This window comes from Oncorhynchus mykiss, chromosome 3, assembly GCF_013265735.2.
Source record: "Oncorhynchus mykiss isolate Arlee chromosome 3, USDA_OmykA_1.1, whole genome shotgun sequence".
Classification (NCBI taxonomy): Eukaryota; Metazoa; Chordata; class Actinopteri; order Salmoniformes; family Salmonidae; genus Oncorhynchus; species Oncorhynchus mykiss.
The window spans coordinates 58,009,050-58,585,765 of NC_048567.1; the positions used below are offsets into that span (position 1 = coordinate 58,009,050).

Here is a 576,716-nt window from a genome sequence, read left to right on the forward strand (position 1 = left end):
CTGGCCTCCTTCTGTGCATCTGATTGGCTCCCTTCCCTGGAGGAAGGGCCCGTGTCACATCCTCTTGTGAACTGTGAAGGAAGTAAACAAGTACCCTCCTGTGAAGTGTGCATGGAGGAGACAAGATCCGTGAGCTAAAGAGAGAGGGGACATTCTGCTTAGTCCTGAAGATCTCTTGAGATAAGTCTGCGGTCCTACATGAAGGCAGAGACAAGTCAATTCCCTTAACAGTATGTAGAATGAACAAAAATATAAACGCAACATGCAACAATTTCTAAGATTTTAATGAATTACAGTTCATATGAGGAAATCAGTCAATTTAAATAAATTCATTAGGCCCTAATCCATGGATTTCACATGACTGGGAATACTGATATGCATCTGTTGGTCACAGATACCTTAAAACAAAATGTCAATGTAATTCTGTGCATTCAAATTGCCATTGATAAAATGCATTTGTGTCCGTTGTAAATAGCTTATGTCTGCCCATACCATAATCCCACCGCCACCATGGGGCACTCAGTTCACAATGTTTACATCAGCAAACCACTCGCCCACATGACACTATAAACGGGGTCTGCAATTGTTAGGCCAGTTGGACTTGCTGCCAAATTCTCTAAAACGATAATAAAGGCGGCTTATGGTTGAGAAATGAACATTAAATTACATGACAACAGGTGTACATTCCTGCAGTCAGCATGCCAATTGCACGCTCCCTCAAAACTTGAGACATCTGTTGCAAAACTGCACATTTTAGAGTGGCTTTTTATTGTCCCCAGCACAAGGTGCACCTGTGTAATTATCATACCGTTTGATCAGCTTCTTGATATTCCACTCCTGCCAGGTGGATGGATTATCTTGTCAAAGGAGAAATACTCACTAACAGGGATGTAAACAAATGTGTGAACACAATTTGAGAGAAATAAGCTTTTTGTGTGTATGGAAAATTTCTGCGATCTTTAATTTCAGCTCAAGAAACATGGGACCAAAAGTTTACATGTTGCATTCTATTTTTGTTCAGTATACTTTATGTGTTACTTTTTTGTACTTTCAGATGTATTGGTGCGGAATTTTGTTTGTGTTTTGTTTTCTAATTTATGCGCATTGAGCATGGGAAATGCGATTTACAGGATGTCTGATTATTGGGGGAGTTTGTCCTTAGAAGATACATATTTATAGAACTTGTATTAAAGTTGTTTTCTTTTTCCTCCTTTCAGTGATTTGTAATGAATACATGTAGAACCATCTGTTGAATATTTGCAATTCAAATGAAGTCAGCCTCTTCTTTAGAGTAGACTAAAGTTCAGCATAACCATTGTCAATGCAGAAAGGTAGTGCATGGGGGTTTCTGGGGCCTGGAAATGGAGGTAAAGTATATGGCTCAGTTGCACTAAGTAAACCTGTCACATGTTGTAATTTCTAAACCTTGCTTGTTAGTAAAATGTTCAGAAAAGTTCTAAAAATGTGCAAGACCTTGGATTTAATAACATAGAATTCTCCCCAAAATCCGAAAACAGTTATGTGATTTCAGGATGTTTTTAATCAATAAGAGACAACACAACTTGACTTACAGGCCAACTTGTAAATTAGCACAGACGCTAAACCTGTGTTTTCAGCCAGGTATTATATCCAATCCATGCAAATGCAGACATCCGCCCGCTAGTCCCAACCCATGGACATTTTTGTCCAAATGCCATTGTTTGGGAGATAATTGTGTCTGGAAAACAAAGAGCTTAGAACACAATGATGAATGTGGAGACTGTTTTCATTGAGCAACATGGTAACAAGGGAAGTGGGGGATGACCCACTTCAGACACATCTCAAGGTGATGTATGGATAATGTTGGAGAGCCAAAGCAGAACTGGGTTCAAATACTGTTTAAAATCATTTAAAATACTTTACCTGGGCTTGAATGAGCTTGTCTGGCTCAATGGAACCAATTGAATAGTCACAAAACTGCAAAAGTTGTCCATCTGGCACTCCAGGCAGACTTCAGCAAACACTAAATGCACTTTAAAGATTTCAAATTGTATTTGAACCCAGGTCTGAGCCAAAGAGCGAAAAACTGGGAGAGACGGAGAGCGCAAGAAATTAAGCTTCTGGGGATTTTTATTCATTTAATTGCTACAGTTTATTGTCAAAGGATAATTAACATGTAGAGCACATCATTCTCTCTTTCTCATTCCTTTTCTCAGTTTCTAAGCTACCAGTTTATAGTTTCAGTAGGAGCCATGCCAGGCTGGCGTTGTTAGCTTTGTTTGCCGACTGTGACTGCCACAATCCTAACTTCTGTTAACAGCCAACCAGACATCTTACTCTAAACTATATCTCAGCTCTCCGTTGACCTTACAGAATGACCAAATAATGGATCAAAATACATTTTACATGTAGAGAATAATTATAATGAAGGACATGGTTTAGGTGAGGCATGATGCCCAGATATCTAAAGAGATTCCTAATTGGCCATTTGAAAAAAAATAGGACATATGAGGTAAAATTCCCCATGTTGTTTCTCTAGTCCCAGTTTGGCACTGCTTGCAGTTCGTTAGGTTCTCAGATGGGCTTCTTGAAGTCAATGATGCATGATACCTATATGTAACCATCGTAATTGATGAGTTACTTTGTGAACATGACAAATTGCTTCCACCGTGTTGAGACCCCTTAAGTGCTTTATGGGTAGCTATAGGGGTCACTCTGTGGTTAGAAGTGATTTAACCTCTCTGCGAGTAAGGTTAGTTTCCTGAATTTCCGCCTGTCTGACATGCTCAAATTAAACTGCCTGTTACTCAGGCCCAGAAGATAGGATATGCATATAATTGGTAGAATTGGATAGGAAACACTCTGTTTCTAAAACTGTTAAAATAATGTCTGTGAGTATAACCGAACTGATATAGCAGGTGAAAACCCGAAGAAAATTGATTCGGAAAAGTTTTTTTTGTAGCTCTGAATGACTTCCAATGAATGCAATGCTATTGGAAATGTGCAGTTCCTATGGCTTCCAGTAGATGTCAACAGTCTTTATACAAGGTTTAAGAATTGTTTTTTTGAAAAATTAAGAAGTATTTGTAGTCTTTCCAAGTTTAGCACCAGGGCAAAAGTAATCTTTTTTCGCACGTGAACGTGGGCGTGCTCTTCTTTCTTTTCCTTTGCTATTGTACATAGTAATCTCGTCTGATTGATTTAGATATTAGACAACCTGAGGATTGATAAAAACATTGTTTGACTCATTTGGACGAACTTTGCTGGTAACTTTAATTGGTGGAAATAGGTGCCTGATGTTTTCAACTATAGCAAGGCAGTGCTTCCAGTTGACAACATCCCACACAACTGCTTTATAACACCCTTGATGCATTTCTGTAATTGAAAGGTAGCCTCAGGTACAGGGACAGGCAGAGTTCAGTAATCCAGAGGTGGAGCAAAGGTACAGGACGGCATGCAGGCTCAGGGTCAGGGACAGGTAAAGTGGTCAGGTGGGCAGGTACAGGGTCAGGACAGGCAAGGGTCAAAAACCGAGAAAAAGAGAGCCAATGAAAGACAGGAGCTGACAGGACGAATGTTGGTAAGCCTGACAAACAAGATGAACTGGCACAGACAGAAAACACAGGTATAAATACACAGGGGATAATGGGAAGATGGGCGACACCTGGAGGGGGTGGAGACAAGCAGAAGGACAGGTGAAACAGATCAGGGAGTGACAGGGTGAAACAGGATGAAACAGATCAGGGTGTGACCCCCCCCCTCTAGGGACATCCTACCTGGGCGCATACCTGGTTGAGCAGGATGCCGGCTTTGGAACTCAGATGAGGCCTCGGTCCAGGATGTCCCTAAAAGAGACCCAGCACCTCTCCTCCTGGCCATAACCCTCCCAGTCAACAAGGTACTGGAACCCCCTGCCCCGGGGTCAAACCTTCAGGAGGCGTCCACCATGAACGCCGGTTGGCTGTCGATGAGACGAGGGAGAGGGGTGGGCCTGGAAACAGGAGACAAAGGGCAGTCAGACATGGGTTTAACTCTAGACACAGAAAATGTAGGAAAAATACGAAGGGTACAGGGCAACCGAGGACAAACAGCAGAGGGGCTAATGATCTTGGAGCGGAGGGGAAAGGTCTTGGCTTCTTGGGTACTAGCCACGGTACTATAATGGTGTGCCAGTGCCTCAGGCTTGACCTTCTTGAATACTGGTTGGTGCTGCGGAAGCGAAGTGTCCCGGGCCTTACTGAACCCCTCCCAGAGGTCCTGGTATTCTGGGGAGCAGGCGGAGAGGTCAGGGGCAATTTCCAAGACCCTAGAAAGACGTCCCGGGGCAGGCAGAGCTGACTTCAGGCAATGAGTGTGGCAGGACAGGCTCCATCCCACGATGGCACCGGTAGCCCAGTCAATGGAGGGATTCTGTTGCTGGAGCCAAGAGAATCCCAATAACACGGGAACCTGCGGAGACTCAACCAGCAGGAATTGGATCGTCTCGCTGGGATTCTCTGACACCTGTAGATTGACTGGGGTGGTCTGGTGGGTGACCCGGCCTATAGAGCGCCCGTCCAGTGCTCTAACACCCATGGGAATGGAGAGGGGTTGAGTGGGGATTCCCAGCTCGGACGCATAGCACGGACGCCAGGGTAACGTTGATGAGTACATGGAGAGACTTGGACTGGTCACCCCACAGCAGGGAAAGGGGCGAGTAAGGGGAGAAGAACAATTATCTTTAACTTCTTATGGGAGCATGAAATTCAAACTACAGTATTATAAATATTTAACTTTCATATATTCACAAGTGTAAAACATCAAAATAAAGCTTAACTTCTTGTTAACTTCTTGACGGACCCATCCCTTTAGCGGGATCATTTTCATCAACACCCGCTGAATTGCAGTGCGCCAAATTCAAATTAAATTACTAAAAATATTTAATTTTCATGGAATCACAAGCGCAATATAGCAAAACACAGCATAGCTTGTTCTTAACCTGTTGCATCTCTAGGGGCGCTATTTCATTTTTGGATAAAAAACGTTCCCGTTTTAAGCGCGATATTTTGTCACAAAAAGATGCTCGACTATGCATATTCTTGACAGGTTGGAAGGAAAACACTCTGAAGTTTCAGAATCTGCAAAGATTTTGTCTGTAAGTGCCCCAGAACTCATTCTACAGGCGAAACCAAGATGAAACGTCAAACAGGAAATGAGCAGAATTTCTGAAGCTCTGTTTTCTAATGTCTCCTTATATGGCTATGAATGCGACAGGAATAAGCTTAGACCTTCTGTCGTTTCCCCAAGATGTCGGCAGCATTGTGACGTATTTGTAGGCATATCATTGGAAGATTGACCATAAGAGACTACATTTTCCAAGTGTCCGCCTGGTGTCCTGCGTCGAAACTGGTGCGCAAAGCCAGATGCAAGTATTTTTCCATTTGATTGAGAAGAGAAACCATGCTTCCACGAACGATATATCATCGAAGAGATATGTGAAAAACACCTTGAGGATTGATTCTAAACAACGTTTGCCATGTTTTCAGTCGATATTATGGAGTTAATTTGGAAAAAAGTTCGCGTTTTGAGGACTGAATTTTCGGGTTTTTTTGGTAGCCAAATGTGATGTACAAAACGGAGCTATTTCTAATACACAAATAATATTTTTGGAAAAACTGAGCATCTGCTATCTAACTGTGAGTCTCCTCATTGAAAACATCCGAAGTTCTTCAAAGGTAAATTATTTTATTTGAAGGCTTTTATGTTTTTGTTGAAATGTTGCGTGCTGGATGCTAACGCTAATGCTAACGCTAAATGCTACGCTAGCTAGCTACTTTTACACAAATGATTGTTTTCCTATGGTTGAGAAGCATTTTTTGAAAATCTGAGATGACAGTGTTGTTTACAAAAGGCTAAGCTTGAGAGATGGCATATTTATTTCGTTTAATTTGCGGTTTTCATGAATAGTTAACGTTGCGTTATGGTAATGAGCTTGAGTCTGTATTCACGATCCCGGATCCGGGATGGGGAGATCAGAAAGGTTAATCCACCTGGCGTGTCAGATTTCAATACAGCTTTTCGGTGAAAGCATAACAAGCGTTTATGTAAGAACATCTCTCTCAGTAGACAAAATATTACCAACACTAGCAGCCAAGTAGATTGGATTATTTTTATATTCAAAATACCTCCATTTGTTTGGCGCATTATGTTCAGAAATCCACAGGCTCGAGCAGTCACGACATTGCAGACGAAAATTCCAAATAGTATCCGTAATGTCCACAGAAACATGTCAAATGTTTTTATAATCAATCCTCAGGTTGTTTTTAAAATATATAATCGATAATATATCAACCAGGATTGTCACTTTTTCAATAGGAGAGGGAGAGACAATGGCTGCCCCACTTTGTTGCGCAAGCAAAATTCTGCGAACACCCAGCTATCCACTGACGAGATGTTATCTTTCTCGCTAATTTTTCTAAATAAAAGCCTGAAACTATGTCTAAAGACTGTTGACACCTTGAGGAAGCCATAGGAAAAGGAATCTGGTTGATATCCCTTAAAATGGAGGCAAGGCATCCAACGAAACAGAGAGCTTTCAGGAAAAACAGCACTACCTGGTTTGATTTTCCTCAGGTTTTCGCCTGCAATATCAGTGCTGTTATACTCACAGACAATATTTTGACAGTTTTGGAAACTAGAGAGTGTTTTATATACTAAGCTGTCAATTATATGCATATTCTCGTTTCTGGGCCTGAGAAATAGGCAGTTTCAAATGGGTATGTTTTTAGTTAATCCAGCAGCCATGTCAGATTTCAAAAAGACTTTACGGCGAAAGCATATCATGCGATTATCTGAGGACAGCACCCCGTATACAAACACATGAAAAACATATTTCAACCAGGCAGGTGCGACATGAAAGTCAGAAATAGCGATATAAAAAATGCCTTACCTTTGATGATCTTCTTCTGTTGGCACTCCAAAATGTCCCAGGTACATCACAAATGGTCCTTTTGTTCGAAAATGTCCTTCTTTATATCCATAAAAACTCAGTTTAGCTGGCTCGCTTCAGTCAATAATCCACTCAGTTTCCCTCCATCAAAAAGCATACAAAATGAATCCCAAACGATACTAATAAACTTTCCAAACAAGTCAAACAATGTTTATAATCAAACCTTAGGTACCCTAATACGCAAATAAACGATACAATTTAAGACAGATAATCGTTATTGTCTTCACAGGAGAAAAATACCAAAGAACGCGTTCTCTCCTACGCGCTTGGAAACACTACAGCCAAAATTGGAGCCACCTAGAAAAACTACAATTTCTGGCTAATTTTTTCCAAAAACCAGCCTGAAACAATTTCTAAAGACTGTTGACATCTAGTGACATTTGGCTGAATTGTTTTTTTTGGGGGGGGATGGTTTGTCATCTGGGTTTCGCCTGCCATATCAGTTCTGGTATACTCACAGACATCATTTTAACAGTTTTAGAAACTTTAGAGTGTTTTCTTTCCAAATCTACCAATTATATGCATATCCATATCCATATCCTTCTGGGCCTGAGTAACAGGCAGTTTACTTTGGGCACACTTTTCATCCGGACGTCAAAATACTGTCCCCTACCCAAGAGAGGTTAAGACCCAGCAGTGTACTCACTCCAACGAATGAGCTAGGTCTTTTGAAGTTACAGGTAGACATAAAATGACCAGCAGTACAGCAATACAGAATACTCTGGGTCTCATGTCTGCGTACGTGTTCGGCTGGAGACAGCCTAGCCCTGCCGAGCTGCATCGGCTTTGGAAGAGCCGTAGGCTCTTAGAAGGACTCGGGTATACTCGGATCCTCTCGGGGACGTAGATTCCGGGGACTTCCGGAGTTCATCACCTGCAAGGTGGGATCCCTAAGTGAGCGATTGGGACTGCAATCGGACCTCTTCTCCTGACCATCGATCCGGATGGTTAACTTCTTAAGGTATAGGTGGCAGCATTTTCACTTTTGGATAAATAGCGTGCCCGATTTCAACTTCCTGCTACTCATGCCAGAAATATAAGATATGCATATTATTAGTAGATTTGGATAGAAAACACACTGAAACTTCTAAAAATGTTTGAATCATGTCTGTGAGTATAACATAACTTATGTAGCAGGCAAAACCCGATGACTAACCGTTCAGAATATTTAAAAAAATTGGTCTCTGTCTGTTAACCGTTCAGAATTATTTTTTTTATGTCTCTGTCTGTTCACTATGTTCTCATTGGCAAATTATATTTCTTAGGAACCGGTTTTCAGTTCCTACCGCCTCCATTGGATGTCACCAGTCTTTGGAATTTGGTTGAGGTTATTCATTTGTGCAATGAAGAAGTAGGCCATTGAGGAACTGGGTAACACTGTTGAGAGTGCTCAAGACGTGAAAAGTAGTGTTGGTTTGTTGTCTTCCTGTATTGAACACAGATAGACCCGTCTACAATTTGATTGATTATTAACGTTTAAAAATACCTAAAGTTGTATTACAAAAGTAGTTAGAAATATTTTGGCAAAGTTTATAGGCAACTTTTGAAATATTTTGTAGTGACGTTGCGTTTTTTGGAAGCTGTTTTTTTCTGGATCAAACGTGTCAAATAAATTGACATTTGGATATATATGGACGGAATTAATCGAAAAAAAGGACCAATTGTGATGTTTATGGGACATATTGGAGTGCCAACAAAAGAAGCTCGTCAAAGGTAATGCATGTTTTAAATTTTATTTCTGCGTTTTGTGTAGCGGTGGTTAAGGGCGCTGTACTGCAGTGCCAGCTGTGCCACCAGAGACTCTGGGTTTGCACCCAGGCTCTGTCGTAACCGGCCGTGACCGGGAGGTCCGTGGGGCGACGCACAATTGGCCTAGCGTCGTCCGGGTTAGGGAGGGGTTGGCCGGTAGGATTATCCTTGTCTTATCGCGCACCAGCGACTCCTGTGGCGGGCCGCGCGCAGTGCCCGCTAACCAAGGTTGCCAGGTGCACGGTGTTTCCTCCGACACATTGGTGCGGCTGGCTTCCGGGTTGGATGCGCGCTGTGTTAAGAAGCAGTGCGGCTTGGTTGGATTGTGTATCGGAGGACGCATGACTTTCAACCTTCGTCTCTCCCGAGCCCTTACGGGAGTTGTAGCGATGAGGCAAGATAGTAGCTACTAAACAATTGGATACCACGAAATTGGGGAGAAAACAGGGTAAAAATTCAACAAAAAAATAAATATGTTACCCTCTTTGTTTACTAATGTGCTATCATCAGATAATAGCGTCTTATGATTTCGCCGAATAGCCTTTTACAAATCTGACATGTTGGCTGGATTCACAACGAGTGTAGCTTTATTTGAGTATCTTACATGTGTGATTTAATGAAAGTTAGATTTTTATATCATTTTTTAAATTTGCAGCGCTGCATTTTCCCTGTTTTTTGCCCAAGTGGGACGCAACCGTCCCCATTACCATAGGAAGTTAAACCGATGAGTGAGTCGAGATCCGTCGGTAGTTCTCGGGCTGCCAGCTCATCCTTTACCTCCTCCAATAATCCATGCAGGAACATGACGAACAGCGCTTCCGGGATCCAGGTACCCTCCTCTGCTAGCGTGTGGAACTCTACAGCATAGTCTGCCACACTGAGGGTGTCTGTCACGTTCTGACCTTAGTTCTTTTATTATGTCTTTGTGTTAGTTTGGTCAGGGCGTGAGTTGGGGTGGGTAGTCCATGTTCTTTTTTCTTTGTTGTATTTCTGTGTTTGGCCTGGTATGGTTCTCAATCAGAGGCAGCTGTCGATCGTTGTCTCTGATTGAGAATCATACTTGGTAGCCTGTTTCCCCCATTTTGGTTGTGGGTGATTATTTTCTGTTTAGTGTTTTTCGTCACCTGTTCGTTTGTCGTTTTTGTTGTTTTATTCAGTGTTCAGTTGTTTTATTAAAATAATGAACACTTACAACGCTGCACCTTGGTCCTCCTCTCGTTCTCCAGACAACAACCGTTACAGTGTCCTGCCGAAGCTGGAGTAACTTCCAGGCAGCCTCTCTCCCAGACACAGGAGTCTCGAAAACTGGTTCTGGAATCTCCATCGTAGCGCTCCGGGGGAGGTAAACGGGGTTCCCGGGAAACCGGGGTGACGCCGCTGCTTCCAGCTGGGTTACAGTGGGGCTGGGAGGTTACCTTCGTAGTAGGCTGCCTAGTAGGCAACCCATGGAATTGCTCCCGCAATGCGTCCAAGGCTTGGTTGTGACGTTCGGCCACGGCCTGGAACCCTTCCACTATACAGCGAAGCAACTCCTTGTGTCTACCAGTGGTGGCTCCTTGGGAGGAGATGGCATTGCAGAGCTGGTCCAAGTCTGCTGGGTCAGTCATGGCCAGTTCGTACTATCAGGTATCAAGGTAAGACCCAAGTGCTGACTGTATGAAGTAAAAATGTTTATTATAACAACAGGGGCAGGCAAACAACAGGTCAAGGCAGGCAGGGGTTGATAATCCAGAGTAGGAGCTAAGATACAGGACGGTAGGCAGGCTCAGGGACAGGCAGAGTGGTCAGGTACAGGGTCAGGACAGGCAAGGGTCAAAACAAGAAGGACGAGAAAAACAGAGGCAGAAACAAAAATTAGGTTTTTGGTATTAATTTAAGGGGAGGTTTAGGCATTAGGGTTAGCAATGTTAGCAACGGTTACGGTTAGGGTTAGTGTCTAAAATCAGATTGAATGATTTTGTGGCTGTGCCAGCTAGTGACCACTCTGCAGAGCTACCTCCAGGGCAAGATTCACGATAAATGCCAACCTGCTACCCATTTGCATTAGCTGAGAATCAGGGTAAAAATCAGGACAATGTCTAATGTTAGCACAGTATATTTTGAAGTCTCAGCCAACAGTGTCCAAGGATAGCAATCCTGATAATGACTAAAGCTGCTATGCATTGGCTTTCTAATCTCTTCAGATTCATAATTCAGCAGCCATCAGAAATCAGTAAATATGTTAAATATGGTTGATTTATTTACCGAGTTAGAGGAAAGGAAATTACAGAACACGCTGGGATATTAAAGTCATCAAATTGCCTTTAGATCTCTTTTTTTTTCAGATTTGTTGTTATGCTGTATTTTCATGGAACTGGGTAGTGCTAGTGCATGTTTTTTTGTGTATGTAATGTAGAGCAAGTGCATCCAGTTTGTGCATGGATGATAACTTCACTAAGTCCCTTGATCTTAGGTTGGCTTGGCTCCTGGACTGAACCCTAGCTGCTGTGGTAATGGCTTTGCCTCTATTTTAAACAAAACCATGGGGGATGCATCTATTTTGCATTAAACCATTTCGTTCTGACAACTCTCCCTGGGCTATACTGGCAGATCCACATTTTTACAGGCCTGGAGGAAAGCCCAAGAACAACCCCAGATGAAAAAGATGAGGAAAGGTTTGTAATATTTGCACAAAATGCTGTTTTTGCCAACGGAAACAGTTTTTTTGAACAGCGTGAACATACCTAATGCATTCTAAATTATGTCCAGTGGTTCTCAGGTTTGCCTGGGACATTCAAGGACAACCGCCTGGAAATACACCATGAACACCTCTTTTCCCCCAAAAGAAAATCCAACTGATTTTTGAGTAAATTTCAAATCACATCTAACTTTTCCTCCCATTCTTTCATAACATGTTTGTTATAGCTCACACTCCTACCTACCGGAATCTTCACATACATACAGTAGAGGCAGGCAAACATATGGTTTAGGAGGCCATAGGAAATCCTGTGGGTGCGACTCTGAAGAGAAGCAATTACTGTGAGAAACCTGTGATGTTGTTGGGTTGGAAAGAAAGGTGCTAATTACGTTGGTGGATTCAGAGGAAGCCTCTGGTTCTCTTTCTTTTTTCAAACCTTTTATTAGCTAATTAATTATGAAACAATGCACAGGTGGTTCACCGGAGAGCTCGGAAATGTTTGAACCTCTTGAATTTTTTCATATTCCGCTGCAAACCACACAGTATGTCTCACTCTATATCATACATCATAGGGGTGGGAAGCTGAATATATTGCCAAGAGGGAAACAGAAGGGGTGTTTAAATCATAGGGGGGTGAACTTCGATTACAGCAGTGTCCTTTGAGATGTAGACAGTAGAGGACCTGTCTTTGGGAACAAATATGATACAGTCTCATGAATCCTAAGTGTATGTGCACAACAGAATACAGGGCTATGAAGCAGAATCGGCCTCTCAGTACCTCAGCAGCCCCCCCCCCCCCTACTCTACTCCACAGTTAGACATGATAAATAAGCCCAGACCCACACTGATCTCTCTCTCTCTTTCTCTCTGTCTCTCCCTCTCTCTCTTTCTGCTGAGGAAAGGATTGTAATATTGGCAGCAGCAGCATTACAAACTATCAAGAAAGAGCCTCCTGGGGAAAGATGCGGCTCTTAATCATCAGGGACCCCCTTCTCTGGCATTTCGCTCATTGTGGGGACACTCTATGCATGTGTACCTCTGACTCCCAACACCTGAATTGCAGATCCCTCTGAACATTAAGAAAAGATCCCATCCCTCTTTCATGATGGACTGTGTGTCCAGAAGTATGACAACAATAGGTGCCATTTTACAGTGATAATAATAGTACGACATAGGATAAAACAACACCTAAGGAGTGATTCACAGTGAGCCTTTGGATAGATGGTTATAGCTCACTGGCATCTTGGACAACAGCAGCATACGTGCTAAGTTATCAGACTTACATTTACAATGAAACCTGCCTTTTCTACTGAAATCTGGAAGCGGGAACAATATGACTGAGTGGAAAATGACAGAGGATATCTATCTTAAAGTTGCCTCCCTTCACTATTAAAGAACAGTCATCTATTTGAATAGTAGCCATTCTGCCACTGAGTGTCTGCAGGCTTTTTCAGCTGTGTGGCTGCTGCAGTGAGCTGAGCTGCCTGGAGGAGGATCATTTGTTACCAGTCAGTCAGTGTCTCTAGATCACACAAAGACAGAAAGAAGAGGTGGGGAAATTAAACTCAGGGTCAGTGTGTGTGTGTGTGTGTGTGTGTGTGTGTGTGTGTGTGTGTGTGTGTGTGTGTGTGTGTGTGTGTGTGTGTGTGTGTGTGTGTGTACTGTGGGTGCGTGCGTACGTGTGTGTGTTTACCTACCTGGAGAGTCTGATGGAGGGAGAGTATCACGTTTATGGACTCTGGATTTACTAGCTGATAAGAGAAACAGATAAGGGAGCAATATCTTTGTGTAAAAGTTATCTTATTATCTTATTCTTACCTACAGTTATGCTATATGAGGGATTCTGGAGTGTGTTTGAATAACACATACTGTAACACACCAACCCACTCCTCCTGCAACATTGATGTCTGATTGGGCTGTGAAATTGCACATATACCGGGATACATTATTCATCAAATACTGTTGTGGATACAACAACATTGCAAACTGTAGTTAGGAGAGTAATTGCTGCTTACAGTGAGACTGGGATAGAGGAGAAGAAAAACAGTCCACTCTGTAATTTCACTCGATCCGTCATAACAGGTCATCGAGATGAGAGGGTTGGCATGCCATGACCACAAAGTTTCCGGTTCCATTAACATCTGTCCTATTCATGTTTAGAACATAAACTTAATAGTGTGTATTCATGGATGCCAAGGGAAGGAAGCCATGCTTCCCGAACAAATTGACAAAGACATTAATAAATATATATATATTTTCATCTCTGTGTTTCATACATTTCCTTCAATTTGCATGAGGTTGAATGTATCTCACCGGAGAAAGCATCTGAGCGAACGAAACAGCGCCTCTCTGTCTCAGTAAGTGTAGCGTATCTATCTGATGCTGTCTGGTCAGAAAGAGTATGACATATTTGACACCCATAGCATTGAATGCATGGGAAGCCAGTGAGCATTTGGTCTCCCTTGATAATTTAAAAAATAAATAATAGCCAATCAGCATTGAGCTAAACTGAGTAAGCTCAGCTGTGGAGGGTCCTGGCGCACCAAAAAAAGTGTAAAGGGAAGCCAGTTCAGAAGACAAATGTTGTTATTGACGGAATTGTTGTGTTGTTGTCCTCCGGTTGCTAGCTAGCTAGCTAAAATCGTCCATTTCCTAAATTAGCCATGGATGGAGATAGGGATTTGGACTTGTGGTTTTACTTAATTCTTTATACTGGCCAATGATAATAACGGCAATTCTGATCCAACTATAAATTCATATATTGTACCCCTGGCCTGAAAGGTTTGAAGTTCAACATGTAGCTAGATGTAGTATGCTAACGTTAACCAGCTGGCCTGGTGTATAGTTGCTCATGAAAGCCATTTAGGCTAGCGAGCAGGTATTTTAGCCAGGTAGCCTAGGACAACGAAAACTAAAATCGTGTACTGTATGACGTTTCTCTACAAGTAGGGTGAGTCAACATCTTTTTTCTACTTGCACGCACACACAGAAATCAGTACCATGGACAGCCACATCATAGTTTATGTTGATTGGACTAAATCATTTTCGCTATCTTTTAGTTGTCACTGTATTAGACTAAGCATAGCTGATTAGATGATGTTGAAATGCTAAAGTTGAAATGGTGGAATATTGGAGGCACCTCCGGGTTTCTTTGCAACTTGCAGTAACTCTCTGTGATTCTAAGTCAATAGTTGTTTAGTAGTCTGAAAATGTAAGAAACATTACCTTACTTGACCATGCTGTAGGTCACGTAACTGTTTGTTACATGCAATATGTTTTGTGGAATTCACCGGACAGATGTTGCTCTCTGGTTTTGTGATGTAACAAATGTGTGGTTGAATTTATTCTGCCACTGTCTCTTCTTATTGTCTCTGCCTTTAGGCTTATATATCACTGTGTCAAGGCATATGAACTAACTGGTTATATAGCAAACAATGCAATTATCTCAACACATAGGTTGTAATATGGCTTTTCGTTCTGGACTGGTTTTCCCTGTGATTTTACCCTCTCACCGCTACTGCATAAACTGTGGATAGAAGGGAAAGGGAGATGAACACTGAGCAGGCTGGGAAGGCTGGACCAGTGTTAAAGTACAGTAGTTGATGGACAAGCTCAATTTGAGAAGCAGAATCATTGGCCATGCCCTATACTAACATTGACTCTCCCTTACTCACACTACATGCTGTGGTACTTGACTCTTCATGCTAGTATTGTGGTATCTCCAGTGTGGGGTAATGCTTTTTTTGGTATTTTCTCAGCCTATCATACTCAAAACTGTGTTCTGTGAATTCAAAAGATATATTTTCACAGACCAAGTGAAAGCACCTGGATGAAGTGGAGCTATTAGTCTCTAAGAGGACCTGCAATGAGGAAAAGAAGAAATGCCCTTTATTAATTTATTCCTTACCCTTCTTTTCACCTTGTTTTCACCTTGTTATCCAGCTATCATTGGTTTGATCACACACATGCATGCAGTGCGCATTAATGCTCAAGTACGTAAGCACACACTCCCACACAAAAAAAACTAACTGTATGTTTGCACACACTGCCACCTCCAATATCCTACAATTGAGTTTAGGTAGAGTTGATTGCAGAATTGATCGCTAGCTACAGGCAGTCTTCAATGTAAACCCTCATTGCATATTAATACAGAGACATCCGGACCAAAACAGTTTAACATCCACTGCTTGTGCAAAACAAAATGTATATCATTTGATACTGTGTGGTTCTTCTGTTTGAATATCTGTAACTTATGCTTTGGGGAAGTAGAAATGGCCAGAACTGTATCTAACGTTTGCATTTGATTTCCCTCAGTGATTACGGAAAACAATTTCTGACCTTTCACACCATGCATGATAAAACCAGCCGTGTGATGAATTATCTCCACTGAAATGATGTGACTCTTTTCCTAACCCTGTCTTATCTCTCAATATCTCTCTTTTTCTCTCTCTCTATCTCTCACACTCTCTCTTCCTGCATCTCATTCTCTCTCTCTTCCTTCCTCTCTCTTTCTCCCTCTCTTTTTCTCTCTCCCTCTCTCTCTCTCTAGCTTGCTCTCTTTCTCTCTCTCATATTGGCAAAATTCCAAGTGCTTCAAACACAATCTCTTTCCAAAGAGACACAGACGGTGAATGTGCATTTTCATTCAGGCATTAGTGACCATGTTCTCTACGACAACTGCAGGAAGTATCTATCCAATATTAACCTTGCTAGAAAGAATTGCGGCTTGTTGAATGTAAAATGAGGACAAATGTTACACTCTCAAAACGTCTGTTAACGTGGTAAGGCAATTAATATTCCTGTGCCGAGAGGAGAGTTTAGTTTAAGGCTGGTCACGTGGGCATCCCTGACTGTCTCCGGCTCACACAAGTCAGATAATTACCTATTTAGTTCTCAACCAGACAGCTAGCCTCAAGAAGAGCCTGGTGAAGAGCCCTATGTGTGTGTACAGTATGTATGTATGTATGTATGTATGTATGTATGTATGTATTTATGTATGTATGTATGTACACTACCGTTCAACATTTTGGGGTCACTTAGAAATGTCTTTGTTTTTGAAAGAAAAGTGTGTTTTGTCCATTAAAATAACATCAAATTGATCAGAAATACAGTATACATATTGTAAATGTTGTAAATGACTATTGTAGCTGGAAATGGCTGATTTTTTATGGAATATCTAGTATAGGCATACAGAGGCCCATTATCAGCAACCATCACTCCTGTGTTCCAATGGCACGTTGTGTTAGCTAATCCAAGTTTATCATTTTAATAGGCTAATTTATCAATTGAAAACCATTTTGCAATTATGTTTGCACAGCTGAAAACTTGTTCTGTTTAAAGAAGCAATAAAACGGGCCTTCTTTAGACTAGTTGAGTATCTAGAGAATCAGCATTTGTGGGTTCGATTACAGGCTCAAATTGGCAGAAACAAAGACTTTCTTCTGAAATCCGTCAGTCTATTCTTGTGCTGAGAAATGCAGGCTATTCCATGTTTATCTAGTTTGAGAAACAGACGCCTCACAAGTCCTCAACTGGCAGCTTCATTAAATAGTACCCGCAAAACACCAGTCTCAATGTCAACAGTGAAGAGGCGACTCCGGGATGCTGGCCTTCTAGGCAGAGTTGCAAAGAAAAGCCAAATCTCAGACTGGCCAATAAAAAGAAAAGATTAAGATGGGCAAAAGAACACAGACACTGGACAGAGGAACACTGCCTAGAAGGCCAGCATCCCAGAGTCGCCTCTTCAGTGTTGACACCAATGAGCTGGTAAAAGCTATTTTAATTGATTAATCAATATTATTGATAAATCATACCTGTCTAGGCTATTTGAGAATTAAACTTTAATGAACCTGAAAGTGTTGCTTTAAGTTAATGTGGAAAGGTTTAACAATGTCTCATTTGTTGGAACACATCAGTTTGTGTATCCCAATAAAGACCTGAAAAGGTGGTATGTGTAAGGGCGTTCGTCTGTAGGAGGAAGAGAAGCGGACCAAAGCGCAGCGTGGTGGTTATTCATGTTTTAATAAATCACTACACATGAACAAACTAACAAAAACAAGAAATGTGAAAACGCAAAACAGTCCTATCCTGTGACACCAAACACAGTGACAGGAACAATCACCCACAAACACACAGTGAAACCCAGGCTACCTAAGTATGGTTCTCAATCAGAGACAACTAATGACACCTGCCTCTGATTGAGAACCATACTAGGCCGAAAACATAGAAATGCCCCAAAACACAGAAAAACAAACATAGACTGCCCACCCAACTCACGCCCTGACCATACTAAATAAATACAAAACAACAGAAATAGAGGTCAGAACGTGACAGTACCCCCCCCCCAAAGGTGCGGACTCCGGCCGCAAAACCTTGACCTATAGGGGAGGGTCTGGGTGGGCGTCTGTCCGCGGTGGCGGCTCTGGCGCGGGACGCGGACCCCACTTCACCATTGTCTTAGTCCGCCTTATTGTCCGCCTCCCTGGCTTACTCACCATGACCACCCCTCTCAATGACCCCACTGGACAGAGGGGCTGCTCGGGACAGAGGGGCAGCTCGGGACAGAGGTGAAGCAGCTGCTCGGGACAGAGGGACAGCTGCTCGGGACAGAGGGGCGATAGCAGCTCGGGACAGAGGGGCGATAGCAGTTCGGGACAGAGGGGCGATAGCAGTTCGGGACAGAGGGGCGATAGCAGCTCGGGACAGAGGGGCGGCAGCTGCTCGGGACAGAGGGGCGGCAGCTGCTCGGGACAGAGGGACAGCTGCTCGGGACAGAGGGGCAGCTGCTCGGGACAGAGGGGCAGCTGCTCGGGACAGAGGGGCAGCTGCTCGGGACAGAGGGACAGCTGCTCGGGACAGAGGGGCGGCAGCAGCTTGGGACAGAGGGGCGACAGCTGCTCTGGACAGAGGGGCAGCTGCTCGGGCGGCCCCTGGCTGACTGACGGCACTGGCGGCCCCTGGCTTACTGGCGGCACTGGCGGCCCCTGGCTTACTGGCGGCCCCTGGCTGACTGGCGGCCCCTGGCTTACTGGCGGCACTGGCGGCCCCTGGCTGACTGGCGGCACTGGCGGCCCCTGGCTGACTGGCGGCACTGGCGGCCCCTGGCTGACTGGCGGCACTGGCGGCCCCTGGCTGACTGGCGGCACTGGCGGCCCCTGGCTGACTGGCGGCACTGGCGGCCCCTGGCTGACTGGCGGCACTGGCGGCCCCTGGCTGACTGGCGGCACTGGCGGCCCCTGGCTGACTGGCGGCACTGGCGGCCCCTGGCTGACTGGCGGCACTGGCGGCCCCTGGCTGACGGGCGGCACTGGCGGCCCCTGGCAGACGGGCGGCACTGGCGGCCCCTGGCAGACGGGCGGCACTGGCGGCTCCTGGCAGACGGGCGGCACTGGCGGCTCCTGGCAGACGGGCGGCACTGGCGGCGCTGGGCAGACGGGCGGCACTGACGGCGCTGGGCAGACGGGCGGCGTTGGCGGCGCTGGGCAGACGGGCGGCGTTGGCGGCGCTGGGCAGACGGGCGGCTCAGCTGGTGCTGGGCAGACGGGAAGCTCAGCTGGCGCTGGGCAGACGGGAAGCTCAGCTGGCGCTGGGCAGACGGGAAGCTCCGGCAACGCTGGAGAAAAGGAAGGCCCTGGTAGCGCCGGAGAGGCGGGAGACTCCGGCAGCGGCGCCGGACAGGCGGGAGGCTCCGGCAGCGGCGCCGGACAGGCGGGAGGCTCCGGCAGCGGCGCCGGACAGGCGGGAGGCTCCGGCAGCGGCGCCGGACAGGCGGGAGGCTCCGGCAGAGGCGCCGGACAGGCGGGAGGCTCCGGCAGAGGCGCCGGACAGGCGGGAGGCTCCGGCAGAGGCGCCGGACAGGCGGGAGGCTCCGGCAGAGGCGCCGGACAGGCGGGAGGCTCCGGCAGAGGCGCCGGACAGGCGGGAGGCTCCGGCAGCGGCGCCGGACAGGCGAGAGGCTCCGGCAGAGGCGCCGGACAGGTGGGAGGCTCCGGCAGCGCTGGAGAGGAGGAAGGCTCTGGTAGCGCCGGAGAGGCGGGAGACTCCGGCAGCGCTGGAGAGGAGAGAGCCCCTGCAAGGATGGGCCGGAGAGACAGCCTGGTACGGGGAGCTGCCACCGGAGGGCTGGTGCGTGGAGGTGGTGACGGATAGACCGGGCCGTGCAGGCGCACTGGAGCTCTTGAGCACCGAGCCTGCCCAACCTTACCCGGTTGGATGGTCCCGGTCGCCCTGCCAGTGCGGCGAGGTGGAATAGCCCGCACTGGGCTATGCAGGCGAACCGGGGACACCGTGCGCAAGGCTGGTGCCATGTAAGCCGGCCCAAGGAGACGCACTGGAGACCAGATGCGTAGAGCCGGCTTCATGGCACTTGGCTCGATGCCCACTCTAGCCCGGCCGATACGCGGAGCTGGAATGTACCGCACCGGGCTGTGCACCCGCACTGGGGACACCGTGCGCTCCACAGCATAACACGGTGCCTGCCCGGTCTCTCTAGCCCCCCGGTAACCACAGGAAGTTGGCTCAGGTCTCCTACCTGGCGTAGCCATACTCCCTGTTAGCCCCCCCCCAAGAAATTTTTGGGGCTGACTCCCGGGCTTCCTTGCCAACCGTGTTCCCTCATATCGCCGGCTCCTCTCTCCGGCTGCCTCTGCTCTCCTCGCTGCCTCCACCTGTTCCCATGGAAGGCGATCCTTTCCCGCCAGGATCTCCTCCCATGTGTAGCAACCCTTGCCGTCCAACACATCATCCCAAGTCCATTCCTCCTTGTGCCGCTGTTGCCCGTTACCACGCCGCTTGGTCCTGTTGCGGTGGGTGATTCTGTAAGGGCGTTCGTCTGTAGGAGGAAGAGAAGCGGACCAAAGCGCAGCGTGGTGGTTATTCATGTTTTAATAAATCACTACACATGAACAAACTAACAAAAACAAGAAATGTGAAAACGCAAAACAGTCCTATCCTGTGACACCAAACACAGTGACAGGAACAATCACCCACAAACACACAGTGAAACCCAGGCTACCTAAGTATGGTTCTCAATCAGAGACAACTAATGACACCTGCCTCTGATTGAGAACCATACTAGGCCGAAAACATAGAAATGCCCCAAAACACAGAAAAACAAACATAGACTGCCCACCCAACTCACGCCCTGACCATACTAAATAAATACAAAACAACAGAAATAGAGGTCAGAACGTGACAGTATGGCAATTTAACTTATGTATTTAATTGAACGAGACAATGGTATCCAATCAGTTGAGATTTGTTGGACACCATACAGTGTAACCTGAATTATTTTAAAACAATTACTGCCAATTCTCCACCAGAAGTGATAGCACAAGCTGAAATCACACGGGATTTCCACCCGGCGCGAGATGTCACTTTGACCAAAGGCGAAAACAAAAATGGATGCTCCCCTTTGTTAGCTTAGCATCCCTTTGTTAGCTTAGCATCTGGTGTAATGCTTAGCTTCACTTGTGTGGGATTTCCACTTTCAAGCACAAGGAAAGTTCCCTCCAATAAAGGAACAGGTTTACTAAGTGACGTCTTACATTCAACCCTTACGCTCTTCACGTTATCAAAACGCGAGAGATACACAAGAGAGATAATGACTTCGCTTCAGTCAAACGAATATATCTCTCCAAAAATGTACGTAATGGCCGGCTCATATGTCCTCTGCTCTAGAAAAACCTTATAACCGAGTCTAATCGCTCCTGAAAGCAATAGACAGAAATAACACTACGTTGGGCCCAACTAGTATTATTCTCAGAATGCCTGCATCTGCTGGTACATATGCTATAGCTCGTAGCATTCAGTAAATCCCCACACATTGATTTTGTCAGATGTACATCACAGGGGTGGTTCTCTTCCTACCAGTATCTGGGTGAAAAGAAAACCACACACATGCCCCTCTCAACAATAATCCTGCCTATAGCTATTATTGGTAAATATGTATCTTGCTACACAATTGGTATGGAAATAAACCAAAAGTGCGGCCTAGTTTTATCTTAGATGCCTCACACAGGGCGACATATATGTCGGAACGTTGGATTGATTAATGTGACGACGGCTGTTCATCGAATGATTAACTGTTTATAATTACGTGACAAAATGAATCAGGTAATTATTAACTCAGTAACCTGGAGCACCATGGGAAAGTTTGGCTTTATTGAGTTTCTATTTCCCAAATTCGATATCAGAATATTGATTTCACAACCGTCTCTAATTAATTAATTTCCTCTACAGTCTCATTCTGAATGTTGCATAATCCGTGAATTTGCACAAATCCGAGTCCCACTAAATAAGTCCATACCACACCAATTGAGTTGATTATTTATTTACTAACAAACGGACATCCCTCATCACCGTGAAACGCTCCCTAAAACACTTCTGCAAGCAGGCCTTTCTAATCGACCTGGCCTGGGAATCCTGGAAGAACATTGACCTCATCCCGTCAGTCAAGGATGCCTGGTAGTTCTTTAAAAGTAATTTCCTCACCATCTTAAATAAGCAAGCCCCTTTCAAAAAATGTAGAACTAAGAACAGATATAGCCCTTGGTTCACTCCAGACCTGACTGCCCTTGACCAGCACAAAAACATCCTGTGGCGGACTGCAATTGCATCGAATAGTCCCCGCGATATGCAACTGTTCAGGGAAGTCAGGAACCAATACGAGCAGTCAGTCAGGAAAGTAAAGGCTAGCTTTTCAAACAGAAATTTGCATCCTGTAGCTCTAACTTCAAAAAGTTTTGGGACACTGTAAAGTCCATGGAGAACAAGAGCACCTCCTCCCAGCTGCCCAGTCACCACTGTCACTAACACAGTCACCACTGATAAATCTATGATAATCGGAAATGTTAATAAGCATTTCTCTACGGCTGGCCATGCTTTCCTCCTGGCTACCCCGACCCCGGACAACAGCTCCGCACCCCCCGCCCGAGCCTCTCCAGCTTCTCCTTTACCCAAATCCAGATAGCAGATGTTCTGAAAGAGCTGAAAAACCTGGACCCGTACAAATCAGCTGGGCTAGACAATCTGGACCCTCTCTTTCTAAAACTATCCACCGCCAATGTTGCAACCCCTATTACCAGTCTGTTCAATCTCTCATTCGTATCATCCGAGATCCCTAAAGATTGGAATGCTGCTGCGGTCATCCCCCTCTTCAAAGGGGGTGACACTCTAGACCCAAACTGTTATAGACCTATATCCATCCTGCCCTGCCTTTCTAAAGTCTTCGAAAGCAAAGTTAATAAACAGATCACTGACCATTTCAAATCCCACCGTACCTTCTCCGCTGTGCAATCCGGTTTCCGAGCTGGTCATGGGTGCACCTCAGCCAAGCTCAAGGTACTAAACGATATCATAACCCCCATCGATAAAAGACAGTACTGTGCAGCCGTCTTTATCGACCTGGCCAAGGATTTCGACTCTGTCAATCACCGTATTCTTATCGGCAGACTCAACAGCCTTGGTTTCTCAAATGACTGCCTCGCCTGGTTCAACAACTACTTCGCAGACAGAGTTCTGTGTGTCAAATCGGAGGGCCTGTTGTCCGGACCTCTGGCAGTCTCTATGGGGGTATCACAGGGTTCAATTCTCGGGACGAATATTTTCTCTGTATATACCAACGATGTCGCTCTTGCTGCAGGGTATTCCCTGATCCACCTCTACGCAGATGACACCATTCTGTATACATCTGGCCCTTCTGTGTTAACTAACCTCCAAACGAGCTTCAATGCCACACAACACTCCTTCCGTGGCCTCCAACTGCTCTAAAACCTCTTTGGGCTGAGATCCCGCTGACGGGATTGATATGACAGCCAGTGAAAGTGCAGGGCGCCAAATTCAAACAAAAGAAATCTCATAATTAAAATTCCTCAAACATACAAGTATTTCACACCATTTTAAAGAAACACTTCTTGTTAACCTTTTTGGGATAGGGGGCAGCATTTTCACTTTTGGATGAATAGTGTGCCCAGGGTGTACTGCCTCCTACTCTGTCCCAGATGCTAATATATGCATATTATTATTAGTATTGGATAGAAAAAACTCTGAAGTTTCTAAAACTGTTTGAATGATGTCTGTGAGTATAACAGAACTCATATGGCAGGCGAAAACCTGAGAAAAATCCAACCAGGAAGTGGGACATCTGAGGTTTGTAGTTTTTCAAAGTTTGGCTTTCCGAATACACATTGAGATATAGATGAGGTTGCACTTCCTAGGGCTTCCACTAGATGTCAACCGTCTTTAGAAACTAGTTTGAGGATTCTACTATAAAGGAGGGGCTCATGAGACCTCTTTCAGTCAGTGATCTGGCAGAGAGCCTTGGTCTCATGACGCGTGCTTCCTACAGCGTTACTTTTCATTGCAGTGCTACAGACAAAGGAATTCTCCGGTTGGAACATTATTGATGTTTTATGTTAAAAACATCCTAACGATTGATTCCCTACACTGTTTGACATGTTTCTAAAGGACTGTAACGGAACTTTTCGAGTTTTTGTCTGGATGGTGTGCCTGCGCCTCATGAAGATGGATTACTGGGCTGAACACGCTAACAACAAGTGGCTATTTGGACATAAATGATGGAACTTTATGGAACAAATCAGTCATTTATTGTCAAACTGGGATTCCTGAGAGTGCCTTCTGATGAAGATCATCAAAGGTACGTGAATATTTATGGTGTTGTTTCTAACTTTGTTGATTCCAAAATGGCGGATATTCCTCTGGCTGTTTTTTAAAAATCTGACACCACGGTTGCATTAAGGAGAAGTCTATCTTTAATTCTGTGAATAACACTAGTATCTTTTATCAATGTTTATTATGAGAATTTCTGAAAAATCACCGGATGTTTTGGAATCAAAACATTACTGCACGTAAGGTGCCAATATAAACTGAGATTTTTGGATATAAATATGCACATTATCGAACAAAACATACATGTATTGTGTAACATGATGTCCTATGAGTGTCATCTGATGAAAATAATCAAAGGTTAGTGATTAATTGTATCTATATTTCTGCTTTTTGTGACTCCTATCTATGGCTGGAAAAATGGCTGTGTGTTTTTTTGACTTGGCGGTGATCTAACATAATCATATGTTGTGCTTTAGCTGTAAAGCATTTTTGAAAACGGACACGATGGGTAATTAACAAGATGTTTATCTTTCATTTGCTGTATTGGACTTATTTTTGAATTTCGCACGCTGCCTTTTCAGCGGAATGATGTCGAGGGGTTCCGCTAGGTTAATCCCACCACTGTGTCCAATTTCAAATAGACTTTACGGCGAAAGCACCACAAACGATTATGTTAGGTCCATGTTAGAACCAAGTCACAGAAAAACACAGCCATTTTACAGCCAAAGAGAGGAGTCACAAAAATCTGAAATAGAGATAGAATGAATCACTAACCTTTGATGATCTTCATCAAATGACACTCATAGAACTTCATGTTACACAATACATGTATGTTTTGTTCGATAAAGTTCATATTTATATAAAAAAATCTCAGTATACATTAGCGCGTTATGTTCAGTAGTTCCAAAAACATCCAGTGATTTTGCAGAGAGCCACATCAATTTACAGAAATACTCATCATAAACGTTGATGAAAATACAAGTGTTATACATGGAACTTTAGATACACTTCTCTTTAATTCAACCGCTGTGTCAGATTTGAAAAAAACTTTACGGAAAAAGCACACCATGCTATAATCTGAGTATGTCGCTCAGAGACCAAAACAACCCAAACAGATATCCGCCATGTTGGAGTCAACAGAAGTCAGAAATAGCATTATAAATATTCCCTTACCTTTAATGATATTCATCAGAATGCACTGCCAGGAATCCCAGTTCCACAATAAATGTTTGATTTGTTCGATAAAGTTAATCTTTATGTCCAAATGCCTCTTTTTGTTAGCGCGTTCAGTTCACAAATCCAAATTCATGATGCACGAGCAGACAAAAAGTCAAAAAGTTCCGTTACAGTCCTTAAGAACATGTCAAACGAAGTATAGAATCAATCTTTAGGATGTTTTAAACATAAATCTTCAATAATGTTCCAACCGGAGAATTCCTTTGTCTGTAGAAATGCAATGGAACAGAGCTCGCTCTCACGTGAACGAGCGTCACGAGCTCATGGCACTCTGCCAGAGCCCTGACTCATTCCCCTCTCATTCGCCCCAACTTCACAGTAGAAGCATCAAACAAGGATCTAAAGACTGTTGACATCTTGTGGAAACCTTAGGAAGTGCAACATGACCAATATCCCACTGTATCTTCAATAGGGAATGAGTTGAAAAATGACAAACCTCAGCTTTCCCACTTCCTGGTTGGATTTTTTCTCAGGTTTTTGCCTGCCATATGACTTCTGTTATGCTCATAGACATCATCCAAACAGTTTTAGAAACATCAGAGTGTTTTCTATCCAAATATAGAAAATAATAATATATATAATAAGATGCATATCTTAGCTTCTGGGACTGAGTAGGAGGCAGTTTACTCTGGGCACCTCTGGGCACCTTATTCATCCAAGATACTCAATACTGCCCCCAGCCATGTATGTATGTTTGTGTATGTATGTATGTGTGTGTATATATGTGTGTGTATGTATGTGTGTGTTTATGTATGCATGTGTGTATGTATGTGTGTGTTATGTAGGCCTGGGCCGTCTGCCACAGACTCTGAAAGGGAGCTCCATGAAGGAGGTCTGTCAGTATGAGTTAGAGACGGTGTGTGTGTGTGTTAGAGACAGGGGATGCCTCCTAACTGTAGAAAATAAACAAAGGACACGTTAAATGAATAATGTCAGGGCACAACAACACAATACAAACATTGAGTAGATACTATACATTGATGGACACATGTTTACTTCCTTCTGAACAAACATGCACTAATACTTAATTTTTCTTAAAGAAACAAACAATTAGTTCAGAGATTATTGTGCAATTATCTTTTTACCATTTACTTCCTGAGTAAATACCTGGTATTTTACGCATTGTAAATTAACATGATACTGATTATTTTCATGTTTTAACCTGCCTTAGTTCATATCCTATTAATTAAGGGAGTCATATTATGTGTATTGTGTTAGAGGGGTTGTACAGGGTTGTGGACTGAGGTGGACTGAGGTGAGTTGGTTGGTTGGCTGACTAACTGACAATGCTGATGCTGACCCCTCCAGCTAAAACATCTAATAGCTCTTAATCTCAATCAGTGGAGACACATTAGTCAGGAATCCAGCAGCTACAGTATAGTTTCTGCTTCTCTTCTGTCTGCTCCCCTGGTCCCCACCCAGTAGACAGATGCACACACGCACAGACACACACACATGCAGGCACGCATGTATACACACACACACACACACACACACACACACACACACACACACACACACACACACACACACACACACGCGCGCGCGCCACACACCATGGCCTCCTGAGGTTACAGAGCAACCTGCCTACCAGGATATCACTCCAGCAACCTGCTTCTCTCAGCCACCGGCACAGCTTCTTTTCCCTTCTCTTAAGTCAACCAGCAGGATCTCTGAAGCCCAGGTTTTGACAGCTGAAGTGTGTGTGCGTCCATGTGTGCATGTGTGTGCCTCTGTGTGTGTGCATGTGTGTGCATGTGTGTGTGCGTACGTCCATCCCTATATGTGTGTTTCTGGGCAAACCATCCACTCCCTCACTTCCACTCCCCCCTACACCCCCCCTCTCTTCCACCCCCCGCAGGCTAAGATGGTGTTCATTATTTGGTCAGAGTGGGTCCCGATAGTGAGCTGAGTAATTGAGGCTCCATCTGTGAGCTCTGCTCATCTGGTTCTCTGCTCCTCTGGGACCCAGGCGGTTTATTGGAGAGGGACCTAAAACTGAGCCAGGCAGACAGGCAGAGAGACAGTGATTTGTTTTGTTGTCATGACATGTGGATATACTGTAGGTAGTAAGTATGTGTCGTTGTCTTTTCATGGTCAACCAAACTTCATACAGTATATCACAGAATAATACAATTCCTGAATCTATTTTTGGAAATATGTTTTCACAATATCATAAATACGAAATTATAATCATTTGGGGGGAGGGTTACTGTGACCACAATAATTTATTCTCCAAACTAATTGTAAGGAGCTGCAAATAAGCAAGAGTCTCTTGTTCTCTAGATGGCAGTAGTAAGTTAAACATATCACAGAGCATTTTCAACCATGCAAGAAGCGTGCTTGTGTGTGCATGGTGTGTGTGTGTGTGTGTGTGTGTGTGTGTGTGTGTGTGTGTGTGTGTGTGTGTGTGTTTGTGCATGCGTTTGGTGTGCATCTTCTATCGAGTGCATGTTCCATGGCATTACTGTATTGATTGGAAATTCAAAGGTGTAGGCTTAACTCAGAATAGAGAGACAGTGTTTGGTTGTACTGTGGCGCTCCAGTAGTTTGATGTCACTATGCTCTGCCTGCCAAAAACATATTATTGTTTATTCCTTGAATAAATTGAGAGGTTGTCACATCTTGTTTCCGTTATAACCAAAGTAATTACCTTGAGATTGCTCTGTGTATTAAAACAACTGCACCAGGCTCAGAGATATCACAGTTTTACTAAATTGTGCAAATTATATTTTTGTAATCATATGCAATTATATGTTATTCCTTGGTGACAATATTTATGAAAATGTCAAATAAATTAATTGGCACAATAAGTCGATGTCTGTGTGTTGTTTGTTGAATATGTTGATTGAATAAAAATGGAGGTGCTGTGGATGGTTTTCCAAACTGTAAATTCAAAGACACCTTAGCAGTGTTTCTACAGTGGAGAGAACATGAAAACAAGTCAGAGTTTTATTTATGACAGACTGACTCTGGGTGTAGACCCTTAAATCATTTTGATAGTGGTTTATCCCCATCGTTTGCAGACACACACACAAACACACACAAGCATTTCATAACATGACTGAAGAAGCAATGGAGACGTTCATTTTGTTCTCAACATTTTGCTATGCCCCCCAAGGCCCTGCTGTGTTGCTGTGTATTGTCCACATCTAGTGAAAAGCCCAATTCATTTCAATCTGACACATGAGTGAGGTGATTCATCCACCAAATTGCTGTCATCTAAGTGGTTGATGTCATGTAAGTGCTGTCTTTCCCTCTCTCTCCTTTCACTTTTTCTCTCTCTCTCGCTCTCTCTCTCTCTCGCTCTCTCTCTCTCTCTCTCTCTCTCTGTCTGTCTGTGTGATGCTTCATTGGCATTTTGCCATTTTCAGCAGGACTGCTGTGCACAACACAACAACACTGGCCTCGGTGTACCCCTAATAGCCCATCCACTTACACTAAAGCTCTGCTCTTCCATCAAATGTGTGTCAATATAAACAGTTGGCAATTTAAAGTTTTCTGTTCATTTTTGTTCTGCAAACTCAAATGCTCTTTTCTTATCCACAGTTCTTCTGAAAGACACTATGTTCAGCCATTGAGCAGCATTTTACATGAAGCGGCTGGACATACATATTAGAGCAGTATTGAGCTGAAGAGGAGTCTGACAATAACAGGAGATAGCCAGGAACGGATGGGCCAAAGGTAACTTGCTAATCATTTTGAAGTTACCTTATGATCTTAAATATTTACTATACTGAGTAAGTGTAAGATGTCAGAGGTTATGCACAATACACCTGAGAAGGTAGCTAGTCATGGAATGGCAATAATGTATACTGCAGACTGCATCCCTCAAGTCACTTACAGAAGGTGGCTCAAAGGGCATGGTACTGGAAACCACACATTACTCATCTCCATACGAACCCCATGACTCCATCATGTATGACCTTGGGTCATGTTGTTTGCATGTTTGAGTGCATGGCAGACAGGAGAGCAGCTCCCTGTTTGTGTCGGTGGAGGACACGTGAGTGACGTGATGCAAGAGAGGAAGATAAGTGTGCCCTTCTAGAAGCCTAGTTCGAAAAGCCATGATGCTCACGACACACCACGGTGCCATTGGGTGTTGAGATGCTCTCTGACAGATGTGCTCTGTAGCTAGGCAGCCAGGTCCAGAGTGAGCATTACACTTATTGACAGGTGCAAGCCCTCCCAGTACATGGCTGTCATCATTATTAGTGTAAGTGCTTTATGTCGAAGCTGACATGATTCTATAGGTGTTAGTGTTGCTAATTAGTAGGTGAGGCTGACATGACAGGCAGACAGTTGGTTGCAGATATGTTTTTTTCTAGCAGGGAATAGATTAATACACATGAGGTGTTTTCTGAAATAATGAGGGTCTCTCAATAGTGGTCACCAGTGTCAATGCAGGAAAAAAGTAATTGAATTATAATATGTCTTTAGAACATGTATATGTAGGGAAACTAATGAAATGCACAAAAATGTAATTATATGTGATGTATGATACATGCTGAATGATGCATATTCAATCAGCAATTTGTGAAATGAATTGTCAATAATGTTTGAATTATAAATAATAACTGTGATATTAAATGTGTTATAACGTTACTAAAAATGTCAAGCATCTATTCAAACAGTCAATTGGTTTACAGACACTATTGTTGAATTTACATTTAGGAAACATGCTTTCAAGTTATTTGGTTTACTGATGTAAGACATGAGGTCCGGCTTCACTTCATAATATCCAACCTATAAAAAACACTGTATTGTTGTGGTTGAAAGAGCAGTAGAGCTCTCTGCTCTCAGCTCTCTTTCCCCTAGTGAATACTGAATGTGAAGGATCATGGTTTAAGCTTCAAAGCTGCAAGTCAGTGCTTTGGAAGGGATGTAGCAGAACAGAGAAACATGTCCATTGGGCTAGCCTTGGGCTGTTTAGTGCAGTGTGCGGGCCGACTTCAATAGATAATGAGCACCTCCAGTTAACAGTGGCTACCTCCTTGTGTTACAGATTTGTCTCAGACACCTGTCTGTCTTCTAGAAAACTCAGAAAACATGTCAGATGAGGTCTAAACCATTCTACAGTTGAAAATGATGTATGTTTGCTTCATATTCTGTTAGTAAAGACTGGTATAGGGCCTACACTGCACCATTAGAGTTAACACTATACCCACTAGTAATTTTTACAATTGTATTACATTTAAGTATATTCATCATATGAGCGCATGAATATGTGGATCTACTGTTTGGGTGGTGGAGATGACCATTCTACAGCATCAGAGGGGTACTGTATCAGAGGGGTACTGTATACGGAGAAGAGTCCAACCCCACAACAGGTTGAGTGGTAGGGCCAACAACGCACTGTTGGAGTTATCTCTAGTAACCCACTAGTCATTTCCAAAATTTTATTACATTTAACAATGTCATTTAAGTGTAAAATACTACATATGTATTATTTACCCATTCTGGAAAATTATGGTAGAACCACCCAAGCATATGGTTTGAGACCATGAAACCCTGAGCCCATGGATATGTGGGCCTACTGGTGGTGGGCAAGATGACCTTTTACGGAATCCCTGAGAGGTATGGAGGAGAGGAGACCAACCCCACAGGAGAGATGGGGAAGATCCAAAAGGTAATCCAGGTGAAATCTAAAGCCCTGGAATGTTTTATCAATGTCAAACCCAGGAGATATGTAGGCTACTTTATTCCCATGACTCCATCTCTGCCTAATGCTACCTTAATTCTACAAGTCAAACATGTATCCACGTGTAATATGCAACTATAAGTAATCATTTAGTCATGTTTGCATGTATCAAATGTCCTCTTCAATTTATGGGAAAATAACATTTTGCTCATTGAAAACCATGTAGACCATAAGGCTTGGGTGGATCGCATCTACCCGAAACTTCCTTAAACTGATAATGATGGTACCCGGGCTAATGATCAAATACAATTTATAAAATAGCCAATCAATAATATTGTTTTATGGGGAATGGGTGATCAAAACGCATCCAAAACTATAGACACATGGTGGTGCAAACACTAACACTAACCATGAGCCATTGACGGATTTCCATCTTGTGACACAATGGTTCGATGCTAAGTAATATTAGACACACTTCTATGCGTTTTAAAAAGCCAAGACGCGCAAATTCTGTATCCTCCCACCCCGCCTTCCATTCTTTTCCTCCCCTCTCTCGTCGCTCTCTCCATCTCTTACTGTCTGTCGTACGTCCGTTTAGCTGAACACCTAGCAGAGACCTACTGATCAATGTGAATGTACGGAGTGAGGGAGTGCTGCTGGTCCGTTCCGCAAACAGATTCCTCTTGGCATCCCTGAAGAACGGCGCTCGATTAGGGGGGCTCTCCTGGACTCGCGTGAGAGAAGTGCTGTGGCTCTTCAGCCCTCACTCCGCAACGATGTCCACATTTCTAATCGCCTTTTTCACCATATCGGGATTATTTTCGTGCGTGAAGACCCTGACAGACGTGGATGCAGAACAAGGTAAGAGAAGCAGGGTAGCAGCTGGTGGGTATGGGAGATGCACAGTCCGATCAAACTTCGCTGGTTCACTCTTTACCATACCGGTGCATGGCCGGGATAACGGAATAATTCAGTTTACTAACATTATGTTGCAACATAATGTTAGTTTTACTAGTCAGCATCGTAGATGAAATATTCTCGAAATTGCCCACCATGATTCTGGCGAAGGTGGTGCAAATGCGAATGCCATTCATCCCCATGCCATCGGAATAATTTAGTCAAAATGATGGGTTGACATTTGTGTATGGTCTATTTCTATTCAGAATGATGATGTAATAGGCTATAACTAAATGCGGAAGTTGAGCATCATAAGTAGCCTACCCTAAATCATAGTTCGTGGAATATTGTCCATGGAGACCTATGCTGTACGGTAGCCTGTAGCCTAGGTTGTTGTAGAATGCAGCCCGCGACATGCCATGCAGTGACACCAACACGGTGCAAAATAATTATGTGTTACCTTTCCAAAATTCTCGTCCAAAAACTGGTGATTTTGGCAGGAGCCTTGACTTGTAGTAAAGTTTATTGACATAAAGTAGCCTATACATGGATGTTGCGTTTAGATGGGTTGTTCAAATGTGTTGTGCGCAACAATGACATAAACTGGGAAATGAATGAAGAAAGTGAGTGAATTGAAGAATGAAATTGGGATATGCCCATCCATCTGTCAACTGATCAATTAGGTGTTTGTAATGCTCTCTAAGATAAATGTTCTACTTTTCAGCTCATCTTTTGTTTTACTTTGTTGCTATAGATAGTCTAGTTGATCTGTTGAGGGGCAGGCAATATAAATATAGAAAACGTCATCAATACCCCCAACAGAGCGTGGAAACGATGGAAGTAGAATAAAGCCTATGGCAGGTAATCACAGCAGGTGAACGAAACAATGTTTACTTTAGTCTTTGAAATGAAAATAATTTAAAGTGCCAACTCCCCTTGGACGCCCTACTGCTCAGATAAAAAAATATATAATGCAGAGTTTGAGGTTGTCAGCATTGCGCCGCTGCTACGACTAAGACATCTCAACGTGAAGGAATCGGTGTTATAGGCTTTGCAAAGTGTTTCAAGTGCGACTAAACTTCAGCATGGATTTCTTTCCAATTCAATAAAAAAAACGGCATACACGCAGACTCTCTCTCACACATACACACACACACACACACACACACACACACACACACACACACACACACACACACACATACACACATACACACACACACGTACACACACACACACACACGCACCATCTAAAATGTTGTTGCTGAGATTGAATCTATTTCACCATACTATTGCGTGCTTTCATGTAGTTCAGGTCTGCACATCAAATAGTCTTATACCTGCCTCACTGAGGATATCAGACATATATGGCTATTAGAATAGCTTGAGTGAAATCCAGTTAGTTTCATAAAAAAAACTGTGAACTGGTCTGGTATCCCCTGGGAATACTTCTGTAGAATTAATTATTCATGGGAGAGATGGAGGAACTTATCCATAAAAAAGTAAAGATAAAATGCCATTTTGGATTTAATAGACCGTAAGCATGCCTGTGCACAATACCAGATAGGTAAAGTAATTTGGGGTTTACGTTTTGATTTGAAATTACTGTAGGCTAATAGTTTTACTCAGAAGAATACCAAGTATTTTCTTGTTGGTATTCGTCTTGGGAAAGAAAGGTATGATACTTTTTTTTAAACCTATTTTTTTATGCCATTAGGTACTTTTTCCTAAATCAGTCCCTGCCATTTAACATTGAGCAGAGGCCAGGGACTAGCAGTACAATGCTGAGCAGACACAATGACATGATGAGAGTTGAGGAGAGGAGGTAGCTATAGTCCATACTAACCTGCCTTTATTTTATCACAGTACCCTTGATCTCCTGTGGTGTCTGCCACAGTAGATAACCATCACCACATACAAACAGCTCAAGGTTGTTTGAAATGTATGACCCCTTTTACCATGGCTATGGTTGTATGGTTAAATACACAGGTTGGATGCAATGCTTCCCTAATGTAATCTAATGACATTAGTAAGGTTTCCTTCAGGGGCTAATTAGATGAGATGTTATCTATCTGAGCATCATGCTTCTATGCTGGACTATCATCCAGTAGGATGGGAGGTACTCCTGTTGATGAATATAAATCAGTAAATCAGAAGTCTACATCCAGATATATATAGCATTAAATACACTGAGTGTACAAAACATAAGGAACACCTTCCTAATATTGAGTTGCACCCCCCTTTTGCCCTCAGAACAGCCTCAATTCGTTGGGCCATGGCTCTACAAGCTGTCGAAAGCGTTCCAAAGGAATGCTGGCTCATGTTGACTCCAATGCTTCCCACAATTGTGTCAAGTTGGCTGAATGTCCTTTGGGTTGTGGACCATTCTTGATACACACTGGAAACTTTTCAGCATGAAAAACTCAGTAGCTTTGCCGTTCTTGACACACTTATACTGGTGCTACCATACCCCATTCAAAGGCACTTAAATATTGTGTCTTGACCAATCACCCTCTGAATGGCACACATACACAATCCATGTCTCAATTATCTCAAGGCATAAAAATCCTTCTTTAACCTGTCTCCTACCCTTCATCTACACTGATTGAAGTGGATTTAACAGATGACATCAATAAGGGATCATAGTTTCACCTGGATTCATTATGGAAAGAGCAAGTGTTTCTAATGTTTTGTACGCTCAGTGTATATTGTAATGTAAAATATTGAATATAGTGAGATAAGTCATAACAGCAAATATCTATGACTACACTGATACAATTATGTTTTGTACAATCAGTGTATAGCCATATATCTCTCTCTAAACATTTACAGTATGTTTCTGAAATATATTTATACTTGTTGTTTTCTTTTTTGTTTTCTGTGGTGACAGTAGCCCATAAAAATCTGTTTTGTTTATGACCGAAAGGGTCTCCTAGAGATTATCAGTGTCACCTTACTGTATGGTTGCGTTACATGATCTGCAAGGAGACTTTCCAAGGAAACGGATGTGTTTTACTCTTGACCCTCTGAGGCTCTTAGGCTGGACCCACTTCTGTTTTCATAGCTGGTTTACATATTTGTCCGGATGGATGGAAAACATTTCTGTAAAATGTGCTGGCTGTTATGGCTTTCTAGGAGAACCACCCAACCCTATCCTGTTTCAAAATGACATAGCAAGTCAAGGCCTCTGCATCAGGTGATCTCAGTTTAATTGGTTTACTCAGTAAACATTCTCATCAAATCAAATCAAACTTTATTTGTCACATGCGCCAAATACAAAAAGTGTAGAGCTTACCGTGAAATGCTTACTTACAAGCCCTTAACCAACATTGCAGTTCAAGAAGAGTTATAAAAATATTTACCAAATAAACTAAAGTAAAAAAATATATAAAAAGTAACACAATAAAATAACAATAACGAGGCTGTATACAGGAGGTACCGGTACCGAGTCAGTGTGCTAGGGGTACACGTTAGTTGAGGTAATTTGTGTGTAGGTAGTGGTGAAGTGACTATGCATAGATAATAAACATCGGGTAGCAGCAGTGTACAAAACAAATGGAGGGAGGGTCAATGTCTTATGTCTTGGGGGTAGAAGCTGTTAAGGAGCCTTTTGGTCCTAGACTTGGAGCTCCGGTATCGCTTGCCGTACGGTTGCAGAGAAAACAGTCTATGACTTGGGTGACTGGAGTCTCTGACAATTTTATGGGCTTTCCTCTGACACCGCCTATTATATAGGTCCTGGATGGCAGGACGCTTGGCCCCAGTGAGATACTGGGCTGTACACACTACCCTCTGTAGCGCATTACGGTCATGGCTGTCTCGGTGTGTCTGGACCATGATAGTTCGTTGGTGATGTGGACACCAAGGAACTTGAAACTCTCGACCTGCTCCACTACAGCCCGGTCAATGTTCTTTTCCTATAGTCCATGATCAGCTCCTTTGTCTTGCTCACATTGAGAGAGAGGTTGTTGTCTTGGCACCACACTGCCAGTTCTCTGACCTCCTCCCTATAGTCTGTCTCATCGTTGTCGGTGATCAGGCCAACACTGTTGTGTCATCAGCAAACGTAATGATGGTGTTGGAGTCGTGTTTGGCCACGCACTCGTGGTTGAACAGGGAGTACACTACTGGTCAAAAGTTTTAGAACACCTAGTCATTCAGGGTTTTTCATTATTTGACTGTTTTCTACATTGTATAATAAAAGTGAAGACATCAAAACTATGAAATAACACATATGGAATAATGTAGTAACCAAAAAAGTGTTAAACAAATCAAAATATATTTTATATTTGAGATTCTTCAAAATTAAGAAAAACCCTTGAATGAGTAGGTGTTCTAAAACTTTTGACCGGTAGTGTACATGTCAATGGAACAAATTCGATTTTATAGGCAAAGCCCACTGCAGTACAAATATGGTATAAAGATAACTTAAATGACCAAGACAAGACATTCTATCCAATTCTATCAGTTAAGTGCAATTGTTAGTGGACTCCTCAGTTCTACACAGGATTAGGCTAGAGATAGAATACCCCATGGCCCCAGGGTATGTGAGCAGGCATTGACAGTCAGGTGCTCCCAGATGGCTTGTTATGGTCTGGATGTGGTTACTGGATGCTGAAAGAATTGGATAGAATGTCTTGTCTTGGTCATTTAAGTTCTCTTTATAACAGATTTGCACTGCAGTGGGCTTTGCCTATAAAATCGAATTTGTAGCATTGACATGTATATGATGAGAATGTTTACTGAGTAAACAAATCAAACAGATTTTCTTATTACTGCTGACACAATGTGATGTTTACATAAAATGGCTTTCCGCAGTGTCAGCTTAACTGAATAAATTCCAAAGACTATATTTAATCTACCACTATATACAGTGGCAAGAAAAAGTATGTGAACCCTTTGGAATGATCTGGATTTCTGCATAAATTGGTCATATCTGATCTTCATCTAAGTGACAACAACAGACAAACCCATTCTGCTTAAACTATTAACACATAAATTCATGTATTTTTCTTGTCTATATTGAATACATAATTTAAACATTCATAGTGTAGATTGGAAAAAGTATGTGAACCCCTAGGCTAATGACTTCTCCAAAAGCTAATTGGAGTCAGGAGTCAGCTAACCTGGAGTACAATCATTGAGACGAGATTGGAGATGTTGGTTAGAGCTGCCCTGCCCTATAACAAAACACTCACAAAATTTGAGTTTGCTATTCACAAGAAGCATTGCCTGATGTGAACCATGCCTCTAACAAAAGAGATCTCAGAAGACTTAAGATTAAGAATTGTTGACTTGCATAAAGCTGGAAAGGGTTAGAAAAATGTATCTCTAAAAGCCTTGATATTCATCAGTCCACGGTAAGACAAATTGTCTATAACTGGAGAAATTTCAGCACTGTTGCTACTCTCCTTAGGAGTGGCCGTCCTGCAAAGATGACTGCAAGAGCACAGCGCAGAATGCTCAATGAGGCTAAGAAGAATCTTAGAGTGTCAGCTAAATAATTAAAGAAATCTCTGGAAAATCCTAACATCTCAGTTGACGAGTCAACTATATGTAAAATACTAAACAAGAATGGTGTTCATGGGAGGACACCTCGGAAGAAGCCACTGCTGTCCAACAAAAACATTGCTGCATGTCTGAGGTTCGTAAACGAGCATCTGGATGTTCCACTGCGCTACTGGCAAAATATTGTGTGGACAGATGAAACTAAAGTTGAGTTGTTTGGAAGTAACACACAACACTATATGTGTGGAGAAAAAAAGGCACAGCACACCAACACCAAAACCTCATCCCAACAATAAAGAATGGTGAAGGGAGCATCATGCTTTGGAGCTGCTTTGCTGCCTCAGGGCCTGGACAGATTGCTATCATCGACAGAAAAATTAATTTCCAAGTTTATCAAGACATTTTGCAGGAGAATGTAAGGCTTTCTGTCGGCCAATTGAAGCACAACAGAAGTTGGGTGATGCAACAGGATAACGACAAAAAACACAGAAGTAAATCAACAACAGAATGGCTTCAACAGAAGATAATACGCCTTCTGGAGTGGCCCAGTCAGAGTCCTGACCTCAACCCGATTGAGATGCTGTGGCATGACCTCAAGAGAGCGATTCATACCACTGAAACAGTTTTGTAAAGAGGAATGGTCCAAAATTCCTGCTGACCGTTGTGCAGGTCTGATCCGCAACTACAGAAAATGTTTGGTTGAGGTTATTGCTGCCAAAGTATGGTCAACTAGTTATTAAAACCAAGGGTTCACATACTTTTCCCACCCTGCACTGTGAATGTTTACACCGTGTGTTCAATAAAGACATGAAAATGTATAATTGTTTATGTGTTATTAGGTTAAGCAGACTGTGTTTGTTTATTGTTGTGACTTAGATGAAGATCAGATCACATTTTATGACCAATTTATGCAGAAGTCCAGGTAATTCCATAGGGTTCACATACTTTTTCTTGCCACTGTATCTTGTGTGGTTCAACAAAGTCTCAACATCTGCGAAACAAAGCCATTATCTCACCTCTGCACCTTTTCCTAACAGTCAAGCTGTTAGTATGCTTCTCCCTAGTTTTCTAGCCAACTTAAAGCTTGAGGGGCAAAGTTCAATAAACATGAGACATGGGGATGAATGATGCCAACTAAAATACACAGAGTTGACCATACAGGATTTGTATGAATCACTTCTCAGGCAGTAGTACTAGACCAACCACTACCTCATCTCTTCCTCTATAAATCAGACTATCTTTCAGCACTCACTGCTCTGAGACAACAAGCTCTATTTCATCCTGTTTCAAGAGGGTTCAAGTATAAGGGGAATCAGCTGACCAATATCTACAGTGGTTTCTCCCATCACTCTTCACACTATAGTTCCGACTGCCGACCCGAACAGTGTTTTTCTGGTTTGGATATTGAATTTTCACATTGTTCTTTTCAGCAGTTACAGCAAATAAGGCCAGCAGTGTACTGCTCAGCTTGGCTTGGTTCAGTTCGGCTCAGAAGTGTGAAAAATCATGTTCGATAACAGTGTCCTATTGCGGTTCTGTAGCCATTGGATTTTGATTGTGATAACTCAGTATCACCCTGCATGGCCTTAACACATGACAATTCAATTAGCTGTAGATTGGCTGACGTGGTGGAAGATCTCCAGCCATCCACTGGATAATTGACTTGACTGGATTGATTTGAGTCTGCCGGAGGAGGAGCCTTTGTGTTTGACCCGTATGATCTGTTTGTGTTGATTCTACTCATTTGACTCAATTATTCATCGGTGAGGGGTTTAATATCCGATATTTCTGAAATGTTACAGAATTGGTTATGTGATTAATGAATCAATGAGTGTTTCCTACTGAAAAGGGGCCTGCCTCTAAGGACATGTATCAAATTGCCGGCTAAGCCAGATAGTGCTACTGAGATGGCTGCTGACTTGGAAAATAGGCACAATTAAATTATTGATGTGATAAAGTAATAACTGTTTTATTGCCAAATATGCTGATGAAAGGGGAGGGCAGGAAAGGGGGAGCGGGGGGCAGGAAAAGAGCCGTGACGGAATAACCCTAATATGACCAGAATCAGTTCATTTGAAGATAAGGTCATGGAATGGTAGATGAGATAGAATAGTATATTTACTGCACTGTATATGTTAACAGAACAAATTGCATAACACATTGTACATTGACTGTTGCCTTCCACAAAAACAACACACATATACAAATACATACAAAGCAAACCGAATGACAGCAGCCAGTAGAGACTAGAGACAGAATATGGAAGACATACAGAATCATGTACTGATCATGTAATAATCATCTGTTGTACAACAACAAGACAATCAGGACTAAAATGGTTTAAAAGTGGTGGCTGTCTGAATGTGATGTGTTGCTTCAGTAGTCTCAGCTAGCTTCTGGCCTGAGAGGGAGAGTTCTTCTTGGCTGCGGCTGGGGAAAGTGTCTCATTCAGGGGGCTAAAGTCTGTACTCTCCCTCTGTCCATCAGTTTGACAGGGTAAAACGGCGATCACAGAGAGGAAGCACCCCAAGGAGCAGGCCTGCTAGTGACTGTGTGCTCATCATACCTTATAGGAGCCAGCCAGGTCTCACTGAGGCTGAGTGAAATGCTGCTCTCTCATCTTGTTTCCCACACATTTCAGTCTGAACATGAAGCTTTACCCTTTAGGAAATACCACTGCAGGTTGCCCTTTTCTCTAACCTTAAACTAGTTTGTGTAGTTGACCATAGGCCTTCTCCTTTAACTGCCTCGTACGGTCACCGCGGTAGCAGAGGGGTTAGAGTTGTTGTTGCCCTGGAGGATGTTACCATGGGGATAACCTCCTGATGCACCATACTGGAGATAGACACCTGGAGAGAGAGAGAGAGAGAGAAAGAGAAAGAGAAAGAGAAAGAGAGAGAGAGAGAGAGAGAGAGTGAGAGAGAGAGACACACACACACACACACACACACACAGACACACACACAGATCCAGGCCTGTAGGTCAGTCATGCTCATGTCATGCCCCTGTGCCATAGCATTGTTGTATCTGTGGCCCAGGGACCAGGCTGTAATGTGGAGCAGGGACCAGGGCTGCTAAGCCTGGCTGGAGAGACTCTATCCCTCCCAGCTGCCACCTGGCACAGGACACAGGCAGAGCAGAGGGCTCAGGGGTCGATGCTTGCAGCAGTTGCCCAGAAATGAGAACAGGCGGGGGATTCATCCAACACCCAACAATCCTCATTCAGCAACAGCAGAGAGAGAGTCACCCAGGGCCATTTGGTGATGCCACCATATAAATATAATTAGTAATAATAATTCCATGCTACCCTGCCCTTCATTTAATCAGGGTGATAAGAAAAATACAAAAATGGCGTTGTAAATAATCTACATAATTTAATTGTCTGTAATCTTCCTTATGGACTTGATCATATGAATGCTTTAGCAACAATGGTAAACTGGGCAATCACTGTATATATATTTTGAATAATTTGTTTTTACTCATAGTCATAAGACGTAACCTTTTAAGAGGTTCTGAGTTAAAATATTAGTCTTCTATGGTCACTGCTAGGAGAGAGATCCATTGGAGTAAAATATTTTGATAGGTGCAAGGCATTTCAATAAGATACAGTATGTATAGGGAATGCATAGGCACTACTGTCTATGGGCATTAAACACACAAATGCACCCATGCTTGGTTGGTTATTATTGCATCAGAATGGCTGGGATGGGTGTGGGTTGCAAGCCAAGTGTTGCAAGTGGACGTACTGTCTCATGGTTTCGAGATAGTCCCAGACCCCTAATGGACCTTACAGATAATTGTGTATGTGAGGTACAGAGATGAGGTAGTCATTCAAAGATCATGTGAAACACAATTATTGCACACAGAGTGAGTCCATGCAACTTATTATGCGACTACTGAACTTATTTAGACAAAGGGGTTGGATAATTTGTAAAAAATTACGTAATTCCACTTTGACATTATATGGTATTGTGTGTAGGCCAGTGACACAGAATCTCAATTTGATACATTTTTTATTCAGACTGTGACACAACAAAATGTGGGAAAAGTAATGGGGTGTGAATACTTTTTGAATTCACTGTAGATACCGAATTTAGCTGCTATTTATATGTTTTACTAAAATGACTCAACAAATAGCCTAACAATGAGGAAAAAAGTAGTTGGCTTGGGTATACATTCAGCCACTATTTATTGTTGAACTCAGCTGGTTTTGTCTGGCTAATAGCCTACACAAATGGGCAGCAATAGTCAAGGTACATTCAATTTAATCAAATTAAATCCAACTTGAGAGACTCCCCTGATCTCCTGAAGTCCTCCTTTTTCGTGTGCAATTTTTTTCGCCACGGCATGTAGGTCCAGGTTGCTGGCCGACTTTTTTCTATGAGTATTTTCAACCAAGACAGTCTTTCCTGAGACATTGTGCATATTATGTCCATTGCACTGCACACAATCTAAACTTACTCTTGAATGATATATGCCAAGATATACCAGAGATAAGGGACTGTTGATATTACAACCACACTCAAACTCCTGTTCACCTGTATGAACTACAAAACACTTTAGTTCATACAGAACTGTTGTTCGCTAAAGATGATACTCTGTTTGCATCTGCCAATTTATTGGCTGTCCACAATCCAGACGACCTGTCCCCAGAGCTTCCTTTACAGTTAATCTCTTTCCATAACGTGTTGAGGCCGGCAATTAAGGAGAATGAGACACGCAATTAAATAGGTTACAGAACTGCTGTATTTGAAGCAACACTCCCTTCTGCACAGTTTCCCTGATGTTGCTACGGCAGTGAAACTGTTTTTACCATCCCTGTAACTGTCGCTTCTGTGGAGAGATCGTTTTCTAAACTAAACATAAAGAACTACTGTACGTAAGTGGGTCAGAAGTTTACATACACTAATTTGACTGGGCCTTTAAACGCTAGGAACATTCCAGAAAATGATGTCATGGCTGTAGAAGCTTCTGATAGACTAATTGACATAATCTGAGTCAATTGGAGGTGTAGCTGTGTATGTATTTCAAGGCCTACCTTCAATCTCAGTGCCTCTTTGCTTGACATCATGGGAAAATAAAAAGAAATCTGCCAAGACCTGTGTAGACTTCAGTGGCGTGCCGTGGGCCTGGGGGCCTGGGCCTTCAGTGAGGTCCTACACAGTCCCACTCAAATTAATCCACCTCTTATTACCATCATTATGATGCCATGGCTCTAGACACTATACATTTAGACACATACACTATACCTTTTCATTGTGCAGCTCTGTTGCCCTGCGCGCTTGTTCGTTGAGCTGTAGATCCACTCGGGTGTCCCCAAAAGTTTTCAAAAGCACCATTGCTTGTAAGTGCCCAGCCGGACTTTGGCGTCTCGTTGCTGTCTTGGTTAGACAACTCAAGTTTGCAAAGCCAGTGTGGCTCCAAACACCAAATCGATCACTTGCAAATAATAGGCATTCCCAGCAGTACAGTTTGCAGTGCTTCTCGGAGCCTGTGAGCCATTTATAGCGCTCGTAGTTGGAACTTTGAAAGTGGCGAACGAACCCCTTTCCCGCCTGTGACAGGCTTTGTAGCGTCGGCGTCGGGCGACCTCTCCTGACAATGTCTAACTTTTCTTGAAAAGTTTGTCTTGAGAATGGCGTTATAATTATATCCTCGGCCAAATCGATATCTTCTCCTCCTTCCTCCATTGTGGTTTGAAAAAACAGCTTAGTAGTACGCAAATTAATTTGTTTATCAAATTCAGTTTCCTAGTTCTGAGGTTCTGCATAGACCTGCCCATATAGGACCTGCCTCTCAATATTGGTAATCCAATCAAAAGACGTGCACGCACTACGCCTGCTAGCTGGCTCCTGTGTAACACTGGAGCCAGCCAGCAGGCATACAATAGCCAACTCTAAAGCTGATTGGTTGACACTAAATTTAGTTGATTCTGAAGGCCCGAGGGCAGATTTTAGACCCCTGGCAACACATGATGGCTGAATATGATTGGATAAAAGATCTAACATAAAGACCAGCCCTCCAAATCTCAACCTGGGGCTGGAAGCAGTGCAACCAAGAGGAAAGCTATGAAATGAAGAGTATAACTCTTACTCTGGGGAATAATTTAATACAGTACATATTTGTGGGAAAATATATTTAAAAAAAATTATATTCTGATGATGTTTAGGCCAGCAGAGAAGGCCTTGCTAGCCCTGATTCCCCCCCCGGTGGTAGACTTCCACAAGTCTGATTCATCCTTGGGAGCAATTTCCAAACACCTGAAGGTACCACTTTCATCTGTACACATAATAGTACGCAAGTATAAACACCATGGGACCACGCAGCCGTCATACCGCTCAGGAAGGAGACGCGCTCTGTCTCCTAGAAATGAACATACTTTGGTGCGAAAAGTGCAAATCAATCTCAAAACAACACCAAATGACCTTGTGAAGATGCTGGGGGAAACAGGTACAAAAGTATCAATATCCACAGTAAATGAGTCCTATATCGACATAACCTGAACGGCCACTCAGCAAGGAAAAAAACACTGCTCCAAAACCGCCATAAAAAAAGCCACTTTTGGGAGAAATGTCCTCTGGTCTGATGAAACAAAAGTAGAGCTGTTTGGCCATAATGACCATTGTTATGTTTGGAGGAAAAAGGGGGAGGCATGCAAGCCGTGGAACACCATCCCAACTGTGAATGCCAGAGGTGGCAGCATCATGTTGTGGGGGTGCTTTGCTGCAGGAGGGACTGGTGCATTTCACAAAATAGATGGCTTCATGAGGGAGGAAAATAATGTGGATTTCTTGAAGATACATCTCAAGACATCAGTCAGGAAGTTAAAGCTTGGTCGCAAATGGGTCTTCCAAATGGACAATGACCCCAAGCATACTTCCAAAGTTGTGGCAAAATGGCTTAAGGACAACAAAGTCAAGGTATTGGAGTGGCCATCGCAAAGCCCTGACCTCAATCCTATAGAAAATTTGTGGGCAGAACTGAAAAAGTGTGTGCGAGCAAAGAGGTCTACAAACCTGACTCAGTTACACCAGCTCTGTCAGGAGGATTCGGCCAAAATTCACCCAACTTATTGTGGGAAGCTTGTGGAAGGCTACCCGAAACGTTGGACCCAAGTTAAACAATTTAAAGGCAATGCTACCAAATACTAATTGAGTGTATGTAAACTTCTGACCCACTGGGAATGTGATGAAATAAATAAAAGCTGATATAAATCATTCTCTCTAGTATTATACTGACATTTCACATTCTTAAAATAAAGTGGTGATCCTAACTGACCTAAAACAGGGAATGTTTACTCAGATTAAATGTCAGGAATTGTGAAAAACAGAGTTTAAATGTATTTGGCTAAGGTGTATGTAAACGTCCGACTTCAACTGTATATGTTTCTCTGTCTCTGTCTCTCTCTAATCACACACCTTATTTTCTCTGCTGTCACTTTCAAAGATAATTATTGTCTTTCTGGGGAGAAAATCAAAGGCATGATGCAAATAAACAATAAAAAGTGAACAGTAATTATTACACTCACAGTTCAAAAAGAATAAAGACACTTCAAATGCCATATTATGTCTATATACAGTGTTGCAACGATGTGCAAATAGTTAAGAAAAAAAAAGGGAAAATAAATAAACATACATATGGGTTGTATTTACAGTGGTGTTTGTTCTTCACTGGTTGCCCTTTTCTTTTGGCAACAGGTCACAAATCTTGCTGTTATGATTGCAAACTGTGGTATTTCACCCAATAGATATTGGAGTTTATTAAAATTGGATTTGTTTTCGAATCTGAGGGAAATATGTGTCTCTAATATGATCATACATTAGGCAGGAGGTTAGAAAGTGCAGCTCAGTTTCCACCTCATTTTGTGGGCAGTGTGCACATACTTCTCTTGAGAGCCAGGTCTGCCTTCGGCAGCATTTCTCAATCGCAAGGCTATGCTCACTGAGTCTGTACATTGTCAAAGATTTCCTTAATTTTGGGTCAGTCACAGTGCTCAGGTATTCTGCCACTGTGTACTCTCTGTTTAGGGCCAAATAGCAGTCTAGTTTGCTCTGTTTTATTGTAAATCATTTTAGTTTTCTCATGATTTGGTTGGTTCTAATTGTGTTGCTGTCCTGGGGTTCTGTGGAGTCTGTTTATGTTTGTGAATAGAGCCCCAAGACCAGCTTGCTTAGGGTACTCTTCTCCAGGTTAATCTTTCTGTAGGTGATGGCTTTGTAATGGAAGGTTTGGGAATCGCTTCCTTTTAGGTGGTTGTAGAATTTAACGTCTCTTTTCTGGATTTTGGTAATTAGCGGGTATCGGCCTAATTCTGCTCTGCGTGCATTATTGGGTGTTTTTGCAGAATTCTACATGCAAGTTTCAATTTGGTGTTTGTCCCATTTTGTGAATTCTTGGTTGGTGAGCGGATCCCAGACCTCACAACCATAAAGGGCAATGGGTTCTATAACTGATTCAAGTATTTCTTGCCAGATCCTAATTGGTATGTAAAATGTTATATTCCTTTTGCCTTGTCTCTCAGATCGTTCACAGCTCTATGGAAGTTACCTGTGGTGCTGATGTTTAGGCTGAGGTATGTGTAGTTTTTTGAGTGCTCTAGAGCAACAGTGTCTAGGTGGAATTTGTATTTGTGGTCCTGTCAACTGGACCTTTTTTGGAACACCATTATTTTTGTCTTACTGTGATTTACTGTCAGGACCCAGGTCTGACAAAGTCTGTACAGAAGACATAGGTGCTGCTGTAGGCCCTCCTTGGTTGGGGACAAAAGCACCAGATCATCAGCAAACAGTAGACATTTAACTTCAGATTCTAGTAGGGTGAGGCGGGCCGTAGACTGTTCTAGTGCCCTCGCAATTAGTTGATATATATGTTGTTGTTTCTCTCTCTCTCTCTCTCTCTGGTCACACACTTTTTTTCTCTTCTGTCCCTTTCAAAGATAATAATTATCTTTCTGGGGACAAAATCAAAGGCATGATGCAAGTAATCCAATCACAGGTGAGGGGGTGGAGCAAACTGAGAGGGGAAAAACGACACCTCCTCCACCACTGATTGTATAGCAGCTCTGAACAAGCTCTCAGTATGGAGGAGATTAAATAATCTGTTTATTAGTTTATTTTGTCAGGAGATGAGAACGACGAGCGCCTCTTCTGCTGATTAATAATTATTGTCAAGTTGACGGAAACCCTCACAATCAATGACTCTGCTCAGAGCTGATGTTATACCTTAATTGGCAATTACATTGTTCACAGCAACAGATCGCTCCGTAAATTATATTTTTGGTGTGGTGACTCAGTCACTGTCCTGCGGCTATGAAAATGGGCCTTTCTCATGTTTTGATCTGTTACGTGTAAAGGCTTTCCAATGTTAATGTGCATTGTGCAACCCTCAACCACCATTAGTTTTTGATGTTTGACAAATTATTATCTGTCCTGATTGTTCTGATATCACCTGAAGCAAACTGACAGTTTTCTTGTAATCAACCGATGGCTTATCACTTCATTGACGTGGTGCCTGTTGTGTTCACATCACTGAAGAATCACCAAGCTCTCATTAGTATTTAGAGAAAGAAAGAGAGAGAGAGAGAGACTGTCACGCCCTGACCGTAGATTGCTTTGTATGTTTCTATTTTTAGTTTGGTCAGGGTGTGATGTGGGTGGGTATTCTATGTTGTAGGTCTAGGTTTTCTTTTTCTATGTGTTTGGCCTGGTATGGTTCTCAATCAGAGGCAGCTGTCTATCGTTGTCTCTGATTGAGAGCCATACTTAGGTAGCCTGTTTTCCCATTTTGAGTTGTGGGTGATTATTTTCCGTTTCGATGTTGATGTTTCGAGAGATTCCCTTCTGTGTAATCCAAAAACATACAATTCACTACAAGCAATTAATGCTTATTGCTTCTTGGTACGGTGTTGTACATTCATGACTTGTCGGTGTTATGAATATGAATGCTTGATTCAGTGATACTTCAACTTCTGCCATAGTATATTGATGGGAGCAGTTGAGAAATATTTTCAGAACTTCAGAGCCCTCTAAACATCTCTTTAAAGATTGCCATCTGATCCTAGACCATTAACTTAATGTGGTCAAACCCTACCCACTCATACTGATTATGCATCTAAAATCAGTCCTTTAGAACAATGCCACCAAGTACACTACACTACAGACATTTCACACTGTGAAAATGGCGAACTTGATTTTGAACATAAGATTGACCAACTCACTGAAGACATTACACTCTGACTCATATTTCAAGTAAGATAGACAAGGCAGTGCAATATCACCCCGATGAGATTAGTGACGCAGTGGCTGCCTACAGTACGTCTGGTAGGTATCAGATGCTGACTCCAGTGTACTGACGTTTTAGATAGCTCAGCCGTCATGCAAGCCAGCCCCTCTGACAGTCAGTCATTTGAGGTCAGATCAGGGCACAGCCCGTCTGTCCAGACCAGTATAGTATGTGACATGATTCTGGAAGCAGCACTGACTGCATTTCATTGACCACATCATACAGTAGCTGAAATAAGAAGTAGCCTATAAAGTATAAGCCAAAAATAAAATAATACCATTTACTATATTTCACAGGTCATCTGTATAGGGAATGAGTAATGTAGTTTGAATATTTTTGACCATCAAAGTGTCAACCTAGAACCAGCCTCCATGGCCGAACAATTCTAAGGGACATGTCCAAGTGAAGACCAATTTGAGAATTCCAATATGCTCCTCCTCTTAAGTCAATGAAGCAGCTAGCCTCACAGCATAAATCTCCAGAAAGAGCTTGAATTTGGGGCTTCATTCAAAGCTTAGGAGCCTCTCTAAGGGGATTTGTCTCACCCTACTACAGTATGTTGATGTGCCCAATTCATCCCACTGTAATGTTTCCGAACAAGAAATGAAAAACTGGGTGATGGAGAGAGGGCGCCATCATTTCACTGTTGTGGTCTTCAAAGTGATTTTTTGGCCTATTTAGATTATGTACTGTTCTATTGCTGTTCTAACTAGGCTAGTCCATAATTTGATGCGACTGGTACATTGAGCTTCTGGAAAAAGTTGGTAATTCCTTCATGGCTATCAATGAATTTGATAAACATACAGGAGTGCTTTGCCTTTAGAATGCCTTGTGTCGCTACGCCATCATTATAACAATGACTGACGGCTATTCCCCTGTGCAGGAGTGACATATATGTCACTTGCTACTGTAGTTAGGCTACTCAATCTCTGTTCCTTTGGAATAGCCACTTTACGACTTTTCTCGCAGATGACAATCTGATATGAATCTGACCACACAGTTAGTTTGTGATACTTGAACAAATCCTTTGCAGTTAAATCAACAATATTTTCTTGAGTGAATGAAATTGCATTCAATTTATATTCTGTGAATTTGTCTGTCTGCGTGCTGCTCTCAGGGTCTGTAGTAATGAGTTTCTCAGGGATGGTCGGTCAATCTGACAGATGTATCAAGCACATCAAGTCTGCATTGTTCAGGATTTTCAGACAGAGAAGCTTTGGGAAAGTATGATTTATTTTGGAGTGACAGTCTGTCACAGATTAAAATGACTGTCAACAGATTCCAACACCTTGGATGGTCTCTCGGTATGGCAGCCAGCCAGCAACCCCCCCCCCCCCCCCCCCCCCCCCCCCCCCCGGTGGACCTTTCTGCAGATAACCTCCTTAATTTTTATATATGCCTCAATGCAATCGCGTTGTCTCCTCCCGGTAGCTAGTGTTTCCCAGAGGACACATGAGGTGCTTCATTATAGTGAGGCCCCTTACCGACCATCCTCCGCTCTACTGTCACCTAATGGCTTTCTCAGCACAGCCACGGATTAGAGCTCCAAAACTCATCCTCCTTATTTTCCTTTTCCTCTTTCCTTTCTTTCTCAGGAGAGGAGATGCAGTCAAAGCCGTAGTAGCTTGCAGCCTTGCTTTTATATATTGGTAGGAAGAGAACATGAAAATGGCATTGCCCTTTGCAGCATTGAATTGATGTGCTTTTACACAACACAGGCATGGAAGTAATGCTCTCCATTGTAGGACTTAAAGCTTATGTTATGTAGATAGGTCAGCTAATCCACATGTAATTTACAGCTAGACAGTAAGTGGCTTTTTAGTGAGTATACAGTATCAGCATTATGATGGGGGAGGTGGTGGTGCTAAGGGATTCATTTAATGAAGCAAACAGAAGACCCTGTTTCCGTTCTAAAGCAGACCTGGTAGTTTAACTAAATGTTAATGGGGACAGCAAAAACAACATATGTAAGATATATAATATATAGACTAATCACCTTATCTTATGAGAAGAATACGCTATTGTCTATTTCCTTTTCAGATCACATACGTTTTTCTTTAACTTTCAATCCAACCCTGCGAGACACACACATAACCCGCAGGGTTGGAGACCGGGTCAGCCACAGCGCAGCGCTCCTTGAGCAGATTTAATGATCAACATACAGTGTCTTAATAGATACTATTCTTGTAATACATTCAATTACGATTACTTTTGTATAGAGTAGCAAAATTCCGCTAACTTTCCCAAAATTACTTGGTTTTCCCAAAATCCTGGTTTGAGGATTCCGAATTTCTTGCCTATTCCTTCCTGATTCTGAGAATCCTTCAACCAGGTTTTCTGGAAAAGTATGTCATATTGGGAAAGTTACCAGAATTTTGCAAGCTACTTGTTTACCTACATACTGTATCTAATTGGCTAAATCATTATGTACTTAAAACAAGTAGCCATTATAATCATATTATATAGGAGGAACGTTGATTTTACATACATTTCTACAAATACAGGAAGGGTGGATAGATTTTTCACCATGTTCATGATTACAGTAGTTTAAGGGTGATTGAAGGTCATTCACGGGTGGCGCTTGGCCCTCAGACCACCTGTTGAGTAGCCTTTCTATGAGTAGACGGTCTATAGAGGTTTAAGTGTGTGAAAATGGTAAGGGTTATGAGTATGGGCACTGAGTCCACAGATCCAACTAGAGTTTATTAAAAACAAGACAAGAATGGATCCTAAGAATGATGGATCTTTCATAACCAATATGTTTGATATGATTTCCAATACCTTATTTGAGTCGATTGTATATCGTTCATGAAAGGGAACAATGGGACTCTGCTATTTGTTAAAGTCGTGTTGAGTAGGGGTGTGTGAACAGTCTCATGAATAAGTCTCTATCATTCTAGCAGCAAACGATTTGCAACTGTCAAGCTAAAGAGTACAATGATTCTTCCTCCATCTTATTATTATTCACACTTCAGTAGATAGTGGTAAGAATTGTACAGATCAAGAGGAATGGTATCCGCAAGTAATATTCCTTGTAGTCTAAGACTATTAGTGCATGGTTCAGTGTGTATTTTGAATTGTAAAGCTACTGTTAAACCATGCATTTTAATTAGCTCACAGGACATGCCCTGCATGCTAACTATTACAGGAACCAAAATGTGTTATTGATGGCAGACGAACTAAAACAGGCAGAGAGTATGAGATTATTTTAGAAGCTTATTGAATGTTGAAATAGAAAATACAAATGCAAATAATTTTGTCAGAGTTGTGTGATGCCTAGCTCGGCTGTTGAAGGCAACACTTCATGTCACCATTTTGAGTATTTTGAGTATTTATTTGAATGACTTGTGGTAGCTGTAGTGATTAAAAAGGGAAGCATCCAGAATTATTTATTTTATTTTATTTAACCTTTATTTAACCAGGTAGGCTAGTTGAGAACAAGTTCTCATTTGCAACTTGGCCAGGTCGGCCATGATAAAGCGTAGCAATTCGACACATACAACAACACAGAGTTACACATGGAATAAACAAAACATACAGTCCATAATACAGTAGAATAAAAGAAAACAAAAAGTCTATATACAGTCAGTGCAAATGAGGTAAGTTAATAAATAGACACCAGTATGGGGATAAGGTAGGTAGATAGATGGGCTGTTTACAGATGGGCTATGCACAGGTGCAGTGATCTGTAAGCTGCTCTGACAGCTGGTGCTTAAAGCTAGTGAGGGAGATGTGAGTCTCCAGCTTCAGAGATTTTTGCAATTCGTTCCAGTCACGGGCAGCAGAGAACTGGAAGGAAAGACGACCAAAGGAGGAATTGGCTGACCAGTGAGATATACCTGCTGGAGTGCGTGCTACGAGTGGGTGCTGCTATGGTGATCAGTGAGCTGAGATAAGGCGGGGCTTTACCTAGCAGAGACTTGTAGATAACCTGTAGCCAGTAGGTTTGGTGACGAGTATGAAGCGAGGGCCAACCAACGAGAGCGTACAGGTCGCAATGGTGGGTAGTGAATGGGGCTTTGGTGACAAAACGGACGGCACTGTGATAGACTGCATCCAGTTGCAAAATATTTGAAAGGATATGCGACGAAAAATATGTAAAACGATATATACAAGGGATACGACAGGACAAAGACGTCTGACTGCTACGCCATCTTGGATCAATGCATATTGATTGGATGCGTGTTGCTCATAAACCTGTGTCAGCCCATACTCAGCCAGCCCATACTCAGCCAGCCATGGTTAAACTCAGCTGCCACACTGCCCACATCAAATACAATAACTGCTAAGCAACATTTTTTTATTATTTTTTTGTCCCCCTTATCATGTCATTCTGAAATTGTTTTGGGGAATTTTCAAGTTGTGTCCGGTGAGGATGTGAGGAGGTCAAGGCACTAAGTGGGTAAATTGTTCTACTTTCAGGTGCATGTTCTGTGTGTTCTATTTCCACATTCATTTAAGTATCATAAGTTAACCCACACTCTAAAAATGAAAGGTTCCTGGAGTACCCTATAAGTTCTTCGAAGAACACTTTTAAAGGGTTCTTCAAATAATCCTTTTAAGAACCCCTTTTAAATTGTTCCTCAACCTTTTGGGGTACATTTTTACCCCCACCCCACACATCATTAATATACATAAAAATAACAGAATATTTTAGTTGTCAGTGTTTATTAGGATTTTAGTGGCACAGCAGAATAAAACAATCTAAATATGAGGTAAACTCCAAGCAGAGCCCCAAGTATAATGGGTATACCATCTGGGGTGTTGATGTTCTCCGTGTACATAGCCAGAATGATTTTGCAGTGCGTTGTGATTGAACAGCTTTTCTGTTAAATGCAGAGGTGTAGGGAGGGTGAAGTCTGTGAATTCAATATTTGTTTATTATACTTTTGAATAACAAAACATGCGCACAACCATCTTCATAATTTGTTTTTTTGTGGGAAAAAAAACGGTTTTAATAATGGTTTTCATAAACATACAGTACCTCGTCCATAATGTAGAGGCCTATGGTATATTCATTGAAGAGGTAAGGGAGGAGGATGGTAAATGTGTTGTGCATTACACACCAATAGACATACCTTTGCATGCCTCCTCGTCTGTATACCTGCAGACATACACAAAAAAGTGAGCACTTCAGTCACCTGCACCCAATACAACTAGCCTTCAACATATTCTTAACTCTTGATATCCATTGAAGTGTCCATTTTCTGTTTTAGAAAGATTTGCACAAATATCAGAAGGTAGATGGATCATCATAAAACAATATCAAATCAAATTTTATTTGACACATACACATGGTTAGCTGATGTTAATGCGAGTGTAGCGAAATATAGATCATACAAGGGACAAACCTTACCTTAAATTGAGGAGATCTTTACATTTTTCAGTTAAGTGCCTGCACCTGCTGTTCTTTCAAATTCAAATCCAAACGTTGGGCAGTTAGGTTGGGCAGTTAGGTTCCTGCAAGAACCCCCACCAACTAAGGAGGTTCCTCGATGAACCCCCACCTCCTATGGAGTTCTTGGAAGAACCTTTTGGGGCAATTTTCAGTGCCAAGAACCCCAAGGTTCTCTGAAGAACTTCAAAGCTCTTAGAAGAACCCTTGTTGAACCCTTAATTTTTAGAGTGCAAGAGAGTCCACTCAAATGCTTCTCTGACTGATTGGATGCAGCTGTAGAGACTTCATGTACACATAAGGACTCTTATCATACTTGTGCATGATCTCCCTGCACCTCAGCACTCAATTTAAATAAGCTATAGCCTAGGCCTGGCCTCTAAATGTATGGGGGATGCTGGATCTACACCATGCTTCAGACATTCACTTACAGTAAGTGCAATAGCCTCTATAGCAGCAAGGTAACTGCTTTTATACTTACTGTTGGGAAGAGTGTGGTGTGCCCGACTACACAAGCGGTAATGAGTAAACACACTACAAAAGAGTTTCAGATGCTTTTAGTGTCTCTGGCTCTCTAGTCCACAAGCTTGTCAGGCAAGAGAGTGGTTAAAGATGGTGGCCTCCTGCAATGTCTTGCATCGGCATGGTCTCACTGGCAGAGTCCGTAATGCTCCTTCTGAGGAGTCTGTGGAAGTAGAGAGAAACAGTTGAAGTGGGAGGGTAGGCACACTGTATCTTCGTCACTGCTCCACTTGAGTGAGGTCCAGCCTGCACTCTTGTGCCAGTCAGTTGATTAGGGAATTCCTTGAAGGTGTGCTGAGTAGTAATCCTGCACAGGTGTGTTGGGTGAGCAAAGCTGTTGCGCTGTCTTCGGCTGGCCTGGTGCTGAAGGTAGTGCAGCCTTCCACAGTACTGAACTGAGTGCCGCTGTCCATGGCATTGAAATGAGCGCACCTGTGCTGAGTTGGGTGGCTCTGTCTATGCTGCTGCACTGGGAGTCCTTCAGCCACACCCATGTCCATACCTCTCACTGTGCCACACTTACTATATGTTTTCATTGAGATAACATTTTTTGTGAGAATATACGGGAAATATCCTCTCTGAATATTTTAGATGTAAATGTAAAGCATAGGCCTACTGTAGATTTAGCTAGTATCCAAGTCTGCAACAACCATTTCAATGTTCATCCTGCATGTCCTTGGCATGTGCCTCCAGGACAGGCACTTAAACATCATGTAAGTGCTCCATCAGACATCTTCTGCTGTCTGCTAGATGTTCTCCTCTTCTTGTGGCCATAGACCTGAGAGCAGTTGCTGCTGGTAGTCATCAAATTAGACTAGACTACATCTCAGTGTGCTGACAACGTGTTAAAGGAAAGATTTCTATTGGGCTGAAGAGATTCTTGTCAGGAAGGAAAGAACCTACTGGCTGCCAATCATTGTCTTCCTGCTCTTTTAATTAAGTAGAAAATATGGGATATAATGGGGCTGTGTCCTATGGGGAGATAAAGGATTTCATATTCCATTTTTATTGCTGGTTGTATTTCTGCTCAGAGAACCTTCACCTGCCTGGCACCTCTTCTGCTGCCTGATCATAGACACCCGTCATTTCCCTTTGCTGAGAAAATTGAATATTCGCCCTTTTATATTATACTGGGTTTTATCTGGCTAGATTAGAATGCATGAGGAAGACTCTCTGTCTCTCTATCTGGATTCGTTTGAGCTGTTTGCTTTTTCCCCCCCTTTTTTTTACAGCACACAGTAATTTTCTACATCCGTTTAGTGGTATAGCCTAATTAAAGCTGCAATATGCTATTTTTTGGGCGACCCGACCAAATTCACATGATATGTGAGTTATACACTACCTGAACAAAAGTATGTAGACACCTGCTTGTCGAACATTTCATTCGAAATCATTGGCATGAATATGGAGGTGGTCCCCCCCTTCGCTGCCAGTACAGCCTCCACTCTTCTGGGAAGGCTTTCCACTACATGTTGGAACATTGCTGCGGGGACTTGCTTCCATTCAGCCAGAAGAGCATTAGTGAAGTTGGCCACTAATGTTGGGCGATTAGGCCTGGCTCGCAGTCAGCGTTCCAAGTCATCCCAAAGGTGTTCGATGGAGTTGAGGTCAGGGCTCTGTGCAGGAAAATCAAGTTCTTCCACACTGATATTGATCATGTGGGTGTGTTTACATGTGTGGGTGTGTTTACGTATATTTGTTTTTAACCCAGAATGTCTGTCCACCCAGCAGCACCGTTTAGGACACCTGTAACAGACAGAATCCACTTTCAGTTGTGATCTTGGCGCACAAAGAAATAAACACCACTAATTTAGAGGGAAATATAGTAGAATAGCTGGAATCAAGCTGTAAAATTGGTAACTAGAGGGTTGAAATCTCCTTGAGGAGAGCATCTCTGAGAAAGTAATGTGCAGCATTTCAGTCAGTCCAGAACTGCAGGAGACTGCAGTATCTTCCATGAACAAAATCGTTAGTTCTGCACAATATGGCAGAGAGATAGGCAGCAGTATCTTCTGAACTAACTTTATACAATAATTGTAGAGCTGGGAGATGGAATATGAAATAGGAACATTACAAGTGAATCAACAATAAGGATAAGGTAGCCATGTATAGGGTACAGTAGTAACTATACTGAATGAAAATATAAACGCAAAATGCAAAAAGTTAAACGATTTTACTGAGTTACAGTTCATATAAGGAAGTCAGTCAATTAAAATAAAGCCAGATGTGGAGGTCCTGGGCTGGAGTATTTACATGTGGTCTGTGGTTGTGAGGCTGGTTGGATGTACTGCCAAATTCTCCAAATGATGTTGGAGGCGGCTTATGGTAGAGAAATGGAAATTACGTTCTTCGGCAACAGCTCTGGCGCACATTCCTGCAGTCAGCATGCCAATTGCACGCTCCCTCTAAACTTGAGACATCTGTAGTGTTGTGTTGTGTGACATAACTGCACATTTTAGAGTGGGCTTTTATTGTCCCCAGCACAAGGGGCACCTGTGTAATGAGCCATCTGTTTAATCAGCTTCTTGATATGCCACAAACGGTCAGGTGGATGGATTATCTTGGTCAAGGAGAAATGTTCACTAACAGGGATGTAAACAAATTTGTGTACAACATTTGAGAGAAATAAGCTTTTTGTGTGTATGGAAAAATGTGGGGATATTTCACCTCATGAAACATGGGACCAACACTTTACATGTTGAACTGTTAGAGAGAGACTTGCCTGAGAGTCACGTCTTGCAATTACTGTGTATCTTTCTATGGTTATTATCAATAACATACTGTAGCTTACTGTGCTAAGAACTGTGCATGTAATATGTTCAGCTATAGCCCACTGACAATAGCAGACACTTGTGTATTGTATTGCAGTAAAGTGACGACTAGTAGGGCCTCCCGAGGGGCGCAGCGTTCTAAGAAACTGTATTGCAGTGCTGCTGTAGAGGCATTACTACATACCCGGGTTCATTCCCGGGCTGTGCCACAACCGGCCATGGCCGGGAGTCCCATAGGACGGCACACAATTGGCCCAGCGTTGTCCAGGTTAGAGGAGGGTTTGGTCGGGGGGGGGGGCTTTACTTGGCTCATCGCGCCCTAGCAACTCCTTGTGGTGTTTCCTCTGACACATTGGTCCAGCTGGCTTCAGGGTTAAGCTGACGGGTGTTAAAGAGCGTGATTAGGCAGGTCATGATTTGGAGGACGAATGACTCTGTCTTCGCCTTTCCAGAGCCCGTTGGGGAGTTGCAGCAATGAGACAAAATCAAAATTGGGAGAAAAAGGGGGCAAAATACAAAAATAAATAAATAACAAAGTGATGACTGGCATAGTCTACTAAGAACTGTCCATATAATACAATCAGGTCCAGAATTATTGGCACCCAGCCTTGATAAAGACTAGCAAAAAATACTGTATAAAATGAATAATACAAATACTGACATATATTCTATGCTACATTATTATTATTTTTTTCTACTAGTAAAATTGTTTAGAGAAAAATATTTTGTTTGACAAGTAATACAAATAAATTCTCAAAAAAATGATTGGCATCCCTGTTTTCAATACTCACCCCTGTTTTTGGCACCCTCCCCTTACAAGGATAATGTAACTGAGCCTTTATCTAAAATGTTTTATGAGATTGGAGAACACATTAGGAGAGCTCTTACACCATTCCTCCATACAGAATCTTTTCCAGATCCTTGATAAATAATTTGGTCTGCGCTTATTGAATGGCCTCTTTACTTCAATCCACAGGTTTTCAATTGGGTTTAAGTCCGGAGAAAGATGGCCATTGCAAATGTTGTTTTTGTGGTCAATTAACCAATTATTTGTGGATTTTTATGTGTGCCTGGTTATTGTCTTGCTGGAAAATCTTCCACTTGTCGCCAAGATTCAGCTTCATGGCAGAGGCTGCCCGGTTGTTGGCTAAAATGTCCTGGTACTGGATAAAATTCATGATGCCGTTGACCTTAAAAAGGGCCCCCATGACCAGTGGAAACTGAAAGACCATCACCACATTTTACATATACAGATTATTTTCAGCATATTTTTTACATTTGTTTTTTGGAATAGCGGCAGAAGGACTGTTTTACGGGCTCCTAACCCATTGTGCTATTTTGTGTATTTTTTAGGGCTTATCTTAACTTTTTTTGTACATAATGTTACTGCCATCGTTTCATATGACCGACAAGAGCTTCTGAACAGCTATCACTAACCTCGAATTTGGACGAGGACTTCTACTTCAGTGAGTCAGAGGCTAAAGCCATATTGATTATCCTGGACCAGGCCGTAATCCCTGACACTCAAAGGAGAAGAAGACAGCGCTATAGAGGCTTATGCATGGACACCCTTGTGAGACTATGGCGGCCAATGAATATATAGCCTCGACCCTCTGCTCTGTTGGCAAATGTGTAATTGCTGGAGAATAAACTGTACAAGCTCAGCTGGTTTTTCTATGCATCGGCAGGACAGAACGGCAGAGTACGGTAAGATCAGGGGGAGGTGTATGTCTTTATTAACAACATCTTTTGTGCAATCTCTAATATTATGGAAGTTTCAACATTCTGCTCGCCTAAGTTAGAGTATCTCATGATAAGCTGTAGACCATACTATTTACCAACACAGTTTTCATCAATATTTTTTGTAGCTGTCTATTTATCACCACAAACCGATGCTGGCACTAAGACCGCACTCAATGAACTGTACAAGGCCATAAGCAAACAAGAAAATACTGATCCAGAGGTGGCGCTCCTAGTGGCCGGTGATTTTAATGCAGGAAAACTGAAATCAGTTTTTACCTCATTTCTACCAGCATGTCACCTGTACAACTAAAGGGATAAAAACTCTAGATCACCTTTACTCCACACACAGGGATAAATACGAAGCTCTTCCCCGTACTCCATTTCTAAATTGGAACATAACTCTATCCTCCTGATTCCTGCTTACAAGCAAAAACGGAAACAGGTACCAGTGATGCACACACAGGGATAAATACGAAGCTCTAAGCTGCAGGACTTTTCGCTAGCACAGACTGGAATATGTTATGGGATTCATCTGATGGCATTGAGGAGTTTCCCACGTCAGTCACCGACATCAATAATAAGTGCATCGACAACATTGTCCCCGCAGTGACCATACCTGCATATGCCAGCCAGAAGCCATGGATTACGATCGGCACCGAGCTAAAAGCTATAGCTGCTGCTTTCAAGGAGCAGGATACTAATCTGGATGCTTATATGAAATCCCTCTACGCCTTCCGACAAACCATCAAACAGGCAGAGGGTCAAAACAGAATCAATATTGAATCTTACTACACCGGCTCTGACACTCGCCAGATGTGGCAGGGCTTGTAAACTATCACGAATTACAAAGGCAAACCCAGCCGAGAGCTGCCCAGTGACGCGAGCCTACCAGTTGAGCTAAAGCAAGCAACAGTGAACCATGCGTGAGCGCACCAGCTGTTCCAGACAACTGTATAATCACGCTCTCTGTAGCCAATGTGAGTAAGACCTTTAAACAGGTTAACATTCACAAGGCTGCAGGACCAGACGGACTACCAGGACGCGTACTCAGAAGAGTACACTGGACAGCTGGCATGTGTCATCACTGACATTTTCAACCTCTCACTGACCCATCTGTAATACCTACATGTTTCAAATGAACCATCATAGTCCCTGTGCCTAACAATGCCAATGTAACCTATGTAAATTACTCCCAACCCGTAGCACTCAAATCAAATCAAATTTTATTTGTCACATACACATGGTTAGCAGTTGTTAATGCGAGTGTAGCGAAATGCTTGTGCTTCTAGTTCCGACAATGCAGTAATATCCAACGAGTAATCTAACCTAACAATTTCACAACAATTACCTTATACACACAAGTGTAAAGGAATGAATAAGACTATGTACACAAAAATACATGAATGAGTGATGGTATAGAACGGCATAGGCAAGATGCAGTGGATGGTATAGAGTACAGTATATACATATGAGATGAGTAATGTAGGGTATGCAAACATTATATGAAGTGGCATTGTTTAAAGTGGCTAGTGATACATTTATTACATCAATTGTTCCATTACTAAAGTGGCTGGAGTTGAGTCAGTATGTTGGCAGCAGCCACTCAATGTTAGTGATGGCTGTTTAACAGTCTGATGGCCTTGAGATAGAAGCTGTTTTTCAGTCTCTTTGTCCCTGCTTTGATGCACCTGTACTGACCTCACCTTCTGGATGATAGAGGGATGAACAGGCAGTGGCTCGGGTGGTTGTTGTCCTTGATGATCTTCCTGTGACATCGGGTGATGTAGGTGTCCTGGAGCGCTGGTAGTTTTCCCCCGGTGATGCGTTATGCAGACCTCACTACCCTCTGGAGAGCCTTACGGTTGTGGGCGGAGCAGTTGCCATACCAGGCGGTGATACAGCCCGACAGGATGCTCTCGATTGTGCATCTGTAAAAGTTTGTGAGGTTAAAGAGGCGCTGTCACCACGCTGATCGTGTGTTTGGAGCATTTCAGTTTGTCCGTGATGTGTACGCAGAGGAACTTAAAACTTTCTACCCTCTCCACTATTGTCCCGTCGATGTGGATAGGGGGGTGCTCCCTCTGCTGTTTACTGAAGTTCACGATCATCTCCTTTGTTTTGTTGATGTTGAGTGTAAGGTTATTTTCCTGACGCGCACCCACCTGGTGAGGGGAGCTGTGAAATGCTTTGAAAGGCTAGTCATGGCTCACATCAATACCATCATCTCAGAAACCCTGGACCCACTCCAATTCGCATACCCCAACAGATCAACAGATGACACAATCTCTATTGCACTCCACACTTTACTCTCCCAAATGGACAAAAGGAAAAAGGAACACCTACATGAGAATGCTGTTAAATGACTACAGCTCAGCGTTCCACACCATAGTGTCCTCTAAGCTAAGGACCCTGGGACTAAACACCCCCCCCTGCAACTGGATCCTGGACTTCCTGACTGGCCACCCCCAGGTGGAGGGTAGGTAACAACACATCCACCACGCTGACCCTCAACACGGGGGCCTCTCAGAGATGCGTGCTTAGTCCCCTCCTGTACTCCCTTTTCATCCACGGCTGAGAAGCCGCCGCCGCCGCCGACTCCAACACCATCATTAAGTTGGCTGATGACACGAAAGTGGTATGCCTGATCACCGATGACAATGACACAGCCCATAGGAAGGAGGTCAGAGACCTGGCAGTGTGGTGACAGTACAACAACCTCTCCCTCAACGTGGGCAAGACAAAGGAGTTTATCGTGGTCTACAGGAAACAGAGGGCCGAACATGCCCCCATTTACATCAACAGGGCTGTAGTGGAGCGGGTCGAGGGCTTCAAGTTCCTTGGTGTTCACATTACGAAGGACCTGTCATGTTCCAAACAGACCGACACAGTCAAGAAGAGGGCACGACAACACCTATTTCCCCTCAGGAGGCAGAAAAGATTTGCCATGGGCCCTCAGATACTCAAAACGTTATACAGCTGCACCATTAAGAGCATCTTGACTGGCTGCACCACCGCTTGGTATAGTAATTGCTCGTAATCTAAATGCAAGGTGCTACAGAGGGTAGTGTGTAGGACCTCTATACTAGGCGGTGTCAGAAGATGGCACTAAAAAGGCCCTAAAAATTGTTGAAGTATCCAGGCACCCAAGTCATAGACTGTTCTCTCTGCTACTGCATGGCAAGCGGTACCAAAGCGACAAGTCTGGGACCAAATGTCTTCTGAAAAGCTTCTACCCCAAAGCCATAAGACTGTTGAACAGTTAATGAAGTGTCTACCCAGACAATTTACATTGACCCTCTTTATTACTTTTTTCTTTATCTTAATTGTTTTGCACTGACTCCCTTGCACTGGCTCTATGCACACTCATTAGACTCTACCCACACACTCACATATACTACACTGACAATCCAACACACACTCCAACACACACACACACACACACACACACACACACACACACACACACACGCTTTGGAGGATATTTTGACAAGGGTATTGTTAATCTTGACAATATGTCCTCCAAACACCGACTTCGAGGGCATTGTCACTTTTGAACAACGGGTTATCAACATATATAAATAATGATTAATGTATTTTCATTAAAAAATATATTTATTTATTCATACTATTTCATCCTTTCACAAGATATAGTCCCAGTTGCTAGAGATGCGACCCAGTCATTAGGTATTTTTGTTCTGTATCTACAGTATGTACGTAACCCGGTCGTTCGTTCTAAGTGTTCTATTGCCATACTGGCTGGCAATGTTCTTATCCCTTGTTTGCTTGCTAGCCAACTTACAGTCACATCGAACAGTGCTGCCAGAATAACAACAAAGTTGCTGCATTTGTTTAAGCTGTTTTCTAGTGACATTTATTTGGATACATCCATAACAATAAGCTAATGATGCACAATTTCGCCTGGCATAGATAATGTGGACTGTGGACATCAGGACTGTTGTTGAGAGGAGCTAGCCAAGAACACACCTAACACAATCACTTCAAACTGAATGTGGAAAGACTGTTAACTAGCTGCAGTTCATTTCGTTTACCTGTTTTCTATTGACATTTCTATTTAAATATGCTTAAAAAATATGCTGATTCATGATTTCGACTGGCTGAGAAAAGCTGCCAGTCAATCTCATCCCGAATCCCGACCCCTACGCGTTCATTACTATGGGACACTGGAGATTGAATTTCAACACTGAAACAACATTGCAAATGTCAGACAGGAAGGTTCATACAAATCTCAGCTATTGCTATTCTAAAAGAAAAGGGAGATAACGTCTCAATGCTTTTTACAGTGGAGATCAAGTTTATAAATTGTCTGGCTGGGCTGATGAGACAGTGGCTAGTGGATTGTGCAGTGAGATGGGACAGAGTAAATAGGCATTTCAACGTCATAGTTTTAGCGGGTGTTTACTTGTGGAATAGACACTGGCTGGAATGCGGTTTTAACCAATCAGCTTCCAGAATTAGGCTCACCCGTTGTATGAACACACAAAACACTCACACAAAACACGCACAAATGCATATTGACGTCATACATACACACTCACACATAGACACACATTCACACTTCACATACGCTGCTGAACTCTGTTTATTATACAGTTGAAGTCCGAAGTTTATATACACCTTAACCAAATACATTTAAACTCAGTTTTGCACAATTCCTGACATTTAACCCTAGTAAAAATTCCCTGTCTTAGGTCAGTTAGGATCACAACTTTATTTTAAGAATAATAGTAGAGAGAATGATTTATTTCAGATTTTATTTCTTTCATCACATTCCCAGTGGGTCAGAAGTTTGCATACACTCAATTAGTATTTGGTAGCATTGCCTTTAAATTCTTTACCTTGGGTCAAACATTTAGGGTAGCATTCCACAAGCTTCCCACAATAATGTGGGTGAATTTTGGCCCATTCCTCCTGACAGAGCTGGTGTAACTGGGTCAGGTTTGTAGGCCTTCTTACTCGCACACGCTTTTTCAGTTCTTCCCACAAATGTTCTGCAGGATTGAAATCAGGACTTTGTGATGGCCACTCCAATTCCTTGACTTTTTTGTCTTTAAGCCATTTTGCCACTATTTTGTGAAGTGCACCAGTCCCTCCTGCAGCAAAGCACCCCCACAATATGATGCTGCCACCCCCATTCTTCACGGTTAGGATGGTGTTCTTCGGCTTGCAAGCCTCCCCCTTTTTCCTCCAAACATAACAATGGTCATTATGGTCAAACAGTTCTATTTTTGTTTCATCAGACCAGAGGACATTTCTCCAAAAAGCACAATCTTTGTCCCCATGTGCATTTGCAAACCGTAGTCTGGCTTTTTCATAGCGGTTTTGGAGCAGTGGCTTCTTCCTTGCTGAGGGGCCTCTCAGGTTATGTCGATATAGGACTGGTTTGCTGTGGATATAGATACTTTTGTACTTGTTTCCTCCAGCATCTTCACAAGGTCCTTTGCTGTTGTTCTGGGATTGATGCACACTTTTCACACCAAAGTACGTTCATCTCTAAGAGACAGAACACGTCTCCTTTCTGAGCGGTATGATGGCTGCGTGGTCCCATGGTGTTTATACTTGTGTACCATTGTTTGTACAGATGAACGTGGTACCTTCAGGCGTTTGGAAATTGCTCCCAAGGATGAACCAGACTTGTGGGGGTCTACAATTTTTTTCTGAGGTCTTGGCTGATTTCTTTTGATTTTCCCACAATGTCAAGCAAAGAGACACTGAGTTTGAAGGTAGGCCTTGAAATACATCCACAGGTACACCTCCAATTGACTCAAATTATGTTAATTGGCCCATCAGAAGCTTCTAAAGCCATGCCACAATTTTCTGGAATTTTCCAAACTGTTTAAAGGCAGTCAAATCAGTGTATGTAAACTTCTGACCCACTGGAATTGTGATACAGTGAATTATAAGTGAAATAATATGTCTGTAAACAATTGTTGGAAAAATGACTTGTGTCATGCACAAAGTAGATGTCCTAAACGACTTGCCAAAACTCTAGTTTGTTAACAACAAATGTGTGGATTGGTTGAAAAATGAGTTTTAATGTCTCCAACCTAAGTGTATGTAAACTTCCGACTTCAACTGTATGTCCAGATTGCCTAGTTACTTTTACCCCTACCCACATGTACTGTACATACTGTATTATCTCAACTACCTCGTACCCCTGCACATTGACTCGGTACTCCTTTAATATGTTTTACTATTTCCTTTTTTATTTAGCATATGTTTCTCTTACTTTTTAACTCTGCGTTGTTGGGAATGGGATTGTAAGTAAGCATTTCACTGTAAACCTGTTGTATTCGGTGCATGTGACCAATAACATTTGATTTGATATGCATCTATCTTTTGATGCCAAACCCACCACTGGTGTGCGTGGCAAAATAGTTCTTGTTTCATGTCATCTGACCATAGCTCCGGTTCCAATCTGAAACTCCAGGCGTTTACATTTGTTGTTTGCTCTCAATAAAGGCTTTTTTTCTGGCAACCCTTCCAAAGAGCTTATTGGCATGGAGGAGGCATCTAATTGTAGATTTGGATACTTGGTGACCTAAAGATGCGACCAAGGTCTCTAATTCTCCAACTTTGGCCCTTGCCTCCCGAACCACCTCCCTCACTGTGCATACAAGATACACTTGCATTCAATACCAGACAAGTTTACCAGTGTTCCAGTGGTTTAAAGATCTTAATTTTTGTGGTATATTTCATTTTGTACCCATTGCCTGATTTATGAAGGTCGTAAACCATTTGTCTCTTTTCTTTTGTGAGCCTATTGCCTTTCCCCATTGTGATGGATGACAAAGGGATATTACATGCATGTTACCTAACTTTTATACCCTAGTGAAACAAAAGCCACGGAAGGCCACATTACAGTTCCTTAAGATGAGAAAATAAAAAATTAAGTTGATTGTTAATGCAGATTAAATAAAAACAAAATAAATGAAATATATTTATCTTATCAATGGCAGTAGTAAAAAAGTATATATACTGTTTTGCACACAATATAGCTCAGTATTTGAACTATTTATTTTATACAGTCTTTTTAGCTCAACTTTATCAAGGGTGTCAATAATTTTGTACTTGACTGTATGTAGCGCTAGCCCTCTGACAATAGCATTACACTGGTGTATTATATTGTAGTGAAGTGACGGCTATCTCTAACAGCGACTCCTTGGATAGTCAGATTTGTAGGTAAGACTTGACAGCGGCGCCTTTGTTTAAAAAACATCCGCCCGGGTTCTATTGCATTATCACTGTCGGTTTGATTGACTGGAAGACACATTGCCTCCAATCCTGGCTCTCCTTAGTGAGTCTGTCAAATCATATTTTTGGCACAGGGACATGCTGTTGGAGAGCCCTGGCTGGGTCACTGTAGCAGTCGGAGTTGGCTGCAGGAACCTCCACTGTGATCAGATTTACTGATAATCTGGTAATGTGGTCCAATAGCTCCCCTGATGAAACAGGAAAACCAGTCCTCGACCAGACAATGCTGTGAGCAGATACACTGAGCCAACACATTCAGTGTGAAAGTGTGTGTTTACATTCTGACTGTGCCAATTTACTGCTTAAGAGCAACAGTTATCAATGCTATTGAGGCCAAGATAAATGACAGAGAATTGAATTTTCCTCCGTCCAAACATGATTATGCTATGGTTTAGTCGATGTCTGCTATTGCTGATTTGTTGCAGGTTGTTGAGGTGGGAATTCAACCTAACCATCACTATGTTACGATAAATACTGTACTGCTCCTGTGTAAGGGAAATGTTTCGATGACAATCAATATGTTTTTCTTTTTTTTTTCAATTTCAACGAGTTCAAATCAATCAAATGTTAATTTAATTGTGTAATTTCATGTAATTCTATGAATAAGTTATTTTTCTCCAGTGCCTGTTTCCCCACAGTGCAAGTTTGGTTGAATATTGTTGCAGCTGTTTTAAAGGATGTTAGTTATGTTTATGGATGTTAGTCATCAGTCTATCGGCCTGAGTATGATATTGAAAATCAATGAAGGAGCAGACATCTCAACATCAACTGTTCAGAGGGGACTGCATGAATCAGGCCATCATGGTCGAATTGCTGCAAAGTAATTCATTTGTTAGGTCTTTTTCTTATTTTTTTTAGGTATTTTTCTTAAAACTGCATTGTCGGATAAGGGCATGTATGTAAGCATTTCAGTGTAAGGTGTTACTGTTGTATTACCTGATGTATTTGGTGCATGTGGCAAATACAATTTGATTTGTTTTGAAACCACTACTAAAGGACACTAATAAGAATAAGATACTTGCTTGGGCCAAGAAATACGAGCAATGGACATTAGACCGGTAGAAATCTGTTCTTTGGTCTGATGAGTCCGAATTTTAGATTTTTGGTTACATCCGCTGTGTCTTTGTGAGACACAGAGTAGGTGAATGGATGATCTGCGCATGTGTGGTTCCCACCATGAAGCATGGAGGAGGAGGTGGGATGAAGTGGGGGTGCTTTGCTGGTGACACTGTCAGTGATATATTTAGAATTCAAGGCACACTTAACCAGCATGGTTACCACAGCATTCTGCAGCAATACGCCATCCCATCTGGTTCGTGCTTAGTGGGACTATCATTTATTTTTCAACAGGACAATGATCCATAACACACCTCCAGGCTGTGTTAAGGGCTATTTGACCAAGGAGTGATGGAGTGCTGCATCAGATGACCTGGCCTCCACAATCACCCGACCACAACCAAATTGAGAAGGTTTGGGATGAGTTGAACCACAGAGGGAAAAGCAGCCAACAAGTGCTCAGCATATGTGGGAACTCCTTCAAGACTGTTTGAAAAGCATTCCTGAAGCTGGTTGAGAGAATGTCAAGAGTGTGCGAAGCTGTCATCAAAGCAAAGGGTGGCTACTTTGAAGAATCTAAAACCTAAAATATATTTTGGATTTGTTTAATACTTTTTTGGTTATTACATGATTCCATATGTGTTATTTCTTCATTTTGATATCTTCACTATTCTTTTACAATTTAGAAATAGTAAAAAAACTTGAATGAGTAGGTGTGTCCAAACGTTTGACTGGTACTGTATATAGTTTTTTTTTAAGCCGCTCAACAACTACATCACACCAGTCATCCAACAGACTCCCATTCAGAGCATCACACAGAAGCATCCAGGATCAACGCCCTGCTCAAGGGCACGTTGACAGATCTCCCACCAGGCCAAAAAACGTGAACCCGAACTCTCCAAGTTCCTCCCACAGTTCCCCAATAGCTGTCCCTCAACCATTCGAGACCCCTCCCACAGTCCCCCCCCAAGAAAAAAAAATACAATTAATTCCATTCCCCACCCCCAAGAACCCCCAATGTACCAACAACCAAGAGAATGAACTAAAGAGAAAAAAGAAAAGGACAGAAGAAAACAGCAAAACATCAATGCAAAATATATTTTTTAGACAAATATAACAAATATATTGTTTAAATAAAGGACATCAAGGACAACTAAAATCAGAACAGCAATGCCAACTGTATATGTTTGTGTGCATTTCTGGCACTATTACATGTATGTGTGTGTTCTTGTATGTGTTTATTTGAATGAGAGTGTGTGCATATGCATGTGTACAAGCACCTGCACGGCATCAGCCTCAGGCAAACCAGCATTTGTTGTAAAAACACCGCCCCTCAGTGTCAAACATACTTTTTATTTAGTTTTATTTAGACTTAAAAAAAAAAAAATCTTTGACCATCATTCTATCTCCCGCACAGCAACTCCACTCCCACTTGTCTCCAATTCCACATCCCAGCCCTCAGCCCATCCCATCTATCTTTGCTGGCCACCCACTTCGGGTTTCTACTTAACACATATCTTTCAACTATGCTGTGATGTTCAATGTACAATTTCAATCTATCTAATCGAATATAATCCACAGATTGCAAGTTGAAGATAAATACTTTTACTAAGAGTATTTGTAATTGACTGACCCGGTCTCTCCAGATCTTCTAACAATACTATTTCTAGGGTCAATTTTAGATCAATGCTATGCATTTTCAGCAATACCAAAATAAATGGTCTATTGATTCTGTATCCTCACAACAAAATCTGCAAAGCTTCGATGATTTTATGCCCCAAATATTAAACAATGTTGGTGTCAAAAATTCTTTATAATAATTTTAGCTGAAAAGCACAAAGTCTTGCATCTTGCGTTGTTTTATATATCAACTCATACACCCTGTACCATGGAATCTGTACATTAAAAATCTCTTCCCAACTCTTTTGCAATCTGTATGGCACAGTTGTCAACATTAGAGAAACGTTGTATTTCTCTATTTGGTTAGGTCAGGTTGTGATTTGGGGTGGGCATTCTATGTTGTCTATGTCTTTGTTTTGGCCCAATCAGAGCCTTTTTCCCACCTGTATTCGTGGGTAGTTATTTTCTGTTTAGTCTCTGTTACCTGACAGAACTGTTCGCTTTCGTTTTGTTACTTTGTTCGAGTGTTTTTGATAATAAAATAATCATGAACACATTTCATGCTGCACTTTGGTCCACTCCTTCCGACGACAGGCGTTACAATATCATTTAAGAACAAAATACAATTTTCAAACATCTTTCCCATAAATACAGGTATTTTATCAACCAGCTCATTTGAGTTCAGCCATAATATTTGTTGTAATATTTGTTCTATCTTTTCAGGGGGATGACATTGAAATTGTAGCCTGCTCTGCAATGCTTGTTTGAAAAAGAGAGATTCTTTTTTTTTTTCAGTTATTCGAAAATGAGACATGGCAATCTGCACTGAGGCAAAAATACAATTTTTAAACAATGGATAAGCTTTTCTTAGTAATCTATTTGAGAACCGTTTAGGGTTCAAGTAAAACTTTTGAATAAGTGAAGCTTTGAGGTTTTTAGTGCTTTTATATTTAAGAATCTCAACCCACACAAAACATATTCATTATATAGATAGGCACGCTTTATTTGGTCTGGTTTAGCTTCCCAGATAAAGCTAAATATTTTTTGCTCAAATAATTTGAAAAACAAATCATCAGGAGTAGGCAGCGCCGTAAGTAAGTGAGTAAACTGAGACATGACTAAGGAGTTAATCAGGGCAATTTTTCAATAAATAGACAGAGGTATTTACGTCTCCATGGTTGCTGGATCTTGTCTATTTTTACAAGTTTTCTATTAAAATTCATTATGGAGAGCTTATTTATATATTTTGTGATATGAATACCAGGTATCTCTACTTCACCATCAGCCCATTTTATAGGTAATTTTTTTTAAAGATCCAATACGTAATGTTGTACTCTTATCATAATTAATGTTTTAGTCCAGAGAGTACAGAAAAGTTATCAGATTTTCAATGAGACATTGCAGAGATCTAGCTTGCGGACGTATTATAAAACTTGAGTCATCGGCATACATGGACACCTTTGTTTTTAAGCATTGGATTTCTAATCCTCTAATGTTGTTATTCGATCTGATTTTAATATCTAGCATTTCGATGGCCATAACAAATAGATATGGTGACAGCAGACACCCTTGTTTAACTCCGCTTGACAATTCAAAACTCTCTGGGAAGTAGCCGTTATTTACTATTTTACACCTGGGGTTGCTATACATTGCTTTTTTACCCATTTTCTAAAATAATTACCGAAATTGAAAAATTCCAGGCATTTATAAATAAAATCCAGTCTTACTTTATCAAATGCCTTTTCAAAATCCACTACAAATACCAGGCCTGGCTTTTTAGATGTTTCATGATATTTTATTATTTCTAGTAGTTGTCGTATATTCTCTCCAATGTATCGTTCATGTAAAACACCTGTCTGATCAGGATGAACAATACCTGGTAAAATCCTTTTAATTCTGAGTACTATGCATTTCGCTAGTATTTTTTGCATCACAACGTTGGAGTGTAAGGTGCGTCCAGTTTTTTAGAAAGTCTGGGTCTTTATATTTTCCATCTGGGTCTTGTTTTAATAATAGTAAAAATAGACGTACCTGCTGAGTACCTGACAGACTACCATTTCTATAGGAGTAGTTAAAACAATCTAACAATGGCGCTTTTTGTATAGAAAGGCTTGATATACCTCTACTGGTATGCCATCAAGCCCTGGGGTTTTTCCAGACTAAAATGATTTAATAGCCTCAAAAAGTTATTCCTCTGTTATTTGACCTTCGCACTGATCTTTCTTTACATTTGATAATTTTCCATTTTTTTATATTATTTGGAAATAATTCCTTAATCTTCATTCAGGGGGAGAGGATGAGGCGCAAAAGAGAACATCTGACTGAAATAATTAGCTTACTCTTTTAAAATATAATTTGGAGAATCATAGGTGACTCTGTCTTCAATAACGAGATTCTGCAAATTATTTTTGTTAGCATTCCTGTATTGGAGATTCAGGAAGAACTTTGTGCATTTTTCTCCATATTCCATCCAGTTTGCTTTAGTTTTGTAATATATTACATTAGATTGTTCTTGAATAAGTTCCGCAAGTTCTTTTTGTTTTTCCTCTAACTTATTTTGTATCTCTGCAGTACCGTTTTATTGCTATCTACCTGTACAATTAGTTCATGGATTTCCCTTGTTAGTCTCTCTATAAGAGTTACGTGAATGCCAATTAGATGGTGATCCAATCGCATTCTGTCTCCCATTAAAACTTTTTTAACCTTTGATGCAAGAGAGAAAGAGACAAGAAAGTAGTCAAGACGACTAGCTTGATTTAGTATGTATATCCATGTATATCTCACTAGGTCTGGGTTTTTTAGTCTCCAAATATCCACTATTTCTAATGTGTCCATAATATTTGTGATTTCCTTAAGGGCACAGTGATGATAGTTTGTAGAGTGATTACCTTTACGGTTCATTTAAGTACGTAACACTGTGTCTCCTACCATAATGATTAGATCATTTGTTGCCTGGAAGTTCAATAAATTGGTATACATTTTTCGAAGAAGTATGGATCATCCTGATTTGGACCATATAGATTAATGAGACAAATCCCTTTTTCGTCCACTTTCATGTTCAAAAGGATCCACCTTCATGTGAATCATTCCTGACTATTTGCACATTCAGATCAACATTTTTGTTAACCTTTCTGATCTCCCCATCCCGGATCCGGGTTCGTGAATACAGACTCAAGCTCATTACCATAACGCAACGTTAACTATTCATGAAAATCGCAAATCAAATGAAATAAATATGCTAGCTCTCAAGCTTAGCCTTTTGTTAACAACACTGTCATCTCAGATTTTCAAAATATGCTTCTCAACCATTGCAAAACAATCATTTGTGTAACAGTATTGATGGCTAACGTAGCATTTAGCATTAGCATTCAGCTGGCAACATTTACACAAAAAAACAGAAAAGCATTCAAAAAAATCATTTACCTTTGAAGAACTTCAGATGTTTTCATTGAGGAGACTCTCAGATAGCAAATGTTCAGTTTTTCCTGAAAGATTATTTGTTTAGGACAAATCGCTCCGTTTTCTGCGTCACGTTTAGCTATGAAAAAACCCCTGTATCCAGGATTGTGTAAATCTATCAGCAAGCTCATTAGCATAACACAACGTTAACTATTTATGAAAATCGCAAATGAAATGAAATAAATATGCCATCTCTCAAGCTTAGCCTTTTGTAAACAACACTGTCATCTCAGATTTTCAAAATATGCTTCTCAACCATAGGAAAACAATCATTTGTGTAAAAGTAGCTAGCTAGAGTTAGCATTTCGCGTTAGCATTTAGCGTTAGCATTAGCGTTAGCATCCAGCACGCAACATTAACAAAAACATAAAAGCCTTCAAATAAAATCATTTACCTTTGAAGAACTTCTGATGTTTTCAATGAGGATACTCTCAGTTAGATAGCAGATGCTCAGTTTTTCCAAAAAGATTCCTTGTGTATTAGAAATAGCTCCGTTTTATACATCACATTTGGCTACCAAAAAAAATCCATAAATTCAGTCCTCAAAACGCAAACTTTTTTCCAAATTAACTCCATAATATCGACTGAAAACATGGCAGACGTTGTTTAGAATCAATCCTCAAGGTGTTTTTCACATATCTCTTCATTGATACATCGTTCTTGGAAACATGGTTTCTCTCCTGAATCCCAGGAGAAAATGCCTGCACCTGAAGATTACGCACAAATTTAGACAAAGGACACCGGGCGGACCTCTGGAAAATGTAGTCTCTTATGGCCAATCTTCCAATGATATGCCTACAAATACGTCACAATGCTGCTAAGACCTTGGGCGAACGACAGAAAGTGTAGGCTCATTCGTTGCGCAATCACAGCCATATAAGGAGAGAATGGAAAACAGAGCTTCAGAAATTCTGCTAATTCCTGGGTGATGCATCATCTTGGTTTCGCCTGTAGAATGAGTTCTGGGGCACTTACAGACAAAATCTTTGCAGATTCTGAAACTTCAGAGTGTTTTCTTTCCAAAACTGTCAAGAATATGCATAGTCGAGCATCTTTTCGTGACAAAATATCGCGCTTAAAACGGGAACGTTTTTTATCCAAAAATGAAATAGCGCCCCTAGAGCTCTAACTGGTTAATTAATATCATCACACCTTTTGAGTTCCTTTGTCCATGACAGAAAATTATTTCACCACCCCATTCCTTTTCCCACGCAACTTCATCTAAGGATGTAGAGTGAGTTTCCTGTAAACAGTATATGTTATATTCCTTTTCTTTTAGTCATGTAAAGACTGATCTTCTTTTATAATCTGCTAAACCATTACAATTATAACTGGCTATACTTATTTCATCCATTACCATAACTAGATACTATTCTCAGTCTAAATTGACCATAATTAGTGCTTGTAAAGTTACTGCCATCAGAGGTATTATGACGGTCAAAATTAGAGCTTTCAAATGTTTGATATTTAGAATTCAAGAAATAGGTTCTAGAAATATTTGTTTTATTCCCTTGCCGGTTTGCCTGTGAGCCAATGCCACAGATTTTAGAAAAATGAGACAAGATATTATGTGTGTAGTAAATCTGAGTTGGTTGATCTGTATGATGTTGGATGTAATTTAGTGAGAGTGTGTGCGATGTCTGTATAAGAGTAAGACTATAATGTATGACGTCCAAATAAATAATAACTCTGCCAATTTGCATGGTTGAGTGTCTATGTGTGTAACATGTACTGCATATAGCCTTAATATTCATGATGATAGTTGTAATCCATATCGTATTACCGTCATAGTTGCATCATAATTATTATTATATATCATAATTACCTTTAACATAATTTAAAAACACATCCCAGCATTTCCATAGCAATTGACGTTTCAAACGATCATGAAAGAGACCTTGCATTACTCAAGAGACGGCTTCACTACAGTACAAATGTATTCCGTACAATATGTTATTATTCCCCAATGCACCTATTCTGATATAGTCCCCTTGCTTGTTGTAAACATGTATTAACTTGTAGACAAATACATAAAAAAGATAGACAAGCAATCTCGACAATAGAGAGGGAGAGAAGAGAAGAGAGAAAGAGGGAGTGAGAGAAGAGAGTATGTGCGTATGTATAAGTCTGTATGTGTAAGCGAGCATGTAATTGAGTACGTGTGTTCATATCCACTTCATAGTGTTCAGATATTTTTACAATTCCCATACTTTCTTTTTTTTGTAACATGAAGTTACTGTAGAATTTTACTGTAGAATTTAGTACAGCCATGGTGTTATGGAGCTGTCTCGGAATAGCTGTCAATCTATAAAGAGTTTGTCCACAATGAGAAAGGCACGCTTACCCTTCTCCCTTTGTTGCCTTTGTACCGGATACCGTCTCTCACGACATTCATTTATCTCCCTTGGAAATTGGTCATTGAGACCGAATTTGGTCCCTTTAAGCTCCCTTCCCCTGCTTTTGATCAGCTCCTTTTGTTGGTAGTGTCAAATTTTGCGATGATCGGTCGGGGACCCTTGGTCTTGTCGCTCTGAGATCAAAGTCTGTGTACTCGGCGGAAAGCCACGTTGTTCACAGTCGCTATAGGAAGTTTCAAGGCGGATTGCATGAATTCTCTTATCGCGCCCTTTGGATTGTTGGATGCATCCTCAGGAATCCCAGAAAAATTTGATTTTCACGCATGCTACGACTTTGTATGTCTAGTAGTGATTCCTTCATCACCCTGTTTTCCCTGAGCAGACAGTCCATGTTGGAATCGTGGATTTTTACCTTGGCTGTGAGTGCCTTGTTTTCTCCTTGAATTTCACTCTGGCTAAACTCCAAACTCCCCCCCCAGCCCTGCTACCTCCTCACACAACTTTTCAGTGTTGCATGGATTCCAGCTAGAGCACTAGCCTCTACTTCAACGCTAATTTATTTATTTTTTATTTCACCTTTATTTAACCAGGTAGGCTAGTTGAGAACAAGTTCTCATTTACAACTGCGACCTGGCCAAGATAAAGCATAGCAGTGTGAACAGACAACACAGAGTTACACATGGAGTAAACAATTAACAAGTCAATAACAGTCTATATACATTGTGTGCAAAAGGCATGAGGAGGTAGGCGAATAATTACAATTTTGCAGATTAACACTGGAGTGATAAATGATCAGATGGTCATGTACAGGTAGAGAGAGATATTGGTGTGCAAAAGAGCAGAAAAGTAAATAAATAAAAACAGTATGGGGATGAGGTAGGTAAAAATGGGTGGGCTACCGATAGACTATGTACAGCTGCAGCGATCGGTTAGCTGCTCAGATAGCAGATGTTTGAAGTTGGTGAGGGAGATAAAAGTCTCCAACTTCAGCGATTTTTGCAATTCGTTCCAGTCACAGGCAGCAGAGAACTGGAATGAAAGGCGGCCAAATGAGGTGTTGGCTTTAGGGATGATCAGTGAGATACACCTGCTGGAGCGCGTGTTACGGGTGGGTGTTGCCATCGTGACCAGTGAACTAAGCTTTACCTAGCATGGACTTGTAGATGACCTGGAGCCAGTGGGTCTGGCGACGAATATGTAGCGAGGGCCAGTCGACTAGAGCATACAGGTCGCAGTGGTGGGTGGTATAAGGTGCTTTAGTGACAAGTAAATAGTTTGTGTAGATTAATCTGTTTTTCTTTTTTTGTCGGGTTAAAATTATTTTGCGAGGTAGTCGGATCTTTCCATGATGGAGAATGTTGTTCTTCCATAGCGTAAAGCTGTTGGTACGTGTCGATTTCCCTCAGGATCTCCTTAGTATCCAGGCTGGCTCTTTACTGCAACCAGTTGTTTAACGAAAATATAACAATGAGGCTTTCCCACGACGACAACAGGTGCCTGTAGTACAGCCAGCTAGCACTTGCAGAATCCACGCAAAAAAATGGAACACAAACTTGCAGTCCCAGCCATGAAAGCTAACCGCATCGTGGAATCCTTAGCTGTGTATACTTAGAAGAACACTGAAATCTTTCTCAATAAAATGTTCATACTGTGTTTGTTTCCCTGTGCTGAATGCAAGGCATGGCTACAAAGCAACATGTCTGCTCTGCATAGTGGAGAAGCAGCTTCCATATACCTTGTCTCTCCCCTATGTTTTATGGGTCATTCCACCTCAAAAATCCCTATAAAGGGGATTTCAACACCCACCATCTTAGATTGTTCTGGAATTCTTTCTGTAGTTAGTAAACGACAGAGTTAGCATTCATAAAACATGATTTTGTTGAAGTATAATTTGATCTTAAGATAGTTGATTGCACCGAAATTGGCGATTTTAATATATAGAATTTGGATAATATTAAATAAATATAGTACCCAACATCCAATTTAGACCAAACTTCTTCCTACCAATGGGTAAGACATGAGGAATCTCCCAAATAATTGTCAACCCCACCATGTTTGACATGGTGTTTGACAAGTAGTATAAAGCTGTGGCTTGGAGTATTACTTCCCCATACTATGTAATGTATTCCCTGTTAATCTGGTGATGTTTTTTTTCCCCTGTTCAGAAATATTGTAATTCAATAGTTTGCATTATTTACCATAGTGTGGTGTGAAAGTACCAGGTTTTGACCACAAGATGCTGCTATTCTTGCTATTTTGCCACACTCCTTTATCCATTTTGCTGGTCTCATGTTTAATAAATAGATTACTATATTTAATTTGCAACTAGGTAGAAACCAATAGATTTGGATGATGATTAAAATAAATTGTGTGGTCATCCTCACAATTCAAGCCAGTCCTCCATGAAAGCAAATCCGTTTCCCTTCTTTTACTAAATATTATCTGAATCCTATAAATTAAAATTGCCTATTTGGATGCAGTCAATTACCTTAATTTATCTGAGATAAAATGTAATATTTCAGGACTGCCAATCTTATCGGTTTTCTAACTACAGAAACAATTTCAGAGCAATCTGAGGCGGTGGGTGACATGGCTTGCTGAAATGACATGGAACGAATCTTATGTGCAGTAATAGTGGTCTACTCGTGTTGTTTCATTGCAGAGGCAGCATCTCTCTGAATGGACACTAATCATGTCTAATGTTCCATGTTAGAGTGTAAAGGCAATAGGTTGCCATTTGGGATGCAGAAGAAGACCATTTGATTCCTCAGTGGACCATGCTGCTGCTCACACCGACTGGAGCTCTCAGCCACAGCCTCAGACATCTCAGTCTCTTCTTAGCCCAGGTCTCTTGGTGTGTGACCTTATTCACGGTGACATTTTCAGCCATTAATCTCTAGACACACGTAAAGTGATGGAGTACCTTTCCCAGGTTACATTGTGCTCGTGTCACACCACTTTCAGGTCATTTAACCCTGCAGTTGTCAGCAGCTTCAATGCGGGAGGTTCAGCTGTAATTTAATCAGCTCAGGAAAGACCTCAGGACATCACTATTTTGGTTGGTTGTTTGGTTGTCATTTTTGCTATGTACTGTAGTCGATATATGGTAGCATCACTGTTTGGGCGCCATTTGCACAACAAAAAAGAGAGTCTCTAGTGACAAAATACAATATATTCTTTAGTAATACTGTGTATGCTTTCAGCAGCATTTACTTCCAAACTGCTTTTTTGTGTCCACGATGATTAATGTGCTTCTGGAATTAAACAGTGCAGACACATAAAGCATGCTACACTGACTATTCCCGGTGATCTGACAAGAAGCAGTGTTTATTTTTTGTGCTCTCAGAATGTCATCCCCTGTCTTTATGTACCATGAGAAGAAATGTTTACATTTCTCTACCCGGCAACACAATGGAACATGACTCTCTCAACAGTTTTGGAAACAATAGAACCGCAATGTTTGCTTAGCTATTGCGTTTAGGGATTATTCCTACATATTAATAATGCGGGACTGTTTCTCTAATCTAACCAATTCACATATGCAATACAGTATTCAAGATAGCTCATGTTGTCTTTCTCCCATGATTTCCCTCTGGGCTTCTGTAATGGGAGACTATCATTGATTTATAATCTCCTTCAGGAACAATGAACTGCTGTAACCTACCTGGAACCCCAGGTTTAGTCTGTCAGGTCTGTTTGCTGGTGCAGTATATTGGGAGTAAAAGGTTACCCACTAAACCAGGGCCTTGAACATAGCGACAGGATATTTACAGTGATGACCCTGTCCCTTTGTGTTAACAGTGTTATTTTATCATAATGTAATAACACTTTATGGATCTGTTGACAAACAGATCCAAGACAATCGTTATACGCTGCTTCGCCTCTCTCCTTTCTTATCACAATGGGGGCGAAATTGCGTTAATGTTTGTTTTCTGTTCACTGCGAATTATGGCCAAAGACCTCTGTGAGCCACTCGCTCTGCGATTCCTGGTGATATATTTTCCTGATGAATTGTGAAATCAATGCGGGCCACTGGAACACTGCAATCCCCAATGTCAAAGCTGTGCCTTTGCATGGGACATTTATTTTTGTGGAGGCAGCTGTTGCTGTTGCCACGGTTGGTATTTTACAATACAGTGGTACCAACTACCCTGGCAACCTTTTAAACAGACCCTAGAAAAAACACACAGCAACCTCGATATGAGGACAGTTTTGAATTGTGCATAGTTGTGTTGTATTGCTCTCTCTGTCTCTGCTCGTTCTCTCTCTCTGTCTCTCTCTCTGCTCGTTCACTCTCTCTGCTTGTTCACTCTCTCTCTGCTCGTTCACTCTCTCTCTGCTCGTTCACTCCCTCTGTTTCTCTCTTTCTCCTAATTCTGTCTCTGTCTCTCTGCTCGTTCTCTCTCTGTCTCTGCAAATTCTCTCTCTCTCTGCTCGTTCACTCCCTCTGTTTCTCTCTCTCCTCCCTCTGTCTCGGCGCCTTTTCTCTCTGTCTGTCTCTCTCTTTGTATCTCTCACTGCTCGTTCCTTCTCTCTCTCTGTCTCACTCTCTCTGTCTCTCTCTATCTCTGCTCGTTCGCTCTCTCTCTCTACTTTATTATGTTTTACTATCTGATGTAGTGTGGTGTAGTGTAGTGTGATTCATTTCAAAACTGTAAGAAATTATTTCACTGACGGACAAACACTCAAAAAATGGCGCAGTGGTCACTGCATCGCAGGGCTAGCTGTGCCACTAGAGATTCTGGGTTCGAGTCCAGGCACTGTCGCAGCCGGCCGTGACCGGGAGACCCATGGGGCGGCACACAATTGGCCCAGCGTCGTCTGGGTTAGGGGAGGGTTTGACCGGCAGGGATGTCCTTGTCCCATTGCGCACTAGCGACTGTTGCTGGCCGGGCGCAGTGCACACTGACACAGTCGCCAGGTGCACAGTGTTTCCTCCAACACATTTGTGTGGCTGGCCCCCGGGTTAAGTGGGCATTGTGTCAAGAAGCAGTGCGGCTTGTTTGGTTGTATTTCGGAGGATGCACAGCTCTCGACCTTCGCCTCTCCCGAGTCCGTGCGGGAGTTGCAGCGTTGAGACAAGACTGTAACTACCAATTGGATACCACGAAATTGGGGAGAAAACGCATTGGATGGCAACTTTCCAACAAGTTAGTTCGTAAAATATTTGACCTGGTAGAGCTGCCCCGGTCAACTGTAAGTGCTGTTATTATGAAGTGGAAACGTCCAAGAGCAACAACGGCTCAGCCGCAAAGTGGTAGGCCTCACAAGCTCACAGAACGGGACCGACGAGTACTGAAGCCTGTAGCACTCACAACTGATTTCCAAACAGCAACGTCAGCGCAAGAACTGTTAGTCGGGAGCTTCATGAAATGGGTTTTCATGGTCGAGCAGCCGCACACAAGCCTAAGATTACCATGCGCAATGCCAAGCGTCAGATGCCAGGAGAACCTGCCTGCCCCAATGCATAGTGCCAAATGTAAAGTTTGGTGGAGGAGGAAAAATATTCTGGGGCTGTTTTTCATGGTTCGAGCTATGCCCCTTAGTTCCAGTGAAGGGAAATCTGAACAGCATACAATAACATTCTAAACGATTATGTGCTTCCAACTTTGTGGCAACAGTTTAAGGAAGGCCCTTTACTGTTTCAGCATGACTATGTCAAGAACGGTGTGGAAGACCCTAAAATGGCCTACCCAGAGCCCTGACCTCGTCCCCATCGAACACCTTTGGGATGAATTGGAACGTTGACTGCGAGTCAGGCCTAATCACCCAAGATCAGTGCCTGACCTCACTAATGCTCTTGTGGCTGAATGGAGGCAAGTCCCCGCAGCAATGTTCCAACATCTAGTGGAAAGCCTTTCCAGAAGAGTGGAGGCTGTTATAGCAGCAAAGAGGGGACCAACTCCATATTGCTGCCTATGGTTTTGGAATGAGATGTTCGACAAGCAGGTGTCCACATACTTTTGGTCATGTAGTGTATATGAAGCCTTCCAATGTGCAAGATTAAGTGTTATGAGATGGAACCTCATAATGGTTGAACATTTTTTCTTTCATTACTCCTAAAATGGAAACTCACCTGATCAAAACACAATAGCCCTTAGAAAATTGGCTTGCAATTTCTTTTATTGTCTAAAGTTATTGTTTCATATTGTTTCAGGGTGGTTTTTCTGGCTAGCTACAGCATGGGGTTCTCATACTGCTGTCAAAGAACGATCTGTTGAACTGATCGGATAATTAGAATGCTTAGTCTTTGTTGTCTTGGGAGACATTTTTGATTGACAGTGGTAGTTAAAACTTCATGCATAATTGAGAGCTTATGTAGCTGTCCATTGAGATGCCTGATGTCCACAGGTGCAAGAGGAGCCAATTTATTTAATACATTCTAGTCTCAGACTGTTCTCGACCCCGTTTGAAATGCTAATACCTATGGGAATTTGAGTGAAATTGCTTAAAAAGTATCAACTTTTAAAAACTATTTTGGTGATATTTTGTCCATGGAGACACTTTGAGTATGTGGATCCCAGGGGCCTTTAGTGCTCTGACCCTGTATGAGTGTGACTGTGACCTCTATCTTTTTTACTGTGGATATTGACGGGCAAGACCAGACAGTCCGAAAGCAAAGCCAGGATTATTACTCCTCCAGCTTCCACCATTTCTCATATCTGCTTCTGAAATGATACTGCAGCTCCTGTGAGCTTGAAATTGAATTCATAATGAACAGAGTCAATAGGCAGCCAGTGTCCCATTCTCTCAGAAATCACCTTGAAGTGACTTTCCTCAGGTATTGACGTATTGAATTCCAGAAGGTAATACACGTCTGCTGTTAGTGATGTGGTCAGCTTTCCTAAACTCAGAACAAAGCGGTATTGTTTTTTAGATACAGTAAAAAATGTATGCCAGCGCTGTTGAAGGTTGCTATGGGAATGCTTGTCTGGGAAAATTCTGAAATACTAAACCTTACACAAACGGGAAGACTACAGACAGCCAAACCCAAAGATGGGCCTGATATTGTTTTTGTTGTTTTGTCTTCTCTATCCTATATATACTGTATTTCTAGACTCTAGATTACAGACCCCGGCCTGCTAACTTTAAACGCTGTGTCTCCTGCGTGCTAGCATAGTAACGACTACCCCGCAGCTTCTCTGTTCCATCTATGTAACGGTCTTCTTATGGTGAAGTAGAGGCGGACCAAAAAGCAGCGTGATTATATTGATTCATGTTTGATAACAAAAAGGATAAACACGAACACTACAAAACAACAAACGTGGAAAACCAAAAAAACAGCCCTGTCTGGTGCAAAACACAGAGACAGGAACAATCACCCACAAACACACAGTGAAACCCAGGCTACCTAAGTATGATTCTCAATCAGAGACAACTAATGACACCTGCCTCTGATTGAGAACCATACTAGGCCGAAACATAGAAATAACACAAAAACAAACATAGACTGCCCACCCAACTCACGCCCTGACCATACTAAATAAATACAAAACAAAGGAAATACAGGTCAGAACGTGACAATCTATTGCTGTTCATTGGACCCTATGATCACTTGGCTACATAGCTGATGCCTGCTGGACTGTTCATTAATCAAGGTACTCGATTTTGTAAATTTTTTTGTTTATCTGTCGGCCCCTCATCCTTGAACTCAGGCCCTGTGTGTAGTTAATCGACCCTCTCTGCCCATTCATTGCCATTTTACCTGTTGTTGTTGTCTAAGCTGATTAACTGCTGTTGTCTTACCCATTGTTGTTTTAGCTAGCTCTCCCAATCAACACCTGTGATTGCTTTATGCCTCGCTTAATGTCTCTCTCAAATGTCAATATGCCTTGTATACTGTTGTTTATGATAGTTATCATTGTTTTAGTTTACTGCGGAGACCCTAGACCCCACCTCCCACGCATGCGGTGACCTCATCCAGCATAACTAGCACGTCCAGAGATGCAACCTCCCTTATCATCACTCAGTGCCTGGGTTTACCTCCACTGTACCCGTACCCCACCATACCCCTGTCTGTACATTATGCCCTGAATCTATTCTACCATGCCCAGAAATCTGCTCGTTTTATTCTCTGTCCCCAACGCACTAGACGACCAGTTTTGATAGCCTTTAGCCGTATCCTCATCCTCCTCTGTTCCTCAGGTGATGTGGAGGTTAACCCAGGCCCTGCGTGTCCCCAGGCATTCTCATATGTTGACTTCTGTAACCGAAAAAGCCTTGGTTTCATGCATGTTAACATCAGAAGCCTCCTCCCTAACTTTGTTTTACTCACTGCTTTAGCACACTACGCCAACACTGATGTCCTTGCCATATCTGAATCCTGGCTTAGGAAGGCCACCAAAAATTCTGAGATTTCCACACCCAACTACAACATTTTCCGTCAAGATAGAACTGCCAAAGGGGGAGGAGTTGCAATCTACTCCAGAGATTCTGTTCTGTCATACTTTCCAGGTCTATGCCCAAACAGTTCAAGCTTCTAATTAAAAAGATTAATCTCTCCAGAAATAAGTCCCTCACTGTTGCTGCCTGTAATAGACCCCTTCAGCTCCCAGCTGTGCCATGGACACCATATGTGAATTGATTGCCCCCATCTATCTTCAGAGTTCGTTCTGTTAGGTGACCTAAACTGGGAAATGCTTAACACCCCGGCAGTCCTACAATCTAAGCTAGATGCTCTCAATTTCACACAAATTATCAAGGAACCCACCATGTACAACCCAAAATCCATAAACACGGGCACCCTCGTAGATATTATCCTGACCAACATGCCCTCCATATACACCTCTGCTGTTTTCAATCAGGATCTCAGCCTCATTGCCTGCATCTGCTATGGGTCTGCAGTCAAACTACCACCCCTCATCACTGTCAAATGCTCCCTAAAACACATCTGCGAGCAGGCCTTTCTAATCGACCTGGCCCGGGTATCCTGGAAGGATATTGACCTCATCCCGTCAGTCAAGGATGCCTGGTCGATAGATATAGCCCTTGATTCACTCCAGACCCGACTGTCCTCGACCAGCACAAAAACATCATGTGGCAGACTGCACTAGCTTCGAATAGTCCCCGCGATATGAAACTTTTCAGGGAAGTCAGGAACCAATACACGCAGTCAGTCAGGAAAGCAAAGACTAGCTTTTTCAAACAGAAATTTGATTCCTGTAGCTCTAACTTCAAAAAGTTTCGGGACACTGTAAATTCCATGGAGAATAAGAGCACCTCCTCCCAGCTGCCCACTGCACTGAGACTAGGTAACACTGTCACCACTGATAAATCCACGATAATCGAGAATGTCAACAAGCATTTCTCCATGGCTGGCCATGCTTTCCTCCTGGCTACCCAACCCCGGCCAACAGCTCCGCACCCCCTGCAGCTACTTGACCAAGCCTCCCCAGCTTCTCTTTCACCCAAATCCAGATAGCAGATGTCCTGAAAGAGCTGCAAAACCTGGACCCGTACAAATCAGCTGGGCCAGACAATCTGGACCCTCTCTTTCTAAAATGATTCGCCACCATTGTTGCAACCCCTATTACCAGTCTGTTCAACCTCTCTTTCGTATCGTCCGAGATCCCTAAAGATGGAACGCTGCTGCGGTCATCCCCCTCTTCAAAGGGGGTGACACTCTAGACCCAAACTGTTATAGACCTATCCTGCCCTGCCTTTCTAAAGTCTTCAAAAGCCAAGTTAATAAACAGATCACAGACCATTTTGAATCAAACCGTACCTTCTCCGCTGTGCAATCCGGTTTATGAGCTGGTCGCGGGTGCACCTCAGCCACACTCAAGGTACTAAACGATATCGAACCGCCATCGATAAAATACAGTACTGTGCAGCTGTCTTTATCGACCTGGCCCAGGCTTTTGACTCTGTCAATCACTGTATTCTTATCGGCAGACTCAACAGCCTTGGTTTCTCAAATGACTGCCTCTCCTGGTTAACCAACTACTTCTCAGACAGATTTCAGTGTGTCAAATCGGAGGGCCTGTTGTCTTGACCTCTGGCAGTTTCTATGGGGGTATCACAGGGTTAAATTCTCGGGCCGACTCTTTTCTCTGTATATATCAACGATGTCGCTCTTGCTGCTGGGGATTCCCTGATCAACCTCTACACAGACGACAACGTTCTGTATACAGCTGGCCCCTCTTTGGACACTGTATTAACTAACCTCCAAACGAGCTTCAATGCCATACAACACTCCTTCCATGGCCTCCAACTGCTCTTAAACGCTAGTAAAACCAAATGCATGCTTTTCAACAGTTCGCTGCCCACACCCGCCCGCCCGACTAGCATCACTACTCTGGACGGTTTTGACTTATGTGGACAACTACAAATACCTAGTTGTCTGGCTAGACTGTAAACTCTCCTTCCAGACTCATATCAAACATCTCCAATCCAAAATAACATTTAGAATCGGCTTCCTATTTTGCAACAAAGACTCCTTCACTCACGCCTCCAAACATACCCTCGTAAAACTGACTATCCTACCGATCCTCGACTTCGGCGATGTAATTTACAAAATAGCTTCCAATATTCTACTCAGCAAACTGGATGCAGTCTATCACAGTGCCATCCGTTTTGTCACCAAAGCCCCTTATACCACCCACCACTGCGACCTGTATGCTCTAGTTGGCTGGCCCTCGCTACATACAGTATTCGTCTCCAGATCCACTGGCTCCTGGTCATCTATAAGTCTATGCTAGGTAAAGCTCTGCCTTCTCTCAGCTCACTGTTCACGATAACAACACCCACCTGTAGCACGCGCTCCAGCAGGTATATCTCACTGGTCATCCCCAAAGCCAACACCTCTTTGGCCGCCTTTCCTTCCAGTTCTCTGCTGCCAATGACTGGAACGATTTGCAAAAATCGCTGAAGCTGGAGACATATTTCCCTCACTAACTTTAAACATCAGCTATCTGAGCAGCTAACCGATCGCTGCAGCAGTATATAGCACATCTGTAAATAGCCCACCAAATCTACCTACCTCATCCCCATTGTTTTTATTTACTTTTCTGCTCTTTTGCACACCAGTATTTCTACTTGCTCATCTATCACTCCAATGTTATTTTTCTAAATTGTAATTACTCTGCTACTATCGCCTATTTATTGCCTACCTCCTCACGCCATTTGCACACACTGTATAGACTTTATTTTTTTTCTATTGTGTTGTTGACTGTACGCTTGTTTATTCCATGTGTAACTCTGTTGTTTTTCTCGCACTGCTTTACTTTATCTTGGCCAGGTAGCAGTTGTAAATGAGAACTTGTTCTCAACTAGCCTACCTGGTTAAATAGAGCTGAAATAAAAAAAATACATAACATTTCTCCAATCATTGTCATAATCAGGACATAAGCTTGAAAAGATTGACCTGATATTTTTTATTTTTATTCTGTCTAGCTGGACTGGAGATCACTCATCTAACATTGAGTCCCAGTATGTGCTGGGTAATTAAAACTGCGTCTAAACAGCAGTGTCTTCTTTGTCTTTTTCTCTAAAGCCATGAAATATCCTCTTACACACACTCTCACGTCTGCATGAATACACACACACACACACACACACACACACACACACACACACACACACTAGAGAGTTTTTCTCCCCAATCTTTTTGCAAAACTTGTGTAATTTCTTCCCGAGAGACGTTTCAATTCCGGCGGGAGGGTAAGCGCTCAGAAATTAGATTGTTTTGCATCTGTTTTGTTTTGTGAAAACTATATAATAACATATGCATTGGTTAGCCACAATGCTATTTAGAGCTGTTGATCAATATCTTGGTCTGTATTTATGAGAAGTCTCTCAGGAGAAGCCTTGTCATTCTGTCAGACATCATTAGCTTGGCACAAAGTGAGATAGATAGTGACTTTGAGGAAAGAGGGAGGCAGGTACAACTGACAAATAAACATACATTCCCATTGTTACAATTCCATCTGCTCTCCTACCATTCCATTCCACGCTGCTTAGGAACAAATCTCATTCGTCTGCCAGATGGGCATTAGACATGTTTATATGTTTTGTGGGAGAAGATACTGTGGGGAAGACTCAACTCATGACCATTCGTCTTTGCCAACATCAGCCTGGCTCCCTACATTCCCACTATAATGAATACCCTCTTGATTCTGATATTTAGTTTGGATATGTACTGTATTGCCATAGAAGTTCTATCTCTATGTATATTGCAAATAACCTATTGAAATCCATTGACTGTGACTTTCTGACATTGTGATATTTTGACATTTAGACAAGGTATTGTACTGTAGACTTGTGAACTGAACAATAATGAAAATAAAATGACAGTCAGAGTACACTAGACATTTTAAAGGCTCAGAACTATACTCCATTATACTACATTAGCTCTCTCTCTCTCTCTCTCTGTGTGTCCCTATGAGTCCATAACTGCATTGGTCTAAAGTTATATCTTCTTTGTTCTGGGACCATTTGTTCTCTATTCTTCCCTTATGGGACTCCTTTAATTTTTTCCGTCACAAATTCAACTGAAAGCTGACAGTGATGAAGAGTGGTAAAAGGCCTAGCAGGTGTCATTGTTTTTTTTTCTTCTTCTTCAAATAACCATTCTGTTCGTTCAGTCTCTCAAAGCAAGCTTTTGTCTCGGTAAGAGAGCCGTACTTTACCCGACTCCATGTTGGAATAAAGTGGGAAGAGAGTCAACATTTACCAAAAGAGAGATTTTATAGTCGGCTGTTCTTGAACGTTGTGTTGCATGGGCAACACTGCTCATTAGAGAATAGATCTGTTGTATTCCATAGCATAGGCCCTAATTACAGTTGAAGTCGGAAGATTACATACACTTAGGTTTGAGTCATTAAAACTTGTTTTTCAACCACTCCACAAATTTCTTGTTAACAAACTATAGTTTTGGCAAGTCGGTTGGGACATTACTTTGTGCATGACAAAGGTAATTTTTCCAACAATTGTTTACAGACAGATTATTTCACTTATAATTCACTGTATCACAATTCCAGTGGGTCAGAAGTTTACATACATTAAGTTGACTGTGCCTTTAAACAGCTTGGAAAATTCCAGAAAATTATGTCATGGCTTTAGAAGCTTCTGATAGGCTAATTGACAACATTTGAGTCAATTGGAGGTGTACCTGTGGATGTATTTCAAGACCTACCTTCAAACTCAGTGCCTCCTTGCTTGACATCATGGGAAAATCTAAAGAAATCAGCCAAGACCTCCACAAGTCTGGTTCATCCTTGGGAGTAATTTCCAAACACCTGAAGGTACCACGTTCATCTTTACAAACAATAGTACGCAAGTATAAACACCATGGGACCACGCAGCCGTCATACCGCTCAGGAAGGAGACGTGTTCTGTCTCCTAGAGATGAACGTACTTTGGTGTGAAAAGTGCAAATCAATCCCAGAACAACAGCAAAGGACCTTGTGAAGATGCTGGAGGAAACAAGTACAAAAGTATCTATATCCACAGTAAAAATGAGTCCTTTATCAATCAATCAATCAAATTTATTTTATATAGCCCTTCGTACATCAGCTGATATCTCAAAGTGCTGTACAGAAACCCAGCCTAAAACCCCAAACAGCAAGCAATGCAGGTGAAGAAGCACGGTGGCTAGGAAAAACTCCCTAGAAAGGCCAAAACCTAGGAAGAAACCTAGAGAGGAACCAGGCTATGTGGGGTGGCCAGTCCTCTTCTGGCTGTGCCGGGTGGAGATTATAACAAAACATGGTCAAGATGTTCAAATGTTCATAAATGACCAGCATGGTCGAATAATAATAAGGCAGAATAGTTGAAACTGGAGCAGCAGCACAGTCAGGTGGACTGGGGACAGCAAGGAGTCATCATGTCAGGTATTCCTGGGGCATGGTCCTAGGGCTCAGGTCCTCCGAGAGAGAGAAAGAAAGAGAGAATTAGAGAGAGCATATGTGGGATGGCCAGTCCTCTTCTGGCTGTGCCGGGTGGAGATTATAACAGAACATGGCCAAGATGTTCAAATGTTCATAAATGATCAGCATGGTCGAATAATAATAAGGCAGAACAGTTGAAACTGGAGCAGCAGCACAGCCAGGTGGACTGGGGACAGCAAGGAGTCATCATGTCAGGTAGTCCTGGGGCATGGTCCTAGGGCTCAGGTCCTCCGAGAGAGAGAAAGAGAGAAGGAGAGAATTAGAGAACGCACACTTAGATTCACACAGGACACCGAATAGGACAGGAGAAGTACTCCAGATATAACAAACTGACCCTAGCCCCCCGACACATAAACTACTGCAGCATAAATACTGGAGGCTGAGACAGGAGGGGTCAGGAGACACTGTGGCCCACTCCGAGGACACCCCCGGACAGGGCCAAACAGGAAGGATATAACCCCACCCACTTTGCCAAAGCACAGCCCCCACACCACTAGAGGGATATCTTCAACCACCAACTTACCATCCTGAGACAAGGCTGAGTATAGCCCACAAAGACCTCCGCCACGGCACAACTTAAGGGGGGGGGGGGGGGGGGGGGGGGGGGGGGGGGGGGGGGGGGCGCCAACCCAGACAGGATGACCACATCAGTGACTCAACCCACTCAGGTGACGCACCTCCTCCAGGGACGGCATGAGAGAGCCCCAGTAAAGCCAGTGACTCAGCCCCTGTAATAGGGTTAGAGGCAGAGAATCCCAGTGGAAAGAGGGGAACCGGCCAGGCAGAGACAGCAAGGGTGGTTCGTTGCTCCAGAGCCTTTCCGTTCACCCTCCCACTCCTGGGCCAGACTACACTCAATCATATGACCCACTGAAGAGATGAGTCTTCAGTAAAGACTTAAAGGTTGAGACCGAGTTTGCGTCTCTGACATGGGTAGGCAGACCGTTCCATAAAAATGGAGCTCTATAGGAGAAAGCCCTGCCTCCAGCTGTTTGCTTAAAAATTCTAGGGACAATTAGGAGGCCTGCGTCTTGTGACCGTAGCGTACGTGTAGGTATGTACGGCAGGACCAAATCAGAGAGATAGATAGGAGCAAGCCCATGTAATGCTTTGTAGGTTAGCAGTAAAACCTTGAAATCAGCCCTTGCTTTGACAGGAAGCCAGTGTAGAGAGGCTAGCACTGGAGTAATATGATCAAATTTTTTGGTTCTAGTCAGGATTCTAGCAGCCGTATTTAGCACTAACTGAAGTTTATTTAGTGCTTTATCCGGGTAGCCGGAAAGTAGAGCATTGCAGTAGTCTAACCTGGAAGTGACAAAAGCATGGATTAATTTTTCTGCATCATTTTTGGACAGAAAGTTCCTGATTTTTGCAATGTTACGTAGATGGAAAAAAGCTGTCCTTGAAATGGTCTTGATATGTTCTTCAAAAGAGAGATCAGGGTCCAGAGTAACGCCGAGGTCCTTCACAGTTTTATTTGAGACGACTGTACAACCATTAAGATTAATTGTCAGATTCAACAGAAGATCTCTTTGTTTCTTGGGACCTAGAACAAGCATCTCTGTTTTGTCCGAGTTTAAAAGTAGAAAGTTTGCAGCCATCCACTTCCTTATGTCTGAAACACATTCTTCTAGCAAGGGCAATTTTGGGGCTTCACCATGTTTAATTGAAATGTACAGCTGTGTGTCATCTGCATAGCAGTGAAAGTTAACATTATGTTTTCGAATAACATCCCCAAGAGGTAAAATATATAGTGAAAATCATTTCCTGTCAAGGTTCTTTCCTTTTTGCTCCACACCTGCAGAGTTAACTATAGGGCATTTCCATGGTAACGGAATTACGCTGCAATTCTGATTTTTCATTTTAAATGCATACCGAACAAAATCCATTGATTTCAAAGTTTATCAAACCATACAACTCTATGCACAATAGAGGTCGACCGATTAATCGGCAAGTTTTCATAACAATCGGTAATCGGACTTTTTGGACGCTGTAGAAGGCTGACCACCTGTTATGCAAGTGCAGCATCAAAAGGACCTTTTTGCTGGAAGGAGCCAAGGTAAGTTGCTAGCTAGCATTAAACATCTTATAAAAAACAATCAATCTTCACATAATCATTAGCTAACTACACATGGTTGATGATATTACAAGGTTACCTAGCTTATCCTGTGTTGCATATAATCAATGGAGTGCCTGTTAATTTATCATTGAATTACAGCCTACTTCAACTTCACCAAACCCGTGATGATTTAACAAAAGTGGATTCGCGAAAAAAGCACAATCGACTTTATCGACATAACCTGAAAGGCCGCTCAGCAAGGAAGAAGCCACTGCTTCAAAACCGCCATAAAAAAGCCAGACTACGGTTTTCAACTGCACATGAGGACAAAGATCGTACTTTTTGGAGAAATGTCCTCTGGTCTGATGAAACAGAAATATAACTGATGGGCCATAATAATAAAATAAATAAAATAAAATAAAATAAATAAATAAATAATGACCATCGTTATGTTTGGAGGAAATAGGGGAACGCTTGTAAGCCAAAGAACACCATCCCAACTGTGAAGCACGGGTGTGGCAGCATCATGTTGTGGGGGTACTTTGCTGACCTCAATCCTATAGAAAAGTTGTGGGCAGAACTGATAAAGCGTGTATGAGCAAGGAGGCCTACAAACCTGACTCAGTTACACCAGCTCTGTCAGGAGGAATGGGCCAAAATTCAAACAACTTATTGTGGGAAGCTTTTGGAAGGTTACCGAAACATTTGACCCAAGTTAAACAATTTAAAGGCAATGCTACCAAATACTTATTGAGTGTATGTAAACTTCTGACCCACTGGGAATGTGATGAAAGAAATAAAAGTTGAAATAAATAACTCTCTCTACTAATATTCTGACATTTCACATTCTTAATATAAAGTGATGATCTGAACTGACCTAAGACATGGAATTTTTACTCAGATTAAATGTCAGGAATTCTGAAAAAAATAGTTTAAATGTATTTGGCTAAGGTGTATGTAAACTTCTGACTTCAGCTGTATATATAGTATTTGTAATAATGACAATTACAACACTACTGATTGAACAATTAACACTTTTATTTTTACTTTATATAATACATAAATAAAATACATTTAGTCCCAAATAAATATTGAAGTATGTTCAATTTGGTTTAAATAATGCTAAAACACAGTGTTGGGGAAGAAAGTAAAAGTGCAATTTGTGCCATGTAAAAATGCTAACGTTTAAATTCCTTGCTCAGAACATGAGAACGTATGAAAGCTGGTGGTTCCTTTTAACACGAGTCTTCAATATTCCCAGTTAAGAAGTTTTAGGTTGTAGTTATTATAGAAATTATGACACGTCGACTATGTCTCTCTATACCATTTCTATTTCATATACCTTTGACTATTGGATGTTCGTATAGGCAGCCTGTTCTTATATTGCCAGCCTAATCCCGGGAGTTGATAGGCTTGAAGACATAAACAGAGCTGTGCTTCAAGCATTGCTAAGAGCTGCTGGCAAATGCAGTAAAGTGCTGTTTGAATGAATGCTTACGAGCCTGCTGCTGCCTACCACCACTCGGTCAGACTGCTCTATCAAATATGAAATCATAGACTTAATTATAATATAATACACACACAGGAAAATGAGCCTTTGGTCATTAATATGGTCAAATCTGGAAAATATAAAACAAAACATTTATTATTTCAGGGAAATACGGAACTGTTCCGTATTTTATCGAGCGGGTGGCAACCCGAAGTCTAAATATTGCTCTTACATTGCACAACGTTCAATGTTATTTCATAATTATGTAAAATTCTGGCAAATTAATTACTGTCTTTGTTAGGAAGAAATGGTCTTCACACAGTTCGCAACGAGCCAAGCGGCCCAAACTGCTGCATATTCCCTGACTCTGCTTGCACTGAATGCAAGAAAAGTGACACAGTTTCCCTAGCTAACATTGCCCGCTAACATGAATTTGCAGGTTTAAACATATATACTTCTGTGTATTGATTTTAAAACTTGTTAGGGCTAGCGGAACCCCTCGACAACATCCGCTGAAAAGACAGAGCGCAAAATTAAAAAATATTTTGGAGAAATATTTAACTTTCATACATTCACAAGGGCAATACACCAAATTAAAGCTTAACTTCTTATTAATCTACCAATCATGTCCGATTTCAAAAAGGCTTTACAGCAAAAGCACACCATATGATTATGTTAGGTCAGAGCCTAGTCACAAAAACACATACAGCCATTTTCCAGCCAAAGAGAGGAGTCACAAAAATCAGAAATATAGATCAAATTAATCAGTAACTTTGATGATCTTCATCAGATGGCACTCTTTGGACTTCATGTTACACAATACATGTATGTTTTGTTCGATAAAGTTCATATTTATATCCAAAAATCTCAGTTTACATTGGCGCGTTATGTTTAGTAATGTGCCTCGAAAATATCCGGCGAATTTGCAGAGAGCCACATCAATTTACCGAAATACTCATCATAAACTTTGATACAATATACAAGTATTATGCACTGAATTATAGATATACTTCTCCTTAATGCAACCGCTGTGTCAGATTTCAAAAAAGCTTTACGGAAAAATCAAACCATGCAATAATCTGAATACCGATCAGACACAAAAACAAGCCATACCCGCCATGTTGTGGAGTCAGTAAAAGTCAGAAATAGCGTTATAAATATTAACTTACCTTTGATGATCTTCATCAGAATGCATCAGAATTTGTTTGATAAAGTCCATCATTTACGTCGAAATACCTCCTTTTGTTAACGCGTTTGGTAAACAAATCCAAAATCTCAAGGCGCGGGGAAGTCCAGGCGAAAGTTCAGACGAAAAGTTCAAAAAGTTATATTCACAGTTCATAGAAACATGTCAAAGATGTTTAGAATCAATCTTTAGGATGTTTTTAACATAAATCTTCAATAATGTTCCAACCGGAGAATTCCTTAGTCTTTAGAAATGCAATGGAACGCAGGTCACTCTCACGGGTGCCGCGTGATCAGCTCATTGTATTCTGCCAGACCTCTGGTTGAATCAGCTCTCATTCGCCCCCACTTCACAGTAGAAGCCTGAAACAATGTTCTAAAGACTGTTGACATCTAGTGGAAGCCTTAGGAAGTGCAATATGACCACATAGACACTGTATATTTGATAGGCAATTATTTGAACAACTAATTTGAACAACCTCAGATTTCCACTTCCTGGTTGGATTTTTCTCAGGTTTTCACCTGCCATATGAGTTCTGTTATACTCACAGACATCATTCATACAGTTTTAGAAACTTTAGAGAGTTTTCTATCCAAATCTACTAACAATATGCATATATTAGCTTCTGGGCCTGAGTGACAGGCAGTTTACTCTAGGCACGCTTTTCATCCGAACGTGAAAGTGCTGCCCCCTATCCCAAACAGGTTATGAAAGGCATTGATGTTCATGGTTAGGTACATTTGTGCAACGATTGTGCTTTTTTCGCGAATCCACTTTTGTTAAATCATCACGGGTTTGGTGAAGTTGAAGTAGGCTGTAATTCAATGATAAATTAACAGGCACTCCATTGATTATATGCAACACAGGATAAGCTAGGTAACCTTGTAATATCATCAACCATGTGTAGTTAGCTAATGATTATGTGAAGATTGATTGTTTTTTATAAGATGTTTAATGCTAGCTAGCAACTTACCTTGGCTCCTTCCAGCAAAAAGGTCCTTTTGATGCTGCACTTGCATAACAGGTGGTCAGCCTTCTACAGCGTCCAAAAAGTCCGATTACCGATTGTTATGAAAACTTGCCGATTAATCGGTCGACCTCTATTGTGCATAGAGTTGTATGGTTTGATAAACTTTGAAATCAATGGATTTTGTTCGGTATGCATTTAAAATGAAAAATCAGAATTGCAGCGTAATTCCGTTACCATGGAAATGCCCTATAGTTAACTCTGCAGGTGTGGAGCAAAAAGGAAAGAACCTTGACAGGAAATGATTGCCTGGGCTAGTGACAATTAAAATAGACCTGTTAAGCAAAAGAGGGGATTTTGTTCTTTCAGAGGTGTCTGTTAATGTCCCTGTGTGTCCGGGTATAGCATAGCTTCAGTCCCTTCTATTTATCCTATGCCCTCAGGCTTTGCCAAGTTAAATAAAGGTTAAATGTAACAAATTAAGAGACAATCTGCAGTTGCTACATACAATTTTTGACTAATAAATCAATGATATGCCTATTTATTCTTTAAGAATATAATTTATAAATAATGAGCTTAGATCAACTTTCACACCTCTTCAGAAACCAAAATATAATCTTGTTTTACTCAAATGTTTGTAAACATTGTAAATGAAAAACAGACTGTATAGCCTCAAAACATGGATTAAACTATAATGTTGATATCATGGATGGTTAGTCCTTGCTTCCATAGCCCTTTGTATGAATTTGAGAGTGGTTACATTTCTCCTAGCCCATCCCCCAGCTTTTTACCAAAACAGCGGTGGGGTAGTCACTTTGTTATTGTTTCAACTTCTGATTGGCCTTTTAAAGACAAGCTTCCCTCACTCCATCCACCCTCAACTCTGCCTGGCTCCCCAATGGCAGCCGGCAATTATGCTGTTGCTGCTCTAAATCCACTATTCTTTACCTCTATCTTTTAATTAGAGGAGCCGTAGAGTCATTTCATAGAGAATGAAGGAGATACTGTATGTTCTACCTGTTCTTAAAATAGAATAGAATGGAATGAAATGGATTCTGGAATCTGTCTATGGTGCTTCTCTATAATGTGATTTCACCCCTAGGCTACATTTTTTATAGTTAGGGATAGCTTTCCTTTCCTCCCCGTCGAGGTAAGCTTTCATTTCAAACGCAAGACACAAACTGTCTTTTTGCTGGCCTTGCACATTTGGAACTTGAGATTTAGCCATTCGTGTCATTAATTGTGTGGTAGTTAAAACTTGATATCAGATTTCTACAGGGCTATGTATCTTAATTTTCCATATCAGTATTAAGGCTATTAAGTCCAATGATGTGTGCTGTAAAAGAAGGAAGCAAGGATAAAATTGAGATTTTAGGTGATGGTGATGGACGATAGAATCAGGTTACAGTTTTTTAAATACATTTTGTAAGTTTCCTTGCCTGAGGAAATTTCCAAGAACTAACTGAAAATCCTACTCAATTTGATCATTCTGCCACATGACTTGCTAAATTATGCATAACTTTTTAATTGGCTACACTCGTAGTGGATGTGGGATTTATTTTGTGAATATGTGATGTGAAAGGTGAGGCCGTGTTGAGTCTGGCAGAGGTGGGCAGCAGCCCTGGATCTGTTCCAGAGGTCACCTATTGCAGCGGTAGGAGGGCTACTCCATGCTGTGCTGCTGTCTCCCTCCTCTCTTCTCCCCTCTCTCTTTCTCACACTCTCATTCGTTCACTCTCTCCCTCACTCTGTCGCTCGCTCTCCTCTGCCTCTCTGTATGTCACGTTCCTTTCACCCAAGCTCTCCTCCTGGTAGCCTCTAATTTAGCCTCTGGCCAATCTACAGAACTGTATCACAGTCAGCCATGTATTTCTCATCGCTACAATACTGTGTACAGTTGGCCCTGTTTGTACAGTATAAAGATATGTGCCCTGTTTAATATTTGTGTCAGAGAAGGACACAGCATCATCATGACCCTAATGAGTCTACCTAACAAGAAAACTGCAAACATTGGAAAACTTGGTTGCGGCAAGATTTGTGTGTGTGTGCTTGTGTGTGTTTTACTTTAAGCTTGATGACCTCTCATGTCATCATGATGATGTGATCTTTAGGTTTTGTTACGAAAGCTATTTCAGTTCAGTCAGAGTGAAAGGGTCTTCTGGCATGGCATTTTGTGTTCCTTTGTGACAACCTTCCGCTAACTTTCCTACCATTATATCAGCTGACAGGCAGACCATACATAAGCTGTCATCTGTCAACATTGACATCCACAGAGAAAGACTATAATTGTCAACTCCCAGAGGGAGCCACAGAAAGGATACAATGTTTACTGAGATTTGTTATGTGATGAATGTCCACATCAAGCGTACATAAACCATTCTAAAAGCACAGAGCGAGTGTGGATGGATGCAGTTGACACTCTTATCAAAATGACTTCTCTCTATCTGCTAATGAGCCATTAGCTTCTTTAACTGCATAATGTGTCATGGGTCCAACATTAGCCACCTCTAAAATCCAGGGTGAACGACACAATTCTCCACGGAAACTGTCAGCTATACCTATTCATCAAAGGCATAATAACAGTGACAGTCTGGCTTAAGTGTTTTTGTCTTAATTTCTTGGATATTTGAAAAGGCAATACGCTAGATTGCATGTCCTGTTCAAAAGTGTCAGGCTCTGTTTTAGAAGTTTCGAGTGTGATAGCAATTAGCAGCAGGGTGTCAGATGCTCCCGATCAACATCAGTGCCTGAAGGATAAGAGAAAAAATCTAAACATCTTTCTAGATATTTTTTTTTAGTCTTTCTTGGTCTAAGTTGGAGCTTCATTTGATGTCATCCCTGCTTGTTCTTCACCAATGGCTTTTAGTGTCTACCAACTCAATTATCGCCAGCATTTTATAGGTTTTCTTGTAGAAACATCCTTAACCCCTCTTTCTAGTGACACTTCCAGTATTAATGAAGCTTTCCTTAAAAGCCAACACATGGCCTGCCCAACGCGCCAACTATAAACGGCAAACTTGTCGAAAGATGTGCTGCCAAGGTGCCAGTGTGGCTACCGTCCCACCTGCCAGTGTCACACAGGTCCCAAGTCCCTTCCCTGTCTTCAGGCAATGCATGATGGGACGGCCATCTGACGATCCTGGCTCTGATGTCCAACAATCCTACATCCTCCTCAGTCAAGCTCCCCACCACACACACACACACACACACACACACACACACACACACACACACACACACACACACAGTGGAGAAGGATCTGTTAATAGTGCTGTCCTCATATTGTAATGCCATCTGTCCCTCTGCAAGTCGTCTGGGGACTGAAACATCAATTTGATGCTGTGGATTTTTCCTTCCAGTCAGACATCCACACTCCTACTCCTGCATGCCTCTGTAATATCAGGTGATAATGCAACCGGTCCATCTCTCTTCCCCCAATACATCTGAATAACCTCTATAGCTGTAAGTCACTGACTCTCCGGTGCCAAATAATATTGAGAGAGGAGCACCGTGAAGTGATTTGAATGATGTCCATATGTTACATTTACATTTGCTAAAGCTCAGAATCTAAGCAAATTATATTTTACCTCTTGCCAGTGTTAGGCACATTTTTTATATTTGGCACGGGTACTTGAATCTAGGGTTTTACTTTCGATGTAGGCTGGCTGACTGGCACACAGGGGTGACTAGAATCCTAATGCCATTTGGTGGGGTGTTAACAGCAGAACAGATTGTAGCTATCATACTTTTGCTGATTGTGTCATGGTTATTAGAGAGATGAGAAAGTTTATATATACAGTTCCAGTCAAAAGTTTGGACACACCCACTCAAGGGTTTTTCTTTAGTTTTACTATTTATTTTTACTATGAAGACATCACAACTATGAAGTAACACCTATGGACTCATGTAGTAACCAACAAGGTGTTAAACAAATCAAAATATATTTTATATTTGAGATTCTTCAAAGTAGCCACCCTTTGCCATGATGACAGCTTTGCACACTCTTGACATTCTCTTAACCAGCTTCATGAGGTAGTCACCTGGAATGCATTTCACATAACAGGTGTGCCTTGTTAAAAGTTGATTTGTGGAATTTCTTTCCTTTTTAATGCATTTGAGCCAATCAATTGTGTTGTGAGAAGGTAACGGTGGTATACAGAAGATAGCCCTATTTGGTAAAATACCAAGTTCATATTATGGCAAGAACATACATTTTCAAGAACTGTCACAGTCGCAAAATCCATCAAGTACTATGATGAAACTGGCTCTCAAGAGGACCACAACAGAGTTACTTCTGCTGCAGAGGATACGTTCATTAGAGTTAACTGCACCTCAGATTGCAGCCCAAATAAATGCTTCACAGAGTTCAAGTAACAGACACATCTCGACTTCAACTTTTCAAAGGGTACTGCTTGAATCAGGCCTTCATGGTCAAATTGCTGCAAAGCAATCACTACTAAAGGACAACAACAAGAATGAGATACTTGCTTGGGTCAAGAAACACGTGCAATGGACATTAGACCGGTTGAAATCTGTCCTTTGGTCTGATGAGTCCAAATTTGATATTTTCGGTGAACGGATGATTTCTGCATGTGTGGTTCTCACAATGAAGCATGGAGGAGGAGGTTTGATGGTGTGGAGGTGCTTTGCTGGTGACACTGTTGGCAATTTATTTAGAATTCAAGGCACACTAAACCAGCATGGCTACCACAGGATTCTGCAGTGATACGCCATCCCATCTGGTTTGTGCTTAGTGGGACTATCATTTGTTTTTTAACAGGACAATGATCCAAAACACACCTCCAGGCTCTGTAAGGGCTATTTTACCAAGAAGGATAGTGATGGAGTGCTGCATCAGCTTTAGGAAGGTGTTCCTGATGTTTGGGACACTGTGTATATACGGTAAATACCCTAACTAATCCTGAAACCACTGCTATAGTATTAAACTGCTCATACTCTACTCCCTGTTGTCTTGTGTTTAGGTACAGTATATGGCCTCAGAGTTGCATATTGAGGTTTGAAACTGCAAATATGTCAGAGTAATAGAGATACAGAGACAGATTCAGCTACTATTCCAACCCAAACACTCCCACAAATATTCTGCTAGCGCTAAAGTAATATCACATTGGAATGAAGATATGTAGGTGCATGTGGGTTTGTTCGTTCCTGTGTGAAAAGTATATTAGGAGATTAGAAACAAGGGTAGGTGAGGATGAAACTGGAAGCCTATAGCGTTAGTCTCTGGATGAAACAGTGGTGCCCAGAGCAAATTCCCAGTCCCAGCAAGGAAAGCCTGAGGCCACGACCAGAAGGCACAGAGACATGCTTTCTCGTTCTCTTTGGTGCAGCACTCCAAAAAACCTGGGGTGACTTGCTGCTGAGAAATATGATAATTCCACTTACTTCATTTCACTTACACAATAAAAAAAAATTAAGCTCATACTATCAGATGTGTATTTGTATTTATTATGGATCCCCATTAGCTGCTGCCAATGGAGCCGCTACTCTTCCTGGAGTCAAGCAAAATTAAGACAGTTATAAATTTTTTAAAACATTTTTTTTTTTTAAACATTACAATACGTTCACAACAGATTTCACAACATGTGTGCCCTCAGGACCCTACTCTACTTGCACTTACGTACAAGACAAAATCCATGTGTTCCACAGGCGGTTGGTGACACCTTAATTGGGTAGGACAGGCTCCTGGTAATGGCTGAAGTGGAATAAGGGTAATGGTATCAAATACATCAAACACATGGTTTCCATGTGTTTGATACTATTCCATTTGCTCCGTTCTAGACATTATTATGAGCCATCCTCCCCTCAGCAGCCTCCACTGATGTGTATGTGTGTGTATAGTGCGTATGTTTTCTTGGGTTTGTATGCTTGTGTCTCTGCCTATGTTGTGTTGCTTCAAATCATGTTGTGACTTTCAGAAATATAGAGGGTACTGATTGGAACCAAGGGATTTCATCTTAATTGTCTCCCTCACTGCACCTCAAAAAGCCACATTGCATGATTACCATATCCTTTGGCACAACACAGTCGATTGTAGATCCTAATACTAGCAAAATAGGATGATAAATAAGTATACTAGTCTAACGATGATCGTTGAATAATTGTGACAGATTTGCAGGATACAAAACAATTAGGTTTTCCATGTTTCACATCATTGCTATGTTGATCATGTACTAACCAGGCTGATGAATTCTGAAAAGAATTTCAGGAATTCTGTCTTGTCCTTGCTGCTTCTGATTGTTGCATCATTGCATACTGTAGGCTATTTAGTTGGCACAGTGTAATTGCCTGCACAGCATAGTAACTCCCACCAGTCTCCCATATGGCCTTTTTCTATGTTTCCTCATCAAAGAATCTAGAGTGAAATGTCCACATACATTTTGGAGTAATGGAACCTGTACCACTGGCTGTCCAAAGCCTCAAAGGCAAAGTATTGTTGTCATTTCCATCTCAAAATTCTGTGGCTGCCTGCAATCGATTGCTGTTCTGTTCCATTCTACCTGGTCCCTTAGACTCCACTGGGTTATGCCAAAATGCTTTATGATTCAGGCTGTATTTCCAATGTGTCTACGGGGACCACCATTCAATTATTTAGGAGTCAAATTAGAAGCACATTAGTCATGTGTTAGAACAAAACCTAACCTTATGAGCCTTCTATACATTAAAACCTGTACATCCATTTCTAACATAGAATAGAAACATTTCATTGAAACATTTCATTGTGGTTCAAACAGGACTAACCCTTTCCTTCCATACATTTACTGCCAGTACCAAAGAAAGAAAGGTTTTCCAAGAATTGTACATTGGATGTGCTCAAGAGGAACATAGCGTATAAGACATTAATTAAAAGACTGGCATTCCATTCCAAGTGGCATTGTCTTGAAAAGCGAGCTTGCGAGAGACCAGTTTAAAGACCATGGGCTTTATTCCATTATCTACACTAGCATACCACAATGAAGCAATATACTGTATTTGGTATGTATTCTAAGAGCTATGAAAGTATAGAGATTAGGGCACAGAGTGTGATTCAGGCAGCATTGATAGACTTGTAGGTTATGTAGCAAGCGGTTGAGACTTGAAATAGGAGAGTGCACAGTGACATCAGTGCCCTGCCCCGATCTGATGAGTTTTTGATGCTTCAGGTTGAATTGTGTGGAAGATATCTGTGACGGTAGATGACATATTACTGTAGATATGAGTGCTGGGTAGGTAGTGTAGAAAAGTTTCAGTCACAGTGAAATCACTTCACCTTAATTCTTTGATGTAATGTTCTCAGTTTAGAGGACCTGGGTGGTTCTGGTACCGGTTCCGACAGACAGACATTTTTGCTTATAAATCGATCTTTGGACACCGTAGACAGAAATGGATTGCATTGAGTGGTAGCCCTGATGTCTGTGTGAAGTAGGATGTGAAATCTGACACCACTTGAAGCTAGGATGTCCCTCCTACCATTTCATTCGCTCTCCGACTGCCCATCAACTCCTGGCTGAACCCTACGTCACAGCCACTGCCAAAGCACATGCCTGCAATCCTTACGCAGTGCAGTCAGGGGAGAGTGGTTTCATCACTCTAACACATTCAGAGATCGATTTATAGCCAACTTTATCAAAGTAATCTAAAATAATTCATACATTTTAAACAATAAAACACCTTAAGAATATATGCATATTTTCCCTAACAATAAACATACAAAAATGTATTTTACAGTTATAAGGAAGGTGAAATCTTAAAAGTTGCTGTTTTATAATTTAATTATACTATATTTAGAAAGCATGTAAGCATTTCAAGCCTTATTCATGCAGTTTTATTAAATAGGAAACACATCATATAAAATATTTAATATATTTACTTGTATTTGTACTTGAGTTTGTGTCCTCAGAAGTGAATACACCTATTTCTAATTATCTTCACCTGTAAGGTGAGATTTTAACCTTATGCAGCATTACTAGTTATTTTTTATGGCCTTCTCATGATAGTAGAATAAACAGTGGAACTGTTAATGACTAATTCCATTAGTTCTTCGTGTTCTTTAGTGTTCCCATTCTGGAGCTCTTATGACCTTCAGGTAATTCTAATCACCGCTGGCTAATTACCATAGTCTACCAGAGTAAACATTGTGTTTTTCCCCGATTGAACTCCAAACATGAATAATTTTTGCTCACCCACCGGTGGATAGTTGCAATTAAAAAGATAACATTAATTGAAGTATGAAATGACTGTTGTTTCTGTAGAACGGACAGACATATTTTGTATGTGACACAGCGTTCATTATCTGTGTTATATTTCTACAGGACATGTTAATCAGCAACATTTGCTTCCCAGGGGACCTCCGGAGCATGTTGTCACTTTGTTTGACTTAGTAAAAGACAATTAAATGCTAAGATAATTAAGGTTGTTAAAGGTCTCATCAAGACTGTTACCTGTTAGACGTTCGAATTTAGCTATAGTTGTAAAATCCTATATTCTCCCCTCTCTTTGCAGTTGGTGGCATTTGTAGTCTGTCACTTGTTTGCATAGTGCTGAATGTAAACATGACTGTCAAGTGAAACAATTAACACTATAGTAATGCACGTTGTATTGTCATCATTAACAAGTAGATGGAGTGACACATACATGAATCAGCTTCATTTCAATCAAACTGCAGTGTAATTACAATATTGTCATCAAATGATTGAATATCAAATATAAGCACCTTAGAAACTATATCAGAAATCATGTACTTTATGCCTAATTAAATGCAGTATGGATAAACATAAGGGTAGTTCCACGAAAAGAGTGCTTTTTTTCCCAATAATATTTTTACTAGAAATTGTGAACCAATATTCAATTTTAAAAGACTGTTAAAACCTGTTAGAGCTCTAGGGGCGCTATTTCATTTTTGGATAAAAAACGTTCCCGTTTTAAGCGCGATATTTTGTCACGAAAAGATGCTCGACTATGCATATTCTTGACAGTTTTGGAAAGAAAACACTCTGAAGTTTCAGAATCTGCAAAGATTTTGTCTGTAAGTGCCCCAGAACTCATTCTACAGGCGAAACCAAGATGATGCATCACCCAAGAATTAGCAGAATTTCTGAAGCTCTGTTTTCCATTCTCTCCTTATATGGCTGTGATTGCGCAACGAATGAGCCTACACTTTCTGTCGTTCGCCCAAGGTCTTAGCAGCATTGTGACGTATTTGTAGGCATATCATTGGAAGATTGACCATAAGAGACTACATTTTCCAAGTGTCCGCCTGGTGTCCTGCGTCGAATTCGGTGCGCAATTGCCAGCTGCTTCTACTTTACCATTTGATTCAGGGGAGAAAGCATGTGTCCAAGAACGATGTATCAATGAAGAGATATGTGAAAAACACCTTGATGATTGATTCTAAACAACGTTTGCCATGTTTTCAGTCGATATTATGGAGTTAATTTGGAAAAAAGTTTGCGTTTTGAGGACTGAATTTATGGATTTTTTTTGGTAGCCAAATGTGATGTATAAAACGGAGCTATTTCTAATACACAAGGAATCTTTTTGGAAAAACTGAGCATCTGCTATCTAACTGAGAGTATCCTCATTGAAAACATCAGAAGTTCTTCAAAGGTAAATGACTTTATTTGAAGGCTTTTATGTTTTTGTTAATGTTGCGTGCTGGATGCTAACGCTAATGCTAACGCTAAATGCTAATGCGAAATGCTAACTCTAGCTAGCTACTTTTACACAAATTATTGTTTTCCTATGGTTGAGAAGCATATTTTGAAAATCTGAGATGACAGTGTTGTTTACAAAAGGCTAAGCTTGAGAGATGGCATATTTATTTCATTTCATTTGCGATTTTCATAAATAGTTAACGTTGTGTTATGCTAATGAGCTTGCTGATAGATTTACACAATCCTGGATACAGGGGTTTTTTCATAGCTAAACGTGACGCAGAAAACGGAGCGATTTGTCCTAAACAAATAATCTTTCAGGAAAAACTGAACATTTGCTATCTGAGAGTCTCCTCATTGAAAACATCTGAAGTTCTTCAAAGGTAAATTATTTTTTTGAATGCTTTTCTGTTTTTTTGTGTAAATGTTGCCAGCTGAATGCTAATGCTAAATGCGACGTTAGCCATCAATACTGTTACACAAATGCTTGTTTTGCAATGGTTGAGAAGCATATTTTGAAAATCTGAGATGACAGTGTTGTTAACAAAAGGCTAAGCTTGAGAGCTAGCATATTTATTTCATTTCATTTGCGATTTTCATGAATAGTTAACGTTGCGTTATGGTAATGAGCTTGAGTCTGTATTCACGAACCCGGATCCGGGATGGGGAGATCAGAAAGGTTAAATGAAGTGCCCTTTAATATAAACCACATTAAGAATTCAATAAACCTTATTCTTTATTGAAATAAAGTCTTGCTAAAAAGCAAAAATTCAACCCTGTGTCACTTCTAGGACAATTTTAACGCACTTAATCCAAACATTTCTCTATGTTTCACCCTAGTTACTTTGTTGCTTTGACAAAGTAATTCCTAAAGATTATTATTGATTTAACATGATTAATGATTAATTTACATCTGTCCTGCATTTTAAGGTCTACCCTGTTACATGCACTGAACTTGGTAATACGGTGAAACTATTCCTTTTTAACATTGGACATCTAATAGTCAAACAGAGTAAAAGCAGGTGAGCTGGTGTTTTGTGTCAGAAAACTGAGTGAGTCGATCATAACACATCAACCCAGTTATGCATAGATAGACAGGGTTAAATTGTTTTAACAATTCAAACATTTAGTGAAGCTTGCAATCAATTGCCACTCCCTGTTGCACACACTTCCATTCCCCTTGTCTCAAGGGGATTCATGGCTGATTTAAGAAAAAATCGTCAACCCTGTTACGGGCAACCCTGTTACTTTATTTGGCACTTAATAGGCACTTACTATAGTAATTGTTTTATGTAACCTCATGAGATGGAAAAACATGTTTTGATTAAGTTGAACATGTGCTCTGACTGAATGTTAAAATTAGGTGAAATCAAATGTTTGTTTTTTAACCAAGGTACACTTCTCAAAAGGCACCAAATTGGTGGAACGACCCATCAATTGATGGAAATTAATAGAGGACAATAGGAGCTTTGCTAACGAGGCGTCTCAATGTTCCAGATGGGAAGGTATTAGGGGCGTGGCCGCCAGATTGAGGACACTAGTAGAGAGGAATGGTTAGGAAAGGAGGAGTATTTGAAGCTACTCCCTTCTCTTAATATTGGCTTTATTTAAGATTATCTAGACAGTGTGGGACTTGGTCCTAGATCAGCACTTCTACTCTAAGACACTTTTTGAAAACTGGCCCTGACCTAACCTAGGTTTGGATAGTCCATATGTTTACAATATGACTTATTCTTCAGAATATTATCCAGATTAAAACATTTATAGGGAATAGCCACATATGTGACTCACTACCGGGCTTCGGTCTTATATAGCAAAATGTGAAATTATGTTTTTTACATTAGATAAAGAGACTCACAGCTACAAAATGGTATATCATGCATTGCATTCGAGGAACACTGGGAAAGTAATTCTACTTTGAAAGTTGATCAACTTGCAAACTCACTTTTGAGAAAATCGCCTTTGAATGTTTTATTGTAGATGTTTACTGACACCGGCCATATTCAACGGGTGCTGTACACACGTCACGTAACGTTAGCTAACCAGCCAGCCAGCTAACGTTAGCAACAGTGCCTTGCAAAAGTATTCATCCCCCTTGGCGTTTTTCCTATTTTGTTGCTTTACAACCTGTAATTAAAATGTATTTTTATTTGGATTTAATGTCATGGACATACACAAAATAGTCCAAATTGGTAACGTGAAATGAAAAAAATTACTTGTTTCAAAAAATTCAAAAAAATGCAAAAAAATTCAAAATGGAAAATTGGTGCGTGCATATGTATTCACCCCCTTTGCTATGAAGCCTCTAAATAAGATCTGGTGCAACCAAACATGTTAAACTCCCTTGGAAAAGAGGAAAACAGTCAAGCACATTGTGGATTCTGCCCTCAAATCTAACGGACTTCCATCAATAGATACGTAACGTGAAAAGTAATTTATGCTTTTGTTATAATCAGTGATGATACCCACAAAGCTTGTATCTGTCACAAAACATGCACTTTTACTCTGTCAAGCACTTTGAGATGTCTTGTTCTAAGCATGCTCCTGTTGATCCCACCCTAACCTTTTCCTTATTGCTTACCTTTACCTACATTGTACACAGTATATACTGCACATCTAACACATTGTTGTCATTGCCTATTCGATGTTCATATTCTATTGTATGTCCATCAAACCAATCGGACAGAAATACGAGCCAAATATAACCATGTTGTTGAGTCTATAAAAGCCGCATTCGTGATTTTGAATTGTTTTCTGTAATTAGGAAAGGTGTGTCACGATCCTCGTAAGAAGCGGACCAAAGCGCAGCGTGGTGTGAATGCATCCTTTTAATGGATGACGAAAACACGAAGTAAACTGAACAAAACAATAAAAGCACAATGACCGTGCCGCTATATACGAAATGTGCTGACACAACTAACATAGACAATCACCCACAATGACAAAACAGGCTACCTAAATATGGTTCCCAATCAGAGACAATGACTAACACCTGCCTCTGATTAAGAACCATATCAGGCCAAACACAGAAACAGACAAACTAGACATACAACATAGAATGCCCACTCAGATCACACCCATACCTAACAAAACATATAAACATACAAAGCAAACTATGGTCAGGGCGTGACAAGGTGTCCCATATCAAATAAAAATGTATTTGTCACATGCGCCGAATACAACAGGTACAATTTCACCTTACAGTGAAATGGTTACTTACAAGCCCTTAACAACGCTTAAAGAAGTTTTAAGAAAAAAAAGTGTTAAGTAAAAAATAGAAAATTAAAGTAACATAACATTAAACAGCAGCAGTAAAATAACAATAGTGAGGCTATGTACAGGGGCTACTGGTACAGAGTCAATGTGCAGGGGCACCGGTTAGTTGAGGTATTTGAGGTAATATATACATGTAGGTAGAGTTAAAGTGACTATGCATAGATAATAAACAGAGAGTAGCAGCAGTATAAAATAGCGGTCCGGTACCGTTTGCCATGCGGTAGCAGAGAGAACAGTCCATGACTAGGGTGGCTAGAGTCTTTGAGAATTTGCAGGGCCTTCCTCTGACATCGCCTGATATAGAGGTCCTGGATGGCAGGAAGCTTGGCCCCAGTGATGTACTGGGCCGTACTCACTACCCTCTGTAGTGACTTGTGGTCGGAGGCCAAGCAGTTGCCATACCAGGCTGTGATGCAAGCATTCAGTTAGCTCTCAATGGTGCAGCTGTAGAACCTTTTGAGGATCTTAGGACCCATGCTAAATCTTTTCAGTCTCCTGAAGGGGAATAGGCTTTGTTGTGCCCCCATGAAAACTATTTTGGTGTGTTTGGACGATTCTAGTTTGTTGGTGATGTGAACACCAAGGAATGTGAAGCTCAACCTTCTCCACTGCAGCCCGGTCAATGAGAATGGGGGCGTGCTCGGTCCTCCCTTTTCCTGTAGTCCACAATCATCTCCTTTGTCTTGATCACGTTGAGGGAGTTGTTGTCCTGGCACCACACGGTCAGGTCTCTGACATCCTCCCTATAGGCTGGCTCATCGTTGTTGGTGATCAGGCCTATCACTGTTGTGTCATCGGCAAACTTGATAATGGTGTTGCAGTTGTGCCTGGCCATGCAGTCATGAGTGAACAAGGAGTACAGCAGGGGACTGAGCACGCACCCCTGAGGGGCCCCCGTGTTGAGGATCAGCGTGGCGGATGTGCTGTTACCTACCCTTACCACCTGGGGGCAGCACATCCGGAAGTCCAGGATCCAGTTGCAGAGGGAGGTGTTTAGTCCCATGGTCCTTAGCTTAGTGATGAGCTTTGAGGGCACTATGGCGTTGAACGTTGAGCTGTAGTCAATTAATGGAATTCTCACATAGGCGTTCCTTTTTTCCAGGTGGGAAAGTGCAGTGTGGAGTGCAATAGAGATTGCATCATCTGTGGATCTGTTGGGGCAGTATGCAAATTGGAGTGGGTCTAGGGTTTCTGGGATAATGGTGTTGATGTGAGCCATGACCAGCCTTTCAAAGCACTTCATGGCTACGTCTGTGAGTGCTACCGGTCGGTAGTCATTTAGGCAGGTTACCTTAGTGTTCTAGGGCACAGGGACTATGGTGGTCTGCTTGAAACATGTTGGTATTACAGACTCAGGGACAGACAGGGACAGGCTGAAAATGTCAGTGAATGTTATGCTCAGAGTATACGTCCTGGTAATCCGTCTGTGAATATTTGTTTCATGTTTAAAGGTCTTACTCACATCGGCTACGGAGAGCGTGATCACACAGTCATCTGGAACAGCTGATGCTCTCATGCATGCTTCAGTGTTACTTGCCTCCAAGCGAGCATAGAAGTAATTTAGCTCATCTGGTAGGCTAGTGTCACTGGGCAGCTCGCGGCTCTGCTTCTTTTGCAGTCTGTAATAGTTTGCAAGCCCTGCCACGTCCGACGTGCATCGGAGCCGATGTAGTATGATTAAATCTTAGTCCTGTATTGATGCTTTGCCTGTTTGATGGTTTGTCGGAGCGAGGTTTCTTATAAGCGGCAGCTCAACCCTTTAGCTCAGTGTGGATGTTGCCTGTAACCCATGGCTTCTGGTTGAGGTATGTACATATGGTCACTGTTTGTAACGACATCATTGATGCACTTATTGATGAAGCCAGTGACTGATGTGGTGTACTCCTCAATGCCATCAGAAGAATCCCAGAACGTATTCCAGTCTGTGCTAGCAAAAAACAGTCCTGTAGTTTAGCATCTGCTTCATCTGATCACTTTCTTATTGACCGAGTCACTGAGCTTCCTGCTAGTTTTTGCTTGTGGTCAGATTTGTCAAATTGAGAGTTTTGTACATGTCTCTGTTTGTGGAGTAAAAATGGTATAAAAGTTTTTTCCTTCTGGTTGCACATTTAACATGCTGGTAGAAATTAGGTAAAATGGATTTGAGTTTCCCTGCATTAAAGTCCCCGGCCAGTAGGAGCACCACCTCTGGATGAGCGTTTTCCTGTTTGCTTATGGCCGTATACAGCTCATTGAGTGCATCTAGTGCCAGCATCGGTTTGTGGTGGTATATAGACAGCTATGAAAAATACAGATGAAAACTCTCTTGGTAAATAGTGTGGTCTACAGCTTATCATGAGACACTCTACCTCAGGTGAGCAAAACCTTGAGACTTCGTTAGATTTCGTACACCAGCTGTTGTTTACAAATATTCATAGACCGCCACCTCTTGTCTTACCAGAAGCCGCTGTTCTATCCTGCCAAAAAGCTTAAAAACTGCCAGCTGTATGTTATTCATGTCATCATTCAGCCACGACTCAGTGAAACATAAGATATTACAGTTTTGAATGTCCTGTTGGTAGGTTTACCGCGATCGTAGTTTGTCTATTTTATTATAGATTAAATGTACATTGGCTAATAGGACCGATGATAAAGGTAAATTACCCTCTCGGCAACAGATCCTTACAAGGCATCTGGGCCTTCGTCCTCAATACCTCCGTCGCTTTCTCCTGGGAATGACAGGGATGAGGGCCATGTCGGGTGTCTGAAGTAAATCCTTCCCGTCCGACTCATTGAAGAAAAAGTATTCCTCCAGTACTGGGTGAGTAATCTCGGTCCTGATATCTAGAAGCTCTTTTTGGTCATAAGACTCGGTCGCACAAATATTATGGACAAAACAAGTTACAAATAACATAAAAAAACATACACAATAGCACAATTGGTTATGGGAACAGAAAACGGCAGCCATCTCCTTTGGCGCCATTCCAGCGGCCAATGGAGTGGAGTGACATCACTCACTTCATTACATCCATTAAAAATGTCTCTCTTTCTCTCTCTCTCTCTGAGGGGGAGGGGGGGGGGGGGGACCGGGAAACCCTACTGTAGACGAGGATGGATGAACTTTTGACCCTTTTGTGAAAACATCACAAGTTATTATGTGAGATGCCAATACAAATACGCTCAAGTTTCCCACTTTGTTATTTTTAGGTGCGTTAAGGATCCTCACAGGATGCACAGTTACAAAATAATTAAGAGGCAAACACAGAATCCATTCATTCTAGAGCCCTATCATCCCATTCCATTCTGTTCCATTCCCCATCCATCCCTCTGAGAATGCTCACAGCCTATTTATCCTTGAAGCTACATGTTCTCTGTTAACAGTGGAGGGCTTTTCTTTCATCTAGTCAGTCCCCATACAGCACATTTAGACTATGCAAGATGTATGTTCTGTGAAAGGCCAAATGGAGCAGAGGGGAGGCAGAAGTGGGATGTTACTGTCATATTTACGAGGAAGCAGGGATATATTATTGTGTATCTGGGGGCATAGCCGCAGGAAGTAGGGGTGCTGAGGGTGCTGCAGCACCCCTGAAAAAATGGGAATAAACACAAATATTAATGAAAATAATAATAATAATAACAAAAACAATATGCACTGTGCCTTTTAATAGTCCCTTATTAGCAGACTGATATAGCTCACTGTAGCGCAGGAAAAATGATTGATTGCCCAGTACTCTGCCCTGCACCTTGAGACTCATCTTAATTACTTTCTGTGTATGTATATACTGTAATCGCAAACATAGCTCATCCTAATATACCTACTACTGTACATACATTTCCAAATGACAGTGCATTCAGAAAGTATTCAGACCCCTTGACTTTTTCCACACTTTGTTACATTATAGCCTTATTCTAAAATGAATTAGACAGCCTATAGGGAGAAGGTCAGAGACCTGACCGTGTGGTGCAAGGACAACAACCTCTTCCTCAATGTGATCAAGACAAAGACGATGATTGTGGACTACAGGAAAAGGAGGACCGAGCACGCCCCCATTCTCATCGATGGGGCTGTAGTGGAGCAGGTTGAGAGCTTCAAGTTCCTTGGCATCCACATCACCAACAAACTAACATGGTCCAAACACACCAAAACAGTCGTGAAGAGGGCATGACAAAACGTATTCCCCCTCAGGAGACTTAAAAGATTTGACATGGGTCCTAAGATCCTACAGCGGCACCATCGAGAGCATCCTGACGGTTGCATCATGGCCTGGTATGGCAACTGCTCGGCCTCCGACCGCAAGGCACTCCAGAGGGTAATGCGTACGGCCCAGTACATCACCGGGGCAAAGCTTCCTGCCATCCAAGACCTCTATATCAGGCGGTGTCAGAGGAAGGCCCAAACATTGTCAAAGACTACAGCCACCCTAGTCATGGACTGTTCTGTCTACTATCGCATGGCAAGTGGTACCCGAAGCGCCAAGTCTAGGTCCAAGGGGCTTCTAAACAGCTGCTACCCCCATGCCATAAGACTCTTGAACAGCTAATCAAATGGCTACCCAGACTGTTTGCATTGCCCTCCCACCCCCACCCCACTTCTAATCTCTAATCTCCTCTGCTAATCTCTGTTATCTCTCTTTATAATGACAAAGCGAAAAAAGTATATATATATATATTATTTATTTTTTTTCTGCTAATTTATTACAATTTAAAATGTGACTCGAAATTGAGCTCAGGTGCATCCTGGTTTCATTGATCATCCTTGATGTTTCTACATCTTGATTGGAGTCTACCTGTGGTAAATTCAATCGATTGGACATGATTTGGAAAGGCACACATCTGTTTATATAAGGTCCCACAGTTGACAGTGAAAGTCAAAAACCAATCCAGGAGGTCGAAGGAATTCTCCGTAGAGCTCAGAGGCAGGATTGTGTCGAGGCACAGGTTCGGGGAAGGGTACTAAAGCATTTCTGCACTATTCAAGGTCCCCAAGAACACAGTGTCCTCCACCATTCTAAAATGATGGAACCACCAAGACTCTTCCTAGAGCTGGCCGCCCAGCAAAAATGAGCAATCGGGGGAGAAGGGCCTTGGTCTGGGAGGCTACCAAGAACCCAATGGTCACTTTGACAGAGCTCTAGAGTTTCTCTGTGGAGATGGGAGAACCTTCCAGAAGGACAACCATCTCTGCATTACTCTACCAATCAGGCCTTTATGGTAGAGTGGCCAGATGGAAGCCACTCCTCAGTAAAAGGCACATGACAACCTGCTTGGAGTTTGCCAAAAGGCACCTAAAGGACTTTCAGACCATGAGAAACAAGATTCTCTGGTCTGATGAGCCCAAGATTGAACTATTTGACCTGAAAGCCAAGTGTCACTTCTGGAGGAAACCTGGGACCATCCCTACAGTGAAGCATGGTGGTGGCAGCGTCATGCTGTGGGGCTGTTTTTCAGCGCCAGGGACTGGGAGACAAGTCAGGATCGAGGGAAAGATGAACGGAGCAAAGTACAGAGAGATCCTTGATAGAAAAATGCTCCAGAGCGCATAAAAGGAAATATAAAACTTGTAGTGTATTTGAGGTATAAAAGGCTTCTGAAGTTTTTAATTTTAATTTTGAAATTTCAGACTAGATTTTCCCTTACGAAAATGTTTTATCAACCTTTACAAAAATGTAAATTAGTTATAATAATGTCCTGTTAATGCAACATTACTTTCCTGCTGTAGCAAAATGGCTCAAATGAAGACCCTACATTTGTGTCTACAGTACTTTGGATTGTTAATTGGACTCTTTTGGACATTACTTGTTTAGATTTTTTTGGTCCTGCTTTAAATTATGTTCAGCCTATAAAGGCTTCATAAAGCCTTCATAGTGCCTTCATAAGCACTACACAATTTTGTTACAAATCATCTATAACAATATGTCATGCTTTATAAAGGGTTAATAATGTGGCATAACTGTGTGACATAATCACCAATGTCAAATGTGACTTAACCCATTAGGCTGAATATGATATAAACATGTGCTTTATAAAGGGTGACATGTTGTGCTGAAGGATGACACACGCTCTAAAGTCAAGTCATGTTAGTCACGTTGCACCTAATCTTGATCCCTGAAAATTCCATGGAAGGTCAGGTGGACCAACGCATCAAACTTGGCCAACATTAAGTTCCTCTTTCATTTACAAATCTAATCACTTGACTAGGGGGATCTAGGGGATTTTTTAATTAGCTGAGCCTGCTAACTAGCTACATTTCCTAAGTTAGTTAGCTAGCAATTGCTGAAATTATTTGAAATAACGGTATCTATGTAATGTAACTCAACACTTAACTTCTACAAATTAATTAAAATTACAATAAATAAAGTTTAACTTACAAATGTTTCTTTGTCCAGTGGCACATCAAGTGGCATTTGATTTGATAACTCATCAAATGTGCACTTATTGCTCTACAGAAAAACTGCTAACCAAATAACAGTGCAGGCCCAGGGCAACTACACAACAAAATCTTTGATTTCTTTGAGTTTCTTTGATTTTCCCAGTTCTCAAAAGCCATCCCCTGATGTGGTTTAAGCATGGTCGTGAACACAGAAAATCATTTTTATTTTTTGTTTTCATTAAAAAAAGGTGTGAAAGAGTAATATAATATGTACAATTTAGCAGACACTTTTATCCAAAGCGACTTACAGTCATGCATGCGTGCATACATTTTCAAGTATGGGTGGTCCTGGCAATCGAATCTGCTGTCCTGGCATTGCAATGCTCTACCAAGATGCATGCAAAGGTTATAAATTATTTGTGACACGTTCATGTAGTGTTTATGAAGGCTTTATGAAGCCTTTATAAGCTGCACGTCATTTGGTCATTATTTGTGCATTTGCATTGTATTTGCTAGACATTCTACTGCATTGTTGGAGCTAGTAACGTAAGCATTTCGCTGGACCTGCTATAACACCTGCACATCTATGTATGCAACCAACAAACTTTGATTTGATTTGATCTCACTCAATTATCAAATTATACCTAAACTCCACATAGATTTTTATCACATTTTATCTTAAATGATTTTCCTCTTTAGAAAGATAGGCACAGGAATTCAATAAATGGTGTGACAAGCATTTAATAAAACCTCTCCTAATCAATATGAACAGTTTGATCATCCTCACAGCAGTTCCTGGAGGGTAAAGTCGTGAATTCGGCTGTTGAAAATCCTAAAGTTGAATTCATTGAGATAAAAAGGGGTTTGCATGATGTCTATAAACATTATATATTTTTCACAGTCCTGCAGCCCTCTATCATTCAAAGAGGGTAAACGAAGGTCATTTAGTAGGTGTAACATGTTGTACTTTGGGTAATATGGCCTGTTATGGCCAGTCTTGAACAAATAGAGCCAACATGTTTTTGAGGCTCCAGGTGGAAAACCGTTTCCAAGAGGGGATAGTGGGCTGGGTAGGAGTCACCTTGCTTGTGGGGCAGACAGGATGGCAGGCACACAGACAGACAGGAAGGCAGGTAGGCATGCAGGCACACAGGCAGACAAGCACACATGCAGGCACGGAGACAGGAAGGCAGGTAGGCACATGCAATTTGGAGAGAGAGTAACCTGGTGTTGTTGCTGAGGACATCCATGAGGCCCAGTGAGTCACGCTGGCTTGTGGCCACAGGAGTCTATCACCTTCAGACAGCACTTTGCCCATTGGGGAGTGACACTTGGACTGCCTGTGGTCCCGGCCGGCTCTCCCTAGCTTAACACAGGGGGGCAGGTGTTGAGAACACGCTGCCAAAAGGGGAAAACATTTTGAAACAGAAGAGGATGAAAATCTTATCAGAATAGCGGTAGTCGGATAGGGGTCATTCAGTGAAGTGATATTTAAATCACACAGATTTTGTTTTGATTGACAGGTTTTACATGATGTAGTCGAGGCTGGAGATAGTGCTCTTTTCATCAATAATGCTTGTCTTATTGATAGATACTGTATAGTGGTCCATCCTTTAGGGGCTGCCTAATATCTAATAGTTCCTGTTTCCCTGCCTAATGTCACTCCTTCCAAATCGAATCACAGAACAGAACAGGACAATGTGTTGGTGTGGTTCGCAATCAGCAGTGAGCAAATGTTGCAAGATATTGAAGAAAATTAAGATAATATGATCATTTGTAGTCAAATTTCACAATACATTTAGTATACTAAATGTACAAGCACCTGGAGTTCATCTCAAAATATCAGATATCTGAAAAGAGGTTAGAGGAAAGTGATCCCATTTTCTACCGGAAATCAATGTTCTGGTAACCAAAAATGGTTAGCCGCCTGGGATGCTGCAGCAGTAGTGTGAGTGATCTGTATATGGTCCAGGTATGGGTTCTGCAGTGGTCTGGGCTGGGGTAAGGTTATTAATTGAGAACATCAATAACAACAGGCTCTGTTCTGTCTGTTGAGGAGAGCATTCATCATCTGAGGCCACAGCAGGCAGTGGAACCAAGCAGGAGAAAATGGGGACAGCTTTGGCCCTGCCATAGTGAGCAGACAGATTGGCTTGCTGCACTGGCACTACAAATCTCCCCTATCTCACCAAAGTAACAAAGTGCCATAACATGGGCCACACGTTAGTGTGAAATTACTACAGCATATTTCTGCCCGTGGTCATGTGTACGGGGTGACAAATCCAATCAGGTATCAAGGCCCTCTCTCTCGCTGTCACTTTTTTATATTGTTGCATGTAATAAGATCACATTGGGTGAGACTACACTCACATGAAAGGATCTGAAACTAGATATGGAACAATAGGCATACCACAGTGGTAGGCTTATAGAGTGATGGGTACTAGCAGGAGATCAGTGATCACACCTCTAATGGTTGGCTGAACATAATCCTCAATGTTAAAGGTCATATGATCTGTTGTGCGATATACAGACATTTACCTGCAGCAGTAGAGAATATTTCTGAGTAAACTGGTGTTCATTTGGGTTTTGGTTGAGGCTTGTCTAGTTTTAGAATCCTTCCAAGGTGTTCTTACATTAAGAAGGTGAATGAGATCATATGTTGAGTCTCTGTCTGTACCACACCTGTTTCCTGTACAGACTATGCATGCAGTAGCCATTTGGTCGGAGTTAGAGTGGGAAAAAGTTATTTTTAATATGGTGTTATGTTTATATTTATGTGGCAGGATGGGTGTGGGTACATATCACTGCTAGTGGTGAAGATTTGTTGAATGCTTTTAAGGTGGATGATTTAAAGGCAGGCTGCAGTACACGGATGAGGTCATCTGTTTATAGAGTTCCACTCTACAACTCAGCTGATCTCTGTCAAGACAGCACAGCAGCCTCCCAGGGCTATAGTCATATGGCCTGGTTAAACCAGACTGACCCAGCTCCATAGTCATATAGCTAGGTCAAACCAGACTGACCCAGCCCCATAGTCATATAGCCTGGTTAAACCAGACCGACCCAACCCCTTAGTCATTTAAACCAGACTGAATGGTGACTTTGCCAGACTGTGCTACTAAATTCAATCATAGGCTCACGATTGATTAGAATAAGTAGAAGGTACAAGGTCAGGGGCTCCCAATCTTTTTTGAACCACGACCCTATTTTGATATCTGAAAATTCAATTGAAAAATTCAATTGAAAAACATTATTTCTGATAGTCTTCTCAAACCATCACATACACTACATGGCCAAATGTATGTGGACATCTGCTTGTTGAACATCTCATTCCAAAATCATGGGCATTAAAATGGAGTTTGTCCCCCCTTTGCTGATGGAACAGCCTCAACTCTTTTTGGAAGATTTTCCACTGGATGTTGGAACATTGCTGCAGGGACTAGCTTCCATTCAGCCACAAGAGTATTAGTGAGGTCGGGCACTGATGTTGGGCGATTAGGCCTGGCTTGCAGTTGGCATTCCAATTCATCCCAAAGGTGTTCGATGGGGTTGAGGTCAGGGCTCTGTCAAGTTCTTCCACAATAATCTCAACAAACCATTTCTGTATAAACCTCGATTTGTGAACAGGGGCATTGTCATTTTTAAACAGGAAAGGGCCTTCCCAATCTGTTGCCACAAAGTTGGAAGCTCAGAATCGTCTAGAATGTCAATGCATGCAATCGCATGAAGATTTCCCTTCACTGGAACTAAGGCCTAGCCGGAACCATGAAAAACAGCCCCAGATCATTATTCGTCCTCTATCAAACTTTACAGTTGGCACTATGCATTCGGGCAGGTAGCGTTCACCTGGCATCGCGTTAGCGTTCACCTAGCATAGCGTTCACCCTCACCTAGCGTTCACCTGGCTAAACCCAGATTTGTCTGCCAGATGGTGGAGCATGATTCATCACTCCAGAGAACGTGTTTCCAATGTTCCAGAGTCCAAAGGCTTTACACCACTCCAGCCGATGCTGGGCATTGCACATGGTTATCTTAGGCTTGTGTGCGGCTGCTGTAGAATGTTTTTGTATTTCCCGTGCATGTTTGCATTCAGTCCATTCAGTTTACCAAATGTGACCTGTTTCAAGAAGCTAGGCGTTTGTTGCACGTCACTACTTCACAGGAGAGGCATATTAATGTTTTTTTTTTATTTATAAAAATATGTTTTTTGGGCCGAAATGCCCTCTGGAACATGTGAACGTAATAACAAACGTGTATACCATCTGTAAATACGAATACAATAGTTAAATTACAAGCCTAGTTGGAGCCTAGTTGGAGCCTAGTTGGCCACGGACAAAGCGAGGAACCTTCTCGCTAGCCTTGATTGGCTGAGATAATAGATAGGCTGGACATGCCGAGAGATGAGTTCGGATTAGTCTGCCATGTAGCATGCTTCCTTGCTGTGTAGATAATGCTTGCTGCCATGGCTTTTTTGAAAGTTTTGCTACTGCTCTCAACAACATTGCTGCCTAGAATTTAGCAGGCGCTATTGACAAAGATCAGTGAGAAAAAGTTGTGATGGACTACTTTCTGCAAACGGTCAGGGTGAACCGGAGTGACTTGACAAAACAACCTGGCCAAACAAGCTGTAGCTAGCTACAAACCAAATGGAAAAGACACGCTACCGTGAATCATGCAGCCATATATATAGGTAAGAGTCTAGCTACATTTTCAGATATTATAAGTTTCTAATTTTGCTTTCATTGCAAGTTAAAGCATACTGATAGTTAGCTAGTGAATGTTAGCTTGCTGGCTCGCTATCTAACGTTACATGTATGATCTGTGTAGTAATATTGTTTGTATCTCAGAAATCCATTTGTATTGTTCGTTATAGCCTAATGGTAGTTAGCGAACATTGAACCTAGTTGCTTAGCTTTAACTACCTGCAGATTCAAACTCCAGCATTTCATTCATGGTGGCTAGCTATGACAATCTGTTGTTACTGTAGATATGGGTTTGGATTATGGTTCATTGTTTAGCTAGCTAGCTAGCTACATGTCTAAACAAAAGACTCCACTTCCTAAGACAATGATTACATGACCCATCAAGTTAGCCAGGTGTGTCTGGGGGGTGGTTAACCTTTCTGATCTCCCCATCCCGGATCCGGGATCGTGACTACAGACTCAAGCTCATTACCATAACGCAACGTTAACTATTCATGAAAATCGCAAAGGAAATGAAATAAATATGATAGCTCTCAAGCTTAGCGTTTTGTTAACAACACTGTCATCTCAGATTTTCAAAATATGCTTCTCAACCATTGCAAAACAAGCATTTGTGTAACAGTATTGAAGGCTAACGTAGCATTTAGCGTAGCATTTAGCATTAGCATTCAGCTGGCAACATTTACACAAAAAAACAGAAAAGCATTCAAATAAAATCATTTACCTTTGAAGAACTTCAGATGTTTTCAATGAGGAGACTCTCAGATAGCAAATGTTCAGTTTTTCCTGAAAGATTATTTGTTTAGGACAAATCGCTCCGTTTTCTGCGTCACGTTTAGCTATGAAAAAACCCCTGTATCCAGGATTGTGTAAATCTATCAGCAAGCTCATTAGCATAACACAACGTTAACTATTCATGAAAATCGCAAATGAAATGAAATAAATATGCCATCTCTCAAGCTTAGCCTTTTGTAAACAACACTGTAATCTCAGATTTTCAAAATATGCTTCTCAACCATAGGAAAACAATCATTTGTGTAAAAGTAGCTAGCTAGCGTAGCATTTAGCGTTAGCATTTAGCATTAGCATTAGCGTTAGCATCCAGCACGCAACATTTCAACAAAAACATAAAAGCCTTCAAATAAAATAATTTACCTTTGAAGAACTTCAGATGTTTTCAATGAGGAGACTCTCAGTTAGATAGCAGATGCTCAGTTATTCCAAAAAGATTCTTTGTGTATTAGAAATAGCTCCGTTTTGTACATCACATTTGGCTACCAAAAAAAAACGAAAATTCAGTCCTCAAAACGCGAACTTTTTTCCAAATTAACTCCATAATATCGACTGAAAACATGGCAAACGTTGTTTAGAATCAATCCTCAAGGTGTTTTTCACATATCTCTTCGATGATATATCGTTCGTGGAAGCATGGTTTCCCCTCTCAATCAAATGGGAAAATAATTGCACATGGCTTTGCGCACCAGTTTCGACGCAGGACACCAGGCGGACACTTGGAAAATGTAGTCTCTTATGGTCAATCTTCCAATGATATGCCTACAAATACGTCACAATGCTGCCGACATCTTGGGGAAACGGCAGAAGGTCTAAGCTTATTCCTGTCGCATTCACAGCCATATAAGGAGACATTAGAAAACAGAGCTTCAGAAATTCTGCTAATTTCCTGTTTGACGTATCATCTTGGTTTCGCCTGTAGAATGAGTTCTGGGGCACTTACAGACAAAATCTTTGCAGATTCTGAAACTTCAGAGTGGTTTCTTTCCAAAATATACATAGTCGAGCATCTTTTCGTGACAAAATATCGCGCTTAAAACGGGAACGTTTTTTATCCAAAAATGAAATAGCGCCCCTAGAGATGCAACTGGTTAAAGGATTTCTTTCACATTACCCATCAATGTAGACAAGCATCATCTAATAATTATACAATATTTATACAATATGTTTTATCTGGACATAAAGTCAGATTAGGATATAGGTCAAGGACTAGATAAAGTGCATTTGTACCTACTACTTAAACCACTTTTAGTCTTGAAAGCTTTGGTTGTTTACTACACTACCTTACTCACTCTGTTTAGCACATGGCCTCACATGTGACTCCTTAAAGAGATGGGTGGGGCTAAGGCTTAAGAGGGTGTGAACAATGCTGAATAAGTGTAGACAAAGAAGAGCTCTCCAGTAAGTGTACCAAAATATTCAAGGGCCTTTTTCTCAAAAGTAAGTTTACAAGTTTTAACTCGGGGTAATTTTGTTTAGACATGTAGCTAGCCAGCTAAACCATTAACCATAATCCCAAACCACTAGCAATACAAACCGAATGTCATAGCTAGCTAAAGTTAACAAAATAGGTTCAATGTTAGCTAGCTAACATTAGGCTATAACTAGCAATGCATAATGGCATTCTGAGTAAACATCCCTATAGTAACGTTACACACAATCCATACACGTAAGTTAATGTTAGCTAGCAAGCCTGCCATTTAAGCTCAGCTAATGTTAGCTAGCTGACAGCAAGCTTTAACTTGTGGTATTTTGTTTAGACATGTAATGTTAATGCTAGCTAGCTAAACAATTAACTATAATCCCAAACCATAGAGTACTAGCAATACAAACCGATTGTCATAGCTAGCTAAAGTTAACCAAATATAGTAGGTTCAATGCTAGCTAGCAAGCCAACCATCGAACTTCAGCTAGCTAGCTAAAAGCAAGCTTTAACTTGCAATGAAAACAACTTTCTGACAAAATTAGAAACGTTTAATATCAAACTGTAGCTAGACTCTTACCCGTATACATGGATGAAAGCTTCACGGCAGACTGCAACCCCTTTCATTAAATAAGACGTCCTGTCCGTTTTATATGTACAGCTTGCTTGGCCAATGTTGTTGTGTCAAGTCACTGGTTCACACTGACTGTGTGCAATGCCATAAGAAACTTCTTAAGCTTCAGCCCCACCCAAACATTGACCATTTTACTCGCCCTAGCAGAGCTGGTTTGGCTGTTTTCATGTTATCCTGAACGTTGGTGACTAACTGTGCTCCTGGCAACAATTTAATTATGCTTTTTTGCAAACGTTTACTGACACCGGTCATATTCAACCAGTGTTGAAACTCATCTTTCGGCATGTCCAACCCACTCATTATCTCAGCCAATCATGGCTAGCAGAAAGGTTGCTGACTTTTTCTGTGTCTTAACCAGCTAGGCTCCTAATTTAACCATTTGATTCATATTTACAGATGGCATAACATTTTGTTATTAAGGCACATGAAAGTTCACATGTTCAAACAGCTCTCCTGTGAAGTTGTGACTTGCGACATATGCCTAGTTTCCCGGAATGGGTCACAAATGGCTCTGAGATACGAATAATAAGATCATAAACGTAATGTTAGCTAGCGAGTCAGCCAGCTAACGTTAGCTAGCTAGTTAACAGTACACTTTAACTTGAAATTAAAATTTTCTGTCAAAATTAGAAACACAAATATCTGAAAATGTAGCTAGCTAGACTATCTTACCCGTATATGGATGTACCCTTCGCCCTGTCACGGATGCTATGGTTGCCCTAAGTTTGAAGATCCTGAGACATGCGTTTTCTCTATCTCCTTAGCTATCATACTCAAATTCCACAGATTTCCAGAAAGTGGAGAGCAAATAAGAATTTGTTCTTAACTAACTTAACTAGTTAAATAAAAGTCACATGTTGTCTGTCAAGGAGTGTTTTAACTTGTTTTGTAAACTATATGTTTAGGTCAGGGGTCACTGGTTACGTGCGTATGTAGGTAGCACAGGTGACCAGGAATGGTTGGCACAGGGGAGGAGGGGGCATAGAGTTCCTACCATATCACAGATACAGCTTATAGAATACATCTCTCTGCACCTTTTGTATAGGAATATGTGTATTGGAGCTATTTATATTTTATATGCACAGTAAATGGGAACTTCACCCAAAAAGAGTAAAGTTTGGGAAAGCTGATTCTTGTGGACTTGTCATGAACAGCTCACTCCTGTGCCAGTGACTTTTCATAGGGAATCGCCACTACAAAAGTAAGAATTCTCAATGGAAATTGGAATAATGGATCATTGCATGCAGCATGTCGGATTATTGGAATCACTCGTGCTATGCCTATGACAACAGACAAAGATTGTGGCAAACATTTCCAGAAGAAACAACGAGCTTAATCTCCCGCGCCATTGCTTACCAAAGAACGTTGGTAAGTGTGCTGCACAATGTAAGTTGAACACTGTTTTGTAAATTGTAGCGTTGTGGCACAGGAATTGGAGTTAATGTTTCATAGGGACATTCTATCTAATATGTTGATGCTTCATTTATGAACATTAGAACAGAGTATTGCGCTCTGTATTATCTTCGCATTGGTGCAAAGGCAAAGAGTGGCGTCATATCATTGAATATACATTCTGGTGAGAGGGGTGCGTGAGATGAAGATGGATTGTAAAGGATGTGGAGAACAACGTTCTCTTCCAGAACAACTGCTCTGATAAAATGTTTACAGAACATTTATGGAATTGACAGATATGGAAATCATTTAAAAAAATACTCCAATTGTGGACTGTGTGAAACAGGGTCTTTCTGACTTTGTACAGCAGGGTCATTTTGGGGCCGGCGTGGAGTTGCTGATTGGCAGCGATGCTCCACAGGCCATCGATCTTGCTGATGACTCGCCGTACTTTTGGGCTCCCGAGTGGTGCAGCGGTCTAAGACCCTGGTTTAATTCCAGGCTGTATCACAACCGTCCGGGAGTGGGAGTCCCATAGGGCAGTGCACAATTGTCCCAGCATCGTTAAGGTTTGGCCGGGGTAGGCCGTCATTGTAAATAAGAATTGTTCGTAACTGACTTGCCTAGTTAAATAAAGCTTAAATAAAAAATGTACTGTTGGAGATTGACCCCATACCGCTGGGACCCGATTTGGTGTGGATCTCTGGTGTTCCCTTAGGAGAAGGTTGTGACAACCCAGGACAGATTGGCTGCCCTGCTGTTACTGCCCACCCCATCTACATGAGACACATGCAGGAATGGCATACTGGGTGCTACAGGAAGCTGCCTTGAACGACCTGTCAAGCTACTACAGAATGTACCTTGTTAGGCTGAGCTGGGGATAAGTGCTAGCAACTTCTGGCCCTGAAGGTCATCCCTCCAAGATGACAAATACATACATACATTGCTGGCCCCTTTTTGGCATTTGTATAATTGTTTCTTGCATAAGTTCGAGAACAATTAGGGGCCGGTATGTGGACGAGCCGTTTTGGCCTTTTTATGTGTTGTGTATAATATTATGTTGTCTGTCAAGGGTTATTTTAACTTGTTTCGTACACTAGAGGACACTATAGGTTGGGGTCGTGGGTCACTGGTCACATGTGTGTGTAGGCAGCAAAGGTAACCAGGAAGGGTTGGTACAGGTGAGGAGAGGGCATACAGTTCTTACCATATCACAGATACAGCTTATATAATCCATCTCTCTGCCTCTTTTATATAGGAATATGTGTTTTGGAGCTATTTATATTTTATATGTGCAGTAAATGGGAACTTCACCAAAAAAGTAACGTTTGGGAAAGCTGAGTCTTGTGGACTGGTTATGGACAGCTTTCTTCTGTGCCAGTGGCTTTTCATAGGGAATCGCCATTACAACAGGTTTATCAACTTTCAACGCAGAATTACTTTCCCATTGTTCCTCAACTGCTGTGTATGTTATACCATTTTGTAGCTCTGTCTCTACTTTTATCAAATGTAAAAAAAACACAATTTCAATTTTTTCTACATAAGACCGACTTGTTACACAGGCAAGGAGACACATTTTCTTTTCATTACACAGAAAGTTAACCAAGTCTGTTTTTTTATATCCATTGTGAATGACAACAGTTCCTCTCTCGATGCGAAAAATCTTTCCAACAGTCTCCCTGGATAACCACCAAGCCTCGTGTGAAATAGAACATTGTCATGCTCTGATCCCATATCTCCACATAGTTTTGCAAACAGGCTTGCGTGCAGTGGATGTGGGTTGATATAGTTTACAATCAAAGTTACCTGCTGCAGTATATCTCAGTTCTGTGCTCAGTTCTTTTGCCGCCAATTTCTCTCGGTGTATCATACAATGAGTCCATATGGCAGAAAGAGACACATTCATAACTAGAGTGCAAAGGCCTGGCCTCCGTTCCACCATAGATGGAGCCCCGTCTGTGCAAAAGCCCACCATTCGATCCCATGCAATCAGTTTTTCGTCAATATAGCCACGCAGCGCACTGAACATCCCCTGTGACGTTTCATGCTCAGGAATCGTGAGATAGAACCATATGTCCTCATGAATAGGATCCCCCGACATATATAGCGAACAAAAGTCAATGCATGGGCATGTCGGCCGTCACATCTAACGTCCATTTGGTGAGCATAAACTGGGGAGTTTTTGAGTCCTTCAGTCAGAAACCGGGAGACTCATGAGGCGGTGCAAAATTGGCCCAGCGTTAGGGGAGGGTTTAGCCGGACGGGATTTCCTTGTCCCATCCTGCTCTAGCGACTCCTTGTGGCGGGCCGGGAGCCTGCAAGCTGACTTCGGTCGCCAGCTGGACTGTGTTCTCCAACACATTGGTACGCCTGGCTTCTGGGTTAAGCGAGCAGTGTGTCAAGAAGCAGTGCAGCCTGGCAGGGTCGTGTTTCAGAGGACGCATGGCTCTCGACCTTCGCCTCCTGGAGAATTTTCAAAATCCCGAAGAAAAATATATACAAGAAAACAAGTATATATATTTTTCTTCAGGATTTTGAAAATTCTCCATGACCCCATTTTCATATCAGGCGACCCCTAGTTTGGGAACTGCTGTACTAGGTAGTATTTCCATACTATATCTTGACTTAAATCAATAGATCTCAATATCTTACCTCATCATGTTAGTCTTATTTATGTCACCCACATGGAGTGTGCAGTATCTCCAGCCACTGCAGCACTCCAACTTACGTGGGATCCATTTGAAGAAGAACTAGAATTTTGAATGATCTTTTTATGTCTCCCTGCAACACCCCACTGTTCTAGGCTCTGTGTTGGCGTCTCCTTGGGTCTGGGAGGAATAGCATCACAAATTGGCAGCCCTTATCCATCCAGCCCTCTACAATAGCTAATGGAAATGTTGTACTTTTTCTGTGAAACAGCCCTTAGCCCTTGGTTTTGATATAGCTGTCTCCAAAATAAAGAAGACTTAAAATGTATTTGGCCTGAAAAGATACACCAATGTACAGCATAGTTTTCACGGATAATGGCACTGAGTTGAACGTGTAGATGCTCATTTTAACAAATAGTATTTCATTGTCCTTCAAGGTTATTATGACCCACAGTAGCTGTGGTATTGTCTGGCAATATTTCCTGTATTAGAGATTGACTGTTCAGCTCATTAGACAGATTTACAGTGGCAGAGAATTTGTCAGAGGCAATCAAAATTAAATGGATGCCCAGAGATAATGCCAAAAAGCATCATTAACACTGTTACATTTCTACAGTCTAACAAACCAGGGGTAAAGCTCCTTCAAACAAGCACTTTCAGCCCTCAATTCTGTTGTTCTGGCCTTTGCTGACACCACTTAAAGGAGAAAGTGGTGATTAAGGGAGCCTTTTCAAAAAAATCCCCTACACAACCAACCCTGTTCTAAAATCTTCAAATCAAAGTGCCATTATAGTTTTCTGGCTGCTATTCAGATGAATCAGCTAACGGGGATGGGGTGGGGGGGTATAATGCCTCTCTTTTACCTGTCAGGTTTGAAAGCTTGAAAGCCCTTTAGTCGGTTTTTAAAGAGCGGAGATGGCTACCCATTTGTCTCTCAGAGAATTCAGTGTGATCGGTGGGTTGGGTTCTAACCACTCACCCAGAGGAGGGGAGGAGACAGACAGACATAACACAAACTCGGCAGACAAAAGTAGCCTACTCTTATCATCCAATTTCAAAACAGCAATTAGTATTATTTGAAAGCTGTGAAACTAATGGACCAGTTGTTGACTCAAAAATAATATGACCATAAGTACCGCAGGTACAGCATGTCTGTTACATGTTGTGTCGGATATGTAAACCTGTCAGTCATATAAATAATAGCAATGCAATTAATTTTTCCATGGCCATACATTTGACTCTCTGTCTAAACATATTATTTTGTGTAGAAGGCATTGTTGCTGTAATTATAGCATGGCAGCTGATTAATCTTCTACGTCTCAAATGTTGTCCACATGGTATGGGCATATTGACGGCAGCCAATTTTTAGCACCAAAAATCTTTGCACTTTGTTGCCATGACAACCTGGGAGTTTATTTTAGAAATAAATGTGTGGAGGTCCTTATGTTTTCTTCCCCAGGCAACTTTAGAAGGTAAAATGTTGAATATCAATTAATTTGACTAAGATCAGAGTGGCGTTACTAAAAGAGAATTCACTTGTATTGCAAAACCGTTTAATGTGTCATTAATGAGGCCTTTTGAAAACAAGTGGAACTATAGTGCCGTGAACAAGTATTTGCCCCCTTTCTAATTTTTTCTATTTTTGCATATTTTTGGTACGGAACGTTATAAGATCTTCAACCAAAACCTTTTATTTTATTTATTTTACCTTTATTTAACCAGGTAGGCAAGTTGAGAACAAGTTCTCATTTACAATTGCGACCTGGCCAAGATAAAGCAAAGCAGTTCGACACATACAACGACACAGAGTTACACATGGAGTAAAACAAACATACAGTCAATAATACAGTATAAACAAGTCTATATACGATGTGAGCAAATGAGGTGAGATAAGGGAGGTAAAGGCAAAAAAAGGCCATGGTGGCAAAGTAAATACAATATAGCAAGTGAAACACTGGAATGGTAGATTTGCAGTGGAAGAATGTGCAAAGTAGAAATAAAAATAATGGGGTGCAAAGGAGCAAAATAAATAAATAAATAAAATAAATACAGTAGGGAAAGAGGTAGTTGTTTGCCTGGGTTTGGCGACGAATATGAAGCGTGGGCCAACGAGAGCATACAGGTCGCAATGGTGGGTAGTATATGGGGCTTTCGTGACAAAACGGATTGCACTGTGATAGACTGCATCCAATTTCTTGAGTAGGGTGTTTGGAGGCTATTTTGTAAATGACATCGCCGAAGTCGAGGATTGGTAGGATGGTCAGTTTTACAAGGGTATGTTTGGCAGCATGAGTGAAGGATGCTTTGTTTTCGAAATAGGAAGCCAATTCTAGATTTAACTTTGGATTGGAGATGTTTGATGTGGGTCTGGAAGGAGAGTTTACAGTCTAACCAGACACCTAGGTATTTGTAGTTGTCCACGTATTCTAAGTCAGAGCCGTCCAGAGTAGTGATGTTGGACAGGCGGGCAGGTGAAGGCAGCGATCGGTTGAAGAGCATGCATTTAGTTTTACTTGTATTTAAATTGGAGGCCACGGAAGGAGAGTTGTATGGCATTGAAGCTTGCCTGGAGGGTTGTTAACACAGTGTCCAAAGAAGGGTAAGAAGTATACAGAATGATGTCGTCTGCGTAGAGGTGGATCAGAGACTCACCAGCAGCAAGAGTGACATCATTGATGTATACAGAGAAGAGAGTCGGTCCAAGAATTGAACCCTATGGCACCCCCATAGAGACTGCCAGAGGTCCAAACAGCAGACCGTCCGATTTGACACACTGAACTCTATCAGAGAAGTAGTTGGTGAACCAGGCGAGGCAATCATTTGAGAAACCAATCCTGTCGAGTCTGCCGACAAACCTTGTGGAAGATCTGATAACATTCAGCATTAAAAATAGAGAAAATCCGAAAGGGTGCAAATACTTTTCTTATGACACTGTATGTAATTCTCAAAACATCAAGCAGGAACTTTGAATTGTTGCATTTAATATGAATGTAGTGAGTTTGCTGCTGAAGAAAAAGCCATCCAATAGGTCTTGCTTCGAAACAGCTAAGCAATGATAAACCAAAACACAGCTTGAAAAGTAGGAACGGTCTTGGTGAACAAGTGTTTAAATGACAATAACGCATGTATGGTTATACTGTACATCTTCCGAACATAGTCTATAGCCATCAACATACAGTATGTCCAGGGTCAATGTTGTTCAGGTTGCCTTGTGCTGAGAGGATCCAGTGCAGCAGATTCCCAAGACCTGAGTGGTAGGCTGTAGTCTCTGTGTTTGAGTGTGCTGATGTCCTGTGTGTGCATGCGTGTGTGTGTGTGCCTGTGTGCAGTGGCGGTTCTAGCTTGTATGGCTCTCTGGGAGAACACCCCCTAGAATCAGGGCGCCCACTCCAACAAGGTTAATTGACCCACAGTCCCACACAGTGATATCATTGACGTGACGTGCAAATGAGCAATAGGAAACCGATCGCACAAATGTCACCATTCCGATTTTTTTGTGCAGGCGCCCCCGCACGGCGGTCCCCTCCGTTATATTGTCAAATGTCCAATCAGTTGAGAATAAGATGGATGAGCTTTGTTCGAAAGTCCCCTATCAGAGAGACTTGAAAAGCTGCAATATTATATGTTATACAGAAACGTGGCTGGAGGATGACGCTATGCACCTAGTATTCTGTGGATTCTCCATGCAGCGGCAGGATCGGACGGCGACTTCGAGGAAGATGAAAGGAGATTAAGTGCATTTTATCTTAAATAAGAACTGGTGTGCTGCTTCAAGTGTGAAGGAAATCTTGAATACCTCATGGTGAGCTGCATACACTTTTATCTACCAAGAGCGTTCTCATCCATAATTATCACGGCTGTCTACATCCCTCCACAAGCCAACACCACTCTGGCACTCAAACTGCATGGGGCCATATTCAAACAAGAAACCGTTCACATAGAGACAGCATTTCTGGTGGGTGGAGACATTAACGCAGGGAAACGTAAAACCGTCCTACCTCACTTCTACCAACATGTCTCTTGCACTACTAGGGTCTTGCACTACTAAAACTCTTGACCACTTTATTCATACCCACAGAAATGCATACAAGGTCCTCCCTCGTCTTCCCTTCGGCAAATCTGATCCCCTTTCCTCCTTCCTGTTTACAAATAGAAGCTCAATTAGGAAGTACCAGTGATTTAAAAAAAAAAAATTACGTTTATTTTATCAGGGAGTCATACTGAGACCAAGGTCTCTTTTACAGATGAGCCCTGAATTATATAAATGACAGAAAATATAAATTACACCTCATTATAAATACAAAATGCAATTAGAAGGAAAAACATGGTCATAAAAAAAAATCAGAAATAAGATCCTCAATTAGCCTTCCGAATTGCCTTAGAGGCAACAAAACATCACATTTAAGAACATTTTGAAGATTGTTCCACAAATAAGGTGCAAGATATCTAAAAGCTGATTTGCCTAACTCCGTAGAGGCCAAAGGAATTTCCAGAGTTAACCATCCATGAGACCGGGTTTGGTAACTCGTATGTCTAAAGTTTAGTAAAGATATTAGGTAAAGTGGGACTTTTAGTAAAAAGGGCTTTATAAATGAAAACTATCTATCAACCTTTGACATCAAAGAGGGCAAACCAACTTTCTGGTAGAGAATGCAGTAATAAGTACTTAATGGATTTAATGAACTAGCAGCTGCATCATATAGATGATGACACCATAGTCTAGAACCGATAGGAATGTCTACTGAATAATCTGCCTTCTACTATTTAGCGAGAGGCAGGATCTATTTCTATAGAAGAAGACAATCTTTATTCTTAGCTTCTTTACTAACTCCTCAATATGCTTTTTAAAAGACAGCGTTTAATCTATCCAGATACCCAGATATTTGTATGCAGGGACACGACCAATATGGACACCATCCAAAGTACATATGCTTAAATCAAAGCTATTTTTATGCGCTCTAGAGAACAACATATACTTAGTTTTAACTGCAATCAATACTAATTTCAGATTAATAAAGTATTTCTAGAGTGCAATGAAGGCCGACTGTAGTTCAGATAGAGCCTGGTCAACCGTGGGGGCTATTGCATACACAACAGTATCATCGGCATACAATATTATTATTGTTGATGTAAACAGTTAAAAGTATAGGACCCAGAATCGACCCCTGCGGGACACCTTTCGTAAAATCCAGGAAACCTGATTTAACATCAGTAGATACACATAGAACTCAATCTGTCAAGTAATTTTTAAACCAGTTACATTGAAGAATGCCTCTGAATTAGCAGTGAGTGATCAACAGTATCTCAAGCCTTTGACAGGTCAATGAAGAGGGCAGCACAATGTTGTAATTTATACATACAGTTGACCACATCATTCATAACTAGGGATGCAGCGGAGATAGTGCTATGACCTGGTCTAAAATCCAACTCATGTACATTTAGAATACATGTCAAAGATAAAAATATCTTAGCTCAGAATGAATCGAGGATTCTAATATTTTAGCTAGGCAAGAAAGTTTAGAAATACGACGATTAATTATTTAGGTCACAAGGGTCACCACCTTTTTGAGGGAGAGTACATGGGCTGCCTTCCAAACCTTGGGGATAGTATGACATATAAGCGTCAGGTTAAAAATATGGTTTAATGATTCCGCAATCAGGGGGGCAGAGACCTGCAGCAAAAATGGATCAAGCATATCAGCCTCAGTGGATTTTTTTACACCAATCTTACGCCAGGCATCAAGCACATCACAGATAGTAAATTGTTGAAAATAAAACAAAGATTCACTAGACGTTCACGGGTTAACCGTCGAGTCAGCTAGAGGCTGGCAGCGGGAAGAGCAGTCAATTGGTTGACCAGGGTCAATTAAACCACAGTTTCTCTCAAATAAAAACCCTGCCAAGATAAAATGATGATTAAAAGCATCACTTATTCCATTCTTCTCGGTTATGATGCCAGCATCAGACAGAACTTGCTTAGGCAGGGAAGAAGAGGAATTTGTACGCTTCCTTACATTTACTGTCTTCCAAAATGTTTAATGATCACCAGCAGAGTCAGAGATATAGTTTAAAATATAGCTTAGTTTTTCAATTGAAAGACTGCCAGTCCATTACATAGTCCGTTTCCCATGCTTTGGCCCAGGCCTAATTTCTGAATGTGCTCAGACAGCTCAGAAGAAAACCAAGGGTTAGCTCTTTCTTTGGTTTGAATTGTTTAAAATGTGATGCACTCAACACGGAAGTGGCCGGATGAAGCAGACGCGACGCTACAAGACTGTTTTGCTAGTACAGACTGGGATGTGTTCTGGGATTCATCCATAGCTTTGAGGAGTTTACCATAACAGTCACGGGTTTCATCAATAAGTGCATAGATGATGTCATCCACACAGTGACTATAAGAATGTATCCAAGCCAAAAACCATGGATTACAGGCAATATCTATGCTGGGCTAAAAACTTGAGCTACCGATTACAAGGACACCGACATGGACGTGTACAAGAAAGCCCGCTGTGACCTCTGATAAGACATCAAACGTGCAAAAGGACAATATAGGAGGAAGATGGAATCCTATTACACCAGATTCTACGCTCGTCATATGTGGCAGGGCTTGCAGAGGATAACGGATTATAACAAAGGGAAACCCAGACATGAGTTGCCCATTGATGCAGAACTCCCAAACGAGCTAAATGCCTTTTATGCTCGCTTCAAGGAATATAACACTGTTCCTTGCATGAAAGCCCCTGTTTTTTCGGATGTCTGTGTGATCTCACTCTCTGTGGTCGATGTCAGCAAAACGTTTAAACAGGTTAACAATCACAAGGCCACCTGGCCAGAAGGAATACCAGAGTGCATTCTCAAAGCATGCACAGACCAGCTGGCAAGAATCTTCACAGACATTTTCAATCTCTCCTTGTCCCAGTCTGTAATCCCAACATGTTTCAAGATGACCACCATTTTCCCTGTTCCCAAGAGTTCCAAGGTAACCTGCCTAAATGACTTTCACTCTGTAACAAACACATCTGTAATTATGAAGTGCTTTGAAAGGCTGGTCATGATACATATCAACACCATCATCCAGACACCCTAGACCCACTCCAATTCCCATACTGCCCCAACAGGATCGACAAATGACGAAATCTCAATTGCACTTCACACTTCCCTCTCCTACCTGGACAAGAGGGAAATAACTATGTGTGAACGCTGTTCAAAGACTACAGCTCAGCGTTCAATACCATAGTCCCCTCCAAGCTCATTACCAAGCTAGGGACCCTGGGACTGAACCCCTCCCTCTGCAAATGGATCCATTACTGCCTGACGGTCCGGCGCCAGGTGGTGAAGGTAGGCAACTACACCTCCGCCACTCTGACCCTCAACATAGGGGCCCCCCAGGGGTGTGTGCTTAGTCTCCACCTGTACTCCCTGTTCACCCACGAATGCATGGACACACGACTCCAACACCATCATCAAGTTTGCTGACAACACAATGGTGGTAGGCTTGATCACTGATGCCGATGAGTCAGCCTACAGGGAGGAAGTCAGAGAAAGGTCGACAACCTCTCCCTCAATGTTAATAAGACCAAGGAGCTGACCGTGGACTATAGGGGAAAGAGGGAGATCACGCCCCCATCCCCATCAAAGGGGTTGCTGAGGAGCCGGTTGAGAGTTACTTGGCGTCCATATCACTAAGGACTTAACATGGTCCACACACACCCTCACAGTGGTGAAGAAGGCACGGCAGCACCGTATTACTCTTATTATTATCTATCTGGATGCCTCGTAACTTTACCTTGCCACCTGACCTTTCCACATTTTGTTACGTTACAGCCTTATTCTAAAATGTATTGTTTATTTTATTCATCAACCTACACTCAATACCACATAATGAATGACAAAGTGAAAACATGTTTTTCTTTATTTTTGAAAATATATTAAACATAAACGAAATACATTATTTACATAAGTATTCAGACCCTTTGCTATGAGACTCAAAATTGAGCTCAGGTGCATCCTGTTTCCATTGATCATCCTTGATGTTTCTACAACTTGATTAGAGTCCACCTGTGGTGAATTCAATTGATCGTACATGCACTGTTGACAGTGCATGTCTGAGCAAAAACCAAGCCATGAAGTTGAAGGAATTGTCCGTAGAGCTCCAAGACAGGATTGTGTTGATGCACAGATCTGGGGATTGAAGGTCCCCAAGAAGAAAGTGGCCTCCATCAATCTTAACTGGAAAAAGTTTAGAATCTCCAAGATTCTTCCTGCACATGACAGGCCGTTTGAAATTTGCCAAAAGGCACCTAAAGGACTCAGACCATAAGAAACATGATTCTCTGGTCTGATAATACCAATATTGAACTCTTTGACCTGAATGCCAAGCGTCATGTCTGGGGGAAACTTGGCACCATCCCTACGGTGAAGCATGGTGGTGGCAGCATCATGATGTTGGGATGTTTTTAGTGTCAGGGACTGGGAGACTAGTCAGGATCGGGGGAAAGATGAACAGAGCAGGTACAGTGATATCCTTGATGAAAATCTGCTCCAGAGCGCTCAGGACCTCAGACTGGGACGAAGGTTCACATTCCAACAGGACAACGACCCTAAGCACACAGCTTAGCACATCTCTGGAGAGACCTAAAAATAGCTGTGCAGCGACGCTCCCCATCCAACCTGACAGAGCTTGAGAGGATCTGCAGAGACTAATGAGAAAAACTCCCCAAATACAGGTGTGCCAATCTTGTATGGTTGTACCCAAGAAGACTCAAGGCTGTAATCTCTGCCAAAGGTGCTTCAACAACGTACTGAGTAAAGGGTCTGAATACTTCTGTAAATGTGATTTTTTTGGGTTTATTATTTTTAATAAATGTCCAAAAATGTCTAAAAAAACGTTGTTATTTGTCATTATGGGGTATTGTTTGTAGATTGATGAGGGAAAACACAATATTTATTACATTTTCGAATAAGGCTGTATTGTAGCAAAATGTAGAAAAAGTCAAGGGGTCTGAATACTTTCCGAATGCACTGTATCTACCTCGTACCTCTGCAAATTGATCTGAACCTTGTAGTCCCTGTATATAGCTCCATTCTTGTATATTTTATTTGATTCCTCGTGTTACTATTTTAAAGTCTGCATCGTTGGGAAGGGCTTGTGAGCAAGCTTTTCACGGTAATGTCTACACCAGCTGTATTCGGCACATGTAACAAATAAAATTTGGTTTGATTTCAGCTAATAAATGTATGCTTTGTTGTCTGCTTGGTTGTCTGCTTGGTGTGCCACACACATCTGTCTTATTTCCTCATATTTCTCATATTTCTCAGCTCTTAACTTGGTATATTCACACCTACTGAATTGACTGAAAAATTATATTATATACATTTACATACATGTCAAGGTTCTATTTCAGTATAGCTACAGTATGTTATGATCTAGCACATATGATCTAGACCCAATTCTTTGTTCATAGGCTTCTTAAAGGTGATAGCTATACTTGGGCTTGACTAGTTAATATACTAATTATTTTCCTCTAAAAAAGGTTAGTTAAACTTGCACTATATTTTATAAATAGAGAGGGCCTTCGGATCGTATGCAGACCTCTTTTTCTAAATTGTGTTAGGTTACATGCTTATTCTAAAATATATTAAATATTTTTTTCCCCTTATCAATCTTAACACAATAACCCATAATGACAGCAAAAACAGGTTTTTAGAAATGTTTGATAATTTATACAAAATAAAAAACGGAAATATTACATTTACAGATAGTTTTTACAGATAAAGCACTTTTGGCAGCGATTACAGCCTCGAGTCTTCTTGGGTATGTCGCTACAAGTTTGGCATACCTGTATTTGGGGAGTTTCTCCCATTCTTCTCGACAGATCCTTTCAAGCTCTGCCAGGTTGGATGGGGAGCTTTGCTGCAATAGCTATTTCCAGGTCTCTCCATAGATGTTTGATCGGGTTCAATTATGGGCTCTGGCAGGGCCACTTAAGGACATTTAGAGACTTGTCCCATAGCCACTCCTGTGTTGTATTGGCTGTGTGCTTAGGGTCATTGTCCTGTTGGAAGGTGAACCTTCACTCCAGTCTGAGGTACTGAGCGCTCTGGAGAAGGTTTTCATCAATTATCTCCCATCTCCACAGAGGAACTCTAGAGCTCTGTCAGAGTGACCATCGGGTTCTTAGACTCTACCCTGACCAAGGCTCTTCTCTCCTGATTGCTCAGTTTGGCCAGGCAGCCAGCTCTAGGAAAAGTCTTGGCGGTTCCAAACTTTTTCCATTTAAGAATGATGGAGGCCACTGTGTTCTTTGGGACCTTCAATGATGCAGAAATGTTTTGGTTCCCTTCCCCAGATCTGTGCCTCGACACAATCCAGTCTCTGAGCTCTACGGTCAATTCCTTCCACCTCATGGCTTGGTTTTTGCTCTGACATGCATTGTCAACTTTTGGACCTTATATAGACGTGTGTGCCTTTCCAAATCATGTCCAATCAATTGAATTTACCACAGGTGGACTCCAATCAGGTTGTAGAAACATCTCAAGGATGATCAATAGAAAAAGGATACACAAGATCAATTTCGAGTCTCGTACCAAAGGGTCTGAATACTTATGTAAATAAGGTATTTCTGTTTTTTTTATGTTTAATACATTTGCAAAAATGTCTAAAAACCTGTTTTCGATTTGTCATTATGGGGTATTGTGTGTAGATTGCTCAGGATTTTTGTTTTATTTAGTACATTTTAGAATAAGACTGCAACGTAACAAGATGTGGAAAAAGTAAAGCGGTCTGAATATTTTCCGATATAGAGTCAGTCAAACGTTTGAACACACCTACCTACTCATTCAAGGGTTTTTCTTTATTTTTACTATTTTCAACATTGTATAATAATAGTGAAGACATAAACTATGAAATAATCCATATGGAATCATGTAGTAACCAAAAAAAGTATTAACCAAAAATATATATTCTTCAAAGTAGCCACCCTTTGCCTTGATGACAGCTTTGCACACTCTTGGCATTCTCTCAACCAGCTTCATGAGGTAGTCACCTGGAATGCATTTCAATTAACAGGTGTGCCTTGTTGAATATCTTTCCTTCTTAATGCGTTTGAGAAAACATGGTCTTTTACCAAATAGAGCTATCTTCTGTGTACCACCCCTACCTTGTCACAGCACAACTGATTGTCTCAAACGCATTTTTTATTTTATTTTTATTTTACCTTTATTTAACCAGGCAAGTCAGTTAAGAACAAATTCTTATTTTCAATGACGGCCTGGGAACAGTGGGTTAACTGCCTGTTCAGGGGCAGAACGACAGATTTGTACCTTGTCAGCTCGGGGGTTTGAACTTGCAACCTTCCGGTTACTAGTCCAACGCTCTAACCACTAGGCTACCCTGCCGCCCCTGCCGCATTAAGAAGGAAAGAAATTCAACAAGGGCTGGTTGCAGGACAATATACCTTTACCCACACCTGTCTGTATTTTGATACATTGTGGATGGGTCCTGCTGATTGGCACAGCGGTCTAAGCTACTGCATCGCAGTACAAAATGATGCACAGATGCAGGTTTGATACCCGTGCCAGGTCTTATTTATTTAAAGAGCATATTAAAGTTCGAAGCAATAGGATGTGAAGGAATAGCCTACCCGCTGTGGTGAACTTTTTTAGCACCATTCCGTGCTGCTCCGAGAGAAGCATGGGGACTGAGATGTTTATTCATTTATTTATTATTAATTTGCAATTATACAATTAGGGTGTAGGAATGTTATGCTGTTAGTACTGTAACCTACTCCCGACTGTCACATTGTGCATGTCACGTTCTGACCTTAGTTCCTTTATTATGTCTTTGTGTTAGTTTGGTCAGGGCGTGAGTTGGGGTGGGTAGTCTATGTTATTTTTTATATGTAGTATTTATGTGTTTGGCCTGGTATGGTTCTCCATCAGAGGCAGGTGTTGTTCGTTGTCTCTGATTGAGAATGATACTTAGGTAGCCTGTTTTCCCCATTTTAGTTGTGGGTGATTGTTTTCTGTCTCTGTGTCTTCACCAGACAGAACTTTAGTTTTCATTCGTTCACCTTGTTATGTTGTTTTTTGTGTTCAGTATTAATACATCTCAACATGGACACGTACCATGCTGCATATTGGTCCGATCCTTCATACTCCTCGTCAGAGGAAGACAAATCGCGTTACAGTACAGCTCCATATTTTCCATTCCATCCTAATGGAAACCCTGAGGGTTTTTCGTTTTTCTTGGATAGAAACACCATAATATTAATCAAATGAATTAAGCAACATTTCTTAAAATCCATCCCTTATACTATGTTCTCACAAAACAAGGATTTAAATTCACTAGTACAGCCACTATTGAAGGCTATCAAATGCTTCTCAAAGATTCCCTCTGGTGGTCAAACTAGTAATAACTAACTTCAATGGTTACAATGGCTGACACTTAAATAATGTGCCATAGAATTCTGCGGCACCATGCAAGCTTTTCTGCAGTACGCTGCAACTTTAAAAGGATGAACCACTGTAGCTTCACAGTGAAACACCACTATTCTGACCTATTAATCATTCTTAAACAGTGAGTAAAATAGCTTATTTAGCTACTGTATCTCAAAAAAATCGTAGCCTGCATGATTTCATCCATGCAAGCTTACCTGTCATGTCCACAACGATGGCCTTCCCCAAACCATAGCCCCCTAGGTACGGTACTGCATTGTATAGCCTACAAACACCGCTTCCAGCTGCCCCCTGCTGCAGGATTGGGTCATATTACAATCGAACATCTGTATCAGGCCTCCTTACCCACATCTCATCTAAAACCCAAATCTCATCCCCTGGTTTGCATCTGCAGGGCTAATAGGACCCTCTTCCTGTTCTTTTCAAAGCTTTTTAAACAGAAAAACCCAGAAAATTTTACAGGAAGTGCAAATGGAGCCAAATGAGTTTAGCTTCAGGCTCAGAAAAATAATTTTGTACTGTATCAGTCTTGTTTAACAAGTCTCAAGTTTTGCCTATCATTTCCTTATCTGACTTTAGCTGGAGGGTAGAGGCTGGTGCAGAGGCTGCACACACACATACACACACACATGGTTATGAATGCACGCACGCACGCACACACACAAGCACACAAACACAATATTACAGTTTATGTAATGGCTAGGTTTTGAGCTATAATTACAGTACTATAGCATAGTGAGATAGCTCTGCTTCAATATAAAGCCTTTGCCAAGACCTTTACAGAGTCAAGGTTCTCCAGCTTTAAACACATATCTTGATGAACGCCCTGTCTTTAACCTTCTATTAGCAATTACAGAGGCTTTGTATAGCACTTTTTCACAAATGGCATAGGCAAACAGTGGTATAGCAACACAACATTTGGCTAAGTGTAAGAAGAGTAAGAAATATTGATGTGTCCATGTTTAGAGTCATAGCTGCTAAACCTGTTGGATGTAGAAGTTTCCTGATTTTTATTTGTATATTGCATCAAGGTATAATACTGTGAAAGTCTTAAATAATGTCTTAAATAATGACTTGTTGATTGTAAACTCTCAAGCTACTCAGTGCTGGTCCCTGAGGACAATGTGTTTTTTCTAGTATCTCAGTAGTGTATTGATTATTCAAAGACTATGTATTTCAATCAGCAACTAGCTTTCCTAATAATGAGTCCAAACTCCCAATTAAACAGTGAAACCACAGCAGGGTTGTCTTTGACCAGATTAGCATCCCACCGAGCCTTAGCCTACCTTTCTCTGTAATAGGATTTACAGGGTACATAGGATTTATTTATTTATTTATCAACCGTTTTCAGAATGCAAGGTATAAAACCACAAGCTGCGTGATCTTTTGTAAGTAACTAAGCAATTTGAAATGCAGATGTAACAATGAATTGGCACTTTGTATTCACCCATGATCATCTCCTCCCACACATGGTACTGTGTGGCTCAGTTGGTAGAGCATGGTACTTACTCCTCCAGGGTTGTGGGTTTGCCACCCATACATAAAATGTATGCACACAAGTCGCTTTGGATAAAAGTGTCTGCTAAATGGCATATTATTATTATTAAATATCAAACAAAGCAGGCTGCTTCTCTTCTCATCTAGCAGTTATATATTAAATCCGCTGGTGGCTGTATTTTTTCAATGTTATGTTCAAATCTCAATTTACCACAATTATGAGGCTGAATCTGAAGTGTAATAGGACAGGGTTATGTTTTTAGAAACGGAGGAGACGTGCTCCATGTTTTCTAATGAAATGAAACTAATCAAATCTGCTAAAGCTGCCTTCCAGCTGTGAGCCTGGGCTCTGCTCACCGAGGGAAAAACTGGAAACTTTACTTTCACTTTTGTGTAGAAAATATATCTTAATCAGAGGTATCTGTGGTGATACTGTAGCCAGCCAGCAGCAACGATACACAGCTATATCACATTGGTGAGAAGGAAGGGGTTTAGTAGGAAGATTTTTTATGTTTGTTTGCTTACTGATTTCCTGGCTGCTGTTTCTCTTTTGGGTATCAGCCCAAAATGCATATCTATAGAAATCCAATCAGCAACAAAACTGACTGATCAATCAATCAAATCAATATGTTTTAGTTTTGTACTTATTTCTATTGGATCAGGAATCCATGTCTCAAAAAACCTTTTCTATTCTGTCAATCCTGTGAACATGAGAAATCCACCTGGTTTCAGCTTGCTGTTATACCCTCCTCAGTAATAAGAGTAACAATCTACCTCTCCTCTGCTGTACAGTTTGTCATCTAGACATCTTCACATCCATATAGGTGCTATGTACAGATGTAGGATCTTAATTTGAGCCAGTTTGCTACAACAGGAAATGTGAATAATTACGTGGATTATAATGAATGGACATTTTTGTAGGGGTTGATACATTTTTTACTAAGGGAAAATCAAATGTGAAATTTCAATGTGGAAAGACTTTTTAAACCTCAAATACACTACATGTTTTGCATTTCCTGCATTGCAGGACAGTTCTCCTGAAACAGTGAGATTAAATTAAGATTCTACATCTGTATATCTTCCTGCGCTTTGAACGCACCATATGCAGTTGCAGAATACAATATAAATGTAGTGTTATAGACATTACTCACAGGGCATCAATGACTATTTGATGTACTTCCCGGTCATAAACATATACTTTAAACAAATTAACTCCCCTATTTTGATTGACTGTTTATTTACTATGTGGTAGAGTGTAGTATTTCAGTTTGACAGTGTAGCCTTACCACAATATTCATACATCTTGAATATAAGATACATGGTTTTCAAAGGTAGCTCAGTTTCTTCACGATCTTATATCCTTCTCGATCTATGCACTATATATGAGTGGCTTAACCCTTATGTTTCCTTTGTCACCTACACAGAGACATGTTGACTAGAAAAGTGGAGTTGATGGGTAATGGATAGCTCTGTGCAGACCACGGCAGAGGTGATCCATCCCATCATTCATAGTAACAGCTCTCACTCTACAACACAGACGATGGATGCTCTTAATCTAGTATACAGAGCCCAGGACCCTGACACACACAGACACCACCAACCCCCTGCCCCATTATAACAAGATGAGCCCCAATAGAACCTTGACTGGCAGTTCACCCTCCGGCTGGAAAAAGATCTGGTGTCCTTAATCACCCATGACTCTCTCTGATTGGTCATCGTGACGTAGTTAGGAACATAAATCCTCTACAGGACCCAGGTAAAATGGAGGTCTCTGATAAGACACAGTGATTGGAATAGAGCCATATGATTATTGACCACCACATGTACTGTATGTAACTAACTGCACACTGTCATGCATACACATTTTGGCTGTGCTGCTGCCTACCTCTATACAGAATAGGTACTTTGAATGTATTATGTGTTGTGTTGCATATAAAGAATTGTTATGAATGAATTGGGAGCGGTGACCTGGCTTATAGAGGCTTTCATTACATCTTAAGTGTTGGGTGACAGTGATCTGTTTTACAGAGACTTGAATCTTGTTCAGGGAGCTCAACCTGAAGGAACATTTGCTAAATGTCGTTTTTACCCCGCCAATGTTAAGTGTTTGCCAGATAATACTGCCGTTGATCTTTCACTTGCCAAATAACAATTACTACTGCTATGATTCAATAACCCATGAGATACTGTACTTCCGCTGTGAGGCGCATTGTGCTATAATGCTTTGTCCTGCATGTGGAGCCGAAAGGGCAGCAAAGGACCACATGGCTTAAGATAATTCTCATGAATCATTCAATGTTTACTCTGTGGAATTACACCAAGGAGCAAGGAGGCTATTCCAGCAGTCATTCTGTTCTGAAACTTTTTCTACTGGTTGTTCCCTGTGATAATGTCTGACATGGCCCTGCTGTTACAGAAAAAAAGAAGAGTGACCCTTCTCAGCATTGAAGGTCAGGCTGTGTCTAATGAAGGCCCTGTTGTCCTTTCCCATTGATTTCTGGCCAAGTTCCATTAGGATGCAGAGATGCTGCTGCTCCATGTTGCCATGGGGGGGAAGGCCTCCTGGCAGAGTCTGACTGGCCTCCGGCTAAGAGAGCTTGATGGAATTTGTAATTTGTCATTTCCTTCTCTCCTTTGTACGTCATTATTTTATCTCACCCAAACCAGTATACTAACTGGAGTTGGCTATGCCATGCAGTCACTTTAAATACCCTTATATGCATGATTTCTTGGACAGAGGGAAATGGACAAATTCTTGTTTCAATGCTGATGACATTCACATAGTTCCGGGTGGAAGCCAGAGAGATGACTGACATTCTAAAGTCATTTATTACAAAGAGCAAAGTAATGGTGCCTTCACGTCTTCATATTCCTGATCAGAGTCGACGTGGATGGCATTTGGGTTCTAAATACCACATGGCGGGTGTCACCGTGACAGATAAGCTTGTGATAAAGATTCATTAAAGTGGTAGCAACGGGCAGCAGAATTGAGATGCATGGCCTTGGCTCTGCATTGGGATTCATGGCAGACATGATATGAAGATTAGGATAGGGCTTGAACACGTCCATGCTGTGATGTGGTTATATTCTGAATAACCTGTTCAGTTTGACAACGAGCCCTCTCCTCTGATCTGTAATGTATATGACCCATAGCTGACCAGGAAGAGGAGTCGGCGCTGACGTTCCGTACAGTTATGTTGTTGCATATAGTGTGTGTGTGTGTGTGTGTGTGTGTGTGTACACGTGTGTGTGTGTGTGTGTGTGTGTGTGTGTGTGTTTAGTTACTTTTGTCCTCAAATGGCCTTCAGTGCCATTTGCCAGTTGAGTATTCATTGTAATGTCAATTCCACAGCTACACACAATGTGTAGGGGTACATTGTGGAGTGGTCATGTCCTAGGAGCAAATTTACCTGCAAAGTGTAATAACACTGAGCAAAGACAAATATAAATCTTAAAAATATAAGGTTTTCAATAATGCAGTTTAATTAACCAATCTCTCCAGCAGTGTGATGTTGCAGAGGTCTATTCCATTGTCTGTACAGTATCTTTAGTCCCTGCGTAGGGATATATTATGGTGAGATTTGTCCATGGTTGGTAAGGATGGAGGAAGGATGCAGGGAGGGAACACTGAATGACAGTTTAATAAGGGCAATGAGGGTCAAGTGATGTGTGTTGTATTAGAGGGCCTGCTCTTGACCAGCCAATTGTTGGCTGTTCACATGTCAAGCAGTTAGACCTTTTCTCAGCCCTTTCCATGTGGTGGGCCTTTATTGCGTTTCGAGATTTAATTAAATTGGATAGGAATTTCACCGTAATTGTCATCTTATTGGTTTGCGATACAGCACCAAAGTCAGCTCTGGAATGAATACTGGTAGGATTATAATTAATGAAGCACAGTTATGAATCTATATGGTGAATGTACAGTACGGTATCTAGAGATGAATCATCCTACTGAACCTAGATATAATTTAACTTCGAAAAGAAAAAGTCTGTTATTTATTCTCTGTTGCCTGCATGGTCTTCCAGTTCTAAGCCATTCTGAAAGCCATTTTTACTTTTTCTCTTCTTGTCTCCAAAATGATACATTCTGCTCTGCTCTCTGAAATCTGCCGTATTTCAAAGGGCTCAATGTCTTTAATGAGCAGTGGTGTTCTGCCTGTTGTAACGGAAAAAGGATGTCAGGAATGAAGCTTGTGATAATGTGCCCGACCAGGCTCCACTAAACGTTTACCACTGTTATGGTAATATCCATGTTTTTCAACCTCACTCGCCGACCGACCAAAGCCTGCAACACTGCCATTTTGTTGTGCTGTTTGTTCTGTTATCCATCCGCCACTCAAAATTATCTTCAAATAACCATAATGTTTAGTGATACAATGTCTGTGTTGGTGGTAGGAGTCTGTATGTTTCTTTTTAATGCAAATGCAGTTGTAGTCCTATTTATTTTACTGGGGATCGACGACACAGTGTCCCCCCCCCCCCCCCCCCCCCAAATGTAATATTTTCCCTTTCTATTTCATTCTGAAACGATCCGGGCTGCAAAACTGCAGTGGCAGCAAACATTGACAGACAAGGAGTAAAGGCTATTGAATCTGAGAGGGGAGATAAATTGACATGAGAGGTCATCCAAATGACTCAAATGTGGCCCTTTACCTTTCAAGGCAGGCAGGCAGGCCAGCATGAAAGCAGGTAGACACATCAATGGAAACTCGGGCTGCTCTGAGGTCCAGAGGCCCTCTCTCTCTTTCATAGCTCCTGCTGCCTACCGGGAGAGTAAATGGCCTCTCAGTCACCACCAGCCTCTATCAGTTCCCTCTCAGTCACCACCAGCTCTCTCCCTGCCTTCAATGGGAATCATTTCAGCTTCAAAGGTACTAGACACATCCATAGAGACTTCTGAGAAGAAAAACATCAGGCACACTGGTCCAATCCCATACACCCAAACTACTGATATCTTATAGCCCTTAGCTCTCTTATTGATACCGTATAACCCTTAGCTCTCTTATTGATACCTTATAACCCTTAGCTCTCTTATTGATACCTTATAACTCTTAGCTCTCTTATTGATACCTTATAACCCTTAACTCTCTTGTTGATACCTTATAACCCTTAACTCTCTTGTTGATACCTTATAACCCTTAGCTCTCTTATTGATACCGTATAACTCTTAGCTCTCTTGTTGATACCTTATAACCCTTAGCTCTCTTATTGATATCTTATAACTCTTAGCTCTCTTATTGATACCTTATAACCCTTAACTCTTAATGATACCTTATAACCCTTAACTCTCTTATTGATACCTTATAACCCTTAACTCTCTTATTGATACCTTATAACCCTTAACTCTTAATGATACCTTATAACCCTTAACTCTCTTGTTGATACCTTATAACCCTTAACTCTCTTGTTGATACCTTATAACCCTTAACTCTCTTGTTGATACCTTGTAACCCTTAGCTCTCTTATTGATACCTTATAACCCTTAACTCTTAATGATACCTTATAACCCTTAACTCTCTTATTGATACCTTATAACCCTTAACTCTCTTATTGATACCTTATAACCCTTAACTCTTAATTATACCTTATAACCCTTAACTCTCTTGTTGATACCTTATAACCCTTAGCTCTCTTATTGATACCTTATAACCCTTAACTCTTAATGATACCTTATAACCCTTAACTCTCTTGTTGATACCTTATAACCCTTAGCTCTCTTATTGATACCTTATAACCCTTAACTCTTAATGATACCTTATAACCCTTAACTCTCTTATTGATACCTTATAACCCTTAACTCTCTTATTGATACCTTATAACCCTTAGCTCTCTTATTGATACCTTATAACCCTTACCTCTTGTCGTGGAAATTTCCTCTATTTACTAAATCATGGGAGCAAACCACAACACAAGTCAGAGTTAGTTATCAAAGTCCATCTTTAATTATATGAGCTTTATCACAACCCTGTGACTCTCAGGCAATTCAGTGTCTCTCAATGAATTCTCTGAGAGCCCCTTCTGCATTGCAACTGCAATCCTTTAATAGCAAAGAACACACATAGTCAGACAGCATAGACATAATAAATCGTTCAGCTTTGTCTCCTTACTCAAACCACGAAACCATAAACCAACCCTCCATATCAACAGGCATATATCAAATTGTCATTTAGATACAACCAATTCTAAATACAACCAATCCTGGACAAACTCACGGAGAGGATAGAATGATTCCAGACACTGCCATCCTCCTTTCCCCAATGGGAAAAGTAGGGAGTGACTGGCACAGACACAGTGGAGCAAAAGATATGTTTACACATGATGACCCCTTGACCTCTCCCCTCTCTGCGTACCATGCAACTTAGTCTTGACATAGAACAGATAGCTGCAACCTCGCCACAGTATTATACAAAAATACCATTCTGATGAGAAGTAACTTACAAACATATGATGAATATAAAACATTTTACCTATGTTACCAACAAATTCTGATTATTCCACAACACTCTCTTATTGATACCTTATAACCCGTAGCTCTCTTATTGATACCTTATAGCCCTTAACTCTCTTATTGATACCTTATAACCCTTACCTATCTTATTGATACCGTATACCCTTATGCTCTTATGTTGTCAGTAAAGGTCGATAACCCTTTTTGTTTACTCATTCTACATACCAAAAGTTTTCCCACTCAAAAATGCAAGGATTTTATAGCAAGTCACAGAGCACCGATTAGGCAAATGCAAGCATTTTTTTGTATTGACAAAAGTGTATGTACAAGACAATAATCTTTGTAAAAGCAGCTGTCATCACACATATACTATTCACCTGTATTTTGTGGAATATCATTACCTGATGTGTAACCACTATGCTGGAGCTCATATTGAACAAGCTCATACATTTTACTAAAGGAAAAAAAAGACATGCCTTAATCTGGCACAAACCATTTACACCTTCAAACAATAGGCCTAAATTCTTAATGAACAGTGATGATCACGCTTGAAAGGTAATACTATTACACATTTTACATATCAATTGCCAATAATTCTCACAAAATCCTTATTAGCATAAACATTTGCGTTTACAATAAACTTTGAAAGCTCCCCTAAAGCAGATGAAACCAAATTATGTAACCCCCCCCCCCCCAAGACTGTGGCATTTGTTATTTTTCATGATAGCACAATGTTTGAAGTTATTAGTGATAGCATAGTCATAGGTTAGCAATAGTTAATAACATTTGAAGCAAACAATTCATACTTTGCGTGTGTAGAGAAATGGCTGGAAATGGCAAAAATTTGTACCAGCTGTGAAACATTACCCCATTTCCTCGCTCCTGTAAAATGAACCAAAGCCATGACAATGAGCTAGCTATGCAATACTGTCACCCTTGAGAGGACACTTTTAATAAGCCTCTGGTAACAGAAACCATTGCACAATAACGAGCTAAGTACACTACATTGTTTTCTCCCATCTATCTACTGTACCTGGTAATATGACTCATTTTATAAGCTTATCTCGCATTTTATAATGTGAGACAACACCTTGTTAGCATTTTAAAATGCATTTACATACTGTAAACAACCTAGTCTCTCAGTATAGGACACACCACACAGTCATTGACACACACACATATACTATTATACATGTATTTTATTAACATTTTGTTTTATCATACTCACTGGGATTTTTTTAATATATATATATATTTTTTAACTGGGCAAATAAGTTAAGAACAAATTATTACTAACAATGACAGCCTACCATGGAACAGTGCATTGTTCAGGGGTAGAACAACAGATTTTTAACTTGTCAGCTTGGGGATTTGAACCAGGAACCTTTTGGTTACTGGCCCAATACTCTAATCACTAGACTACATGCCACCCCAATAGGAATAGCTCTCTTAACATTCTTCTTTGTACATAAAGATCTAGATCTTGCAATATTCCAATGCAATTTATTCGTAATCATAATCTTCAATGGACTATTTTTTTCCCTACCTACATGAATTTGAGTCAAGAAGAACTCAGTTTGCAATATCATCAACATGCTCCATCTTTAAAATAATCACCTTTTCAAACATAAAAGCTTTCAATGTTTAAAAAAAAGACCTTGAATCAAACTGGGGAGGATTTCAGATAGATAGCAGCGGTGGAATTAGATTGAAGAAAAAAGGGGGGGATTAGATGGTTGACCTTTTCATATTCCTCCTCCGGTACTGAATTTGCTTGAGGGCACTATAGGGCCTAGTGCAGTGGTGCATTGAATTATCACCACCACTCATGTGCTGCCACTCATGTACACACACGCACACATTCCATAATAGCGTTAGGAATACAGTGTGTATGAGAGAGAGAGAGAGGATGCTTGTACGCCTGAGTGTTTGAGGATTAAAACTGTGAAACAAATGATTGGTTCTCTTCAGGATGAGGAGGAGAGGAGCTAGTTGTGGGCAACAAGGTGGTGTCAAATCTTTAGCAGAGCATGTGTCATTCTGTTGAAAGATCACACAGTGGCTGACAGCTCCTGGCAGGGAAACATGTTGACAGATGCCCTGCTATTGGAAGGTTGGGATGACTTTTTAGTTGGCCAGGCTTTCACCTTGGTGAAGTAAAAAGTACAAAACATAAGGGAGTTGACAGATAAGAAACAAGACTTGTAGAGACTGTTTTGTAGTGGCCTGACAAAAGGCGAAGGATGTTACGTCTTTGTCGAGAGTAAAAGGTTGAGTCAGACAGTGCCAACACCACTTGTGTGTCTGTTTCTTGTCTTTTTGGCATTGGCTTTTTGGCAAACAAGTAATTGATAATTGTCTCGTCTCTCGTCGTGTCCTAATGATACGTTATGAAAGAGCTCTGTACTGCAGACAGTGTTAGAAAAAATTAACTACAGAACGTTGTGATCTACATAATATAAAGTCATCACCAGCACAAAGTAGTGGTCTTTTGTGTCTGTCAAATTTAAACAAGTGTGTGTCTACAGAGAGAAGAGTTTGTATGGGTAAGCATACCCAGGAAATGGCTTAGTCACAACAATTGTCTACTTATTGTGACAGTGATTGAATTGAACAAACTGTATTGATCCACAGAGAGGGGCATTGGGTAAAGAAGACAATATCCATAGTTACATCCACATCTGAATAACATGAATAATGCAATTATCACACATATGATCAACTCATTCATTCCTTCAGCTCATTTCATTCCAAAATATTTTATAACCGCCTCAAGGTAAATACACAGTCACTGCAACCTCATTCATGCCAGTTGACTACTACAGGTACATGTTTTGATTGAAACATGCAAACCATCCATCCCATCCATGACATCTCTATCTCCTCTCTCCATTCTCTCTCCTCCATCCAGAGCCCATACTGTGTGATGTGGGGGAGTTTCACTGCTATGATGAGGTGACTTGCATCCCCGAGGGCTGGCTCTGTGATGGGGAGCCTGACTGTCCAGATGCCTCGGACGAAACCTCGGACAGATGTAAGTTACTATTTCACACGTTCATCCATCCACCCATTCACCAAACACTTCAATCCAGAAAGATGTAATTCAATAATTTACTCATCAATTTATGCACTCATTCACCCATTCACTATACAGTTAATTCCCGCCTACAAGGTAACCATATTATTTCACATTCTGTGATTTCTTATTCCATGCTTTATCCTTCCTCTAACTGAACGTATTCTTTATTATTTCTGTAAATTTCGAAATGCGTATTGCATCATCCTAATATCAATTTTAGATCTTTAAAATGATACTAGTGCTCATTTCATGATATTATCAAATGTGACCAGCTAAGAAATCACTGTAGCCAAGTTTACAATTCCCTCCACAATCTTATATATTGATAGTGAAGACCTTTCCCATTGAACTCCCATTTGTGAGAAGATGGTATAATATTGTCCTAAAACGTAGCGTATATCCAAGGTTGCAGTGGGCCAAGTCTCCCCTCACCAGGTATTCCATTATCATTTAGATTAACCGTGTTGACTCCATTTTATTTACTAAGCCTGTGGAGAGAAACCCTGAATATTCATCATGGGAATTTGTCGCAGCTTATTATCATGGATTATGTATTGATAGAAAAAGGAATTAGATCAGCTTTGAGCCCCGCAAAGAGAAGCACAGTGAAATTAAACCTTGTTTATAGGCTACCAGCACTGTGGCTCCAATAACCTAGTGCTCTGGTTCTAATACCTAACGGCAGATGAATGGCAGACAGATATTCGGTGTGGTGTGTGTGTGTGGTCTCTTAGACAAACTACAGCCTTTGTAAGGAGATATTTTATGTGTTATTAGTTTCGGCACCATGCAATACTTTATTGGTGCTTTGTGTTGAATGGAGAATAATTGATGGCTGTTTCTTATCCAACCGAAGATGAGGGTCTGTGTTTTATGATGGGTTTCTTGGGACCTGAGTTTTCCCAGTTGCACTCTCCATGCAGTAGTTGTGTCCCTCCCTGCATCTTCCAGGGAATGGTCATGTCATGGTACCATTTGCTAGTCCCAGGCTCTGCCTCAGTGGAGTGTAATCACCACATGGGAGAGCAGCCTTGCATTCCATTACACTGAGACACACACACAAACATATATATATATATACACCCACACACACCTTGCATTCCATTAACCTAAGACTGTAGTAGGCCACTGGTTTAGATGCTCAGCCATGGCATGGCTTACCCTGCAGGGACCAGACAGCTGACGCTCGCTACCGTTACCATTCTGCACCGGGGAAACTGGGCAACAGGACACTCTCCTGAGATGGCTGAACGCCAGTGAATTGTAAAGTGGCCATTCCGGAGATCTCAGAGCTAAGCAGACAGTCTTGACAGAGGTAATAAAGGGTTCAAATAAAACAGTGTTTGGGAGAAACATCCTTCTGTGGGTCCTGTGGTGGCTAGGGCTACTGTTCTAGAACCACATAAGCGTGTATATGCTGACTACTGGTTAATGACTGCATACACTGAGTGTACAAAACATTATGAACACCTGATATTTCCATGACATAGACTGACCAAGTGGATCCAGGTTGAAAGCTATTATCCCTTATTGATGCCACTTGTTAAATACACTTCAATCAGTGTAGATTAGGGTTGAATATTTTCCCTGTAATTTACATAAGTTCCATCCCGAAAATAAATCACTTTTCTTCTGGGTTACCCGGTATTTCCTGCCAGAACCGGGTCATTCAAAAGCATTATAAAGCAGAAACATGTCTGGATTTGATTAGAGCTTTGATCAGCATGAACATTCAAACATGATGCTACCTGAGGCTGATTAAATACATTTTATAAGCATGACATTAACGATATTTAATGAGCCCAAGACCAAAAAAGCCCGAATGATTGTACTGATTATATATGATATAGGCTATTGCACGTTACACACAACAGAAACACATAACAACCTATAGAGGTAGCTAGCTATATGCTCTTTTGGGTAAATAAATTAAACTACTGTACAGTAGATCCAGTAGGCTAATCTTTTGAGTGTGAACTGTATTACTGTACTGTTTTGTATTATACTGTATTATGTGGACTGGATTTAAAGATTTACGGATCATTCAAACCATGATATAGCACAAGAGACCATGCAATTTCTGTAAAGCGCATGCGCCCTACAATGTTACAAGTACATGCTAGCGAATTTGATTACAATTTTCAAATGTATTAGGGCCTATTTGTATAATTAGTACGCTGACAAATGCAGTTGAAGGTGGAAGTTTACATACACCTTAGCCAAATACATTTAAACTCAGTTTTTCACAATTCCTAACATTCAATTCTAGTAAAAATTCCCTGTCTTAGGTCAGTTAGGGTCACCACTGTCACGTTCTGACCATAGTTATGTTATTTTATCTTTGTTTTAGTGTGGTCAGGCGTGAGTGTGTTTGTTTTTCTATGTTGGTTTTTGAGTTCGGCCTAGTATGTTTCTCAATCAGAGGCAGCTGTCAATTGTTTCAGTTTTGGGTTGTGGGTGTTTGTCTTACGTGTCAGTGTTTGTCGCCGCACGGGACTGTTTCGTTCATTTCACATTTATTGTTTTGTATTTCGTAGTGTTCAGTTTATGTTTTAAAATAAACATTATGGACACTTACCACGCTGCGTTTTGGTCCTCCGATCCTTCTCAAACCTCCTCAGAGGAGGAGGAGGACGAGATCCTTTACAACCACTTAATTTTAAGAATGTGAAATGTCAGAATAATAGTAGAGAGAATTATTTCTTTCAGCTTTTATTTCTTTCATCACATTCCCAGTGGGTCAGACGTTTACATACACTCAATTAGTATTTGGTAGCATTGCCTTTAAATTGTTTAATTTGGGTCAAACGTTTCGGGGTAGCCTTCCACAAGCTTCCCACAATAAGTTGGGTGCATTTTGGCCCATTCCTCCTGACAGAGCTGGTGTAACTGAGTCAGGTTTGTAGGCCTCCTTGTTCGCACACACTTTTTCAGTTCTGCCCACAAATATTCTCTAGGATTGAAGTCAGGGCTTTGTGATGGTCACTCCAATACCTTGACTTTGTTATCCTTAAGCCATTTTGCCACAGCTTTGGAAGTATGCTTGGGGTCGTTGTCCATTTGTAAGTATGTTTTGTTGTTCTTATCTTAATCATTCTAATGACATCCTTGAATAATATAGGACTTGAGTTATATGCAGAAGGCTTTCACTTCTCTTCACAAAGATTGAATGGTTATGGGTCTGAATAAATAACTGCTATAGCCTACTGCCGTCGCACGTTCACTCTTCTTTCAAACTACCCATGAGTTCTATTGGCTGCTGTCACGCCCTAATCTGTTTCACTTGTCCTTGTCTCCACCCCCCTCCAGGTGTCATTTCCCCCATTCTCCACTGGGTACTTATACCTGTGTTATCTGTTTGTCTGTTTCCAGTTCGTTTTGTTTCGTCAAGCCTACCAGCGGTTTTCACTCTTTCCCGGTTTTCCCTCTGTTCCTGTCTATTGATATTCCTGAACCTGAGGCTGCCTGACGTCCTGTACCTTTGCCCCACTACTCGGGATTACCGACCTCTGCCGGACCTGACCCTGAGCCTGCCTGCCGTCCTGTACCTTTGTCCTACTACTCTGGATTCTCCCACTACTCTGGATTGCCTGCCTTGACCTGTTGTTTGCCTGCCCTGTTGCTGTAATATACATTGTTACTTCAGCACAGTCTGCATTTGGGTCTTACCTGAAACGTGATACAGTGCCTTGCGAAAGTATTCGGCCCCCTTGAACTTTGCGACCTTTTGCCACATTTCAGGCTTCAAACATAAAGATATAAAACTGTATTTTTTTGTGAAGAATCAACAACAAGTGGGACACAATCATGAAGTGGAACGACATTTATTGGATATTTCAAACTTTTTTAACAAATCAAAAACTGAAAAATTGGGCGTGCAAAATTATTCAGCCCCCTTAAGTTAATACTTTGTAGCGCCACCTTTTGCTGTGATTACAGCTGTAAGTCGCTTGGGGTATGTCTCTATCAGTTTTGCACATCGAGAGACCAACATTTTTTCCCATTCCTCCTTGCAAAACAGCTTGAGCTCAGTGAGGTTGGATGGAGAGCATTTGTGAACAGCAGTTTTCAGTTCTTTCCACAGATTCTCGATTGGATTCAGGTCTGGACTTTGACTTGGCCATTCTAACACCTGGATATGTTTATTTTTGAACCATTCCATTGTAGATTTTGCTTTATGTTTTGGATCATTGTCTTGTTGGAAGACAAATCTCCGTCCCAGTCTCAGGTCTTTTGCAGACTCCATCAGGTTTTCTTCCAGAATGGTCCTGTATTTGGCTCCATCCATCTTCCCATCAATTTTAACCATCTTCCCTGTCCCTGCTGAAGAAAAGCAGGCCCAAACCATGATGCTGCCACCACCATGTTTGACAGTGGGGATGGTGTGATGAGCTGTGTTGCTTTTACGCCAAACATAACGTTTTGCATTGTTGCCAAAAAGTTCAATTTTGGTTTCATCTGACCAGAGCACCTTCTTCCACATGTTTGGTGTGTCTCCCATGTGGCTTGTGGCAAACTTTAAACAACACTTTTTATGGATATCTTTAAGAAATGGCTTTCTTCTTGCCACTCTTCCATAAAGGCCAGATTTGTGCAATATACGACTGATTGTTGTCCTATGGACAGAGTCTCCCACCTCAGCTGTAGCTCTCCGCAGTTCATCCAGAGTGATCATGGGCCTCTTGGCTGCATCTCTGATCAGTCTGCTCCTTGTATGAGCTGAAAGTTTAGAGGGACGGCCAGGTCTTGGTAGATTTGCAGTGGTCTGATACTCCTTCCATTTCAATATTATCGCTTGCACAGTGCTCCTTGGGATGTTTAAAGCTTGGGAAATCTTTTTGTATCCAAATCCGGCTTTAAACTTCTTCACAACAGTATCTCGGACCTGCCTGGTGTGTTCCTTGTTCTTCATGATGCTCTCTACACTTTTAACGGACCTCTGAGACTATCACAGTGCAGGTGCATTTATACGGAGACTTGATTACACACAGGTGGATTGTATTTATCATCATTAGTCATTTAGGACAACATTGGATCATTCAGAGATCCTCACTGAACTTCTGGAGAGAGTTTGCTGCACTGAAAGTAAAGGGGCTGAATAATTTTGCACGCCCAATTTTTCAGTTTTTGATTTGTTAAAAAAGTTTGAAATATCCAATAAATGTCGTTCCACTTCATGATTGTGTCCCACTTGTTGTTGATTCTTCACAAAAAAAGACAGTTTTATATCTTTATGTTTGAAGCCTGAAATGTGGCAAAAGGTCGCAAAGTTCAAGGGGGCCGAATACTTTCGCAAGGCACTGTAGCTGCTTTATTTAACATTCAGCTAAAAAAGTAATAAAAATGTCCAGCAAGCTATTCTAGTCTAGCTTTTCCTACATGGGACACCAAGAGTTTAGGAACGTTTTTTAAGGAAAGGCCAGCGGAGCACAGGTACTTGCAAATTGCACAAGAGACAGAGGCTATAAGTTTGAATTTCTTACCTGAAAGAGGTAAGGTAGGACATACTGTAGGGATCTTGTTTTCAGCAAACAATGCCTGCAGTACCCCGCTCAGCCTTGAACTCTGTGGCTTCAATGAGACGGTGCAGTCATTTTCCCTTGCTACTGGTATACATACAGTATCTTAATTTAATCACATTAGATAATTTAGGACAGATACTGTATATTGTTGTTTCTGGTGTCTGGAATGATACCAGTTGTTGTTTACTTTGTATATGAAGAGGATATTAATAAGTGGAATATCTTCAGTTCTAAAACCATTCCAGTGCATAATTTATATGATGACTAGCGGTAGAAATAGGCCTACAGTAGCTTAATCATATTAGCATAAATTAGCAGACACGTACTGTAGGTATATCAGAGTGCGACATCTGTCTATCTGAAATGATATGCATTGTTTACTGCATATTTGAAGAGATTATTAATAAGTGGGAGTGCAGTTATAATGTCCTCCAGTGTCCTCTAATTTAACACTATTTTGCATAAAACAGTCACTCTTAATGGAATAAAAAGGCCTAAGCCGTTAGTGTACAAAAGGTACTGCCATTGGATATAGTAGGCCTGTTGTGTAATGTATGAACTGAAATGCAGCACACAGCAATTAATTTCACTTTTAATCACTTCTTCGACTTGTCCTGGTGCCACCGCAACAGACAGATTTGCTGTTTTGATGTTGAGAGATAGAGAAGTAGTCAGTCTGTAGTGAATCATCTGATGGAATTTTCATGCCCAGAAGATCAGATGAGCATGAAAAGGGTCAGTAGCTGCCTTAAACGTGGTCATGGAGGACTGCTTAGTTTGTGTTTGATGACTTAGGCTGCAATCCCAAATTGCACCCTATTCCCTATATAGTTCTCTACTTTTGAGTAGAGCCATATGGGTCCTGGTCAAAGTTAGTGCAGTACAAAGCTTTCAGGGGAAGAGGGATATCACAGCTACAACCTGTACAGTGTAAACTGTCTGGATTTTCTCTTTACATAAGTATCCTCTGAAAAATAATAGAAATCCATTGTGGTAGCAAAAGGATAGGTCTGCCATTACGAGATGATTGCAGTTTGCTTAATGCACTATGGTACTTTTGAATAGGTCATGACTTGTAATAATTGACTTTTGGTTCATTTGTGCTGCAGTCCACTCAGAACAAATGGCCCTGGCCACATTTCTGTCAAATCATCTTAACTTTACTTTGTAGTAATAATTGTATTTTGTGGATGTACTTGTAATTGCATACAACACTGTTGAACTAGAAATAATCATCTCTGATGATGGAAGTAGCCTCAGTTTCAGGTTAAAAAACATTCAGGCATGGGCTTAGCATTACAACGTTTTAAATGGAAATAGGGGAATGCCAGGTAAAGTTGTTGTAGCAGTCTGGGCCTACTGTATAATGTATCAGGGTGTTTTTTTCTGTCTCTGGCCACATTGAAATAAATATATTGTAAATGTGTCCATTCCCTGAGAGAGTTGGCAGCAGTAGGACAGAGGTTTAGGGGGTAATGTAGCATAGCACCTTGTTATTGAGCTGAAGGACAGACCAGGACTTCTGCATTATGTAATGTTTACCTCCCCTGGCTGTCCTGCAGCCTAGACACAAAGCCCCTGTTGACTCATTGGAAAATCTGAAACACATAGCCTGTGTCCCAAATGGCACCCTATTCCCTATGTAGTGCATTACTTTTGACAAGGTCCCATAGGGAATATGGTGTCATTTGGGACACAGACATAGTCTACTCATCAGCTCTTTTGTGTTCTGTATTCTAACACGTACAGTCTCGATCTGTAGTGAAAATGGATAGCACTTTTCAAGGATATGGTGTTTTAAATGAGTATATATATGTCCTTGTAATGTGCATGCTTAAGCTGCTTTTTCACCTTACGTTTCCCTTCAATGAGGGGAGGAGGGAGACGTGTCTCAGGTATTAAAGCTGTTCCAGTTCATATTCTGACAGCTCTGTCACTTCATTAGTTTGTGTGTGATTGGAGTGTCTTTGGTTAAGCAGTAAGTAAATGGATCTGGTGTTTAGATTGTTGTCCCTACACCAGGAAGCCTGTGTGATACAGATCAACAGAGCCCAAAGTCATTTACACCTCATTAGCATCCGAGTGCTGTTCATAATGTTCACAATGCTGTTCACAGTGTCTTGTCTTTAGCCTGTCATGTGCATCCTGTTCGTTTATGATCTAAACTCATAATTTCCCATCCAGAGGAGAGGGTTGTGTTGTGAGGCAGAGGGCTTTGGAAATCAGCCTTTTAATTTAGTGGCAGTCTCTCCCCATTTAGAGCAGGGCTCATATACTTCCTGAGGCTGCTGCCATCTGCTTATGGGGAGCACAGAAACAGACGCACCAACGATGAGGTTTTCAAAACTGTGTGTGTGTGTGTGTGTGTGTGTGTGTGTGTGTGTGTGTGTGTGTGTGTGTGTGTGTGTGTGTGTGTGTGGGTGTGTGTGTCGGTGTGTGTGTCGGTGTGTGTGTCGGTGTGCGTGTCGGTGTGTGTGTGTGTTCATGGTGGCCTCTAGAGGTGACATATCTGCCCTTGAAATAGCCTTTGCTCAGAATGTTTTTTTCACCATGCTGCATTGCAGCTAGCTCAGCAACTTGGCCGGTTATGTTTAGAGCATTTAAAATGGTTTGAGTCCTATTCCCACTGTCACTCCAGTTCCCATTGTGTTTCATCCATGGCTAACGTAGGATAGTACTGTTCTGTATTGCATCTCCTTGGCCCCTCTCTCCCAACATCTGCTTCAACAGTTACTCTTTTTCTCTTTTCTTTCTCCCTCTATTTATATTATAAAGGACAACATCTCTAGCTTGTTACCTGGAGCCCTTAAAAAGGAGCATATTTTATAACCTGTCAGGGTGGCTGTCATGGAACCATGGGGTGACATCAAAGTACTAAAGCCTACATTAGCCCCCTGCTGTTTCGACAGAGGAGTTAGTGTTGCAGCGCACCAGTGTGCTTTGAGTCAGAACAAACACAGACGACACATAAGGGCTATGCCACCTAAAAAGTCACCAAGAGAATGAAATGATACCCTGTAAGAATATTCTATTCAGTAATACAATATGGTTAAATGCATTTTGAGCTTCTGGGCTTTTGAATAAATTGTAATAAGCATAAATCAATAATTCCCATTCTGGTTTGTTTTTCATTATTGTAAGCACAGTTATATTATGTAAGTAGGGCCACTACTACACCATTCATTATAGGCAACATAAAAACATTGGTCAGAATCAGATAATTATCCTACAGGAAGCTGGATTGTAGCCAGCTGTTATTGAGTTCAACTGTAGCCTACTGTTTATATTAAAACGTATACCCCACCCCACACAGGGCTGCAATATACAATTACTTTTACTTGATTGCTCATTGAGTTACAATTTGGAGGTGTTGTGTCTTTACTATCATTAACTGAAGACTTTGTTTTTATCAAAGATTCTCTGTAATTATTATTATGCAATTAAACTGATTAATCATGTAACTGTAATTAACCTCTCTCAGCTAGGGGGTACTATTTTTATGTTTGTAAAAATAACATTCCCAATGTAAACGGCCTATTTCTCAGGCCCATGTGCTAGAATATGCATATAATTGACAGATTAGGATAGAAAACTTTCCAAAACTGTCTAAATATTGTCTGAGTATAACAGAACTGATATTGCAGGCGAAACCCGAGGAAAATCAAACCAGGAAGTGGCTTCTATTTTGAAAGCTCCATGTTCCATAGCCTGCTTTCGTCCATTTAAAGGGATATCAACCAGATTCCTTTTCCTATCGCTTCCTCAAGGTGTCAACAGTCTTTAGACATAGTTTCAGGCTTTTATTTTGAAAAATGAGCAAGAAAAATAACATCGCATTGGTGGATAGCTGGGTGTTCGCATGAGTTTTGCTTGCGTAACACAGTGGGGCAGCCATTGACTCTCCCTCTGCTACTGAAAAAGAGACAGTGCCGGTTGATATGTTATCATTATATATTTTTAAAACAACCTGAGGATTAATTATAAAAAACGTTTGACATGTTTCTGTGGACATTACAAATACTATTTGGAATTTTCGTCTCCGTTGTCATGACCGCTCGAGCCTGTGGATTTCTGAACATAACGCGCCAAACAAACGGAGGTATTTTGGATATTAAAATAATCTTTATGGAACAAAAGGAACATTTATTGTGTAACTGGGAGTCTTGTGAGTGAAAACATCCGAAGATCATCAAAGGTAAGTGATTCATTTTATTGCTTTTCTGATTTTCGTGACCAAGCTACTTAGATGCTAGGTGTTCATAATGTTTTGTCTAGTGATCGATAAACTTACACAAACGCTTGGATTGCTTTTGCTGTTAAGCATATTTTCAAAATCTGACACGACAGCTGGATTAACAAAATGCTAAACTGGGTTTTGCTATATTGCACTTGTGACTTCATGAATATAAATATTTTTAGTAATATTATTTGAATGTGGCGCTATGCAATTCAGCGGTTGTTGATGACAATTATCCCGCTAAAGGGATGGGTAGCGTCAAGAAGTTAACTAGGAAGTCGGGGCACCAAGAAAAATATTCAGGTTACAAAGTTATAATTTTCCTAATATAACTTTTCAGATATTTTCTTATCTGATCAATAGTCTTCTGATTAATGAATTCTTCTTTACCTCACGTTAGTCTCATTCCAAACGTCGTAAATTGTTGGTTATCTGCACGAACCCAGTCTTCACTATGAGTCATCCATACATCACTTGTCTTAAAACATTTATTTATTAACTAACTAAACAATCACAGAAGTGCACACACATACAAACAAAGTAAATATGGTTACAAGAAATGATAGGGGAATGTGCCCTAGTGGGCTAAACCGGCATGGCAGCTTGTTAGACAAAAGGGGAGTGGGGGTCAGTTGTGAAGTCACTACAGAGTTGATAATTGTAACAATTGAAATGCTAATCCTCACTCATTCTGGAACAATTGCAATCAATATATATATTTACACTCAGTGTGTCGTCAGGGTCTCTGTTGAAAAGTTTGTTTCTGTTGGAGAGTTTGTCCATCCTCTCCAACTCTCTTAGAATGGATAGTTCAGAGTGACATTCATTCATGTCGTTATAGAATAGATGGTTTCGGCGGTTGTCGGTCTTCGCGTTCAATGATACCGAATTCCTAGCTGCAGACTAGTAATTAATATCAAAGACTTGTTTTTATTCTGTCGGTATCGATAGTCTAAGAGTTTAACCACATGGGGTGGTTAAAAGATTCAGCAGTCTGGGCTCAAACCTTGGCCGTCTCGTTATCGAGGTAAGCTGGTCTGCAACCTTTGTCCTCTCATAATTGAGAGCAACATGGTCTCTTGAGAAATTCTTAAGGTGGGGTTTTAATTGGGAGAGCAGAAAAAGCTGTCTCATGACACCAGGTCCTAACTGTGCTCATGGGCGGTCCTCTGATTCAGTTAAACTCAAAAGGGAATTGGAGTTTCCTTCATTATCATTCTCACTCATTCATCTTATACAACAATTAGATGTAAACCTCATATCTGAGGCTATTATATAAACAGCGTTATGGTATTGTCTCCCATGAGTTTCACAAAATTGTACCAAATGAACTAGTTTTTAGGTGGATTCTTCACCGATCTTTTATACCTTCTCCGGAACATAAATTTTGTTTGGACCTCAAGTTCTGTGAGGTGGAAGAAATTCCTTTGTTCTCTTCTATGAAAACTATACTCTCTCTCTATGCTGTGGCCATGAGGAGATAATCTCCTCCAGGAATTTACGACCTCTCTCAGCCTGGGTGTAGGAGACAGGGAGAGGGGGATGGGGCTTGCTGTTCCCAAAGAGGGCAACGTAATGACAGCGGCTTACATGTGTTCTGTTTATAAGCCACACAACCACAGTATAGTACATGATTGTGCCAATAGTATTGATTAACGGAACATTGATAGACTGCACAGTCTGTAATCCCCCCCCCCCCCCTCCATATAATGGCCAAGTCTACACAATGTAGACAAGATTGGTTGTTGCCATTTGGACAATAATGTATTATTCATTTGAAGTGCCCCCCCCCTAAACAATCAGATGTATGCATTTGTATAATGATAGTCTAGCTAGAAAACATCGCTAAACAAGGAATTATGCTACTATTTCTCACAATACATTTATTTGACTTTTTTCTGATTACTGTGCTATGGTTTTTTGTCCATTTTGTTTTCTAAATCGCAAGTTGTTGTGAATTGGCCCCAGCCACAGTCATCACTGCTGGAGGCTGATGTATGGTTATTTTATTGTACAGTGAGTGGTTTTGAATTTGATATATTAACACAAGCAAGTTGAGTATAATGTTTGTCCACTGAAGTAATAGACTCTATTTCATTGCATGTTGATGACAATACTCTACTCTCTCTCTCACAAATGTGCATAATTCAATTCTCTATGTGATTTACAATGGGTATGTGGTCACATCACAAGAGTGATCCGTGGGCTTGGCTGTTTCAAAAACATATTAGTTCACACTATTTGGATAGTCAAACTATGCTCAAACTATCAACAGATACCCAAACTATCAACACGTGATAATTATTATATAGATACAATGAATCCTAGATATCTGTTTACATCCAATGGAAAACAAATCATCTCTACATTTATAGTAATGTTGAGGAGACTCGAGGAGATGACAAATGGACCAAAAGGCCTGCCGCTCATTTTGTTGACATTAAAAGATAAATTCACAGGGTCAACAATGTGAATGCCATTGTCTCAGAGAGAATACAAACTGATTAGTCCTGATCCAAACCCAAACTTTCACAGTACAATATACAGTACCAATCAAAAGTTTGGACACACCTACTCATTCAAGGGTTTTTCTTTATTTTTACTATTTAATAATACATTGAATAATAAAAGTGAACCCATCAAAGCTTTGAAATAACACATATGGAATCATGTAGTAACCCAAAAAGTGTTTAACAAATCAAAATATATTTTATATTTGAGGATCTTCAAAGTAGCCGCCCATTGCCTTGATGACAGCTTTGCACAGTCTTGGTATTCTCTCAACCAGCTTCATGAGGAATGATTTTCCATCAGTCTTGAAGGAGTTCCTACGTATGCTCAGCACTTATTGGCTGCTTTTCCTTCACTCTGCAGTCAAACTCATCCCAAACCATCTCAAATGGGTTGAGGTCGGGTGATTGTGGAGGCCAGGTCATCTGATGCAGCACTCCATCACACTCCTTGGTCAAATAGCCATTATACAGCCTGGAGGTGTGTTTTGGGTCATTGTCCTGTTGAAAAACAAATGATAGTCCCACTAAGCGCAAATCAGATGGGATGGCGTATCGCTGCAGAATGCTGTGGTAGCAATGCTGGTTAAGTGTGCCTTGAATTCTAAATCACTGATTGTGTCACCAGGAAAGCACCCCCACACCATCACACCTCCTCATCCATGCTTCACGGTGGGAACCACACATGCCGAGATCATCCGTTCACCTAATCTGCGTCTCACAAAGACACCAAACATCTCAAATTTGGACTCATGAGACCAAAGGTCAGATTTCAACCGGTCTAATATCCATTGCTCGTGTTTCTTGGCCCAAACAAGTCTCTTCTTATTATTGGTGTCCTTTAGTAGTGTTTTCTTTGCAGCAATTCGACCATGAAGGCATGATTCATGCAATCTCCTCTGAACAGTTGTTGAGATGTGTTTGTTACTTGAACTCTGTGAAGCATTTATTTGGGCTGCAATATCTGAGGCTGGTAACTCCAATGAACTTATCCTCTGCAGCAGAGGTAACTCTGGATCTTCCTTTCCTGCGGCGGTCCTTATGAGAGCCAGTTTCATCATAGCTCTTAATGTTTTTTGTGACTGCACTTGAAGAGTTGAAATTTTCTGCATTGACTGACCTTCGTGTCTTAAAGTAAGAAAAAAACTGTTGTTTCTCTTATTTGAGCTGTTAATTCCATAATATGGACTTAGCTTTATTTGGTAAAAGACCATCTTCTGTATACCACCCCTACCTTGTCACAGCACAAATGATTGCCTCAAATGCATTAAGAAGGAAAGAAATTCCACAAATGTAACAAGGCACACCTGTTAATTGAAATGCATTCCAGGTGACTACCTCATGAAGCTGGTTGAGAGAATGCTAAGAGTGTGCAAAGCTGTCATCAAGGCAAAGGGTGGCTACTTTGAAGAATCTTAAATATAAAATATAGTTTGATTTGTTGAACACTTTTTTGGTTGCTACATGATTCCATATGTGTTATTTCATAGTTTTGATGTCGTTACTATTATTTTACAATGTAGAAAAAAGTAAAAAATAAATAAAAACTGTTGAATCAGTAGGTGTGTCAACTTTTGACTAGTACTGTTTATGGCAAATATTATATTTTTCAGAGAAGTGAGTTAAAGTGAATCACTGGCCCACCCTCACTGAACGGTCTTCTGCCCTTAAACCAGGAGCACAGTGTGGGAGAAGAAGGGGACATTCACAAAGAGACTAAACACAAAGAACAACCAAACAAACAACAACTAATGAGATGTAGTTACCATTCAGATCTCCAAAGTGAGGACAGGGCAGGATACAACTCTGTATACCGACATATTCTGCCCAAACACACAAGTGCCTGATTCACACCATAGGACCACATTGAAAAGAAAATATCCAAGCGAACACCTATGGTGTGAATCAGACATTGGTGGTCCAGTTATTGCTATGGAGAAACCTGCCACTGCCTGCCTGTGGCAGGTATACTCTGATGAGTCAGGTAGAGAAAATGAAATTATATTGGGATGTGCAGTGTCTACTGTAGGTGCATGGGTAACCACGAAACCACGAAATGGACCCTCGGCTCTTATATGTCATCGGAACAATTTGTCTCCGCTGTCACAAGGTCAGGAAAATACAGAGCAGAACCTCCTGGCTGAGAGTAGCATTTAAAATGTCAATGACCTGAAGTTCACTGGGGGAGAAAAGGTTACTTGAGAAGAGAGTAGTGATGCACGATATACTGAAACTTTTGTACTTTTTCAATACTAGAACATGAAAAACAGTTTGATACTAGAATTTTTGTTAGTTTCGGTACTTCTGTCAAATGAGTCTCACGTCAGATGGATTGAGAGGATCGAGACTGTCTAAAAAAATTGTCGGAATATTCTCAAGGGGGCAGTAGTAAACTCAGCCTTACGTAATATATGTAACGGCGCCGGAGGGGATGGCTGCCGTTTTATGGGCTCCTAACCAACTGTGATATTTTGTTAGTTTTTTTGCATTGTTGTATTTTGTACATAATGTTTCTGCGACCGTCTCTTGTGACTGAAAAGAGCTTCTGTACATCAGAACACCAATTACTCACATCGAACTGGACAAAGATTTTTTCATTAATGAGTCTGACGTGAAGCATATAATGCTTCCCGGAGACCAGGCCCAAATCCTCCTCATCCGTGTGAAGAAAAGACGGAAATACAGAGGGCGGAGGTCTGGGTGCCTTGTGAGATTTCGTCGGCGAGTGAGTAAACCACCACTACTCTCTGTATTAATGGCCAAAGTGCAATCATTGGAAAACAAACTGGACGATCTACAATTAAGACTATCCTACCAACGGGACATTAAAAACTGTATTATCTTATGTTTCTGGCTGGCTTCTCCATGTTTCGGTAGGACAGAGCAGCTGCGTCTGGCAAGATGAGGGTGTCTAGTGGTCAATAACTGCTGGTGTGCATGTCTAATATTAAAGAAGTCTCAAGGTATTGCTCGCCTGAGGTACAGTAGAATACCTCATGATAGTCTGTAGACCACACTATCTACCAAGAGAGTTCACATCTATTTTATTCATGACGGTCTATTTAACACCACAAACCGATGCTGGCACTAAGACCACACTAAAAGAGCTGTATAAGGCCATAAGCAAACAAGAAAATGCTCATCCAGAAGCGGCACTCCTCGTGGCCAGGGACTTTAATCCAGGCAAGTTTAAATCCTTTTTACCTAATTTCTGTACAACGAGAGGAAAAAAACTCTAGAACCAACCCTAGAACCATTTAACAGGCAGTGTCAATACAGGTGTAAGAGTGAATCCTAATACACTGGCTCTGACATTCGTCAGATGTGGCAGGGCTTGAAAACTATTATGGACCTCAAAGTGAAACACAGCCGCGAGCTGCCCAGTGACGCGAGCCTACCAGACGAGCTAAATGCTCAATTTGAGGCAAGCAACACTGAAGCATGCATGATAGCACCAGCTGTTCCAGACGACTGTGTGATCACGCTCTCCGTAGCCGATTTGAGCAAGACTTTTAAACAGGTCAACATTCACAAAGCTGAAGGGGCAGACGGATTACGAGGACGTGTACTCAAAGCATGCACGGACCAACTGTCATGTGTCTTCACTGACAATTTTGAACCTCTCCCTGGCCGAGTCTGTAATACCTACATGTTTCAAACAGACCACCATAGGCCCTGTGCCCAAGAAAGCGAAGGTAACCTGCCTAAATGATTACCGCCCCGTAGCATTCACGTCGGTAGCCATGAAGTGCTTTGAAAGGCTGGTCATGGCTCACATCAACACCATCATGCCAGAAACCCTAGACTCACTCCAATTTGAATACCGCCGCAACAGATCCAAGGATGACGCAATCTCAAACGCACTATACACTGCCCTTTCCCACCTGGACAAAAGGAACACCCTTGTGAAAATTCTGTTCATTGACTATAATTCAGCATTCAACACCATAGTTCCCACAAATCATCACTAAGCTAAGGACCGTGGGACTGAACACCTCCCTCTGCAACTGGATCCTGAAATTTCTGACATGCCACCACCAGGTGTTAAGGGTAGGCAACAACACATCTACCAAGCTGATCCTCAACACTGGAGCCCCTCAGGGGTGTGTGGTTAGTCCCCTTCTTTACTCCCTGTTCACCCACGAATGCGTGGGCAAACACTACTCCAGCACCATCATGAAGTTGGAGTGCTGCAGAAATGGTTGTCTTTCTGGAAGGTTCTCCCATCTCCACAAAGAATCTCTGGAGCTCTGTCAGAGTGTCCATTAGGTTCTTTGTCACCTCCCTGACCAAGGCCCTTCTCCCACGATTTCTCAGTTTAGCCAGGCGGCCAGCTCTAGGAAGAGTCTTGGTGGTTCCAAACTTCTTCCGTTTAAGAATGATGGAGGCCAGTGCCCTTCCACAGATCTTTGCCTCGACACAATCCTGTCTCGGAGCTCCACAGACAATTCCTTCAACCTCATGGCTTGGGTTGTGCTCTGACATGCACTGTCCACTTTGGGACCATATATAGACAAGTGTTTGCCTTTTCAAATCAAAAATCAATTGAATTTACCACAGGTGGACTCCGATCAAGTTGTAGAAACATCTCAAGGATGATAAATGGAAACAGGATGCACCTGAGCTCAATTTCGAGTCTCATAGCAAAGGTTCTGAATTCTTATGCAAATAAGGTATTTCTGCTTTTGAAAAATTCTACATTTGCAAAAAAATCTACAAACTTGTTTTTGCTTTATCATATGCTATTGTTGTTGATGCAATTGGGGTTAAAGTTGTAAGTTCAGCTTACTCCTACTCTTGGAGCAGTGTTCTCCTATATATTTTCGTGAGCTTGATGGCTTTTTTCCAAACTTGAATACACCCACTCCCATTGTTTCCCTAGCTCTGTTCGTCAAACAAATGAACTGGCAATTTTCAGACGGACCTTATAAATATTGCTCATGCCATTTATTCCCATCCAAAGTGCTACTCAGACATTCCTCCACTGTCAGAGACCCAACATGACATAATGTAGCTCAAACACTCTTCTAGCTTTAAATAACTCAGCAGGGTCTCAAAAAGATTGACAACAGTGATAGCGCTGTGAATTAGTAGTGAAGTGAGGAGCTGACTATTCCCTAAGGGACAGTGCACTCTCTTATTCATGTCTCATTGTTCAGACACACACCCCTACACAAACTAACATCTTAAGTTTGGGACCTTTATTTTACCTTGTAGGTTTGCAGAGAGAATATTACCATTCACATCATCAGCTTAGGGAGTTGCAGCGGAGAAAAGAGGTGGCTGATTAGGTGGCCATGGTAAGGCGACTTGGTTTAGAATTCATCCGGGACACTGGGCTTGTCATTCCTCCTCTCACTACAAGTGTCATGGGCAATTAATGACCACTCTGTGTCAGGACCTTGGTTTACCATCTCATCCACAGGATTGTACCCTTTGCAGGGTAGTGCCTAATCACTGCCCTGGCCTGGGGCATTGGTGTCTGCTTTCACCAGAGGGATTTTTTCCCCTCTACTGCCCCATCTAACACCTCTTCGAGCAGCAACACCACTGGTCTCCCTTCCAGGAATGGACCAGGACCAGCTGCTTAGTTCTCAGACAATAGCTAGCAGGATAGTTGGTGTGGCGTTATGCAGGAATGTCTTACGTTGGCATATGTCTGTCTCAAGTTGGGGCTCCTGAGTGGCGCAGCAGTCTAAGGCACTGTATCTCAGTGGTTGAGGCATCACTACAGACACCCTGGTTCAATTCCAGGCTGTATCACAACCGGCCGTGATTGGGAGTCCCATAGGGTGGTGCACAATTGACCCGGTGTCGTCCAGGTTTGGCCAGTGTAGGCCTTCATTGTGAATAAGAATTTGTTCTTAACTGACTTGCCTAGTTAAATAAAGGTTAAATAAAAAGTTAGGATTCAATTATTAGAATCTACAAGTCTAACTTGTGCAGTTGGATCTGGTGTTTTTTTTTAAAAGTCAGAGTTAAAATACACAATATGGGCCAAGGAGAAGCTAGCTATGTATGATACCTTGATAATCAATATGGCTGGACAAGGAATCCACTGGCACACATGCAATCACAAGGTATGAGCGTTACAAATCTAAAACAGAGCAGTTCAGTGAGCGTCCCTACTAATATATTCTCAATGATTGTTTTCCAAGAATGTATCATTTGGCATACCGGTGGTGGAGCTCTGATTAAAGCGATAATCATAATAAACATAGCCACTGAAAGACTTTTCATTACACGTTAAAAATACAAAATAGATCGCCCAGTCCCAGCGGATTTCTCTACATTTACTTCTCTGAAGAATGTACCATGGTGTTTAATTAAAAATACTATGTGGATAGCGCAGATTGAAGATTTATTTTGGCTGTGAGTGGACTGACACCAGATAATGACATTGCATTTATTCTAATTTAATGGAAAGGATGAAGAAAAAAAAGCTGATGAATTTCGGCAGTTTTGAATAGAGTGGACCTACTTAGCTCCTTGATCATAGGAAAACATTTGATATCCTGAGCTTTTTGTGCACAGTAGTCTCTCTCACTGCACCCTCTGTAACTAAGAAGGATGTTACTTTTTTTCTTCATGAAACACAAACAGGTTGGGTTATGACCCTTGATGGTTATTAAACTGAACAAAAAATGTAAACACAAAAAATATAGTGTTGGTCACATGTTTCATAAGGTGAAATAAAAGATCCTAGAAATGCTTATTTCTCTCAAATGTTGTGCACAAATGTGTTTACATACCTGTTAGTGAGCATTTCTCCTTTACCAAGAGAATATCATATCAAGAAAATTATTAAACAACATGATAATTACACAGGTGCACAGGTGCACAGGGACAATAAAAGGCCACTCTAAAATGTACAGTTTAGTCATACAACACAATGCCAAAGATGTTTTGAGGGCGCATGTAATTGGCATGATAACTGCAGGAATGTCCACCAGAGCTGTTGCCAGATCATTTAATGTTAATTTCTCTACCATAAGCCGCCTCCAACATCAGTTTAGAGAATTTGGCAGTCCAACCGGCCTCACAACGGTAGACCACGTGTAAGCGTGCCAGCCCAGGACCTTCACATCCGGTTTCTTCACTTGCGGGATCCTCTGAGACCAGCCACCAAGAGAGCTGATGAAACTGTGGGATTGCACAACCGAAGAATTTCTGCACAAACAGTCAGAAACCATCTCAGGGAAGCTCACCTGCGTGCTCATCATCCTCACCAGGGTCTTGACCTGACTGCAGTTTGGCGTCATAACCGACTTCAATGGACAAATGCTCACCTTCAATGGCCACTGGCACGCCTGAGAAGTGTGCTCTTCACGGATAAATCCCGGTTTCAACTGCACCTGGTAGATGGCAGACAGTGTGTACGGCATTGTATGAGCGAGCGGTTTTCTGATGTCAATGTTGTGAACAGAGTGCCCCATGGTGGAGGTGGGGTTATGGTATGGGCAGGCCTAATCTACGGACAACGAATACAATTGCATTTTATTGATGGCAATTTGAACGTACACAGATGTCGTGACGAGATCCTGAGGCCCATTGTCTTGCCAGTCATCTGGCGCCATCACCTCATGTTTCATTATGATAATACACAGCCCCATGTTGCAAGGATCTGTACACAACTCCTGGAAGCTGAAAATGTCCCATTTCTTCCATGGCCTGCATACTCTCCAGACATGTCACCCATTGAGCATGTTTGTGATGCTCTAGATCAATGTGTATGACAGCGTGTTCCAGTTCCCACCAATATTCAGCAACTTCGCACAGCCATTGAAGAGGAGTGGGACAACATTCCACAGGCCACAAGCAACAGCCTGATCAACTTCATGCGAAGTAGATGTGTTGCACTGCATGAGGCAAATGGTGGTCACACCAGATACGGACTGTTTTCTGAATCCATGCCCCTACATTTTTTTTTAAAGGTATCTGTGACCAATAGCTGCATATCTGTATTCCCAGTCATGTGAAATCCATAGATTAGGCCAAATGTATTTATTTCAGTTGACTGATTTCATTGAATGAACTGTAACTCAGTAAAATCTTTAAAATTGCATGCTGCATTTATATTTTTGTTCAGTGTACTTCATACCTGGGTGATCCCTCATTTCCTGTGGTCATACACACACACACACACACACTCACACTCACACACACACACACTCACACACACACACACACACGTGTGCACACACACACATTGGAGAGGTTTAAAAATTTTTTTATGCAAAGCTGCCATCTAGACAAAGGGTGGCTACTTTGAAGAATCTCAAATATAAAATATTGTTTGATTTGTTTAACACTTTTTTGGATACACAATGATTCCATATGTGTTATTTCATAGGTTTGATATCTTCACTATTATTCTACAATGTAGAAAATAGTCAAAATAAATAAATACCCTTGAACGAGTAGGTGTGTCCAAACTTTTGACTGGTGCTGCATATTCAGACCCTGAGACTCGAAATTGAGCTCAGGTGCATCCTGGTTCAATTGATCATCCTTAAGATGTTTCTACAACTTGATTGGAGTCCACCTGTGGTAAATTCAATTGATTGGACATGATTTGGAAAGGCACACACCTGTCTATATAAGGTCCCACATTTGACAGGGCATGTCAGAGAAAAATTCAAGCCGTGAGGTTGAAGCACTTGTCCGTAGAGCTCACAGGCAGGATTGTGTTGAGGCACAGATCTGGGGAAGGGCACCAAAATAATTTCTGCATCATTGAAGGTCCCCAAGAACACAGTGGCCTCCATCATTCTTAAATGGAATAAGTTTAGAACCTTCAAGGCTCCTCCTAGAGCTGTCTGCCTGGCCAATCTAAGCAATCGGGGAGAAGGGCATTGGTCAGGGAGGTGACCAAGAACCCAATAGTCACTCTGACAGAGCTCTAGAGTTCCTCTGTGGAGATGGGAGAACCTTCCAGACGGATAACCATCTCTGCAGCACTTCACCTATGAGGCCTTTATGGTAGAGTGGCCAGACGGAAGCCACTCCTCAGTAAAAGGCACATGCCATCCCGCTTGGTGTTTGCCAAAAGTCACCTAAAGGACTCTCAGACAATGAGAAACAATATTTTCCGGTCTGATGAAACCAGGATTGAACTCTTTGGCCTGAATGCCAAGCTTAACATCTGAAAGGAACCTGGCGCCATCCTTACGGTGAAGCATGGTGATGGCAGCATTATGCTGTGGGGATGTTTTTCAGTGGCAGGGACTGGGAGACTTAGTCAGGATCAAGGGAAAGATGAACGGAGCAAAGTACAGAGATTCTTGATGAAAACCTGCTTCAGAGCGCTCAGGACCTCAGACTGTGGCGAAGGTTCACCTTCCAGCATGACAACAAACCTAAGCACACCACCAAGACAATGCAGGAGAACATAAGTATTCACCAATGGCGGTCAGTGCTGTTTAAGATGGGAGAGGATTTTTTTTTTTTCATTAGCATGGCATTTTTTTCTATTGAAGCATATTGGATGACTCATTAATTTTCCATTCACAGCGATGCAGTAGGTTTAGGCTACTATATGATAGTCTAATTTTCCCTATACCCATCATGAGGTTGCTACAACCTAGCCTATGAATGAGAGTTTACAACGTAGGAGCACACAGGTCGAGAGACAAATTTGAGGCGACAGACAGACAGTGGACAGACAGTGACTTTCAATACTGCCTTGCACACTTTCGACTGCATCTAGCTGATATAGGGGGTAATCATTGTTGCAAACAAGAGTTTCTATTGGACATTTGCTTACTTTTAATTCATGTTTTTCAACAGAATCTGCAGAATTTATACACCCCTGAACACTTTCATAGCAGCCACGTTGTATTCCTTCTATGCACTCTCCTGCTCTCACCTTGTACCTTCGCTTGTGGACTTCAATGCACAACACATCAGCTGTATGTGACTAGTCCAAAAAAACATAACAAGCCAAACCGCTACACACAGCCTACACCGTTGTCCCAATATTAGCTAAAGTAACGTCATAGTTCTATTAGCTATGCTGACTAACGCATTAGTAAACCTGCTACAATCATGCAGTAACATTAATGTACAGTCAGTTAGCAGTTACACCAGTGGGCCCCCGTGGCAATAAATTAATAAAACAAAAAGCTTACCTTGACTTGGAAGAGTTTCAGTGTTGTGTTTGATAGTCATAGCCAGCTAGCTAACAATGCATCCCTCTGTTTGAGCAGGGTGTTTCAGTAGGGTATTAAACTAGCTAGCTAATTTGCTAGATAAATAAGTGAAACTGAAAAAAAGGACACTATATTTCTCTCTTACTTCTCCTTCGTTTTGTAAGTAATTAATTTGTTCAAAACTGTTAAATTATTGTCTTTCTCTCTCTTTGAGTAAGCTACTCACCACATTTTATACACTGCAGTGCTAGCTAGCTTTCTGTAGTTTATGCTTTCAGTACTAGATTAATTCTCTGATCCTTTGATTGGGTGGACAACATGTCAGTTCATGCTGCAAGAGCTCTGATAGCCTGAGGATGTCCTCCGGAAGTTGTCGTAATTACTGTGTAAGTCTATGTAAGGGGGCGAGAACCATGAGCCTCCTAGGTTTTGTATTGAAGTCAATGTACCCAGAGGAGGATGGAAGCTAGCTGTCCTCCAACTACAACATGGTGCTACCCTACAGAATGCTGTTGAGTCTACTGTAGACCTTTTTTGACAAATAGTGTGTTTTAATCAATTGTTTGGTGACTTGATTATATTCACTATAGGTTTGTCTAAAAATGATAACTTGTTTAATGTTTTACAGTTTTAAAACGTATTATGGCTTAGATCCCGCTAATGGGATCGATATGACAACAACCAGTGAAAGTGCAGGGCACCAAATTCAAAATAACCGAAATCTCATGACTAAAATTCCTCAAACATACAAGTATTTTACACCATTTTAAAGATAAACTTGTTGTTAATCCCACCACAGTGTCTGATTTCAAAAAGGCTTTTTACGACGAAAGCACACCAAACGATTATGTTAGGTCTGTACCGAGTCACAGAAAAACACAGCCATTTTTCCAGCCAAAGAGAGGAGTCACAAAAAGCAGAAATAGAGATAAAATTCATCACTATCCTTTGATGATCTTCATTAGATGATACTCATAGGACTTCCTGTTACACAATACATGTATGTTTTGTTAGATAAAGTTCATATTAATATCCAAAAATCTCAGTTTACATTGGCACGTTACGTTCAGTAATGTTTTGCTTCCAAAACATCCGGTGATTTTGCAGAGCCACATCAATTTACAGAAATACTCATCATAAATGTTGATGAAAATACAAGTGTTATGCATGTAACTTTAGATAAACATCTCCTTAATGCAACCGCTGTGTCAGATTTCCAAAAAGTTTTACCAAAAAGCACACCATGCAATAATCTGTGTACGGCGCTCAGACAACAAAACAAGCCATACAGATATCCGCCATGTTGTGGAGTCAACAGAAGTCAGAAATAGCATTATAAATATTCACTTACCTTTGATGATCATCAGAATGCACTCCCAGAAATCCCAGTTCCACAATAAATGTTTGATTTGTTCAATAAAGTCCATAATTTATGTCCAAATACCTCCTTTTTGTTCGCGCCTTGAGTTCACAAATCCAAATTCACGACGAGCAGACCAGACAAAAAGTCAAAAAATTCCATTACAGTTCGTAGAAACTTGTCAAACGAAGTATAGAATCAATCTTTAGGATGTTTTTAACATAACTCTTCAATAATGTTTCAACCGGAGAATTCCTTTGTCTTTAGAAATGCGATGGAACGCAGCTACCTCTCACGGGAGCGCGCCTGAATGAGCTCATGGCACTCTGCCAGACACTTGACTCAATCAGCTCTCATTCCCCGCTCCTTCACAGTAGAAGCCTCAAACAAGGTTCTGAAGACTGTTGACATCTAGTGGAAGCCTTAGGAAGTGCAATATGATCCCATAGACACTGTATATTTGATAGGCAATGACTTGATTTCCCACTTCCTGGTTGGATTTTTCTCTCAGGTTTTTGCCTGACATATGAGTTATGTTATACTCACAGACATCATTCAAGCAATTTTAGAAACTTCAGAATGTTTTCCATCCAAATCTACTAATGATATGCATATATTAGCTTCTGGGCCTGAGTAGCAGGCAGTTTACTCTGAGCACCTTATTCATCAAAGCTACTCAATACTGCCCCCAGCAATAAGAAGTTACATTTTTATGAAATTCACTGAAGAGGATGATGCTCCCCTTCCTCCTCTGAAGAGCCTCCACTGGTATTCACACCCCTCAGTCAATGCATGTTAGAATCACCTTTTGCAGAGATTACAGCAACACTGAGTACCACTCTTCATATTTTCAAGCATGTTGGTGGCTGCATTATGTTAGGGAAATCTGGTTCAGTCTGCTTTCCTACAGACACTGGGAGACAATTGTACCTTTAAGCAGGACAATAACCTAAACCACCAAGATGACATTGAATGTTCCTGAGGGGCCTAGTTACAGTTTTGTAAATGGCTGTCTACTAATGATCAACAACCAACTTGACAGAGCGTGAAGAATTTTAAAATTAATGTTGTGTAAATATTGTACAATCCAGGTGTGCAAAGCTCTTAGAGATGTACCCAGAAAAACTTACCGTGTTGTGTCGGATTTGCCCCAAACATAACGCTTTGTATTTAGGAGATAAAGTTAATTTCTTTGCCACATTTTTTTGCAGTTTTACTTTAGTGTCTTATTGTAAACAGGATGCACATTTTGGAATAGTTTTGTTATGTACAAGCTTACTTATTTTCTCTCTGTGATTGAGGTTAGTATTGTGGAGTAACTGTAATGTTGTAGATCCGTTCTCAGTTTTCTCTTATCACAGCCATTAAACTCTGTAACTGTTTTAAAGTCATTATTAGCCTAATGGTGAAATCCCTGCACAGTTTTGTTCCTCTCCAGCAACTGAGTTAGGAAGGGTGCTTGTATCGTTGTAGTGACTGGGTGTATTGACCCATGAGATGACTGTAGATTTTTGCTAAAAACAGAAATAATTCTAAACAACAAACTAACTGGCTTTATTTACAAATTAGTAACAATGTCTCACCCCATGTTCAAGAATGGCCTTTTTCTCGTTCATTTTACGTTATTTGAAACTAAATCATCTCCAAAATATTTTATTATTATTCATTTAGAATTATATAAAAGCCTGTTGGATATTCTCCCAGATATATTATTAACCCTGTTATTAGCAGGACAATATATATTGGTCCTGCCTCCCGAGTGGAGCACAATGGGACTGCCTTGCAGTTCTCCAGCTGTATCAACTGAAAGCGCATGAGGTTCAAGGCACGAGGGCAGGGGCCATGGGATGGGCCGCAGAGCCGTGCACAGGTGACCGACCTAGCCCATGGGGAAGGGAGGAGAAGGAAAGGGGTGGGGTGGACCCCCACCCCGCCACACTGGCAACACTTTAAGGGGCATTGCACTAATAATGGCGCTAACTAGGGAAATATTCCCGCTGTGTCACGAGACACTAGGAGTGGTGGGTGGAATCAGGCGCAGAGAGCAGGGTTCAGTAGAGTGTCAATTTATTCTCCGGTGCACAAACGGTCACGCCAACACACAGGGCGCATACAATTAACCAGCCCAAAACACAGGACCAAAATAGTCCGGAGAATACATGCACGAAAAACATCCATACAACAGAATAACAAAAACAATCCCCCACAAAATAAGGGCGGGACAACCTACTATATATAAGGACGCTAATTAAACTAAAATACACACAGGTGAAACTAATAAGACAAAACCAACAGACAAACGAAAACAGGATCGGTAGTGGCTAGTAGGACGGTGACGACGACCGCCGAGCACCGCCCGAACAGGCGGGGGGCCAACTTCGGCAGAAGTCGTGACACGCTGCTCTGTTCTTAGTGCCAGTCTGCAGGTTCAAACTAAAACAATGCAACTAATAACAGCATATTTATGCTTTTATTATATGATAAAAATACTCTTTCAAAATGCCCATGTTATTTAGTTATGGATCAATAACAAAGTACTATGGGAATACATTTGACTGAATTACAGAAATATCCTCCAATCCTCTATATGTAGTTTGTGGCGGAGAGTCACGTCATATTTTTCGATAGACTGTAGGCCTACCATAGGTGACATGAGACTCACTAGTCTTGAGTAATGTCCTGTTAAAAGTGGTGTAGGTGTTATTTATTTAAAGAGCATATTGAAGTTAGAAGCAATAGAATTTGAAGTAAAAGGCTGCAACTATTTTATCACCGTTTCACCCTGCTCTGAGAAAAGCATGGGGACTGGTTTTGATAAATCAATTAGATTTTTATTTTCACTGAATCTCTGTTTGGGTTAGACTAGAAATCAAAAATTAGGTTGTTGAAATATTAGGCTGTTAGTGTAACCTTTATTTAACTAGGCAACACAGTTAAGAACGAATTCTTATTTACAAGGACACCCTACTCCTTCCTCCCCGTCGGTGAATTGAACCGTGGTTTTTTGTTTTCCTTGGAATCGAAACACCATAATATTAATCAAATGAATCCCAAACTCTGAAAGTAATTGGAAAGGTCGATACAAATGATTGGTGACATTGTGGTTACAATAAAGAATGTAAACAGAATGTAAAAAAGATGCTGTGTTTTTATTTACAGTGGGTGATGGACAGCTGGTGGCATTTTGAACACTTGAAGCCCGATTAGCAGGACAATAGACTCTTTATAGCCCAGCTACTGTAGGTGTGAACATCCCCCTACCTACAATGTATTCCATGCTCTGAAGTGTTATATTTCTAACTCAAAACAGCAGTACAGTATTTATTCATCAACATCTTTATGCTTTCATTAATAAAATAATGATAAAAATACTCTTTCAAAATGCTGATAATTATTTAATTATGGATCCATAATGAATTACTATGGGAATAAATATCACTGAATTACAGAAATATTGGAACAAAGTTGTCTAATGAAGGTAAACAAATTGTTGCTTACTGGAAAATACTCTTTGAAACACAAGGTCACGTTGTAGAGCGCCATTATGGCTATTAGCAGGGCTATATTTTGGCCTTCATGGGCATCACGTAATTGGTCCAGTGTTTCTCTCCCTCTTAAAACAGAACTAAATGTTTTGGTCTTTGCAAATATTATTTTGTCCTTTATCCAAATTACAATCTCTCTCTTTCGTTTTTTTGAAAACGAAATAACCTCAAATATCGTTGTATTTTATCAAGTTTATGACACAGTCATATAGCGGCACCTACATAAAGCTGAGTGACTCACTCATTCATGGCTTTGGATCAAAATAAATAAGTACCAACATTCTTTCTGATTGTCTTTAACTGTCTTTTGTTAATCACCCTGTCGTCTCAGATTTTCAATATGCTTTACAGCCAAAGCTAGACAAGCATTTGTGTAAGTTTATCGATAGCCTAGCATAGCATTTTGTCCAGCTAGCAGCAGGTAACTTGGTCACAGAAATCAGAAAAGCAATCAAATTAAATCGTTTACCTTTGACCTCTGAGGTTTTCACTCACAAGACTCCCAGTTAGATAGCAATGTTCCTTTTTTCAAAAAATATTATTTTTGTAGGAGAAATAGCTCCGTTTGTTCTTCACATTTGGCTGAGAAATCGCCCGGAAATTGTAGTCACGAAAACGGCGAAAAATATTCCAAATTAGCTCCATAATATCGACAGAAAAATGGCAAACGTTGTTTATAATCAATAATCAAGGTGTTTTTCAAATACAGTGCCTTGCGAAAGTATTCGGCCCCCTTGAACTTTAACGTCTTTAACTGTCTTTGCTCAGAACGACAGATTTTTTACTTGTCAGGTTGGGATTCGATCCAGCAACCTTTCGGTTACTGGCTCGAACCACTAGGCTAGGTGGTGTCATTGTTATAACAGTAACGTTATATTATGCTATTATATTATATTTATAATATGGCTTGTGTATTGAAAAAAATATGAATATAAATAAAAGATGTCCATATGCACAAAAAGCGTATTTCTCTCAAATGTTGTGCACACATTTGTTTACCTCCCTGTTAGTGAACATTTCTCCTTTGCCAAGATAATCCATCCACCTGACAGGTGTGGCATATCAAGATTCTGATTAAACAGCATGATCATTACACAAGTGCACCTTGTGCTGGGGACAATAGCGGGCTAATCTAAAATGTGCAGTTTTCTCATACAACCCAATGCCACAGATGTTTCAAGTTTTGAAGGAGCATGCAATTGGCATGCTGACTAAAGGAATATCCACCAAAGCTGTTGCCAGATAGAGAAATGAGCATTCAGTTATCATAAGCCACCTCCAACATTGTTTTAAAATATTTGGCAGTAGGTCCAACCGGCCTAACAACCGCCGACCACGTGCATGGCGTCGTGTGGGTGAGCAGCTTGCTTATGTCAATGTTGTGAACAGAGTTTTTTAAGATATCTGTGACCAACAGATGCATATGTGTATTTCCAGTCATGTAAAATCCATAGATTAGGGCCTAATGCATTTATTTCAATTGACTGATTTCCTTGTATGAACTGTAACTCAGTAAAAAACAACAACAATTGAACTGTGCGCTTATATTTTTGTTAAGTATAGAATAATAATTAATCATTGTGATCTTCCAAGACATTAATTCAGCTTTAATCTAAACTTTACTGAACAAGCACCATTGTGAGAACTGGCAGAGTGCGTCCGTGTACTGAACAAACAATTGAAGCACACCTAGCCTACTCTTTTTCCTGTACAAAATTTGGTGATGCAGAAACGAGACCACAAAATCTGAGAATATTTGGCCAACAAAACATTTCTGGTTGGTCTCAAGGAATGTAAAACCGTTAAGAAAGGAGACTTTCAAAACAGTATTGAGATAAGTTGCAGCGAATTGCAGTGCAGCTTGCATGGTGCCGCAGAAATCTATGGCACGTTATTTAAGTGTGAACCACTGGTACCGTTAATGCTAGTTAGTGCTAGTTTGACCACCAGAGGGCATCTTTGAGAAGCATTTGGTAGCCTTCAATAATGGCTGTACTAGAGATTGCAGGCACGCGCGAGATCGGGGTTCAATTCCCCGACGGGGAGGAAGGAGTAGGATGTCCTTGTAAATAAGAATTTGTTCTTAACTGATTCCATATGTGTTATTTCATACTTGTGATGTCTTCACTTTTATTCTTCAATGTAGAAAATAGCAAAAATAAAGAAAAACCCTGGAATGAGTAGGTGTGTCCAAATCTTTGACTGGTACTTGCTTAATTAATTTGATTAATATTATGGCGTTTTTATTCCAAGGAAAATGAAAAACCCTCTGGGTTTCCGTTAGGATGGAATGGAAAATATGTCACTGTCCAACGTGATGGTCGGGAGTACAGTACTGGTCTATTTAGCTAAAGAATCCAGTGTCCTGCGGGAGAACGGGGTTCAATTCACCAACTGGGAGGAATGAGTAGGGTGTCCTTGTAAATAAGTATTTTTCCTTAACTGACTTGCCTAGTTAAATAAAGGCTACACTAACAGCATAACATTTCAACACTCTAATTTTCAAATTCTAGTCTAACTAATACCCAAACGGAGATTCAGTGAAAATAAAAATCTCATTGATTTATCAAAACCAGTCCCCATGCTTGTCTCAGAGCAGAATGAAACGGTGCTAAAATAGTTGTAGGCTTTTGCTTCAAATCCTACTGCTTCTAACTTCAATATGCTCTTTAAATAAATAACACCTACACCACTTTTAACAGGACATTACTCAACACTAGTGAAACTCATGTCACCTACGGTAGGCCTACAGTATATCAAAAAACATGACGTGACTCTCCGCCAATAATTACATATAGAGGATTCTAAATTAAAAATGCATTTTGCACTGTGGGAGCCCCCATCCACAAAGTATCAAAATACAGAGAGGTGTTGGGGTAAAGGTATATTGTCCTACAAACAGCCCATAATGGGCTATTATTATACTGTACATGGGGTCCAGGTCAGGATAACCAAAACATTCCTTTATTAAATGCGGAAGACACATTTAAGTTGTGAGCTGACTAGGTATCCCCCTTTACCTATACGATTTTAGGATGGTAGCTGAATAGTAAAAAAAACATCTCATCGGCCAAAACTCAACAGCGTGTCCCTAGGCAGAATGTTCTTTGATTGAAACAAAATACAGGAAGGCTATATAGTTTGTGAACCATCTACTCTAATTTTCTCACAAAACAGTAATTCAAGAAGATCTACTGTAAATCCATATTCCCATGAAACTAATTGAGTTCAAATTATTGGCTGCAGCTTGGACATTTCACTGGTAATGCTCAAAGAATTGTCATTCACAATTGAATAATAATGCCATGGCCTATTTTGAACGACTACTAAAAATCGAAACAATTCTTGAGACAATATGTGTGGGGATAAGCAGACATTGCAATTGGAGGATGCATTCTATGCATATTCTATAATGATATTCACTAGTCTACATACTGTATGTCGATACAAACGTTGAGAAATAATGACATCATTCCTCTTCGGCACCTACAAAATGTGCACTACACCATGAGCGGTAGGGAGATTTGTGTGTGTGTGTTGGGGTAAAATAAATAAATAATGTAGGCTACACTGTCCCACTAATGTCCCGCAAAATCATCCTGTTGTCCAGCATTTTGGTATTTTAAATGTGGCCACCCTACCTGCATTTTGCCAGTTGTGTGGTATAAAACAAATATTCTGCTCATGTCTTCTATCATGTAAATGACATCGAATTGCATGACATTTTTTATGTGGAAATCCTAAAAACATGTCTGCTCAACTGTATTCTACTATCCCTCCCCCCCAGCACCCCCAACTCTAAACATCTTCCCCCTTGTCTTGACCTGATTCATTTATTAATCAATTATTGTGAGACTGGAGATGTGCCACTCTGATCTACAGTAATTGGAGAGACTTAAATATCACAACTTGGTAAACAAAGACATCAGTTACAGGAGCTACAGTTCCCTGCATTTGGCATCTATCTACCCACTGAAGACATGCCATACCTAATTATCTAAACTTTATAGTCCCTGGCTGTTTGATGTGTTGAAATATAAGTTTTGTTAACTTTTCCACGGACCCTCCAGCACCATAATGAGCAGAATGTGGTTGGTAGTTTTGCGCTGGGCTAAGTAGAGTGATTGTCATCCTCTCTCAACTGTAGAGAGACCATCTGTGTGTTCCTGTATGGTGGATCAGAATCAATGAATATTCATGCCTTTCTCTCATTGCATTAGATCAGTGCACACGCAGCAAGAGAATTGGGACATGTTGTCAGAGACCTAAACATTATTTTGTTAACTACCGTAAATAGATTCTCTGGATGCAGTAACAATATAATGTGTTTGTAAATTATTTGGATGCATTAAGAAAACGGCTCTGTGGATGAGCAGCGAGCATCGATTTTCTCTGTATGGTATTTACTTTGAAAAGCAGTTTTCAAGTGAATATACTGGAAGTGGCCACACCCTTTTCTCTTCAAATGTTGTGATTTTTGCTGCACCTCTTTTTCTCATGTTGGTTGAAGCGTTAGGTGACTCCTCTCCTAGTATAATAATACTAGGGCAAAGAGTGCAACCTATTGTGTGCAATGTTGGCTTCATTCTGAAACTAATAGGATTTATCATTCAGGTCTCAGAGGAACAATGTGAAAAGAGCCCAGTTGATTTGGCTGCCATTTTGCTCATGTATGAAAGGGTCACTTATATTTGACTTTGCCTAAATCTTGCATATCCTTAGGGCTGGGGTGAGGTGTCTAAGAAATAAGAGACTTAAAAAGATCTCATATGCATTACATGTAATAATGCAGGCCTGAGAGTAGAGACCATGGCATGGTTACAGGGAATCATTATGGTTTCACTTCTATTGCGCCAACAAATGTATTCTTTAAATCTCTTGGGAATGACAGACCATTTTGTAATGGCCACCTTAATTGTGGCATCATCCTGCCTTATGAAGTATAAATGAAAGCTGTTAAGAAGTAATGGCTCAGCGAGGATGGTTCAAGTGCTCTTGGTTGGATATGAGTTCGTATAGAGCAACATGGAGGAACTCTGGGGATCGGTAAGAGATCCTGTCTCGTGTAACAATAAATCTCCTTGTTAAGTGGCTAGTGTTGACGTAATGGTAATTGATACCAATGCAGTTAAGGTGCAATGTGACACATTTACAATGCTGGCTGCTTGGGTCAGATGTATTTTATGTACTCTGGTGGGCTGCTGCCACGCAGATGAGGGTCACCTATATGCCTCATGAATCCTTAAACAGCTGTTTCCTCTCTGCTCTGTGTGTGTGTGTGAGCTCGCACGCCCGTGGTTACACACTGTTATAGGTTTCCGTGTGTGGTTCAGGAGCGTGGCTTTCCCATTGTAGCTCACTGAACATCTGTTGTGTATAAAGAACAATGCCGTCAAGTGTAAACAGAATTTGCATATGCCTTCTATATATTTTACTCTGATGTGCTTCTGTGAATGGTAATCATGTTTTCTGTAGAGGAACAGCGCGGTGGGAAAAGATTATAGAGTATGAAAATAAAATGTCTCCAAACAATGATCATAAAAATAAATGCTTTTAGGAGTAATTAGGTATAGTGATTAGTGTTGTGTAATTTATTGTTGATTGTCTGCTCATAGCTCAAGGTTTCAACTGTGCATTCTGAGGGTTTATTATCAAATGCACAATATGGCAATTCAGTTAATCACCTTTGGGTGTTCCTTAGAATCTAACACCTAGAATTAGGTAATGAACATTAGAGCTGGGAATTGCCCGATGCAAGACGTACCATGATTGTCACGATTTTATATGTATTGCGATTTGACACTGTCATTTTATTGTGATTTGATGTTGCAAACATATTGCTCACTATGCCTGCTGCGGAGAGAAAGGAGAGAGCATCAGAAAATGAGTTTTAATCAGTCATGGAAATAAGTGCTGAAAACATGTTGGCTCACTTTTTATAGCTAGGAGAACAAGCTCACTACTTATAGCTAGGATAACAAGCTATAGGATGAAAAATACCAGAGTTTTTGTGCAGGTAGCGGCGACTAGCTCTAGCTAATGCTATCTGCAGTGAAAAAAGAAGAGTAAAATATCCCAAAATTTGATTGCGATATGTAACTGTACAGGATAGCATTTTTCCCCCATTACTAATGAACATAGACAATTATGACATATCATACCATACAGGGCTTGCTAACAGTGACTGTCTTCTCTGTTCCAGGTGCGGGGGACGTGGTGGTGAGATGTCCCCTGAATCACATACAGTGCATAGGGACGAGGAAGTGCATTCACTTCAACAAGCTCTGCAACGGAGCCATAGACTGTGAGGATGGCTTCGATGAAGGAGTTCACTGTAGAGGTAAGAGCTGGTTGTATCTCATTCACGTCCATGAACATTGAATGGACCACATCAACAACACTGGCATTAGTGAAGCATGTGGTATAGTTATTTTTAGACAGCAGTATGTCTTTCAGCAATAATAAACTCTTATCTTATTACTATAATAGTGCATTAGACCAGTTTCCCTTTCTAGTGTGGTATGGTTTAATTTTGGTAGTGCAGCTGCTCTTTTATAATTTGCCCTCTCTAGTCAAACACTGTGAGCGTGCCAAGGTTACTTCCTATCACCCAGGTAGGTTGTCAGTAACAGAGCTGGTGATTGGCTGGACCAGCAGATCACTAGCACCAAGTGTTGTGTTGTACACAGGTTGTTGTTGCTCACAACATTCTAAAACCGCAACACCAAGCTGCTATAGACACCTGGCTTACTGGGATACTGACAAAGCCCACCCACCGGGCAGTGCTGATTAAGTACGCGTTAGCTGCAGTCAGCTTGGCCGGTACGGACAATACTGTGACCTTTTTTGACCTGGAAGACATACAAGTCACACTGTGTGTCGATTCAAGGTAATGATCTTGGCTTTTGATTCGAGGAAATGCTGAAAACAGTCAAAACGCATCCCATTCACTGGGATGCCACTGGACATTTCATTGGCTGTTCTGTTCAATACAATGTTCTGCTCAGTCTGATGCATTGGCTTGGTGTGTTGGCGGAGAGTAAGACAAAGGAAAGGAATTGCATTAATATTGATCTCAAAGTGGTTGACATTGCAATAGAGCAACTGCGTAAGTGTATTTGTTTTCTTAAACGCTCTTAAAATATATGATTTTGAATGACTATTACCTCCCAAAGTGATTTCATACAGTATTTGTTGAGTGTGCAGTTTAACTGCTGTACTGTATATAGCCTATAGACAGCTAGAGGGCTGTCATTGGCCTGTGAGATCTAAACTCCATGCAGGCCTTAATGCAATAGTGCATTCTAGCCACGTCCTGTCAACCAGCATTTACCTAATCCATTCACTAAGAAGTTGTTTGAAGCCCTGTTAAGATTTTTTACGAACAAAAAAATCTATCAATAATTGTAACAGTTGTACTGGCTCTTGTTTTAACTGTCATACTCCTCCTCAAGTTACTCATATCTGGCACCCTGCAGGGATTGACTGTGGAAGTATATCTGATTTGTGGCCCTTTTAGTGATTCCATGGGATGGAATATTACAAACGCATCTCATTTGGCTGGAGTGGGAGTGGCAGTGACCTGTTGGGCTCAGCTCAGGTTGGGACACATATGTTCTACTTCACCATTATGCACATAGAGAGCACTGAGAGCAGAGCAGGCTCGATAGGAGGTAGAACAAACGGAGGAGGAATTGAGGTCACTAAGAGAAGTTAGAGAGAGAACCAGCTGGGTCTATGACAACTTTTCCTGCTACCACCTCCTCCCTTTCTTCTCTTATGAATATACATGGCTAAATCCCAGGAGGGCATAATACCAAGGTACCCATATGGAAAAGCACTAAACCCTTCTCTCTCACCTTCAGAAAACGTGTTTATTTTTAATCACATACTCCACTCGGGGCAGTGCACGCTGGAACTCCTTCTCACAGGATTGCATGCCATGATGAACTTTTTCCACTGAGCCACCTGGCTCTGTTTGCTTAGTACGGTCTGTAAAGTAGCTTGAGGTAACTAACCTCCCTGAAGTCTACAGGTGCAGTGGCGGGAACATAGAACAAACTGGCAACTGTACTCATATACTGCACATACAGTATACACATACTGTAACCACAATATCACCACAGCATACTTCACACACTTACAGTGGTTGCTCAACTAAAAGTTTTGAGATTATGCTGCGGGATTTAGAGATAATTTGTGGGCTATTACGGACTTTTAGCAGGAAAAAAGACTCTTGCCAACACCTCTCTGTATTTTAATACTTTGTGCAAGGCACAAAGTGGGGCCTCCCGAGTGGCGCAGCGGTCTAAGACACTGCATCACAGTGCAAGCTAAATTCCTACAGATGCTGGCTCGATACCAGTGCCGGCTGCGACTGGGAGACCCATGAGGCGACAGTGGGCTTTTGGTTTCTCTCCCTCTAAAAACAGAAATAAATCATTCTAAGTAACAAATTGGCTTTATTTACAAATTAGTAAGAATGTCTCACCCCATGTTCAAGAATGGCCTTTTTCTCACTCACTTTAGGTAATTCGGAGAAAAAAATTGTCTCCAAAATATTGTTATTTTATTATTATTATTATACAAGCCATAGAAAAATGGTTCCAATTTCAGTTTAATCCACCAGAAAAGACAAAGCAAAGAATACAACAAATATTGTAAATAAACTCAAATATACTAATTGATAATAAAAAAACATTGTTGTCTGTACTAGATTTTCCGTTACTCCTGAAAGCCCTAATCTTCTCACTTAAATGAATAGAGATCCTGGTCATGGTGCTACAGTATGTTGTTATAGCATAATCAAATTGAGGACAATCGCCGATCTGCTGTATACTTATGGCCTATTGTAAGCTGAAAGTCACACCTTTCCAGTACTCCTCATCCCGTCCCAAACCCCAGCCTTAACACAGTTACCATTCAAAAACAAGCTGTTTATCTAAAAACAAATGACATTGCGAGCAAAGAGAACAGAGGAAATGAACATCGTTTTTATCAAGCCAGCTACTTTCTATGTTGCTACCCGTTTCAGGGTGTCATGACGTGGCCCTTTCTGGGTGTAGATTGTGCCCTCCCCCTCTCTCTCTCCTAACCCAGGTTTTATTACCTCAGGTCATAAATACCAGGTAGAAACTGCCATGCAGTATTGAGGGAGAGAGTCTCAGAACAAAGAGCTTCTCTCGCCAAAACTCCTAATCCACAAAATGGGTGAACTGAACAATATTTATATTTTTGAGAATGTGGGAATGGTCCGTAGGTAATTAAAGAACATTCCTGTCAGTTGTTTTATTCTGTGAAATCAGGGAAGGACAGGAGAACTATATAACTGTACCTCTGTGTGTGTAAACTTCACAGTGATCAGATGTACATCTAGTTGTATAAAATTAATGAGTAAAGATTAAACTATTTGTGAAATTATGTAATGTGATATTGGCCTTCTAAAAGAGATACTTGTTAAGATGTAAAGTTTTAACTAGTCAGTGGCCACCAAGATTGAACTCTTTGGCCTGAATGCCAAGTGTCACATCTGGAGGAAACCTTGCACCATCCTTACGGTGAAGCACGGTGGTGGCAGCATCATGCTGTGGGGATGTTTTTCAGCGTCAGGGACAGGAAGACTAGTCAGGATCGAGGGAAAGATTAATGGAGCAAAGTACAGAGAGATCCTTGATGAAAACCTGCTCCAGAGCACTCAGGACCTCAGACTGGAGCGAAGGTTCACCTTGCAATAGGACAACGACCCTAAGCACACAGCTAAGACCATGCAGGAGTGGCTTCAGGACAAGTCTCTGAATGTCCTTGAGTGGCCCAGCCAGAGCCCGGACTTGAACCCATTCGAACATCTCCGGAGAGACCTTAAAATAACAAAGGGAAACCCAGCAATGAGCTGCCCAGTGAGGCGAGCCTACCAGACAAACTAAATGCCTTCTATGCTCACGTTGAGGCAAGCAATGCTGAACCATGCATGAGAGCACCAGCTGTTCTGGATGACTGTGTGATCACGCTCTCTGTAGCCGATGAGAGTAAGACCTTTAAACAGGTTCAAATTCACAAGGCCGCAGGACCATATTGATTACCAAGACGCGTACTCAGAGCATGCGTTGACCATCAAGCAAGTGTTTTCTATCACATTTTCAACCTCCCTGACCCAGTCTGTAATACCCACATGTTTCAAGCAGACCACCATAGTCTCTGTCCCAGGAACACAAAGGTAACCTGTCCAAATAACTTTCGCCGCTTAACACTCACATCTGTAGCCATGAAATGCTTTGAAAAGCTGGTCATGGCTCACATCAACACCATCATGCCAGACACCCTGTACTCCAATTCCCGTACCACACCAACAGATCCACAAATGAGGCAATGTCTATTGCACTCCACACTGCCCTTTCCCACCTGGACAAAATAAACACCTACGTGAGAGTGCTGTTCATTGACTACAACAATTACTAAGTTAAAGACCCTGGGATTTAACACCTCCCCCTCAAATGGATACAGGACTTTCTGATGGGCTGATCCCAGGTGGTGAGGATAAGCAACAACACATCCGCCACGCTGACCCTCAACATGGGGGCCCCTCAGGGGTGAGTGCTTAGCCCCCTCCTGTACTCCCCATGACTGCGTGGCCACACACTACTCTAACACCATCATTAAGTTAATGACACAAAGGTACTAGGTCTGATCCTCAACAACGATGAGAGAGCCTACAGGGAGGAGGTCAGACCTGGCAACCTCTCCCTCAATGTCACTAAATGTATTTGTAAAGCCCCTTTTACATCAACAGATGTCACAAACTTCTTATACAGAAACCCAGCCTAAAACCCCAAACAGCAAGCAACGCAGATGTAGAAGCTTGGTATGGCAACTGCTCGACATCCGACCGCAAGATGCTACAGAGGGTAGTGTGTACGCCCAGTACATCACTGGGGCTGTGCTCCCTGTCATCCAGGACATTTGGTGTCAGAGGAAGGCCCTAAACATCAAAGACTCCAGCCACCCAAGTCACAGTCTGCTCTCTCTGCTACCGCACTGCAAGCGGTACCGTAGAACCAAATCTGGGACCAAATGGCTCCTGAACAGCTTCTACCCCAAAGCCATAAGACTACTGAACAGTTAATTAAATGGCTATGCAGACTTTGTGCTACAGACTGTTCAACCTCTACCTACATGTACTGGTACTCCTTGTATATAGCCTCGATATAGTTATTTTATTGTGTTACTTTAAAAAAAAAATATATTGTTAATTTCCTTACAGAATTGTTTAGAAAGGGCTCGTAAATAAGCATTTCACGGGAAAGTCTACACTTGTTTTGTTCGGCGCATGTGACATATACAATTCTATTTGACAGCCTTCCAGCTGATGGGGTTTAAGGCTGGGTTTCTGTATAAGCAATTTGTGACATCTGCTGATGTACAAAGAGCGTTATAAATACATTTGATTTGTTTTCATGGCAACTCAAGTCGCGCTGCATTTTTTCTGCCTCATGCACCAATTAATGTTGTTACTCCTATGACCAGAGAAAGTGAAATATTCCTCGATTTTAAACAAGTCACAAGCCACTAATAATAACAACGCGAGCCTATCGGAACACTTTGCTATACTCATTCATTGCAGTGGCAGTGCTGTATGTGGCATGAGTGGAAGTAGAGAGAACGTGCATTTTATGGATTATACAAGTGTTGAACAAAGTGTTTACAGTGCTGAATAACAAATTAAACATGAACTTACTCATAAAAACAGCAGCTCTCTGCTGTATTCGTGGAGTCTCTCTCAAGTCAAGGTTTTAAAAGTTTTGAAATCGAACTGTATCTACTTTGCTGTGCGTTCGAGGTTTCTTTATACAGTCTATGGCTCGAGGAAACTATGCAGACATTATTGGTTCTGAAGAAATGTAAATAATTGTGATGTTAAGGTACAGTAAGCTTGTAGTACTGTACAAAGCAAATGAGAGAGGCATACCATACAGACTGATGAGAGCTCTAATAATTACCACTGAACCTGAACAGATTTCATTGGACGTTCAATGTTCTCCTGAACCAGTCACATTTATGGAAACATCCTGAATGGTATCTTGTTACAGAAATACAACTGCAATAATAAGACTCCAGATGCCTTAAAACATTACAGTGATGAGGTGTAGCTGCCTGATGCCTTAAACACTGCACTGTTTTGACAGCGCATCTCTGTTTGATCCACAGAATATGGACCTCTCTCTGGAGTGTGGGGGTAAACTGTGCTTTTATCCTAAAAGAAACACTACGCTGCTGATTTCTCATGTCAAACTGCCATCTGTCAAAATCTGTCTGTCTGTCTGCACTGCTCAGCCTTGTTAGATAAATGTTGAAATGTTCAGTCACTTTCTAATACATTTCATAACATTCCCCTATCCTGAAGTTTTAGTCTTTAGTCTTATAGGGTTTGGGCAGTATCCAGATGTTCATATCGTCATATCGTTCTTCTCTCATCCCAGGATATACAGTATTACCGTCTTAGTACACAAAGGGGTGCCAAAGAAACACACACAAGCCCATTGGGCATCTAGTAACAGAATCCTAACAAAGTTATGACAAGTAATAGCGAACTAGCTAAATTTGCATAGACAGGCAATCCAGCTCAAAAAGTTAGGTAGGAGCTACCTAATGTCATTTTTGGTGAGTTGGGACATTTACAAGCAAATGTGAATGAGAGACATTGTGCAAATGAACAAAGTTTTGACGCATACTTGTCTAAAGGAAGAACCGTACGGGCTCTGAAGCAGTATGTGTACACGATCTGTCTGTGTGGAGTCTGGAGTTGAAAGGGCAACAGGCCTGAATGCTCTGCTCCGAGAAGAGAGGGGAGGAGCAGACAGGCTGAGAATGGAGAGAAGAAAAAATGCATGGAAATCAAGTGGTGGCAGCTGTACAGATAAATAATCCAAAAGGTGTTTGACTTCTCGAACATGTCAGAAAGCGAACACTGCAGTAGATGATGACCGTCACCTTATTAATTGCAAAATAAAACACATTAGAAATATCTTGCTGCATTTTGTAAACGCAGGTCTAAAATGCTTCTTGTAATTTCTGATTGGCATCAGACTCATTTTGTGCTTCAGTTGCACTTGGATGAGAATTCACAAACAGGCATTCTATCAGCAGACAGCGCTCTGACTGATGTGTAGCTACTTTTCTCCAGTACTTTTCTCGGTGTAGCCAGCCTACCTTTCTCCAGTAAAATGAAATATTAACTTTAAGCAAAACATTAGGAAATGTAGTTGGCTTTCTTTCTATGATTAACATTAGAAATATAAAAATATGTTTATGCAAACATTCATTGCAAACTCATTTACTCATGGCGTTGCACTTCTGTTGTCATCTGATGGAAATTAAGATATTTTCTGCCAAATGTGTTGCAATCATGTATTTTCTGTGAAGGAAAACTATAGTTGCACATCCCTGATCATTCTATTGAAGCAAAAAAACCACAGTTGACTTTCAATATAAAACGTGACCACTGTCAATACATAGCTGGACTCACCTGCTCCCGCTTTCTTCCAATGTGCTTTTTACAAACGAACACGTGACTGGCTCAACTGTTATGGGGAACTACTGTAAGGTTCATAATGTAAAATAATGTGACAGGTGAAATTAAGGACACAATCTGCGTATTGCAAAACGTTACTGTAGGTATTGACCATCCCATGGTTATTTCCAAATACCCCGATTTACAATATATACGGTATACTGCCCAAGCCTAGTCTTATACAGAATGCCTAAACTATGAGAGCCACTCTCACTAAGGAGACTCGTCACAACACGGCAAACTGCATATATTGTGTTTCAGTTCACCTCTTCTATAGGTATAAAACTCCTTTCATCATCTTGTGTAGACACCAAATAAGTGGGCCTAGAGGCTGTAAGTGATACAAATAACATACATTTTCTCTCCCTCCATTATTTTATAGAAACGATACATTTATTAATAGATAAATCCCCCCGTTACAGTGTAATGAAAAACCATGTCACACAAGTCTTCTCCCCTCCCTCTCTCTGCCTTTCAACAGCATTTCAATTATCTCACTTGATTAACTTTTCATTACTAACAATTCAAACAAACAAACAAACAGTGTCCTCCGGGGTGAGGGTGGCTGTGAAAAGAGACAACGTCCCCGTTACTCAAATGACTAGCCATGAATACAGTACAACTAATTTCCTCCCTCCTTCCTTTGCAACTTAAAAAATAGAATATTGCCAACGAACCATCCTTATAGAAGCAACTATTAGCATATTTATTGAATTCATAGTTGTCTAATGAAATTGAATATATTTATAGAAAAAGGGGCAAATTGCTTACAATTGCTTAAACTCCGTTTTATACTCTTACTATGACTTTATGGTAAAGTGTTGGCTTGTTTCATTCATAGAATTACAGTTCAAATGACTATTTTGTAAGACAATGATTGGGGTTGTCACCAAGGGTTTATTTTATTTTGATTGCACTTTATATTACACTAGTTATCAGTAGTGGAGTGGTCCATGTAGGTAATCGACATGTCGTAAGTAATGAAATTCCGTTATTCCATTCAGTTAAACGTATTGCTGGGAAGTAATGATTTTGATCTGTCTAAAGCATTCCAAGACTTTTCAAAGTCAAGGGTTGCATGATGTTTTTTTTTTACCTCAGCTGTTAAATCTTCTTGGTCAGCTCTGGAACCCATAATAAATAATTGTATGATAAATGATAGAAAATACAGTGCCTTCAGAAAGTAATCATATCCCTTGACTTATTCCACATTTTGTTCTGTTACAGCCTGAGTTCGAAATTGATTAAATATATGTTTTTTCTCACCCATCTACACACAATAGTTCAATTGTATTGAAAATACAGAAATATCTCATTTACATAAGTATTAACACACCTGAGTCAATACTTTGTATAAACAACACCATTGCAGGCAATTACAGCTGTGAGACGTCTTAGGCAATTCTCTAAGAGCTTTGTACACCTGGATTGTACAGTATTTGCCCATTATTCAAGCTCTGTCAAGTTGATTGTTGATCATTGCTCAGGAACATTCAGTGTCATCTTGGTAAGCAACTCCATTGTAGATTTGGCCTTGTGTTATAGGTTATTGACTTGGAAAGCAGACTGAACCAGGTTTTCTTCTAGGATTTGCCTGTGCTGTATTCCGTTTTTTTTTTATCCTAAAAAGTCCCTAGTCCTTGTCGATGACAACCATACCCATAACATGATGCAGCCACCACAATGCTTGAAAATATCAAGAGTGGTACTCAGTGATGTGTTTTGTTGGATTTGCCCCAAACATAACACATTGTATTCAGGACAAAAAGGTAATTTCTTTGCCACATTTTTTTCAGTTTTACTTAAGCACCTTGTTGCAAACATGATGCATGTTTTGGAGAAAAAACTATTCTGTACAGGGTTCCTTCTTTTCACTCTGCCATTTAGGTTAATATTGTGGAGTAGCTACAATGTTGTTGATCCATCCTCAGTTTTCTTATATCACAACCATTAACTCTGTAACTGTTTTAAAATCACCATTGGCCTCATTGTGAAATCCCTGAGCAGTTTCCTTCCTCTCAGGCAACTGAGTTAGGAAGGACACCTGTATCGTTGTAGTGTCTGGGAGTATTGATACACCTCAAAAGCCTAATTAATAACTTCACCATGCTCAAAGGGATATTCAGCGTCTGCTTTTTTAATCTACCAATTGGTGCCCTTCTTTGCGAAGCATTGAAAAACCTCCCTGGTCTTTGCGGTTGAATCTGTGCTAGATGTTACCGTGGAAACAGACTCAATGCTCCGGCATCCAGTCTTCAGTCACAGTTTTAAAATTGCACCTCCTCTCGTCCCTCCTTATATCAGCTATTCGGTTATTTTATTTTCAAGAGAGTCTTTATCCATAATCGTCAATTACACGGTTATAAAATAATCAGAGGCTTTCTTACTATAGATATTCAATATACTGCTTCGTGTTAGTGTAGATTTGATGCAATAACACATTTGAAGGCATATGATAAAGGAATAAGGCCAATAATGTTTATTTGACTGTAGATGTGGATTTGTATTCACACTGTAAACTCATAGCTCACAAGATACCACATTTTAAGTCCCAACTCATTGACAGGTTTGGTTGTTACACAAGTTTTACTCTTGAATATTGTTTTGTGTTTTGCTTGTTTAGCTGCATGCCAGGCGCACACACACACACACACACACACACACACACACACACACACACACACACACACACACACACACACACACACCATATCAACAATGACAGGCTTTCACAATCAATATTTGATGCATCTCACTTTGTTGATTCGCAGTCTGGTGAGAAATTGTCAGTCATATCATTACTCTCGACAAATTGTGTTTTGAGGGAATAGCAACATTTAATATTAAAATTGAACATTGTTCCTGAGCTGTGGGATTACATGTCTTCAAACTAACATGTTCATGTATGGCTCAATTGTATAACTATTTACACAGTCTGGGTCTGGACAGTTCTATGTCACATCAAAGCTGACACACTTGAAGTGACTTGAATAACTTGAATACATTTTTAGATTGCTTCAATAAAACACATTGTTCTTCTCTTCTTTATACAATTTCCTAGTGTGTAGTTGAATAACTTGATCATTTTTAGATCACTTCAAGCAAGTGTAGTTATTTTCTTCTACAGACAATTGCATAGTGTGTTATCAAAATCTTGTCTGGCCATACCCGTACCAGGGGAGAAAATGTACTCCAACTTTTGGTCCATTTGAATGTTTGACCCTCTTACTCTGCCTACCCACTTAGAGGACACCCACAGTAATTAGAGAGCAGGATGGGTTAGTGTTTTAATACGAGAACAGGGGAGATCGAATGCCATGCCGTGCTTATTAAAGCATCTCCAAGCTGGAAACGGCCCTGGCTTCTGTGTTGGGTCAGCATCTTAATTTGGTCATACATTAATTGGAGACCTTGAGAGCTAACGGGAGGCTGGGTAAAGGAACAGAGGGGCTGGGTAAAGGGCCTGCCTTCCTGGAGACAAAGGCCACGCAGGTCCCATGAGGCTGGTCGGGGGTAGGGGGTGTTAGCCTGGTCTACCCCTTTTGCAGCTTTGTGGTGAAGCAATGCCAGCCATGTTTGTGTTGGCACAGGAACCAGTGCCACAGTGATCACTATGCAGGCCATGCCTGGCCATCTGTGTAGCCTCCTGTGGGGTTAACTCAAAGCCAGGTTAGCTCAGTCACTGTGTTTTCAGGTGGATGATGGCTATATCTGTGCATAGATAAATATAATTCAGAAGATTTTGAGTTACCATTTTGAGATCAGGATCTTATTACTGTATGTACTCTCACTCTCTCTAACTATTCCATAGAAGCAACATTTTTGTTTAACATTAGATATACAGTATAAGATGATAATGGTCATTTGAATTAACATTGAATTGATTTTACCTGCAGGATAGTCAATATGATGCACACTGATAACCATGATAACATGAGTTAAATACTGTATCTCCAATATAGATTTGTATGTGATGAATTACACATTTGACCAATGAATCTTGTTTCCATGGTTACCCTACATTTTAATACCTCTTAGGTGTTTATGGTTCTGCATGGTTCTGGTACAGGTTCCGACCAACATTTTCACTTACAAATCGATCTGTGGACACCATAGATCAAAATGGCTTGCATTGAGCAATTGTCCTGGTTCCCACTGACACTGTAGTATATTTTTTTGAGCCTGTGTGACGTAGAATGGGAAATCTGAAACCACTTGAAGCTGGGATGACCCTCCTACCATTTCATTCGCTCTTCCGACTGTCTATCAACTCCTGGCTGAACAATACATCACAGCCACGGACAAACGGCATGCCTGCAATCCTTACAACATAGCGCAGCAGTAGAGAGTGGTTTCATCATAATAGATTAATAGACAAGATTAATATAAGATGAAAGGCGAGTTCCTAATGAGCTCAGGAAGCCAAGCTAGAGCTGTGTGACGTTCACAGCAGTGGGGGCAGATGTTTTGATCAAGAGAGACCTTTCTCGAACACTAAAATACAAATATATACACCGAACAAAAATGTAAATGCAACATGCAACAATTTCAAAGATTTTACTGATTTACAATTGATTATATTATAAGGAAATCAGTCATTTGAAATAAATTGATTAGACCCTAATCTGTGGTTTTCACATTGTTGGTCACAAACAGCTTTTAAAAAAACGACTCAGTGAAACACAAGATATTACCACTTTTCGAACTGGTCTCCGGAAAGCAGTATATCCTTCGTGCCAAACTCATTAAAGAAAAATCTTCATCCAGTTCGAGGTAAGTAATCTCTGTTCTGATGTCCAGAAGCTATTTTCGGTCATAAGAAACTTAAGCAGCAACTTTATTCACAAAATAAGGTACAAACAATACAAAAAAATAAATAAAATAGCACAGTTGTTTAGGAGCCCGTAAAACGGCAGCCATCCCCTCCGGCGCCATTATATCTTGGTGGACCAGTGGTGACAGTGAGGTTCATATGACATTCAAGGTATAGGTCTTTTCATATGCAACGGCCTGCAACCACTGGCTTTCTGTCCAATTCCCACCCACTACCGCAAGAACTAACCCAGTTGCAATGTTATTTTAGATATATGTGGCCCAGCTCACTTGCCTGCCATGGTCCCAGCAATTTTGCACCCTATAGGCAATATCAAAATGTGCAAAAATAACCGAAGAAATAGGTTAAATTACCAGAGATTCTCAGGTGGCCCATTATATTAGGCTATCTGTATTACTGGGCCATATCAGCCAATAGGCTAGAAGTAGTTTGAAGAGAGCAGAGTTGCACTTTCTCTTGAGCTACGTTTTATAGCCTACCTTTTAGGAGTGGGACGATTTTCTGATGGAGACAAATATGGGTGATCGATATTTATAGGCAATGTAGTAAATTATATCCTAATCATATTTAGGAAGTACATTTCCTTGGAATGATAAATGCCACGTGCTTCTCCGCCCCTGCAGGCTGCACACTCTATTTAATTGAGACCACACGTGCACCTGATATTGCATGTATGGCTACTGAACTTGAAGCAGCGAGAATGATGAGTGTGGACACTTGCACTTTCTCTTGAGCTACGTTTTGCATATAGGATATAGTCTACCTTTTAGGAGGCCGATTTGTAGGCAGAGACAAATAAATGGGCAATCAATATTTATTGAAAATGGAAAGGCTCAACGCTCGCTCACAATGGTAGCCTATGCACGACTCACGTCGGTTGAGCGCCCTACACTTATCTCCATTATCAAAATGTATTTGCAGACAGTGTATTAAACTATAGTCTAATCATATTCCAGTTAACTTGTTGAGTGTAGGGGGCAGTATTTTGAGTTTTTGGATGAAAAACGTACCCATTTGAAACTGCCTATTTCTCAGGCCCAGACACTAGAATATGCATATAATTGTCAGATTAGGATAGAAAACACTCTAAAGTTTCCAAAACTGTCAAAATATTGTCTGTGAGTATAACAGAACTGATATTGCAGGCAAAAACCTGAGGAAAATCAAACCAGGAAGTGGCTTCTATTTTGAAAGCTCCATGTTCCATAGCTTGCCTTCGCTCCATTTAAAGGGATATCAACCAGATTCCTTTTCCTATCGCTTCCTCAAGGTGTAACCTCTTGAAGCTAGGGGGCATTATTTTTATGTTTGGAAAAATAACGTTCCCAAAGTAAAAAGCCTATTTCTCATGACCAGATGCTAGATCATGCATATAATTAATAATAATAACAGATTAGGATAGAAAACACTCTAAAGTTTCCAAAACTGTAAAAATATTGTCTGTGAGTATAACAGAACTGATATTGCAGGCGAAAGCCTGAGAATAATCCAATCAGGAAGTGCCTCTTATTTTGAAACGCCTGTGTTCCTATGCAGGCCTGTCCTCCATTTAAAAGGATATCAACCAGATTCCTTTTTATGTGGCTTCCCTAATGTGTCAACAGTATTTGGACATAGTTTCAGGCTTTTATTTTGAAAAATGAGCATGAAGGATCACATTGCGTAAGTGGAGAGGGGGGGGCTCTCAGAGTGAGTTGGTGCGCAATTGAGTAAACCGGCCATTGTTCCTCCCGCTGTTATGGAAAAAACTACACACTCGGTTGATATATTATCGAATATATACTTTAAAAAATACCTGAGGAATGATTATAAAAAACGTTTGACATGTTTCTGTTGACATTATGAAGACTATTTGGAATTCCATCTGTGTTGTCGTGACCGCTCTTTCCTGTGGATTTCTGAACATAACGCGAGAAACAAACGTCGGTATTTTGGGTTAAAAATAATCTTTATGGAACAAAAGGAACATTTGCTGTATAACTGGGAGTCTCATGAGTGAAAACATCCGAAGATCATCAAAGGTAAACGGTTAATTTGATTGCTTTTCTGATTTTCGTGACCAAGCTTCCTGATGCTAAGTGTACATAATGCTATGTTAGGCTATCGATAAACGTACACAAATGCTTGGATTGCTTTCGCTGTAAAGAATCATTTCAAAATCTGAGACGACAGGGTGATTAACAAAAGGCTAAGCTGTGTTTCAAAATATTGCACTTGTGATTTCATGAAAATTAAATATGTTTATTAATTTTATTTGAATATGGCGCGCTACAATTCAGCGGGTGTTGATGAAAATGATCCCGCTAACGGGATAGGGTGCGACAAGAAGTTTTAATTTCCTTGTAAAGATAACTGGCACGTGACTCTCCACCCATATAGGCAGCCTACTCTATTTCATTGAGACCAAACATATAGGCTACTAGGCACACCCATTTACGTAGTGGAGGGTATAGGCAGGTACCTGTATATGCCTTATACCCACACATTTTTCAGTGGGCATTGAATTCCCATGATACAGTACGTATCAAAGTATTGTACTGGAGGTATTCTGGTAAATTTTAACTGGCTACAAAGTGCCTCTGCCTACCTGGCAGAATTATATTATGAATATTTGCATCAATCCGTAGGCCATTTTTAAAAATGTAATTCCATTGAATGTGCTAGGCTACAGAAACACCACTAACTAAACATCAGTGCCAGGTTCCTGTTACCAATTATAGGGTAACTACACAAACAAATCTAAAAATCTAAACCTCAAAAGTGGTGTCCTGGTGTGGTTTAAGTATTGTTATGGACTTAAAACAACCAATGTTGTTGTTTTCTATATATAAAAAAAAAGTATGAGAGCAAAAACCTGAAAAGAAATGACTGTGAAAGACCAATATGGGATTTATCATTTAGGTCGTTCAAAGTGTATATCCTGTTTCTCATAGTATTTTTCACACCTTTCCTTCGCAAGGTGAGCACACTTTATCTCCCATGCAGGGTTGTTTGCGGTTTTCCCCGTAAATTGGGCTACTTTGAAAACTATGTTTCGGGGTAAATGTATTGGTCGCGGGTTGCGTATTTTTGGGCTACTTCTAAATTGCGCTGTGGCCGCCATGGCATTTCTCCCACTCTCAAAAATATATAAATTTCACTGTGACCTGCTTCTGACTATCAGGCAGTGAGGCAGGCTGTTGCTGAGTGAGTGAGTGGTGGGGAGGGCCGGAGGGGTGTGTGTGTGTTGAGAGAGCACTGCAGCAGGCAGCTTAGTCCACTATTGGCTGATTCACGTGAGTGAGAGGAGACAGAGCAGCACACGCATGTCGTGACAACCTTTTACCAGTTGTAGGTACGCTATTTAACTTGTCATTATGCATGAGTGGAAATTTGAAATTGAAGTTATGTAACTCCATCACATGCTTCTGTTATGGGGAAAATCCTCAATGAAACTGACATTAAATGTGGAGAATGATCAGTTGCAATTTTAGCATGTAAATCTTGGTGGGGCAAACAAAAAATATATATTTTTAGATGCATGCCTGTAAAGCCACTACACAACCCAACACAACACTAAACAATGCATGAATTGCACTATAACGGTGACAAACGGTGCCCACAAACTGTTAGGGCCTACAAAAAGCTGTCCCAACAGCAGAGCTTTCTTTTCAGCATCATGGACTGAATCCTTCCCACAGTTACACCTGGCTATCAGCGGAGCCTTGTCTGGCAGCTGAACAGTTAATTCAGCCTCATTTACTGCCTTTTTAAAAAACATCACTAAGATGGCTGACTTGTTTAAACAAATGTGGTTTCTACTGACAATTTAGATGTGCAAACTATGGCATAGGTGAATGATGAGTGGATAAGATGCAATCAGTAATTTTGATTAAGACATTAATGAGCGAGCTAGGATGGACATAGTCAAAATAACTATTTGTTCAGCACTTTTGAAATGTACAGTGACACAATTCAGAATATGGGTCGTTCTTACAATATTCTTCCTGTACACCAAATCAGAACTGTAGGATAAATTAAGCTGGAATATATGCAGACAATGAAAGCTCTTACAATATTCAATGATTACATTTCTCTAAAACAGGCTATAGGCTAAATGTGCATCACCAAGTCAGAACAGTAGGCTAAGTTATGAGTGGGAAAGGGACCACATTTTTAGGGTGAGGCACATGGGCTACTAACAGCTTACTACACGCCATACATTTAATATTACTTTCTTTCTTTTCTACGGTATAGATATCTCCCTGGCATATTACATTATTTATGCAGCAGCATACAAGACCGTTTTGGACTCACCTTGTTGTGCTCTGCTCACTTGAAAAGGAAGGTGGTGCGGCGATCCTTCTTGTGGGAAAATTGTATCATCAAACGTTGTCATCAAAGTCTGGCATTCTCTGGATTTATGGTGCTTTCAAGACAACTGGGAACTCGGGGAAAAAAACAAAGTCGATTCATGACGTCAGTGATCTTCAAGTCGGAGCTCTAGAAAGAGGCTGAGTTCCTGACTTGGAATTCTGAGTTGGATGACCATTCAAAATGTGTTTTTAACAGTCAGAGCTAGTTTTCTTTGGCGTTCCCGGTTGTCTTGAACTCACTAAAGTCTGAGATTTCCCCGTTCTGAGTTTCGAGTTTTTTTGTTATTTTAGTTTTACATTTTTAATACATTTGCAAAATGTCTAAAAACCTGTTTTCACTTTGTCATTATGGGGTATTGTGTGTAGATTGATGAGGAAAATTTGTATTTAATCCATGTTAGAATAAGGCTGTAACATATCAAAATGTGGAAAAGGGGAAAGCGTCTGAATACTTTCAGAATGCACTGTATGGCAGCACCCAAGGGGCTTGAATTTTCGAGCTCTCCCCATAGATTTTGTGGTGACTTAGTGGCCCCATGAGTGACAGAACACTGAGTCAATCACGCTGCAAATAGAGAACCTTACCACCCCTACGCTCTATTTTCTGTTGGCTGCCCCACCACCATAAAAAGCACGGATGTAGGCTGAAACACCTGCATTTTGGAGCTGCCTTACTCAAGATAGCAGAAAAGTGTCACACCCTGGTCAAAGTATTTTGTGTTTATCTTTATTTATTTGGTCAGGCCAGGGTGTGGCATGGGTTTTTGTATGTGGTGTGTATTTATGGGGATTGTAGCTAGTGGGGTGTTCTAGCTAAGTCTATGGCTGTCTGAAGTGGTTCTCAATCAGAGGCAGGTGTTTATCGTTGTCTCTGATTGGGAACCATATTTAGGCAGCCGTATTCTTTGAGTTTGTCGTGGGTGATTGTCCTTTGTGTCCTTAGTGTTAGTTTGCACCAGTTTAGGCTGTTTCGGTTTTCATTACGTTTATTATTTTGCACTGTTTGTATTTAGATTCGTGTTGCTATAGTCAATAAACATGGATCGTAATCTACACGCCGCATTTTGGTCCGACTCTCCTTCTCATATAGAAAACCGTTACAAAAAGAGACCATGTTTGTATGTGTGGGGGAATTTATAAAGAAGATAGAGACTGTAGATTCTTCAAACATCAACTTAAGGTATGCAAAAATGAAGCAATCAATTATTACCAAGAATGGTTCAGAGTTGAAAGCTTAACAAACATAGTCAGGTATCTGCTTTCATAGAAAAGTATAACAGTGGCGGAACATTGTGTAGAAGGCGATTGGTTTCTCTGTGCAGATTAAGACAACCATAACTGTTTTTTTTGTCACAGTTCACACTAAAATGTTCCATTCCTGCAAGGTTCCATACAGCTGCCTTCCTGCTAGTAAACCCATGGGATGTCTCACATGCTGCGGTCACACCTATACACCTAAATATGCTGCGGTCACACCTAGCTATATGCCCAGTCTTATGACTAGTCATACAAAGACAAGTTTTTATCAGGTTAGAAAAAACACTAGCATATAACAAGAGACTATTCTTGAAGCAGTTAAACAGGGGTTAGCATGAGTCATTATGTAATTTTCCATGGCATTTCCTCCCTTTTGAGACTAAGTCTCAACCTAATAGAAAAGTACTTACAAGCATTTTCACAAAAAACATTAACATGAGGGAGAATTGAAGACTGTCTTACACTTAGTACATTACAATCGTAAATTACTTATGTTTTCATTGAGTTTCAAACCTTCACATAGTGCAATTAGTTCTCAGAAGGGGGCAAGGACATATTCATTAAACATCAGTACAGTGGTTCCTCCTTTAAAGGTTGCGAGCTTACACCACGGGACTTAGAGGTACCCAGCATCATGGCTTCATTGCTCCAGACCACCACAAGGAGGAGATAGAGCACTCATTATGCATTTGGGTCATAAGGTTTTTATATGACCAATCATATCGAGTGGTTCCAATGATGAATTTGAGGCAGGCCACCTGTGCCTGGTGACTTCAGCAAAGATGGCTGTCATAAAGTTAATTTACGAAAAACGCTATTTATCAACTTTTTTTCAGCCATATCCAATACCAGGTGTATCAAACCCATTAATTATAGCATGCAGGGAGCAGGTTTCAAACCCTCAACATTCTAACCCGGTGTCCAGCACGCTATCAACTGTGCCCAAATGTATTCATTGGGGTTGGGGCCGATTGTGGCTAAAAACACTAATCTTTAACGTGGTAAAGGGAAAAAGTATGATTATTAGTTTTTCACAAGCATAGCGGGATTGGCTATTAGCTGAACAATAGCCTATTCAACCTTTACTAAAGAATTGTCTAATAGCCGAGCTAGGTGTGAATCCCCCCTCCTCAACTTGAGCTAGGTGTATCACTGATTTACAGAAATATTGGAACAAAGTTGTCTAATGAAGGCAAACAATTTAGAATGCTCCCGACCATCATGCTGTACAGCACCATATTTTCCATTCCATCCTAACGGAAATGCTAAGAGTTTCATTTTTCGTTTTTCTCTGAATAGAAACACCATAAAATAATCAAATGAATTAAGCCAAATTTCTTAAAATCAATCCTGTATACTATGTTATTCCAAAAAAGGTTTTATATTCTCTGGTATTGCCAATACGGAATACTATCAAATGCTTCTCAAAGATGCCCTCTAGTGGTCAAACTAGCAATAACTTGCAGTAACAGAAAATGTGACTGAGACTGAGTGTGCCACAGAATGCTGCGATAGCAAGCAAGATGTGCCACAGTATTTCGCAACTTTTAAAGGAGGAACCATTGTACATACGTCATCACCAAACCCAAGTTATAATAAGCATTATTGCAAAAAAAGATAACTAAGCCATAAATCAACCAATGAAATATTGTAGCTCCCATAACACCAAACAATGACCGAACCCATCCAAATTGATTCCAATCATTGACTGGTTGGTTTTCATTTGCGAGATCACAGCTGAGCTCTTTCAGATGTACCACTACCATAGTCAAGTTACCCTCACCCAGGGGTATGAATGTACAGCAATGGTCACCTATCATTTGGCACACTCTTATGCAAAAATGATGTCTCAAACACATGCCCTTTATGTATTTAATCTCCGGCTACAAATACATTTTCATATAAATCATTCTATCTATCCCATAACATGTTAGCCACTACTGCTAGTCCATTTACATAGTTATAAAAATACAAAAACACGCTCAAGTCAATTGTACTGTATCATCCAAAAAGCCATATGTATTGATGTGCTTTAACATTAAAATTATGATAACATGGCAAAACAAAACCCCTACTCCCAATGTTATACAACCCAAATTTGGAATGCCAGTCTTCAGTGCTCCACGTTGAGTCTATCACTCAAATTCAAGACCCTCAACTTAGCACACATCAACACGATTAAAATGCACATTAACTATCACTTGTGGAAATGACAGATTGGTATCAAAATGTATTCTTAGTCTAAATTACTATAAATGTCGCAGTTTGCAGGCCTCCACAATCAACCTGATACCACAAATAAACAATTTTGGATAAGCATAAATCAATTATGGGCACAGTTGACCACTCCCTCCCTCTCGGCACTCATCCTTCTGGTGTCTTCATGTTCTTCTTCAGATAGTGTTTCAGTTCGTCCTCTCAATGGCACATGTTCAAAGTGGATGGCCCTTGATAATGTCTCTCACCTGAGCCACTGTCCTTTACAGTCCATTATGTCTTGTCCATTTTCCTACCAGTACACCAGCAGCATGAAATAAGTTTTAATGGGATCTCTCTCCATGCTCACTCCAAGTGGACTCATGTCCCACTCCTGAGAGAAAAGGCATGAGAGAAAATGCAGTTGATAGCTTTGGCTGGATGCTGTGCACAGGTTGCTGGCTCGGACTCAGGTCTCACGGTAGAAGTGATGCAGGACCATACTGAACGCCATTTTCGCCTTTGCTTCAGGCGGTTGGGGGAGTTGAGGTTCACACTGTTCTTGGTCAAATGATGCATCTAGATACCATCTTTGGTCACCTTCGCCATAACCTTGAGAGAGGATAGAGCAGAACAACAGTATGTTTAGGGAATTTCTGATTCAGGAAATCCATACAAATAATTCACTGTATGACAACTTATTACTTCTAGCAATATTCTTAATACACATTTCTAAAACAAATGTCGAAGAGAAGAAGAATACATAGTTTAAAATGTTTTTTTCCTAATTGGCTTATACTCCCCTATCATCTTGGCGATCTCACTGTAAAGTTACAGGGTCCTAATCCTTAGGGAGACCGGCCATACAGCAGATTTGATGAGATGTGTTATGGAAGCAAGACAACAACAAACAGACAACACAACAACAGCAATACACTTCTTCATATAAAACTAGAGGTGGGGAAAACAATAAACATATTACTCGAGGTGGGAAAAACTTCAATCCATTTGGAGTAACTGTCAACTATTACCAACATGTCTTTTTCCCTTTTAGAGGCAGGCATGTGAAGAAAATCAAATTCCATATTTACCAAAAGGCCCCAGGGGACCAGTAATTAAAACAACAACACTGCCTGTCAATTTTTTTTTACGAATTAGAATAACAAACCAAATAGTTTACTAAAGTGGTGATGTCTGGCATATGAGTTTCTTCGTCTTTTTACACCAATAACAAATTCACAACATACTGTATCAACACAGAAACCCCAAATGTACACCCTTTAACGATTTTTTAAATGCGGTGTGATACAAAGTTGGACTATTTGTAAACATCATTCGTGCTCTCTCCCATATATACTGCCAATTGTAATATGTTACCTTTTAAAATCCACTGTCTTTGATTATCCAAAGAATTATCCAACCCCAAAATCGTCTCCACTTCCGTCACCATGTAACATTATCCGGGTATTGTTACTGGTCCTTTGTTCAAAGACATGGGAGGTAGTCATAACATGGGATAGCATGACTAATTATGTAATTACTCAATTATGAAGATTTTTTTACATTGTTTGCAAATTGATATGTGACACACATTAATGACAAAATAACATGCAAAACAGGCAACATTATGTATGTTTTTTCAATTTTTATTAGCTAAACAGGTGGGGCTCAAAACATGTGGAGCAGAGGCCCTGAATGACAGGTCGCCACTGAGAGTATTATACATTTGCATCTGTTGGCCATCAAGTTGCCCTTGTAGTCTACCGTTTGATACAATAAATATAGCTGGCAAACATATTTAATAAATAGCATATAACTTCAGTGTATTGTGGTTGTAACCTTATGTTATTATGCAAGTATTAATTGCCATGTTTAGTTAATTCAATTGGAAGTCATCTAAGATCAATTGCAATTGTCGATCAGTTGTTAGAACGCATTAGATTGACAGTAACCGTCAGTCAGATTAGGTTACAGGTTAAAAAAAAGTCTGGCTGATGTTGACAAGCATATTCAGTTCATACTATAGTTACAAGTTACGTCGATATTCCTTCTTAATTGGCTTGATAACATTATGGAAATTTTTTTATTGTATAAGGTAACTCCTTACTGTAAAAAACAACAACAATTTGGGCTAGTTTTCAGGTTTTTGGGCAGGCTTTGAATGGTCATTGGGCTACAAATTTGAACTATAACAGGTATCACTGCTCCTATGCCCAATAGAGAGAGGGGTAGGCTACTTAACTTGAAGCAGTGAATTCTGAGTGTTTGAATAATGTGACAAAGATGCGCTTTTATTAAAATAGGTAGGCCTAAGTTAATGCATACAAATCAGAAAGATGATGTTTCCAAATAATCTGCAGGACAACAAAAATATTTTCATCCCAAAGCTGTCTGTCTGACTTTGAATGCCCGCTCCCAACCGCAGCATGAAAAAATGCTGACTATGCCGCAATGGTTTCTGTCAGGACGCAGGTCCAACGGGCATCCCACGGGAATGCAGCCCTCTAATTCAAGGTCCTAATAAATGCCATCGTGCAGAAATAGCAAAGAAAATATATTTTGATGAGCTAGCTAAATTAGCTATAAAGGTATACCAGTTATCAAAGAGGATGCTAGCTAGCTTTGGATGCTTGGCAGGACCAGTGTTGTCAAAGATGGAAGACCGTCTCTGGTGTTGTCAACATTACAACCAGAATGGACTGTCCTATGGGACGCAAAAATGCTTGCCCATACACAGATGCAGCTTTCATGCCATGATATTTTATTAGCTGTAGTTAATAACAGTCAGTACACATACATTCACATAGCTATGAGCGAGCATGTGGAAGCTGTAAAGTAGCTAGCTAGATGTGTCATCATCTCCATTATCTTGCTATCGCATAAAAAAAGCATATGACAATATTTCACAATACATTGCATATTAGTTCACAATTTCTCTGACATTTTACTGCTCTGGTGTAAAATGTCACTATTGCATATACTTTGTGTATTAACATATCTGGGACATTTTAGAGAACAAATTAATCTGTATCTTAATCTGACATCTATACATCTATGTATGTTCGTTGTTAATTGATTTGAGAACTGATTCACATTTCTGGGGTGAGGTTGGGCTAACTAAATGAGAAATAGCAATCCAGGATAAATCAAAGTACAGCATAATTTGTGATATCAAATGCCTTCTTACACTTTAAGATGGGGGATGCAACCAAGCTCACAAACCATTAATGAAGACACATGATCTGAAGTACATAAGCCCCTACATTCTGAGTGTAATGAATACAAATGATTATAGAAAATAGATTGAATGGGCTTGTCAGTCACAAAAAGTACTGATGAAAAATCAAGTGCATTTTATCTAAATACGGGTATACGAGGACACCTAGTGGTCACCAGGTTTTTCATCCTCAGTCACGAGCTATCATAAATGTACAATCCCAGAGAGGCAGTCCATTCTGCATGTCTTCTTGAATTCGATACAATGTGTTGTCATGCATCTGAGCATGAAAAATGGTAAATGCCATAGCTGTCCAACTTAGCTAGCTCATCAAGCAGTATTTTCTTTGTTATTTCTGCTAGGGCTGACCCTATTAAGTAGAGTGGTCGATTGTTTGGTCGATAGGCTGTTGGTCGACCGAGATTTATTTTGTTGAGCAGTAGCAAAAAAACGAATTGATGTATAATATCATGGTGTATAAGTCACCTGTCTGATTCGTACCTGTCTGAGTGGACTGATCCATTGTGGAGGCCATGGGGATGGCACAGTCTATCAGTCAAATATATAAGAGCAATGGTGAAAAACGAATACAAGATTATAGATTATTTTATAAGAAATACACTTTCTCCCGCGTTGGATAGTGGTCGCAGTCCAAGGTTCAGAAAGACATCAGTGAGCTGTTGAATTGGCACCTTTTTCCTAGACCATGTTGCTATGTGCATAATAGCAAAGTTAACCAGCATATTGGTGTTGAGAACAATGCCGGAGGCAGCAGCAGATTGAGGAGATGAGAAAACAGCCCTTGCCTTATTGTAGAAGAAATGTGAGGAGAGAAGAAACCCCAACTTAATTAGGACTACAATCAATAGCCTAATTGTTAATTGTGCCTGGCTTTTTATAAATCATCACTATATCTACAGAAATAAGACAGATCCTGCTTCTGTTGCCTGTTTGAGTGTTTGTTTAATAGCCTACTGATTCCGTGAGCACTCCCACAACAACATGTCAAGTAAACAATTTCACAAATTCAACTGTTTCTAATCTTGTCATGGCTGTAATAAAGTCTTTACACTTGTTAGAACTGCCTCTCTGGTATTATTTATCATTTATTTAGTGTTGTTTCCACTGTTCCAAATAGTCCGAAAAATTATATTTATTATAATAATAATAATAACGCTCCTTTTTCTTGATTTCATTCTTATTGTTATTATTATTCTGATCATAAGTAATGCCATTATCATTATCAGGCTTAGTACCGCAGCCTTCTTTAACCACCGTTGAGCTGTAGGCCTAAGAGTGCATCCTGGTTAGTCTTAATACCGTCACTAAATTAGGCCTGTATTTAAATACTTATATAGGCTACTGTATCAATCAATCATTCATTGGTTCATGTCATCACACAGCATACGAGTCATTCATGATTTGAAATGCAATCAAGCATTTTAGTTTTAAAATAAACAAAAGATAAACCGTTCCATTTCGGAAACTGCAATCATGAATGAATGCAAATGTTTTTAGCCTTTGCTGTAATAAAGGCTTAACAAAAAAACTTTACAACAGACTAATTTATTTAGTGTTGTTTACATTGTTCTAAACGGTCAGAAAAATTACATTGTAATCTATACAGCACCTGTTTGGCACACATAACATGCACGCATAGCTTGCTCCTTACCTTCTTTTTCTTGATGTCCATTATTTTCCACAATTAGTTAAATGTATTACACACATCGGACTTTCCCTTTACCTCCTGAGAAACCAGTAAACATTACTCAGTTTCGAGTTTATTTGTCACAATCTCATTTTGCTGTCACATGTGTTACAGTGTTCAGAGTTTGTTATAGCCAATTTATTGATGTGATTATGATATGCTATAGGCCCTGTTGTGCCCTATTCAGACGGGATTAGTTTTACTGGGTAATGTATGAGCACAAAACACCACATCTGTAATTTTGGTCCCGTCCGAATCTGCCATGTCAGTCATTTTTACATGGCAGGAGAGTAACAATTCCAGTCAGAATAACCTACTGTTTTTTGTAAGACTCCTCTGATAATACAAGTACCATGCAAATGGACATCCCTGTGTTTTGAGAGAAATGTCTGTGTGTGACAGGTGTTACTCGCGGTTTGCACAAGAAAACATTAACTCATTAGAGAAATTTAACTTCAGTGCTGCACATAAGCTACAGTAACAGTCAAAAGTTTGAGTACATACTCATTCAAGGGTTTTTTCATATTTTTACTATTTTCTAATAGTGACGACATCAAAACTATGAAATAACATGTGTCATCATGTAGTAACAAAAACGTGTTAAACAAATCTAAATATATTTTATTTGAGATTCATCAAATTAGCCACCCTTTGCCTTGATGACAGCTTTGCACACTCTTGGCATTCTCTCAACCAGCTTCACCTGGAACGTTTTTCCAACAGTCCCGAAGGAGTTCCCACATATGCAAAAGTTGCCTGCGTTTCCTTCACTCTGCGGTCCAACTCATCCCAAACCATCTCATTTGGGTTTAGGTTGGGTGATTGTGGAGGCCAGGTCATCTGACGCAGCACTCCAACACTCTCTTTCTTGGTCAAATAGCCCTTACACAGCCTGAAGGTGTGTTGGGTCATTGTCCTGTTTAAAAATAAATTATAGTCCCACTAAGCGCACACCAAATGGGATGGCGTATCGCATAATGTTGTGGTAGCCATTCTAGTTAAGTGTGCCTTGAATTCTAAATAAATCACTGACACTGTCACCAGCAAAGCACCCCCACACCATCACACCTCCTCCTCCATGCTTCGCAGTGGGAACTACACATGCAGAGATCATCCGTTGACCTACTCTGCATCTCACAAAGACACAGCCGTTGGAACCAAAAATCTCAAATTTGGACCATAGGACAAATTTCCACCAGTCTGTCCATTGCTTGTGTTTCTTGGCCCAAGCAAGTCTCTTCTTATTATTGGTGTCCTTTAGCAGTGGTTTCTTGCAGCAATTCAACCATTCAACCATGAAACTAAGATGGCATAGCAGTTGGTCGTCTGTTTCTTGTCCCGTCCCATGTATATACATTTTTATATTTATATATATATATATATATATATATATATATATATATATATATATATATATATATATATATATATATATATATATATATATATATATATATATATATATATATATATATATATATATATATATATATATATATATATATATCAATTTCCATCTACGGACAGAAATACTCTCCTGCAACCCGCCTCACCCAATGTGGTACGGATCTGCTATTTTTTACACTTTAGAACCGGAACCCCCATTAGCAGCTAGCCAGCTTACTAGCTAGTAGTCAGTTAACCACTGATAGCGGTCATCACCGTTAACTCAGACATCAGCCAGCCTACAAGACAGTACTGTGCATCGACTCTGTTCTTATAGGCAGACTCAATAGCCTTGGCTTCTCAAATGACTGCCTTCCCTGATCCACCAACTACTTCTCAGATAGAGTTCAGTGTGTCAAATCGAAGGGCCTGTTGTCCGGACTTCTGGCAGTCTCTATAGGGGTGCCACAGGGTTCAATTCTCTGCCCAACGCTTTTCTCTGTATATATCAATGATGTCACTCTTGCTGCTGGTGATTCTCTGATCCACCTCTACGCAGATGACACCATTCTGTATACAACTGGCTCTTCCTTGGACACTGTGCTAACAAACCTCCAAACGAGCTTTAATGCCATGTAACACTCCTTCCGAGGCCTCCAACTGTTTTTAAATGCTAGTAAAACTAAATGCATGCTCTTCAACCGATTGCTGCCCACACCCCCCCGCCCCTCTAGCATCACTACTCTGGACGGTTCTGACTTAGAATATGTGGACAACTAAAAATACCTAGGTGTCTGGTTAGACTGTAAACTCTCCTTCCAAACTCACATTAAGCATCTCCAATCCAAAATTAAATCTAGAATCGGCTTCCTATTTCGCAACAAAGCCTCCTTCACTCATGCTCCCAAATATACCCTCGTAAAACTGACTATCCTACCGATCCTTGACTTCGGCGATGTCATTTACAAAATAGCCTCCAACACTCTACTCAGCAAACTGGATGTAGTCTATCACAGTGCCATCCGTTTTGTTACCAAAGCCCCATATACTACCCACCACTGCGACCTGTATGCTCTCATTGGCTGGCCCTCACTACATATTTGTCACCAAACCCACTGACTCCAGGTCATCTATAAGTCTATGCTAGGAAAAGCCCTGCCTTATCTCAGCTCACTGGTCACCAAAGCAACACCCACCTGTAGCACGCGCTCCAGCAGGTATATTTCCCTGGTCTTTCCCAAAGCCAACACTTCCTTTGGCTGCCTTTTCTTCCAGTTCTCTGCTGCCAATGACTAGAACGAATTGCAAAAATCACTGAAGCTGGAGTCTTATAACTTAAAACTAACTTTAAGCACCTGCTGTCAGAGCAGCTTTTAAAAAAAAAAAAATATTTCACCTTTATTTTACCAGGTAGGCTAGTTGAGAACAAGTTCTCATTTGCAACTGCGACCTGGCCAAGATAAAGCATAGCAGTGTGAACAGACAACACAGAGTTGCACATGGAGTAAACAATTAACAAGTCAATAAGTAGAAAAAAGGGGAGTCTATATACATTGTGTGCAAAAGGCATGAGAAGGTAGGCGAATGATTACAATTATGCAGATTAACACTGGAGTGATAAGTGATCAGATGGTTATGTACAGGTAGAGATATTGGTGTGCAAAAGAGCAGAAAAATAAAAATAAATAAATAAAAACAGTATGGGGATGAGGTAGGTGAAAATGGGTGGGCTATTTACCAATAGACTATGTACAGCTGCAGCGATCGGTTAGCTGCTCAGATAGCAGATGTTTGAAGTTGGTGAGGGAGATAAAAGTCTCCAACTTCAGCGATTTTTGCAATTCATTCCAGTCACAGGCAGCAGAGAACTGGAACGAAAGGCGGCCAAATGAGGTTTTGGCTTTAGGGATGATCAGTGAGATACACCTGCTGGAGCGCGTGCTACGGATGGGTGTTGCCATCATGACCAGTGAACTGAGATAAGGCAGAGCTTTACCTAGCATGGACTTGTAGATGACCTGGAGCCAGTGGGTCTGGCGACGAATATGTAGCAAGGGCCAGCCGACTAGAGCATACAAGTCGCAGTGGTGGGTGGTATAAGGTGCTTTAGTGACAAAACGGATGGCACTGTGATAAACTGCATCCAGTTTGCTGAGTTGAGTGTTGGAAGCTATTTTGTAGTTGACATCGCCGAAGTCGAGGATCGGTAGGATAGTCAGTTTTACTAGGGTAAGTTTGGCGGCGTGAGTGAAGGAGGCTTTGTTGCGGAATAGAAAGCTGACTCTTGATTTGATTTTCGATTGGAGATGTTTGATATGGGTCTGGAAGGAGAGTTTACAGTCTAGCCAGACACCTAGGTACTTATAGATGTCCACATATTCAAGGTCGGAACCATCCAGGGTGGTGATGCTGGTCAGGCGTGCGGGTGCAGGCAGCGATCGGTTGAAAAGCATGCATTTGGTTTTACTAGCATTTAAGAGCAGTTGGAGGCCACGGAAGGAGTGTTGTATGGCATTGAAGCTCGTTTGGAGGTTAGATAGCACAGTGTCCAAGGACGGGCCGGAAGTATATAGAATGGTGTCGTCTGCGTAGAGGTGGATCAGGGAATCGCCCGCAGCATGAGCAACATCATTGATATAGACAGAGAAAAGAGTCGGCCCGAGAATTGAACCCTGTGTCACCCCCATAGAGACTGCCAGAGGACCGGACAGCATGCCCTCCGATTTGACACACTGAACTCTGTCTGCAAAGTAATTGGTGAACCAGGCAAGGCAGTCATCCGAAAAACCGAGGCTACTGAGTCTGCCGATAAGAATACAGTGATTGACAGAGTCGAAAGCCTTGGCAAGGTCTATGAAGACGGCTGCACAGTACTGTCCTTTATCAATGGCGGTTATGATATCGTTTAGTACCTTGAGCGTGGCTGAGGTACACCCGTGACCGGCTCGGAAACCAGATTGCACAGCGGAGAAGGTAAGGTGGGATTCGAGATGGTCAGTGACCTGTTTGTTGACTTGGCTTTCAAAGACCTTAGATAGGCAGGGCAGGATGGATATAGGTCTGTAACAGTTTGGGTGTCCAGGGTGTCGCCCCCTTTGAAGAGGGGGATGACTGCGGCAGCTTTCCAATCCTTGGCGATATGAAAGAGAGGTTGAACAGGCTGGTAATAGGGGTTGCGACAATGGCGGCGGATTGTCAAGCCCAGCTGATTTGTACGGGTCCAGGTTTTGCAGCTCTTTCAGAACATCTGCTATCTGGATTTGGGTAAAGGAGAACCTGGAGAGGCTTGGGCGAGTAGCTGCGGGGGGGGGGGGGGGGGGGGAGCTGTTGGCCAAGGTTGGAGTAGCCAGGCGGAAGGCATGGCCAGCCGTTGAGAAATGCTTGTTGAAGTTTTCGATAATCATGGATTTATCGGTGGTGACCGTGTTACCTAGCCTCAGTGCAGTGGGCAGCTGGGAGGAGGTGCTCTTGTTCTCCATGGACTTCACAGTGTCCCAGAACTTTTTGGAGTTGGAGCTACTGGATGCAAACTTCTGCCTGAAGAAGCTGGCCTTAGCTTTCCTGACTGACTGCGTGCATTGGTTCCTGACTTCCCTGAACAGTTGCATATCGCGGGGACTATTCGATGTTATTGCAGTCCGCCACAGGATGTTTTTGTGCTGGTCGGGGGCAGTCAGGTCTGGAGTGAACCAGGGGCTATATCTGTTCTTAGTTCTGCATTTTTTGAACGGTGCATGCTTATCTAAAATGGTGAGGAAGTTACTTTTAAAGAAAGACCAGGCATCCTCAACTGACGGGATGAGGTCAATGTCCTTCCAGGATACCCGGGCCAGGTCGATTAGAAAGGCCTGCTCACAGATGTGTTTTAGGGAGCGTTTGACAGTGATGAGGGGTGGTCGTTTGACTGCGGCTCCGTAGCGGATACAGGCAATGAGGCAGTGATCGCTGAGATCCTGGTTGAAGACAGCGGAGGTGTATTTGGAGGGCCAGTTGGTCAGGATGACGTCTATGAGGGTGCCCTTGTTTACAGAGTTAGGGTTGTACCTGGTGGGTTCCTTGATGATTTGAGTGAGATTGAGGGCATCTAGCTTAGATTGTAGGACTGCCGGGGTGTTAAGCATATCCCAGTTTAGGTCACCTAACAGAACAAACTCTGAAGCTAGATGGGGTGCGATCAATTCACAAATGGTGTCCAGGGCACAGCTGGGAGCTGAGGGGGGTCGGTAGCAGGCGGCAACAGTGAGAGACTTATTTCTGGAGAGAGTAATTTTCAAAATTAGTAGTTCGAACTGTTTGGGTATGGACCTGGAAAGTATGACATTACTTTGCAGGCTATCTCTGCAGTAGACTGCAACTCCTCCCCCTTTGGCAGTTCTATCTTGACGGAAGATGTTATAGTTGGGTATGGAAATCTCAGAATTTTTTGGTGGCCTTCCTGAGCCAGGATTCAGACACGGCAAGGACATCAGGGTTAGCAGAGTGTGCTAGAGCAGTGAGTAAGACAAACTTAGGGAGGAGGCTTCTGATGTTGACATGCATGAAACCAAGGCTTTTTCGATCACAGAAGTCAACAAATGAGGGTGCCTGGGGACATGCATGGCCTGGGTTTACCTCCACATCACCCGCGGAACAGAGAAGGAGTAGTATGAGTTTGCGGCTGAAGGCTATCAAAACTGGTCGCCTAGAGCGTTGGGGACAGAGAATAAGAGGAGCAGGTTTCTGGGCATGGTAGAATATATTCAGGGCATAATGCGCAGACAGGGGTATGGTGGGGTGCGGGTACAGCGGAGGTAAGCCCAGGCACTGGGTGATGATGAGAGAGGTTGTATCTCTGGACATGCTGGTTGTAATGGGTGAGGTCACCGCATGTTTGGGGGGTGGGACAAAGGAGGTATCAGGGGTATAAAGAGTGGAACTAGGGGCTCCGTTGTAAACTAAAACAAAGATAACTAACCTGAACAACAGTATATCAGCAACACGGACAGCGCGACAAACACTTTGATGTTCTGTGGTGGTCGCTGCAGCAGGTAGGAGAGAGACACAATGGGTGCTAGTCACACAGTCACTCGCTGTCTTTTTTTAAACACAGTACAGCAATTCTGAGCCCGGTCCGGCACAATCAAATAATTTGCTGGTCGGACTCCCTCTAGTAATTCTTTATTTAATCAAGCAGTATGCTTAAAGCATCAGACAAGCTCAGTGAATATAATTGATTTGATTAAAGCACATAGAATGTGTCAATAAATGGAAAAATACACGTTTTAATATCGATTGGTCGAAGGAACAGACAGCTCTTGGTCGACTAAGATTTTTGCACAATGACACTTATTAAAGCACTGAATCTCATAGGGATCTGACTGTCACCACTGTTCTAGCTAGCCACGTAGCCAGCAGGTTTGCATCGGTTTCCATTGAACTAGAGCTAGCTAGGCTGGCAAGCTAGATAGCTAACCCTAGCAACGCAAGCTGATTATCATGTAGCAGCCTAAGCTGACTATGCTCACAATAAAAAATATTTTGCATATTCAAAGTGGTAGGCATGTTGTGTAAATCAAATGATACAAACCACCTAAAAATCTATTTTAATTCCAGGTTGTAAGGCAACAAAATAGGAAAAATGCCAAAAGGGGTGAATACTTTCGCAAGCCACTGTATTTAAAGATGTTAGCTCTCTCCTAGTCTGCTTAATAAGAGAGGTGTTGACACCTTATACAATTTCTCAAAATGTTCTCCAAGATAACACCTGAAAGCGTGTCTTTTGAGTTGACCAACTACATAGTCTATCTATACGCTTTGGATCTCTGTATCCGCCCTTCTACAGTAGTTCGTCCCTGATGCATAAGTGGCATTGAGAAACATGCTCTATTTTCAAAAGATTTTTCCTGGTACTTAGTGAACAAACTTCCAGTTAGACATTAAACATCTCTAGAGATGATTAGAGGAGACTGACACAATCAGAATATATACAACCATATGTAGGGCATTATGACTAAAGGCTTTATGAATGCTAGTATCACAATTCTAAGTAAGGTGTTACCCATGGTTTTGCTGTTTCTTTAGCCACAGAGAAGAAGGCAGGCATCACTTTCTACCTAGCTTTGTCTGTCATGTATTGTCATGTTGTGTCTTTCTGTCCTTTCCTTTCACCCTGTCTCCCTCTGCTGGTCGTATTAGGTTACCTTTTCTCCCCCGCTTTCCCCCAGCTGTTCCTTGTCTCCTCCTGACTACCTCGTCACCCCTTTTCCCACCTGTTCCCTTTTTCCCTCTGATTAGTCCCCTATATCTCTCTCTGTTTTTGTTCCTGTCCTTGTCGGATTCTTGTTTGTTGTGTTTCATGCCTGAACCAGACTATCGTCATGTTTGCTGTAACCTTGTCCTGTCCTGTCGGAATCTGCCGGTCTATCTGAGCCTACCTATGTTTGGTTATTAAAGAAGCTCTGTTTAAGTTAGTTCGCTTTTGGGTCCTCATTCACTCACCGTAACATTGTCTGCTATTAGATATGCAGATTATCTTTGGTTTGGATATCTTTAGGCCCAGCGTCTAGTCGTTTTGCATGTTCTCTTCCCACAGAACAGGAAAGCATGCCAGTTATCATGTCATGAAAGATAAAGTCTTACTGAGTCGTACTAGATGAAAGGATCAAAATAGACAATAGGAGAGGGGGGCATTTAGAGAGTACGCGCCACAAAATACATAGACAAAATGGTGCATTTGAGCTATTTCAATAAAGTATGTCTTTCAGTTGTTACCAAAATGACATTGTCTGTGTATCATACAGCTCTTGCCAGTAAAATATTATTTATTTAGACAGTTAATTACCTTACCGAATGTGTGTGTGTGTGTGTGTGTGTGCGCGCGTGTGCGCTTGCGTGCATGTGCTGTGGGTGCATACTTGTTTGAATGTGTGTGTGTGTGTGTGTTTTGCTGTGTTTATATTTTCGTGTACAGTACTGTATTGCATTGGCATTCATACAGGATGATTTCAAAGATGCCTTCAGAATTAAATAATCCAACTGAGATGTCTTTATCATTACCAGTTAATGTACTGGTTTCCAACAGCCACACAGACAGCTTGTCTATTGCACCTGCCATCTCACCACCCGACCAATACATCTTCATGTGTCAGCAAGCTAACAGGAAAGACACCTCTATAAATTCCTACGCTTTTAAAACTGTCATCTTCCTCAGCATGCATTTTAATTCCTAAACACAACACCAATATCCTCCACACAGATAGTGGTGTTCTGAGACTTTGATTATTGGCTGAGCTCACTGATGTCTTGATGTCTAAGTATATGTTGTCAGGAGTTTGCTTGGTTCTGCCGAGACGTTCCCTGATTGTTTTAAATGCTCTGTTGTTGGAAATAGAAGAAAACAAGTCAAATCAATGAGTAGCCTGAACAGCCTTTATCCTAAGGTTTCTATTTGACAGTAATTAATGCTCGGCGATAGCAAATCTATCTTTTCAGCAATTAAAACTTTCCCTGTTTTTTAAGCTTATTATTTTCTATCTGTCACTTATTCCATTGAACATCTATCAAGTCTTAAATTGCCGGTCTTTTGTTCCGGTCTGTACAGAGAATGGTGTTACACAAAGAACATCAGAACAATAGAATGAACGCTAGCTAGGGACATAAGAAGTTGGCCCTCTCAGAACTGCTATCAGTCATTTTATATTCCATGTAGACAAGTGTTTCAAAATGAAACACTAATGTATTCCACAAAGTCATTTTAGAATGCTTTGCTTGCAGAGAAACACGAGATTGAACTTCACTCAACTTTGTAGAGTTTCCCCATTAGTTAACACTATCAATGTTTCCCTTTACTGTGGGAATTGAGATTGAATCAACACAATATTAGTGACTTCCAATGCAACATACTGAAACAAAACGAATATGTAAGAGATTTTGTTGTAAGCAGAATGCATCGGAGTAGGATTCTATTGCATTGACAGGCTCGACTCAGGCCGTACTCTACACAGACCAGTGCCCCATAACCAATCTGAGCTACAGTAGACCTATATGCAAATAGACCATTGCCATATATCGATACGTGCCATTCACTTTGAACTTGACATTTTTTACAGCATGAGCTGTTGTGTGTAGATGTGCTTGTTTTGAGATCAAAGTGAGAGCGACATGTAGCGACGTGTGCACATTTGTATATTTGTTCATGTCCTTTGCTAGTTAGTGAGTTATTAGCCCAGTTATAGATAATTTGTAGTCAGTAATGGGAGGGTGATTGCTTCCTACAAGAGCACAAAACGTGTGCATTTTCTAGACATCTTTGAAAACCGAGTTTGGTAAAGAGATTTTTTTTTGTCTTAAAGAGGCAGTGTTGTATTTTGCGACAGGCTTGAAAAATAGGCAGGGGTTCACTCCCATCATTTTGAGTCTTCATGAGAAAGATTCAGTGTCTTTAATTTTTTGGTTGCTTTGAATGTTTCATTGTGTTGTTTATTAAAGAGTCTTTACAAGATAAGGAGGCTAAGAAAGTTTCTGTAATGCTTTAAAAATTGCTTTTACAAAAAAAATGATTGACTGTCATCCACTGTCATCCTTGACAACTAAAATTAACTGAGGGTACTCTGCTTCAATAATACTTTAGACCAGTTCTGTGCAGCAAAATACTTGAATAATACTTTAGCCTGATTGTGTGCAGCACAGTATGCCGATTTAAGTCTGCAAATGGAAAGTACTGTACAGAGAGCCGTTTTTTATCCTCTAGTAATTTCCATAATGTTTCTAAGATTCTAAGTCTCTGTAGAGAGCACATCTACTTCTGTCATTTAAATGTTGAGTTAGCAGCTACATGAGAGGCTGTCTTCCCACACATTTTGTATTTCTGTGTGGCATTTCCCAGATACTGACTGTACTGTTGCGCAACACCTAATGATCCCTGCCGTGAGCTCAGGACTGTCAAACTCCTCCACTGATGGGAAAAGAAGGGCTTTGAGGAGCAAGAAGAAAATCAAAAAGCAATTTACATGTGTTCCCTCGTCTCTCTCTCTCTCTCTCTCTCTCTCTCTCTCTCTCTCTCTCTCTCTCTCTCTCTCTCTCTCTCTCTCTCTCTCTCTCTCTCTCTCTCTCTTGCTCTCTCTCTCCACAGAGCTGCTGTCAGCTTGCCATGAGCTGCGTTGCCGCTATGGCTGCGTCATGACGAGAAATGGAACCTTCTGTTTCTGCGCTGACGGCTTTGAGGTCGGTGAGGATGGGACAAGCTGCAGAGGTAAGCATCGTTAATGCTGTCGGGCGAGTTGCATCTCTCCTCTATCTCCTTTTTCCCTCTCTCTATCTCCTCTCCTCTCTCCTTCACCCTAGGCCAAACTTCTCAAATTAACTGAATAGGCAGGAGGCCTGTAGGAAATTAGGACCATCTGTCTGGAGGCAGGGTTGTTCTCCCCTGACCCCGTCAGTAGCAGCCCAGTCCGGTCTGACAGCTGTTGGGACATACTGTGACATGAGACTTCTATCAGAGGTCAGGGGTTAGAGGGATCTCTGGTGGGTTTTAGATTCAGTTCTGTATCCAAGGTATGGTTCAAATTATGTACAGTAACTCTGCTTCACAACATACAGTATAGTATAGTACAGTAAATGCATAACAGTTCACTACAGTAGAGAACCATGATTTTATTCACACGACAGGATCCAATGACTTTCCAACACTTGGTTGTGTGGTAATAATTTCTAAGGTGATACAGTGAGGGCCACATTAAGTATGCTTTATGTATTTGGGTCATGTTTGAGCAAACCTAATTTGTTACAAATGGCTCCCCCTCTCTCCCCAGATCATGATGAATGTGCTGTGTACGGAGCATGTAGCCAAACCTGCTTGAACACCTACGGGTCATATAGATGCAGCTGTACAGAGGGATACATCTTACAGAATGACAGAACGTCCTGCACAGCCAAACAAGGTGAGAATAACAACACTGTATTATAAAACAACATCATCTGCATATATGCCATATAGTCTTTATTTCTATTAATAACTTAGAAGATAGAAGGTACACTTTTCTATGTTCAACCATCATGGGGGCTTGGGTATAGGAATAGGCCTAATTCCTCTTAACCTTGTTTTTCAGTGTTGGGTAGCTTCAGTATAGGAAAGATGAATTTGTTCCACCACTGACCACATCTATCTTCCACCAGGGAATGGGAATGCAGTAGTAGATATGGTCAGGTTAGGATAATGAGGGAATTAATGATCTCGAGGTTTTAACCGGGAGCCATCTCAACACCCAGGGAGTGTTTTATGGCGAGACAATACCTGGCGTTGCCTTGATTTACTTTATGGTCCGATAGCTGAAAAAATAACTCACTTCATTGTTTGGTATAATACAATATGCAGTAGTGTTCCAGTCTACACAGACAAACATTTAGCCTTGTGCCATATACTGTTTTTCTGTATTGGCCATCGTAATGTATGATACATTTTTAGGATGTGATGATGATACATACTCTACTGTGTGAAAGTAGCCTGAAGCAAAGCAGCACACCTAGCTGGGGAGAGTCACACTGTTGCAGCTTTTAATCAATGTGACTGGTTTCCTACCAGGAATAAACTGAATATGATTACCCATAAACTTAACTGAACCCAATGCTCACACACATTAATATTAATTTAGCGGAGAAAGATTGCAGTACAGGGTTAACTATAGGGTTACCGTTAGTTGTAAAAGCTCATGAATATAAATGTCAGGAGCATATTCTCTCAGAGGCCATGAGATGGTGAAATGGTAGAGGATAAAAAACACATTAATGCAGGGTTCCCCAATTGTTGGGCCGTGAGTTTTGGTTGGCCCCCCAAGTTTTCTGAGCAGAAAATAAATGTGTATATTTAAAAATATAAAAACTAAAAACACCAGGAAATCAGCTCCAAGTGATTTTAATTTTGGAAATATTTTCCCAAGTGTTCCTACGCATAATAGAGACTTGATCATATACAAATGTAAGCAAGGTTTGAAATGATTATGTTTTAGTCAAATATATCTGTTTGGCCTTCTTTTGGTCAATTTGCAGTCTGCAAATTATTTGTAATTATGTTCTGGCCCCCCAAACATCCACTCAAGAAAAAAATGGCCTGCGGCTGAATCTAGATGATCTCTGCATTAATATCTAATTATAGTTTTTTTTAAAATATACCGCAGAAACACATTTTTTCTTCTTCCACATTTAATCAATAATTTTTCATCAGGATGTTAAAAGGTTATGATTATATATGTCGTGTCTTTGGCTATGCCAGATTAAGTGATATGACATGCTATTCTATAAAATCCTTTCTCTGTAATTAATATTACCTGATTGAGCTAATCAGGTAAATGTAATTAACACAGAAAGTCGGGGCATCACAAAATAATATTCATAGAGCTGTTATCTTCCGAATAAACTCTTAAAGACCTAGTAATATTTTTTATCAATAGCAGTCAATATTAATCGTCACCTTATTTCAGTCTCATCTGAAAGTTGTAAATTCTTGGTTATATTTACGAACCCTGGCTAAGAAGTTGAATCAGCAATACAAAATTGGGTTCAATTATTTATTTACTAAATACCATACTAATCACACAGAATTACATATACACAGAATGAATCATACCTTGATTACAAATTATGTCATAAAGGAAAACGTCCCTAGCGGACGGAACAGATATGACAGTTGGTTACACAAAGAAAAGGGGGCTGGGTTTGAGTGAAAGAGCGGGAAGACTGAAGAACAAAAGGAAAAGCGATGTCTCTATTGGGCCGTAGGCAGCTACTCTATAGTAAATACAGAATCTTACGCATTCTAAATTACCGCCCATTTGGAAAAGGAAAATGCAATAAATATTTACTCTGAGCTGCGCTTCGGTAGGTTGGTCGTAGATGCTGGTCATGTTGGCCAACAGAGATCTTCCTGTCCTCGGAAGAATGTCTCTGGTGGTAAATTGAATACGTTGTAGTAACATCATTGTGTGGTAGACGGAATACTCTGTCTGTTCTTTCCTAGCCCACGTTTGCAGCTGCTGTTGCTAACTCAATGGCTAGAAGGTATCACTTCTGTAGCGAATAAGAGTTCAAAGTTCATACCAATCGCAACCAAAGCTCACGCTGAGGTTGGCTTCGCTCTGTAGTTATTATCTGAACCCTTCTGACATCGGATCGTCATCCTAATGTACCCGGAACAGAAAGTTATATTGTCGTCAAGACTTTAAATCGGAAGGGAGAGGAGGGCGTGTTTCATAGTTTATAACCAATGTTTCTTCACGTGGGCGGGCCACTGAGTCAGGCCTAATTCACTCATGAAAACCCAATTCTCACATTTTAGAAGCTAAAATCACATTTCATCCCCTCCCAAATAATTTCATATTCAAACATTTAAATTGCACAATAATTCCATGTGAATCTGATAACTATAATGTGTAGACTTTCCACTGTACTGTTTATGTCATCCTATCATTAATGAGAATGTCTCAGATGACAACCGAACTGACATCATATTCATTAAGTACCAACGCATATGTTCAACTGGTTGGATTACCAAAATATGGTTAATTTCACCCCACCTTCTGATGTTCCCAGAATCTCTGTTTAGCAAAGGCTATTCAAGAGTCCCTCTGTAGAGAAGGGAGAAAGGTATTTATGATTTATGGGGGGGGGGGGGTCATAAACCTTACCCACAGGCCAATGTCATGACATATAATACAATACTTTTCCCTTGCACTCTCCAAAAACCATCAGTACCAACATTCTGTGACATTTTCCCTTGACCTGATTACATTATCATTAATCAAAACCATATTACTGTTTCTCTCCAATCCAGTAATTGCAGTTTTAGAAATTATGTTAATGGTGGATGACGATGTTTTTCATGCAGGACTTGTTTGACACATGTTGTACAGTACAGTAGAGAAACGTAGAGTTCATATTTTGTTGAATGAAGACCACAGTTTTGCATTCAAGAGAACAATGTCTTTGTCAGAGAGCATGACTGGCACCTCAAATGGCACCCTATTCCCCTATGGGCCCTGGTCAAATGTATTGCGTTACATAGGAAATAGAGTGCCATTTGGGATGCAGAAAATGTGATTCTATGAGAAAACCAAAGCCCCCTCCATGCTACAATGGTATCTCATGGAGTTATAGGCAGCTCCTAAAGGTTGGCTTAGAGGGATCAGGGTAAAGATAAGTGTTTTTCACAGTGGAAACACTGATTTATTGCCCATATTAGGAGAGCCAGCCCTGACTTGAACTTGTGTGGGGGATCGGGATAAAGCAGGGCTTTTTGGGGTGAGCTCAGTAGCAGAGAAAGTACACGGTCAATTAGGCCTCAGACATGGGTTGTGTTAGCTTAGCAGTCAGGAAGAGATAACAGCTGAAGAGAACATTAAATCTGATGTAGCTTTGATGTGTTGCTCGTTCCTTATGGATGTTGTTCTGTTCAGTTATAAATTACAGAAATTAACTGAAGAAAATCCATTTTTTTTAATATATCGTCCACATCGGAGTCCTCCTGGGGTGATTTTTCCCCCACTATTTCTTCTTCTTGTGTTCCAGACCCTGGCGACAGTCCTCCAGCTCTGCTGATTGTAAGGTCAGATCACATAGCAACCACAAGACTAAACGGATCTAATCTACAGACTTTGAGACTGTTGGATAAATATGGATCCCTTTCATTGGATTACTATTACCAGGAAGAGGAAGTGTGTTGGCTTCTATCCTCAGATTCCACTGGAAGGCTTCGCTGTGCTAAGATGAAGAATCTGAATGGATTTACAATGGAAAAGGATATCAAAACAGTACAAAGTTTACAAAGTACGTCTTGCATTGTGTCAAGTTGTCAAGGAAATTCTCTCGCTTACAATGTTTAGCAACTATTGATTTATCAAGCACACTCAGACATGCCCCTTCAGAAACCCTTAAAATGCTCCCTGTCTCACTCTTTCCCTACCTCTGCCTCCCTCTATGTCTCTATTTTTCCCCACTAACTTCACAATGTACACTTAGAAAAAAGGGTTCCAAAAGGGTTCTTTGGCTATCCCCATAGGAGAACCCTTTTTGGTTCTAGATAGAACCCTTTTAGGTTCCATGTAGAACCCTCTGTAGAAAAGGGTTCTACCTGGAACCAAAAATGGTTCTTCAAATGGTTCTCCTATGGGGACAGCCGAGGATCTATTTTAGGTTGTAGATGGCACCTTTAAGAGTGTAGGAAATGCTTACCCAATGAACTTCCCATGGTCACTTTCTACTTCAGAGTCATTGTAGTGTAATTAGGTTTGGAATGCTTTAGGCACATGTGTTTAAGAGAACCTAGCTATTCTATCCTGTTTATTCAAGAATTTAAGGATTGCTGCTCACGCTCAGTATTCCATCAATGTCAGATTCCAAACTTACTACACATACAGTACCTTACATTCAGTTATGTGTCTTTACCTTTAGTAAATAAAATGAATGTAAATGAGAAAATGTGATCTAACATAATGGAAGATTAACAAGTTTATCCTCACAACATGTCATTTGAAACAAATATATTTGATCAAAGAAAGGTTTAATGGCAAGAATTTAATGTCATTCTTTGTTTTTCTCCATAGATGTAGAGCATATGACCATCGATTGGCTCACTGGAAACTTTTACTTTGTGGACCGTGTAAGCGACAGGATATTTGTTTGCAACCGTGTTGGGGACACCTGCGTCACCATTATAGATTTAGATCTGACCAATCCTAAAGGAATCGCTGTGGATCCACTTATGGGGTGAGTTAGCTTTGTACACTTTCTTTGACTTTGACTGACAATTATAAGAGCAACCTATAGTATCCCTGACTTCCATTGGATCCATCTATTGTCATTGATCTTGTCACATACCCATCGTATGCATTTTTGAGTGTCCATTTTAAATGACATAGAAACCAGTTGGCTGTTATTCAATCAACTGCATATAGTGTTTTTTTTCCAGATAGCACTTCTAGAAGTGTGTTTGTTTTCCACTGTAACACATCACAGATCGGGGTAGTAAACACTTCAAAACTGGCACTTCTGAAAAAGCATTCCAGAAACCCACTACAGTGTGTTCAATTGATTGAATAAAAGCCTTTCTCTAAATGTTAAGTCTTTAAAACCTGTAGCCTACCGTACCATATAACAATTTGCATGATTGCAGATATTTGCTTTACTTTCAGAGCATGTCTAGTAATTTGCTGGGGAGGCAGTGCTCCAGACAGCTCCCACTGTCACTACCTTGGTTACCTTGTCCCGGACCTGCTGTTTTCGACTCTTTCTTTCTCTACAGCATTTGCTGTCTCTAACTCTGAATCCTCGGCTATGAAAAGCCAACTGACATTTACTCCTTAGGAGCTGACCTGTTGCACCCTCTACAACCACTGTGATTATTATTATTTGACCCTGCTGGTCATCTATGAACGTTTGAACATCTTGGCCATGTACTGTTATAATCTCCACCCGGCACAGCCAGAAGAGGACTGGCCACCACTCAGAGCCTGGTTCCTCTCTAGGTTACTTCCTAGGTTCCTGCCTTTCTAGGGAGTTTTTCCTAGCCACCATGCTTCTGCTGGGTTAGGCTGGGTTTCTGTTTAGCACTTTGTGACATCGGCTGATGTTAAATAGGCTTTATAAATATATTTGATTGATATTAGTATTCACTGATTTCCCCTCACATCCCCCAGTATAAAACTCCCCATTTGTGTTTCTGTCACCACAGCAAAGTACCCAAGCCACTGTTTGGTGAGACAAAATGGCTCTCTGAAACTCTTGCTTCAAACTGTAAATCCTGAAATGTATGGAGGAGGGAGAGAACAAGTGAAAAGTGAGGCAATACAAAGAGTCCTCCAAGGAGAGAATGGAGGCCTGATTATGGAGTCATCAGCAGCTAAAAGGGCTTCTGTTCTGTTGTAATATTCCCAGGGAGAAGGAACCCAGGAGCTCAACAGAGAGAGTCAGCCCCATTATATTCATGAGGTTATAAGAACAGGCAATGGGCATGCATTCAGAGCAGCTTTTTAATGAGAAGCCTTTCTCTGAGAGATGCTGTATCGTAGCACCAGGGCTCTTAGCAGAGCAAAGACCATTCACAGTGCAAACAATATCAGAATGAGAGCACTGGAGCTTCTCATCTCAACGTGTGTTACTTGGCGGTTATATACGAGCCTCGATTATACCTGTCCTCTTAAAGCTAATATGTACTCTGAACTAATTTGATGGATAAAACATTTACAGTTCTTTCCCTCAGCTAACCTCAGTGTCCAGATTATTCAATCTAACTTCAGATGCATGCCTCTGGTTCTCAGTATAGCTCCTCTATCTCTAAATAATCCAGTGTCTACTCTGCACAGCAAAATGATTCCTGTGAAGTGAAATGTTTATTGATACACGGATGTTAGATTGATTTCTCACATTCTCGCAATGTATTCCCCCACTTCATTCCCCAAAACGTTTCCTTCATATTAGGGCTGGGCATCATGGCATAAAAATCTCTATTTTTTTTTACGATTCACGATATATATGTAGAGTGTTTTTTATGTTTTCTCTAAATAAGCTTTGTTCCACAGTTTAAGGTCAATAAACTGCATTTGAAATAGTCAGGAATAATCTAATGAGGGCATGTGAAATTATACCCAGGCTAAATCAAAACCTTCCACAAGAATAAGACCCACTAATAATTGAATTATTTTATAAAAACAGTTTAACGTGCTTAAAAAAAATAAGCACTGCAATAATCACTTTCAAGTCTGTCTATGAAAATGCCATTTTTGTTACTAATTTTACCAAAACCATGCACAATGCACATCCACTAATAATAACCAACTTCTTGTAGCAGGCACTAGCTTTCTTGTAGCGGCAGGTAGCCTAGTGGTTAGAGCGTTGGGCCAGTAACCAAAAGGTTGCTAGTAGATTGAATCCCCGAGCTGACAGGGTAAAAATATGTCGTTCTGCCCCTGAACAAGGCAGTTAACTCACTGTTCCTAGTCCATCATTGTAAATAAGAATTTGTTCTTAACTGACTTGCCTAGTTAAATAAAGGTTACATTTTAAAAATTAACACAGGTCTCAGAAACATTCTCTCAAGGACAAGCCCATGTGCTAGTCAATCAATCAATCAAATGTATTTATAGAGCCCGTTTAACAACAGCAGTTGTCACAAAGTGCTTATACGAAAACCGAGTCTAAAACCCTGGAAAGAAAGCAATGCAGATGTAGAGGCACGGTGGCTAGGAAAAACTCCCTAGAAAGGCAGGAACATAGGAAGATACCTGGAGAGGAACCAGGCTCTGAGGGGTGGCCAGTCCTCTTCTGGCTGTGCCGGGTGGAGATTATAAGAGTACATGGCCATTAAGACCAGATAGTTCTTCAAGATGTTAAAATGTTCATAGAATACCAGCAGAGTCTAATAATAATCACAGTGGTTGTAGAGTGTGCAAGAGGTCAGCACCTTGGGAGTTAATGTCAGTTGGCTTTTCATAGCAGAGCATTTAGAGGACGAAACAGCAGCAGAACAACAGAAACTGGGTCAGCAGCACGACCAGGTGGACTAGGGATGGGGACAGCCAGGAGTCAACAGGCCAGGTAGTCCTGAGGCATGGTCCGAGTGCTCAGGTCCTCTAAGAGTGGAGAGAGCAAGAGAGATGGGAGAATTAGTGGGATCATATCTAAGATCACACAGGACACCAGATAAGACAGGATAATTACACCAGATATAACGTACTGACCCTAGCCCTCCGGCATGTAGACTATTGCAGCATAGATACAGGAGACTGAGACGGGGGGGTCGGGGGACACTGTGGCCCCATCCGAAGTTACTCCCAGACAGGGACAACCAGGCAGGATATAACTTCACCCACTTTGGCAAAGCACAAACATCACACCACTAAAGGGATAAACAGGCCACTAACTGACTACCCCGAGACAAGGCCAAGTAATGAGTAGCCAGGTAATCTTTATATTTCAAGTCTAGCCAACTTGGATTTATTTGCGTGTTAACAAGGTAGAACAGTTGAACAAACTGTTATGAATAGACCTTCCTGTCAGTCTCCAACTGTTTGAACAACATACCCTGTTCACTTTGTTTAGATATTGACATCAAGTGGCCTACCAGGATAAGAAGTTGCTTATTTCTCAGAATGAGAACGTGCCGCCAATTCCTTATATAAATGTGTCTTTTTATACTCATTGTACATTTATAAAAACAGACTAGACAGCTAGCGGTAACAGACACTGAGCATTAATTTTCCACAACATGTTCATTGATACTCTCCTTTTTATACTGAACAAAAATATAAATGCAACATGCAACAGTTTCAAAGATTTTACTTAGTTACAGTTCATATAAGGAAATCAGTCAATTGAAATAAATAAATTAGGCCCTAATCTATGGATTTCACATGACTGGGCAGGGGCGAAACCATGGGTGAGCCTGGGAGGGCATAGGCCCACCCACTTGGAAGCCAGGTCCCCACCCATTGGGGAACCAGGCCTAGCCAATAAGAATTAGTTTTCCCCCCACAAAAGAGCTTTATTACAGACAGAAATACTCCTCAGAACCCCCCCTCTCCCCTCTCAGACGATCCCGCAGGTGAAGAAGCCAGATGTGGAGGTCCTGGGCTGGCGTGGTTACACGTGGTCTGCAGTTGTGAAGCCTGTTGGATATACTGCCAAATTCTCTAAAACAACGTTGGAGGCAGGTTATGGTAGATAAATTAACATTAAATTCCATGTCAACAGCTCTGGTGGACATTCCTGCAGTCAGCATGACATTTGCACAAGCCCTTCAAAACTTGAGACATCTGTGGCATTGTGTTGTGTGACATTTTAGTGGCCTTTTATTGTCCCCAGCACAATGTGCACCTGTGTAATCATTCTCATGCTGTGATCATGCTGTTTAATCAGCTTCTTGATATGCCACACCTGTCAGGTGGATGGAATATTTTGGCAAAGGAGAAATGCTTACTAACAGGGATATAAGCAAATTTGTGCACAACATTTGAGAGAGATACGCTTTACATGAATATGGAACATTTCTGGGATTTTTTATTTCAGCTCATGAAACACTTTACATATTGTGTTTATATTTTTGTTCAGTGTAGTACCGTCTGCTCTGTTCTACATTTTGAAGTTGAGACATAAAAAGGGTAACGTTAGAAATGTTAAGTTCTCGTCTATTACAGTAAAATAATGTCTCTAAGCATTTCAGTGTCCATATGACCGATTCTGATTTACCAACCCACAAATGCAAACAGAGAGTTTAAACTGCTTGTTGTTAGAGGAAGAACTTATCTTTGTATTTGTTGTGAGTGGCAGGGGGAGGGGCATGGTGTCTGTGTGCAAGTGGGAAGGTGCCCAGTGCTCACAGCACAGAAGGGGCAAAGGAGACGAGACCAAAAATAACAAAAAAGAAAAACCTTGATTCTTGCATTTGGAACATCGTGCTAAATCATACTTTTTTTTATAATCAAATACATTTTATATATCGCCCAGTCCTACTTCATATTATATCCTGATGCATAGTCAGTTACCCCTAAACATGTCTACCTCTATCACTCCAGTATCCTTGGACATTGTAAATATGGTACTGGAACTGACCCTGTATATAGTATGCTTACTTACATTCTTGTGTTTTTATTATTTTTATGTGTTCTTGTTCTAACTTATGTTATTTTTTTGTATTACATTAATTACTGCATTGTTGGGTTTTGAGTTGGCAAGAAAGGCATTTCACTGTACTTGTGCATGTGACATTAACACTCAAAACTTCAGAAGAAATGGCTCTGTGTTGTTTTGCTATAGCAATGTTGTCTGCAATGTTGTCTATAGCAATGTTGTCTATGATTCACTGTGAATCTATGCAGTGTGTTAAAGTGACTGTGGTTGCATGGAGAATGACAAACATTCCCTTTTAACGTCATGAAATTATAATGCAATTACTTCCTAAGACAAACATGCCTGTTTACTTGACATGGCAATCATTAGTTGTGAGAACGTTAGTCACAAATATGTAATGCTTTCAGAAGGTATGCAAACATACCCCTTAACGTTTTCCACATTTTGTTGTTACAGCCTGAATTCAAAATGGATTAAGTAGATTTTTTTTCTTTGACCCGTCTACACACACTACCCCATAATGAAAAAATGTCGTTAGACATTTGAGCAAATTTATAGAAAATGACATACAGAAATGTCTCATTTACATAAGTATTCACACACCTGAGTCAATACGTGTTAGAATCACCTTTGGCAGTGATTACAGCCGTGAGTCTTTCTGGGTAAGTCTCTAAGAGTTTTGTATACCTGGATTGTACAATATTTGCACATTATTAAAATGCTTGAAGCTCTGTTGAGTTGGGTGTTGATCATTGCTAGAAAGCCATTTTGAAATATTGGCATATATTTAAGTCAAAACTGTAACTAGGCCACTCAGGAACATTTGTCTTGGTAAGCATCTCCAGTGTATTTTTGGCCTTGTGTTTTAGGTTATTGTTCTGCTGAAAGGTTAATTTGTTTCCCAGTGTCTGTTGGAAAGCAGACTGAACCAGGTTTCCTCTAGGATTTTCCCTGTGCTTAGCTCTATTTTGTTTATTTTTATCCTGAAAAACTCCTTAGTCCTTGCCTATGACAAACATACCCATAACATGATGCAGCCACCACCATCCTTGAAAATGAAGAGTGGTACTCAGTGATGTTTGTGTTGGATTTGCCCCAAATATAACGCTTTGTATTCAGGACATAAAGTACATTTATTTGGCACGTTTGTTTGCAGATTTACTTTGGTGCATGTTTTGGAATATTTTTATTCCATACAGGCTTGCTTCTTTTCATGCTATAATTTAGGTAGGTATTGTGGAGTATTGTTTATCAATAATCAGTTTTCTCCTATCACAGCCATTAAACTCTGTAACTGTTTTAAAGTCACCATTGACCTTATGGTGGAATCCCTTCCTCTCTGCCAACTGAGTTCAGAAGGACCCCCGTATCGCTGTAGTACTTGGTGTATTGATACACCGTCCAAAGGGTAATTAATAACTTCACCATGCTCAAAGGATATTCAATGTCAATTTTTTTTTAGCCATTTACCAATAGGTGCCCAATTGTGGATGAATCCATGTTTGAAATGCACAACTCCACTGTGTGACCTTACAGATAATTGTATGTGTGGGACATAGAAATTAGGTAATCATTCAAAAATCATGTTAAACACTATTATTGCACACAGAGTCCATGCAACTTATTATGTGACTTGTTAAGCAAATGTTTACTTATTTAGGCTTGCCATAACATAGGGTTTGAATACTTTCTGTCTCAAGACATTTCAGGTTTTAATTCTTAACTAATTTGACATTAGGGGTTTTGTGTATAGGCCAGTAACAACACATCTAAATAAAAAAATTCAGGCTGTAACACAACAAAATGTGGAAAAAGTCAAGAGGAGTGAAAACTTTATGAAGGCACTGTACACATACAGTTGAAGTCGGATGTTTACATACACTGAGGTTGGAGTCAATAAAACTCGCTTTTCAACCACTCCACAAATTTCTTGTTAACAAACTATAGTTTTGGCAAGTCGGTTAGGACATCTACTTTATGCATGACACAAGTAGTTTTTCCAACAATTGTTTACAGACAGATTATTTAACTTCTAAGTTTGCATACATTAAGTTGACTGTGCCTTTAAACAGCTTGGAAAATTTCAGAAAATGATGTCATGGCTTTAGAAGCTTCTGATAGGCTAATTGACATCATTTGAGCCAATTGGTGGTGTACCTGTGGATGTATTTCAAGGCCTACCTTCAAACTCAGTGCCTCTTTGCTTGACCTGAGCCCTAGGACCATGCCCCAGGAATACCTGACACTCCTTGCTGCCCCCAGTCCACCTGACCGTGCTGCTGCTCCAGTTTAAACTGTTCTGCCTTATTATTATTCGACCATGCTGGTCATTTATGAACATTTGAACATCTTGGCCATGTTCTGTTATAATCTCCCCCCGGCACAGCCAGAAGAGGACTGGCCACCCCACATAGCCTGGTTCCTCTCTAGGTTTCTTCCTAGGTTTTGGCCTTTCTAGGGAGTTTTTCCTAGCCACCGTGCTTCTACACCTGCATTGTTTGGGGTTTTAGGCTGGGTTTCTGTACAGCACTTTGAGATATCAGCTGATGTACGAAGGGCTATATAAATAATTTTGATTTGATTTGATTTGACGTCATGGGATAATCTAAAGAAATCAGCCAAGTCCTCAGAAAAAAATTATATACCTCCACAAGTCTGGTTCATCCTTGGGAGCAATTTCCAAAAGGCCTGAAGGTTCCACGTTCATCTGTACAAACAATAGTTTAGTGTGAACACCATGGGACCATGCAGCCGTCATATAGCTTAGGAAGGTGACACGTTCTGTCTCCTAGAGATGAACGTACTTTGGTGCAAAAAGTGCAAATCAATCCCAGAACAACAGCCAAGGACCTTGTGAAGATGCTGGAGGAAACAGGTACAAAAGTATCTATATCCACAGTAAAAACGAGTCCTATATTGACATAATCTGAAAGGCCACTCAGCAAGGAAGAAGCCACTGCTCCAAAACCGACATAAAAAAGCCAGACTATGGTTTGCAACTGCACATGGGGAGAAAGATTGTATTTTTTGGAGAAATGTCCTCCGATCTGATGAAACAAAAATAAAACTGTTTGGCCATAATGACCATCGTTATGTTCGGAGGAAAAAGGGCGAGGCTTGCAAGCTGAAGATCAACATCCCAACCGTGAAGCACAGGGGTGGCAGCATCATGTTGTGGCGGTGCTTTGCTGCAGGGGGGACTGGTGCACTTCACAAAATAGATGACATCATGAGGCAGGAAAAATTATGTGGATATATGGAAGCAACATCTCAAGACATCAGTCAGGAAGTTAAAGCTTGGTCGCAAATGGGTTTTCCAAATGGACAATGACCCCAAGCATACTACCAACGTTGTGTCAAAATGGCTTAAGGATAACACAGTCAAGGTATTGGAGTGGCCATCACAAAGCCCTGACCTCAATCCTATAGAAAATGTGTGGGCAGAACTGGAAATTCGAGTGCGAGCAAGGAGGCCTGCAAACCTGACTCAGTTACACCAGCTCTGTCAGGTGGAATGGGCCAAAATTCATCCAACTTATTGTGGGAAGCTTGTGGAAGGCTATCTGAAACATTTGACCCAAGTTAAACAATTTAAAGGCAATGCTATCAAATACTAATTGAGTGTATGTAAACTACTGACCCACTGGGAATGTGATGAAATAAATAAAAGCTAAAATCAATAATTCTCTAATACTATTCTGATGTTTCACATTCTTAAAATAAAGTGGTGATCCTAAAACAGGGAATTTTCACGAGGTTTAAATGTCAGGAATTGTGAAAAACTGAGTTTAAATATATTTGGCTAAGGTGTATGTAAACTTCCGACTTCAACTGTACATGCATGCACTCACGGATGTCAGGATTTTTTTGTTGACGTGGCATGTGTTTTGAGGGATGATGGTGTAGGAGGAGAGTGTGTGTGCGAGACCGTCGGGGGAGCAGGGAGCTGGGTGTGATTGGTTATCAGGAGCAAGCATTTTTCTGGGCTCCTCTCTCTTTAATTGGTGAGAGATGGCTACAGATGTTTCTGGTGAAGGAGAGAGCATAGAGGGTCTGTCAGCCCAGGGCAGTGGTGTGGAAACAAAAATAAATTGGGGAGTTTGGTGATAGCTGATAGCAGCACAGCATGAGGTGCAATGTTTACAGAATATGTTCTGACACCACCCTCCATTTTATTTTGCTGTTTAGATTATTTTCTTTCTTTCATGGAAAGGAATGCTATTCTTTTACTTTTTGCTTCTGGAAAGGTTTGGTGGATATGGTCTAGCCTTCCCACTGTTAAAATGATCTCTGAAAGGGAATTGAAATGAGGGTAAACTTTGTTCAATCTTGCCTGTGGTAGTTTTAGTTACGCTCTAACTTCCCAAACAATTAATACTGACTGAGGGGGCATATTTTTCCATCATCATATTTTAATGGGAGAATGGGTTTTAATAGGCTAAAGAAAAAACAAAAAAACAATTATGTTTATTAGTATAGTGAGGCCTTGAGTTCCTTTTCATTTTGATTGTGGAACATACAGTGCATTCAGAAATTATTCAGATCCCTTCCCTTTTTCTACATTTTGTTACGTTACTGTCTTATTTTAAAATGGATTAAATACAAAAAATACCTTATTTACATAAGTATTCAGACCGTTAGCTATGAGACTAGAAATTGAGCTCAGGTGCATGGCCAAGCACAACTCCAACGCCATCATTAATTATCCCAGCGTCATCCGGGTTAGGGTTTGGCCAGGTTAGTCCTTCATTGTAAATAAGAATTTGTTCTTAACTGACTTGCCTAGTTAAATAAAGGATAAATAAATAAATACAAATAAATTAAATTAAATAACGTTTGCTGACGACACAACAGTGGTAGGCCTGATCACCGACAATGATGATACAGCCTATAGGGAGGAAGTCAGAGACCTGGCAGTGTGATGCCAGGACAACAACCTCTCCCTTAATTTTAGCAAGACAAAGGAGCTGATCGTGGACTATAGGAAAAGGAGAGCCGAACAGGCCCCAATTAACATCAACGGGACTGAAGTGTAGCGGGTCGAGAGTTTCAAGTTCCTTGGTTTCCACATCACCAACAAACTACCATGGTCCAAACACGCCAAGACAGTTGTGAAGAGGGCACGACAACACCTTTTCTCCCTCAGGAGATTTGGCATGGGTCCCCTGATCCTCAATGGTTATACAGCCGCACCATCGAGAGCATCCTAACAGGTTGCATCACCGCCTGGTATGACAACTGCTTGTCATCTGACCGTAAGGCGCTACAGAGGGTGGTGCGTACAGCCCAGTACATCACTGGGGCCAAGCTTCCTGACATCCAGGAGCTATATCTTTGGGAGTGTCAGAGGAAGGCCCAAAAAATTGTCAAAGACTCGTTACCCAAGTCATAGACTGTTCACTCTGCTACCGCACAGCAGGCGGTACCGGAGCGCCAAGTCTAGGACTTAAAGGCTCCTTAACAGCTTCTACCCCCAAGCCATAAGACTGCTGAACAACTAATCAAATGGCCACCCGGACTACAGTACCTATATTGACCCCCCCCCCCACCCCCCCCCCCCCCCCCCCCCCCACACACACACACACTTTTTTTTACACTGCTGCTCTGCTGCTACTTGCTGTTTATCATCTATGCATAGTCCCTTTACTAATAACCTCGACTACCCTGTACCCCCCGCACATTGACTCGGTACCCCCTCTATATAGCCTCATTATTGTTATGCACATTTATTGTGTTACTTTTTGATTGATTCCATTTTTTTAGAATAGTTTATTTAGTAAATATTTGATCAACTCTTTTTCTTGAACTGCATTGTTGGTTAAGTTCTTGTAACTAAGCATTTCATGGTAAGGTCTACAACTGTTGCATTCAGAGCATTTGGCAAATAAAATTAGATTTCATTTAGATTTTTTGGGGGGAGGCACACGCCTGTCTATATAAGGTCCCTCGTTTGACAGTGCATTTCAGAGCAAAAACCAAGCCATGAGGTCAAAGGAATTGTCTGTAGAGCTCCGAGATAGGATTGTGTCGAGGCACAGATCAGGGGAAGGGTACCTAAACATTTCTGCACCATTGAAGGTCCGCAAGAACACAGTGGCCTCTGGCATTTGTAAATTGAAGAAGTTTGGAACCACTAAGAGTCTTCCTAGAGCTGGCCACCCGGCCCACCTGAGCAATCAGTGGAGAAGGGCTTTGGTCAGGGAGGTGACCAAGAACCCAAAGGTCACTCTGATAGAGCTCCAGAGTTCTTCTGTGGAGATGAATAAACCTTCCAGAAGGACAACCATCTCTGCAGCCCTCCACCAATTAGGCTTTTATGGTAGAGTGGCCAGACGGAAGCCACTCCCCAGTAAAAGGCACATGACAGCCCGCTTGGAGTTTGCCAAAAGGCACCTAAAGGACTCTCAGACCTTGAGAAACAAGATTCTCTGCTCTGACGAAACCAAGATTGAAGTCTTTGCCTGAATGCCAGGCGTCACGTCTGGAGGAGACCTGGCACCATCCCTACGGTGAAACTTGTTGGTGGCAGCATCATGCTGTGGGGATGTTTTTCAGAGGCAGGGACTGGGAGACTAGTCAGGATCTAGGGATAGATTAATGGAGCGAAGTACAGAGATCCTTGATGAATACCTGGTCCAGAGCAATCAGTAACTCAGACTGGGGCGAAGGTTCCCCTTCAAACAGGACAACGACCCTAAGCACACAGCCAAGACAATGCAGGAGTGGCTTCGGGACAAGACTCTGAATATATTTGAGTGGTCCAGCCAGAGCCCGGACTTGAACCCAATCAAACATCTCTGGAGAGACCTGAAAATAGCTGTGCAGCGACGCTCCCCAACCAACCTGACAAAGCTTAAGAGGATCTGCAGAGAAGAATGGGAGAAACTCCCCAAATACAAGGGTGCCAAGCTTGTAGTATCATAGTATTATACATACCCAAGAAGACTCAAGGCTGTAATCACTGCCAAAGGTGCCTCAACAAAGTACTGAGTAAAAGGTCTGAATGCTTATGTACTGTAAATGTGATATTTTCTTTTTTTCCCCCAAAAATATGAAAACCTGTTTTTGCTTTGCGTGTAACCTGTATTGTATGTAGATTGATGTAGATTTGCATGTATTTATTTATTTTCGAATAAGGCTGTAACGTAACAAAATGTGGAAAAAGTCAAGGGGTCTGAATACTTTCTGAAGGCACTGTACGTACTTTAAACCACTCTAAACCCTTTAGATAAATACATCCTCAACAATATGAAACCAAGTGGGCTCTCTCCTCATATTATCTGTTGTTGTATGTTCTCTGCAGTGCAGGCCTCCAAGTTAGGATTGAGTAGGTGAGGAATTGGATGATTGGATGTAACCATTTCCTATTTGGAGATGTGGAGAGCAGTAGGACTGTTATCTTTTCAATCTATTTGTCACTGAAATCACAAAGTGAATGTAGATTCAGCTTCTCTATTCAGTACCTATATCTACAGCATCTTTCATGGTTATTTAACAATCCATGGATAAAAATATAAAAGCAACAATACCTTGATATTATGTGTATAATGAGCCGGTAGTCATTGTCTGTTTGATGGAGGTCATGGTTCAACCTAAATGTCACCCCACTGCATGAACCTAAGATGTTTTGAAGAGAAACCTGCTTCTTGTGGTTCTAAAAAACTATTGTAAATGTTCACAAAATACATTTACAAATGGGAAAGAAAATAGACTTCAGATAAGACTTGCAAAGACCATCATGACAGAGGATTATTTTCATAATGTTTGTTTCAACGTAAATTACACACCTTGTTGTGTCTCCTGAATTCCTAATTGTACTGTATCAGCAACAATGCTAATCCCAGAAACCCATCATTGGTATGCCACGTGGAGGCTCACCTGTTCAGGGAGTTGTTTTTCTCGCTGAAGGAGGCTATTTTTCATCCCAGCATGTATCTCGGGGTTCAAAGGTCACCACTATATCTCTCCTGACTTGACTTCTATGGATTAAGTGGGCTCTCTGGCTCCAGCTCCCCTCAGCTCCCTGACTGTCTCTCTCTCTTGTTATCGTCCACTCTGGCCTGGTGCTGTATGCTTCAGAGAGCCACAATGAAACCATGAGCATGGCAGCCCTGATACTTCCACATCAATTTAGAGGTTGCAAAATTCCGGTAACTTTCTCAAAATTCCCTGGTTTTCTAAAAATCCTGATTGGAGGGTTCTGAGTTTCCTGCATATTCCGACCTGATTCTGGGAATCTTCCAACCGGGATTTCTGGAAAACCTGGGAATATGGGGGAAATTACTTATCAATTACTTTCTTTGCAATACTGCTCATGTAAAGAAAGGAGAATAAACTGAGGCTCCCAGTGCCCCGCTTCTGGAGTTTGTATTGCCGCTTTCTTTCCGTCTTTAAAAAAAAATAGATTTGTGAATACATTTTGTCTTCCTTTTATTAGGTATATGGCACTACACATTGAATGGTTGGTTTAAAGCAAAAGGATTTCCAATTAGATACTTTATAAGAGGTGATTCCTTGAACGAACTGGCTATAGACTGCTTAAAAGTGGGTATTCGTGGGAGGTTTGTTTAGACAGACATACAACACTACAATACCATGCTGGCCCTGAATACACCATTTCCTTTTCGGTACATGTAGATAGAATCAGGAAATGAATAGTTTAATTGATTAGACTTACAATGATAAGGTTCAATGGGCTAACTTTCTTTTCATACTATGCCTGCAATTAGACCTTGAGCAATGGGTTTTGTCACAATTCTTCTTGAAGTATCTGTTTTCAGTACCGTATACATTTTTATTAATGTCATCTCCTTCAATTTGTATACCTGTAGGCTCTGTACAGTCACTCGAGTTCATTTATAACTGTCCTTGGTAGTTGGCGTTAAAATGCAGTAATTGTGCAGTAATGGTTACAAAAAGTTGTGTGGATATGCCTGAATAATAACCATGAATGAATAAGGCACCGGGCATGAATAACCATAAGCTATCGTTGTGTTGGTGGATATAAGCACGACTAGAGTTGCAAAATTCTGGGAACTTTCAATAATTCCCTCCTGTTTCTGGGAATCTTCCGTCCGGGATTTCGGGAAAACCAGGGAATTTATTGACAGGAAAAGGCAGAATACAGTATTCAGAAATCCTCAACAATGATTTACACTAAAGGGCTATCTAATGTGCTTATGTTAAGCATATATTTACTGTTATTTCTCTTCCTGGAACCTGTGTTCAATTGGTTAGAGTGTGGCACTAGCAACGCAAAGGTTACGGGTTCAAGTCCTGCAGGCATCACATACCCCTACTATGCTAACTATGTATTCACTCACTCTACTGTAAGTCAATTTAAATATAAGCATCTGCTAAGTGGCATATTTATACAAATGTCTATATCATCTCCATACAGGATGCTGTTCTTCACTGACTATGGGAACGTAGCCAAGGTGGAGCGGTGCCACATGGACGGCACCAACCGAACCAGACTGGTGGATTACAAGACAGAGCAACCCACAGCCGTGGCCCTAGACTTGGTCAAGAAGCTGGTGTACTGGGCAGACTCCTACTTGGATTACATTGAAGTAGTGGATTACAATGGGAAGAACAGGCATGCAGTCATCCAGCGGAGTCAAGTGAGTGTCAAGCTTCATTCTGTTGTTGCTGAGCTGAGCTCTGCTTCTGATGATTGTCTTCTTGAGTTTACAGCTTACATACCACATATATTAGTCTGTGGATGTTTATATGGATAATGTGAGGATACAATCTGAAATGTGTTTGTCCAATTTGTGGCTCAGTGGTTAAAAGCATGGTGCTACCAAACCAAGCTTGTGGGTTCAAATCCCACAAAACTGATATCAAACCTTCCTTTATACAGACAGACAACTACAGTAACATCTTTCTAAAACTAGACTTAGTTGGGAGGGCATTTCAGGGCAACTGATTATTCCTTTCTTCTAGCTACTGTATGATTTTTTATCTTGCCCATGTTGCTATAAGGGCACAAGGCGAGACACAGCAGGCTGATGGTTCAGGTCTGATATTTATTATAACACAAGGGGTAGGCACTAGGCAGGTCGGGTACAGGCGACCGTTCATAAACCAGGTCAGAGTCCAAAAGAGTACAGGGCATTAAACAGTCTTGAGGTCAGGACAGGCAGGGGTTCAGTAACCAGGTATGAGTCAACACAGAATAAGGCATTAGGCAGGCTCAAGGTCAGGGCAGGAAGAATGGTCAGGCAGGCGGATTCAGTGTCAGGACAGACAAGGGTCAAAACCACGAGGACTATGAAAAACAGAGATTGGGAAAAATAGGAGTTAGGAGATGCTGGTTGACTTGGCAAACTAGACAAACCGGCACAGAGAGACAGAAAACACAGATATACATACACCAGGGATGATGAGCGACACCTGGAGGGGGTGGAGACAAGCACAAAGACAGGTGAAACAGATCAGGGCGTGACAGTTACTGTAGAGTAGAGACAAGGTATGCATCCCAAATGGCACCATATTCCCTATATACAGTAGTGCACTACTTTTGACCAGAACCCTATAGGCCCTGTTCAAAAGTAATGCACTATATAAGGATAGGGTGCCATTTGGGTTGCAGACAAAAGGTTTGATATGGCTTGAATATGGATTTCACTGGGATACTGCATAAGCTATCGCTGTGTTGGTGGATATTCATTAGTGTGGATGAGTTAGAGGATGTGAGATGAGGTCGCTTACAAATTATCCTTAGTCCTTGGTCCTTCTTACAGTACTACACTTTGGAGAAGGATAGGTCTAATTAGGGAATATTATTATTCAAAAGGAGGCTCCTTGAAAGCGACCTGCTGTAGTGTGAGGGAGACTCATATTGTAGGCTATAATGATGGAGGGAAAGAAAGAGGCCAAGGCATATGAAATACACCTTATTGTGTGTGCAGGTGTTCTTAGGATAATGATGCCTCTTTCTGTTCGTAAATGTGTGGCCTCAGCAGACCTCTGCATATCATCTCCATAACAAATGAAAGACATATTTAACTTTTTCTACTGGCAGAAGATGTAGTCTTGCTTCTAAATCCATTTTCTTTTTATTCCATTTAGATTTCAGCTCATACACCCCAGGGTTCAACCCAATACAAAAAATACAATACAGCATGCAGGTTGAGTCATAAATAGGGTTGCAAAGGGAGGGTATATTACTGGAAACTTTCAAAGTTTACCAAAAGACTACCAGAATTTTGAAGGATTTTATGTTATCTATCACAAGACATCTAGTGGCCCTTTTGGGCATTTCAGATTATCACAAATGTCTGTAATTATCTCTGGTCCTGCTTGTGGCCTTCACATGTAAAATGTTTGAAATAATGGAGAAAAAAAACATTATCCTAAATATAAACCATAAACTTAGTGAATACCATTAGTATTACCAAAAACTTTGTGAATTCCAAAAATTACACAGCCTTGAAATAGACTGGCTGATATTAATATTAGAAGCAAACTGTGTTCCTAAAAACATGATGGTTCACTAGTTTCCTGGTTGTTGTTTTTCTTGTGCCACATGTTTTTCCGCCCCAGGGTTAAGGTGAGGCCCAGTGGGTTTAGGCTCACTTCCTGTGAACACTACTCACCCAACCCTGTCCTGTGTGTGTGTGTGTGTGTGTGTGTGTGTGTGTGTGTGTGTGTGTGTGTGTGTGTGTGTGTGTGTGTGTGTGTGGTGTGTGTGTGTGTGTGTGCGCGCGTGCGCGTGCATGTGCGTGTGTGCGCACATGGAGGGTTTCGACATAGTAAGTGTAGCGTGGAGGGCAAGGCGACAAGGTGAAAAATCTGTCTGTGCTCTGGAGAAAGGCATTTAACCCTAATTCCTTAAGGGTTTGTCATTGATGATAGCAGATCCTGGCTGTGACCCCACACTCCATTTCCGATGGTGTCTCACGGGAGTTGCGATATGCAAAAAAACGAATTTCCAATTCACAAATACGTATTAAAACACACTTGTAGAGGACGAATATGACAAGCAAGATGGCACCCACAGAGATGGTTGCCTAGCTTCAGGTCCTTAGTAAAGTATGCAGTAATGTATAGTAATGTATTTTTATGTATAATTTCTTACATTGTTAGCCAAGAAAATCTCAAGTGTTATTACATACAGGCGGGAAGAACTATTGGATATAAAAACGACGTCAAGTTAACAACATTACGACCAGGAATACGACTTTCCCGAAGCGGATCCTTTGATCAGACCTCCACCCTGGACATGGGATCTAATCCCAGAGGCCGACCCAAAACAACTCGGTCGTCGCAGGAGAGGCAGACGGAGCGGCCTACTGGTCAGACTTAGAAGGCGAGCACACCATCCACCGCTTCCGAGCATATTACTCGCCAATGTCCAATCTCTAGACAACAAGTTGGACGAAATCAGGGCACGAGTTGTCTTACAGAGAGACGTCAGAGATTGTAACATTCTCTGTTTCACCGAAACAACGCTCACTCGAGATATGTTTTCAGTTGGTACAGCCACCCGGTTTCTTCATGCATTGCACTAACAGAAACAAACATCTCTCTGGTAAGAAGGAGGGTAGGGGTTTATGCCTTATGATTAACGACTCATGGTGTAATCATAACAACATATAGGAACTCAAGTCCTTTTGTTCAGCTGACTTAAAATTCCTTACAATCAAATGCCGACCGCATTGTCTCCCAAGAGATTTCTCTTCGATTATATTCACAGCCGTGTATATCCCCGCCAAGTAGATACCTTGACGGCCCTGAAAGAACTTCACTGGACTATGTAAACTGGAAACCATATATCCTGAGGCTGCATTTATTGTAGCTGGGGATTTTAACAAAGCTAATCTGAGAACAAAGCTTCCTAAATTCTATCAGCATATCAAATGCGCGACTCGAGCTGGTAGCATTCTGGACCATTGCTACTCTAACTTCCCCGATACATACAAAGCCCTCCCCCACCCTCCCTTTGGTAAATCGGACCATGACTCCATTTTGTTGCTCCCATCCTATAGACAGAAACTAAAACAGGAAACGCCCATGCTCAGGTCTATCCAACGCTGGTCTGACCAATCTGATTCCACTCTTCAAGATTTCTTCGATCACATGGACTGGGATATGTTCCGGGTAGCCTCAAGCAATAACATTGACGTATACGCAGAGTCGGTGTGCGAGTTTATTAGCAAGTGCATCGGAGATGTTGTATTAAAACCTTCCCTAACTAGAAACCCTGGGTCTCGACCCCGCCCTGTGCAATTGTGTCCTGGACTTTCTGACGGGCCGCCCCCAGGTGGTGAAGGTAGGAAACAACATCTCCACCCCGCTGATCCTCAACACTGGGGCCCCACAAGGGTGCTTTCTCAGCCCTCTCCTGTACTCCCTGTTCACCCACAACTGCGTGGCCATACACGCCTCCATCTCAATCATCAAGTTTGCAGACAACACTATAGTGGTAGGCATGATTACCAACAATGATGAGCCGGCCTACAGGGAGGAGGTGAGGGCCCCCCGGGCTTCAGGAAACAGCAGAAGGAGTACCCCTCCATCCACATCGACGGGACCATAGTGGAGAAGGTGGAAAGTTCTTCTTATTCGTCCCTTTACATTTGTGTGTATAAGGTAGTCGTTGTGAATGTGTTAGATTACTTGTTAGATATTACTGCACTGTCGGAACTAGAAGCATAAGCATTTCGTTACACTCGTATTAACATCTGCTAACCATGTGTATGTGACCAATACAAATGGATTGGATACGATTTTGTACAGTGCTTTCGGAAAGTATTCCAACAGTTTGACTTTTTCCACATTTTGTTACCTCACAGACTTGTTCTAAAATTGATTAAATTGTTTTTTCCCCTCGTCAACCCACACACAACACCCCATAATGACAAAGCAAAAAGATTTTTTTAGAAATGTTTGCAAATGTATTAAAATAGAAAAACATAAGTATTCATACCCTTTACTCATTACATTGTTGAAGCGCCTCTGGCAGTGATTACAACAGCGAGTCTTCTTGGGTATGACGCTACAAGCTTGGCACACCTGTATTTGGGGAGTTTCTCCTATTTTTCTCTGCACATCCTCTCAAGCTTTGTCAGGTTGGTTGGGGAGTGATGCTGGACAGCTATTTTCAGGTCTCTCCAGAGTTGTTCAATCGGGATCAAGTCCGGGCTCTGGCTGGGCCATTCAAGGACATTCAGAGACTCATCCCGAATCCACTCCTGTGTTCTCTTGGCTGTGTGCTTTGGGTCGTTGTCCTGTTGGAAGGTGAACCTTCGCCCCAGTCTGAGGGCCTGATCGCTCTGGAGCAGGTTTTCATCAAGCATCTCTCTGTACTTTCCTACGTTCATCTGTGCCTCGATCCTGACTAGTCTCCCACTCCCTGCCGCTGAAGAACATCCCCACAGCATGATGCTTCACCGTAGTGATGGTGCCAGGTTTCCTCCAGACGTGGCACTTGGCATTCAGGCCAAAGAGTTCAATCTTGCTTTCATCTCTTTTTTCATGGTCTGCGAGTCTTTGGGGTCCTTTTGTTAAATTCCAAGAGGGCCATCATGTGCCTTTTACTTTCTTTACTGGCTTCTGTCTGGCCACTCCACCATAAAGGCCTTATTGGTGGAGTGCTGCAGAGATGGTTGTCCTTCTGGAAGGTTCTCCCTTCTCCTCAGAGGAACTCTAGAGCTTGACCATTGGGTTCCAGATTGACCATTGGGTTCTTGGTCAACTCCCTTCTCCCCCGATTGCTTAGTTTGGCCGGGCAGACAGCTCTAGGAATAGTCTTGGTGTGTTACAAACTTCTTCGATTGAAGAATGATGGAGGCCACTGTGTTCTTGGGGACCTTCGTTGCTGCCTTAATGTTTTTGTACCCTTCCCCAGATCTGTGTCTTGACACAATCATGTCTCAGAGCTCTACAGGCAATTACTTAGACCTCCGGGCATGGTTTTTGCTCTGACATGCACTGTCAACTGAGGGACCTTATATAGACAGGTGTGTGCCTTTCCAAATCATGTCCAATCAATTGAATTTACCACAGGTGGACTCCAATCAAGTTGTAGAAACATCTCAAGCATGATCAATGGAAACAGGATGCAGCTTAGCTCAATTTCGAGTGTCATAGCAAAGGGTCTGAATACTTATGTAAATAAGGTTTTTCTGTTTTTTATTTTTTATTAATTTACATTTTCTAAAATACTGTTTTTTTCCCGCTTTGTCATCCCAAAAAGTATTTAAGCCATTTTAGAATAAGGCTGTAATGTAAAAAAAAAATATGGAAAAAGTCAAGGGGTCTGAATACTTTCCGAAGGCACTCTATATGTGTGAAATTCGACATATACACTGAGTGTACAAAACATTTAGAACATTAACCTCTTTCCATGACATAGATTGATCAGGTGAATCTAGGTGAAAGCTAGGATCCCTTCTTGATGTCACTTGTTAAATCGACTTCAAGCGCTAGCGGGACCTTCGGTGAAACTGGAGGGTGCGCAGTTCAAATAAATATTCATAAATACTATGGCTTTTAAACATTTATATACGTGTCTTATATTGTCTGAAAGCTTAAATTCTTGTTAATCTAACTTCACTGTCCGATTTACAGGAGCTATTACAGCGAAAACATTACAGCAAAAACACCCCACATCAAAATATTTTTTCACTGGCATAGGTTTCATACATTCACAAATAACAATTAAATATTCACTTACTTTTTGAAAATCTTCTTCTGCCTTGTCATCCAAAAGGTCCCAGCTATAACATATAGTGTCGTTTTGTTAGATAAAATCCTTCTTTATATCCCAAAAAGTCAGTTTAGTTGGCGCTATCGATTTGAGTAACCCACTCGTTCATCATGCAGAGAAAGGAATCCAAAAATCTACCCCTACACTTTGTTTCAACAAGTCAAAATAAGTTTCTATTTACTCCTCAGATACCCTAAAATGTAATCAAACTATAATATTTCTTACGGAAAGAAGTATGTTCAATAGGAAACTGATTTTAGCAGTAGGGGACTGTCTTCATGGTGCGCATAAACACGAAACACCAAGACTGTGTCCTTTTGCTAAAACTGATATTTTTTATTAGTTTTTTAAGTCATAAGCCTGAAACCTTGAGCATAGATTACTGACACCCATAGGAATTGCATTCAGGGAGCTAATTTTCAATTTGACTTTACCCTTTTATTTCTAAGAGGATGGTCTCTCAAAAATACATCTGGTTGGTTTTTCTTTTGATTTTCTCCTACCATATCTATTGTGTTATATTCTCCTACACTATTTTACAATTTCTACAAACTTCAAATAGTTTTCTTTCCAATGGTACCAATTATATGTATATTGGTGCAGCAGGTAGCCTAGTGGTTAAAGCTTTGGACTAGTAACCAGAAGGTTGCAAGATCGAATCCCTAAACTGACAAGGTAAAAATCTGTTGCTATTCAGAGGGTTAATGGGCATGACAACATTTTTAAGTGCCTTAGAACGGGGTATGGTAGAAGGTGCCAGAACTGCAATGCTGCTGGGTTTTTCAAGATCAACAGTTTCCTGTGTGTATCAATACCGGTCCACCACCAAAAGGACATCCATCCAACTTGACACAATTGTGGGAATCATTGTAAGTCAACATGGGCCAGCATCCCTGTGGAACGCTTTCAACACCTTGTATAGTACATGCCCTGACTAATTGCGGCTGTTCTGAGGGCAAAAGTGGGGAGTGCAACTCAATATTAGGAAGGTGTTCGTAATGTTTTGAACACTAAGTGTTTAAGCACCCACCCTATTTTTATTATTATCATTAATATTATGCTCCCAGAGGGTTATGCCCACTTCATGACCCTGTGTAGGTTGGGGAATACACAAACACACACACATGTTCTCTCATGTCTTAGATCCTGGAGCTCACAGAGTTGTTTTGTGTAATACAAGTTTTTATTTTGCGGGGTTTCATTTTTTTTTATGTTGCATGTCAATGTATTGTTCTACTCTGTTTCAGGTGTCCTACATCCATGGATTAGCTGTCTTTGAGAACTACCTGTATGCCACTCATTCTGACCCCTCCATTGGGAATACCATGGACATCTTCAAGATCCATCGGTTTAACACCACAGAACCCAGGACACTAACCAGCCTGGGGAGTTCCAGAGGAGCAATTCGTGTTTACCACAGACTCACTCAGCCAAAAGGTAAAGGACATGTTTGTCAGGGTACTAAATGTGCTTGCTTGCTGGTGTCAAATGTGCAGTGCTTGTGACGCACAAGCTCAGTGATTTCTGCATCAAATTTGCTGGTGTCAAATGTATCTGTAGCCTACATGTGACAAATGTTTTGTGAATCTGAGAGTTTTCTGCTTCACTTAATGTATGGTCAAACCATCGTGTTGCAGTTATATTTGATGAGTCGCTAATGGACTTCCCTACTCCTCCCATCCTCTAGTTAGGAGTCACGCGTGTGAGACGGACCTGTATGGAAAGCCAGGTGGATGCTCCCACATCTGTCTGCTGAGCGGTAGCTACAAGTCCAGGACCTGTCGATGTCGGACAGGCTTCAGTATGGGGAGCGACGGACAATACTGCAAAAGTCAGTGTCACATCTGTCCCTCATCCCATTATGTTATTAACATAGCCTATATTCCTGAAAGCACTGTATAAAAACAAGGTACGAAGGATGAAATTTAGTTCCCTCAAACTAAAAAAGTGTGTCCTATCACTTTAACACCTATTTTGTATTGCCATCAGTGTTTCTGTCTACATACAGTATCTCAGATATTTCAGGATGTGTGTCATGCATACTGTATAGGTCTTTCTGTTGACACTAGTGAGGATCTCTTCTACATGTACCATGTATATCGCACTGCCTCAGATAGTCAGATAGACAGTGATGAAGACAAACGCTGTTTGAGACTTGCCCATTTGAAAATGATGTCCCACTATTGACCTGTCAGTAGTCGTGATTCATTATGGCCATAATGGAGTTTTAAGATCGTCTGCATTTGTTAGCTTGATGATCAATCCATGGACATGTTGTAGTTGACAATAAAAGCAGAAGATCAAATTGATCACACAATCAGAGGTCCACCGTATTTCGATCGGGCGTAGCGGAGCGCCTTGCCGCGTTCTCCCTCCGTGACACATTTGATTTATACCTCTTTGCTAGATATTCTGATGACACCGGCTCTCTCTTCCCTTAGCCTAATGAGATTCAGTGCTAAATGGTTGTGCTTCTTCTTACCGCATCGCAGCCAGTCATGGGGTTTGTGATCTGGGTCTCATACAATGCTTAATTGTCTCTTGGGGTAGCCTGACTCTCCCTCACAGGATGATAAATTGAAGTGATACATGTGTGGTCTGTCTTACACACGGCAGTATGGTCTCCTGGGTAGAGGCAGAGTGAGGAGAGGTCTGGTTCTTTCTTTGTAGCCCTGGAGGATCCCTAGGGTCCCACCCAGAACCCCCAGAGTGACTGGTGCTGGGTGGAGCTACCTCAGTTTTGCCTTTCAAATGAGATAATGTTCATGTCTGTGCATTAGAAGTTAACATTCGCTTTTTAGTCTCTCGCCTGACTTTCATATAGTTATTTCAGGCCAAGCTAGCTCGCGCAAAAACACTGATTATGGCTCACAAGACTACTGCTTTCTCAGTGTTCTTTAGCCATTTTCTCCCTCTCACTGCAATGCCAGTTTGCAACATAAATGTGATTGAAGGTGACACAGTCATTAGCACTGATTACTTCTCCCATCAAGGAGAATAGATGAGCCTGGCCGTCTCAGATTAGGACAACGTGGAATGTTAGAGGCTTTAATTCTGAGATCAGCAGCATTGAAGAATTACACCAATTAACTGACAATAAGTAGAGTAAAGAGTAAAGAACCCTTCTCTTTTTTTGCATTCTAGAACCCAAAAACGACCTCTTCCTGTTCTATGGTAAAGGTCGGCCAGGGGTCATCCGAGGCCTGGACATGAATGTGAAGTCCAGTGATGAGCACATGGTCCCGATCGAGGACCTGGTCAACCCCAGAGCCATCGACTACCACACAGAGTCAGGACAAATCTACTTCGCTGACACCACCAGTTTCCTCATAGGCCGGCAGAAAATAGATGGGAACAGCCGGGAAACGGTACTCAAAGATGGTGGGTTTATTTTTGATTATACTTTATATCAGGGATGGGCCACACTTTTGTAGGCCCAAGGATCAATTAGGAATAATATAATACACGAGGTGCAATTTCGAAATGTAGTTGTGCATCAGCAGTTTTTTTCTTGTTATGTGGATGTCGATTATGGCAGCCCCCCGCACCTCTCTGATTCAGAGGGATTGGGTTAAATGCAGGAGACACATTTCAGTTGAATGCATTCAGTTGTACAACTGACTAGGTATCCCCCTTTTGCTTCCTTCCGTCAGTGACAGTCACTCAATTAGCCCATGTCAGCTAACATTTTTTATATAGGTAAGTTAGTTTAGCCAGCTATCTAAACATTTCTCTCCACCCTATGGCAAAATGTGTAGAATCGCAGGAAAGGAACTCTAAAACTCCCCCCCAAGAAAATTGTACCTAGGGCCCCCAAAAGGCTAGGGCCTGAATCTGACTGTATGTGTGGGTATGGATGTGGTTACGCAGACCCGCGAGCCACAGCGGCCCATCATGAGTTCTGATTTTTTGTGGACCCCACCCCGATCAAAGTTTCCCATCCCTGCTTTATATGAAGCATGTTTACTCCTGTCTCCTTGACTAAAGGAACACTTTGATTGATTTTTCTTAGCTATACATCTCTGTGAATGGTATTAGTCATCAAAATGATAACAACGTTGCGCTGTCTGTATGCATCAGTTAATAGACTTTCTAAAGGATCCGTTTACAGTTGAGAAAAAAAAGAACGTCATGTCAGGGGCAGATAACAATAACATTGGTGTTCCATCACCTTGCAGACCTGGACAATGTTGAGGGGATCTCTGTGGACTGGATTGGTAATAACCTCTACTGGACCAATGATGGCTACAGGAAGACTATCAGTGTGGCCAGACTGGAGAGGGCCTCTCAAACCAGGAAGACTCTTCTGGAGGGGGACATGTCTCACCCCCGAGCCATTGTAGTGGATCCCCTCAACAGGTGAGCTCACAGGGCCAAATCATACAACACCTGTATAATACAACAACAGTTTCACAAATGCCCTGATGTCAAAGGACAATATGGTTGAAAGTATGAGTTGTGTTTTCACATATCTATTCAGGGATTGTTTGCAGAAAAGAGAATATGCACAGCTCATGTGATGCTGGTTTTAAAAAAAGAAACAAACGCATGAGAAAAGGGTCAGGGATATTAGTGTCTTTGGGTGTTACAGTAGAAAAGCACATAAAGCACAGGGTCTATCTGGACCCATTCTGGGAGGGTGCATGCTATCCGGAATCCTTGGGACATCCCAACTCTGGCGTTACCCCATTGAAGTTCACATTTAAAATGGTTTTAGTTAGGTGGCCTTGACATGCTATTTCCTTCTCAGAAATAGCCAGCTACTGCACATTAGATGTCTTCACTGGTCAAAAAAGTTGGACCATTCTGAAATGGATACGTGGCTTTCTTACTTGACCCAATATGCATATATTATTGTATTTTTTGACCTGTTCAGAATGTACCCGAAGAGAATCAGACTCGTTCTGAAAAAAAGACCCAAACAGACCCGTGCTGGTTTGGACCTGAGAGACCTGTTCAGATCCGAGAGTAGAAAGAGAAAGAAACCCCGACCGGGCGCTGCCAACTCCCTCAATAATCAAGTGATATTGACCAAATGATCCACAGTTACATGTCCTTAAAAACTGCCTATAACAAATAACAAAAAAAATATTTGTTGTGTTTCGATGTGTAGCATATTCAAAACTTTATAGTCTATTGTTTCAATAGTTTTTGCTTCCCTAAAACAATAATTGTCCACCTCACTGGTTCAGCTGTCAGAGATTTGAGCACTAAATGCCTCAGGGCATTGCATGCATACTGTAGGCCTATAGGCCTAGGTGGACCTGTCACGCCCTGACCTTAGTATTCTTTGTTTTCTTTATTATTTTGGTTAGGTCAGGGTGTGACATGGGTGATATGTGTGTTTTTGTCTCATCTAGGGTGTTTGTACTGTCTATTGTAGATTTATGGGGTTGTTTCCATCTAGGTGTTTATGTAGGTCTATGTTGCCTAGATTGGTTCTCAATTAGAGGCAGGTGTTTATTGTTGTCTCTGATTGGGAACCATATTTAGGCAGCCATCTTCTTTGGGTATTTCGTGGGTTATTGTCTATGTTATGTTGCACGTTAGCACATTGTTTATATAGCGGTCACGGTCGTCTTATTCGTTTGGTTGTTTTTGTTTAAGTGTTCTTCATTTAATAAAGAAGAATGTATTCACACCACGCTGTGCTTTGTTCCCCTCCATACGACGATCGTGACAGGACCACTGTATAATATTAATATTTAAAATGTAAATATATAGGAAGAGAAGCTTAAGCCTAGCACTAGAGCAACCGAGAGAAAGATAGAGCGCCATGTTCCCGACACTGACATGTATTTCTTTGTAGGCTACTTGTCAGATGGGCTGCTACTGCTATACAGATATAGGCATATAGAAGGAGACTAATTTGTTAATTTTCCATCAGAATATTTTTTTAATAAAGATTAGCAGTATATTATTAGATTAAAGTAGTAACTGGTAGGCCTCAAACATTCTTCCTTACCTAAAGTTCAACTGTCGGGAGTAATTTGGAACTCTGGTGCTCACTGCCTTTATAGGCCTTTATAAGCCAAATAATAGCCATACCACAGCAAACTTTCACAAACGTTTGTGAACTTTATTAGGGTAATATCAAAAGTAGGCAAAAGTCAAGTCATTGTTTATAGAGAAAATACAAACAGGTTATTATCTTACCACATTAAATTAAGTTTTGCACCTCGCCTTTTTGGTTTTTCCTTTTGGAAACGGCAGATTTTTGGGGGGGAATATCTACATAGTCGTACAGAGGCCCATTATCAGCAACCATCACTCCTGTGTTCCAATGGCACGTTGTGTTAGCTAATCCAAGTTTATCATTTTAAAAGGCTAATTGATCATTAGAACTGTTGTTCTGATTAAAGATGCAATAAAAGTGGCCTAATTTTAGACGAGTTGAGTATCTGGAGCATCAGCATTTGTGGGTTTGATTACAGTCTCAAAAAGGCCAGAAACAAAGCACTTTCTTCTGAAACTTGTCAGTATATTCTTGTTCTGAGAAATTAAGGCTATTCAATGCGAGAAATTGCCAAGAAACTGAAGATCTCATACAACACTGTGTACTACTCTCTTCACAGAACAGCACAAACTGGCTCTAACCAGAACAGAAAGAGGAGTGGGAGGCCATTCCTGAGTGGCACAACTGAGCAAGAGGACAAGTACATTAGAGTGTCTAGTTTGAGAAACAGATGCCTCACAAGTCCTCAACTGGCAGCTTCATTAAATAGTACCCACAAAACACCAGTCTCAACGTCAACAGTGAAGAGGTGACTCTGGGATATAGGTCTTCAAGGCAGAGTTCCTCTGTCCAGTGTCCGTGTTCTTTTGCCCATCTTAATCTTTTCTTTTTATTGGCCAGTCTGAAATATGGTTTTCTCTTTGCAACTCTGCCTAGAAGGCCAGCATCCCTGAGTCGCCTCTTCACTGTTGACGTTGGGACTGGTGTTTTGCGCATACTATTTAAAGAAGCTGCCAGTTGAGGACTTGTGAGGCGTCTGTTTCTAAAACTAGACACTCTAATGTACTTGTCCTCGGGCTGAATCCGGTGTGACTTATCTGGACCAAATGTATTACTTGGGGCTCGGGCCAATTCCGGTGGTAGTTATCTGGCCCAATTGGGGCTACTCTCGATTGCGGCTACTGATGCAGATGATTACCCTGGCTGCTTTATATAATTAACATTTCATTATTTGGTTTTCTATATTTTCAAAACGTTTCGGTGATCAAAAAATACAATGAACATTTTGTATACATTTATTTAAATTTGCATCGGGCCGCTTCTGGGGTTATTCTGGTAGGATGCCGGCAAAGTCAGCTGAATTCCGGTAGTCAAAAACGGCACGACGTACTTGGGCTGATTCTGGGCAGTCAGTAATTTTGATTCCGGGCCAAGTCCAACACCTAATTCCGGGCGATTCAATCAGTTCTGGCCCCCCGGAAGAGGACCGCTTCTGGGAAAATTCCTCATTGCTAGCTGGGCTAGGCCAAGGCTCCTTTCCCTTGTTATCTCTCACCTCAGCAACAGGTGCACGTGATGTGAGCAGCCGGAAGCAGTTTCAACGGGACATAAGCTACAGGTTTTATTGTGTCACAATTGGCTGACACAGATAACAAGCTCACACAGTTCTCATCGACCACACATTACATTATTGCAACAACATGATTCCTCCTACATCAGGGGGTTTAATTTATTTTGTTATCATAACGGAGGAATAATCGCTTTAACCACTGAGCTTCTCAGTGATGGGTTGGCACATCTTTATTAAATTGTGGTTTGGGGTTGTCAGTGACCATTGGCCCGTCAATCAGCAGAACCAGATATTGTCTCCTCAGGTGAAATGTGTGGTTTTTCAGATCCTCCTCTGTTCTTCCGAGCTATATTTCCCTCTCTGCATGTCAACTCCAGTCTGTGTTAACATGATAGGGATTAACTTTGCCGACTTACTGTCTCAATCACTTACTGTATTTTTCTTTATTTTTCTTTCCCTACCACAGTCTCTCTTGCGTGCGCACACTTTTGAACATGCACACAAGCACAAACACACACACTTTTGCTTTGGATATTGCTTTACAGAGCTTTAGCCAAGGAGTGAATGATGTGGTGTGTGTGTTGAATTATTCATTGGGTCATGGAGATGACTTGCAGTGACAGAGAGAGCTTGATTCGCCCTCTATCACATTCTGTTTTATGTACCGCACATGTAGCAGGCAACTCCATCATTGATGAGACAGAAAAGGCTGTGCAGCCCAGCAGTAACACTCAGAGGATACAAATCCCTTAAGCATGGTTACTAGAGACCACTAGATCATGTCAAATCATTGACCTAACCGCTTTTCAAATATCACAAGTCCATTGGGAATAGCTGAGTAAACCCCTGAAAAGATAATGATGCAAAGCAGGACCTGGTTTCTGATATGGGGATGAAGATGGACTCAAAGATTAAGTGGTGTATGGTGAATTGTGTATGTTTGGATCAATGTTTATGTGGTGTGTCTTCAATTTTGTATGTCCAGTGCTTTCAGAAAGTATTCCCAACCCTTGACTTTTTCCAAATGTTGTTGTGTTACAGCCTGAATTTGAGATTTTGTGTCGTCACTGGCCTGCACTCAATACCCCATAATGTCAAAGGGGAATTATATTTTCAGAACTTTTTACAAATTAAGAAAAACTGAAATGTCTTGCATTTATTTTAACCACTTTGTTATGTTAATAAGTTGCATGTTATGTTAATATATTGCATGGATTCACTCTGTGTGCAAAAATAGTGTGTAACATGATTTTTTAATATCTACCTCATCTCTGTACCCCACACATACAATTATAAGTATTGTCGTGTCTTTGGCTATGCCGGATTAAGTGATATGACATGCTATAAATGTAATTAACTAGAGAGACGGGCACCACAAAATAATATTTATAGAGCTGTTATCTTCCTGAATAAACTCTTAAAGACCTAGTAATATTTTACATCAATAGCAGTCAATATTAATCGTCATCTTAATTCAGTCTCATCTGAAAGTTGTAAATTCTTGGTTATCTGCACGAACCCTGGCTCATAAATTGAATCAGCAATACAAAATTGGGTTTAATTATTTATCTACTAAATACCTAACTAATGACACAGAATTACACATACACATAATTAAATCATAACTTGATTACAAATGACGTCATAAAGGAAAACGTCCCTAGCGGGCGGAACAGGTATGACAGCTTGTTACACAAAAGAAAAGGGCTGGGTTTGAGTGAAAGAGCGGGAAGACTGAGGAACAAAGGGAAGAAGCTGTGCTATCGTAAATACAGTATCTTATGCATTCTAAATTACCGGCCATTTGAAAATGCAATAAATATTTACTCTGAGCTGCGCTTCGGTAGGTTGGTGGTAGATGGAAGGCCGTGTTGCCCAACCGAGTCTTTTGAAAAATGTCTCTGGTTGTCAATTGGATACGTTGTAGTAACGTCATTGGGTGATAGACGGGATACTCTGTCTGTTCCTTCCTAACCCTCGTTTGCATCTGCTGTTGCTAACTCAACGGCTAGGAGGTATCACTTCTGTAGTGAATAAGAGTTCAAAGTTCATACCATTCGCAACCAAAGCTCACGCTGATGTTGGCTTCGTTCTGTAGTTATTATCTGAACCATTCTGACATAGGACCGTCGTCCTACATCCTCGGAACAGGAAGTTATATTGTTGTCAAGGGTTTATATAGGAAGGGAGAGGAGGGCGTGTTTGAAAAGTTTTATAGCCCATGTCCCTTCACAGGGGTGGGCCACTGATTGAGCAGAGCCCGGTCTTATGAAACCCAAATCTCACATTTTAGAAGCTAAAATCACATTTCATCCCATCACGAATAATTTCATATTCAAACATTTAAATTGAACAACAATTCCATGTGAATCCGATAACTCTGATGTGTAGACTTTCAACTGTAGAGTTTGTCATCTTATCATTGATGAGAATGTCTCAGATGACAACCGAACTGACATCATATTCAATAAGTCGGATGTGAATATTCTGGCTTGATATGTTCAATTGGACGCATTACCGGAATATAGTTAATTTCCCCCCACCTTCTGATGTTCCCAGAATCTCTATATTAACCAAGGGTTTTACTGTAACCTCAGTAGGGTAGAGAGAGGAAAAAGGGGGGAAGAGGTATTTATGACTGTCATAAACCTACCCCCCAGGCCAACGTCATAACAGTATGGTACTCCAGTCGAGCAGTGAATTCAAGCATATTCAACCACAAAGACCAGGGAGGTTTATATACATTGAAAATCCCATTTTGAACATGGTTAAGTTATTAATTACACTTTGCATGGTGTATCAACACACCCAGTCACTACAAAGATACAGGTGTCCTTCCTAACTCTGTTTCACCACGAGGCCATTGGTGAGTTTAAAACAGTTACAGAGTTTAATGGCTGTGATAGGAGAAAACACTGAGGATGGATCAACACCATTGTAGTTACGCCACAAAACTAACCTAAATGACAGAGTGAAAAGAATGAAGCCTGTACTGAATAAATATATTCCCGAAACAAACACCCTGTTTGAACAAAAGGCACTAAAGTAAAACTGCAAAAAACTTGGCAACGAGATGTACTTTATGTCCTGAATACAAAGTGTTATGTTTGGGGCAAATCCAACACAACACATCACTGAGTACCACTCTTGATATTTTCAAGCATAGTAGTGGCTGCATCATGCTATGGATATGCTTGTCATCAGGCATGGACTAGGGAGTTTTTTGGGATAAAAAGAAACGGAATAGAGCTAAGCACAGGCAAAAACCTAGAGGAGAACCTGGTTCAGTCTACTTTCCAACAGACACTGGGAGACAAATTAGTTGCTTACCAAGATGACGTTGAATGTTCCTGAGTAGCCTCGTAACATTTTTGACTTAAATCATCTTGAACATCTATGGCAAGACTTGAAAATGGCTGTCTTGCAATGATCAACAACCAACTTGACAGAGCTTGAATAATTAAAAAAATAATAGTGTGTCAATGTTATTCAATCTAGCTGAGCAAAGTTCTTAGAGACTTACCCAGAAAGACTCACAGCTGTAACCACTGCCAAATGTGATTCTAACAGTTGGAACAGTTGGATTCTATCGGTTTGTCACCAAAGCCCCATATACTACCCACCACTGCGACCTGTATGCTCTCGTTGGCTGGCCCTCGCTTCATATTCGTCGCCAAACCCACTTGCGCCTTATCTCAGCTCACTGGTCACGATAGCAGCACCTACCCGTAGCACGCGCTCCAGCAGGTATATCTCACTGGTCACCCCCAAAGCCAATTCCTCCTTTGGATGCCTTTCCTTCCAGTTCTCTGCTGCCAATGACTGGAACGAACTGCAAAAATCACTGAAGCTGGAGACTCATATCTCCCTCACTAACTTTAAGCACCAGCTGTCAGAGCAGCTCACAGATCACTGCACCTGTACATAGCCCATCTGCATTTAGCCCATCCAACAACCTCATCCCCCATACTGTTATTTATTTTATTTATTTTGCTCCTTTGCACCCCAGTATCTCCACCTGCACATCTATCTCTCCAGTGTTTAATTGCTATATTGTAATTATTTCGCCATTATGGCCTATTTATTGCCTTACCTCCCTTATCCTACCTCATTTGCACACACTGTATATAGACTTTTTGTACAGTATTGTTGACTACATGTTTGTTTATTCCATGTGTAACTCTGTGTTGTTGTTTGTGTCTCACTGCTTTGCTTTATCTTGGCCAGGTCGCAGTTGTAAATGAGAACTTGTTCTCAACTAGACTACCTGGTTAAATAAAGGTGAAATAAATACAGTTGAAGTCGGAAGTTTACATACACCTCAGCCAAATATATTTAAACTCTGTTTTTCACAATTCCCGACATTTAATCATAGGCAAAATTCCTTGCCTTTGGTCAGTTAGGATTGCCACTTTATTTTAAGAATGTGAAATGTCAGAATAATAGTAGAGAGAATGATTTATTTCAGCTTTTATTTCTTTCATCACATTCCCAGTGGATCAGAAAATTACAAAAACGTAATTAGTATTTGGTAGCATTGCCTTTAAATTGTTTAACTTGGGTCAAACATTTCGGGTAGCCTTCCACAAGCTTCCGACAATAAGTTGGCCCATTCCTGCTGACAGAGCTGGTGTAACTGAGTCAGGTTTGTAGGCCTCCTTGCTCACACACGCTTTTTCAGTTCTGCCCACACATTTTCTATGGGATTGAGGTTAGAGCTTTGTGATGGCCACTCCAATACCTTGACTTTGTTGTCCTTAAGCCATTTTGCCACAACTTTGGAAGTATGCTTGAGGTCATTGTTCATTTGGAAGACCCATTTGCGACCAAGATTTAACTTCCTGATGTCTTGAGATGTTGCTTCAATATATCCACATAATTTTTCCTCCCTCATGATGCCATCTATTTTGTGAAGTGCACTCGTCCTTTTTGAAGCAAAGCACCCCCAAAACAAGATGCTTCCACCCCCGTGCTTCATGGTTGGGATGGTGTTCTTCGGCTTGCAAGCCTCCCCCTTTTTCCTCCAAACATAACGATGGTCATTATGGCCAAACAGTTCTATTTTTGTTTCATCAGACCAGAGGACTTTTCTCCATGTGCAGCTGCAAACGGTAGTCTGACTTTTTTATGGCGGTTTTGGAGCAGTGGCTTCTTCCTTGCCGAGTGGCCTTTCAGGTTATGTCGTTTTACTGTGGATATAGATACTTTTGTACTTGTTTCCTCCAGCATCTTCACAAGGACCTTTGCTGTTGTTCTGGGACTGATTTGCACTTTTTGCACCAAAGTACGTTCATCTCTAGGAGACAGAACACGTCTCCTTCCTGAGCGGTATGACGGCTGCGTGATCCCATGGTGCTTATACTTCCGTACTATTGTTTGTACAGATGAACGTGGTACCTTCAGGCGTTTGGAAATTGCTCCCAAGGATGAACCAGGCTTGTGGAGGTCTACAATTTTTTCTGAGGTCTTGGCTGATTTCTTTTGATTTTCCCATAATATCAAGCAAATAGGCACAGAGTTTGAAGGTGGGCCTTGAAATACATCCACAGGTACACCTCCAATTGACCTTTAATTATGTCAATTAGCCTATCAGAAGCTTCTAAAGCAATGACATAATTTTCTAGAATTTTCCAAGCTGTTCAAAGGCACAGTCAACTTAGTGTATGTAAACTGGACCCACTGGAATTGTGATACAGTGAATTATAAGTGAAATAATCTGTCTGTAAACAATTGTTGGAAAACTTATTTGTGTCATGCATGAAGTAGATGTCCTAACCGATTTGCCAAAACTGTAGTTTGTTAACAATAAATTTGTGGAGTGGTTGAAAAACGAGTTTTAATGACTCCAAGTGTATGTAAACTTCCGACTTCAACTGTACATATTTTTTTTTAAATTCAGGCGGTACCACAACAAAATATGGAATAAGTTAAGGGGTATGAATATTTCTCAGGCACTGTATGTTTGCAAAACAGATTTAGTCCCCGATTGGTATGGTTCATTGTTAGTTTTTATATTTACTCAATTGTAAGAAATGTATTTTGTTTGTGTATTTCAGTTGGATGTACTGGACGGACTGGGAGGAAGATGAAGTCAATGACAGCATAGGAAGAATAGAAAAAGCGTGGATGGATGGCTCTAACAGACGGATATTTGTCACGTCTAACATGCTGTGGCCCAACGGCCTCACATTGGACCATGGGACCAGCACCATGTACTGGTGTGATGCCTACTACGATCACATAGAGAAGATTCACCTCAATGGCACTGGCAGACAGGTGAGTGGAGCTGGATTCCAGGGGCAAAACTGGTTGAAATGATATCATTACAGACAGATAATGATGTCATTTCAACCAGCTTTGCCTGCTGGGATGTCACCATTATAGTCTTCTAAAATTGCCATATTTATCTCTGCCATTTCTGTGGATTGCCTTACCTCTACTATCTCAGGTCTTTGAGTACTGGTGTACAGGTTGTGTTCTTTGATAACTGGTGTCTGATTTCTCATCCAGGTTGTGTTCAACGGCAAACAGTTGAACCACCCGTTTGGAATTTCTCACTACCGGAACTCCATCTTCTGGACGGAGTACATGAACGCATCTGTTTTCCAGCTGGATCTTACCTCTGGGGACGTTACTCTACTGAGAAGCGAGAGGCCTCCTCTCTTTGGCCTGCGTGTGTACGATGGTCAGAGTCAGCAAGGTTTGTCTGCTTTTACTTCCCCTCAATAAGCCTGACTAACTAGCTACTCTTATTTTCAAATGTCTTTTCACTGTTGTTTTATTTCTTTACTTACCTACACACACACCCACATACCATTTTTTCGCACTTTTGGTTAGAGCCTGTAAGCAAGCATTTCACTGTAAGGTCTACTACACCTGTTGTATTCGGCGCAGGTGACAAATAAACTTGGATTTGATTTGATCACACTACCTCCTTCATACTTCATGGCGGGAACCACACATGCGGAGATCATCCGTTCACCTACTCTGCGTCTGACAAAGACACGGCGGTTGGAACCAAAAATCTCACATTTGAACTCATCAGACCAAAGGACAGAGTTCCACCGGTCTAATGTCTATTGATTGTGTTTCTTGGCACAAGCGAGTCTCTTCTTCCTATTGGTGTCCTTTACTAGTGGTTTCTATGCAGTAATTCAACCATGAAGGCCTGATTCACGCGGTCTCCTCTGAACAGTTGATGTTAAAATGTGTCTGTTACTTGAACTCTGTGAAGCATTTATTTGGGCTGCAATCTAAGGTGAAGTTATTCTAACGAATTTATCCTCTGCAGAAGAGGTACATCTGGGTCTTCCTTTCCTGTGCTGGGCCTCATGAGCCAGTTTCATCATAGCGTTTAATGGTTTTTGCAACTGCACTTAAAGAAACTTTCAAAGTTCTTCAAATTCTCCAGATTGACTGACCTTCATGTTTTAAAGTAATGGGACTGTCGTTTCTCTTTGCTTATTTGAGCTGTTCTTTTCATAATAGGAACTTGGTCTTTTACCAAATAGGGCTATCTTCTGTATACCACCCCTATCTTGTGACAACACAACTGATTGGCTCAAACTCATTAACTTGAAATAAACAGGCACACCTGTTAATTGAAATGCATTCCAGGTGACTACCCCATGAAGCTGGTTGAGAGAATGCCAGAGTGTGCAAAGCTGTCATCAAGGCAAAGGGAGGCTGCTTTGAAGAATCTCAAATATTTTTTGATTTGCTTAACACTTTCTTGGTTACTACATGATTCCATATGTATTATTTCATAGTTTTGATGTCTTCACTATTATTCTACAATGTAGAAAATAGTAAAAATAAAGAAAAACTCTTGAATGAGTAGGCATGTCCAAACTTTTTACTGGTACTGTACATACGATGTGCTGAAGTAGACACGACAGCACGATATGTGACCGACCGCCTCGATTCGCTCCTATGTAGCAAAATTTGAAATTGTGATTTTTACTTAAAAAGTAGAGATTCAGAGCTAGATGATTGTGGACTTCAGGAAAAGGAGCATCGAGCACGTCCCCATTCTCATCGACGGGGCTGTAGTGGAGCAGGTTGAGAGCTTCAAATTCCTTGATGTCCACATCAACAACAAATTAATATGGTCCAAACACACCAAAAAATCTAAAGAAATCAGCCAAGACCTCAGAAAAAGAATTGTATACCTCCAGAAGTCTGGTTCATCCTTGGCAGCAATTTCCAAACACCTGAAGGTACCGCGTTCATCTGTACAAACAGTAGTACGCAAGTATAAACACCATGGGACCACGCAGCCGTCATACCACCCAGGAAAGAGACGCGTTCTGTCTCCTAGAGATGAAAGTACTTTGGTGCGAAAAGTGCAAATCCATCCCAGAACAACAGCAAAGGACCTTGTGAAGGTGCTGGAGGAAACCGGTACAAAAGTATCTATATGCACAGTAAAATGAGTCCTATATTGACATAACCTGAAAGGCCGCTCAGCAAGGAAGAAGCCACTGCTCCAAAACCGCCGTTAAAAAGCCAGACTACGGTTTGCAACTGCACATGGGGACAAAGATTGTACTTTTTGGAGAAATGTCCTCTGGTCTGATGAAACAAAAATTGAACTGTTTGGCCATAATGACCATCGTCATGGTTGGAGGAAAAAGGGAGGCTTGCAAGCCAAAGAACACCATCCCAACTGTAAAGCACGGGGGTGGCAGCATCATGTTGTTTGGGTTCTTTGCTGCAGGAGGGACTGGTGCTCTTCACAAAATAGATGGCATCATGAGGCAGGAAAATTATGTGGATATATTGAAGTTAAAGTTAAAGCTTGGTTGCAAATGGATCTTCCAAATGGACAATGACCCCAAGCATACTTCCAAAGTTGTGGCAAAATGACTTAAGGACAACAAAGTCAAGGTATTGGAGTGGCCACCACAAAGCCTTGACCTCAATCCCATAGAACATTTCTGGGCAGATCTGAAAAGGCGTGTGTGAGCAAGGAGGCTTACAAACCTGACTCAGTTACACCAGCTCTGTCAGCAGGAATGGGCCAAAATTCACCCAACTTATTGTCGGAATCTTGTGGAAGGCTACCCAAAATGTTTGACCCAAGTTAAACAATTTAAAGGCAATGCTACCAAATACTAATTGAGTGTATGTAAACTTCTGACCCACTGGGAATGTGATGAAATAAATTAATAATTCTCTCTGCTTTTATTCTGACATTTCACATTCTGAAAATAAAGTGGTGATCCTAACTGACCTAAGACAGGGAATTGTTACTAGGATTAAATGTCGGGAATTGTGAAAACCTGAGTTTAAATGTATTTGGCTAAGGTGTATGTAAACTTCTGACTTCAACTGTAAGTATTCACACCCTTTACTCAGTACTTTGTTGAAACACCTTTGGCAGCGATTACAGCCTTGAGTCTTCTTGGTTATGACGCTACAAGCTTGGCACCCCTGTATTTGGGGAGTTTCTCCCCTTCTTCTCTGAAAATCCTCTTAAACTATTTCAGGTTTTATGCGGAGCGTTGCTGCACAGCTATTTTCTGGTCTCTCCAGAGATGTTCGATCGGGTTCAAGTCCGGGCTCTGGCTAGGCCACTCAAGGACATTCAGAAACTTGTCCTGGAGCCATTCCTACTTTGTCTTTGCTGTGTGCTTTGGGTTCTTGTCCTTTTGGAAGGTGAACATTCGCCCCAGTCTGGAGCGTGTTTTCGTCAAGGATCTCTCAGTACTTTGCTCCATTCATATTTGCCTTGTCTCCCAGTCCCTGTTGCTGAAAAACATTCCCACAGCATAATGCTGCCACCTCCATGCTTCCCCGTAGGGATGGTGCCAGGTTTCCTCCAGACGTGACGCTTGGTATTCAGAGAAAGATTTCAATCTTGGTTTCATCAGAGCAGAGAATCTTGTTTCTCATGGTCTGAGAGGCTTTAGATGCCTTTTTGGCAAACTCCAACTGGGCTCTCATGTGCCTTATACTGAGGAGTGGCTCCCGTCTGGCCAATCTACCACAAAGGCCTGATTGGTGGAGTGCTGCAGAGATGGTTGTCCTTCTGGAATGTTCTCCCATATTCACAGAGGAACACTGGAGCTCTGTCAGAGTGACCATCATGTTCTTGGTCACCTCCCTGACCAAGGCCCTTCTCCCCTGATTGCTCAGTTTGGCCAGGCGTCCAACTCTAGCAAAAGTCTTGGTGGTTCCAAACTTCTTTCATTTAAGAATGATGGAGTCCACTGTATTCTTGAGGACCTTCGATGCTGCAGAAATGTGTTGGTATCCGTCCCCAGATCTGTGCATCTACGGACAATTCCTTAGGCCTCATGGCTTGGTTTTTGCTCTGACGTGCACTGTCAACTGAGGGACCTAATATAAACAGGTGTGTGTCTTTCCAAATCATGTCCAAGCATTTGAATTTACCGTAGGTGGACTCCAATCAAGTTGTAGAAACATCTGATCAATGGATGATCAATGGAAACAGGATGCACCTGAGCTCAATTTCGAGTCTCATTGCAAAGGGTCTACATATCTATGTACATAAGTTTTTCTGTTTTTTTTAATACATTTGCAAACATTTCTGAAAAACCTGTTTGAGCTTTGTCATGATAGGGTATTGTGTGTAGATTGTTGAGGATTTGTTTTTATTTATTCCATTTTAGAACATGGCTGTAACAAAATGTGGAAAAATTCAAGGGGTCTGAATACTTTTTCTGTCAATGGTTGTGGTTACTTGCGTAACATCGTTGCAATATCGAAAACAGAAAGTGTCCAGATAAAAATATTTTATCAAATTTTACCAGTATTAGGTGACACTTACCCGAGACACTTGTCTACATTGATGGATCATGTGAAGGAAACGCCCCCCCCCCCCCCCCCCCCCCCCCAGCCACATCTAGCTAAGTGGATGGGTCACTATTGTCTAGATATGTACACATGTTCATGAAACACAATAGATGGCCGTAATCACCCCAGACACACCTGGCTAATTTGATGGGTCATGTAATAATACGGCCGAAGTGGAGTCTTTTATTTAGACATGTAGCTAGCTAAACAATGACCCGGCATGATCCCAACTCATACTACTACCAACACAAATATTGTCATAGCTGTACATTAATTTGCAGGTAGCTAAAGCGAACAAACTATGTTCAATGTTATCTAGCTAACATTAGGCTATAACTAGCAATGCAAATGGATTCTGATTCGAATAATATTGCTACACAGTTAATACACTGCTAGCTAGTGAGCGAGTAAGCTAACGTTTGCTAGCTAACTAACAGTATGCTTTAACTAGCAATAAAAAACAACTAGGCTTGTAATTTAACCATTTTATTCGTATTTGTGGATGAAATACAAGTTTGTTATTAAGGCATATGAAAGTTCACATGTTCAAGAAGGCATTTCTGTCAAAAAACACGTTTTGATAAACAAATGTTTACGTTCAAATGCCGTTCCTGTGAATTAGTGATGTGAGACATACGTCTAGTTTCCTTCTAACAAGTCACATAAACAGACAATTATAATGATAACGTAATAAGGCACTTACTTTTTAGTAACGCACACATGCCCAAAGCTATCATTAGTAGTTAAGGCAATACGAACGCAAGCGGGAAAATGTGCCAGGGAGTTTAACGATTGTACTTGGGCTCTCTTATTAAAGAGAGAAGTTTGTCCGGCTCAGTAACACCTTAAACTTACATTGTCCGCAACAGTAAAATGGGCTAATTCTATGTGAATTTATGAGGCGGAACTGTTGTTAGAAAATAAAACTTTTTAGAAAATAATTTGAAATTGACAAGTTGAAACATAGCTTATAGATAATTAGCAGGCAGTGTGGGTTAACTGTTCTGTTACGTAACAATCACATTTTGGAACAGTGAATGCATTCTAACATCACACTCGTAATGGGCGACCGTTAGAGATCATTTGGAACTCACACGTGACAAGGTTTTAAGCTCATTTTTACTCCTGAATTTATTTAGGCTTGCCATAACAAAGGGGTGACTTACTGACTCAAGACATTTCAGCTTTTCATTATTAATTAATTGGTAACATTTTTGAAAAACACAAGTCTACTTTGACATTATGGGGTATTTTGTGTAGTGACATTTCATGGCTTGCGTAAGATGTTACATAAATTGACAGTGGCAGCAATTTTACTTTGATTTCTACTCTATGGAAATGAAAGACTGACTCAACATAGTGCTGCCTGCTGTCTGTGTGGTGGATGATGATATGTTCCTGTTGTGGGTAGATTCATAGATAAAAGAAGAGAGAGATGCATCATGCAGTTGGTTGATGGTGCAGAACTGTAGGTTCTCACAACCAGGTTCGGTCCTGCCCGTTCTGCCAACCTAGGTGAGACCAAAAAAATGACCACCCTCCTATACCCCCACAAAACTAGAATAGTCTAAAATAGTTATTTTCCAGATTTTAAAGTTAGGCTCATTTTAGGTTCTGAAAAGTGAAAATACTTAGTTCTGAATGAAAGTTGAAATTACGAAATTTACAGACACTGAAAATATGTATCTTTTGGGAATTGATTATATGGCTGAATTTCAACTGCACATACTGTACATTCTCAATTAAGTAAGCGTTACATCACAATAATTATTTTTTTCACCATTTAATATATGAAAGAGGAGCTAACTGAATATTGCAACAGAATATGTATCCCTTTATCTGGCACACCAAGAAAAAAATATCATATAAGTATTTTTCAGAAAAATATTTATATTTAGCCTTAATATAGGCATAAATTAATTGTCTTTATTTGCATACATTTAAATGTGATAGACAACTCATCACAAACATCTCATCTCAACCAGCTGGTTGAGTTGCCCAATTAGGATAAACAAATGTTGTATTGGAATTTGCATAGACTTTTTACATCATAAAAAAATATATACATTAATTAACATGAATGTCTGCTTCAGTTACTGATAATGGAAGACAAGCCAGGTTAAATGAGGACTGATATGAAATATGAATAAAATATGATACATTTGTGTGTCAAAATATGAATTTTCAAATACATGTAAAGTAACGTGTTTAACTGTTTATATTTCTTATAAACTGGGTTGTTTGAGCCCACAATTCTGATTGTCTTACAGCCATGGTATATCAGACCGTATACCAAGGGTAAGACTAAACATTTATTTTTACTGCTCAAACTACTTTGGTAACCAGCTTATAATAGCAATAAGGTACCTTAGAGATTTGTGGTATTGGCCATATACCACACCCCCTCGGGCCTTAATGCTTAATTATACCATGGCGTTGTTGAATCGTCATTTTTGATTGGCTTGAAGGGAATTCTAGAGCGTGCATTATTTCCCTATAATGCACAGTATATCAGGAGGTAGAATTCAATAGCTATAGTTAATTCTTACATGTTTTATGTTTGATCTGCTTTTGAACGAAAAAGTTTAATTGAAAACATTATGGGTGTAACAGTATAACTGTAGACCGTCCCCTCGCCCATACCCGGGAGCGAACCAGGGACCCTCTGCACACTCCACAAAAGCCGCGGCCCTTGCAGAGCAAGGGGAACTACTACTTCAAGGTCTCAGAGCAAGTGACGTCACCGATTGAAACGCTATTTAGCGCGCACCGCTAACTAAGCTAGCCGTTTCACATCCGTTACATGGGCATTGTTGAATTCGATTTTCCAAATAGCATGCTAGGACTGATGGTTTAGTTAGCCAAACTGGCAAGTCTGTTTGTTTGGTTACCAAGGCAACGACGGTAGCTATTTAGTAATCTTGCTAGCTACTTCAGTGGATGTTGAACATTTCTACTTGCAAATGAACACATTTCCAGTGGCAAATTTGTTAAATTATAGCCATGGTATAGGGATAATCAACTCGGGTCTCTATGCATTCTCTAAAATAACGCACCTCCATGGAAGGTTAGTCCCACTCCGCTAGCGCACACACCTTCCACGTCGTTCATTATTTTCCATAGAACGCATAGCCTCTTGTTGATGTTGATTATCCCTTACATATGCCTGTAAAATGACTTGTACTGAATAATGATATGAAACATATTAAAGATAACAGGCAGACAGTAAATACTGATATGAATATGAAAATATGTTTCCTATTTGCACAGACAAAAAAAAATCACATAACATAACAATATTTATCCATTGTTCATAATAGCTAGCTTTGACTAAATTGCATTGAGCATATTTCCTAAAATGATAAATAATAACATTTTCATAATTGTATAATTCCAAAATGATGTTTTAGAGGTCAACAACATTTTACAGAGTTGTAATTTCCCATTTTACACACAATTAGTGAAAATGTGTGATTAAGGAGTTTCGGTTTTGCTAACATTCACTTCCTGGTTTTCAATCATTTTTGAATGTTTATTTATTTTATTTGTTTTAACCTTTATGTTTTACAATGTCTGTTTACAATGTTTGCCTACATCAATATCTGTTTAAAAAATAAAGGAGTCCAATAATGAAAACCACATGATAATTTTACTAAATGGCATTGGTTAAGATTATAAAATAAATTTGTGATTGGTTCAGATTTGGTCCGGAAATCAAGTCCGGTCCGGACTGCACCAATAAAATGAAGAGAAAAAAAGATGTCTGCTAGACGTCGCCGTTAGTCTGTGTTTCCTGCTAGACGTCGCCATTAGTCTGTGTTTACCCTTCCTACAGTAGGGTTTCACAGACTCATCATCAAGCAAAAAAACTGTCGGCTAGGACCGAGTTTGGGCAACCCTGGTCTACAGTGACAACCCGAAATATAATTTTATGAATGCCCATCCATGTGGTAGGCCTACCGTTTGTAAAACATCAGTTGCATAGGCTTTGTTAGTCCTGATTCCTGTGACTAATGATTTTGGCTATTTAAGCTCTGAATATCAACTACCCAACTTTTTTTTAATCTCCAATTTATGTCCAACTTTATCAGGATATATCCTGAACTTATTTGCAATGAGAATCAATGTGTTTACACAGCGGGAAATGCATAAGTATATTATTTTTCACTGTGACTGTAACGATTCTCTTCTTGTGAAGTAGAGGCGGACCAAAGCGCAGCGTGGTGGTTGTTCATTGTATTTATTGACGACACTATACATGAACAAACTAACGGAAAAAAACAAGAAACGTGAGAACTCAAAACAGCCCTGTCTGGTGCAAACACAAAAACAGGAACAATCACCCACAAACACACAGTGAAACCCAGGCTACCTAAATATGGTTCCCAATCAGAGACAATGACGAACACCTGCCTCTGATTGAGAACCATATCAGGCCGAACATAGAACTAGACCAAAACATAGAAAAACAAACATAGACTGCCCACCCAACTCACGCCCTGACCATACTAAATAAATACAAAAACAAAGGAAATAGAGGTCAGAACGTGACAGTACCCCCCCCCAAAGGTGCGGACTCCGGCCGCAAAACCTTGACCTATAGGGGAGGGTCTGGGTGGGCGTCTGTCCGCGGTGGCGGCTCTGGCGCGGGACGCGGACCCCACTTCGCCATTGTCTCAGTCCGCCTTATTGTCCGCCTCCGTGGCTTACTCACCATGCCCACCCCTCTCAATGACCCCACTGGACAGAGGGGCTGCTTGGGACAGAGGGGCAGCTTCTCGGGACAGAGGGACAGCTGCTCGGGACAGAGGGACAGCTGCTCGGGACAGAGGGACAGCTGCTCGGGACAGAGGGACAGCTGCTCGGGACAGAGGGACAGCTGCTCGGGACAGAGGGACAGCTGCTCGGGACAGAGGGACAGCTGCTCGGGGCGGAGGGACAGCTGCTCCGGGCGGAGGGGCTCTAGCGGCCCCTGGCTGACTGGCGGCACTGGCGGCCCCTGGCTGACTGGCGGCCCCTGGCTGACTGGCGGCACTGGCGGCCCCTGGTTGACTGGCGGCGCTGGCGCTGGGCTGACTGGCGGCACTGGTGGCCCCTGGTTGACTGGCGGCACTGGCGGCCCCTGGCTGACTGGCGGCACTGGCGGCCCCTGGCTGACTGGCGGCACTGGCGGCCCCTGGCTGACGGGCGGCATTGGCGGCTCCTGGCAGACGGGCGGCACTGGCGGCGCTTGGCAGACGGGCGGCACTGGCGGCGCTGGGCAGACGGGCGGCGCTGGCGGCGCTGGGCAGACGGGCGGCGCTGGCGGCGCTGGGCAGACGGGAAGCTCCGATGGCGCCGGGCAGACGCAAAGCTCTGGCAGAGGCGCCGGGCAGACGGGAAGCTCCGGCAGAGGCGCCGGACAGGCGGGAGGCTCCGGCAGAGGCGCCGGACAGGCGGGAGGCTCCGGCAGAGGCGCCGGACAGGCGGGAGGCTCCGGCAGCGGCGCCGGACAGGCGGGAGGCTCCGGCAGAGGCGCCGGACAGGCGGGAGGCTCCGGCAGAGGCGCCGGACAGGCGGGAGGCTCCGGCAGAGGCGCCGGACAGGCGGGAGGCTCCGGCAGAGGCGCCGGACAGGCGGGAGGCTCCGGCAGAGGCGCCGGAGAGGCGGGAGGCTCCGGCAGAGCTGGAGAGGAGGAAGGCTCTGGACGGATGGGCCGGAGAGACAGCCTGGTACGGGGAGCTGCCACCGGAGGGCTGGGGTGTGGAGGTGGTGACGGATAGACCGGGCCGTGCAGGCGCACTGGAGCTCTTGAGCACCGAGCCTGCCCAACCTTACCCGGTTGAATGGTCCCGGTCGCCCTGCCAGTGCGGCGAGGTGGAATAGCCCGCACTGGGCTATGCAGGCGAACCGGGGACACCGTGCGCAAGGCTGGTGCCATGTAAGCCGGCCCAAGGAGACGCACTGGAGACCAGATGCGTAGAGCCGGCTTCATGGCACTTGGCTCGATGCCCACTCTAGCCCGGCCGATACGCGGAGCTGGAATGTACCGCACCGGGCTGTGCACCCGCACTGGGGACACCGTGCGCTCCACAGCATAACACGGTGCCTGCCCGGTCTCTCTAGCCCCCCGGTAACCACAGGAAGTTGGCTCAGGTCTCCTACCTGGCGTAGCCATACTCCCTGTTAGCCCCCCCCCAAGAAATTTTTGGGGCTGACTCCCGGGCTTCCATCCACGACGCCGCGCTGCCTCCTCGTACCAGCGCCTCTCCGCTTTCGCCGCCTCCCGTTCTTCCTTGGGGCGGCGATATTCTCCTGGCTGAGCCCAAGGTCCTTTACCGTCTAATTCGTCCTCCCATGTCCATACCTCCTCGCGCTGCTCCTGCTGCTGCTTTCTCCTTTGCCCATTACCACACCGCTTGGTCCTGTTGTGGTGGGTGATTCTGTAACGATTCTCTTCTTGTGAAGTAGAGGCGGACCAAAGCGCAGCGTGGTGGTTGTTCATTGTATTTATTGACGACACTATACATGAACAAACTAACGGAAAAAAACAAGAAACATGAGAACTCAAAACAGCCCTGTCTGGTGCAAACACAAAAACAGGAACAATCACCCACAAACACACAGTGAAACCCAGGCTACCTAAATATGGTTCCCAATCAGAGACAATGACGAACACCTGCCTCTGATTGAGAACCATATCAGGCCGAACATAGAACTAGACCAAAACATAGAAAAACAAACATAGACTGCCCACCCAACTCACGCCCTGACCATACTAAATAAATACAAAAACAAAGGAAATAGAGGTCAGAACGTGACAGTGACCATCAATTTAAGGATACAAACTTGAAACCATTGCTTGCTGTTTGGGGTTTTAGGCTGGCTTTCTGTATAACCACTTTGTGACATCTGCTGATGTAAAAACGGATCTATAAATACATTTGATTTGAAATCTCTGATTATCATGACAATTTAGCCCACGGGGTGAAACTCCTGGACAGCACTTGAGAGTCACCTGATTTTCCATTTCATATTGTCCATTTAACTTTGACCGGTTCTGTTTTTAGGATATGGTGTCATATTCACATCGAAGCTCCTTTTTGATTTGATTGGGCGCGGTTTACGTTAGGCGCCATTTAGGTTAGGGTATTTGATCGGCGAAGCGTGTATGATGTAAAATGTGACAATTTCATAAGTTTGATCTTCAGTCTATAGGCTACAGAAAATGGCACATACTCTTTCTACCATAAGCTATAGTCTACATGATTGCTGTTAGATATTTTCTTACGGAACGTTGGTAGAGCGCCGCAGCGGTGTCTCCAACAGCACCCTGGTGCACTGGATAAGCGAAATATTTTGTGTCCCTGCCTTTGACAAAGTGGGCACTCTTTATCACGGGGCGGCATCAGCGCTCACCTAAATAGCCTATATTCTGTACCACTGGGTGAGAGAAATTGTAATTGTTTTCGGGAAAAAGTTATGTGAGGTTTTATGTGTTGTTGGAGGTGCGTCTTGGTCAGTTGAGCTCGGAATATACCGCCCTCGCCAATCTGCCGCCTGGCTAATAGGCGGGCCAGCCCTGCTCACAGCAGGTAGAACCCTTGTTATCCCGCCGAAGCGTCGGTGAATCACTGTTTAGTGTTCCCGACTGTGTACACGTGGAGCAAGGGGAAGCGTGATTACTGTCACCTCCTCTCAGAAACAGAGAAAGTACCAACACTAATTATCTACTTGGTAATCAATTGATTAAGATAAGGGGCATTTTGAGATTATTCACTGCTTGTGGGTTTTTCATTTGTGTAATAATTTCTATTGTTTCACATCAAAATAATATCAAATCAAATGTATTTATATAGCCCTTCGTACATCAGCTGATATCTCAAAGTGCTGTACAGAAACCCAGCCTAAAACCCCAATCAGCAAGCAATGCAGGTGTAGAAGCACGGTGGGGCTAGGAAAAACTCCCTAGAAAGGCCAAAACCTAGGAAGAAACCTAGAGAGGAACCAGGCTTTGTGGGGTGGCCAGTCCTCTTCTGGCTCTTCTGGGGTGGCCAGTCCTCTTAATACAGTTTGTTAGAGTGGTGTAGGAGTGTGGTATGCCAAGGATGTGATGCAGAGAAAGAGTGATGGAGAATACAGCTGGCAGTGTGAGTTCTAATTCTCAGCATGGGGGAAAGAAGAATTTCGCTGGCCATTCCTCCAAAACTCATGTCACCAAAGAGATTAATTGTCCCTGCTGTCCTCTGAGTATTACTGATTGGCTCTCACAAAACAGAAACCTTTATCTCATTGGCTCAGGAATTGCCTTTGGACCTTACACTAAACAAAACCAACAATGGACTCCATGCCTCAACTTTATAAGTGACAGTTTCTTCACACAAAGACAGTTTCTTCTCTCTTGAGAACGGTTGGCTTTGTCCTAAAAGACAAATTATTTTCCTGAAAGAATAAAAATGTCAAATGGCTCCTCTCCACAATGTCCCCAATAATTCATTTGACGTGTGGTTATAGATGATGTGGCACCCACCTGGCACATCCTTCTCAAACAGGAAATGGCTTTTGTATTAAGGATATATTTTATGTGTATTTCTTCACAGTTCACATTGACCTTGTTGTTCCGTTGTTCATAGAGAGAGATACGACGACAGACGGAACATCAAAAGAGAAACATGACAAAATACAATAATAATGCTTTAGAATAATATGATTTCCTGTAAATAATGGTACTACTCTGTAATTCCAGGTGACAATGCATGCAGAGTGAATTATGGGGGATGCGGTACCCTCTGCCTCTCTATCCCAGGGGGCCGAGTGTGTGCCTGTGCTGACAACCAGCTCCTGGAGAAGAACAATGTCACCTGCTTAGGTACAGTAGAACCATGAAGTGAATTAGCCAGAGTAGTACAATTGCACTGTAGACAAGCTAAGAAATGAACATGGTTTTCTCTCACAAATATTTTGTGATTATTTTGTATGCTTGACTTTTCAATGGAATTAATTCCACTGTGGTTTAATTTGGCTCAAGTCTGTTTCTGATATTAAAGTCCTTTTCTCTGTTATGTCTGTTAATTAAGTGTCATCAGGGGGGGTGGAGCCACAGCTCTGTAAGAGCGATGAGTTTCAGTGTCGTAACCATCGCTGTATCCGTGCATCATGGAAGTGTGACGGAGATGATGACTGTCTGGATGGAAGTGACGAGGAGCCCCATAACTGCTGTATGTATTTATCTGTCTGTTGTCTCTGTCCCGCACACACACACACACACACACACACACAAACATTCACACACACCACTTACCATATAAGTTGGTCCTTTCTTGCTATCAACTTTTATCTTGCAAAATGTCATTGATACTGTATGATTCAAAGCTGGTGAATATTGCCCACTCCTCTCCTTTCTTCCCCATCTATTTTCCTCAGAAGAGAATTGGCTGTTGATTGAATCAATAAGATAAACACCATGTTAGACGCTTGGATGCTGACTCATTTCTCACTATGAAATATACTATAATGTAATCTTCTGCCAGAATGATCAGATTTGCAAAATCTATTATCTGCCCTGCTGGAATGTCTGCATGCCTTCTATCTAACAAGATTTGAGACATTCTGACCCAAATTCCTGCTTCGCATTGCTGTCTGACATTTGTACTGAACTCTTCAAGTCAGAAACGGTAAATGTTAGGTTTTAAGTCCTTTACCAGGCAAATTTCATCCCACAAATGAAATGGTGCTAAGATGATATGAGTGTCTGTGTATTTCAGCCAACCACAGTTGTCCCATAGACCAGTTCAAGTGCCTCAATAATCGCTGCATCCCTAAGAGATGGCTGTGTGACGGAACTAATGACTGTGGGAACAATGAGGATGAGTCCAACACCACATGTTCAGGTAACTGATACAATACCTCAGCTTTTTCTCAGATCTGCAGTCCGGCAATTGCATTGTGTTATGTAGTATACTGTATGTCACTGGCATTTTCTAAGTTATGATAATAAATTGATGTGGTACACTTCACTTAGTCAAGTGGACTATGTATAGTTAAAAAATGCAAACCTCTACCCCCTAGCAACTTCAACTTCCTCCGCAGAAAGGTTTCTGCACATCAAAGCATCAAATAGCAGGGTAGTCAAACATTCCTAGTCATGTCTTGCGACACTATACAAGCCAGCAGCCACAGTCAGTGTGATCAATCTCATGTGAAAGCTCAGAATCAGAGAAGTTTAGCACTATCAAAAGGTAACTTTTCCTGCTATTGAGTTATTGTCAGAATCACTTACGTCTGTTCATACCATAGTGGCTTTTTTCCCTTCACACCTAACAGCCAAGTTGCCAGCCTTGCCTCTTAAAAGTTGTGAGCCTTCCAGGATCAATCAATGGGTGATAAATGTTGCCTTGTCATCAGAATGACATGCATGTTACACACACTGCACCACCAAGAGAACACTGCCCGTGTGCTGTCCTGGTGCTGTGCTGTCGTTGCATGTCTGTCTCTGTTCACAGACATTGAGTATACAGTGAGCTCCAAAAGTATTGGGACAGTGTCACGCCCTGACCTTAGAGATCCTTATTATTCTCTATGTTTTGTTATGTCAGGGTGTGACTCGGGTGGGAAAGTCTATGTTTTCTATTTCTTTGTTTTGGCCGAGTATAGCTTCCAATCAGAGGCAGCTTCACACTTCACCATCTGGCAGCCTACGGAAGAATCTGGGTTTGGCGGATGCCAGGAGAACGCTACCTGCCCCAAAGCATAGTGCCAACTGTAAAGTTTGGTGGATGAGGAATAATGGTCAGGGGCTGTTTTTCATGGTTTGGGCTAGGCCCCTTAGTTCCAGTGAAGGGGAATCTTTACGCTACAGCATCTAGACGATTCTGTGCTTCCAACTTTGTGGCAAGTTTGGGGAAGGCCCTTTCCTGTTAAATGAGGTTGAGGTCCACACAGAAATGGTTTGTCAAGATCGGTTTGGAAGAACTTGACTGGCCTGCAAAGAGCCCTGACTTCAACCCCATTTAATATCTTTGGGATGAATTGGAACGCCGACTGCGTGCCAGGCCTAATTGCCCAACATCAGTGCCCGATCTCATTAATGCTATTGTGGCTGAATGGCAGCAAGTCCCTGCAGCAATGTTCCAACATCTAGTGGAAAGCCTTCCCAAAAGAGTGGAGGCTGTTATAGCAGCAAAGAGGGGGAACAACTCCATATTAATGCCCATGATTTTGGAATGAGATGTTCTATGAGCAGGTGTCCACATATGTTTGATCATGTTGGTCATGTAGTGTATAAGGGAGTTTGTCCCAATACTTATGGTCTCCAAAAATGGGGGGACTATGTATAGAAAATGCTGTCATTTCTAAACGGTTCACCCGATAGGGATGAAAATACCCTCAAATTAAAGCTGACAGTTTGCACTTTAACCTCATAGTCATTGTATCATTTAAAATCCAAAGTGCTGGAGTACAGAGCCAAAACAACAAAATGTGTCACTGTATGTGACTGAAAGGTTAGTTTAAGGGCTCTGCTCGTTTACTGCAGACTTGATATATGTGATATATCTGTCATGGAGAGATCAACTTAAGCTCCGCAGGCCTGACATTGAGATGCCAAATGATTGAATGATCAATAGGGGGCTGAACATGTCTGGCTTTAACTTAACACCCATGTGATTGAATTACAAATGCTCTGCTGTCTTCCATGCCTTTCTCTTTCTCAGCCCAGGCCTGTCAGCCCAACCAGTTCTCCTGTCGGAACGGACGCTGTATCCCCCAGGCCTGGCGCTGCGACCGAGACGACGACTGCGGGGACATGTCCGATGAGACTTCCTCCTGTGGTGAGTCAGACTCTCAGCCTGCATTATATGGCCCTGAATCCTGGCGATAAACTCAGTTTTTGATTATGTGTGATCGTTAAGGGTGAGTATCTCAAGTTAGGTTTCAGCCCTGTAAGATTATTCACACTAAAACGACCTAGTAGACCAAAACAGAACAAACACTCTCTGCTGTTTATGTTTTTGGAAAGGAAGGACAGTGCTGAGTTTTTAAACGCCAAGAGAGGCTTTCAAAGAAGATGTGACCACTTTTACGATGACACTGTCAGATCTGAAGATTCTATTGACCTCATCCCCAACCTTGAGAGGAAAAGAAAAGGACATACCGCTGTGAGGTGTAGCTCAGAGGAAATGGTTCAGTGGAAAAGACAGCTAGTCTTTTAGTGACCCAGCTACACCAGAGAAGCCTTAAAAGTATTTCAAAATATGCCTCCTGGTGAGACAACAGAATGCTAGCTTGGCTGTTTGAACTCTTAGTGTGTGTTCTTGTCTAGTGCACAGCAGCCGTTTGGTTATATTTCTATTAAAATATAAGGCTTGTTCTTAGCTAATTTCTGAAAAGTAAAATGCAATATCCAATTGAACAAACAAAGGTTGTTGAATATGATTAATGAGCAGGCTATTGGGTTACCTTCTAATTGGCATAGTCTTAGTTGTGAAGGGGTGGCATGAGTGTACCAGTGTGCTTATTATTTGGAGAAATAAGAATATATTTATTGTGATGTTCTTGCTATCTATCTGACACTGTTTTCAAGCAGTTTTCCCTAAATCTAATTTTCCTACAAAAATCTCCCTTAGAGCTATTTCTTAATTTACTAGTTCCTTGAATACTTTGTTGTCTCTCGTACATTGCTTGTTTCATTCATGTGAGTTTTAGCAGTTACATTATTAAATAGCCTTGAGTCCTCAGGGCCAGGAGCTGAGCATTCACTTCTTACTCACTGATTAAGGAGTTAGAATGATGCTGCGAAATAACACTTATAGCATTTAAAAAAAAAAACATTTTAGTGTGGCAGAATTACACAGTGTATCAAAACTTATATCAAAGTAAGTTGTAGTGCTTGCCATTTTTATGACCCAACAGTTTATTTTGTTTTCATATTTATTTTTACAGTACCTGATTTCAACTGGCTATACTGTAACTTGTTATCTTTCTGGTACACTAGTCTAATCTCATAACTATACTTTGTGTGACTTTCATGCAGAGGGAGCTTTCCAGGCCGTAAGTTACATATTTAGTGATGTGAGGTGGAAATAGTTTAATTACTTACAGATCGTAAAAAAACTGGGAAAACACCTTTAAAAGGGTTTTAAAACCTCCTGCCCCTTCACTGTTTGTGGTAAAGATGGCACATGGCAATCTCTGATGATCAGTGCAAGGCCTTGTATAGTGTTGTATCGTCTCTGACTCCTTTGTGTGCTTACTAAGCTGCTTCAATACACAGTCACAAACAGCCAGGGTGTAAGCTGTAATTAAAGTTCATGCTCGACTTCATTCAGTCATAATCAAGCTGCGCTGCAAAACATATTCTCTCTCATAGTGTTGTCTGAGATTCCTCAGGCATTACTGCGCTGTAGGTGTTCCCACAGAGTCTCTGGAAGCTCAATTTTCTCCACTGCAGCGACGGTGGGTTATTAAAACCTGAAGCATCACGTTGCGATTGAGCCGTTGTTGCTCCTAGACGTTTCCACTTCACAATAACAGCACTTACTGCACTTACAGCTCTATCAGGGTAGACATTTGCCAAACTGACTTGTTGGAAAGGTGGCATCCTATGACGGTGCCAAGTTTAAAGTCACTGAGCTCTTTAAGGCCATTCTACTGCTAATGTTTGTCTATGGAGATTGCGTTGCTGTGCGCTCAATTTTATACACCTGTAAGCAAAGGGTGTGGCTGAAATAGCCTAATCCACTAATTTGAAGGGGTTTAGACATACTTTTGTGTATATATATATATATATGTGGTGAACATTCACTGTGTCCTAACTAACGCCCTAGGTGTCTGTAGCAATAGGGATTCCAAAGAATCAATTACAATTAAGTCTCTGAGTTTAATAAAGCTCCTGCCCTGTAATGGAAATATCTCAGAAATTGAAACTAGGTTGAATGTGACGGGAATACAAATGCAGATCACAAGTATTTAGGGGTATGGCACATCCATATGCGCAGATTCACATTGGCACTCTGAGGCGGATGAATATTTAGCCACCAGCACCATCAACAGCAGTTAGAGAAAGTTAGCTAGGGTATCTCCTTGACCACACTGGAAGAAGTAAGGAGCAGATGTTGGTTAATTACCATGGTGTTAATTGGTTTTCAGCAGTTAGCTAGCAGAGACACTGTCTGTCAAAGCAGCACTAGCTGGTGTGTTTAGGTGGTGTGTTTTTCCACCGAGCGGTGAGCTACGCTAAACTCCCAATGGGAAAACTGTGTTGTTGTTGTACTGACACAGCTGCCACTCTCTTTTATTGATTAAAGCAGCGTTTCTAACACAGAGGCATTATTTCTCTACATTATTTTGGATTAACCCAAAACATCTGGGGATGAATCATGTTCTTTCCGTCTCCGATTTAATTAGATGTTTCATGTTAACCTGAATCTGTATTTTTTCGCAGGTCTCATTGATCAGACTTAAATATGAGTTATGATCAATTGAGTCCTAAATTAGCTTTTCTACCTGAAAACAAGCATCACTCGCACATACAGTATACATAATGCCCTGTCCAAAAGGTGCATGCAAATTAAGGGTGCCATTTACAACAGCCACAATTGCATCCAGTATTAGCATATTCGTTAGGCATATTTCCATGAATTTTCATGTGTTTATCATAACATTCAGTGTTGCGGTAGCTCTTAACTTGCTGCAGGTAATTTATTTCGGCCTGCAATACACATATAGTCAAAAAGATGAGTAGTGAGGACTAGGGTTCTGAACCCCTCCCTCTGCAACTAGATCCTGGACTTCCTGACGGGCCGGCCCCATGTGGTAAGGGTAGGCAACAACACCTCCGCCACGCTGACCTTCAACACAGGGGCCCATCAGGGGTGTGTGCTTAGTCCCCTCCTGTACTCCTTGTTCACCAACGACAGCGTGGTCGCTCATGACTCCAACACCATCAAGTTTGCTGACTACACAACGGTGCTAGGCCTGATCACCAACGGCGATGAATCAGCCTACAGGGAGGAGGTCAAAGACTTAGCAATGTGGTGCCAGGACAACAACTTAACGTCGTGGACTATAGGAGAAGGACTATAGGAGAAAGAGGGGAGTGCATGCCCCCATCCACATCGACGGGGCTGTTGTGGAGCGGGTCAAGAGCTTCAAGTTCCTTGGAGTCCACATCACTATGGACTTAACATGGTCCACACACACCCGCAAAGTCGTGAAGAGGGCACGGCATTACTGAAAAGACTTGTCATGGGTCCTCAGATCCTCAAAGTTCTACAGCTGCACCTTCGAGAGCATCTTGACTGGCTTGGTATGGCAATTGCACCACCCGTGACCGCAAAGTGCTACAGAGGGTGGTGCGAACAGCCCAGTACATCACTGGGCTGTTCGCCATCCAGGACCACTATATCAGTAGGCATCATAGGCCTGAAAAATTGCCAAACAATCCAGCCACCCAAGCCATAGACTGTTCACTCTGCTACCGTCCGGCGAACTGTACGGGAGCATCAGCTCTCGGACCAATAGGATCCGAGACGGCTTCTACCTCAAAGCCATAAGACTGCTAAATAGCCAGACTGCTAAATAGTCAATTAATGGTACCCAAACTGTCTGCACTGACTCAGTCTTGCACTGACCCTACGCACACTCACTAGACTTTATATACACTCCATATACTCACTCACACACACTACACTCACTCCCACACAAAACCCTCACACATTCACATACACTACATGTGCGCACACACAACACACACACACATACCGACACAACACACATACACAGAGACACCGAGCTGTCTGTTTAAACAACTAGCACACAGCTTAGACACCCATGCATACCACACAAGACATGGGTCTCTTCACAGTCCCCAAGTCCAGAACAGACTATGGGAGGCACACAGTACTACATAGAGCCATGACTACATGGAACTCTATTCTACATCAGGTAACTGATGCAAGCATTAGAATCAGATTTAAATAACATATAAAAATACACCTTATGGAACAGCGGGGACTGTGAAGCAACACAAACATAGGCAGCAGCTAATGGGGATTCATAATACCCACATACTGTACATACACACACTTTTACACTCTTAATTTGCTGCTGCTACTCTGTTCTTTATTTTACTCTTATTATTATTCATTCGGATGCCTAGTCACTTTACCCTGCCTTCATGTACATACCTACCTATTTCATTTTTAATAATTATTTTTTAACTCTGCATCGTTGGGCAAGGTTCGTAAGCAGGCATGTCACTACGAAGTCTCCAACAGTTATATTCGGCGCATGTGATAAATACAGTTCGATTATGGAGTGTTTGTAATGAGTTTCAGACAATGTATTTTCAGAATGAATGTGGCCCTATGGGTTTGAGGTTTAGATAACAATAGTTGATTGTCTCTCTGCCTTTGTGTCTACAGCATTCCCGACCTGTGAGCCCCTCACCCAGTTCAGCTGTTCCAATGGGAGATGCATCAGTGTCAAGTGGCATTGTGATTCAGGTACGTTTCTACTGAAAACCTATAGCAGTTTCTCCCTCAACGACCATCCTTGAGAATCTGGTATGATTGTACAGAGCTTCAATAAAGATGAGCAACTTTGACGTCAGAATACTCAAGGACAGAAGGTGAGAAACACTGAGCTACTGTACATTTCATGAACCTCATATAACCCACAACTTTGAAATCAACCACTGTCTCCTTATGTAACTAAAGTGGTTTGGAAAACCACACCCATGCGCTGAGTACTATAACCTTGCCTGTAAGTGAAGACTTATGTTACCTCCCCAAGCTAATGCATAGGCTTTAGCTTAGCATGCTAACACAGTTTAATGATATGCAGGAGTCAAACCTAGTCAGTCATACTTACTCTTTTTCTTCTGTATCCCTAGATGATGACTGTGGAGATGGTAGTGACGAGGTTGGTTGTGTCCACTCCTGCTCCAACACCCAGTTCCAGTGCTCCAGTGGGAGGTGTATCCCAGACCACTGGGCCTGCGATGGGGACAACGACTGTGGGGACTTCAGCGACGAGAACACTACTTGTGGAGGAGATGGAGCTGGTGAGAGAAACAATGCTGTTATTTGTAATACCTGTATCGTAGCACTTTTTGTTAGCAATTACAAGATTATGTGCCCACAGTTAAGATAAACCATGCTGCTACTACTACCATGAATCCATAATGAAAATTATACTCTAAATGATAGCTCCATCCCTCATTTTGTCAAATACATTTTGCACTAAGTATCACGTTATCTATCTCAGCATGAGGTTTCAAGTCAGGCTTACTACTCCTCATTACTACACATGTATCAATGATTGTAACTATCAATTATTCAATTGCCATTTAAATCAGTAGAAAGATTTTTTTTAAGATAATGATGAGTTCAAAGTAACTATTAATTGGCCTGGTCTAATGTCCTTAAGTCTTCATCCTCCTCACTCGGCTCTCGCTCGGCTGATCTAATCTCATCTACTCTTCACAAGAGTACAACCATCAAGAATATTTTAATCTGTTATAATTACCCCAGAAGGCTGAGCTGGGCCCGGCCGGCTGGAATACTCACAGCTCACTAGCCTGTCACTAGAATGAGGAAGCTATTCATCAAACCGTGTCCTGATGTCAAGCCTGAGCCCCAGCTCCAGCCTTTTCCTCTCTACTCTAACACAGTGTAGTGTTGCTGTGTTGTGGGCCACCCCAGGGGTAACAGCTCTGGATCAGCAGGCTCTGACTGTTATGGAAATCCTTCTGATCTCTGACATCCAAGCATTAAACGTGTTTTCTTTTTGGAAGTCATGGTTTTTTGCATAGAAAAGTCTTGGGTGGGCTGCCTAACTGTTTTGTTAGGCAGCCCACCCATGTCCAAACAGTAAAAAAAACAAAAAAAACTAGATATAAAGCATGCAGGAAAGGTAATGGACCTATATATTTTTAAATATGGTCCTCTTTGAGAACTCACAATTACCAAAATAAAGGCTAGACAGTCAGGGAGATTCTAAAATTCAAAACATTATGCATTCAGGAGTATTTTGATCATTGATTTTGTAAGCATAGCATAAGCCATGGCAAAATGTGTAGAATTGCAGGAAAATAGCTTTAAAATCGCACCAATGGCCACACCCACTGCAATGTCCCCAGCCACAGCCACCACCTAAGCCCCATTTTGATCCAGAAAAAATCCTGGAAATGAAAAATAAATTATTGGCAATGTGGAAGTGGTTAGGTTATATACAGTCGGTCTTGTGACTACTTAGCTAGCATGATTCTAAATGTAATTTAAAACAATATATATAACCCAATATTGTCAAAAAACAAACAAATTTCCGCTGTTACATAAGGATTCTATTTATAGTGCCTTGTAAAAGTATTCATCAACCTTGGCGTTTTTCCTGTATTGTTTTTTTGAGGGGATTTCATGTAATGAACATACACAAAATAGTCCAAATTGGTGAAGTGAAATTTAAAAAATTACTTGTTTCAAAAAAATGGAAAAGTGGTGCGTGCATATGTATTCACCCCCTTTGCTATGAAGCCCCTAAATAAGATATGGTACAACCAATTACCTTCAGAAGTCACATAATTAGTTAGATTGCACACAGGTGGACTTTATATAAGTGCCACATGATCTCAAGTAGAGGTCGACCGATTATGATTTTTCAACGCCAATACCGATTATTGGAGGACCAAAAAAGTCGATACCGATTAATCGGAGGATTTCTTTAAATATATATTTTTATTTGTAATAATGACAATTACAACAATACTGAATGAACACTTATTTTAACTTAATATAATACATAAATAAAATCAATTTAGCCTCAAGTAAATAATGAAACATGTTCAATTTGGTTTATATAATGCAAAAACAGAGTGTTGGAGAAGAAAGTAAAAGTGCAATATGTGCTATGTAAGAAAGCTAACGCTTCAGTTCCTTGCTCAGAACATGAGAACATATGAAAGCTGGTGGTTCCTTTTAACATGAGTCTTCAATATTCCCAGGTAAGAAGTTTTAGGTTGTAGTTATTATAGGAATTATAGGACTATTGCCCTCTATACCATTTGTATTTCATTAACCTTTGACTATTAGATGTTCTTACAGGCACTTTAGTATTTCCAGTGTAACAGTATACCTTCCGTCCCTCTCCTCGCTCCTCCCTGGGCTCGAACCAGCAACACAACAACAGCCACCCTCGAAGCAGTGTTACCCATGCAGAGCAAGGGGAACAACTACTAGAAGGCTCAGAGCGAGTGACGTTTGAAATGCTTACTAGCTAGCCATTTCACTTCGGTTACACCAGCCTCATCTCGGGAGTTGATAGGCTTGAAGTCATAAACAGCGCAATGCTTGACGCAACGAAGAGCTGCTGGCAAAATGCACGAAAGTGCTGTTTGAATGAATGTTTACGTGCATGCTTCTGCCTACCACCGCTCAGTCAGATACTTGTATGCTCAGTCAGATTATATGCAACGCAGTACATGCTAGATAATATCTAGTAATATCATCAACCATGTGTAGTTAACTAGTGATTATGATTGATTGTTTTTTATAAGATAAGTTTAATGCTAGCTAGCAACTTACCCTGGCTTACTGCATTTGCGTAACAGGCAGTCTCCTTGTGGAGTGCAACGAGAGAGAGGCAGGTCTGTAAGGTTGCAAGATTGGGTCCCCCAAGCTGACAAGGTGAAAATCTGTCGTTCTGCCCCTGAACGAGGCAGTTAACCCACCATTCCTAGGCAGACATTGAAAATAAGAATGTGTTCTGAACTGACTTGCCTTGTTAAATAAAGGTATTAAAAAATAATAATAATAATACAAAATCGGCAAATCGGCGCCCAAAAATACCGATTTCCGATTGTTATGAAAACTTGAAATCGGCCCTTCCGATTAATCAGTCTACCTCTAATCTCAATATATATATATATACCTGTTCTGAAAGGTCTCAGAGTCTGCAACACAACTAAGCAAGGGGCACTACCAAACAAGCGGCACCATGAAGACCACTGAGCTCTTCAAACAGGTCAGGGACAAAGTTGTGGAGAAGTACAGATCAGGATTGGGTTATAAAAAAAATATCTGAATTTTTGAACATCCCACGGAGCACCATTTCAATCCATTATTAAACACCTGAAAGAATATGGCACCACAACAAACCTGCCAAGAGAGGGCCGCCCACCAAAACTCATGGACCAGGCAAGGAGGGCATTAATCAGAGGCAACAAAGAGACCAAAGATAACCCTGAAGGAGATGCAAAGCTCCACAGCGGAGATTGGAGTATCTGTCCATAGGACCACTTTAAGCCATACACTCCACAGAGCTGGGCTTTACGGAAGAGTGGCCAGAAAAAAAGCCATTGCTTAAAGAAAAAAAATGAGCAAACACGTTTGGTGTTTGCCAAACGGCATGTGGGAGACTCCCCAAACATATGGAAGAAGGTTCTCTGGTTAGATGAGACTAAAATGTAGCTTTTTGGCCATCAAGGAAAACGCTATGTCTGGTGCAAACCCAACACCTCTCATCACCCTCTAGAACATCAGTCCCCACAGGGAAGCGTGGTTGTAGCATCATGCTGTGGGGATGTTTTTCATTGGCAGGGACTGGGAAACCGGTCAGAATTGAAGGAATGATGGATGACGTTAAATACAGGGAAATTCTTGAGGTAAACCTGCTTCAGTCTTCCAGAGATTTGAGACTGGGACGGAGGTTCACCTTCCAGCAGGACAATGACCCCAAGCATACTCCTAAAGCAACACTAGAGTGCTTAAAGGGGAAACATTTACATGTCTTCGAATGGCCTAGTCAATGCCCAGACCTCAATCCAATTGAGAATCTGTGGTATGACTTAAAGATTGCTGTACACCAGCGGAACCCATCCAACTTGATGGAGCTGGAGCAGTTTTGCCTTGAAGAATGGGCAAAAATCCCAGTGGCTAGATGTGCCAAGCTTATAGACACATACCCCAAGAGACTTGCAGCTGTAATTGCTGCAAAAGGTGGCTCTACGAAGTATTGACTTTGGGGGGGTGAATAGTTATGCACGCTCAAGTTTAAATTTTTTTGGTCTTATTTCTTGTTTGTTTCACAATAAAAAATATTTTGCATATTCAAAGTGGAAGGCATGTTGTGTAAATCAAATGATACAAACCCCCAAAAATACATTCTACATTGTTGAATAATAGTGAAGACTCCTTCCTTGTCACAACACAATAACTGTCTTTTCCTTATTAAGAAGGAAATAAATTCCACAAATTAACTTTTAACAAAGCACACCTGAAAATTGAAATGCATTCCATGTGACTTGTTGAGAGAATGCCAAGAGTGTGCAAAGCTGTCAAGGCAAAAGGTTGCTGCTTTGAAGAATCTCAAATATAAAATGTATTTTAATTTGTTTAACACGTTTTTTGGTTTCTACATGATGCCATATGTCTTATTTCATAGTTTTGATGTCTTTACTATTATTCTACAATTAAAGTACAAATAAAGAAAAACCCTTGAATGAGTAGGTGTGTCCAAATGTTTGACTTGTACTGGATGTATATTTTCCCTTGCAGCATTGCCTCCTGTGATAGAGTGCACCAGGGATGAGTTCCACTGTACAGCAGATGGGACGTGTATCCCAGAGCGCTGGAGGTGTGATGGAGACAAAGACTGTGAGGATGGGACTGACGAGATGTCCTGTGAGGGCACCAAGAGGATGTGCGACCCCAAGGCCAAGTTCACCTGCAAAGACACAGGTACTGTATGGAATGCTGTAGCTAAGAGACTACTCCGTCAGTAACTGGAACCCAGAAACAAAACTTGTTAGCTACACTGTTTGTCTAACAGCACAATATGGACAGACAGAATATTCTATCTTTGACCATTACATTAATGCTAAACTAGGAGCAAAGTTAAATGTCTGTAGTTGATCAACATCAAATGGCAAAATTGGAAACATGTTTAAAACACATATAAACTCTACATTCTCTAACTCTCCATGTAGTATGTCATGGGTATAGCATAGATTTTATAATATCATCTCTTTTCTCCCGGAATGTGCAACAGCGAATCAATTCTCCATGTGATGTAGCTTTAAAATTGGGCCTCTAAATTGGGATGCTCTGTAATCCAGGCTTCACACAGTCACAGGCATAGCTGCATTAACAATGATACATTCTGGCATATCGAGAGCTTGGTATTATCTGCATTTTTGCAGTGGTGGAAAAAGTACCCAACTGTCGTACCAGAGTTAAAATAAAGATGCCTTAATAGAAAATGACTCGAGTAGAAGTGAAGGTCACCCAGTAAAATACTACTTGAGGAAAAGTCTGAAAGTATTTGGTTTTAAATATACTTAAATATCAAAAGTAAATGTAAAAGTATAAATCGTTTCAAATTCCAAATATTAAGCAAACCAGACAGCAACATTTTTGTTTTTTAAATTTACGGATAGCCAGGGGCACACTCCAACACTCAAGACAATTTACAAACGAAGTATGTGTTTAGTGAGTTCGCCAGATCAGAGGCAATATGGGATGACCCGCTTGATAAGTGTGTGAATTAGACAATTTTCTTGTCCTGCTAAGCATTCAAAATGTAATGGGTACTTTTGGCTGTCAGTGAAAACGTATGGAGTAAAAAGTATAGAATTTTCTTTAGGAATGTAGTAAAGTAAAAGTTTTGAAAAATATAAATAATAAAGTACAGATACCTCAAAAAACTACTTAGGTAGTTTTTGGTAGTATCCCTAGGATCATGCCTCAGGACTACCTGCCCTGATGACTCCTGGCTGTCCCCAGTCCACCTGGCTGTGCTGCTGCTCCAGTTTCAACTGTTCTGCCAGCGGCTAGGAAACCTTGACCTGTTCACCGGACGTGCTACCTTGTCCCGGACCTGATGTTTTTGACTTTCTCTCTCTCTCTACGGCACCTGCTGTCTCGACCTCTGAAGGCTTGGTTATGAAAAGCCAACTGATATTTACTCCTGAGATACTGACCTGTTGCACCGTCTACAACCACTGTGATTATTATTTGACCCTGCTGATCATCTATGAACGTTTGAACATTTTGAAGAACAATCTGGCCTTAAATGGCCATGTACTCTCATAATCTCCACACAGCACATCCAGAAGAGGACTGGCCACCCCGTAGAGCCTGGTTCCTCTATAGATTTCTTCCTAGGTTCCTGCCTTTCTAGGGAGTTTTTCCTTGTCACCGTGCTTCTACATCTGTATTGGGCATTATAAATACATTTGATTGAAATTTTATTGATAGTATTTTTACTTAAGTACTTTACACTACTGCCTTTTTTTGTTAGAATTTAGGGTTTGACATAGCCTTGTTCTGTTAAATCATCTCTACCTATACACTAAATATACAAAACATTAAGGACACATGCTCTGTCCATGACACAGACTTACCAGATGAAGCTATGATCCCTTATTGATGTCACTTGTTAAATCCACATCAATCAATGTAGATGAAGGGGAGGAGACATGAATTGTGTATGTGAGCCATTCAGAGAGTGAATGGGCAAGACAAACAATTTAAGTGCATTTGAACAGGATATGGTAGTAGGTGCCAGGTGTACCGGTTTGAGTATGTCAAGAACTGCAACACTGTTGTGTTGTTCACACTCAACAGTTTCCTGTGTGTATCAAGAATTGTTCACCACCCAAAGGACATCCAGCCAACTTGACACAACTGTGGGAAGCTTTCGAGTCAACATGGGCCAGCATCCCTGCGTAACACTTTCGACACCTTGTAGAGTTCATGCGCCGACGAATTGAGGCTGTTCTTAGGGAAATGGGGGGGTGGGGTGCAACTCAATATTAGGAAGGTATTCCTAATGTTTTGTACAGTGTATTGTACTCTAAATACACCGGTGGTTCATGTTGTTAAGTTCAAAAGAATACAATATAAAAATTGCTGACACCATTCAATCATATAAGGGTTCGGGATTTTAAAGCCAATTTTCTCAGAAATCTTTTTGCAGATAGAACCAAGTTCTCGATTATCTGTGTGTGGCTGATTCTACCCCCTGCAGTGGTTCCACCTGCATTCACTGCCTCTTTGTAATTCAAAATGGCGAGTAAGGGTAATTTAAGATTACCCCTGGTAGCAGGTATCAGGAGGATGTAATGATCTAGCTGTGGATTTTCACATGAAGTAAAGATTTTCACTCACAACTGTGGCTGTGCCTGTTGATGCACTCACACAATGAAGAAGATTTTTGACATTACCTCATGCAATGTATACTGCATGAAAATATAAATGCAACATATGTCGTGTCTTTGGCTATGTCGGATTAAGTGATATGACATGCTATTCTATAAAATCATTACTCTGTAATTAATTAATATTACCTCATTAAGCTACTCAGGAAAATATTTAACTGGAAAGTCGGGGCAGCATGAAAGAATGTTTATAGAGCTGTTATCTTCCGAATAAACTCTTCAAGACCTGATAATCTTTTACATCAGTAGCAGTCAATATTTAATCATCACCTTATTTAGTCTCATCTGAAAGTTGTAAATTCTTGGTTATCTTCATGAACCTTGGCTAACAAGTTGAATCAGCAATACAAAATTTGATTTAATTATTTATTTACTCAATACCTAACTAATCACACAGAATTATGATTACACAGAATGGATCATACATTGATTACAAATTATGTTATAAAGAAAACATCCCTGGTGGACCGTGCCGACATGACGGCTGGTTACACAAAGGAAAGGGGGTTGGGTTTGAGTGAAAGAGCGGGAAGACTGAGTAACAAAGGGAGAAGCTATGCTATCGTAAATACAGTACATTATGCATTCTAAATTACCGCCCATTTGAAAAAGGAAAATACAATAAATATTTACTCTGAGCTACGCTTCGATCTGTTGGTCATAGATGGGAGGCCGCGTTGTCCTTTGAAGAATGCCTGATGGTAGAATGGATACTTGGTAGTACCGTCGTCTTGTGGTAGAACAAATACTCTGTCCGTCCTCTCCTAGCCCATGTCTACAGTTGCTGTACTAACGCGACGGCTAGGAGGTATCACTTCTTTAGTGAATAAGAGTTCAAAGTTCATACCAAGTTGCCATGCTATATGCTCAAGCTATGTTCTGACTGGTATAGTCGAAATTCAATGCTAATTTCATTAGGTTCTCTAAGGTTGGCTTAGTTCTGTAGGTGGTCTTTGACCTTTCAACGTGGGGACCTCAAGTCCACACGTCCTTGGAACATTATCTGAGCCCTTTTAACGTAGAACCGTCACCCTAACGTCTTCGGAACAGAAAGTTACATTTTCGTCAAGGGGCTTATATCGGAGGGGAGAGAAGGGCGTGTTTCATAGTTTATAACCAATGTCTGTTCACATGGGCAGGGCCACTGAGTTAAGCATAGTTCACTCATGAAAACCCAATTCTCTAATTTGGAAGATAAAATTACATTTAATCTTTTCATGAATAGTTTCATATTTAAACATTTAAATTGCACAACAATTCCATGTGAATCTGATAACTAGAATGTGTAGACTTTCCAAGATACAGTTTATGTCGTCCTATCATCAGTAATAATGTCTCAGACGCCAACTGATCTGGCATCATATTAATTTAGTACCAATGCATATTTTCAGCTGGTTGGGTTACTGAAATATGGTTCCGTTCCCATGTTTGATGTCACCAGACTCTCTCTAAATGTTAACAAAGTGATTTTCAATAGTCACATTGGTAGAGTAGAGAGAGAGGGAAAGGTATTTATGGGGGTCATAAACCTCCCCCCTCAGGCCAAAATCATGACACATCCAACAATTTCATTGCTTTTACTGAGTTACAGTTCATATAAGGAAATCAGTCAATTTATATAAATTAATTAGGCCCTAATCTATGGATTTCACATGACTGGGAATACAGATATGCATCTGTTGGTTACAGATACCTTAAATAAAATGGGACTCACAATGGCCTCAGGATCTCGTCATGGCATTTTACTGCATTCAAATTGCCATTGATAAAAGGCATTCGTGTTCGTTGTCTGTAGCTTATTCCAGCCCATACCATAACCCCACCACCACAATGGGGCACTCTCTTCACAATGTTGATATCAGCTAACCGCTCGCCCACACAAAGCCATACACGTGGTCTGCGGTTGTGAGGCCGGTTGGACGTACTGCCAAATTCTCTAAAACGATGTTGGAGGCGGCTTATGGTAGAGAAATTAACCTTCAATTTTCTGGCAACAGCTCTGGTGGACATTCCAGCTGTCAGCATGCCAATTGCATGCTCCCTCAACTTGAGACATCTGTTGTGTTGTGTGACAAAACAGCACATTTTAGTGGCCTTTTATTGTCCCCCAGCACAAGCTGCACCTGTGTAATGCTCATGCTGTTTAATCAGCTTCTTGATATGCCACACCTATCAGGTGGATAGATGATCTTGGCAAAGGAGAAATCCTCACTAACAGGGATCTAAACAAATTTGTTGCAAAACATTTGAGAGAAATATGCTTTTTGTGAGTGTGCAACATTTCTGGGATCTTTTATTTCAGCTTGTGAAACATGGGACCTTTACGTTGAGTTTATATTTTTGTTCAGTGTAATATATTCTAATCTAAAGTCATGATTCAATATACTGTATTGATCTTAGTCTTTGTAGACTGCAAGGACCCCATTGTGTGGAACAGATTAAAATATGGATCACGTTATGCATTAAGTAACTTTTTGGCCTGTTTTTATATTTAGAGTTTTTCTTCAACTTGACTGAGGGATTATTCTAGGGCTGGGTGATAAACTGTCTTTTACAATATACCGGTATTGATCCAAGGACCGGTTTGGGTTTTTCCTTTACCTTGTATAACGGTATTTCAATGTTTTTGTTTGTTAAATGCATTATGCCACTCCGCTGTGTGTAATAATATCAGTTTTTATAGTTTACTCAGTTTGCTACTTGAGTCGTCTCTCTCCCTCTCTCTTTTCACACACACCAAACCCTCCCCCTGTCACTTAAGCAGAGCCGTTTTTGTGCTACAGCAAGTCAAATCAACCACTAGCAGTCTGACGGTCTGCATGGGCAATGCTGCAGATTTTGGTGACAATGATGCTGCTTTCCACTTTGCTTCCTACTATACACCCACAAGCATTCTATAAGCACACAGTATCTTATACTGTCTGCAAACAGCTAGTTGATCTTTTCTTTGCAAGTTGTGGCTAAAATAAATTGTGTTAGCCGCTAATGCTTAACGCTAGTTGTACTAGTCAGAGCAAATGTAGCTAGATAGCTAATACAGCCTGCTACCAGTGCTGGTGTAGGCCTAGATCAGCTTTTTGTTTCTGCAACGTTATATTCTAAATCAGAGAGGAGTAGGCGAAGGATGAATGTTTTACTATTTGTACAGTACATCAAAGCTACAGTAAGAGGAAACATTGAATGTGAAATTAATTAGGATCCAGTGTGAAACAATGACCAATTCCTGCCCTGTCACAAAAACCCTTCACTGGCTTTTTCTATTCATTGTCATGTCAAACAACACTGTATTCAAAGTCCCCACTATATTCCAACTTTTGGTTGAAGTTTCATTGAACAGTATAAAACAATCAGAATGGACAAAGGTCCATTAAAAACACTTAGAATGCATTTGTTGCCACCCTAGGGTCATACACTACTCATAAAGCATGTGAACTTTTATTATTCAAAAACCTCATACCTCCATACCATCAAAAATATTGTGATATTTAGGGCTCCCGAGTGGCGCAGTGGTCTAAGGCACTGCATCTCAGTGCAAGAGGTGTCAGTACAGTCCCTGGTTTGAATCCAGGCTGTATCACATCCGGCTGTGATTGGGAGGCCCATAGGGCGGTGCACAATTGGCCCAGCGTCGTCCGGGTTTGACTGGGGTAGGCCGTCATTGTAAATAAGAATTTGTTCTTAACTGACTTGCCTAGTTAAATAAAAGTTTTTTTATTTTTTATTTTTTTATGATATTTTAGCCATATCGCCCAGCCTTAGATTATTCACCAAATTTATTACAGATGCTTTGAAGTTCACTGTGTGGTAATGCTGACTGGTTACTCAGCATTTAGTTAAATGTCTTAAGGTTATATTTCAGAGGTTCTACTCTACTGTAGGGACAGCTGATGATTGATATCGTCTTTGAGGAATATTTTCTGTGTCTGGTTGTGTTAATGAATCGTGTGTATGTGTGTGTGTTTCCATAAATGTCTGTATATGTGTGTCACACCAACAGGAAAGTGCATCACCAAGAGCTGGGTGTGTGATGGAGATATCGACTGTGAGGATCGTTCTGATGAGGAGTCCTGTGAGGCAGCTGTCTGTAAGCCTCCAAAATACCCCTGTGCCAATGACACTTCCACTTGCCTCCCACCAGAAAAGATCTGCAACGGCAAGCCGGACTGTGCAGACCTGTCTGATGAAGGGCCTTTATGTGGTAGGAAAGAACTATTATCTGTAGTACATCATATTGCTTGAGATCGTCGAGACTAATTAGTGTGTGAGTTGTGATGAATCATTTCATGTGTTTAAGTGGAAGAAATGTGTTTAGAGTTTATTTTTCTACTGGGACACACACCTCAGACAGAATATACATTATAAGCTGTGTGAGCTTTAATTTCCCATCTCATATAACAAGAACCCAGAGTCAGATGTGTCAAACGCTGTCTGTCCCTAAGGAGTGGTACTATATATTTGAATTCCCATAGCCTTGAGAGCAGCACGATGACGCGTCAACATGCTGTTGATTTTGATTCAGTCATCAAGGGGACCGAACATAAAGAATAGCTACCAGATTTCTCCAATGATTACCAACACAGATCTGTTTGTCCAAGGCCCATCTGAGGGGAAATCTGTGAATCTCATGTGAATAGTACACATCTAATCTATTTGACTGAACAACCTAAACGTATCGGTTCATTTCGAGTTGCTAGCAGAAACCTCATGGGGGACCATAGTTAGACACCGTAGCTCAGAGTGTGTGTTATCACTTATCTTCCTCCCAAATGGCACACTATTCCCTACATAGTGCACTACTTTTGAACATAGTCCTATGGGAAAAATGGTTTATGAAAAAGGGTACAGGGAAGAGGGTGCCATTTGGGACACAACCTTTGAGAAAAGGCCCACACTGCGCTGCCTGGTTCATAGCCAATTAGGTCATACAGGGAGACCTTAAGGGGCCTGATTGATTTGAGCTAACTCAGCAGGAGTCATTCCTCCAGCTGTAACCTATGGGGGCACAGCTCTCCTCTACCCTCCTCTGCAGCTAGGAGACCCCCGCAGAGAAATTTCAACCCTTTCTGGTCTGTGCCAATAAGATCATCTTAATCATGGCTAGCTAAAAAGGAGACTTTGGACCTGTAGTGTGATTGTTGCACCAAATGTCCTTTTCATCTTCTGGACCTGTCTGGCACCCCACAATAATCAGATACCTAGCTGCTTCAGAGAAAATCATTCGATTACAGACTGCACAAAGAAAGAAAAGTCATTCTTTTTTTTCTCCGTCTCCATATCAGTTTTGTGAAAGGAATAGTGCACAACTTTCAGATTTCATGATGTGTTGAAGCCTTGACAGTAATAAAGGCATCATCCCTCAGGTCAAACCGCTGCGGACCAACTGAACTGCGGAGCCTCTTTCATTGTGTAATAGCTTTTCCTTGCGTTGTATATGCAGCGGATATTTCCCAACATCATGCTCGACTAGCAATCTCTAGCTTAGAGCAAAAAGTGGTAGTGTTATTCTTGTGCCAGCTAGTTCTCAAAAACAACCCTTTTTAATTCAGCATTTTTTTTTACTGTACAGCACATGGCCCAACATACTATGGTCTATTATTTCTCTAACCTCCTTTTAGACCCTGTGGATGACGATCTGATGCTGAAAACCATCTCAGTCTCTAATATTAAGACTCTTAGTTCCCTGTCCCTCTCATTCTCTCTGGTCTCCAATCTCATCCTCTATAGTAGGCTATTAAGGCTCTTAGTCCCTGACCTCTTTCTCTGTTTTCATATTAGTGTTTGGTACTTACATCCTGTCCTTTCTCACTCTACTCCCAGATCAGAGTTGGCTCTTACTTCCTGTGCCCTCTCTCTACTCCTCTCTCTGCTCCTAGATAAGTGTTTGGTGGCCAAGGGTGGCTGCAGCCATCAATGCACAGTGGTACCAGGGACAGGGGTGGTGTGCTCCTGCCCTGCAGGGCTCCAACTGGACTCTAATAACAGGACGTGTGAGGCGGTGGACTACTGCAGTAGGCATCTGAAGTGCAGCCAGATGTGTGAGCAGTACAAAACCACCGTCAAGTGCTCCTGCTACCCAGGCTGGAGGCTGGGCCCCGATGGGGACAGCTGTCACAGCACAGGTGAGGTGACAAAGTGTGTGTAGGGTTGTGTGTGTGTGTCAGGAAGTATGTTGATTGTGTAAGTGTAGACTCATGTGCTGCTTCATGTCTTATAATATGCTAGTGAGGATTTGATCAAAGTGAATTGGAATACGTTTTGAAATATAACATTTGATTAATTCGATGTCTTACAGTAGTTCCGATTAGGTAAAATATTACTATGATCGTGTTGTTTTTCACACACAAAAACAGCAAAGAACTTTTAGTTGCACTTTCTGAGTGAACAAATGACACAATGTTGATATTTATTTCATTTATTTAATAAGAAAAGTTATGCAACACCCAATAGATAGGCATGTCTTAACGTGACCACAACCTTGAGTAGGGTACAGCCATAGTTTACGCCCATTACTCCCATGTTAAATTGTCTACTTTACGCATTATCCAACAACGGCTGTATTCTTTTTTACATTTTATTCGATACAATTTTTGAATATGCTTGGTTGGTCATTTTAACATACATCTATGTCATTTTAATAAACTACATCATACCTAAAAACACTTTCATTCTAAACATGAAAATGTTAGCATGAACAGAGAAAGTCAAATGAATGTACGTCACGATTATCAGCCAAAGAGCCAATTCCAACAGACTTTAGTTTCTTTAATTGGCAAACTAACACTGCTTTTAATTTGCCAAAAAGCTGTTACGTACTGTATTGTTTGAACAATAGTAGGAGAAAAGACCACCAAATTAAGTTTAATCAAATGCCCAAGGACCAGGTTAGACGAACCTCATTGTTTCATGCTATGACGCTGTGATGATGATGGAAATGATGATGGATGGGCTCTGGTTACTCAATGCATTTGTGTGTTCAAGCACATCATCATCGGTAAATCGTTTTGCATAAAGCTTGCTAGTTTGCATGTAGTAAGGACTAGTGGGCTGTGTCCATCCGAATAACACTATAATATTCTTCTACATTTGGATATTTATGCAAACCTGGAGATTCCACCAAGTACTGTAGGTGAAGATATCATAGACTGCCTTGGTTTGGTCAATTTGGTAGGGTTGTATCCCCAGATGGTCTCCGGCAAATTGAAAGGACATATACTGTAGGCAAGCCAACAAGAATGAGCTTTTTAAAATACCTAGACCGTTCAAGGGAAGGCAACGACTGGAAGTTGTTAAACCGCACGTGACATATCTAAAACTAACAAATTGGGTTGAGATGAACTTTTCTAGCTAGCCAAGTCAACTAACCAGCAAAAACTCTAGGGGTAAACAAGCAGTGACATAAGCATATTGCAACAGATTTACTAACTTTATTGTCATTGTTAGGGTAGGAAATTGGTGGCAGAATAAGTATCATGCAAATCATTCATTGTTTTGACCGGCAAGTACTGAAAACATTTCTTGAAACAACAAAAAAGTGTCAGTAGTTTGCTTAGAATGATGGCAAAGTTAGGCTAATTACATGGGAGTAATGGGAGTACCCAACTACTGTACTCTACTCGGGAGCGTGGTCACATTAAGCCACACCCCGCCGTGTGTATCTATGCCCCTGTGTGAAAATTAATTGTTCCCTTACGCTCGTTAACTGGTTGTGCCACCTATAGATGCAATGTACAACCAAACGCTGTCTGTAGTTGTTGATCACTCTCTCACATCGCTGTGCAGGAATATGCTAGAAGTACCAACAGTCAAGCATGGTGTCGGTAGTGTGATAGTTTGGGGATGCTTTGCTGCCTCAGGACCTGGATGACTTGTAATGATTGAAGGAACCATGAATTCTGCAGTTCATGCTTTGAAACCCACAAATTCTGTTCTGCATGCAAGAGTGGGCCGAAATGCCTTCACAGCGATGTGAGAGACTGATCAACAACTACATGAAGCGTTTGGTTGCAATCATTGCAGCTATAAAGGTGGCACAACCGGTTATTGAGTGTAAGGGGGCAATTACTTTTTCACACAGAGGCATTGGGTGTTGCATTTCTTTGTTTATAATTTTTGTATTTTTTTTTTCACTCAGGTTCCATTTATCTAATATTTTGGTTGAAGATCTGATAACTTTCAGTGTAAAAAAAGATGCAAAAATAGGGGAAATCAAAAAGGTGAAAATTATTTTTCACGGCACTGTAAGCCCTGTGAAATGACATACAGTCAATTCATTGATCAACTCAGCTTTACATAATTTGAGCAAACGGTCTACTTATGTTGTAATGTGTGTGATTGGATTGATGTTTTGTTTTTTGCTTCTGTGTTGCTGCTCGTGAAACGAGGAGAACATGGCAGAACACGCAGCCTTGATGTGTCACATTCAGATTGATGAAGCTCGTTTTTTACTGCTCGCCTCTCCATTTCCCTCAGAGATTGATGGCAGTTGCAGTGCTAATTGTATGTTAAAATAGGGAAAGAACGGGCAATTTACCGAAGAAACACATTAACATTTCATTGTTTCTTACATAAATAGGGACCTTGAACACTTGGCGCAGCATTAGTGCAGCCTCACTTTGACTATGCATGCACTACCTGGTACAGTAAGTTCATCAAGAACAAGCTACAGACAGCTCAGAGTAAAATGGCATGGGTCATTCTGAATCTTAGCCCTCAGGCTAATGTCGGCCCTTCTCAGCTCAGTGAACCACAGTGGCTATAAGTTGATAAAAGGGTCATTCAGCTGAAGCTGGGATTGGCCCATAAAACCATATATGGTACAATCCCCCAGTATCTAAAGAACTATCTTACTACTGAGAGGCAGTGCCGTAGATTTTGTGCCATGTCGATTCAAGAGCGATGCATTTATATATTGGTAGAGCGTAACAAACTCCCGGCTGAGATAAAAACTTCCAGTCTTAGGTTAAAACACTCCTGCAAGGCTTGGTTCATGTTGAGATAGCCTCCTAGCCACGTGCAAAGCTACTCTACTCTGGTGGAGTGATGTGTTAGTGAGTGTACAAAACATTAAGGACACCTGCTCTTTCCATGACATAGACTGACTAGGTGAATCCAGGTGAAGGCTATTATCACTTGTTAAATCCATTTCAGTCAGTGTAGATGAAGCAGAGGAGACAGGTGTTCTTAATGTTTTGTACACTGTATATCTACATATGTAGACATTGTGTATTTTATTTTTATTTATTTAACTAGGCAAGTCAGTTAAGAACAAATTAGTATTTACATTCATGGCCTACCCCGGCCAAAACCTAACCCAGACGACGCTGGGCCAATTGTGTGACTCCCTATGGGACACCCAATCACGGCCGATTGTGATACAGCCTGGAATCAAACTAGGGTCTGTAGTGACGCCTCTAGCACTGAGATGGAGAGCCTTAGACCGCTGCGCCACTCAGGAGCCCATGATTGAATGTATGGCACAGAAGGCCCATGTCACTTGTTTTGTCCTGCAGTCACATGCCTACCAATAGAGAACAACAATGGAAAAAAGTCTTTTTTTTAAAAGTTTTTATGTATATAATCCTTGTCAATTTTGGTAAATGTATTGGTTGCCTGGTGTGGCTTCTTTCTGCATTTTAAATAGTCAAATCAAATAAATGTTCTGCGCACAATAGAAAACTGAGAATCAACCTCATTTAATTTTGACAAATGTACTATTGAGTCTGTGGTGACATTTCATGCATGCAAGGCTCTAGCGTTTGTACAGAGATTTTCAGGTATAACTGAATAATAAAGAATGAGCGACTTATCGTCAGCAAGTAGCTAACATCCCTACTCCCTACAGTATCCAGTCTTTCTCATTGTGTTCATAATGTATGTGTCTCCATAGTGACGATGGGGTTTCTGCTCTGTGCATAACACAGACTAGTGCCAGTGCCCAGTCATGAAAGTGCATGATCCAGTGTGTGCATGGATGCACAGGTGCCTGTGTGTTTGTGTGTGTGCAGTCATGCCCACCTGTTTGTTTGCTCCGTTAATGGCACCGGTTCAAATCACTTCCCCGGCTTCTGCCGCTCATGTTGGTTTTGTTGTGGCATCCGTTGCCTCCGTTTTAACTTGTTCCTCTTCCTTTCCTCCCTTTGTCTTTCCTTTGGCCAGATCCCTTTGAGGCTTTCATCATCTTCTCTATCCGGCATGAGATAAGACGGATAGACCTTCACAAGCGGGACTACAGCTTGCTGGTGCCAGGGCTCCGGAACACCATTGCTCTTGACTTCCACTTTAATCGCAGCCTGCTTTACTGGACAGATGTTGTAGAGGATAAGATCTACAGAGGACGCCTCTCAGGCTCTGGAGGTATGTAGGTCCTATAAGTTAGCTCTAAATGGTGTGATCTATGGTGCTTTCAAAATCTGAAGGTACGTAGGTGTAAGCTACACAATAGATCCTAAGGGCTGTGATGTACTGACGCTTTCAGGCTCTTTAAGTAACTTGGCTAGGCTAAACATTCTATCTAAATGCTGGGATCTATTGGCAGAGGAGGATAAACATGGCTTTCTTCCCTCCCAATCTTCAACTGGAAGGCCTTTCAATTATACAGTTTAGTTCAATAAGGTTTTCAGTTTAGTTCTACTTAGCACCTCTCTGAAACTGTGAGCTGATACTGTCCCTCCATTGAAGAGTTATTTCAGCAGGGTAATGCCAAGCATTACTGTGGGTATACTCTAGGCCCCTCGGTCGTCTTCCCACTGTCATAGTGCATCTCTGAAGCCTTTGATGAGTTAGAACTTTTCATTAAGTTGGTGTTTTGTGCTGCTTATATTCTGTGCGTCTGCTGCAATTGGACTTTTTCTCTCTTTCTCTCATTTTCTCCGTGGGGCCATAGAATGTGTCCCGCTGCTGCACCTATTTCTCCCTTTTGTCATCCTTCCACAAAGGCTCCAGCAGCCGAGGATAATTGTAAACAGCTGGATTATAGACATACTGGGAAAACCTTTTATTTTTAATGGAACACTGTAGGAAACAATCTTCTTTTATGTCAATGTTATCTTCCTCAAGAGTTTCTCTAGCTAGGGTTTTCTCCCCAGAAAATGTAATTTTGTTGGCAGACCAACAAACACATCCTCTCAATAGGGGGAAAATGATCAGGCTGAGTTGAATACATCTCTTCTCTACTCTTCTCTCACCTAGTGTGTGTATTGATGACCATGGTGCTGTGGTTTGGTCTGTCTCACCTGGTCTAATGGGTGGTGTGGTGGTGGTCATGGTGCTAAAGGGTGGTGCTCTAATCAGGTGGTGTAGGGGTGATGATGGTCCTGTGGTTGGTATTCCATCAGGTGTGACAGGGATTGAGGTGGTTGTGCAGCATGGGCTGGCCACTCCAGAGGGGTTGGCAGTGGACTGGATAGCAGGTAACCTGTACTGGATTGACAGTAACCTGGACCAGATCGAGGTGGCCAGGCTGAATGGAGAGATGAGGACCACACTGATAGCTGGAGGGATGGAGCATCCACGGGCCATCGCTCTGGACCCAGGACAAGGGTGCGTGCCTACTCACAACAGACCTGGGTTGAAATAGTATTTTTTTTCTTTCAAATTCGTTGAGTGTTTGATTCAGCCTACCTGGAGTGCAAAATGGGCAGGGTTTACACTTTGGGGATTATTCAATTGTTTCTGTTGTGCCAGATATGCTCAACAAAGCACAGCTAAACTATTTTAAAGAAACAAATACTATTTTAATTCAGGTCTGACTCACATACTGTACACACTCATAATAAGAAAAACAACATCCTTCATTTTCTTCTACTTCCTTCTCCCTTGATGTGTGATGATGTCTGCTATGTTAGGGTCCATTAAGGATACAAATATAGAATACATTGATAATAATACTGTGGACTCAATTCTAGTGATGACAAGTGATATGGCTCATCTTTTCCTCTTCCCTGATTCATGCACTTTACCACTCTTACTTTTTATCTTTAATACATTGCTTCAAGCCTTCAATTCATCTCTGAACAATCTCACAGGCACAAAGTTGGACGAAAAAGACCAAAATTATGTTTTTTATTATAGTGTGTTTAGCCTAGTTCTTTAATTTATACATGGTGATGAATTACTTTTATTTGATTGTAAAATTTATTTTGTTTATTTTGTTTTAAAACTACTTCCAGACATTCTTAAAAAATCTACTAAGTAGTCTTATAAGAAATGTATAGTCTGATCGTATATTCTTTCCTGCACTGCATATATTGGAGGGATGACTGTGTTTCAGAGGAGAACACATTAGGATTAATGGATGATTTCGGTGCCTACAGGCAAAGTTCCTCGCCAGAGCAATAATTCTAACGTAATTACTTGAATCCACTCAAAAGAGTAAGCCATTGATCTAAGGGGCCTGATCCAATGAATAAGGCTATTGAGCTGTACAAGGATGTTTCATTGTCGTCAGCGTCTAATTTAAGCCTGCATTCCTACAGGGTTGGGTCTCTTGCCGGGTTTGGTGGGCAAAAGCAGGATAGTAGCCGTGTTTGGGAGACATGATGATGGTCATAGTAATCACCAGTGCTCATTTACAGGCTTTCATTGAGCTGTAGAAGGTCATAAAAACCAGATGGCTTCCTGTTCCAGCCAATGTCACAGATGCTGTGGAACACTGGTCTGTTTGGTGCTGTTCTAGGATCCACAGACTGCTGCCAATGTGTGTGTTTACGAATCCCACGGCTATACACACTGTATGTAATTATTCTAGTTTGCAGTGATGTCACATTGACAAACCAATGAAAAAGGGCTGTAGAATTGACACTGAAAATCATTACTAAACGGATTAATGCCTTTAGCCTTGTTTTTCCGTAGGAATAGTAAACGGAATCTTCCATGTTTGCTTTTGTATTCAACACATGGTTTGAGTATCTAGGCTAGTTTATGCCGTCTAGTTCTGTCCGTTTTCAAATTATCTTAATCATTCATTTATTTTTTCCATGGAGGCTTTTTCTTCAAGTCCTATTTAATTAATGTCCTTGCATAAGTAGACCATGTCTCAGTTTTCTGTGGATCATCAGAATGGGTTTTATTGTCTTGGGTTTTCTGCTTGCTCTCCGTAGTCTAGTGCTGTTACTGTAGAGCAATTTGTATATGTAAAAAGATCTTTATACACTCCTTTTCTTGATTGATTTAATGTCTTTAGAATCCTGTTCTGGACAGACTGGGATGCTACCTTCCCCCGTATTGAGGCTGCTTCAATGAGCGGAGGAGGACGACACATAGTGTTCAAGGACATGGAGATGGGAGCCTGGCCCAACGGACTAACTCTGGATCATCTGGAGAAGAGAATAGTGTGGACGGATGCTCGGTAGGTCCCTCACACAAAACAATGTTTTATGTAACCTTTATTCGCTTAAAACCTTTACAGGTAAATTAAGAACAGATTCGTACTTTCTTAAACATGAATTAGGTTGCAATGATACCTATTTGGATGCACATATGTCATAAGTATGAACGGCATGTTATCTACTTTGCCTCATCTCCTATAGGGGCAGGTTGGTTGATTGTAAATGGTAGTTCAATTACAGCGAACAGAAGGCCAATTTATCTAAATATGCTATAACCACAGGAAGACGTGTTGAGAATACATCACATGTAAACCTCCCCTTCTATTGTGACAATACGCTTTCAAGATCTACATTCTACAGCATTTCCAAAACATATTACTGACAAACACACCTGATGACGTCCTTGATAAAACGCCATCCTCGCTATTTTACCTTATAATAGTGGATTTTGGAACTGTGTTTTAAATTGTGGAGAATTCTGTTCATGTGCCAAGTAAATAAGCAGCTGTAATGTATTTAGGCTTACATGACAACTCCTACAGCTATTGTATGCAGTAATCATGTGCCTATGAATCAGATTTATACTGTTAGCACTGAGGTGGTGTGCCCTAGTAGGAAGTCCACTGTGTGCAGCTCACCCTGCACTAACATAAATAACATGAGCATATCTACTTCTGCTAAGCTTCTCAGTAAAGTGATGAAAACAAGTATGCATCCCAGAAGAAAAGTGCTCAAAATTGCCCAAGTTAAACATATGTAGTTTAAGAAACAAGGTTCATGAAATCAATAATTTTCTAGTAACAGATGAAATTCATATTCTGACTCTGAAACTCACTTAGATGATACCTTTGATACAGTAGTAGCAATACAAGGTTATAACATTTACAGAAAATAAAGAAATGCCAATGGTGGAGGTGTTGCATTTTATAGTCAGAACCACATTCCTGTAAAACTTAGTGGATCTCATGTTAAATACTGTTGAAGTAATATGGCTACAGGTTCATCTGTCTCACCTAAAGCCCATTCTTGTGGATAGCTGCTATAGACTACTGTGTGCTAACAGTCAGTATCTGGATAACGTGTGAAATGCTTGATGTAATATCAACAGGGAGGTATATTTTCTGGATGATTTAAATATTGACTGCCTTTCAAGCTGCCCACTCAAGAAAAAGCCATATGTATGTATGTAATATCAACAGGGAGGTATATTTTCTGGATGATTTAAATATTGACTGCCTTTCAAGCTGCCCACTCAAGAAAAAGCCACCAGTGCCTGAAATCTGGTTCAGGTTATCAGTCAACCTACCAGGGTAGCACAGGGATGAAATCATGAACATGTATTAATCACATCTTTACTAATTCTGCAGGCATTTTCTTGAAAGCAGTATCCAGATCCATCAGATGTAGTGATCAGAATATAGTAGCCATAACTAGGAAAACCAAAGTTCCCAAAGACTGGGCCTAATATAAGTGTATAGTAAGTCATACTGTACAATACGTTTTGTAGTGTTTCCTATGTTGTAGTGATTCCTACATTCATGTGCCTAAACTGAATGAAAAGAAGAAAATACACTATGAAACAAAGATAAACTACATAAAGAATGATAGTAAAACGCTTTGGAGCACCTTAAATGACATTTTGGGAAAAAATGCAAACTCAGCTCCATCATTCACTGAATCAGATGGCTCGTTCATCACAAAACTGACTGATATTAGAAACTACATTAATGATTTTTTAAATTGGCAAGATTAGCAAATAAACGCTGACACTACACATCCAAGTATATTTGCCCAAATTATAAAAGACAAGCATTGTAATTCTCAATTCTGTTAAGTGAGTGTGGAAGCGGTGAAAAATATATTCTTGTTAATCAACAATGACAAGCCATTGGGGTCTGACAACTTGGATGGGACATTTATGAAGATAATAGCAGTAATAATATTGCCACTCCTATTTGCCATATTTAAATTTTAAGCCTACTAGAAAGTGTGTGCCACCAGGCCTGGAGGGAAGCAAAAGTAATTTTGCTACCTAAGAATAGTAAAGCCCCCTTTACTGGCAGCAAATAGCAGACCAATCAGCCTGTACCAACCCTTAGTAAACTTTAGGGAAAAATGGTGTTTGACCAGATACATTGCTATTTTTCAGTAAAAAAAAATTGACAGCGGACTTTCAGCATGCTTATATGGGAGGACATTCAACAAACACAGCACTTACACAAATGACTGATCATTGGCTGAGAGAAATTGATAAAAAGATTGGGGGGGCTGTTTTGTTAGACCTCAGTGAGCCTTTTGACATTATCGATCATACTCTGCTGCTGGAAAAACGTATGTGTTATGGCTTTATACCCCCTGCTATATTCTGGATAAAAAGTTACCTGTCTAACAGAACATGGAGGGGAGGGTGTTCTTTAATGGAAGCCTCTCTAACATAATCCAGATAGAATCAGGAATTTCCCAGGGTAGCTGTCTAGGCCCCTTACTTTTTTCAATCTTTACTAACGACATGCCACTGGCTTTGAGTAAAGCCAGTGTCTCTACTGTTTGTATGTGGATGACTCATCAACATACACATTACTGCACGTGTACATAGCCCACCTATAATTTAGCCCAAACAACTACCTCTTTCCCAACTGTATTTAATTTATTTATTTATTTTGCTCCGGTCTTTGAAATATTTTGGCAAAGTTTATCGGCAACTTTTGAAATATTTTGTAGTGACGTTGCATTTTTTGTAAGATGTTTTTTTTTCTGGATCAAACGTGCTTTATAAATGGACATTTTGGATATATATTGTCATGTTGTGTCTTGTCTCTGTCCTTTCCCTTCACCCTGTCTCCCTCTTCTGGTCGTTGTTATGTTACCTTTTCTCCCCCGCTTTCCCCCAGCTGTCCCTTGTCTCCTCTAACTACCCGTTCCCCACCTGTTCCCTGTTTCCCTCTGATTAGGTCCCTATATCTCTCTCTGTTTCTGCTCCTGTCCTTGTCGGATTCTTGTTTGTTTGTGTTTCATGCCTGAGCCAGACTATCGTCATGTTTGCTGTAACCTTGTCCTGTCCTGTCGGAATCTGCCGGTCTATCTGAGCCTACCTATGTTTGGTTATTAAAGAAGCTCTGTTTAAGTTAGTTCGCTTTTGGGTCCTCATTCACTCACCATAACAGAAGAATCCGACCAAGAATGGACCCAGCGACTTCGGATCCTCTCCACTCAGCCGTCGGAATCCAGGGAGCGATGCTAGGCAGACACGAGCAGGAAGTGTCTGCTGCTCGACATGCCGTTGAGACCCTGGCCACCCAAGTCTCCAACCTCACGGAACAGGTTCACCATCTCCGCCTCGATCCACCGGCCACTTCCAGGGCTTTCGAATCTCCGGAGCCCAGAATCAATAACCCGCCGTGTTACTCTGGGGAGCCCACTGAATGCCGCTCGTTCCTCACCCAGTGTGATATTGTGTTTTCTCTCCAGCCCAACACTTACTCCAGGAGCACTGCTCGTGTCGCCTACGTCATATCTCTCCTTATTGGACGGGCTCGTGAGTGGGGCACGGCAATCTGGGAGGCAAGGGCTGAGTGTACTAACCAGTATCAGGACTTTAAGGAGGAGATGATACGGGTTTTTGATCGATCTGTTTTTGGGGAGGAGGCTTCCAGGGCCCTGTCTTCCCTATGTCAAGGTAATCGATCCATAACAGACTACTCTATTGAGTTTCGCACTCTTGCTGCCTCCAGTGGCTGGAACGAGCCGGCTTTGCTCGCTCGTTTTCTGGAGGGTCTCCGCGCAGAGGTAAAGGATGAGATTCTCTCCCGGGAGGTCCCTTCCAGCGTGGATTCCCTGATTGAACTCGCTATTCGCATTGAGCGACGGGTTGATCTGCGTCACCGAGCTCGTGGAAAGGAGCTCGCGTTCTCCGTTGCCCCCCTCTCCGCATCACTACCATCTTCCTCTGCCGGCTCGGGAACTGAGCCTATGCAGCTGGGAGGTATCCGCATCTCGACTAAGGAGAGGGAACGGAGAATCACCAACCGCCTCTGTCTCTATTGCGGTTCTGCTGGTCATTTTGTCACTTCATGTCCAGTAAAAGCCAGAGCTCATCAGTAAGCGGAGGGCTACTGGTGAGCGCTACTACTCCTGTCTCTCCTTCAAGATCCTGCACTACCTTGTCGGTCCATCTACGCTGGACCGGTTCGTCAGCTTCCTGCAGTGCCTTAATAGACTCTGGGGCGGAGGGCTGTTTTATGGACGAGACCTGGGCTCGGGAACATGACATTCCTCTCAGACAGTTAAGGGAGTCCACGGCCTTGTTCGCCCTGGATGGTAGTCCTCTCCCCAGGATTCAGCGTGAGACGCTACCTTTAACCCTCACTGTTTCTGGTAATCATAGCGAAACCATTTCTTTTTTGATTTTTCGTTCACCTTTTACACCTGTTGTTTTGGGCCATCCCTGGCTAGTTTGTCATAATCCTTCCATTAATTGGTCTAGTAATTCTATCCTCTCCTGGAACGTCTCTTGTCATGTGAAATGTTTAATGTCTGCTATCCCTCCTGTTTCCTCTGTCTCTTCTTCACAGGAGGAGCCTGGTGATTTGACAGGGGTGCCGGAGGAATATCACGATCTGCGCACGGTGTTCAGTCGGTCCAGGGCCACCTCTCTTCCTCCACACCGGTCGTATGATTGTAGTATTGATCTCCTTCCGGGAACCACTCCCCCCCGGGGTAGACTATACTCTCTGTCGGCTCCCGAACGTAAGGCTCTCGAGGATTATTTGTCTGTAGCTCTTGACGCCGGTACCATAGTCCCCTCCTCCTCTCCCGCCGGAGCGGGGTTTTTTTTTGTCAAGAAGAAGGACGGGTCTCTGCGCCCCTGCATAGATTATCGAGGGCTGAATGACATAACAGTTAAGAATCGTTATCCGCTTCCTCTTATGTCTTCAGCCTTCGAGATCCTGCAGGGAGCCAGGTTTTTCACTAAGTTGGACCTTCGTAACGCTTACCATCTCGTGCGCATCAGGGAGGGGGACGAGTGGAAGACGGCGTTTAACACTCCGTTAGGGCACTTTGAATACCGGGTTCTTCCTTTCGGCCTCGCTAACGCTCCAGCTGTCTTTCAGGCATTAGTCAATGATGTCCTGAGAGACATGCTGAACATCTTTGTTTTCGTTTACCTTGACGATATCCTGATTTTTTCACCGTCACTCCAGATTCATGTTCAGCACGTTCGACGTGTCCTCCAGCGCCTTTTAGAGAATTGTCTTTTTGTGAAGGCTGAGAAGTGCACTTTTCATGCCTCCTCCGTCACATTTCTCGGTTCTGTTATTTCCGCTGAAGGCATTAAGATGGATCCCGCTAAAGTCCAAGCTGTCATTGATTGGCCCGTCCCTAAGTCACGCGTCGAGCTGCAGCGCTTTCTCGGCTTCGCGAACTTCTATCGTCGTTTCATCCGTAATTTCGGTCAGGTGGCCGCTCCTCTCACAGCCCTTACTTCTGTCAAGACGTGCTTTAAGTGGTCCGTTTCCGCCCAGGGAGCTTTTGATCTCCTCAAGAATCGTTTTACATCCGCTCCTATCCTTGTTACACCTGACGTCTCTAGACAGTTCGTTGTCGAGGTTGACGCGTCAGAGGTGGGCGTGGGAGCCATTCTTTCTCAGCGCTCCCTCTCTGACGACAAGGTCCACCCATGCGCGTATTTTTCTCATCGCCTGTCGCCGTCGGAACGTAACTATGATGTGGGTAACCGCGAACTGCTCGCCATCCGGTTAGCCCTAGGCGAATGGCGACAGTGGTTGGAGGGGGCGACCGTTCCTTTTGTCGTTTGGACTGACCATAGGAACCTTGAGTACATCCGTTCTGCCAAACGACTTAATGCGCGTCAGGCGCGTTGGGCGCTGTTTTTCGCTCGTTTCGAGTTCGTGATTTCTTATCGTCCGGGCTCTAAGAACACCAAGCCTGATGCTTTGTCTCGTCTCTTCAGTTCTTCAGTAGCCTCCACTGACCCCGAGGGGATTCTCCCTGAGGGGCGTGTTGTCGGGTTGACTGTCTGGGGAATTGAGAGGCAGGTAAAACAAGCGCTCACTCACACTCCGTCGCCGCGCGCTTGTCCTAGGAACCTTCTTTTCGTTCCCGTTCCTACTCGTCTGGCCGTTCTTCAGTGGGCTCACTCTGCCAAGTTAGCCGGCCACCCTGGCGTTCGGGGTACGCTTGCTTCCATTCGCCAGCGTTTTTGGTGGCCCACCCGGGAGCATGACACGCGTCGTTTCGTGGCTGCTTGTTCGGTCTGCGCGCAGACTAAGTCCGGTAACTCTCCTCCTGCCGGCCGTCTCAGGCCGCTTCCTATTCCCTCTCGACCGTGGTCTCACATCGCCTTAGATTTTGTCACCGGACTGCCTTCGTCAGCGGGGAAGACTGTTATTCTTACGGTTGTCGATAGGTTCTCTAAGGCGGCCCATTTCATTCCCCTTGCTAAGCTTCCTTCTGCTAAAGAGACGGCACAAATCATCATCGAGAATGTTTTCAGAATTCATGGCCTTCCGTCAGACGTCGTTTCGGACAGAGGTCCGCAATTCACGTCTCAATTTTGGAGGGAGTTTTGCCGTTTGATTGGGGCTTCCGTCAGTCTCTCTTCCGGCTTTCACCCCCAGTCTAACGGTCAAGCAGAACGGGCCAATCAGACTATTGGTCGCATCTTACGCAGTCTTTCTTTTCGCAACCCTGCGTCTTGGTCAGAACAGCTCCCCTGGGCAGAATACGCCCACAACTCGCTTCCTTCGTCTGCGACCGGGCTATCTCCTTTTCAGAGTAGCCTCGGGTACCAGCCTCCGCTGTTCTCATCTCAGTTCGCCGAGTCCAGCGTCCCCTCCGCTCAGGCTTTTGTCCAACGTTGCGAGCGCACCTGGAAGAGGGTCAGGTCTGCACTTTGCCGTTATAGGACGCAGACTGTGAGGGCTGCTAATAAGCGTAGAACTAAGAGTCCTAGATATTGTCGCGGTCAGAGAGTTTGGCTCTCCACTCAGAACCTTCCCCTTAAGACGGCTTCTCGCAAGTTGACCCCGCGGTTCATTGGTCCGTTCCGTATTTCTCGGGTCATTAATCCTGTCGCAGTTCGACTTCTTCTTCCGCGATACCTTCGTCGCGTCCACCCGGTCTTCCATGTCTCCTGTATTAAGCCCGTTCTTCGCGCCCCCGCTCGTCTTCCCCCCCCCCCCCCCCATCCTTGTCGAGGGCGCACCCATCTACAGGGTCCGCAGGATTTTGGACATGCGTCCACGGGGCCGTGGTCACCAGTACCTTGTCGATTGGGAGGGGTACGGTCCTGAGGAGAGGAGTTGGGTTCCCTCTCGGGACGTGCTGGACCGTGCGCTGATCGAGGATTTCCTCCGGTGCCGCCAGGTTTCCTCCTCGAGTGCGCCAGGAGGCGCTCGGTGAGTGGGGGGGTACTGTCATGTTGTGTCTTGTCTCTGTCCTTTCCCTTCACCCTGTCTCCCTCTGCTGGTCGTTGTTATGTTACCTTTTCTCCCCCGCTTTCCCCCAGCTGTCCCTTGTCTCCTCTAACTACCCGTTCCCCACCTGTTCCCTGTTTCCCTCTGATTAGGTCCCTATATCTCTCTCTGTTTCTGCTCCTGTCCTTGTCGGATTCTTGTTTGTTTGTGTTTCATGCCTGAGCCAGACTATCGTCATGTTTGCTGTAACCTTGTCCTGTCCTGTCGGAATCTGCCGGTCTATCTGAGCCTACCTATGTTTGGTTATTAAAGAAGCTCTGTTTAAGTTAGTTCGCTTTTGGGTCCTCATTCACTCACCATAACATATATGGACGGAATTAATCAAACAAAAGGACCAATTGTGATGTTTATGGGACATATTGGAGTGCAAACAAAGAAGCTCGTCAAAGTTAATGCATGTTTTATATTTTATTTCAGCGTTTTGTGTAGCGCCTGCAGGGTTGAAATATGCTAACCCCTTTGTTTACTGCTGGTGCAGATGGTGCAGGCTATCAGATAATAGCTTCTTATGCTTTTGCCGAAAAGTATTTTTTAAATCTGACATGTTGGCTGGATTCACAACGAGTGTAGCTTTAATTGAGTATCTTACATGTGTGATTTAATGAAAGTTTGAATTTTATAGTATTTTATTTGAATCTGGCGCTCTGCATTTTCCCTGGCAATTGGCCAGTTGAGACATTTGCGTCCCGCCTATCCCTAACTAGCGTTCTATTTGGGACAAATCATTCACTAAACCCTAAACCTCAACTAACTCTTGTAACAAATAATGTGGGAATTGAGAAAATTGAGGTGAATAAACTGTTGGAGTAACCCTGGATTGTAAACTGTCATGGTCAAAACATATTGATACAACAGCAGCAAAGATGGAGAGAAGTGTGTCCATAATAAAGCACTACTCTACCTTCTTAGCAGCACTATCAACAAGGCAGGTCCTACAGGCTCTAGTTTTGTCACACCTGGACTAGTGTTCAGTCGTCGTGGTCATGTGCCACAAAAAGGGACTTTGCAATTGGCTCAGAACAGGGCAGCACGGCTGGCCCTTGATTGTTCACAGAGAGCTAATATTAATAATATGCATGACAATCTCTCCTGGCTCAAAGTGGAGGAGAGATTGACTTCATCACTACTTGTATTTATGAGAAGTATTGACATGTTGAATGCATTGAGCTGTATGTTTGAACTACTGGTGCACATCTCGGACACCCATACATACCCCACAAGACATGCCACAAGAACACACTATGGGAGGCGCATAGTACTACATAGAGCCATGAATACATGGAACTCTATTCCACATCAAGTAATTGATTGCAAGCAGTGAAATTTAATTTAAAAAAAACAAATAAAAATACACCTTATGGTACAGCAGGGACTGTGAAGCAACACATACATACATGTAGGCACAGATACTTGCATACACACACAATAACATACGCACTATACACACACATACACATGGATTTTGTATTGTAGATATGTGGTAGTGGTGGGGTAGGGGCCTGAGGGCACACAGTGTGTTGTGAAATTTGTGAATGTAATGTTTTTAAAACTGCATAACTGCCTTAATTTTGCTGGACCCCAGGAAGAGTAGTTGCTGCCTTGGCAGGAAGATCCATAATAAATACAAATACCTGACTAGTATTTTTATTGTATAGAGCCAGGCAGCCTCATGATGATATTCATACCACCATATAACAGCTCTAATGCCATCTACGCTGCAATGTATTGTACTTCCATGGTTACTCTACCTGGCTAGTATGCATATACTGTATCTCTGTCTTTATATTGGAAAGAGACAATCTAATGACCTCCTGATCATGTTTTCTCCCTCTAACAGCTCTCATGCCGTCTCATCTGAGCTGTATGTTATCTATTCTGGCTGGTTACTGTACCTTCACCTATCTTCTCCCTTTCACAGCTCTGATGCCATCTACTCTGCACTGTACGATGGCAGTGGGATCATAGAGATCCTGAGGGGACATGAGTACCTGTCACACCCCTTCGCCGTGTCCCTGTTTGGGGGAAGTGTCTACTGGACAGACTGGAGGACCAACACCCTGGCCAGAGCCAACAAGTGGACGGGCCGTAACGTCACAGTGATCCAGAAGACCAGTGCTCAGCCCTTTGACCTGCAGATCTTCCACCCTAGCAGACAGCCACAAGGTAAACAGCCTAGACCTGTAGTCAAGCAACTGTAACCTTTTGTAATGCACATCAACTATTCCCCCTGAGTGTTGTCACTGTAGTCTATGGGGTGGTTTTTAGCACACAGATTAAGTTTAGTCCTGGACTAAAAAGCATGCCTAACGGAGATTTTCCATAATAACTAGTTCCCTCACTTCCCTGTTGTATACTGAAAACTGGTTGCATAATAATGCATCAGATTTGGCCCATTATTTTCTAGTTTAACTGATGCTAGTCATAATGCCTATACATAAACTCTTAGAAAAAAGTGTCTATTTAGTCCCCTCCTCTACTCCCTCTTCATCCACGACTGCGTAGCCGCACACGACTCCAAACACCATCATTAAGTTTGCCAACGACACGACTGTGTATGGCCTGAACACCGACGACGATGAGACAGCTGTAGAGGGCAGGTCAGTGACAACATCCTCTCCATCAAAGTCAGCAAGACAAAGAAACTAATCGTGGACTACAGGAAAAGGAGGGCAGAGCACTCTCCCATCGTCATTAATGGGGCTGTAGTGGAGCAGGTTGAGAGCTTCAGGTTCCTCGTGTCCACATCACTAAGGATCTATCATGGTCCACACACACCAACACAGTAGAGAAGAGGGCACGACAACACCTCTTCCCCCTCAGCAGGCTGAAAAGATTTGGCATGGGCCCTCAGATCCTTAAGAAGTTTACAGCTGAAACGTTGAGAACATCTTGACTGGCTGCATCGATGTCTGGTATTGCAACTGCTTGGCATTTGACCGCAAGGCGCTACTGAGGGTAATGTGTGCGACCCAGTACATCACTGTACACAGTACATCACTAAACGTTTTCAAAGACTCCAGCCACCCAAGTCATAGACTGTTCTCTCTGCTACTGCATGGCTTGCCTTACCGCTGCACCAAGTCTGGAACCAACAGGTCCCTGAACAGCTCCTACCCCCAAGCCATAAGACTGCTAAATAGTTAACTATTAAACAATCTGCATTGACTCTTTTTGTGCTAACTTTTGGACTCATCACATATGCATATGCTTCTGCTACTGTTTATAATGTGTCACTTTTTTCCATATGTACAGTGTATATGTACATCTTTACCTCAATTACCTCGTACCCCTGCACATCGACTCGGCACTGGTACCCTGTGTATATAGCCAAGTTATGGTTACTCATTGTTTATTTATTATTACGTGTTTTATTTTTCTATTGTCTCTTTGTTTTCTTTCTCCTTTGATTGTTGGGAAGGGGCTGTAACGAAACGTTAGTCTACACCTGTTGTTTACAAAGCATGTGCAAAATACAACCCGGTTCTAACGGTTCTACCTGGAACCAAAAAGGGTTATCCTATGAGGACAGCCAAAGAACGCTTTTGGAACACTTTTTTCAATGAGTGTATTGACTAAGAAGCATTTCTGAAAAGGTGAATCCCCTGTTGCATATAGAGAAGAAGAGAGAGAGAGTATAATGGTATTCATTTTAGCTGCTTCTCTGCCCTCATTGGGCCTGCCAATCATGGGGCTTCTCAGCATGCATACAATAAGAAAGGGGCTGAATGATTGAAAAAGGTGGTCATGCAGAGAATTAGATTGCATTAATGGTACCTCAGAATGTGTTTTCTCCCTCCGCCCAAATTAGGCTAATTGGTTCATGCTACAGTGTCAAGCCGTTTTTAAAATGAATTGAACCAGAATTAATGAAAGGAACTGCAGAATGAGAGCGGGCTACAATTAATCCTGTCAACACCGATGATAGCCTTTCTCTGTATATGCCCATTGGAAGTCAAATTAAAGGCACACATTAAATAAATTATGCAGATTAAGGTGTATGGAAAGTAAAATAGGCTTACCAGTTGGCACCCTATTTAAGTTCCGTTTGGCTCATCAATTTACTGATACACTACATGACCCAAAATATGTGGACACCTGCTCGTTGAACATCTCATTCCAAAATCATGGGAATTAATATGGAGTTGGTCCCCCCTTTGCTGCTATAACAGCCTACACTCTTCTGGGAAGGCTTTCCACTAGATGTTAGAACATTCCTGCAGGGACTTGCTTTCATTTAACCACAAGCGCATTAGAGAGATCAGGCATTGATGTTGGGCAATTAGGCCTGGCACGCAGTCAGCGTTCCAATTCATCCCAAAGCTGTTCGATGGGGTTGACGTCATGGTTCTGTGCAGGCCAGTCAAGTTCTTCCACAACGATCTCAACAAACCATTTCTGTATGGACCTTGTTTTGGCACAGGGGCATTGTCATGCTGAAACAGGGCCTTCCCCAAACTGTTGCCAAGTTGGAAGCACAGAATCGTCTAGAATGTTATTATGTGCTGTAGCATTAAGATTTCCCTTCACTGGAATTAAGGGTCCTAGCCCAAACAGCCCCAGACCATTATTCCTCCTCCACTAAACTTTTGGCATCCGCCAAACCCAGATTCTTCCGTAGTCTGCCAGATGTGTTACGGTGCGTGAATGAGGACCCAAAAGCGAATTAACGTAAACAGAGCTTCTTTAATAACAAAACAAAACGTAGGCTCAGATGGACCGGCAGGTTCCGACAGGACAGGACAAGGTTGCAGCAAACATGACGATAGTCTGGTTCAGGCATGAACAACACAAACAAGAATCCGACAAAGACAGGAGCAGAAACAGAGAGAGATATAGAGGACTAATCAGAGGGAAAAAGGGAACAGGTGGGAAAAGGGGTGACGAGGTAGTTAGGAGGAGACAAGGCACAGCTGGGGAAAAGAGGGGGAGAAAAGGTAACCTAACAACGACCAGCAGAGGGAGACAGGGTGAAGGGAAAGGACAGAAACAAGACACAACATGACAGTACATGACAAGATGGTGAAGTTTGATTCATCACCCCAGAGAATGTTTCCACTGCTCCGGAGTCCAATGGCTGCGAGCTTTACACCACTCCAGCCAACACTTGACATTGCGCATGGTGATCTTAGGCTTGTGTGCGGCTGCTCGGCCATGGAAACCCATTTCATGAAGCTCCCGACGAACATTTATTGTGCTGACGTTGCTTCCAGAGGCAGTTTGGAACTCGGTAGTGAGTAGTGCAACCGATGATAGACAATTTCTATGCGCTTCAGCAGTCCCATCCTGTGAGGCCTACCACTTTGCGGCTGAGCCGTTGTTGTTCCTAGACATTTCCACTTCAGAATAACAGCACTTATAGTTGACCGGGGCAAATCAAATCAAATCAAATCAAATCAAATTTTATTTGTCACATACACATGGTTAGCAGATGTTAATGCGAGTGTAGCGAAATGCTTGTGCTTCTAGTTCCGACAATGCAGTAATAACAAGTAATCTAACTAACAATTCCAAAACTACTGTCTTGTACACAGTGTAAGGGGATAAAGAATATGTACATAAGGATATATGAATGAGTGATGGTACAGAGCAGTATAGGCAAGATACAGTAGATGGTATCGGGTACAGTATGTACAAATGACATGAGTATGTAAACAAAGTGGCATAGTATAGTATAAAGTGGCTAGTGATACATGTATTACATAAGGATACCGTCGATGATATAGAGTACAGTATATACGTATGCATATGAGATGAATAATGTAGGGTAAGTAACATTTCTATAAGGTAGCATTGTTTAAAGTGGCTAGTGATATATTTACATCATTTCCCATCAATTCCCATTATTAAAGTGGCTGGAGTTGAGTCAGTGTCAGTGTGTTGGCAGCAGCCACTCAGTGTTAGTGGTGGCTGTTTAACAGTCTGATGGCCTTGAGATAGAAGCTGTTTTTCAGTCTCTCGGTCCCAGCTTTGATGCACCTGTACTGACCTCGCCTTCTGGATGATAGCGGGGTGAACAGGCAGTGGCTCGGGTGGTTGATGTCCTTGATGATCTTTATGGCCTTCCTGTGACATCGGGTGGTGTAGGTGTCCTGGAGGGCAGGTAGTTTGCCCCCGGTGATGCGTTGTGCAGACCTCACTACCCTCTGGAGAGCCTTACGGTTGAGGGCGGTGCAGTTGCCATACCAGGCGGTGATACAGCCCGCCAGGATGCTCTCGATTGTGCATCTGTAGAAGTTTGTGAGTGCTTTTGGTGACAAGCCGAATTTCTTCAGCCTCCTGAGGTTGAAGAGGCGCTGCTGCGCCTTCTTCACGATGCTGTCTGTGTGAGTGGACCAATTCAGTTTGTCTGTGATGTGTATGCCGAGGAACTTAAAACTTGCTACCCTCTCCACTACTGTTCCATCGATGTGGATAGGGGGGTGTTCCCTCTGCTGTTTCCTGAAGTCCACAATCATCTCCTTAGTTTTGTTGACGTTGAGTGTGAGGTTGTTTTCCTGACACCACACTCCGAGGGCCCTCACCTCCTCCCTGTAGGCCGTCTCATCGTTGTTGGTAATCAAGCCTACCACTGTTGTGTCGTCCGCAAACTTGATGATTGAGTTGGAGGCGTGCGTGGCCACGCAGTCGTGGGTGAACAGGGAGTACAGGAGAGGGCTCAGAACGCAACCTTGTGGGGCCCCAGTGTTGAGGATCAGCGGGGAGGAGATGTTGTTGCCTACCCTCACCACCTGGGGGCGGCCCGTCAGGAAGTCCAGTACCCAGTTGCACAGGGCGGGGTCGAGACCCAGGGTCTCGAGCTTGATGACGAGCTTGGAGGGTACTATGGTGTTGAATGCCGAGCTGTAGTCGATGAACAGCATTCTCACATAGGTATTCCTCTTGTCCAGATGGGTTAGGGCAGTGTGCAGTGTGGTTGAGATTGCATCGTCTGTGGACCTATTTGGGCGGTAAGCAAATTGCAGCTCTAGCAAGGCAGAAATTTGACAAACTGCCTTGTATCCTATGATGGTGCTACGTTGAAAGTCACTGAGCTCATCAGTAAGGCCATTCTGCTGTTAATGTTTGTCTATGGAGATTGCATGGTTGTGTGCTCAATTTTATACACCTGTCAGCAACGGGTGTGGCTGAAATAGCTGAATCCACTCATTTTGAAGGAGTCGTATATTTCAGTCACTGTATATTTCCAGGCTTAGATTATAGCATTGATTGGGTGTTCATTCATTGCTCTTTGTTTCTAAAAGGATTTGCGAAAATGGATCTGTAAACAGAGCTGCTAGTCAAAGAAATCATAATATCTTGGATGCCGGTATTGTCTTTAGGGTGTGGTTTGTTCTCACACCCTTAAAAATGATATCTTCACAGCTGAGTTAAAAATATCTCCCCTTTTAGCTTTCTATGAATGTAAGCCGCTGTCCATGAATGGGCATTAGTACTCTAGTAATCTGGTTTGCATCTATTTAGCATTCTCAAAATGATGCCAATGTGGTAGGAGTTAATTTGGCTGTTTTGTCCTCTGTATCTGCCTGCTCGTGACTGTTCTGCATAGATAAGTGTGAGGAAATTGAACTGCAGAAGCCAGTAAGTATGCCTAATCCCATTTTAAAGAGCCCAGTGGGCGAAACTTGGGTAATATCCAATCCAGCCAGCCAGTCCCAAAGCCTGGAGATACTGGTGGTCTCTGCTTGGCCCTGCAGATTTGGACCAGAGAGACTGCGGGAGGGAGGGAGGTAATGAAAAATAGAGGGAGACTACTGGAGAGCTGTGGGGGCTACAGTACTTGTCTCTGGGGGTGTTTGGTGGGTGCCAAAACGGGAGCTTGTCTGGGGGCGTCAACAGTCTGGTTGTAAATACATTATGTGTGGCGGGGGAGGGGGGGATGGGTAACATGAGGTTTGAAAACGGGGAGGAGGTGCCAATGATTAGTTAAGGGGAATGCTGGTCCCAAGGCCTCACAGTGAGGAACTGTAATTGGTTAGTTATAGCTGCAATAACACATCAAACAGAACGCTCTCCCCTCCCAGCACTGGTGATCCGCAGCAGGCTCATATGATCATATTGGAAATTAAATGAATAGTATCATAACATTTGTACAATGATGTCTCAAGATATAACCATCGTCCTTATATTATATTTACAAAGACACAATACAGTGTTGTAAGTATCAGTATTTGAGTTATGATGATTTTATATAAAGTATTCTGTATTCATGGCTGCATTAATGCAGTCAAATCTACTGACTATGCCTAAAATGTTATTAAACAAAAGGACCTCTGAATGTATCTCCACAGCTTTGCACAATGCTTGCTGAGAATAGGAAGGAATACATCTGATCAGCATGCATAGTGCATTGAATCACTGCATGGAAGTAAGCAGCTGCTTCAAATACAAGCAGGGTGATACTATTGGAAGCTATAATGAACATTTTGTATTCAGATAACGGGCACCGGACATTTACAAGGTAAATATGTGGCTTTCCTGCACAGCCCCCTTGTCTCATTTGCTTGTGAGTGGCAGAGAAAGACAAAGAGGAGTGTTGATGATAATACAACGTGAATATAACACCCAGGGCTTGACAGAGCCACTACTCCCTGCGTTAGAGAAACACAAACACGTTGAATTAATAATCAGATTTTGAAAATACACCGCTATTTGCTGCTGAATATCTATTCAGTCGCATTAAAAGGAAAATGTAGCTTTCAAAACAGAGACTTTAAACAACAACATAATACACTTCACATATTTTACTGTAACAGTTACCATGACTACCTGAGACCTTTTTTGAATATTCTAGCACCTCCTGAGAGTTTAGATACATTTTATAACAGTGAAGTGCCCTAGCTTACATTACATTTTAGTCATTTATCAGACTTACCCAGAGCTTCGTACAGTAGTGAGTGCATACGTGTTTGTACTCTTTTGTGATGGTCCTCCTTGGGAATCAAATCCACAACCATGGCGTGGAAAGCACCATGCTCTACCAATTGAGCCACACAGGACTGGACATTACGTAGACCAGTAGACTTTATGGTTTTGATTGAAAGATATCACTCTTTGGGCACCAGCCTTTCTCTGTTCTCCGCGTCGGCAAAGCATGGGGGTTATTTATTTATGAGATGTCTGCCAGTCTAGAAATGAACAGTCTTTCCCCTGTTATTGTAATTTCTTATGGCTATAATTCAGCTGACTACTGAACTGTATTCAGGCTTTTATTTCCTATCATGACTCGTGTTGTCGGGTATGTTTTCAACTCACGCAGACAGAGTCATTTTCTCTACTAAACCATGCGAATGTATAATGGATTCAGCGAGACATAGTGCAGGAAATGAGTTTGGAAATGAGTTTGTCAAGCTTGTTTTGGGTAAATCACTGCAAAAATGGATCTTTATATCTTGTATGAAAATGTACCAAAGGGAAATAACTGTCCAATCTAAAAACCTGTGCATTTATTTATCTGAAGTGACTTGGTGTTGACAAAGGAGGAATTCTAGTGTCTGTTCGTATGCTGCTTATATACTGCTGGATCACTGTGGGGTTAAACCTTAGCAATATCCCACCAGACTTGTGCAATGAAATCAGTCTGGGGGAAATGTCAGCACATACAGGTTAATGTTGGGATTTAAGAGTGGGCAGTCTTGGGCAGTGGATGTGGTCCTACAATAACAGACTTGATGGAAGAGGTAAAGTCACTGTAAACTCGGAGAGAGGGAGAGAGAGATGAGGTCGTGAACTCCTTAGGAGTCAGACAAATGAGTTCCAAGAGGCCTGTCTGTCAGCCAAGCCTTACCAGGAATAGGGAGTTATTTTACCATTTCTTGATTACTCTTTAGTTTGTATAATTAGGTTTGCTGGGTCAGCATCCGTTACAAATGCAACTGCTTTGAAGATGTCCAGCCTACCCTGCCCATTTCTCCCAATGTATGCCAGTGGTTTAAACCACTTGAAAGCAGTGTTGAATCAAGAGAGCCAAGGTGGATGTAGAGTTGGGTAGTGGTATGTGTGGATAAGGTGGAGTGCCATCTGGTCAGCACAACTGTAACTGAGGGAGTCAGTGATATGGTTGAGCAGTACATGTGACCAACTGGCCATCGAAAAACATTACACCCAGGTTGTTGCAGCTGTTCCTTTATTTCCTGTTCCTGCTCTCTTTTCGATCGGTGTTAACGTTCCAGAATAGCCCTTTAATCATATTGGTCTGCTGAAAACTACAGAACTAAGCACCTGTATTTTCTGTTTTTATAAGCTTTGGTGCCTTTTACTGTTTACCCTGTCAGCAAACATTTTGATCATGTGCCCAAAAGCATATCTTGTTCTTGTACTTCAGCACTACCACATCCTCTGCGATATATAGAGTGGACTTCCTACAAAGGATTCCCACAAAAATGTGACTCTTGGGAGGCTTTTTGTTTCAACTGACAGAAATGTGAGCTTTCCTGTTGAATCATATATGTGGTGAAAGCTTTAAGTGCACATTCATGTATTTGTGGTGGCAGGTAGCCTAGTGGTTAGAGTGTTGGACAAGTAACCGAAAGGTTGCAAGATCAAATCCCTGAGCTGACAAGGTAAAAAATCTGTCATTCTGCCCCTGAACAAGGCAGTTAACCCACTGTTTGTTCCTAGGCTGTCATTGAAAATGAGAATTTCTTCTTGCCAAGTTAAATAAAGGTAAAATAAATAATAATTGTCATGGGCCAAGTGTTTCTCCTTTTTCATTCTTTCTGCTGACAATTTTCTCTCTCTTTCTCTATTCCTGACTCTCTCGCACTCCTTCAGCGTCTAACCCATGTGAAGAGAATGATGGGTGTGGCCCGTGCTCACACATGTGTCTCATCAATTACAACCGTACTGCGTCCTGCACCTGTCCACACCTCATGAAGCTGTCCCCCAACAAACAATCTTGCTTCGGTGAGTGGGACGGCCGTCTTCAATCTTTTAACACACCTGTATCTATCCTTTTCATTATCAAAGTCACAAAAGAGTGGGAGATTGTGCACAGTCACATAACAAAGAACCATAAAGAATGCCAGAGTAATTTGTTTAGCATATTCATTATTTCATTGGCACTTGCATATCATATGTTACACCCATAACCATATTTGACTTAAAAGGTCAACCACTTCACAAATCAGTGGTAGCCATTGATATTCCTCTCCCCATCTGATTTTTCCATAGTGTTGAAAAGATTCCTCCTGTACGTCAGGCGGTCAGAGATCCGTGGGGTGGATATTGACAACCCTTACATGAACGTCATGACAGCACTTACCGTCCCAGACATCGATGACGTCACCGTTGTGGATTACGATGCCCAGGAGGAGAGGATCTACTGGGCGGATGTGAAAACACAGACCATCAAACGGGCCTTCATCAACGGCACCTGGCTGGAGACTGTCATCTCTGGAGGTAGTTACTGGCTCAATCCCAGATTTTGACCAGGGTCGATATGACTCTTGTCAAAAGTAGTGCACTTTGTAGGGAATAGGGTGCCACTTGGGACGCACACACTCTCTGTACTTTCTAAGTGTGTAACTTGGAGAGATGATAATGTAACTGAGATGGATGAGTCATGATGACTTGTGTAAGCTCTCCTAAGCTAATTCCCAGGCTTTAGCTCCATTGGCTAACACAGTCTTGTGGTGTGCAGAAACTCCGGCTACAATACTTGTCAATGCCTGTCAATAACGTAGTGCCAGTGTCTGCCACTCATTTAATTAACATGATTTACATTAAATCTTCTGATTGGCATTGCAAAGGGATGAAAGGCACATCCGGAACTAACTTCTGCAATTATTGTTTGTTTCATTGTGTCTGAAAGGCTTTTGATTGGAAGCTCTGTTTTGACAAATTGTGTCGCATGAAAGCACGTTGTCAAAGCACAAAAGACAATTGCTGTTTTTCAGGAAGTGTCTCCTCTCTCATCCTAATTTCCGTTCTTGATATTTGTGCCGGAGATTTAATTCATTGCCCCTGATAAAGAACAGAACAAAAACCTGCCGGCATAAGCTTTTTTACACATTCTAAGATAATGTTCACTATCGCTGTATTTTTCAAATAATGTTTTATACCAATGTTTTTTCATACTGTTTGCTGTCCCAAGGTCTGCAGATGAATCTGTCTAACTCATGACCCCTGTTACTCCATGTAAAACACATTGTTGGATGCTGGATTGACAGCCTCCCTCTCTTTGTTTTCCCCTCAGATATACTAAACTGCCGTGGGCTGGCTTTAGATTGGCTGTCTAGGAACTTATACTGGCTCAGCTCAGAGAATGACGAGTCTCAAATCAATGTCGCCCGCCTGGATGGGTCCCTGAAGACTTCTGTCATTCATGGGATTGATAAACCAAGGTGCCTTGTCGTGCACCCCGCCAAGGGGTAAGTAGATTAAACACCACAGCATCTGTGTACTTCATCATTATCTTCCGGGACTCAACATCAACAAGTTATTAGGAAATCTTAATTTTGTTTGAACAACAACAAAAACCTTCCAAGGTAGACATGACACATGACACCATTCCCATGGTTCTCTCATGAAAATAAAAATTCTTCATAGAATTTGTAGCATTATTCAGTGTAAATATATAGATTGTATGCAATTTAGTTGCACAGTATCAACATTAATAAAGTGAGCATCTCTCACAAACTACAACTAAATTGAACAAATTCATTAAGAACTAGGAACTTATTGTAAAGTAGAACTGTAAAAATGTAATGTGCAATGTCTGTGTAATTTATATTCTTTCACATTAGAAAAATCTACTGGACAGATGGCAACACAATAAACATAGCCAACATGGATGGGAGCAACAGCAAGGTCCTTCACCAGAACCAACGGGAACCAGTCGGTCAGTTGAACATTATAGCTCTGTTTGTTCACACTGCGGGAACACTACTGCCTGTTCCAACACTCTATGATTCCAACATTCTATATCATGGGACAGATTCAGAGGAGCAGTCCAACCACATGCTGGCAGTATGTCCACTGTATGGTGTACATTTTAGGACATCCCAATGAGGAGGCCAGGGCTACTTTGTATGTCATAGGGTGTAGGGATGTCCTAAAATGTTCACCATTCAGATAATGTCTCCTCATAATGAGCACTAGGTAAATTTTTTTGTGTATTTCCAAAGATACAAAGATAGCATCTTTCCAAATGGTAGGTGTTGAAATAATTTGGTACACTTGACCTAACTGAAAACCTCTTCTGCTGCCATACACAGTTGTTCAACCTGAACCTCTACCATATACTCAGATGATACAAGCTTCAGTGCACAATTGTTCATTTGCAGGTTCACGCCTCAAGCAGCATGTTCTTACAGCACAAACAGACCTGCAAGGTCAAGTCTTCACTTTCTCAGATAAACACAGTACCGTTGTCTTCACTGTGTCTGTCGGGTAGTCTTGGTATGCCCTGTCTGAAATATAAATTGCCCGCGTGCCATATACATCACATGACTTCATTGATGATGGGCCGGACCTGGGGACGGTGGTAAATGAATGATGTGTTGTGAATGGGAATACAGGCGCACGCACGCAGACACGCACACAAACACACACCATGGGAGACAGAGCTGTCCACAAACACAATTGAAGTAGCCCCCAGTTGCCACCATCAATAGTGCCATTCTGTCAAATCTCATCATGTCTGCTAGAGAATGGATTTAAAAAGGAAGGAGCCACTCTCTGGTCAAATGATTTATAATGTCAAATGGAGGTCATAGAGATATCACAGGCAGGCTGCGACGAATCCTTCCAACAACCTCACACACATGCACACATGACACATGCACACACATGCAGGCACTCACACAAACACACGCGCGCACCCATGGCACATGCACGCACACACTCGCAAACACACACAAATGTGCACGCTCACACTTACACTCACTCCTATAGATACACTCGTAGTCCTACATCCATTCTTTCACATATGAAGTCACATCCCAGGCTGCAAGAAAGATTGCAACAATCTCACACCCACCCCGACAGACACATATTATACAAACTGTACATTCAAACAACCATAGTACCTCTAATACCAGATGCATCTTGCGTATGTACATTTTACTGATTGTCATCATGTAGACCAAGTCATTAAATATTTGACATGTGATGATGCTATTGCAACCAGTGTTTCCCACTTGTGTGCTTCACCATATCTGACACAAAGATCTGACTGTAAAAAGATAATGCATCATATAGTCACTAGCCCCCTTTCATTCTTCTCCCCCAGGTCTCTCTCTAGACTACACAGCCAACAAGCTATACTGGATCAGCTCTGGTAATGGCACTATCAACAGGTGCAATGCGGACGGTAGTGGTCTGGAGGTGCTGGAGAGCATGAAGAGGGAGCTAACCAAAGCCTCTGCCCTGGCTGTTATGGGTGAGTTGTGGCTAGTGTAAAACGTAGTGTACCCACAACGTGGGTAAAAAAAACTATTGACATAAAGAGTAGATGAATCTTCCCTCTGTTGTATTGTGAAACGTTTGGACCTAAAGGTCTTCTTCAGGCTGGAATAGTGGAGCATGTCAGCCAGTGAATCAGATCCCTGTCATGGATTAAGGGAGAAAGTGGGAAGGCTTAGGGCCTAGGCCTGTACATGTTGCTAGTTAAGTGGCTCCTGGATAAAGCCATTTAACCAGTGTTGTGGTATGACTGTGACAGTTCTGCTTCACTCTGTGTGAAATTGTCTGGGCATTAGATAATTAAACCACTGGCTGGAGCTGCATGTTGATTGATGATAGATTTTCTTTTGTAATGAAAATGGATGTGGATGCCCATAGTGGAGTGTTGTTGCTTTGTATCAGTGCTGGATCTAATATGTTGGACGTTATTACTGCGACAGGGTGCTTCTTTTCAATAAGAAGGCATTTCTTTCTCATACTATTTGTTTTGTTGTGCCATTGCACCATACATAATACAAAGACTCACGCATGACTGAACTGATTCTAAAGCTTGGTCACACTTTAATGAAAAAGCCTATGTAGGTCACTGTCGAGTCTAAGGTGAAACGTTTGCAAGGAGTTTGGAATCTGTGAATGAAACTTTTTCAATAAATGCATAGTGGGAATAGAAATACTTTGGAACTATAAAGTTATTATTCTCCATTATTTTTCCTCCACTGGCTACTAGTCAGCCACATGGTAGGACTTAAAACAAAGAGGAATGTAACGTTTGGCCTCAGAGGATGAAAATAACATACATTCCGAACATCAAAGTAGAGGTTGTTAATGTGATTGATTTAAGACCAGATGGAAAAGGAGAAGGAAGACCACAGTGTCTCATAAGACATTTAATTCAGCACACAGCATCTGGCTTCATAATTGCATTACTCTCACTACACCATTTTGGATTCAGGATACACATTTCAAATATCTACACGTCCTAACAGTTACAATCTGGACAATTGGGAGGAAACTTCTTGCTGTACAAAGACACATGTCTGTTTGCCAGGAGTGATAATGAGAAGCAGTGGCAGAAGGTTGCTGTTTTAACTTGGTGTTGACGGTCAGAAGCGTTGTCAAAGGAAGATTCATTCTCCTTTGATGCACCATATTTAGTGATCATAATGCAGGCCTTCCGCATTTCTCAGCAAACGAACAAGCGTGCCTCTCCCTCGCTGCAAGTTTAAACATACTAATTACACGGTCAGAAAATAAGGAAACAACAATTGAAGTTCACAACTTTATAGTGTCGGCTTAGAGTCCGGAGGTATTGAAGTTGGAACGAATGTGACAATGCATTTATCTTCACCCCTACCTACATGTATAAATTACCTCAACTAACTTGTACCCCTGCACACTGACTTGGTACCAGTACCCTCTGTATATAGCCTCGCTATTGTTATTTTATTGTGTTACTTTTTCTTTCTTTTTTAACTTTAGTTTATTTGGTAAATATTTTCTTAACTCTTCTTGAACTGCACTGTTGGTTAAGGGCTTGTAAGCAAGCATTTCACTGTAAGGTCTACACTTGTTGTATTCGGTGCATGTGACCAATAAAGTTTGATTTGATTTTGATTTACTTCATATACAGTACATTGAACACTTTTAAGTTTGCAACTTAAGACCATTTTTTTGTTTTACCTTATGGTAGAAGCACAGTAAAGTAAAAATGTTCTTGATGTAGAAATGGTGACTTTATCGCATTCCACAAAATGTGAGCCGGAATGCAAGACGACAGTTTGAAAGCAGTATAAGGTTACAGTAGAACAGTGGAATGATGTGTTCACAACAAGCCATTTATCATACTTAATGAAAGTTTGGTTGTATTGTGGAAATTATTTTAATTGCTTTGAGTGGCATATTTATATTCTGCCAAAGATGGAGAACAATTGTGTGGTGTTATACTTACAAGTATTTATTGTGAGGTGTTATACTTACAAGTATTTATATTGGATATTGGAAAGGGCGTGTGTGGACGTGTTTAACTATAATTGTGGGGACCAGAAGTCCCCAGAATAATTTGTATTTATTTATTTTTATTTCACCTTTATCTAACCAGGTAAGCTAGTTGAGAACAAGTTCTCATTTACAATTGCGACCTGGCCAAGATAAAGCAAAGCAGTGCGACACAAACAACAACACAGTGTTACACATGGAATAAACAAGAGTACAGTCAACACAATAAAGAGAAAAAATAAAGTCTATATACAGTGTGTGCAAAACAACAATTTAGCAATTTAACACTGGAGTGATAATGAGCAGAAGATCAGAAAAGTAAATAAAAACAATATAGGGATGAGGTAGGTAGATTGGGGGGGCTATTTACAGATGGGCTATGTACAGCTGCAGCGATCGGTTAGCTGTTCAGATAGCTGATGTTTAAAGTTAGTGAGGGAAATATAAGTCTCCAGCTTCAGCGATTTTTGCAATTCGTTCCAGTCATTGGCAGCAGAGAACTGGAAGGAAAGGCGGCCAAAAGAGGTGTTGACTTTGGGGATGACCAGTGAGATATACCTGCTGGAGCGCGTGCTACGGGTGGATGTTGTTATCGTTAGCTGAGATAAGGCGGAGCTGTACCTAGCATAATAGTAAACAAATAAAAATGTAATCAACTGGGGACATTTTGTTAGTCCCCACAAGGTCAAGTGCTATTTCTAGGGGCTTTAGGAAAGAGTGTGTGTGTGAAACATGTTTTTAAAACTGTCACTACCCTCTGTTCATAACTCTTAGTTCATAACTCTTAGTTTATATTTCCAATTATCATAAAAATGTCAAGGTATGATATTTAGGAGCTTAATAATGAGAAGAGTGGCCAAACAGGTCAGACTAATGTTTGCAATGCCAATACAAATGTAGATGCATGAAGAATACCTTACACATTAGCTGTGTGACTTTTGAAAATATCACCCATGACCATGGAATTGCAAATATTTTGTCCTGGCCAATTTTGTTCAAATTCCAACTTAACCCAAAATAACTAACAAATCGAACAGACACAACCGACACAGTCAAAATCAAACACAGTAGTGTCATATGAAGACATCCAACCCATGATAATAAAATAAAGAGTAACTATTATTCAAGGTGACAGCTTATAGCTATGTAAGCCTAATGGAAATTTGCTTTGATATTGAAATAATGTTCAGTACTTAGGTGAGATTTTAGCTGGAAACTATAAACATATCCTGCTGAAAATGTTTTTGCATCCATTACGCACATTATAGGTTATTTACAGCTACATAATTGAAGAAAGGCTGTGATGTTCTTTCAAGAAAATTACATTGTGTCCAAATATGATCTGTTGATGACATTTCCTAGTGAAAAGCGTATCGACTTTTTCCCCCAGTGAATCATCTTTACAGGTGAATGACAGATGTCTGCTCTTCAGCTGTAGTCCATGGTGTGGAATGAATGATTGAGATTGGTTTTATTCTCCAGCCAACTCTCAACTCAGAAGCTTTCATTTAAAAATCCATACCCAGTTTCCTCTTGGAAAGGACCCACATTTATTGAATGTAGAATAATCTGTTGTGATCTATAATAAAATTGACGCTGTGGTATCCATCAGGTTTAGTAATATTGTCTGCTTTTTCATATGTTCCTGATTATATACTGTACACCATCTGTTCCCGAAGGGAAATTGCTTATTATATACTGTTAGTTTTATTTGCTTGCTAGTGTTATGGGCTTGTGTGTCTCAGTATGGAAAGCTGTATATTCATATAATTGTTTTATATCAATCATTTAATTACTTTTATAGAAAATTGTATAATATTTTATAATCGTCCTCCCGTGTGGCGCAGCGGTTTAAGGCACTCCATTGCAGTGCTAGCTGCGTCACTACAGATCCTAGTTCAATCCCATGCTGTGTCGCCGCCTGCCGCGACCGGGAGACCGATGAGGCGGCGCACAATTGGCCCAGCGTCGTTACGTTGGGTTTGGCCGGTCGGGTTGTCCTTGTCTCGTCGCACTCTAGCAACTCATGTGGCAGGTGCCGGGTGCAGTGCACCCTGACACTGTCGCCAGGTGTACATTGCTTCCTCCGATGCATTGGTGCGGCTGCTTCCGAGTTAAATGAGAAGTGTGTCAAAGACACAGGTGGCTTGGCGGGGTGGTGTTTTGGAGGACGCAAGGCTCTCGACCTTTGCCTCTCCCGAGTCCATACGGGACTTGCAGCGATGGGACAAGACTGTAACTACCAATTGGTTATCACGAAACTGGGGAGAAAAAGGGGTAAAAATATCAAATTAAAATAAAGAAAAAATATCAATAATTCCCCATAGGATTCAATGGAGAAACACATTTTTATATTGATAATTTAAAAGAATTCTATCAAATTAAATGTTTCATATCAATAAATATATTAGAAATGTCTAATATTTAGCATTATTAACATTTAAACCAGTCAGCTTCTAGTGCCTTGTACGTCATTGAAGAGGATGTTGGAGAGAGTCTTTATATTTTGTTGCCTTAAAATTAAATGTTAAAAAAAAATATTAAATTAGATTTTTTCCTACCGACGTACAGAAGCTACTCCATATTTCTAAAGTGAAAGAAAAATCGTGGAAATATTAACAAATTAATACTAATAAATCAACCAAAATGTCTTGTTTGTGTATTGTATGTCTTCACACCACATAGTTCAGAGGTGGTCCCAGAGTGGCATGGTGGAATTCTGGGACCCATAATTTTTCCTGATCTGGTAACCTGACAAGTAAAAAACTAGACCTTATATGGTATGACGTGAGTAGTGTGTTGTAAAAACATTTAATATGGGTTATGATGGGACCAGAGTTTTTCAAATCAGTTCACATGCAGCAACCTTGTACTTGTTCATATGAATTATATGTGAAAAAATAACTAAGGGGTTTCCTATACACAGAGAAAGCAACATGATTGGACAATGAAACTCACAGGGCTGAGCTTGCTTTATGCTGGTTTGCATTGTGTTGTCCTGCCCCATGCATCTCTTGGCCTAATTAAAAATTAACTCAGTCTGTCAGCTATTGTGTTTATTGATTAATTTCAGTTAATACTTTTAGATTTAAAAAGTCTAGGTTTGAATATAAACCAAATTGGATCCCATTCACATTTTCTGACAAACAAATGGGCTATAAATGCAGAACGTTACCGCTTCGTTTACCTTGCACATAGGGATAGAGCGGATGCAGCTGCTGTTAGTAGCCTACAGTTGATCACATTTCCATGCAGTATAGTATGTCAGATCACTAATGTTTAGGTGTATAGGTGGCTACATTTATGTATGGGTTGTTGCTTGTGTCTGGAGTGATGTGTTATCACGGTTGCTAAATAAATACCAGAGGAAAGTGGAGAGCGCACCTTCAGCGCACCTTCACCTTCAGCTGAGTGCTGCCCAGTGACACGAGCTTACCAGACGAGCTAAACTACTTCTATGCTTGCTTCGAGGTAAATAACACTGAAACATACATGAGAGCACCAGCTGTTCCGGGAGACTGTGTGATCATGATCTCCACAGCCGATGTGAGTAAGACCTTTAAACAGGTGAACATTCAAAAGGCTGCAGGGCCAGACGGATTACCAGGACGTGTACTGCGAGCATGCGCTGACCAACTAGCAAGTATCTTCACTGACATTTTCAATCTCTCCCTGTCCGCGTCTGTAATTTTTATGCAGACCACCATAGTGCCTGTGCCCTAGAACACTAAGGTAACCTGCCTAAATGACTACCGACCCCTAGCACTCACGTCTGTAGCCATGAAGTGCTTGAAAGACTGGGCATGGCTCACATCAACGCCATTATCCCAGAAATCCTAGACCCACTCTAATTTACATACCGCCCCAACAGATCCACAGATGATGCATTCTCTATTGCACTCCACACTGCCCTTTCCCACCTGTACAAAAGGAATACCTATGTGAGAATGCTATTCATTGACTACAGCTCAGCATTCAACACCATAGTACCCTCAAAGCTCATCAATAAGTTAAGAACCCTGGGACTAAACACCTCCCTCTGCAACTGGATCCTGGACTTCCCGACCGGCCGCCCCCATCTGGTAAGGGTAGATAGCAACACATCTGCCACGCTGAGCCCCCTGTACTCCCTGTTCACTCATGACTGCACGGCCAGGCACAACTCCAACACCATCATTAAGTTTGCTGATGACACAACAGTGGTAGGTCTGATCACCGACAACGATGATACAGCCTATAGGGAGGAGGTCAGAGACCTGAACGTGTGGTGCCAGGACAATACCCTCTCACTCAACGTGATCAAGACAAAGGAGATGATTGTGGACTATAGGAAAAAGAGGACTGAACACAACCCCATTCTCATCGACGGGGCTGCAGTGGAGCAGGTTGAGAGCTTCAAGTTCCTTTATGTCCACATCACCAACAAACTAACATGGTTCAAGCACACCAAGACAGTCGTGAAGAGGGCACGACAAAACCTATTCCCCCTCAGGAGACTGAAAATATTTGGCATGGGTTCTCTGCACCATCGAGAGCATCCTGACTGGTTGCATCACTGCCTGGTATACAGAAGATAGCCCTACTTGTTGAAAGACAAAGTCCATATTATGGCAAGAACAGCTCAAATATGCAAAAAGAAATGACAGTCCATCATTACTTTAAGACATGAAGGTCTGTCAATATGGCACATTTCAAGAACCTTCGTGAGTAGCCAGCGTGAGTAAAACATTTTAACGTGTTAACCCTCGCAACGCTGCAGGCCCAGACGGCATCCCCGGCCACGTCCTCAGAGCATGCGCAGACCAGCTGGCAGGTGTGTTTACAGACATATTCAATCAATCCCTATCCCAGTCTGCTGTTCCCACATGCTTCAAGTGGGCCACCATTGTTCCTGTTCCCAAGAAAGCTAAGGTAACTGAGCTAAATGACTACCACCCTGTAGCACTCACTTCCGTCATCATGAAGTGCTTTGAGAGACTAGTCAAGGACCATATCACTTCCACCCTACCTGACACACTAGACCCACTCCAATTTTCCGCCCCAATAGGTCCACAGACGAAGCAATCGCCATCACACTGCACACTATCCTAACCCATCTGGACAAGAGGAATACCTATGTAAGAATGCTGTTCATCAATTACAGCTCAGCATTTAACACCATAGTACCCTCCAAACTCGTCAAACCCTCCAAACTCCCAGTCGTCCTGTGCAACTGGGTCCTGGACTCCCTGACTGGCCGCCCCCAGGTTGTGAGGGTAGGTAACATCTCCACCCCGCTGATCCTCAACACTGGGTCCCCACGAGGGTGCGTTCTCAGCCCTCTCCTGTACTCCCTGTTCACCCACGACTGCGTGGCCATGCATGCCTCCAACTCAATCATCAAGTTTGCAGACGACACTACAGTGGTAGGCTTGATTACCAACAACAACGAAACGGCCTACAGGGAGGAGGTGAGGGCCCTCGGAGTGTGGTGTCAGGAAAATAACCTCACACTCAATGTCAACAAAACAAAGCAGCCCCCTATCTACATTGACGGGACAGTAGTGGAGAGGGTGGAAAGTTTTAAGTTCCTCGGCGTACACATCACGGACAAACGGAAATGGTCGGAAATGGTCCACCCACACAGACAGCGTGGTGAAGAAGGCGCAGCAGCGCCTCTTCAACCTCAGGAGGCTGAAGAAACTAGCCATGTCACCAAAAACACTTACAAGCTTTTACAGATGCACAATCGAGAGCATCCTGTCGGGCTGTATCACTGCCTGGCACGGCAGCTGCTCCACCCATAACCGCAAGGCTCTTCAGAGGGTAGTGAGGTCTGCACAATGCATCACCGGGGGCAAACTACCTGCCCTCCAGGACACCTACACCACCCGATGTCATAGGAAGGCCAAAAAGATAATCAAGGACAACAACCACCCTAGTCACTCCCTGTTCACCCCGCTATCATCCAAAAGGCGAGGTCAGTACAGGTGCATCAAAGCAGGGACCGAGAGACTGAAAAACAGCTTCTATCTCAAGGCCATCAGACTGTTAAACAGCCATCACTAACATTGAGTGGCTGCTGCCAACATACTGACTTAACTCTAGCCACTTTAATAATGGAAAAATGGATGTAATCAATTTGCCACTAGCCACTTTATATAATGCTTACATTACTCATCTCATATGTATATACTGTACGCTATACCATCTACTGCATCTTGCCATCTTGATGTAATTAAATGTATCACTAGCCACTTTAAACAAAGCCACTTTATATAATGTTTTCATACCCTACATTACTCATCTCATACAGTGCCTTGCAAAATTATTCGGCCCCCTTGAACTTTGCGACCTTTTGCCACATTTCAGGCTTCAAACATAAAGATATAAAACTGTATTTTTTTGTGAAGAATCAACAACAAGTGGGACACAATCATGAAGTGGAACGACATTTATTGGATATTTCAAAGTTTTTTAACAAATCAAAAACTGAAAAATTGGGCGTGCAGAATTATTCAGCCCCTTTACTTTCAGTGCAGCAAACTCTCTCCAGAAGTTCAGTGAGGATCTCTGAATGATCCAATGTTGACCTAAATGACTAATGATGATAAATACAATCCACCTGTGTGTAATCAAGTCTCCGTATAAATGCACCTGCACTGTGATAGTCTCAGAGGTCCGTCAAAAGCGCAGAGAGCATGAAGAACAAGGAACACACCAGGCAGGTCCGAGATACTGTTGTGAAGAAGTTTAAAGCCGGATTTGGATACAAAAAGATTTCCCAAGCTTTAAACATCCCAAGGAGCACTGTGCAAGCGATAATATTGAAATGGAAGGAGTATCAGACCACTGCAAATCTACCAAGACCTGGCCGTCCCTCTAAACTTTCAGCTCATACAAGGAGAAGACTGATCAGAGATGCAGCCAAGAGGCCCATGATCACAGCTGAGGTGGGAGACTCTGTCCATAGGACAACAATCAGTCGTATATTGCACAAATCTGGCCTTTATGAAAGAGTGGCAAGAAGAAAGCAATTTCTTAAAGATATCCATAAAAAGTGTTGTTTAAAGTTTGCCACAAGCCACCTGGGAGACACACCAAACATGTGGAAGAAGGTGCTCTGGTCAGATGAAACCAAAATTGAACTTTTTGGCAACAATGCAAAACGTTATGTTTGGCGTAAAAGCAACACAGCTCATCACCCTGAACACACCATCCCCACTGTCAAACATGGTGGTGGCAGCATCATGGTTTGGGCCTGCTTTTCTTCAGCAGGAACAGGGAAGATGGTTAAAATTGATGGGAAGATGGATGGAGCCAAATACAGGACCATTCTGGAAGAAAACCTGATGGAGTCTGCAAAAGACCTGAGACTGGGACGGAGATTTGTCTTCCAACAAGACAATGATCCAAAACATAAAGCAAAATCTACAATGGAATGGTTCAAAAATAAACATATCCAGGTGTTAGAATGGCCAAGTCAAAGTCCAGACCTGAATCCAATCGAGAATCTGTGGAAAGAACTGAAAACTGCTGTTCACAAATGCTCTCCATCCAACCTCACTGAGCTCGAGCTGTTTTGCAAGGAGGAATGGGTAAAAAATTTCAGTCTCTCGATGTGCAAAACTGATAGAGACATACCCCAAGCGACTTACAGCTGTAATCGCAGCAAAAGGTGGCGCTACAAAGTATTAACTTAAGGGGGCTGAATAATTTTGCACGCCCAATTTTTCAGTTTTTGATTTGTTAAAAAAGTTTGAAATATCCAATAAATGTCGTTCCACTTCATGATTGTGTCCCACTTGTTGTTGATTCTTCACAAAAAAATACAGTTTTATATCTTTATGTTTGAAGCCTGAAATGTGGCAAAAGGTCGCAAAGTTCAAGGGGGCCGAATACTTTCACAAGGCACTGTATGTATATACTGTACTCTATACCATCTACTGCATCTTGCCTATGCCGTTCGGGCATCACTCATTCATATATTTTTATGTACATATTCATATTCCTTCCTTTACACTTGTGTTCATAAGATAGTTGTTGTGAAATTGTTAGGTTATATTACTTGTTAGATATTACTGCATGGTCGGAACTAGAAGCACAAGCATTTATTAACATCTGCTAACCATGTGTATGTGACAAATACATTTGAAGTTTCTTCTTGTACAGTTGCAAAAACTGTCAAGCGCTATGATGAAACTGGCTCTCATGTGTACCGCCACAGGAATGGAAGACCCAGAGTTACCTCTGCTGCAGAGGATAAGTTCATTCGAGTTACCAGCCTCAGATATTGCAGCCCAAATAAATGCTTCACAGAGTTCAAGTAACAGACCCATCTCAACATCAACTGTTTCGAGTAGACTGCTTGAATCAGGCCTTCATGGTTGAATTGCTGCAACGAAACCACTACTAAAGGACACCAATAAGAAGAAGAGACTTGCTTGGGCCAAGAAACATGAGCAATGGACATTAGACCGGTGGAGATTTGTCCTTTGGTCTGGAGTCCAAATTTGAGGTAATTGGTTCCAGCCACCGTGTCTTTGTGAGACAACACTACAGACGACACTACGGCACTACAGACGACACAGGCACATTTAACCAGCATGGCTACCACAGCATTCTTCAGCTTCAGATGGGATATGTTTTTTTTTTCAACAGGACAATGACCTAAAACACACCTCCAGGCTGTGTAAAGGCTATTTGACCAAGAAGGAGAGTGATGGAATGCTGCATTAGATGACCTGGCCTCCACAATCCCTTGACCTCAACCAAATTGAGATGGTTTGGGATAAGTCTAACTGCAGAGTGAAGGAAAAGCAGCCAACAAGTGCTCAGTATGTGTTGGAATTCCTTCAGGACTGTTTGAAAAGCATTCCAGGTGAAGCTGGTTGAGAGAATGCCAAGAGTGTGCATAGCTGTCATCAAGTCAAAGGGTGTCAAATATATTTTGATTTGTTTATCACTTTTTGGTTACTACGTGACTCCATAAGTGTTATTTCATAGTTTTGATTTCTTCAATATTTTTATACAATGTAAAAAATGAAGAAAAACCCATGAATGAGCAGGTGTTCTAAAACTTTTGACCGGTAGTGTATGTGAAAACTGCTTTCCATTTTCTCTGCTCCATTAGCGAATCAAAGTTATTGAACGCTGATTAAACAACACTCCCTTCCTGTAGCTGAGGCCTTTGGTCTGCCTTGGGTTAATCAATGAAATGCTGTATTTGTAGTGGTTAGGCTTGTTCTCAACCGTCAGCCTGTGTCAATTAAGAGAGATTGAGATCTAACAGGCGGCTGACCTGGATCTATTGCCCCCCCCCCCCCTCCACACACACACACACACACACACACACACACACACACACACACACACACAGTAAGGGACTGTGAGTGTGTGTGTTGGTGTGCGCGTGCATGTGTATTACCATCAATGAGAGGTTTGCCCAAGAGTGCCCTGCACACTGATAGATTATCTATAGTTTAGTTTAGCCCACTGCTGGCTTGTTATCACTGTCATGTGAAATGGACACTAACTGCTATTTGATTCCTGCTGCTGCATGACAAACGCCATTATGAGAATGTTCAGTTGAAGTATTAAAACAGCATGTTGAGACTCGAAATGGGCAGCAAAATTATTATAGTTGTCGATGTAGCTATCAGATGATTTGACGAGCTTATTCACAACAAATGGCAATTCCCCCAAAATGTTAACAATTAGAAATGTTTTGCACAATCACTGATGCATCCTGATGATTGCCAAGGACAGTTGTGAATGGAGTTAATGAAAGCAGTGTGTGTGACACCAGGTTGATCCATTCAACACCTGGTGCTGTGTGTTACTGTTTTTTGCTGTGCTAAACAGAGATCTGAGGGCCTGTGTTTAGAAGTTGTGTGTGTGTGCCTGTATGTGTGTTAGGTGAGGTTAGGTTAGGTGTTTAGACGGTGTGGGTGATCCATCTATCAGCCTGCACTTGCCTGGAATCAAACCCGGTGGTTGAGGTTTAAATTAAATATGATTAGCAACAACCAAGCAATCACCACTACCCACTGACCCCAGTAGCAACAAATTAATGAAGAAAGCACAGCTAATCTGGACTAGGTGATCCGGAGGGTCACCCGTTTGGGAAGCAGCATGTAGGCTGTCAGTCTCACTCAAAGCAATTTGGCTGATTCCAGAAAATGAGTTTTACTTTCCTTTTAATGTTGACTTTCATCCCAAAGCTATTTCACTGAACTGTAGTGGGTTGCTTCCATCTCTCCTTTACAACAACTATATTTTGAAAGTGATTGTAAATAAGTTACATCGTACTTCATTATAGTCTGTGGTCAGATATGATGAAGGGTAAACACAAAATGTACATCTGATAAAAAGAAAGACACGTTTAAAAAAAATCTTCTCAATTTGAAGGCCAAACTGCTTCATGGGCCTCTTAGACACTGCTAGGGTTCAATCATAATCATCTAGCAGTTTCCCTGCTGACAATGGTTATGATGGTTAGGATATTTCATTTGCAGAATCGAGCAATAAACACAAACAATAACATCAATAGCTTTAAAGCAGAGAATCAATTGTCACAGCTCTGCAATTTAATATAAATATACACAATAATAAGAAATAACTGTGAATAAAAGAAACAGTACCAGTCAAAATTTTAGAACACCTACTCATTCAAGGGTTTTTCTTTACTTTTACTATTTTCTCCATTGTAGAATACTAGTGAAGACATCAAAACTACGAAATAACACATATGGAATCATATAGTAACCAAAAAAGTGTTAAACAAAAATATATATTCTTCAAAGTAGCCACCCTTTGCCTTGAAGGCTTTGCACACTCTTGGCATTCTTTCAACCAGCTTCATTAGGTAGTCACCTAGAGTGCATTTCAATTAACAGGTGTGCCTTGTTAAAAGTTAAAAAACATCAAGTGCTATGATGAAACTGGCTCTCATGAGGACCGCCACAGGAATGGAAGACTCAGAGTTACCTCTGCTGCAGAGGATAAGTTCATTAGATTTACCAGCCTCAGATTGCAGTCCAAATAAATGCTTCACAGAGTTCCAGTAACAGACACAGGAGACTGTGTGAATCAGGCCTTCATGGTCAAATTTCTGCAAAAGAACCACTACTGAAGGACACCAATAAGAAGAAGACTTGCTTGGGCCAAGAAATACGAGCAATGGACATTAGACCGTTGGAAATCTGTTCTTTAGTCTGAAGTCCAAATTTGAGATATTTGGTTCCAACCACCGTGTCTTTGTGAGACGTAGAGTAGGTGAACTGATGATCTCCGCATGTGTGTTTCCCACCGTGAAGCATGTAGGAGGAGGTATGATTATGTGGGGGTGCTTTGCTGGTGACACTGTCTGTGATGAATTTAGAATTCAAGGCACACTTAACCAGACTAGTACTGTATATCTTTGAAAGTCATTTTTCTGTTGATGCACATTCACTGTCTGCAACTGAAAGATGGTAATACCTCATCTGTGCATAATCACTGCCTCATTGAATTATCAACACTTCAATTCTCATACACGTGTTGAGAAAGATGTCCTGAATCTTTGTTGATAATGGCACTTCTAATAAATATAAAAGTATAGTCCCTCTGCTAACTTCAGAACACATTTTGTTCATAGATCACTATTCAGATTGGGTGAATTGGCCAACTTTTATTCTGGGTACACCTCTGAGGACTTCTCAGCAGTTCAGTGTTAGGTGAGCTTGGTTGCACCTGTTCAGTGAGGTTCATTGCACTCCGCTGGGTTTTTGAATGGAAAATCCTTGTCACGTCTGAGGCAAGGCAATTGCTCTAGTCCAGTCTGAAGCCAATAGAGGGCCTCACTGGATTTAACCGGGGGGGGGGGGGAGGGCCTGGGATAGCTTCACTCCTAAATGGGATGCATACACACCGCAGGAGGCTGCTGAGGGGAGAACGGCTCATAATAATAGCCGGAATGGAGCAAATGGAATGGCAAACCATGATCCGGGTGACTGTGTGATCATACTCTGCCGATGTGAGTGAGATGTGAGCCAATGTGAGTAAGACCTTTAAACAGGTCAACATTCACAAGGCCGCAGGGCTAGATGGATTACCAGGACGTGTACTCCGAGCATGCGCTGACCAACTGGCAAGTATCTTCAATGACATTTTCCTCCTCTCCCTGTCCGATTCTGTAATACCCACATGTTTTAAGCAGACCACCATAGTGCCTGTGCCCAATAACACTAAGGTAAACTGCCTAAATGCTACCGACCCGTAACACTCACGTCTGTAACCATGAAATGCTTTGAAAGGCTGGCCATGGCTCACATCATCACCAGTATCCCAGAAACCCTAGACCCACTCCAATTTGCATACCACACCAACAGATCCACAGATGATGCAATATCTATTGCACTCCACAATGCCCTTTCACACCAGGACAAAAGGAACACCTATGTGAGAATGCTATTCATTGACTACAGCTCAGAGTTCAACACCATAGTACCCTCAAAGCTCATAATAAGCTAAGGACCCTGGGATTAACACCTCCCTCTGCAACTGGATCCTGGACTTCCTGACTGGCCACCCCCAGGTGGTAAGGGTAGGTAACAACACATCTGCCATGCTGATCCTCAACATGGGGGCCCCGCAGGGGTGCGTTCTCAGTCCCCTCCTGTACTCCCTGTTCACTCATGACTGCACGACCATGCACGACTCCAACACCATCGTTAAGTTTGCTGATGACACAACAGTGGTAGGCCTGATCACCGACAACGATGAGACAGCCTATAGGGAGGAGGTCAGAGACCTGACCGTGTGGTGCAAGGACAACAACCTCTCCCTCAACGTGATCAAAACAAAGGAGATGATTGTGGACTACAGGAAAAAGAGGACCGAGCACGCCCCCATTCCCATCGACAGAGCTGTAGTGGAGCAAGCACACCAAGACAGTTGTGAAGAGGGCACGACAAAACCTATTCCCCCTCAGGAGACTGAAAAGATTTGGCTATGGGACCTCAGATCCTCAAAAGGTTTTACAGCTGCACCATCGAGAGCATCCTGACGGGTTGCATCACTGCCTGGTATGGCAACTGCTTGGCCTCCAACCGCAAGGCATTACAGAGGGTAGTGCGTACGGCCAAGTACATCACTGGGGCCAAGCTTCCTGCCATCCAGGACCTCTATACCAGGCAGTGTCAGAGGAAGGCCCTAAAAATGGTCAGACTCCAGCCAGCCTAGTCATAAACTATTCTCTCTGCTACTGCCCGGCAAGCGGTACCGGAGTGCCAAGTCTAGGTCCAAGAGGCTTCTAAACAGCTTCTACACCCAAGCCATAAGACTCCTGAACAGATAATCAAATGGCTACCCAGGCTATTTGCATTGCCCCCCCCCCCCCCCCTCTACACTGCCGCAACTCTGTTATTATCTATGCATTGTCCCTTTAACTCTACCTACAGTGCCTTGCGAAAGTATTCGGCCCCCTTGAACTTTGCGACCTTTTGCCACATTTCAGGCTTCAAACATAAAGATATAAAACTGTATTATTTTGTGAAGAATCAACAACAAGTGGGACACAATCATGAAGTGGAACGACATTTATTGGATATTTCAAGCTTTTTTAACAAATCAAAAACTGAAAAATTGGGCGTGCAAAATTATTCAGCCCCCTTAAGTTAATACTTTGTAGCGCCACCTTTTGCTGCGATTACAGCTGTAAGTTGCTTGGGGTATGTCTCTATCAGTTTTGCACATCGAGAGACTGAACTTTTTTCACATTCCTCCTTGTAAAACAGCTCGAGCTCAGTGAGGTTGGATGGAGAGCATTTGTGAACAGCAGTTTTCAGTTCTTTCCACAGATTCTCGATTGGATTCAGGTCTGGACTTTGACTTGGCCATTCTAACACCTGGATATGTTTATTTTTGAACCATTCCATTGTAGATTTTGCTTTATGTTTTGGATCATTGTCTTGTTGGAAGACAAATCTCTGTCCCAGTTTCAGGTCTTTTGCAGACTCCATCAGGTTTTCTTACAGAATGGTCCTGTATTTGGCTCCATCCATCTTCCCATCAATTTGAACCATCTTCCCTGTCCCTGCTGAAGAAAAGCAGGCCCAAACCATGATGCTGCCACCACCATGTTTGACAGTGGGGATGGTGTGTTCAGCTGTGTTGCTTTTACGCCAAACAAAACGTTTTGCATTGTTGCCAAAATGTTCAATTTTGGTTTCATCTGACCAGAGCACCTTCTTCCACATGTTTGGTGTGTCTCCCAGGTGGCTTGTGGCAAACTTTAAACAACACTTTTTATGGATATCTTTAAGAAATGGCTTTCTTCTTGCCACTCTTCCATAAAGGCCAGATTTGTGCAATATATGACTGATTGTTGTCCTATGGACAGAGTCTCCCACCTCAGCTGTAGATCTCTGCAGTTCATCCAGCGTGATCATAGGCCTGTTGGCTGCATCTCTGATCAGTCTTCTCCTTGTATGAGTTGAAAGTTTAGAGGGACGGCCAGGTCTTGGTAGATTTGCAGTGGTCTGATACTCCTTCCATTTCAATATTAGCTTGCACAGTGCTCCTTGGGATGTTTAAAGCTTGGGAAATCTTTTTGTATCCAAATCCGGCTTTAAACTTCTTCACAACAGTATCTCGGACCTGCCTGGTGTGTTCCTTGTTCTTCATGATGCTCTCTGCGCTTTTAACGGACCTCTGAGACTACACAGTGCAGGTGCATTTATACGGAGACTTGATTACACACAGGTGGATTGTATTTATCATCATTAGTCATTTAGGTCAACATTGGATCATTCAGAGATCCTCACTGAACTTCTAGAGAGAGTTTGCTACACTGAAAGTAAAGGGGCTGAATAATTTTGCACGGACAATTTTTCAGTTTTTGATTTGTTAAAAAAGTTTGAAATATCCAATAAATGTCGTTCCACTTCATGATTGTGTCCCACTTGTTGTTGATTCTTAAAAAAAAAAAAAGTTTTATATCTTTATGTTTGAAGCCTGAAATGTGGCAAAAGGTCGCAAAGTTCAAGGGGGCCGAATACTTTCGCAAGGCACTGTATATGTACATATTACCTCAATTAACTCGACACCGGTGCCCCCGCAAATTGACTCTGTACCGGTTCCCCCTGTATATAGCCCCGCTATTGCTATTTACTGCTGCTCTTTAATTATTTCTAATTTTATCTCTTGCTTTTTTTTAGGTATTTTCTTAAAACTGCATTGTTGGTTATGGGCTTGTAAGTACACATTTCACTGTAAGGTCCACTTCTGTTGTGTTCGGCGCATGTGACAAATAAAATTTGATTTGATATATTTGGTGCCCTTCCACTGATTCCGCTCCAGTCATTACCACGAGCCCACCTCCTTTAACACACACACACACACACACACACTGCAAACATGGACACATCACTCTCCAAACTCATGATACAAGTCTCCTCTCCTTAACCACTTCTTCTGCTCAGAAGCACAACACCAGGCAGGTACTCTACAGTCTACAACAGTGCAGTAGGTCCACTCAAACATGGAAATCAACAAACACGTACCTGTGTGTAGTAGAGGCTCAGGATAGAGTATTTTGGGTCAACAACGCTACTGGTTTATTTTTCATTTGAGAATTTCACTACATCAAACATTGCATCATTAGTAGCCTATTGCATTGTCAGAATTCATATATTCCAGTTTTCAGTCATGCAATATATGTAGGTCTCCCTTGTAAAAGAGGTATGTTGACCTCAATGGGACTTCTTGAATAAATAAGGGTTAAGTAACACAATAACAATTCAGACAGAAATGGTGATAATGGGGTTTCTAAGGACATTTCCTTGTTTCAGGTAACAAACTGTGGTGGGCCGATGATGATTCAGCCCATCTGGGGACGGTGAACAAGAGAGACGGACGAAATCCTGTGGTTCTGAGGAATAAGACTAGCGGAGTGGTTCACATGAAGGTCTACGACAGGGAAGGACAGAGAGGTAAGGAACACACGTACACACACGTTTATTTATGTACTTATCAATTCCAGAATGTGACACCATGATGTACTACAGTACCTATAGTGCTCTGAATAACATTTCAGATTTTATCTGAGTAAAGATGTCCATGAAGCCAACAATGGTGTCCTATATCCTTATTAATACACAATTCACCATGGCCTTTCCAGGAAGGAACCCGTGTCAGGTGAACAATGGAGGCTGCTCCCAGCTCTGCTTCCCCACGTCAGAGAACACCCGCAGCTGCTCCTGTACTGTGGGCTACAGCCTTCGCACCGACCGCATGTCCTGTGAGGGTAAGACTGCAAGTCTGCTCTAACTAAATGTGCATCCCAAATAGCACCCTCATCCTAATATAGTGCAGTACATTTGACCAGAGCCCTATTGGCTCTATGGGCTGTTTAGGACACACAACCTAAGTGACCATGCAAGAAATGTATTGAGCAGTTCAGACCCCCTAGCATCAGAGTTAACCACAAGGTTTGTGACATGAATTCACTGTTTCCAAATAAGTACTATAGAAACCTCTTGTAATCATACGAAATCATACTTTGACTGTGATAAATGTACTCTATGCATATTTATTTACAGTGTGTTAATCTTGGAATCCAGAACCACATATTGCGTCCATTAACATTTATGTTAGGTCATTCACAAGACACTAACAGTATGTTACAGTAATGGAATAATTTCTCTCCTACTCTGTAGGCATTGAGTCATTCCTGATGTACTCCATCCATGAGGGGATCAGAGGGATCGCCTTGGACCCCAATGACAACATGGAGGCTCTGATGCCCATTACTGGGACCCTGTTCGCTGTGGGGGTGGACTTCCATGCAGGTAGGTACCACCAGGGCCCATATTCACAAAGCGTCTCAGAGTAGGATTGCTGATCTCAGATCATAATAAATAAGAGTGGGGACACGGTCATTAACTACATCCCCTCAGTCAACAGTTAAACCTACAATTCATTGATTTTATGACCCCTTTATAGTGTTCCCTGCATGACATCTTCCGCATCATACGTAAAACTTACTCCAAATGGCAGTTTGTAATCAAGAGAAAAATGTCGAGAGAAAGGGAGAAATAGAGAGGGATAGAGAGACGCAAAAAAATGAGAGAGAGAAAAACCTTTATTGTAGTATTCTCTCTAACCCTGTTGAATAATGGTTAGTGGTGCTGTTGAGGGCTGCACAGATGAAAGAGTAATAAGTCCATGTTAATAGAGACTCATGAGAAACACCAACCGTTTCTCCACATGCCCCTGAACCAGGCCTGACACAAAGCAATTCCCCAGATATTGTATCAAATGAAGGTAACAAGGAAATGGTAATGGATTAACCCAATGGCTTGTGCTGGCATTTGTCATATAATGGGTTTTCTCTTGCATAATTCATGTTCTAAATATGGTGGATTTATTACACTGACAAGTGCTTGAACATGCACTGTCAAATTAATAAACTAAGGGCTAGTTATGCTTCATATACTGTATATGTTGCCACAACGCTCATTGATGACACCACCCATATAGGCCTACTGGGAAAGAGAAGCTTTATCTAGCACACATACGCACAGTAGCATTGTAAGTGTTGCATAAAACCTTTGTTTACAAAAATATCACATGATTTAGAGATAAGAGTGGAGGGGAAAGCTGTTACCTGCCCACATTTGATAGAATAGGATCCCACTGGTCACAAACTGGTTGAATCAACGTTGTTTCAATGCAATTTGTCAACGTATTGTGACATGGAAAACAAATCAAATTGTATTTGTCACATGAGCCGAATACAACAGGTGTAGTACCTTACAGTAAAATGCTTACTTACAAGCCCTTAAGTAACAAAAGTAACAAATAATTAAACAGCAGCAGTAAAATAACAATAATGAGGCTATGTACAGGGGGTGCCGGTACAGAGTCAATGTGCAGGGGCACCGGTTAGTTGAGGTAGTTGAGGTAATATATACGTGGTAGGTAGAGTTAGTGACACTGCATAGATAATAAACAGAGAGTAGCAGCAGTATAAAAGAGGGGTCTGGGTAGCCATTTGATTAGCTGTTGAGGAGTCTTATGGTTTGGGGGTAGAAGCTGTTAAGAAGCCTTTTGGACATAGACTTGGCAGTATCGCTTTCTGTGCAGTCTATGACTAGGGTGGCTGGAGTCTTTGACAATTTTTAGGGCCTTCCTCTGAGCCTGGTATAGAGGTCCTGAACGGCAGGAAACGTGTGATGAACTGGGCCGTACGCATTACCCTCTATAGTGCCTTGCAGTTTCCATACAAGGCAGTGATGCAACCCGTCAGGATACTCTCGATGGTGCAGCTGTAGAACCTTTCTTGAGGATCTGAGGACCCATAGCCAAATCTTTTCAGTCTCCTGTGGGGGAATAGGCTATGTCGTGCCCTCTTCACAACTGTCCTAGTGTGTTTGGACCATGATAGGTTGTTGGTGATGTGGACACCAAATATATTTGATTTGGAAAAAGTATCGTAAACTTTTGTTTTGAGGGTGAAATTTTAACCAGAGTATGTCATAATGCTAACCACATTTCAACGTAGACAAACTTTGTTTAAAATACGTCAAATTTTTACCTCTAAAACAATGTCAGATCTTCAACGATATATAGAAGAAAACATGTATCTATATACAGCTACTCTTTGTTCTCCCATCCAGGATTTTAACCAAACCCTGCTTAGCTATATTTGTCACTAAATATTACTAATGTGCTGTCATGAGAATGATTGTTGAGAGAGCTCCACTTAAAAACAAAATACTGTAGATTCACTGTTGCTATCAAAGTAATTTTACCAGAGCAAATGAAATGTGGCCATACTTTATCACTCATATACTCATTATCAATTATGTTATTTAGGCCTAAATAGTATTTGCAAAGTCATCAACATCTATTATTATAATTCAACCCAAAATTCAACTAAAAATAGACAATACAATAGGCCAAGGGTTTCAAGCTCCGATTAATCTCAAATGTACAGTAACTAACTATATTTTGTGATATTGTTAGATTTCTGGTTGCGATGGAGACGTGAATCCAACATATCAATTATTCATTTGTAATCCAAATGGAATTAAAGTCAGGTTAAGTCAGTGGCACTATCCAAGCAGAATATAAATCTCCTGCAAATGTTGATATTTGGTTGCGTTTTCAACCAAACACAATTTTTTATATAAATGTTGAAGTACAATAAGTAGCCTATTAACTTGTTGACAAGTATACAAATGATAATGGGATTCACATCTCCAACTCAACCCCAAAACTAAATTAAAGAATGTAATTAAGCCAATGGCTCAGATGGAACTGTCTAAGCATTAAATACATCTCCTTAAATGTTGATATTTGGTTGTAAATTCAATATTACTTTTGTAATACAGTAAATAGCCTAAAGTTAAGGCCATCTTCCAAACTAATATCACATTCAAACTTCAAATGAGTAACATGGCCACATTTTGAGGTTACTGTAACTATAAATATATTTTTATGTAGTTATATAAAGCGTGCATGTTCAAGATTGCATGCATAGGTTGTTACAGGTCTGAGGAGATCTTCACAAATTATGTAATAATAATCGCATTGATCACTTAAACCATGTACTTTTAATGTAATCTCAACTGCAATCCAGATCATGTGGTTGTGCTATTACATGAAGCACATTGAGGACACATTAATTGTTGTATAAATAAACAACATACAGTATCTGACGTAGTCCCATTTGAACTTTTTGCTGTGCTTTGAAATGGTTGTCTAGAAAGCGCAGTGATAGACATTTGGGTGACAACTAAACCAGAAATCTGACATTCTTTTTCCATTGGAATTTGGTTGAAAGCCTGGTGATACACATTGGAAACTCAACTAACTTTTGGCTTTCTTTTTGAGTGGGTGAATATCGGTTGTAACCTCATAGATCAACGTCTCAACCAAATATTACCCAATTATCCACGTTGAAATGACGTGGTGTGTCCAGTGGGATGAAGGTTTGGCAGAAAATAAGTGTTGCAAGGCAGCAGTTCTCACAGTACGGAAAGCTCAAAGGCAGTGGATGTCAGAAATGTCTCAGAGACCCTGAATGTCAATGGTAATCTTGATGTGCGACAGCTTGCATTTTAGGAAATTAGGAAACTAGTCTAAAGCTAAAAACTTAGGCTTTTGTGTGCATAAGGTCTTGGTTGCCCTCCCCTTTGCTGCTGTTATACAGGTGACCATGCAAACACCCAGCTAAGCACAGAGTCAACCAGCAACAGCAGCGGTGGATAGCTCACACATACAATTTGCATATCATTATGAAGCAGGTCATTGGTGCGTAAAAAAGATGAAAGCCTTCCAGCTGGATCCTGTCACATGTAAGATATGTGTTAACGGAGTGTGAATTCTGTATAAACAGGAGGGTGTAAATAAACACATAACGCTGCCTATCCTCCCAACAACCTGGGCCCACTGAACTGACAGGCAAATAACGAAATGTACTTAAGGCTTTAAGGCTGGACTCGGAAATGAATGACTTTGTATTTCATCCTGTCGTATATGAAATAGAGTTATAATCAGAAAGGATCATAACATTTTAGATGCAATGTTTTACATATGCAATTTATTTTCCAATAAAACCTGGTATACAATAGCCTTTTCATGTCCCGATGTTGCATTTCAACAAGGAAATAAGGTCTGAATGGATATGTGAACAATAATCATAATTTACATCCCCATTTTGTGAAATGGAGCATGTAGTTGTAATAATAATAAGCTTACTTCCATAAAAAACACTAACATTAATAGGGAGGCTATGTTATGTGCCTACATGTTCCACAATAGTACAAAAAGATCAGGTCCACACACTTGAAATTGAGGTGAAAATTATTACTGACGAGCTCAAGTCTACGCATGACTACTAAAGAATACCAAAAGTTTGCAGTCTATGCACCAACTAATATACTGTAGAATACCACAAGTGTGCAGTTCAGTTATTTTTCTTACTTTGTTTATTACCATTCCACAGGTAATGACACAGTGTACTGGACAGACATGGGCCTGAACACAATCTCCAGAGCCAAGAGGGATCAGACCTGGAGGGAGGACATCATTACCACGGGCATCAGCAGGGTAGAGGGCATCGCAGTGGACTGGATCGCTGGTCAGTAGCGTCTTCTGTAAAATGTACAAAATGTCTTCTTACTTTAAGCGGCCCTATGTGGGCCGCTTAAAGTACCTCCATCAAACATTTCCTGAGATTTTAGGGCAGCCTAGTGGTTAGAGCGGTGGACTAGCAACCGGAAGGTTGCAAGTTCAAACCCCCGAGCTGACAAGGTAGGCCGTAGGCCGTCATTGAAAATAAGAATTTGTTCTTACCTGACTTGCCTAGTTAAATAAAGGTAAAATAAAAAATAAAAATCTCGATATGACTAACTTGTATAAATAACAGTATGCATTAAAACTATTGTAACACTGTCCTTTATACAACTGTTCTTTGTACAACTCTAATACCAGTATCTTTATGTTCCTCCCACAGGTAACCTTTACTGGACAGACCATGGTTTCAACCTCATAGAGATTGCCCGTGTTAGTGGTGCCTACCGTTCAGTAGTCATCTCCGAGGGACTTGACCAACCTAGAGCCATCGCTGTTCATCCACAGAAAGGGTGTGTGTGTGTGTGTGTGTGTGTGTGTGTGTGTGTGTGTGTGTGTGTGTGTGTGTGTGTGTGTGTGTGTGTGTGTCTGTGTGTGTGTGTGTGTGTGTGTGTGTGTGTGTGTGTGTGTGTGTGTGTGTGTGTGTGTGTGTGTGTCTGTGTGTGTGTCTGTGTGTGTGTCTGTGTGTGTCTGTGTGAGAAAGATGAATGGGTAACAGACAGACAGTCACTAAGAAGAGATAAAGTTGAAAATGGGCAAAGGAAATGGAAATGTTTTTGACCAGCAGGGAGTGAAATGAGTCAGACAGCCTTGACCACCTCCAGAAAGAGATCAAGATGTTGCTGGATAATAATCATTGGGTCATACTGCTGTTTCTGGACTGAAAATAGATCATGTAGCAGATGAAGGCCAACTGATGTCATTAGGCTTACCAGTAGGAGCATGTCCCCTGCATTGATGTTTGTTTTGTGTAGTGCAGTAGGATTCATTTTAAGTTTGCCACTAAACTTTCATGATCTGGTGTTGACACGGTGTGAAATGCCTACTGTAAGAAGAGCTTTGTGGAGAACTAAATTGTAACAATCTATGATTTCACTTGCATAGCCTCTGATAACTTTGGTATCACATTAGATCACACAATTTGTCCTTTCAGATCTGTTCCAATTGTCCAACCAGTTGGATGTTAATAATGTTTCTGGGTTTGCCACTCTGCCCTCTCTATTTCTCTCCCTCTATCTATCACCCACCCTCTATCTATCTGTCTCAGGTATCTGTTTTGGACAGAATGGGGCCAGAGCCCCTGCATAGGTCGAGCCCGTCTAGACGGCTCCGATCAGGTCACCCTGGTCAACTCTGGCATTGCCTGGCCCAATGGGATCTCCATAGACTATGAGGTACAGTACCAGACACCTCCTGATCATACATGTCCTATTAGCTCTGATCCATCCACCTCATCCTAAAGTAGTTTCATACCCGCATCCTAACCTCATCCTTCTTTGTGTGGATATAATGTACCCAATGTACCCCATAAGAGGATAGGGGGATAGTTTGGTTATGTGCATTTTCAAATTACTTTCCAGGAAAATAGATTATACTGGTGTGACGCCCGCACCGACAAGATAGAGAGGATCAACCTTGAGACGGGTGAGAGCAGGGAGATTGTACTGTCAGCGGCCAACGTAGACCTCTTTTCCGTGGCCGTGTTCGGAGCTTACATCTACTGGTCTGACAGGTAATTTAATATTTCCTTATATGCACACAGATTGGGCTGTAAAGTCTGATCATCTAACCTGGTATTAACCCTTCATCCCAGAGGTCTCAGTGTGGAGAACCTCAGCGGAGTATTTTTTACATGAGGGGCACCATATTTATGTAAATGTACTAGCATACCTCAATGTCATTATCAATGACATTTCTGTATGATAAAGTGCCATTGATAAGTACTTTTAAGAATCATAGAAGAATTAAGAAGAAAGCGTCCTTAATTACTTTTTAAAACTCTCTCTCTGTCCTCAGAGCTCACTCCAACGGTTCTATCCGGCGGGGCTTCAAAAGTGAAGCCAGTGAGGCAGTCACCATGAGAAGTGGTCTCGGGGTCAACCTGAAGGATGTGACAGTCTTCAATAGAGGCCGGGAGAAAGGTTAAGGTTTCAACTTAATGCTCCTTTTTGATTCTCACCAATCACCGTCATCAGAGCATTGTTGCATTTCCTAATCTACAGTGGGGCAAAAAAGTATTTAGTCAGCCACCAATTGTGCAAGTTCTCCCACTTAAAAAGATGAGAGAGGCCTGTAATTTTCATCATAGGTACACTTCAACTATGACAGACAAAATGAGGAAATCCAGAAAATAACATTGTAGGATTTTTAATGAATTTATTTGCAAATTATGGTGGAAAATAAGTATTTGGTCAATAACAAAAGTTATATACCCTTTGTTGGCAATGACAGAGGTCAAACGTTTTCTGTAAGTTTTTCACACACTGTTGCTGGTATTTTGGCCCATTCCTCCATGCAGATCTCCTCTAGAGCAGTGATGTTTTGGGGCTGTTGCTGGGCAACACGGACTTTCAACTCCCTCCAAAGATTTTCTATGGGATTGAGATCTGGAGACTGGCTAGGCCACTCCAGGACCTTGAAATGCTTCTTACGAAGCCACTCCTTCTTTGCCCGGGCAGTGTGTTTGGGATCATTGTCATGCTGAAAGACCCAGCCACGTTTCATCTTCAATGCCCTTGCTGATGATAGGCTTTGTTACTTTGGTCCCAGCTCTCTGCATGTCATTCACTAGGTCCCCCCGTGTGGTTCTGGGATTTTTGCTCACCGTTCTTGTGATAATTTTGACCCCACGGGGTGAGATCTTGCGTGGAGCCCCAGATTGAGGGAGATTATCAGTGGTCTTGTATGTCTTCCATTTCCTAATAATTGCTCCCACAGTTGATTTCTTCAAATCAAGCTGCTTACCTATTGCAGATTCAGTCTTCCCAGCCCGGTGCAGGTCTACAATTTTGTTTCTGGTGTCCTTTGACAGCTCCTTGGTCTTGGCCATAGTGGAGTTTGGATTGTGACTGTTTGAGGTTGTGGACAGGTGTTTTTTATACTGATAACAAGTTCAAACAGGTGCCATTAATACAGGTAACGAGTGGAGGACAGAGGAGCCTCTTAAAGAAGAAGTTACAGGTCTGTGAGAGCCAGAAATCATGCTTGTTTGTAGGTGACCAAATACTTATTTTCCACCATAATTTCTAAATAAATTCATTAAAAATCCTACAATGTGATTTTCTGGATTTTTTTCTTCTCATTTTGTCTGTCATAGTTGAAGTGTACCTATGATGAAAATTACAGACCTCTCTCATCTTTTTAAGTGGGAGAACTTGCACAATTGGTGGCTGACTAAATACTTTTTTGCCCCACTGTATGTATTGGTCAAAATCAATTGGGAGCCATCTAGCACAAGGGAAATACAAAACTGCAGTTATAGACAGTGCATGTATAGTACTATACACAAGTGACAACACTACCGTTCAAAGTTTTAGAACACCTACTCATTCAAGGGTTTTTCTTTATGTTTACTATTTTCTACAGTGTAGAATAATAGTGAAGACATCAAAACTATGAAATAACACATATTGAATCATGTAGTAACGAAAAACAAATCCAAATATATTTTTTTATTTGAGATTCTTCAAATAGCCACCCTTTGCCTTGATGACAGATTTGCACACTCTTGGCATTCTCTCAACCAGCTTCACCTGGAATGCTTTTCCAACAGTCTTGAAGGAGTTCCCACATATGCTGAGCACTTGTTGGCTGCTTTTCCTTCACTCTGCGGTCAGACTCATCTCAAACCATCTCAATTGGGTTGAGGTTGGGCGATTGTGGAGGCCAGGTCATTTGATGCAGCACTCTATCACTCTACTTCTTGGTAAAATAGCCCTTACACAGCCTGGAGGTGTGTTTTGGGTCATTGTCTGGTTGAAAAACAAATGATAATCCCACTAAGCCCAACCAGATGGGATGGCGAATCGCTGCAGAATGCTGTGGTTGCCATGCTGGTTAAGTGTGCCTTGAATTCAAAATAAATCAATGACAGTGTCACCAGCAAAGCACCTCCACACCATAACACCACCTCCTCCATGCTTTTCGGTGGGAAATACACATGCGGAGATCATCTGTTCACCCATACCACGTCTCACAAAGACACTGTTATTGTAACCAAAAATCTCCATTTGGACTCATCAGACCAAAGAACAGATTTCCACTGGTCTAATGTCCATTGCTCGTGTTTCTTGGCCCAGCAAGTCTCTTCTTAGGGCTCCCGAGTGGTGCAGCGGTCTAAGGCACTGCATCCTAGTGCAAGAGGTGTCACCCCTTGTTCAAATCCAGGCTGCATCACATCTGGTTGTGATTAGGAGTCCCATAGGGTGTTGTCCGAGTTTGACCGGGTAAGGCAGTCATTTGTTCTTAACTGACTTGACTGGTTAAATAACCAGCAATTTCACCACGAAGGCCTGATTCACACAGCCTCCTCTGAACAGTTGATGTTGAGCTGTGTCTGTTACTGGAACTCTGTGAAGCATTTATTTGGCCTGTAATTTCTGAGGCTGGTAACTCTAATGAACTTATCCTCTGCAGCAGAGGTAACTCTGGGTCTTTCTTTCCTGTGGCAGTCCTCATGAGAGCCTGTTTCATCATAGCGTTTGATGGTTTTTGCGACTGCACTTGAAGAAACTTTCAAAGTTCTTAAAATGTTCCCTATTGACTGACCTTCATGTTTTAAAGTAATGATGGACTGTCATTTCTCTTTGCTTATTTGAGCTGTTCTTGCCATAATATGGACTTGTTTTTTTACCAAATGGGGCTATGGAGCTCTTACCAAATGGGGCTCTTCTGTATACCACCCATACCTTGTCACGACACAATTTTTTTGTCTCAAGCGCGTTAAGAAGGAAAGAAATTCCACAAATGTACTTTTAACAAGGCACACCTGTTCATTGAAATCCATTCCAGGTGACTACCTCATGAAGCTGGTTGAGAGAATGCCAAGAGTGTGCAAAGCTGTAGTCAAGGCAAAGGGTGGCTATTTGAAGAATCTCAAATATAAAATATATTTTAATTTGTTTAACACTTTTCTGGTTTCTACATGATTCCATTTGTTTTATTTCATAGTTTTGATGTGTTCACTTTTTCTACAATTTATAAAATACACTGCTCAAAAAAATAAAGGTAACACTTAAACAACACAATGTAACTCCAAGTCAATCACACTTCTGTGAAATCAAACTGTCCACTTAGGAAGCAACACTGATTGACAATACATTTCACATGCTGTTGTGCAAATGGAATAGACAACAGGTGGTAGCTCATCCAGGATGGCACATCAATCCAGGATGGCACATCTGTGTCAGCGTAGTGTCCAGAGCATGGAGGCGCTACCAGGAGACAGGCCAGTACATCAGATTTTGTTGTCAGCACATTCAACTATGTAAAGAAAAAAGTATTTAATAAGAATATTTCATTCATTCAGATCTAGGATGTGTTATTTTAGTGTTCCCTTTATTTTTTTGAGCAGTGTAGTAAAAATAAAGAAAAACCCTTGAATGAGTAGGTGTTCTAAAATGTTTGACTGGTGTATGTGTGTGTGTATATACACTGCTCAAAAAAATAAAGGGAACACTAAAATAACACATCCTAGATCTGAATGAATGAAATATTCTTATTAAATACTTTTTTCTTTACATAGTTGAATGTGCTGACAACAAAATCACACAAAAATTATCAATGGAAGTCAAATTGATCAACCCATGGAGGTCTGGATTTGGAGTCACACTCAAAATTAAAGTGGAAAACCACACTACAGGCTGATCCAACTTTGATGTAATGTCCTTAAAACAAGTCAAAATGAGGCTCAGTTGTGTGTGTGGCCTCCACATGCTTGCATGACCTCCCTACAACGCCTGGGCATGCTCCTGATGAGGTGGCGGATGGTCTCCTGAGGGATCTCCTCCCAGACCTGGACTAAAGCATCCGCCAACACCTGGACAATCTGTGGTGGATGGAGCGAGACATGATGTCCCAGATGTGCTCAATTGGATTCAGGTCTGGGGGACGGGCGGTCCATAGCATCAATGCCTTCCTCTTGCAGGAACTGCTGACACACTCCAGCCACATGAGGTCTAGCATTGTCTTGCATTAGGAGGAACCCAGGGCCAACCGCACCAGCATATGGTCTCACAAGGGGTCTGAGGATCTCATCTCGGTACCTAATGGCAGTCAGGCTACGTCTGGCGAGCACATGGAGGGCTGTGCGGCCCCCCAAAGAAATGCCACCCCACACCATGACTGACCCACCGCCAAACCGGTCATGCTGGAAGATGTTGCAGGCAGCAGAACGTTCTCCATGGCGTCTCCAGACTCTGTCACGTCTGTCACATGTGCTTAGTGTGAACCTGCTTTCATCTGTGAAGAGCACAGGGTGCCAGTGGCGAATTTGCCAATCTTGGTGTTCTCTGGCAAAAGCCAAACATCCTGCACGGTGTTGGGCTGTTAGCCCAACCCCCACCTGTGGACATCGGGCCCTCTTACCACCCTCATGGAGTCTGTTTCTGACCGTTTGAGCAGACACATGCACATTTGTGGCCTGCTGGAGGTCATTTTGCAGGGCTCTGGCAGTGCTGGGTTGTTACCCTCCTACGGCCTCCTCCACGTCTCCTGATGTACTGGCCTGTCTCCTGGTAGCGCCTCCATGCTCTGGACACTACGCTGACAGACACAGCAAACTTTCTTGCCACAGCTCGCATTGATGTGCCATCCTGGATGAGCTGCACTACCTGAGCCACTTGTGTGGGTTGTAGACTCCGTCTCATGCTACCACTAGAGTGAAAGCACCGCCAGCATTCAAAAGTGACCAAAACATCAGCCAGGAAGCATAGGAACTCAGAAGTGGTCTGTGGTCACCACCTGCAGAACCACTCCTTTATTGGGGGTGTCTTGCTAATTGCCTATAATTTCCACCTGTTGTCTATTCCACAGCATGTGAAATGTATTGTCAATGCGTGTTGCTTCCTAAGTGGACAGTTTGATTTCACAGAAGTGTGATTGACTTGGAGTCACATTGTGTTGTTTAAGTGTTGCCTTTATTTTTTTGAGCAGTATATATATATATATATATATCACGCTAGCACTTCTAATTTTGACACTACAGTAAAAATGATCATAACAATGATAGCTTCATAGCCGTGAAACTAAGTGGAAAGTAAAGGATGTAGAATAAGTCTTGAACACAGTGTTTGTCTCTGCCACAATAGGTACCAACCCATGTGCCAGGAGCAACGGAGGCTGTCAGCAGCTCTGCTTTCACCTGGGTAGCGGACGTAGGACTTGTTCCTGTGCCCATGGCCACCTGGCAGAAGATGGCTTCGCCTGTGAGCGCTACGAGGGCTACCTGCTCTATTCTGAGAGAACCCTACTGAAGAGCATCCACCTCTCAGACGAGAGCGACCTCAACTCACCCGTCCAGCCCTTCGAGAGGCCCGCGTACTTCAAGAATGTCATAGCGCTGACCTTTGATTACCGCCAGAAAACCGGTGGAGGGACCAATCGCATCTTCTTCAGCGACATCCATTTTGGGAATATCCAGATGATTAATGACGACTGGACAGGACGATCTGTCATAGCTGAAAGTGAGTGCTGTTTAAAATGTTTTATATTTTGCATTTAATGCATGTCTGTTTATTTACAAGTGTGCATATACGTTTATGCCTTACAGAACACATATTTGTATGAGTTTGAAATACATTCATTTTTTCCCTCAAAATATTGATCTTGTTGTAATGCACCCAGCAAACCAAAATTGGGTCTGTAATAGTTCCCAGAACATTCATTATATCACGGCAAATGTTCTCATGGCACAAACAGTGTCCAGTCATGCCAATAGTCTGTGATTGCGGCCCACAATTCGGGGTGTTCCTGCATGTCTGCAGGAACCCCCCTCGAGCATCCCATTGGTTCCTGCATGAACGCCCCTCCTCGAGCATCCCATTGGTCAGTGCATAAATGCCCCCCATCGAGCATGCCATCTTCATGCTTGTGAGTCTTTTGATACACTACATTTTTTCCTGATTGTCTATGCAATTAAAATGTGGGTCAAAAGGGCAAAAAAAAGTATTATCTGAGCTTTTCAGTGGCGAAGTACAGTACCATTGTGCTAGCCAGCTACCTTTCCCATTTGGAGAAAGGGACACTGTCCACTATTGCCCTAGCTAGCTGGCTACCGTTGTCACCTCTTTTTCTGTGGATTTTTATTTTTTTTATTTTTATTTTTTTTATTTCACCTTTATTTAACCAGGTAGGCTAGTTGAGAACAAGTTCTCATTTACAACTGCGACCTGGCCAAGATAAGGCATAGCAGTGTGAACAGACAACACAGAGTTACACATGGAGTAAACAATTAACAAGTCAATAACACAGTAGAAAAAAGGGGAGTCTATATATACATTGTGTGCAAAAGGCATGAGAAGGTAGGCAAATAATTACAATTATGCAGATTAACACTGGAGTGATAAATGATCAGATGGTTATGTACAGGTAGAGATATTGGTGTGCAAAAGAACAGAAAAATAAAAATAAATAAATAAAAACAGTATGGGGATGAGGTAGGTGAAAATGGGTGGGCTATTTACCAATAGACTATGTACAGCTGCAGCGATCGGTTAGCTGCTCAGATAGCAGATGTTTGAAGTTGGTGAGGGAGATAAAAGTCTCCAACTTCAGCGATTTTTGCAATTCGTTCCAGTCACAGGCAGCAGAGAACTGGAACGAAAGGCGGCCAAATGAGGTGTTGGCTTTAGGGATGATCAGTGAGATACACCTGCTGGAGCGCGTGCTACGGATGGGTGTTGCCATCGTAACCAGTGAACTGAGATAAGGCGGAGCTTTACCTAGCATGGACTTGTAGATGACCTGGAGCCAGTGGGTCTGGCGACGAATATGTAGCGAGGGCCAGCCGACTAGAGCATACAAGTCGCAGTGGTGGGTGGTATAAGGTGCTTTAGTGACAAAACGGATGGCACTGTGATAAACTGCATCCAGTTTGCTGAGTAGAGTGTTGGAAGCAATTTTGTAGATGACGTCGCCGAAGTCGAGGATCGGTAGGATAGTCAGTTTTACTAGGGTAAGTTTGGCGGCGTGAGTGAAGGAGGCTTTGTTGCGGAATAGAAAGCCGACTCTTGATTTGATTTTCGATTGGAGATGTTTGATATGGGTCTGGAAGGAGAGTTTAGAGTCTAGCCAGACACCTAGGTACTTATAGATGTCCACATATTCAAGGTCGGAACCATCCAGGGTGGTGATGCTGGTCAGGCGTGCGGGTGCAGGCAGCGAACGGTTGAAAAGCATGCATTTGGTTTTACTAGCGTTTAAGAGCAGTTGGAGGCCACGGAAGGAGTGCTGTATGGCATTGAAGCTCGTTTGGAGGTTAGATAGCACAGTGTCCAAGGACGGGCCGGAAGTATATAGAATGGTGTCGTCTGCGTAGAGGTGGATCAGGGAATCGCCCGCAGCATGATAAACATCATTGATATATACAGAGAAAAGAGTCGGCCCGAGAATTGAACCCTGTGGCACCCCCATAGAGACTGCCAGAGGACCGGACAGCATGCCCTCCGATTTGACCCACTGAACTCTGTCTGCAAAGTAATTGGTGAACCAGGCAAGGCAGTCATCCGAAAAACCGAGGCTACTGAGTCTGCCGATAAGAATACAGTGATTGACAGAGTCGAAAGCCTTGGCAAGGTCTATGAAGACGGCTGCACAGTACTGTCTTTTATCGATGGCGGTTATGATATCGTTTAGTACCTTGAGCGTGGCTGAGGTACACCCGTGACCGGCTCGGAAACCAGATTGCACAGCGGAGAAGGTACGGTGGGATTCAAGATGGTCAGTGACCTGTTTGTTGACTTGGCTTTCGAAGACCTTAGATAGGCAGGGCAGGATGGATATAGGTCTGTAACAGTTTGGGTCCAGGGTGTCGCCCCCTTTGAAGAGGGGGATGACTGCGGCAGCTTTCCAATCCTTGGGGATCTCAGACGATATGAAAGAGAGGTTGAACAGGCTGGTAATAGGGGTTGCGACAATGGCGGCGGATAGTTTCAGGAATAGAGGGTCCAGATTGTCCAGCCCAGCTGATTTGTACGGGTCCAGGTTTTGCAGCTCTTTCAGGACATCTGCTATCTGGATTTGGGTAAAGGAGAACCTGGAGAGGCTTGGGCGAGTAGCTGCGGGGGGGGGGGGGAGCTGTTGTCCGAGGTTGGAGTAGCCAGGCGGAAGGCATGGCCAGCCGTTGAGAAATGCTTGTTGAAGTTTTCGATAATCATGGATTTATCGGTGGTGACCATGTTACCTAGTCTCAGTGCAGTGGGCAGCTGGGAGGAGGTGCTCTTGTTCTCCATGGACTTCACAGTGTCCCAGAACTTTTTGGAGTTGGAGCTACAGGATGCAAACTTCTGCCTGAAGAAGTTGGCTTTAGCTTTCCTGACTGACTGTGTGTATTGGTTCCTGACTTCCCTGAACAGTTGCATATCGCGGGGACTATTCGATGTTAGCGCAGTCCGCCACAGGATGTTTTTGTGCTGGTCGAGGGCAGTCAGGTCTGGAGTGAACCAGGGGCTATATCTGTTCTTAGTTCTGCATTTTTTGAACGGAGCATGCTTATCTAAAATGGTGAGGAAGTTACTTTTAAAGAAAGACCAGGCATCCTCAACTGACGGGATGAGGTCAATGTCCTTCCAGGATACCCGGGCCAGGTCGATTAGAAAGGCCTGCTCACAGAAGTGTTTTAGGGAGCGTTTGACAGTGATGAGGGGTGGTCGTTTGACTGCGGCTCCGTAGCGGATACAGGCAATGAGGCAGTGATCGCTGAGATCCTGGTTGTAGACAGCGGAGGTGTATTTGGAGGGCCAGTTGGTCAGGATGACGTCAATGAGGGTGCCCTTGTTTACAGAGTTAGGGTTGTACCTGGTGGGTTCCTTGATGATTTGAGTGAGATTGAGGGCATCTAGCTTAGATTGTAGGACTGCCGGGGTGTTAAGCATATCCCAGTTTAGGTCACCTAACAGAACAAACTCTGAAGCTAGATGGGGGGCGATCAATTCACAAATGGTGTCCAGGGCACAGCTGGGAGCTGAGGGGGGTCGGTAGCAGGCGGCAACAGTGAGAGACTTATTTCTGGAGAGAGTAATTTTCAAAATTAGTAGTTCGAACTGTTTGGGTATGGACCTGGAGAGTATGACATTACTTTGCAGGCTATCTCTGCAGTAGACTGCAACTCCTCCCCCTTTGGCAGTTCTATCTTGACGGAAGATGTTATAGTTGGGTATGGAAATCTCAGAATTTTTGGTGGCCTTCCTGAGCCAGGATTCAGACACGGCAAGGACATCAGGGTTAGCAGAGTGTGCTAGAGCAGTGAGTAAGACACACTTAGGGAGGAGGCTTCTGATGTTGACATGCATGAAACCAAGGCTTTTTCGATCACAGAAGTCAACAAATGAGGGTGCCTGGGGACATGCAGGGCCTGGGTTTACCTCCACATCACCCGCGGAACAGAGAAGGAGTAGTATGAGGGTGCGGCTGAAGGCTATCAAAACTGGTCGCCTAGGGCGTTGGGGACAGAGAATAAGAGGAGCAGGTTTCTGGGCATGGTAGAATATATTCAGGGCATAATGCGCAAACAGGGGTATGGTGGGGTGCGGGTACAGCGGAGGTAAGCCCAGGCACTGGGTGATGATGAGAGAGGTTGTATCTCTGGACATGCTGGTTGTAATGGGTGAGGTCACCGCATGTGTGGGGGGTGGGACAAAGGAGGTATCAGGGGTATAAAGAGTGGAACTAGGGGCTCCATTGTAAACTAAAACAATGATAACTAACCTGCACAACAGTATACAAGGCATATTGACATTTGAGAGAGACATACAGCAAGGCATACAGTAATCACAGGTGTTGAATTGGGAGAGCTAGCTAAAACAGTAGGTGAGACAACAACAGCTAATCAGCTAGCACAACAACAGCAGGTAGAATGGCGATTGATTAGGCAGAGAGGGTCGGATTAACTACACACAGAGCCTAAGTGCGGCTGGGGCCGACAGATAAAACATAAACAAGCAGAATGGATTACCGTGAATTAATGGACAGTCCAGCATGCATCAGCTATGTAGCCAAGTGATCAGTGTCCAAGGGGCAGCGGTGGATGGGGCAGGGAAGCTGGACTGGCGAGTGTTATCCAGGTTAGAAAACTAACAATGACTAAATAGCTTGTAGCCAGTTAGCTGGTTAGCTTCTGAAGGTTCTTGAGTGTGTTCTAAAAATGTAAAGATAATAGCGGTTCCGTATCACATTGGGTGAGGCAGGTTACCGGAAGGTATAAACAAATTAAAAATCGAAAAGGGATAGAAAGTAAATATGGGTTCAGTGAGTGTTTGGGACGCGGCGATTCAGATGGTTAGCAGGCCTGTGCTAACAAGCTAACAGTTAGTAGACGGTGCTAAACACGGTAGCAGTTAGCGGACCGGGCTAAACAAGCTAGCAGTTAGCAGGCCGAATTTGCAAGCAAGGAGATAGCAAGGGCTAGAGAGTTAGCCTTTGGGGACGTCGCGATGGGGGGAGTCTGTTTATTCCTCTTCATGCGGTGACATCAATGGACCGGTCGTGGGTCTGGATATTGTAGCCCAGGAGCTCAAAATGTTCCGTTTGCGATGGGAATCCGGGGGTGAAAAATAAATAAATAAAATAATAGATAGGTCCGTTATGCTCTGGTTAGAGTCGCGTTGTTCGAACTGGCGGGAGCTTTCCGAGCTAAAGGTTAGCTGATGACCGGTTAGCTGACCGGTTAGCTGAAGACCGCTAGCAATGTTTTGCTGAAGCTGGTAGTTAGTTGGCTAGTTGGCTAGCTTCAGTTGAGGGGTTCCAGATCCAAAGTAAATATAAATACTTTATATGTATGTTGCATTACCGTCACCTACTGTACTGTAGCGCCTCCGCCTGTGTACCGGAGTCCTAGCTAAAAAAAATCCTGATTGATCATAATTAGACTGAGAAAAAACCCCACAATACCACAGATATCCACTGGTTGTGCAGAGATTTAATGCAAAGCTGAAGATTTTTTTTTTTTTTTAAACAACTGTGAAATTGAGGCTCAGATATAATCTACTAACAGAGATGTCTTTTGTTTGTCCAGATTTATAAATCCAGTCTGAAATGCAGAATTCAGGCTAACTGTAAAAAATAAAACATTGTGTATAAATTGACTGTTAAACTTCAAAAACGCACCCGATATAATTCTTACTTTAGGATGTTTGATATGGTCCCTCCCAGTCTTATTTGTATTATCTGAAAAGCAAAAGTGATCCTAGATCAAAACTCATAGTTTTGGATAGTGGAAGTACGCAGCATCTGAAGAGGATTGGTTAAGTGATGGTGAATAACCCAGTTACCAGTATTTCCCTGGGTTACTTATGTCTATGAAGGCAAAGAAGGAATCATGGCATTCCTGATTGACCACTCTGCCATGGCTACAGTGCCTTCAGAAAGTATTTACACCTCTTGACTTTCCACATGTTGTGTTACAGCCTGAATTTTAAATACATTAAATGTAGATGTTTTGTCAGTGGCCTACACACAATACCCCGTAATGTCAAAGTGGAAGTATGTTTTTCAAAATGTTTACAAATTAATTAAGTTAAAAGCTGAAATGTCTTGAGCCTATAAATAAGTAAAAATGTACTTAACATGTCACATAGTAAGCTGCATGAATTTTGAATGACTACCTCATTGGTGTACCCCACACATACAATTAGGTCCCTCAGTCGAGCAGTGGATTTGAATCCACAAAGACTAGCGAGATTTTCCAATGACTCAAAGAATGGCACCTAATGGTAGATGGGTAAACATAAATAAAGAAGATCCAATACAACTCATTACTGAGTACCACTCTCCATATTTTCAAGCATAGTGGTGGCTGCATCATGTTATGGGCATGCTTGTAATTGTTAAGGACTGGGGAGTTTTTCAGGATAAAAAAGAAACGTAATGGAGCTAAACACAGGCAAAAGCCTGGCTATGCAGGCGAACCAGGGACACCGTGCAAAAGGCTGGTGCCATGTAAGCCGGCCCAAGGAGACGCACTGGAGACCAGATGCGTAGAGCCGGCTTCATGGCACTTGGCTCGATGCCCACTCTAGCCTGGCCGATACGCGGAGCTGGAATGTACCGCGCCGGGCTGTGCACCCGCACTGGGGACACCGTGCGCACCACAGCATAACACGGTGCCTGCCCGGTCTCTCCAGCCCCCCGGTAAGCACAAGAAGTTGGCGCAGGTCTCCTACGCCGTGCTGCCTCCTCATACCAGCGCCTCTCCGCCTTCGCCGCCTCCAGCTCTTCTTTGGGGCGGCGATATTCTCCAGGCTGTGCCCAGGGTCCTTTTCTATCCAACTCATCCTCCCATGTCCATTCCTCTTCTCGCTGCTGTTGCTGTTGCCCGTTACCACGTCGCTTGGTCCTGTTGTGGTGGGTGATTCTGTAACGGTTTTCCTGTTGTGAAGGAGAAGCGGACCAAAATGCAGCGTGGTGGTTATTCATGTTCTTTAATTTATAAAGACACTATACATGAAATAACTAAACAAAACAAGAAAAGTGAAAACCTAAACAGTCCTATCTGGTGCAAACACAGAGACAGGAACAATCACCCACAAACACACAGTGAAACCCAGGCTACCTATGTATGATTCTGAATCAGAGACAACTAATGACACCTGCCTCTGATTGAGAACCATTCTAGGCCGAAACATAGAAATACCCCAAAACATAGAAAAACAAACATAGACTGCCCAGCCAACTCACGCCCTGACCATACTAAATAAATACAAAACAAAGGAAATAAAGGTCAGAACGTGACAGTAACACAAAAAAGTATGTATAAATAAAGTGTTAAACATGTGGTTGTTTGTGTATGATTTAAATTCTGTTAAAATGTCCTATGAATTAAATGTAAATGCCATGTGTGTCTCTATCACCTTGTAGTCAGTCCTAAAATCCACATTCTTTAAATGTTCTGAGGACTTCCAATACAAGGTCAAATGTACTGTATATTGCGTGTATGTCAATGGAATATTATGTTAAACCTAAAACAAATGTGCTATGAACATCATAAAAACTGGCTTATTTGGACATTGTGTGAATGTTCTGTGCAACTTCCATGAATATCACAAGAATAGTCTTCCAACATCCCAGACATCTCTTGTAATGTGCCCACACTGTTACCACAACCTAATTAAATGTTTTGGGAACCTTTAAAGAACTCAAAGGCTGTTCTGTCAACATTCTTGCAACATCAAAGGAGTGTTTTGTGCACGTTATTTGAATGTCAGCACAACTGGACAGTTTTAGTGTTTTGGGAACCTATCTCCTGTACAATCATCCGCACAACTGGACAGTTTTTTTGTGTTTTGTACCCACAATGTTCCCACCAGACTGTTCCCACAACCTAATGAAGCATTCTGTGAACCGCTAAAGAACAGATCAAATGTGTTGTGGGGACATTCTTGCAATAAATTTTATTTTATTCAAACGTATAATCATCAGCACGACTGGACAGTTTTTGTGTTCTGAAAACATTTGCCACAACCTAACGAATGTTCTGGGAACTTGCACAGAACAAAATGTGTTTTGCTGGGAAAACATTGCTGCTATTGTACATTGTGTAATTGCATTACCTGGAAATCTAATGAGAACTTTTGGGGAATGTTCTTTGGTGGCTGTTGCAGATATTGTGCATTTTGGGGAATTTTAGGAGAACATTACAAGGATATTTAATTTCAAACATTAAAAAAAATTGTTATTAAAAACATTTTTTGTATGTTTTTTGAATGTTATCATTCTAATGTTACATAAAACACTATCTAGAACATTCTGGGAATGTTCCTTGTTTGCTGGGCAGGGTTCTAAGTCAAGGATGTGAAATGAAGGTCCTACTGTATGATGTGAAATCAGGGTCTGCAGCTTGCATCGCAGCAGCCATTTGTGAAAAGCCATTTGTGGAGAATAAAGTGGCCGCGCCCTTGATGTATTGTATGGCTTCAATGCATACTCCATCAAGTATAGAGTATTGTAATGGCCACCTCTATTCTTCTTGTCCTAAATGGGTCCCATTTAACTGTCAAATAAGATGGTTACAATGGGGGATGTTTTTTAGGTCTTACTATTGATAGAGAAAATTACCCTGCTCTCATTTTCACCACATTTAGACCAAAACATAAATAAGTGGCCACAGAGAGTGATACAAGGTATATTGACCACTCTGGCTAGCAGAGCAGCATTTGCAGCTTTCACTACAGGATTAGCTGGCTAAGGTTAGCAGTATTGCAAGAAACAGCGGCTGCATAAAATAAACCTGAGTATTTAGGGTATTTATGTTTTGGGGATTATATTTGGGGATTAAGTGCATTTATAGGACACATGGGGGCTTGTGAAAATGGCATCTTCCACAGATAAATTCAAAATATCTTTATTTGGCTTGAATACATAAATTCATATAGAATGTGAAATAATGCAATTCATAACACTTTTTTTAGCCTGCCAGTCAGTCAATCATTCTAGATGGCAGGAGAAGAGGCAGCAGAGCCATTGCCTCTCTCCCTCTCTAACCCACTCAATCTAGGCTAGATAAGGCTGAGTGGAGGCAGATGAGCAGGGAAAGCCTCTGTTCTGCACGCTTAGCATCTTCTGCCTCTCTCTAAAGTCTCCTCTGAGATGGGAGCTCAAGTCACTCACTCACCCCTCATATTCTGGGAGAACAGTGGGAGTCCACTGATCCACATCCCCACCATGTTCTACTGTTGGCAAAACACAGACAGACAGACAGAGAGAGAGAGAGAGTGACAGACAGAGAGAGTGACAGACAGAGAGAGTGACAGACAGGCAGAGAGAGAGAGAGAGAGAGAGAGAGAGAGAGAGAGAGAGAGAGAGAGACAGACAGACAGACAGACAGACAGACAGACAGACAGACAGACAGACAGACAGACAGACAGACAGACAGACAGACAGACAGACAGACAGACAGACAGACAGACAGACAGACAGACAGACAGACAGACAGACAGACAGACAGACAGACAGACAGACAGACAGACAGACAGACAGACAGACAGACAGACAGACAGACAGACAGACAGACAGACAGACAGACAGACAGACAGACAGACAGACAGACAGACAGACAGACAGACAGACAGACAGACAGACAGACAGACAGACAGACAGACAGACAGACAGACAGACAGTGAGTGAGTGAGTGACTGGAGAGAGATTTTTTATTTTGGCTTTGACCAAGAGGAGCTATTGTCATTTTTAAAAGAATTGCTGAATAAAGAAAGTTATGTGGATGTCAAGTTGGTCTATGTGTTTGATATCCTTCTCTGCACCTCTTTGTGTAATTGGTTGTCCTCTATCCATGCCTAGCCTGTTCAGGTGTAGAGTTGGCGTGATTAATTTAGCACTAAAGCATCCATTGCCTTTATTTTAACTTAGCTATATATTTTTTTACTCACTTGTCATCATTGTTGGTTGGATTCAGGACTCTGGTTATTCATCTAAACAATTATCAAATTCATCCTCTCCACCCTCTCCGTCTTCTCTACCTCCGTCTCCTAACCCTCTTCTCCCCCTTCTCTCCTTCTTCTCCACAACGTTTTACTGCTTACCCTGTTATTGAAGAAGGGTGAAGATGTTAATCATCCATATTTCCTTAATGAAACTCCACGTCCTCCATTAATTACTCCCTGGCCATTCCCAACGATTTCCAGAAAACCAAGCTGTCAGTCGCCTTTTATTGCAAACAATTAATTAGCAATCGAGCTGACTCAGATAGTGCATTGAGTATTCTGTATGTATGGTTTATGGCTTCTAGAAAGCACTGGATTCAGCCCATATCTCCAGAATTGATCACATGTTCACCATTAAGACCAATTAAGCACTCCATCCAGAGGAGATTGTAGAGTACATGTGCCATTGAGTTGGAGTTATAGGATAGAATTAAGGTGTTCATGTTTTATCCGAGCACCTTACCAATGGTTCAGTAAAAATGCCAGATATTTTAGTGCAAAGCAAGGACAGAAATATGTGTGCTTTGTCCTGTTAGGACAAACATGTCCTAGTACTCTGACGCAACCCTATTTTCATGCCAAGCACATACAGTTAGCTGAATCTATTTGATTTAATTTGGTATTTTTGGTCACTATTGAATTGCCATTCAAATATCCCTGCTCACTAAGATAACAGTAGACATTCAATCAATGAATGAGACACCCTGGAAACACTGCAAATTAAAGAAGCATGGTGGTATGTGCAAGTCAACATTTCATCAAAAAAAATCATTGGCTTTGTTCACCCTGAAGTGGCTTCAGTTCTGTCCACCTTTATCAGTAGAGTCAAATGTACTTCATGTATTACCAGTTGATTAATGCCAAGTCCATTACATGTTAGAATTTACAATGAATTAGTGGAGGCTGGATGGTTGGATGATCATGGTGACGCTCATGTCTGTGTCCCCCCAGATGTGGGTTCAGTGGAGGGGTTGGCGTACCACCGTGCCTGGGACACTCTGTACTGGACCAGCTCAACCACCTCCAGCATCACCAGGCACAGCGTGGACCAAAGTCGGCCCGGTTCCTTTAGCAGAGAGGCTGTGGTCACACTCTCTGAAGACGACCACCCCCATGTCCTCGCCCTGAATGAGTGCCAAAAGTATGTGGTTCTGGTTCTACTCAGTTTCCCAATAACCTGGTCTTGCCAACTGCCATGGTCATTGTCACAACATAGGAGTTGGCAAGACAGCACAACCACATCTGGGACCAGGCTGGTCTTTTTAATAGTTTGTTGCTAAATTATATCTGAATTTGTATACCACCCAACTGTAGTTCCGTAGCTACTACTTCAGATGCAGTATGTCATTCTATGCCTGAGGCTATGGTTGTATACCTTTGCTCAACAGATATATAAGCTCACAATCATATTGGGTGCATTACAACACAAGACATGCCTCCTTGGACAGAGAGAAATGTATTGCTGTCTTAAGACAATTCCATCTAACAAAGTTCATTTCTTAAACAGACCTCAGTGGACCTTTTGTTAGAGCAATCAGTATAATTGTACATGACCCATACAGTATGTATTCAGTTCTGTAGAGAAGACTGTATCTCCACGGTGTAGTGAAGGAGAGACATCTAATTGGTTTGACACACTCCCATTTCAAGAAATACTGCCGGCAGTGCTTTCACAATAACTAACAAATGTTCCTGTTATATCCTTTAAGAAATAAAAGCACGTCTCAATCTACGGTAATTACACGTCAAGAAGGTTATCGCGGAATGCTGACCCAGAGTTCACTAACTAATTAAACTCTTGATCTTAGTGTGTATGCGTTTAGTTCTTAATTTGGCAAGTTTTCAAACAAACTCCAGAATGCTGCTAATTTGAATTTCATCTGCTATAATAAATTAGCACTCTCTGACATATTCTTACTAGCCCTTATGACTCAATACAGACTTTCAATGTTGTAAACATATTCTACTGTAGGGAGGATCCAGGATAAACATATCGAGGCCTATCTCCAAGTTCAACCTTTGCTAAGAACTTCAAAAGTATTGATTGTTTAACTTTGAAACAATCTCTTGTAGTTTGAATGAGGATATAAGCCCTCTACTTTCAGTGCTCAGTATCATATCTATAACTGTTGTACACTGCAATACAATTCACAGATTCCTTTTATTTAGCAAAACCTACTTCAGATAGATCTTCCATTTATTTACGCTCCCACACGATTGTAATTTGTAATATTCTTAGTAGTCAGCTCAAAGAAATGTAAATACACATTCTGTCTAGCATTCATTGAGTAGCAAAACTGAAACTGAGGCAGCGCCTTATCTGAGATGGGAGCTGCAATAGCTCCTGCAAGGCGATGCTAACACAGCCGACACAAAATAAGGAGCAGATGACAGGTCATGCAGGCCATCGTGAGTTATGGGATCACTAGATAACAGGAGTGAGACAACCAGATAGAGCAACAGGCAATATAGAACGGCTGCCTATGAATAATTCTTACAGTGATTAGTGTTTATTTTACCCTACAAAGAAAGGCAAGGAGCTTGACAAGTTACAATTGCAGTCCTATTTAAGCCATCATACACTCCCCTGATTCAATTTCCGAGAACATTTGTTTTGTCCTCCTCACTGAGGGGGTGTAAATATGTCTGAGGGAAAATGTGCATAAAGAGATATCGGATCTGGGTTACATCTGTTTGCAGTGAAGGTGGAAATTGCTTTTAGACTTGAGATAAAAGACTAGTAATAGAAAAAAACAACATACTTTTACTATCCATCTTTCCTGTTCCCAGTCAACTGACTTCTTTGAGGTGGTTTCTCAAATTTCCATCTAGTTAATAGTAGGTTTTTGAATGTTTATTTCAGCCTGATGTTCTGGACTAACTGGAACGAGCAGCGTCCCAGTATTATGAGGTCCACCCTGGCTGGAAACAACATGAAGGTGATCGTCAGCACAGACATTCTCACTCCTAACGGACTCACCATCGACCACAAAGCTGAGAAGATCTACTTCTCTGATGGAAGTCTGGGGACGATAGAGAGGTGTGATTACGACGGCTCACACAGATATGTGAGTATGACCAACATGAGGATTCCATATGTATGCCGCTCTTAATGCTATCACAGTTACACTATGTTACACCATGGGCTGGATTACGATGCACTTTTAATGGAGATTAAGCATGCTTTTTAGTCCAGGACTAGGTTTAATCTGTGTCCTGGAAAGCAGCCGTAAGTGCTGAACTTAAGTCATACAATGAATGACATCGTGGCATTTTATTAACACATTCTAATGAATGTCCCCTCTTATCATGCATGGCATGCTGCAGCTTGTTTAACTTGGTCTGTAGAAAAGACCACAGAATTTAGACGTATTGATTGAATCTCACTAAGGACCAAAAGTATAGGCAGTTCAAAAAGGCAATTACTTCTTGTTGAACCAACATGTGTTCGGACGTTGTCATGGGCCGTAGCTTTCTATGGAGGAGAGAAATTATATTTGAAACATGGTAGACACAAAGGCAATGATTCTCTGCTGAAATGTCAAAGTATTATGTCCCCTTAAACTGAGATGGGACTAATTTTATACCCGTTACATTATCTCCCATTCCTGTTGAGCCTGATGGCATTTTAGCCATAATACAAATGGACAGCTTCTGTAATACCTCTCAGCATTCTTTTCATATATTATATCTCAAACGACAGAGTGAATCGTTTACTTAATTATAGAAGTCATTTCCCTTCAAAAGTAAAGGAGCTCAGAAAGAGGGTCGGTCTAAATTTATCCGTGAGAGGTGCCATGCATAATATATATTCATAGTGGTGAACATCCAGGATATGTATCCCCAGCATGTAAGGGATTACATTATAATTTGGCTCTCCTCTTTGCCGACGGTTTAAATTTGTGCTTGACACGATCTATGTGACTGAGGACCTTGACCCATCTCAATTTGTTACCCATATGTTTGCAAAAGCAGGGTTGTGCATCACAAAAGTCACATCCTTTGGGTTCCCGCGTTCCCCGCCTGCAGTCTTTCTCCTGCTAATGAAAGCTCACACAGAAGAGCCCTGTGGGGGAGTGCCCGTCACTGTCCCAATTAGAATGTGAAAATTAAGCAGAGCTAACGGATTATCAACAGAGCAGTGGTGGGAGGGAGGGAGAGGGAGTGCTTCCTGCCATTATGTGTGATGGTGTGGAGGCGATGCAGGGCTGTATGGGGGCAGGGTGGTGCAGAGTTGTACTGTATGGCTCCTCCAGCCCAGTGATCTGGGAGTGTCATTACAGCCTGACAGCCTAACACTGTGACTGTGTGACACCCCTTTCCCCCCTTCTGCTCTGACAGACATGAGATGAACACAGAGTACAGCAGCGAGCTCTAAAGGCCCACTTGCCCTCCACACTCCACTGTGGCATTTTAAGTGGAGCTGTTGTGTCATTACCCATGCTGACGAAAGCCTAGAGAGCCCGCTTGAGTATGTGATGGGGATAAGATGTTAACACATTCAGGCAGTGAAAAGACAACCTTTTAGGTGTGAAGAGACTGAATACTAATTAAGAACTGGTAGTCAAGGGTGGTAAGCATGTGGCTATACGATCACTGAATATGATTTTCAAGATTTATGACCATCCCAAATCCCCAAATAATGACAATTTTCTGAATTGAATTGCTTTTGAAGAATGTGATGTTTCAATTTAAAATGTAACCTTTTTTTAACTAGGCAAGTCAGTTAAGAAGAAATTCTTATTTGCAATGACGGCCTACTGGATAACAGTGGGCTAACTGCCTTGTTCATGGGCAGAATGACAGATGTTTACCTTGTCAGCCTGGGGATTCAATCCAGCAACCTTTCGGTTACTGGCCCAACGCTCTAACCACTAGGCTACCTGCCCCCCCAAACATGAATTTAATCAGACATTACTAAATTGTGTGACGTTTCATATAAATTGACATACTTATAAACATTATTGAGAGCTTAGATATGAGTTTTGCCAGTAATATAGTACTTATGCTGTTATGTTCAATATACTCAGAACATACATATACAGTACCCGTCAAAAGTTTGGACACAACTAGTCATTCAAGGGTTTTTTACTATTTTCTACATTGTATAATAATGTGAAGACATCAAAACTATGAAATAACACATATGGAATCATGTAGTAACCAAAAAAAGTGTTAAACAAATCAAAGTATTTGATTTTAAAGTAGCCACCCTTTGCCTTGATGACAGCTTTGCACACTCTTGGCATTCCCTCAAACAGATTCCAGATTTTCCAGCAGTTTTGAAGGAGTTCCTACATATGCTGAGCACGTGTTTTGCTGCTTTTCCTTCACTCTGTGATTCAACTCATCCCAAACCATCTCAATTGGGTTGAGGTCGGGTGATTGTGGAGGCCAGATCATCTGATGCAGCACTCCATTACTCTCCTTAATCAAATAGCCCTTACACAGCCTGGCGGTGTGCTCGGTCATCGTCCTTTTGAAAAACAAATGATAGTCCCACTAAGGGCAAACCAGATGGGATGGTGTTTCACTGCAGAATGCTGTGGTTGTCATACTGCTTAAGTGTGCCTTGAATTCTAAATAAATCACAGACCGTGTTACCAGCAATGCACCCCCCACACCACCACAACTCCTCCACCATGCATCATGGTGGGAAGCACACATGCAGATATCATTCGTTCACCTACTCTGTGTCTCACAAAGACACAGCGGTTGGACCCAAAAATCTCAGATTTGTCTCATCAGACCATAGGACAGATTTCCACAGTCTAATGTCCATGTGTCACAATCGTTTGAATGATTGGACCAAGGCACAATGTGCGTAGAATTCCACATGTTAAATAAATAAGAAACTCACCAAACAAAACAGAAGAAAAACTAAACGTGACGTTCTGTGCGGCTCACAGGCAGCTACACAAAAACAAGATCCCACAAACAACAGGTGGGAAAAGGCTGCCTAACAGGTGGGACAGCTGCCTCTGATTGGGAGCCATGCCAGGCCAACATAGAAAACAAAAAACTAGAATGCCCAGCCTAATCACACCCTGACCTATCCAAATAGAGAAATAAAAAGGCTCTCTAAGGTCAGGGCGTGACACCGTGCTTCTCGTGTTTTTCGGCGCAAGTCTCTTCTTCTAATTCGTGTCCTTTAGTAGTGGTTTCTTTGCTGCAATTCGACCATGAAGGCCTGACTCACGTTGTTTCCTTTGAACAGTTTATTTTGAGATGTGTCTGTTACTTGAACTCTGTGAAGCATTTATTTGGGCTGCAATCTGAGGTGAAATTAACTCTAATGAACTTATGCTCTGCGCTCTGCACCAGAGGTAATTCCTTTCCTGTGTCGGTCTTCATGAGAGCCAGTTTCATCATAGCGCTTGATGGTTTTTGCAATAACACTTGATAAAAATGTTCCGTATTGACTGATCTTTATGTCTTAAAGTAATGATGGACTGTAATTTCTCTTTGCTTATTTGAGGTGATCTTGCCATAATATGGACTTGGTCTTTTACCAAATAAGGCTATCTTCTGTATGCCACCCCTACCTTGTCACAACACAACTGATTGTCTCAAACGTATTAAGAAGGAAAGAAATTCCACAAATGTACTTTTAACAAAGCACACATGTTCATTGAAATGCATTCCAGATGACTACTGAAGCTGGTTGAGAGAATGCAAGAATCTGAAATGTAAAATATTTGTTTAACCCCTTTTTGGTTACAACATATGTGTTATTTCATAGGTTTTTTTTGGTTGTTGTTTTTTTGTGTGAATTTTTACCCCCTTTTCTCCCCAATTTCGTGGTATCCAATTGTTAGTAGTTACTATCTTGTCTCATCGCTACATGGTTGAAAGCCATGCGTCCTCAGAAACACAACCCAACCAAGCCGCACTGCTTCTTAACACAGCGCGCCTCCAACCCGGAAGCCAGCCGCACCAATGTGTCGGAGGAAACACCCCGTGCACCAGGCGACCTGGTTAGCGCGCACTGCGCCCGGCCCGCCACAGGTGTCGCTAGTGCGCGATGAGACAAGAATATCCCTACCAGCCAAACCCTCCCTAACTCGGACCACGCTAGGCCAATTGTGCGGTGCGGCCGGCTGCAACAGAGCCTGGGCGGGAACCCAGAGTCTCTGGTGGCACAGCTAGCACTGCGATGCAGTGCCCTAGACCACTGCACCACCTGTTATTTCATAGTTTTGACATCCTCACTATTATTCTACAATGTAGAAAATAGTAAAAATAAAGAAAAACCCTTGAATGAGTAGGTGTTTCAACTTTTGACTGGTACTGTACTTTAATTCGATTCTAAGAGATTTGGAACACAGTAGTATTTAGACCTTGTGTACAAAACTACAAAACTCTAATTTAATTTATTGTCAATAAGTTCTGTCAAAATCCTTCTGGCGGCCTCGTTTCTCTCTCACTCTCCTGATGGCCAGTTGTTTTCCCTGTAACACGTTGGGCTCCTTTAATCAACACCTGTCCTATTAATCCGTGTATGGTAGCAGGGCTAATGTGATGGTTACAAGCATGTCCCACTAATGGCTGAGACTACAGAGCTGTAGGAAAGCAGAGTGAGACTCCCGAAGGGAGCCGTCTGTCTGATGTATGCCTGCCTCCCTCTCCACGAGACTGTCATTTACTATGCCAACATCTGGGTTAAGCACTAACCTCGGGGAGGGGTGTGTGTGTGCTTTTCTGTACAGGGGTTGATGATGCAGTGATTAATTTCCTAGTGCAATCTGTTTTTCAAACAAAATCAAACAAAAGCATTTGATGTTTAGAAGTAACAGATATTAAGTCTTTGAAAATCATATAATGTGTTTAAGTAGACTACAAGGAGGTAGAGGGTTTAGCTATGGCTTTATATTGGCACTGTAGACATATAACATAGCATTTGATGGCTGCCAAGTTCTGAATGCTTTAACTGATGTACTGCTTTGTAACTTACAGGTCATTGTGAAGTCAGGACCAGGAACGTTCTTTGGCCTGGCTATTTATGGGGAGTTTATCTTTTGGTCAGACTGGGCTCGCAGGGCCGTGCTGAGATCCAACAAGTACACAGGTGGAGAAACAAAGGTACTGCGATCAGACATCCCCCACCAGCCCATGGGAATCATTGCTGTAGCAAACGACACCAACAGCTGTGAGTATTCTCCCTGGAATTACTTATCTCAAAGAGAAAGAGACTGTTTGTGAATGTTTTATTTGTATGTGTGAGTGTGTGGAAGCCTGTGCTGTGCATACACGTATATACAGTGCCTTTGGAAAGTGTTCAGAACCCTTGACTTTTTTCGCATTTTGTTACGTTACAGCCTATTTTAAAATTGATTGAATTGTTTGTTTTTTCTCACCAATCTACACACAATATCCCTTAATGGCAAAGAAAAAACAGGTTTTTAGAAATTTTTGGTAATTTATAAAAAAAAATATAAAACTGAAATAGCACATTTAGATTAGTATTCAGACCCTTTAGTCAGTCCTTGGTTGAAGCACCTTTGGCATCGAGGCTTCATGGATATGACGCTACAAGCTTGGCATACCTGTATTTGGGGAGTTTCTCCCATTCTTCTCTGCATATCCTCGCAATCTCTGTCAGTTGGATGGGGAGTGTTGCTGCACAGCTATTTTCAGGTCTCTCCAGATATGTTAGATTGGGTTCAAGAACCTTCAGAAACTTGTCCCGAAGCCAATCCTGTTTTGTCTTGGCTGTGTGCTTAGGGTTGTTGTCCTGTTGGAAGGTGAACCTTTGCTCCAGTCTGAGGTCCTGAGTGCTCTGGAGCAGGTTTTCATCAAGGTTCTCTCTTGACTTTTCTCTGTTCATCTTTGCCTCGATCCTGACTCGTCTCCCAGTCCCTGCCACTGAAAAACATCCCCACAGCATGATGCTGCCACCACCTCAACGTAGTGATGGTGTGAGGAAGTGGAGGCTCCTCCTCAGAGGAGGACCTTCCTCAGTAAGTTTCACATTTTTTTTTATTTTAAAACATTTAGATAAAACTATACTAAATATAATCACGTCGCCAAATAATTTATTAAAACACACTATTTTGCAAAGAAGGTCTACAGTATCCTCAACAGCACAGTAGGGTAGCATCATGGTGTAGCCAGAGGACAGCTAGATTCCGTTCGTATCCAATTGATAGTTACAGTCCTGTCCCATCTCTGAAACTGCCGTACAGACTCAGGAGAGGCGAAGGTCGAGAGCCGTGCATCCTCCGAAACACAACCCAGCCAAGCCACACTGCTTTTTAACACAACACCCGCTTAACCCGGAAGCCAGCCGTACCAATGTGTTGGAGGAAGCACCGTACACTTAGCGACTAGTACTGAAAGAATAAGCTACAGCTAGCTAGCACTGCAGTGCAAAACATGGTGAGTAGTTGACTCAAAGAGAGAGAATGAAAAAAGTTGAACCGTTTTGAGCAAATTAATTTCTTCCTGAGAAGCAAGAGAGAAAGAGAGAGATTTTGTCATAATTCTTTTCTCCATTTCACTTACTTAGCTAGCAAATGCAGCTAGCTAGTTTAGCCTACTGAAACACCCTGCTCAAACAGAGGGATGCTATGTTAGCTAGCTGGCTATGGCTATCTAACACTGGAACTCTTCCATGTCAAGGTAAGCTTTTGGTTTTACTAATTTATTGCCACCGGGACCCGCCGGAGTAACTGCTTACACTGTAACGTTACTGCATGATAGTAGCGTGTTTACTAACCCGTTAATACTATTAGCTATGCTGACTATGATGTTACTTTAGCTAATATGGTGACAACGATGTAGGCTGTGTGTAGCGGTTTGGTTTGGAAAGGTTTTTTCACCTAGTCACATACAGCTGATGTGTTGTGCATTGAAGTCCACAAACAAGGGAAGAGGTGAAAGGAGGGGAGCGTATAATGGAGATGCGAGAAGGAATACAACGTGGCTGCTATGAAACTGTGAACTGTGTTTACAGGTCTATTCATTCTATTGATTTTGTTAAAAAACATTTCTTAAACGGAAGCAAATGGAAGAAAACGGGGATAGACATATCTCAATTTGTACGATATATCTTGTTTGCAACTAATGATTAAACCCACTATCAGCTAAATGCAGGCAAGAGTGTGCAAGGCGGTATTGAATGTCTCTGTCTGTCCATATGTCACTGTCTGTCACATCAAATTTGTCTCTCGACCTGTGTGCACCTACATTGTAAACTTTCATTCATAGGCTAGGTTGTAGCAACCTCATGATGGGTATATGGAAAATCTGAGTATTACGTAGCAACCTAAACCTATCGCTGTTACATTTATCTGGGTGAATGGAATGTGAATGACAGTCATCCAATATGTTGTAAAATAAATAAGGCCATCTTCTTGAAAAATAATCGCCCTCCCTCATCTGAAACGGCACTGACCGCCACTGGTGCCAGGTTTCCTCCAGACGCTCCTCCAGAGTTCAATCTTGGTTTTGTCAGACCAGAGAATCTTGTTTCTCATGGTCTGAGTGTCTTTAGGTGCATTTTGGCAAACTCCAAGAGGGCTGTCATGTGACTTTTACTGAGGAGTGGCTTCTGTCTGGCCACTCTACCATAAAGGCCTGATTGGTATAGTGCTACAGAGATGGTTGTCCTTCTGAAAAGTTCTCCCATCTCTACAGAGGAACTATGGAGTTCTGTCAGAGTGACCATCAGGTTCTTGGTCACCTACCTGACCAAGGCCCTTCTCCCCTGATTGCTCAGTTTGGCTGAGCGACCAGCTCTAGGAAGAGTCTTGGTGGGTCCAAACTTCTTCCATTTAAGAATGATGGAGGCAACTGTGTTCTTGGGGACCTTCAATGCTCCTGAAATGTTTTTGTAACCTTCCCAAGATCTGTGCCTTGACACAATACTGTCTCGGTCCTCTCTGGACAATTCCTTTGACCTCATGGCTTGGTTTTTGCTTTGACATGCACTGTCAACTGACCTTATATAGACAGGTGTGTGCCTTTCCAAATCATGTCCAATCAATTGAACTTTCCACAGGTGAACTCCAATCAATTTGTAGAAACATCTCAAGGATGATCAATGGAAACAGGATGAACCGGAGCTAAATTTCGAGTCTCATAGCAAAGGGGCTTATGTAAATACTTTTTTTCTTTTTTATATACATTAGCTAAAATTTCTAAAAAGCTGTTTTTCGCTTTGCCATTATAGGGTATTGTGTGTAGATTTATTTAATCCATTTTAGAATAAGGCTGTAATAAAATGTGGAAAAAGTCATCGGGTCTGAATACTTTCCGAAGGCACTGTAATTGCTGAATAATAGGACATGTGGGAGATAACAATATATCTATTAGTGTGAACAATGTTTGTTGGTGGTTTTTAGCTGTCATTGATAGATATGTGGACTAGATAGATTTGCTTGCATTTGTTTGTTTAATTTAGTTTGGGGGTCTTCTCTTTGCTATAGTTCTCCACTTAAACAAGTCACAGCAGTATATTTATCTACCAAGGCTCCTTATAAATTAAGATGGTCTTATTTAGCTGGGAAGAAACTAAACCTGGCAACTTAATGAATAAAAACGTATCCTTGAGATGAAGAAGAGGGCTCTGAAGTGTTGCATATGTAAGAACTAGGACATTGGGAAAATGACTTAAGGGCGTCCCAATGGCTTGACTCCCTTTGTGAGGATGCTGAGAGGGACTTTTCCTTCTCATTTTTTTCATCATCACAAATGATCGCAGACATCACCCTCTGACCTCTCCGTCTTGCCAAAGGGATGAGTAACACCTTGCAACGTTAAAGGAAAGAGTACTGCTCTTTATTTCAAATGCCACTTAGCAGATACTTTTATCCAAAGTGACTTACAGTACAGTTAATGCATACATTTGTTGTACATGTATGGGATCCCTGCGTGGATTGTACCTACACAATTGCTACTGTCACACTCTCACATGTACCAACTGACCCCTGTTGTTCTCACCATAGTTTTCACTTCCTGGTTGTGAAATGGGAATTAAATGGTAGAATCTCAATCGCATACTCCTCGCATCCTCTCTCCTTGCCTCCTTCTCAAAAACCATTCTGGGGGAGGGACCCCTGGCTTTCTCATCCAATGGTTTTGAGAAGGAGGCGAGGAGAGAGGACGCAAGTCTTCCAATGTCTCCTTATCTTCATTAGTCTGTCTGTCTTTCTTGTCCCTCTGTAATCAGATGACTCCAACCTGAACCTGGGGGCTCTAGGAGCACTTCCAGGGGCTTGCTGAGTCATCACACACGCACACACACACACACACACACACACACACACACACACACACACACACGCATCCCTTACACAGACACTGATGCGTGAATGGGTTTGAGGGAAGGGAAGGAAAGCTATGGTTCATTTGTCATGTATCTCTCTGGTGAGCGCTTGTGATGCTGGCACTTTATCGTTTCCCTTCTCTCTGCATCCCTTGCTCTTTCTTTATCAGGGAGGATGAGACCATACCTGCTTGTTCCTGTCACACTGACTGAGCTAATGCATCTTTTATGATGGGCTGGTGGGAGCTGGGGGTTGTGACCGTTGGCGTTGAAATAAACTCTATGCTATTTGAGATTTAGCCCTTAATAAACTGGTGACGTTTAGTTTATTGGTCTCTCAGCATTATTAGAGGTTCCTATAAACAGTTGATATTCAACATTCGGAATGGCTTTGACGTTACAATATACTGTAATAATTGCAACCTCACATTGTCTTTTTGTCTTCTGTTATGTCTATAGCATCTGTTGTTGGTCTCTTGTTATGTCTATAATATCTCTGGTTGGCTGTGTGTTTTGCAGGTGAGCTGTCCCCATGTAGAGTCAATAACGGTGGCTGTGGTGACCTGTGTCTGTTGACCCCAGATGGAAGAGTCAACTGTAGTTGTCGGGGAGCACGTGTCTTATTAGATGACAACAAATGCATATGTAAGCCATGACGTTTTGCCTTTTTAAACACTCATTCAATAACCTTGCAATTCTCACAACAAATATAATGTAGTTCATTGCTCTAGATTTTCAGATTGACAACAACAAAAAAATTCTGAGAGAAATGTTCCCTCTTTAGTTATTGTCTATACACTTTTATTCACTGGCAAGGACAGGCCGTTTTAGGCAGTTGTACTACTTTAACAACTGAACAACTTACTTTAGGTGGAGAATATACACTGACTATATCAAACAAAGGGAACACCTTCCTAATATTGAGTTGCACCGCCCCACACCTTTGCCCTCAGAACAGCCTCAATTTGTCGGGGCATGTAGTCTACAAGATGTCGAAAGTGTTCCACAGGGATGCTGGCCCATGTTGACTCCAATGCTTCCCACAGTTGTGTCAAGTTGACTGGATATCCTTTGGGTGGTGGACCATTCTGGATACACATGGGAAATTGCAGAGTTGCAGTTCTTGACAAAAACCGGTGGGCCTGGAACCTACTACCATACCCTGTTCAAAAGCACATAAATATGTTGTCTTCCCCATTCACCCTCTGAATGGCACACATACACAATCCATGCCTCAATTGTTTCCAAGCTTAGAAATCCTTCTTTAACCTATCTCCTCCCCTTCATCTACACTGATTGATGTGGATTTAACAAGTGGCATCAATAAGGGATCATAGCTTTCATCTGCATTCACCTGGTCAGTCTGTCATGTTTTGTATACTCAGTGTACAGTGTATGTACTTTTGACATCAAGGTCATATTGGTACTTTTACAGCTAAGCTTAGCTTCTGAAAACTTTGAGACCACAGCTAAAACCATTATGGTGAGAGAATAAATCAACATTTGACTTGACTAAGCTAATTAAACAAGTTATCTACTTTTACAGCAGAGAATTCCTCCTGCAACATCCACACAGAGTTTGAATGCGGAAACGGCGAGTGCATCAACTATCAGTTCACGTGTGATGGAGTGGCTCACTGCAAAGACAAGTCAGATGAGAAAATGCAATATTGTGGTAAGCAATTGATCTTACTATATATTGTCATAGGCCCTCGACTTTGTCTTAGGCCTAGCAAAACCTGTGCCAATATATCCTCCAAACACAGGCTTCTCGTGCATTATCACTTAACTACATGCTAACAAGATAGCCTGGTCAAATACTATGTGCTGTAACCATCCATATGGCATGACAACAATAGCAGGGTTGGCTACAACATGGCCTGATCACTGACACCGATGAGACAGCCTATAGGGAGGAGGTCAGAGACCTGGCAGTGTGGTGCCAGGACAACAACCTCTCCCTCAAAGCGAGCAAGACAAAGGAGATGATCTTGGACTACAGGAAAAGGAGGGCCCATTAACATCGATGGGGCTGTAGTGGAGTGGGTCGAGAGTTTCCAGTTCCTCGGTGTTAACATCACTAAGGAGCTATCATGGTCCAAACACACCAAGACAGTTGTGAAGAGGGCATGACAACACCTTTTCAAATCAAATCAAATGTATTTATATAGCCCTTCGTACATCAGCTGATATCTCCAAGTGCTGTACAGAAACCCAGCCTAAAACCCCAAACAGCAAGCAATGCAGGTGTTGAAGCACATTGGCTAGGAAAAACTCCCTAGAAAGGCCAAAACCTAGGAAGAAACCTAGAGAGGAACCAGGCTACGAGGGGTGGCCAGTCCTCTTCTGGCTGTGCCGGGTGGAGATTATAACAGAACATGGCCAAGATGTTCAAATGTTCATAAATGACCAGCATGGTCAAATAATAGGTCTGGGACAGGTAGCACGTCCGGTGAACAGGTTTTCCTCCTCAGGAGACTGAAAAGATTTGGCATGGGTCCCCATATCCTCAAAATGTTATACAGCTGCATCATCGAGGGCATCCTGAACGGTTGCATCACTGCCTGGTATGGCAACTGCTCGGCATCCGCCCTCAAGGCGCTACAGAGGGATCATAGCTATGTATGGCCCAATGCATCACTAGGGCAGAGCTTCCTACAATCCATGACCCAAGTCATAGACTCTTCTCTCTGCTACCACACGACAAGTGTTACCGGAGCGTCAAGTCTCGGTCCAAAAGGTTCCTTAACAGCTTCTACCCCCAAGCTATAAGACTGCTGAACAGTTAATCAAATGACCAACCGGACTATTTACATTGACCCCCCCACCCCCTACTCGCTGTTTATTATCTATGAATAGCAACTACCCTGACCTACATGTACAAATGACCTCGACTAACCTGTACCACCAACCATTGACTCCGTACCGGTACCCCCTGCATTTAGCCTCATTATTGTTATGTCATTTTATTGTGTTTTTATTCTATATTTTACTTTAGTTTATTTAGTAAATGTTTTCTTAACTCTATTTCTTGAACTGCATTGTTGGTTAAGGGCTTGTAAAGCAAGCATTTCACGGTAAGGTCTACAGCTGTTGTATTCGGCGCATTTGACAAATTAAATTAGATTTATGGTTGTCGTTATGATTTATGGTTGTTGTTATGACAACCATACACTCTTGGATTTTTTTTTGTTTTTTGATTAATTTATTCATACAATTTCATCCTTCCACAAGATATAGTCCCAACACAAATAGAGGGCTGCTACCCAAGTTGACTGGTCGTTCGTTCCATCGGTTCGGTTGCCGGTGACGTGACCCAGTCATCTGTTCTGTATCTATGGACGCGACCCAGTCATTCGTTCTAAATGTTCTATTGCTATACTGGCTGACCGTTCTTATCCCTTGCTTGCTTGCTAGCCAATTACAGCTAGAAAAAAAGGGTTCCAAAAGGGTTCTTTGTCTGTCCTCATAGGCAAAAATGTTTTGGTTCCAGGGAGAACTCTTTTGGGTGCATTTTGAACCCGCTGTGGAATGGTTCCTACATGGAACCCAAATGTATTCTACCTGGAAACAAAATGATTCTACCTGGAACCAAAAAGGGTTCTTTAAAGGGTTATCCTATGGGGACAGCAGAAGAACCATTATAGGTTCTAGATAGACCCTCTTTTTTTCTAAGAGTGTAGAAGAATTGGCTAGAGCACATACAGTGTGGGACTCTGCCAGTTGTAGTCTAGAGGACGTCATGTGAAGAAAGTGACAGTAGCCCAAGGACTACCATTAGCATTTCCTTTCAAAGTGAACATATTTTGTTTTGTCATTTCGCCAGACAACAGGATTTGTAGGAGAGGCTTCAGGGCATGCTACAACCAGCGCTGTGTGGCCAACGGTCGTTTTTGCGATGGGGTCGATGACTGTGGGGATAACTCAGACGAGGCCTTCTGTAACAGTGAGTATGGATAGACTGCTTAATCTCCCAGTCAATCCTGATACCTCAGAAGGCAGGTCCCTCTCTGCTTACGTGGGTGGGTGCGTGCGTGTGTGTGCAGCACTGCAGGCTCCACACTGGGCTAAGCCCATCTCTTTAATGAGCCCCAACATCACATACCAAGGATACCACATACCACATACATACCACTCCGCAGAGACAGAAGGGGAGGATGTTAGGCACAACATGTTCAGAAAATTATCATTAAAGTGGCTCACTCTTCGTGTTGTCATTTTCGTCATCATTTTCTACAAAATGATAAGTAATCATGCAAAGATGGCCCCTAATCTCCAATATTTATAATTGCTATTCAAATCAAGTGGTATTCAAAATCCAATTAGCTATTATGTTTGCTATTTTTTTACATTTTGTTTCTGGGGCTGTGATTCAGCAGTTGGCCCTGAGGAAAACAAACCTAGCACTATTTAGCAGGAACTTAATGTTCTTTAAACCTGAAACAAGACAATTAAGAGAGTCTGTGAGGCAGCAGTTCTCTAAAGATGGATGAAGCTTTCCAGGACTTTCCGGGCACATCTAGCAGTAATGTGTCTCAACGCATGCAGTCGGTTCAGTTATTAATGGTAAATAATCAACAATACCCCTGTTAAAACATGTAATTATATGCATATAAATGAATAGACCAAAGTAAATTGAGCAAGAAAACCCCTTCTCTTCACTAGATCTATCAAAGATAATGTCTTAGTATCTAATGTGCAGTGGTTAATTAGTAAGGCTCATAATAACAGACCATAAATGGCTTTCCCATAAACTAAATGATCATAAATAAATCCTGAAATTATCATGTTTTTAGATGACTCGTTTTTTTTTTTTTTTGTTGCTTTGAACTCATTCGCGCGCACACACACACACACACACACACACACACACACACACACACACACACACACACACACACACACACACACACACACACACACACACACACCCTGACATCCTCCCTATCCTAGATATTCTCCCTGAACCTGATGATAAACACTACTGAGTCATCTACCTGGTTCACACTATTAAGTGCTCTCTACCTCCCTGATGATTTAGCATCGGGCCTTTTTGAAGTGTTAATTTCCCTTTCCCACTATCCTCTCAGATGTCACATGCGTGTCGTCTGAATCATCCTGCCAAGATGGGAGCTGTATCACCGGCTCAGCCTGGTGTAACCAGGTCATTGACTGTGCTGATGCCTCAGATGAAAAGAACTGCAGTAAGTTAAGCCTTGTCAAGGTGTGGTGTGTGATGATCCAAAAAAGTGTTAGTTTGCAAACATGGTAGCCTGCTATCACCATTGATGTATCACTTGGGTTCAGTCATCCAGCATAATCCAGACTATATTTACAATCTTATTACTCAGGTAAAAGAGCAACTTAATGTACAGTGTTAACTTGACTTTACCTGTTTATACCTTATCCATCCAAAGTGTTAGCGACTGTTTGCGGATTTGTAGTAGCTAATGTTTAGCTAGCTAATGTTTTTGTGTAGACCACACAGACTGCTCTGACTTCTACAAACTGGGGGTAAAAGAGAGAGTCTTCATTAGCTGTAACTCCACCTCACTGTGTATCCACCCCTCCTGGATCTGTGATGGAGCCAACGACTGTGGAGATTACGCAGATGAGACCAACTGCCAGGGTGAGTCTCTCCTCTTCTCTCCTCTCGTCACGTCACGTCTCCTCTCATCACCTCTCTCGTCTCATGTCCTCTCCTCATCTCTCCTCCTCTCTCCATGCTCTCTGCTTAGGGAAGACAGATTGAGGAAGTCAGCTTCAATTAGAGAAGAGTTAGAGAAAATCATAAAACATAAATATGATTTCCTGAAGTGATTAGGCGAGACAGAATTAGGGATTCGCAGAGAGCTTAGGGAAAAGATAATGACCTGAATCATTACTGAATCACCACTGAATCACCTCTAACACCCAGATGACTATTCCCTTCCATTGTTGTCTGCCCTAGTTTCCCATGGGCAGAAATGTGAAGAAGGCCATTTCGCCTGCCCAAGCGGTAACTGTATCTCCAGTGTGTGGCTGTGTGATGGACAGAAGGACTGTGAGGATGGGGCAGATGAATTTCAGTGTGGTAAGGCTTTGCTATGTTGATGGTCCATTACATTACAAAGAGTTTCTAAGACAGCTTGTCTGAATGACTTAAAGACAGCTATTGAAGCCACAAATCCAGTGTATTAATATGGACAGAAAGACTGTGCTGACTTGGCCGATGAAGTTTAGTTCAGTAAGGGCTTGCTATGTTTATAAGACCATGTGGGTAGCGACATTACATTCCACTACAAAGAGACCATTTATTATTGGGCTTGTCTGAGTGACTTCTAGACAACCACAGGAAGCCACAAATCCAGTGTTAGTCATGACAAATCAGTAATGATTAGAGTTAATTGTACAGTACGTCACAGAGCCATGTCTCTTCGACACATTCTATTGTGCATCCTCATTGTGTGTTTAATTGCATTTCCAAGCTGTCTGCTAACCTACTGGGTGTTGTAGAGAGAGTTTATCTCCAGCCTCGATATTCAAATATAGCCACTTAAAAAGGACACAGTGTGTTTTTCTTTCCTGGCTTTGAATTAGCATATTCTACCTTTGTGCGTAACTATTAATTAATTAGCCATCAGTCGTTATGAGTTGTTATCAGAGATGGAAACGTGTGTTCACTGAAAAGTGACTGATATCTGAAAGGATCACTTGGAATGTTCCTTTCACATGGAACCCTTTTACCAACTCTCACCAGGGAAGACAAGAACACTTCTAGCCCACCTCTATGATCATCTTTAATGAATGCATAACTTACCATGACAAAGTAAAGGACTTTCCAATTAGATAGCTAGAGCATAACTGAGTCATGGTCTGGGTAAATATGCTATCAAACCAATTACTTATTCATGTACACCAAACATGTCATTGCTTCTGTCATCAAATTGAAGAAAAAGGATCTTCCAAGAGCGTTTGAGTGCCACTGAGGTGTTAATACATATGCTCAACTCACCTTTGTCAGAGTTAGGCTTCAGATTAATAAATGCACTGAACTACTGAGGAATTCATTCATTTTGATACAATGGCCCACACAAATAACACTGTCATATGTGTTAACTGTCTTGAAGAGTAAGATCGTGCTTGTTTGTTGAAGTGAAATAAATTACAGTAAATTGTCTAAATCAAGGGAAGAATACCGTTTGGTAATCGTATTTAATGAATTACATGTTAACTGGGTGACTCATAGGATACCATTTCATCTAACATGATTCTGTGTACCATCAAAGGAGTGAAGAACATGTTCCCATTCATTTAGTTAAGTGCTTCATTACTGTTTGAATTTATTTGGTATCGAGAATCAAAAATGTACCGTAGCTCCTTTCAAAGCTGAGCAGAATGATGCTGCTGTCTGAATGGCATTCAGTCTGTTAGATGTTTAGATTTGGCATTCCCAGGACAAATAGAAGATATTCCAATTTCGCTAAGTTAATTACCATATAAAAAGCCAATGATATTGATAAATTACAGTAAAGGAAAACAGTTTGAAGAAAATGTCATTTTCACTGGTAATCCAAAATCTCACAACTGATTAGATGAAATACTTATCATTGTAAAACGTCTGATGAGCTTTCCCAGTACAGTGAAAGACCATGGAAGCCTAAGATATGAAATATTAGCATCTCTTCTAAACTGAATGGACCTTTGCGAGACTGGGAGAGACAGAGGCACTGGATCTAGGCCCCCAAGGGAGGGTGGTTCTGTGAAGTTAAATGCCCCTATATGAAGATATTTGTTCCTATCTGTATCTCCATCTGTGATTATCCTGTTCAACAGTATAAGACTTATTTTTGATTTACAGCATGTAAATCAGTGTGACCTTGATAGGAAAAGCATATATGATCTATGAATAGACACCAGACTTGGGTTCATGACATGCATATATACTTATTTTCAAATAATGTGGCAAATCAGCAACTTATTTCAAAATACATTATCTAATATACCTCTAGGACCGAACGGACCTAGGTTCAAATGCATGGAGTATTGAAATAATTTTATTTTTCTGTGTATTTTAGTATTTTCAAATACATGCCAACACTTTACAAGTGTATTTCCAAATACATCGCAATATTCAACTACTTGTCTTTTCAAAGAATTTGTGTGCAATTTGTATGTTACGAATTTGTTACACACTTGTTACGATTTTGTTCTGGATAAATGACTAAAATGTCATTATTTCAGTAGGGAGTACATTCTCAAATCATAGACCCTTTTGGCAATATTTGTTATTCTTCACATTTTTGCATTATGCAAACCTCCAGCCATTTGATTTAAAAAATAAAAACGTAAATGTAAATGTTTTTTTTTCTTTTCACATTTGTAACCAGTCGGCTCTCCTTAAAACCCCTACAGATGTTTTATACTAAAAACTGAAGAAGAGAAAGCACAACGTCTTCTAATTGGCTCCAAGGCCAATAACCCTCTCTGAAAATAGAAAGGCTAAGGGGCAAATGAGAAAAGTGTGCTTTGATTGAAAAGAACTAGGCGACTTCTACTACAGTGTGTTGTTTTTGTCTTTTTTTTCTTTCACTTAAGTGTTTAGATTTATGGTGTTGGGAATGTGCTGTTTCTCCCCTAGACTCCTCTTGCCTGTGGAACCAGTTTGCCTGCTCTAAGAACAAGTGCATTGCCAAGCAGTGGCTGTGTGATGGAGAGAACGACTGTGAGGATGGACTGGATGAGAGTGTGCAGATCTGTGGTAAGTACCCACGGTCATGTGGCAATACTTTGGGTGAAGGCAACATGTATCTCAAACATGCGGTTTGAGACCAGCCTGACAACCTGATTGCAACATTGTAGAACATTGTTTTGAGACCAGTTGTAGACCTTTGAGTTTTAGACTAGGCTATTGAAATTATGGACAAAAATGAAATTAAAGAGATTAAAAATACTTTGACGACGTGGTGAGGGAAAATTGATTTTTCATCATTATGGCCAAGAGGCAGAGCAATTTCACAGCATAAATGAGATGTTACAATAATTAATTTCTCCATAAACAGAAATAATCATACAACAATAAATAGAAAATGTTTGCTGGGAACAGTGGTATAATTGGATTGTAATAGAAATGTCAAGGCAATATTAATGAAATAGCCCTAAACCTTTCCCTACACTATTGCAATCGAAAGAAAGAAAGTACATTTTAACCAGACAAGCATTATTGAGCAAATGTACTTAAATGTAATTTTCACAGAATGAGGATTTTCATTGATTGCTTTGTATTGTCTCTGAGGCCACATAAAACGTAACAAAATACGATTTAGGCCTATGCTTGAATGTAAGTGGCAAGAAGGGAATGGATATTATAATACAGTATATCCATTCTACTTTTTAACTCACCGTTGTTTTAGGTTATAGTTCAGCTTAGTACATTATGCAGTTTGCTTGACCTTTCCCCTCTTTCCCCCTATTTGCCCCCTCAGGTTTGGTGACGTGTGCTCCAGGGTTATTCAGCTGCCCTGGGTCCTATGCCTGTGTCCCCAAACACTGGCTCTGTGACGGGGAGAGAGACTGTCCTGATGGCAGTGACGAACTGGCTGCAGCTGGATGTGGTAAGTTTGCAATGGCCCCCCATATTAATTTCAGATAGAGCCACAGACAACACTATCTTTACTATCTGTTAGATGACAACAAAAGATCACTCCATGTCAATGTTGATTGGGTAACACTTGACATTGTTTTCCCTATTACTATGTACTATAGCTACACAGTAATAACTGTAGTAAAAGCATAGTAGTTAAATGGATTATTGTGTGTAATTACATGTTAATAAGGTTGTAGCACAATCAGTTATTACACAATTGGAACAAGGAATGTGTAATTACACATCCACTTGCTGAAGGTTTTTCCACATGTTTAATTACTGATGTCATTACATATATACTTGTTCCACTATGTAAGTAATGTTTTGTAATAACACATTTCAAAGTCACGTGTGAATACCATGTTAATAACTCAACCCAAAATCTGTCCTTGTTACATGTAACTAACTACAAGGTGCCAATACCATCAAATCCACATGTAATACCAGGATTAATAAATAGGCTAGGACCTGGTAACACCATTCTGTATACATCTGGCCCTTCTTTGGACACTGCGCTAACAAACCTCCAAACGAGCTTCAACGCCATACAACACTCCTTCCATGGCCTCCAACTGCTTTTAAATGCTAGTAAAACTAAATGCATGCTCTTCAACCAATTGCTGCCCGCACCCTCCCACCCGACTAGCATCACTGCTCTGGACGGTTCTGACCTGGAATATGTGGACAACTACAAATACCTAGGTGTCTAGTTAGACTGTAAACTCTCCTTCCAGATTCACATTAAGCATCTCCAATCCAAAATTAAATCTAGAATCGGTTAGGACATCGGTTAGGACAAGTCGGTTAGGACATCTACTTTGTGCATGACACAAGTAATTTTTCCAACAATTGTTTATAGATTATTTCACTTATAGTTCACTGTATCACAATTCCAGTGGGTCAGAAGTTTACATACACTAAGTTGACTGTGCCTTTAAACAGCTTGGAAATGATGCCATGGCTTTAGAAGCTTCTATTAGGCTAATTGACATCATTTGAGTCAATTGGAGGTGTACCTGTGGATGTATTTCAAGGCCTACCTTCAAACTCAGTGCCTCTTTGCTTGACATCATGGGAAAATCAAACAAAATCAGACAAGACCTCAGAAATAAAATTGTAGACCTCCACAAGTCTGGTTCATCCTTGGGAGCAATTTCCAAATGCCTGAAGGTGCCACGTTCATCGGTACAAACAATAGTACGCAAATATAAATGCCATGGGACCACGCAGCCGTCATACCGCTCAGAAAGGAGATACGTTCTGTCTCCTAGAGATGAACGTACTTTGGTGTGAAAAGTGCAAATCAATCCCAGAACAACAGCAAAGGACCTTGTGAAGATGCTGGAGGAAACAGGTACAAAAGTATCTATATACACAGTAAAATGAGTCCTATATTGACATAACCTGAAAGGCCGCACAGCAAGGAAAAAACCTCCGCTCCAAAACCTCCATAAAAAAGCCAGACTACGGTTTGCAATTGCACATGGTGACAAAGATCATACTTTTTGGAGAAATGTCCTCTGGTCTGATGAAACAAAAATAGAACTGTTTGGCCATAATGACCATTGTTATGTTTGGAGGAAAAAAAGGGGAGGCTTGCAAGCATACTTCCAAAGTTGTGGCAAAATGTCTTAAGGATAACAAAGTCAACGTATTGGAGTGGCCATCGCAAAGCCCTGACCTCAATCCTTTAGAAAATTTGTGGGCAGAACTGAAAAAGCGTGTGCGAGCAAGGAGGCCTACAAACCTGACTCAGTTACACCAGCTCTGTCAGGAGGAATTGGCCAAAATTCAGCCAATTTATTGTGGAAAGCTTGTGGAAGGCTACCCAAAATGTTTGACCCAAGTTAAACAATTTAAAGGCAATGCTACCAAATACTAATTGAGTGTATGTAAACTTCTGACCCACTGAGAATGTGATGAAATAAATAAAATCTGAAATAAATCATTCTCTCTACTATTATTCTGACAATCTTAAAATAAAGTGGTGATCCTAACTGACCTAAGACGGGGAATTTTTACTAGGATTAGATATCAGGAATTGTGAAAAACTGAGTTTAAATGTATTTGGCTAAGGTGTATGTAAACTTCCGACTTCAACTTTATATTGCAATGGTCATCCCCAAAGCCAATACTTAATTTGCCCGCCTTTCCTTCCAGTTCTCTGCTGCCAATGACTGGAACGAATTGCAAAAATCTCTGAAGCTGGAGTCTTATATCTCCCTCTCTAACTTTCTGCATCAGCTGTCAGAGCAGCTTACCGATCACTGTACCTATACACAGCCAATCTGTACATAGCACACCCATATTATTACTTACCCTTTTACTCTTTTTTGCACCCCAGTATCTCTACTTGCACATCATCATCTGCATATCTATCACTCCAGTATTAATGCTAAATTGTAATTATTTTTGCCTCAATGGCCTGTTTCTTGCCTACCTCCCTACTCTTCTACATTTGCACACACTGTACATAGATCTTTCTATTTTTCTTTTATTTTGTGTTATTGACCAGACGTTTGTTTATATATGTGTTGTTGTTTTTGTCGCACTGCTTTGCTTTGTCTTGGCCTGGTCGCAGTTGTAAATGAGAACTTGTTCTCAACTGGCCTACCTGGTTAAATAAAGGTGAAATAAAATACAAAAAAAAAAAAAAAAAAATGTAACAAGGCATTAACTGCTGGTCATGCTGGTCAATGAGTTTATTTCTATTGTTACAATCTCTGTTTGAAGCTGGTGTACTAAACCGAAAGTAAAAGATGCCAAAATGAAAGTAAGGACCGGGAAGCATAGAAATTGAGCACATATTTTAGACTTGCTTTCAATGAGAATGAGAGATATGTAACTCACATTTCTATGTGCATTTGGTGTGGTTGCCCCAAAAGTTACATATTGCAGCTTTAATGTAAAGTGAAGTGACATTTTTTTAAATGTATTTGTAGTTACAATGTAACAACCTTTGCAAACAATAGGCCAACCAGGAGAAAATAAGGAGACAGGATAACGTTTTTCAGTTGGACTTATCTTTAATGGATTTGACAAACCATTCAAATTCAATTCCCCATATCAGAATCAATGGAATAACTATTTTAGTTCGCTTTACCACTCTGTGTTAGTGTGTTTTACTAACTAGGATTTCCACATTATTCACTAAAGGAGAGTGTGAAAGGTCAGTGTGATGTCACTACCTGGCGTTCCTCTGGCGTCTTTTCCTTCTTTTGCATGTGCAAACATACAATGTCAGTCACTAAATAGTGGACAAAAAAGGTTAACAAAATGTTTAATGAGTTTTTGTTTTTTTAGGATTTTGGAGAAGTTAGAGTTCACCAGTAATAAAAATGAAAGTGATAAGAAAATACCTCCTCCACCTCCACCCCACTTCCTCCAGTGCTGACTCCATATTGTTGAGCATATGCATTGTGATGCCACATCTCTAGAGTGATGTTGACTCATAATGTAACCCTTCAACATTGTTTCTCACCCCACAGCACCCAACAACACATGTGATGACAACTCCTTCCGTTGCCACAACAAAGCCTGCATCCCCCTGCGTTTTGTCTGTGATCATGACGATGACTGTGGGGATGGATCTGACGAGTCACTTGAATGTGGCAAGTAGATTTGTTGCTTTGTCTTCATTACCACAGAGTAATAACTGAGTAATAACATTGTATTACATTATAACAGAGTTAAAACTCATTAAGACCTTACTGTAACAGAAAATTAGTTGGAAGTAGAATGCCTTTACAGTAACTCGGAACTGCGATGATGTGTTGGCCTGTGTGAGTGTCAGTTAGTGAGGCTGCAGCGCTCTCTTTGTATCTCTGTCTCTGCAGAGTACCGGTCCTGTGGACCTGAGGAGTTTCGCTGTGGGGACGGCCGCTGCCTGCTGAGTGCTCAGTGGGAGTGTGACGGCTACCCGGACTGTCCTGACGGATCTGACGAGCTGCCCCTGAACCTCAAATGCCTGGCTGCAGGTAATGTAGTCTACTGCTGTTAGTACTTTCTGGCCGAAGCTGGTATAGTCTACTGCTGTTAGTACTTTCTGGCCGCAGCTGGTATAGTCTACTGCTGTTAGTACTTTCTGGCTGCAGCTGGTATAGTCTACTGCTGTTCGTACTTTCTGGCTGCAGCTGGTACTGCTGTTTGCTTAGATACAGGTACTGTCTGCTGCTGTTTGGTTCTCTCTACAGTACCAATCTATCCATTACTGTCAGCAGTCTAACTAATAGAGGATAGAAACCAAAGATATGAAGACTGTTACGAGTAAAACTTTCCAAATAGCATTCATCTTGAATAAAGTTAATCTGATTTACCAAAATGCAGTATAAAAAATAACTATCGGAAATACTTTTTGCTTTGCCATTGAGTTATAAATTACCTTCCAGGGAGTCTGTGCAACGGTTCATTCTTCATGTGTTCCAACGGACGCTGCATCTCTGAAGGGAGTCTGTGTGACAAGAAAGACGACTGTGGCGACAGGTCCGATGAGAAGAACTGCAACGTGAACGAGTGTCTGAATCGCAGAGTCAGTGGCTGTACACAGAACTGTCAGGAACTTCCTGTTGGATACAAGGTAGGAATCATCACGAACGGGCCTTGATACACGCTCGGGCCAGTATACTCAGAATCATAATCAAGGTTAGTTTTCCTTTCCTCAGGTTTTATAAGTTCTCTATATCCAATCCTTAGTTCTGTCAGAGACAGATTGATAGGTGGACAGCTGTAACACGCTGGAGGGTTTGCAGGTATTACCAATAATAATGTAGCCAAAACAATAGAAACGTTTTAAATAAGTACAGAACCTGAGTTTAATCAAGGAAACGGTATTGTTTCTGATATATTTTGTATGCAGAAGACTGTAACACAGCACTGGTAAAGTGCCAACATGTTTATCTCCTTATTTTCATGATTTAAATGATTGATTATGTTGTGCCTGAGACTATATTAGGCTTACCCACACAAGCTAAAAACACACAAACACAGTCAGGCAAGCACAGTCAATCCATCACAGAGTAAGGTTATACACACAGTACGGTAGGATCCTATCATCATATTGTATACACACCTATGCTATGGATACAAGTGATGAAATATGAGTAAATGGTTTTGGGAAGGCTTCCGTGCCAGCTGTCCAGGAGTGTGTTTTTTTGCTGGTCAAAGAGAAAGGCTGTGTCTCAAATGACACCCTATTCCCTAGTGTACTACTTTTTTTTACCAAAGTCCAATGGGCCCTAGCTAGGGAATATGGTGCCATTTGAGCCACAGCCAGAGAGGACAGTTCTGCTGAGTGTTCTGAGGAGTGACTGTGCTATTCTGCTGTCTGGCCTGGATCCAGGGCACGGTCGTCGCTCCGGTGTGACCCCACAGCCATCAGAGATGTCAGAATAACACACTCTGACCCTCACTCTGGGTTCTCCCCTTGCCCCCTCCTTGCCCCCCTCTTGCCCCCTCCTTGCCCCCTGCTCTCTGCATTACAAAGTGACCAACAAGGATAGAGTAAAAAAGTGTTCCCTGACCTGGCTGTCTAGAGACTGAAGCATAACAGAGCTGGATGACCAGAGAGCACATCAACAGAGACCCCTAACTCATCCATCTGGCCTGAACAGATATATCAGCAGAAAGGCCTGGAAGGTTAGAACTGTAGATCAGAGAGGAATTTAAGCAGTGGCCAGTAACAGCTGATACAGTTATTTTGGGCTGGATTTGCTGAATGGCAGCAGTTTTAATTTATTTCGTATTGTTCTTCTGCCATGACATGTATGTCATCATACTGATGCCAGTGTTTTTTTATTGGTCTTGTGTTATTTTGTGAGTAGATGTACTGGCAAATTGAGAAGTTAGATTTAAGTGAGTGTTGTTACAATTTAAATTTGGAGCTGAATATCCCTCTGTCTCTGCAAAGCATTTACTGTATCAACCAGCTGCTGCAATATCTTGAGTAAATAGACTACAATTTGTTCAATTTGTCTAGACTAAAATATGCTCCATTACTTCTCTGTTTGTGTGATGATCAGTGCAAGTGTTGGCCTGGATTCCGGCTGAAGGATGACGGGAAAACGTGTGTGGACGTTGATGAATGTTCCTCCAGCCTGCCCTGCAGCCAGCGTTGCATCAACACCTATGGATCCTTCAAGTGTCTGTGTGTGGATGGCTACGAAGCCCTGGAGCGCAGCCCCAACACCTGCAAGGCTCTCTCAGGTAAGGATATTCACGTCTTGATAATTAGCTTGTAGTGTATTAACCTGCTGTCCATCAGAATGGTTCTCTAGTGATGTACAGTATTTCACAAGAGCTGTTCTAAAGGATGTTTACCTATTTTCAGAAATGCCAAGCGTAGTACTGTAGAATACCAGTACTGTACTGCAGTCTGATGGAATGGTTCCAGTGACACATTGGATTCCAGTGTTTTTTGTTTTTGTTTACCTTGTTCTAAAGGACATTTGTTTGTTCTCTTCCTTTCAGTGGAGGAACCGTTTCTCATACTAGCAGATCATCATGAAATCAGGAAACTGAGTGTGGATGGATCAAACTACACCATTTTGAAACAGGTAAGAGGAAACCATATATCTATCTACAAGATAGTATAGAAAACATATATCTACACAAGTCAAAGTATTTGTTTTAAACTGATGCCAAAATATGCATACGGATCTTAGTCTGTCTGTCACTCTGTTTTGGAAAGATAAGACCGTCTCAGGGTAAAATGACAGAAACCAGAAGATCAAGTGCACACAATTAGATCTGTAACCGTATCTGGTTTGCATATATTTATCCCTGTCAGTAAGATTACCTTGCCACTACCCTGCCATGTTGCATTTAGTTAAGATTTTACATTTGAGTCATTTAGCAGATGCTTTTATCCAGAGAAACTTACAATTAGTGACTTCATAGTTGTCCTTGTCTTGTATTTCACATGTCTCTGATTCATCTGCTGACTTTGACTGTTAATGAGAGAGAGGGGGAGAGGGGGGGGGGAGAGAGATTAAAACCGGATCATGAAATGGAACCGTGAAACCTTAATGGTGCAACAATTAAGATCCGTATAGTGACACATCTGTTATAACAAGTGGCCCACTATACTGGCCCGTTGAAAACACCCTCATTTAGCCCTATTAATACTCTCTGCCTGCAAAGTGAGTCATTATGTAAATCAGTTAAATGTAGTCTATTTAGTGTCTTCTTTGTACTAAGTACTGACACTTTTTTGTATATCATTGCCTAGCAGGTAGCCTAGCGGTTAAGAGAGTTGGGCCAGTAACTGAAAGGTCGCTGGTTCAAATCCCTAGGTGAATAATCTGCCGATGTGCCCTTGGGCAATTAGCACTTAACTCTAACTGCTCTGGATGAAAGAATCTGCTAATTTACTAAAATGGAAACTTATAAATGTATGGTATATTGCATTTAATGTCTTTGTACAAAATACTGACACCTTTTCATGGATCACTGCCTAAGCTAATTGAATCATGTACGGTATCTTGTTTGTATTTTATTTATATTAATTTCAAAGTGCTCCAGGTTACTTAGATACAGGTATAGTTATTTGGAGAGATAATGGACTTTCTTACAGCAAAATGTTCACTGTGACTACAGTGCTTCTCATTCCTATTCCATAGGAAATATCAGAAGCATTTTTAGCAGGGATATACAGTGCCTTGCGAAAGTATTCGGCCCCCTTGAACTTTGCGACCTTTTGCCACATTTCAGGCTTCAAACATAAAGATATAAAACTGTATTTTTTTGTGAAGAATCAACAACAAGTGGGACACAATCATGAAGTGGAACGACATTTATTGGATATTTCAAACTTTTTTAACAAATCAAAAACTGAAAAATTGGGCGTGCAAAATTATTCAGCCCCCTTAAGTTAATACTTTGTAGCGCCACCTTTTGCTGCGATTACAGCTGTAAGTCGCTTGGGGTATGTCTCTATCAGTTTTGCACATCGAGAGACTGAAATTTTTTCCCATTCCTCCTTGCAAAACAGCTCGAGCTCAGTGAGGTTGGATGGAGAGCATTTGTGAACAGCAGTTTTCAGTTCTTTCCACAGATTCTCGATTGGATTCAGGTCTGGACTTTGACTTGGCCATTCTAACACCTGGATATGTTTATTTTTGAACCATTCCATTGTAGATTTTGCTTTATGTTTTGGATCATTGTCTTGTTGGAAGACAAATCTCCGTCCCAGTCTCAGGTCTTTTGCAGACTCCATCAGGTTTTCTTCCAGAATGGTCCTGTATTTGGCTCCATCCATCTTCCCATCAATTTTAACCATCTTCCCTATCCCTGCTGAAGAAAAGCAGGCCCAAACCATGATGCTGCCACCACCATGTTTGACATTGGGGATGATGTGTTCAGCTGTGTTGCTTTTACGCCAAACATAACGTTTTGCATTGTTGCCAAAAAGTTCAATTTTGGTTTCATCTGACCAGAGCACCTTCTTCCACATGTTTGGTGTGTCTCCCAGGTGGCTTGTGGCAAACTTTAAACAACACTTTTTATGGATATCTTTAAGAAATGGCTTTCTTCTTGCCACTCTTCCATAAAGGCCAGATTTGTGCAATATACGACTGATTGTTGTCCTATGGACAGAGTCTCCCACCTCAGCTGTAGATCTCTGCAGTTCATCCAGAGTGATCATGGGCCTCTTGGCTGCATCTCTGATCAGTCTTCTCCTTGTATGAGCTGAAAGTTTAGAGGGACGGCCAGGTCTTGGTAGATTTGCAGTGGTCTGATACTCCTTCCATTTCAATATTATCGCTTGCACAGTGCTCCTTGGGATGTTTAAAGCTTGGGAAATCTGTTTGTATCCAAATCCAGCTTTAAACTTCTTCACAAAAGTATCTCGGACCTGCCTGGTGTGTTCCTTGTTCTTCATGATGCTTTCTGCGCTTTTAACGGACCTCTGAGACTATCACAGTGCAGGTGCATTTATACGGAGACTTGATTACACACAGGTGGATTGTATTTATCATCATTAGTAATTTAGGTCAACATTGGATCATTCAGAGATCCTCACTGAACTTCTGGAGAGAGTTTGCTGCACTGAAAGTAAAGGGGCTGAATAATTTTGCACGCCCAATTTTTCAGTTTTTGAATTGTTAAAAAAGTTTGAAATATCCAATAAATGTCGTTCCACTTCATGATTGTGTCCCACTTGTTGTTGATTCTTCACAAAAAAATACAGTTTTATATCTCTATGTTTGAAGCCTGAAATGTGGCAAAAGGTCGCAAAGTTCAAGGGGGCCGAATACTTTCGCAAGGCACTGTACGTGGGGTCTAGGTTGCCTAGCCTGACCTTGTTATGAAGAGGAGATGATAGTTGAGATGTTGTGTCAGAAAAGCCACAGCTGCTTGCTTCTTACAGAGAGAGCTCTGTATTACAGTATATACCCTGTGTACCATCTACGTTTAGGTATTACATTACATTATTTTGTCATTCTCCAACTTGTCAACCTTCCAATTTCAATGTGATTCTTCACTCGCCCTCCCTGTGGGGGAGTCGACCTGCTCGTGTTGATTGACAGTGGGAAATAGTGTTAGTGAGGTCCCTACGGAGAATCTATTTCAATCACGGTTAGGCCTCATCCCCACTGTCATGTTAGCCACTTGAATCCCAGGTTCATTTTATGAATCACACACTCTGATAATAGAGTTTAACCTGGGGGAATTCTATAGGGGCCTATTGAGAATCATCTCTTCCTCCTGACTCTGTTGAGTGGCCTGGCTGGCCTCAGCAGCAATCATTCACTTTAATCACTATGTTAGCATTAATGGAAGCTGAAGTGGGGGGGCTCTGCATATGACCATCTCTACTAAGTAGCGCTGCTGCATTACCGTCTGGCTGACACTCCACTGACCTCGTGTCAGTGTATCAAACCATTACATGTTCAATTTAAGTCATGCCACTAATGATTTTATGTAAATCTGAGATGATGATCCAATCAGCATGTTACAGTTATTAACCCTTTTCATCAGATGGAATGTATCTGGACTTAATCACACTACAAATACAGTTGAGGCATCTTACCATATCCATACTTTTCATACAATTAGGCCTACAATATATGTTATTATGCCTGATGATAGGCCTACATACAATAGGCCTACTTTGGACCTCTGTCTTTCTCCCCCTTTGTATTATTAAATGTAAGAGATTGAGTCCACCCATATGCAGTCCTTTCCTCCAATGAGCTGTTTGGCCTTAAGAGCTGCTCTGTCTGAGAGAGAGAGGGGAAAGAGAGGGCTCCCCTAGAGAGGTCCCTAAGGATACTGGCGCAGGCTGTCTTTGAGGGTGTTGATGATCTGATGAAGATGTCTGGTACAGCCTGTCAGATTCTCCGACACCTTATCATGGCACCTGCCGTGCAGCCCAGCAGAGGAGGTGCAATTGTTAAGGGAGTGTTTCCTATCTGACTGACAGGGGGTCTTCTGAACATGACAGCAAGAGATGTACCTCACGCTTATGTCTTTGATAGGATAGGGCTTCTCTTGGTAGTGCTTCAGTTTTCACTGGGTTTAAGAAAATAGCTGAAGGCAGTCACTGCATTTCGCAGGAGACTCATGCATGCTTTTATTACAAGCAGGCTTGTCTACTGTAATGCTCTCCTGTCTGGTCTACCCAAGAAGGCCATTGGTCAACTGCAAAACATACAGAATGCTGCAGCACGAATACTGACCAAGATCAGACGGAGAGCACACAGTACACAGGTTTTAAAGTCTCTGCACTGACTGCCTGTGAGTTTTAGAATTCATGTTAAGATTATTTTATTGTTTTTTAAATCAATACACGATTGTGCACCCCAATACATGTCAGAAATGCTTTTAAGTTATGTAACCAGTAGGCCCCTCAGGTCATCTGGCACTGCCCTCTTAACTATCCCAAAGCCTAGGAACAAGAGGCATGGACAGGCAGTCTTTAGATGTTATGCCCCCAGCCTCTGGAATAGCTTGTCAGAGAACCTGAAGGGGGCCTTAACTGTAAACATATTTTAAAGAGATCTTAAAACACATTTTTAGCATTGCTTTTCCTTGGGGTGCTTTTTAGTTGTTTACTTAGTTTCATTGTTTTGTATTTTATCTTGTTTGTTGTGAAGTAAATATTTCAGCATTTATTTTCTTTGCTCATTTTCCTGTCCAACAGCGTCACCGTGTGACCCAACTGAACTATATTCTACAGGTTAGCTAGACTCCTATCCCCAAGCGTGTGTGTCAAATTTCATTACTCCCAGTCAAACAGATCAAGAAATATTAACATGTGCCCATTATAGCGCCATTGTGTGGTTGATCACAATGTCCTTGCATTGGTTTAGTCTTGACATTGTTTTGGAACAAGTTGTTACAATATGAATATCTTGTGTGTGATTTATATGCATTTATGTGCCAGACCACGACCAGGTGAATGTTTATTGATAGAGTAGAGACCATGTTGTGTGAGATTCTAGCTTGTAAAATAATGCATTGAGAGACCTTGGGCCAAATATGCTGTATATGAAGTTTTGTGCAGATCAGTCACTCAGCCAGCAGAGTAACGTTTTAAGTGTTTTTTTCCCACAAAATTCGAAATGCCGTCTTTGAGACAAATGTGTTCCTTATGAGTAGAGAGACCTATGTACCTATTTGACTCTAGGTCAAATGGGGCATGCCGTTGCATGAGAGCGTGTGATTCATGGGCCTTTACCATCATGCCAATTTGCACCCTCCTAGGCCATCTCACAGCAATTTGTATATTTCACCAAATCTTTGGAGAACCGGAATAATGAACATCAACAAATACAGTAGGGTGTCAACCAGCTTCGCTGCTTGAAACCCTAGCTAAATCTAAATATGTTGACCGGCCTGTATGTGTGGATTACTTACGTTTGTGAATCACCCACTTCCAGAGTCTCACTGAAGAATATGCCCTCACTTACAGTATACATATAATGCTTTCGGGAAAGTATTCACACCCCTTGACTTTTTCCACATTTTGTTATGTTACAGCCTTATTCTAAAATAGATTAAATTGTTTTTTCCCCCTCAATCTACACTCAAAAAAATATATAATGACAAAGCAAAAACAAGTTTTTAGAAAATTTTGTAAATGCATAATAGTTTTTTTACTGAAATATCACATTTACATATTATAAGTATTTAGACCCTTAACTCAGTACTTTGTTGAAGCACCTTTGACAGCGATTATAGCCTTGAGTCATCTTGGGTATGACGCTACAAGCTTGGTACATCTCTATTTGGGGAGTTTCGCCCATTCTTGTTTGCAGATTCTCTCAAGCTCTGTTGGGTTGGATGGGGAGCGTTGCTGCTCAGCTATTTTCTGGTCTCTCCAGAGATGTTCGATTGGGTTCAAATCCGGGCTCTGGCTGGGCCACTCAAGGACATTCAGAGACTTGTCCCGAAGCCACTACTGCGTTGTCTTGGCTGCGTGCTTAGTGTCGTTGTCCTGTTGGAAGGTGAACTTTCGCCCCCAGTCTGAGCGCTCTGGAGCAGGTTTTAATCAAGGGTCTCTCTGTACTTTGCTCTGTTCATCTTTCCCTCGATCCTGACAAGTCTCCCAGTCCCTGCCGCTGAAAAACATCCCCACAGCATGATGCTGCCACCACCATGCTTCACCGTAGGGATGGTGCCATGTTTCCTCCAGACGTGATGCTTGGCATTCAGGCCAAAGTGTTCAATCTTGGTTTCATCAGATCAGAGAATCTTGTTTCTTATGGTCTGAGATTCCTTTAGGTCCCTTTTGGCAAACTCCAAGTGGTCTGTCATGTGCTTTTTCCTGAGGAGTGGCATCCGTCTGGCCACTCTACCATAAAGACCTGATTGGTGGAGTGCTGCAGAGATGGTTGTCCTTCTGGTAGGTTCTCCCATCTCCACAGAAGAACTCTGGAGCTCTGGCAGAGTGACCATCAGGTTCCTGGTCACCTCCCTGACCAAGGCCCTTCTCCACCGATTGCTCAATTTCTTGCTCCTAACTTCTTCCATTTAAGAATGATGGAGGCCACTGTGTTCTTGGGGACCTTCAATGCTGCAGAAATGTTTTGGTACTCTTTCCTAGATCTGTGCCTCGACACAATCCTGTCTCAGAGTTCTAGAACAATTCCTTCAACCTCATGGCTTAGTCTTTGCTCTGACATGCACTGTCAACTGTGGGAGCTTATTTAGACAGGTGTGTGCCTTTCAAAATCATGTCCAATCAATTGAATTTATCACAGGTGTACTCCAATCAAGTTGCCGAAACATCTCAAAGATGATAAATGGAAACAGGATGCATCTGAGCTCAATTTCGAGTCTCATAGCAAAGGGTCTGACTATTTATGTAAATAAAGTATTTATGTTTTTAAAAAATTATACATTTGCAAAAATGAAAAAAAAAACTGTTTTTGCTTTGCCATTATGGAGTGTTGTGTGTACATTGAGGATTTTTTTTATTTAATCATTTTAGAATAAGGCTGTAACATAACAACATGTGGGGAAAAATCAAGGCACCTGAATACTTTCCGAATGCACTCTACTTTCTTACTGTTCTTTGCATTACTGAAGCAATTTTATGATGCCGTACCACTTAATCACTTTTACTTAGTCTTTCTTCTGCTTTTAAATCTTGCTTATATTCTGAATTACACTCAATTGCAATTCATAAATCTATTTAACTTGTGAAAAGAGTGCTTCAGGTAGCATTTACCCTTTATGTACAATTTCGTGTAGCTTCTTGTATATGTAGATTTGGTTCATAGGGGAATTGTTAATGTCTGACTATTTACTGTTTGTTTCCTGCATATGTTTCTATGTGGCTTGTATCAAGATTTTCCTTTTTTAGGACAATAAATGTCAATTGAATCTAATAATTTCTCTCTTGTATCTACAGGGCCTGAACAATATCATCCACATAGACTTTGACTACAAGAAGGAGTTCATCTACTGGATAGATTCTTCCAGACCCAGTGGACGGAGGATCAACAGAATGAGACTCAATGGGAGTGACCTTAAGGTACTGCTGCTAGGGGGTTCGTCAATGCCCCTGAATGCCCTTACCATATGCTACCTACCTTATGCCATTTTACCCCTGAGAGCTTGCTCCCATGCCCCATGCCCCATTTCCCTCTCACCATCCTCTCATGCCCAGCTGGCTTCTTTAATGTAGATGAGGATCATCCTGCAGTGCACACTGTGGTGTGAATGAACTTAGTTCACTCTTCAGTTGTGTCCCAATGGTACCCTATACCTTATATAGCACTGGTCAAAATGATGGGCCCGGGTCAAAAGTACTGCACGATAAAAGGAATAGAGTGTCATTTGGGATGCATAATTCAATGGATTTAGAGGTTGTAAATGTCATTGCTCCCAGTTGATAATTGATTAATTTCATCCTGTTTATAGGCAGGCATCATAATGGACTTGTATCATTCACTGAGACAGTAAACAGTGAGGGAACACTGTAATCAATGCCTATTAACAATACAACAATTAGCTGAACGCAACAGGTCTGTAACATAACAGCTTTTCTCTGGCTTAATCATGGAGGTCCGTTCAGGTCATGGGATTGGAGCCCAGAACACGCAGACGTCACAGGAACACCTGGTGGCTGCCCCGTCGCTCCCCGTTCTCTCAACTCATTAGAATTAGTGTGTGGGGGGCAGGAGGCTCATTCAGCTCAATTACACCCAGACTGTGTCCCAAATGATACTCTTGTTCCCTATGTAGTACACTACTTTTGAACAGGACTGATAGGGCTCTGGTCAAAAGGATGCCATTTTGGATACTGACCCAGTAGTCCTTGTTTTCCACACTGTCAACACCACCATGCCACCCTGCCACAGCTCAGAACCAGCTAAAGGGTTTGAGATAGATCTGTAGTTTTAGCATGGGGGTTAATTAAGAGAACAGTGACTAATGTGGTTGATAGTCTAGCAATAGCCTAACAATATGACTAATTTTATGCCGAAGACAGGGAGAAGGCAAAGCTGGGGATTTGTGCTTATGTACTACAAGGCAAGTTAATCCCCGTTAAATGAAGAGCATATGTTTCTTCTCTTTTCAGGCATGGAAAATTGTGATTTTTGATTTTCTTTTAGATATAGCAGTACCATATTTAGACTTACAGGAAAGGATGAGGGTTTTTCTACGTATATGAATGTTTTTTCTTTGGCATTGTTTGACAATGCAATTTAGACAATTATGTTATAAATAGACCCCTGGGTTATAGGTAATGTTATAACTAACCTTAACCTAACATTTTAATTAAGAAGTAGGCACATCTGTTGCTATGGGGTAATGATGTTAGGAACAATACAGGATGAATCCCAATAATTGTTTGCCAAAATAATAATTGCTTGCCAAATATGTAATTATCCTAGTTATAGGTAACAATACTTCGTATGAACTGCCTCCATTATTACACATATTATTTGTTAATTGTGGAAATAAATTAAGATATGCAAGATTTTTTGTTATATACAGTGGGGCAAAAAAGTATTTAGTCAGCCACCAATTGTGCAAGTTCTCCCACTTAAAAAGATAAGAGGCCTGTAATTTTCATCATAGGTACACTTCAACTATGACAGACAAAATGAGAAATACAAATCCAGAAAATCTTTGTAGGATTTTTAATGAATTTATTTGCAAATTATGGTGGAAAATAAGTATTTGGTCACCTACAAACAAGCAAGATTTATTCTTTAAGAGGCTCCTCTGTCAATCCACTCGTTACCTGTATTAATGGCACCTGTTTGAACTTGTTATCAGTATAAAAGACGCCTGTCCACAACCTCAAACAGTCACACTCCAAACTCCACTATGGCCAAGACCAAAGAGCTGTCAAAGGACACCAGAAACACAATTGTAGACCTGCACCAGGCTGGGAAGACTGAATCTGCAATAGGTAAGCAGATTGGTTTGAAGAAATCAACTGTGGGAGCAATTATTAGGAAATGGAAGACATACAAGACCACTGATAATCTCCCTCGATCTGGGGCTCCACGCAAGATCTCACCCCGTGGGGTCAAAATGATCACAAGAATGGTGAGCAAAAATCCCAGAACCACACGGGGGGACCTAGTGAATGACCTGCAGAGAGCTGGGACCAAAGTAACAAAGCTTACCATCAGTAACACACTACGCCGCCAGGGACTCAAATCCTGCAGTGCCAGACGTGTCCCTCTGCTTAAGCCAGTACATGTCCAGGCCCGTCTGAAGTTTGCTAGAGAGCATTTGGATGATCCAGAAGAAGATTGGGAGAATGTCAGATGAAACCAAAATATATATAATTTGGTAAAAACTCAATTCGTGTTTGGAGGACAAAGAATGCTGAGTTGCATCCAAAGAACACCATATCTACTGTGAAGCATGGGGGTGGAATGATCCCAAACACACCGCCCGGGCAACGAAGGAGTGGGTTCGTAAGAAGCATTTCAAGGTCCTGGAATGGCCTAGCCAGTCTCCAGATCTCAACCCCATAGAAAATCTTTGGAGGGAGTTGAAAGTCCGTGTTGCCCAACAACAGCCCCAAAACATCACTGCTCCAGAGGAGATCTGCATGGAGGAATGGGCCAAAATACCAGCAACATTGTGTGAAAACCTTGTGAAGACTTACAGAAAATGTTTGACCTCTGTCATTGACAAACAAAGGGTATATAACAATTATTGAGATAAACTTTTGTTATTGACCGAATACTTATTTTCCACCATAATTTGCAAATAAATTCATTAAAAATCCTACAATGTGATTTTCTGGATTTTTTTTCTCATTTTGTCTGTCATGGTTGAAGGGTACCTATGATAAAAATTATAGGCCTCTCTCATCTTTTTAAGTGGGAGAACTTGCACAATTGGTGGCTGACTAAATATTTTTTTGCCCCACTGTATACAGTACCAGTCAAAAGTTTGGCAGAGACTTAAATAAGAGTCAGGTCATTTTTGATATGTCATCCAATTAAGCCAGGCAAGTCAGTTAAGAACATATCCTATTTACAATGCCAAACCCAGACGATGCTGGGCCAATTGTGCGCCGCCCTATGGGACTCCCAATCACGGCAGGATGTGATGCTGCCTGAATTCAAACCAGGGACTGCAGTGACGCAACTTGCACTGAGATGCAGTGCCGTAGACCACTGCACCACTCGGAGCCCAATAGCTGGCAGCTTCATTAAATAGTACCCGCAAAACACCAGTCTCAATGTCAACAGTGAAGAGGCGACTCCGGGATGCTGACCTTCTAGGCAGAGTTGCAAAGAAAAAGCCATATCTCAGACTGGCCAATAAAAAGAAAAGATTATGATGGGCAAAAGAACGCAGGCACTGGACATAAGAGCATCCCGGAGTCACCTCTTATCGTTGAGACTGGTGTTTTGCAGGTACTATTTAATGAAGCTGCCTGTTGAGGACTTGTGAGGTGTCTGTTTCTCAAACTAGACACTCTAATGTACTTGTTCTCTTGCTCAGTTGTGCACCGGGGCCTACCACTCTTTCTATTCTGGTTAGAGCCAGTTTGCGCTGTTCTGTGAAGGGAGTAGTACACAGCATTGTACGAGATCTTTAGTTTCTTGGCAATTTCTCACATGGAATAGCCTTCATTTCACAGAACAAGAATAGAAAGCTCTTTGTTTCTGGCCATTTTGAGCTTGTAATCGAACCCACAAATGCCAATGCTCCAGATACTCACCTAGTCTAAAGAAGGCTAATTTTCTAATGATCAATTAGCCTTTTAAAATTATATACTTGGATTAGCTAACAACGTGCCATTGGAACACAGAGTGATGGTTGCTGATAATGGGCCTCTGTACGCCTATGTAGATATTTCATTTTTCTTTTTAAATCTGCCGTTTCCAGCTACAATAGTCATTTACAACATTGATGGGATGGCGTATCGCTGCAGAATGGTGTGGTAGCCCTGCTTTTTAAGTGTGACTTGAATTCTAAGTAAATCACACAGCAAAGCACCCCCACACCATCACAACTCCTCCTCCATGCTTCACGGTGGGAACCACACATTCAGATATCATCCATCCACCTACTCTGTGTCTCACAAAGACACGGTGGCTGAAACCAAAAATCTCAAATTTGTATTCATCAGACCAAAGGACAGATTTCCACCGGTCCAATGTCCATTGCTTGTGTTTCTTGGCCCAAGCAAGTCTCTTCTTATTGGTGTCCTGTAGGAGTGGTTTCTTTGCAGCTAATCGACCATGAATGTGACATGGTGAGGTGGACCCTGGATCAGAGAAGAGACCAGACGAGGAGTCAGTGGTTAAGGATAAACATAATACTTTACTCGCAGGATCACAGTACACTTAACAAACAACAAACACTAAATCTCAAAAACTCACTCAGGAAACGACCACACACGGTAAAAAAAATTTGAGCTCTGCAAAGGACAACAGAAAACACACCTCTTTAAACAGGGAAATCATAATGAGTAAATAGGACACACCTGAGTTTTGTTAATGTCTCTGCTGCCCTCTGGTGACTGGTGGAACCATGACAATGAAGGGCTGATTCACGCAGTCTCCTCTGAACAGTTGATTTTGAGATGTCCCTTATTTGAACTCTGTGAAGCATTTATTTGGGCTTCAATTTCTGAGGCTGGTAACTGTAATGAACTTATCCTCTGCAGCACAGGTAACTCTGAGTCTTCCTTTCCTGTGGTAGTCCTCATGAGAGCCAGTTTCATCATAGCGCTTGGTGGTTTTTGCAACTGCACTTGAAGAAACTTTCAAGTTTTTGAAATATTCCTCATTGACTGACCTTCATGTCTTAAAGTAATGATGGACTGTTGTTTCTCTTTGCTTATTTGAGCTGTTCTTGCCATAATATGGACTTGGTCTTTTACCAAATAAGGCTATCTTCTGTATACCACCCCTATCTTGTCACAACAACACTGATTGGATGAAACGCATTAAGAAGGAAAGAAATTCCACAAATTAACTTCTAACGAGGCACACCTTTTAATTCATATGCATTCCAGGTGACTACCTCATGAAGCTGGTTGAGAGAATGCCAAGAGTGTGCAAAGCTGTCAAGGCTAAGGGTGGCTACTTTGATTTGTTTAACACTTTTCTTGTTACTACATGATTCCATTTGTGTAATTTCATAGTTTTGATGCCTTCACTATTATTCTGCAATGTAGAAAATAGCTAAACATAAAGAAAAACCCTTGAATGTGTAGGTGTGTCCAAACTTGACTGGTACTGTATATATTTTTTAAAATAACTGTTTACAATTGAGGTGAGGGTGTTGGAAATTATTTTGTCAGTTTATCTGCTTCTGTTGTGTGGTATGGGTCCCAATAAAGGATGGGTCCCAATATCCGAAAGGCCCTAAGATAGAGGTGGACAGGGATGGTCTGCCAGACAATCCAACTTTGGATGGAGGGAGGTTTTATCGGGTGGAATAGTGGAGAACAATTGGAGGTTTACTCAGTAGCATTGCAAATACTATGCTACTGCTACAGTATATGGACACTCAATCATTATGGTAATTTGTTATGGTAAGTTTACAAACATATATTATGATAAATAGAATTGACACTTGTATCTCATTATGGTAAATGGTGAAATAATTATAGCCAGTTGTAATTGTACAATTTTAGATTAGGTTTTGTGGAATAAGATTTGAGGTGGGCAAAATATACTTCTTCCATGGTTAAAGAAACTCAAAAGGGTTTAATTAACAATAATTTTGATCCAAATTAGCAAATTGTTTAAACAGATCTGCAAGGTAGATGGATTATTTTAAATATGTTATTGGACCATAAACAGATTTGTACATTTAATCGAAGCCTATTGGCTGACAGCTTAATTTTAACCAGGACAAAAACATTTATAGCTGACTTTTTCCTATAGAATCTACCGTTTTTATAGCAGATCCCCTTATTGTGTTGGACACTTTTAAATGTGCTATGCAATTCAATACTGATCTTTTAAAACAAAAGCAATTTAGGTCAAAATAATTCATATTAACAAAGGAAATAGAGGGACCAATAGAGGGACCAACAGTACAGTGGATAGCAATAAAAACTGTACAATAGAGGCATAGAATACGTTAGAGGAAAAACTAAAAGAAATGGAGGAACTTATTTAAGAAAGATTAATATATTATAAAAATATAGCAAACTGTATGGACTATAGGGAAAAGTGCATCAAACCTTTTTAATATTCAACATAGAAATTCTACCCAAAAACATTTTTGGGATTAATTTCTTGATGCAATTAAAGCTTTAAGTCGGGGAAAACTCCAGGGCTTGATGGCATACCAGTTAAGGTACATCAAACTGTTGTTTAATGTACTCAGAGGACTGATATTAGCATGTTTTAACCACTCCTATAATAATTGTAGATTATCAGATCATCAACAAGGTCTGATTTCATTATTACTGAAACAGGACACAAGTAGTAAATGTAAAGATCCAGCCCATTTAAAAAAAATGTAGGCCCTTTACACTTCAGTGTTGTGATGCAAAACGCATAGCGCATAGTAGTAAACAGGTATTGTCGGATATTATTCATCCTAATCAGACAGGTTTTTTACATGGACAATGCATTGGAGATAAAATAAGGACAAGTACTGGAAACAATAGAACACTAAGAAAAATCTGGGAAACCAGGCCTGGTATTCATAGCTGACTTTGAAAAGGCTTTTGAATAAGTACGACTGGAATTGATATATGAATGCCTGGAATATTTACATGTTGGGGAATCTCTGATACAATGGGTTAAAGTTGTGTATCCTTACCCCAGGTGTAAAATATTAAATAATGGCTACTTCTCAGAAAGTAGTAAACTGTTAAGAGAAGTAAAACAAGGTTGTCCACTATCGGCATATCTATTTATTACGGCCATCGATATGTTAGCTATTAAAATCAAATCCAACAATAATATTAAGGGGCTAGAAATCCCAGAGCTTAAAAAGAAAGGCGTCATGGTACGCTGATGATTCATGTTTTCTTTTAAATCCACAATTTGGATCCCTCCACAGCCTCATAGAAGATCTAGATAATTTTTCCAACCTCTTTGGATTACAACCAAATTGTGATGTGTACAGGCAGTGCCAGTACAGGTAGATGAGGAAAAGGAGGTAGCCGGCAGCAGCAAGTCGAGACAGAAATTCGTTTAGACAAAGATGACAGCTAGCAGCGATCAACCAGCCAGCCAGCCAACAGTGGCTTTTATTCCACATGTCACAAATAAACCAACTTGTACATTATTTAATTTGCCCTAAGTTTCTACACACTGGACTGAAAATCACTATAGACCCCACCAACCAGGGATTCTGTAATTCTGTCATGATAGAATGTGCACACTGTGAAGGTGATTGTGATGCATTTAGGAGGAGTGTTTACACTTCCTCCAGGCTGCAGGAATGCTCAAGGGGAGATGTGGCATTTGACATAAATGTGAGGATGGTTCTTCTAGCCCACGAACTTGGACTTGGTTATGCTGTACTTATGCTATCTGGACTGGTCTTGTCCATTCCATGTCAACAGACAAAATCCCTAATTGCGGTAGATGCTCATCATCTTGGTGCTGGTACCAGCGAACCCTAGAAAATGGTGAAGATCCACCCAGTCACAAAAACCATGGAGGCCATACTTTTTTGAATAGAGGTTGCACAGAAAATGGTACCTCTATATCATAGGATGTCAACTGATAACCTTCTCAAAAGAATGCAGCACGGAGGATCCCAGAATGCAAATGAATGTCTGAACTCTGTAATATGGTCGCAATGCCCCAAAACTGTCTTTGTGGGCAAAAAAAGCAGACAAATTGTGGCTTGACAGCACTTTGGTGACACTGGAAGCAATCAGAGAGGAGGATGCGAGGCATGTTGTGAGAGATGATGCTGCTTCAACAGAGTGTGCCAAGCGTAGGCGCAGGTCCAAAGACAAAGTCAAGAAAGTAAAGCAGCACCAGCAACAACTCAGGGGGCCTTACATATGGGGCAGGCATAGCTGATTAATGTTCTGTACATTTCAACAGCCATACAAAATCCTTGTAAGTGACAAGTTGAGCAAAGTGATATGAGAATTTGCTCAAAACTGTATATTTGCCCAACAGACCAGTATACAAAGCATATGCTCTATTGCTTGAAACAAATGTATTAAACGTACTAATGTATTTGTAAAAGGTATATTTTATGTTTGTCAGTTTAGAAGTGATATAGGAATAAGAGCTGAATTAATGTGACATAAATGGTCATATTTATGGAAAGTACATTTTAATTGCATTAGCCTATCTTTATCGGCCATTTTCTCAAAATGACACTCAAAGCGCCAATTAATTTTTCTCAGTCTTCCAAGGACGTACATTCACATTATTCCACACACAGGTTCATAGGTCTTATAGTCAGACTTTTACAGAGGCTTTTTTTTATATCTTGTGTCGTTTTGATTTTAAGTGTCATTTTATCTGTAAATATATGCAAAATATGCATTTGTCATACATGTGAATAGGGTTTTTAAATAATTCCATGAAAATACAATATTTTGATAAACTGATCTGTAAAAGTCTGACCATTTGAGTGTCTTATCACAATAAAAACAAATCTATCCAAACTGGTTCTCTAGCAGATTGGTAAGAATGTCTCACCTCATGTTCAAGACTATACAAAGACTCTACCGTTTTTCGGTTATTCGAAAATGAAATAATCTCCAAAATATCACTTTTTAAAACAAGACAGAGGAAGTTAGTAGTTTAACCTACCAGAAAAGACCAAACAAATATTACAACAAATATGGTTATACTCAAACATACGAATTGATAAAAAAAAACATTGTTTTGGAATATTGTTTTTTTTTTATCAATTAGTATATTTGAGTTTAACCATAATATTTGTTGTAATATTTGTTCTGTCTTTTCTGTTAGGTTAAACAACCAACTTTCTCTGTCTTGTTTTAAACATTGCTCTGGCAATTTCCTTTCTTTTCGGCGTCAGACCAATGCCTACTTCTCACTTAAATTTTGTTCTGTTTTTAATTATATTGTGCTGACAGAACATCCTAGATCTTACCTACCTTTCCAAGGTACCTACCTTTCCAAGGTCTTACCTACCTTTCCAAGCCCTTAGCAAGCCTCCAGCGTGTGCTCCTATGGTCGTTGACTCTGTTCCAACAGGATGTTAAAGCATAATTAAAGGTAATCGGAGGCACAAGAGGTGATTTGTAGTCAGAATACATGTCAGAGCCAAAGGCAGCGCCTCCAGTGAGATCCACATAATAATGGAGCCAGCCCACCTAAATGTAAGACAGAGAACACCATTATGTTGGCTCAGTTATGTTTGAAATACTTAACATCTTTTATCTTGATGGTGATTATAGTTCTATGCTCATTGTCTGTAGTCAGCAGGTGTGAATTGATTCATGTGTGGGTGGTTGAAATACTGAGAAACCTCTCTCTGAAGACCATTCAGAGGATAAAGGGTGTTTCACATAAAGGCAATTCTATGCCATTAAAGAACCATCAGAGGCATCCATGTTGTGGTGTACTTTCAAAATGGTAAACAAGCACAAACAACACTTTCTTGTTGGGAGGTAAAGAGTTTCCAGGATTAAAGGTGATCAAATATGTTGTGTGGATTCATCAGATTAGTGTGTTTTCTTGACATTTCACATGAGTTAACCTTCATTTTCACACGAAGCAGTCTTTTAAACGTCCTGAACAGTCATTCTGAAAAGTACTTTTTCTCTCATCTCTAACTACCAGGAAGTTTGAAAAGACAGGCTGAGTGGGCGGGGAGCTTATATTCATGAGCTCACCTTGACTGACAGCTCTTTGAAATGCCTATGTCAAGCAACTTGGATGCAGTGACCAATGTTGCAGTAAAATCATCTCAATCTAATTTGGTGATACACAAAGTTACTCAAACAACATTGAAATTGCATCAATGATACAGTGCCTTGCGAAAGTATTCGGCCCCCTTGAACTTTGCGACCTTTTGCCACATTTCAGGCTTCAAACATAAAGATATAAAACTGTATTTTTTTGTGAAGAATCAACAACAAGTTGGACACAATCATGAAGTGGAACGATATTTATTGGATATTTCAAACTTTTTTAACAAATCAAAAACTGAAAAATTGGGCGTGCAAAATTATTCAGCCCCTTTACTTTCAGTGCAGCAAACTCTCTCCAGAAGTTCAGTGAGGATCTCTGAATGATCCAATGTTGACCTAAATGACTAATGAGGATAAATACAATCCATCTGTGTGTAATCAAGTCTCCGTATAAATGCACCTGCACTGTGATAGTCTCCGTTAAAAGGTCCGTTAGGTCCGTTAAAAGCGCAGAGAGCATCATGAAGAACAAGGAACACACCAGGCAGGTCCGAGATACTGTTGTGAAGAAGTTTAAAGCCGGATTTGGATACAAAAAGATTTCCCAAGCTTTAAACATCCCAAGGAGCACTGTGCAAGCGATAATATTGAAATGGAAGGAGTATCTGACCACTGCAAATCTACCAAGACCTGGCCGTCCCTCTAAACTTTCAGCTCATACAAGGAGAAGACTGATCAGAGATGCAGCCAAGAGGCCCATGATCACTCTGGATGAACTGCAGAGATCTACAGCTGAGGTGGGAGACTCTGTCCATAGGACAACAATCAGTCGTATATTGCACAAATCTGGCCTTTATGGAAGAGTGGCAAGAAGAAAGCCATTTCTTAAAGATATCCATAAAAAGTGTCATTTAAAGTTTGCCACAAGCCACCTGGGAGACACATCAAACATGTGGAAGAAGGTGCTCTGGTCAGATGAAACCAAAATTGAACTTTTTGGCAACAATGCAAGACGTTATGTTTGGCGTAAAAGCAACACAGCTCATCACCCCGAACACACCATCCCCACTGTCAAACATGGTGGTGACAGCATCATGGTTTGGGCCTGCTTTTCTTCAGCAGGGACAGGGAAGATGGTTAAAATTGATGGGAAGATGGATGGAGCCAAATACAGGACCATTCTGGAAGAAAACCTGATGGAGTCTGCAAAAGACCTGAGACTGGGACGGAGATTTGTCTTCCAACAAGACAATGATCCAAAACATAAAGCAAAATCTACAATGGAATGGTTAAAAAATAAACATATCCAGGTGTTAGAATGGCCAAGTCAAAGTCCAGACCTGAATCCAATCGAGAATCTGTGGAAAGAACTGAAAACTGCTGTTCACAAATGCTCTCCATCCAACCTCACTGAGCTCGAGCTGTTTTGCAAGGAGGAATGGGAACAAAATTCAGTCTCTCGATGTGCAAAACTGATAGAGACATACCCCAAGTGACTTACAGCTGTAATCGCAGCAAAAGGTGGCGCTACAAAGTATTAACTTAAGGGGGCTGAATAATTTTGCACGCCCAATTTTTCAGTTTTTGATTTGTTAAAAAAGTTTGAAATATCCAATAAATGTCGTTCCACTTCATGATTGTGTCCCACTTTTTGTTGATTCTTCACAAAAAAATACAGTTTTATATCTTTATGTTTGAAGCCTGAAATGTGGCAAAAGGTCGCAAAGTTCAAGGGGGCCGAATACTTTCGCAAGGCACTGTATATATATATATATATATATGTGTATGTGTACATATATATATTTATATATATATATATATATTTATATATATATATATATATATATATATATATAAAAAAAATCATACACTGTGATTTTCTGGATTTTTTTTCTAATTATGTCTGTCATATGTACATATGTCATATGTACCTATGATGAAAATTACAGGCTTCTGTCATCTTTTTTTAAGTGGGAGAACTAAATACTTTGTGTATGTATGTATGTATGTATGTATGTATGTTTGTATGTTTGTATGTTTTTAAATACAGTGCATTCAGAAAGTTTCCAGACCCCTTCACTTTTTCCACATTTTGTTACGTTACAGCCTTTTCTAAAATTGATTACATAGTTTTATCCCCTCATCAATCTACACACAATAGCACATAATGACAAAGCAAAACAGTTACTCCTATTCTTCTCTGTAGATCCTCTCAAGCTCTGTCGGGTTGGATGGGGAGTATCGCTGCACAGTTATTTTTAGGTCTCTTCAGTGATGTTTGATCGGGTTCAAGGCCAGGCTCTGGCTGGGCCGCTCAAGGACATTCAGAGACTTTTCCCGAAGCCACTCCTGCATTGTCTTGGCCATGTGCTTAGGGTTGTTGTCCTGTTGGAAGGTGAACCTTTGCCCCATTCTGAGGTCCTGAGCGCTCTGGAGCAGGTTTTCATCAAGGATGTCTCTGTACTTTGCTGAGTTCAACTTTCCCTCGATCCTGACTAGTTTCCCATTTCCTGCCGCTAAAAAACATCCCCACAGCATGATGCTGCCATCAGCATGTTTGACCATAGGGATGGTATTTGCCAGATGTTGAGCGGTGCCTGGTTTCCTCCAGATGTGTTTCTCATGGTCTGAGAGTCCTTTAGGTGTCACCATTAGTCTTGGTGGTTCCAAAGTTCTTCCATTTAAGAATGATGGAGGCCACTGTGTCCTTGGGGACCTTCAATGCTGCAGATATTTTTTGGTACTCTTCCCCATGTCTGTGCCTTGACACAGTCCTATCTCAGAGCTCTACAGACAATTCCTTCGACCTCATGGCTTGGTTTTGGCTCTGGCATGCACTGTCAACTGTATGACCTTATATAGACAGGTGTGTGCCTTTTTCAAATCATGTCCAATCAATTTACCACAGGTAGACTCCAATGAAGTTGTAGACACATCTCAAGGATGAATTTCGAGTCTCATAGCAAAGGATCTGAATACTTATGTAAAAGAGATATTTCTGTTAAAAATGTTGTATTCATTTGCTAAAATGTCTAAACTGTTTTTGCTTTGTCATTATGGGGTACTGTGTGTGGATTGATGAGGGAAAATGTAATTTAATCAATTTTAGAGTAAGGCTGTAACGTAGCAAAATGTGGAAAAAGTGAAGTTGTCTGAATACTTTCCGAATGCACTGTATAAAGTAAATAAAATGAATACAGCATTGTACATGTATTGATGCATTCCGCGCACCTTGCAAGGCATTAGACAGATGATCTGCAGTTACCAGATGTCCAAGCCTCAAAACCATAAACATGTCAACACTTTTTGAATATATGTATAACAAACAAAAAAAAAATGGGGGGGGGGGGGGGTTCTGTATCTGTGCATGAGTCTTTTGTACAAAATTGTACAAAATAAGTAATTTCCACTTGAGAGGCAACTCAAGGAGATTAACCTTCAACATTCAGAATCTTGTTCAGTACATGAGAGCAAATGTAGTCATGACAGCCACAGTTTTCTTATACGCAGGAGTTTACAGGTTTTTGCTAACACCTAATTTAAATAATTGGGGTCTAAATTTTAAGACTTGCACACAGTGCAATCCCCTGGGACAGAAATTACGTCTGTATTTCAGAATGAGCTTCAGAAATTACGATGTCCTGACAAATCTGCATGATAAACTACAACATGGGTTAATCTATGTCTATCTAACATTGAAATGTTGCACACTCCTGAATAATGTCCTAGGATATAGTGATTATTCTGTTGGATGGAAGGTTCACAACAAATTCTTTACATATGCACAATGTCATGTTGGGATTTCCTTCAACCTGGAACAAGCTGAGACAAGGTGGTGAGAAATTAACCTCACTGCTCAAATTTCAGGGCTGGTTCAAGTTGGTAAAGCCACAACTGTCTTTATAATAGAATTGCATCAAAAATGGATTTTGTTATATATAAATCTCCTGTTTGGCATGTCTCTTGTAATCCGGTTCACAGCAGCACTGACGGATGTGTTGACTTGACAAATGTGTCTGAGTTTTGAACGACCCTTCACCCCATTTTGTTCTATGCTGGCTGAAGACCTAGCTAGCCAGTAACTAGCTAACACCAGACACATATGAAAGGGGAAACATACAGTATAAGTATCTTTGCCATAGATGAATAAGGTAAACTTTTCATTATATTTGCTGACACCCTACAGTCAAATATTGGCACCAGTAGAATAGCTATATATACCACGCCCTCTCTGCAAACACTCCTTCTCCGGTGTTGGTTACAAGGCAGAACTTACTTAAATCAGGTTAGAGAATATCTTGTTGCCATTGGTGTATTAAAATGAGAGTTAACGTGATGTTACCTTGTTCCCTTAATCATAAATCAAAGTGTTTGACATGGGGAAGGGACGACTAACTTTATGATCAAACTTTATCAATGTAGAAGTAACAGTCATTTTTCAGACTTTGGTCATCATCCTTTGATCTGGTTTCCTTTAAATATCATCCAATTTCATGAAAAACATTATTTTGACAGTTGATGACCTTTTAAATCAATAGCAGAATATCACAGGCTCTACTTAATGTGTTGAATATGAACCACTTTCTCCCTCTGTCTTTTTACCTTCTTCGGAGCGCCTTTTTCTGATGGAAAACAAAATCTGTTGCATTTTGGAGACTATTTAAAGCTCCAGTTTAGTCTAAATTACTGCTTAGGGTACAACCTAGTCGCCTTGGCAAGGCTATATTTCTCTTGCAAATGATGATAAAGCAGACCTCAAAGTGCATCATGTCCTTTAATGGCAGATTGCATGGGTGTTCTTGGGTTTTAAATAGTGTTTCAAAGTACCAGTTTCATGTGCCAGCTGGCACTATCATTGTTTATTCAGAACAACTGGTTTGCTAATTCAAAGCTGCCTGAAATGAGAGACATTGACTGAGTTACTGTAGGATTCTACCATCATTAAGATTAGGTTTTTCACTTGTTTCAGGCATTAATCATATAATGAGTGTTTAGTTTGTTGTTGTCATTGTCTCTGCTAGTTGTTTATACCCCCCTCTCCTTTTCACCAGATAGTCCATCGTACAGCCGTCCCCAGTGCGCTGGCCCTGGACTGGATAGGGAAGAACCTGTACTGGTGTGACATCGAGAGGAAGAGCCTGGAGGTGTCTAAAGCTAACGGCCTGTACCCCTCTGTCCTGGTCAGCACTGGTATCAGGAACCCCACTGACCTGGCCCTGGATCCACAGTCAGGGTACTCTATCAGACACTTTGACCTCTATCCTCTGACCTCTTACCCTAACCCCACTGACCTGGCCCTGGATCCACAGTCAGGGTACAGCCGTAGGCAGAACAGGAGAGAGAGAGAGAGAGAGAGAGAGAGAGAGAGCGAGAGAGCGAGAGAGACAGAGAGAGAGAGAGAGAGAGAGAGAGAGAGAGAGAGAGAGAGACTATTGCAACATAAATAGTGGAGGGTTCAGGAGACACTGTGACCCCGTCTGACGATAATCCCACCCACTTTGCCAAAGCACAGCACCCACACCACTAGAGGGATATCTTCAACCACCAACTTACCATCCTGAGACAAGGCCGAGTATAGCCCATGAAGATCTCCCCCACGGCACAAACCCGAGGGGGGGGGGGGGGGGGCCAACCCAGACAGGAAGATCACGTCAGTGACTCAACCCACTCAAGTGACGCACCCCTCCTAGGGACGGCATGGAAGAGCACCAGTAAGCCAGTGACTCAGCCCCTGTAATAGGGTTTGAGGCAGAGAATCCCAGTGAAGAGATGGGAACCGGTCAGGCAGAGACAGCAAGGGCGGTTCGTTGCTCCAGTGACTTTCCATTCACCTTCACACTCCTGGGCCAGACTACACTCAATTATAGGACCCACTGAAGAGATGAGTCTTCAATAAAGACTTAAAGGTCGAGACCGAGTCTGCGTCTCTCACATGGATAAGTAGACTATTCCATAACAATGGAGCTCTATAGGAGAAAGCTCTGCCTCCAGCTGTTTGTTTAGAAATTCTAGGGACAGTAAGGAGGCCTGCGTCTTGTGACCGTATCGTACATGTAGGTATGTACGGCAGGACCAAATCAGAAAGATAAGTAGGAGCAAGCCCATGTAATGCCTTGTAGGTTAGCAGTAAACCTTGAAATCAGCCCAAGCCTTAACAGGAAGCCAGTGTAGAGAGGCTAGCTCTGGAGTAATATGATCATTTTGGGGGGTTCTAGTCAAGATTCTAGCAGCCATGTTTAGCACTAACTGAAGTTTATTTAGTGCTTTATCCGGGTAGCCGGAAAGTAGAGCATTGCAGTAGTGACAAAAGCATGGATACATTTTTATGCATAATTTTTGGACAGAAAGTTTCTGATTTTTACAACGTTACGTAGATGGAAAAAAGCTGTCCTTGAAACAGTCTTGATATGTTTGTCAAAAGAGAGATCAGGGTAATGCCGAGGTCCTTCACAGTTTTATTTGAGATGACTGTACAACAATCAAGATTAATTGTTAGATTCAACAGAATATCTCTTTGTTTCTTGGGACCTAGAACTAGCATCTCTGTTTTGTCCGAGTTTAAAAGTAGAACATTTGCCACCATCCACTTCTTATGTCTGAAACACAGGCTTCCAGGGAGGGCAATTTTGGGGCTTCACCATGTTTCATCGAAATGTACAGGTGTGTGTCGTCCGCATGGCAGTGAAAGTTAACATCATGTTTCCGAATGACATCACCAAGAGGTAAAATATATAGTGAAAACAATAGTGGTCCTAAAACGGAGCCTTGAGGAACACTGAAATTAACAGTTGATTTGTCAGAGGACAAACCATCCACAGAAACAAACGGATATCTTTCAGACAGAGAAGATCTAAACCAGGCCAGAACTTGTCAGTGCAGACCAATTTGTGTTTCCAATCTCTCTAAAAGAATGTGGTGATCGATGGTATCAAAAGCGGCACTAAGGTCTAAGAGCACGAGAACATATGCAGAGCCTTGGTCTGATGCCATTAAAAGGTCATTTACACCTTCACAAGTGCAGTCTCAGTCTAAAACCAGACTAAAGTGTTTTGTATACATTGTTTGTCTTTAGGAAGGCAGTGAGTTGCAGCTTTTTCCCCCAAAAAATTGAGGGGAATGGGAGATTCAATATAGGCCGATAGTTTTTTATATTTTCTGGGTCAAGGTTTGGCTTTTTCAAGAGAGGCTTTATTACTGCCACGTTGAGTGAGTTTGATACACATCCGGTGGATAGGAAGCCGTTTATTATGTTCAACATAGGAAGGCCAAGCACAGGAAGCAGCTCTTTCAGTAGTTTAGTTGGAATAGGGTCCAGTATGCAGCTTGAAGGTTTAGAGGCCATGACTATTTTCATCAATGTGTCAAGAGATTTAGTATTATAAAACTTGAGTGTCTCCCTTGATCCTAGGTCCTAACGCAACTAACTTTTGGTAACATTTAACCTACTGTTTTTAAAAATGTATGTTAGTGACATCTAAGACCTCGCCACATTCCTCCCTGTGTAGGTATGTGTTCTGGGTGGACTGCTGTGAGTCCCCTTATATTGGTCGTGTGGGCATGGATGGTCGTGGGCAGGTCGTTATCATCGACAAGGAGATCTACAGCCCAACTGCCCTCACTATAGATTACACCAACAAGAGGCTGTACTGGGCTGACGACAACCACATTCTGTTTGCCAACATGGAGGGCTCCCAGAGACACAAAGGTGAGGCAGAATACAATGGGTACATTTCCTTGCATCCTCTCTCCTCACCTGCTCAAAACAAATTGCAGAATAATGGAAGTATTTGAAGTATTGAAAGTATTTGAAAGAAAACTAATATGTTTAAACACAGGTCTGGTTACAACACACTGCTGATCATTTGTTGACAGATCTGCTGTCATGCTGCATGCTCATCCACTAATGGCGATTATCTTTTGCCTGTATTGTGTCTCTTCCCAGTGTCCTACGACCACATCCAAGGTGTGATGGGTCTGACACTGTTTGAGGACTTTGTCTACTGGACGGATGGGAAATCCAAATCACTCCGAAGGGCACATAAAACAACTGGGGCCCAGGGGATAGAGCTGCTTAACTCCTGGCAAGCCATCAAGTCTGTTAAGATTTACCATTCACTACGCCAACCTGAAGGTAGAGTAACCCACCCAGCCAAGCAGTCCCCTCATCTGCCAGCCCATGGTTATGCTATTATTATATAGGATGTAATTATATAGGGTATGATATTAAGAATGTGGCTACTGTTCAGTTTAATGATGCTGTACTTTTGGTGTTGCCCCCCCCTCTTCCCTCCTCCCTCTGTGCAGTGCCCAAGCACCAGTGTCAGGTGGCCAATGGAGGATGCAGCCACTTGTGTCTCCTCTCCCCCAGCGGGGAACACAAGTGTGCTTGTCCAACTAATTTCTACCTCGCCGCTGATAATAAAACCTGCCTCTCCAACTGCACTGCAAGTCAGGTCAGTGCCTAGTCCCTCACACTCTCCTCGGTACTTGTAGATAATATGGTAACTCTTTTCCAGTTTGTTATTATATTCTGGGTTTTCCCTAAGGCAGATCTGTTGTTTCATGCTTTTTCTCTTTGTTTATATCACACTCTCTCTTCTTTCCTGCCTTGCTTCTATAGCTTAAGTCCCATGAAAATAGTAGTGTTGCTTTGTTATGCTTTGAACAACTCGAATGGAAAGCTAGAATCCATTTTTTTGTGTTGAGTTAGAATTCTGTCTGATTAATTTGTGTGTTCTGTAGTTCCGCTGCGGGACCGACGAGTGTATTCCTTTCTGGTGGAAGTGTGACACTGTGGATGACTGTGGTGATGGCTCAGACGAGCCTGCTGACTGTCGTGAGTACCATGTTTTCCAATTTATACAAACTATGCATTACTGGACTTACTAGGGATCCTGGTATGGTAGGCCAAAGTCAATCAGTCAGCCTTGGAAACTACTCTTTTTTTTTTTTTATATATATATTTTTGCTGTGATCTTTTACTGTGATCTGAGAATATTTGAAATAATATTTGCGTTTTGAAGTTAACTTTAGAACGTGTATTAAATGCGTGTTTACACATGCTTTTCAGAAATGCAAGAACTGTTTTACATTGTCATTAAGTATATTTTTTATTACGAATGTGTAGCTTATCATAACACGTGAGCATACATAATGTTCAGCATACAAGTACTTTAATTGGCTGGCTTTGCATTCTCTGAGATAACATTGCTAATTTTCATGCAGCTGAATTCAAATGTCAGCCTGGTCGGTTCCAGTGTGGCACTGGCCTCTGTGCTCTTCCTCCCTTCATCTGTGATGGGGAGAACGACTGTGGAGACAACTCAGATGAGGCTAACTGTGGTAAGGAGGAAGACTAGAACATGCATCCCCATTCACGAAGATTGGTGAAGTCAAATTGCCATGGTCTAAGGGGCTTCCCAGTTCTAGGAATAATATTTCTATTGTTGTTACTGTCCTTCACACTGAGTCTATCTGTAGGAGTCTGTTATCCGTTGATGTTCAGGGGGAATAGCAGATAAACAATACGTCTTCAAGCAGCTTTATACCTTTAATGATGCCTTTCAACACATCTTGCTTCAACACAAAAACATACGTCTGGTATCTGGCCACAATAACATGTCCATTAAAGAAGACTGTAGTTGTTACTGACTTTCACACTGAACCTGTTGATGTTCAGATAGAAAATCAAACTATACGTTAACCAGCAGCTTCATACCTTTCTTACCGCTTGATACCTTTTCAAGGCATGTTGCTGAAATACAAAAAAATAACAAGTATGGATTTATGTCACAATAACAAGCCCATGTGTGGATGTGCTTTGATTTCAAAGCATTGTTATTTTTTTATTAGGTTCTTTGCTAAGCCAACAACTTCACTTTATATTAAGGTGATGCAGCCTTTTGTCCTACATGTTTTCGTTGATGGATGATTTTCATCCTAAGTGGATGCTTGGTTATACCTCTTCTCCTCTATTTTATCTTTCAGAGACGTACATATGTCTGTCAGGGCAGTTCAAATGCACCCGGAAACAGAAGTGTATCCCTCTAAACCTCCGCTGCAATGGACAGGACGACTGTGGAGACGGAGAGGATGAGACAGACTGTCGTAAGAAGAATCTTCTAAATTACTAGCAGAGGGATTGTTTTAGGAATCTTTAGGATTACTTTTTAATTTAGGCTAGACTACTTCTATGGGATTATTTTTTTTGCCAGCATTTAAACAAGAATGAGATGGAAATTCTTATGTGAAGGTGTAAAGGTGGTATCTGACAGTTTGAGACATATAATCCTAAAGGTCCTTACCGGTGAATTTATAGTGAAGCTCAGACAGCCTACCCTTATGTGCAGCCTTAAATAATAGGGAGTCAGATAGTGATTAGGTATTCCAAAGGCATGCTTGTTTAGCCCTTTCCCTGTGTGAGAGGATTAGCTATGATTGAATTAGAAAGAGAAAGAGAGAACAGAGATAGGTATTTATATTATTTGATGGTAACTCTAGCTATCAGCAGTAAGGTTATACCTCTGACAAAATGTCTGTGGGTTGCTACATTTGTTTTGCTTGCCTGTGATTTCCAGATGGAGTGAGAGTCACTATGGAGTGAAAATCAGTATAATTTAAAAAAAAAAAAGCTTTTATTAAGGAGAGCTGTATAATTACTTCAGCCATCGCAATACACTGTAGGAGTCGTAGGCATTCTCCCTCTTAATCAGACTGTAGATGTACATTTGTAAATGTAGTAGATCTTATCAGGAACACTGTGCCAATCACAGGAGGCTGCGAAGGGTAGCACAGCTCATAATAATGTCTGGAACAGTGAAAATGGAATGGCATCAAACACATGGAAACCATTGACATGGATGGTTATCTGAGTTTTAAACTGACTTGGGTGTTTCTAGACTGCAGATATTTGGGTTGATCTGTTTATTGTGTTAAACCTGTTTGCAAGTCAGTTATTTCTAAATCAGAGGCTGATGATTCCATCTGTAAGGTATAGTAATACATGTTATTAACACAGCATGTTCCTGCCTCTGTAAATTATAGTTATTAATCCATGTGTTCAAGGCTTTTGGGCTGTTTGCTCACCTCTTACTCCTTATGTCTGTCCTCTCTCCATCTCCCTATCTCTCTCTCCCCCTTATCTCTCTCTCTATCACTCTCCCATCCCCTATTGCTCTCCCTTCCCCACAAGCATTTCACGGTAAAGTCTACAGCAGTTGTATAAAATTTGATTTGATTTGGCCTGGTGTAAACCTGGACCCCCTCCTCTCCACAGCGGAGAGCACCTGTTCCCCAGATCAGTTCCAGTGCAAGGCCTCCATGCACTGCATCTCCAAGCTGTGGGTGTGTGATGAGGACCCGGACTGCACAGACGGGTCAGACGAGGCTAATTGTGGTGAGTGGGGGAGCGTTAAAATCATAAATCAAACCAGTCCTATAGTTTTATTGCTCCTTGGTTGAAATTGTGATTAGGAAATGAATTAATTGTACGCATGGGTTCATTCTAATCTGCTCTGTACTGATTGAGTTGAAGCAGCCATAAAGACTGGTAGTTTATCAGCACTGGATGTCAGACTTTTCAGTAGTGTGTATGGCACCAAAACAGCAGACATCACATTGGATAGTTAGCGCATTATGGTCTTTAGTGTTTTGACCCCACAAATAGTTTAGACTATTATTTTCAGAGTATTTTTAGTGGTAGAGATACTTTCCAACCTCATGCAACTATCTTTCCCACCGGTCATGACTTGAAACTGTGAAGCTAGGAAGTCACTGAGCTGTGTTGTTCTACTTTTAAGTCAACTTCTTCCTCTGGATTAGGCTTTCAATGATTTTTAGCTCTGCTCACATCTAGAAGAAAGAGATCAAGGTTCCACATGAATTTCCTTCTTGGGCCTTTGTGCAGTGTTAGAAAGTGTTCTATCTTTTAAGGCTGTTTTCATCTTCATCTCAGTCCAATGGTTATTTGAGTGGATAGATAGGCTGCCATAATCTTTGGGAAAATCGATCAGCTCAAGATCAATTGTTTCTTCACTCAAAGTATTGGTTGTTTTGTTTGATACTAACTCTTCTGATGTTCAAAACAAGCTATAAGCTACTAATTGCCACTAACTAAAGAGATCTCTTTTAGAAGTTGTAACATTTTAATTAACGTTTCCTAAATGCTGTTCAGTTAACAATTGTTGCGATATGGAGGATAATCAGGATAGTGAAATCAAACTCCTAAACCATTGTCCTTGAGATGTTTTTAAATCTCATTCTTCCATTACTAGTTCTCTTTACCTGTTCTTTCCTTGTTAATTGGCTCAACCAATTGACTCAATTGGACAATCTGAGACAAAATAACTTCAATGGTTTTGATCGAGTGTGTGTGTGTGTCAGGGTTTCCGTCAGGTCAAATGACCAGGAAGATTTTAATTTATCGGGCATTTTAAGAAATGTACTGGTCATCCATATGCATTGGGTGCATAACCCATTAGGGTGTTCACCCATGCAGCCAGTGCTATCAAACAATGAGGGACATTTACGTGTCCTTAAAAATAGCCTAGAACAAATGACAAAAACACTGTTGCTTGTGATGTAGCATTAGAAAACTTTATTGCCTATTGTTTTATTGGTTTTTGCTTTCCTAAAATAATAATTGTCCACCTCATGGTTCAGCTGTCGGGGAATTGAGCACTAAATGCATCAGGGCATTGCATGCATAGGCCTATACTGTTGGCTTAGGCGTCCACTGTATGATATTAATATAAAATAATATATATATATAATTGAAGAGAAGCTTAGGCATAGTCCCAGAGAGAGAGAGAGAGGCCTATATGGCCAACAACATGCTACTACACCAACGTATATTTCATTATCCTTGTCAGATAGGCTAGCCGACTGCCTCTGCTATACAGATATAGGCTTACAGGAGGAGGCTTATTCATTCATTTTCAATAAGAATATTTTTTATGAAGACAAGCATCACTTTAAGTTTATCTGTCGAAGTCAGTTGGAGCACCTTAGTACCATAGGCCTGCAGTATAATGGGCTAATAACCACACCACACCAAACCACAAAAGTTTCTAAACTTTAATTAGGCTAATATCAAAAGTAAGTTAAGCCATTATTTATAGAGAAAATATGAGTAGGATATTATATTGCGGCTAACACGACAATACAGTTGGAACTTAATTTGGTCAAAGAAAATGGCTCAGAATTAAACAAAACACTTGAGAACTGATTTAAAACTTCACAAACATTTTGAACAGGCTGTATTGTAGCAATTACTAAGAAAGGCTAGTGCCTACCATACCCAACAAATGTACAGCAGTAGGCTAATGATATGTACAGTATTTTACAACAGGCCTCCTCTGCAACTTGATCCTGGACTTCCTGAAAGGCCGCCCCCAGGTGGTAAGGGTAGGTAGCAACACATCTGCCACGCTGATCCTCAACACTGGAGCTTCCCAGGGGTGCGTGCTCAGTCCCCTCCTGTACTCCCTGTTCACCCACGACTGCATGGCCAGGCACAACTCCAACACCATAATTAAGTTTGCTGACGACACAACAATGGTAGGCATGATCACCGACAACGACGAGACAGCCTATAGGGAGGAGGTCAGAGACCTGGCCGGGTGGTGCCAGAATAACATCCTATCCCTCAACGTAACCAAGACTAAGGAGATGATTGTGGACTACAGGAAAAGGAGCACCGAGCACGTCCCCATTCTCATCGATGGGGCTGTAGTGGAGCAGGTTGAGAGCTTCAAATTCCTTGGTGTCCACATCAACAACAAACTAGATTGGTCCAAACACACCTTAGACAGTCGTGAAGAGGGCACGACAAAGTCTACTCCCCCTCAGGAAACTAAAAAGATTTGGCATGGGTCCTGAGATCCTCAAAAGGTTCTACAGCTGCAACATCGAGAGCATCACTGCCTGGTGCGGCAATTGCTCGGCCTCTGACCGCAAGGCACTTCAGAGGGTAGTGCGTACGGCCCAGTACATCACTGGGGCAAAGCTGCCTGCGATCCAGGACCTCTATACCAGGCAGTGTTAGAGGAAGGCCCTAAAAATGGTCAAATACCCCAGCCACCCCAGTCATAGACTGTTCTCTCTACTACCGCATGGCACGCAGTACCGGAGTGCCAAGTCTAGAACAAAAAGGCTTCTCAACAGTTTTTACCCCCAAGCCATAAGACTCCTGAACAGGTAACCAAATGGTTACCCGGACAATTTGCATTGTGTTCCCCCCCCAACCCCTCTTTTACGCTTCTGCTACTCTCTGTTCATCATATATGCATAGTCACCTTAATGATACCTACAAGTACATACTACCTCAATAAGCCTGACTAACCGGTGTCTGTATATAGCTTTGCTACTCTTTTTTTCAAATGTATTTTTACTGTTTTATTTCTTTACTTACCTACACACACACACACACACACACACACACACATACCTTTTTTTCCCGCACCATTGGTTAGAGCTTGTAAGTAAGCATTTCACTGTAACATCATCATCTTTGAAACCTGTTGTATTCGGCGGAAGTGACAAATCAACTATATTTGATTTAACCTACTTATATCTTAAACTAAATATGGAGCACACTATTAAAGAGAGAGATCAAACTTAATTTAGCCGCCGAAAATGTCTCAACAGAATAAACCAAAACACGTTTAGCATATTTAAAGAACTGGTTTGGATTAATAAATATGCCTACAGTAATAACAATGATATACAGTAATAATTATGATAAAATTATTATAAATATGAGAAGAAGAAAAAAAAACTGTTCCAAAGTTGCCTCCTACCTGAATAGTGAGTTGCACAGTAGCCTGCATTTGGACGCGCCAACATTCTTCCCATTTACGTCCGCTACAATGTGGAGGACATTCTCCTGGTAGGCTTTTCACTATAGGCATACTTTCTAACTTTCATTTTACTTCAATGAAATAGGCCTCCATCTTCGCTATCAACAGTATCCCAAGGCTTCTCTCTCACTCTCTCTCTCTCTCTCTCTCTCTCTCTCTCTCCTCAGTATCAGGCGCATAAGGCCAAGGAGTGAGAGAATGGTGCTGGAGCACGAAATCAGGATGTATGATATGTAGCCCTGGACAATTTGGCCAGCTACAATTATATTTATTGGCTTTTAATTCATCCGTTAGCCGGGAAACCCTGGTGTGTGTGGTGGGTGTTATCAGCATGCCAATCTCAACAGAAATTCATTTGAGTGACATCTGAAAAAGCTATCATCAGGATGTTTTATAATGGCATGTCACTTCCCTGCAGCTCCCTCCTTACATTGATTTCCCTGTGATTGTTATCTATGCTTCTGAATTGCTGTTACTCTTCATCAAGTGGCATTTTTTACAAGATATTTCAGTACACTCAGACACAAATCGATCCTGTGCCAAAGTTGAAAAAGTGCTCAAAATACTCAAAATAGTCATACATTTTCAAAGATGATGATATATTTGAACTGACATTTGATTGTAAAAGTGAAGCTCTAATGAGCTAAGTAAGATATAAAGTAGATATTCTTATATATCATCTATAGTGCTGTGTCAGTATTTATTTTATATCTTGTTAGTGGCTGGTTCCTAATGAGTTTTCCCTCGTGTGTGTGTGTGTGTGTGTGTGCGCGCGCTCGCTCCCCCCTCCTGCCCCTGTTGTCACATTGGAACATCAACTAAGAAATGGTTTCTTATAATGTGGGCTGGGCACCAATTTGAATATGACACTGAAATAATAATAATACAATATATACAGTACCAGTCAAAAGTTTGGACACACCTACTCATTCCAGGGTGTTTCTTTCTTTTTACTATTTCCTACATTGTAGAATAATAGTGAAGACATTAAAACTATGAAATAACACATACTCTATGGAATCACGTAGTAACCAAAAAAGTGTGAAACAAATCCAAATATATTCTATATTTGAGATTCTTAAAAGTAGCCACCCTTTGCCTTGATGACATTCTCTCAACCAGCTTCACCTGGAATGCTTTTCCAACAGTTTTGAAGGAGTTTCCACATATGCTGAGCACTTGTTGGCTGCATTTCCTTCAGTCTGTGGTTCAACTCATCCCAAACCATCTCAATTGGGTTGACGTTGGGTGATTGTGGAGGCCAGGTCATCTGATGCAGCACTCCATCACTCTCCTTCTTGGTCAAATAGCCCTTACACAGCCTGGAGGTGTGTTTGGTCATTGTTCTGTTGAAAACAAATGATAGTCTCACTAAGCACAAACCAGATGCGATGGAGTATCAATGCAAAATACTGTGGTATCCATGCTGGTTAAGTGTGCCTTGAATTCTAAATAAATCCCGACAGTGTCAGCAAAGCACCCCCACACCATCACACTACCTCCTTCATAATTCACGGTGGGAACTACTCATGCGGAGATAAGCTGTACACCTACTCTGCGTCTCACAAAGACACGGCGGATGGAACCAAAAATCTCAAATTTGGACTCATCAGACCAAAGGACAGATTTCCACCGTTCTATGTCCATTGCTCGTGTTTCTTGGCCCAAGCAAGTCCCTTCTTCTTATTGATGTCCTTTAGTAGTGTTTTCTTTGCAGGAATTCGACCATGAAGGCCTGATTCACGCAGTCTCCTCTGTACAGTTGATGTTGAGATGTCTGCTACTTGAACTCTGTGAAGCATTTATTTGGGCTGCAATTTCAGAGACTGGTAACTCTAATGAACTTATCCTCTACAACAAAGGTAACTCTTGTTCTTCCTTTCCTGTGAAGGTCCTCATGAGAGCCAGTTTCATCATAATGCTTGATGGTTTTTGCGACTGCACTTGATGAAACTTTAAAAGTTCTTGAAATGTTCCACATTGGCCTTCAGGTCTTAAAGTAATGATGGACTGTCGTTTCTCTTTGCTTATTTAAGCTGTTCTTAACTTGGTATTTTACCAAATAGGGCTGTCTTCTGTACACCACCCCTAACTTGTCACAACACAACTCAAACGCATTAAGAAGGAAAGAAAATACACAAATTATCATTTAACAAAGCACACCTGTTAATTGGAATGCATTCCAGGCGACTACCACATAAAGCTGGTTGAGAGTGGCAAGAGTGTGCAAAACTGTGATCAAGGCAAAGGGTAGCTACTTAGAAGAATCTCAAATACAAAATACATTTTGATTTGGTTAACACTTTTTTGGTTGCTGCATGATTCCATATGTGTTATTTCAGACTTTTGATGTCTTCACTATTGTTCTACAATGTGGAAAATAGTAAAAAAAATAAAATAAAGAAAAACCCCTGAATGAGTAGGTGTGTCCAAACTTCTGACTCGTGCTGTATATCATATAAAGACTGACAGCATCCTGCCACACCTGTCACCATCTCCTTATGATACCTAACCCTCTACGTGAGTACTGTTATATTCTGGTCATTTTCCCTAACTACTTGTGTATAAATGTAGTTAAAAAAGAGACTTGGCTGTGACTTTGAAAGCCATTACGTGGAATTTAGATTTAGATTTTTTTATATACATATACGTTTGAAAGGTGTTTTTTGTCTCCTGGTTTTAGGAAACAGAACCCTCTGTATCAAACTTTTGAGATTAATACATTAAATGTATATTTATAACATAGCAAAAAATGTAGGCAATTAAGATCAAATCAAATGCATTTATATAGCCCTTCTTACATCAGCTGATATCTCAAAGTGCTGTACAGAAACACAGCCTAAAACCCCAAACAGCAAGCAATGCAGGTGTAGAAGCACGGTGGCTAGGAAAAACTCCCTAGAAAGGCCAAAACCTAGGAACAAACCTAGAGAGGAACCAGGCTATGTGGGGTGGTCAGTCCTCTTCTGGCTGTGCCAGGTGGAGATTTTAACAGAACATGGCCAAGATGTTCAAATGTTCATAAATGACCAGCATGGTCAAATAATAATCACAGTAGTTGTCGAGGGTGCAGCAAGTCAGCAGCTCAGGAGTAAATGTCAGTTGGCTTTTCATAGCCGATCATTCAGAGTATCTCTACCGCTCCTGCTGTCCCTAGAGAGTTGAAAACAGCAGGTCTGGGACAGGTAGCACGGCCGGTGAACAGGTCAGGGTTCCATAGCCGCAGGCAGAACAGTTGACACTGGAGCAGCAGCACGGCCAGGTGTACTGGGGACAGCAAGGAGTCATCATGCCATGTATTATACCCTTCCGGCACCGACAGAGATGGCCACTTCGCCTCGCTTCGCGTTCCTAGGTAGTCCTGAGGCATGTTCCTAGGGCTCAGGTCCTCCGAGAGAGAGAAAGAAAGAGAGAATTAGAGCGAGCATACTTAAATTCACACAGGACACCGGATAAGACAGGAGAAGTTACTCAGATAACAAACTGACCCTAGCCCCCGACACAAACTACTGCAGCATAAATACTGGAGGCTGAGACAGGAGGGGTCAGGAGACACTGTGGCCCCATCTGATGATACCCCCGGACAGGGCCAAACAGGAAGGATATAACCCCACCCACTTTGCCAAAGCACAGCCCCCACACCACTAGAGGGATATCTTCAACCACCAACTTACCATCCTGAAACAAGGCCGAGTATAGCCCACAAAGATCTCTGCCATGGCACAACCCAAGGGGGGGCGCCATCCCAGACAGGAAGATCACGTCAGTGACTCATCCCACTCAAGTGACGCACCCCTCCTAGGGACGGCATGAAATAGCACCAGTAAGCTAGTGACTCAGCCCCTGTAATAGGGTTAGAGGCAGAGAATCCCAGTGGAGAGAGGGGAACCGGCCAGGCAGAGACAGCAAGGGCGGTTCGTTGCTCCAGAGCCTTTTCGTTCACCTTCACACTCCTGGGCCAGACTACACTCAAATCATATGATCCACTGAAGAGATGAGTCTTCAGTAAAGACTTAAAGGTTGAGACCGAGTCTGCGTATCTCACATGGGTAGGCAGACCATTCCATAAAAATGGAGCTCTATAGGAGAAGGCCCTGCCTCCAGCTGATTGCTTAGAAATTCTAGGGACAATTAGGAGGCCTGCATCTTGTGACCGTAGCGTACGTGTAGGTATGTACGGAAGGACCAAATCAGAAAGATAGGTAGGAGCAAGCCCATGTAATGCTTTGTAAGTTAGCAGTAAAACCTTGAAATCAGCCCTTGCCTTAACAGGATGCCAGTGTAGGGAGGCTAGCACTGGAGTAATATGGTCAAATTATTTGGTTCTAGTCAAGATTCTAGCAGCCGTATTTAGCACTAACTGAAGTTTATTTAGTGCTCTATCCGGGTAGCCGGAAAGTAGAGCATTGCAGTAGTCTAACCTAGAAGTAACAAATACATTTTTCTGCATCATTCTTGGACAGAAAGTTTCTGGTGTTTGCAATGTTACGTAGATGGAAAAAAAAAAGCTGTCCTTGAAACAGTGTGGATATGTTTGTCAAAAGAGAGATCAGGTTCCAGAGTAACGCCAAAGTCCTTCACAGTTTTATTTGAGACGACTGTACAACCATTAAGATTAATTGTCAGATTCAACAGAAGATCTCTTTGTTTCTTGGGACCTAGAACAAGCATCTCTGTTTTGTCCGAGTTTAAAAGTAGAAAGTTTGCAGCCATCCACTTCTTTATGTCTGAAACACAGGCTTCTAGCGAGGGCAATTTTGGGGCTTCACCATGTTTCATTGAAATGTACAGATATGTGTCATCCGCATAGCAGTGAAAGTTAACATTATGTTTTCGAATGACATCCCCAAGAGGTGAAATATATAGTGAAAACAATAGTGGTCCTAAAACGGAACCTTGAGGAACACCGACATTGAGAGAGGACAAACCATTTGTCAGAGGACAAACCATTCAGAGACAAACTGATATCTTTCCGACAGATAAGATCTAAACCAGGCCAGAACTCTTCCGTGTAGACCAATTTGGGTTTCCAATCTCTCCAAAAGAATGTGGTGATCAATGGTATCAAAAGCAGCACTAAGGTCTAAGAGCACGAGGACAGATGCAGAGCCTCGGTCTGACGCCATTAAAAGGTAATTTACCACCTTCACAAGTGCAGTCTCAGTGCTATGATGGGGTCTAAAACCAGACTGAAGCATTTTGTATACATTGTTTGTCTTCAGGAAGGCAGTGAGTTGCTGCGCAACAGCTTTTTCTAAATTTTTTGAGAGGAATGGAGGATTCGATATAGGCCGATAGTTTAATATTTTCTGGGTCAAGGTTTGGCTTTTTCAAGAGAGGCTTTATTACTGCCACTTTGAGTGAGTTTGGTACACATCCGGTAGATAGAGAGCCGTTTATTATGTTCAACTTAGGAGGGCCAAGCACAGGAAGCAGCTCTTTCAGTAGTTTAGTTGGAATAGGGTATGCAGCTTGAATGATTAGAGGCCATGATTATTTTCATGATCAGGTCAGTGAGCTATTGGATGACATAATCAAAAATTACCTCACTCTTATTGTCACGTTCGTCATAACGAGGAGACCAAGGCGCAGCGTGATATGAATACATTCTTCTTTATTAAACTAAGAACACTAAACAAAATAACAAAACGAACGTGAAGCTATATAACACAAGAGTGCTGACATACAACTACACATAGACAATAACCCACAAAACCAAACTGGAAAATGGCAACCTGAATAGCATCCCCAATCAGAGACAACGATAAACAGCTGCCTCTGATTGGGAACCAATTCAGGCCACCATAGACCTACATTTACCTAGACATACCAAAACCCCATAGATGTACAAAAACCGTAGACAAGACAGAAACACACATTCCACCCTCGTCACACCCTGACCAAACCAAAACAATACAGAAAACAAAGATAACTAAGGTCAGGACGTGACACTTATTTTAGTTTATGCCTTAGTCTCACAGGGAGGGGAGGTAACACTATCTCTATCACCAATCTTAGGAAGACATCATTTTATCAACAAAAAAAATTGCAAATATTTTGTGGAGTCTTAAGAAAAGGTGTTTAATATTGCAAAGTTGTCATAGATTCTGTTAGGAGATCTAAGCCATTGGCAGCACAGTCAGGTATTTCATCTTACACTGTGTTAGTGTCTCTCGAGTACGAGGGATGTTTTGAACTTGGTGTCAGCCTTGCACTACGAGGAAACCCTGAGGAAATGATGATTACACATAGAAATATGATAGCTCCACCATTAATATTCATGCTCTTTGAAGACATTTGCATCTGTCTGTTTGTTTGTTTCCTGATGTAAAAAAGATGAAAAGACCTGCGGACCTCATGAATTTCGCTGTGAGAATAACAACTGCATCCCGGACCACTGGAGGTGTGACAGCCAGAACGACTGTGGAGACAACTCAGATGAGCAGAACTGCAGTGAGTACACCTATGTCTGCTGCTCTACTTTCTTATCTCCCTCCTAGCTTTTAGCAACTTATATATGCTCTTGACGTCGTACAGGCCAACTGGGTTTTGTACGGTCATGAAAATCATGGAAAAGTAGTATAGTATTTTCAAATAGTATTTTCCAGGCCTGGAAAAGTTTTGGAAAATGATCAATTTGACCAAATTTGAGCGATTTTATGAAAATTCCTTTTATAATTTCTGTTAATGTAATTTATTTAGCCACAGTTATAAATAAAAAAGTTTTATCAATCAGCCAGGATCTGAATGACACTCTTGCGCGGCTCTATTTGCGTGCGTCACCTGCATGTGTGCAAGACAAGTGGGCCATTGCTAAAGGACAGAGAGACAGTTGGACATTGCAGCAGCAAGTAGGCTTAGCCTATTAAATATGATAGAGAACAGACTAATAACTAGGTAGCCAATTCAAAACATATATTGTACCCTCTAGTTAACTAGCTATTGTTAACATGTATTCATGTTTTTGTTATGTCCCAAAAAACTTTCCATCGACACTCGCGAATAAGGCCATTATATACAGTTGAAGTCGGAAGTTTACATACACCTTAGCCAAATACATTTAAACTCAGATTTTCACAATTCCTGACATTTAATCCTAGTAAAATGCCCTGTCTTAGGTCAGTTACTATTGCGTACCATTGTTTGTACCGATGAACGTGGTACCTTCAGGTGTTTGGAAATTGCTCCCAAGGATGAACCAGACTTGTGGAGGTCTACAAGTATTTTTCTCAGGTCTTGGCTGATTTCTTTAAATTTTCTCATGATGTCAAGCAAAGAGGCACCGAGTTTGAAGGTAGGCCTTGAAATGCATCCACAGGTACACCTCCAATTGACTCAAATTATGTCAATTAGCCTATCAGAAGCTTCTAAAGCCATGACATAATTTTCCGGAATTTTCCAAGCTGTTTAAAGGCACAGTCAAATTAGTGTATGTAAACTTCTGACCCACTGGAACTGTGATACAGTGAATTATAAGTTAAATAATCTGTCTGTAAACAATTGTTGGAAAAATGACTTGTGTCATGCACAAAGTAGATGTCCTAACCGACTTGCCAAAACTATAGTTTGTTAACAAGAAATTTGTGGAGTGTTTGAAAAACAAGTTTTAATGACTCCAACCTAAGTGGATGTAAACTTCTGACTTCAACTGTATATGCCTTTTTTAAATTTTTCATATGATTAATTTAAACAAATATTTTGGACGAAACAAACGATTCACTTTGTCATTGTATTAGTTGGGAATCAGTTCAAACGTGGTGAATCAATTTGTGAATCGCAAACAGTAATTTTAGGATAATTTTTTTTGATGCAGCCTTTCTTTTGGATTATGTGTCTTCAACACTTGTTTTGTAGATACTTCCAATTGATTTAGGCATCCAATGTTTGGGACATTGCAACTCAATAGATTCTAGTCAGCCTGAAAAGTAAACTCTTCTAAGGTAGCTAGCTAAGATAAATATGGCTAAACTAGAAAAGGTACATTTCCTGAAGATGATTTGTGGGCTCGCTTTAGCTGAATGAAGAGATTTGTAGTCTATCAAAGCCATTTGATCTTTGATAGTGAGCTAATTATTTGTGTAGTTGTTGAGCGGCTTCACTGCAAGTATATTGTATGTTTCGGATATTCAAGTTAAAAAATGAGCTAATTATTTCAAAAGGCATAACACGTATTTGGTTACAATGTTATACAGTACATCAAGGGTGGTCAACCATCATCCAGGAGAGCTAATGGGTGTGCAGGCCTTTATTCCATTCGTCATGTAACAAACCACATTTTAGAAATGAGCTGCTCAACCGGACCATGATTAACTGGCTGTGTTTGAGCTGGGCTTGATCAAAAGCCTGCACACCCAGTAGCTCTCCAGACTGAGAGTTGACCACATGTGTTTTGTACAGGTGTTTTACTTTGTGGGGGTTAAGTGCCTTGCACAATAACAGGAGGTGGTACATGGGATCAGAGAGCAGCCTACCAGTGTCGATACCACATTACGCTTATTTTTGTATACGTACATAGAGACGCCACCAATTGTTGGTCATGGAAATATGGTTAAAAGTCATGGAGAAGTCATGTGTATTTACTCTGCGTATGCACCTGCGCAGCTCCATTGGTATTTTGGGACTGTTTAAGGATGAACTGTGTTACTCTGTTTTTCCCTCTTGCTTTGTGTCTTTGTATACTGTACCATTCCTCTGCTAAACTTTGTAAAGTGTTCCCACAATCAAAGTTAAGCAGCTGGCAGCTCAGTGGAGCGCTGTACCTAGCTGTTTATAACTTGGCTATGCCCTCTGAGCATGTTCCCGCTCCAACCTCTTTGGATCTGAAAGAAAGTCAGAGCTCCAGAGAATCCTCCGCTTTGATACCGTCTCTCCTCTGTAATTTTCCCAAGCTCACTTTTTTTTGTTTACATATTCATCACCAACTGCTGGAATAAAGTTTATGTTTACTTATGAAAGGTCTTTGTTAACCCAGTTAGTCCATATCTCATCTCTGCACTATGTACGTGTGCGTGCACAGAAGCATCCATGTGTGTATTTGCATTTTATGCTGAGTATGCATCGTTCATTTGATTTATTATATGCTTATTCCCCTTACCTATTGATGTCACTTAAAATGCAAATAAAGTCCAGTCGAGTGTTGGATGGTAAAGAATTAAGCAGGTGTGCCAGCTAGGCTAGCAGACAGCAGAGAGAGAGAGGCTGCAAATCACAATCTGCTGCAGACTGCAGACTCTGCTGGGACCTTTCCTCTAACTGCAGCTCATAACACTCCCTATAGTCTGTTAACAGTCCATGATAACAGATCAGCTCATAAACACAACTACCTTCACTCCCTACAGTCAGTTAACAGTCCGCGATAACAAGGGGATAAGGGGAAAAACCCCAGCACTGGAATTTGATGCTGCTTAAATATGGCATAATGTTGTCCTCAGAGACCTAGACATACAGTGTACCTTAATGTGCAGAGTGGAGGTTGCCAGATAGTAGGTCTCAGGAGTATACTGTCTCCCTAAGCTGTCACTATAGCTATGAATGTATTAACATCTTGAAAGCCACTGGCATGCCAACTATCAAGTCCAACAAACGTCTGACAAGCCACCAGATGGTTTATACAGTAGGCCTACTGCCAGATGATTAGCATGCAATGCTAAATAGATATCTCCTGTAAAAGGGGTCTAGGGGATTCTCTTCTCTTATGACACCTCTTATAAAGACCCATGTGTGTATTTTCTTAGAGGTTGGTTGCTTTTCCAAGACTATTGTATATGTTTAAAAGTGTATATAACCTAGTCTATAACTATAAATAGTCTATAACAGACACCACTTGCTAGGGAGTGCTAGAGCCTTGTAAAAAATGATAGAGATCCAGGTCACATTTAACAATTATAATTATCGGTAGGTGGTAGAGCGTATCGTTTTTTGGGGCCAGCTCCTACTTCATTTCTATTGCGGCTCCTACTTCATTTCTATTTCAAGTGTGGTAATGTCCTTGTTCTCCCCTTGACTCAGAGCCATTGACCTGTAACCACAAGGACTTTGCCTGTGCTAACGGGGACTGCATCTCGGCTCGATTCCGCTGCGATGGAGACTATGATTGCCATGATAATTCAGACGAGGTCAGTGATCCCTGTTGTCATTTAACAGCAGCCTTTAAATAGCATGTTATAGCCTGTAAACTGTGTGAATCACAACCTCGTGTCTGTCCATTCTTGAATAATCTGATTTGAGTGAATTGACCCTACCCCCATGTTTATGTCTTTATTTTTGAGGGCTAAACATCAATGTATGTTTTAGTTTTTTCTGAAAGGCATGATTATTGAATTGAAAATGCAACAACGGGCTTGATGATTTAATAGCATTATGAAATCCAAATCGTTAAATATTCAATTTATTGGAACGCATGAGAGAATAGCCTACTAAGGCTGACAATGTCCTAATAGAGAGACATTTTATGTTTCTGCTCTTATGTAAATGTATAAATAATTATGCAAACTGGTTCACTAACTCAAAATACTGCTTTAACTAGCCTTGCATAGGAGTTGTGGACCTGTTTTGCAGAATGTTAATTTTTTTAACGCGTGAGCTATTCATGAAAAATGAGACGATCCTTAGAAAATATTCATATCTCCATTGTAGAATGGCTAATTCAAGGTGAAAGGCACGGAATTACCCATTTTATTATGCCTTGTAATTTATTGCTCTGTTAAATACCTCCACAGCAATTACAGTATATAGTATGAATAATCCCCTCTATGTGCAACCTCTGTTAATCCATTATTGTGTGTGTGGTCCCAATGATGTCTTTCTGGGTCAAACTGTATATTTAGTTCACAGAGTAAGTAAACATTTGTCAGCGATGCATGGTTTCTCTTGTAAACAACTACTTTTCTTGCCTCCCCCCACATTTCTTACCAAAAACCTAATAAACTGGCAATGAACACTCACTGTTAAGAGTTAACATAGTCTATGAATGTGTTTTGTATGGGTAATGAATGTGCTATGAAGTCCTTATGTACTGTAGGTACCCTTCAAATAAAGTATTACCTGATGTTCCTACTGTATAAGAATAAGAACATCTGTGGTGTTCTTATGAGCCTTATGTAAATTTCAGCTTCTTGTTCTGTATATCTCTATAGAAGGGCTGTGAGGCTCGGTGTGCTGAGGACCAGTTTCAGTGTCTCAATAACCTCTGCATCTCCCTCAAGTGGCTCTGTGATGGCCAGGAGGACTGCAAGACAGGAGAGGACGAGAGAAACTGCCAGGGAACAGGTACAGTATACGAGAAAGTCTAGACAAGGTCGGAAGGGAACGTGTCCCCAAAACTTTCTTAATGTGAAATTGAAGTAGTTGTTTAAAAGCTGAGAATCACTGCAGAGCTCCTGTGGTAACATGGAGTGTTGTAGTTGATATTATTTGGTTAAAAAACAGAACAAAGATAGTTTTTCTGGACTTTTTAAGATGAGGACATGTTGGTGTGGAGGGGGTTGCTTGACCCTTTACGATAGCTACAAGGTACTAGCAGGAGAAATGCCAAGGCTACTTTCTACATGTAATGAAATACTGTTCCAATTCTGTAACCAATTAATACATTTTGTATTTATTTATTTTTATTTGACCTTTCTGTAACTAGGCAAGTCAGTTAAGAGCAAATTCTTATTTACAATGATGGCCTAGGAACAGTGGGTTAACTGCCTTGTTCAGGGGCAGAACGACTGATTTTTACCTTGTCAGCGCAGGGATTCGATCCAGCAATCTTTCGGTTACTGGCCCAACACTCTAAACACTAGGCTACCTGCCACCCCAGGTAGCTACTGCATCAGTACGCCATGTGTTTTACCGACAGTAAGTGGATTGATATTGGCTCATTCCCATTCTAACAGAAAATGCCTTGTATTCTACTGAAGTGCAGCCACTACAGTACAGTAGCTAGCCAGTGTAACCTCATCCGGAGCCCCAGTGGTGATGATTGTGTGGGTGTGTTTCAGACCACTTAATTCAGCAGCAGGCAGCACACAGCATGCCCTGCCTGAGGGAAGACATCATATTTAGACCTAGTATCTGTCCAATGTCCAGCACTGCTGGTTTGGAAAGAAAGGCTTGTAGCTGTTTTTTTTTAGCACTTACACTAGGCTAACATGGAGCATGCAACCTTCTTTATGAGTGTACAGAGCAGGTACAAACCAGCCCCACTTATGCTGTGAATGATGGCTGTTGTATTATTATTTGGTAGAGTGTGTACACTCATAAAGCTCTACGTCTCTGATCTTTGTATTTCCAGTGCTCCCCTCCTGCTCCTTAAATGAGTATGTGTGTGCCAGTGGAGGGTGTGTGTCGGCCAGTCTGAGATGTGATGGACAGGACAACTGTCTGGATGGGTCAGATGAGGTGGGTGTGGCTCTGCTTGGTACTCATCTATATCAATCCATCTGTACTTACTTACTGCACATTTTTTGTTTATTTACAAAAAAGTTAAAGTAAGTAATGCCCAGTGCAGTAAAAAAAAGTGATTTTTTTTCTTTAGTGTAAGACCATTATGAAAAGGCCACCTGAAACTTCAGCCTGTTTTAGTGTGATAGAGTTTTGGCCTGACTGGTGACATCAGCAGGCAGTACATTAGTTAATAGACCAACAAGAAAGGTTTAGAACTCTCTATCTGCCAATAAGAGCTAGTTTCAAATTTCAACTCCCCACTCAACTCCTAGCAAAATTAACAGTCCTAGCAAAATTCTTGCTTGAGAAATTGCTCTTTGCTAAGAATACATTTTTGTTTCTTTTGAACTATTTTAATTAAAAACAATCACAGTAAGGTACTTAACTGTTAACCACAAATTAGTTGATATTGAGATAAAAATTACTGCATTGGACCTTTAATACGGCAAAGATTATATATACCTATTTGTAAGGATGGTCCCTACATATTTTGGTGTCCAGTGTAAGGTCTCGTCTGTGTTTGACATCTAATGTCAATAATCTAACAATGCTGTTATGTGTTGCCAGGCGGGCTGCGTGAAGGAGTGCAAGGAAGACGAGTTCCTGTGTCTGAACCATGCCCACTGTATCCCACGGAGATGGCGCTGTGACGACATTTTTGACTGTGTGGACCATAGCGACGAGGAGAACTGCAGTCAAGGTACAACAGGGCTGGACATACTCACTAAACATGCCAGTGTGCTAGAAAACTATTGGTTTTCTATACAGGTCCATCTTAATTTTCTTAATACACAGGCAACATGTCCTACTACAGTAGAGACATGCATTTCAAACATATGCAGCCACTGAATGTTCTAGCAGGACATGTTACCTGTATAAGAAATGTAACAAATATTAAATTGCAAATGGGGACAGAGTTGAGCATGTTCACTGGAACACACTAACACAGAAGACATGCCTGTCAATATGGTACACACATTATATGTTCTTCCTTCTTAGCTTAGGTAGAATCAATTGCAGCCCGCCTAGTTTTCACAGTGCAATGAATGTCACGATCAGTGGGGGGTTCGGACTCACACATGGCTAGTAGCGTAGCAACCACCGCTCTAGCCATGTGTTTGTTGTGAAAGGTGTACAACACAATAGTCCTATTCTGGCCAAGCAAAGGTCATTTCTCTAACAAGAACATTCTTTCATTCAGACACTATACTGCTAGCACAATGCTGTTGAATATGAAGTTTTGAAGGAAATGGAAAAGACGACCTTGTGAAAGAAAGAAAGCCCATGGGCAGTGCTGCTCACCTTCAGTCTGTAATTGCAGGCATCTTCTTCTGCCGTCCCGATGAGTTCATTTGCAACAACACCTTGTGCAAGCTCCACGCATGGGTGTGTGATGGCAAGGACGACTGTGGAGACAACTCAGACGAGGACACAGAGATGTGTGGTGGGTTGAAATAACGTCTCTCACTTAGATGTTTTCTCAAAGGTGTTTGATGGATATTTTATTAGCTATTACTTACATATTTCATGTAAGGTAATATTCATGGTTGAAATGGTGAATTTCTTAAAGAAAATTAATGTCTTTTTTATGAAGGAGTTGATTAAACTCTGATGAATGGACTAGAATGGAATTTGTTGAATGGAGTAGAGTGGACTGTGTTGAATTAACTAAAGTGTATTTGACTGTCTGGAATACTTGTGTGTTTCTTCTCCCCTCCAGCCAAACTTCCTTGTCCTCCTACACGGCCACACCGATGTAGAAATGACCGTGTGTGTCTGCGCCCTGACCAAGTGTGTAACAAGGTGGATGACTGTGGGGATACCTCGGACGAGAAGGAATGTGGTGCGTTTATACCAGTTCAAACATTACATTTTTCTTCATCAAGAATGTTGAACTAATGAGGTTGATTTTCCAATCTAACTTTATTCCTAATTGCATCAAAAACTGTGTATTAGTCAAGTTCCTTTAATATCCCTAGAAACTCAAAGCCACATCATTCTTCGAATCTTGGCTACTATCAGCATTTTTATAAAGCTATCTCAAAACACCAATCATGCAAATTAATTTATTCTCTGTTGCCGATGCGGTCTTTCTATCCGATGTGTGTTTGGGTCCTGTGTGTGTCCCAAAACAGAGGTGGTGTCTGGCCGACCCAGGCCGTGTGGGAAGGCAGAGTTCACCTGCAGTACCCAGCGCTGCATCCCAGCCCAGCTGCAGTGTGACCTCTTCAATGACTGTGGGGACGGGGGCTCGGACGAGCAGGACTGCAAGGCCTGTGCGTGTGTGTCACACAGATCCATATCCTGCTGTTTAGATGGAAGTAATAAATGTCACTAGGAAGTAACTGAATGTGTGAGATAATCTAGGGCTCTTCTGCTAGATCCAAGGGTTAAATGATGTCAGAATATTTATGGTAGTAACATATTTGCTGTGTGTGTTTCTGTCCGGTGAAAGTTGTTCTCTTGGCTTCCACACATCAATGAAGCAACTTTTTGCAAGCATGTACAATGTTTAGGAATGTGTTTTCATGTGCAATCAAAGTGTTGTTTTCAATTGTAGTTTCCCATGGAGACGTATGTGGAAAGAAGTCGAACCCATGTGGGGAGGATGCAATTTGCAATCAGACAAACACAAGTTCAATATGTCATTGTAAATCTGGCTTTCGGAGAAATCTAAAGACTGGCCAGTGTGAAGGTACCGTATGACCTCTTTCTCCTCACTGTTCAATTGGACAGAATGTTTACTGTAATAATGGAATTATAAAATGTAATTAATGTGGTTAGATATCATGTACATAATGTAGCTGTGGATGATGAACAATATACATAACATGGCTTTCCAAGTAGGTGTTTATAGTGTTTATAGTAGCTGACAGCAGGAATGTCCACCTGTGCTGTTGCCAGATAATTGAATGTTAATTTCTCTACCATAAGCCACCAATCTTGAAATGCATATATTGTTTTTACCCAACTAGAATATACAATAGATATCCTCACATCGATAGGTTGGGACTATATCAACCATTTCTTATTTGAAAGGTATGGCAGCTTGGTAACTGACTGACTTTTCTTTTTTCTCCTCAGAAATCAATGAGTGTCTTGGGTTTGACATGTGTGCTCACTATTGTACAAACACTAAAGGATCCTACAAGTGTACTTGTGACAGGAATTTTAAGGAAATCAATGGAAACTGTATAGTAAAAGGTATGGACCATTTTATTACTGTACTGTATGTGCTAACTGAAGACAATTGAACTATCAAAGACCTTGATGTGTATCTTATACTATGATTGTTTCAATAGAGATGTTATTTGTTGCTAAGTTAATTAAAACTTTAGTATAAACTAAGTATAGTATGTATTTCTATAAAATGCAACATTTTATTGAATATTGTATACCCTTTATTTGAATTGAATAGTTTTATTCAGTAGCTATTAAGGTAACACTGTACTCCCACACAGTACTGTACCCTTAGCACTCTTGTAAATATACTGTCATAGTATTCAGATTTTGTATTTTTGGTATTTTATTAGGATGAACTTTACATTAAGATGGCAGGATTGTATAAGTATGTATACAAAACCAGCCATTTAAACATTTAAGGAGTATAATAACTGAGTCTGCATCTGTTTCTGATGTGAAAAATAAGGATTATATTAATAATGGATTAATAATGATTGCCAATATTCACTAAAAGCTATTCCACAACTTTCTACTAAAGTGTTAATGTTACGGGTGTATACCCCACTGTGATACACTGCGTTGTGATACATATTCATCTATCCCACTATTCCTACTGATTGGCACCATGGGTAGTAGTAATAATAAATGACTGGTCTTGTTGCTATGTGATTATGTATTATTATCCTGATAATAAAGGAACATGTCGGTTTCCTGGACACAGATTAAGCCTAGTTCTGGAATAAAAAGCACTTTCAATGGAGATTCTCTATTGGACTTGCCTTTTAGTCCAGGACTAGGCTTAATCTGTGTCCAGGAAACTACCCCATAATGTTTATATATGAATGATGACTTGATTACATATATCAGAGGATACTTTGTTTCTGTAACTGGAATTATGCTGTAAAATTGTTGTTTAAAACCCCAAATGGAATTGAGCCACTTTTCATTTTCTTTGCATATTAATAACTCAACAACGGGCAGGACCAGAAGATCGAGTGCTCTACATAGCTAATGACACTGAAATCCGAAGTTTTGTGTATCCATTTAACCAGAGCCATGGACACAAATTCCTCACTCGCATCGAGGACAATGCCCGCATTATTGGGATGGATGCTCTGTTACACCAACAAAAGTTTATCTGGGCTACACAGTTTAACCCTGGTGGACTTTTTTACAAAGAAATCCTAGACAAGAGTCAAAGTAAAACTAATGTCGGAAACATAGTAAGTATCTCCAAAGGTGTGGTTGGAATGTCTACTTTACTATTTTAATGTGTTATTGAATGTACGATTTGTACATTAAATATCCATATGCTGATATTGACAGGGTATCTACAGTATTAAGTAGCCCATTACAAGATATGCATGTTTCTTTCTTTTCTAAAGCCATTGAAGCTACATTATGTCTTGGTTATTGCATTTGAGGACAATGAATTATAGAATGATTATAGCAATGAGAGCTTGAACACAGCAGTGAGCGCTTGAAGATTAAATGTATAACTCATACAGTCACATATCTTATTAATGTGTGTGAGCAAGAGAACAGAACATTAGCAAGGTGCCACGCTTTTTCCAGTTATTGTTTGACCTAAAGTAAGGAATGTCTCGGATGTAATGAATGTCTCGGATGTAGATATGCCTGCTGACAAAGTCGGAGAAAGCTAGCACAATGTTTTTAAATAAATTACACACATCTTTCAATGTCATTGGAAGATACTCTTATTCTAAGACCATGATGTACATTGTTCTAAAGTTTGAGTCATTGTTGTCACATTGGGAACATGGCATAAAGTATTATGGGATCACACGTAAGACTTCTTACACATTTAGCATAGACTACTAAACCTTTACTAGAATCAAGTATTGCATTAAACATACCTATATCACGTTTGATAGTGGTCAGAATAGTGAGTGCATCTAAATAAACCAACAGTTTTAAGAAAATTCTTCACATCTGAATGTTAGAAGTTTCAAGTTCATATGCAATACAAATACCTTGGAAGTCTTCGTCATTTTCACGATTTCATGTATACAAGCTCTCATTTTCCTTGCAGTGTTCAGACTTCCGTAGACCAAGGGATGTGTCTGCTGACTGGATTACAGGAAATATCTATTGGACAGACCACTCTCGGATGCACTGGTTCAGCTATTACACAGCCCACTGGACTAAGCTCAGATACTCAATAAATGTGGGCCAGCTCAGAGGGCCAAATTGCACCCGTCTGATAACTGACATTGCAGGAGAGCCGTACGCCATTGCTGTCAACCCAGCCCGAGGGTAAGGGCATTCTTTTCAGACCATGTCAAATTTCATCATCATGTTTTCACTTTATACTTTTTTGCTTTGTCATTATTTTGGTACTCTGCCGAAGGAAGACAGCAGTGCAATTTTTACAGATTCATCCAAGATTGTATCCAAGATTTGTTTTCTTACTGATTTTTTTAAAGCTTTAAGTATAGACAAGGATTCCAGGGATTCTTTAAGTATGGACAGGGATGTGTTTAATCCCGTTATTCAAGAAGACCAGGGGCCTCATTATCAAAGGTGCTTTTTATCCTGCAAAAGTTGGCAAGAATTTTCTTTCTTTTCCAGCAGCAGACCCACCAAATTTTCACTTGAAAAATAGTTGTTTTTAATAGGCTAAATTGCACATTCTGTTAACATCTGACTCCAGAGTGATCTGTTCTTGCAATTTTTCACATAGTAGTTTGGATGTAGTGAGATGCTTTTTAAAAGTAACTTTAGTTAAGTAAACTATGTTTTTCTAAGGGTAGCTTCAAGTGTGAAGTAATTGGTAGCTTGATTATATTTTCAGAGTAGCTTCCCCAACACTGACCATGCGTACGCACAACTTCTAGAAGGTTGATCAACTGTATTGCAAGCAAATATGCTTATTGTTCGGTAGGGGAAATGGGAGGTGTTTGATGCACAGGAATTATAATAAAAAAATATAGGCCTAATGATTAAACAGATGCATTTGCAATTGGTAAGGAGATTGCATAAGAGCATGTTGTCTAATATATTTTTATTTCACTTTTATTAAATAGGCCTGATTCATAATCACATTGCAGGACATGTCTCTCTCCTTTTCTGACATAACTGGTTTAAATTATTCCCACTACACAACAAATAGTAGGCCACCATTTATCAATCGCTCATTCAATAGCCAAGCATGCTGGAAAGTAAATAGACCGGTAGCCTTGACAGTAGACCTAATCCTATGTGACAGTATGGGTTGGCTCCAGTATTGCTGTGCGATTAGGAGCGTAACATCATAGCCTAACCTATTTAATTTCAGAGCCTATACCAAGGCAGAAGATAGAGGCACAATCATGTATTGATAAACAAAATATTGAACATTGTGTCTTTTGCATGGAATTGTGGGCTGTAGCTCTTAAATTGTTCTAAAGGACAATCAATCTTCCAGAATGTGCAGCCAGTGTTTGGCACTTACTAGGCAGCATGCATTTTTAGTTTGGAAAAGTCACTGCAGCATTCTGCCCAAACAGAAATGTCATAATTGCGCTTTCTTTTAGGAATTATCATGGCCTAGTCAAATATCTGCAAATTTTACAGCAAATGAGGGAGGGCATTTTTATTACCATAAAAGGTGAATGGAGGGCATTTTCCAGGCAGCGCTCGATCACGGCCACACAAATATAACATGTCTCTGATTCATCAATTAAATATGTACAGTACCAGTCAAATGTTTGGACACGCCTTCTCATTCAAGGGCTTTTCTTTATTTTCATTTTTTTTTGGTTTTGTAGAATAATAGTCAAGACATCAAAACTATGAAATAACACATATGTAGTAATCCAATTGAGATGGTTTGGGATGAGTTGGACCGCAGAGGGCCGGAAAAGCAGCCAACAAGTGCTCAGTATATGTGAGAACTTTTTAAGACGGTTGGAAAAGCATTCCAGGTGAAGCTGGTTAGGAGAGTGCAAAGCTGTCATCAAGGCAAAGGGTGGCTACTTTGAAAAATCTGAAATATAAAATATATTTGGATTTGTTTAACACTTTTTGGGTTACTACATGATTCCATATGTGTTATTTCATAGTTTTGATGTCTTCACTATTATTCTACAATGTAAAGAATTGTAAAAATTAAGAAAAACTATGTTATGGACATCTAACAGGAAATGCTTATCTTTGTATCTTCTACAGGATGATGTACTGGACAGTAATAGGTGATCATTCTCACATTGAGGAGTCGGCTATGGATGGGTCCATGCGTAGGATCCTCTTGGAGAAGAACCTCAGGAGACCAACAGGTATCTATCTACAGGACACGATCATATTAATCTGCAAGTCCATACTTATCTTTTCATTGAGGTGGGATGTTGTAAACTAGCCTAGTCCCAGATCTGTTTATGCAGTCTTGGCAATGACAACGACCATAGGAGTTGGCAAGACAGTACAAACCGATCTGGGACCAGGCTAGTTGTAGACTAGAGGATAGATATGTTTGAAAATAAGGCCATGGAAAAAAAGTAAATGAATGTGTCTGACACACCAAACCTGTTGTGATGGTCCTGGGGGAGACACTTAGTGCTGATCTACTTTTTAAAAGATGGTTTGGCCTCCTTTAATGCAAGGGACCCATGCACTGTCTCTGCCAAGGTAGAGGGAATTTATCATCTGTGGAAAAACACACACCCATTTAATCGCCATGACAACTTGGGTCATTTATCCAGTCAAACACATGATAGAAAATCATTTTATAAAAAGGGAAATGTAGGGCATAACACCAAAAGTCTGTCATCAAAAGAAAATACAAATATACTGGTATACTGTATATGTCCTGTAGTATGATACAACGTTAATGACTTTCTGACGAATGCGTAGAAAGTGAGATACCTTACGGAGATAAATAAAATAACTGTCTATTTATGCAGTCTATCCACAGCCTAACGCTGTTTAGAACCTGAGGGCTGTTGGAATGAAGGCGTCCATATTGATCTTTACACAATTCATAAGCAAAATAAATCTCTTCCTCTCATCCTCCCCAGGTCTGGCCATCGATTACTTTAACCAACGTTTGTACTGGGCTGATCCTGAGCTCTCCGAGATAGGCAGTGTGAGATTGGATGGGTCGGACCCTCTGGTGGCAATCAGGGACAGACACGGTAACACCACCACTGAGAACAAAACAAAGATTGACTATCCAAGCACATACTAGCTACTGATGTGATCATTTGTTTAATTTCCTCTACATTTTATCAAAAGATTGCTACAATAATAGTGTTTGTGTGTGTGCGCACCTGCGTGTGCGTGTGTGTGGCTATTGCAAGCTGTTAAACAATCGGTGTGGTATAGTACTACACACAGATCAGGTTTCCAACTAACTACTAATACTGTCCTGGGATTTACAAACCCTCATTAAAACTACAACACAGTGTTCATGGTCATATGCTTCTTTCCACCCTGCCTTTATTCTGTTTCCACGGCTGTGTTTCCAGGAATATCCCAGCCATACAGGATTGACATATTTGAAGACTACATCTACGGGACTGGTCTAAAACACGAGGTCTTCAAAGTTCACAAGTATGGAAAACAGCCTGTGGAGTTTCTCCACTTGGGTCTCGAGAAAACGACCAATGTCATGATCTCCCACCGATACAAGCAGCAAGATGGTAAATAAATCAAGTCTACTGATTTTCAGTGGGTATTTTAATGAATACAAGTGCTAATGAGGGTCATGGGTAATACAGGGAAATGATCAGGGTTGAGTAATGTGGATATTGAAAATAGCAGCTGAACGGCCTTCTAGTGTAAATGCCAGCGTAACAAACATGATATTACAGTAACAAACAAGACGACAATGTAGCATTGATATTCTAGATGGTTATGTGGGTCTAACTCCTGAATGGAAGAGCGTATCGTGGACTTGAGCTAGTTTTTCATTTTCTCAAGTGTGGGACATGAGAGTCATCTCATTTCCCATGATAGGACCAATATATTTCACATTCTCTGCTTCTCTACTTGGTTGCTATTTAATTATCTGTGTATTGTTAATGTTTATGGAGCGTCGGACATATCCGTCTTGGCTTGGGGTTTTCTTCAGTAAAGGGCAGCTGAACCGTTCTCCAAAGACTCATTAGTCCAGCCATGTAGCCTACTCTTTGGGCAGTAACATTTACTGCACATCTTGCAGAACAGAAAGACCATGAGTGTTGGTTTGTAGTCTTCAGCGAAACACACTGACACCCTCTTCCTTCGCTAGCTTTGATTTACAATGATTCCTGTAACCCGAACACAACACATCTGTGTAATTGTTTTTTTTCTGTTTCATTGAATACCCAAACACTTCAATTGACGTATTGGAGCAAAATGGCAGCATACTGCTGATGTTGTGCATATCGAAGTAGTGTTTGCTAACAGGGCATAGTAATCCTCTAGGACTAGGCATTGAGTGGAATGTGGATCATGTCTCTTGTTGATTTTGAATAGCAATACATTTGTGGATAGTATGAACTAATTCATAAGGTTTAGCCTCTTCCCTCTCTATGTTGTCAAATATACAATTAAAAAAATGTTTAATTGAAGAATAGTAAAGACATGAATGTGTTTTGTTTGACGGCTGTATTGAAGCTTCGGCTACCGTTTGCCTCTTGTCTTGTTGCAGCGGTCAACCCATGCCTGAGAATGAACTGTGACTTCATGTGTCTGCTGAACCCAATGGGTGCCACCTGCACTTGTCCAGAAGGGAAGGTACTGATCAACAGCTCCTGCAGTGATGTCAACATCTCAGGTATATTCAAGACCCCTGCCTAAACTTCACTTACTGCCTGCCAACGTAATATCACCTCTAAAACTGCTACAGTAGACAATCCAGCTGAGATGGCACTTGGCCAATGCAAATGAATGAAGTCAAATCTCTCTGAATCGCTCAGCATTTTGTGTACTTCAAAATAAGACTTGAATGTGGAAGTGGATGTTTTGAAATAATAACATAAGATGACATGCTTGTCCTGTATCATGCTCTTTCTCCTGGCCCAGCTAAATGACACTGGTGATGATTCATAGTTTAAAAGGTACTTCAGAAAACCTGTCCACAAGTTCAGCATAATGAACATGCTGTGCATTGGTGTTGTATTGTAGGCGAGCTGTGCCGGCCACCGTGTGAGAACGGCGGGCGTTGCCTGGCCAATGAGAAGGGGGACTGGCGCTGCTACTGCTGGCCTGACTTTTCTGGAGAACGCTGTGAGGTCAACCACTGCACCGACTACTGCTTCAACGGAGGCACCTGCATGGGCTCACCCCTGGGTGAGTCTGCTGTTAAAATCCATATATTGATTGGTAGAAAAATGTATGGATTGATCAGAGCAGGATTGACACCTGCCCACAGGTCTTTACTGAAAAGTAGTTAAGTCGTTAAGAACTCTCTGGGTTGTTGTGACTGGTCAGTATCTAAAGGCGCTTGTGCTACAAACAGTCTTACAACATTGATTGATTGATATAGGTAGAATAAGCATGAAGCATAATAGAGACAAGACGTATTAATAACTGAACCGATCATGTCTCATATTATTATTATTATTATTCATATATTTATTATCACTGGCCTGTTCTTCTCCCCTCTTCGGAGGACAAAAATAAACTTTGTTTTCCAGCTTTTTCTTTTGTCGTTACATGTATTTATACACACATTTGACAATATGTCTCATTGTTAGTTTGCCACTCATCCTGACTAACATGGATAAACTAAAATAGTGCCGAGCACTTGAGTTTTACTTCACGTCTCCCTGCTAAAAACCAGTCCATCGATTACATAATGCATGCAAGAGGGCAATTATTCACAACATATCAGTCTCTTAGAAATTATGGACTGTGTGGACTCACAAGAGCAATTACCCATAGAGATAGATACATTTGGATTGCTGTGGTTTTCCTGACTGTTACAATTATTTTGGAAGATTCGTGAAAATGTGAAATCGCTTCATAGTTTTGTAAACCTTGAAAATGATAAAAGACCATTTTAGAGAGTGTGCTAAATATAGTAGCTGAGTGTTGAATGCTAACACATGCATAAAAATTGTAATTGAACAGTCAGAGTAGTTTTAATGCTCCTGTCATTACTGGGGGTAGATAAGGTATTCAGAGACTGGCCTTCAACTTTTGATTTGAATCGTTTAGTCTGGGAAGTGAAATGTTTGCCCTTAAAACATATATTTTCTCATCTCTTCTCGTAATAAATGTGTCATCTTGCCCAGGGGGAATTTGATAGTTTGGGAATAATATGTTGAGAACATGTTGGTGTCCTCAGTCAATTGACTTCAAGCTGTCAGCCTTTGTATTATGACAGCAGCATTTGGCTAATGACCTAGACAGATGCCTGATATGTGTCAGTGATATGTAATAACATTCTGTTTTTAAGAGACAAATATGTGATTGAAACGAAGTGAGTATCACAGCAGGATTTGAAATTAGTTGGAGAGTTGGAGGCAGGGTTTCTCAATCTTGTTTGGTTCACCAGCCCAGTCAGTATTATATGATCTTGATATTGTATGACGAATGGTACCCTCATTTATGGCCAATGCAGTCGAAGAGGAGTGAAACAAAGTGATGGGACATTTGTTCCGCTGCTGGGCATACAGTCACTGACTATTCTGTGTGCTGTTCATCCATGCTAGAAGACTGAGAGTTTTTTCATAAAGTAAGAGGTTTCGCTGTGTTGAGCACACATCCCCAGGCTTGGGGAGTATTGTTCAAAATGAGCGATGGAAGCAGAGCTTGGGAGAGCTTATTGTTAATGTCTTTCCTCAAGAACCCCAGTTTGGTGATGGAAGAGAACAGGTCTCGCTGGAGGCACCCACTGTAATCAATTAAAGGACTGGAAATATTTCTCTCTGACCTCCAGGGACCTTGTGTTATTAAGGACCTTTTATCTTGGGTTTTTCAGATACTTGATAGTCAACTTTGGGAACAAACACACACATCCTCAACACTTGAGTTATAGTATCTTTGTAATAAACAATGTAAATGGAATTGTTAGCCAAACTCTCAATCGTCTCCTCTCCTCCCTCCATCCCTCCAGGGAAGCCAACATGTCGGTGCCCTATAGGGTTTACAGGTCCGTTCTGTGAGAAGCGGGTGTGTGATTACTACTGTCTGAATGGTGGTACCTGTGATGTCAGCCTAGGGAACCAGCCGGTGTGCCGCTGCATGGCAGAGTATACTGGAGACCGCTGTCTTTACCGTGAGTAAAGGGATCCAATTACGTATGGACTCTTGGGGGTGCCTAATGTCCCTTGAGGGTGCCTGAGGTCAAATATATTTTTCGAGGGTCCCAAATATATATTTCAATTCCCATGGAGAGCCACTGATTTATTATGAGGAGCACAGCCCCCCCCTTAAAATCATGTCATGTATTTCCGACCATAGGCCAATCCACCAGCAATAGCAACAAACTACACATAAACATCTGACCTTAACACAATCCGTATCAACCTACCCTGTAGCATTCCCAAGATCACTAAAGAACATGAATAAACAACAATAGCTGACCATTTATATTCAGTCACACTCTCTAGAAATCTGATATCTTTTTAGTTTTGCATATTTAAGGTTCCAACGACAACAATAAATACTAAATCAAACAATGAATTGTTTTTGGGGGGTTTTATTCCAGAAAGGGCATTTCATAGCTACAAAAACCATGTGGGGGCGAGAGAGTAATTCTAAATGCCACTCTAAACAACCTTTGGGGGTTTCTGTGCTGCACTGATAAAATATTTCCCTCCCTTATGTTGGCTTTGTCATTATAAATTGTGGGGAAAACAATTTCAACTGACGCCATTACTGAGTTTCTACTGTAACTTGCCCAAGGGGTGATACGTTTTCATCTATGAACGAGATGCCATTTGATACAGATAATTAATTCTCATTAAAGGCCTGTAAAAATGTTAGCAAATCACCTAAAACTATGCTCCCATTTCCTTAATATGAAATGCACCTCTCTCTCCTCTATCTCTTTCTCTTTTTCTGGTCTCCCTCTCCTCTGACAGACATCTGCCACCACTACTGTGTAAACTCCAAGGCCTGTACATTGTCCAGTAGTGGCCATGTAGAGTGTGTGTGTCCAGCCAAATACGAGGGCAACAAGTGTGAGGTGGACAAGTGCCTGAGGTGCCATGGAGCACCTTGCCTCGTCAACGATGACACAGGAGATGTGGTCTGCAAGTAAGTTGTTAGCATCTCACAACATTACTTTATATTCTATGTTGGGTTAACTCCTTAGAGCTAATACTTGATGTACTGTAGATGAAAGTCTTCCATGTATTGTATTTTCTATGGTTGTAATGCATTAACATTCCACAGCTTCACATTTTTCAATACCGTTTATACAAAAAATAGGTTATCAATCAGTAGTCTTGCAAACTCAAACAATGAAAGAAAGACAGAAATTGTGGGCCACTCAGTGACAGCAGCTTTCCACTGTTTCCTTCAGCTGTACTAATGGCAGGATGGCACCCAGCTGTCAGCTATGTGACGGCTACTGTTACAACGGAGGTACCTGTCACCTGGACCCTGACACCAATCTGCCCTTCTGTCAGTAAGTACAGTAACTACCTACTAGCAATAGCCTGGAATAACAATAGCCTAGGTACGTTTTCTCTATTCTTACTTTAATCTTCATTGCCATTCAGTTATGCCAAAAAGGGTGGCCTGAAGTGGAACCACATCTCCTTGGGCTTTTATTCTAATGATTGATTTTTGAAGGTGGTTGTGGAGTAGGGGACTTTTCTTTATTTTTAACACAGGGCTAAGATCCTAAGTAGAGAGAGTGTTTGACACCAGTGGGCGCAGGCCATGTCACAGCAAGAGACAGGATGATATGGCTCAATAAGATAATGAGTCACACCTGCCTCTACATGAGGGGCTTTGATGTGGGTATAGATCTTTAAAAAGCTAACCCTCTATGGCAGTGTAGAAGAAAGGAAGCTCTGCATGGGGTGCAGCTACAGAAAGTAACCACACACTTAAACTACTGAAACGTTACTTTTCAGAACATATCACTGTTCACTTGTCATTGTGTCTCCACTCTGTGGTAGGCTTCAGGAGAAAGTGTATACACTATTTTGATCTTCAGTGATAAGGAGTGGGTTATACAAGTAATGAGCAGCAGAAACTCCATGGCAATGACTGGTAGAGGACAATAGGTTGGCTCCAGAGACCTGTGGGAATCATCCAAGAGAATGTATACTCTGCAGTTCTGGTGATCCACAAAGATTAATTTCAGCTCTGTTATAATCAGGTGTGGTTCAATGTTAAAGACCTCCCCACGGAGATGATTGGAAATCCCTCTGAAAAGGGAAACCTTGTTGCTTGAACGATCTATTTTACTGCCCCCATTGTCCATTGTAGTTAAAATGAAATTTGTGGCCATGACTGGCAAGATTCAAGGGATAGAATCAATTTCTATGCAAATGATCCCATCTCATTTTCCACGAGGTTAACAGATCTTGATAATGTGGTTTATTCATTGGCTGCGAGGCATAGAGATTAGGTTAGATGATGGATACGTCTGTGTCAAGAAATCATAATGTTTGACCTTAAACTATAACAGAGTAAATTAATATCTTATCCAAGCCACCCGAGAAACTCCACAGGCAGAAAAATCCTCATTGAGATGGTAATTTTCAGATAAGTGTCTTAAAGGTCTAAAGGATTTTCAAAAGTCATCAATGTGTTCCGCCAGTAAATATAATCAGTGTATATAAACATAAAGTGGGCTTAATAATCGTTTTGATGAATTCACAGGGCACAGACTGTTTATCAAGATCAACATGTTCATAAATAATCTGCATTTGCTTATTTCTGTTTATTTTTCTGTATTAAAAATGTTCTGTTCATTTTTTAGGAATACTGTAAATAAGCATAGTGTGAATTGATAACAACTGAAAAAACATATTTTTTGCCTCAATGGATGTGGTTGTCTTTAGTTTAGCTAACCATAACGTTTCTAGTTTAGTTTTAGTAAAAAAAAAAAATTGCATGAATGATAGAAACATGAAAGTTTACCAAGGGACGAATTTATTAAAATATTTTGGAACAAATCTGTCGTATTTTGTTTGTTGCCATGTTGAAGGGTTGGTCGTTTTTATCAAAATCACACCACCACACTGTTTTACAGCTGCACGTCAGGGTTCAAGAACCAACGTTGTGATGAGCTGGCCAACCCATGTGATTACTTCTGTCAGAATGAGGGGATGTGCACTATCACTGCCCTTAACAAACCACGCTGCAAGTAGGTCCCTTCCTCACTTCCTGTGGCTGTTCCAGAGGTCTCACCACCCCGCCCTCTCGTCATTCAGTTCCATTTCAGCCAGTGTGATGGTCTATATAACACTTTTCCCACTATAATACAGTTCCTACTCCCTCTTTAACTCACTGCTAACCATCCACATCTCATTCAGCCCGAGCTGACATGCCCTTCGAGTAACATTAAAGTGATGATGTGACGTGACATGTCAATATAGGGGACCTGTTGTGACCTGCAAGTATGATGACTAATTTTGCAATGTGAATTTGGAGACAAGAAAATGTGGACCTTTAACTTTGAGTTGCATAGTATTTAGTTATGAAATAAGTACATTCAACAGCATGTCAATGGTTGTGTTGTAGATTAGATAACAAAACATTTCTGTTCATCAGATCTTACCTACTATTTTCCCTAACAACATTGTATTTGATCTTTTTCCCATTAAAATTCAGGATTGTCCATGCTGTGACATTCATTCTATGGGGGAATGATTCATTGTTTGTATGTGTGAGATGCTATTCTCATTCTTATTCCTGATTCATGGAGTGCATGTAATTTAGTATAATTTCATACCTTCCGTCACCATCCAGTTGTAGCCGTCAGATCACTCATGCTTTACAGACACATCAGCGTCAATCATGTCCAATTGGAAATCACCTCCTCTAACTAGGGTCATTCATCACTCCCATTGGATACCATCCAAACAGCAAACCAGATGACTCCTTGTTTTCTCATAGTTTTTTGCTGAATATTTATCATGTTAATCAGTATGTTATCTACTCCTCACTAAATGTAGATGTCTTCTGTGTTCTTTATATCTAATCTACTGTACTAAATCTGTAATATTTTTATCCATGGTTTAGTGTCTCCTTTGTTCCTATAGTGATCTTTCTATGTGGGGATTAAGGTAGAGAGCACTGAGGACTATGGTTGATTTTCTCATCTCTGATTGGTCTGTTCCAGGTGCTCAGCCAATTGGGCAGGGACACAGTGTGAAAGGCCCGCCCCTAAAAGCAGCAGATCGGACAACACCAGTGGAAGTGAGTTCAGGAGTCACATTACTCACCCAGTGTCATACATAACCAAAAGACTAACCAGAGGATGGCTATCGTTAGGTGGATTGTCGACACGTATGCCTAACTATAAACAGAGAGCAAGAGGCTAAGTGAGATGGTCCACTCCCATCAAAATCTGTCCAAGCGGAAATACACCGATAAGCAGACCAATAAGCAGACAGATTTTCTTTTTTTTAAATGTTCACCTTTATTTATCCAGGTAGGCCAGGACAAGTTCTCATTTACAACTGTGACCTAGCCAATATAAAGCAAAGCAGTGAGATACTGGGGTGCAAAGGAGCAAAAAAAAATATTACAATATGGGGATGAGGTAGTTGGATGGGCTATTTACAGGTGGGCTATGTACAGGTGCAATGATCTGTAAGCTGCTCTGACAGCTGATGCTTAAAGTTTGTGAGGGAGATATGAGTCTCCAGCTTCAGTGATTTTTGCAATTCGTTCCAGTCATTGGCAGCAGAGAACTGGAAGGAAAGGAGGCCAAAGGAGGAATTGGCTTTGGGGGTGACCAGTGAAATATACCTGCTGGAGCGCGTGCTACGGGTGGGTGCTGTTATGGTGACCAGTGAGCTAAGGCGGGGCTTTACCTAGCAAAGACTTGACCTAAAGCCAGTGGGTTTGGCGACGAATATGAAGCGAGGGACAGCCAACGAGAGCATACAGGTTGCAGTGGTGGGTAGTATATTGGGCTTTGGTGACAAAACGGATGGCACTGTGATAGACTGCATCCAATTTGCTGAGTAAGTCAGAACTGTCCAGAGTAGTGATGCTAGACGGGCGAGCAGGTGCGGGCAGCGATCGGTTAAAGAGCATGCATTTAGTTTTACTTGCATTTAAGAGCAGTTGGAGGCCACGGAAGGAGAGTTGTATGGCATTGAAGCTCGTCTGAAGGTTAGTTAACACAATGTCCAAAGAAGGGCCAGAAGTATACAGAATGGTGTTGTCTGCATAGAGGTGGATCAGAGAATCACCAGCAGCAAGAGCGACATCATTGATGTATACAGAGAAAAGAGTCGGCCCAAGGATCGAACCCTGTGGCACCCCCATAGAGACTGCCAGAGGTCCAGACAACAGGCCCTCCGATTTGACACACTGATCTCTGTCTGAGAAGTAGTTGGTCAACCAGGCGAGGCAGTCATTTGAGAATCCAAGGCTGTTGAGTCTGCTGATAAGAATGTGGTGATTGACAGAGTCAAAAGCCTTGGCCAGGTCGATGAATACGGCTGTACAGTATTGTCTTTTATTGATGGCGTTTATGATATCGTTTAGGACCTTGAGCATGGCTGAGGTGCACCCATGACCAGCTCGGAAACCAGATTGCATAGAGGAGAAATGGTCGGTGATCTGTTTGTCAACTTGGCTTTTGAAGACCTTAGAAAGGCAGGGTATGATAGATAAAGGTCTGTAGCAGTTTTTTGTTTTGAGTGTCTCCCCCTTTGAAGAGGGGGATGACCTCGGCAGCTTTCCAATCTTTGGGGATCTCAGGCGATACGAAAGATAGGTTGAACAGGCTAGTAATAGGGGTTGCAACAATTGCAGTTGCCTTCCCAACAATGGAACAACTCCCATTTTTAGGTGGAGACGAGACCATCTCGTCATTATATACAGTATATCCCTGCTATAAAGCTCAACTCCACATTTCATTCTAAATGCCTACTGCTTGCAAAATACATTTTTTTCAACTACAAAAATGTTTCTTTGCAGGACACAGATTGTCCTGCCTTCAAATCAAAATTTTTTTGTCACATGCAACAGGTGTAGTAGACCTTACCGTGAAATGCTTACTTACAAGCCCTAATCAACAATGCAGTTTTAAGAAAATAAAGAGTTAAGAAATGATTTACTAAATAAACTAAAGTAAAAAAATAAAAGGTACAATAAAATAACAATAACGAGGCTATATACAGCCGGTACCGGTATCGAGTCAATATGCCGGGGTACAGGTTAGTCAAGTTAATATGTGCGGGGGTATAATGCGCGGGGGTACAGGTTAGTCGAGGTAATATCTACATTTAGGTACAGTAGGGGTAAAATGACTATGCATAGATAATATACAGCGAACAGCAGCAGCGTTAAAAAAAAAGGGGGTGTCGATGCAAATAGTCTGGGTTGCCATTTGATTAGCTTTTCAGCAGTCTTATGGCTTGGGGTTAGAAGCTGTTAAGTTGCCTTTTGGACCTAGACTTGGCACTCCGGCACCTCTTGCTGTGTGGTAGCAGAGAGAACAGTCTATGATAAGAGTGACTGGAGTCTTTGGCAATTCTTAGGGCCTTCCACTGACACAGCCTGGTATAGAGGTCCTGGATGGCAGGAAGCTTGGCCCCAGTGATGTACTGGGCTGTACGCACAAGCCTCTGTATCGCCTTAACCATGATAGTTTGTTGGTGATGTGGACACCAAGGAATTTGATGCTCTCAACCTGCTCCACTATAGCCCTGTCAATGAGAAAGGGGGCATGCTCGGTCCTCCTTTTCCTGAACTTTCAATAATATCTGAATTGCTTCACCTTGCTTTTCTGGTTGGCTGGATGCAAGTTTCACCATCCAATTATCGACAGGAGTACAAGATTCATCATAGCATGAACCGTGGTTATACTTTGGCACATGAAAATGATTAGAATATGTCAATTATTGCATTCTGGCCATGCTGGCTTTGTCGAGCTCCCTGAGACATGAAACAGATAGGTGGAAGGGCATACAGGCTGTCGGCAATTTTATTAATGCGCATTTTGCCTAAATGGGTAATGGAAACACTAACCGCTTCATTTTTATCTAGGTGTGATGTCATTACGTCCAGCTGTTTTTATCGACACAAGTTAGTTAAATTGAACACCGCAGCAGGCAATTGTCGCATTTATTTTCTATGCAAACTTTCAAAATGTCGACAAAGAATTACTGGACAATTTATTGGAAACATAGCTTGGGATTAGGGATGTACCGACATGACATTTTTGGCCTTTACCTGATATTTTCCTTGCCAAAAAGCCTGATACCTATTAACTGATATTTAAAATTGTAGCGGCCTTTTAAGCATTCTAGTACAGTTAAATAGTTGAAACACACACACACACGCATGCACACACACACACACTGACCGAAAAGTTATTTTTTTGGCATTTACATAACGTCCACATTACCAGTAAAACATAATCAAAACCTATTTATTTCACTTACTTGCTGTGCTGTTTCATTGTTCAGTCGTTTCATTCTCATCCAGGATTTCATCATACATGTCAAGCAGTGAAGTTACAGCTCTGTCTGTCCTCGGCGTGCACTGTCACTGTGTCCATTTCCATCTTGTCCAGCTGTGTCTGTGACATTTCACATAAACCCTGTTTCTTGTCTGCATCGAAGTAGCGGTCCTTGTATCTAGCATCGAGCATGGTGGCGACACAGTAAAGAGGCTCAGTGAGAATGCCACCAAATCGCTTGTTCACAGCCTCTGGTAGAGTGCTTTTGCAAGTTTTAACCCCACGGTCTGTGTCGGCAGTTTTGTTGAGCAAGCGTTTCAATGCCATGACAGAGAGTATCACGTCTGCAGCAGACTCTATTGATGAGCTTATTTCTCGAATCAGTTGTTCGAATAGAGCTAGGATTGTGTTCATGTTTCAAACATCTCAAATGCCATTGAAATGGCAGCAGCGGTATGAGAACCAGCACATTCTTGAGCATGCAATACGGCTTTCCAGTAGGAAATCCTCGTCGACCCACTGTGCTGTCAGACTCAGCATGCTCATGGGGCTGACATCGCTGGTCTAAATGTCAGTGACGCTATTACTGTAGCAAGTAGCTCATGGATGTGTGTTTCAGCAATACTGTGTAACTCTGGTAGGGAAACATCTGAAAATTAACGCCTAATTGGTAGTATGTACAGTGGCTCGAGGTGCTCGACCAGTCGGCGAAAGCCAACATCATCCACGACAGAGAATGGTTGACTGTCAAGGGCAATGAATTCCGTTATCTTGGCGTTAATGGATTTTGCCTTTGAGTTGTCTCGCTGAAATACTCTTTCAAATGACTGCTCGACTTGAACTTGTTTAGTTGTTGGAAGTGTGCGCTTAGTTTTTTTCTGCTTTTGTTCTAGGTAGACGCTGAACGTCTGGGGGCGATGCACTTTCAAATTAGTAATTAGGTTTTTGGTATTGAAAGATTTCACTTTCTCCTCTCCTCAGGAAATAATAGCAGCACAAATGTTGCATATGGCCTTTTTGTTATCTTCCTTTGAAACTTCCAGATAGATCCACACAGCAGACTTTGTGGGCCAGGTTAGGAATGCATTGTTGCACATGTAGCGCTGTATTTTTCGTGGCGTCATTCCGTCATCTACAGTGCCTTGCGAAAGTATTCGGCCCCCTTGAACTTTGCGACCTTTTGCCACATTTCAGGCTTCAAACATAAAGATATAAAACTATATATTTTTTGTGAAGAATCAACAACAAGTGGGACACAATCATGAAGTGGAACGACATTTATTGGATATTTCAAACTTTTTTAACAAATCAAAAACTGAAAAATTGGGCGTGCAAAATTATTCAGCTCCTTTACTTTCAGTGCAGCAAACTCTCTCCAGAAGTTCAGTGAGGATCTCTGAATGATCCAATGTTGACCTAAATGACTAATGATGATAAATACAATCCACCTGTGTGTAATCAAGTCTCCGTATAAATGCACCTGCACTGTGATAGTCTCAGAGGTCCGTTAAAAGCGCAGAGAGCATCATGAAGAACAAGGAACACACCAGGCTGTTGTGAAGAAGTTTAAAGCCGGATTTGGATACAAAAAGATTTCCCAAGCTTTAAACATCCCAAGGAGCACTGTGCAAGCGATAATATTGAAATGGAAGGAGTATCATTGGATCTAGGTCAACATTGGATCATTCAGAGATCCTCACTGAACTTCTGGAGAGAGTTTGCTGCACTGAAAGTAAAGGGGCTGAATAATTTTGCACGCCCAATTTTTCAGTTTTTAATTTGTTAAAAAGTATGAAATATCCAATAAATGTCGTACCACTTCATGATTGTGTCCCACTTGTTGTTGATTCTTCACAAAAAAATACAGTTTTATATCTTTATGTTTGAAGCCTGAAATGTGGCAAAAGGTCGCAAAGTTCAAGGGGGCCGAATACTTTCGCAAGGCACTGTACCTATGTTATATAGGTATGCACGTCAGCTTTGACATCGGTTTTGCACATTGGCATTAAACTAGACATCGGGCTGATGCCAATGTTGGAATTTTTAGCTAATATCGTCTGATTCCGATATGCTTACCGATATATCGTGCATCCCTACTTGTGGTAACAGTAACAGTAAGCCTACATTTTAATGCAATTCCATCCTTTATCTTTTCTGTGTTTCAGGGAGCATAGCCATCATCGTGCCTCTGGTCCTGCTGGTGATCTTGATCACAACAGTGGTGGCGGGCATTTTCATCTGTAAACGAAGACAGAGGTACAATAGGTTAAGCCTAATAAGTAACCATGCTGGCTGTTATGTCCTGTGATATGTGTTGTATGTCTTGTAGTTTTGTGTTTTATGTGTATGCCAGGAATGCCTGTATTGTTGCCAAACAGATATTCCATATAGGACAATTAAGTATTCAATTCAATTTAAATTGTGGTGTGGTTGGTGAACTCAGGTACAACATACCATATATTATCTCCTGATAATGAGTTCTGGTTGTCCTACTTCTCCCAGGGGGAAGCGGGTGACTAGGCAGCCCATGACGAATGGAGGGATAAACGTGGAGATAGGAAACCCTTCCTACAACATGTATGAGGTCGACCACGACAACCATGCAGATGCTGGCAGCCTTCTGCGACCAAACTTTACACTGGACCCTCATAAGGTTTGTATTGTCAGACTATGTACAAAATCAGCCATTCATTTTGTGCTTAATAACATGTTGTGTGAATGCAAAAACACTCAGATTAGTAGAATATTGTAAGTGTGTATTGCTGAGGAAAACTGTTATTCATGTTTCAATATTTCATTGGGATAATATCATTTACAGAGACATAACGTTGTAGTCTCATCTGTTAATACATCAGTATGCATTTTTGGTATCCATCCATTTTTGGTATCCTAGTCATGTAATCAGTAGTGTGATAGCAAAATGAGGCTTAAAAATCTCCTCTTGTGGCATACCAGACTGTCTATCCACGGTTTGTTTTAAAATAGATGTGTAGTTATATTGGCAGATGGAGCATAAACCTCAGGTATGTGGAGAGAAACATTATTAAGGTGCTCTGTACCAAGTGAACATTTTATCTGCTGTTGATTCACTTTCTTCTTAGGTCTCAGCACTGCACTAACACTACGAATATCAAATAAATCATAACAGCTTTACTGATCTATCTTGTTAGCTAACTTGCCTGTTACCACTTCAAGCTTAATGCGTTTAGTTCTCGCCATGCCAACTTTGACATCTGCTATTGTCAGTCCCACCTGGATCCCTTTTCATTAGAAAGGTAGAGGCAGACTGAATCACATCTAGCTCACTCCTCTATCAGTGGATGCTGTAGGTGAAATTTGCAATGGTTTTTGCAAGTTCCAAAACCAAAAATGGATTGACAATCGATGATCTCATTTTCTAGTCATCACATCATTTTTAGTTCCTCACTGATGTTGATATATCATGGATTTTCAGTTGGATTTTATTCATATACACAGCGTTTGTTGGTTGACAACAGCTTGGCCTTGTGGCATGGTGAACACGGCAGAACTTGTGTGTTGCAGGGATGGTGTGTGAAGTCCAGTGACCCTCGCACCCTGGGCATACATACTGTGCCCAAGGAGGTGATACCTGGACAGGTGAATTCTCCCATCCTTCCCTTTAGTTTAGACCAGCGATTCTCAACTGGTGTGTCAGGAATATGGGCAAATTGAAATTATTGACAATGAAAAAGGTGGGACTGTTGTTCCCTTGTCATATAATTGGTACATTTACTATCACTATCGCATTAAAAATAGATTGCATTATGGCAACAACAACAGAAATATTGGATCGCTACTGAGACAACCTGGTTCAATTTGGGTGTCAAGGCAAAACCAGTTGAGAACCATCACCATCTCATACAGAGGGAGCCATAATGTCTTGCCATTCACTATAAAAGGAACAGATGTGCCTCCCAAGTGGTGCAGTGGTCTAAGGCACTTCACTGCAGTGCTAGCTGTGCCACTAGAGATCCTGGTTCGAGTCCAGGTTCTGTCGCAGCCAGCCGCGACCGGGAGACCCATGGGGTGGCGCGCAATCGACCCAGTGTCGTCCGGGTTAGGGGAGGGTTTGGCCGGCAGGGATGTTCTTGTCCCATCGTGCTCTAGCTTACTTCTGTGGTGGGCTGGGCGCAATGCACGCTGACACGATTGCTAGGTGTTTCCTCTGACACATGGGTGCGGCTGGCTTCAGGGTTAAGCGGGCATTGTGTCAAGTAGCGGCAGCTTGGCTGGGTTGTGTTTCGGAGGATGCACGACCTTTACCTCTCCCGGGTCTGTACGGGAGTTGCAGCGATGGGACAATACAATTGGATACCACGAAATTGGGGAGAAGAAAAGATGTGAACATTAGTAAATCTCCTTTTTGCAGGAAGTCTGCAGGCAGTTTAGTATGATTCAATTCATCTTGAATTCATCTTGAATTTAAGATGAATTCTTCATATTTAACAAGGGAAAGTATTGTTGCACTAGTAAAAGAGACTTCAGAATATATGCTATCACCAATTTGGGAACTAACATCCCATTGGAAAAGCTCAGTCTTGAAAATTCGATATGTAAACTCAGCAAAAAAGAAACGTCCTCTCACTGTCAACTGTGTTTATTTTCAGCCAGCTTAACATGTGTAAATATTTGTATGAACCTAAAAAGATTCAACAACTGAGACCTGAACAACTTCCACAGACATGTGACTAACAGAAATGGAATAATGCGTCCCTGAACAAAGGGGGGGTCAAAATCAAAAGTAACAGTCAGTATCTGGTGTGGCCACCAGCTGCAGTGAAGTACTGCAATGCATCTCCTCCTCATGGACTGTACCAGATTTGCCAGTTCTTGCTGTGAGATGTTACCCCACTCTTCCACCAAGGCACCTGCAAGTTTCTGGACATTTCTGATGGAAATGGCCCTAGCTCTCACCCTCCGATCCAACAGATCTCAATGGAATTGAGATCCGGGCTCTTCGCTGGCCGTGGCAGAACACTGACATTCCCGTCTTGCAGGAAATCATGCACAGAACGAGCAGTAAGACTGGTGGCATTGTCATGCTGGAGGGTCATGTCAGGATGAGCCTGCAGGAAGGGTACCACATGAGGGAGGAGGATGTCTTCCCTGTAACGCATAGTGTTGAGATTGCTTGCAATGACAACAAGCTCAGTCCGATGATGTTGTAACACACCGCCCCAGACCATGACAGCGACAGTGGTTTGTGCCCATAGGTGACGTTGTTGCGGGTGATGACTGGTGAGGACCTTCCTTACAACAGGCCTATAAGCCCTCAGTCCAGCCTCTCTCAGCCTATTGCGGACAGACTGAGCACTGATGGAGGGATTGTGCATTCCTGTTGTAACTCAGGCAGTTGTTGTTGCCATCCTGTACCTGTCCCGCATGGGTGATGATCGGATGTACCCATCCTGTGCAGGTGTTGTTACACGTGGTCTGCCACTGTGAGGACGATCAGCTGTCCGTCCTGTCTCCCTGTAGCGCTGTCTTAGGCGTCTCACAGTACGGACATTGCAATTTATTGCCCTGGCCACATCTGCAGTCCTCATTCCTCCTTGCAGCATGCCTAAGGCACGTTCACGCAGATGACCAGGGACCCTGGGCATCTTTCATTTGGTGTTTTTCAGTCAGTTGAAAGGCCTCTTTAGTGTCCTAAGTTTTCATAACTGTGACCTCAATTGCCTACCGTCTGTAAGCTGTTAGTGTCTTAACGACCGTTCCACAGATGCATGTTCATTAATTGCTTATGGTTTGTTGAACAAGTATGGAAAACAGTGTTTAAACCCTTTACAATTAAGATCTGTGAAGTTATTTGGATTTTTACGTATTATCTTTGAAAGACAGGGTTCTGAAAAAAAGACATTTATTTTTTGCTGAGATTATATTAGGAGTAAACAATGCATGTTTAATACCGTATCTTTGACTAATGTGCATGGGCTATCTTCTTTCTTTCCTGCTACCTTGCAATAACTTTTAGCTGATACGTTTATCTTTACCCTTCTTGATTAACTTTAACATAAAAAAGTTGTGTGTTGCCTCTGTATCAAGAGAAAACAAAGCACTGATGTTTAAGGGCATCTTCATTCGGGGCACCAAATTACATAAGGTATTTTCTTATGCATTGTTGACAGCTGTGCTGATGTGTCTTTGTCATATATATAACAGCATTTTTACTCCCTTAATGCAGCCCATGAACTACTCCAACCCAGTGTATGCAAAGATCTACCTTGACGGACAGAACTGTCGGAAACCGGTCATCAATATAGACGAGAGGAGAGAGCTACTCCCAAAGAAACTAGAAGGGACAATTCGCGAAACCGCCGCATAGCCTGACTTTACACTTTCTACTCCTTTTATAAGACAGTGTACAAATGTATAAAAACAAGAGGAAAATAAGAATTTTCTATTTCCTATCAGGCTCCGGTCCTCACGGTTAGGTTTGTTGGTTTTTGGCATCAGCATTACCTCCTCATTTGTGTGCTGAACACTTTTATTTCAATTTGTTTAGTTTCCGTTGTTTGCTTTATGTTTCTCGAACAATTGTAATACAGCACTATATAGTATATACTGCAAGACACTGAAGTAAAGCTGCTGATTTACAAAATACCTTATTAACACCGGAACTCTTCTGTTGTAAAGAAACGTTAAGATCGATACAATACTTATTTCTGTACCTGTACATGTCTCTCTCTTGTTAAAGTGGAACCAACAAATTGTTATTCTGGTGCAGTATACAGTACTAACGCAGGTCTCGATTTTTCTTTTCTGAACAAATATCTCATCTTTTAAAAACAATAGTAGTTTGAGGTTGGTCAAGTTATGATTGCTATGGTTTCCACTGTCATTACTTTTCTCAGAACAAAAACTGTTTATCTTCGCAATAACATGTTATCATTTCATGGCTTCATACCTGAGTAGTGAAGCTTGTTTTCTGTCTTTGTGTTTGTATCATTTGTTTCAGCCATGATGAATACACAGGTTAGTTTTAAGATAGTCCTTTTCCGTTGACCATCTAATTCAGTATTCTACAGTGTTATAGCATCACGTTCATGTAATAATTTCAAACATATATTTGCTCTGCTTCAAATCGAAGATATTTTACTGAGGTGTCTGAAATGTGTACTCCATCTACGAAGTTCTGTTTGGATCACAGAGATGATTGAAGCTCAACATGAATGTTCTGAGAATAGTCGCAGATATAGACGTCCATATTTTTTTAGGTCTCTTGTTCCAAAAAAGTATCTGTATCTACGTTACGGCATAAGGATTTAAACACGGAAAAGGATTTAACACAACGTTACGGCTACAATGTGACTTTAGAGAATTATAAAGATACTTTCTGTTACTTTCAGAAAGGGAAAGACGATAGATATAACACATTTTATAATTTTGTATTTTATTTGTATGTTTGGCTGCTTGTATTTTGAAGAAATGTATTAAATGTAAGTACTTTTATATAAATGTAAATCAATATAAAATAAAGGGGGCTTATTTCCATTTCAAAATAAATATTTTGTTTTTTTAGATCTTTGCTTGATAATGGCGCTAACATCAGACTTCAACATGATGCTACATCGCAAGTTAATTCACATAAAATGTTACCCCATGCTAGTGATAATATGAGCATGTGGCATTTTTTCCAGCAAGACACCTGTTGGAACAATACCTCACATGAAGGGATTTAAAGCTATAATCCGCAGTTGAAACAATAACAAAGCAGGCATCCCGCCTCTGTTTTGGAGAAATGTAACTACTCTCAAGTTCACAGACAGTTATGGATGCAAGGACTAACAGTTGATGACATAGAAATTGTGGTGTTTGAGGCTATACAGTGTTTTAATTACATTTACATTGTTTACAAATATTGGCTTTAAAAAAGCTTATATTTTGGGTTCTGATTTATAAGGCATTTATAAGTTATATTTTTCAAGAATCAATGGGTATATATCATTCATTTATAAGTCCAAAAATGGATTAGTTACTAAGGGTTCTAGCTTTAAGTGGTATAGCTGTCATATTTCCAGGGTTTGCATGGTCCCTGACCTAACACGTCAGTCAACAGCTGACACATCTTATCTGTTGTATGGAACAGGCTAAGAGGAGGAGGAGGATTACCGTGTTACCAGTGTGCGTATCGGTGTGTGTGCTTGTTTGAAGTGTGTGTATGAAGGCCAAGTGCATTAATTACCTCCGACGATGAACACGCCAACAACGCCCACCACACAGCACACCAAATGGAAATTCAGTCCATGAGAGTTTTAGAACACAATGGCCGATCATCTGCACCCCTCAGTGTTTCACCTGCTCTGTCACCATGACAACCGTACGACGAGGGAGGACAGACTGACTGATTGCACTTTGTCCAGAGTGCTGCTCCCTGCTCCATCCACTGGTATTTTCCTCCTCTGCTATCAACATAAATCTGAGCAGCTGAAGTGCTGCTATTTGGGAGGCCAAAGTGCTGCTATTTGATGTGGTGTAGCTCTGATATGATCTCAAATTCGTACCAGGTTTTGAGTCTCACTGAGTATGTTTACATGCACACTGGTAATTATATATTAAACTGATTGTGGCAGTAGGCCGAGTATTGCAATAATCATGTAAACACTTTACTCTGCTAATCTTAATCGGTGTAAGATAAAAAATCTATTTAAACACCTGCTTTTCTGAGCAATCTTTGAAATTATTAGGACACGTAAACAGCTTAATCGGTATTCCAGCTGTGTATATGATCTGGAATGTGCCAGCACCAGTAGCACAAGCCTCCACTTATGCGCGAGTGAAGTGAGTTCGGAAAAACTGAAAGTATGCATTTTAGAAATAGTTTTCAATATAATATATATTTTTATTTAACCTTTAACTAGGCAAGCCAGTTAAGAGAAATTATTTTTTACAATGACGGCATAGGAACAGTGGGTTAACTGCCTTGTTCAGGGGCAGATTTTTACTTTGTCAGCTCGGGGATTCGATCTACTGTAGCAACATTTCTGTTACTGGCACAATGCTCTTACCACTAGGCTACCTGTCGCCCCATATACAGACTTTATATGTCCAAACTCAGAATCACATAGGCTTCGCAAAAATAACGTGGTCACTGTGCCGGAACATTTTTTATTTTGATTGGCGATATTCTGCATTTACTTCAGTCCCTGGTAGCCTAGCAGTTAGAGCGTGTGGCCAGTAACTGAAAGGTTGCTGGTTCGAATACCCTCCCTGTTAAGGTGAAAAGTCTGTCAATGTGTTCTTGAGCAAGGCATTTAACCCTAATTTGCTCTCGGGGTGCAGTACTACCATGGCTGACCTGGTAAGTCAACACATTTCACTGCATCTATCCAGTGTATGTGACAATAGTAAGGTAACCTGACTTCAGATGTGTCCATGTAAACAGGATTATTAGGGAACTTGTTGTTCTTGCAAAGCATGTAAAAGTTTATATTAATATTAATTAACTATTATATTAATCTGACTTTCCACAATAATTGTTTTACTGTGTGCATGTAACAGTACTCACTGCTGTCATTAGGAGGCAGACGTTTTATAGGTACTTTATTTTTAATTGAATTAGCCACATCAAGGATGTAGTCTTATGAGTTAATTTATTCCAAGAGCCACGTAGTGTTACTACAGTAGAGATACCTGTCAACAGTATGTTTGTGATGTGGTTTAAATTACATGCACTGAGAGTGTGTGTTGACAACAGTTGAATGCTTTAGAGAACTGTCAATACTTTTTATTAATACATTTAGTATATTTTTGCCCTTGAAGATTTGATTACCTGCTAATTGCATATTGGTGATGAGGTGTTCATGGCACACTTTGAGAAACCAACTGTTGAATGTTTAACAACAAAACTGTCAAACATGGCAAAATGTTGTGTTAACCTTGAGGATTAAGTTGAATATTGAATATTGGTGAAGTGGGTTGCATTACAGTTCCCTACTGTGAGAGGAAAGAATATGGTTTGTAAGTGTTTTACTACAAAAACAATAAACTGTTAAAACATTACTATATTTCTGACATTGCAGATGTAAACTGAGTGTATAAAACATTAGGAACATCTTCTTAATATTGAATTGCACCCCCTTTTCCCCTCAGAACAGCCTCAATTCGTCAGGGCATGGACTCCGCAAGTTGTCGAAAGCGTTCCACAGGGAAGCTGGCCCATGTTGACTCCAATGCTTTGCACAGTAGTGTCAAGCTGGCAGGATGTCCTTTCGGTGGTGGACCGTTCTGGATACACACTGGAAACTGTTGAGTGTGAAAACCCAACAGCGCTGCAGTTCTTGACACACTCAAACCGGTGCACCTGGCACCTACTACCACACCCCATTCAAAGGCACTCAAAATGTTTGTCTTGCCCATTCACCTTCTGAACGGCACACGTACACAATCCAAGTCTCAAGGCTTAAAAATCATTCTTTAACCTGTTTCCTCGCCTTCATCTACACTGATTGAAGTGGATTTTAACAAGTGACATCAGTAAGGGATCATAGCTTTCCCCTGGATTAATCTGGTCAGTCTATGCCATGGAAAGAGCGGGTGTTCCTAATGTTTTGTTAGTCAGAGTAAGTACATGTCAATTGTATGTAGCTAACAGGATGCTCTCAAATGTGCATCTGTAAAAGTCTGAGGGTTTTCGGTGACAAGCCAAATTTCTTCAGGCTCCTGAGGTTGAAGAAGCGCTGTTGCGCCTTCTTCACCACAATGTCTGTGTGGGTGGACCATTTCAGTTTGTGCATGATGTGTTCGCAGAGGAACTTAACTGTCCACCTTCTCCACTACTGTCCCATCGATGCGGATACGATCATCTCATTTGTTTTGTTGACATTGAGTGAGAGGTTGTTTTCCTGACACCACACTCCGAGTGCCCTCACCACCTCCCTGTAGGCTTCCTAGTCATTGTTGGTAATCAAGCCCACTACTGTCGTCTGCAAACTTGGTGATTGAGTTGGAGGCATGCATGGCCACTTGGTCATGGGTGAACAGGGAGTACAGGAGGGGCCTGAGCACGCACCCTTGTGGGGCCCCAGTGTTGAGGATCTACGAAGTGGAGTTGTTGTGTCCTACTGTCACCACCTGGGGGGCGGCCCATCAGAAAGTCCAGAACTCAATTGCACAAGGCGGGGTTGAGAACCAGCACCTCAAGCTTAATGATGAGCTAGGAGGGTACTATGGTGTTGAATGCTGAGTTGTAGTCAGTTAACAGCATTCTTACGTAGGTATTCCTCTTGTCCAGATGGGATAGAGTAGTGTGTAATGTGATGGCGATTGCATTGTCTGTGGACCTGTTTGGGCGGTATGCAAACTGAAGTGGGTCTAGTGTGGCAGGTAATGTGGAGGTGATATGATCCTTGACTAGTCTCTCAAAGCACTTCATGATGACAGAAGTGAGTGCTACGGGTGCGATAGTCATTTAGTTCAGTTATCTTTGCCTTCTTAGGCACAGGAACAATGGTGGCCATCTTGAAGCATATGGGGACAGCATACTGGGATAGGGAGCGATTGAATATGCCCGTAAACCCACCAGACAGCTGGTCTGCGCATGCTCTGAGGACACGGTTAGGGATGCCGTTTAGGCCAGCAGCCTTGTGAAGGTTAACACGTTTAAATGTCTTACGTCGGCCACAAAGAAGGAGGAGGGGGGCATGTAGTCCTTGGTAGCGGGCCACGTCGGTGGCACTGTATTATCCTCAAAGGTGTTTAGTTTGTCTGGAAGTAAGACATCAGTGTATGGGATGTGGCTGGTTTTCTTTTTGTAGTCCGTAATTGCCTGTAGACCCTGCCACATACGTCTCGTGTCTGAGCCATTGAATTGCGTCTCCACTTTGTCCCTATACCGACATTTCGCTTGTTTGATTGCCTTGCGGAGGGAATAACTACACTGTTTATATTTGGCCATATTCCCAGACATCTTTCCATGGTTGAATGCGGGGGTTCATGCGTTCAGTCGCCATCTATCCACGGTTTCTGGTTAGGGTAGGTTTTAATAGTCACAGTGAGTACAATATCTCCAATGCACTTCTTTATAAAGAAGACATCTGTTGAATGTTTAGTTACAAACTGTTGAATGTTCAGCAACAAACTGTCAAAACAGTTGTGTGTTTGTGTGTCTGTGTTTGTGACCTTGAGGGTGAATGGTGATATCCTTATGGATGGTGTGATGGGGATGAGTGGGTCTGAGTGATCCATTGATTTATGCAGCTGGGTGTTTGATGAAACCAAACTGATTATACTACTGTGAGTCTAGCCATCTTATCTAGCTCATTCTGATGAGCAATTACCTTCACTATATCTCATTCGTGTCTAATCCTCATTGTGGAATTGGACACCCCTTGAGGAGGAAATAGAGTTGATGAGAAGTAGTGCTACTTAGAGTTATTTACTTGGACAGTGGATAGTCCCCCCCACGTCTGGCTACTCTCTATCGGATTTGTGATGAGAATAGAGGAGAGTAGTTTAACACCGCTTGGAACACGGCCTCTGAAGTGATTTGTAGGCCTATCTCTTGTGTTACTGAAAGAAACACAGAGATGCGGTATGAACAAAGGTCTACTGTCTACAATTATACCAAACTCAGCAGGAGTATGATGTACTCCTGCAGTGGAAATACATCTGAGGAGAAATATCCCACTCGGTTGGCCTATAGAGTGCATCAAAGGAAAGAGAGAAAAACAGAACAACAAACCCAGAGCTCACAGGATCGTATCCCCCTCCCCTCACCTTGGATATCGATTTGTTGTCTCTTTTCCATTTAGCAAGCATCCTCATACTCCTGCATAAACATCAGATAAACCCAGAGGAGTCATCTCCTGGACAGAATCAATAAGAGCAGGAGTCTTATTCACATTATAAACAACAGGCCCTGCATACGCATATTGTAGGCAAGCACAGCACAGCCTGTCTGCATCAGTCTCACTGAAGGCTGCTCATCTCTTCTTAGGGAAAGGTTTTAGGCATCTCCCTATCGGAAGCATGAACCCATGTGTATAATAACCATGATATTGCAACTTGACGGGACTGTAGCAATATGTTATTCATGTTGAACTATACATTGAATGCAAATGGGTTTTCTATAAATAATGGGTGAAGTTGTTATAAACATTTTCTAAAAAATGAAAACAATTTTTATGCACTTCCACGTGTGCTCAGAGGAATAAAAGTTGATATATGCAAATTGCCCATAACTACACCTATACAACAACATAGGCCTATTATGCCCCAATACGTCCACAGATGATGCAATCGTCATCGCATCTATCCCATCTGGACAAGAGGAATACCTATGTAAGAATGCTGCTCATTGACTACAGCTCAACCTTCAACACCATAGTACCCTCCAAGCTCATCATTAAGCTCGGAGCCCTGGGTCCTGGATGTCCTGATGGGCTACCCCCCAGGTGGTGAAGGTAGGAAACAACACTTCCACTACGTTGACCCTCAACACAGGGGCCCCACAAGGGTGCGTGCTCAGCCCCCTCCTGTACCATGACTGTGGGCCACGTATGCCTTCAACTCAATGATGAAGTTTACAGACGACACAACATTGGTAGGCCTGATTACCAACAATGACGAGACAGCCTGCAGAGACAGGAGGGCCCTGGCGGAGTGACGCCAGGAAAGTAATCTCTCCCTCAACGTCAACAAAATGTTGGAGCTGATCGTGGACTTCAGGAGACCGCAGAGGGAGCATGCCTCCTCCACTGCGGGCCCGTCGATGTGGATGAACGTGAAAAGCTTCAAGTTCCTCGGTGTACACATCACTGACAATCTAAAATGGTCCACCCACACAGAGTGATGAAGAAGGCTCAACAGTGCCTCTTCAACCTCAGGAGGCTGAAGAAATTAAGCTTTGCCCCTAAGACCCTCACAGACTTCACTGGCCAAACCCGGACGACACTGGGCCAATTGTGCGCCGCCCTATGGGACTCCCAATCACAGCTGGTTGTGATACAGACTGGATTCGAACCAGGGTGTCTGTAGTGACTTAGATCGCTGATAGCCATCACAAGCCGGCCTCCACCCAGTACCCTGACCTGAAGTTAGTCACTACCACCTGGTTACCACCTGGTTAATCAACCCTGCCCTATGTACATATACATGGAATGCTGGTCACTTTAATAATGTTTACATACTGTTTTACTCATTTCATATATATAATACTGTATTCTAGTCAAGGCCATCCTATTCAACTATTGCTGTACATATACTATTCTATCCTATATATTCTACAGATATACTACATATTCTATTCATATACCGTCCATAATGTCTATACATCCCATCACATATATATATATATAGAATATATATATTTTGGGCTTAATATAAAAAGCATGCAAAAGGTGTCAAAGTATTCCATTACTAGTCTTGCTAACACCAGCCTCTCTACGTCACTGAATTGAGAGTCTAGAATAGCTGCTTAAATGTGTCAGCACGAAGCGCCGATAATGAAGGGGATGTGCCCTCAGACTTCAAGGTGACACCCTTCCGGTTCCAGCCAGCCCTTCCAGCATAAACAAGCACACACAGTAGTAAGCTAGCACAAACCTTCGGAGTTCTGACATCCTTTGCCGCTAACATCATGAATAGGTCGCATAAATCCTCACACACATTTTCAAAATACAGACATGTTTTGACAGTTTGTTGCTGAATATTCAACCGTTTGTAACGAAACATTCAACAGTTGTCTTCCTTCTCAATGGATGTCATGTAAAGTAACCCACTTCATCTACCGGTACATACAATTGACATGTACTTACACTGAGTGTACAAAACATTAGGAAAACAGTATGTTAGTATGGGTATTCGTCCACATTATGGCAAGAAGAGCTCAAATAAGCACAGAGAAATGACAGTCGATCATTACTTTAAGACCTGATGGTCGGTCAATGCGTAAAATTTCAAGAACTTTGAACGTTTCTTCTAGTGCAGTCGCAAAAAACCATCAAGCGCTATGATGAAACTGGCTCTCATGAGGACCGCCACAGGACGGATGACCCAGAGTTACCTCTGCCGCAGAAAACAAGTTCATTACAATTACCAGCTTCAGAAATTACAGCCCAAATAAATGCTTCACAGAGTTCAAGTGACAGACGCATCTCAACATCACCTGCTCAGATGAGACTGTGTGAATCAGGCCTTCATGGTCGAATTGCTGCAAAGAAACCACTCTTTAAGGACACCAATAATAAGAAGAGACTTGCTTGGGCCAAGAAACACGAGCAATGGACATTAGACCAGTGGAAAGGGCTATTTGACCAAGGAGGAGTGTGATGGAGTGCTGCATCAGAAGACCTGGCCTCCACAATCACCCGACCTCAACCCAATTGAGATGGTTTGGGATGAGTTGGACCACAGAGTGAAGGAAAAGCAGCCAACAAGCGCTCAGCACATGTGGAAATTCCTTCAAGACTACTGAAAAAGCATTCCAGGTGAAGCTGGTTGAGAGAATGCCAAGAGTGTGCAAAGCTGTCATCAAGGCAAAGGGTGGCTACTTTGAAGAATCAATTTCTTTGTTAACAGCTCAACACAGAATAGCAAGTACACACTCCATCAAATTGTTTGGAGAAAATATTTATATTTTATTCAGCTATGATCAATTATATTCTTCATACTATAAAATAATGCCACGGAAATATAAGCAAATGTTGTCTGCTAAATGAATTAGTGTAACCCACAGCCATTTGGCACAGCCACATCAGAACCTACTTAAGGACAACTCAGAGTATGCTATTCTTTTCTTCTGAAATAGACTACATTTTCTTCATATCATGCTTCTTTAGACCTGTCTAAAATAAATAATGGATTTATTGTGAAGGTGTGGGCTATATTACATGGATTTATTAAACTTTTTAAAATGGCTTTGTTGGCTATGTGTGGAAGCCAGGAGATGCTAAATGTATTTACGTTAATTAATTAACGGTCAATTACCGCGAGACCTACAGTTATTTGCTTGACAATCACCGGCTGACGAAATTTCATGACTGCCACAGCCCTAATTGTAACTATATGTTTTTTACTTATATTTTAGAATAAATGTTTTTTTATGACTTTTCTTTTGGCCATATGGCAACTAACCATGTACTGTATGTAGAATAATATTATAGTGCATTGGTCTATTGAAGTGTAAATCGGTGCCAATAGATGTCATGGATGAAACTAGGATGTTATGTTGTTTTCTGTCCCTTGTTGTCTGATGAAGAGTAGTCAAGTTCGGACCAAAACGCAGCGTGGTAAGTGTCCATGTTAATATTTATTTTAACTCAGAACACTAGGATAAAATGACAAAAATAGACTAACACAAAACAGTTCTGTCTGGTGCATAACACAGAGACAGAAAACAACTACCCACAACACAGGTGGGAACAGGCTACCTAAGTATGGTTCTCAATCAGAGACAACGATTGACAGCTGCCTCTAATTGGGAACCATACCAGGCCCAACACATAGAAGTACAAAACATAGAACAAAACATAGAATGCCCTCCCAAACTTACGCCCTGACCAAAGCAAAATAGAGACATAAAAAAGGAACTGAGGTCAGGACGTGACACTTGTCAAGCACCTTTCTCCTGATTTTGTGACATTGTCCCAGTGAAATGATGAGATGGATAGGATAGATATGGACAAGATGACAATTAAATAGGAAATTATGGGAACTATATGGTCAGTCTTCATTAACACTAAGTATTCAAACTGCTTCCTGACACATGGCCATCGGCACTTATTTTATAATCCAATGTGGATTGCGTTTTATCATACTTAATGGAAACCATGGGTGAGAATTATTTGCTATTCAGCTCCAGTCTTATATCTGGCTATTGTCAGAGGGGTTTTAAACTGACCTGGAAATCATGGGTAACAAATTACAGCATTGACAAGGTTCATCAATCTGTTTTATTATAAGCACTTTGTAAAGCCTGGGCTCTGTCCCTAGAAAGAGCTGTAATGCACTACACATGAAAAAGCCATACGACATATGTAGGCTATCTAATGAATTAAATGTCTTCTTCCCTGTATAGCCAGATCTCCTTTGATTAAAACTTTATTTGTAACATATCACATTGACATGCAGAATCTGGCTCAAGGCGGTAATGGTTGCTATGTGGTGCAGTTCTAGCACATACCTTTACTGAAGTGACAAAGCAGATGTGAGAGACTGAATGGTAATCCAGCAGGATAAAGGCTGGGCCCTGCAACGCTTGAGAAGTGAATCCTCCAGGACTCATTTTTATCAGTGGTCCTTCTTTCATTAGATATGTTTGTCCCTCAGTCCCTTTCCTTGATCACCACAGAAAGGCTGTCTCTAGCCTTGTTGTTCTGATCCTGAGCAGAGTGGGTAACAGTTCCGGTCAATAAATTCTAACCAAATGAGTCCCCAGCCCAATGAAAATCTGGCCCTTGTCAACAATATTCCATCTGATAGCCACCCAGGGAGAGGTGAGAGAGGTTGATGTAACTTGTTTGTTCAGATGTGCTCATGCATGCATGGTTGGAGGGGCACTGAATGTGCCTGCAATGGAATCTGTGGACACATCTGACTCATCAGTCATGCACTGGCCATTTCCATGCACCATTAGTCATGGTACATACACAGCCTGTGTACTGCTTGCCAGACGGACAGGTTCGCTTGTGTTCTCTGTTAACATAATCCTCCATCCATCCCACAATCCAACAGCTCTTTGTACTCCACAGCAGTTCCACCCAAGCTCAGTATTATCTCTCCACTTCTCCATGCTAATCTGAATCTGCCATTTACAGCGATGTTGGTCCATCGTCCAGGCCCTCTAGGGGCTTGTTGAATGGCATTTCTCCCAGTAAAAACGAGAGACTGGGAGGACATGTGGATTCCTCCCTCTGCTGCTGCAGCATCTGGGTGATAGAGAAAGTCTGCAGTAAATGGCTCTGTATGGCCTTGCCACCGCTGGCACGCTGGTCGCTGGCTGCAGCTATAATCACACTGTTGGTCTAAATCTTCTGTCAGACATGGAGGCTCCTGCCAGCTCCCAGCTCCAATTGAGGCAGTGACCTGCTGCGGCAGCAGATGTCGAAGAAATGATAAGTGAGGTTTCTGTAGACTCTTTCCCATCCATGTTGTGTATTACTGACGCTCTGAACATCAAGGCACCTGCTTGGCCAACAAGGATGTGAGGGGTCAAACCTTTGATGGACAGAGGAAGTATATTTGAATTCTTATGGATCTCTTCAGGTCCATCCTGTCAGGTGCATGTTTCCTTTTTGCCTATACCTTTATAATGAATACTGTGGTAAAAATACACGGTGCATATCCCTATTTATAAAAAGGTGTCTAACATTGGATATTCAATAGGCACAAATGCATCTCATCCCACAATAACACCTACCGCAACAGATTCAAGTAAGTGCTAGGATGTCAAAGCACAGCTAATTGATTTAAATCATCCCTTCACGTGTGTGCCATTATCTAATTGCTGAGTTGTATGTATCTGGCGGCATTGTTTTAGGGGATGCAGCTGGTAAATGGCTATGTGACTGTGACTGTGATTTGGCCAATGTGTCTGAGGCTAGATTGGCTGAAAAGGATTTGTCCTTACCATTGATTTTATTTATTCTATAGTTTGGGCTTGTGAACTGTTGGCAAGCTCTCTTGTGAAAGAGAACATTAACTGAGTTGCTAGCTGCCTGCGTCCTGGTTAATGGATTGAATTACATTGCTTATTCATACTCTCATGGGTCAAATATCTGATGTGGACTGTTGTTTAAAACTTTGTCAATATATCCCTGAGAACATAATATAAACCAACCCATTATCCCCGTTTGACATGGGCACTCTGATGCTTGTATAAAAAAACACACATGCGTAGGGGACAACACATGCTGTGTTAATATGGGTTATTATCTTCAAGAAGTGGTGTATGTGAGTGAGAGGATCCACCAGAAGTACTTAAAGCCCATCTTGCAAGTTACATTTTCCAATATAAAATAGAATACCCACCCCTTGTAGATGGCAATGCCCCAAAAATAAAGTTTATTCTCCCTACAAAATGTGTGAAGCAAATGCACTCGTAAGCAACGCCCTCTCAAGTGTCGGAGGCCAAGACTTTGCATTTGATGTTGCACCAGGAGAAGACTCTGGAGCTGACTGGAGACATCATCTGGAGAAAAAAAACAGTTCTACAAACAAGTACTGTAGCTATTACTCCTCGGCCTGAAGTACTAGAATAAAAACACAATTCTCGGCCCGAATGTAACTGTCTCCTTTATATGTATACATGATTTTTGGGGTAAAAGGCATGATTGTAGAAGTATCTAGTCTATTGCTTAATTAAGAAAGTGGGCTACAGTCCATTACGGATTACAAAGGAAGACCCAGAAGTGATCTGCCCAACGATGCCTCTCTTCCAGATGAACTTAATGCATTTTCTGCATGAAAACGTGAGGGCCCCCACCAACCAAGAGGACTTGGTGATCACGCTTTCCGAGGCCAAAAGTGAGTAACGTCTTGAACTGATTAAACACTCGCAAGGCCGTGCGGCTGGACGGTATTCCAGGGCGTATTCTCAGAGCATGTGCAGATCAGTTGGCATATTTGCAATAATTTTTAACCTCTCCTTGTCCCAGTCTGTAATCCCCACATGTTTTACGATGACTACCATCATTCCTGTTCCCAAGAACTCTAAGGCTTCATGCCACAATGACTACCGCCCTGTAGCACTCACATCTGTAATCAACTCCATCATCCCAAACACCCTAGAAAACTTCATACATAGACAACACAATCTCAATCGCACTACACACTGCCCTCACTCACCTAGATAAGAGGAATACCTATGTGAGAGTGCGGTTCATTTCCTACAGCTCAGCATTCAACACCATTGTTCCTTCAAAGCTCGTCACCAAGCTTAGGACCCTGGGTCTGAACACCTCCCTTCTGCAATTGGATCCTGAACTTCCTGAAGGGCCGACCCCAGGTGGTGAGGGTAGGCAGCACCACCTCCTCCACACTGACCCTCAACACGGGGGCAACACAGGGGTGTGTGCTTAGTCCCCTCCTGTACTCCCTGTTCACACACAGCTGCGTGGCCGCGCACGACTTCAACACCATCATCAATTGATTACCTGCGACGATGAACCAGCCTACAGGGAGGAAGTCAGTGACCTGGCAGTGTGGTGCCAGGACAGCAACCTCTCCCTCAACGTCAGTAAGACTAAGGAGCTGATTGTGGACTACAGGAAATTGTGGGGTGAGCACACCCTCATCCACATTGATGGAGCTGCAATGGAGCGGGTCGAGATCATTAAGGACTTAAAATGGTCCACTCACCCGCTCATAGACAGCGCCTCTCTTTCCCCTCAGGAAGTTGAAAAGGTTTGGCATGGGCCCTCAAATCCTAAAAAAAATATACAGCTGCACCATTAACAACATCTTGACTGGCTGCATCACTGCTTTGTATGGCAACAGCACCACCATTGATCACATGGCGCTACAGAGGGTGGCGCAGACAACCCAGTACATCACTGGGGCCGAGCTCCCTGTCATTCAGGACCTCTATATCAGGCGGTGTGAAACCTAGGCCTGGAAAATCATTAAAGACTCCAGCTACCCAAGTCATAGACTGTTCTCTCTGCTTCTGCAAGGCAAGCGGAAGTCTGACACCAACAGGCACCTAGAGGAAAAATAAATGCCCACCTATTTAGGCGAGGTGCTGGCTAGCAAAGTGGAAAACTTGAAAATAAAGGAGAGCAGCACACTCTAAGAGCAAACGTTTCGACAGACAAGCTGTCTTCACCCCAACAGGCTCCTAAACAGCTTCTAACCCCTAACCATAATACTGCTAAATAGCTAACAGAATGGCTACACAAACCATCTGAGCTGACCCTTGTATATTATTTTATTTTATTATAAATGCACACTCAAAGGACTCTACACACTCCAGTATCCCTGCACATTGTAGATATGGTATTGAAACTGACCCTGTATACAGCTTCTTACTTAATTGTGTTCTTCTTATTTTTATTTATCATGTGTTTTTGTTCTACCTTATGTTATTTTTAGTGCTACATTGATACAATGTCGGATTGGAAAAGAAGTGACATCAGATTGATACATATATGCACTACTAATTGTTTGGAGTTTTTGAAAATGGAACATGGCCTTTAACATCCATTATTTAAGGGCTAATATAACCACGGATCAAAATATCAATACTTTTTGGTCTAAATTAGACTGTTGAATGAAGAATAATTGCTTTACTTGGAATCCTGTGGCATTGCTCTCAGCCCTGTTGAAACATACAGTTTATTAGACATAAAGAAAGGTATGTTATCTCAAAAGGAAAGGAAAGATTTATCAAACCTTACCGAGAATAAAAAATTATTTCAGGAAATTTTGTTTTGAAATTAACTTGAATACAGCTGTTATAATATGCATCCTTCCTGTCTTTGTGTTGATTTACAAGCAATTACATATTGATTTACTCAATAAGAGACAGAATCTTAACATTTGTACATGTTGTCCATGGTCATCATGACATGATGATCAGATGTACCCAATGGTTTATTGTCCACATATAGTATATCGATCATTTAGTCTAATATCAGAAAGTACACCAAAAACACTTGTTTTCTTGTTCCTGGATGTTCAAAGGAACATTATACTCCAGCCTCAGGCTTTCTATGTCCTTGCTCAGTAATCAGGAACCTCTGCAATATGAGCCAGTCACTCCACTGCAGAATTTCTCTCTCTCTCTCTCTCTCTCTCTCTCTCTCTCTCTCTCTCTCTCTCTCCACTTTCAAGCAGCAAAATTGTTCTGAGAGCAAGGAGTGGAAGGACCTGCAGAGAGGGAGGAGGGGGAGGAGAGAAAGGTAGGTCATAAAGCACTCATAGACTGTGGGGCTCTGGTCTGGGCAGAGAGAGGCTAAAAGCTTGCCACAACACTCAGTGCCTCAGCTGTCATCTTCTCTTTCACAACCCATTTATTGTGTCCAGGAAGAAAAACGAATAGGTACAGAGGGTCATGGAACCCACTGTCCACAGAAGCAACTATGATGCTGTCACAGAGAGTTATAAAATACAGGTTGAGATGAGAAGCAAACTGAGAGAAAGGATAATTGAAGATAGATATGGCTTGTCTTCAGCTATTGTTCTTGGTGCCTGTTATTTAAATGCATATATTAGGAAACGTTACAGCTGATGTCAAATCATGGGATCTTTGCTGTACAGTGTATTCTTTCACATTGTACACATTAGCCTCTGAGCTATATAACCTGTGGATCAGTCTATTAGTCTAGCCTGATTGAGCCGGGTGTGGTGAGAGAGACACTGATCTGAAGGTGTGATGGGGGATTGTGCTTTCAGTGATCTTAACACATCTGTTGACTATGTTCCACCTTTAGTGATCCTAGCTACTTTGTCCCTTAGGGCCACCGTAACAAACGCATATGTTGGGTGAAATGTATGGTGATGGGGTGTAGTGCATTTAGTGATCCTAACACATCCTGTTGGGAGAAAATTACGTTTTCCTAGAGAGGATTTCCTGCTGAGCCCAGCCCTCTGCTCTGTAATCAATCAGGATGAAAGCTAATTTACCACCCCCTTAAACACAGCGGATTGACACACCACCAGATTGACATGCATCCAATACTTTTATTGAAACTAATGATGCCCTCCCCTCCCCCCCACACACACACCATTATGGCTGACTTCCACTCATTTTAAGGCCCTGTATCAATACCATGAGACCACCCATGGGACCATATCAGAGACTTAAACAGATGATGAGAATTGTGGCAGTAGAATCAACTAAGGAATGTGGCTGGCAAAAACAATTTTTCTCCTCATTTGGGAAAGTGACACAAGCATAACATCTCACTGTGTGTACCATATGGACTCTCAGATGTTCTTCCTCTTTCTTATATGCCTTGCGAGAATAAAAAAAACAGGATGGATCAGTCTTTTAAATATTTAAGTTTTGCGTTTGGACGTTTTCAGTATGCTACTTTTCCTTTTACTGTCTCATTTTGGTTGAAAGCATCAAGGGATTGGACCCACATCTAACCCCGCTTTTATTTCGCTGTGAAATATGAAACATAAAATGCAGCGGGGACATAAATAAATCAAACAAAAGCCTTTTACTGCTAATTTCCCACTCGCTGTAAAGCGCCATAATCACCACGCCTGGAAATACTGCATCTATAGCCGCAGCAGATTTGCCTGTCTAGTAGATTGTATTTTAATCACATAATGTAACATTGTAGGCATATGACATGTATAACTGCTTACACAGGCCTGTGAGTGTGAATACCCTCATACATTTAATCACATCCCATTATATAAGTAGTTTGTCACACCCTGACCATAGTTTACTTTGTATATTTCTATATTTTGGTTGGTCAGGGTGTGAGCTGAGTGGGTATTCTATGTTTCATGTCTAGTTTGTCTAGTTCTATGTTTGGTTTGATATGGTTCTCAATCAGAGGCAGGTGTTCGTCATTGTCTCTGATTGGGAACCATATTTAGGTAGCCTGTTTGGTGTTGGGTTTTGTGGGTGATTGTCCTTAGTGTCCTTGATCCTGTCTATGTGTTAGTTTACACAAGTATAGGCTGTTTCGGTTTTCGTTACGTTTATTGTTTTGTAGTGTTTGTGTTTAGTGTGTTTTTTTTCATTGAACATTAATCGCAATCGACACGCTGCATTTTGGTCCGACTCTCCTTCTACCGAAGAAAGCCGTAACATAGTTGATTGTTACCCACCATAATTGTTTGATCTATTCCATGTTCATCTGACCTTGCACAGTGTTTGTTAATGTTATGCTAATTTTGTCACTCTGGCTTCATGTACATTGAGGCAGTCTTTGACTTCTTCCAGGAATGCCCTTGTGGATTTTTCTATAGTGGAATAACAAAGAAATGAGTATATTTCAGCTATGCTTTAATACAGTTCACGTAGGGTGCAGCCATTGAGCGAGCCACATTATTAAGGTCAGCCTATTCAAAAGGGACCAGGTAGGCCTATCGACATACAATTAATTCCGTCTTGACCAGTGCAGGTCATGGACACCTAAACCCAAACTGGAAAGTCAATACATTTAGTATACCCTGATGTTCTTTCCTCCAAACAAATAAAGAGAAGGTTCATTTTGACCCAACTGGAACTCGGGTGAAACTAGGGCATGATGAAGTCTGGAAATGACAACGTATATGAAGTCTGTGAGAAGAGCAAGAAAAAACATTGACAAATGTGCCAAATACATACATTTGTTTTTAAACCAAACATTTTGACGGAATGAATTGATGGGTCTTAACATTGAACATTGATCTATACCCTGTGTTTACTTTTACAGTATATCCTACTGTTTTATATGACAACTTCCTTAATAAACATGACCAAAAAGCGTTCCACAAAGCAACACAATAATCACCGTATCTCACTGATGGGCGGTATTGCATCTAAGACGTTAAATCCTCTCTCAGTAGGACATCTTTGCTATGGTTCATTCAAACTAATCCTGTTAATGACATATTGTTGCATCATGAATGGTGACTGAGACAATCCCATCTTCAGGATAAAGCTCAGCTCACACCTCCTAATTTCCTCTGGGTCAAAATAAGGGATGTGGGCATGTGGGTGTGCCTAAGTGTGGGAACAAAACGAGGGTTTAGATTCCATTAAACTGATTCCCTTAAACTGATTAATGCGTATCTAGCATATTTTCTCTGTAATGTAGGTGAGGAATAATGGAGGGTTTCGCTTTGTATGTTTCATTATAAATATAGCCAAATCATGATGCCACTTCTATATACAGTATGAAGTCATGGAGATGACAGGTTATAAAATATGCACTAGTTTGATCAGGGGAATTAGGAAGCTGAGATGTAGAGGCACTAAACCGTGAGGTGAGTGTATTACATAATACTCTCTATAGATAGGCCAATAAGCACATTTAGCAGCATCCTTCCCTTTTACCATCTCTCTGGCAGTCAATGTTCCTGCTCTCTCTGCATGCATGGCTGCACTATCCCTAAAAACACTCCTACTGAGCTTAACTGACCGTGATACAAGTTTGGCATAAAACTGTGTGGGCTAGAGGGTCACCTGCTTAGTGTGTATGGAGAAAATTATTTTTTTTGAATTGTTTGTTGAAGACGTCAAATCAAAACTCACCGGACAGATATGCTGAAGCCAGATTTTTTCATGGTATTTCAACACTAGAGGTACGCCTAAATGAATCTATGGAGAATGGTTAATTAAGACCACAATGTAGACTAGAAAGCGGTTTGGTTACAGAGTGAGTACAGATGTTTTAACTAATAGGAAGATTAGTGGTGAAAGTGGAAAGCCGTGCCTTCAAGATTGTGTCAGAGAGTAAAACTCTTCAATAGAGGTTCCCAGGCAGGCCATGTGAACAGGATGGATCTACCCAAATGAGCAAATCAAGCAAATCAAAAAGTAATTTGTGTCAAAAGGAATAATCATAAAAAAGGCCCTCTGACATGCAACAAGGTCTTTTTCCAAATAACCCATATATCACATGTCATCAGTGAACCCAGTTGATTATTTCTGAGCTATCCCAAAATCCTTTGGTAATATTTGTGCCCACCTTGAACTGGGAGATGGGAGTCTGAGGCTAACTTATCCATCAAGGACAGAGCTCAGAGGACGAAGCACAGAGTGAGTACGCATGCATGGGTGGTGATAATAGGCGATATGGAGCAGACCAAACTGAAGACACTGAAGTGAATCAGTCGGATCATAATGTTATCTGCCAATAACTCTGAAAATATAATTATAGGTAAAATAGATCAATCTCATCCTATCCCAGCACCCTTTGAGGATCACTAGTTACACATCCCGACTCATATTAGAAGAGTTAGAAAAATGATGGCAATTTACTCCGACACATCTTTCAAGAGATAAAAGTCCCAGTAATGATGACATCAAAGGATGTCTGTCATTTATTTAATATTGCAGTTGGCTGGTTTTTATTCATAATATGACATCTGAATATAGTGTAAAATGAGTAACGGTGAGCCTGAACCAAACTATAGCTATACATAATGTCAATCAAGATTATGACTGAGGAAAATGTGACATTATGGTGGTGTAATACATTATACAATGTATCTATTGGAAGGCTTGAGAACATACTGAAGGGCTAAAGCGGATCTCAGAAGATGTCTATATTTAATTTCTTTGAGCAGTCTACCTGGGAATTCAGTGCCATCCAGTTATTGACTTCAAATCGTAACTTCCACGGAAATCCATTGAATCCAGAACTTGGAAATACACACTTTTAATTTGTATGCAAAGGTTTTAAACGTAAGCCTGGATTCAATCAGATCGAGCGTAACCAGCGTTAACTAGCGCTGCCCGACATCCACATAGCTGATCTTTTGCCGGTGTTAGAGGTGTAACTGATGTATGAGCTAACATATAGGTGAGTGTGGCTGCTCTAGTGTGTCACAAACCACTCCCTTCCTTATTATCCCTACTGCATTAGAAGTTCAAAACGGCAATAGAAAGTGTAGGCTCTATCCATAATAGAAATAATGACTCTCAAATACCAAACCATTGATGTGGCTAACGCATGTTTTCGTGTTCATTTGGATGGAGCGTTATTGCCTATCAGTCTAATTCGAGTGTTTGAACTTGTAACGTGGGTGCATAGTATTTGTCAGATTATAGTTGAGTGTCACCAATGGTAGTGTCCACGATAAGGTAACGCAACAAGCTGCTTGTGGATTTGACAGCTCTAAAGCAGTTCTACCTCAGACACCGTCAAAACAACGCTATGCGGATGTCAATCTGATTGAGCTCCAAAATGATTGGGACAGTAACAAATGTTTTTCCTGTTTTAGCTCTGTACTCCAACACTTTGGATTTGAAATGATACAATGCTCCCGAGTGGCGCAGCGGTCTAAGGCACTGCATCTCAGTGCTAGAGGCGTCACTACAGACCCTGGTTTGATTCCAGGCTGTATCACAACTGCCCGTGATTGGGAGTCCCATAAGGCGGCTCACAATTGGCCCAGCGGCGTCCGGGATAGGGTTTGGCCGGGTGGGCAGTCATTGTAAATAAGAATTTGTAAATAAGTTTCTAAATAATTCTAGCATCCACATTATTGTAGAAGTGTTTAGACACATATTATTCCATTCCATTCACAAACGCAGCAAGGCAGCAGCGCAGACTCAAGAGAGAGCTTTCGGCCATGGCAAATAATTGCATTAAACAATCAGCATTACAGCAGTTTCACTCATCAAACAACAGATGAAGTAAATATGTGATAAGTGTCAGAACTAGCAGCTTTAATTGCAGTGATCAAAGTGTGTCTGTAAATCATTTGCAAGCAGTAGTTTTGCAATTATAAAAGCACTCAGCAATTCAAATAATTACCATGAATTAAGTAAAAGTGTAATGATCGCCTTGATTTGCTCTCTAAAGTTGTTAAATCAACTTGTAAGCTGTTTATGGCAAATATACTGTATATATATACCAAATCAAATTGTATTGGTCACATATTTAGCAGATGTTACTGCGGGTGTAGCGAAATCCTTGTGTTCCTAGCTCCAGCTGTCACGACTTCTGCCGATGTCGATGCCTTTCCTTGTTCGGGCGGTGCTCGGCGGTCGACGTCACTGGTCTTGATAGTCATTGATCCATTTTTCTTTTTCCATTGATTTTGTCTTGTCTTCCTACACACCTGGTTTCAATCCCATTCATTACCTGTTATGTATTTAACCCTCTGTTTCCCCTCATGTCTTTGTCAGAGATTCTTTGTTGTTCAGATTTCGTGTTTGTATTGGTGCGCGACGGGTCCACTTACCCACTTTGTTTTATATTATTCATAGTTTGAGTTATGTTTTGTTTAAAGTCATTAAACAACTCTATTCCACTAAGTTTTCTTCTCCTGCACCTGACTTTTCACCTATACAACGACTCGGACACCAGCAGTGCATTAGCATCCAACAATTTACAACAATACACACAAATCTCAAAGTGAAATAATGGAATTAAGAAATATATAAATATTAGAACGAGCACTGTCAGAGTGGCATTGACTACAATACAGTCTAGACATATGAAATTAGAAAAATTGTATGTAAACATTATTAAAGTGACTAATGATTCCATGACTATGTACATAGGGCAGACCAAAGGTATGTGGACATCTGCTCGTGGAACATCACATTCCAAAATCATGGGCATTAATATGGAGTTGACCCCCCCCGCCCCCTTTGCTGTTATAACATTCTCCACTCCTCTGGGAAAGTTTTCTACTAGATGTTGTAACATTGTTGGAGATTAGGCCTGGCTCGCAGTCGGCATTCCAATTAATCTCAAAGGCGTTCGATGGAGTTGAGGTCAGGGCTCTGTGCAGGCCAGTCAAGTTCTTCCACACCGATCTCGACAAACCATTTCTTTATGGACCTCTCACTGTGCACGTGGGCAATGTCATGCTGAAACAGGAAAGAGCCTCCCCCAAGCTGTTGCCACAAAATTGGAAGCACAGAATCGTCTAGAATGTCATTGTATGCTGTAGCATTAAGATTTCCCTTCACTGGAATTAACGGGCCTAGCCCGAACTATGAATAACAGCCCCAGAACTTTTTTCCTCCCCCACCAAACTTTACAGTTGGTACTATGCATCCTGGCATCTCCCAAACCCAGACTGCCAGATGGTGAAGCATGATTCATCACTCCAGAGAACACGTTTCCACTGCTCCAGAGTCCAATGGCGGCGAGCTTTACAATGTTCCATCCGATTCTTGGCATTGCGCATGGTGATCTTAAGCTTGTGTGCGACTGCTCAGCCATGGAATCCCATTTCATGAACCTTCCAACGAACAGCTGTGCTGACATTGCTTCTAGAGGCAGTTTGGAACTCGGTAGTGAGTGTTGCAACCAAGGGCAAACCATTTTTACGAGCTACGCGCTTCAGCACTCGGCAGTCCTGTTCTGTGACCTTGTGTGGCCTAGCACTTCGCGGGCTAAGCCGTTGTTGTTCATAGCCGTTTCCACTTCAGAATAACAGCACTTGTAGTTGACCTGGGCAGCTCTAGCAGGGCAAAAATTTGAAGAACTGACTTGTTGGAAAGGTGGCATCCCATCCCGTGCCAACCTTGTATTGTAATTTCATTGTAATTTCACTTTTCGCTTTGTATATGATTGCAGTCAAAACAACACAATATAATATATATCTTACTCTTTCAAACGCTGTACTGTAATAGAAATACACTTATATTTTGACAAATCTCTCCACTGATGTTGAATAAATGTGTTGCAAATGTTCTTATGGATGTTAGCAAAACACTCAGTTGTAAGAAGTGTCATGACACATTCATGTAAGCTGCTTTGTATAGTATTAGTCCTTATATTATCATTGGTTGCCAGGTGTACCCCTTCAAATAAAGTGCAATCAAATATTCTATGGGTATTCAGAAAAACCCATTATAGCTTTCAGATTGCACAGACCGACCAGGCAATAACATCATCCATTATCAAAAATGGAATAACCAAAATAATGGAATTGCTCTCATCAGATCAATCTGGCCCTCGATTAGAGTGGAGAGTCCAATTTTACACCTAAAAAAGGAAAGGCGTTGATTTAGACACTTCCCTCTCCCTTCCCTTAATACATCAATAAAAAACGACTGGGCTTAATAATACAGACCCACAGTGTGGCAGTGGTAAAAAGCACTAATATAATTGCATTTACAATGAAACTCATGGCTTCCAACTTTTTTTTAGACAAATTATGTATTGAGAAAGTAAGTGAGTGGTGTTGAAGGAATTTTTTTTTTCCCCTCATACCCACCATGGAGCAGAGAGTCCTTATTTTACTGTTTGAATCCTTCATTCCACCTGGGCTGGGATTTGTCTATTTCAAAAGGTTCTTCAATAGGTTCAGAGATCACTTGATTAGTAACCCATCATGAAACACCTGTCCCAGGGGATTCAGTCCAACAGTAGGCTGATTCATCTATAGCCTATTAGGTCTTGAGTATGTGCTCCTTTTGAAGGATGGCTCTGTCAATCACAATGCCTTGACAATGGGAAGATAGGTTTATTGGACTATGTGTCATGATGCTACTTGTTTTGTATGCTCCCAGTCCCAAAATACCTACAGATGCTATTTCAAGGCTACTTTTTATTCAATGACAGATAGCATGGGCCTCATGGAAATGTCTGATAAGATTATAAAGCCTGGAGAGTCACTTGAGAAATGGTATACAACATATAACTAGGCCATGCACTACAGGGATGGAAATAAAGAGTAATGGAAGAAAATATAACATTTCTGAATAGTATGAGCATACACAAATGATTTTCACAAGATACAGTCACTGCAAATTTCATTCAGTACAGTTCTACTGTTTTGGAGAAAGAGCAAAAATAGAAGTGAATTACAGTTCATATTTTACAGTAGAAATACAATGGTTTTACTCTGAAACCTGCAAATGTTTTATTGCTCTATGAAAGAGAGACTATCAGGAAATATTGAGCCTTGATAAATACTTTTTTTTAAAGTACCTTTATTTAACTAGGCAAGTCAGTTAAGAAAAATTCTTATTTTCAATGATGGGCTGGAACAGTGGGTTACTTGCCTTGTTCAGAGGCAGAACGACAGAGTTTTACCTTGTCAAAATACTATATATTATAACAAGGTATTTTTACCTTGTCAAAATACTAATACTATAAATACTATATAGAGTATTATCTGAAATGCAAATAATGTAACTAACAAAAACTATGAACAGTTTAAACTACTGCATCTTTGAAAGCACTGGATATGGTACATGGTACATTGCTGTGCTCAGATTTAAGAGTATTTAAGAAGTATTTTATCTGACTTCTGAACCTTTTTATGCATTGTGCATATGATGGTAATGTATATCACTGTGATGTACTGTATGCTAATCAGAGACATTTCTAATCAAGTCTTCATTGTGGACCTAAACCTTACATCCTGAGCCTCTAGATGTGCCCCTGTTTAAATTGTGGTTCATGGCTCTGCCCAGACTCTGCCACACGTACAGTACATAAAAAAATCCATAACATTATTACAGAGCCATTTTCTGTTGCTCTTTGAAAACACTATTTGAAAACACGTGTTCTTTCAAAATTGGTTTGAATTCTTTACATTGCTAACCAATCTTCTGAATGAAAGATGTTTTTTAATATTTAACAAAAATGATTCTACCCAGAAAAGGAACATGAATTCTTTGCAAACTTTTAACTCCCAAGCTTTTCAGTGCATCCCCATTTGGTTTTACAAAGATATTCATGAATGATAGTGCAGGTAGTCCTGAGTGCCTGTAAGAGATATGAAAACAAGCTATTGCAAAATCCACCCCTGTGAAAACAGACAATTGTGTAAACATTGATTATTTATGTTGTGGTTGTTCTATCGCCTCCAATCTGATTGTCAGACAATTGTTGGCCAAGTAGTGTTTTCCGATAAGGTGCCACTTTCGTCTCCTTGGGTGCCTTGTGATACTCAGTTGGCCTCTACTACCTGTCAGAGAAGGAGAGGTAGCTCCTACTACCCTGTGCTACTATACTCATCTACATTCATCTTTAAATCCCTCATAGTCGCATAGCCTTTGGCTGGCAGCACTTAAATCAACATGAAACCAATTAGCAATGTTGCTGGGAGAGAATGTGTGAATATCTGCATAGCAATGAGCTACTGCTGCACATTCAACTTCCCACAACAGGATTTTGTTATAATATGTTCCACAGAGTACAGAGTATGCTGCTAAACTGTTTGAGGTTTTAGGGTGGTACTATTGTACATAATCTACAACATTAATCACATTCATATTCATTTGGGACTAATCATTACATTGATTTTACCTCATGGAAGCTTGCGCTTCCATTGCATTACAGCATATGATGATTGGCATTGCATGATAATTGCCAGTGTTGTGTTCGAGACCACCTATAGCGAGACCGAATCAAGACCAAGACCGGAGCAAATCGAGTCTGAATCAAGACCAAAACTAGAGGGGGCAAGACTGAGTCAAGAACGAGACCAGAAAAATGTGAGTCCAATTAAAGACAGTGATTGTCATTTTATCAAATCACAATAAGAGTTCAAAATGTCCAGTATTTATGGAATCTTTAGACATTCAGAATAGTGAAGATTTCTTTTTATAGTAATATACAGTGGGAATGTGGCCGAGCGCTTGCACAATTAATAGACACTGCAGGAAAAAAACTGAATAAAAACATCTGTCTTGTCCAGGACCGGAGTCTACACAGACCAGTGCGCTATAGCCATCAGAGCTACATTATTCCTTTATGCCCCAAAATGATTTGCAACACTGCCATCATTCACTTGGAACTGGACTGTGTGTTTACAGGCAGTTGCAACAATGCGACTTTAGATCATTAGAATGTATTCGCCAAAAGTCACAAAATACACCTGAATGGATTTCTGCAAATATGTAAACACCACGGGAGTCCTCTTACATTTGGGAACTTTACAGTCCTATTGCTCAAACAGCTATGAAAAGAAAGGATCTTTTTTCAATTTTACTAGGCAAGTCAGTTAAGAACAAATTCTTATTTTCAATGATGGTCTAGGAACAGTGGGTTAACTGCCTTGTTCAGGGGCAGAACAACACATTTTTACCTTGTTAGCTCAGGGATTTGATCTTGCGACCTTTCGGTTACAAGTTCAATGCTCTAACCACTAGGCTACCTACCACCCTGCCCTCTCCTTCAGTTAACAACAACAAGATCAACAACGAATGCTAATCAAAGCAAGATGAACATTTCACTGATAAACAATGGGGATTTGTAGCCTCCTTGTCCTTCTGCACCTTGACTGCCAATGCATTCTTGTTCCAACCAAGCACCCTGGCTAAAATTGGCTAGCTTGCTAGCTAGCTTCTTCCAGACATAAATGAGAGAACACCGAACTCTGACCATTTTACTCACTGTAGCAGAGCTGGTTAGGCTATATACATGTTATCTATCGTGTTCTTGACTAGCTATTACTATTTTTGCCTACATTTACTGACACTGGTCATATTCAGCGGGTATTCAGTTACTCTGCGCTCTGGCACACTCAGATGAGAGTGCTCTGAAATCAGAGTAGATAGCCAGACTGAATTTGCGAATGCAAGAGATGTGCTAACTGGACAACAGTCATTCAAGTTCTTTCTAGCTAACCAAATGACATCTGCATCTCTAGCTTTGTATAGCCACCAAAAAAACAATATGAGGGGAAAAAGTCAGTCACTCACCAACTCCTCCACTGGCATGACATCCTCCTAGCAGCTAGCTAGTTAGCTATCTAGCTAACTTTAGGCTCTGTGTTTTTAGCTTGCTACATAAATAGATACGAAATAGATATTTGGTCATGTCTGACTTGTGATCATTGTCCTTGCTTGTTTGATTGTATTGACATTCCCAGCCTTAGCAATATGCGTCAGTTTTTGTCTAGAATGTTAAGTCATTGAAACGGAAACAGTGCATCCTGAATGGAGGCAGCAAACAATGTACCAAGCCAACTGTGATTTACAACCTGATAGCAATATTTTTTGGACTACCAAGAAATGTATTGGTGAATTATATTAATAATGCTTTGAACTGCATCCATCTATTCTGCCAACATTGCCTTAGTGTACGTCATGGAACGCTGAGTAATATAGAACTTATTTTGAAAACCTCTTATGAAGTTGCTTTTGTTGCATAAACTGGGAGTTTAATATTTTTTACTGATATTATGATTGTCTGTTTGTTTCATATCTGCAAACTAGTTGCAGATAATTGCTTAAATAGATAAAAATACACAAATGTGATTGTCTCAGTCCACAAGAATGCTTAAACCACATTAATCTGGTTGGGTGGGCCTGTCAGGGACTGGCTCCCCAGTGGGTGGGCCTGTGTCTACCCAGGTCCATCCATGTCTACGTCCCTAATGCAAACAGTGCATGATGACATTTGCGCATCACTTCGGACTAAACCTTTCAATACCTGGATTGCATAACCATTGTTGCCTTAGTTAGCATTTACTGGTAGATATCATAAATTGAAACGCCTTTCCTACCCTACCGGCTACCGATGTCATTCTTCTGTGAGCTGCTCCATACCGAAACCAGTTGAGAGCTGCACACTTGCTGCCTTTCAGATGATATTTCCGCTGAACCTAAGCTATGTGTGCGGTGCGCATGTGAATATACACTGCTCAAAAAAATAAAGGGAACACTTAAACAACACAATGTGACTTCAAGTCAATCACACTTCTGTGAAATCAAACTGTCCACTTAGGAAACAACACTGATTGACAATAAATTTCACATGCTGTTGTGCAAATGGAATAGACAACAGGTGGAAATTATAGGCAATTAGCAAGACACCCCCAATAAAGGAGTGGTTCTGTAGGTGGTGACCACAGACCACTTCTCAGTTCCTATGCTTCCTGGCTGATGTTTTGGTCACTTTTGAATGCTGGCGGTGTTTTCACTCTAGTGGTAGCATGAGACGGAGTCTACAACCCACACAAGTGGCTCAGGTAGTGCAGCTCATCCAGGATGACACATCAATGCGAGCTGTGGCAAGAAGGTTTGCTGTGTCTGTCAGCGTAGTGTCCAGAGCATGGAGGCGCTACCAGGAGACAGGCCAGTACATCAGGAGACGTGGAGGAGGCCGTAGGAGGGCAACAACCCAGCAGCAGGACCCTTACCTCCGCTTTTGTGCAAGGAGGAGCAGGAGGAGCACTGCCAGAGCCCTGCAAAATGACCTCCAGCAGGCCACAAATGTGCATGTTTCTGCTCAAACGATCAGAAACAGACTCCATGAGGGTGGTATGATGGCCCGACGTCCACAGGTGGGGCTTGTGATTACAGCCCAACACCGTGCAGGACATTTGGCATTTGCCAGAGAACACCAAGATTGGCAAATTCGCCACTGGCGCCCTGTGCTCTTCACAGATGAAAGCAGGTTCACACTGAGCACATGTGACAGACATGACAGAGTCTGGAGATGCCGTGGAGAACGTTCTGCTGCCTGCAACATCCTCCAGCATGACCGGTTTGGCGATGGGTCAGTCATGGTGTGGGGTGGCATTTCTTTGGGGACAGTCCTCCATGTGCTCCCCAGAGGTAGCCTGAATGCCATTAGGTACCGAGATGAGATCCTCAGACCCCTTGTGATATGGTGCGGTTGGCCCTGGGTTCCTCCTAATGCAAGACAATGCTAGACCTCATGTGGCTGGAGTGTGTCAACAGTTCCTGCAAGAGGAAGGCATTGATGCTATGGACTGGCCCGCCCGTTCCCCAGACCTGAATCCAAATGAGCACATCTGGGACATCATGTCTCGCTCCATCCACCAACGCCACGTTGCACCACAGACTGCCCAGGAGTTGGCGGATGCTTTAGTCCAGGTCTGGGAGGAGATCCCTCAGGAGACCATCTGCCACCTCATCAGGAGCATGCCCAGGCGTTGTAGGAAGGTCATACAGGCACGTGGAGGCCACACACACTACTGGCCACACACTAAGTCGTTTTGACTTGTTTTAAGGACATTACATCAAAGTTGGATCAGCCTGTAGTGTGGTTTTCCACTTTAATTTTGAGTGTGACTCCAAATCCAGACCTCCATGGGTTGATACATTTGATTTCCATTGATCATTTTTGTGTGATTTTGTTGTCAGCACATTCAACTATGTAAAGAAAAATGTATTTAATAATAATATTTCATTCATTCAGATCTAGGATGTGTTATTTTAGTGTTCCCTTAATTTTTTTGAGCAGTGTATTTCATGTCCTTTGCGATTGTGTAGTCTACTTTGTACATGATTCCTCTATTGTACTACATAATTGATAAATCATATACCTCCACTACACTACTTTGAAATGTACCCAGTGACTGATTAAGGTATACGTGACATGGGCAGCCACCCAAGGCGGCATCTTGCCGGGGGCGGCACAATGTTTTTTGAATGGTGACATTTGTGCGATTGGTTTTCTATTGCTCATTTGCAAGTCACGTCAATGATATCATGTCACCGTGTGGGACTGTGGGTCAATTAGCCTAGTGGTAGTGAGTGCCCTGATTCTAGTTTGTGAGCTAGGCAGGCTACTGCCTGGGAAGGCCTCCCACTCAGAAGTACGAGATGGGGAGGGAGGCGGGGGTAGGTTGACCTCAGTTCTCCCCACTGGAAGCCCATGGTAGGGGGAGTGGGGGAATCTATCAAATAGAGCACCTCTAACCTAGTACAGTACTAGTAAACCACAATTCATTCATAATACTGTGAATATATAGTTTCACAAACATATTGTTGCATTTTTTTCTGGTTTGTGCGAAATCGTTAAGAATAATATAAAACCAGTCTGCACATCATCAAGGTGAATTGGCTTTGTCTATATGTCCATAAGATAGTTAAGATATTCATGTTTTAAGAAAGGAGTGTATATATTTGGCCTCACGAAGCAGTTTTATGCTCTGACTGAATGGAAGGTCTCGAGACTGGACTCAAGACCAAGACCGGTCTAGAGTGCTACAACACTGATAATTGTAACATTTAACTCAATGTATGGACATAGTTGAATAACAGTGTGTGCACATTATGAATGAAAAGGTTAATGAACAAACAATTATAATCAACGTAATACTGCTATACCCTTCACCATATTATGGTATTGCTGAATTGTGTGCAATTTACTCTTTACAAAATAGATCACAGTAAAATACTCTAACATATTGGCCTTTCTGATATTAAATTATGCAATGAAACACCTGAGGTTAGAAGGACAATGGGTCCTCCTTGCCCCTGGATTTGTCTGGTTTTGTGACCCAGTTCCTCTCCTCTACCAAGTTAGGTTAACACCTGCCCTCTTAGCCCATGATCACACCTAGGTCTTGACAAGTCATTCAGAACCTAACACCCTGTGTGTGTTTGTGTATGTGTCTGTGTGGGCCTGCATGTATGTGTGTGTAGAAGGTGAAAACGGATGTGTGAAGCTGAGCTAGCTCCACTATCACCGTCTAGAAGCTCAGTAGTGATGAGCATAGACCGCTAACAAGGACAGGGAGCAAGACATCCCAGCAGGCAATGCAGCGAAATCTAATTTCCAGGCACCAGCACACCTGTTTAAGCCTTACCTTAAGAGTATGTCATACATTATGGTGCCCTGAAGGGTAAATAATACTTAGAGCAAATATGTAGAGTTGGTGTTTTGTTGTTTGCAAATACAATGTACTGTATGTATCAGTGTAAATGCACCGTAAAAGCAACACACATTCAAGAGAGACATGGTAGCTCAAGGAGTTCAAGGAAACATTAGAAAGAGAAAACATGTTTGAGTGTAAACCCCTTTTTTGTCAGCAGAGGTGGAGCAATAGAGGGAAGAGATGCTTTTGAGATTGGTATTAAATGGTGACGTGAGAGAGGAAGTCTAACAATCACAGCAGAATGGAAATTGTTTCAGCAACAGATATGGAAAAAAGATTTGCAGAGATGAAGACCCTTCAGTAAGATATGAAAGCAACTGAAAATGTTGCTTTTAGTAATAGAAACATTTACCATAAGTAAGATTGCAAGTTGTCAGATGTTAAAATACATTTGTATCATCTACAATAAATGTAATTTCTCACACAACAAACAATACCACAAGCAGTACTTGAAAGACCACCAATTCTATTTAGCTAAATGCAAGCAACCAAACGGGCGATCTACCTCAACAACCATCTCATGTGAAACCACACTGTGTTTGGAGAAAACCAGTCAGTGGCTAATCACTGCAGAGTACTTTCATTGAGCCAGCATAGCTTTGTACAGATGAAAGCAGGACCCAGGCTTGACATCCTCATTTAGATCACCAAGACTTCAAAACAGAGGCTAAAGGGTCTATAGGGACTCTCTCTCTCCTCTCTCACTCAGGGCAAAGTCAGGCTCATCAGTTGGTCTGGACAGCATGGACCTGAGCAGGGGCAGCAGCGTGGGGTTCTACTGTTTGTACTATCACCTGAGGGGAAGACCTGGGAAGTCCAATGAAACTATCTCCTAAACTGTTTCACTATATTTAGACATCGTAAAAGGTGATTACATTGAATGATTGGGAATTGGATAATTTGGCCATAGAGAGTGCCATATTGTGTAGGCATGTATTGAATTGAAATGCTTGCGTTTTTTTTTAACCCAAATTGTTCATGTATACAGTGGGTAGCCATAGACGGTAGGCCCATGTATTGAGTTGAAATGATAGATGTTTTTATACTGAATTGTTTACGTAAAAAGTGGTTTGTTAGAGACAGTAATGTCAAATCCCTGTTTTATATATGGAGTCATGTAGGGCATAAGGAGATACACGTTGCCTTCAGAAAATAGTCATACCGCTTGACTTATTTCACATTGAATTAAAAATGGATTAAATAAAGAAATAGATCTCACCCATCTACACACAATATCCCATAATGGCAAAGTGAAAACATGATTTTAGAAAGTTCTGGAAAATTATTTGACAATGAAATATTGAAATATCTCATTTACGTAAGTATTCACACCTCTGAGTCAATAGTTAGAATGACCTTTGACAGGGATTACAGCTGTGAGTCTATCTGGGTAAATCTCTAAGAGTTTATAAAATATTTATAATATATATATATCATTATTTTTTTTAATTTTTCAACATCTGTCAAGTGGTTGTTGATCATTGCTAGACAGCCATTTTCAAGTATTGCCATAGATTTTCAAGCCGATTTTTGACAAAACTGTCACTAGGCAACTCAGGAACGTTCAATGTTGTCTTGATAAGCAACTCCAGTACCAATTTGGCCTTGTGCTTTAGGTTATTGTCCTGCTGAAAGGTGAATTTGTCTCCCAGTGTAACGGCCGATGTTGGTGGAAGAAGGTGAGGACCAAGGTGCAGCATGGTATGTGTCCATATTTATTAAAATTAACACGGAAATAACAAAAATACCAAAGAGAAACGACCGAAAACAGTTCTGGCTGGTGCAGACACACAACAGAAAACAACAGACCTAATAAATATGAATTACTGTGTCATTTAAGAAAGCCTCTGTAACGATGAGTTGTTATGTTGTTCTGAGTAACAATACAGAGGGTACCCAATGTATGTATTTATTGATTAATTCAGATGGAAAAATCTCAACAAGTTGATATAATCAAGTGAAGCAGTGGTGAAAATTGCATTTTTATAATTACATTTACAACCCACATGCACAACGAAATGAAGGAGGTGGGGTGGTTCTGCTAAATTAAGCAGAGGCTGAATTTCCAGAGTTATTCATATAAAGTTGCACAGCTGGAAACCTTTTCTCTGAACAGCGTGTGCAGCATAATTTGCGAAAGGCCACATCTATAGGACCCCTGCTACTTAATGATTTAATTTATTTGACGAAGCCATCCGGGCCCATGTACTGAACATGCTGACTGGGGGATAATTTAATCAGGGCAAAGGCTGCATGTGATTGTGTGCACTCAATATTATCGGATGGTACCATCCTTCCACAGGGATCTTACTCTGATGTGACCTTGAAATTACTACAAGTTATTAAAGCAGTTCGGTGCCTTCTCTATCTCTTTTTAGTTATTTTTTTTGTTAATAAGAACATATACTACACTTGATCTTAGCCAAAAGGCAGAAAAGAGATTCCTTCTCTCTTTACATGTAAAGCACCTGAAATCTGAAACTTGGTAACATTTATGTAAATTGGCATTAATAATGAAGATTTAGTAAATGGTGTAGTCCTTAGATGAAAACAACAGGTGCTTCTATAAGACAGGTAATGTAATTACTGTACCAGTACAACTGAAGTTTATGGACTTTCCCTGTAGCACTGACCTACCATTATGAAACACCTATCCCAAGATACTCTGCCCAGTGGTAGGCTCACTCTCCTCTCACTCTCCTCTGCCTATAAAGTTCTGTCTACGTCAAAATACGCTGCTCTGAACAATGGCAGATGACGGGTGGAATCTGATCCCTGTTACAGGGCAACTCATGATAACAGCAAGCCTTCCCAAGTTGCCAGAGAGCAAATTATTATTATTTTTAAACACTCCAGGCCTTGAACGGCTAAAACTAGATAAAAAAGTATGACACATTTACAATGAACCTATACATTTTCAAATAACTGCCCTTTTTCTGGCCCGCAAATTGCTCTTGACGAACAAATAGGTCAGAAAAAAATGTGTGGCACTCCACTGAATATTGAAATTCTGATGTGGCCCTTGAGCCAAAATGATTGCCCAACCCTGCATGCTGCTCTAAACAATGGCAGAGGATGGATGGAATCTGATTGCTGTAATAGTGCAACTCATGATAATGGAAAGCCTTCCTAGGCTCTAGAGGGCTTCCTCTGAGCACTGAGACCATTACGAAACACCTGTCCCTGGGGATTCAGTCCAGAAGTAGGCTTACTCTTCTCTCGTCTCTATAGACTGGAGTTCTGTTAACGCCTCCCTCTTAGAGAAGGCTCTGTTGATGGAGACGGGGGGGTTTGCACCAAGCCGTAGCAACTTTCACCATGTGAGCGGGCATACATTACAGTATGACAAATGAACCCCAGCTGTTGAGGTATAGAAATGCCCTTCTCATTCAGGCATCTGTGGCTGTGATTCAGGCATCTGTGACACTGAACTACTTACCCTGGGTGTTTCAGTTGTTTCATTTCCTTTATACAGTATTTAGGAAGCAGTCACTTGTGTTCATTTGTGAGTTAGTCCACCACAATTGCCTCACTTTTATCAATAAAGTGACAAATAATCAAATTCATATTGAATTCTAGCGTTGCTTTTTCTGTCTTTGAATACTTATTCATCATAGTTTTTAATTCAATTGTTTGATTAGTAACCCAAATGAGATAGGACTGATGGTGGCCTATTAAACTCAGCGTTCCAGATGTTCAAATCAAATCAAATCAAATCACATTTTATTTGTCACATACACATGGTTAGCAGATGTTAATGCGAGTGTAGCGAAATGCTTGTGCTTCTAGTTCCGACAATGCAGTAATAAACAACAATCTAGCTAACAATTCCAAAACTACTACCTTATAGACACAAGTGTAAGGGGATAAAGAATATGTACATAAAGATATATGAATGAGTGATGGTACAGAGCGGCATAGGCAAGATACAGTAGATGGTATTGAGTACAGTATATACATATGAGATGAGTATGTAAACAAAGTGGCATAGTTAAAGTGGCTAGTGATACATGTATTACATAAAGATGCAGTAGATGATATAGAGTACAGTATATACGTATACATATGAGATGAATAATGTAGGCTATGTAAACATTATATTAGGTAGTATTGTTTAAAGTGGCTAGTGATATATTTTACATCATTTCCCATCAATTCCCATTATTAAAGTGGCTGGAGTTGAGTCAGTGTGTTGGCAGCAGACACTCAATGTTAGTGGTGGCTGTTTAACAGTCTGATGGCCTTGAGATAGAAGCTGTTTTTCAGTCTCTCGGTCCCAGCTTTGATGCACCTGTACTGACCTCGCCTTCTGGATGATAGCGGGGTGAACAGGCAGTGGCTCGGGTGGTTGTTGTCCTTGATGATCTTTATGGCCTTCCTGTGACATTGGGTGGTGTAGGTGTCCTGGAGGGCAGGTAGTTTGCCCCCGGTGATACGTTGTGCAGACCTCACTACCCTCTGGAGAGCCTTACGATTGTGGGCGGAGCAGTTGCCGTACCAGGCGGTGATACAGCCCAACAGGATGCTCTCGATTGTGCATCTGTAGAAGTTTGTGAGTGCTTTTGGTGACAAGCCAGATTTCTTCAGCCTCCTGAGGTTGAAGAGGCGCTGCTGCGCCTTCTTCACGATGCTGTCTGTGTGGGTGGACCAAATCAGTTTGTCTGTGATGTGTACGCCGAGGAACTTAAAACTTACTACCCTCTCCACTTCTGTTCCATCGATGTGGATAGGGGGGTGTTCCCTCTGCTGTGTGTGTTGTTGCTGTGTGAATGACAGAATCACAGTGTCATGGAGAGGGAGGCAGAAATACATCCGACAGACGTCTCCTTTTGGGAGTCTCACTCTATATTGGGGCCACCAGGCAGGCGTTCCTGCAGCTCTTTAGTCTCAGCCATTAGTGGGACATGCTCGTAACCATCATCACATTAGCCCTGCTGCCATACAGGGATTAATGGGACCGGTGTTGATTGAAGGAGCCCAGCGTGTGTAGCCAGGAACAACTAGAAAGAGAAGCAGAAAGATCCCCAGATGGGTTTTGGATGGAAATATTGACAGATATGAAATGTTTTTCTGATCATATTTTGAAGATTTAGGCTATTACAGGAGACAAAACCTTGTTGGTGGCTTATGTACTTTAACAGTACTTTTAAATAAATCTTCTCTAACACTTAAATAATGCTGGTATAATGCTTTATGACCCTTTACAAGCATTATAATAAGGGTTATAATGTGTTATGTCTCTCTAAGGAACCAACATTTAAACTGATTTAAAATGGCTGGTAATTTGTCAGAATCATTTTGAGATGATAATCAGACATTAAATGGTTATGCTAATGACCAGTATGACCAGTATTACAATGCCATAACAATGCCATAACAACCCCATCATGCAAAATACCTGCAGGTTTTAAAGTGTTACTTAAAGTTCCTGTAGAAACCTTTCGAATGCATAGGAGTAGCTAGGCCACTTAAGAACTTAACTGCAACAGAGAATAAAGCTCCCTAAATAAGGTTTGACAATGCAGTTCATTAATTTGCTTAGTGAGTAAGATAGCAACCCAGGCTAAGGCAACTGTAGGTATTGATGTGTATCCTCTGAAATCTTTTCAATTAGTGTATTTAAGCTGCACAATTAATGTTTTTTAATAACAGTTACATAGAAATTAGGACTTAAGGTTAGTGTTATCCGGGATCCTTGCGACATCACTACCCTAAACCCTAACCGTAACCCTGACCTTAACCCTTATCCAAACCCTGACTTTAACCATAACCATAACCCTTACCTAACCCTTACCTTAACCATTTGAAATGTCAAATTCAATTGGGTAGGGACATCCAAGCATCCCAGATAGCACAGATCCTTGTTAGAAGCGAATCAATCATTGTCTTAATTTGCTGCTTGTGTTGTGAAACACTGTCCAATTGGCTTCTCTAAATTCAAATATGAAATACATTACTGACCTGATAAGTTGGTTTCTGCGAGCATGTGAAGGGAAAGTGTTCAAGATTATTTTTGTATAAAAATGATAAATTGACAATATACTTTTGGCAAAATGTGTCACTGATGTGTTTCACCTGCCTGTGCTTGTCTCCACCCCCCTACAGGTGTTGCCCATCTTCCCAATTATCACCAATGTATTTTTACCTGTGTTCTCTGTTTGTCTGTTGCCAGTTCGTTTTGTTCGTCCTGTTTTCTAGTTTTCCCGATTTTGACCTTTCTGCCTGCCCTGACCCTGAGCCTCCCTGCCGTTCTGTACCTTGTCACACCACCCTGGATTATTGTCCTCTGCCTGCCCTGACCCCGAGACTGCCTGCCGTTCTGTACTTTATGGACTCTGATTTGGATTACGGACCTCTGCATGCCCTTGACCTGTCGTTTTGTCTGCACCCTGTTCTAGTAATACACTTTTGTTACTTCGACACTGTCTGCATCTGAGTCTTCTCCTGAAACGTGATAACATGCTGCAGTCATGTACAAACCACAATGTCAACCTTGAACAAAGAGAAGTTCAAGTAAACTACATACTGCTTTTTGATTGATGCCACTTTCTGACCACAGTAATTTGATAGCAAATGCCCATTTGTTAGTCAAGCTAATAAAAGTCTGTTAATGTAACTCTGATAAAGGATGTCGATTAATCATTTCTGGTTAATTTTTAATTAACTCAAGGCATCTGAGGCCCATTTGAAAATGTTCCAAATTACTGCCCTGGGAAACACTCTCAGGGGTGGGAGGTTTAATTTAGTCCAATCAGAGTCTGTTTCATCTTGAACCCGAGGTGAGCCCATCCACGGAATATCAAGTCCTCCTGCTAATCACACTTCTTGTGAGTTGGCTCAACATGCCCTGTCCGTAATGCTGCTAATTAAGAGGATGGTTGAGGACTTCAGTTCATGTTAAATCAAATATGTGGCAGGATCTTTTTTTAAGTGATACAATTTTTACAGATAGTGTGCTAGATGTTAAAATCGCAAATGTTTAATTTGTTCAAAAAATAAGAAAAATACACATTCGTACATATTAAGGTGATACTGACACAGCTAAAACAAATTCACAGAAATGTAATATACTAGTACAGTACAACTATCATTTGGTTATATTGTATAGACTAAATACATGCATACTTCTATAATGGTATACATTAAATGACAACCTCGGAAAAGGACAGTACTTGTGTAAGAATGCACTGTTATTAATTTTTCTCAAGAGTTGACAATAGAGTGGAAATTTATATATTTTAATTCACTCAAAAGGTACAGTATCGGCCTCCCGGGTGGCGCAGTGGTAAAGGGCGCTGTACTGCAGCACCCAGGCTCTGTCGCAAACGGCCGCGACCGGGAGGTCCGTGGGGTGACGCACAATTGGCCTAGCGTCGTCCGGGTTAGGGAGGGATTGGTCGGTAGGGATCTCCTTGTCTTATCGCGCACCAGCGACTCCTGTGGCGGGCCGGGCGCAGTGCACGCTAGCCAAGGTTGCCAGGTGCACGGTGTAGCCTCCGACACATTGGTGCGGCTGGCTTCCGGGTTGGATGAGCGCTGTGTTAAGAAGCAGTACGGCTGGTTGGGTTGTGTATCGGAGGACGCATGACATTCAGCCTTCGTCTCTCCCGAGCCCGTACGGGAGTTGTAGCAATGAGACAAGATAGTAGCTACTACAACAATTGGATACCACAAAATTGGGGAGAAAAAGGGGTAAAATTTTTTAAAAAGAATAATAATTAGCAATATCAGTCCAGAATATAAATAAAATGTTGTGTGTTCTTTTTATGGCCATGCAACAACTTAGTCACAGCTATGGTTCCAAAGCTGCCGGTAATTTACAAAGTCACCGGAATCTTCTGTAATTTTGGTAATTAATAGGTAATCTATGGCAATCTATGGTAATTTTGGTAATTTGTACTTGAAAAACCCATAGCCTACAATTTTTGCACCCCTGCGGAAATCTATTTAACATAACAAAAACAAATCCCCATCAAAATCACTCTGTTTAAGATAGAGAAATCTGATATTTTGCATAGGCTGCATCTCAATGAACCGCATCCACCGAAAGGTGGCAGAGCTAGAACCGTGTTTGTCAGACCATGAGACATCCCGCAAATCGGATTTCTCACCAAAACGTCTCTAGCGTCCAGATGGTTTGGCCTACAAATATTAATATTACCACTCTTTTGAAAGATGAGACTCATGAACACGATGGTGTTCTCCTTTTTGCTCTAGGATGGTCGGGCTGAATCGGCGCCTGGTATGGCAACTGCACCGCCCGCAACCTCAGGGCTCTCCAGAGGGTAGTGCGGTCTGCCCAAAGCATCCCCGGGGGCAAACTACCTACAGCATCTACACCTACAGCATCTGATGTCACAGGAAGGCAAAAAAAATCATCAAGGACATCAACCACCTGAGCCAATGTCTGTTCACCCCGCTATCATCCAGAAGGCGAGGTCAGTAAAGGTGCATCAAAGCTTGGACCGAGAGACTGAAAATTAGCTTCTATCTTAAGGCCATCAGACTGTTAAATAGTCATCACTAGCCAGCTTCCACCCGGTTAAGCAAGCCTGCACCTTAGAGGCTGCTGCCCTACATAGACTTGGAGTCACTGGCCACTTTAATAATGGAAGACTAGTCACATTAATAATGTTTAAATAATGTTTACATACTGCTTTACTCAATACAGTATATACTGTATTCTATTCTACTGTATTTTAGTCAATGCCACTCCGACATTGCTCGAGCTAATATTTCTTTCTTTCTTAATTCCATTCTTTTACTTTTAGATTGGTGTGTATTGTTGTGAATCGTTTTTAGATCCTACTGAACTGTTAGATACTACTTCACTGTTGGAGCTAGGAACACAAGCATTTTTCTACACCCGCAATAACATGCACACAAGCATCACAAGACTCATCTAAAGGTCCCCAGTACCAGTTTAAAAAATGAAAGGAAGTATACTGTGCATTTGGAAAATATTCAGACCCGTTCACTTTTTCCATATTTTGTTCACTTTTTCCACATTTTGTTCACTTTTTCCATATTTTGTTATGTTACAGCCTTATTCTAAAATGTAATAAATGAATTGTTTTCCTCATCAATCTAAACACAATACCCCATAATGACAAAGAAACAAAATAGTTTTTTAGAAAGGTTAGCTAATTTAATGCAAATAATAAACAAAAACACCTTATTTAGATAAGAATTCAGACCCTTTGCTATGAGACTCGAAATTGAGCTCAGGTGCATCCTGTTTCCATTGCATCATCCTTGAGATAAGTCTACAACTTGATTTTAGTCGACCTGTAGTACATTTAATTGATTGGACCAAATGTGGAAAGGCACACACCTTCTATATTTCTTTTATTTAACCTTTATTTAACTAGGCAAAATTCAGTTAAGAACAAATTCTTATTTACAATGATGGCATACCAAAAGGCAAAAGGCCTCCTGTGGGGACGTGGGCCTGGGATAAAAAATACAAAATAAATTCAATATAAGTATAGCACAATACACACATCACATCAAAAGAGACAACACAACACAACATAAAGAGAGACCTAAGACAACAACATAGCAAGGCAGCAGCACATGACATCACAACATAACAACAACATGGTAGAAGCACAAAACATGGCACAGACAACAGCACAAAAGGGCAATAATAATCAGAGACTAGACTACATCACACAAAGCAACCACAACTATCAGTAAGAATGTCCATGATTGAGTCTAAACTGAGATAAAACTCTCCAGTTTGCAACTCGTTCCAGTCACTAGCTGCGGCGAACTAGGGATGTGTGTGCTTTGGGGACCTTTAACAGAACGTGACTAGCAGAACAGGTGTTGTATGTGGAGGATGAGGGCTGAAGTAGATATCTTAGATAGGGGGGAGTGAAGCCTAAGAGGGCTTTATAAATAAGCAATAACCAGTGGGTCTTGTGATGGGTATTTTTTTTATTTTTACTAGGCAAGTCAGTTAAGAACAAATTCTTATTTTCAATGACGGCCTAGGAACAGTGGGTTAACTGCCTGTTCAGGGGCTTAGTGACAGATTTGTACCTTGTCAGCTCGGGGATTTGAACTTGCAACCTTCCGGTTACTAGTCCAATGCTCTTACCACTAGGCTACCCTGCCGCCCCATGCATATACAGAGATGACCAGTTTACAGAGATGACCAGTTTACAGAGGAGTATAGAGTGCAGTGATGTGTCCTTTAAGGAGCATTGGTGGCAAATCTGATGGCCGAATGGCAAAGAACATCTAGCCGCTCGAGAGCACCCTTACCTGCCGATCTATAAATTATGTCTCCGTAATCTAGCATAGGTAGGATGGTCATCTGAATCAGGGTTAGTTTGGCAGCTGGGGTGAAAGAGGAGTGATTACTAGAGAGGAAACAAAGTCTAGATTTTACTTTAGCCTGCAGCTTTGATATGTTCTGAGAGAAGGACTGTGCACTGTCTAGCCGTACTCCCAAGTACTGACCAAGTACTGACCACCTCAAGCTATAAACCCTCAGAGGTAGTAATAACACCTGTGGGAAGAGGGTCATTCTTCTTACCAAACCGCATGATCTTTGTTTTGGAGGTGTTCAGAACAAGGTTAGAGAAAAGAGAAAGCTTGCTTTACACTAAGAAAGCTTTGTTGGAGAGCATTTAACCCAAAATCCGGAGAGGGGCCAGCTGAGTATAAAACGGTATAATCTGCATATAAATGGATGAAAGAGCTTCCTACTGCCTGAGCAATGTTGTTGATGTAAATTGAGAAGAGCGTGGGGCCTAGGATTGAGCCTTGGGGTACTCCCTTGGTGACCGGCAGTGGCTGAGACAGCAGATGTTCTGGCTTTATACACTGCACTCTTTGAGAGAGGTAGTTAGCAAACCAGACCAAAGACCCCTCAGAGACATCAATACTCCTTAGCCGGCCCCCAAGAATGGAATAGTCTACCGTATCAAAAGCTTTGGTCAAGTCAATAAAAAAATAGCAGCACAATATTGCTTAGAATCAAGGGCAATGGTGATATCATTGAGGATCTTTAAGATTGTAGTGACACATCCATAACCTGAGCAGAGACCAGATTGCACACCCGGGAGTGTATTATAGACATCAAGAAAGCCAGTCAGTTGATTATCGCCAAGTTTTGATAAACAGGGCAAAATAGAAATAGGCCTATAACAGTCAGTATCAGTTTGATCTCCCCCTTTAAATAAAGGATGAACCGTGGCTTCCTTCCAAGCAATGGGAACCTCCCCAGAAAGGAGAGACAGGTTAAAAAGGTTGGAGATATGCTTGGCGATGATAGGGGCAGCAACCTTACAGAAGAAAGGGTCTATACCATCTGACCCAGATGTTTTTTTGCGTGAAGTTTAAGGAGCTCCTTCAGCACCTCAGACTTGGTGACTGCCTGCAGGGAGAAACTTTGTAGAGGGGCAGGGGAAAAAGAATGAGAAACATTGGGGATAGTCACATTAGAAGGGAGGTGAGATGAGGCAATGTTGGACAGGCAAGGAGGCATGGCTGAGTCAAATATGAAAAACTTAATACTTAATGAAGTGGTGATTAAAGAGCTCAGCCATGTGCTTCTTGTCAGTAACCACCACATCATAAACATGAAGGGACATGGACAGCTATGAGGAGGAGGGTATATTCTCTAGGTCTTTAACCATTTTCCAGAACTTCTTGGGGTTAAACCCACAGAGAGAGAGTTGCTCCTTAAAGTAACTATCTTTGGCCTTCCGGATAGCCTGAGTGCACTTATTTCTCATTTGCCTGAACGATAGCCAGTCAGCCTGAGTATGCGTGTGCCGAGCCTTTTGCCAAATGCAATTCTTGAGGTGGAGTAACTGCAAGATCACGGTCGAACCAGGGGCTGAACCTGTTTTTAATTATCATGTTCTTTATGGGGGCGTGTTTGTTAACAATACCACTGAAAATATTTGTAAAAATAAGGTCCATTCGTCTTTGACAGAGGGGATCAAGCTGATTCTATACAATTTTAGGCCATTTCATGAAGGAAGGTTTGCTCATTAAAGTTTTTTAGCAAGCGTCTTTGACAGATCAGGACAGGTTGTTTCAGTGAGCAGCCATTACAAACACAGGCTGTAAAACAGTGATCATTAAGGTCATTACGGAAAACACCAGACTGATACCTATCAGGATTATTTGTGAGGATAACATTGAGGAGAGTAGCCTTTTCTTGGTGTTTGGAGTCATACCTTGTGGGATTGGTAATTATCTGAGAAAGATTTAGAGAGTCACATTGCTTTAGGACTTGGTCAGGTAGTTTAAGCATGTCCCAGTTTAGGTCACCAAGCAGGACAAATTCAGACTTAGTGTAAGGGGCTAGGAGAGAGCTTAGGGCAGGTATGGTACAGGCCAGTGCTGATGGAGGACAATAGCTCCCAGCAACAGTCAACAAAGAGCAATTTGAAAGTTTAATGCCTAAAACCAGCAAATCAAATTGATTGGGGACAGACTTGGTGGAGACAACCAAGCCCTGAAGGTGATCCTTGGTAAAGTTTGCCACTCCCCCAACTTCGGAAGATCTGTCTTGCCGAAAAAGGTTATAACCAGAAAGGTTAACATCAGTATTCAAAACACTCTTCCTTAACCACGTCTCAGTAATGACCAACACATCTGGGTTGGAGCTGTGAACCCACACTTTCAATTTATCCATTTTAGGTAATAAGCTTCTACTGTTGACGTGCAGAAAACCCAGGCTTCAGTGAAGTAGATATCAGAGCACAAGAAGGGCCTTGGTCAGAGAGGTGATGGTCACTCTGACAGTGCTCCAGAGGTCCTCTGTAGAGATTGGAGAACCTTCCAGAAGGACAACCATCTCTGCAGCACTCCTCCAATCAAGCCTTGACGTTAGAGTGGCCAGACGGAAGCCAATCCTCAGTAAAGGGCACATGACAGCTCACTTGGAGTTTACCAAAAGTCCCCTAAAGGACTCTCAGACCATGAGAAACAAGATTCTCTGGTCTGATGAAACCAAGATTTAACTCTTTGGCCTAAATGCCATGCGTCACATCTGGAAACCTAGTACCATCCCTACGGTGAATCATGTTGGTGGCAGTATCATGCTATGGGGATGTTTATCAGCGGCAGGGACTGAGAGACTAGTCAGGATCGAGGTAAAGATGAACGGAACAGATGATGAACCTTGATGAAAACCTCCTCCAGAGAGCCTCCTCCAGGACCTTAGACTGGCGGCGAAGGTTCACCTTCCAACAGGACAATGACCCTAAGAACACAGCCAAGACAATGCAGGAGTGGCTTCGGGACAAGTCTCCGAATGGCCTTTAGTGGCACAGCCAGAGCCCGAACTTGAACCCGATCGAACATCTCTGGAGAAACCTGAAAATAGCTGTGCAGCGACGATCCTCGTCCAACCTGACAGAGCTTGAGAGGATCTGCAGAGAAGAATGGGAGAAACTCCCCAAATACAGGTGTGCCAAGCTTGTAACGTCATACACAAGAAGACTTGAGGCTGTAATCACTGCCAAAGGTGCTTCAACAAAGTACTGAGTTAAGGGTCTGAATACTTATGTAAATGTGATATTTCTAGTTTTTATTTATAATAAATTAGAAAATGTTCAAAAAAACTTTTGTGCGGGCTTATTCTCACTGTCAGTGGTGACATTGTTGTGTTTACGTTTTGCTGTCTGTTATTTTCCCTGGTCTTGGGGACATACCTGTTTATTGGTATTTTTGCCTGTTTGTTGGCTAGACCCAGCTAATAAAGTTATGCATTGGAAGCATTGCTCTCTGTGCCTGACTCCACACCCACCACTCCTAGCTATCCGTGACATAACTGCTATATGTGTGCATGTAATAATAAATGTCTTCACCATCTTTGTATGCTCTGTAGGTAGGAAATTGCCACCAATTAGTCAGGATGCATGTAGATTTCTTGGAATTGAATGGCTTTATTTATACATACAAAGCGTCTTATTAGACGATGTTCAAATAAAAAAATTGAATGACAAAGCTGTCAAACATTATCCTAAATATAAACCTAGAAAGAATGGGACTTCATTAATGGTGCTATTTAAGGTACTTTGAACGGATTCTTATGAAAGCATGTTGAGCTACCCCATGTCTGTTCTTAATATGAAGGCAAGGGTATTCGCTTCCGAGTGTCACGTTCTGACCTTTTATTTCCTTGGTTTTGTATTTATTTAGTATGGTCAGGGCGTGAGTTGGGTGGGCAGTCTATGTTTGATTTCCTATGATTTGGGATATCTATGTTTCGGCCTAGTATGGTTCTCAATCAGAGGCAGGTGTCATTGGTTGTCTCTGATTGGGAATCATACTTAGGTAGCCTGGGTTGCACTGTTTGTTTGTGGGTGATTGTCTATGTTAGTGGCTTGTGTCAGCACAGGTCTAATTTGTAGCTTCACGGTCGTTATTTGTTTATTGTTTTGTATGCAGTGTTCAGTACTTTCTTTATTAAATATTCACTATGAACACATACCACGCCGCGTTTTGGTCCTCTGATCCTTCTCGCCTCTCCTCTTCAGATGAAGAGGAGGACGACCGTGACACCGAGGTTATGACAAAGGAATCTCTGTTTGAGTTCTGTAAGAGTATGCTGCTGTACTGTAGTTGTGTGGCAGTTATAGAATATTGAATCTTGGAACAGTTGGAAACATATTAGGTCCCATGTTTCATCAGACCACATTATAGTAACACTACCTAGTTGAAGTGGCAGAAGACAGTGTTTAAACTCCATGAAATGTCTCTTCGATAACATTATTGTTTGAATTGATCAACCTTATCAGAGTGTGATCAAAGGTCCACATAGAGGGAAAGAGATAATTATAGACACCTGTGATAATCTGAATTACCCAAAAAGGTACTGATAAAATTCCATATATTCACTCCCTTTGCAACCCTAGTCACAACATAACTAATTGTGTCTATATTTTAAGTACTTTGAGAGTAGTTTTAGTATACATGTTATATACAGCAAGAAGAGTGGTGCCATAACCCTTTGAAAACAAACCTAACCTAATGTAGAATATGCGCGACACCTTGAGAACCCTGAATCTCACTGCAGTTATTTTGTGTATAGAGCCTGTCTAACTCCAGGCCGTATGTAAATGTGCTTGAGTGCAATAATACATTAATATGGACCAAGAGAGACATGCTAAATGAATCACAGTTTAGTAAACAAGTTTTAAAGGGTAGAAGTTAGTACAAATTCAAATTCTTATTTTTATGAATAGATATGGTAAAAAGTGTGCTTAAAATATAGACAAACTGGAAATAGAGGTATGGTCAAAGCAAACCTGATATTACCAAGCACTCCTTGTCATACTCTCCTCATCTTGAGTAGGCCTACACACATTGTATCTCTAAGTGCAGCCCACAAAACTCTTACGAATAGAAAACCTATTGATGGGGTTGAAAAGAGAAAGGTGGTTTGAGTTTCTCCCCTCTCCAGAAAACAGGTTGCTTCAGATCTATTACTTACACAAAACAACTTTTCAGATGCACTAACAAGACAGTGCCTCATGCCAAAATATCTTCATCTTGATTTGATGTTTTTCTCCATATTCAAAGACCCTAAAGCTCCTCCACTGTTGTTGTTTATTAAAAGGATCTTGTCGAATGAGAATAAGGCAAAAGGCACTGAATTGTATACAGTATGTAATCTTTCAGACTCAGTAAGACACCAATTCAGATGGGACTGAAAGGGTTGTTTGTGTGATTTATCATAAGGACTAGAACAAATAAGAATATACTGACATGTAAACAGTAGGCAAACTTTATATGTCTGAACTCAGAATCAAATATGCTTCCCAAAACTAACATGGTCGGTGTGGTAGAACGTTTATTTTGATTGGTGATTTTCTACATTATCAGAGTTCTATCAGGTAGCCTGATTTCAGATGTGTCCATGTAAACAGGATTATTAGGGAAATTGTTCTTCTTGCAAAGCATGTAAACATTTTGAGTCAAACTATGTTATCATGTTAATTTGACTATCCACAATAATCGCATTATTGTGTCCATGCAACTGTACTCATTATACCATCTAAACCGGTGTGAAAAAAATATTTTCCATAAGCAAAAATGTTGTATTTTCAGCTGTTTGAAACTTGTGCACAAAACCGAAAATAAGAGACGCAAAAACTAAACTCAAGAACGGGAAGCATATAAATAGCACACATAGAACAGATGTGCAGCTTCTTAGACCGACAGATCTATAGCTTACATTGAAATTGGTTGGGTCGCCCAAAACTGTAAACGTACTCATTGAAATACAGTAGAGTTCCTCCGTGCTTTGATTTTCAGTGTTTATTCACCACTTGTTAGTGTGTGCATTCACACTATATTAACAGTTCTCTCACATGTGACAGGATCCAGCTGGAAGGCTTTCATCTGCTTTATTCTCTGCTGGCCTCACTCATAAAAACATGGAAATTACAGTACATGCTGCTGCTTGTGTAATCAGTTGCTCAGGTTGCCTCTACTCACCTGTTGCCAAGAGAGAGAACTGCAGCACTGGGAGAATCATGTAAGGTTGGGGGGGATGATGCTTCGAGGAGAGGGAGGGAGTGAGGTAGAAAGGGAGGAAAAGGGGGAATTATAGGTGTGCTGTCCATCTGTCAATTAACCTCTCACTCACTTTCACTGACTTTTATAAGGAGATATATGCTATGCTCTGTCAGGTGTTGATTAACAAGTGTTGGTAGGCTATTGTTCATCTGCCTCAGATGTCATTATAAAGCTTCCATACTTGTAGTGATGGGTGAGTGTATTAACTAGATGAAACTAACACACATATATTCTCAAATTAAAAACATGTTTTGATATTATAAAGAGTAGTAGTCCTAGAGGAAATTATTTATTTATACCCAGAAACATGGTGACTAGTTTTGATTGAATGGGCCCCTTGGTTTGTGTCCTATGTTACCATTACCTAAAGTCATTTCCCCCTGGTGTGAACAATTACAGCAGAGGAAAGGAAAGGTTGGACAATTTATTATCTTCCTCCCAGGTTAAACACTTGAAAATATTCAGTGAAGTTTCAAGCAGGCTTTTTAATCAGGGCTCATTCAGTTTGATGTGTCTCTGTGGGGAGGATGATGCTGAGGATTCTACAGCCCAGCTGGAGAACAGAATAGGGGACCTATGGGAGAATAATCACACACTGAGTACAATAATATGATAAAAACACATTCAGCTAAAGCATTCACTCTCATTAAAATAAGCACAGTGGAAACCATCATCAGTATTTTCTAACACTATCCATGACTTACTGTTCTGTAGGTGTGTACTTGGCTAATAAATGGGAAAAGGCAGATGATTCATCTCAAACAAACGGGCTTTGTACATAACATCAATGATATATCCAACTCACAGAGGCACAGTCCTCCCCTGTCATCTTGTGCATACATTATGGTTTCACAACAGTCTCAAGTATGCTAATAAGCTATGTCGTACCCAAAAGGATATTCCTCCTCATGAATATGTTACAGTAGACACAGAACATTTTCCCTCAGGCCAGACTGTCTAATCATAATCTCTGTAATAAGCAGGGTTGGGGTCAATTCGGAATTTCTGAATGTAATTAAATTCAAACTATGAATTTGGATTGGCCACACCCCACTGGAAGCAGAATTTAAATTGAATTCTAATTAAAGGAAGTAGAATTTAAGTCTAAACAATTTAAACCAATTCAACTGAGTCATGAAAGTCTCATTCATTTGAGAAATATTTTATTTAAAGGATATGCCACTTATTAATGCAAAGAATACACACACCATTTCAAATCTTACTTTGATTATAACTCAAACAGTATTTTTCTTTGTCATGAGATGTTAGATTGTCCGCTTCCATACTGCAGTGTTTGAGCAAATGCATTCTGGGATTTTTTTTTCTTCTTCTCATATTTAAAAACATTATGGGAATGATTGATTATTATAGATAACCCACAACATCATCTTAGTTAGAATATTTCCAGACCACTGTAATTACTTAAAATTGTTTTAGGAGAGGGAGTTATAAAAATGAAATGTTTCAACCTAATGCTACATGGTATTGGTAACCATGTATGATGTCAAAATAAAAATGTATATGGTGATGTGTAGAATAAGCCATTTTAATTCAATTACATTTGATTTAATTAAATTATACTTCCTTTAATTCAAATTCAATTCAAATTCTGCTTCCTGTGGAGTGTGGCCAATTCATAATTGACCCCAATCCTCTTAATAAGGTAATACACTTCAACGTGAAATTTGGATCCATGTCAACATTGAAATATAAGTTGCAACTACATAGTTATTAGCACAGAATGTGTGTAAGGAGCTTTCTCTTTTTCTCTCTCGTCCTACACGTGTTAAATGCATTTAGGGTTAAGGTGGCTCAACGGGCAGTATGGTTCACTACTCTCATTTTCATGGGCATTGCAGTCCCGTTAGGATTCTAACTAATGATGAGTGTTCAGTACAGTTGACAAACACAAGGTAAGACGAGTTAACAGTAGAATATAAAGTATTGTTAAAATGGAAAGAGATTCCTCTCTGCACTGTGTTCCTGGTAATAGTGGGGAGCTGGCCAGTCAGTCCATGTTACCATTGCTGCTGGGAGCTTGTGAGATGAGACCAAACGGAATTGAACCCCTCTGCCCAACCAAGGGACCTGCTCTCTGGACACTCAGATGCGGTTGACACCCATGGCCAGACCATGGACGTGATGCATTCACAACCCACTGTTGTGTGACCGACTGCCAATGTCACACTTCTACTGTGGATACTAGGCAGAAACCGTTTTTCCTTTGTTCCTCTTAGTTAACCTATAAAGGCATAAGAGGACAACTTAAAAGTGGACTACTGAATTCTGTCCAAAGGAATACTGCAGGTGAATGAGAAACACTGTTAGCACGATGAGGTTGAAAGAAAATGGAAGCTATATAGAAGTAAGACTATCAATATAAGAAATATGGCTTGTAATGGTAATGGTACTGGTGGAAGCGTATGACAAATGTGACAAAAAAGGACAGTACAACATTCAAACATAAGAGCACTTGAGACTCAATCAAAGGGCTGTTTACACCAACACATCTACAGGAAGAAATGAATTATTGAAGACTTTGATGTGCTGTTCATCTCTTTCTCTGAGCAATAACTTGAGGCGGCATGCAGGCCACTGTTATTTTTTATCTCCCAGACAGCATGGGGGCTAATGGAGCTGATGGCATGGCTAAAGATAACATGTCCTCCAGCCTCCTCTGGATAAATCCCTTCATCAATGTTCCCCATCTGGTTGTCGGGTTTGTAGGGGGAGGGGAAAGGGGGTCAGACGGAGAGATCCAGGTCAAAGATATGTTAGATCTCAATCTCATTCAATTTACGACAGGATGACGCCTTTGGTGCGATACAATCAACAACCTCCAACCCCCTGGCCCTGAGACATGGTTGGCTCATCAATAAAGTTAAAGCTCAACCAAAAGAGATATTTTGCATTGCAATGGTTAGCCTACCTGTTCATCAGAGCTCAACAACTGGAATATTAAGGGGCTGAATCATATGCAAAAAGTATAACTAATTATAACTAAAGCTGTCAAGTGAAGTTACACATAAATAAGTAAAGAAGCTATCAAACGTGAAATATATCCTCACAAAGAACAACTTCTAAATGAAAGAAGAGACCTCACAATGAAACAACTAGATGTTTGTCTTATCTGCCAATAACAAGACAGTAGATCTGACTGGTGTTGTCTCCTGTAACATAGATCTACATTAAAAGGTTGAAGAGAGAGAAGATTTAAAACATCCTTATTTTACTGTCTGTTATTTTACTGTCTGTCGATGCCATATCGAGACAGTTTTCTTCACATTGGAATTCATGTAGCCACGCAACCAACCACCAAGATACAGTTATTTCAATTCCCTCCTACCCTATTCTATTCATTTAGCCAGTCTCTGGTGTATGTACCCAGAACATGCACCTTTTCTTAGTTTAACAATCACCCCCTGTGCTTGGGCAGAAGCACTCCTGTGGAGAGCTTGAACCAGGAAATCAGCCTGCACTGGTAATTAGTTTGCCCATTTGGCTGCTGACAATTGAACCGCTTTCATCAACATACCACAGACTGAGGCTGGCGTAGTACCGCAGCAACCAACAACACAGCACAGCCGCCCTATAGTGCAATGTGCACCACTTCCCCTCCAAAACAAGTCTTCATCCCTGTATCAGACTAACTATCTATGTCATCCATTTAGCAGTGTTGAAATCTCATCTCTCATGCACATTTTCCCTCCAAAGAAAACAACCTCCCAGTGACAGAGATGTCAAATCCACTGATTAGCTGTGTAACTGGGCTTTGTCTGGAAGCCAAGGCCATTATTGTGAGTTGTAAAAAAAGCCTTAGAACAATGTCAGCTTTTTTCTGCAGGTGTCCACATTTTTTCAGAAAAGCTCATTAAATTTATGCAAATTCAATTGTCACCCCTTGAATCATGCAAATGTAGGTCCTAGCGTTGTGCCTCAGTGTTAAAGAACAGTTAGAAAATAGAAATGATTCAAGAAACACTGAGAAATACTAAGTACCCACTTGATAGTCTTATGCATACGTATATTATGATTATCATATTTATATTCTGATAGTTGTCAGAATATATAAACATTTGCTTTTATGTGAATACCCGTCATTACACTTTGATTAACATTTCCCTCATAATTTTTTCTGTTTTCTTTTTTGCTCATCAATGACCTAATATCTATGCATGGCTGACTGTGTGTATGGTTCAAAATGCACAAGGAAGTCACCTGCCACTATCTGCTGGGGCAATCAGAGCAGCACTCTGTTATCTCTCAATGTGAGTGCCTCTTTATTTCCCTCTACTATCTTTAGCGATGGGTAGGGCATTTTAGCAGGCATTAGAAAAGATGGAAAATCAATCATCTTCCTCCAAAATCAAGAACTCTCAGAGTCTGCCAGTAGGATAAGGGCCCCATTTAAAACCAAACCATTTATAATCATTATTGGTTATGTCTCCACTTCACAGCAAGGAATTCTTTGTGTCAGGTAAAGTACGACAAGGTAGGTTAAATGTATCTGTGGTCTATCCAATCCAGAAATGTGCATGTTCTTTGTCACCAGTAGGGACTATGGATATACTGTGGGGTTCCACTTTACAATTAATGTCCCTCCTACCACCTTTGTATTTGAATAGCAGTGAAATAGACAGGTACAGTGTAATGACAGTAAGGTGCGCATTGTTACATGCCAGAATTAAATTGTTGTAGAATCTCGGACAGGATTTACAGTGCCTTCAGAAAGAATTCATACCCCTTGACTTATTCCACATTTTGTTTTGTTATAGCCTGTATTCAATATGGATTCAATATTTTTTTTCCTCTCACCCATCTACACACAATACCCAATGATGACAAAATGAAAACATGTATTTAGAAATTGTTGCAAATGTATACAAAATTAAATACAGAAATATGTAATTTACATACAGTTGAAGTCGGAAGTTTACATACACCTAAACCAAATACATTTAAACTCAGTTTTTCACAATTCCTGACATATAATCCTAGTAAAAATTCCCTGTCTTAGGTCAGTTAGGATCACCACTTTGTTTTAAGAACGTGTTATGTCAGAATAATAGTAGAGAGAATGATTTCTTTCATCACATTCCCAGTGGTTCAGAAGTTTGCATACACTCAATTAGTATTTGGTAGCATTGTCTTTAAATTGTTTAACTTGGGTCAAACATTTAGGGTAGCCTTCCACAAGTTTCCCACAATAAGTTGGGTGAATGTTGTCCCATTCCTCCTGACAGAGCTGGTGTAACTGAGTCAGGTTTGTAGGCCTCCTTGCTTGCAAACGCTTTTTCAGTTCTGCCCACAAATGTTCTATAGGATTGGGGTCAGGGCTTTGTGATGGCCACTCAAATTCCTTGACTTTGTTGTCCCTAAGCCATTTTGCCACAACTTCGGAAGTATGCTTGGGGTCATTGTCAATTTGGAAAACCCATTTGCGACCAAGCATTAACTTCCTGACTGATGTCTTGAGATGTTGCTTCAATATATCCACATAATTTTCCTTTCCTCATAATGCCATCTAGTTTGTGAGTGCACCAGTCCCTCCTGCAGCAAAGCACCCCCACAAGATGATACTGCCACCCCAGTGCTTCACGATTGGGATGGTGTTCTTCGGCTTGCAAGTTTCCCCCCTTTTCCTCCAAACATAACGATGGTCATTATGGCCAAACAGTTCTAGGTTTGTTTCATCAGAACAGAGGACATTTCTCCAAAAAGTATGATCATGTGCAGTTGTAAATTGTAGTCTGGCTTCTTTATGGAGGTTTTGGAGCAATGGTTTCTTCCGTGCTGAGCGGCCTTTCAGGTTAGGTCAATATAGGACTCGTTTTACTATGGATATAGATACTTTTGTACCTGTTTCCTCCAGTATCTTCACAAGGTCCTTTGCTGTTGTTCTGGGATTGATTTGCACTTTTCGCACCAAAGTACGTTCATCTCTAGGAGACAGAACGAGTCTCCTTCCTGAGCGCTATGACAGCTGCGTGGTCCCATGGTGTTCAAACTTGGGTACTATTGTTTGTACAGATGAACATGGTACCTTCAGGTGTTTGGAAATTGCTCCCAAGGATGAACCAGACTTGTGGAGGTCTACAATTCTCCAGGTCTCCACAACCAGACTTGTGGAGGTCTTGGCTGATTTCTTTCGATTTTCCCATGCAAAGTGGCAGTGAGTTTGAAGGTAGGCCTTGAAATACATCCACAGGTACACCTCCAATTGACTCAAATGGTGTCAATTAGCCTATCAGAAGCTTCTAAAGCCATGACATAATTTCCTGATAATGTCCAAGCTGTATAAAGGCACAGTCAACTTAGTGTATGTAAACTACTGACCCACTGGAATTGTGATACAGTAAATTATAAGTGAAATAATCTGTCTGTAAACAGATTGCTGGAAAAATGACTTGTGTCATTCACAAAGTAGATGTCCTAACCGACTTGCCAAAACTATAGTTTGTTAACAAGATATTTGTGGAGTGGTTGAAAAATGAGTTTTAATGACTCCAACCTAAGTTTATGTAAACTTCTGACTTCAACTGTAAGTATTCACCCCCATGAGTCAATACATGTTAGAATCACCTTTGGCAACGACTATAGCTGGGAGTCTTTCTGGGTAAGTCTCTAAGATCTTTGCATACCTGCGTTGTACAATATTTGCACAATATTCTTTTAAAAATCCTTTAAAAGGTTGGTTGTTGATTATCGCTAGACAGACAATATTCAAGTACTGTCATAGATGTTCAAGCCAATTTAAAGTGGAACTGACAGCATTTTAACTACTTTGCAGATATGAAACAAACAGACAATCATAATATCAGTCAAAAATATTGAATTCCCAGTTTATGCTACAAAATCTACATTATAAGAGTTTTTAAAATAGGTTTTATCTTACTTAAAATTATATGACATAGAGTATGGCATTGTTGGCAAAATAGATGGATGCAGTTGCATGATTAAAATAATACAGCAATAAATGATCTTGGTAATCCAACAAATATTGGTATCAGGTTGTAAATCATAGCTGATCTGGTAGATTGTTTGCATCCTCCATTCGGGATGCACTCTTTCAGTTTGAATTACTCAAGAATTTGAACAAAAACTGATAAACGTAACTAAGGCTGGGAATGTCAATACAATCAAACTAGCAAGTGCAATGATCACAAGTCAATCAAAAAGTGGCTAATAGGCTAGCTTATCTATTTACGTAGCTGTTTATTTACCAAGCTAGAAACACAGAGCCTAATGTTAGAAAGCTAGCTAGCTGCTGGGAGGATGTTATCATTGGACGAGTGGCCGACTTCTTCCCACCATATTGTTTTTGTTGTGGCTACAGCTAGAGATACAGGTGCCATTAGTTAGCTAGCAATATATGTGAATCCATTTGCTAACTAGCTATGCTGAACTTGAACGACTGTTATCCACAGTTAGCATATCTCTTAGTCGTCAATCAAGTCTATTTGGCATCGATCAAATGGGTGGGCAGGCAGGCAAGTTCCCATTCAGTTATTAAAATTTGGGTTGGGACAGTTATGCATTGGAGGCAAGCTGCAGAAGGGCGAGAAGGCTACTATTCCCCATCATTGATCAGTGCAATTTTAGCAGCCAACTACAGTTGAAAAAGTTTGAGAGGGTTTATCTACTGTTCCCTCATTAGATAATCTTGCTCTGGCTAACGTTAGTTGTTGATCTTGTTGTTGATGATGTGCATAGACAACATGTTTTTTTTAAATCAATAGGACTCTAATGTTCCCACATGTAAGAGAACTGTAAGAAATCCATTCAGGTGTATTTTGTGGCTTTCGGCGAATGGTTTCTAATGATGTAAAGATGCGCGGTTGCTACTGCCTGTAAACACACAATCCAGTTCAAAGTGAATGATGGCAAACCTGTGTGGCAAATGGCTTATTTGCATATAGAAGAGCACCTACTGCTACTGTAGCTCTGATTGGCTATGGCACACCGGTCTGTGTAGACTCTGGTCCTGGACAAGACAGATGTTTGTATTAGGGTTTATTTGCTGCAGTGTCTTTTAATTGTCCAAGCGTACGGCTGCTTTGCCACTATATATTGTGAGACGACCCTCCCACTCTGTTTGCCAAATTCTTACTCTTTGCTCTTGTTTTCCTTACTAGGATGTCAGTGGACGGAGCTAGGAGGGTCGTCAGTGAACTGGGACACACCTGGGCAAAATGGGACACACCTGGGCTCGAGGGATAAATACATTTTTCCCCCATACTTTGAGGAGACTCTCTCCACTCTGTTGGTTTTGGTTGTGGCATTTTGGGGCTTTTTGGGGTAATTTGTTTTGGTGCCTCTCAACACCTCTCATTATCACCATCTATGCACGCATCCATCCACTGGGGCACTGCATCGCAGTGCTAGCTGTGCCACCAGAGAATCTGGGTTCGCGCCCAGGCTCTGTCGTAGCCGGCTGCGAAAGGGAGGGGCGACGCACAATTGGCCTAGTGTCGTCCGGGTTAGGGAGGGTTTGGCCGGTAGGGATATCCTTGTCTCATCGTGCACTAGTGACTCCTGTGGCGGGCTGGGCGCAGTGCACGCTAACCAGGTCGCCAGGTGCACGGTGTTTCCTCCAACACATTGGTGCGGCTGGCTTCCGGGTTGCACGCTGTGTTAAGAAGCAGTGCAGCTTGGTTGGGTTGTGTTGTGTTTCGGAGGACGCATGGCTTTCGACCTTCGTCTCTCCCGAGCCCGTATGGGAGTTGTAGCGATGAGACAAGATAGTAACTACTAATAATTGGATATCACAAAATTGGGGAGAAAAGGGGTTAAAAATATTTACAAAAATAAACAAATAAAAAAATCTGTTTGTTGTTTCTCTATCTCCGCGTTGTCTTTCTCTTTGTTACGGCTATTAGCCGGTTCGTAACAATTGCTATATGATTTTCACAAATGCCTTTCTCTACATAATTCCCCCAAATTCTATGAATGTATGAAAATGTGAAAATGACCATATCTAAATGCTTTTTTTGTCTGAAAAAAAGGTGTCACTGCACGCCCTGATCTGTTTCACCTGTCCTTGTGACTGTCTCCACCCCCTCCAGGTGTCACTATTTTTTCCCTGGTGTATTTATCCCTGTGTTTCCTGTCTCTCTGTGCCAGTTAATCTTGTATGTTCAAGTCAACCAGCGTGTTTTTCCCGTGCCCCTGCTTTTCTATTCTCTTTTACTAGTCCATTCCCGCCTGCCTGACCATTCTGCCTGCCCTGACCTCGAGCCTGCCTGCCATTCTGTACCTCTGGAAGTCTGAACTGGTTTTGATCTTTTGCCTGTCCACGACCATTCTCTTGCCTAACCCTTTTGGATTGTTAATAAACATCTTGGACTCTAACCATCTGCCTCCTGTGTCTGCATCTGGGTCTCGCCTTGTGTCCTTATAGTCACATTCATCCTGGGGGTGTATATGACAGATTTGTATAATATTTTATGTTGTTAAAATGCTGTCAGTTCCACTTTAAGTCAAAAATGTAACTAGATAAGCAACTCCAGTGTATATTTGGCCGTGTGTTTTAGGTTATTTTCCTGCTGAAAGGTGAATTCATTTCCCAGTGTCTGGTGGAAAGCAGACCGAACCAGGTTTTCCTAGGACTTTCCCTGTGCTTAGCTCCAGTCTGTTTATTTTTTTAAATTCTGAAACTCCCTTAACAATTACAAGCATACCCATAACATGATGCAGCCACCACTTTGCTTGAAAATATGGAGAGTGTTGTATTGTATTTGTCCCCAAACATAACACATTGTATTCAGGACAAAAAGTTGCAAACAGGATGCATGCTTTGGAATATTTTATTCTATAAAGGCTTCCTTCCTTTCACTCTGTCAATTAGGTTAATATTGTGGAATGACTACAATGTTGTTGATCTATCCACAGCTTTCTCCTAACCCTGAATGGTTTACTTGCTCTCTTTGTGACTGGGGGTATTGATACATTGATTGGAACACCTCCCTGCTCTTTGTGGTTGAAGTGTATAAGTGGGGTAGAGGTGAGGTAGTCATTCAACAATCACATTAAACACATATTGCACACAGAATGAGTCCACAAAACTTAAGTGACTTTTTTACTCCTGAACATATTTAGGCTTGCGATAACAAAGGGGTTGAATACTTATTTACTCAAGACATTTCAGCTTTTCATTTTTTATTATGGGGTATTGTGCGTAGGCCAGTGACAACATTTTAATTTAATACATTTTAAATTTAGGCTGTAACACAACAAAATGTGGAAAAAGTGAACTGGCGTGAATACTTTCTGAAGGCACTGTAATTGTTGAAATCATTGCAGATAATCATTTTCTGTGCTGTGCTTCCAGAAGTGTTTTTGATTTGCACAGCAGCATATTCTGGATGTAGTTTTAGAAACTGGGAGTATAAACTCAGCAAAAAAAGAAACGTCCCTTTTTCAGGACCCTGTCTTTCAAAAAAAAGAAATCTAAATAACTTCACATATCCTCATTGTAAAGGGTTTAAACACCGTTTCCCATGCTTGTTCAATGAACCATAAACAATAATGAACATGCACCTAACAGCTTACAGACAGTAGGCAATTAAGGTCACATTTATGAAAACTTAGGACACTAAAGAGGCCTTTCAACTGACTCTGAAAAACACCAAAAGAAAGATATCCAGAGTCCCTGCGTGAACGTGCCTTAGGCATGCTGTAAGGAGTCATGAGGACTGCAGATGTTGCCGGGGCAATAAATTGCAATGTCCGTACTGTGAGACACCAAAGAGAGAGCGTTATAGGGAGACAGGACGGACAGCTGATCGTCCTCGCAGTGACAGACCACGTGTGACAATACAGGATCGGTACATCCGAACATCACACCTGCGGGACAGGTACAGGATGTTAATAACAACTGCCCAAGTTACACCAGGAATGCACAATCCCTCCATCAGTGCTCAGACTGTCCGCAATAGGCTGAGAGAGGCTGGACTGAGGGCTTGTAGGCCTGTTTTAAGGCAGGTCCTCACCAAACATCACCGGCAACAACGTTGCCTATGGGCACAAACCCACCGTCGCTGGACCTGACAGGACTGGCAAAAAGTGCTCTTCACTGAGGAGTCATAGTTTTGTCTCAGCAGGGGTGATTGTCGGATTCACGTTTATTGTCAAAGGAATGAGCCTGTACTCTGATCGATTTGGAGGTAGAGGGTCCGTCATTGTCTGGGGCGGTGTGTCACAGCATCATCGGACTGAGCTTGTTGTCATTGCAGGCAATCTCAATGCTGTGCATTACAGGGAAGACATCCTCCTCCCTCATGTGGTACCCTTCCTGCAGGCTCATCCTGACATGACCTTCCAGCATGACAATGCCACCAGCCATACTGCTCGCTCAGTGCATGATTTCCTGCAAGACAGGAATGTCAGTGTTCTGCCATGGCCAGCAAAAAGCCCGGATCTCAATCCTGTTGAGCACCTCTGGGACCTGATCGGAGGGTGAGGGCTAGCTTGCTGGAAGAGTGGGTAACATCTCACAGCAAGAACTGGCAAATCTGGTGCAGTCCATGAGGAGGAGATGCACTGCAGTACTTAATGCTGCTGGTGGCCACACCAGATACGGACTGTTACTTTGATTCCCCCCCCCCCTTTGTTCAGGGACACATTATTCCATTTCTGTTAGTCACATGTCTGTGGAACTTGTTCAGTTTATGTCTCAGTTCTTGACTCTTGTTATGTTCATACAAATATATGTTAAGTTTGCTGAAAATAAACGCAGTTGACAGTGAGAGCACATTTCTTTTTTTGCTGAGTTTACATGTCAGTCCTTTATTTGTACCTTAGTAGAACCCATCCCTGATCCCAGCTTTGCCCCCAGGGTGTTGGCCATACGTAATGTATTTACAGCCTGACTGTTGATGCCTCCAGTAAAGCCTAATTGTGGTATGCACCCCCAGAGACAAGTACTGTACCCCCAACAACTCTCCTGTGGTCTCCCTCTATCTCTCTTCCTCACTCATTCAATTGCTCCCTACCTCTGGTCCAGATATGCAGGGCCTGTGACTTCCCTCCTTCCCTCCCTCTCTCTGGTCCAGATCTGCAGGTCCAAGCAGAAAGCACCAGCATCTCCATGCTTTGGGACTGGCTGGATGAAGTGGATATTAGCCAACTTTTCCCCACTGGCCTCCTTAAAATGGGATTAGACATACTTACTGGCTTCTTTAGAAGTTCAATTTGCTCACACTTACACTAGATGACCAAAAGTATGTGGACACCTGCTTGTTGAACATCTCATTCCAAAATCATGTGCATTAATATGGAGTTGGTCCCCCCTTTGCTGCTATAACAGCCTGGTTCCATTCAGCCACAAGAGCATTAATGAGGTCGTGCAATGATGTTGGGCAATTATGTCTTGCTCGCAGTCGGCGTTCCAATATTTTATATATTTTTTATTTCACCTTAATATAACCAGGTAGTCCAGTTGAGAAGAAGTTCTTATTTACAACTGCGACCTGGCCAAGATGAAGCAAAGCAGGCGACAAAAAACAACAACACAGAGTTACACATGGGATAAAAAAAGTACAGTCAATAACAATAGAAAAATCTATATACAGTGTGGGCAAATGGAGTAAGGAGGTAAGGCAATAAATAGGCCATAGTAGCGAAGTAATTACAATTCAGCAAATTAACACTGGAGTGATATAAATAGAAATACTGGTGTGCAGAGGAGCAAAACAAGGTAAATAAAAACAATTTGGGGCTGAGGTAGGTAGTTGGATGGGCTATTTACAGATGGGTGATCGGTGAGCTGCTCAGATAGCTGATGCTTAAAGTTAGTGTTGGAGATATAAGTCTCCAACTTCAGGGATTTTTGCAAATCATTCCAGTGATTGGCAGCAGAGAACTGGAAAGAAAGGCGGCTTTGGGGATGACCTGCTGGAGCGTGTGCTACGGGTGGGTGTTGTTATGGTGACCAGTGAGCTGAGATAGGGCGGGGCTTAACCTAGCAAAGACTTATAGATGACCTGGAGCCAATTCATCTCAAAGGTGTTTGATGGGGTTGAGTTCAGGGCTCTGTGCAGGCCAGTTAAGTTCTTCCACACCGATCTTGACAAACCATTTATGTATGGCTGACTTTGTGCACGGGGGCATTGTCATGCTGAAACAGGAAATTACCTTCCCCAAACTGTTGCCACAAAGTTGAAAGCACAGAATCGTCTAGAATGTCATTGTATGCTGTAGATTTAAGATTTCCCTTCACTGGAAGTAAGGGGTCTAGCCTGTACCATGAAGAACAGCTCCAGACCATTATTCCTCCTCCACTAAATTTTACAGTAGGCACTATGCATGGGGGCAGGTAGCGTTCTCCTGGCATCCGCCAAATCCAGATTTGTCCGTCGGACTGCCAGATGGTGAAGCGTAATTCATCACTCCAAAGAACGGATTTCCACTTCTCCAGAGTCCAAAGGCAAATTTTATGCGCTAGTGCTTCAGCACTCGCCAATCCTGTTCTGTGAGCTTGTGTGGCCTACCACTTTGTGGCTCCTCCTAGATATTTCCACTTCACAATATCAGCACTTACATTTGACCGTTGCAGCTCTAGCAGGGCAGAAATTTGATGAACTGACTTGTTGCAAAGGTGGCATCCTATGACAGTGCCACGTTGAAAGTCACTGAGCTCTTCAGTAAGGCATTCTACTGCCAATGTTTGTCTATGGATATTGCATGGCTGTGTGCTCAATTTAATACACTGTAAGCAATGGGTGTGGCTGAAATAGCCAAATCTACTAATTTGATGGGTGTCCACATACTTTGTATAAAGAGCCTTGCAAAAGTATTCACCTCCCTTGGTGTTTTTCCTATTTTGTTGCATTACAACCTGTAATTTAAATACATTTTCATTTGGATTTCATGTAATGGACATACGCAAAATAGTCCAAACTGGTAAAGAAAACAAATTAAGAAAATACAAAGTGGAAAAGTGGTGCGTGCATATGTATTCACCCCCTTTGCTATGAAGCCCCTAAATAAGATCTGGCACAACAAATTACCTTCAGAGGTCACATAATTAGTTGGATTGCACACAGGTGGACTTTATTTAAGTGTCACATGATCTCAGTATATATACACCTGTTCTGATTGGCCCTAGAGTCTGCAACACCAATAAGTAAGGGGCAACAACAAACAAGCAGCGCTATGAAGACCAAGGGGCTCTCCAAACAGGTCAGGGACAAAATTGTGGAGAAATACAGATCAGGGTTGGGTTATCATTTTTTTTTTTTTTTTTTAACATCCCACGGAGCACCATTAAATCCATTATTAAAAAAATGGAAAGAATATGGAACCACAATAAACCTGCCAAGAGAGGGCCACAAAGAGACCAAAGATAATCCTGAAGGAGCTGCAAAGCTCCACAGCGGAGATTGGAGTATCTGTCCATAGGACCACTTTAAGCCGTACACTCCACAGAGCTGGGCTTTACAGAAGATTGGCCAGAAATAAATAAGAAAACATGTTTGGTGTTCGCCAAAAGGCATGTGGGAGACTCCTCAAACATATGGAAGAAGGTACTCTGGTCAGATGAGACTAAAATTGAGCTTTTTTGCCATCAAGGAAAACACTGTTTGGCGCAAACCCAACACCTCTCATTACCCCGAGAAAACCATCCCCACAGTGAAGCATGGTGGTGGCAGCATCATGCTGTGGGGATGTTTTTCATCGGCAGGGACTAGGAAACTGGTCAGAATTGAAGGAACGATGGATGGCTCTAAATACAGGGAAAGTCTTGAGGGAAACCTGTTTCAGTCTTCCAGAGATTTGAGATTGGGACAGAGGTTCACCTTCCAGCAGGACCATGGCCCCAAGAACACAGCTAAATAAACACTTGAGTGGTTTAAGGGGAAACATTTAAATGTCTTGGAATGGCCTAGTCAATGCCCAGACTTCAATCCAATTGAGAATCTGTGGTATGACTTAAAGATTGCTGTACACCAGCGGAACCCATCCAACTTGAAGGAGCTGGAGCAGTTTTGCCTTGAAGAATGGGCAAAAATCCCAGTGGCTAGATGTGCCAAGCTTATAGAGACATACCCCAAGAGACTTGCAGCTGTAATTGCTGCAAAAGGTGGCTCTACACAGTATTGACTTTTGGGGGGGGGGGGGTGAATAGTTATGCACGCTCAAGTTTTCAGTTCTTTTGTCTTATTTCTTGTTCATGTCACAATAAAAAAAAATGCATATTCAAAGTGGTAGGGCATGTTGTGTAAATCAAATAATACAAACCCCCTAAAATCTATTTTAATTCCAGGTTGTAAGGCAACAAAATAGGAAAAATGCCAAGGGGGTGAATATTTTGTCAAGCTACTGTATATAGTGTATCTATACAGAACTGTCATGAACCGATGATGCAGAAAGAAGAAGCTGTAAAATGGTTAGAATTGGAGTCATTGCTTTGAGTAGCAGCAATGATATACTGTAATTATGATTATTGTATAGCACTAATGGAGGGAGATGTATTGGTAATTCAAATCATTGTGGAATTCTAAAATGTATGGTACAGTAACAACATAAATACCAGGACCTGGATACGGTAGGTGACTATTGAGATGTAGGATAACCAATGTTGTATTTCCTAACTTAACAGCATCCAGAAGCCATATCACTCTAGTATTATCTCCTATCATTCTCTCTCTCCCGCTCATTAATATAATGTTGTAATTTCTTAGCTCATTGACATCGAAGAGAATTATCAGAAAACAATGGTTTGCCTCTGTTGAGAAAAATGTGCTGCCGAACATAATCTATTCACTAACCACCATGAAATTGTGTTTTGGGGAGAAATGTCCTTGACTTGATCAATATGTCTACTCACTGGGCCTAACCATGAAATCAATAACCTTGTCTTCTGAGTGAATTAAAGTAATTAGATTGAGAATGAACACATCAGTATCCAGCCTGTCTTACCTATGATTATGTGTAAAGCATGGTCTGTGTCTCAAATTGTGCACTATTCCCTACATACTGTATTGTAGTGACCTACTTCTGACCAAAGCTCTATGGGCCTTAGTCAAAAGATGTGCACCATATAGGGAATAGGGCAGACATGAGTAAAATCTCTGAAGCTAAAAGCAACACACTGTAGCGGTAGGGGACGATTAGATGTTCTCGTAGAGAGTTACACAGTGTACTCCATCATCAAATAATCATACAGACTATATTCTATAGTTCCTACCAAGGCAACATAAAGGTTACATGTAAAATCAAATCAAATTTTATTTGTCACATACACATGGTTAGCAGATGTTAATGCGAGTGTAGCGAAATGCTTGTGCTTCTAGTTCCGACAATGCAGTAATAACCAACAAGTAATCTAGCTAACAATTCCAAAACTACTACCTTATAGACACAAGTGTAAGGGGATAAAGAATATGTACATAAAGATATATGAATGAGTGATGGTACAGAGCGGCATAGGTAAGATACAGTAGATGGTATTGAGTGCAGTATATACCTATGAGAGGAGTATGTAAACAAAGTGGCATAGTTAAAGTGGCTACATGTATTACATAAAGATGCAGTAGATGATATCGAGTACAGTATATACAGTATATACATATACATATGAGATGAATAATGTAGGGTATGTAAACATTATATTAGGTAGCATTTTTTAAAGTGGCTAGTGATATATTTTACATAATTTCCCATCAATTCCCATTATTAAAGTGGCTGGAGTTGAGTCAGTGTGTTGGCAGCAGCCACTCAATGTTAGTGGTGGCTATTTAACAGTCTGATGGCCTTGAGATAGAAGCTGTTTTTCAGTTTCTCGGTCCCAGCTTTGATGCACCTGTACTTACCTCGCCTTCTGGATGATAGCGGGGTGAACAGGCAGTGGCTCGGGTGGTTGTTGTCCTTGATGATCTTTATGGCCTTCCTGTAACATTGGGTGGTGTAGGTGTCCTGGAGGGCAGGTAGTTTGCCCCCGGTGATGTGTTGTGCAGACCTCACTACCCTCTGGAGAGCCTTACGGTTGTGGGCGGAGCAGTTGCCGTACCAGGCGGTGATACAGCCCGACAGGATGCTCTCGATTGTGCATCTGTAGAAGTTTGTGAGTGCTTTTGGTGACAAGCCAAATTTCTTCAGCCTCCTGAGGTTGAAGAGGCGCTGCTGCGCCTTCTTCATGATGCTGTCTGTGTGGGTGGACCAATTCAGTTTGTCTGTGATGTGTACGCAGAGGAACTTAAAACTTACTACCCTCTCCACTACTGTTCCATCGATGTGGATAGGGGGGTGTTCCCTGTGCTGTTTCCTGAAGTCCACAATCATCTCCTTAGTTTTGTTGACGTTGAGTGTGAGGTTATTTTCCTGACACCACACTCCCAGGGCCCTCACCTCCTCCCTGTAGGCCGTCTCGTTGTTGTTGGTAATCAAGCCTACCACTGTTGTGTGGTCCGCAAACTTGATGATTGAGTTGGAGGCATGCATGGCCACGCTGTTGTGGGTGAACAGGGAGTACAGGAGAGGGCTCAGAACGCACCCTTGTGGGGCCCCAGTGTTGAGGATCAGCGGAGTGGAAATGTTGTTGCCTACCCTCAACACCTGGGGGCGGCCCGTCAGGAAGTCCAGTACCCAGTTGCACAGGGCGGGGTCGAGACCCAGGGTCTCGAGCTTGATGACGAGCTTGGAGGGCACTATGGTGTTAAATGCCGAGCTGTAGTCGATGAACAGCATTCTCACATAGGTATTCCTCTTGTCCAGATGGGTTAGGGCAGTGTGCAGTGTGGTTGAGATTGCATCGTCTGTGGACCTATTTGGGCGGTAAGCAAATTGGAGTGGGTCTAGGGTGTCAGGTAGGGTGGAGGTGATATGGTCCTTGACTAGTCTCTCAAAGCACTTCATGATGACGGAAGTGAGTGCTACGGGGTGGTAGTCGTTTAGCTCAGTTACCTTAGCTTCCTTGGGAACAGCAACAATGGTGGCCGTCTTGAAGCATGTGGGAACAACAGACTGGGATAGGGATTGATTGAATATGTCCGTAAACACACCAGCCAGCTGGTCTGCGCATGCTCTGAGGGTTCGGCTGGTGATGCCGTCTGGGCCTGCAGCCTTGCAAGGGTTGACACGTTTAAATGTTTTCCTCACGTCGGCTGCAGTGAAGGAGAGTCCGCATGTTTTAGTTGTGGGCCGTGTCAGTGGCATCCTGACAAGACATCCTGGTCCGTAACGGGGCCGGTTTTCTTTTTGTAATCCGTGATTGACTGTAGACCCTGCTACATACCTCTTGTGTCTGAGCCTTTGAATTGAGATTCTACTTTGTCTCTATACTGACGCTTAGCTTGTTTGATTGCCTTGCAGAGGGAATAGTTACACTGTTTGTATTCGGTCATGTTTCCGGTCACCTTGCCCTGATTAAAAGCAGTGGTTCGCGCTTTCAGTTTCACGCGAATGCTGCCATCAATCCACGGTTTCTGGTTTGGGAATGTTTTAATCGTTGCTATGGGAACGACATCTTCAACGCACGTTCTAATGAACTCGCTCACCGAATCAGCGTATTCGTCAATGTTGTTGTCTGACGCAATACGAAACATATCCCAGTCCACGTGATGGAAGCAGTCTTGGAATGTGGAGTCAGATTGGTCGGACCAGCGTTGAACAGACCTCAGCGCGGGAGCTTCTTGTTTTAGTTTCTGTCTGTAGTCAGGGATCAACAAAATGGAGTCGTGGTCACCTTTTCCGAAAGGAGGGCGGGGCAGGGCCTTATATGCGTCGCGGAAGTTAGAATAGCAGTGATCCAAGGTTTTTCCAGCCCTGGTTGCGCAATCGATATGCTGATAAAATTTAGGGAGTCTTGTTTTCAGATTAGCCTTGTTAAAATCCCCAGCTACAATGAATGCAGCCTCCGGATAAATGGATTCCAGTTTGCACAGAGTCAAATAAAGTTAGTTCAGAGCCATCGATGTGTCTGCTTGGGGGGGAATATATACGGCTGTGATTATAATCGAAGAGAATTCCCTTGGTAGATAATGCGGTCAACATTTGATTGTGAGGAATTCTAAATCAGGTGAACAGAAGGACTTGAGTACCTGTATGTTGTTATGATCACACCATGTCACGTTAACCATGAAGCATACGCCCCCGCCCCTCTTCTTACCAGAAATATGTTTGTTTCTGTCTGTGCGATGCGTGGAGAAACCAGCTGGCTGCACCGACTCCGATAGCATCTCTCCAGTGAGCCATGTTTCCGTGAAGCAAAGAACGTTACAGTCTCTGATGTCCCTCTGGAATGCTACCCTTGCTTGGAAATCATCAACCTTGTTGTCAAGAGACTGGACATTGGCGAGAAGAATGCTAGGGAGTGGTGCACGATGTGCCCGTCTCCGGAGTCTGACCAGAAGACCGCTCCGTTTACCCCTTTTACGAAGTCGTTTTTTGGGGTCGCCGGCTGGGATCCATTCCGTTGTCCTGGGTGAAAGGCAGAACACAGGATCCGCTTCGCGAAAGTCATATTCTTGGTCGTACTGATGGTGAGTTGACGCTGCTCTTATGTTCAGTAGTTCTTCTCGACTGTATGTAATGAAACCTAAGATGACCTGGGGTGCCAATGTAAGAAATAACGGCCATCTCTGTCGGCGGCCATCTCTGTCGGCGCCTAATGGCTGTCTATCTGTCATCTATTGTGTTTTGACAGGCAGGGGCACAATCCTACACAATCAAGGTTCTATACATAAAAACCATCAGAACTCCTAAGCCTGATTTGGAATTGTAGACTACAACATAACAATAGAATCCAACAGAATCAGTAATTGTACCATTCAACACATGATAGGCCTATACTCACCTACAAAAACATGCAGCAGATGATTCAATATCCACTCTCTAAATTTCAGTAACAAAACATGATCAACCAATACAATAGGGAATTACACCTTAACTGCTTACCGTTGCCCTCTTGCAATATAGTCTAAAGTGCATTTTTTTCTGTAAGAAAACAATTCATTTAATCAAGATTGAAACATAGAGTAAGATACTCTATACAGTCCTATGAAAAAGTATTGCCTCCTCTCTAATTTTCTCTACTTTTCCATATGTTTGATACTGAACCATCACACTACCACCACAACGCTTGACCGTTGGTATGAGGTTCTTACTGATGAATACAGTGTTAGGTTTTTGGCAGACATAATGGAAACCATCTCATCCAAAAAGTTGACTCAAGTTTGCCAAAAATGCACCTGGAAGCACCTGGTTGATCACCAAGACTCTTGGAAGAATGATCTATGTAGTCAAAAGTATAACTTCTTGGATGACATGGGTCCCATTTTGCCTGGCGAAAATCAAACACCACATTCCACAGTAAGAACCTTATACCAACTGTCAAGCATGGTGGTGGTGTGATGGTTTGGGGGATGCTTTGCTGCCTCAGGATCTGGACGACTTGCCTTAATAGAAGGAACCATGAATTCTGCTCAGTGTACAGTGCCTTGCAGAAGTATTCACCCCGCTTGGGGGCGTTTTTCCTATTTTGTTGCATTACAACCTGTAATTTAAATGGATTTTTACTTGTTTCAAAAAATTCAAAAAATGTAAAATGTCAAAGTGGTGTGTGCATATGTATTCACCCCCTTTGCTATGAAGCCCCTAAATAAGATCTGGCGCAACCAATTATCTTCAGAAGTTAAATAATTAGTTAAATAAAGTCCACCTGTGTGCAATCTAAGTGTCACATGATCTCAGTATTGATACACCTGTTCTGAAAGGCCCCAGAGTCTGCAACACCACTAATCAAGGGGCACCACCAAGCAAGCGGCACCATGAAGACCAAGGAGCTCTCCAAACATGTCAGGGACAAAGTTGTGGAGAAGCACAGATCAGGGTTGGTTATAAAAAAAATATCTGAAACTTTGAACATCCGATGGAGCACCATTAAATCCATTATTAAAACATGGAAAGAGTATGGCATCACAACAAACCTGCCAAGAGAGGGCCGCCCACCAAAACTCACAGACCAGGCAAGGAGGGCATTAATCAGAGAGGCAACGAAGAGACCAAAGATAACCCTGTAAGGAGCTGCGAAGCACCACAGCGTAGATTGGAGTGTCTGTCCATAGGACCACTTTAAGCCCCACACTCCACAGAGTTGGGCTTTACAGTAGAGTGGCCAGAAAAAAATAAACAAACATGTTTGGTGTTTGCCGAAGGGCATGTGGGAGACACCCCAAACATATGGAAGAAGGAACTCTGGTCAGATGAGACTAAAATTGATATTTTTGCCATCAAGGAAAATGCTATGTCTGGCACAAACCCAACATCACCCCGAGAATACCATTCACACAGCGAAGAATGGTGGTGGCAGCATCATGCTGTGGGGAAGTTTTTTATCGGCAGGGACTGGGAAACTGGCCAGAATTGAAGGAATGAAGGATGACGCTAAATGCAGGAAAATTCTTGAGGGAAATCTGTTTCAGTCTTCCAGAGATTTGAGACTGGGACGGTGGTTCACCTTCCAGCAGGACAATGACACCAGGCATACTGCTAAAGCAACACTCGAGTGGTTTAAGGGGAAACATTTAAATGTCTTGGAATGGCCTAGTCAATGCCCAGACCTCAATCCAATTGAGAATCTGTGGTATGACTTAAAGATTGCTGTGCATCAGCTGAACCCATCCAACTTGATGGTGCTGGAGCAGTTTTGCCTTGAAGAATGGGCAAAAATCCCAGTGGCTAGATGTGCCAAGCTTATAGAGACATACCCCAAGAGACTTGCAGCTGTAATTGCTGCAAAAGGTGGCTTTACATAGTATTGACTTTTGGGGGGTGAATAGTTATGCTCAAGTTTTCAGTTTGTTTGTCTTATATCTTGTTTGTTTCACAACAAAAAATATTTTGCATATTCAAAGTGGTAGGCATGTTGTGTAAATCAAATGATACAACCCCCCAAAAAAATCTATTTTAATTCCAGGTTGTAAGGCAACAAAATACGAAAAATGCCAAGGGGGTGAATACTTTTGCAAGCCACTGTATGTCAGGCCGTGCTGTATGTCAGGCCGTGTTGAAGCTGAAGCGCAGCTGGGTCATACAGCAAGACAATGATCCAAAACACACAATCAAGTCAACATGAAAATGGTTCAAAAGCAACACTTTTGAAGTTTTGGAATGGCCTAGTCAAAGTCCAGACCTAATCCCAATTGAGATGTTGTGGAAAGTCTTGAAACTATCAGTTCATGCTTGAACTGCAAATGTCGCTGATTTAAACCAGTTTTGCATGCAAGATTGGGACGAAATTCATCCACTGTGATGTGAGAGACTGATCAACAACTACAGGAAGCATTTGGTTGCAGTTATTGCAGCTAAAGGTGGTACAACCAGTTATTGAGTGTGAGGGGGCAATTACTTTTCACACGGTGGAATTGGGTGTTGCAAAAATTAGTTCATTAAACAAGTAAAATAAGTATATATTGTTTTTAAACTTAGGTTCCCTTTGTCTAATATTATGTTTTGGTTGAAGCTCTGATAACATTCATTCAGAAAATTATAAAGGGGGCAAATACTTTTCACGGCACTGTACATCACTGATAGGGGAGGCACCATAATTTGTGACATGAATCATACAGAAGTGCTGAAACCGCTGTTGCACATATCCTCTACTGTATGTCTATGAATAGAATGACCCCTGTTGGAAATTGTAAGCTCAAGAGCAGATCCATCTTTCCACTGTCTTGATTTCAGCATAAAGAGGATATTGGTCATACCTGCTGCCATTGCATTTCTCACTATCAAACCAATTATTGAAAGGATATATTTTTTAAACTATTTATTACAGTACGAGCCCCTTGCTTAAGTTACTAACACTGTCACAGGTAGCATGTTCACCTTTTCATTCATGATTGATTATGTGCATGGGAATCCAATGTGATGTATATGAGAGGATATTCATGAATTTTACCAAGAAAGCCAAGAGATATTTCTGTAATAAAGACATAAAATGCAAACGTATGATTGCAATATGAAGGTATTTCTCTGATCAGTGCAAGGCTTTAAACAATACTCAACCATGTTAACTCTTTGCAGTGCACAGATGTTATACTATACTGCTTTGAACCTCATGTGAACCATACAGTATTCCAACATAAACAGTATGATTCAAAAGTTTGAACACACCTACTCATTCAAGGGTTTTTCCTTATTTTTACTACGAATAACAGTGAAGACATCAAAACTATGAAATAACACATATGGAATCATGTAGTAACCAAAAAATGTTAATCAAATCAAAAAATATTTTAAATTTGAGATTTTTCAAAATAGCAATCATTTGCCTTGATGACAGCTTAGCACACTCTTGGCATTCTCTCAACCAGCTTTATGAGGTAGTCACCTGGAATGCATTTCAATTAACAGATGTGACTTATTAAAAGTTAATTTGTGGAATTTATTTCCTTCTTAATGCGTTTGAGTCAATCAGTTGTGTTGTGACAAGGTAGAGGTGGTATACAGAAGACCCATTTGGTAAAAGACCAAGTCCATATTATGGCAAGAACAGCTCAAATAAGCAAAGAGAAATGACAGTCCATCATTAAGACATGAAGGTCAAACAATGCGGAAAAGCTGTGAAAGCTGTCATCAATACAAAGGGTACAAAAGCATGGATTAATTTTTCTGCATCATTTTTGGACAGAAAGTTTCTGATTTTTGCAATGTTACGATGTTTGCAATGTTACGTAGATGGAAAAAAGCTATCCTTGAAATGGTCTTGATATGTTCTTCAAAAGAAAGATCGGGGTCCAGAGTAACGCCGAGGTCCTTCACAGTTTTATTTGAGACGACTGTACAACCATTAAGATTAATTGTCAGATTCAACAGAAGATCTCTTTGTTTCTTGGGACCTAGAACAAGCATCTCTGTTTTGTCTGAGTTTAAAAGTAGAAAGTTTGCAGCGATCCACTTCCTTATGTCTGAAACACTTCTAGCGAGGGCAATTTTGGGGCTTCACCATGTTTCATTGAAATGTACAGCTGTGTGTCATCCGCATAGCAGTGAAAGTTAACATTATGTTTTCGAATGACATCCCCAAGAGGTAAAATATATAGTGAAAACAATAGTGGTCCTAAAATGGAACCTTGAGGAACACCAACATTTACAGTTGATTTGTCAGAGGACAAACCATTCACAGAGACAAACTGATATCTTTCCGACAGATAAGATCTAAACCAGGCCAGAACTTGTCCGTGTAGACCAATTTGGGTTTCCAATCTCTCCAAAATAATGTGGTGATCGATGGTATCAAAAGCAGCACTAAGGTCTATGAGCACGAGGACAGATGCTGAGCCTCGGTCTGATGCCATTAAAAGGTCATTTACCACCTTCACAAGTGCAGTCTCAGTGCTATGATGGGGTCTAAAACCAGACTGAAGCATTTCGTATACATTGTTTGTCTTCAGGAAGGCAGTGAGTTGCTGCGCAACAGCCTTTTCTAAAATGTTTGAGAGGAATGGAAGATTTGATATAGGCTGATAGTTTTTTATATTTTCTGGGTCAAGGTTTGGCTTTTTCAAGAGAGGCTTTATTACTGCCACTTTTAGTGAATTTGGTACACATCCGGTGGATAGAGAGCCGTTTATTATGTTCAACATAGGAGGGCCGAGCTCAGGAAGCAGCTCTTTCAGTAGTTTAGTTGGAATAGGGTCCAGTATGCAGCTTGAAGGTTTAGAGGCCATGATTATTTTCATCATTGTGTCAAGAGATATAGTACTAAAAGCATTTGAGCACTTGAGCATCTCTCTTGATCCTAGGTCCTGGCAGAGTTGTGCAGACTCAGGACAACTGAGCTTTGAAGGAATACGCAGATTTAAAGAGGAGTCCGTAATTTGCTTTCTAATAATCATGATCTTTTCCTCAAAGAAGTTCATGAATTTATCACTGCTAAAGTGAAAGCCATCCTCTATTGGGGAATGCTGCTTTTTAGTTAGCTTTGCGACAGTATCAAAAAGGAATTTCGGGTAGCCGGAAAACACAGGTATAAATACACAGGGGATAACTGGCAACACCTGGAGGGGGTTGGAGACAATCACAGAGACAGGTGAAACAGATCAGGGTGTGACAACTATGAAGATGGGAGTTGACTACGGCCTTTATATAGGAAGTGGAGTGGTCCACTTACAGCCGTTGCTCCTGTCTGTCTACAACAGATGTGTGATTGGATCTTCCTAGACACCACCCCTAAAATGGGACACTACCCATACTGAGAGACCTCACTCATAATATCATAGAACTGGGGTTACATTAGGTGACCTTAAATAATATCATAGAACCAAGGTTACATTAGGTGACCTTAAAATGTTGGAATATCAGCTTTGATGTACAGTACCAGTCAAAAGTTTGGACACCTACTCATTCAAGGATTTTTATTTATTTCCACTATTTTCTACATTGTAGAATAATAGTGAAGACATCAAAACAATGAAATAACATATCAAAACTCACTCAAAACAAGTAAATCCATGAAAAAAAACAGGTTAATGCTGCAATAAATTTATTTAATATTTAAATTTGCGTTTGCCTGCCCCGTTTGAGAAATAAACGTTTGTTTCTTCGACGCTGTCTACATCTGGTTCATACCTGAAACGTGATAGTACGAACTGGCCATGACTGACCCAGCAGTCTTGGACCAGCTCCGCAAAGCCATCTCCTCACAAGTAGCCACCATTGTAAGGCACGAGAGGTTGCTTCGCGGTCTAATGGAAGGTTTCCAGACCTTGGCCGAACGTCATTACCATGTGTTGAACACATTGCTGGAGCAATTCCACGGCTTGTCTGTTAGGCAGCCTACCACGACGATAACCTCCCAGCCCCTCAGTAACGCGGCTAACAGCAGCGCCGACTCCCCAGTGTCCCGAGAACCCCGCTTACCTCCTCCGGAGCGCTACGATAAGAGATTTCGGATCCTGCCCGGCTTTTCTCTTCCAATGCTCCTTCATTTTCAAGCTGCAGCCTTCTTCGTTCCCCTCGAACCACTCGAGGATAGAGTACATCATTACGCTGATGTCCGGGAGGGTACTCACCTGGGCCACGGCAGTGTGGGAGCAACAATCCACCATCTGCCTCAGTCTGGAGGAGTTCGTGGAGGAAGTTCGGAAGGTGTTTGATTCTCCATTGTCCTGGAGAGAGGCTGCTTGCACGCTGCTCCAACTACGCCAAGACTCCCACATTGTGGCAGCCTACGCAGTGTATTTCCGCATGTTGGCAACAGAGTGCTTTGAACCGGGAAGTGCTGTTCTACACATTCCTACACAGAGTATCGGTGGAAGTAAAGGACGAGCTTGCAGCCCGGGAACTACCGATGGATCTCTACTCGCTCATCGCCTTGACCTTTCAGATAGATGGGTGACTATAGGAATGAAGGAAAGGGGAGGAGAGTCGATGCCACTGTGCCTCTGAGGTATCCCGGCAATTCCCCGACGGCTCAGTTGCAGAGAGAACCCCGAGGCTACCCGAGTTCCCATGAGAGCCTCCGAAGACGGACGATTCACCTCTTCCCGGGCCCATGCAACTAGGCAGAGCTAGGCTGTCTCCAGCTGAACGGCTATACAAGCTTCACACTAAGAGTTAATGTATTGCAGGACTACTGGTCATTTTGTCTCCACCTGTCCACTAAAAGACCAGGCACACTGGTAGGAGCGAGTACCCTGGTGTGCCATATGGAGAACTTTTCCTCTCACCTTACTCACATTCCTTTGCATCGCATGTTGCTATGGGGGAACCAGTCAAAAAATCTCAGGGTACTCATTGCCTATGGGTCTGATGAAAGCTTTATGGACTACCCTGGTTTACGACGTGGATATCCCCACTCAGCCCCTCTTCATTCCCATGGACGTTAGTGCACTGGACGGGCACTCTATTGGCCAGGTCACCCACAATACCGCCCCCATCAACCTACGTGTGTCAGGGAACCACAGCGAGATGATACAGTTCCTGCTCATTAAGTCTCCTCAGGTTCCTGTGGTATTGGGATTTCTCCTGGCTCCAGCGAAACATTCCCCTCATTGACTGGTCTGCCGGTGCCATCATGGGCTGGAGCCCGTTCCGCCAAGACCATTGCCACAAAATTAGCACAGCCTGCCCCGGGACATTTTCCTGGGAGCTCAGAAGCTGCCCCGAACCTCTCCACCATTCCCGTGGAGTACCAGGACCTTCAGGAGGTGTTCAGTAAGGCACGGGCCACTTTGCTGCCACCACATCAACCATATGACTGTGTGATTGATCTTCTCCAAGGAAACTTTCCTCCTGGGGGACGACTGTACTCTCATTTTTTCCGGACCAAGGCTATGGAGACCGACATTGAGGACTCCCTAGCTGCTTGGTTCATCCGTCCTTTTGCCTCCCATGCCAGCACAGGGTTCTTCTTTATGGAGAAGGACAAAACCCTGTGCCCATGCATCGACTACCGAGGTCTCAACGACATCGCGGTGAAGAACCACTACCCGCTACCTCATCTGCTCAGCCTTCGAGCCGCTCCAGGGGGCCACCGTGTTCTTCAAGCTGGACCTATGGAATGCCTAGTACCTGGTGCAGATACGGGAAGGGAACGAGTGGAAAACTGCCTTCAACACGGCCAGCGGTCACTACGAGTATCTGGTCTCATCAACGCCCCTGCTGTGTTCAGGGCTCTGGTTAATGATGTTCTCTGCAACATGTTGAACTGGTTAGTCTTTGTCTACCTCGAGGACATCCTCATCTTCTCCTGCTCCACCCAAGAACACGTGCTCCACGTCCGACAGGTTCTCCAACGTCTCCTGGCGAACCAGCTTTTTGTAAAATCAGGAAAGTGTGAATTCTATCGAGCCACCATACCCTTTCTGGATTACATCATTGCTGCAGAGAGCGTACAGATGGACACTGGGTAGGTGAGAGCGGTGGTGGATTGGCCCCAGCTTACGTCCAGAGTACAGCTGCAGGCTTTTACATGTCTTGGGCACAAATGACAGCTCCAATAAGCCCCTTATTGTGAACAAGATGTTTGTAGAATCATGACTATTTTGAGTTTTCAGTTCATTGTTCACCGGTAGGGGGTCCTGCGTTCTCTGGGCATTACTGTCTCAAATGAACAAAATTAGACGGAATATTTGTTTTTTGGACTGAATGAGACAAAGATTAGAGTCAGAAAAAAGAGCCCGAACATCCCATCACTACTGCCCTGCCCACTTGTGGAGCTCTTCAGTTACTGTTTCTTACTGTTGCTTATGAATATCATTCAATTGTCAGTGTAACTTTTATAGCAGTGTTGTTATGTTCATTGTAATATTGTTTTATTGCTATATCATGATATTGTATTCAAATTACTAATAATTCCTCTTCATTATATACTTTCAGAAACCACACACACACAAACAGAATTTAACATTATTTGCCGACATCATAACTTGGACTGCACATCTTTCTAGGCGACGATTTAGGCCAGTTTTAGTATGCTAGCAACATACTGTTTGAATGTACACTCCTTTACAGTTTTGCTGGAGGAAAAAACTACAAGAAAAGACATAAGCCTATGTGTAATTGCTGTCTATTTTATTAAAGTAGTAGTTGAACAACAACAACCAAAACCAGTTTTACTAGAGAAAAAAAATACATAGTATCATGGCAGGGCACCTGTCAAGTCAGTCAGTCCATCAGTCAGTAATTGCTCCAGATGTGCTCAATAGTGCTTGAGAGTACACTACTCCCCAAAGCATTGTGCAACACAGGGGTGTGTCACAAGCTAAACACATGTACTTTGTCAACCTCTGCTTCCTTCTTCCTGGTGCCGGACTGGCAGACTTTGCAGTGCCTCTGTGTGCGACTGCCTTGAGCAGCAGTTTGAGGGACTTCAGACAGAAAAGGGGTTCTCTATGGGGTTCTCTCATGAGGTTCTCTCTGTATTTTTGGTTGGTAATCATCTCCTCTGTGGGGAGGAGAAGGGAGTGGGGAGGGGGGTGAGATATTGTCATCATAATTGCATAATGGAACTGTATGTGATTTGTATGTTAACTCTATGTCCAATTACAGTAATCATCTCACCTGTTAGCTGGCAGTGAACAATGGCCATTGAGAACAGCAGTGTTGATCAGATGGAAAAAATATCTTCCTATACCACTTGGTAGTTTTCCCAGCGCGTTCCACAAAGCTGTTTATCATGTCCGCCGTATCCACTGCCCCCATTTTGAGGTTATAGTCAAGCACACAATCTGGTTTGATATTTTTCTCTCCCGTCAGGTGGTCCACCTTCCCTGTGGCTGACATGGTTGCTGTATGGACAGTGGAGAGGTTGTGAGTTGTCTCATTTTGAAAGATAATGCTATTTCTACAGCTTAGCCCACTAGCTACATACATAAACCATAACATTGAATTGCTCCGAGTGAGTGTCATAGGTTATGTGATTGACTGCCGGCACGCTCCACCTGTATCAATAAATACTTTTCAGAAAATGGTTTGTGTGGTAACAATTTGTTTACTGTTTTATTCACATTTTCAAGTACTGGTGACAAATCATGCATTCTGATTCTTGCATAGATTGTAATGGACACCTATGATGTGTGTGAAATACTTTTTTTAGGTTGTACTGATTATGATGAGCTAATGCTAAGCTAATAGCCATCTATGTGTGGTGCCATGTTTGTTGACATCATACAATGCATTCTGGGTGTCACGTAAATGTATGTCAGACCAAAGATGTTACAACAAAATGAGGTGAAGGGATGGTTCACTCGTCTTTAGAGAAAACCTCTGGAAGTGAATGATGGTAAACAACACACCCTCTTCAACATGCATACTACAGACAACTCGTCTTGTCACCTTTTCTTTGGTTGACGTGGAAAAACAATATGGCCGTGCACACAAACTCTACCCACCGTCGGTTTACTTTAGACTTTTAGAAAGTGTTTTACTCAATTATTTCACCCATGATGTGATGACTTGTAAACAGTAATTGCTATTAGCTCATTTATGTTAAAGTTCCTATCAGCCGAGAGTTGGCAAATATGAATGCTTGTGTTAGCTCCCTCTTTCCTCAGTTAGTGCTTGGAATAATATAGCCTACATTTTCCAATTTGGATGACAATGTGAATGTCTGAACATTGCATAAAATGTTTTTTAAAAAAGTAAAATAAAATGTACTGCTCACATTGAGGACCTAACATTCTAAAGACTGTTTGGCAAAATCTTTCAGTGAAAAATCTGTGTGGCCAAATCAAATACTAACTGTTGTGTCAATCGTAACTAGACATTCTAATGAAGTGTTCTGATCACACAGGTTTGAACGTATGCTGCAGGGACCACTGTAGAATGATCAAACCCCTGTATTTGTGTGCATCAAATAGTTAAAGATCATCTTAAAAACGTCCATTCCTGCCCTGACATGACCCCTTGTTTAATTAACCCTAAGTGGAAGACCACTGTTAACCGTCAGGTTGGTATCTCTACCCAGCCCCACTCTTGACACCAGTCGCCCAGTCATCACTTCCGTCACCGTCACAGAGCTGCAGGAACACATCAAGAAACTGAAGATCAAGGCACCATGAAAGGACACCATTGAAAGTCTATCACAATGATCCCCAAGCCAGGTACGGGGACCCTCACAGTCAACTATAGGCCCATCAGCCTACTGATCAACTTGATGAAGCTGTTGGAAAGAGTCTTGGCCGACCGACTCCAGAGGCACTTCGACCACATAGGATCCCTCAGAGTACACCAGGCCGACGATGTACAAAGGGGATTCAACAAAAGCAGTATTTTTCGACATCGAGAAGGCATTCGATAAGATATGGCTTTAAAACAGCATTTTAAATTAGCGGGAGAGGGTGGGAGAAGCCACATCATGCAGGTTCTCCCCAGAGGTGGGAGTACCCCAAGGCTCTGCCCTAAGCCCTGTACTGTTTTTAAAGTACATATGTGATATTTATTACCTCTATCCAAGAGAGGGACAAGTATCCCAGTTCGCAGACAATCTCTGTTATTGGGCCTCCAATAACTTTGCCCAAGCTGGAAAAAAGCTAGAGAACACAACAGCGATCTAGAACTGGGCCTATCTGTGTCGGGTGACACTAAATCCCCTGAAGATCCAGTGCATCTATTTTTCTATTTTTTCTCTCTGCGTTGTTGGGAAGGGCACATAAGTAAGCATTGCACTGTTTGTCTACATCTGTTTACGAAGCATGTGACAAATTACTTTTGATTTGCCCACTTCCTTAAAAAACCCAAATGAAACCGCCAAGTGAACCTGAAGCTATGGACAGGCCCTCCAGACGACCCAGACAGCCAAGTTCCTCTGGGTCACATACCAAGAGAACATGTCTTGGAGTGCCCACATAGCCTCCTTGGAGGAGGGAAGGAAGCACCTAAACCACCTAAGGATACTCTGCAGAAGAAAAGGAGGAGCCTCCCCAGGAACAGCCATCCGAGTGTACCAGAGCTACATCTGGCCACTCTTTGAGCATGCGACACCAGACTGGTGTAACGTAAGTCTTATGTCAAACTGCGAGTCATTCAGAACCTGGCCAGCCAAGTATGTTGTACTTTAACCAGATTTGATCCACGATTAATTCTGCTGATACAGTTTTTAACACATGATTTTCACCCCCAAATCATTCTAAAACCATTTACAACTTTTAAACTCACTTGTTATGGCCCCTGAGACATTGCACTGCAGGCCACCCTTTTTAACCATTGACAATCATTTTAACGGTCCTGAAAAAGGACATTTTAACCATTTTTTTTTTATGCGCTGGAGATTGACACTTTACTTGCCCATATGCAATTTATGGAGGAGCAGTATGCCTAAGGCTGTTTTTAGGACATTTTAAATGGAAATGAACACACCCTTTCTTAACTCCTAACAAATCTTTATAAAAACAGTTACCATACCCGGAATGGCTTTTTAAAGACATGCTTGCCATTTAATCATGTATACTTTCCTGTAATGAACTTAAAAAATAAGAATGGCTTTAAAAACATGTACTTACCTGGAAGGCCTTTTAAAAACCTCAACCAATCATTACGGTGCCTTCACAAAGTATTCATATTGCTTGACTTATTTCACATTTTGTTGTCACAGCCTGAATTCAAAATGGATAAAACCATTTAAATAATGTCACCTATCTACACAAAGTGAAAAAATGTTTTTAGATATGTTAGCAAATGTACTGAACAAGAAACACAGACATATCTCATTTACATAAGTATTCACATACCTGAGTCAATACCTGTTAGAAACACATTTGGCAGCAACTACAACTGTGTCTTTCTGAGTAAGTTTCTAAGAGCTTAGCACACCTGGATTTTACAATATTTGCCCAATATTATTTTTAAAATCCTTCAAGCTCTGTCAAATTGTTTGATAATCCCTGCTAGACACCCATTTTCAAGACTTGCCATAGATTATCAAGCATATTTAAGTCAAAACTGTAACTAGGTCACTCAGGAACATGTACTGCCTTCTTGGTAAGCAACTCCAGTGTAGATTTGGTGTTGTGTTTAGGTTGTTTTGCTGAAAAGTGAATTAATCTCCCAGTGTCTGGTAGAAAGCAGACTGAACCAGGTTTTCCTTTAGGATTTTGCCTGTGCTTAGCTCCATTCTGTTTTTTTTTTATCCTGGAAAACTCTCATCCTTAACGATTGAAAGCATACCAATAACATGATGCTGCCACCACCATGCTTGGAAATATGGAGAGTGGTACTCAGTAATGTGTTGTATTGGATTGGATTTGCCCCAAACAACCATTTCAATATAGGTCAAAAAGTGAATTTGCAGTATTACTTTGGTGCCTTGTTGACAGGATGCATGTTTTGGAATATTTGTATTATGTACATTTTTCCATCTTTTCACTCTGTCAATTGGATTAGTATTGTGGAGTAACTACAATGTTGTTGATCCATCCTCAGTCTTCTCCTATCACAGCCATTGTAACTGTTTAAAAGTCACTATTGGTGACTCATGGTGAAATCCCTGAACGGTTTCTCAGGCAACTGAGTTAGGAAGGATTCCTGTATTTTTGTAGTGACTGGGTGTATTGATACACCATCCAAAGTGTAATAACTTCACCAAGCTCAAAGGGATATTCAATGTCTGCTTTTTAATTTTTACCCATATACCAATAGTTGCCCTTCTTTGCGAGGCATTGGAACACCTCCCTGTTCTTTGTGGTTGAATCTGTTTGAAATTCACAGCTCGGCTGAGGGACCTTACAATTATCTGTAAGTGTAGGGTACAGAGATGAGGTAGTCATTCAAAAATAATTGTTAACTATTGTGACATACAGAGTGAGTCCATGACTTGTAAGCACATTTTTACTCCTGAATTTATGTAGGCTTGCCATTACCAAGGGGTTTTGAATACTTTTTGAATCAAGACATTTCAGCTTTTAATTATTTAAGAATTAAATATAATTTTTTGAAAAACATAATTCCACTTTGACATTATGGGGTATTATCTGTAGGCCAGTGACAAAAATTCAGGCTGTAACACAACAAAATGTGTAAAAAGTCTAGGGGCATTAATATTTTCTGAAGCCACTGTAACTGTGAAAGGACCTGACCTTTCTGTAATCTTCTCTGCCCGCACCTGTTAAACAAAGCTCATTACAACAACCATAACCCCAATGTTTGTACAATTCCCCCCAACCTTTTCCCTTACCCAAATCCAAAACCTCAACTGGAAACAGAGAAGTGGGATAGAAGAGGGCATGAAGCCCTGAGCTGTCCCTACCAGAGCCAAAGTTTGCCATCATTGTTCTATTTCAATTATAAAGTAGCCGACACCTGTAGTGCTCATATACTCTAAGAAGTCAAGTTTAGACAAAATAAACCCTCAGAAGCCCCGACTCTAAGCACCATATGCGCTAACAAGGGCGCAGTGACATTGTCGGTAGACCCTCATGAAGAGGGATACCCAAATATGCCGCAGTACAAATTTCTTGAACATAGATGCCTTGAAAAATGTCCACGATGTAGTCATACCTCTGGTGGAGTGAGCCCTTAAGCACGTCGGAGACGTTAAACCATTGCTCTGATATGCCATTATAACAGCCTCCATTATCCATTAGGACAAACGCTGGCGAGAAAAGGGCCTCCCTGTGTGGGTAGGTGCACAAAAGACCAAGATCTGATCCATCTAGTAGGGCTTTTATCCTGTCCATGTACAGTTTAAGTTGGAAGTTTACATACACCTTAGCAAAATACATTTAAACTTAGTTTTTCCACAATTCCTGACATTTAATCAGAGTAACAATGCCATGTCTTAGGTCAGTTAGGATCACCACTTTATTTTAAGAATGTGAAATGTCAGAATAATAATAGAGAGAATGATTTATTTATTAGTATTTGGTAGCATTGCCTTTAAATTGTTTAACTTGGGTCAAACGTCAAACGCCTTCTACAAGCATCCCACAATAAGTTGGGTGAATTTTGGCCTATTCCTCCTGACAGAGCTGGTGTACCTGAGTTAGGTTTGTAGGCCTCCTTGCTCGCACACAATTTTTCTGTGTTCTATAGGATTGAGGTCAGGGCTTTGTGATGGTCACTCTAATACCTTGACTTTGTTGTCCTTAAGCCATTTTGCCACAACTTTGGAAGTGTGCTTGGGGTCATTGTCCATTTGGAAGACCCATTTGCGACCAAGCTTTAACTTCCTGACTGATGTCTTGTGATGTTGCTTCAATACATGTATATCCACATAATTTTCCCTCCTCATGAGGCCATCTATTTTGTGAAGTGCACCAGTCCCTCCTGCAGAAAAGCACCCCCACAACGTGATACTGCCACCCCGTGCTTCACGGTTGGGATGGTGTTCTTCGGCTTGCAAACCTCCCCCTTTTTTGGCCCCATTTGCAGTTGCAAACCGTAGTTTTTTTATGACGGTTTTGGAGCAGTGGCTTCTTCCTTGCTGAGGGGCCTTTCAGGTTATGTCAATATAGGACTTGTTTTACTGTGGATATAGATACTTTTGCACCTGTTTCCTCCAGCATCTTCACAAGTTCCTTTGCTGTTGTTCTACGATTGATTTGCACCAAAGTACATTCATCTCAAGGAGTGTCTGCGTGGTTCCATGGTGTTTATACTTGCGTACTATTGTTCGTACAGATGAACGTGGTACCTCAGGCATTTGGAAATTGCTCCCAAGGATGAACCAGACTTGTGGAGGTCTACAAAAACAAATTCTGAGGTCTTGGCTGATTTCTTTTGATTTTACCATGATGTCAAGCAAAGAGGCACTGAGTTTGAAGGGAGGCCATGAAATGCATCCGCAGGTACACCTTCCAACTTCCAACTTCAACTATAGATGCACAATTCGCGCACTGGACACATGTGGTAGAGAGGCTCTTCCTCCGTGGACTAGTAAAGTGGTTTTATATTAGAGATCTTATTCCCATGTCTTGCAGTTGCTCGAACAGTGGTTGTGAAAAGGCCTCAAGCATAGTAGACAAATCCCAGGATGGAACTAGCTGTCCATGTATTGTACTGTAGTTCAAATACATGGAACGACTTTGGGCGCCAAGCAGAAAACAACAGATCAGGGTCCGTTTCCTCACTGTACCAAACACACGCAATTTATTGCCATATAGTGAACGTGTGACAGGGGCTCTAGCTCTCTGAATAGTCTGCACAACTTTCAGAGGTAGATCTGTTGCAATAAAACAATGGAAGATCTCTCCATTTGTTTGGGTCGCAGATCCCTGTGTAACAGTAGCTGCCAGGGTGTAGGCTTTCTTATGGCAGAAAATTGCTATACTGTACCTTGTAGCAGAGAGACAGACAGGACCCATAATCTTGGGAATCTACTTGTGTGGAACACAATTTTTTACATTGCGCTAGGCAGTGTTCTCAAACCTCTCTTTGGGGAGCCCCAGCTTTCCATGTATTTGAACTATTTTGGAGCTAGTGCACCTGATTCAACTTGTCAAATAAATATCTAGCCCTTGATTAGATGATCAAGTGAGCTAGTTAAGGGCAAAAGCAAAATTGTGAACCGTCTGGGGGTCCCCAAGGAGAACCACTGTAATAAGAGAGGCAGTGCAAATCCTTTAGCAATGGAGCCTTTCGCGTAGCTGAAAGTCCCCAAGAACCGAAAACGCAGGAGCCCGTTAGGGTCTCGGGCTGAAGCCTATGTTCCCCAAGCAACCAAGTATACCATCCATGGGAGACTGCGCATGCACGGCAGGTGCTGAGACTTTCAAATGCCTGAGGCAAGAATGTCCTGTAGTGGCGAAGTGAGGAGTTGTCTATTAAAATGTAATAACGTGCTCTGAGCCTAAGGCGGGATGCCTGGAAAAGTTTTATGAGAGGTAGTGCTTCAAGGGCAACTGATGTTCTGCCGTCCTCTGCCGAGGGAGATTGAACATGTCTTCAGGCTCGAATAAGGTATTCGGGGGGAGAGCTATGAGCGTGAGGGCTTCTCCCAGCCTTACCACTGTGTAGCATGGTCAAAAATATGAGCTGCTGTATATTGGATAGGTAGAACTGACATAGAGAAATTATTCTGTATCAACGGGTGGGGAAAGATGTCTTCTTCGAACTGGAGAGAGGGTAAGGCAGGGACCACTGAGTGCTGTGTGCGCTGCCTTTCTCATAGGCTAGGGAGTGACTACTAGACTTTCTGGTCCTTCAGGCCACCAGGGGGCTTGATGGGCGGGAATTTAGCTGACATTGCAGCTAAGGACTGTTTGTGCCCTTCCAAACACCCCCACTGGGAGTTTTAGTGCAGGACCAAAAGAGGCTCCAAGGGGCCAGGGTCTGTGGCGCATACAGAAGTCAAACTTCATCCTCCGTCCAACAAATTCACGTTTTTACTTTTACCCCTTTTTCTCCATTTGCAAAACCCTTGGTTAACATAGAGATTCTGGGAACATCTGTAGGTGGGGGGAAATTAACTATATTCCGATAATCCGAACAATTGAACATATGCGGTGGTACTTAATGAATATTATGTCAGTTCGGTTCTCATCTGAAACATTCTCATCAATGATAAGGAGACAAAGTGGAAAGTCTACACATCAGAGTTATCGGATTCACATGGAATTGATGTTCTATTTAAATGTTTGAATATGAAATTATTCGTGATGGGATGAAATGGGATTTTAGATTCTAAAATGTGAGATTTGGGTTTTCATAAGATATGGCTCTGCTCAAGCAGTGTCCCGCCCCTGTGAAGGGACATGTGCTATAAAACTTTTCAAACACGCCCTCCTCTCCCTTCCTATATAAGCCCTTGATGACAATATAACTTCCTGTTCCGAGGTTGTAGGACAACGGTCCTATGTCAGAATGGTTCAGATAATATCTACAGAACAAAACCAACATCAGCGTGAGCTTTGGTTGCGAATGGTATGAACTTTGAACTCTTATTCAATACAGAAGTGATACCTCCTAGCCGTTGATTTAGCAACAGCAGATGCAACGAGGGTTAGGAAGGAATAGACAGAGTAACCCGTCTATCACCCAACAACGTTACTACAACGTATCCAATTGACAACCAGAGACATTCTTCGAAGGACTAGGTTTGGCAACACGGCTTTCCATCTACCACCAACCTACCGAAGCGCAGCTCAGAGTAAATATTTATTGCATTTTCCTTTTCCAAATGGGCGGTAATTTAGAATGCATAAGTTACTGTATTTATGATAGCGTAGCTTCTCCCTGTGTCCCTCAGTCTTCCCGCTCTTTCACTCAAACCCAGCCCTTTTCTTTGTGTAACAAGCTGTCATATCTGTTCTGCCCGCTAGGGACGTTTTCCTTTATGATGTCATTTGTAATCAAGTTATGATTTAATTATTTGTAAGTGTAATTCTGTGTGATTAGTTAGGTATTTAGTAAATAAATAATTCAATCCAATTTTGTATTGCTGATTCAAATTGTTAGCCAGGGTTCGTGCAAATACCAAGAATTTATAACTTTCAGATGAGACTGAATTAAGATGACGATTATTATTGACTGCTATTGATGTAAAATATTACTAGGTCTTTAAGAGTTTATTCGGAAGATAACAGCTCTATAAATATTATTTTGTGGTGCCCGACTCTCAAGCTAATTACCTTTACATGATTAGCTCAATCAGGTAATAGTGTGGGGTACAGAGATGAGGTAGATATTAAAAAATCATGTCATATTACTTAATCCGGCATAGCCAAAGACAGGACACTATGCAATTGCCGAGAAAACAGAGTGATGGCAGGAGGATCCCATCAGCTTTCTATAGGCTAGGTCTACTATATTTATTTCTCCACTTTCCCATTATTATGCACATTAATTATCTTTACAACAGGAGTATAGCCTACCTGGCTGGCATGAAAATTAACCACTGGAAAAGCATCCTCCATTCGCTTTTTAAGTGCTGTTTCGAGACCGGTGCATGATAATGGTCCATTCTAAATCAAAACACATTTCACACATATATTATTTAGTATATGTAAAGACAAGATTAAATCAAGAATAGTCTGATGGGTGACAATATTAGCGTATCACTTGTGAATTATAAATTATCACTTGTTAATGATGCCCAGCATAAGAAACTGCCTTTTTTTGTGTGACTTTTTAAAATCATAGTCGCACATAGCCTAGCCCATAGGCCTATATGTTTTGATAAGGTTTCTATCACAACTAAAGTGGCCCAAAAAATTAAGCATTCATCCACTTTACAAGGGGTTTAGAGGCTAACTGGCAAACATAAGCAGCACATGAGTTTCAAGTTTGTGGAAGATAATTTTCACCATAAAAATGCACCTTTCTAAAAAAAAAAGCATCCATGCATAATCACATTTGCGGTCACTTTTGATAATTATGTTTTCCCGCTGATGGAACAATCGAGCTTATACTGTGAAGAAATAGCCTTATAGTTTATCAACATTTTAAGTGAAATGTTCTGATCTGTTGCTTTAGCCACATTGCTTAATTAAAACAGTTTTTTAATGCTAGTGGTTGTATTCATTTGGGATCTATTGCATCCCAAAATTTCCCAGACTATGTTTGTTTATTTCTCACACAGAATAGAATAGGTCGACTTTTATACTATGGGGGATAGTAGATTGACATAGGCTAGTGCATTTGCTGTTCATTAGGCCTACTCATGTTGTTGGCTGATGAAGAGTAAATGTGGATAGTTCTTCCAATATCTTCAATATGCACCTCGGAATTGGATAAGGACACACGAAGTTGCGTCTCCGACGTGTCTGTCTTCACTTATAGCCTGTGAGAAAGACCCGATCACATGATGGAGAGCCATGTAAGTGAGAGGTGCTTAGGAGCGAGCAGCACTCAGGGAGAACGGCACAACGCAGCACTCCGGGCCAAGAGCACAATGGCCACTGGCCGTAAAAGGCATGGGTGCATTACGGCCACAAAGGGGATGCCACCATGAAATTCGAAGCATTATTAAGTGCTTGTCAAATTGTGAATGAGAGACTAATGAAGTGTGTACTGCCTGCGCTAAAAAACAAAGCAGAGCTCATGCCTTTCAAGCTATTTTTTTCAAATCCTCGTTAGAGTTGCATCATGCAGCCTTACCATGTATTAAAAATCAAAACATATAGCCCAACATTTGTAGAACAACTAAAGTTACATTAATAACTCTAAATTAAGCATAAAGGAGTACCTATTTCTTTGTTAACCGCTCAACACAGAATAGCCGCATGTGTCCACTCCCTCAAATCGTTCAGAGAAAATATTTATATTTTATTCAGCTTTGTTCAATTGTATTCTTCATACTATGAAATAATGCCATGGAAATTTAAGCGAATCTTGTCTGCTAAATGAACTAGTGTAGACACAGCCATTTTGCATAGCCAGATCAGGACCTAACATAAGGACAGACCAGAGTATGCTATTCTGTTCTTCTGAAATAGACTACATTTTCTTCATATCATGCTTCTTAAGACCTGTCTAAAATAAATAATGGATTTATTGTGAAGGTTTAGGGTATATTACCCCTTAAAAAAGGGTCTTTATTGGTGGCTTGTAGGCTACGTGTGGAAGCCAGGAGATGCTAAATGTTTTTATGTTAATTAACAGTCTATTACCGTGAGACCGCCAGTTATTTGCTTGACAATCACTGGCTGATGAAATTTCGTGACCGCCACAGCCCTATTGTTGGCACACTGCTCGCTTAACCTGGGAAGCCAGCCGCAGCAGTGTGTTGGAGGAAACACCTTCCAGCTGGCGACCGAAGTCACCTTGCACCCGGCCGGCAGCAAGGAGTCACTAGTGCACGATAGGACAAGGAAATCCCGGCCGACCAAACCCTCCCCTAACCCGGTCGACGCTGGCCAATTGTACACCGCCTCATGGGTCTCCCGGTCACGACGGGCTGTGACACAGCCTGGGATCGTACCCGGGTCTGTAGTGATGCTTATAGCACTGCGATGCAGTGCCTTAGACCACTGCGACACTCGGGAGGACCACAAATTGCATTTCTGATGGATGGCAGTGACAGATGGCCCACACAACCCACTGATGGTAATAAGGACATCCAAGAGGCCAGATTCTTCCCTGACTGTAAGGCTGGCCGAGTCCAGCCAAAGGGCCCTTTCTCCTACTACCGCAAGGCTCATGGTACTGCCACAACTCAGTATGGCATCGGGAGAGGCATGGAGGTTGAGATCTTTGATGACAGTTTTCCTCCCACATAGCAGGGTCAGCTGTGCGTTGACTTGCCATATCTTTCAGCAGCTCAGCTTGATAAGCTGTAAGTAAGGTGGACACGTTAAGTGCTCTGACCGAATGGGTGCACTATGTTAGGTGTTAAGATAGTTAACCTGAGGGGGCTCCACCGATGGGGGATTATGGAAAGCAGGAGATGTATTTTTGTTCTTAGGCTAACCCTAGACAGTGTGCTGCAGGGCAGACAAGACTCAAGGTAATTGACTGCATCTCGAACATGCTCTTGTCCCAAACAGGCAAAGCAGAGAGGATGGGAGTCTTTCTCTGAGATGCGAGAGCCGCAGGGGCAGACATGGGGCTCGGGTGCCTGGCATGGGTCACCTGGCAAGGGGAAGCGATAGCCATGGGCCTGTCGTAAATGGCAAGCAGTAAGCCGGAGAGCACCACAAGGTGAAGTTGCTCTACAGGCTAGAGGGCCCTTAAGACCAGCTAGCGAGCGCTCTGGTAAGGTAGCGAGGGCTCTGGTAAGCTGGGTGAGAGAGAAATCCTACCGCGTAAGTAGAGAGAGTTAGCCAAGGAGCTAGTTCTAGTTGTGTGTTTTGCCGATGCTTAGCTGTGTAGCCAGCTAGTCCCCGCATTTATCTAGCTAGCGTTCATTTTGAGGGTTAGTAGCCTAGCTATAGCAAGCGCACTGCTAGCTGAAGAGAATGTGCATTCTTTGTTAGCTAGCTAGGTTAACTTAGAGAAGTGGAATTAAAAAGGAATTCAGAGGGGAAGCCATTTTTTTTTTGTATTTCTCACGACCCCACCCCACTCCAAATCTAATGACACAACCTTAAGATCGGTAATTTTTCATTTTGACATCAACAAATAACTTTCAATTCATTACATTTTCTGTATCTCTTATAAAAATGAAAATAAACCAACGAATACATTTTCTCAATAAATTGTATTTTTCAACTTATCTTTCTGAAAAACGTTTGTATATTGTCCCATTCAATAATCTGTACTCTTACATTTTTGTTCCCATTTTTTAAAAACATTTTGGCGACCCCATTGCAGTTCCCCTGGACTTTGAATACCACTGACATAGTGTGTTTAAACAAATCTCAAAAGCGTCTTTCCTTGTGATTTGATTTTTGATTTGATTTATTAGGATCCCCAATAGCCAACGCCAATGGCGACAGCTAGTTTTACTGGGGTCCAACACATAATGAAAAAGACATTACAGACAAAAGACTTTAAAATGTACATACATTTAAAAGATTAACATGTAGTGTGTGTGTGTGTGTGTGTGTGTGTGTGTGTGTGCATCTATCAGTTACACATACAGTACATGTCAGTACACATAATGAAAAAGACATTACTGACAAAAGACTTTAAAATGTACATACATTTAAAAAGATTAACATGTAGTATGTGTGTGTGTGTGTGTGTGTGTGTGTGTGTGTGTGTGTGTGTGTGTGTGTGTGTGTGTGCATCTATCAGTTACACATACAGTACATGTCAGTACATACACACAACAAGTAGTTTCTTTCTTCCACCCTGGAGGGAATAAGCAGCACCAAGCAGGGAGCTAAGGGAGCTGGTACGGCGAGAGCTAGCTTTTGTGGGAGCTCAATTCTCTCGACAAGAAGCTGCTGCCCTACGCTTGAAAGTGGAGTCATTGACAGCCCACAGGTAAGCAGAAAAGCAGAAGTCCAAGTCGATAGCTGAGGAGAGTAGAGGATCCGGCACAGCCAGTAGAGGACTGGCCACCCCTCATAGCCTGTTTCCTCTCTGGCCTTTCAAGGGAGTTGTTCTGAGCCACCATGCTTCTACACCTGCATTACTTGCTGTTTGGGGTTTTAGGCTGGGTTTCTGTACAGCACTTTCAGATATCAGCTGATGTAAGAAGGGCTTTATAAATAAATTTGATTTGACATGTATTTGATCTTAATCGAATCTGTGAGGAAGACGAAAGAAGTGAAGATGGGATCAGACTACGGCCCCTTATAGAGAGTGGTCCACTATTAGCCGCTACACCTATCTGTCTATGACAGACGTTCTGTGATTGGATATTCCTAGACTCCGCCCCTAACAGGGGACGCTACCTAGAGTGAGAGACTAAGTAATTGAAATGATTGCCTGACAGGCAGTTCTTAGATGAGTAGTAGTTATATTTTGTTGTCCTCACTTTGAAATCAAAGGTGATGTAAATAATTTCAGAACATCATGTTATGTGCCTATGATCATTAACACATGGTGCATGTTAATACTTAATCATATTTATGAGCTGTGTAATGTCATCTAGAAAAAAAAAGAATAGTAGATTATAATTATTCTCAAGGTCAGGTAAAATAATACCTTTCAATGTTACACTCTTCCTGAGGGGTTTTGATTCAAATCAAATGTATTTATATAGCCCTTCGTACATCAGCTGATATCTCAAAGTGCTGTACAGAAACCCAGCCTAAAACCCCAAACAGCAAGCAATGCAGGTGTAGAAGCACGGTGGCTAGGAAAAACTCCCTAGAAAGGCCAAAACCTAGGAAGAAACCTAGAGAGGAACCAGGCTATGTGGGGTGGCCAGTCCTCTTCTGGCTGTGCCGGGTGGAGATTACAACAGAACATGGCCAAGATGTTCAAATGTTCATAAATGACCAGCATGGTCCAATAATAATGAGGCAGAACAGTTGAAACTGGAGCAGCAGCACGGCCAGGTGGACTGGGGACAGCAAGGAGTCATCATGTCAGGTAGTCCTGAGGCATGGTCCTAGGGCTCAGGTCCTCCGAGAGAGAGAAAGAGAGAATTAGAGAGAGCACACTTAAATTCACACTGGACACCGAATAGGACAGGAGAAGTACTCCAAATATAACAAACTGACACTAGCCCCCCGACACATAAACTACTGGAGCATAAATACTGGAGGCTGAGACAGGAGGGGTCAGGAGACACTGTGGCCCCATCCGAGGACACCCCCGGACAGGCCCAAACAGGAAGGATTGATTGGTTAGCCTGATGAAATCTCTGAATTTAAATAGCATCATGGGTAGGGCCTATTCCTTTGTTGCCAGGGCAACAGTGAGTCATATTAATGTAAAACTGAAATGAATGGGAAAATTGCATTTGACTGACTGTCAAACCGAATGACACTGAAGGCAACAGGTCTGTGAAGGATGATAAATTGGGCATGAATCAGAAATGTAAACTGTTGTGTGTTCTGTCTCACTAAACTGAATTTAGACATCCCACATAACTTTCAATTCACTTAAATGCTTACATTTACTTACATTTTGCCTGAGGAAACAGTCTGACAAAATCAAGCAGCAGTCAGAGATTAAATCAACCTGATCCAACAGAAGGCAAAATGGCTGCTGGGTTGTAACTGTCACTGTCTTTTCAAGACATCCAGTGCAATCTACTGTTAAACTGGTTAAAGTCTCAGTCTCACAACTGGGTTTATTATTCTGGACACATATCCTAATTCAAATCAGACTCTGCTTCTTGAAACATGATGAAATGTTGATCCAATGTTGAAGTGGCACCATGACGCCATCAGCTACAAAGTAAGTCAGCATTTTACAACAACCAGAGCATCTATCCACTATACTTTGCATATACTCTACAGAGGCATTTAGGAAATTGGGTGGACCAAGACAGAATATGAAACAAGGCAACCAATGACAACCACTAGTTTCTCCCTATAAACCACTCCACTCCAAATGAGAGCAGTGTCACCCTTTCTGTCACCCTTTTATTGTAAATGTATAGAGCTTTCTGTGAGATTGCTGGTTGGATCAATACTAGCTGGCTCCTGCAGGATTTCTTCCATTCAGACACAGCTGATCGCAGTAACAAAGGGGTAGAGGGCAATCTCCAATTCTCCCCCTGATGTGAATGACAACGAGTCAGGTTTATCTCGCTCACTACTGGAACTTTACAATAATTAACGCTACTAGGGATGTATTCTGACTTGGGATCTGCACACTTACAGTATGTCTCCCAATTACGTCAATGAATGATGTACACAAGTCTGAGTTATTCCATACAGTATCATTAAGTATCTTCCTCCATATAGAACACCCATTCTGCCAGTTACTCTCTGTTAAAGGTCCCCAAAGCACACACATCCCTGGGTCGCTCCTCTTTTCAGGTCGCTGCAGATAGCGACTGGAACGAGCACTCAAACTGGACAGTTTTTTCTCAATATCTTCATTCAAAGAATCAATCATTGACAGTTGTAGCTGCTTTGCATGATGTATTGTTGTCTCTACCTATTTGCCCTTTGTACTGTTGTCTGTGCCCAATAATGTTTGTACTATGTTTTGTGCTGCTGCCATGTTTTGTTGCTACCATGTTTTTGTCATGTTGTGTTGCTACCATGCTGTGTTGTCATGTGCTGCCTTGCTATGTTGTTGTCTTAGGTCTCTCTTTATGTAGTGTTATGTTGTCTCTCTTGTCGTGATGTGTGTTTTGTCCTATATTTAGATATAGAGTTGAAGTCATTAAAGCCAAACAGTTCTATTTTTGTTTCATCAGACCAGAGGACATTTCTCCAAAAAGTACGATCTTTGTCCCCATGTGCAGTTGCAAATCGTAGTCTGGCTTTTTTATGCCGGTTTTGGAGCAGTGGCTTCGTCTTTGCTGAGCAGCCTTTCAGGTTATGTCAATATAGGACTTGTTTTACTGTGGATATAGATACTTTTGTACCTGTTTCCTCCAGCATCTTCACAAGGTCCTTTGCTGTTGTTCTGGGATTGATTTGCACTTTTCGCACCAAAGTACGTTCAACTCTAGGAGACAGAACGCGTCTCCTTCCTGAGCGATATGATGGCTGCATGGTCCCATGCTGTTTATACTTCTGTACTATTGTTTGTACAGATGAACGTGGTACCTTCAGGCGTTTGGAAATTGCTTTCAAGGATGAACCAGACTTGTGGAGTTCTACAAAAAAAATTCTGAGGTCTTGGCTGATTTCTTCTGATTTTCCCATGATGTCAAGCAAAGAGGCACTGAGTTTGAAGGTAGGCCTTGAAATACATCCACAGGTACACCTTCAATTGACTCAAATGATATCAATTAGCCTATCAGAAGTGCCGTGACATTGTATTAGTGATGACTGTTGTTGATCGAACGATTAAAGTTTCTAATTGCGTGATTAACTGAATCAAGCAATTATTAACTCATTAACCTGGGGCACCATGGGAAAACTAGTTTCTATTTCCCAAATTAACTCAAAGAATATCAGAATAGCGATTTTACAACAGTCGCTAATTAACCAGTTTCCTCTCCCAATCTCGTTCTGAACGTCGCATAGCCCGTGAATCTGCACGGACCCGGGCCTCACCAATGAATTCGTACCACACCAATCTTAGTTGAATATTCATTTACTAAAAAGCTAAAATTATGATAAAAGATACACATAGACAAAACACATTATAGGCTATTGATTAGAACTTATGACGGGCCAACACACTATGGCGCGTGTTACCCACGATGGGGATTTCAATAGAGAGAGATAACAGAAAGTACACAAGAGAAATATACATTTGGGTGAATTTGTCAGCTATGCTATTCTAACCCTAGCCTTGCCCGAAACTGCCGCTCTTATGGGTCAGAATATAATGATGTCATTACGTGGGGATTATCTCCGAGGATTCTCTGCGTAGGCCTTCAGCTGTTCGATGACGCGCTACTCCGGCGCATCTCTCTGAGAGTCCTCCCGATGTCAGTGTACTTTTTGGCTTAGGAGTCTGTTCCCTCACCCTTTGCTCTGGAAGGGGTCTTCTGAGGACAGACAGCTCTATAGCTCAGAGCTCACAGCAATGGAATGAAACCCTTTAGATACCACGATTCGATGGGAGATGGAGGCTAGGTGGTTCGACGTGAATTCACTCGCTTAGACACAGCTACTCATCCGTAGCTTGGGTAGAAAAGGATTTCTTTGTCCTCAAACTTGCGTTGCGTTCTGGGTTCGTTGACTTTTTAGACTTTCCTGCAGCTCGGGTCACGTAGTCCTCCTGTAAATTCTTTACTCACAGATTTTATACCCTTGGGTCAGAAGTGAGCGTAACCGCCTTTAGGGCAGTTCTCTGGGCATACCAAGTTTATGAGGCAAGGTCTAGATTTTATTCAAATCCAATTTTAGACAACTAACTTAACATTTCCTCTTCCCCAAAACATTCTCTTTGATTTGGATATTTTCCATACAACGTACAATGTATAAACATCAAACATATACGAGGAAAACTCTTCACGTTACAATCTTTTCGTAATAACGTCATCTATTAACTTTTTATGGCTGCAGGGGCAGTATTGAGTAGCTTGGATGAAAGGTGCCCATATCAAACGGCCCGCTCCTCAGTCATAGTTGCTAATATTTGCATATTATTATTAGTATTGGATAGAAAACACTCTGACGTTTCTAAAACTGTTTGAATGATGTCTGTGAGTATAACAGAACTCTTATTGGCAGGCAAAATCCTGAGTTGAAATCAAAACAGGAAGTCAGAAATCTGAGCTTGTATGTATTCACCAGAGTCCCCAATGAAATCCCCTTGAGATATGAATGATGTTGCACCGCCTAGGGTTCCACTAGATGTCAACCATCAATAGAAATTATAATGAGGCTTCTATGTTGTTGTGGGAGTGAATGAGAGCAGAATATATCAGATGTACATCAAGCAGCCATTTTGTGAACGCACTTTTTCCTCATGGTAGTCACTTGCGTTCCATGGCTCACGAAGACAAGAAGGAATACTCCGGTTGGAACTTTATTGAAGCTATATGTTAAAAACATCCTAATGATTGATTATGTATTTAGTGTGAAATGTTTCTTCGACCGGTAATATCACTTTTTGAAGTTTTTGTCCGATATAACGCTGACCAGAATTAGCGTTTGGATATGTATACCAAACGCGCTAACAAAAGAAGGTTTTTGGACATAAATAACAGACATTTTCGAACAAAACAAACATTTATTGTGGACCTGGGATTCCTGGAGTGCTTTCTGATGTAGATCATCAAAGGTAAGGGAATATTTATTTGTTTATGTTGACGCCATCTTTGCGGCTGTGGTGTTTTTACTTTTGAGTGCCGTCTCAGATTATTGCATGCATTTATTTTTCCGTAAAGTTTTTTTGAAATCTGACACAGCGGTTGCATTAAGGAGAGGTATATTTATAATTCCATGTGTATATTATCATCTACATTTTATGATGAGTATTTCTGTTGAATGATGTGGATATGCAAAATCACTTGATGTTTTTGGAACTAGTGAATCTAACGCGCCAATGTAAACTCAGATTTTTTTTATGTAAATATGAACTTTATTAAACAAAACATATGTATTGTGTAACATGAAGTCCTATGAGTGTCATCTGATGAAGATAATTCAAGGTTAGTGATTAATTTTATCTTTATTTTTGGTTTTTGTGAATGCTATATTTTGCTGGAAAATGGCTGTGCTTATTGTGGTTTGGTGGAGACCTAACATAATCGTTTGTAGTGCTTCCGCTGAAAAGCCTATTTGAAATCGGACAATTTGGTGGGATTAACAACGAGGATAGCTTTAAAATGATATCAGACACATGTATGTTTTAGGAATTGTAATTATGAGGTTTCTGTGGTTTGAATTTTGGCGCCCTCTATTTTCACTAATAGTTGTCATATCGATCCCGGTATCGGGATTGCAGCCATAACAGGTTTTAACCTTTAATAACAAAACAGAAATCACATACATTTTCATATTCCATCTATCGTCATGACCACCATTGTGGCTAATGGAAACCATTGTTCCAAAGTCCCTTTATTTCATGTTTAATGTTCTGAGGCTGGTTCTCCAAAGTAAAAGGACAAAGGAATTTGTCTGTGGCCTGACATTTACCAGGGGCGTGAGGGGTCATAAAACCCCCCCACATCTTCAGACCATTAGATCTCTCCTCCTCTGTTGGGGTTGAGAGATAATCTGTAGGATTGTGGTCTCCTGTAACCTGACCTGATCAGGACAGTCATGACAGAAGCTTCTAAAGCCATGACATAATTTTCTGGAATTTTTGAAGCTGCTTAAAGGCACAGTCAACTTAGTGTATGTAAATGTCTGACCCACTGGAATTGTGATACAGTGAATTATTAGTTAAATAATCTGTCTGTAAACAATTGTTGGAAAAATGACTTGTGTCATGCACAAAGTAGATGTCCTAACCGACTTGCCAAAACTATAGTTTGATAACAAGATATTTGTGGAGTGGTTGAAAAATGACTTTTAATGACTCCAACCAAAGTGTATGTAAACTTCTGACTCCAACTGTATATATGTATACATATATATATATATAAAATATGCATACATCTTTTTTTATCCCAGCCCCCTTCTCCGCAGGAGGCCTTTTGCATTTTGGTAGGCCGTCAATGTAAATAAGAATTTGTTCTTAACTGTCTTGCCTAGTTAAATAAAGGTTAAATAATTTTTTTTAAGTAAGATTTAATCACAAGAGCAAGTATGGAAAGCATGCAGAATTCATGGCGTACTAAACACTGATGGTGCAATCTTCACATAAATAGCATTTCAGTAATACCAAGACAGCAGTTTGTAATTATATCTCCAAAAATCTGGAGTTGAACCCATGTCCTCTGTATGTTTCTCCATCTCTCTTGTCGCAGAGGATCTTGGTCAGATGGTGAAGATGATGAGTCTCATCCAGAGGCTTAATCATTAATAATGGACCGTAAAAGAGAGGCTCTTATCAGAGCTCTTCCTCTGTGAGGAAGCAGGCTTCTGGCACTTAATGAACATTTAATAGCTGTAGTTACAAAGTTTCCATTATGGTTATTGTCTAGCTCTGATGGCAAGGGTTGACATTTCAATTTAAAGTATGCTGTTATCTCGCTCCTGCCCTGCAGATCATGACATTCACAATGTGGAGGTCGACACTCGGAGCCGAGCCGTGGCCTCAGGCAGAGAAAACATTACTTACTGAATATCTTCTGCTTCCCATGATAGCAATTTCCCCTGTATCTTTCTAACAGCTAGAGATTCAAACATCTTAATGACTGATAGAGAAGGCAAAGTTAGATCTATCATCTCCCTTAATATTAAATCATCTCACAATCAAGAGCCCATATTGTGTTGTGGCTTGTTGGGATATTCCAGTGAGCAGCACGGAGGTTTGGGCCAGGTTGCGTGTTTTGCTGGGATGGCGACAGTGGGCTCAGACAGTCACGGTGGACTAACTCTTGACACAGGAATCTGCATGAGAACACATTTGATTTATTGCTTCCTCATCTGCCTGACAAGCTGGTTAGAGAGGAACTCAATAGCAGACTCTGCTATCTGCTGTAATTACAACAGATTAGAACTCCAATCCAGAGGGGAACAGTCATCATAGCCTGAGATTAGATTAGACATGTCAAGTCAAGTGATTAAGACATGGCTAATTTACAACTGTCATTTCAAATTCAGAACTATTGTAAAACTGTCAAAAATGTAAAGTATGCTTGTCAAGATTAGGTTTGGATGGAGCGTTCTACAGTCATTACAATTTTTCTTTTACTGATTTCCCAAACACATAAAACTGTTAACGTTAAACTCAAACGTTGATAAGAATACATATAAACTTTTAAAAAAGACATTCTTCAAAGTAAGTTGTTTGTGTGCATTTTCATATTACATACTGTACATTTCTCGGCCTTGTTGAACTATTTTGAATCAAACATCATCCTTTTGTGAACTCCAAAACAAATATCAATAAAAACATGTTATGAGAATCTTTGAACAGTCTTAAAACACCTCTTAGACAGTTGGCTGAAATGCACCAACTTTAATACTCACTGTGGACATTAAAGAGGCAAAATATGTTGCTATGGAAAGCAAAGAGAGAACACTAAAAAACCATGTGGTGTCTGCAAATGTTGTTCAAATAAAATCACCTGGGAGCATGAGCAGCATTGTGCGGCGCTTTCCTTTTTATGATTCATTCATTCACCTAGAACTCCAGCACCTGCACAAAGTACCTGGATGTGCATATGTTCTCCTGCTTTTGGGTGCAAACACCTGCCAAACCTCACAACAAAATACTACGGCACCTGTTTGTTGACAATCGGAGTTTGTTTTCAAATGAGATGGGTGAACGGAGAAAATCAAATGCAACATATTAGCGGTGACGCGCTTCCCTGAGAGTCCAGGGTGATTGCAACTGTTTAGGCCTCAGCACATTGACTATCAATGATGACCAGGTGTCAATTTAAAATAACTGAGATTGTGGAATCAAAGATTGGATCAGATTTGGTCTTTGGGATGCAAGTTAGAAGTGATCAGAGATAACAAACTGTCAATGTTTTTCATCTTTGATATTGAACACCTGTGTCTCTGGTGTGATCGGCATGATTTTTGATATGCAATAAGATGCCTCTATGGGCTGTCATTAATGATGTATAAATGTATGAGTTTATAAAAAGTCTCTATGTATCTATATGCAATTATCTAAACTACAGACGAGTGTGTGTTAATGTAATGTCAGCAGCAAATACCCCTACAATATTCCACAACAGAAGACAATCCAACTGGGTACACACTGGTTGAATCAATGTCGTTTCAACGTCATTTCAATTAAATCAATCAATCAATCAAATTGATTTAAAAAAGCCCTATTTACATCAGCAGATGTCACAAAGTGCTTATTCGGAAACCCAGCCTAAAACCCCAAACGGCAAGCAATGCAGATGTAGAAAAGGTGGGGAAAGAGAGAGGGAGAGGGAGAACAGGGGGGAGGAGAAAACAGCAGGTCCGGGACAAGGTAGCATGTCCGGTGAACAGATCAGGGTTCCATAGCCGCAGGCAGAACAGTTGACAGCAGCAGCGTGACCAGGTGGGGACAGCCAGGCCATGTAGTCCTGAGGCGTGGTCCTAGGGCTAAGATCTTCTGGGAGGGGAGGGAGAGAGAGAATTTGAGGGAGCATACTTAAATTCATACAGGACACCAGATAAAACAGGAGAATTACACCATATACAGTGGATTCGGGAAGTATTCAGTTCCCTTCCCTTTTTGCACATTTTCTTACGTTACAGCCTTGTTTAAAATTGGATAAATAAATACAATTATCATCATTCTAAACACAATACACCATAATGACAAAGAGATAGCAGGTTTGTAGAAGTTTTTGCAAATGTATATAAAAAAACAAAAACAGAAATACCTTACGTAATTATTCATACCCTTTGCTATGAGACTCAAAATTGAGCTCAAGTGCATCCTGTTTCCATTAAACATCATTGAGATGTTTCTACAATTGGATTCCACCTGTGGTTAATTCAACTGATTAGACATGATTTGGAAATGCACACACCAGTCTATATAAGGTCCCACTGTTGACACTGCATGTCAGAGCAAAAACCAAGCCATGAGGTCGGCGGAATTGTCTGTTGAGCTACGAGACAGGATTGTGTCAAGGCACAGATCTGGGGAAGAGTACCAAAAAATGTCTCCATCATTCTTAAATGGAAGAAGTTTGAAACCCCTGAGACTCTTTCTAGAGCTGGCCGCCTGGCCAAACTGAGCAATCGGAGGAGAAGGGCCTTGGCCTACGGAGGTGGCCAAGAACCCGATAGTCACTCTGACATAGCTCCAGAGTTCCTCTGTGGAGATAGGATAACCTTCCAGAAAGACAACCATCTCTTCAGCACTCCAACAATCAGGCCTTTATGGTGGAGTGGTCAGACGGGACCCGCTCCTCAGTAAAAGGCAGATTACAGCCTGCTTGGAGTTTGTCAAAAGGCACCTGAAGGACTCTCCGACCATGAGAAACCAGATTCTCTGGTCTGATGAAATCATGATTGACCTCTTTGACCTGAATGCCAAGCGTCACGTCTGGAGGAAACATGGCACCATCTCTATAGAAGCATGGTGGTGGCAGCATCATGCTGTGGGGATGTTTTTCAGCGGCAGGGACTGGGAGACTAGTCAGGATCGAGTGAAAGATGAACGCAACAAAGTACAGAGAGATCCTTGATGAAAACCTGCTCCAGAGCGCTCAGAACGTCAGATTGGGGCAAAGGTTCACCTTCCAATAGGACAACTACCCTAAGCACACAGCCAAGACAACGCGGGAGTGGCTTCGGGACAAGTCTCTGAATGTCCTTGAGTGGCCCAGCAAAAGCCCGAACTTGAACCCGATCGAACATCTCTGGAGAGACCTGAAAATAGCTTTGCAGCAACGCTCCCCATTCAACCCTACAGAGCTTGTGAGGATCTACAGAGAAGAATGGGAGAAACTCCCCAAATACAGGTGTGCCAAGCTTGTAGTTGAGACTTGAGGCTGTAGTCTCTGCCAAAGGTGCTTCAACAAATTACTGAGTAAAGGGTCTGAATACTTATGTAAATGTGATATTTCAGTTGTTTTTTATATATATATATACATTTGCAAACATTTCAAAAACCTGTTTTTGCTTTTTAATTATGGGTTGTGTATAGATTGATGAAGGAAAAAAACTATTTAATCAATATAAGAATAAGACTGTAACATAACAAAATGTGTAACAGACTGACCCTAGCCCCCCGGCACATAGACTATTGCAGCATAGATACTGAAGGCTGAGACAGGGGTGCCGGGGGACACTGTGTCCCCTTCCGACAATACCTCCAGACAGGACCAACCAGGCAGGATCTAACCCCATCCACTTTTCCAAAGCACAACCACCACACCACTAGAGGGATTTCAACAGACCACCAACTTACTACGCTGAGACAAGGCTGAGTATAGCCCATTAAGATCTCCTCCACCGCACGAGCCCGAGGAGGAGCAAAACTGGACAGGAAGATCACATCAGTGACTCAACCCACTCAAGTGACGCACCCTCCTAGGGATGGCATGAAAGACCACTAGTAGACCAGCTTCCGTAATAGGGTCAGAGGCAGAGAATCACGATGTAGAGAGGGTAGCCGGCCAGGCAGAGACAGCCAGGGCGGTTCGTCACTCCAGTGCCTTGCCATTCACCTTCGCACCTCTGCACCAGACCACATTCAATCATGGGACCTACAGTACTGGGGAGATGAGCTCTATAGGAGAAAGCCCTTGCCTCCAGCTGTTTCCTTAGAAATTTTACGGACAATAAAGAGGCCTGTGTATTGGAATCGTAGCGTACGTGTACATAAACCTTGAAATGACGTTGGTCTTTTTGGAGAGGCTTATCTAAACGTGTAATGATATGTCCTACCAGTCACCATGGGTTGAAGTAATCATGGCCTCTGGCGGTCATGTGCCCTGTGAATAAGTCATGGACAACAGGGACATGCCCTTCTCACAGTGATGGTTTTCGAAGGATTCCTGAAGAAAGTGCCTTTTTCTGTATGCATTAGTTTAACTCTACACACTCACTGAACAAGATAATTAATGTAATCTATTTCTAATTTAGGCGACCTTTCCTTAATACCTACAATCCAAGGGACCAACAGGCGTCCACTTGAACGTATTGACTAGCTTGTAGAGAAAGATGTTTAATATAGCGTGGAAGCAATGATAAAAAGTTTCAGTGTGATCATGCCTTTTGTTCTTATGAAGAAAAAAAATCATTCCTCTAGCAACTGTGAGTAAACTTCAGCCATAAGTAGTGAATAACATGTTACACAAATTTCATTACAGATGACCTGTATAATTGGACAATTCACTTTCAGGGCAAAAAAAGGTGTGCAAAAATTATATACAGTAGGCTACTAGCAAATTGCATAATTTCATTTGACATTAATCTAATGAGATTTCTACTAAGAGTTAGAATAATATTATAGTCTTTGAAGGGTATTTATCCATAATACAGCACATGACTAATAAACACTGCTTAATGGTCCTTAGTGCAGAGGTCATTTCTATTTATATACAGCATACTGTAACAGCTCTGCAGGAGTGCATGCACTTTGAAATTGTAGGTCACTCAGATCTCAGATTTACCCATTTGTACATTTAAAAAATATAAAATATAGTTTCTCTAACACATTATTCATTTAAAAATATGGAATGGGTTAAAGGGGAGAACTATGTGATGGTACCAGCTGGGGATATTATATATATATATATATATATATATATATATATATATATATATATATATATATATATATATATATATATATATATATATATATATATATATATATATATATATATATATATATATATATATATATAGTGCAGACATTAATTATGGAGATTCACAACATATTTTTTGTATTCTTTTTTATACAAGGGTCATCTATCAGTGCGCAGGGGCAAGCACACCAAAGGGACAAAAGATAAAGTGCACTTGTGAAAAGGCTGTCAGTTAGTAAGTTGGACTTCAGAGGTCTCAGCCTTTGAAATCACCAAAGGCAGCACCTGAGCCAATGAGATAAATAAAGGCTTCTGTTTTTTGAGAGCCAATCAGTAATACTCAGAGGACAGCAGAGCCAATTCATCTCTTTGGTGACATGAGCTTTGTAGGAATGGCCTGGTTAACTTCTGGTGGCATGCTGAGACGACAGGAAAGATATCCCGCTGCTTTTCCCTCTCATCTCATGCTCACAAACCATGACGCTCCCTGCTGCCAGAAGCAATCTTTGAGGTGTATTGTCTTGTGTTTTCTCATTTTGCTTTACACAATATAATATTTGTTGAGTTTTCTTCTAATTTCATTGATCTATTAATAGGAATGTATTGTCAAAACATGGATAACACCCATGTGAAAAGATTTCAGCAGCCGAAAATACTGATAGATTTTTACTGAAGGATTTCCTAAGGCTTAGTGCATAATATCTATGTGCTGACATACAAACTGGTACACCAACATGTCTTCTGCCTCAATGCATCAAAGCTGGCGAGAGTGTCTCTTCCAGGGCTGGATTGTGGATTGGAAACCTTTCACTCTGCTATTTGTTTTTACTCCTGCTTAGAGAAAGAATGCTGGTCCAACTTGTATGGGGATGACCATCCCTTTGTACTATAAAAACCATTGAACACCCTCCCCCTCACAGAATGAACTCAAAATAATGGTTAAGACAACAAATAACAATAGCTGTGTTTATAAATGTGGATATCTACTTTGATTTTGTGGCACAGTCGATGCCACGCAGGGCTGCGTGCCAGAAGGTTGAGGGTTCCTCGACCACCACAGAGTTTACTCTCCCTGCCTGATTCATTACTTCACGATCAGAGCTGGTTGCAGACAATCATCAGCTAGGGGGAATCTGATATTCAACATTTTGATGCCATATTTACAATTATATCAAATATATGCAATGAATTTTCCACCAACAGGTTTCAGTGGCAATGCACCACATAACCAATAAACAAAACATACCGACATGGTTTCTGTTTTCAACATCACAATGAATAGACTATGTCAATCTCGACAAACAGAAAATACATCCTCCCTACCTTGTATTCTTACCCAGTATCGAAATCTTGGTTTGACAATCTCTGAATGTCATTAAACTTTTTGGTCTTTTGTAACATATGTCTATTTCCATTCATCAAATTGCCTCTGCACAGTTTGGATTGAATGATTGATTGACTTTGTCAGTACAACTAATGAATACACAGGGAGAAAAAGGTGTAGATTCATGCGCGGAGCACGGCAGGTGTTTATTAAGCCTTCACAGAAGGCAGGAATCATGGTCACAGGCAGGCAATGGTCATACACAGGTAGGCAAACAGGCAGGTGAATCAAAACTAGGACTGAAGGCTATAACTGATTCTCACAAATGAGCTAGGAAAAGGCTTAGTAGAGTCAAACTTAATTTGGCCAAAGAAAATGTCTCCACAGAATGAAATAAAACACAGAAGTTTTGAACAGACTATATTGCTATTGCAGCAATTACCAACAAAAGCAAGTGCCTACCATACACAACAAATGACAGAAATAGGCTAATTATATTAATTTTACAACAGACCTACTTATAACCTATCAACTAAAAACTGAGCACACAATTAAAAAGATTTAGCCAATGAAAATGTCTGAACAGAATTAAAACAGGTTTTGCATATTTAAATAACTGGTTTTGATTAATAAATAGGCTTAAAATAATAACAATAATATACACTAATAGTAATGATAAAACAAATTATTATGAACAAATGTAAGTTCCTAAATTGCATCCTACCTGAATAGGGAGTTGAACAGTAGCCTGCATTCTTCTAATCTTAGTCCACTACAATATTAAAATGTATATGACATTTCCCTAGTAGTTTTTTCGCTACAGGCATATTCTTTATCCTTTAACTTTTGTTTTATTGAAATGAAAAAAGCCTTCATCTTCTCAATCAACAGTGGCCTAGTCCAAGGCTCCTCTGTTGCTCTCTCTCTCTCTTCAGCAGCAAGCTCACATGTGACATTGGGGTGTAGGCTATGATAGACAGCTTCTCCTGGAGAATTTGGCCTGCTTCAATTTTATTTCTTGGCTTAAAATTTTTCTATTTTCCAAATGCCGGAAATTACAAGCTAAGGGAAACCCTGGAGAATTTTTCCATCGGAGTTGTGTTTCCATCAAATTGACTTGTTGCAGATAAAAGTCTGTGTGTAAATATGTATTGCACATTAAAAATACTTTTTGAGGTTAAATTTCCATGTTCCGAATAAAACATTTAAATGGATTTTCATCGTATTTTCAGATCTAGGCGTACTGATAGTTTTGTCACAAAAAAATGTTGCGTAGGTATAGGGAAAGTGCCCACTCTGGTACTGGCATGATGAGATGATGAGATTATTATGGACAAAAGGGTATTTTTATTTGTCAAACGTCAGCCAGGCATCCATCACCATGTCACCAGAAAAACACCCTCTATACATTTGAAAGGAGCATCAAGTTCATCACCGTGCACTTTCAGCACCCTGTGAAGTTCATCATAATTAATTTAATCTGTAGCCTAATAACCTGCATGCTTCCCCATGGTGTAGTGGAATTTTTTAACAGACATGTACACTACCGTTCAGTAGTTTTGGGTCACTCAGAAATGTACTTGTTTTTTAAAGAAAAGCACATATTTTGTCTATTAAAATAACATCAAATTGATCAGAAGTACAGTGTAGACATTGTTAAAACCTCTTACAGCTCCCCCCTACTTTGTGCAATTTCCGCCTGAAGACATACCCAAATCTAACAGCCTGTAGCTCAGGCACAGAACCAAGGATATGCATATTCTTGGTACCATTTGAAAGAAAACACTCTGAAGTTTGTGTACATGTGAATTGAATGTAGGAGAATGATAAAAACCATACGTTTTTTAATTTTTGTATCATCATCTTTAAAATGAACAAGATAAAACAAACATTCAAATAGGATGATGGGGACAATTTCAGTGAAAAATATAAGAGGGCAACAGTACTTGTGCAAAGTTTCAATGAATGATAACTTCCAAAATGAGTGTGCTACATGACATTTATCATGAAGTCACCCAGGTGTCCCACACAAGTAGCCCAAATGTACCCAAGTGGCCAAATTGGTGAAGGTATACATTTTGAAACAAATAACTATATACAAAATACCAAAATGGTATTCTAACACACCCCCCCAAAAAAATTGAGAAAAAAAAAAGAAAAAAAAAATATATATATTTTTTTATTGATTAGAAAATATTTGAAAAAATATATATATACATTTACAAAATAACATAGGTAACTATTTACACACTTTCAATATTTGGAAGACCCTCAGTCCTCTATCAAATCAAATATATTTATATAGCCCCAGCCTAAAAACCCAAACAGCAAGCAATGCAGGTGTAGAAGCACGGTGGCTAGGAAAAAAACCCTAGAAAGGCAAAAACCTAGGAAGAAACCTAGAGAGGAACCAGGCTATGAGGGGTGGCCAGTTCTCTTCTGGCTGTGCCGGGTGGAGATCACAGTGGTTGTAGAGGGTGCAACAGGACAGCACCTCAAGAGTAAAAATGAACAGTTCAGGGTTCCATAGCCGCAGGCAGAACAGTTGAAACTGGAACAGCGGCAAGGCCAGGTGGACTGGGGACAGCAAGGAGTCATCATGCCAGGTAGTCCTGACGCATGGTCCTAGGGCTCAGGTCCTCCGAGAGAGAGAAAGAGAGAATTAGAGAGAGCATACATAAATTCACACAGGACACCGGATAAGACTCTCATTCGGAGTCAGTGTCACTGTGAAAGAAAATGTTCAGTTAGAATAGTTTCACATATGAGCCCTGTATCAACAGGTATAATAAACAGATATATATAGAGAGTTGAAGGTTGAATATATTAGGTTGAATATATTATTATGACCTGCTAGATCTACTGTCTCTTTTATATTATGACATTTCAGCTAGATCTAACGTCTCTATTATATTATGACAGACCAGCTAGATCTACTGTCTTTATTATATTACAACAGACCAGCTGTATCTACTGTCTCCATTTCACTTTGGCCATTGATGTGGTCCTGCCCTCTCCTCAACAGCCTCAAATGGGCTATTTCATGTGGGTTGGGGTGGGGCGGCAGACACACGCATCTCACATTTCATGACATTACATGTTTATACATTGCTTCTAATTTATTTTTTTAAATCACAAATAATATTATATATATTGTTATTTTCAAACAAGGGCATTAGCATGATAAGAACTTACCAGTCCAAAACAATGTCCTTTCCCGTTCAAAAAATATTCCTCCACAATCGCTAAATGAAGCGTCCTACAACAATCTCTGTCTCACCTTCCCAATCAATGTATTCTAAAATTGTGTGTACATCTGTATATCTAGACTTAGATTTAGCTTTCCCTGACTTAGTCGCCATAATGATTGATATATAAACAGCTGAATCTGCGCGTTTACCAAACAATACAGTGCGTAATATGTGCTGCACCTTCCTGTATGAAACTTCAATAGCGAATGACTCACTTTACGCCGGAGCTTACTACATGGGTTGGTCTTGCAACACATAAACATGGCGTATTGCCATTTAGCTCAGCTCATTCGCTATCGACCCAGCTAGATTTCAAGACGATCAGTGGTCATTGGGTTAAAATACAGTCAATCAACGAAACAGCGGGCAAATCATTGGTGCACAATGATGTCATGACTTGTTGTCTTCAAATCGGTTTCTTTCAGTCAATATGTCCCGCAAAATGGCACATCAGGTTTGATTGTGTTACCACCAAACCAGTTGATTGCAGTGAAACCAAACATGACTGGAAAAGTCACGTTCTGTGTGGGTTATTTACCTGGAATGTGTGGTCAAAAATGGAATGAGACTGAATTCACGACACAAGCGGTTCACAAAATGTTTCGTGTTAGGCTATAAAAACTGATTTTATCAAACAAAAGATCATTCATTGTGTAACAATGAGCATTGGAATTGCAAACAGATGAAGATCGTCAAAGGTAAACTATTTATTTTAATGCAGTTTGTGATTGTTACGCCTGTGCTGGTTAAATTTTTTTTTTTTTTTTATGGGGCTCTATGCTCAGATAATCGCATCGTATTCTTTCGCAGTAAATCCTTTTTTAAATCTGACAACACAGTTGGATTAGCAAGATTCTAGGCTTTCGATACATGTGAGACACTTGTATTTTCATGAATGTTTAATATGACTATTTATGTAGCGATCACCGTATGTTGTGGAATTTCAGCCCGCTAGCGGGTTCCGTGCGCAGAGAGGTTGATGTTGTAAATGACTATTGTAGCTGGAAATGGCAGATTTTTTAAGGAATATCTACAAAGGCGTACAGAGGCTCATTATCAGCAACCATCACTCCTGTGTTCCAATGGCATGTTGTGTTAGCTAATCCAAGTTTATAATTTTAAAAGGCTAATTGATCATTAGAAAACCCTTTTGCAATCATGTTAGCACACCTGAAAACTGTTCTGCTGATTAAATAAGCAATGAAACTGGGCTTATTTAGACTAGTTGAGTATTGAGCTTCAGTACTATGGGTTTGATTACAATGGCCAGAAACAAATAACTTTCTTCTGAAACTTGTCAGTCTATTCTTGTTCTGAGAAATTAAGGCTATTCCATGCGAAAAATTGTCAAGAAACTGAAGATCTTGTACAACACTGTGTACTATTCCCTTCACAGAACAGCGCAAACTGCCTCTAACCAGAATAGAAAGAGGAGTGGGAGGCCCTGGTGCACAACTGAGCAAGAGGACAAGTACATTAGAGTGTTTAGTTTGAGAAACAGAGTCCTCAACTTGCAGCTTTATTAAATAGTACCCGCAAAACTCCAGTCTCAACGTCAGCAGTGAAGAGGTAACCCCGGGATGCTGGCCGTGTGTACCTTTGAAGGATGCTGTCGAACAAAGACGAGAGGGGAAGAACATTTCGCTATCAAACAACCATTGGTACGTCTGATGTATCCATCCTAACAGACACTTCCAGAACAAAGGAAACCTACTACAACTACTAAGGTCATGGTGACCTCTGGTGGACAACCAGAGACTTACACAACCATACTTTCTGTCGAACTATTCGTCACAGACTGATCGGGAGATTTCAAAAGAGTGAGACAACAAAGACATTCAAACACAAATATGTACATTGCATTTCTAAATCCGAATGAGCGGTTGTTGGGGTGCTAAATATCCATATTTACGATGAGCGTATTATTCAACTGTATGTACAATAGTTGAATTCCTTTGTCTCTCCTTCTCCACTCTCTTTCCCCTGCCCCTTTTCTTGTGTAACCAGTGTAACCAGCCGTAACTCGTTAAATAAACGTTTTCCCGTGGTGCCCCAGATTACTACTTAATTGTTATATGATTAATTGAATGGCGTATTAATTGAACGTGGTATGTAATTATTCAATGACTAGCCATCATCGAATTAATGGTAGTCACGTCACGACATATGCTACTTTACTCACATAAAAAGTTTGGATGGAAACCTGGTTAAAGTCAAGCCATTTTGAGGATGCTGGAAATATATTTTGGATGAACTTGTGCATGCCTACAGAAGACTTTTGAAGTAGCCTAATCAGATTAAAACATTGTGACTGGTTGTGTTTATACCACATATAAGGCTAATGCATTTAAAAAGTAAAATGATAAATATTTAGGCTATATTGCAGCATTAGGTTCTAGGTGCACGGGGAATAGCCGCTTGTATTGGAGAGGAGGCAAAGCATGTGTTAAATTTTTCTGAATAACTGGACCTGCCGGGAGCATATGTGACCACATTATTATAGGACGACTTAGGGGAATGATGATCTGCAACAGACAGCGAATTCAGTGTCAGAAGTAAAAATACAGCCAGACTGGCCTGCTACTGTGCATTTCTAGACCTTATAAACTGTTGAGCGTAGACCCACAACTGATCCAAATCAAATGAAACATTCAAATCGCAGGGGTTTTGTGCCATTATTCAAAGGACATTTTCACTGCAGCCTAGAGTAGGCTAGAATGTTGCACTCACTTGAAAACAATAAAGCAACTATTCACTGCATTATGGTGTTGTAGGCTCGTCTAGGTAGGATAATTGTATTGTCCCTAAACAAGATCAATAGAGCTTTTTGAGCTGTCGGTCTCATGCCTTTTTTTTAACCTATATTTAACTAGGCAAGTACGTTAAGAACAAATTCTTATTTTCAATGACAGCCTAGGAACAGCAGGTTAACTGCCTTGTTCAGGGCAGAATGACAGGTTTTCACCTTGTCAGCTCGGGGATTCAATCTTGCAACCTTTCGGTTACTAGTCCAACGCTCAAAACACTAGGCTACCTGCCGCATTGTTCTTTCATGAGCAATGATGCACCTGGCCTCTCCACTGCCTATCAACTATTCCTATTTGTTCTTGTCGATTCATATAAAAAAATTATGCAGCTTTGAATGTTTTTATGTATGGTATGATTGCTAGTTAGACTATTGCAGATCTGGACAAACAATCCACCTACCACTATTGTCACCATGAATGGTGGATAGAGATACAATCAGATACGGACATTTGGCTCTGATGGAAGAAATGTAATAGTAAAACCTGAAAAATAGCTTATGTAAACTAGGCAAAAAAATACACTGCCCTCCCCTGTGTCCAGTAAAAAACCACACAGCCCTCCCCTGTGTCCAGTAAAAAACCACACAGCCCTCCCCAGATCTTTGACTGGTGTTTCTGAAAATGGGTAACAGTAACCATTTCTCTAGTTTTGAACAGGGAAATGCTACTTTGAAAATACTCTACAGGATAGCAGGAACTCTCTGTGCCATGAGGAACAACAGTTGACACTGACAGTTTAGACTAGACTGGAATTCAATTATAACACATTGTGCATTCTCACATTATTCCCTCAATGTGGAAACATACCAACAATTCAGTTGTCATTGAATTCTAACCTTAATAAATTAGGAAATACAATGAAAAGCCAGATTAATCAACAGTCCGATCTCTCCTCTCCCACAGGTGATGTTCTGAACAACTCTGTCTGCATTCTAGATGACTGTATTGAACACATGGTAATACTCACACTTCCATTCAGCGGTTTTCCCTTGCAGCTGCAGTGAGATGCTTCCAAACTAAATCATTGAGGTGTGTGGGTCAATCTCAGAAAGCAACAGTGTGGTACTATTTCCAGGCAGTCTTAGTATTTCAATGCCAATTTGTATCGCTTTAACTGCTTGTAGACAAAACGCTGAAAACTTAGGTGACATTTCGATTAAGGCTGAAAATGTCCTTTGTCTAGCAGCCCTTATTTTTCTTTATTTAACCTAGAATACAGCTTAGTCTAGATATGATACTAGTTCAGATAATGACGTCCAAGTACTTTCAATGTCATAATGTAGATTTATAACTTAAGTAGTAAATTAAATAGGGTCAAATATGAATGATGTGATTAATCATATTAAGGTACTTACAGTAATAAGGTCTATGTCCCTGTAAGTGACTACAACATCTCTAATTGAAGATAACTAATTGGATTTGAGAGAGAAAAAGCCTCCCCACCCAGAGGGACTATCCTAATCAGAGAGGGGAATCTGCATTTGAACAAGATAAGGAACACTATATACAAACATTGACTTAGACTACTAATCTCAATGTATTAACCTGAAATGCAGTTCTGGCTATTTGTATTGTAATTTAAAGAATTAGGCTATTGCAAACTATTGCTAGCAGTGTCTATACTGCTATTATCCTCTAGCGGGGCAATGTTTTGACAGGATTGAACCCCCTGATAACCAAGCATAACGGATCTGTCTGGTCTATTTGTCCTTCTTCAGTGAGTGTATAATCCTACATGTCTGTTAGCCAAACAAGGAGCCTGGGCTCACTTCGAGGGTGATACATAAAACACAATGTGACAGTGGGGGTAATGGAGCTAGGCCTGTTGTCTCTATGCATTCAGGCTGCATCGCATCACCATGCAGAAGAGAAGTGGAGATAACCAACGCTGGCTCGCCGCTCGCTGCTGCTCTGCCGCTGCAGTTAACCCCCAATGTGCTGCCCTGGACAACACCAAAATCACAGTGAGGTCAGGATGATGGAAGTTAATCTAGTGTCTTATCATGTTGAGACAGATATGATGTGACAAACCAGGGGATGAGGGAAGAGGAGGAGAGGAGGGGGGAGGGGGCGTAGTGAGGTAAAGGATGACACCATGTGACAGAGGTACATATTTCACCCAGGGGAATCCCATTCACTGAGGCTGATAGAGATCACAATGCCTTTTGTATGGATGTGTAAGAGGAGGGGAGTTGGGACCCTTTTTGCCCTCTGAACAGCGACAATTTGTCGGGGCTTGGACTACAAGGTGTCGAAAGCATTCTTCATTGACTCCAATGTTTCCCACAGTTGTGTCAAGTTGGCTCGATGTCCTTTGGGTGGTGGACCATTCTTGATACACACAGGAAACTGTTGAGTGTGAAAAACCCAGAAGCGTTTCAGTTCTTGACACACTCAAACCGGTGCGCCTGGCAGCTACTACCATACCCTGTTCAAAGGCTGATGAGATTCCATATAGCCCAGATGATTACCTCTCTACAGCAGCAGTCCCCTCCTAGGTCTCAGGGCCATAACTATACTGTATCTTTTATATATATACATTCCATACAAATGTTTGTGGACATCTGCTCATCGAACATCTCATTCCAAAATCATTGGAATTAATAAAGAGTTGGTCCCTCCATTGCTGCTATAAGTCTCCACTCTTCTGGGAAGGCTTTCCACTAGATGTTGGAACAATGCTGTGGGGACTTGCTTCCATTCAGCCACGAGCATTAGTGAGGTCAGGTACTGATGTTGGGCAATTAGGCCTGGCTCGTTTCTATATGACAAACCGTTTCTATATGGACCTCGCTTTGTGCATGGGGGCATTGTCATGCTGAAACAGGAAAAGGCCTTTCCCAAACTGTTACCACAAAGTTGGAAGCACAGAATTGTCTAGAATGTCATTGTCTGCTGTAGATTTCCCTTCACTGGAACTAAGGGTTCTAGCCTGAACCATGAAAAACAACTCCAGACCATTATTCCTCCTCCACAAAACTTTACAGTTGGCATTATGCAATGGGGCAGGTAGGGTTCTCCTGGCATCTGCCAAACCCAGATTCGTCCGTTGGACTGCCAGATGGTGAAGTGTGATTGGTCACTCCAGAGAATGCGTTTCCACTGCTCCAGAGTCCAGTGGTGTAAAGCTCTTGGCTTTGCGTATGGTAATCTTAGGCTTGTTTGCGGCTGCATGGGCCATGGAAACCCATTTCATGAAGCTCCTGATGAGCGGTTCTTGTGCTGACGTTGCTTCCAGAAGCAGTTTAGAACTCGGTAGTGAGTGTTGCAACCGAGGACAGACGCGCTGCACGCTTCAGTACTCGGCGGTCCCGTTCTGGGAGCTTGTATGGCCTACCACTTCGCGGCTGAGCCGTTGTTGCTCCTAGACGTTTCTACTTCACAATAACAGCACTTACTTACTCTACCAGGGCAGAAATTTGACCAATGTTTGTCTATGGATATTGCATGGCTGTGTACTCGATTTTATACACCTGTCAGCAACGGGTGTGGATGAAATAGCCAAATCCACTAATTTGAATTTGTCCACATACTTTTAGTGTATTTATATATGATCCGCTCAATGTTTATCCATCCAAATACCCAGAAGACTGAGCGTTAGGCAAACAAATGCCTGTAAATGTATTGTAATGGGAGCTGAGCTTTCCGCTTTCTGGCGAGGTGAGATTATGATGGCAGTGAATCAATGCACCTCAATAACAAGGCTTTGATTTAAACCCCATTGTATGGAAGGAAATCCCTGCTGCCTAAATGAAGGACTTAGTAACCTTTTTCCTGATGTTGTGTTGTGTGCTGTATGTTTATTTTCCATTTCATTTAAAGTACTAATGTACAGCAAATTATGCGACACTGGTGAGACATTTTAGGAGATAAACCTGCCCACATAGGCAACCTCTTAGACTGTGTAAGCAGAGTCAGTATCTAGCTAGCTGCAGTGCTGTACAGTACATATACTCTTGAACTGACTGGTTCAATCAATTGATAGTGAAACCTGCACCCCTGCATAAAGAGCCTAGCTGAGCTCCACAGCAGAGAAAGACATGGTTGAAACCAAACACAAACATATTACTCTGAGGCCCAAGCGGTGGTAATTACACAGAGAGGTAAGGCTCGTGGGGATTGGTAGGTGGGCGGTAATGTCCTCCCAAAGGCCTAGCCAAGCCTACGGTACCATCCCAGCCTCCCTAGCCCTCCCCCAGGAGAGAAGGGTTAGAGAGGTTGTATCCACACTCCCATCCAGGTACCTACCCTGGAGATTCTGGTTCACACATGCATTACTTCAATTTATCATCCTCTGAGGGCAAACTTTGTGAACATGGTGCTGCTTCCTGCTTGAAATGAAACATTGCCATGAAGTGCATGAGGTGCCCGCTCGCTGGTGTGCTGTGATGTCAAAAAATATATGTTTCAGAATTCTTATTGTGTCATCAATTGGTGTTTACAAACGTCAACAAAGATATACTGTATGTCTAGTATTAGTATTTTAATTGATCATGTCATCATCTGTAGGTGTCTTGTTATAAAAAATGTAATTTAAGCTTAATGGAGAATGGTATAAGTGTTGAGTGTGCTGCTTGGATTGTAAAGTAGCATCATTGGCCAACATTCTGTGAAATGGATTTTATTTTAGAAATCACACTTATACAACAGCACACATAGGAGTAATTACATACACTATCTTATTTATCTTAGGTGCACTCAGAAGAGCACTTCTTTCCACCTACGGCCCTCCTACTCTCCTAGCCTCTCCTACTCACCAACCACCTCAGCACGCTAACTGCCTCACAATACCACTCCATAGAGCATGACTTTAGATTGGACCAGGGGGCAAAAGCCTGGAATCAAATTAAATCAATGGATGATACATTCACCAAGGGGAACCAATTTAGGGTTCCTTAAGGGTCCAGCTACTGTTCAACAACAGGAACACCAGTATACAGGGTCACTGCCAAACACCTATGCACTGGATGCCAGCAAATAATGGTTTCATGCTGGTTCCTCATGTGTCCTATTATATTTTACAGTTCAGAAGTTACTCCAGTATGGATTTAATGTTGTATATATTATATGATAGTAAGAGAGGGAGGGAGGCAAGGGATCTACCAAATGTGTGTATCCACATAGGCTAAGCAGACATTTAAGCAGACATCTAAGCAGACATTTAAGCAGACATCTAAGCAGACATTTAACCAGCAGACATTTAACCACTTGCAAAATGTTACTGTGTGGGGCTTGGGCTCTTGTGCCATTTATTTGTTGCTGTATTAGTGCATATTAGTTACTACACTATGTGCAAGTGCAAACACATCATATTATGTTGATGAGGAGACAGTCAAAGAGCAGGAGTCTGCTTAATCCATGCAAGTCAAGTCAAGGGAGAGGATGGCCTTTGAACCCTTAGCGTAGCCCGGCCTGGAAAATAGTCTCCGTCAGCAAGAAACTCAACTCCCCAAACAGGTGCACCTCCACATGGCTTTAGGTTATAGTGTAATGACTGATCTGCAGACTACGCCAACAATTAAATAGTCCAATGTACAGATAACACCACCTACAGATAACACCACCTATAGATAACACCACCTATAGATAACACCACCTACAGATAACACCACATACAGATAACACCACCTACAGATAACACCAACAACAGATAACACCACCTACAGATAACACCACCTACAGATAACACCACCTACAGTACAGATAACATATTGGGAGCACTAATTGGTGACTGATGAGCACTAGACAGTTTTTTTTTAATGTTATTTTGACTGCCACAAATTTGACTCATAATTCATCCTTCTAATCACAGTTGAAGTATATAATGGATCTGAAGCTAATTTATCAGGTTTACAATGGATCACCATACAGCTAATAATGTACACAAGCCAGAGAAAAGTTTTCAATATATAGTTTTCCTTTGACCCACTTTGCCCCATGTAAGGCACAAATGTACACTGTTTGTCCTAAAAGTATTGAAGCTGAGAGAAAGAAGAACTCAAAATAAAATGGAGGGTGGTGTCAGAAAATATTCCATAAACATTGCACCTCATGCTGTGCTGCTATCACCAACCTCCCCAATTTATTTTTGTTTTCACTCTACTGCAACGGGCTGGCAGACCCTCTGCTCGCTCTCTCACCAGCAACAGCTGTAGCCAGCCAACTCTCACTAATAAGAGGGAGAGGAGCCCAGAAAAATGCATGCTCCTGATCTCTCTGTGTTACAGTTGTTACAGTTTTTTTGTTAACTTAAATACCAATAATTGTACAAGACTGGAAATGTCCTCCTAGTTATGCAAATGTTAAACATATTGACTTTCAAACATGGTGCCATGCCTGTGAATGATCAACTTGTTTCTTATGGTGAGGACCTGTGATGAGAGAGACATCAATATTTTGTACATTATGAGAAGTCATGGATCCCAGTAATCCCCACCCTGACAAGACATAAATTACATATCTATATCGCAAAAAGGAAAAGGTTTTATGATTTTCACAATTAAATGGATGACAAGCAACGAGTATGTGTGAAATTGCTTCCCTATTCCATTTTAGATCCCTGACTGAGGACGTGCCTACTGGAAGAGACAGTGATTGCTTCATATTGCAGATATCAACGTTTCCCATCTTCTTCTCTGTCGGCTATGATAAAGACTACATCAAGTTTCAACATCAATCCATTCTCAGTGATTTTTTTTTGTTATACCTGATATGTTCATGCATATGTGCATTTAACATTTCTGAGAATGGAGATAGACACTGATAGTGAAAATACAACACTGAAAGTGAATGTTTTTCCTTGTATTGTGTCTTATGTTACTGTATATTGCAATGGAGGCTTAACAGTATAGAATCTTTACTTTATTGATGACTCAAATTATGGAAGCTACAGAGGTCATTTAAAGTGTAATTATACTGCCAAATAATTGCATAATGTGACATCA

General features: G+C 41.5%; 1 protein-coding gene and 1 pseudogene across 1 annotated transcript; one reads left to right on the plus strand and one right to left on the minus strand.

The window, feature by feature from the left end:
- Positions 1 to 30,807: 30,807 nt before the first annotated feature.
- On the plus strand, positions 30,808 to 461,541 carry LOC110504354 (low-density lipoprotein receptor-related protein 1B). The gene is made up of 93 exons (XM_036965026.1): positions 30,808 to 30,885; positions 31,596 to 31,758; positions 147,548 to 147,670; positions 181,243 to 181,380; positions 216,667 to 216,786; positions 217,346 to 217,474; positions 221,094 to 221,351; positions 222,128 to 222,290; positions 236,548 to 236,770; positions 244,113 to 244,302; positions 244,553 to 244,696; positions 246,010 to 246,246; positions 247,044 to 247,224; positions 256,448 to 256,667; positions 256,902 to 257,091; positions 269,938 to 270,060; positions 270,269 to 270,409; positions 270,956 to 271,081; positions 272,903 to 273,019; positions 277,613 to 277,693; positions 278,083 to 278,253; positions 282,743 to 282,925; positions 289,403 to 289,603; positions 291,279 to 291,524; positions 295,561 to 295,758; positions 296,739 to 296,943; positions 298,586 to 298,750; positions 308,145 to 308,389; positions 316,997 to 317,128; positions 317,396 to 317,623; positions 318,420 to 318,594; positions 318,970 to 319,064; positions 320,457 to 320,606; positions 338,437 to 338,577; positions 338,766 to 338,891; positions 339,304 to 339,435; positions 343,599 to 343,733; positions 344,109 to 344,238; positions 344,994 to 345,120; positions 345,307 to 345,458; positions 345,743 to 345,867; positions 351,034 to 351,408; positions 362,326 to 362,515; positions 364,238 to 364,442; positions 369,331 to 369,523; positions 374,162 to 374,287; positions 375,189 to 375,317; positions 377,469 to 377,588; positions 378,733 to 378,846; positions 379,122 to 379,271; positions 379,593 to 379,715; positions 382,263 to 382,382; positions 383,107 to 383,235; positions 386,756 to 386,878; positions 387,104 to 387,244; positions 387,656 to 387,843; positions 389,285 to 389,468; positions 389,733 to 389,818; positions 397,126 to 397,248; positions 412,074 to 412,255; positions 414,528 to 414,727; positions 414,965 to 415,153; positions 415,327 to 415,475; positions 415,765 to 415,858; positions 416,248 to 416,364; positions 417,010 to 417,129; positions 418,298 to 418,417; positions 428,217 to 428,333; positions 431,889 to 431,995; positions 433,016 to 433,148; positions 434,158 to 434,264; positions 434,877 to 435,009; positions 435,631 to 435,753; positions 436,030 to 436,152; positions 436,445 to 436,585; positions 436,870 to 437,004; positions 437,394 to 437,513; positions 438,474 to 438,715; positions 439,546 to 439,769; positions 441,663 to 441,769; positions 442,508 to 442,624; positions 442,958 to 443,131; positions 444,124 to 444,249; positions 444,600 to 444,764; positions 446,536 to 446,697; positions 447,506 to 447,680; positions 447,949 to 448,053; positions 449,635 to 449,748; positions 450,727 to 450,803; positions 456,192 to 456,282; positions 456,529 to 456,679; positions 457,570 to 457,644; positions 460,232 to 461,541. Exons 1-93 carry the CDS (start codon positions 30,808 to 30,810, stop codon positions 460,370 to 460,372), a joined length of 14,082 nt encoding a protein of 4,693 aa, XP_036820921.1. The 3' UTR covers positions 460,373 to 461,541.
- Positions 461,542 to 493,507: 31,966 nt separating this feature from the next.
- Positions 493,508 to 493,650, minus strand: LOC118964362 (annotated as a pseudogene).
- Between the last annotated feature and the right edge of the window lie 83,066 nt (positions 493,651 to 576,716).

Coding starts and splice junctions, on each gene's coding strand:
- LOC110504354 (XM_036965026.1), top strand. CDS start 30,808: ATGACCTTTTACGGAATCCCTGAGAGGTATGGAGGAGAGGAGACCAAC. Junction 436,586..436,869: donor CGAGCAGGACTGCAAGGCCT/GTGCGTGTGTGT, acceptor TTTCAATTGTAG/TTTCCCATGGAGACGTATGT. Junction 442,625..442,957: donor GGCAATCAGGGACAGACACG/GTAACACCACCA, acceptor CTGTGTTTCCAG/GAATATCCCAGCCATACAGG.